Genomic DNA, 572,104 nt, shown 5'->3' with positions numbered 1-572,104 from the left:
CACTCCCCCGGGGTGGTGTCTCAAAAATCCTTGTAATTTACTGGGGGGCAGATTGTTGGACTGTTGTGAGAGTCTGCTTTGAGCACTGGTATCCGCAGCCAAGCTGGCAGCAGTCTGAGCCTGCATGGCAACAAGCTGGGCGTGCATGGTGGCAAACGTGGCTCTCATGACCTCAGACTGAACTTCCACTGCACCACTGAAACATTGGGTAGTTTCTGCCTGTGTTGCAATGGAAGTTGAGTCATTGTGGGCACACAAGAACTATCAGGGAGTTGGCCATCACTTCTATGTGGAAAGGACAGTCTCCAAACTCTGTTAACTCTTGCCAATTTAGTAAGCCTCTCAGTCTGCATAGCCATCAACTTTCTCCTTTTAAGCAGCACGAAGCTTGTGTGCTGCCTGCCTCCACAAGACCAGGTGTGAGGTAACCTCCAAGCCTGAAAGCGAATGCTGACAAATTTCTTCCCCCATTAGATTGACCACACTCTGATTGACCACTTGCCTATTTGAGGCCTGCCTCTATGTTTAATTGGACTTCTGTTTTTATTAATACTGGGCAACAGCCCAACAATATTGATAAACAGTGACTAGAAATTTTAAGATGTTGCACTTTGCATTTCTTGGAAAGTGAAGGCACTGTGTGTGTTTAGTGAGATGCACCACTGTGGTTTATACATGCAGGTGTCATGATATTTCTACTCCGACATTCCAATATGACATATCACTGGAAGGAATAGTTGTCAAAGCTTCCTGAGTGGTAGATCTGCTCATGATACAGCTGCCCCCTGACCTCAAAAGTATGAGGCACCCATGATACTGCCTGGCACAGTCTGTCCGATCACATGGCCAGAGCCTGTAACAGAAAAGCCTCTGATAGTAAACTGAGAACCAACCACCTGCTCCTTTCCTTCTCATCAAATTGTCCTGTTGGAGGCCAAACGCTTCTATTTGAGCACAGAGTATTGCACTGTCATGAAGTCTCTTATAACATCACTAGTTACTTTCTAAAATCTGTCTCAATGCTATAACATCAACAGTGGAAGCATTACTGGGAAACTTTTTAATATTTGTTCATGGGATGTGAGTGTCGCTGGCAAGGCCAGCATTTATTGCTCATCCCTAAATTCCTTAAGGAAGATGGTGGTGAGCTGCCTTCTTGAATTGCTACAGTCCAAGTGTAGGTACACCAACAATGCTGTTAGGGAAGGAGTTCCAGGATTTTGACCCAGCGACAGTGGAGGAACAGCTATATATTTCCAAGTCGGGGTGGTGTGTGGCTTGGAGGGAAACTGCACACGGTGGTCTTCCAATGCATCTGCTGCCCTTGTCCTTCTAGCTGGTAGAGGTCACGGGTTTTGAAGGTGCTATCGAAGGAGCGTTGGTGAGTTGTTGCAGTGAATCTTTAGATAATACACAGTACTGCAATGGTGCGCCAGTGGAGGGAGTGAATGTTTAACGTAGTGGTTGAAGTGCATGTTGTTTTATTCTGGATGGTGAGGAGCTTCTTGAGTGTTGTTGGAGCTGCACTTATCTGGGCAATTGGATTGTATTCCGTCACAGTCCTGACTTGTGACGTGTAGATGGTGGACAGGATTTGACAAGTCAGGAAGTGAGTTACTTGCTGCAAAAATTCCCAGCCTCTCACCTGCTCTTGTAGCCACAGTATTTATATGGCTGGTCCAGTTAGGTTTCTGATCAATGGTAACCCCTAGAAGGTTAATGGTGGGAGATTCAGCAATGGTAATGCCATTGAATGTCAAAGGGAAATAATTAGATTCTCCCTTGATGGCACTGGCACTTGCGTGGCACGAATGTTACTTGCCAATTATCAGCCCAAACCTGAACGTTGTCCAGGTCTTGCTGCACGGACTGCTTCAGTATCTGAGGAGTTGCAAATAGTGCTGAATATTGTGCAATCATCAGTGAAAATCCCCACTTCTGACTCTATGATGGAGGGAAGTTCATTGGTGAAGCAACTGGAGATTTTGGAGTTTAGGCCACTGCAGGAATGTCCTGGGGCTGAAATAATTAGCCTCCACAACAACAACCAAGCCAAAACACATTCACCTTTAATGTGTCACACACTGTTTACTGTGCGATTGTCCATTATGCACCTTTGTATGGTAACTTCTGAAGACGCTCTGCAATCATAGAACCATAGAACACTACAGCACAGAAAAACAGGCCATTCGGCCCTTCTAGTCTGTGCCGAAATATTATTCCACTAGTCCCATTGACCTGCACCCAGTCCATAACCCTCCAGACCTCTCCCATCCATGTATCTATCACACTAATCCCTGCACACTAAGGAATGAATTTGTGATCTCAAATTTTACAAAACTGGCAGAACTGACATGTCGACCGGAGGAGCATGACAGTACCCCTTAATCTCCCCAAATCCAATAAATAAGGCGGATACTTGTACATATTCAGTGTCATTGATCATGTTAATGTGTGCTCCAGTAGGGTCTTCAAGTTTGAAGCCAAGCTTATTGAGCAGGTTTACCTCCATATGGCTTCTGTCTTTGGATTGTCACAACTCCCTGGGGATAGTGCACTGTAATATCAAGCCCCACTGTTCCCCGAGCCAAGACAAGTGTGAAAAGTTTGACCAAACCACCAGATTGCCTCAATTCTACCTAACTGTTTAATATAGGTTAACACTAAGAGCACCAGGTTTGTAAACTTAACAAGTAAATAACTGTTTATTGAACAAACTGTCGTTAACCAGTGGCAAAAAAAAGAAATCTGAACTGTTAATTTCTAACTCTATAACCTAAACTCTACCCCTTCTTAAATCCCTATGTACACACACAAGACACATAAGATACATGAAAAAGATGGATTTTAAGGGTGGGATAAAACAGTTCAATAGCACCAATTCCGGAGTACAGGATTCGATTGGTTGATTTTAATTGATGTCTTCCAAATTATTTTCAGTTCTTGTTGATGACATGAGGTGATCTTCCAGCACTTTCAATATTTAGTTCACTGGTTAACCACTTGCCTTTCAATGTCTCTAACAGCGATTTTCCCCTTTGTCTCATGACAGGGGTTTCAGAGAGAGAGCAGGTTATAGCGATATGAGGAGAAAAAGCCAGCTAGCTATTATTGTGGAACTATTGGAATCTTCCACACACAGGAGAAAGAGGTTTTAGGTCTTGTTCCTTTCAGGCTAGGAGCTATTCTGCTGCACTGCACTCACACAAAACCTGGTCACCTTGTCAGGAGACAATTAAAACATTGTTGCCACACAGCTCCCTTGGCCCAGGACTCGTTTCCGGCACCATCCTGTCTTTCATGGCACACTCTGCACCATTGTATATATCTATTATCCTGTTCCAGTGGACATGTCCTTCAAACTGCAGTCATTGTAATTTTAATCCACAGTCCAATAGAAAATAAAAAGGTATGTTCTTTACAACAATCCAACAAAAATAAAAAGATATGTTCCTTACAGGATACATAGAACATGAACTTCTAGGCTGATGTTTTTTGTAGCATACTGGATCTGTGATTGTTCCAGAACCAGAATAATCAAGTCATCATAAGCTTGAACAATGTCTGTCACAGGAGTGAGAGACAGTTGCAAAAAATAACAATGGTAGAGTTTGTCGCTCAAAATAGATATTTTGATGCAGCAACATCGATGAGGAGTGACACTGAGATGCCTGTGATCTTAACTGAGCAACCCTTAAAGTGACCTGGTGCTTTACCACCCATGATGATATACACATGCCATATTTCACTCTCAAGAAGAGACTCCTCCATGTATTGAACTGAAGAAGGCTTCTTCAATGACCTACAACTTTTGTGAAATGATTCCACTTTAAGCAAGAGTTACACTTTTTCCCTTGAGCAGGACATGGTGTTGTGAATTGATGGGTGCCACCACAACTTGGCACATTTTTTAGGGTATCTGACCATGGTGAGGCAAGTGCTGATGAACCTGTTGAGGTCTCATTGTCTGTTACCCTTGCACCTGAGCTGACAGGGTCACAGACACTACTTGCCCAAAGTCTGAGGGTGCATTTCTGTGTAACCTCGTTGAATCAAACATGGCAGATTTGATTTGGACTGCCAAAATCATGGCTTTTTCAAGGATCATCATCCTGCAAAAGTAGGCTTTCCCTAATTTGCAAAATTGAAGGTTCTCAATCAGTTGTTCATGAATTAGTTCATTAGTTAGTGTGCCAAATATACATGTGGAAGCCAACTGCTGCAAGGCTGCCATGTATTATTTTATGGGCTCCCTATTTCCCTGAAATCCCTGGTGGAATGTATATCATTCAATCATCATACTTTTCTTTGGTCCAAATTATTTTTCAAGAGCATTTACTATCATATCAAACATAGACATGTCTTGTGCGAGCCACTCAAATACTTGCTGGCCGTTAGCACTGAGATAATGGAAGAGTATTGCCATTTTGTGGGTCACTGCCACCTGTGGAGCGTCCATACCCATTGAATCCAAGTAGGTCTTGAACCCTAAAATCTGTCGATCCCATGGCAGGGGTGGATCTCTTGGTGAAGAAAGGAAATGTGCTGGAGCCAGTAATGTTAAACTATTCCCCATCCTCTTCGCCAGTTATTATGTTTTGTACCTCAGAGATTTGCAGCGATGAAACACAACAGGTTCTATGTGTGAACAGGAGCTTTATTATAAACACTTTTAAATTGTCTGCCCCACAAGTTCCAGCTTGCTTTCAGTTTCTCTCCTGCTGTCACCAAAGCCAGTGGTAAAATCTCACCCATTAACTCTGTTTCTCTCTCCACAGGTGCTGCCTGACCTATTGAGTATTTCCAGCATTTTCTGTTACGTCATGTCAGATTTGTAACTTCTGCAATATTTTGCTTTTGTAACTGTTCCATTGTGTTTATGCAAGCTCTGTGCTGGAGGATCAGAAACTAATCTTGGTGCCTCGCTCTTTCCCCATAGCCCTGTTTCTTCCTTTGCTTCAAAGGTTTATCCACTTTTTCCTTAAAAGATGCAATGGTCTCTGCTTCAAGCATTACCTGTGACAATGGATTTAATGCATAAAAGAAAGAAAACCAAAAGAAAGAGAAATGAAAACCATTGAACTATAGACGTTTACAGGACAGGAGGCCAAGCAACCCATCGTATCTGTACTGTCTCTTTGTTAAAGCAATGCAAAGCTAACCCTATTGTGCTGCTCTCATATCTCCTGCATCTTCCTCTGATAATTATTAGATAATTATTTATCTAATTTTCCTGGTAAAACTGCAATGGTTTCCATCGCATCCATTTCCTGTGGCAAAACATTCCAAGCTCCAACAATCTTTGGTGTAATGACATTTCTCTTAACCAGGTTAGCATGTTTTTGGCGGGCCTATGATTGATCAGACAGCATTTTGGTTTTGAAACAGATGTAATGCTATTCCATATCCTACTCAATATACTTACCCAATGTTACTGCAATAAATTGCCTTGTCTGTCTGTAATGACGCGGCAGATGATACGTGCCAGGTGGATCAAATTCACAAGGGAAACTTGGATCATACTATCACAACGGCTTTGCAATTTGTATTTATTTCAAGATGTGTGCACTGAATTCAGGAGTAATAAGTCCATCAAGACTTTGAGATTTTTTAAAAACTAAATTAAAATATTTATTAACAAAAGTAAAGATTTCAGACACATACATAGGACTACAAATCACTACTGTAATAACTCCTAAAATTCCTAATTAACTTGACTCCCAGTTACACCCTCTTTAAGGCAATGGCCCAAAATTAGATTTTAGATCTTGAAACAGATCCAGCAAATTAACACAGTATCCTGGACAGTGGAATTCAAAATGGCTTTCTCCAACTTCGGTTCCTGTAGCTAGCAGGCTTAAGAACAAATGCTGGAGTCTTCATTAAGGCTATGTCACACACTTCTGTTAGATCTCACAATGCCTTCTCCTGACACATAGCCTCATTCTCCTTTATTTATGTTTCTCCCTATTTAATATGTAAATTCCACTGTTTCCGCATGGCTTTGGAACTTTACCCTTCTCACAATATAAATATTTTCATGTTGCCAATATTCTCGTTAAGCTCTTTGAAATTCAAAAACCACGCTTCACCTATCTAAAAATGCAAGTTCCTGTCACACCTTACATGCCAAGACCCCAACCATGTTTACCTACTTAGCATTTCAAAGACACTTCTACACCTTACTTCTTTTGATAACTTCAATTTGCAGTCTGCTTGGCTACAAAATGTAATTAAATCACACCCAGACAGAAAAACACAACCCCCCCATAAACCTACTTTACAATAAAGCAGAAAAATATTAAGAAAATTATTATGCTTTCATAACACTGTCTTTTAGAGCAACTCACATAGGAATGGACCCAGCAAGCCGTGAAAACGTTGGATAGTTTTTCTTTAAGGATTAGCCACTTGAGGTTCCCAGGAGTATTCCCAGCGCTGCACTCAATGACCGATCAGGGCTAAGTAATGGAACTGCTGCAATGTTAATTAGGTGCAAGTGAAACAAGATGAAGTGGCACCTGCTGTTAGGTTGTAAACTTGATTTATTTTAAAAACAAGCATTTCTGAAATTTAACCATGTTATCCTAATCCAGAGACTACATTGCCTCGCTGACATGTATTGAACAATATTTTTTGATTTTAGAGAAAATATCATAATTTGGGGGTCACATGGTCACTGAAATTATTTGCTTTGGAATAAACATATTTATATATATCATGCAACCATTTTGTAGCTGTTCTCTGTAAAACATGCTCATTGCTTGCAAACTATATAGATAGAAACAGAATGTGCTAATCCTCTATATTTAATGAAGTAAGATTCAACATTACTGTAATTGGCAGAATGTTGCTTCGATTTGGATCACATGATTCAGTCTAATCCATTGAAATAACCAATTAAGTTCTGTAATTTTAATCAATTAATTCACTGCTAAATTACTGAATATATTCCAGAACATGGAATATATTATAAAGATTTAAATCAAGAAAAATATATCAGGCAGATTTTAAATTGCTTAAGTTGTGCTGTGTGCAATTCAAAATGAATATTTCTATGTTGGGATTGTAGGATAATTCTAAATTGTATCTTATGAGGCATAATGCACAACGCTTAAGGCCTGAACAGGAACGATAATTCATATAATATACATGAGAAAAATTTCTGACTGAGTGAAAATTGATTGAATACTTTTGATAATATGAAAGTAGATAAAGAATATTGAATTGGTTATCAACTTCAAACTTTAAGATGGGGTTACTTCCTCTCAAGATTGATTCAAAAATATTTCAATCAATCTTAAGGAAAGTTAGACATTTCTGTAATTTTGCCACTGAGGTCTAGATTGAGACTGTCTACTTAACTTAACTGTAATTTTTAGCAGCTCCGGTGAAATCTGATACATTTTGCACACACAGATTTCCTGGATTTAAAAGAAGGAAGCTTTTCAGATGCAAGCGCACAGCCTTTTTTGGAGCTCATGCAAACCACATAGGAAATACTTGGGCGTTATCATTAAAGTATTTAAGCTGAAAAGGTAGGCAGTAAATGACCATACCAATCTGAGGAGCTCCAGACCAGGGATGAGGAGAGAGTGCATCAACCTGTCCCAAATCATAAAATCACCACGGACAAGAGAGTTTTGTGAAAATCTTAATACACAATATTTCAACTAACAGAATTTACAGTTTTTGCTCATTTCAGTCATGGTGCCAGTTCAACTTGATTGTTGGGAATAATTATACTAGATAGCTGCAAATTAATTTAAAAATACCACTCTTCATTCCTCATATCTGCTAGGAATCAGGTTTTCCAAGTGGCTCTTACATCCCCCACAATGATGAATTTACCTTTAGTGCCCAATATCTAGTGGTGAAATCTAATTAGACAGGGATCATAACAACTCTATGTACTTGATACCATAATCTCACACATGAGCTCACATGTATGTTTCTCCTGCCTCCAAGAAGGTGGAGTAATAAACTCAGGCCGAAGGAAGGGGTTGGAAGATTGGAACAAAGAAAGGGACTTGGGGAGAGGAGAGCTCAAGGAATTGGGGGAGACTAGGAAATGGGAGTTGGAAGATTGGGGCCTGGGAGGGGGGTGGATGCGAAAGAGTATTGGGGAATGTAGCGTGGTTGTGTGGACATGCTGTCCAGAATTTCTGCAGAACTACTAGCAACTGGACCAGTAACAGCAACATGGTGAGTGGGAACAGTGTCAAAAGAGGAGCAGCAAGTAATGGAGTGCATAAAATCTGAGGACTGTGATGTGGGTAAATTGTAAAAGAAAAGTTTCTGATAGTGTGTGAACGGGTAACAAGGAGACAGACACTGAGGGCCAGATCTTTCCCTTTGTGTTGGGAATCACAAGTTGAGCCATTTCCCAACCTCGTGTTCCCACCTCCTGTATAAGCCCACATGCTCACATTATTTCCCCCCCAAGAGAATTGGAGTTGGGCTGGAGTTGGGACCGCCAACTCTCGAAGCAAGCCGGAGGATATGGGCAGATGCCGAGGCCAGCAATTCAGAAGACCCGCCTCTGTTCACTGAGTCATCAGCCCAGTTCTATTCATGGCTGATAGGTCCCCTAGTCCTCATCCCTCTTCCCCCTCACCCTCCCACCTACCCCAAACTCCTCCAAGTCCCATGTCTCCTCCATGACCCCCATCTCTCCTATAACCCCCACGCATCCTCCATGCCCCCATGTTCCCTCCATGCCGCCATGTACCCTCCAGACCCTCATGTACCCTCGATGTCCCCCTGCAACCTTCATGCTCCCTTCATGCCCCCATGTGCGCCCCCCCCCCCACCCCCCATACCCCCATGCACCCTCCATATACACTCACCCAGAATGTACTATGGACAGAACTCATGATACTAGGAAGTCTTTGAAATGCTCATGAAACCTTCAAAATAAACAATCATCCATTCAAACTCCACTTGAAAAAATACCTCTGTAAATACAGGGAGTTCTCATAGTACCTGAGTCAATTTTCCTTCCTCAGCTTTCACCACCCAAAATAGATCTATTGTTGATTTGCTCTTTGTGGAACCTTGTGCTCAAATCTGCTGCTGTGTTTGCCTACATAACATAACAGCAGTGCAATAATAATTCATTGATGTAGAATGCTTTGGAATTGAGAGAGTGATCAGCTGCTATATAAATTCAAGTTACTTCTTCTTTTCATGCTTCATCCCATAAAGGCTGTGTACTTTTTACTGACTTCCCTCATGCTCCTGATTATGACCCTTATGATTTGGCTGTAATATAATGCCATTAGAGAATGTAATCAAATCTAAATAGGATACTTGAGATGTAAGGGTGGTAGAGAAATCAGCAGCAATCTCTGATGTCTGAGCATAAGGACAAGTACCTCGAAATATCTCAGTGTTTTCTAAGAGGCTGTGCAAGAATATTCTCTTGACTCTCCATCTTCATAATAAAATCACTGATCTGTCACTGAATTGCATTTTACCAAACTTTGTAAAGTAATATTTTTCAGTTACTTCAGATGGATCAGCTGTGACTCAGTTGGTAGCACTCTTGCCTGAGCCCTAAGGTTCTGGGTTCAAGTGCCACCAGGACTTGAACATAAAAATGAAGGCTGACACTCCAGTGGAGTACTGAGGGAATGCTGCACTGTTGGATGTGCTGTCTTTCAGATGAGAGATTAAACTGAGGCCTTGTCTGCCTAAAGAGCAACAGAGTTACCCCTGGTGTCCTAGCCAATATTTATCCCTCAATCAACATCACACACAAAAAAATTATCTGGTCATTTTCACATTGCTGTTTGCAGGAGCCTGATGCATGTAAATTAGCTGCTTCATTTCCTATATTATAACGGCAGCTGTACTTCATTGGCTGTAAACTGCTTTGAGACATTTGATGGTTGTGAAAAGTGCTATATAAATCGAAGTCTTTTTTTCTTTTTGTCTTCAATTAACTAAGAACCCTACAATTCTTCCCTTATTGAGGACTGTAATCTCTCTCTTTTACAACAGACAGCCTTACAAACACTTAGAAGTTGAGCCCATGAACAACTACAGTTCTAACACTTTACTAAACTGCCTCTAAGTTGTTAAAACTATATGTCACTGAGGAGTCTAAGGAACCATTGTGCCAGGTAGCATTTTCCCCATAATAAGCAGCAGTACAGCTGTTTTATTGATGGGCATGGCATGTTTCTCAGTACGATGAAACTACTGATCCACCAAATTATGAAACAGCCCAACAGTGTTGAATTGCTCCAAAAAATTTTACCTTCATGATCTGCCCACCAAAAATCTGCTCTCTTCCATTTACAGCCTTGTAAAAATCTTTGCTCTTGTAATGTTGGACCATGGAATGTTTTAACACTGGGGCACAACCTCTGTGTTTGTGCTCACAAAAGGAGTGTGTGCCACAGGGTGTTGTTTGTTTTGTTGCTCGTGCTCCAACTCCAGATGGTACATGCCCATCTGCAGAGAAATAAAGTATCAGATTAAAAATGTGTCACACCACTTTCATAACAACATCAGGAATAAAGAAAATGTCTGCATATTAACAGGGATGTGCTGTATCAAATCAGAAATTACATATATATATATGCATTTGCACATGCTTAGGTCTCTATTGAGAGGTCCTAACCGTGCGATTTTGCAATATGTTTTACCGTAATGTCATATATATTCTTATCAGAGGCTTTTGCCTGAGTAACTAGTAGGAGCTCTCCCTCAGCTTCTGCAACCCTCTCCAAACTGAAGAGCTGGACAGCCATTTGTTTATCTGCAACTAACCACACGTCTTAGAGTGCTCTTCGGGTTTTTCTTGCAGTTTATGAGTTAAATGCAAACATTTCCTCAGTGTTCTCGTGACACCATTGATACATTTTATGATCTTGTGCCAGGTTGTTTTATTGTTGGACACTGTATTCAACTGCCAAGCAATCTCCTCTCAGGCGTTGCATGAGTTTGGGGAAAATAATTCCTGGATAAAATCCAGCAGATCTCACGGCTATCACATTGGCTTACTTCTTTCACTATTTTCTCTGTCTTTTCTTCTGTCCCTTCTGAAAATGTTAATCCATGCTATGGTACAGTTCCATGGGTTCCCGAGACCCTCTAGAATTTTACGTCAGTAATTAATCTTCATGTACGAAACTACGTAATCTTGAGAGGTCATTTGACTGTGGGCACCATCAAGGCCATGATGGATTCTACCCTCACCCAACATCCACACAAACACACTTCCCAACAGCAGTCAACAAGAGGCATTGGCTGGTGTTTCACTCTCTTACCTTGTGGGCACTCAGGCCAATTGGAACAGCCCAGCAACCACCTTGGCTGAGGTCAGATAGTTCAGTATAGACCAGAGAATCAAATTTAGGGCCTTCTGGTCTGCAATACTTAGTGTTACACCGTGTGCTGCTTTTATCTATTGGACCATTTGAAGAGCTGGCTATTACCTTCTCTGCAGCCAGTTGCCATCCTTTGCTTCAAAAATTTGAGACCTTTTCTCGCCTCTGGATACCATTTTCTGCCTGGGTCCATTAGTAATATTATAATGCACCGATATAGCCTTCAAAGGTCTGATTTATGGCTTACTCAGGAATTGAAGTGTGATTATTGTTTTCCAATGATTACTACCATCAATGAGTTAAGATGTAATCAGTCAGAATGTTTAATTTCAACAGTTTATGGGGCGAAAGCAAATCTATCCAGTGAATAGCTGAGCCATAATCTTGGGTTCAATCTGCATATGAATTTTTTGTTATTATTTAGTTTTTGTGGGATGTGAGCATCACTGGCAAGGGCAGGATTTATTTACCATCCGTAATTGCCCTTGAGAAAGTGGTAGTGAGCCACCTTCTTAAATTGCTGCAGTCAATGTGGTGTGGGTACGTCCACAATGCTGTTAGGGAGGGAGTTCCAGGAATTTGACCATCTACAGTGAAGGAACGGTAATTTTGTTCCAAGTCAGAATGGTGTCTAACGTGGAAGTGAACTTGCAGGTGGTGGTAGTTCTATAGGAACATAGGACTTAGGAGCAGAAGTAGGTCATTCGGCCCTTCAAGCCTGGTCTGCCATTCAATAGGATCATGGCTGAACTAGTTTTGTGTCTGCCCCTATAAACCGTGATTCCTTTGTCCATCTAACTTGGTCTTGAAATATTCAAAGACCCAACCTCCGCTGCTTTCTGGGGAAGAGAATTCCACAGACTAATGACCCTAGGAGAGAAAAAAATTCTCATCTCTGCCTTAAAAAGTGACCTCTTATTCTTAACTTGTGTCCCCTACTTCTAGTCTTCCCCCATATTTCTAGTCTTCCATGGGCCTGCAGCCTTTGTCCTTTGGAAGATGTTGCACGTCTGGAAGCCGCTGATCTCAGTCAGGGGGCTGTTGACGTTACTCCACTTGGCCTTGTTCCGGAATGGGGGCGGGAATATGTGCAGGATTTCTGCTGCTGATCACTGTCTTAATGATTCCTGCTGGATGTGTGGATGTGGGGTGAGAACAGGAATATGATCATTTTCCACAGTCTGGTGGTAATCAGTGTTCTCCTGTGAATAATGATGCTTTGGGAAAGCTACTGGAGGAAAGCTAGCATCCTTGGTCATTTAAGGGGAGGAGAGTGGAATAGTGAAACATTGCTGCAAATGTGTTTCGAAGCATTTTCGTTACTGTTCTTGCATATGCATGCGCCAAACCTAAGATTTCAGTTCTTGTCTGGGATCACTAATATTGGTACAGGTGATGACATTTACGGAACTGATTCAATGGAGTGAGTCATGTACCTAACCTTTACATCCTCTTTACAATGAATATTGCGTAATGATCATCCAATGGGAGGCATTCATTTGGCTGTATTCTGGTTGAGACATTACTGGGGATAATTCGAAAGAACTGAAGCATGGTGTTAATCTCTCCTCAAACCTGGACAGATTGCATCTCCCTGAAACAATTAAATCGCCCACAGCACATTGACTTAACAAAGTCCAGCGCCTACACCATCTCTCGCAATCTCACATTCTTCTCACAACCGAAGGATTTTTTTTTCTTATTTTTTTTTTTCCCCCCTCCCTCCCCACCCTCCGCCCACCAAATGAATAGCGAACAGGATTGTCACGGCTTTATTGAAACACGGCATGGTTAGTCACACATGTGCTGAAAAGCAGCTTTTCTCTCTGCCAGACACACTGCCTCTCGACCTGAAAACTGCCTGCACCCCAGCAGCTTCAGACTTGATTGACTCAGGGGAGTGAGTGTGGCTGTGTGTCCTAGGGGCACCCTGAAGTGAGAAGACCAGTTTGGGCATGCCTGGATGAAATGAGCTCCCTGGGTATTCTGCTGCTCTGTTTATTTTTACCCGCCGAGTTGTGTCCAGGTAACGTAATTAATGGGACCAGATGGTACAAGTGCAAGGTAGAAGCTAGTGTATCTCTGTGAAATTGTAACCTGCATTGTGGTTTCCACCATCTCCTCCCAACGCCGCTCCCCGTGGATTTACATTGTCAATTGTATTTTTTTTTTAAATGCGTTTCTTTTGTCCCACTGGATTTGACATTGTCAGAACTCCGATGTAAATGAGGCTATCGATTGAGTGCATTATGCGATGTCACTCGTCTGCTCTTGTGCCTGTCGCAATGATTGAGGTTAACGCTGTAAAAGGTTTGTGCTGAGACCTTATGAGGGGAATCGTCGTCCTCTCCACAGATTCTCAGGGGTTTGCCAGCACCCTCTCCCTCCCCACACAAACACACACTGCAGGAGCTCCTAGGGCCAAACAGATTTTTGTTGCTTACAACCGATTTTCAGGCACAAACCCAATCGTGAAATTGGTCACGGGTCAGTAACACTGGATTCCTGCCCATTGTTCGCCTTGCTCGAATTTGCAACTGACGACTCGGTTGTAAGGTGGATTCATAAAAATGAATGGGTATTGACATCATGTTGTGTTCACACAATTGTACATTTCACACTTTTACTTTACCCATTCATAGAAGCAAAGTGACGGGGGTTGGATAGATGCCAGGCTTCGTATGAAAATGAAAAAGGCCAGTAGTGAGAGAATGGCATTAACCGCCAATCGCTGAAGCTTTAGTCCTATTTGCTTTTTATTTTTACCCTGTCAAAGGTGCTTGAAATGCTTTTGTGGCTATTCCTGTGGTGCTACCTTCCCACATGCCATTGTGGCCACTGAGAATTGGCTTATATTGCTGTTATTTTTTTTAAAAGGAAGATGAAAAAACACACAGGAACTCCACACTTCATCAGCAGTAACCCAACATCAGAATGGAAGGCCAGAAGCACACTCCTCTCCATTGATCCAAGAAGCTACGCCTGTAGGGGCTTCAATTTGGCAGGGGAGTCATGGTGGAGTTGTTATGTAACATGACATAAAACCAATTTGCAGAACAGGCATGACACTCCCAGTGTCTTTAAAAGTCACAATTGCACTCAATTTTTATGCACACCTGTCATTTCGAGCTGTCATACCACGAGTATCTGCCAATTTGCTGCGCATTGATGTACGAAGCAAGTCACAGACGCATGTTTATTTGAGCCACACATTTCATATTCTTCCCCATGGACAACGAGCAGCAGCATGAGAGACCTGAGCAGACTCTTCAAAGATATAGAGTTGTGAATTTTCTGTCGTGCTCCCTCAAAAATGTCAGTATTGATCAATAGGAAAGGATTTCAATCTCTGGATATTCATTCAGTCCATTTGCAGCCATGGTCCCTTTCAGGACAATTTTGACTGCCTTTATGGTAATGCAGTCTACTATATCATTGATATTTGACCCTGAAAGACAAGTCTAAAGGTTGCAACCAAGCAATGAAGGCAGCCATGGTTCATGAAATCTCTGCATCATTGTGAGACACCTTATAAATGTAGATGTAATGATGTGCAGCAAAATAATTGTCAAGCATCATTTCCATGTTGGAGCAGTGTTTCAGAGGAATGGATCAATCTGGAGACATTCTATAATCAAGCCAGACTACAGGGCTGAGATAGTGTTTTGCATGCTGCTTGCATGTGTTAGAATACTGTGGATGTGTATGAGGACACATTTGGACTGAATGCTTTTTGGGATGTGAGAGAAGGAACACTTCCAAGCAAAGGCTGAGGTTGTAAAAGGCATTCTTCTGCCTCATGGGCATTTATAGTAATTGCACAAGCTCATTTTGCTAGGATGGCTGCTGCCGACATACAGGGCAGGATTTTTACCTCGTCAGGCGGGCACTCGCCCGCTCAGCTAAAAATTCTGCCCACAGAAAAGACTTTCGTGCTTTCAATCTGGGCTCGGTTTGTAACCTTATCATGTGGAATAAAGATCGAGTCTTAACCCACTGTTTTGATCTAGTTTCCCCTCCCCTCAAGTGTTTCAATGGAGACAAATAGCTAGAAGCTGAAATAAATACAAATAATAATATTGCGATGCAACAACAGATTAGAAATAAATTAAAGTCTAGCCAGTTTCACATGGATGAAGATGAGCTCAAACAAAGTGAGATCATGACATCATGGAAGATAATAACTACACCACAAAATAGTGAAAGATAACCATTTGTAACCTGCGAAGTTTAAACATTAAATGTATTCTAACAATGCGTATCAAATAAAGTTTATGAAATATAATAATGCTGAATACAAAACTAATTCTTGAGCCTGATAATATTTCACTGGGGCCTGTCAAATCTACTAATTTTTCTGTTCTTCATTGATTGATTCTGTTGTTTTTCTTCGTAATTGGTTATTTTTGACTTTGATTAATCAATGATCATATTACACAGACTCTTTCTTCCCTATTTCAATTTCATATGAATGAGCAAATAATTTTTGATGAATGACTTATCATATCCCCCTTGGAATAAAATAGCAGAGATTAACTGTGCAAGCCTGCAACTCTGTTTTACCATATGCGGATGTGAAACATCTGGGCTTGCAGACGATTTAGGCCCCATTTGGGACTTTTTGAATACAAGAGTAAAGAAGTAATGGTAAGTTTATACAAAACATTATTTAGGCCATTGTTACTGTACATTGTGTCATGTTGGACATCGGGTATCGAAAGGACGATAAAGGCATAAGGAGCACGGGATCATTGTGTTGATGCTCAGAGATGGAAAACAATAGTTATGAGGAGAGATTTGAGATATTGGAACCATTCCCATTGTAGATAGAGAAATGTAAGTGGAGAATTAACAGAGCTTTTGAAAATTATGAAGGGTTTGATAGTACGAGTAGAGAAAGGCTATTCCCTCTGGCTGGAGAGTCATTGGTGAGGGGCTCATCAATTTAAGATCGGCGCTAATAGGCTGAGGAAGGAAGTTAGGAGAAACATATTTACCCAGACGGTTGATGTCACATGAAATGCTTTGCGGCAATGAGCAGCTGAGGCAGGAACCACTGTACTTTTTAAGGGAAAATTGAACAGCTATTTGAAGCAAAGGAAGAATCATGGCAATGGCAACAGATTTGCTTTGCATTGCACTCGAAAAGAACCAGCACAGATAACCTGGGCTAACTAGGCTTTTTTCTATGCTGCAATCTTCTAAAGTTCTAAGGTTCTAATACCCCTTTCTTTTCATAAGATCATAATATCATAAGAAATAGGATTCAGTCCATCGAGCCTGCTCTGCCTTTTGATAAGACTAAGGCTGATCTGACTGTGGCCTTAGCTGTACTTTCCTGCCTGTATCCCATAATGCTTAACTCCTTTGTCAGTCATAAATCTGTCTATGTCAGCCTTGAATATATTCAGTAACTCAGTCTCTACTGTTTTCTGTGGAGGAGGGTTCCAAAGACTAATGACCCACTAATAAAAGAAATTCCTCCTCGTCTCCATCTTAAATGAGAGGTCCCTTTAGTTTTAAATGTGTCCCCTACTTCCAGATTCCCCCATGAGAGGAAACATCCTCTCTGCATCCACCCTGTCAAGCCCCTTTAAAATTTTATACATTTCATGAAGATCACATCTTATTCTTCTAAACTCCAGTGAATATGGGCCCAATCTGCTCAACCTTTTCCCATAAGACAATTCCTTCATTCCAGGAATCAGCATAGTGAGCCTTCTCTGAACTGCTTTCAAAGCTAGTATATCCCTCTTCAAGTAAAGGGACCAAAACTGTACACAAAACTCCAGGTGTGCTCTCACCAATGCCCTGTACAGTTGTAGCAAGACTTCCCTACTTTTATACTTCATCTCCCTTGCAATAAAGGCCAACATTCCATTTGCCTTCCTAATGACGTGCTGTACTTGCATGCTAACCTCTTGTGATTCATGTACAAGGACACCAGGCCCCTCGGTACTGCAGCATTCTGCAGTCTCTCTCCATTAAATGATATTCCTCCTGCCAAAGTGGACAACCTCACATTTTCCCACATTATACTCCATCTACCAATTTTTTGCCCACTCACTTAACCTACCTATACCCCTTTGCTGACTCTTTGTATACTCCTCAGAACTTGCTTTCCTACCTATCTTTGTATCATCAGCAAATTTGGCTATAATCCAGTCTGCCCTTTCATCTAAGTCGTTAGTAAAGATCATAAATAGTTGAATCCCCAGCTCTGATCCCTGCAACGCACCACCAGTTACCGTTTGCCAACCTGAAAATAACTCATTAATCCCGACTCTTTGTTTCCTGTTAGTCAGCCAGTCCTCTATCTGTGATAATAGATCTCCAGCCCCAATCAACTCAGGGACAAGATTGCGTACAGGATTCTGCAGCTTCAGAAGTGCTAAAGATTCTGCCACAACTTCTGTGCTGACCTCCAGCTCCAAAGGGAAGAAGATTCAGCTGGCAATGAAGTATGGGTGCCAATTGCCTTTCACCCTGGGAAGGTACCAGCTCTTTAGCAGTGTGATCCTCCATGGACTCTGACCTGGACTCAGGCAAGGCATTCTCTGTGGAAGACTTTTTGTGGACAACAGGACATAAAGTAGGCAATACCTCAGTAGATTCAGTGGAACTAAGACCTGAATGTTGCTCAGCCCATAAAAGCACAGCTGATTCTTCTAAAGAGACAACAGAGACTTCATAAGATGCATCTAGACGCATGGCTCAAAGATTGTTGTGGATCGGAAGATGTAGAATCCATATGGGTGGAGGTAATAAATAAAAAGGGACAGAAGGCACTGGTGGGAGTAATTATAGAACCCCAAACGGTAGGACAGAGAATAAATCTGGAGATAATGAGGGCATGTAAAAAGGCAGTACATTAATCATGGGTGACTTTAATCTTCATGTAGGTTGGTAAAATCAAATTGGCAGAGGTAACCACAAGCAAGAACTCATAGGGGAGGAATTTCCCCTCGTCAGGCGGGGGCGGGTGTGAGCGGTCGGGAAGCCGACTGCCACCCGTGATCGTGGCTGGACTGTGATTTCACGCTGGTGGGCCAATTAAGGCCTACCCAGCATGAAACGCATGCTGCAGCGCTCAGCAGTGCCTGTGTGCAGGTGGGAGAAGGGCGAGCAGGGAACTTTGTGCATGCACACAAGTGCATGCAGGAAAAGCTCCCTGAGGCACAGAGCTGCTGCAGGGAGATGAAGATATTAAAAAAAAGGCATTTTAAAGTGTCATGTGAGTCTGTCACATGAGCAGGGACATGTTAGAAATTAGTATGAATTTTTTTTAATGACAGGTCAAAACCTCATCCCCCCCATGGACGGTGGACGAGGTTTCACAAAAAATGCAAAGGCCACTTGACCTTTTTGCCTGCCTGCCAACTGTAAGGTTGGACAGGCAGCGAAGAATTTAATTCAATTCGATTATTAATGGCCTTAATAGACCTTTTAATTGTCGGCGGGTGCACTGCTGACTCACGCGCGTGCCCACCGACTGAAATATCGCGCGAGTGCACGATGACATCAGGACACTTGCCCGATGTCATCGCGTGTCATTTTACATTCATTCGGTTGGGTGCACACCAGCCTGACAAGGTAAAAATTCTGCCCATAGAGTGTATTCGGAACAGTTTCCCAAAACAATATGTGGTGGATCAAACCAGGGATCAGGCTATTTTGGATCTGGTAATGTGTAATGAGGCAGGTTTAATAAATGATCTCAGAGTAAAAGATCCCCTAGGAAACAGTGACCATAGCATGGTAGAATTTAGCATTCAGTTTGAGAGTGAGAAACTTGAGTTGGAAACATCTGTGCTAAGCTTAAATAAGTAATTACAAAGGAATAAGAGCAGAGTTGGCTGGGGCGGACTGGGAGAGGAGTTTAGCAGAAAAGATGGTTAATGAACAATGGCAGACGTTTAAGAAAATAGTTCACGACTCACAACAAAGATGTATCCCAGTGAGGAAGAAGAGTCCCAGGAAAGGAATAAAACAACCATGGTTAACCAAGGAAGTTAAGGAGAGTATCAAATTGAAAGAAAAAGTATACAATGTGGCAAAGATAAGTGGTAAACCAGAGGATTGGGAAAGTTTTAAAAACCAACAAAAGATGACCAAAAAAATAATGAGGGAAAAAATAAACTTTGAGGGTGAACTAGCAAGTAAAATAAAATGGACAGTAAGGGTGTCTTTAAATATATAAAAAGGAAGAGAGAGGCCAAAGTGAACATAGGCCACTTAGAGAATGAGGCTGGGGAAATAATAATGGGGAACCAGAAAATGGCAGAGGACTTGAACAAATATTTTGCATCAGTCTTCACGGTAGAAGACACTAATAGCATTCCAAAAATATTAAATAATCAAGGGGCAAAAGATGAGGGAAGAAATAAATACAATAACTATCACTAGAGAAAAAGTATTAAGGAAGCTAATGGGGCTAAAGGCCGATAAGTCCCCTGGGTCTGATGGATTGCCAATGTAATACCCTTATTCAAAAGTGGAGGGAGACAAAAAACAGGTATCTATAGGCCAGTTAGCTTAACATCTGTCATTGGGAAAATGTTAGAGTCTATTATAAAGGATGTAAAAGCAGAGCATTTAGAAACGCATACTACAATCAAGCAGAGTCAGCATGACTTCATGAAAGGGAAATCATGCCTGACAAATTTATTAGAATTGTTTGAGGAGGTAACAAGCAGGATAAATAAAGGGGAACCAGTAGATGTAATATATTTGAATTTCCAAAAGGCGTTCGATAAGGTACCGCACATAAGGCTACTTAATAAGATAAGAGCCCATGGTGTTGGGGAGTAGTATCTTAGCATGGATAGAGCATTGGCTAATTAATAGAAGACAGACAGTTGGAATAGGGGGGAGTGTTTTCAGATGGCAACTTGTAACTAGTGGAGTGCCACATGGCTCAGTGCTGGGGCCACAATTATTTACAGTATATATTAATGACTTAGATGAGGTAAGTAAATGTACTATCGGCAAGTTTCCGGATGACACAAAAATAGGTGGGAAGGCAAGCGGTGAGAATGACACAAAGGGCGGAATTTTCCCAAATTTGCATTAAGTATGGTAGCGGGCAGGTAAAACGATGTTTTACACATGGGCCGCGACGTTGGGTTTTTATGCCATATTGTCCCGACCCTGCTTCATTATTTATGCACTCCCAGGAAACAAGCCATTTCCATGGCAGGCAGGCTCTCATTCGCCCAACCACCATCACCCGCCACTGCATCACGCCAGGTGCCATGTTTAATGTCCAGCCACAAGCACACATCTCAGTGCTTCCAGCTCACCACTGCTGCATGGAAGACCTGGCCCTGAAACTGAAGAAGACTGCAGGCCCCAGGTTTAGCGATGCGTCTCTTGAGCGACTTTTGGATGCTGTGGAGGCCTGCCAGGATGTCCTCTACCCCTGCTCTGGCCGCAGGATGGGCAGCAACAGCTCTAATCCAGCCTGGGAGGCAGTGCCAGTGGTGGTCAGTGCCAATGCCCTGCAAAAGAGGACAGCCACCCAGTGCCGCAAGAGGATGAATGATCTCCTCTTTTCCACCAGGGTAAGTCACTCACCTCATCACTCAACTCACACATTCACAAACCTACCACACATCCACGGGGCACACACTCACTGCCAGTTCAAGGGACATCACCATTTACTCTCTCACACTCACCGTCATTGTCCTCATCCCATCCATGGGACCACTCAACACCCACACAGGCCAGGCATACTTGTCATCTGGCCTGGCAGACGTCCTGCTTACACTTTCTCCATCTCTATCCATGCAGGACAAGCTGGCATACAAGAGAGAGTGGTCACAGACCAGTGGCAGAATGCCCAAAATCAAGGTCCTCATGGAATTTGAAAACAGCCATCCAGCTGGTCAGTGAGGATCCGGACTGTTCTTGTGCTGATGGTGAGGTCGGCGCTGCTCTACCAAGTGAGGGTCCAGCAGTGCAAACCCATCAGACAACCATACTGTGAGTGATGTGTCCTCTTTCACAGGCCACTGCCATGTACTAATTGTCTCCCCTTGCTTTCACAGGCACATCTGGGAAACAGCCAACAGAGTCCATGACCCAGGGCCTCCAATCAAGTGCCGAAGAAACCTCTGAAGAGGAATCTGGAGGCACCCTCCCTGAAGTCCCATCACAGCGCTCACCCACACCCTCCATCAGCGCAGAGATATGCACCTCGGTGAGACCTAGCTTCATAGTAGCGTCGGGATCACAATCTGGTGAGCACATCGTTGTGTCTGATCCACAGCAGGCGGCAGCAGGGACTTCCCAGGTCCCCGGCACTCGGAGGACTGCTGGAGGCCAGAACATTGCTGAGTCCGAGTCAGATGATGAGCCTCTGGACTCAGTCATGTCACAGTTGATGGAGCTACAAAGGCAAGCTCGGGAACATCAGGAAGGGATGTCCGCTGCACTCCTCAGATTGCAAGGCATGATGGAGGAGCCTGTCCACCTTCAATCTGGCATGCCAACACACCGAGTCCAACACTGGTAGGATGGCAGCCACCATGGTGACCTTGGTCCAGAGCTAAGTTCCTGCACTGTTGCGTGGGCTCAACTCCATCACTAATGCCATTGTTGGTCTCATACAGTGTGCTTGCGAGAGGAGTGCTGGGCAGCATGATTTCACTTCAGCTACCCCTGCTCCTCAAGGAGTCAGCCTGAGGCCCCCGGGCACCCATAGGGAGGAGGATCTACAGGTGCACACTTCGAGCCCATCCATCCAGGTGAGTCCGAGAGTGCCCGGCCCACCCGACTCCCCTTTTCCGGTGACCTCAGCAGCTCTAGCTTCACAGGCCGAGGAGGGTGCCACTGCCACACAGCAGGACCCTGAAAGTAGGCCAACAGTCCGGATCCTCACTGACCAGCTGGATGGCTGTTTTCAAATTCCATGAGGGTTTCAACCCTCCAGAGGACGCCCACCAAAGTTATCACAGACGGGACATCGCAGTCAGCAGGCTGCCTTCACTTTCTCTGTGAATGTCTGGGGAGCACCAAGACTTAGTGGCAGGGTTAGGACCGTTAAGGAGGATTAACTCTTTTGGAGTCAACCAAATAAACTAAATTAACAAAATGAGGGATAAAGTAAACACAGCCCCTAAGTTAAGGTCACTGCAAAACTAAAGGCAAAGTTTAAAGAAAACTTACAACATGAAACCAAAATGTGATTAAGGGGGTCAATATAGCACCCCAGTCCCCGTGGTGCCCACCGGGCATAGAAGGCCTCGACAGTGCCGGCAGGCGCTGCATACTCCCTCTCCAGGGACACCCGGCCGCGAACGTAGCCGCGGAAGAGGGGCAGACAGTCGGGTTGAACGACCCCCTCAATCACCCACTGCCTGGTCCTGTTTATGGCTAACTTGGCCTTAAGGAGAATTAGTTGCACAGCCTGGGCACAGGTCTTAATCACTTGTACATGCTGTTCACTATTGTCAATAAACTCCCAAGAATGTCTCCCTGCCTATGACTCCTTGTTCTTATGAGCAGCGTTCTTGTCACTCAGATGTGATACCTTTTTGCACAAGATAAAGGCAGTTGACTCAGTCCAGGGCCTCTTCTCTATGCTCTGTGCAGCCTTCAGACCAAAGTGATGGTTCAGCCTCACACTCAATAGAGACATTACCAATGCCTATACCTCGGCGGTGCTTGTCATTACTGTCAGAATGTAGTGGGCAGGCACCACAGAGTTCTCTCGTTCTCTCGGTGTGCCCTCAGCACCTTTATGGGGGGGCTGGCCCCCATCTCTTCAGCACTTGCGACCACTGATGCTGTGCTCCAGCTCCTGAAGGGCTCAGGTGCTGACGGTGGACAAAGCTTCTAAAGTTTCATGGCTGCATCTCTATCATATGATCCTGATCACAGAGCGCAAGTGAGCTGCCCTCGGACAGACAGGAGTCAGACATTCTTAGAGGCTGTGTGAAGATTTATGGAGTGTCCTCACTACATGTCGTCATCATCCTCTGCAACCAAGCGACTATTAGGGCCTACATCACGTCTCCATGACAGCAGCATTCTCACAGAGGGTATTCGCGCTGCCAAAAGCCAGACTGGAGTCAAACATTCACAAATGCGTTGTGAGGAGCTATGATGTCTCCTCACTCCACGTCGTCATCATCCTCCACAAATCTAGTAGCTATGAGGGCCTCACAAGCACGCCTGCCTTGTCTAGCCAGTGCGAGCGCCTCATCCCCATCATCATCACCTCCAAGGACCTCCTCAGCCTCATCCCCGTCAGCGTCCTCCTCATCAGAGGAGATGTGCAGCTCCTCCATCTCCTCCTCAGCCAGCTCCTCTCCCCATTGGAGCGCCAGGTGGTAAACAGCGCAGCAGATGACAACGACGCATGACACCCTCTGCGGACTGTATTGCAGGGCTCCACTAAACAGGTCCAGGCACTGGAATCTTCAGCTCTGCTCTGCCAAGTTGTGAATTGCGGCATGAGCCTCATTATAGCGTCACTCCGCTGCAACCTGAGGCCACCTCACGGGTGTCATTAGCCATGGCCTCTGCGGGTAGCCCTTGTCTCCGAGGAACCATCCCTGCAGCTTCTGTGGACCCTGGAAGACTCCAGGGATCTGTGACCAACTGAGAATGTAGGCATCATGCACACTTTCTGGAAACTATGCGTACACCTGCAGGATGCATTTCTGGTGGTCGAATACCAGCTGCACGTTCAGTGAAAGGAAGCCCTTGTGGTTGATGTAGTTCACCGTGTGTTACGAGGGAAATCTGAGCGCCACAGGAGTGCATCAAACACACCCTGCACCTGTGGGAAACCCGAGATCTGGGTGAATCCAATTGCACTTGCATCTTGGCTGTCCTGGCCCCAGGGAAAATGCACAAAGTTGTGTGCCCTTGTGAAGATGGTATCCGTGACCTCATGGATGCATTTGTGGGTGGAGGCTTGAGAGATCCCACAGAGGTCACCTGTGGAGCCCTGAAAGGAGCCACTGGCATAGAAATTGAGTGCCACGATCACTTTTACAGCCATTGCAGTGTATGCCCTCCATGTCCCCGTGGCGCCAAATCCTGCAGTAAATGGCAGATGTGAGCGACCAGTTCCCTAGACATATGCAGTCTTCGGCGACACTGGTTCTCAGTCATCTGCAGGAATGAAAGGTGGCGTCTATAGACCCTGGGTGTCACTAGGCGGCGGCCTGCAATAGTTCGCTGTGGCTCTTGGGCAGAGTGTGCAGGAGCCCCAGCCACCCCTTCTTCCTGAGATTGCTGCTCCTGCCTCTGCACAACCAGGCCACTCAGTTGCTCTCCCCTCCATCTTCTTCATGCTCTGTAGGCCATCAAGCGTACAGCTTGTTCATTAGGCTCCATGATCCTGATGTACTCTTCACCTGATCAGCATGGGTGAACTAAGAACCCGTCCTGATTAAGTGTGACGGCCTCTTAACACTTCCTGGAGATAGTCGGCTACCACTTGATGGCCAGAGATTAGTGCGCTACATGGCTGCCCTGTTAGCTTGAACCATGAGGGACACTGGTCCATACCAGAATGCTGAGATTGCAAGGGGCTGTGAGCATCTCCAGCAGTGACTGCTACATGGCCAGCTTTAACAAGGAGATTGTACAACGTGTGCAGTCCAACTGCTCTGCAGTCCACTAAAGTGCTCATGAATTTGCAGTCTGTGCTGGGGGGTGGGGTGGGAGGTGGAGTTCTGTAGAATTTGGTGGCACTTTGAGGACTCTGCGCTGCTTGAGTGGGCAGATAAGCTAGAAGCCCGACCCAATCATATCAATGCAGCTGTGCCTGAACTGTCTCAGTTACAGAGGAATGGTCACTTTATACAAGTTTCCCAAATGCGTGGCCCCTTCCCTCACCCACCACACCCCCACCCCGAATGCTTGTGCACCATATTCAACAGCAGGGCTGCCCTTGCCCACTCACCCCCACCACCAGTCACCTCAGAGGCAGGGCTGCCCGTAACCACCACACCCACACCCGCCCCGCCACCAGTCGCCTCAATGGCAAGGCTGCATTTGCCCCACCTCACAAGTCACCTCACGTGCGAGGCTGCATGCTCCCCCTCACCCTCAAATGTCACCTCAGAGACAGGGCAGCACTTGCCCCCTGATCCCCCCCCCCCCGCCACCAGTCGAGCAGGGCAACACTTAACCCCAAGCCCCCTCGGCATCCATGAAGCCTGCAGAGCTACAGGCGACCCTGGCGAGCTCTGCAGAACCTTGTTGAGCACTCACCTCCAGTTCACCCAGAGTGCAGGCCGCCAAGTGCACGTTGCCTCTGTGCTGTTGTGAAACATGTCGGCGTGCTTTCCTGCTGACGTGGATGGAAAATCCAGCGGGGGTGCAAGAGCCTGGCGGGATGGCCTGATAATGATATGCTGATGTATTACAATGAAGTTCCCGATGACCAATGGCGGGAAACGAGGCCCGCCATTGGCAGGCTGAGTGGACAATCGTGTCCTGCCTTCCCGCCATTGTGAAACCGATCGTACCATATTGTCCGCTCATGCCACCTATCACGCCCGCCACTAGCGGGCACAGAAAATTCTGCCCAAAGATTCTACAGAGGGATATCGACAGGTTAAGTGAGTGGGCAAAAACTTAGCAGATGGAATATAATGTGGGAAAATGTGAGGTTATGCACTCTGGCGGGAAGAATAGAGGAGCTGAATATTATTTAAATGGAGAAAGACTGCAGAAAGCTGCAGCACACAGGGATTTGGGGGTCTTTGTGCACGAATCCCAGAAAGCTAACATACAAGTTCAACAGGTAATAGGGAAGGCAAATGGAATGTTGGCCTTTATTTCAAAAGGAATGGAGCATAAAAATAGGGAAGTCTTGTTAAAACTATACAAGGCACAAGTTAGACCACACCTAGAATACTGTGAACAGTTTTGGTCCCCTTATCTAAAGAAAGGTATACTGGCATTGGAGGCTGTCCAGAGTAGGTTTATGAGGTTGATCCCGGGGATGGAGGGATTTTCTTATGAGAAGAGGTTGAGTAGGTTGGGCCTGTATTCATTGGCATTTAGAAGAATGAGAGGCGACCTTATTGAAACATATAAGATTCTTAGGGGGATTGATAGGTTGAGAGGTTGTTTCCCCTTGTGGGAGAGGCTAGGACCAGAGGGCATAATCTCAGAGTAAGGGGTCACCCATTTAAGACAGCGATGAGGAGGAATTTCTTCTCCCAGAAGGTAGTGAATCGATGGAATTCTTTAATGCAGAGGGCTGTAGAAGCTGGGTCCTTCAGTATATTCAAGGCTGAGGTAGACAGATTTTTAATCAGTAAAGGAATCAAGGGTAATGGGGAAAAGGCAAGACTTCCCTTTTTTTTATTTTTCTAAGACTGTGGCTTTAAAAACTACCACGACTGCAGTCGAAAGACATGTTCATTGGGATAGGATGAGGAATATCTATAATGTTGCTAAAAGAACAGGATAGTGCCGGAAAGGAGCCCTAAGCAAAGAGGAACTGCCTGACGATAGCATTTTAATTGGCTCCTGACTAGGTGACCAGGGTTTTGTGTGGCAACAGTGCAGGTAGTACAGCTCCTAGCCTGCAAAGAGGGAAGTCCTAAATCCCCTCTCTCCTGTGTTTCTAAGATTCCAGTAATTCTGCCATAGTAGTTAGCTGGCTATTCCTCACATCTCTGTATCCTGCTTTCTCTGAAAACCCCTGTCAAGAGGAAAAGGGGAAAAATCACCAGTAGAGACATTGAAAAGCAAGTTTTTCAACCCGTGAACCACAGGCTGAAAGTACAGGGAGACCATTTTGTGTCATCAACAACAAACTGCAAGGAATTTGGAAGGCATCAATAAAAATCAACCCATCTAATCCTGTACTCCAGGTTGGTGCTATTGAACTGTTTTATCTCACCTTTAAAATCCATGTTTTATGTGTCTTATGTGTGTGTGTGTATATGTATGTGTGTGTGTGTGTGTGTGTGTTTGTGTATAGGGGTTTAAAAAGGGGTAGAGTTAGAAGTTCGCAGTTCATATTTCATTCTTTTGCCACTAATTAAAGACAATTTGTTCAATAAACAGTTATTTACTCATTAAGTTCACAAACCTGGTGCTTGTATTCTGTTAACCTAAATTAAACAGTTAGGTAGAATTGGGGCAATCTGGTGGTTTGGTCAAACTTTTCACTTTTGTCATGGCTCGGGGAACAGTGGGGGTCGATATTACAGTGCACTATCCCCAGTAAGTCATGACACAGGAAAGTGGAGTTGAAGATTATCAGATCAGCCAAGATCTCATTGAATGGCGGAGCAGACTCTATGGGCCGAATGGCCTACTTCTGCTCCTATATCTTATGGTGGCCTTTTGAGGAAACAATAAGCAACGTGGATAAAATGGAACCTGTGGATCTGATGTACATAGATTTCCAGAAGGCATTGGAAAAGATGCCACATCTAAGGTGACCATACAAAGTAAGAGCTTATGGTGTAGAGGGTAACATATTAGCTTGGTTGGAGGATTGGTTACATAACAGGAAACAGAGTGTGCATAAATAGGTCATTTTTGAGTTGGCTAAATGTGACAAATGGAGTGCCACAGAGATCAGTGCCGGGGTCTCAAATATTTACAATCCATATCAAGGACTTAGATGAAGGAGCTGAATGTATGCTTGCTAAATTTGCTGATGACACCGAGATGGTTAGGAAAGGAAGTTGTCAAGAGGACATAAGGAGTCTGCAAAGGGACATTAATAGGTTAAGTGAGTGGGCAAAAAATTGGCAGTTGGAGCATAATGTGGGAAAATGTGAACTTGCCCACTTTGGCAGGAAGAATAGAAAAGCAGCAAATTATTTAAAAAGAGAGAGATTGCAGAATTTTGAGGTAGAGAGGGATCTGAGTTTCCTGGTTCATGAGTCACAAAAAATTGACGTGCAGGTACAGTAAATGATTAGGAAGGCAAATTAAATGTTGTTTATTGCAAAGGGAATGGAATATAAAAGTAGGGATGTTTTGCTACAGTTGTATAGGATATTGGTGAGTCTGCATCTAGAGTACTGTGTACAGTTTTGGTCACCTTATTTAAGAAAGGATATAATTGTACTAGAAGCAGTTCGGAGAAGGTTCACTCGACTGATTTCTGGGATGAGGGGCTATCCTATGAGGAAAGTTTGGACAGATTTGGCTTGTATCCATTGGAGTTTAGAAGAATAAGAGGTGATCTTATTGAAACATATAAGATCCAGAGGGAACTTGACAATATGGATGCTGAAGACATGTTTCCCCTTGTGGGAGAGACTAGAACTAGGGGACACAGGTTTAAAATAAGGAGGCTCCCATTTAAGACAGAGATAAGGAGAATTTTTTTCTCCAAGAGGGTCATGAGTCTGTGGAACTGTCTTCCTCAGAGAGCAGTGGAGACAGGGCCATTCAATATTTTTAAGGCCGAGTTAGATAGATTCTTGATTGACAAAAGAGTCAAAAGCATATGGGGGTATGAAGGAAAGTGGACTTGAGACCACAATCAGATCAGCCATGATCTTATTGAATGGTGGAGCAGACTCAAAGGGTTGCATGGCCTACTCCTGCTCCTAAGTTATATGTTCATGTGTTCTTTCTTTTTCAATGGAATATATATAGTCACTTGGTAGTACAGGATTCGAGTATTGCTGAAAAAAATTGAGCAACAGTCGAAGCTAACTGTTTCATGCTGCTACTGTACAATAGCAACATGAGTTGTATTCTCCACCAAAAGAATGTTGCCATCAAGCCAAAAAGACCTTCTGCCTATCACACAAATGAGTAATATGGGATAAGAATTTCAGTGCTGGTGTGCTGCCAGGTATGTAGGCCATATGCCCTAATGACTGGTGGATCGTATCACCAGCAATTCCCTTCAGCTGTTCACAGCAGGCAAAGTACTGACCGTACTCAACCAGCCTGTGCTTGCAAAACTTAGAACATAGTGTCAACATCTGATGTGATCTTGTGATTGGACAACACTTCCTAAACAATCCTGATTGTACTAAGAATCATACTAATACTCAAATTAAGATTATCAGTCAAGATTGCAGCATGGATCACTTATGCGTGCTAGAAGCTACATATATTCACACACTGGGCCCTGTACTTTACAAACAGACAGAAAATATCCATGCATTGCGCCCTTTTCAACTAAACAAAGCTTGGAGGACAGCCATTCCCTGCTTCATTTCCCATGACAATGCTTTGACCAATCAAAGTAGACCTTCCTGGTTTGAATTTAAACAAAAACTTGGCAGTTAACTTTTCATCAGTGCATTCTCCATGGCAACACCTCTACCAATCAAGAGTCCACTTACCAAGCAATTGGCATCCTCCTCTCATGCAGTATAAATTGTTGTTCCCTTTGAGATTTGGTATTCTTGTGACTCTTTCCTGATAAGTGCAAGACAAAAAACTTTGACAGCATGTCTCTTTTTTCAGCAATGGAATATATCTTTGTTGAGAATTTTGAAATATCTCCTTAAATGTCTGCCACTGCTTCTCCAACATCTGATCTTTTAACCTATTTTCCCATTCCACATTAGCAAACTCTGTCTTCATACCCTTGTAATTGTCTTTATTTAATTTTAAGACAGTGGTTTCAGACCCAGATTTCTCACTCTCAGACTGAATGTGAAATTTGATCATGTTATGATCACTCTTGCCAACAGGATCCTTTACTATGAGGTTATTAATTAATCCTGTCTCATTACACATTGTCGGTTCTAAAATAGCCTGTCCCTTGGTTGGTTCAGAATATATTGTTCTACAGACCTGTCACAAATATACTTTATGAGCTCATCCTCTAGGCTACCTTTGCCTATTTGATTCATCCAATCTATATGAAGGTTAAAATGTCCCAAGATTATTGCAGTATCTTTCTTAAAAGCCCCCATTATTCCTTGATTTATACTCTGTCCTATAGTCTAACTACTATCAGGGGCCTATGAACCACTCCACCAGTGACTGCTTTCCTTTGTTATTTCTTATCTCCAACCAAAGTGAATCGACATTTTGGTCCTCCAAGCCAAGACCATTTTTCACTGCTGTACTCATCTCATCCTTTATTAACAGATCTACCACACCTCCTTTTCCTTTCTTTTGTCCTTCTGAAATGTCAAATACCCTCAAAAATTCAGGTCACAGCCATGGTCACTTTGCAACTATGTCCCTGTTAATGGCTATCATATCACACTCATTTATTTCTATTTGTGCGATCAATTCATCCATCTTATTATGAATGATGTATGCATTCTGATCAGGAGCCTTTAATTTTGCCTTTTAACCATTTTAGCCCTTTCTACAGCCCTAGTTATACAATTCATCAGTATACTGGTCCCAGCATGGTTCAGGTGAAGGTCATCCCAATAGAACAGCTCCCTCTTTCACCTGTACTGGTGCCGGTGCACCATGAATCAAATTGGTTTTCTTTCTTTAGCAAATCAGCCATCTCCCCAATACTCAAACTTGTTACCCATACATACCAAAAATTGAACCCATAGCTCACCTTATGCTAAACCTCATCATGACCTCCTGCTCATATCATGAGCAATGCCATGGGAGATCCACTATTGTTTTAAAAATGGTGTCTGGAATATTATCTATTAAACTGCAATTGATGCATTTTGCATCAGATTCCTTTAGTAACATTCTCAGCTGATGTTCCGTCTAATAAATCCTTAAATTGGCTTCAGCTGCATCATGCATATTCCTGTTGTCATACCCATTATGACAGTATGTTTATCCATGTTTGACTTCCTGCCAATATAATACAGTGAATCCCTTCTACTGTTTTGCAGAAGAAGACTATGCAGAAGACGAGGGAGAAAGGTTAAAAAAAAGAAGAGGAATGTCTAACCTTCTGCTTTTATTCTCATTAAGGAAGCAACACAACAGATCCAGAGCAGAGTGAGAACTGAGGAGACAGGATGGGGAAGTTGGAAATCTGACTCCAGTTCAGGATTTGTTCCAAACCTATCCTTCTTTTCACCCGTTCAGGAATTCTGGAGCTGATATTAGACAAATGAATCCAATTGTGAGAACCCCTCAGTTATTAAAAATAAATGGAAGTTTCCAAGCTTGGAATTAAATTAATCAAATGTGTATGGAGACTTGTTCCAGTTTTTCCAAAGTGATTCTATCTGGCATATCTATATTTCATCTTCTCAAACTGCATGTTTAGTGTCATTATGCCCAACGTCCATTTAAGTGACAGTTATGTCTATGACTCATGCGACACTGTTTACAAATTCTGTAAAATTTCAGGAAGTTTTGTGGCAGCCTTTGTTGTGATCCATACTTTAGCGTTTTTAAAAAGCACCCTTTTCAAAAAGTATTTGGCTAGCCTTTTCATGTTTGTTTAAAAGCATCATGTTTTACTTGAAAATTGCAGCTTTGAAACTGTGCTCTTAAAAGAGTAACGTGCAAACACTTAGCAGACTAAGGGATCAAATGTGGATATGTTTTAATGGCGATGTTAACTAATAGTTTAACATCTCCAATTTAAAGTTGATGTCTCTTCATGAAATTGTAGAGCACAGCACAGACAGAGGCCACTCACGCAACCTGTCTGTGCCTCTTCCTTAAACACAAAAACAGAAATCTTTTGCCAACTCTTTCCTAGGTAATTCCATTTTAATCCCTGAAAGTCTAAGCAATTTAAGAGTAGACTGAGTCTCCCAACCTCTGTTTCTAACTGCTAAAGATAGAGTCATTTGTTGCAGGTCCTTATTTAATGACCACACTCCTCTTTCAACCAAGATCTGCATTCTGCTGTTGGAAAACTGAATGGACTGAAATTGCGCTTTGGTACCATTAAAACTGCACCTGACTTGGTCAAATTAATCAATGGATTCTGTGACAGTACGAGAAGACTTTACCAGAACATTAACCGTGCTAAACCCATTCTGTCCTAAAGTTATGCTTTACAATCTACGAGGGAACAGACATATCTGTTCAAAGGTATTGGGCGCTGACCATTTATCCAAGTGCATTTTAAGAAGTGGTGGATTGGCATTTTGCCTGCAAGTATGTCGCTTTCTGCTTTTTAAATTTTGGTTGGGCAATAGAGATACGGGGAGGTGGTGGGATGGAAACTTGCCAAATTCAATGGATAAGTACACTGCCTGGTGTGATACTGAGCCGCACACATCAGAAAGGCGCTATAGGCTAGAACCTTATTCTGGACTGAATTAGGTTATGTCAGCAGGATGGTGGTAGGGGAATTTCAACTTCAGTTCTGCTGTCCATATTCATATGTGAAAATTGACCATTGGAATAGGTAGCCATGGTTGACCAGAACTCTTAGGGTGGAATTTTACGGCCCCTCCCACTGGTGGGATTTTCCGGTTCCACCGAAATCAATGGACTTTTGAATGGCTTGTCACGTTTTCCAGCCCCACCCCGCCACAATGGGACTAAAATTCTGCCCTTAGAAACCATAACCAAACATCAGTCATTTCTTTCAGAACAGGAGAGAGAGAGAATGAGGGAGGAAAGGACTATATGTTTTATACTATTAAGATGGTAGGTTGGGACTTCTATCCAGCTCTTTGTATCTGCCCCAGCCCTGACCTATTTTCCTGGATTAGGTCTGATTAAGTATGCACAACAGGTTTCCAGCAGGATTCCAGCCATGAAGCAGGAGCCTGCCAGTGCAAATCTTTTCACGTTTGTCTGAAAGCATCATATTTTACTTGACAATTACAACCTTGAAATTATATTGTTTGAAGATTAATGTAGAAATGCTTAAAATATTCATATTTAATTCCTTTGTCTGTCCCTTCAATGTCAGCCTGTAACTAATAATTTAACACCTCCATTAAAATAGTATTTTAAAGAGTTTGATACCAAAATGTTGAGTTTTTGCACATTAATCTTCACGTGGTATAATTTTACAGCTAACATTTCCACATAGAATCTTACAGCACAGATGGAGGCCATTTGGCTCATCTCCCTTCAGCTAGAAAACAAAAGTCTTTCACGTGTTTTTTTTAAATGGATGGCGCCATTTTAACCCCGAAAGTCTAAACAATTCAAGAGTAGACCAAGTTGCTCTGCTTCCTAACTTCAGATTTTAACTGCTAGTGTTGGAGGTGTTGCAGCAGGTAGTTCCAGAAGATCAAATAAAGGACCTTAAAGACCAAGAAGCCCCCTGATGATCAGGAATGGAAACAACTGAAGGCCTTGGCAGAGACTGGTACCTTCAACGCATAAGTCACAGGAGACAGAATGGAAGGGGAGAAAGGCTGGTGCAAGGCCCTCTCCCTCCATGAGGACACTTTAGGGAAATTTCCGCAAAGTCCTGAGACCCCATTGCTACCATTGCCATGTGTCGGTAAGACAGTCAGATAAAGGAAAATCTTCCAGGATCCCAAGCCCTTGTGCCAAAATCTGCAAGCAGTGGACAGGCAAAGAGGGGGCAGTGGCAATCCCAGCAGGGACAGGGTTGGGAAATCATATCCAGGTAGTGAGGCGGCAGTCGGTTTCACCCTCTCATTTTGTGTGGCATGGCAGGGGAATGCTTTCCCTGATCATTCCAGACCACCATGAGATTTGATGAGACTAAGGAAGGAGAGTTCTGCGTGACAACATAAACAAGATTGCCGTCACTTTTTACCCTAATCTCAGCTCTATGTTTGTCATTGGTAATTTTCTGGGCCAGAATTTTATGTTTGTCATGCGGGCGCATAGCAGTCCTGATGCAGCGTACATTGGTGTGTGATGATGTCGAGGGGGGCTTCCTGACATCATCGGGCCACCTCGCGATATTTCGGTTGGCGGGCTCATGCAAACATTGGAAATACCCCGCCAGCAATGAAAGAGCCAATTAAGGCCATTAAAAGGGCAATCAGTCCTGATTTCGAGAGGCCTGCATGCTTTCACGCTTGGTGCATGGGCCAATTGGGCTGGCGGGCTCCACATTTTTACTTCATTCTCGATTCAGGGTGGGATATAGGGGCCAAAAAAAGGTGAGGAAGTAAGAGGGTCAAATTGAGTTGTGAGTGTGTGCATTGTAGTTCATTTTTTTGAATCATTTTGTTCATTTACATAACTTTAGGAGGTTTAAATCTTTGCAGAGGCTTTCTGCAGACAGGCCCCTTTATACTTTAGGTCAAACCTCTGCAAGCATAACGTTTGACATGGGTATTGTGTACTGTGCTGGAGGGACTTCCTCAGGTGAGGAGGAGGGGGCAAGAGGGGAGAGGAGGCCAGTTGTCCGCAAGCACTGTAACAGTGTCTGCTTTCAGGACTGAGAGACACTAGCAGAAGGGGTCGAAGGCCAGCAGGCATTGCAAGGGAGAAGGGGCAGGAGAAGGCACCAACACCCAGCTGGAAGGGTATACAGGCTGAGATCCAGCTATGTAGACATGGCAGAGGTACAATGCTGAAGAAGGTTCCGCCTCTCCAGAAAAACAGTCACGTCAATATGTGACATGATTGGACCTGAGATAGCCTCAAGTTGCACAGGTGGCTACCCAATGCCAGCGGCTCTGGAGGTCACAGTTGCCCTAAACTTTTATGCCTCCGGTTTGTACCAGGGGTCTGTGGGAGATCTTTGCAGAGTGTCATAATCCGCAGTGCACAGCTGCATCAAACTGGTGACAGATGTACTGTTCCGAAGGGTAAACATCTTCATTCAGTAAAAGACAGCCGAGGCCAGCCAGATGGAGCGAGCCAGAGGTTTCACAGCAATAGCAGGATTTCCAAGATTCAGGGAGCCATGGACTGCACCCATGCCCAACAAGACACCTGCAGGGGAGCCGGGTGCCTTTGTGAATAGAGAGGGGTTCAACTCTCTAAACGTTCAGGTAGTGTGTGATCGCCAGCACGAGATCCTGCAGGTTTGTGCCAGGTATCCCGGAAGCTGCCATGATGCGTACATCTTATGTCACTCCCAGGCACCAAGGCTGTTCATAAGCCCCAGCACAGTTGGATCGCTGGCTGCTGGGGGGCAAAGGATACCTGCTCGAAAGGTGGCTGGTGACATCGCTCAGACACCCAAGGATGCCTGCAGAGGAGAGCTACAACTGGAGTCATGCCTTCACAAGGGCCATCATTGAAAGGACAAGAGGCCTCTGCTCAAGAGGATCTCTGCAATATCCTCCGGAATGTGTTTGCCTTATAAGAGTCTGCTTTACCCTTCATAATCTGACTCTCTCAAGGGGGGAGCAGGTGGAGGGGGAAGACAGCGGCATTCTTCCAGAAGCCACCAAGGATGAATCCAGTACTGACTCTAAGGAACAGCTTGCTCAGCCCCAGGGTCATGAAGAAGATCCAGCAATGAGGATGCTTATGGGAGCCAGGGAGACCTGGAAGGGCCTATTTCAGAGGAGCTTCCAGTAGGGATCCAAAGTCAGGACTCCAAATGTTCGCAAATGAACCGTCACCTTACTGCTCGGGGCTTATGGGGCCCTCCTGGCACCAGCTTCTCCTGCCCCTCCCTTTGGAATACACTTTGCGGCTCAGTTGATGTCTTACACAGAGTTGCATGCCTCCTTCCTAACTAAGACATAAAGCACAATTTGACATGATGTCGCATTTTAATTATGATTTGTGACTGATACATACAACATTACACAAGTGACCATGACTGGGCACTCCTCAGTCATCGTAGTCTCCTCAGATGTGATGGTCACTGGCAAAGGGGCGGAGGAGCTGCTGTCATCATCAGAAACGCCCTGAAAGGAGCCCCCAGATGCATGGAGCTGCAAGTCATCTGTCAACATGGGGTTTGTTGAACCTCCCTGCTCACCAGAATTGGAGAGGATGCCAGCAGAGCCACTAGGTGCCTCATCCATCTTTCGCATTGGCAATGACTTGCTGAACGCAACCCCAGAAACCCCTGATTGAGTTTCTGGAGCTGCCTCTCCATGATAGTTGCCACTCTCTCTATGGAGGATGCTGTCCGTTCAGAGCAGTGGGTTAACATGGTACTCACGCTCCACATGGACTCCTCCTCTACAGAGACCATGGCACACAGACCCTCAGGAATCTCTGCCAGATGTTTATGTGCATCCTGCTGGACATGTGGCATTTGCCGCCGTACGGACAACTCCAGAGGCTCATCATCTGCCTCGGGCTCAGCATTGTCTTAGTCTCCAGCAATCCTCCGATTCCCCGTGCCCAAGGGAGCTTCTGCCTCCACCAGCTCCTTAAGCAAGTGTAGTGCACCTTCCCCAGTCTGCGCTGCCATCTACTCCGAAATGCATGTGCCCACCAACATGCCTGAACCTGCATTGGTGCATGGTCCAGAAAGTAGATGTGACCTGGGTGCATCTGGCTGTACATAATGCTCTGATGTCAAGGGAGGGTTTTCCAGGTCATTCTGCGATCTGGAGGATGTTCCATCTGAGGGAGGGAAAACAAAGTTTAAGTCTCCATCAGCATTTACGAATCAGAGTACATGGATTCTGGTAGTTTTTCAGATTGGAGATCTGGCTAAGGAATGACTTGTGAAAGGACAAGCATGAGGGTCAGTGGATTTCACCTGTGAGTCTTACAGCCGCTGCCCTACATCCCTCATACCCTCCCCCAATCTATTCCTTGTCCACTGGACTCTTACCCTCCTCTGAAACCCCTGCCTCTCCATGACCAGTGAACCTTACTCCACTCTCACATGCCACTTCCAGATCTGCTCCTCCGCCAGAATTAGCATCGCCTATTAGGGACACAGCGATGAGTTCGTCCTCGCTCCTGGGCATATGACTCCCTTTCTCCTGTAAGAACAATAGTGCTTTCATTCGTCCCCCCTCTACGTGCCAGAACATTCCATTCTCTTCCCCAAAGTCGCAGGCTTAGGTGCTCATCACATTGCAGGACTTCACCTTTCCACACATGCCAGCCACTCTGTCTACTCACATAAGATAAAAGCAAAATACTGCGGATGCTGGAAATTGGAAATAAAAACAGAAAATGCTGGAAAAACTCAGCAGGTCTAACAGCATCTGTGGAGAGAGAAACAAAGTTAACATTTTGAGTCTGTATGACCCTTCTTCAGAAGGTCTACTCACATGCAGTCTTTAAGGGCACAGGAAAATGTACCACATTAAGCTCAGGGCTTTACACCTGGGAGCTCCAACAAGTGCAGGCACATGTAAACACATCTCCACGGTTACATGGGAACTCAATACTCACCCTGGCAGAGCGCAGAAGGCCATTGACCCTCTTCCTACACATCATCCAGATCCTTCAGAGTACATCACGGCTGCTGACCAGAGATGCCTTCTTCACCAGGTGTGGAGGCCATAAGACCATAAGACATCAGAGCAGAAATTAGGCCATTCGGCCCATCGAGTCTGCTCCACCATTCAATCATGGCTGATAAGTTTTTCAACCCCATTCTCCCGCCTTTTCCCTGTAACCTTTGATCCCCTTACCAATCAAGAACCTATCTATCTCGGCCTTAAATACACTCAATGACCTGGCCACAACAGCCTTCTGTGGCAATGAATTCCATAGATTCACCACTCTCTGGCTAAAGAAGTTTCTCCTCATCTCTGTTCTAAAAGGTCTTCCCTTTACTCTGAGGCTGTGCCCTCGGGTCCTAGTCTCTCCTACTAATGGAAACATCTTCCCCACGTACACTCTATACAGGCCTTTCAGTATTCTGTAAGTTTCAATCAGATCACCCCTCATCCTTCTACACTCCATCGAGTATAGACTCAGAGTTCTCAAATGTTCCTCATTTGTTAAGCCTTTCATTCCTGGGATCGTTCTCGTGAACCTCCTCTGGACCCTTTCCAGGGCCAGCACATCCTTCCTGAGATACGGGGCCCAAAATTGCTCACAATATTCTAAATGTGGTCTGACCAGAGCCTTATAAAGCCTCAGCAGCACATCCCTGCTTTTATATTCTAGTCCTCTCGAAATAAATGCCAACATTGCATTTGCCTTCCTAACTACCGACTCAACTTGCAAGTTAACCTTAAGAGAATCCTGGACTAGGACTCCCAAGTCCCTTTGCACTCTAGATTTCTGAATTCTCTCTCCATTTAGAAAATAGTCTATGCCTCTATTCTTCCTACCAAAGTGCATGACCTCACACTTGCCCACGTTGTATTCCATCTGTCACTTCTTTGCCCATTCTCCTAACCTGTCCAAATCCTTCTGCAGCCTCCCCGCCTCCTCAATACTACCTGTCCTTCCACCTATCTTTGTATCATCTGTAAACTAAAAGAGGCCTCCTCTTTCTGTCTCACGGAATCAATATCTCCCTTCGATCACTCACCAATAGAACCCGCAGGCAGTCATCTGCAAGCAGGGGGCTGATTGGCTTCAACCACTTCCACCACATTTGGCATGGGTCCCAGGCCCTGAAGACTTTGCTGATGTCCTGGCCGCAGTTTCCTGCACAGATCTCACCACAGTTGTCTGCCCCTTTAAAGATGACAGCAGCTCTCTGCCACAATTCCTCCACACATGGTCGCCTTCTGGATGCTGCATTCATTCTGGCGCCCACCCTCGTCCTGCAACCACCCACCCCCCCATCCCTCCGGCAACGCTGAACCTCTCTCAGCATGACTTTCACGCTGGCCGGCAGTTAATTGGTCAGCCAGCACAAAATCACTCTTGGGAGCCGGGTGAGAGTGAGAGTGGATTTCACATCTGCTTCTGGTCCCACTGATACCGCTCGCCCGATAAACTGAAAATTCAGGCCCTGGTATTAGTCCATTTTGATTCTGATGCCAGATGAAAAATGACCTGGGGATACTGTTGTATGATGTTGTATAATGTGCCTGAATGCCCTTGTAATGTAGAGGTGCTCAGCAGAGCAAAGCTTAATGTGGGACTGGAGGATGGTACCACCCATGGTATGTTGTATAGAGTCACATGGTAATAGACTGAGAGAACAGTCTAGAGAGTCCACTCTGGAACCAGCCTACATGGAGGTAACAGCTCCATGCAAGCCAGTCACCTTGGATCTGTAAACAGTTAAAGATTAACAATAAACAGTTCATGTTTAAATACACAAATCTCAAGATCTCGTGTTGAGCCACCAAAATGCACCATATTACAACACGGTTGGCACCGATGGGATATCAGCGCTATAGGCATACTACAACGTGGTTGGCAGTGGTGGGAGCTCCTAAAAGATATTGCATCAGTATCACAATCCAACGTGGTGATCCACGGTGATATGCAAGGTATCAGCTAAATGCATGAACCTAGAACAGCATCCCAATGTATAAAAAACTCCAAGCAACTGAAGCCCAACTAGACAGATGTGCACTTAAGAAGAAAACTTGAAGAAAATGTTGAAGCTTCACTACAGACTTGGAAGTGAGGAATCCACCAGAATGAGTGGAAGTCCATTACAGAAAATTGCAAGAACCTGAGTGACACAGTTTATGAGACTGTGATCAAAAATACAAAAATTGCAAGATCCTAATTGATACAGAGTTAAGGAACCTGGTCAGATTTGGGTGAGCAAAGATTCAAAAATTATTTTAAAAATGAAGCTGTGCTTACATTTTAGAATAGCTGGTGGTCCTAAGGGCTCAGCATCCAAGGGGCAGCTGAAAGAGAGCTGCAAGTAAATAAACAAAGGTTAAAAAAAAAACAGCTGGCAGAGTCAAGAGAGAAACCTGCAGGCACAAAGGAAGAAATTGCTGCAGTTTTTAAGGTTTTAAAAAAGGAACCTCAAGGACCAGAGGATAACAAACAGCAGTACCAGTGAAATGCAACACAGGCTGAGTACAACCATTCCAAGCATTTTGAAAACACTGAAATCTTAGTTTTAAGAGCACTCAAAACTGAAAGGATAAAGTTCAAACACTCTCACTTCAAAATGAGGAGAGAAGGCTTTGTCCCGAACTAAAGCAAAGGGGTAGCCAAGCTTCAAGCCCAGTGCAGTGCAAAAGCTGAAACAGGTTATGCCTGGTTTGATACATCTGTTGCAAAAGACAACACCTGCAAAGCCTTCTTTTAAAAAATTGAGCCAAAAATCTCCCCAGCAAAAAGACTCAAAAGCAGAGGGAAGCCAACTGTATCCTAGCAACTACAGCCTGAGTAAAAAGATGGTTACTGCACAGATAGTCTTAAAGGGCTAGTGACATAGTAACTGCAAGCAAAAATAAAGTACATGGATAGAAAATTACAAGAGACCCCAGAGAGAGGGCAACACCTAATATAGCGTTGAGGACAACAAGAGACCCCAGAAAGAGGGCAACAAAAGACCCCAAAAAGAGGGTGATAGAAAACCCCAGAGAGAGGGAGCCAAAATACCCCAGAGCGAGGGAGACAGATAGCAATGTGGAGTGAACAGATGGCTATGAATGAAGGAAAGCTATCTGAGGTAACCGAAAAGAAACAAAACATGCAATAAGTAAGTGAAGCTGTTCTACAGGAAAATGTTCGCATCAGAGCTGAACTGGAAGACTTGAAGCACAAGATTCAAGCTGAGTATATACATCTGAAAACACACGATAAACTGAAGTCTTCAATGAACCAAGCGGTTTGAGATCTGAACAAACAAATTTCAGAAATGACACAAAGGTTTCAGGAGGAGATAATGACCCTCAATTCCTCAGTTGGTAAATCAAAGCAGGAGTTAGGAAAATTCAACCAGATGTGCAGCCAGGCAAAACAGCAGGCAGAAAAGGCACACAAAGAAGTTGTCACCCTGAAAGACTCCTTGAAGAATCAGTATGTAGCCATGGAAAAATATGAGGAGCTAAAAAGGATGTTGAATATTACTTCAGAAAAAGTTGCATTGGACTCATCAGTAACAATGAAACGATGCCCAGAAGCCCAGTGTGATTTGGCAAGAGGGCAATAAGAAAATGAACAGTTGAAAGAACAACTGATTGTCCTTCAAGATCAAATGCAAAAGGAATATGTAACCATTCAGCAACATGAAGAAATGAAGACTGTGTTAAACAGCAGAATGGAAGCACAGCAGAAGAAACTCGAGGAGCCTATACTGAATTAGGAAAGCTCAAGATGAAGTAAACGAGCTTCACAAAGAAAAGGAAAAACTGTTGAAAAACTTCCACACATTACAAGAATCCCTCAGGACAAAGTTTATTCGTCTGGAAAATTACGAAGAGAAGGAAAATGAATTTAATGTCACACTGAACAAACGGAACAACCAGTTGGCAGAGAATACTCAGCAATGTTCAATACTCCAGGAGGAGGCCGAAAGCTGGAAGGAACAGACTGAAGAGCTGAGGAAGCAGTTGAATGGAAAAGAGGAGGCATTGAAAGGAAAAACCAACAAACATTCCAACCTGCGAGCAGATAATGAAGCCAAGAATTGCACAAAAAGAGAACTGAAACAAGTTAAGACTTTGCTGGAGATAGACCTGGCCAACAGTACAACCAAAATGAAGGACAACAACAAAGTTCTGTTGCAGACAGAAAAAGAAAAGAGAGAAGTGAGATCAGAAAATGTAAATCTGACACTGAAATGTGAGGAACTAGAAGAAGACAGAGCACTGGATGTCTCAGATGTACTGAGAACCATTCAGCTGAATGAAAAGATTCATAAGCTTGCCAAATGGTTTGAAAATAAAACAGCAAGCAAATGTTTGGCTGAGGTTGCGAAACAAGTGGAAATTCGCGCTCACTCTAGGAATGAACAGAGTGCACATTCCCTGCAGAAGGAACAGGGACAAACCCACAGTGTCCGAAAAAAGCAGACAGGTTGTTAATAAAGAGAAACACAACTTGAAGGAGCACAAGAAGTGAAGCAAATAGACATAACCGAGTATAAGAACTACTACTGTTCCTCCAAATGTGACAGACTGAGATGTGTAAGAACTGTCAAGCCTCAAGGCCATCTGAATTTATAAAGTCAGAGACTTGAGATGGGGGAGAAGGGATAGCAAGTAAAGTTTGTGTTACAAATAGTTATGCTCCGTTGGAGGGAAAAATTTTCTCTGGCGAAGAAAGGGAGGTGTTTTATGATGAGCCAGCATGCCATTGTAATGTAAAGGTGCTCAGCAGAGCAAGGGTTAATGTGAGACTGGAGAATAGCACCGCCCACGATATGATGTAGAGTCACATGGTAATAAACTCAGAACAATCTACAGAGAACACTATAGTACCAGCCTGCATGGGAAAGTTACTCCCACAGTACAGTAATACACAGATTGAATTCATGCTTAAAATTAAATATAATCTAGAACTTCATTTTTAAACATATTGAGCCATCTCCATGTTGCTTTTATATTAACAACATTGTAAGAACAATCTTGTACAGTGAAAACGAAGCAGGATTACATTATTAGCGCAGGATTAAATTATACCATTCTTCTTTCTCTTCCCCCCACCCCCTGCCCCCACCTCCCGCCCCAACCGCCACTCCTCACTCCATCCCAGTATAGGCTTGAAGATACAGTTACATTTCAAAAGATTTAAAAGAACTTGTGACATTATGCAATGTGATAGTAATAAGACTTGTTTGTAGTATTACTCTAAAATTTTGATGATTTTTTTTTAAAGAGGGTATAAGGGAATCAATTTGAGCTTGCGGAAATCGCCAATAACGAGTTTGTAATGTCCTTAAAATGGGTCCGTAGACGTACTACCCTTTTAATATCATTCTGCCTGCTGCCAATTTTACAGGTGCTTACTGTTAGCTGAAGAGCTTGCCAGTTTCAGTCAATAGGCCCCCATGGGCTTCCCCATGGCACAGGGAGCCATGTGATTCTGCAGGTGTTGCATCTCAATGTACTACAAATGAAAAGGATTCCATTCCTCAAATGTAGAGTTGATATGCAAACATACCCAGCCCATTACATTGATGAATTCCTACTATCTTGATAGCAGCCACAATGGTTTCATCCTGCACCAGCCATCCATTTCAACCATCTTTGAGCTACTACATTGAACAATAGAGTGGCAACATGGCTAATGGGACCCTACACCATCTGACCACATGTGGGAAATGCTCCTATAAGGACAGCCATGCTGCAACCAGGAACATCATGAACCCAGACCATTGGTATCCTGGGGGACTCATCCGGTATTCGCTGGAGCATGTCTCCTAAGTCATGGAGGTATGGGGAGCAATTCATTGAAAAGCTGGTAAGAAAGCTTGGTTTCATGTTGCATATCTTCAGATTAGAAAGGGCCTGAAATGTTATTACAGCATTACTCAAGAAATAATTATTGTCACAGGTTGTTGATGTGTTGAGGTTGGTCACTTTAGCTAACGGTCTGACTGTTACTCTTGCAGATTGAAGTCATTTTTTATAAATGTTATCAGGTAAACTGATAAAGCTGTGGTGACAGGTATGTAGGCAGTATGCCCCAATGACTGGTGAATCGTATCAAACAGCACATCCCTCTGGCTGTTCGCAACTGGCAAAGTACTGACCATGCTCAACCAGCCCATGCTTGCAAAATGCATAACATAGTGTCCAACATTAGATATAATTCCACGATTGGACAGCAATTAGGGAGATGATGACATAGTCTAGGGAGGCGATGGAGTAGTGGTATTGTCACTAGACTAGTAATCCAGAGACCCAGAGTAATGCTTTGGGTACCTGGGTTTGAATCCTGCCATGGCAGATGATGGAATTAAAAGCCTAATGATGACCATGAAACCATTGCCTATTGTTGTAAAAACCCACCTGGTTCATTAATGCCCTTTAGGAAATCTGCTGTCCTTATCTCCATGTGACTCTTAAATGCCCTCTGAAATAGTCTAACAAACCACTACAAAGTCTCAAAAAAGTAATGAAACCAGATGGATGACCTAGGCAGTGGAATACTCCCCACTTACCTGGATGAGTGTAGCTCCCACAACACTCAAAACTCTTGACACTGTCCAGGACAAAGCAGCCCGCTTGATTGGCACCACATCCACAAACATTCACTCCCTCCACCACTGACGCACTGTAGCAGCAGAATGTGCCATCTACAAGATGCACTGCAGGAATTTACCAAGGCTCCTTCAACAGCACCTTCCAAACCCACGACGACTACCATCTAGAAGGACAAGGGCAGCAGATAAATGGGAACACCGCCACCTGGAAATTCCCCTCCAAGTCACTCACCATCTTGACTTGGCAATATATCGCCGTTCCTTCACTGTTGCTGGGTCAAAATCCTGGAACTCCCTTCCTAACAGCACTCTGGGTGTACCTACACCACATGGGCTGCAGTGGCTCAAGAAGGCAGCTCACCCCCAACTTCTCAAGGGCAGCTAGGGATGGGGGATGGGCTATAAATGCTGGCCCAGCCAGCGAAGCCCACATCCAGTGAATGAATTTTTTAAATTGCTAAATCACCCTGATTGTGCTAAGAATTACACTGAAAATCAATTTAAGACTAACAGTCTTGGGCTCGCAGTGTGGCTTGTTTACGCATGATAGAAGCTATGTATATTCACACACAGGGCACTGTCCTTTGTAGGTAGAAGGAGCATGTCCACAGATTATCCTGGCAAAGCCATATGCCTGCACCTCCTGCTTCTCTCTGCTTAGAGAAAGGATTGCGAAGATCCCTTTCCTGGCATACACTGTCTCAGTGACCTCCTGGATGCAGCGATGGATGATGAGCTGGGATATGTTGGCAATGTCATCAGCTCCAGCCTGGAAGAATCTGCTGGCATAGAAATTGAGAGCCATGGTGGCCTTGGTGGCCACTGGCAGTGCCATACTTGTCTCTGGTTCAAGGTGATGGCATAGTTCTGTGTACCTTGGTGAAGTGAAGTTGGCTCAGTCACTGCTCATGACTGAGGGGCAGGTAGGAGAAATGCTCTCTGAAGACTCTAGGAACATAAGGCCTCCTGGTGAGAGCCCTCCTCCTCCCTCTGCAAACAGCTTCTCTGCAGCCTCTGCTCCATCTTCCTGTGGTGTTGCAGCCCAAGAGGAACTGCAACCATAGCCCCCTTGAATAGGCAAAAGTCATATGCTCACAGGGCCTTCAATACCTACTCTTTCCAAAGGTCCAGCACCAGTCCATTCCCTTCTGACTGAAAGGATTTGTGTCGTTCCTCTCCTCGAACAATACAGTACTGCTACTAACTCTGCCACAGCAAGTAGATAGTCAAAAATACCTCATCTAAAAGTTGGATGGTGATGCCTTTATATAGTGCTGGTGGGGTACCCTCATGCATGTTCAGCTGTGCATGGTTAAGAGAGGGCATTAACAGGATTAGCAGTTCCTGTGTTGAATCAGTGCACAGTGCTGTTGCCCTTCACAATATGATGATCAGCTTGTGTTGAAAGTGGTCAGAAGTGAGTCCAAGTATGTTCCTGAATTGGCACTACGGGGCCCAACTTTGCAGCCATGGTCTCCACTTGCCATTGCCTTTTATCTTCTAGCATTCCAGATGACTTTAAGTAGCAAGTCTTTTTTCAAAGTCTGCTCCAATGATCCAGTGCTCGCCAGCTTGCTGCCTTTACTCTTGATATAATTTTACAGGCTAGTGCTGTGGAATACCAGGAATCTTGGATCCATTTTCTTTGCTGGTAGCAGTGAAAGAAAACCTCTTTCACCCACTGCTGATTTGATTTTAGAATGTTCACCAAATTTATTTTTAAAAAGTTAATTCAGCTTCAACTTTGTCTTTGAAACTAAAATATTGACAAGATATTGGCCTCTGTTTCAAAATTCTCTGGACTCTTTTCACATAGTCTAAGCCATCTGGCTAACATGTACTTGAGAAATGCTTCACACTCAGTGATTTCTTTACACTGCACATGTCAAAAGGAAATGAGCAACCAAAAGCTGCTCTGTGTCTCTATTAAGGTCCTTCTATGTCATATTGCGTATGTCATAACAAGATAATGGACAAGATGAGAGCTATTTTTTAAATCAATATCATCTTTTTTCCACTCTGATACAGCTCAATAGCATTTCTCCTTCCCGGCATTACATTTTTTTTGTAAAACAGCAGCATAGAGATATTGAGATGAAAAGGTTGACAACATCTGCAAAATTTCACACATTGCAGGTTAGTTTATCATGAAATATGGCAAAGACTCAATCCTTTGGATTACAAATTTTTTTTTACAGATGTATCAAATTTAATCCATATGTGAGAAATTGGGATTTATGATGGGGATTATTGTTTTCACACTCTCATGCCCAAAAAAAGAGCCTCAAACCCATTGTAGATAAATACACAGGAGACATTGCTAATGATTTTATATCTGGAGTTTTTTTAAAGAATATGGTTATGAATATTATTGTGGCTAAATTCACTAGCTGCATGCATGATTAATTAATCAAAAGTTCTAGAGGTTGTTCACTGCACTTTTTCAGGTTCCACATTTTCCTCACCTGCATGAGAGTCTTCACCCCAGGTGATATTTCCACCTCCTCCTCAAATATTACAACAACCTTTTCTGTTTGAGCACATCAATGTGGCTGAACTATCAGTGAATATATAGGACAATGCATATCCATATGATCTGCAGTTAGGAAGGAACAGCTAATTCAACCCCTCTTGGGCCTGTTTGGCTATTCAAAAGATCATGGCTGATCTGTGACCTAACTCCATATACCCACCTTTGCTTCATTTGCCTTCAATAGATTTGTATAATAAAACTCTATCAATCTTATTTGTAATTGACCTAGCACCAGTTGCTGTTTGCAGAAAAGAGTTCCAAACTTCTGCCATACTTTGTTTCTTCACTTCGCTCTTGAAAGGCCTTGGTCTAATTTTTAAACTATTATCTACTCCTAGATTCCCCAACCAGGGGATAATTTCTAATTTCTAATTTCTATCTATCCTATCAATTCCTTTTAATATCATGAAAACTTCAATCAGATCACCCTTAACCTTCTAAATTCCTAGGAATATGACTCTAATTTGTATAATCGTTCCTCATAAGTTAACCCTTGGAGCCCATGTATCATTCAGCTAAATCTATGCTGCACCCCTTCAAAGGCCATTATATCATTCCTAAGGTGTGGTGCCCAGAACTGCTCACAGTACTCCGGGCATGATGAACCAGGGGTTTTGTATAGCTGTAACATAACTTGTATCCTTTGTATTCTACTCCATTGGATAGAGAGGTGAGAATTTTAGTTCTCTAATTTAGTAGAAAATTAGTCTTTTTGATTATTTTTTGTACCTGTACATGACATTTTAATGATCCATATACATGGATTGCTAAGTTTCTTGGGACCTCCAACGTATCTAGCTATTCACCATTTAGAAAGTCCCCTATTTTATCATTTTTGGGTCAAACTGGATGATCTCACATTTGCCTGCATTGAACTCTAATTGCCACAGCTTTGCCCAATTGTTTAATCTATTACTAGCTCTTTGTAATTTTAGACTTCTGTCTACACTGCTTATCTACTGCCTATCTTTGTGTCATCAGCAAACTTGAATATGTGGCTTTCTACACCATCATCCAAGTCATTAATAAATACAATGAATATCTGAGGCCCCAACATATATCCTTGCGGAACACCACTAATAACATCCTACCAATTACAGTGCCTTCCCATTATCCCTATTCTCTGTCTCCTGCCACTCAGTCAATATCTTCACCAGATTAATAATTCAGTTCAATTTAATGAGCTTCAAATTCAGCTGACAATCTGTAATGAAAGACCTTATCACGTGAATTTTAAAAGTCTATATGAATAATATCAATAAACATCCCCCCGTCCACTACTTTAGTAACCTTATCAAAAAAAATCAATCACCTTCATCAGGCATAACCAGTCCTTCCCAAATCCATGCTGTCTCTCTGATCATCTGAAAAATTTCAAAATGATCAGTCAACTCTATCCTTAATTATAGACACCTTAATTTTCTGACAACAGATATTAGTCTAACTGGACCATAATTCTCTGGTTTCCCTGTCTCATTTTTCTATATAGCAAAGTGATATGCATAATTTCCCAATCTAAAGGAATGGTTTCCAAATTGTGATAACTTTGGAAGATTATATTTATGCAATGTTCTCATCTACTTTGATGGGATGGAAACCATTTGGGCCTGGAGATTTGCCACACTTTTTTAGTGCCATTATTTTCTTCAGTGCTGTTATTCTGCTCACTTTATTTATGGTGACTCCTCATCCATTAATCTTAGTCGCTAGCTCATGTTTCTCCCTTTCAAACATGTTGAACCCAATCATATTATGATCACTCTTAGGTAATTGGCCATGCACTGTTCAGCTGTTAACTAATTCTAGCTCACTAGCCATTGTTAATATGCCACATTCCCTTGTTGGATCCAAGACATATTGCCACAGAAAACAATCCTGAACACACTCAAGAAAATCACTAGAGAAAAAACAATTTGCATTTTAATATCTTTTATGGCCATTGGACATCACAAAATGCTTAACAGCCAATGAAGTACTTTTGAAATGTAGTGACTTTCATAATGTAGGAAATGTGGCAGCTAGTCCGCACACAGCAAGCTTCACAAGCAGCAATGTGATAATGACCAGATAATCTGTTTTTGTGATGTTGATTGAAGGACAAGTATTGGCAGGGACACCAGGGATAACTCCCCTGCACTTCTTTGAAATAGTACTGAGATCTTTTACATCCACTGGAGAGGGCAGACAGAGCCTCAGTTTAACATCTCATTGAAAGAACATCCTGACATGATTTAGTCTGTTTATGTCAATCTATTGAAAGCAAAATCCCTCTATCCAAACCATTCTGACTTTGCTACATGCTTGTTTAATCTCTGCATTTGTACAATCAACCACTTCACAGCTGCTACCAAGGGGCCATATACAACTTCTACTGCTGTCTTAAATCCATTTTTCACAATTTTACCCAGAAAGTTTCCATTACTTGCTTACCTCTCATTGTATCCACCCGTCATTGAAGTGACTTTTTCCTTAATCACAAAGCTGTTCTTCCCATCTAACATTTTTCCTAATGTTTCTGTAGATCTTATAATCTGTTATATTTGGTTCCCAATCATGACTGTCTTGCAGCCATGTCTCAATAATGACTACTACATCATAGCCTCCAAATTCAATTTGCATCTGCAATGCATTCAATTTGTTTCTTGTAATCTACAGGCCAGATTTCCATCATGGAGGTGGAAACTAGGAGTTGGGATTTTTTCTGACATCACACTCTGGCCTGCATCTTGGACGTGCCAGCCAGTGAGATTTTCATCCGGAAGACACGGGAAGTCTGAAGTCAGGCCTCCAACTGGAAGACCGAGACAGAGGCTGGCCAATGCCAAGGCAGCAAAATGAAAATGCCCACCTCCATTCACAGAGACATTGGCCCAGTTTTTCAGGTCAATGTAAAGCCCCCCCCAACCCTCAACCCCCTTATCAGCCACCCTCCTCAAATGCCCAAATTACTCTCCCAGTATCCACTATAATCAGAACTCACAAGACCCATCATCACATTTGGAAGTCTTTAGTGGCTTGGGAGATAGCCATGCCATCAAAGCAACATTACCCTGAACAACTGTTTAACAAACCCTGCAAAGCAGAATACATTAGAGCCTTTGAAGACAGCTAAAAGCTCAGACATCTGTCAAAGCATTGAAGCAGCCAAACAGAATACTGAGTTATTCTTAAGCATATTAGTGAAAGTTCAGATATCTGTCAAAGGATTGAAACAGCCAAAACAATGGCTAAGCTGCTCTTTAAATGTTTAGTGAAAGCCATGATTAGAGTTTGAACAATTAGTTCTGGATCTAACACTGGGTTACAGTTTTCATATTGTACAATGCAAAATAGCACTTTATCCTGTTGATTATCTGTTCTCATGCATCTGAAGACTTTTCCACTTTTACAATGCAGTTCTTTCACTTGACAGCTTGTAAGTTGTCAGAAGTAACAACCTGGAAACCACATTAATTTGTGGTCACTTAAGTTTTCCAATCACAACAATGTCACAACGCACTTTAGTAAACATAGATATAACTCAGGCTATGGCATTCCATGATGAGCTGTAAAAGGGGAAACACCATTTTTAACCACATTTTAGACTTTTCCTACCTCCAATCTATAGTTCATGTCTCCACATGTCTCCACTCACCTGGTGATTTAGAAAAGCTTCCAAAACGCAACCACCTTGCTAAAAATTGCAGAAGTTCCAAAATGTCAACTTCCACAATGGTGCTGGCAACTTCTAAACAGCAGTGTGTGGTATTTCTGACCATTCCCCTTTTCCACAATGCTGAAGATTGCTGGAGATGGAAATAAGTGCCGGATTTCCAGCTCCACACTCCGGTTGTCATTTTTTCTCCCACCTGAATCTGAATTTGTACATAGAATATTTATTTGGGCCACAATCCCTAAACTGTCTTTTGCTCTAATGTTTTACTCATACATTTCTTATTTCTCTCCCTTGGTTTAATCACTTTATATCTTTTAATTTTTCCTTTGCCTGTAGTGCCTAAAGAACAAATGATGTTATTCTCTTCCCTTTTGTTTGCTTTTGAACCATTATTTACGCCACCTTTTCCACCCAAATCCTCCCATTCCCTGCCCCCATTTACAAGTTTAATGATTGCGTGACCGGCTATTTATCCTTTATATTTGGTCCCAGTCTATTTCAAGTGGAGCCCCTCCCAACAATACAGTTCTTTCCTATTTCAGTGCTGATGCCAGTACCCCATAAAATGGAACCCCTCTTTCCCACACCACTCCATCAGCCACACTTTTGCCTCTCTAATCTCCTTATCCCCACGCCAATTGCATGTGGTTTGGGTAATAATCTAAGGATTATCATGCCGTTGTTTAATTTAGCTCCCAGCTCCTGGTACTCTCCAACTCTTTCCAACGACATTGGTCCTTGCAAGTTAAGAACATGGTTCATTAAATAATATAACATTAATTCAAAACACTTGAACCTAGATGGATTTGATTTACATCACATAAGGTGAAATATTTGATTCACCCTCGATTTTGTCCATACTATGATTTTTCTCCTTTGGCATATTGGTAAGTTGCATCGTAACAGTTTTTTTCATTAATTGTAATCTCTTGACAGGCTTTGTATTTTCACCATAAATAAGGGCACTTTTTTCAGTATTAACATCACACTTAAGTGGCAATCTCTTTGGCCCTTTTCCATATGTCTATTGTCTTCACATCAAGCTTTTATTGAAACTTACCAACTCACTGAAATCAAAAAGTTGGGTGTGTAAATGACAGCTAGTACCCTTAATGGAGGAATGAGCAATTTAGCCAAACCAGCACATCTGTCCTCAGTAAGACACAAATGAGGTAGTTCTTTCTAAAGCATCACAATCAGCTTCCAGACTTGGAAAAGAGTTCAAGTTCAAGAGTTCAAGGGGAGATGGCAGCATATTGGTAATGTCACTGGGTTAGTAATCTCGAGGCCCATGCTAATGCTTTGGGGACAAGGGTTCAATCCCACCATGGGAGCTGGTGGAATTTAAATGCAATTCAATTAATAAATCTGGAATATAAAGCTAGTTTCAGTACTGGTGACCATGACAACTATCATTGATTGTCATAAAAATCCATCTGGTTCACTGCTGCCCTTTAGGGAGGGAAATCTGCCATCCTTACCTGGTCTGGCCTACATGTAACTCCAGACCCACAGCAATTTGGTTAACTCTTTACTGCCCTCTGAAATGGACTAACAAGTCAGTCAGTTCAAGGGCAATTAGGGATTGGCCACAAATGCTGACCTTGTGCATATCCCATGAAAGAATAAAGAAAAATAAAAGCTCATGCAAGCTGACAAAAACTGCAAAAACCATGATCATTCATGTTCAGAAATGGAATGGAAAGCAAAATACATCATCAAGGAGATCAAGAATGGCAAGATGATCATGCCTCTCAACTTAGTTGATATTATTACTGGTTTTATCTATAAGAAGGCAGTCCATGTCTTATCAGATTTATCGGATATGTTTTTTGGTCTCAAATAGAGTATTTGACATCTGGAACAATCTTTTCTCTGCTACTGCTATTAATTCCTATATGATGGGGATAATATTATCAATAGAAGCTGTCTCTTTAGTCATAATAACAAATAGACATGGATAATTAAAGCATTTAAAATATTTTGGTGCATTTTTAAATGTCCATTTCATCCTTAACTCAACTTTTTCTCGTCTCCCCTCAAGCATATATAGCAATGATCCTGCGTGGCAGCTGCAGCTGCATCCAAATGGCTACAATATACTCGTCTTCAATATACTCTGGTGAGTAGCAGGTGTGACATACTTGCTTACAATTCCTTCTAAAGGTACACTGCAAGTTATTGATACCCTCTCAATAGTCTTCAGGCGCTTTCAATAATTTTGGGAACTACTGAAGCTTTTCCAATGATAACCAACCACATGGTTCCCCATACAAAGGCAGACATTTCACTGTTTTTGCCTACAAATATACTTTGTAATTTTGCCAATTATTTTACAAGCAGTTGCAAAGCCAATTTGGGGAATTGAGGTTTTCACCATGTGGGCTGGACACCATTGACCTCTGCTCATTTACTGCCTGGGTGCAATGGAGAATAAACTGGAATATGTCAAGTGCTTCCAAACTGTCAAACATTACAACTGGAAACTGGATGGCTTGATCTTTCTACCATGTTAGTGAGGTGGTGGATGAATTGCTAAAGAAAGCATCTTGATTGTTGAAAAACTCTGCCAAAGTGCTCCTCCACTGATAACGAGGAGCATCATTCCTTCTTATTTTCTCTGATCTATCCAGTGGAAACAAGAATGTCAGCATATGCTTAACTATGCTCTTTTAATCTGACATCAATTCTGCTTAATTTTTACAAACTCCTGATAATCTTAACCATAATCAGTTTATATTCTAAAAAAAATTGTACAGCATTAAGAAGTTTGTTATTCTGTCAATATTTGCATATTGCTTTACAATACCTGATAATATCCAATCCTAATTAAGTGGCTGTAATCTAGCTATTGTTTAGAACAAAAGTGCAACCTGGCCAATATGCTTGTGTCACAGTGTGTTATATCTTTTCTTCTCTCAGAACTAGATGCTATTAGATGTTGCCCAGCAATTTTATTTTCCTTCCACGTGAAATGGTTGTGCATTCATGCAGAACTGTAGCTAGCAAAATGTGAGCTCAGGTGCTACAGAAATGGCAGGTGGCTGGACTTGACTTGACAGCAATTAGATGTACAAATCTTTGATTAGGCTTCTGGGAATAGTGTCATTAGCAACACTGAATGGGCCTACAAGCTTACCACTGCCTCATTAACTACAGTGCTTATTTTACATTACATGGACGGAATGCATTGTACACAGGATTAAAATGGCCACATAAGGTAGGAAGAAGCTGGAGTAAGCATTTTCTGGATGGTTAGACATGTCCAGGTATGTTTTCCGCTGCTAGACCCCATGAAGGTTGCTAGGGCAGCAAATAAAAACAGCACTAGCAGTATTAACTGATAGCTTTAGCCTTGCCCTGTGAAAAAGAACTGTGATTATGTTAACACAAATTGATTAATAATATCAATTAAAGGATTATTAATTGTCTTTAAGCTGACTGATACTGGTATTCTGTTTGGCGCAATAAATCTTTCCTTGTACTATCACTGCTGCCCTGAGTTGGAATTACTGTATCTTCAGGACAGGCAAACGTGATGGAGAGCATTGCAGAAAAAGCAAATCCTCTGTTGATGTATTGCTTCACATTGCCTATCTCTGCAATCTTTTCCAGCCCTATAGCCCTCTGAGATCTTTGCACTCCTCCAATTCTGGCCTCTTGCACATCGCTGATTTTCATTGCTGCAGCATTGGCAGCTGTGCCTTCAGTTGCTAAGGCCCTAAGCTCTGGAATTCCCTCTCTGAACCTCTACACCTCTGTACCTCTCTCCACCCTCAGTCACTTCCCCCCACCTTTAAGATGTTCCTTAAAACATACCTCTTTGGTCAGGTTTTTGGCCACCTGTTTTAATATTTCCTTATGTGGCTCAGTGTCAAAAGGTCAATGACCTGAAACTTTAACTCAGTTTTTCTTTCCACAGATGCCTGGCCTGCTGAGTATTCCAGCATATTTTGGTTTTATTAAAGGACAGAACAGTCCATTACTTCATTTCAAGCACAGTATATGAATAACAATGATAGTGTGCATTTCTTCCTCATATAACACATCCCGCCCCACCTCCAGAGAATTACCTGCCTTTATTAAACAACCTATGCTTTCTTTAAATATAGAAATTTGTAATGAAGCTTCTTTCCCCATAGGTGTGAATGCACTACTTGTAGCTCATTTGCACACTAATTTCAATCACCACACTATATTAGCACCAGGTAATGATGGTGAAATTAAAAGTTACACCACAATAATTTTCTATAGTTGAGCATAACTAGAGCCGTCAATATAAGATAGTCACCAAGGAATCTATTAGAGCATTCAGAAGAAACCTCTTCACCCAAAGAATGGTAAGAATGTGGAACTCGCTGCCACGGGGAGTGGTTGAAGCAAATAGTTGAAATGCATTTAAGGAGAAACTAGACAAACATAAAATGGAGAAGGGAATAGATGATTATGATGGTAGATATAGATGGAAGGAGGCTCGAGTGGGGCATAAACACTGGCATGGACTGGTTGGGCCAAATGTCCTGTTTCTGTGCTGTATATCTTATATTATCCTATGTAGTCCTTATAATCCAGCTCCATCCTTTGATCTGCTGTTTATGTAGAAGCGTTAGCTCACCTTAACACTTTGGCTCATATTATTGATCCATCTCCTGACTTCATTCAGATTCTGGGGATCAGACACCCAGACTTTGCCCTCCCAGTGACACCCAGGGAGCCCAGGTTTTATCTCAAGAGGTATAGAATATAAAAACCAAGAATTATTGATAAGCCTATTTAAAACCTTATCAAGGCTGTATTTAGAGAATTGCATTCAGTTTTGCGCTCCACCATAGCAAGGGTATTGGGTGAAATTTTACAGCCTCATTGTGGCAGGGGCAGGGCCGTAACATGCAGCGAGACATTCAAAATTCCATTGACTTCAGTGGGACCGTAAAATCCCGCCGGCATAAAATTCCGCCTATTGAGACGTGAGAAAGGAGCCAAGGTGAACTAGCTGCCAGCTATGAGGAAATACAAATATAAAGAAAGACTTGGAAGATTGGGTCCTTTTCATTAGGATAATGCAGATTATGGGGCAATAATGACAGAAGTGTTGAAAGCCCTGAAAGATTGGAACAGGGTAAACAAAAGCAGACTTTCTTCAGTAGCTGAGGGGCAAAAACAAAGGACCGTAAATATATATGATTTCATGTACATGATTTAGAGTCGAGGGAAGGAGAAACCTCCTTATACATTGAATTATGAAGCTCTGGAATTCACTGGATGAGGCAGAATCTATGTCAACATTCCAGATTAGTAAAGGAAAAGGGGTTAAAGGGATATGATAACATGGTGGGTAAATGCAATTAACCTATTTGTTTGCATGGAGGATAAGTGGCAAGATGGACTGGTTGGGGAGAATGGTCTGTTTCTGGTTTGTTCTTTGTATCTTTGTGCATTTCTATGGAAAGAGCCTGTCTCCTCTTCAGAATGACGTCTCCACGTTCAGCCAAAGACATGCCTATGAATCATTTTTTTTCCTCCGCGTGGCTGAGGCACAGGGCTCAATCTTAAATCAATACAAGCGAATGGGGTTTGTGAGTTCAGATCTCACCTTGGAATTACAGCATCTTCAGATTTCTTAATATGGCTCAGTGTTACATCAGCTAGATTAACAGTAAGACTAAAAGTAGTATCTCTTTCTACGGATAGCATCCTTGATTATTTGAGGGTTCCCAAATCACAGCTTATGCTGTGATTTTACTACAGGGCAGGGTAAGGAGGCAGGTTGGCCCCAAGACTACCTGAGCTGGACTGGGGATTGAACCGTGTGCTGTTGGTATCATTCTGATCCACATGCTAGCCAGCTGAGCCAACTGGTCTCCCAAAAGATTGCAGAAAATGAGCAAATTCACACAGTAGGACCTTGGGTTAACAAAAGATAGGGACATTAACACTCCAAGAACCAAAACTGTAAAACATGTCCAGGCAAAGCTCTTAGCATGTTAGAAATTCCTGTTCTGAACTTGTGTAAGCTGCAATATTTTATGTAATTATTTCTCAGCATGTTCTTCTGCCAAGAAATTTTATATTTTGCATTTTTAAGGCTTTTCACCACTCCCATCATCTCACGTTATGTTGTAATGAACACTGAAAATGACTGCGCCCTCAATCCAATATTATCAAATGTTGTGCAAAAAGAAAATCAGCTTGGGAATTTAAAAGAGGGTGTTCCTTATTATCTCCGGGTTGGGACTGCTTTCTTGGGTGGTGTCCAATCCTTGGATAAAATCAACACAGTAAATTGCCTCAAGTGTAAGAGCAATAACTCAGCTCCCAAAAGAGCTGCCAAGTCTGCCTCTGATTGTACATTCTTTGTGCCTGTGAATTGTAACAAATGCTTCAATTTAGATGGATGGCCAGTGTTGGCTAATTCACTGCTTCCCTACAAATGCTAGCACTTGTTTCCAAAGGATCACATGCTGGAGTTTACCCTGACTTTGCTATCCATATATTACATGAAGGATTTGTAATAAAGCATAGACCCTCTCTGGGAAGCGATGTGATGCAGGAACATTATTATTCTTTTTTGATGTTATCTGACTTGATTTGCCCAGAGTACCGCTCATGAATTTAATGACTGCTGTCATACTTTTTCCTAGAGGGATTTTATGTCAACGATGTGGCAAGGGGATTGTGATGTCTGGATAAAGATGGATTTTCAGCTTCCACGTCACTGTGTCCTATGCAATAAATTTGTTTCCAAAGCCAGGATAAGGGAGCTTGCTCACTTTATTGGGATAAGTCACTCAGATAAGCTACTCTTTCAGCAATATCATAGTGGTGTGGCAGGAGCAGAGACCTGATTGAAGGGATTCAAACATAGGGCAGGATTTTTCGCTCAGCATGCGGGTGCACGCCCGACACGCCCGAGCACAAAATAGCATGCAATGATGTCGGGCGAGCATCCCGATGTCATGGCACACTCGTGTGATATTTCAGTTGTCAGACGCACTGCAGACTCTCGCGCATGCTCGCTGACAATTAAGAGGCCTATTAAGGCCAGCAATGTATTAATTAACCTGGACTTTTTGCTGCCCGTCTAATGTTACGGTTGGCGGGCAGGCAAATTGGCCAGGCAGCCTTTGGATTTTTGAGGAAACCTCATCCAAGGGCAGGAAGAGGTTTCCGACATTAATTTAAAAAACGTTTGGGCAGAATTTTTATAACGCATATGTTTAGGTGAGTGAGTCCAATGTGTGGACATTTTTCCTGCATTCTAAAATCTTTATTTGATGGCTTAAATTCTTCAGTTCCCTGAGGCAGCTCTCTGCCTTCAGGGAACTTTCAATGTGCACTCCCCAGCGCCCGCACTGGCTTCAGAGCACGCTCTCCTCCCACCCCCACCCCAGCAGCGCTGAGCCTTTCAGCGCGCCTTTCACGCTGGTTGGCCGTTAATTAGCCAGCCAGTATGAAATTGCGATCGGGGGCCGATCATGCGGGGCCAATTGTAAAGTTTTCTTTACCTTTTTTTTCTTCTGCACCATTTATGCAACTTCTCATTGTATCTGAGTCCAGATCATTTGACTTTTACATCTGATCCATGACTCTTGTCTGATTATTTTTGGCAGTGAGGCTATTCACCATTATGATTGATGCAGTAATAAACTTATTCCAAATGGAAGATTTGTCAAAACACTAAATGTCAAATAATTTTCCTTTTCTTTATAAGATAACAGGGCAAACTTTGCTTGCAAGAAGTCATTTGGTTAATATCTTTTCTATGTACATCAATCATTGGGAAAAGTTGCCATGTTAGCATTAACCAGCTTATTAGACAAGGTTTTCTTATACTCCCCAATGATAGTGGAATACATGTCTGCCAAATCCACTGGGTCTCTGGAAACCTTTCACACTATTGTGCACTTCTTGATGCACAGTGCATCTCATGTTTGGTCTCCGCATCTAATTTGATTCATTTTTGCACAACTGATTTTTATTTCACTTATGTCTGACCCATTTTGTCTCAGGGTTGTCTCCCCTTGGGGGAGAGGAAAACGCTTAATAGCAATCATTAGGATCTTGCTAATTAATATAAGGGGAATGTTCTAGAAATAGAAGCAATTTGTTCTCTAAAGGTTCGGTGAATCATCGGGTCAAATTACTTGCATGATAATGTGAATGTCATTCTGAGAGAACTCAGAATTACTGTTTGACAATAAAGAGGGCAAACAACTTGAAATATTGCTGTGTCTATACCTTATGGTCGCTGAAAATCTCTAAATGGAATCATCTCCAATTATTGCTGGGCTGGAGAATCAGCTTGGCTCTGTTGGTCACACTTTTGTCCCTGAATCAGAAGTTTGTAGGCTCAAGCTCCACTCTGTGACTTGAATATATAATTTAGTTGCACTCCAGTATAGTATGAGAGGTGCTATGTTATTAATGGAACTGTCATTTAAGTATGCCCCACTTAACAATAGTTCCCATATTTCAGGATAATTTGTTTTGTGAAATGCATATAATGGGAGTTGGCCAGAAAGTTCAATTACACTTTTTAAAAAATCAAGCAAAAGGATAGCAACCAGTGGAGGAGGAAGGAATGCAGGCCAGCAACCAACAGTGGTAATAATAAAATGCAGAAGGTAGCTGGCATATTTAATCTGGGAGCTTTGATGTGCGTACTTTGCACCACAGACTATAATTGCTAGTCTGCTAATTGTGTAGTTGTAATAATAGATGATAATGCTTAAGTAATAAATACTTTTATCTAGCGATTAAAAAGTTAAATTGTATGACCACTGTCTATATTTACTAAGACCTATAGTGCAATTTATTGCTAATGTGGTCATGGATGTAAAATGATGCACCATTAATATTGTATGTGCTGTTGTTCTCTCCACAGATGAACATGGACCATCTGGAGTTCACCACAGACAGCACATCACCTTACAGCAGCAGCCACACAAACCACGAAAACTATTGTAGGACATAGGCTGAGGCACCTGCACCTACACATGTTACTGGGTCACCACCAAGTGTATACTCATCTGGCATAGAGCACACAATGCTTCCACTCTGTTCAAAAGCAAGCCAGTTGCAGGTTGTAGGCACTGTAAAGGTGGCGAGCTGACGGGACCGCAGATGATTGCAGAGGTCAACTGGCCAGATGTTAACTGGTCCATCTGCACAGCAGTTAGTATACTCTGGAGCTCAGACTGATAAGTACTCACTGATTGATTCAGTCGTTAAAATGTTGTCTGAGCACACTTACCAGAGTCCATTGCATCACTGTATGCATCTGGTGTTACCTCTGTTCTGCTGGTCCACCCAATAATGTCTGGTTTCAAACTGTAGCTATCATTTTCCTCCGAACTTAACCTGTGTAATGCCTTCCCAACAGGACACAAGGGGGATAATTTTAGTTTTGAATGCTTACTGGGCATATGCTACACCCGCCCAAATAAATCTTTATGGAGTCTGTGCTATTTTAATGCCCAGCCTCACTCGCATTAATATGGCAAGCTGCCAGTGAAAAACACTGTCCCATAGGTAACTCATCAACCTGGGGCTAGGGAGTACAGTGAGCCAGCTGATTTCAAATTGCCTGCAGCAGTATCTCAAAAGGGTGGGATGGAAGCATCAGGGGCTGGATTTCATGTGCCCCCATCGAGTGTGTTTTGGAGAAGGGACACGTAAAATAAGCTGGCTGGCCAGCCCACCACCTTCCCACTCACCCCCGACCCAGTCTCCATAATACACTAGGTGGGCGGGGACTGAAATTGGCAACCCATCTACCATATTTAAACAAATAATTAAAGGTTAATTAGGTTTGTTAGCAAGCCTATTGAGCGGGATAATAAGCTGCCCATGCCAAAATAAGTCTGGCGTGGGCAGTCAGGCAGGAGTGGGCAGGCTGTTTTTAAGGCCTACATGAGAAAAGCGGGAAGGAAGGTGGGGGCATCTCATTCAGGATGCTCTGTGCAACCCGGGTCCCCGACCCCCCCAAGATGTTACATCCCTTACTTCCGCACTGCTTGCCCAGCAAATCTCACCTGCTAAGATTCCTCCTTCCTGAATTGCCCAGTACACTGAACATTAGCTTATGGATCTATGGATGTGCCAAGCAGAACACCACTGCTCCAAGGGGGTACTTTTACCCCAAGGGCCCTCTTTACTTAAAGTCCGCTCCCCACAGCTCTTTCTTTAATTTAACTTAACTGGGACATGTTTCCGTCCCTTTTTATCTTTGTGATACTTGTTGGCTGGCAGACTGCCTCAAGAAGAGCTGCTCACTGACCCTTGAACTGATCTGGGGACCTATCAAAGCACTCCCAGAGGGTCCTACCCTTGTCACTAGGAGGAACCAATGTAACAAGCATTTGAATATTCTGTACTTTAAATGTTACGATCTCCACCGACTACTAATTTAGTACACATGGACCCAAGATAAATGGATTTCATGACACCTTTAAGTATCAAAACTCAGAAGCAACCATTATAAAAAATGGTATGCCAAATCTGCAACAAGCTTTCCCTAACTTCAGATGAAAATCCTTTTAATGGATGCTGAACATTGCCACCTCCCAACATCTACTGTCCATGATTAGTGGGCAGGTGTAGGAATTGGCAGTAATCCAGCAAGCTGACATGAAAATGGCATAGGAGTCATAACTATGTCATCTGACTTCAATAATGGATGTTCAAAATGCTCCTGGTTATAAATGATGTTGAACAAGCACCACTCTTCCTTCAATAGTTTTGAAGAAAGAACAATATGACATATTTTCGATGAACTCCTATTTTCAATGGGTGAGTTGCAATATACACAGAAATTGATTGTCCTTACTTGTTCAATGATGCACATGCAGAGACCACAAAAGCAACATGGGTACATTTAGCCAAGACAAATAATTCCAGACCTGATGCACTTTGAATTTACTGCAAGTTAAGTTAGGCTAAGAATATGAACAGGAGTCAGTTCAGGGCAGTCAGCCAAGCACACCCTGAAATCTGCCACTCACTGCACCTGGCAGAGTCTGCTGAATCTTTGAAAACTTGCCCATTGTACAACCAATGCACATGGACTGATTATGGTTAAGAACATTTTAAAAATATTTCCTCCTCCCATTGTACTCTGAATTATGATTTTTCTCTTGTTTGTCCTTTCTTGTGAGCTAACTTTCATAAACAGGAATAAGAGTGAGTTGTAATGGAGATACCTTGTGTAATTTTGACTGTGCTCTAGTACAGTATTAGAGTGGGTTTGTCATTCTCATATTGACACCTATTTTGAATAATGATATGAACCATGAAAATGAAGATAAAGCACTAAAGTTTAAAATGTCCATGATTATAAAGGTCAAGTGATTCATCACATGGAAATGCTTAGTCATGGATTTTCTTGATGAATTAGAACACTTTTAGTCTACTTCTTATTGCCTGCAGCACTCAAAGGTTTAGAAGTAGCATTTACCAGCTTCATAGTGCACAATAGCATAATGTTTACTAAAGCCGTTTTTGACCTCAAGCGATTCCAGGAAGCTGAATATTAGTAGAAAACTCACGACAGCAATCTTCATGTAACTGCAGGTGGGGCCTGCTTCATCATACCTGAAGGTGAATATAAAAGATGACACACTGTACATTTTGACAGCAATGCAATTATAATTCTGCGTTGAAGGCATAGCCATACAAAGACTAGTGAGGAAATGATGGGGCCCAGACCAGCCGTCCCCAAAAATGGACTGTTTAAATTTAACAATCTTCGCACAGTACATGGATTCGGAAAGGGAAGGCATTGCAATTCCACATCAATGCAGAATTATTCTCATTGCAATTCCAAATGCCCTGCTACAATGTTAATGTTAGCCAACAACACAGCTGGATCATTTGTGACATTAAACATTTTAAAATAAAGAATTTATGAACTGTTGATAGAACAGACGGGGGAATCTGCCACTGGCAGGAGGGTCAATACACTGAGGAAACAATTTTAAAATGATTGGCAAAAAAACACCAAAGGGGAGATGAGAAGTTTTTTTCACACGTGTTGTTATGAAATCTAGAACGCACGAATTGAAAGGGCAGTGGAAATAAATTCAATAATAACTTTCAAAACAGAAATGGATATATACTTGTGACTAGCAGAGCTTTGGGGAAGGAATGGAAATATTTGACTAATTGGATAGCTCTTTCAAGATCCAGCAGAGGCACCCTGGGCCTGTAAAATTCTGTAAAATTCTGTAAAATTCTATGAATCTATGAATGTAAAGGATTATAATGGGTTAAAAGTTGGATATACTAATTTATGACATAGATGATGATGTACTACTGATATCAGTCAGTCACGTGTTAGACTCGGGAGAGAGAGGGAGAGAGGGTGGAATCATGCTTAGGAGCAACATAGCTACCCTGTATAAAAACAAAAAATCTGCGGATGCTGGAAATCCAAAACAAAAAATAAAAAATACCTGGAAAAACTCAGCAGGTCTGGCAGCATCGGCGGAGAAAAGTACAGTTGACGTTTCGAGTCCTCATGACCCTTCAACAGAACTAAGTAAAAATAGGAGAGAGGTGAAATATAAGCTGGTTTAAGGGGGGGTGGGGGGTGGGGGGGGGTGGTTAGGGTTATTTATCTATACCTTTTATGCCCTTTTAGTCTTATTTCACCCCACCCCCACTAGGGCTATCTGTACCTTGCTTGTCCTGCTATCTATTCTTAATTAGCACATTCTTTTAGATAATAGCACCACCTTCAACATCTCTTTGGTCTATTGTCTGTGACATCTTTTGGTTATCTCCTTCTATCACTGCTTGCTTGTCCCAACAACCACACCACCCCACCCCCACCTTCTCCCCCACCCCCCCCCACCCCCCACCCCCCCACACCTTAAACCAGCTTATATTTCACCCCTCTCCTATTTTTACTTAGTTCTGTTGAAGGGTCATGAGGACTCGAAACGTCAACTGTGCTCTTCTCTGCCGATTCTGCCAGACCTGCTGAGTTTTTCCAGGTAATTTTTTTTTTGTTATAGCTACTCTGTAATCTGGTTAGATGTAGTACTAATAAACATGTGTTAAGCAGATACAGAGTATGCCTACAGTCTGTCTAAGAACCAAGTCCCACACCTAGGGCAGGATTTGCCCTTCATTGGGCGGGCGTGGCAGGCGGGCCTGGGAGTGGCCACGAAACGGACCACTGCCCGCAATTGGGCCCCGACTGCGATTTCACGCTGGTGGGCCAATTAAGGCCTGTCCAGCAGAAACGCAGCTCTGCACTATCCGGGAAGGGCCGTGCGGGGGTGGGGGCCTGTCAGCTGCGAGGTCCAATGGCGACCCCACAGCCGGTTTAAAAGCAGACCAGGCAGCTCCAGGAAGGTTGCCATAGAAGACGTTCTCTGAGCTAGCATGATGGACCCAAGTGCAGCTGGACATGGCAGCCGGAAGGGCAGGTCAGGTGGGCACTCGGACCCCCGTTTCTCTGATGAGTACCTTGCCATCCTCCTGGAGGAGGTGGCTGCCAGGAGGGACACCCTTGTCCCCAGGGATGGGAGGAGGAGGCCACTGCACCTCACCAAGAGGGCATGGGAGGAGGTGGCAGCTCTGGTCAGCAGCCGTGAGGTAGTGTGGCGCTCCTGGGTGTAGTGCTAGAAGCGCTTCAATGACCTGCTGCGCTCAGGAAGGGTGAGTACCATGTTGGCATGGGTCAGCGTGCAGATGTGTTAAGGTCTGGCCAACCCCCCATGGACCTCAAAGGTGCCAACTGTCAATCAAGCAGGAGCTGGCCAAGGGGGTGAGCCCTGGCTGCTTGGACTGAATACCTTGCGGCTCGAGGGCCACAAGTCAGAAGTGCCCTGCCAGGTGCTTCTCAGCTGGGGTTGGCCAGGCTGCAATGGTGCTGCAGGTACAGAGTGGACTAATCAATGCTCCTCTGTTGTTTCAGAAAACTGCCCACAACAATATTGAAAGGTCGCGGTCTGGCGGATGCCCTACTAAACTCCTAGTCCTTTGGTGGTATGAGCAAGATGCCCTGGAGCTTGAGAGTCGGCACGCCCCATATGCAACCGGGTGTGGAGAGGCAGGGGTGCCAGACGAAGGTAAGAGTACAGTGCACAGAGGTGAGAGTTTCGGCTTGTGCAACCATTCTAGTGTAGTCTCTTCATTGATGTGAGCCTCGGCCCTGGAGTCCCCATTGATCATTGAAAGGCGATGGGCACCATGATGCCGATCTCTGTTGTCTCAACAGGGTGCCTGGCAAGCACAGTGACAGTGTGATGACTTTAACTAATGACGTGTCCTTCTCCCTTTTAGGTTCCCCAGCAGGCATTCGCTCTCCAGACCCCACAGGGCCACCCCTGACACCGGATGACCACCGAGCGTCATTTGCACCTCCATCACACCCGCTCTCTGAAGCAGGCACTAGCACAGATACCAGCACTCGGTGGGCATTAGAGCGGCAGCTAGTACATCAGTGCACATTGGTGAGGGCGCTCCGTAATCACTTGAGATGCAGGTGGAGGCAGAGAGTGCCCAGGGCGACGGCAGTCGGAGGACTGCTGGGGACCAGGATGATGCTCAGTTGAAGGCTGATGATGAGCCTCTGGAATCATCCATTAGGCAGCAGATGCTGGATGTCCAGCGAGATGTGCAGGAGGATCTGGTGGAGATCCATGAGAGTGTGCGTGCCATGGTCTCCGTGATGGAGGAGTCCATGTGGAGCATGAGCACTGTCTTGACTCCCATAGCTGAGCGTACTGCATCCTCCATTAAGAGAGTGGTGACTCTCATGGAGAGGCAGCTCCAGGGACAGAATGAGGGGTCCCCGGGGTTGCGCTCGAACCTGCACTGGCACTAACATAGGCAATGACCTCAGGTGGGAGATGGATGAGGCACCCAGTATCCCAGCTAGGTGCCCGTTCATCAGTGGTGTGCAGGGAGGTCCACAGCAACCTCACGTTGGTGCATGAGCTGCCTGTTGTCTCTGGGGGCTCCTCTCAGGGCACACTGGATGACGGCAGTAGCTCCTCTGCCCCTCTGCCAGTGACTGTGGCATCTGATGAGGCTGTGGCGACTAGGGAGATGCCAGCCATGGCACTGGCCGCTCCCTCCCAGGCGGGCCAGCACAGGCTCCACTGGCCAGAGGATGACCGCCAATGTCATAAAGCCAACAAAACAGCAGAGCCAGCAGGCTGTCTCCAATGTCGCTGCCAGTGATGGGGGAGAACCTAGACATAGCACTTGCAAATGTAAGTTAAAGGCACCATGAGCACAAGAGGGCTACGTCACGGGTGATTTTAAGTTCATTTTTGTTAACTTTATGTATACTGGTCTGATGTTGAATACCAGAAACATTTGTGTTAAGATTATTGAACTGTCAGAAGGACATAAATTGTGCTTTTGTCTTCATGGCCTGAGTATGCTTCACCTTTTTATTTCACTGGTGTGGGGAACACCAATATGTAATGCTGGACATGGGTGGCTCTGAACTTTATTGCACAGGCTCTGAGTGTTCTTTGTGTTCAAATGAAAGGGTCCTTTCAGACACCCGGGATGGAGGCGGCAGCCCTGGTGTGCACTTGAAGCTGATCTTTGGTAACCTAGCTGAAGGATCATTGGATCAAGGTGTTCCTGGTGTCCCTGCCTCCCTGCAGGTTACCGAGGTCTGCCTGCATGCCCTCAGCGTTCTCCTCATCGTGCTCATCTTCGGACTCACTACTGCACTCATCATCTGCAGCCTGTGCAGCTGCCTCAAGATCCTCTTCCCCCAGTGGGCCCCCCTTGTCAGTGTCAGATTGTGGAGAGTGCAGCATGCAACCACTATCAGTGACACCTATCCTGGGGAGTATTGTAATGCTCCCCCTGGACAGTCCAGGCATCGGAAGCGCATCTTGAGAAGACCTATGGTCCTCTATCACCGCCCTTGTGGAGGCGTGGCTCGTACTGTAATGCTTCTCTGCCTCTGTTGTTGGGTGGCGGAGAGGCATCATGAGCCACTTCTTCAGTGGATAGCCCTTGTCACCCAGCAGCCATCCAAGCAGTTGGGCTGGAGCACTGAAGAGCCTCGGCACTTGGAGTATCTGAGGATGTCAGCGTCATGGGAGCTCCCAGGGTACCTTGCACAGACTTGCAGAATCTGCATCCTGTGATCACACACTATCTGCACGTTCATGGAGTGGAAGCCCTTCCTGTTGACAAAGGCACCGGGCTCACCCGCTGGTGCCTTGATGGCCACATGTGTGCAGTCGATGGCACCCTGGATGCGGGGATCTCCCGCTGCAAAGCCTCTGGCTCGCTCAGCCAGGCTGGCCTCGTCCAATCGGAAAAGAATAAAGGTCAGTACCTGCCTGAACAGAGCTTCTGTCACCAGCTTGACACAACTGTGGACAGCTGATTGGGAGACTCCACACAGATCCCCCACTGAGCCCTTGAAAGAGCTGGAGGCATGGAAGTTGAGGACCACTGTGACCTTCAGAGCCATTGGCATGGGGTGTCCACCCGCACAGTCGGAGCTGATCTCAGGCCCAATCATCTGGCAAATGGAGGTGACGCTCTCCCTTGAGAGGTGGAGCCTCCTTCGCCATTGCACCTAGACATTTTGAGGTAGCTGCATCACCACCTGTAAACCCTGGCAGCAGGTTATTGGCGTCTTCTGCAGCCCCTTCTGCCTTGGATTACTTGCTGGCCCTGCGCCCCTTGTGCCTGCGCCTCTCCTCCCACAGGTCCCTCCCCTGGAAGCTGCATTGGGGCACCTGGCCTCCTCTCCCTTCTGCCCTTCTCTTCCTCCTCAGAGGAGGTGCCTGCAGCGGAGACCACAACCCCCATTACCAGGGTACAGGAAAGCTGTCTGATACCTGGTCCACGCGGTCTGAATCCTCCGGGGGCCCGGCAGACAGCAATGAGTCCTGAAATGAAGCCTGGAAATGCTAAAAATGGAGCCCCAAACAGAGATGAAGCTGCCAAGTGCCAATAAGCAACCAGCTGCAAACTATCTCCAAATCTCCTCACTACTCACACTGGCAAATGCTGCTGACCCTTTTTATCCCGCCCTTGGTTGAGGTTTGTGAAAATGTCGGCTGGCTGCCTGCCCGTTTTGCCTGTGGACGAGCAGAAAATTGCACGGGCAAGTTAAAGTCACAGTCAACTGGACTGCTAAGGGCTTTAAGTGGCCACTTAATTAATGGCGGGCGCCACTCCGGCACCCGCTCGCGTGAGTGTGCAATAACGTTGGGACGCTTAACCGACGTCATCGCACACTATTTTACTCCCATTCAGGTTGGGCGCGCGCCCGCCTGCCCGTGGAATGAAAAATTCTGCCCCTAGAGTCCAAGGTAGAGTTTGTTTTGCAACTGGGTGTGAAGGTTAATTGTTTGAAAGCCATCCCTCATGGTGCCACCTCAGCACCTGCCAGGTCTGCTGCATCGGAGGAGCGCTAGCTTCACTCCCTTATCATTCTGGAGCTTTTGCGTCAATACATGAAAATGCACTGCACTGACCGAAAAATAGGAGTTGACCAACAGAGGACAGTGGCAAAAATGAAAAACCCCACCATAAAAAAAATGATGAAAGTACATAGAAAAATCAAGGCAATGCAAAAACAAAATTGTGCTGCGCAGGAAGAGTCTAGTCATGAGATTACGGGATCATTTCAAAGAAGCATATCGCTGTCGCCTGGAGACATTAGAGCAGATTAAAGACTTCAAAGCACAAGTACAACATTCACAAACATCAAGAGAGACCAGGGAATGGATGGCATGGTCTTTCCTTACAACCACCAAAATGGAACAAATGGTATGCTGAATAATTCCTTTAAAAATAATCTGACAAATATCTGGTTAAAACAGAACTATACTGCTTCTCCTGATGCAAGCTGAAAAAAAACATCATTCTGTGAATGGCAACTAATCAGAACTGTGTAAGATAATCAACAGGACTAAACTGAGCTTCAGTGGTAGGAACATAGGCACAGGAGAAGGCCATTCATCCCCTTGAGCCTGCTCCACCATTCAATTAGATCCTGCCTAGGTTCCATATCCCAAGATGTTTCTGATTCTTCTATATCCTTTCCGCTAGCTGGTGGTCTCTATATTAAACCAAGCAATGTAATTTCACCCTTCTTATTCTTTAGCTCTAGCCAAATCAATTCTGTCCTTGAATCCTCAGACACATCCTCTTTCTCCAGTACTGCAATACTGTCTTTAACCAAAAACCCCTCCTCCTTTTTTCCCTTTCCTACCTTTTCTGAACACTTGGTAACCAGGAATATTTAACACCTAGATCTGCCCTTCCTTAAACCAGGTCTCTGTTATCGCCACAACATCATAATCCCACAAGGCAATCTGTGCCTGTAACACCCTAATTTTATTAACTATGCTCTGTGCATTCACATGCATGCAGTGTAACCCTAATTTATACTTCATTACTTGCTCCCTTACTCCACCTCCATCTATTAATTTACTATTCTCTATTTTAGTGCTATCTGCATCTCCCAACATTCTGTGCACCCCGGTATTTCTAATATTCTCTCCTGGTTCCCACACCCCCGCTGAGTTAGCTTAAACCCTCCCCAAAAGCACTAGCTAAATGACCCACAAGGAACTCAGTCCCGGCTCTGTTCAGATGCAACCTGTCCGACTTGTACAGGTGCTACCTCTGCCAGAGCCAGTCCCAGTGTCCCAGGAATCTAAAGCCCTTCCTTCTGCACCATCTTTCCAGCCACACATTCATCTGTCTTATCTTCCTATTTCTGTACTCACTTACACATGGCACTGGGAGTAATCCGGAAATTACTACTTTAGAGGTCATACTTGCTAATTCTCTACCTAGCTCCCTAAATTCTAATTGCAGGACCACATCTCCTTCCTGCCTATGTTATTAGTACCAATGTGGACCTCTGGCTGTTTGCCCTCCCCTACAAGAATGTCCTGCAGCCGTTCTATGACATCCTTGACCCTAGCACCAGGAGACAACGAACCATCCCTGAGTCACGTTGACAGCTGCAGAAAGGCCTGTCTGCTCCCCTAACTAAAGAATCCCCTATCAGTATTGCCCTTTCACTCTTCTTCCTCCCCTCCTGTGCAGCTAGGCCATCTGTGGTACCACGGGCTTGACCCTTGCTGCACTCCTCCAAGGATCCATCGACCTCACCAATATCCAGAATGGAAAACTGGTTAGTGAGCGGGATCTCTGGGGACTCCTGCACTAGCTGCCTGTTTCTCTTGGACTGCCTGGCGGTCACCCATTCCCTATCTGCCTGCTTGCCCCTAACTTGCGATGTGACCCCTTCCCTAAACGTGCTCTCCACGTAGTTCGCTGCCTCACGGATACACCTCAGTGACTCCAACTGTTGCTCAAACTCTGAAACACAGAGATCAAGCTTGTGCAGCTGATGACACTTCCTGCACATGGGCTCATCTGGGTCACGAGAAGGGTCCACGACTCACCACCTGCCACAAGACGGGCATTCCGCTTGGCTGAGCTGTCCTGCCATGCCTTAACCTTAAACTCTTAAATCACTCTTTTTCTTAAACTTTAGTCACTTTTACTTACTTTAACCCTACTCTTGTACTATTAACTATAAACTGGAGATTAGTAGAAAGTAGAAATTCTTCGCCTTACTCACAAATCAGCTCCCTCTCCTGTGCCTATAAACTTTTAATTTCCATGTGCTTGTTTTGAAATTTATATTTCTATGCTCAGGCTGTTATCAATTCCCAACTGTCTCTCCACTCGGCAGTTTCTCCCAAATTCCCACTGTTTTATCCCCTGAATTCTCTCTGTTTTATCTCCTGAACTCTCACTGTTTTATCTTCTGAACTCTCGCTGTTTTATCTCCTGAACTCTCGCTGTTTTGTCTCCTGAACTCTCCCTGTTTTATCTCCTGAACTCTTGATGTTTTATTTCCTGAACTCTCGCTGTTTTATCTCCTGAACTCTCACTGTTTTATCCCCTTAACTCTCACTGTTTTATCTCCTGAACTCTCACTGTTTTATCTCCTGAACTCTCGCTGTTTTATCGCCTGAACTCTCGCTGTTTTATCCAAGTAGAAAATTATTTTAGTTGGCCCTACTTAATAAACCTACCAAAAAGTACAGTTCCTACTTTATTCTAAACCTTATGAACAGAATAAACCTGAAACACTTGCTAGATACTCACCAAATACCCACCAAACAGCTACTTTCTTCTCCAACCAATCAAATTGCTTCTTTCCTGCGATGTCACAAAGTGTTGTTTTATCACTCTCCTTTCGAACTCAGCACGGGCCAATTCCGAGCAGCTGACCACTCACCAACTGTTCTTCCCCAATGTGACTGATGTAGGCCTCGCTCCCGGGGCTGTATTTATTCTCTCTCCGCTCCATGTATCTCCCGAAGGTCCGCCTCTCCAGCTGCACTTCCCGAAGGTGATTAAAAAAAACTTGAAACTAAGCTATGTGTTCTCCTTCTATTTCTGAGATATCTTATTCATTCAGAGACTCCTGTGTGCCAAAACCACAGGAATTTGTAGGAGTCACCCCCTCCCCTGCACAGATACATTACATGCAAAAGTGTTTTTCAAGTTCATCATTACTGGGTGACTGGCCAACACTACCCTTCAGCTCTGCTGCATTTTCTAGCAGCTCCACTTGAGTTGGAAAGGTTAATCAAACCGACTTTCAAAGACTGCAACTACAGGCGTATAATCACATGAGGGTTTGATGAATATTGCAAAAATACTTAAGTTTCTGCTGTGTAGAGCCTAAGTGAGGTCCTAAAAAATGATGCACAGAGCATTAGCTTGATCAAGAGAAAGTGAATATCTCTTCCAAAGAACCAGGGAGAAACCACATTGTGTAATTTCTCAGAATTGCCAAATTCCAGAGCTGCTTTTCAGTGGGATCGATGGGTACAGTAGCCTCAATCTCAGGGCAGAATCATCCCAGATTTGCACTAAGTGCGGTAGCGGGCAGGTAAAACCCACCGGCCACAATAGCGGCTTTTCAAGTCATATCATCCCAAACCCGCTGCATTACCCATGCATTCCCGGGAACCACGCCATTTCCATGGTGGGCGGGCTCTCATTCACCCACCACACTTCGCCTGGGTAATTAACTCATCTCATAACTCTCAACTCACACACTCACAAACCCACACATGTCCACAGCGATCTCTCACCTCAAGGAACAACACCACTAACTCTCACGCACACCTCGCATCCCCATCAGACTCATACCCTCTCAAGCTCCCATCCTCATTCTGTCCATGGCTCTGCTCACCACACAATCATTCTACTCAGTGCCATGCATCCTGCTTACACTCTCTCCATCTGTTTTCATGCAGGAGAAGTCTGCTCAGATCAGCAAAAAGAGGTCCCACACCAGGCCCGTCACTCACTTTGAGAAGTGTGCCATCGCACTGACTGCTGAGAACATGGACCGTGTCTGCGGTGACGGTAAGGACAGTGGCGAACGCCCATGTAAGGATCCTGCACCACATCATCCCTCTCTTTCTCATACTTTCGGCTCTGCTAACATGCACTACTTATATCTACTTTGGTTCAAAGGGAGCTCTGCCGAGCGACTGACACCCTCAGCCAGCCATTCACTCAGCCCCATCCATGTCCTCACCTCCAGCCAAGAGGACACCTCCTCCATTGAAGAGCTGGAAATAAGCAGCTTGGAAGACCCATCACAGCGCTTACCCAAACTCTCCACCAGCGTAGAGACACACACCTCTGTGGAACCTAGATCTAGAGCAGGCTCAGGTTCACAATCTGGTGGTCACTGCATGGACATGCATCCTCAGCAGCAGCAGCAGAAGCTACCCGGCACTCAGAGTATTGCCGAGTCGGATGACAAGCCTCTAGATTTGGCCTTCCAACTCATCCTGGAGAGTCAGGGGACCTCTGAAGGAGGCTGAGATGGATCATCCACTCGGCACTCCTGGCTGAAGATTGTAGCAAATGCTTCAACCTTATCTTTTGCACTTGACATGCTGAGCTCCCCCATCATTGAGGATGGGGATATTTGTGGAGCCTCCTCCTCCAGTGAGCCATTTAATTATCCACCACCATTCACAAATGGATGTGGCAGGACTGCAGAGCTTAAATCTGGTCCGTTGGTTGTAGGATCGCTTAGCCCTGTCTATCACTTGCTGCTTATGCTGTTGGCACGTGAGCAGTCCTGTGTTGAAGCTTCACCAGGTTGACACCTCATTTTTTGGTATGCCTGGTGCTGCTCCTGGCATGCTCTCCTGCATTCTTCATTGAACCAGGGTTGATCCCCTGGCTTGATGCTAATGGTAGAGTGGGGGATATGCCAGGCCATGAGGTTAAAGATTATGGTTGTATACAAACAACCAGGTTGTATTCAATTCTGCTGCTGCTGATAGCCCACAGCACCTCATGGAGGCCCAGTCTTGAGTTGCTAGATCTGTTTGAAATCTATCCCATTTAACACGGTGGTAGTACCACACAACACGATGGTGGGTATCCTCAATGTTAAGGCGGAACTTCATCTCCACTACGACTGTGCGGTGGTCACGACTACTGATACTGTCATGGACAGATGCAGCTGCGGCAGGCAGGTTGGTGAGGATGAGGTTAAGTATGCTTTTCCCTCTTGTTGGTTCCCTAACCACCTACCGCAGACCCAGTCTAGCAGCTATGCCCTTTAGGACTCGGCCAGCTCAGCCAATAGTTGTGCTACTGAGCCACTCTTGGTGATGGACAATGAAGTCCCTCACCCAGACCACATTCTGCACCCTTGCACCTTCAGTGTTTCCTCCAAGTGGTGTCCAACATGGAGGAGCACTTATTCATCAGCTGAGGGAGGGCAGTACGTGGTAATCAGCAGGAGGTTTCCTTGCCCATGTTTGACCTGATGCCATGAGACTTCATGGGGTCCAGAGCCGATGTTGAGGACTCCCAGGGCAACCCCCTCCCAACTCTATACCACCTCTGCTGGGTCTGTCCTGCCAGTGGGACAGGGCATACCCAGGGATGATGATGGTGGTGTCTCGGACATTATCTATAAGGTACTATTCAGTGAGGATGACTCTGTCAGGCTGTTGTTTGACTACTCTGTGACACAGCTTTCCCAGTTTTGGCACTAATCCCCAGATGTTAGAAAGGAGGACGTTGCAGGGTTGACAGGGCTAAGATTGCTGTTGTCATTTGATCGCCATTGTCTTTTTATCCAGCAACAGTGAAGGATGGCAATACGGTTTCAAGCCAGGGCACAGTGTAACTTGGAGGGGAACTTGCAGGTGGTGGTGCAACCAAGTGTCTGCTGCCCTTGTCCTTCTATGTGGCAGAGGCCGTGGGTTTGGAAGTTGCTGTCGAAGGAAGCTTGGCGAGTTGCTACAATGCATTTTGTAGATGGTACACATTGCTGCCACCATGGTGGTGGAGGGAACGAATGTTTAAAGTGGTGAATGTGGTGCCAATCAAGTGGGTTGCTGTGTCCTGAATAGTATCAAGCTTCAGTGGATAGGATTTTTGGAGTTAGGAGGTGCGTTGCTTGCCACAGAATTTCCAGCCTTAAAACAATCAACATCACCAGGGAAAAGGATTTTTTAAATTTATTCTTTCATGGGATGTGGGAGTCACTGGCAAGGCCAGCATTTGTTGCCCATCCCTAATTGCCCTTGATGGTTTGCTAGGCCATTTCAGAGGACAGTTAAGAGTCAACCACATGCAGATGCTGAGAAAACTATTGGAACTAAAGGCCGACAAATCACTGGGCCTGAAGACTTGCATCCTAGGATCCTAAAAGAAGTGGCTACAGAGATTGTAGATGCATTGATAGTGATCTTCCAAAATTCCCTAGATCCTGGAAAGGTCCCAGTGGATTGGAAAATTGCTAATGCAACACCTCTATTCAAAAAAGGAGGGAGACAGAAAGCAGGAATCTATAGACCAGATGGACTAACATCTGTCATAGGGAAAATGTTAGAATCCATTATTAAGGAGGTAATAGCAGGACATTTAGAAAATCATAACACAATCAGCAAAGTTAACATGGTTTTGTGAAAAGGGGATCATGCTTGACTAAGTGATTAGAGTTCTTTGAGGAAGTATCAAGCTCAGTGATTAAAGGGAAACCTGTAGGTGTGGTGTGTTTGGATTTCCAAAAGGCATCCAATAAGGTGCCACATCAAGTGTTACTACACAAAACTACCATGGTGTAGGTGCTAACATATTAGCATGATTAGAGGATTAGTTATCTTACAGGGAGCAGAGAGTAAGGATAAATGGGTCATTTTCAGGTTTGCTAGCTGTAACTAGGCGAGTGCCACAGGGGTCACTATGGGGCTTCAGCTATTTACAATCTATTTAAAATCTATACCAGGCTTGTCCAGCCTTTTTTGCGTGGTTGGGGGCCACATTTCAATTTTTCTCACACCCAGGGCCCAATGAGCAAATTTTGTAAAGTTAAGGTTTGACACAACATTAAGCGTAAATTTCAAAAAATAGAAGCTGACATGTGAAAAGGAACAACTTGCTGAGCAAAAAAAGTCACAATAACAAATTAATAATTTTAGAAATGAGTAATAAATATAGACGACCATTAGAGTGTGAAAGGGTGAGAGTGTGTTTGTCGACATTACTCCCAGTCTCGGGTGCTCACTCACTCACCCACCCTCAACCCCTGTGATGGCGGGTGAGAGTACCTGTTGGTGTGTGGGGTTGAGGGTGAATGAGAACCCGGAGACTCTCACCCCCACCCCCCAACCCGTCTCTCTCTCACACACACACCCCCCGCGCGCGCACACACACACACACACACTCACTGACACCCACCCTCCCCTTCCATCAGCCAGCCACCCTCACCTCCACCCCTCAGCCAGCCACCCTCACCTCCACTCCCTCAGCAAGCCATCCACTCAGCCACCCTCACCCCTACTCACTCAGCCATTCTCACTCCCACTCACTCAGTCAGCTGCCCTCACCTCCATTCCTTCAGCCAGCCACTCTCACACCCACTCACTCAGTCAGCCACCCTCACCCCCACTCACTCAGTCAGCCATCCTCACTCCCACTCACTCAGTCAGCCACCCTCACATTCACTCACTCACTCAGCCACCCTCACACTCACTCACTCAGCCACCCTCACACTCACTCACTCACTCAGCCACCCTCACACTCACTCACTCAGCCACCCTCACACTCACTCAGCCACCCTAACACTCGTTCACTCAGACATCCTCACATTCACTCACTCAGCCACCCTTACACTCACGCATTCACTCAACCACCCTCACACTCACTCACTTACCCTCTCTCACTAAATTGGCTGGGGGGCAAAGGGGTGGGGATAGCTGCGAGGAGAGTGGAAGGGACCTGGAGCAAGGCCTGAGGCCTAGCAGCTCTTGAACATGGGTGCCCGCCAAGGGGAGGACTGAGAACCAGGGCAACAGCCAGGCAAAACACAGGGAATGCAGGGAGAGCCGGGGGAATGCGGAGAATAGCCAGGTGAATGCAACCGCAACCAGGCTAGAGTTTCGGGAGCCTAGGGAAAAGCAGCTGGAGCCATGTGAAAATATGGTGAGCGGAGTCCCCGTGCGTTTCAGAACCTCTTGCTCTATCTTCACAAACTCTCAGTTGCTGGTGTTCACTGCACCTCCAATCACAGCCTGGTTCCCTCCCATGTTTGTTGCTGGTAGGCTCAATAGTGAGCCTATTAGCAGCAAATGCGGGAGAGAATCAGACTGTGATTGGTGGAGCAGCCTCCTGCAGAAATCTTCAAACTCCCTGACCCCTCTTATCAGAATTTTCAACTATTGTTTGGGGGCCACATAGAGGGGCTTTTGTGGTCCGCGGGCTGCAGGTTGAACACATCTGATCTATATGATGACATAGATGAAGGGACTGAATGTATGGTTGCTAAATTAGCTGATGACACAAAGATAGTAGGGAAGTATGTTGTCCGGAGCTTATAAAGAGTCTACAAAGGGATTTAGATAGGTTAAGTGAGTGGGCAAAAATTTGACAAATGGAATATAATGCAGGAAGAATAGCAAAGCAGCATACTATTTGAATGGAGAGAGACTGCATAACTCTTTGGTAAAGAGGGATCTGCGGATCCTGGTCCATGAATCACAAAAAGTTAGTATGCAGGTACAGCAAGTGATTAGGAATGCAAATGGAATGTTGGTATTGATTGCAATGGGGGAATGGAATATAAAATTAGGGAAGTGTTGCTACAACTGTACAGAGCCTTAGTTAGACCACATCTGGAGTACTCTATACAGTTTTGGTAAACTTACTTAAGAAAGAATATAAGCAGTTCAGGAAAGATTCATCCTACTGATCCCTGGGATGAAGGGGTTATCTTATGAGGAAACGTTGAACAGGTTGGGCCAATACCCATTGGAGTTCAGAAGAATGAGAGGTGATCTTACTAAAACATAGAAGATCCTGGGGAGATTTGACAGGTAGATGCTGAGACGATGTTTCCCTTTGTGGGAGAATCTAGAACAAGGGGACACAATTTAAAACTTAGGGGTCTCCCAATTTAAGACTGAGATGAGGAACATTTTTTTCTCTCGGAGGGTCGTTAGTCCGTGGAATTCTCTTCCCAGAGAGCAGTGGAGTCTGACTCATTGAATATATTCAAGGCTGAGTTAGATTTTTACTAGGGAAGAGAGTCAAGGGTTATGGGGGATAGACGGGAAAGTGGAGTTGAGACCACAATCAGATCAGCCATGATCTTATTGAATGGCGGAGCAGGCTTAAGGGCACATTGGTCTCTAGTCATGCTCCTAATTCTTGTGTTCTGGTGTTCTTAGAATAACTAACCCAGCACAAATCAAGACCTGGAACCAAGATCAAAACCACCCTGACCTGCATAGCTCAGCTACTCACTGGGTAAAGTCTCTGAGCCATCAGGAGAGCCTATTGATAAATTTGTGCAAAATCTTTTTAAAATTATGAGTTAAACCACAAGCATTAATTCCAAGCAGAGAACCAGTGAAAGTGCTCTGCGGAAAAGCATGAGTTAATGTCTTCAGGAAGTAAATTCCATAGCCTCAGAATTTTCTGTGTAAGGAGTTTCTCCTGCCCTCTGCACCAGATCTCTTAAATTCAATCTTGGATCTATGGCTTTTGACTCAACTACTGGAAATATTCTGCAGCTATCTACCCTGTCCTAATCTCCCATAATTTTAATGCTTTTATCGTATCACCCTGTAGTCTAGGTTGTTTTGAGAAAAAAGATCCAGGCCCAGAAATTCAATTACATTCAAAAACCCGTGGACAGGGAGGAGGTGTGCACATTGTATGTGCCTATTGTCCTAGATGGCACATCATATTCATGATCCTTGCTTATTATCATGATTCAGGTTTTTTTTGATTCTTTCAAGGGATGTGGGCATCACTGGCTGGGCCAGCATTTATAGCCCATCCTTAATTGCCCTTGAGAAGGTGGCGGTGAGCCGCCTTCTTGAACCACTGCAGTCCCTGTGGTATAGGTACACCCACAGTGCTGTTAGGGACAGAGTTCCAGGATTTTGACCCACCAACAGTGAAGGAACGGCGATATATTTCCAAGTCAAGATGGTGTGTGGCTTGGAGAGGAAATTGCAGGCGGTGGTGCTCCCATGTGTCTGCAGCCCCTATCCTTCTAAGTGGTAGAGGTCTCAGGCTTGGAAGGTATTGTTGAAGGAGCCTTGGTGAGTTGTTGCAGGGCTTCCTGTAGATGGCACACACTGCTGTCGCTGTGCGTCGGTGGGGGAGGGAGTGAATGTTGAAGGTGGTGGACGGGGTAGCAATTAAGTGGGCTGCTTTACCCTGGATGGTTCTGAGCTTCTTGAGTGTTGTAGGAGCTGCACTCATCCGGGCGAGTGGAGAGTATTCCATCATACTCCTGACTTGTGCCTTGTAGATGGTGGACAAGCTTGGGGGAGTCAGGAGGTGAGTTACTCCCCACAGAATTCCCAGTCTCTGACTTACTCTTGTAGCCACAGTACTTACATGGCTCATTCAGTTTAGCTTCTGGTCAATGGTAATCCCCAGGATGTTGATAGTGGGGGATTCAGCAATGGTAATGTTATTGAATGTCATGGGGAGTTGGTTGTTTCTCTCCTGTTGGAGATGGTCATTGCCTAGCACTTGTATGGCACTTGCCACTTATCAGCCCAAGCTGAAATATTGTCCAGGTCTTGCTGCATTTGGGCAGGGACTGCTTTAGTGTCTGAGGAGTCTCAAATGGTGCTGAACATTGTGCAATCATCTTCAAAGATCCCCACTTCTGACCTTATGATGGAGGAAAGGTCATTGATGAAATAGCTGAAGGTGGCTGGGCCGAGGACACTGCCCTGAGGAACTCAGGCAGTGATATGGGACTGAGATGATTGACCTCCAACAACCACAACCATCTTCTTTTGTGCTAGTTATGACAACTAATGGAGAACTTTCCCCCTGATTCCCATAGACTCCAATTTTGCTAGGGCTCCTTGATGCCACACTCAGTCAAATGCTGCCTAGGTTTCGACACCCAAGGCACCCACCATGAGTAGCCCAGCTCAACACCTGTAGCACCCATCATAAGCAGTCAGGCTGAACACTGCGGCATCCACTGTGAGCAGCCCAGACAAACACCCACGTCACCCACCGTGAGCAGCCCAAGTATAAACCTCCACCAACATGTGCTGAGGACCCAGAGCAGCGCTGTTGCAGGTATGCTCAGAATGTTGCATTCACCTCAAAGTCAGGGGCAAAGTGAGGGTGGACTGCTGCACACCACTTATATCCGGCCTTGAATGATACCGGTCTAATTTCCCGCTGGCGCGGCACGTAATAAGGAGGAGGAGCATGACTCCGGCAAACATGCTAATACATGCAGATGGGGTTCCCGTCATGGGGCAATGGGAAATCCAACCCGCATTCAACCGGCCATGAAAGTGGGGAGGGGAAAATTCTGACTTGTTTTCCCACCAGCGGGATTCCAACTTTTGGCCTCTCTCCGAATTTGCCGCTCCCACCTGCCACAAAACTTGCTCCTGGCGGGAACAGAAAATTCTGCCCAAAGAGTTATTTTTCACAATACACATTTCATAATGGTATCTAATTTCCTTTTTAATTTATTAGTTCACGGGATGTGGGCATCACTAGCTAGGCCAGCATTTATTGCCCAACCCTAATTGCCCTTGAGAAGGGCAGATGTGATTTTATTCCAGCTAAGAGATTCCTGTCAAAGCACAAGATAAATTTAAATTAATATTGGGATGTCTATTCTCACATTAATTCATGTAAATTTTCTTCAGAATATATTAAGTAAATTTTTGAAGTACGATGTGCACATTATAAAGACAGCTCTCTTCCATGGCAATCAAAAGACTATTAAAAAGATTATTGTTTTCAATGGATTTTGCATTGACAAATAATCCGAAATCTGATTACCGTTAATGTTTACAAAGATTACAATATTCTTGTTAAAGCATAAAATCTGTCCCAAGTATACTCAAATTGCTGTTGGCTATTATTTTCCTTAAAAAGAAGTCATGTTGTAAGTGAACTTATGGTTCAGAAATGCTGAGATGCATATTGACTATAGTTGCTGCTCATTGGTGGTTCTTTCTGTAAACTCTTTTACACATTGAGGGCTACATCTGCACGTGGAGGGTGAGTTATTACCTGCCTCCAATGCTGGCTAACATTGTAAATATTTTCTCTTCTCAAGTCCTGTCCCACTCCCTTTCAAACTGCCTTCATTGCCACCCTCCTTAAAAAAAAAATCCACCTTCCGGTAGGGAGGTTGAGTGGTCAGCAATTTACTAGGAATGTAGTCAAGGGAGCTGAAGGTGGATCCCATACATGGCATGAAGGGAGATGGAAGAGAAACTAGACATGGGGTTCAGAGCTGGTGCACAATAGATGTTCGGCTTATTAGTTAAGGGGAAGGGGGGGAAGCAGCAGTGGCAATTGAATGGATGGCCTTAATCGTAGTGACATAGAAAGTCCATGACCTTCTCACACTTGTTGACAGTAGGGTGAAAGGATTAGAGGCTAAGGAAATGGGTTGTTTTGCAGAAAAGAACTTGGGGGCTATGTTCGGTCTCCAGAATAAGGCTGGATTAAGGGACAGTTTTGGCAGAAGTGAGGTCCCTTAGTGCTTGACATGGTCCAGCCAAATCTGGTAATTAATGGCTAAACCAATTGTGTACCAGAAACGTTTAAATGTGCACCTTTCGGGACTAAGCAAGCAAAGATGGGGGGCAATATCAGTGTGAATGACCATGATGGGAATAAATAAAGTTTACCTTAAGTAAGGACCATTAAAGGTGGAGATGGTGTAATGCTTGGGCAAAACAATAGCTGCAGAAATATCATGGCAAATGGGGAGCTAATGGCTCAGTGGTGGGGAATGCTGAACCAAATATAGAGTATCTAGCATAAAACCCCAAAAAATGCACTGGCAGACAGTAGGCTCTTTCTGAATGCATGTGCTAAGATAAACTGAAAGGCCTACCATAATCTGTATCTATTATTTGATCATTTTGGTGAGGTAACATTATTTCTGTGTGTTAGAAATATTTTACCGGTGACCTTGCCTGATAGTTCTTGTGTGAATGCGCACAGCATATCTGAAAACTGAATAAATGATGGTAGGACATACTGACTTATAAATAATTTTTATTTCAAGGTGCAGAAGGGTGGAGAACACAGTGGGACAGAACAAAGGAAGTTTGTTGAAACACAGCAAACAGGTTTGCAACCACCACACCTGGCCATATGTCACAATTTTGAAAGAAAAGTCAAAGAAATCTTGACAATACACATGTTAGCTTATTCCAGTAGACTCCACCCTGCATACAACTGAACAAGACAATTCATATCAAATGAATACTTCACACACGACCATATTAGCTGTGGTTTAGCAACCATACAGAATCAGCATGTCATTATATTAAATATCTTCCAGGTTGTTGCTATGGCTTTGAAATGGTGCATGATTGTTAGCTCACATACAATTTAACATATTCGTATGCAATTTCTTGTCCAGTATTTTAATGGAGTTGTTAACCCAATTAAAGTAATTGATTATTATTTTATTATTGAAATCCAATTGGTTATTGCCACAATTAGAAGGTCCCTGAATGGAATTGCAAACAAATCTGCAGCCTGAAAACAGGGGCAGTCACACAATGGGATCTGAACATATCGCTAGCTGTCAGCACGTCTGAATCTCTGTATCCACTCAACCAATGGCAAAATCTACTGCAGACTGGCTGCAGGCTCAGCAGGATGCCCATACGAACCTACGAACAAGGAGGAGGAGTAAGCCGTCCAGTCCCTTGAGCCTGCTCCGCCATTTAATAAGAACACGGCTGATCTGATAGTAACCTGAAATCTGCATTCCACCTACCGCCGATAACCTATCACCCCCTTGCTTACCAAGAACCTATCCACTTCTGCCTTAAAAATAGCCAAAGACTCTGCTTCCACCACCTTTTCAGAATGAGAGTTCCAAAGACTCACAACCCTCTGAATGAAAAAAATTTCACCTCATCTCTGTTTTAAATGGGCGACCCCTTATTTTTAAACCGTGACCCCTAGTTCTAGATTCTCCCAGAAGAGGAAACATCCTCTCCACATCCACCCTGTCAAGACCCCTCAGGATCCTATATGTTTCAGTCAAGTCGCCTCTTACCTGGTCTGCCTAACCTTTCCCCATAAGACAACCCACCCATTCCAGGTATTAGTCTGGTAAACCTTCTCTGAACTGCTTCCAACACATTTACATCCTTCCTTAAATAAGTGACCAATACTGTACACAGTACTCCAAATGTGGTCTCACTAGTGCCCTGTACAACTGAAGCATAACCTCTCTACTTTTGTATTCAATTCCCTTCACAATAAATTATAACATTCTATTAGCTTTCCTAATGACTTGCTGTACTTGCATATTAGCCTTTTGTGATTCATGCACTAGGACACCCAGATCCCTCTGCACCTCAGAGCTCTGCAATCGCTCACCATTCAAATAATATTTTATTCTTCCTGCCAAAATTGACAATTTCACATTTTCCTACATAATACTCCATCTGCCAGATCTTTGCCCACTCACTTAACCTATCTATATCTGTTTGTAGCCTCCTTATGTACTCTTCACAACTTACTTTCCTGCCTACCTTTCTGTCATCAGCAAATTTGGCAACCATCCCTTCAATCCCTTCATCCAAGTCATTTATATAAATTGTAAACAGTTGAGGTCCCAGCATTGATCCCTGTGGCACACCACTCGTTACATCTTGATAATCTAAAAAAGACTCATTTATGCCTACTCTGCTCCCAGGTGTGCCTGAACTTTTTTTTTAATTCATTCATGGGATGTGGGCATTGCTGGCTAGGCCAGCATTTATTGCCCATCCCAAATTGCCCTTTTGTTCACAGGGTATTTAAGAGTCAACCACATTGCTGTGGGTCAGAGTCACATGTAAGCCAGGCCAGGTGTGTACAGCAGATTTCCTTTCCTAAAGGACATTAGTGACCCAAATGGATTTTTACAACAATGGTTTCATGGTCATCATTAGACTTTTACTTCCAGATCTTCATTGAATTCAAATTCCACCATCTGCCATGGCAGGATTCAAACCCAGATCCCCAGAGCATTACCCTGGGTCTTTGGATTACTAGTCAGTGACAATACCACTGTGCCACCGCCTCCTCAATAGGAGGAAGAAGACTGTAAGTGGAGCAGCAGCCACAGAGAGGGCTCCTAATAGTTCTCTGGTGTAGCCATGAAGCACGTGAGCAAGAACAGATGCCTGGTGAAGAAGCACAGTCACTTGATATGACATTGGCAGCCATCAGTTCAGACACTGGTGCTGCACATAACTTAGAGGGGTAATAGAGAGTCAGGATCTACATGTGGTGAGTCACTGGGCATTAGTGGGCTGCAACCAGAGGGAGAAGATCACATGAGCCAGCTCAACAGAGGACAAGGTTGCACATGAGTTCTAGTTGTAGAGGACTCAGATGAGGACTTTGATGGGGTGGTGTACAGGTAAATGCTGATGGGCATGCACAAAAAGATGCTTGGTGCACTTGCAGACATGACACACAGATTGTCATTATGGTCAAAGAGCATGGAGGAGGCAAGCTTCAATTTGGCACAAGGAATCACGCAAACCTGGAGCCCATCCTTTCCAGTTTGGAAGTAGTGGCCATCTCCATTACTGCACTCCTGGATCCAGCCATGATGCAGCAGCTGATGTCTCAGCTTCCAATGGAGCACAGGCAGAAACCACCCAATGTGGTCATGAGATCTGGTGTAGGTACACCCACAGTGCTGTTAGGGAAGGGAGTTCCAGGATTTTGATCCAGTGACAGTGAACGAACGGTGATATATTTGTTAGTGTACTACAAACCGACAATGGAATTGGTGCTAACCTGCGATGTGTTCTATGGAGTGGGAGCGGTACTAAATCACAAGATGGGCAATGGTACAGAGAAGCCAAGAGGCTATGTATCCAGGACACTTAACACAGCTGAAAAAGGATATTCTCAGATCAAAAATGAAGGTCTGTTGATTATTTTTGATGTAAAAAAATCCCACCAATGCTCGCATGGGTGACATTTCATGATAGTATCAGACCATAAACCACTTTCGGGTCCATTTAGTGAGGAAAAGGCTATCCTTCCCATTGCTTCTGCACGAATTCAAAGATGGGCCCTAATTTTGGCGGCATATGAATACACCTTTGTGCTTAGACCAGGGATTCATATAGCCAATGCCGATGCCCTAAGTCATCTTCTTTTGCAACAGAACAACGATGATTGGGAAATTTGCAGATGACACAAAGATTGGCCGAGTAGTGGATAGTGTAGAGGATAGCCATAATCTCCAAAACGATATAGATGGGTTGGTGGAGTGGGTGGTAGAGTGGCAGATGGATTTTAACATAGAGAAGTGTGAGGCCATACATTTAGGGAGGTCAAACTGTTACAGGGATTACACAATAAATGGGAATATACTAAGAGGGGTAGATGAAGTGAGAGATCTTGACATACAAGTACACAGGTCCCTGAAGGCAGCAGTTCAAGTAGACAAGGTTGTAAAGAAGGCATGTGGAATGCTCTCCTTCATTGGCAGAGGTATAGAATATAAAAGTAAGGATATAATGTTGGAATTGTATAAAACAGTGGTGAGGCCACAACTGGAGTATTGTGTGCAGTTCTGGTTACCACATTACAGGAAGGACGTAATAGCTCTGGAGAGAATGCAGAGGAGGTTTACAAGAATGTTGCCAGGGTTAGAAAAGTGTAGCTATGAGGAGAGATTGGATAGGTTGGGGTTATTTTCCTTAGAACAAAGAAGGCTGAGAGGTGACTTGATTGAGGTGTACAAAATTATGAAGGGAATAGCTAGAGTGGACAGGATAAAATTGTTTCCCTTCGTGGAGAATTCTAGAACCAGGGGACATAGATTCAAGATAAGTGGCAGAAGGTGTAGGGAGGACATGAGGAAGAACTTTTTTATGCAGAGGGTAGTGGGTGTCTGGAATTCGCTGCCCAAGTTGGTGGTAGAGGCAGAAACTCTAAACTCTTTTAAAAAGTACCTGGATCTGCACCTTAAGTGCTGTAAGCTGCAGGGCTATGGGCCGAGTGCAGGAAGGTGGGATTAGAAAGGGCACCTGAGTGTCCTCGGGCTGGCATGGACAAGATGGGCCGAATGGCCTCCTTCTGTGCTGTAACTTTTCTATGGTTCTATGTCCCAATTCCACAAGAGTTTGTATTAGTGATGAATTTCCTGGATTCCTCACCAATCTGTTTCAGGCAGATAAAAAACTGGACGAATTATTATCCAGTCCTGCCTTGAGTGAGAGACCAAGTGTTACATGGATGGTCTCATAAACCAGTCTCTGATGAATTGAAGCCCTTTTTCAACCAAAGACACAAAATGAGCAGTCAAGATGGTATTCTAATATTGGGTGCACGAGTAGTAGTTCCTTCACAAGTAAGGGAACCACTCTTAGTAGAGCTACACAGTGCCCATCCGGCAATCTCAAGATTGAAGACGATCACACAAAGTTACCTTTGGCAATTGGGAATGGATGGTGATATTGAGAAGGTGGTTGAACACTGTGTGCAATGCCAGCAGCTACAAAAGTTGCTGATGGCAGCCCCATTATACCCTTGGGAGTGGCCTGGTAGACTCTGGGTGAGTTTGCACATAGGTTACATTGGTTCTTTTCTTAGAACCATGTTTCTACTGATTATAGATGCTCATTCCAAGTGGTTAGATGTTTATGAGGTTAACTCAGGTGCTACTATAGAAAAACTACGCCAAAGCTTTTCTATCCATGGATTGCCAGAAGTAATCATCTCAGATAATGGTACTGTGTTTACTAGCGTTGAATTTCAAAGATTTGTCAGCCTAAATGGTATCAACCATGTGAAAACTGCACCATACCATCCGTCATCTAACTGGCTGGCGGAAAGAGCAGTACAAACTTTTAAGGCGGGAATGAATAAGGTAACAAGTGAATCCTTGGAAACTAAACTTGCTGGTTTCCTATTTCACTATGGAACAACTCCCACAATCTGACAGGTGCAACACCTGGAGAGTTATTGATGAGACACCATCTTCAAACAAGACTAAGCCTGATACATCCCAATTTAGAGGGGAAGGTGGAGAAAAGTCAAAGGAATCCAAAAGCGACTCATGATTTGCATAGTTGTGAACAACAATTTATTGTTGGAGAAGTAGTAAATGTAAGGAATTTCGGTGGAGGACCAAAGTGGTTACCTGGTAAAGTAAGCTCTGTGACCGGACCATTATCATACCATGTGGAAGTGGAGGGCTGGATCACCTATAAGCATGTGGATCATTTAAGAAGAAGGAGATACCCCAACAAAGTGATGTTCCACCTGTAACCATTGCTGAACCTGTGGTTCCTGTTGAAGTTGCTCAACCAAGGATAGATATGCCCGATGTCTCTGTCGGAGTGGAAGACACTGAACTGCCTGTGCCTAATGAGGTACCTGATGTTAATGCGGTTCCAGATAATGTGGTTCCTTCCAAAGAATTGTAAGTTGTGGAGTTACGATGTTCCATACGGATCAGGAAATCACCTGAAAGACTGAACTTGTAATTTCATGACCTGTGTAAATATTGTAATGTAATGAGATAAATATTCTTGTAAATACAAAATGTACAGAAAAGTTAAAGGGGGAGGAATGTAGTAATAATGGTTTTGATAAATGTAGGACTGTAGCCTTAAGAGTAATCCTATGTTGTAAGATCACATCTAAACCAGTCAGTTAGCAGCATGAGGAACCCTTAGGAGGGAGTTCTTCTTTAGTTATAGAGTTAGATGCACACATGTACCTCCTGCTGCTGTATTGTAAATAAAGTTCAATGTTTCCACCAAGAAAAGTTGCCTGGGAAATCAACTCTATAACATGCTCTTACCATCATGACAGGCTTCCGAGCCACATTGGAAATCTATAGAAACAGCCCAGGCAAGATCTTTGGAATTGCTGGCTTCAAGACTGAATTTTCTAGCCTAACTGTGGTATAAAACATAATAAGGGCAAAGTCGAAGTTGTTCATGTTCCACTTAGTTTTGAGGTTGGGTCGGTTTCTTTGAATTGCATTCATGACCCTGTTGTTGTCTCAAATATTGATACCTTTTCAGTTAATAAGTCATATTTCTGTGGTCCAATTTTTGATCTATCAGTTTTCTGATGTCATCTGAAGATGGTAACCCTATGGTGATGTGAAACAAAGGGTATTATCAGCTTAACAATGCTGATCTTGGACATAAAAGGATCACGTAACGAGGCCTGCATTATTGCTCATTTCCACCTGACCTTCACCCGCCATGTCACTTACAAGAATATTCACAGGCTGCTGCATTTTATAATCTTGCTGTAATCAGATTGCCCTGTTGATCTAGAAATAGTACATTTGTAATTTTAGCTTCTGTGCACTTTTCTATTTCTTCTTTCAAGTATCACTGTTAATTTGCATAGGCGAATTCCTGCAGATGTTCTAATTACAATAAAGCATATACATCCTGTAGAAGCTGCAAAAGCACTGAAAGGGTTAGCACATTTCCTGTGCGGTTGTGACAGCAGTTGTATCTGTATCTGTTCGAGTCACATCAAACTGCGTCCTACACAGAGCAATTTGGGGTCCAGAAAAAGTAGAAGGGTTGCTATAACCAATAAGCATAGTGTACACTAGCTGTTTGTGCAGTCAGGATGCACAAGAGAACATTTAAAAAGGTTTATTTTTAGCATTTCTTTCTGTGCTTATCTCCAGCAAAAAACAATCAGAGATATTTAAACCTTTGTATAGGTTTATAAGAAAAAGAATATAAGATCCTCTAAAAGGATCCAGTTGTGATTTTAACAAGCCAGCTTTCCTAAAATCAGCAGGAGACAATGAGACTGAAATTACGTTTACTCAGGTAGCCAGAGACTAGATTTAACAGCTAATTGTTCTGTTTACTAAGGCTTTATTGAGGTAAAAAAAAAATGCAGAAATTATTACTAAAAGCTTTGTACTTTTGTACATCTTTATGTTCATTTTATATTTTTGATTTGAGAGCTGCTTCAAGAGCTGCTTGATTTGAGAGCTGCTTCATATGTTCAAAAGATAAGTTTTCTGATATATGGGTAAATGTGAAGCAGATAAGTCTAGAGGAAATTACGTGATGTGTGGTCTACCACAGATAATGATGAGATAAATGTTTAAATTCTTGTGTACGCACATTCTATAAGGTTGCACACAGCCTTTATCCCTTCATTACTGGAACTGGTTACAAAATACAGGAAATCAGATTTCACCGAATTAAACCTTGCTTTCATGTCCACCCTGTATCCATTTGAATCGTAGTTATGGTAGAACAGAGAGAGTGAGTCCAAAATTAACAAGCCTCAAGCATTAAGATAAAAGCAAAATACTGCCGATGCTGGAAATAGGAAACAAAAACAGAAAATGTTGGAAAAACTCAACAGGCCTGACAGCATCTGAGAAGAGAGAAACAGAGTTAACGTCTCGAGTCCACATCACTCTTCTTCACAGCTCTGAAGAGGCGCAGGGTGCCATCAACTGCGCTCACATGGTGCTCAGACCTCCGTTGCAACAAGCGGTCAACTAGGTCAACCACAAGGGCTTCCATTCGTTGAATATGCAGCTGGTGTGCACCCACCACAAACGCATCCTGCAGGTCTGCGCAAAGTTTCCAGGAAGTGTCCATGACTCCTACATTTTCAATCCGTCACAGATCCCTGACGTCTTCCAGGGTCCACAGAGGCTGCAGGGATGGCTCCTCGGGGACAAAGGCTACCTACAGAGAATGTGGCTGATGACACCCATGCAGTGGCCTCAGACTGCAGCAGAGCAAGGGTATAATGAGGCTCAAGCTGCAACTCGCAACTTGGTGGAGCAAACCTTCGGGTGCTGAAAATGAGGTTCCGGTCCCTGGACCGGTCTGGTAGAGCCCTACAATACAGTCACAGAGGGAGTCACGCATTGTCATCACCTGCTGCTTCCTTTACAACCTGGCATTGCAATGAGGAGAGGAGCTGGCTGAGGACGAGATAGAGGAGCTGGAAGTCTCCTCCGATGAGGAAGACATTGACGGAGATGAGGGCGAGGAGGTCCTCAAAGGCAACAATGAGGCCTTCGCATGGGCCAAACAAGGCAGGCACACTAGGGAGGCCCTCATAGCTGTTGGATTTGTGGAGAATGATGACGACATGCAGTGAGGACACTCTAATAGATACTCACATTGCACCTATGAACGTTTGACTCCAGTCTGGCTTATGGCAGCGCACATATCATCTGTGATAAGGCTCCTGGAGATGCAGTTGAGGCCCTAATAGTTACGCGATTCCAGAAGATGATGATGAGTGAGGACACTCCATAGATCTTCACATAGTCTCTAAGAAGGTTTGACTCCTGTCTGGCTGAGGCAGATCACTTGTGCTCTGTGATCAGGGTCATATCATGGAGACACAGCCATGAAACTTTAAAAGCATCTGATGCTTTGTCTGGCTTCAGCATCTGGCCCCTTCAGGAGTACAGCGGCACTGGTCACAGATGCTGACAAGATGGAGCCCTACTTTAAAGGTGCTGAAAGCACGCGGAGAGAATGGCGGAACTCTGTGACGCCTGCCCACGACATTCTGGCAGCAATGACAAGCACCATCAAGGTGCAGGCATCAGTAATGTGTCCAGGGAGTGTGAGGCTGGACCATCACTTTGGTCTGAAGGCCACACAGGGCACAGGGAAGAGGCCCTGGACTTGAGACACCTGCCTTTATCTTGTGCAGAAAGATTTCACATCTGAGTGATACAAGCACTGCTCATCAGAACAAGGAGCCGTCAGCAGGGAGACATTGTTGAGAGTTTATTTACAATAGTGAACATTATGTACAAGTGTTAAACACCATGCCCAGGCTGTGCAACTACAGCTTCTTAAGGTTCCTAACCCTGCCGCTACGTCTTGGAGCTCCCCAGGTATCCACAGCGGAGGTGGAGGCAGCCTGCCAACTGTTAGGTCTTGTCTGTGATGACCTTGGCAGGTATTCTCTGGAGGGCCAAGACCTGGAGGGCCCCTGCCTGCTTTCGGGGTCCTGCTGTGTGGCAGTGGCACCCTCCTCGGCCTGTGGAGCTGGAGCTGCTGGGGTCACAGGAAGGGGAGATTCGGATGGGCCGGACATACCTGGAATCATCTGGGTGCATGGTCCCGGGGTATGCACCTGCTGATCCTCCTCCCCATGGATGCCCAAGGGCCCCTGGCTCACTTTTTGAGGAGAAGGGGAAGCTGGAGTGGGATCAAGCTGCCCTGCAGCCCTATCGCGTACACATTGTTGGAGACGATGGAGGCTCAGCCTGTGCAGCAGTGCAGGTGCGACATCCTGGACCAAGGTCTCCATGATGGCTGCCATCCTACCAGTGTTGACTTCCGTGCGTTGGCATGCCAATGTTATCATCTCAGCCTGAAGGTGGATGGACTCCTCCATCGAGCCTTGTAATCTGAGGAATACAATGGACATCCCTTCCTGATTTTCCTGAGCTTGCCTTTGCAGCTCCAGCAGCTAAAACATGGCCAAGTCCAGAGGCCCGTCATCTGCCTCGGACTCAGCAAACCTCTGGCCTCCAGCAGTTCTCCGAGTTCTGGACACCCGGAAAATCCCTGCTGCCGCCGCCTGCTGTGGATCAGAAAGTGCGATGTACTCACCACATTGTGATTCCGAGGCTACTGTAAAGCTAGGTCCCACCGAGGTGTGTGTCTCTGTGCTGATGGACGATGTGGATGAACGTTGTGATGGGTCTTCAATGAGGGTGCCTCAGATTCCTCTCCAGAGGTTTCTTCAGGGCTTGAATGGAGGCCCTGGGTCATGGACTCTGTCGGCTGTTTCCCAGATGTGCCTGCAAAAGCAAGGAGAGATAATTAGTGCACAGCAGTGACTCACAGCATGGTCGTCTGATGGATGTTGCACTGCTGGATCCTCACTTGGTAGAGCACCGCCAGCCTCACCCTCAGCACAGGAATGGTCCAGATCCTCACTGGCCAGCTGGATAGCTGCTTTCAAAGTCCATGAGGACCTTGATTTCAGGAATTCCTCCATCGGTCTGTGACTTCTCCCTCTTGTCGTGTGCCAGCTTTTCCTGCATGAATAGAGGTGGCGAGAGTCTAAGCAGGAAGCCTGCCAGGCCAGATGATAAGTATGCCTGGCATGTGTGGGTGATGAGTGGTCCCATGGATGTGCTGAGGACAATGAAGGTGTGTGAGAGAGCGTGAATGGGTGATGCCCTTTGTGCTGGCAGTGAGTGAGATCCCTGTGGATATGTGATGAGTTTGTGAGTGCATGAGTTGACAGTGATGAGATGAGTGATTTACCCTGGCGAAACGGAGGAGATCATTCATCCTCTTGCGGCAGTGGGTGACTGTCCACTTTTGCAGGGCATTGGCGTTGACCATCACTGCTACCACATCCCAAGAAAGATTGCTGATGTTGCTGCCCCTCCTGCGGACAGGATGAGGATAGAGGGTATCACGGTGAGCTTCTACTGCGTCCAAAAGGCACTTGAGGGACGTGTCATTAAACCTGGGGCCACATTCCTTTTGCCTTTCTGGGTCATGTCTTCCATGCAGCAGTACTGGGCTGGAAACAGTGAGGTGTGTGCACATGGCTGCACTTTAAATATGGCGCCCAGCGTGACGAAGCAGCAAGGTGATGGCATGGCAGACGAATAAGAACCCACCTACCATTGAAACGGCATGATCCTGGGAATGCATAATTAATGCGGCGGGATTGGGATGATACGGCGTGAGAAGCCGCTATTGCGGCCGGCGGGTAAAACGTCATTTTCTCCCACTACCGTACTTAGTGCAAACCTGGGATAATTCCACCCGTAGGCAATTTGGCCCAACCGGTCTATGTCAGTGTTTATAAGGCACACACATCTCCTCCCAACCAAATTAGTTCCTCTATCCTGCCCTGCCCCCATATCTCTCTTCCCTTCTCCCTCATGTATCTGAAATTCCTTAAATCTGTCAATATTATCTTCTTTAACCATGCAACGTTACAGCAAGTTTCACATTCTCGTCACTCTGCAAAGAATTTCCTCCCAAATTCTTTACTTGATCTATCTATCAGTAGCTATCTTATTTTTGTGCTACATTTTCCTGGTCTCATCCACAAGTGGAAATAGCTTTACTAAATCCATCCTGTCAAACCCCTTCATAATTTTAAAGACCTTTATCAGGACTCTTCTTGGTCTTTTGTTTTCCAGAAAAAGATGTCCCAGTTTGCTTAATCCTTCCTGTTGTTGCATCCTCTAAATTCCAGTGACATCTTTGTAAATCCTACATGCACTTTCTCCAGTTCAACAATATCCGTTTTGTAATATGGAAATCAGACTGTGCAAAGCACTCCAATAGTGTGATCAAACTAAGGACCTTTCTACATTTAACATTACCAGCCTCCTTTTGTCATCTTTTTCTTCAGTACTCTTCTTATTTTGTCTTGATCAGCTTGTGTTAAAACTATCAATGATTTAGTATTCCCAGACCGATTTACCCCTCTACCTCATTTAGTTTTTTACCTACCAAGGAAAAAGTGACCTTATTCTTCCAACCAAATAGAACCGCCTTATATTTGGAAATTTTGAATTTGATTTGCATTTATCTATCTACTCTGCAAGCCTGTTTATGTCATCCTATATTATTAGGCATACTTTTTAATTTGGTGTCATCTGCAAATTTCAAAACCACACATCTGAAGTCTGAGATTTTATGTATATGGTAAACAACAGTAGTCCCACACAGATTTCTGCATGTCACCACTTCCCACTTCTAACATCCTGTGGAACTTCCTTTAACTTCAACCCTGTTTTCTGATTTGTATACATCTCTCAATCCATTCTGTTACCTGACCCCTGACTCCACATGACCTGAACTTTGACACAAGCCCCTTACATGGCACTTAGTCAAGACCCTCTGATCATTCATATTCAACACATCTACTGTATTGCTCTTGTCTGCTCTTTCCATTACTTCTTCAAAAAATTCAATAAGGTTGGTTAAACATGACCTTCCATTTAGAAATCCATGCTGAGTATTTTTATTATATCTTTGTCTTTAGATGTATTGTTATCAAATCTTTTAACAGAGTTTCCAATACGTCTCCTACCACTGGCATACTGATTAGTCTAAAGTCGCTGAAATAGTTTTCATCTCCATTTTTTGATTATAGGAATTAAATTTGCTGCTCACCAGTCCTTTGGGACTAATATATATATACAAACACACATATACGCATAAATATGTATATTTATATTCTGATGGGGAGTTGTTCGGATTCGAGGCGTTAACTCGAATTAAATTTAAAAATTAAGAAATAATTGTAGGGGAAACATTTTATCAACATCTACTAACTGATATATTAAAAGCCTAAAAGTACCACCGCATCTGTCTAAGAACAGTAAAAGGGACTGCTGTCGGACATGCTGAGTTTTTCCAGGTATTTTTGTTTTTGTTCTGGGTTTCCAGCATCCGCAGTATTTTGCTTTTATACATCTAAATGGTTGTTTGCCATTGCCTTCCACTGTCAGGAACAGGGCGAGAAGGTAGGGCCCAAGTCTACCTCAGCTGGAATGAAAATCAACGCTTAAGTGTTGTAATACCTTTCTGACTTCCTCTGCTATTGTCATTTCCTCTTTGTTAGCCTCATCAGGGAAAACTGAGTCAAAGAATCTATTCAATATCCCTGCCATTTCAGTATCACCTCCTGTGAGTTTATTTTGCTCATCTCTGAATGGTCCTATCCCTATGTAAATTCTCCTCTCGTGCCTACAAAATATGTTACTATTTATTTTTCATATTTTCATTTCGTATTTTCTCCTTGCCTTACTAATTGCCTTTTTTTTTACCTTTTTCTTAAGCTCTTCATATTTCACTGTCATCCTTTTCCATATTGATTATTCAACTAACTTGTCCATTTTTATATTTTATTATTCCATAGGGGCAACTATTTAGACACTAAACTTGTGCTTGAGGTCTTGTCATTCAGTATATAACCAGAGGCAGTATTTTTCCCCCGTTGGGTGGGTTGTGCGGGTGCGGACGTGGGCGGGCAGATTTCCGATCGGCACCCCCAATTGGGGGCACACCACCATTTTAGGTGGGCGGGCAAATTAAGTCCCTGTGCAGGTTGGCAGGGGGGGGTGGTGGGATTCCCTGAGCCAGTGCATGAAAGAGCGCACAGATCTCCCTGAGGCAAAGTGCTGCCTCAGGTAGCTCAGCTCAAGTTTGAAAACTTTATTAAAGGGGGAAAAAAATATTCCTGACATGTCCCCTCATGTGACAGTGACGTATCAATTACTTTTGTTTAAAAATTCAATACACATTTTAAATCTCTCGTGAAATCTCATCCTGCCCGTGGATGAGGTTTCATGTTTTTTCTGAAGGCCGCCTGGGCTCTTCGCCTGCCCGCCGACCTTAAGGTTGGATGGGCAGGTCCAATAATTGGGTTAATTACTTTTTCAAAGGCCTTAAGTGGCCGCTGACAGTTCGGCGGGCGTGCAGCTGAGTCGGCTGCGTGCCCGCTGAACTGGAAATCTGAATGACACGCGGTGACGTCGGGACGCACACCCGACATCACCGCGTGTCATTTTACACATCGGCGAGTGGGCCACGCCCCCCGCTCGCCAACGGGAAAATGCTGCCCCAGGATAAAAACAGAGGCCCAGATCTTCACTCCCGGGTCAGGTGTGCAGAGACGGGAGAATTTCTGGCTCTGAAAATATGACCTTTAAAAATGGCTGCCCGCAGATCAGATTTTTGTTCTGGGGGTGGTGGGCTGGATTGGAAGTTGGGCCTGCCACCCCCGAAGTGAATGCGGAGGCTGCCGGGTGCAGAGGCAGGCTAGGTAGAAGGCCTGTCTCTGTGCTCCGCCACTTCATTTAAGTTATTTTTAAAAAGATGAAAACAAAAACAGCCCTCCAGCCCTCACTCCTCACCCCCTTAACCCCCCAAGCACACTCCATGACAACCTTTGCCACTTCATGTTCCCCACCCACCCCATGGGCCCTCATACCCCTATGCCAATTCATGACCTACTACCCATCCCTGTGTTCCCTCATGCCCCCTCTGCCAACCCATACCCCTCTACCCAGCCCCCATGGCCCCCCCATGTCCCATTGCATCCTTGACTACTAGTTCTGGTGGATGGATAGGTGCAGATGCACTTAAAAGGGCTCACCACTGTTGGGTGAATGTGGTATTGTACCAGTGCATTCTGTCGCTTGAGTTTCATCTTCCACCTTTGCAGCAGATGCACAATGGGATGAAGGATCATGGTCATACTGAAGTACTTGTTGGTCCAATTGGTTCATTACCTCTTTGGTGAGAATAAGTTTACTCTCTCCCTCCTGGACATCTTCCTCAGAGAGGGCTGGATTATCAGCCTCTGTGAAGAGTGTCAAAAAATTGGCACTGACGTCCCAATCCAGATCAACTGTCAGTTGTACAGTTTGAGGGGCTCAGATTTGGTATGGTTGTTGAATGTCTGTTGATTGACATCCTCCGCTGCCTTGATGAGTTTGAGGACTACACAGGCATTTCGGATCAGAAGAGGAATCCCTGATTGTTAAGGATATATAATGTTTCCTGTTTCTGTTTGTTCTTGTATTGGAATGTTGCTTGCAATGTACCTTTGACCTGAAGCTTGATCCCTCCTGGACCATATAACTGGATTGTAGCTGGCTTCAGCGGTTGTGTTACTAGCCATGGTTCTTTATTGGATAAGACTGTCACGCTTGCCCCTGTACCCAATTTGAAATTAGTGATATGTCCATTGACACAAATATCTGATTCCAGAATGTCTATCTTGGGTCTTTGATCTCACCCAGGAAAGATTTTTGTTCCTCTTCTTGTTGAGATTCTTCAATTTCATTGATTACGTTGTGTATGAAGATTCTCTCGCTAAACCCTGTATCTAGACATTTTAGTTCTGCACATTTTTCCAATGTGTCCAAACCGTTTACAATGAAAGCATTCTGCAGTGCTTACAGGACACTGTTCACGCCCGTGGGGCTTTTTGGCACCATGGCATTGGCATGGTTTAATGGCATCTTGAACTTTTGTTCCATGAGGTGTCTTCTTCCCTGGAGTGTATTTGACATTCTTTTGTTTAATGAGTTGTGCCATCATTGGGGTTTTCTGAACCACGGTTTCTCTTCTCCTCTGTGTATGGTTCTATTTCGGACCTCTGTTTGTCTTACCAACTCTATCACCTGCTTCAAAGTTAAGTCTTCTTTCGATTGCAATAGGACAGTTTTAAGATCACCATATTTGCAACCTTCAGCCAGTCGATACAGGTCATTGATAAAGGCATCTACTAGTTCACCTGGTTTCTGGACCCTTTTGTTGAAATTAACCCTTTCTAATATCTTGTTACTCCATAAATTAAAATAATTATTGAAGTCAAATTTGTCTGATGTTTCATTATTTCTTGCTATAACATCATCTGCATTTACTCCAATAGAATACAGTAATGTATTGACTTGTTCTGCCTCGGACATATTATCCAATCCAGAAACTATTCAGAATCTTAAAAATCCTTTCCTCCACAGTGCCCAATTCTGTGTTTGATTCGATCCTTCCATATGCCCAAATCATTCAGACAAGGTGAATTTGGAATCCATAGCTGCTTTAAGCTTCCAGGAGGTTTGCTTTGTTTTCTTTAAAACTTCTCTTGCATTAATCGAGTTTTCCCAGGCTGACCAGTCTTTCACAAATACTTGCTGCGGTCGTTGACCCTTTTTGGTAATCGTGCCTAAACTTTGCAGAGTTTTTTTTAACTAATCGCTGCAAGTTACTATTAAGCTCTGTTCACTGCTTTCCTTCTGCTGGAGAATCGTGTTTAAGCAGCTGATATTTTTTTTTTCGCTTGCTGCCTTGTGGTCGCCATGTGTAATGGTGCCGACCTCAGCCCCAGACAACAGGGTGTATGGAAACCCATGCCCACTAAGAATAGAATCTGCCCAGTGCTGCCTGCTTATTGTGCCATTAAATTGAAGATATTGACCCTTTTTCAAGGGTTGCTCACCCTTCTTCGATCGTCGCTAGGTTCTCTGACTCTGCTGCTGGATCTGGATCTTTCACGGACCACCATGTGCTGTGGTGCAGCCCTTACTAAGCTGGACAGTTGAGTTTTTCTCTGTCTATCTACCTCCACTTCATCTATGGAGCTCTTTTGGAGATTTTCAACTGCCATACAAAAGTATTCAGTTTTGGCACCTTTTTTCAGGTCAGACTTGCAAGCTTCTTCATAGTTGATTTTCAGACATTTTGAGGTCCTTCACAGCTGCCACCAACATAGCCACCATGTTATATGTTGGTTGTGACTAGCTAAGGAATGATTGCTGAGACCTAGGTATGTTTGAACAATAACTGGTTTATTGGATAAACACAACTATATACAGATATATATGACTAAGGGCTACTCAGTCTCAACCACGAGCATTCTCCCTTATGACTCTTGCATCATCATGTGGGCAATACTGTTTCTCCAGTCCCAACATTAACCCTTTCAACCCTGAACACCCTAATACTACATACTACTTCTCTTCCTAGGCCCATGCTATTGGCCTGGATTTTTGCTCCCGAGGCGAGGGTGCAGAGGTGGGAATTCTCCCAGCTTGCTGCACCCACCTTAGGAAAAAATGCCCCGGAGGGTAGGATCTTCATTTCCTGGGGTTGGGGGGGTGGTGGGGTGGTGGTGTGGTTAGCACGGTCTGGAGTTGGGCCTGCCACCCCCAGATGTAGACTGGAGGCGGCCATAGGTGCTGCCAAGTGCCAAGGTGGGCTGTTTAAAAAGCCTGCCTCAGTTTTCTGGGACATCATCCCAGTTATTTTGTTAAATATTAAACATTCTAAACCTCACCCTCAGCCCCCACCCACTGCCCATGCCCTGCCCACCCCCCCTCCACCCATCCCCAAGTCCCATGTAGCCCTTATGAAAACTTAGTGCCAAACCATACCCTACCCGCCCACAACATTTTGCCCTTACATCTCCATGCCAACTCGCAATCAGAATCCACCCAGACTTCAGGGGTCATGCTGAGAAGAAACAAAATACATTTTAAAATATCTATTACACCAAAAAAAGACTCTCATGCATGAAAACCCATTCAATACATTTAAATACCCTCAAGTACTTAATCCCTTATGAAAACAAACATTTGTACTCAACCCCACATCAAAGACAGCTAAACGTTTAATAACGTCTTGGAGCTGTCAACCATACTGGACTTACATCTGCCTCTTCCCAACCCCCCACCCCACTGTGATAATAATAGATTGTGGAAAGCAATCAAGTAGTAATAATGCTATAATCATAGCTCTTAGGATTACGTCAATAAGCATGTATGGAAACTGAAAGCAGAGATTTTTTTCAACTCATAAGCACAGACAGGCTGTTTTTTTTTTAATTTTATAAAGGGCTGGCCATTTAAATAACTTGGCAGTTTGACAGTTTCACAGACCTTATCCAGCCTATACAAGCATTAATATCTACTCTGAAAATTTGTAACTCTAACACTGTGGGATAATGCCCTTGCTCCAGTTAAAATGGGGTCTGTTTGAACTCAGCACTAAGCTTAAATGTCCCTGCTGAGTTCAGGTTTTCCTCATGTGTGAGTCATGTCCCGACCCCATTGCCCTACTGGCAAAAATGGGATTTGTTAGAAATGGGGCAGGACTTCTGGATCAGGGGTCCCAGCGCCATTTTGGATACATCGCAGAGTCTTCATGATTCAGTGAAAATCTAAGCCATTGTAAATGGTTCTCTTTCCTCAGACAGCGGCTGAATTTTACGGACATCAGAGGGGCTGCTTCCACGTAGGGAGGCTGCCAGGTAAACTCTGGCAGTCACCCAATTCCCCGGGAAGGGGGGAACCCTCCTTGATGGGTTCTTCATGGCCCACGGAGGGGCCTCCTGGCAGCCATGTCCCTGCCTGCCTGTCTGATGATGGGTCATCTTAGATCTGTTTCTTTTCAAAGATGCAGTCTGACCTGCTGAGTATTTACTGCATTTTTTGTTTTTATTTCAGATCTCCAGCATCTTCAGTATTTTGCTTATGTATTACAGAAAATAATGTGACCAATCACTGTGACCTAAATCATTATGCCCAATGATGATTAAGGGTGCTACCCAGATCACAAAAATCAGAAACCCTGCAAGTTTGATTTTAATTTAGTCTATAAGGACTTGGTTGTTATGATACACAGATAATCCACATTTTGATATGAATACCTTTAAGTTTAACATTCTCCTGAAAGCTTTCAACAAATTAAGTTACTTCAGAGAAATGGCTCTCCCCATAACTATTCAACTTTAGATAATTGAAAGATTTTCTTTCAAAAAAATCTACCTCCAATTTACTTGTGCAATGCAAGTTTCTCCTCTAATTCTAAAACAATTACATTTTGATTACATTAAATTTGTGCTCAGCAACAGAATTTGTTTTTACTTTGCTTTGAGGGAGATGCAACCAGAAATCACAAATCTTACAGGGCAACAAAGAAAGCTTAGGCCTTGTTGACATATTTTAGCCAAAAATTCACACCAGATATTAAAGAGGGAGATGAGGCAAATATTTGATTATGGCGTATTATATGCATGCTATAATAATCGTTTCCAAATAATTTCCAACAAAATGCTTCAAAAAGGACATGGGTTAACTGTCATTTGCTGAGAAGCTACTTACAAGTTTATAAGAAGTCATCAGAGGCTACTGGGGCATGGTGCATTGATGCATTGGAACCATCCAGTGGTTCAGTGCAAGGTCACATCTACATTTACCAAGAGCCACATTCCAGAGATTCCATTCAGCATCTCTTGTGGAACAGCTGACCAGCAGAATTCAACTCGATGGGAAAGCATGTCAGGAGGTTTCTTTAATGGGCGGCTGATCCACAACGGCAGTTTTACATTTGAGCTGGAAGTTGGAACTCTGCCTCCTATTGTGCCAGTAATTTCGCAAATACGAAAAAAAGCATAAACCATGGATATGAAATGCTTAATGTCCAGGGATCCCAATTTGAAAAGCTATGGATTAGAGAAAGCCTTACTCAGCTGAGTATTGCTGTGCTTGCAATTACTTGACCTTTGACTAGGTGCTTAAAGTGAGAAAGCTTTGCGGCTGAACACTGGTCAGCATAAAATCATCCCAGACTTTGTGGAAAGTAGCAATTTCTCGCATGTTGTGAATCGATAGAATGAAACCCACTCTAGACGGTGTACAGCAAGGAAATAATTCATTCCCAGAATCACATGCACTCACTGATAAGACAAACTGGAAGGTTAAATACCAGATGTATGGAATAAGTAAGGACAGAGTCATCCACGTGTAATTGCACTGACTCTGAGCCAGTTGTAACAAAGGACAATTCTTAAAAGAGTTACGTTCCCATCCAGATGTTTGGAAAAAAAGACATCTGACTGCAAGCAGGTTGATCAAAGTTCACATCTGCAATGGTAATACATTGTGAGTCTACTGCATCTTTTGAATAGTCAAAGATTTGAAGATAAGATTAAAGCTGAAATTATTTGAATACAGTATAACTAGGACCGTTGATTTCCATTTTTTATCACATAGGGAATACTGAATTCTTGACAATGTAATTGGGAACCATGGGCTTGATAGTATCTGCCCTTGCTTGACTGAAAGCAAGAAGGATTGTGCTGTTGGGAAAGGAGTTCTGAGATTTTGACCCAGCAGCAGTGAAGGAACAGAATCAATCTAGAATTTCACTGAGTGCAGTAGCGGGCATGAAAAATGACGTTTTACCCATTGGCCCCGATGACAGGCTTTTGCGCTGTATTGCCCACTTCCCGACTCATTAATTATGCAGCCACAGGAAACACGCCGTCTCACTGGGGGGCAGCATCTGAATCGCCCGCCATGCCATTACCTCACTGTTTCCTCACTCCGGGCACCATTTCTAAACTGCAGCCGCACACACAGCTCTCAATGCTTGCAGCCCAGCACTGCTGCACAGAAGAGATGGCCCTGAAAGCCAAGAAGAGTTCAATAACCTGTCAACTGGATTGGCTTTTGGAGACCCGCCCTGATATCCTCCACCCTCGCTCTGGCCACAGGAGGTCCAGCAGTCTCACCACTCTGGCTTGGGAGGCAGTGGCAGTGGTAGTCAGGGCCAACGCTGCACAGAAGAGGTTGGCCATCCAGTGCAGAAAGAGAATAAGTAATCTTGTTCGAGCTGCCAGGGTAAGGCAACCATCTCATCACTCTAGACTCACACACTCACAAGGCCATCACACATTCACTGGCATCTCACTCACTGCCAGCTCAAGGGACATCACCACTCACTCTCTCACATGCACTCTCACATCTCCATCAGGCCGCATCTCCTCTGGAGACTGCCTCCTCAGCCCTGACTATCTTGAGGCCATTTGCACAGATCTACATGTGTCCCAACACATCCTGGGATACTCCCCTTCCCCAGTACGGCCCTCGCCCTGCAGCCGCTTCCCTTGCCTGAGGCCACTTCTCCCCCTTCCCCAAGCAAACCCTAGCACTGCAGCCATTGACCTGCCTTATGGCTGGTCTGGTAGATAGAGACCTGCCTGTGAGCCCCCTTAAAAGTGATGTGGTGCTGCCTGAAAAGCCTGGCACTGATGACCATGAGTGCTGCCAGAAGCAAGGTAGGCAAACAAACCTCGAAGTCCTGAGGGAAGTGTAACTCGCCAGGTGCAATCACACTGACGTGCCCAAATGATCCAGCATGGGGAGATGATTCCAGTGAGCAGGGCTTGTAATGAGATGCTAAAGTATTGAAATTAGGGTCCCAACATGCGGCAGTAGGAAACGTGGCCCACCATTGACGGGAAGAGTGGGCAATCGCAATCTGGTTTCACGATCGTATGAAACCGATTTTTGGCCTTCTCGCCATATTGTACGCTCATGCCGCCAAACATGCCAACACTCGTGGAAAATTCCGGCCATAGTTCCAATTCTGCATGGTGTGTAGCCTGGAGGGGAACTGGAGGTGGTGGTGTTCCCATTTGTCAGCAGCCCTTGTCCTTGGTAGTAGTGGTTGTATCTTTGGAAGGTGCTGTCATAGAATCATAGAACATTTGTGGCACAGAAAGAGGCCACTTGGCCCATTGTGACTCGCCAAAAAGCGAGTCACCCAGCCTAAACCCACTTTCCAGCATTTGGTCTGTAGCCCTGCAAGTTACAGCACTTGAGATGCATATCCAAACACCTTTTAAATGAGCTGAGGGTTTCTGTCTCTACCCTTTCAGGCAGTAAATTCCAGACCCCCACCAACCTCTTGGTGAAAACATTTTTCCTCATCTCCCCTCCAATTCTTCTACAAATCACTTTAAATCTATGCCCCCCTTGTCACTGACTTCTCTGCTAAGGTAAATAGGCCCTTCCTACTCTATCCAGGCCCCTCACAATTTTGTACATCTCAATCAAATTCCCCCTCAGCTTCTTCCGTTCCAAGGAGAACAACCCCAGCCTGTCCAATCTTTCCTCATAGCTGCCATTTCCCAGTTCTGGCAAACTCTTCATAAATTTTCTCTGTACCTTCTCTCATACAACTACATTCTTTCTGTAATGAGGTGACCAGAACTGTGCACTGTACTCAAGTTGTGGCCTAACTAATGTTTTGTATAGTTCCAACGTTATATCCGTGCTCTTATATTCAATGCCTCAGCTAATAAAGGAAAGGATTCCATATGCCATGTTAACCACCTTACAGACCTGTCCTGCTAACTTCAGGGATCTGTGGACATTCACTCTAAGGGCCTTCACTTCCTCTACACCTCTCAGTATCCTCCTATTTATTGTATATTCCCTTGCTTTGTTTTAACTCCCCAAATAAATCAACTCACACTTCTCTGGGTTGAATTCCATTTGTCACTTTTCTGTCCACCTGACTAGTTCATTGATATCTTCCTGCAGTCTACAGCAATCCTCCTCGCTATCAACCATGCGGCCAATTTTTGCGTCGTCTGTAAACTTCTTGATCATTCCCCCTATATTTACACCTAAATCATTTAATATATACCACAAAAAGCAGGGAACCTAGCACTGAGCCCTGCAGAACCCCACTGGAAACAGCCTTCCAGTCGCAAAAATACCCATCAAGAATTACTCTTTGTTTCCTGCCACTGAGCCAATTTTGTTTCCAACTTGCTACATTCCCCTGGATCCCATGGGCTTTTATTTTTTTTAACCAGCCTGCCATGTGGGACGTTGTCAAAAGACTTGCTAAAGTCCATGTAGACCACATCAACTGCACTACCCTCTTCAATCCTCCTTGTTACTTCCTCAAAAAATTCAATCAAATTTGTCAGATATGACCTTCCCTTAACAAATCCATGCTGACTGTCCTTGATTAATTCATACCTTTCTAAGTGACGGTTTATCCTGACCCTCAGAACTGATCCCAATAATTTGCCCACCACCAAGGTCAGGCTGACTGACCTGTAATTATTCAGCCTACCCCTCGTTCCCTTTTTAAACAAAGGTTGAACACTACCAATCCTCCAGTCATCCAGCGCCACACTTGCACTGCAAAAATTCACCAAGGCTCCTTAGACAGCACCTTCCAAGCCTACAACCACTACCACCTAGAAGGACAAGGGCAGCAGATTGATGGGAACACCACCACCTGGAAATTCCCCTCCAAGTCACTCACCATCCTGACTTGAAAATATATTGCCGTTCCTTCACTGTCGCTGGGTCAAAATCCTGGAACTCCCTTCCTAACAGCACTGTGGGTGTACCTACACCACATGGACTGCAGTGGTTCAAGAAGGCAGCTCACCACCACCTTCTCAAGGGCAACTAGGGAAGGACAATAAATGCTGGCCCAGCCAGTGAAGCCCACATCCCGTGAATTAATTTTTTAAAAACCTGTATCCAGTGAGGATTGGAAAACGGTGGTCAGACCCTCCATTATTTCTTCCCTGACTTCTTTTAATAGCTTGGGGTACATTTCACCTGGTCCTGGTAATGCTAATCCCCTTAATATTTCCTCTCTCCCTAAGGAGGCTTGGCGAGTTGCTGCAGTGCATCTTCCATATGGTACATACTGCTGCCGCCATGCACTGATGGTGGAGGGAGTGAATATTTAAGGTGGTGGATGGGGTGCCAATCCAGCAGGCTGCTTTGTCCTGGATGGTGTTAAGCTTCTTGAGTGTTGTTGGAGCTGCACTCATCCAGGCAAGTGGAGAGTAATCCATCACACTTGTGCCTTGTAAATGATGGACAGGCTTTCACGGGTCAACAAGTGAGTTATTCATGGGTCCTCATGGGGGCCTAATCTATCATTTTAAACTGAGGCCTGATGTGGAAGCCATGTGACAATGTTAGAAATGCAGGTTGCTTTAAGAGTAAACCTGTACAAACTTCAGAGTGAATTGCGAGCAGGTAATGTTCATTGAAGCCTGTACTTAAGAGCTGGGTTTTTCCCCAGAAAGAGAGTTTTTGCTTCTGGACAGGGAAAAGATCTTGAAGGGAAGAGTGGAAACTGGTATTTGTACTGAACTATAGTTTAACAATAAAACAGTTGTGATTCACAGAATGTCTTCAGCTGTCTGATTCAGTAAATGGATATCCATCTATTAAACACAGTGATGGCTTCACTCCCAGACTAAACCTGCCAGGAGCAAGAGCCAGGGCTAGAAGAGTCTGAGTAAGAAAAGTTTTTTAAATATTTGTTTGGTTTCCTTGTGGGCCAAGAGAAGTAGGAGTCTCTTTTGGGCCCCAACAGGAAATTATGGGCCTTCCATGTGTACCAAGCTTCTATCCCTCTGCTGCCCAGGATTTTCCTCCCAGAACACTAACCGTTCCAGAGATGGTACCCCTGGGTCACAGGCAGTGTCTCCTGCCACCTGATGTTAATGGCTAGAAAGTCACTTTCCACCAATTTCCCAGCCAGCAAGTGACATACGAATGAAACCCAGTCTTTACAATCAGCTGGATCTGCCTGCTGCCACACTTTGCCAGGTTCCCACCTCAGAGTTCCACATTTCACCATTCCATGCATTTTTCTATGAAAACCCCAAATCGGTGGCTGTGATTCACTTATAGCTGTTCATAGTTAGCATTACTCGTTATTGGTGACTTTCAAAATATGGGATTTTCCAGTATTTTTTTTACTGCAAATTGCATTTGGTTATTGTATCCGATTTATCATAAAAATGGCAAACTAGCTCCCTTGTATAAGATTTAAACTCTTTAGTCCTTTTACGACCATTAAAAATTGGAATAAATCTGTTATGCAGGCGATTGTACCTAAATAGAAAAGCCATGTTTGTCGCTCTGTTAAATAATGCAGCCATAAGCTTAGTGTGAACAGACTGTATTAGATAACAGACTTGTCATTGCAGATTTTCTTTAACTTGATGCTAATATTGATGGCCCATTAATATGAGATCTTTCTCTAATAGATGGCTGTCTGCAATTAATAAGTATTAACTTTTAAACTTTCAGAACAAACTAAAACTCCAACTCCTAAAAAAAATACTGTGATTAGAAAATTAAAATTATTACAACTGGAAACTGACATACTTTATAACTAGCGTGCACAATATTTTTCAAATAGCTTTCAAGCTGAATAGCTGTTAGGAGACAGAGCTGTGTCTGGACTCGGCAATACCATACATAAATAATGGCCAGCTGGTCCCAATAGGAAAGCTATCAAGTTTAGTTTGAAGACACTACTATCAACATACTGCTGTTTGTGGCTTCAGTTCACATTGGTGTGAGGTGTACTGCACTCAGAATGGGTTCTTTTTGTCTGTTCATGCAAGTGGTACATTTCCATTCCCCAGCCTTGACTTATCCCCTTTAACTGCTGTTGTACACGTGACATTATCACACAATTTGTACTTGTTGACTTAAAAAGATAAGGGAGCTGGGTGGGTTAATAAACTAACAGTAGCAACTTGTAGAAGTGTGAAAGGTCAGACATTGTTAACCAAAGTAAATATCATTTAAGCAATGCCGTAGGAAAAAATCAAAAGGAACTGCAATTAACAGCTGGTTTCTTTTTCCCTGTTCATTCTCAATAAGATCTCTGTGAATTAAATTGGACTACTGCCATCGGATCAAACAAAACTGAAAATGCAACTTGCATTTTAGAGAGAGGTTAAAAGTCGTCGTCTGGGAGACTAATTCATCATTGTCACTTCACTTTTACATAGAGTACCTACAATCAGCTTCTGTCTAATATCTCTTCCTTGGCAGACAGCCTGACTCTCATAAATTCTACAGGAATCCCTTGGCTTGGGATACAGTTCTCCAGTGTCCAAGAAAAGCCCTTTAATCTCCTGAAACAAGCCTTTTGAAACATCGCTCTATCTCCCAAAATGCAGGTGAAGAATGCAACGCAAGCAAATGAAATGATACTTGTGCCAACCCAGCAGTAAAATAAAGTCATTCTACCAAAGCACCCCCTGTAGTTGGCTCCCACATTTTGAATCATTTGGCTGCCTGCTTTGGCTCCTGAAGATTGTGTTATGTGCCAGATTGAAAACTTTCATTTCTGTGGCAGCAAAACTTGAAAGAACTTTTTTCTTTAAAAACATTGCGGCATGAAGTGGGTAAGTCCTTGCCGAATTATTTTGTATTTTTTTCCACGGGATGTGTGCATTGCTGCCAAGGCCAGCATTTGTTACACATCCCTAATTGCCTTTGAGAAGGTGTTGTTAGGCCATCTATCTAACAAACACCTTGGAATGGATTAGGAAGAAGTGAAGGAATAGGCCAGGTTTCCCAGGGAACAAAAACAAGTATTTGTTGGCGATGTAGGCTAAGATTTCAGCTGCTATGCAAGAACATTGCTTCTTATTGAACGTCTCTATACCACAGGAATTCCTGTGTCCACAGTACAGGAAAAGCCCAGGGAGGGGAGGTGAGGAGGGAGGCAACTGTCCTCATGCAAACACCACCACCCCCCCTCCGCCCCCAAACAGCCCAGAGGAGTCTTGCTTCAGCAAGCAATGAAACTCAGGAGGAATTGAATGTGCATAGTAGTGTTTTATTTCCATTATAAGTAGTGTTTTCTTTCCATTATAAGTTAACTGTGAATAATGAATGGCTAGTTGTGAAACTGATAATGTTGATTATTTAGCAAAACAGCCCTACAATGAATATGTTTCCATACCTTTATCACGGTGTATTACATTTTGGACAGACAGTGTATGGAAAGAAACACAAAGGAAGATGTTTAAAGACACAAAAGAACAAGCTGGTTAAGGACAATTCAGAAACTTGAGTCAATGTTGTCTATAGCAAAGGTGTTTACAATCATCCGAGATCAAGGATATGAAGCCAGGAATAAATCCGCAAGCCTGTTACAAAAGCAAACATAAACTATTGTGAAAATGTGCTGTGGATCATTGAGTATCTGGAACTGATTATCTGAACATTTGCCTCATTGTTGTTTGTGAGACCTTGCTGTGCACAAATTGCATGCTGCATTTCCTCACGTCACAAGAGTGGCTACATTTCTAAAAATCTTCATTACTTTTTGGAACATTCTGAGGTAATGGCAGGCACTACATGAATTCAAGTTCTTTCTTTAATTTCTGCGGTGGGCCTGGTAGACTCTATAACAAAATGGGTGGCTTTCATCAATCACAACTTGTATTTATAAAACAGTTTTAGCATAATAAAATCTTCCAAGGTGCTTCACAAGTGCATTATAAAGTAAAATTTTACACCAAGCCACATAAGGAGATATTAGAACAGATGGTCAAAAGCTTCATCAAAAGGGTAGGACTTATGGTGTGTCTTAAAAGAGGAAAGAAACATAGACAGGCAGAGAGCTGTACGGAGGGTATTCCCGAGCTGAGTCTTGGCAGCTGAAGGCACAGACGCCAGTGGTGAAGTGATTAAAATTGAGGATGCTCAAGAGGAAAGGCTAGTGACTATCTTGGAGAATTGTGGGGCTGGAGGAAATTACAGAGACAGGGAGGTGCAAGATCATGGAGGAATTAGAAAACAAGGATGAGAACTCTATACCCTTTAGTGGCAGATCACACCATTGGGTAACTTGTAGAAAGTGTTCAACAGTACTCTACAACGAGGCAACATACGCATAATGGTATGGCTGAGACCAGGAATTTGTAACCCTGCTAAGAAATGATGAGTCCAAATTATGTTCAACTATTCAATGCTGCAGCATTGGGAAGCTTGTGTAATTAGTTCTAGGAGCAGCATTTAGATTCAGTATATTGCTCATACTAGAGTTAGAATATGCTAATTAGTATCACAGCAGTTTCATTGATTTGTTCCGTCACAATGATATGACATGTGCATGTGTGATATTAATCTTTAATTTCATTGGCTATATATATATATATAGAACTGCTTTAAAGGGACTTTTAAAAAGTGCGCAAAAACACTGACTTAAGATGGCTGCCACAGCTCACCCGATGTCTGGTATTACAAGTTGGTCAATTTCTGGAAGGTTCCAATATGGATTACAATGAAGACATTCCAAGGGCATCTCCTATGGAATTTCACGCCTGCTGATGTCAATAATTACTTCGAAGATTAACTGAAACTGTACTGTCCCTCACCATTTGCATTTCTATAAAGCTATCTTTAAGCGGAGACAGAAAGTCTACCAGGGTAATGGCTATATAGAAGGTATCATTCCTATCTCATCAAGATGAAAGATGAATCATTCAGGAGTTAATGCCTGGGATTTTAAAGAAACTAATCATCTAGGCCATAAGAATAAGCAAGGTCAGTCCAGACATGAGCTAATCAATTACCTTCTAAATTCACTATGCGAGAAATGTCATGTGACCATAATAACCATTTTGAAATGTCTTTCAGTACAACACCTAAGTTTCTAAAAAAAGAGTCTGGAAGAAATCTGCCAATGGAGCAGTAACACCATCTCTCTCCCATTCTCTCAAGTTCAAGACCCTATCTCTGATACATTTTGTCAGCTAACACAGAACTAGAGAAATTCCATTGAAAAGAAGTGCAGGTACAATTGCATTGACTTTTGGAAAATACGGATTATGACCTAAAAGAGCCTATCTCCAGAAATTTCAATTTACATAGCCTCAACTCCACTGGAATTTCAAGACCACCATGGAAAATTCTGCCTCAGCCGCAGATAGCAGTGAAGGACTCATAAACAGTGAACCCTCTATTTTTTGCCTTTTATCAGTGAAGTTTATTTTGGCCAAAGAGCAAAACCATACTGTAGAACGTGTGTGTGTGTGTGTGTGTGTGTGTGTGTGTGTGTGAAGGTTGGGACATGGGTTTACCTTCTTAAATATCTTTATACCTTTACATGGGTGGGCTTTTAGCTTAAACTAAGCCCTTTTGCTAAAACTCAAGAAAGCCTGTCAGGCTGAGCTCTTTGCATTCAGCACGTAAATGGCTAAGCACAGACATTGAAATAACACCTTCAATCTTATAAATTTCAAAAAACCCTGTTACAATCAAACAAATAGTGGGAAAGAAAGGGTAAGTCCTGAGACATGTCCTCCCCAGTCGTAACAGCACCAAGTCTTTCTTAAAGGTACCTTATGGCACAATTAGAGTACTTGTTTTTAGCATAATAATGATTACAGAGACCTTATCCTCAGTGCATCTGAATTCCTTTACTTTGAGGCCAGTAACTGAGAATGCATAATGGAGGTAAGTGACATGCAGTGAGGAAGCTCTTTTGGGGACATTTGAGTCAAGGCTGTAATGAAGTCAGGATGCTGAGTGGCCCTGATGAAACCCAAACTGAGCATTTGCCTAAAGATTCTTTTTTTCCCTGATAAAAAGAGGCATGTGGTCAAAGCTTTTCGTCTTGCGTTCATCAGGACAGATTCACAAGAATACCAAAACTCAAAGGGAACAACAGTTTAAACTGCAAGAGAAGAGGGTGCAGAATAAATTGCTATTCCCTTTGAGATATGGTATTCTTGTGAGTCTGTCCTGATGAGTGCAAGACAAAAAGCTTTGACAGTATGTCTCTTTACCCAAGTTCTACTCAAGTTCTGTACTACCAAGCAACTATTTTTTTATTCGTTCATGGGATTTGGTGTTACTGGCAAGGCAAGCATTTATTTCCCATCCTTAATTGCCCTTGAGAAGGTGCTGGGGAGCTGCTTTCTAGACCCACTACAGTCTAGGTGGTGTAGGTAGACACATGGTGCTGTTAGAGAGAGAGTTCCAGGATTTTGAACCAGTGACAGTGAAGGAATTTTGGAACAGTGTAAGGCAATATATTTCCAAGTTGGAATGGTGTGTGATTTGGAGGAGAACTTGCAGGTGGTGGTTGTGTTCCCAAACTTCTGCTGCCCTTGTCTTATAGGTGGTAGAGGTCATGGCCTTGGAACGTGCTGTCAAAAGAGTCTTGGTGAGTTGCTGCAGTGCATCGTTTAGATGGTACACATTGGTGCCACTGTGCTGGTGGTGGATGGAGTGCTGATCAAGTGGGCTGCTTTGTCCTAGATAGTGTTAAGCTTCATGAATGTTTTGGATCTGTTGTTTAGAATTGCTAGCGCAAATGTTTCTTGCCTCTTATAAGGCCAAGTCTGAATGTTACCCAGGTCTTTTTGCATTTGGACATTAGCTGCTTCAATATCTGAGGAGTTGTGAGTGGCACTGAACACTGAACATCCCCACTTTTGGCCTTATGATGGAGGAAAGATCATTGGTGAAGCAGTTGAAGATGGTTGGGCCTTGCACACCAACCTGTGGAACTCCAGCAGCCTTGTCCTGGGGATGAGATGATTGGCCTCCAATCACCACAACCAACTTTCTTTGTGTTAGGTATGACTCCAACCAGTGGAGAGTTTCCCCCCCTGATTATTATTGACTTCAATTTTGTTAGGGTTCCTTGATGCTATATTTAGTTAAACACTGCCTTGATGTCAAGGGCATCATCCTCACCTCACGTTTGGAATTCAGCTCTTTTGTTCATGTTTGAGCCAAAGCTGCAATGAGGTCAGGAGCTGAGTGACCCTGGCAGAACCCAAACTGAGCATCAGTGAGCAGGCTATTGCTGTGTACATGCTCCTTGATAGCACTGTAGGCAACAACTTCCATTACTTGACTGACAATCTAGAATAGATTGATGGAGAAGTAATTGGCCAGATTGGATTTATCCTGCTTTTTATGGACAGGCTGTACCTGGGAAATTTTCCATATTTTCAGGTAAATGCCTGTGTTGTAGCTGTAGTAGCACAGTTTGGTTAGGACTCTGGTTAGTTCTGGAGCACAAGTCTTCAGTGCGACAGGGATGTTGTCAGGGCCCGTATATTCTTTGCTGTCTCCATTGCTATAAGCAGTACTTTTTCTATTATAACTCGAGCACCTTAACCTATCAGGTAGCTGGATTGGTGGCTGTGATTGATTAGATATCTATTTAACTATCCAATGAGATGGTTGTATTTTTAAGATAAATTCTGCCAGATTTGGAAGAAAAGTAAGGTGTCTTTCAATATATACATTGCACTAAAAGTGGTAGAAATGCTTCTTGTTCTTCTTAGGCACTCCCTCGGGATAGAGGATGACTTGTTGCCACTCCAGATTGATGAGTTTTGATTTAGTTGATAAGTCCAATGTGTGATCTACAGACTTTGCCACATGCAGGGCAGGTGGTGCTTGAGGGATTGGATAGATGGGTTTTATGGAGGTTTGTGTGCTCCCTCCGATGCCTCATCTTTGCTTCTGTACGTTCCCGAAGTCTCTTGATATGTTCAGTGCTTTTCTAAAAGAGCCTTTTCCATTTTGATGGGTCACAAGGCCAAGTCTCCCATGAGTTGGCAGGGATGTTTAACCTCTTCAAGGGTGCTTTGAGCCACCCCTAAAGCGTCTCCACTGTCCTCCTGGAAATCTCCTGCCACGACTGAGTTCCAAGTAGAGTCTGGTGTCAGGCAAAGAAACAACATGTTCCACCCAGCTGAGCAGGTTTTGAGTGATTGGTGCCTTGACGCTGGACATGTTGGCTTGGGAGACTGTTGTTGGATCACCTTTCTTGCCACCGAATTTGGAGGATCTTGTGAAGGCTCCACTGATGGACTTCTCCGGTGCTTTGAGGTGCTTGCTAGGTCATCCAAGTCTTCAAAGCATAAAGGAGCGTGAGGGGCTTCATGATCAAAAATGAGCTTGTCAGTGACTCCCCTGTGGGATAAACGAGTGCCTCATGAATGCTCGGCTCACCCTAATAAGGAACCAGCATGACACTGTCCTCAGCGCATATGGTCCTACGCTGGAGGCGACAGGCAAGACCAAGGAGGGATTCTACACTGATCAGGAGCAAACCCTAGCCTAAGTCCCAGCAAACTGATCTTCCTTGGAGATTTCAACACCAGAGTCGGAAGGTCATAAATCTCTGGAATGGTATGATAGGCAAGGAAGGCACAGGGAAAGCAAACCCCAACTGAGTCCTCTTCCTGATGAAATGTCTAGAACATGACCTTATCATAATCAACACCCTGTTCCGCCAGCGAGATAAGTACATGACCTCATGGCAACATCCACAGTCCAAACACGGGAATCTGCTTGACTACATCCTTGTTCAAGCAAGGGACCACAGAAATGTCCACACCACCCACACCATGATAGCTACTGATGACTGCTGGACCAATCACCACCTTATCTGATCCTCTATCTCCATCAGCCTGGCCTCCAAACAACAGAGGCAACAGAAGCAATGCCGCAGGAAAATTAACATTGAAAGCCTCAAAGATCCAACAAGGTGACCCTTCTCAGTCAGCACCTCACTAGCAGCCTCTCTACCTCCAGCCATCAGGAGCTAGAGCATGCCCATTGTGCCTGATCAACCCTAAAGTCCACCATAACAAGCACTGGCAAAGAGGTGCTTTGCCTCCCTACCAGAAAGCATCATGAGTAGTTTGACGAATACGAAACCTAATCAGATGTAAGTGCAAAGTTTTATTTGACTGGAAACTTCACCACAGCTCAAGAGAAAAGCGGCAGTCCTAGTGATAGCCAAAGGCAATGGTACAGCACAAACTAACCCCCAGCCCCCATGACATAATGAACAATTGGTGGGTAGAAAGAGTGCGGGAGAGGCAACAACTCACAGATACCACTGACAAGCACGGTTTCTTAGGTGCTGTCAAGACGATCTATGGCCCAAACACTAAAGGGCCCGCCCTACTTAGAGCCAAGCATGGAGGGGAGCTCCTCAAGGACAGGGAGACAGTCACTGCTCGCTGGAGAGACCATCTTGTATAACTCCTTAATCAAGACCCTGTCTTCAACTCGAAAGTCTTCAACTCCATTCCTCAATATCCTATCCGGCTTGGTCTTGGCAATACTCTAATCCAGAGCAAAGTTGAAAAAGCCATTCAACAGCTGAAATCTACAAAGTTTCTGGTAGAAATACTAGCTGATCAATGTCTACCATTTTCACATTCACCCTATTTATATCACTTTTCCATACCTTTAGTTTGCAATATGAATATTTTTCTTTCCCTCCAATTTTCAAGTTACCAATTAATACTGACATGCCAGAAGCCCTCTTACCCAAGTGCTCATTTATTAGGTATAAACCGAGCAATAGAAAGTGGGAGTGTATGGGATCACAGGGACTAGTGTAGGCAAGTCTGAATCTGTCCACACCTGATATCCACACACACTCACCTTCCAGGTATGATGACTGGATATTGATCAGGAGCAGGAGCCCAATCTGATTTCCTCTCCACACCACCGTCCCTCTCACTGTCCCTGGAGCTGAGGGCAGTTGTAGCAGTGAAGCAGGTGAGACGAGTAATTCAGCAGAGGCCAGGGATCAAACCTGGAATCTTCCTGGTCTGCATAGCTCAGTACCACCATGGGGATTGGAGTTGCCAATTGAGCCACCAAGAGACACCTTCTATATAATTGTTACACAACACGGAAAGTGTAACTGTTGCCCAACCTAGTGTACGGCACCACTGGAAACAGTGAAAGTCATTGTATGCTGTCCATTAAGCATACTATTTATGCCCTAAATACCAATTTAAATCAACCCCAAATGAATCATTCAGCCTCAATAAAGACTTGAACACAGTTCCAAACTTTCGTAACCAGAAATAGCAGGGCTTTTACTGTAAAATTTCTCTCTGTCGACTAAACTGCCACCCTACAGTTGGGAGCTCAGTTTAACCAGAATGTAATTGTGCGTGAAGTCAGCAGCATCTGTGAAGCAGTTAATTAGGCACAGTGAGCCAGAATTTGCTGGAATGGACCAGCTGTCATCATCATTTTATTCTAAGGACTCTTGCACACCTGAGACTCACTGGGTTAGCATAAACTTATCTGAATAAATCAGTTTTGGAAAGTAAAAACAGAAAGTTGGGAGTGCACCATTCTCTACGTATATTCCCGTTTTGATTTTATCAGTTTCATCATAACTGTGCCATGCCGGAATCCATTCATAATTAACCCATCTCATCAAGGCCTTAGCAGAGCACAAAACGGATACAGTTATGAAACTACACAATGCAAATTGTTTTACCATAGCTACTACTGTTCTCTGATATCTGTTTTCCAAATCACCGTGTTATATAAAGGCACTTTATGTAATTCATAAATTAGATCTCAGAACTAAATAAATCAAGGTATTTTCAAGATGAATTCATCTCTGCAGATAGTACAATTTCATGAATTTAATCAAAAACAACTGGATGCCTTAACCATGTGCTCCTCTTCTGTGGAGAAATCTAGCTTGTACCTGAGGGATGCTATTATTTTCCTTTAATATTCTACTCTGAATAATGCCAGGATCAAATGATATCAGGTACAAACAAGAGAGTCATTTTGATATTTAATTTTCTGCAGAATTTTGGCTCAAAATCTGCATACCCTATCTTTAAATAAAGCCAATCATTAGATGCCAACTTCATGGAGACTTCATGAAGTATTCAATTATATTGAGTTATGTTTTTCTGTAAATTAAGTTCCTTCTGGGCATCTAATTAATCCATTAACTTCTCTTATTTTTATCTCATTCTGTTTGTGGAACCTTTCCGTGCACCAATTGGTTGACAAATTTGTCTATATAGCTGACAATGCTTCAAAAGTAATTCACTGGTTGTAGAGTACTCTATGGCATTAAAGGGGTGTTATAAGATGTTATGTAAATGCAAGTTATTTCATTAAATTTTAAAATTCATTATTTCTTTGCATTTTTAATGAAACTGCCTTTTTCCCTGTTGTTCTTGAATGTTTTGGGATTCCTTCCCCAGCCATCACTGCCACTCCACTTCCCTCTCCTCCTTTAAGACTCACTTTAAGTCCCAGCTGAGCTTTTGGTGTCCCTCTGAATATCTTCTTCTTAGCTCAGCAGCCATTTCTTTTATTACTCTTCCCTGAAGTACCTTGGAACATTAAAGGCACTACATAGAAGCAAGTCATTGTCATCGAAAACATTTTGTCCTGTGTAAATCCACAATTGGGGTAACTTAAATTGGCAAGGTACATTATCAGTAACTGTACAAGGAGTGGCTCCAAAATATTACAATAATACTTTTCATTTATATTAGTACAGAAGAACCAAGAACTGCATATCATTATCTCAAAATCAAGGAATAGAAAGCACTTGCATAGTTTATTTAAACAAAGTATTTTCTTAAACATCACCTCAATAGTATGTCTTACATATTCAGTAAATAGATTACAATATTTATCCTTCCCAAAATTAATACTTTAGTGAAATTATCTTTATATTTTGGAATTACCAAAACATATTTTGTAAAAAGCACATAATTCAATATAATGCCTGACTTTTCCAATGATCTTTTTACGTTATAATTCATGTAGCAATATATAAAGCATTCTTTAATTTGTTACCATGATCACATAATTATTATTTCAATAATAATTGAAATAAGATTCCTATCCCTGAAAGAAAAACACTGTGAATAGCCCTACTATTCACAAGAAAATAAAAAGACTCATACTTATATAGAACCTTATTACTTCTTTCAGAAACATCTCAAAGCACCCGACATTTAATAAACTACTTGGAAGAGCAGTTGCTATTCTTAAGTAAGCAACTGCAGCAAACATTTTGTGCATGTCAGATTCCCACCAAGGACAATAAGACCAAAGACAAGTTAATCTTGAGGCATAAGTTGAAGGAGGGACATTAGCCAGGACACAGCAGAAACTTCCTGTTTAACTTCAAATAGTGCTGTGAGATTGTTAATGTCCACATGAGTCACTAAAACAGGCATACAGAACTTCATTTCAGTGCCCCATCCAAAGTATAGTTTCTCTTGCATATAGTGCAAGGGATGAGGAAGCCCAAACTTCTCATTATATTCAGCTCCAGTCGGAATATAATATCCAGTCTGAAATAGAACTTAAAAGAATTTGGAATTTTGCCTTTACTAAAACAAATAACAACTTAATGTTTCCTTGCAAAGCTTACAGTTATTGGTTATTATTAATAATAATTGCAATGCACATATAAGGATATGGGGGACATTTTCAGGATGGCAACCTGTAACTAGTGGAGTGCCACAGGGATCAGTGCTGGTGTCTCAATTATTTACAATATATATTAATGACTTAGATGAGGGAAGTAAATGTACTATCGCCAAGTTTGCGGATGACACAAAAATAGGTGGGAAGGCAAGTGGTGAGGATGACACAACGAGTCTAGAGGGATATAGACAGGTTAAGTGAGTGGGCAAAAAAGTGGCAGATAGAATATAGAATCACAGAATCACAGAATCACAGTGCAGAACAGGCCCTTCAGCCCATCGAGTCTGCACTGACACGTGAGAAACACCTGACCTACCTACCTAATCCCATTTACTAGCACTTGGCCCATAGCCTTGAATGTTATGACGTGCCAAGTCCACATCCAGGTACTTTTTAAAGGATGTGAGGCAACCCGCCTCCACCACCCTCCCAGGCAGTGCATTCCAGACCGTCACCACCTTCTGGGTAAAAAAGTTTTTCCTCACATCTGCCCTAAACCTCCTGCCCCTCACCTTGAACTTATGCCCCCTTGTGACTGACCCTTCAACTAAGGGGGACAGCTGCTCCCTATCCACCCTGTCCATGCCCCTCATAATCTTGTACACCTCGATCAGGCGTCTTCTCTGCTCCAACTAAAACAACCCAAGTATATCCAACCTCTCTTCATAACTTAAATGTTTCATCCCAGGCGACATCCTGGTGAATCTCCTCTGCACCCCCTCCAGATCCTTCCTATAATGTGGCGACCAGAACTGCACACAGTGCTCCAGCTGTGACCTCACTAAAGTTCGATACAACTCCAACATGAAATTACTCAGTTCTGCTGAAGGGTCATGAGGACTCGAAACGTCAACTCTTTTCTTCTCCGCCGATGCTGCCAGACCTGCTGAGTTTTTCCAGGTAATTCTGTTTTTGTTTTGGATTTCCAGCATCCGCAGTAGTTTTTTGTTTTTATCCAACATGACCTCCCTACTTTTGTAATCAATGCCTCGATTGTGGGAAAATGTGAAGTTTGGCAGGAAGAAAAGAGGAACTGAATATTATTTAAATGGAGAAAGACTGCAGAAGGCTGCAACACAGAGGTATTTGGGAGTCCTTATGCATGAATCCCAAAAAGTTAACATGTAAGTTCAAAAGGTAATAGGGAAGGCAAATGGAATGTTGGCCTTTATTTCAAAGGATATAAAAATAGGGACATTTTGCCAGAACTATACAAGGTGCTAGTTAGACCACACCTAGAATACTGTGAACAGTTTGGTCCCCTTATCTAAGGAAAGATATACTGGCATTTGAGGCAGTCCAGAGAAGGTTCACTAGGTTGATTCTGGGTATGGAGGGGTTTTCTTATGAGGAGAGGCTGAGTAAGTTGGGCCTGTACTCATTGGAGTTTAGAAGAATGAGAGGCAACCTTATTAAGACATATAAGATTTTTAGAAGGCTTGACAGGGTAGATGCTAAGAGGTTGTTTCCCCTTTTGGGAGAGTCTAGGACCAGAGGGCATAATCTCAGAGTAAGAGGGTGCCCATCTATAGCAGAGATGAGGAGGAATTTTTTCTCTCAGAGGGTACTTAATTTGTGCAATTCTTTACTGCAGAAGGCTGTAGAGGCTGGGTCATTAAGTATACTCAAGGCTGAGATAGATAGATTTTTAATCAGTAAGGGAATCAAGGGTTATGGGGAAAAGGCAGGAAAGTGGAGTTGAGGATTATCAGATCAGCCATGATCTCATTGAATGGCAGAGCATTCTTGATGGGCCGAATGGCCTACTTCTGCTCCTACGTCTTCTCCTACGTCTTGTGGTCTTATAATGATACATCTTCTCCCTTTCCACCATTTTTTTAACGATTACATAGATGGGTCACAACTAAACTGCTGATGATGAGTAGAATAAAGAGGCAAACACATTTCGGCAGATCTAGAAGGCAAATCTGGGTTTTAAAAAAACACAGACACACCCAACAACGTAATCCACTTTAATAAATCAACATAGCAAGCAATTTTTCAGAAATGCTTCCAATTTTCCAGATGGCTGGTTAACTGTGCTTTATCATGGTTAAAGCAAGTGAGAGTTAAATGCAACTTCTAATAACCATTAGCTATAGTAAGGGGACTGCAGCTATCAGTACCATGAGCCAGATGGCCATATTTTAAGTCAATATATTTCGGTTGTGCAACAGCTTTGAGAGATTTACTGTTTTAGGAAATGAGGGCCTGGAGCCTAGAATATGAAAATGGTGTCAGTGATCTTGTTTAGCTGATGATAATGAGACCACAGACCCTTCTGTGAAGTCAAAAGATTCAGACTGTGAAAAATTCAATAGACAATTTGAATTACTTGCACCAAGCTCACTGATTATCATAACTCTGTTGCCCACACTACACTGCATGAAGCTGACACATGGCAATCAGTAAGATGCAGTTAGGAAGGTAATGAAGCCTTGTTACATCTTCATAGGGTTTTCAAGCTGAAAAAATCATTTCAAAAGCTTTATTTCTATTCAATGTAAACCAAGTCTAATATTTTTCAATGTTGAACCTGTTTATGTCTCTTCCTCTCCCCAATTCTCACCCCTTCCTCACATCACCCTGGGCCAATTTCGCTTCCTACAAATCCTTACTGAAAACAGTCCCAGACACAACTTAACTCCCTTTGCCTCCAGCAATTAGATCGATTGATGCTTTTCCGTCTGGTGCCAGGAGTAATGCCTTAAAGGTTTAAAGAAATTAAACCACCTCCCTGCCCCCACTCCAACACTTCATCCCAATGGTACATCCAGGCACGCCTTTAAACATTTAGATTTAATTAACCAGCTCATTCTATCCCCATACATCCTTTATCATCTGCTATTGATATTATTCAATGATTAAAGAGACAAAAGGGTGAATAAGATTAAGGATGCAGGCAACAAATTAGGATAGTTCCTGAAAACTCTTCCCGAACTTTATAATGCATAATCACCCTTTCCTTCTGATGCAGGCAGCATGCCAATGAACTTTATAATGCATAATCACCCTTTCCTTCTGATGCAGGCAGCATGCCAATGTGGTCACTCCTGCTCATTACCATGATTGTAGCTTGCAACCAGCACTAAATACACTGTTGAATGGTTGCATGCCCCAGTAGGGGGTCCAAGTTCATGCTAGGCTGGCACCACTAGCCTGCACTACTTAAATCCAGCTTGCGCCTCATAAAGGGAATGTGCATTCTGGCTGCAGTAGATTTTGAAAGTGGCTGGGGTAGAATCTCCGAGCAGGAAGAATACTGAATAGTGGCACAACAAGGCAGAGAGTAAGCTCTGAGCCAATGCAGCACTGGAGGCCTAGGTGTACAGGGAGGACAGAAACAGAGAAGTCTGCTATCCACAGAAGACCAGGAAATCTTCCAGGCTGTGGGAACAGATCACCATCACAGTCAATATCAGCAGTGTCCCAAGGATCGGGATGCTGTGCCGCAAGAATTTCAAAGACCTCACACAAGTACTCAAGGTCAATGTTGCCATGTCCTCACAAAGGACCCGCTAAGCCTCACACACTGCCCAATTCACCATTGTCCACCTGTCATACACCTCATAGCAATGTCCATCAACCACGATTCATTCCTTACCTTTATAGCTTCACCTTATCAGAACATTTTTAGGGCTCACGAAACCTCACACCCACATCTCACAGCTTGTACACACTTCTGGATGGTCATGACAGCCACATCACCAATACAGATTGCTCCACACTGACTTGCACATTCACTCTCTCTTGCAAGACAAAGTAGAGCACAGCCACAGCCAAAAGTACATAATCAGCGGGGCACAGGCATGACTTCTATGGAGGAGGCAGTGTTCGCCATAATTGGAGTAGCCATGACTGAGGACATTGTCAGCTGTGAGGCTGAAACAAACCTAATCCTTCTTCTCACATTCCACTTTCCCCTCAGCCCACAATCTTTACTGATTTACAAGCTGCAGCCAATCTTCTGTGGAAGCTCAGACTGAAATTAAGCAAGCTCAAATTCCTGCCAGGTAAGTTCAGCTTGCTGCCATTAAGCCAGTGTGCGAAAGGGCATGCAGTATCTCACAACAGTCCAGCAACCTGTCCTCCAACACATTACTAGCATTGCTGAAGCATTCCTCTGAGGGACTGTCAGTGACTGCGGAGAATAAACTAATGTCCTCTTTCAGATGACAACATTCATCCCCCCATAGAAGGAAAAAACTGTTCAAAATTGTCAAAAACCAGCAAAAACCAGCATTACTGGTACCAGTACTATTCAAGTTCCATTTTAAAGAATGCACAAGACCAGTTCAGACAAGTTTTACTGGTACCAGTCATTTCCAGGTTTTACTGGTTTTTCCCTCTGCCACTCCACCAGTGCCCTTGTTGTTGCCTGTCAGCCAGCCAGCGGTCACCTGTGCTGAGATAGTACAGTCCAAAGCTGGGCCTTCTAGGCCCAGAGCTGTCCAATGTCATCCTGCAAGGCCATCATGTCTCTCCCAATCAAAATCAGCTGCTTTCCAGCAGCCATGCTGCAACCACTGGGGTAGCACTGATTAGGAGTACTAGAACAGTCCCTAACACTAATACTAACACTACAACCACTGGGGTAGCACTGATTGGGAGTACTAGAACAGTCCCTAACACTAATACTAACACTGCAACCACTGGGGTAGCACTGATTGGGAGTACTAGAACAGTCCCTAACACTAATACTAACACTACAACCACTGGGGTAGCACTGATTGGGAGTACTAGAACAGTCCCTAACACTAATACTAACACTACAACCACCGGGGTAGCACTGATTGGGAGTACTAGAACAGTCCCTAACACTAATACTAACACTACAACCACTGGGGTAGCACTGATTGGGAGTACTAGAACAGTCCCTAACACTAATACTAACACTGCAACCACTGGGGTAGCACTGATTGGGAGTACTAGAACAGTCCCTAACACTAATACTAACACTACAACCACTGGGGTAGCACTGATTGGGAGTACTAAAACAGTCCCTAACACTAATACTAACACTACAACCACCGGGGTAGCACTGATTGGGAGTACCAGAATAGTCCCTAACACTAATACTAACACTACAACCACCGGGGTAGCACTGATTGGGAGTACTAGAACAGTCCCTAACACTAATACTAACACTGCAACCACCGGGGTAGCACTGATTGGGAGTACTAGAACAGTCCCTAACACTAATACTAACACTGCAACCACTGGGGTAGCACTGACTGGGAGTACTAGAACAGTCCCTAACACTAATACTAACACTACAACCACTGGGGTAGCACTGATTGGGAGTACTAGAACAGTCCCTAACACTAATACTAACACTACAACCACCGAGGTAGCACTGATTGGGAGTACTAGAATAGTCCCTAACACTAATACTAACACTACAACACTGGGGTAGCACTGATTAGGAGTACTAGAACTGTCCCTAACACTAACACTACAACCACTGGGGTAGCGCTCCATAGGAGTACTCGGACTGGTAAAGGCACATGAAAGACAGGCACCAAGGAAATGCACAAGGGTGATTAGATGGCTTCTATATGGAATATTGAATGGTACTATTTATAAAGTTGGTTCAGAATGTTTGTTTTGTGTTGGCTTCTATTTCAGTATTGTGGACAAGTAGACACTATGATGTCAGTAACAGAGGGAAAGTAAAGCATGGGACTTTTGGTGAATGGGGAATTAGAATGCTGTTCACTGGCACTCCAGTCAAATGAGCTGATAAAGGACAGACCAGTCAGAAAGGGGATGTGTTGGTTGCTGGTTGCCTCCTCCCTCCCTCCTCCTCCTCCACCTTTTCCTTCTCCTCATACTCAACTGTTCACTCTATACCTGATGGAAAGATCTGTCCCCTCATGATGACAAGGTTGTGCCAGGTGCAGCAGACCACAGAGAATTGTGATACACACTCTGGCAAGTCTTGCAGGGATTCTCCAGGGCAGTCCATGCAGCAGAGGTGTTGCTTAAGCACCCCAATGGTCCACTCTGTAGCATTTCATGAGGCAGTATGACTCTTATCATATGCACATATGCATGGGTTGTTCACTGAAATCATGAGCCAGGTGGTCAGATAGCCCTAACCGGTCTGTAGTCACCCTCTACAGGGTGGTTTGATGTAATGGCTCAATTGTTGATGGTGCAGCAGCCAGCCACAGAACAACATGCATCATGACTGCTGCCATGATGTGATGAATATGGTAGCACACCAGCTGGTTGCAGAGGGGGTAGAATTCCTTCCAGCTGCAGTACATTTCTATATTTACTTACAGTGCCTGCAGAGCACCCTCTGTGCAGTCAATGGCACAATGCACCAAAGGGAAATCTGCTATCCTGGCAAAGCTGCATGCTCACTCTGACTGCTTCTCTCTGGAAAGAGAGTGAAATGCATTCAGTTCTCTTGGAATACAAAGTCTCAGTGACCTCCCTCACACCACATTGGTCAGTGAACTGGGAGATGTTGCAAAAATTGCCTGCCCTTGCTCCTGTCATGGTCATGGTCACCTTCACAGCCATTGGCAATGCCATCCTTACCCTGCTATAAGGCTGCAGTTCTGACTGCAGGTGACAGATTTCAGCAAGTGCCTCTAGTGAAATGGAAATATCGCACACACTGTTCCTCACTGAGGTTAAGATAGGAGAATTGCTCCCCCAGGGCCCTGGTGGATATTGCCTTCTGCTAAGAATCCTTCTCCTCCATCCTCCTCCTCATCCCTCTTCCTGTAGCCTAGTCCTCTTCTGTTCATTCCCTCTGTCATGCTGAAAGCCTAGAGGGCACCCATAGCTGGGGGCAAGTGGTCTGAGCAGAAGCCTTGAAGTGAGAACCAAATCCTTCACCATGTGCCACACCACTCCAACTTAGTTACAATAAAAACTTTCAAGCACTTCTACTAACTCAGCAACTGCTAGTAGAAAACATTCAGCTACTAATCTGAAAGTAGTTGATGATCCCTTTTAACAGCACTGGTGGGGTTTGGTGTCCTTCATGTTGTTGAAGATGTGGTCAGCTGCATGAACTTAAGAGAGGATGTTAGGTTGAAAATGACACCACGGCGACTGTGCACTTGTGGCATGAACGCCATTTTGGTACCAAAGTGGGGCCTGTAGAGATGAACATATGGACACTGCAAAACGTTTTCACATGCTTGTAAGCAAATAAATCATAATAAATAACACACATGTAAAAGTATATAGCCTCAATTTATACCAACATTAAAACAAAGGCTAATCAGGTTTTAAATTGGTAATTCTTATTTTTTAAATGTTATCCCTTCATATTTATATGCAATATTATACCATCATGCCTAGCAACAGCAGTCATTTCATTTTTATTTAATCATGCCTGTCTTTTTTACAACTACACTGACATCTGGTTTCCTTAAAAAAAGTCTTGAAGTTTGGTACAAATTGCTGCTACATGCACTTTGAGAATGGGAGACCTAAGGGTACAATGTGTGGGAAGTTCAGGTGTAGTGCAAGAAGCTCTTTTGAGGTTAAGAATTTGAAGTACAGTCTTAAGCGCAATCAGAGTATGTATATAAGATAGAGAGCATTGTAATATTTTGCAGTGTTATATCTGTCCAAGTCTAATTCTATCAGATTGTAAGGTTGTGACATGTTTCACTCTCAAGCCTGCTCAAACCTCATTTTGATGTACAAAGAGTACATATAAATTGGGACATTCCTTGTAGCACAACCCATATCCTAGTAAGAAATCTAATACTAATAATCGCTTGGTAGTAGTACTGAACATGACTATTGCTTAAAAAAATGAGGGACAGCCATTCCCTGCTTCATTCCACATGTCAATGCCTTAACCAATCAGGGTCAACCTGCCTGGTTTGAATTTAAACAAAAGCTTGGCAGTTTACTGTTCCCTGTTGCATTCTCCATAGCAACGCCTCTAACAATCAGAGTCGACTGAAAAACTAATTAGTATCTTCTTCTCATGCAGCATGAATTGTTCCCTTTGGGATATGGTATTTTTGCCAATCGGTCCTGATGAGTACAAGATGAAAACCTTTGACAGCATGTCCCTTTTTTCAGCAAAATTCAAATTCCACACTGTACTTTGCCACTGGATTTTCCATATAATCTCTCAGCCAAGTTTTTTGTAAAAGAGTGTTATTTTTCCTCACATAATGGTGATGGTTTCTTCAGTAAGTCATGATCAGTGTATTGACAGACTTCAAATAAAGGCAGGAGCATCGGTAACCAGAAAGCACAGATTTAAGAGAATTGGCAAAAGAACCAGAGGGAAGATGAGATCTTTTTTGAAGCAGTGAGTTATTATGATCTGGAATTCATTGCCTGAAAGGATGGAGGAAGCAAATTCAATAATAACTTACAAAAGGGAATTGGATATATACTTAAAAAGGTAAAAATTGCAGAGCGGAGGGTAAAGAGCAAGGAAGTGGGAGTAATTAGATAGCTCATTCAGAGAGCTGGCACAGACACTACTGTGCTCCATGGATCTTTCTTTTTCTCTTTTTTCCTGCCATCACAAGGTATTGAGTTCCAGCAAAAGCATAAATTCTTCATTTCTTCACACATTTAAACACATTAACCTCACAGTGAATCTGCACATCAAACATTGTGAAAAATGTGTGCTACATTGAATTACACAATGCACCAACTGTAGTGTTTTAGTAAACAATAAGACTGCATGAACACTGTAAATGTAGTATTAGCATATTCATTCTTATTGTTACCTTTCATATTATAGGGACCCCGTTAGCATGCAATACGTAGAAATGTCTGCTGCTAAAACTCCCTTCCAAATACAACAAAGGTCTTGGCCACATGAAATTGAACTTCACTAAACCAGTCAAAAAAAACAGAAGACACTATGGGGGGGGATGTTCAATTGTGTCTTCACCAGATGCTGGGATCACAATGTGCAATTATCTCACACAGGGTCAAACTGGGGCAGGCAGTACACAACCTTCATGTTGCCTGTTAATCAACATGATTGTAGTCTGCAGTCTTACACATGCAGAGTGCTGACTGCCTGCATGCTCAGCAGAGGGCCCAGATGCATTCATGGCTAACAGATAATAGAGACAGCCTGCACTTTTTAAAGACAGTCTGTCCCTCTTAAAGGGGAGGTGCACTCAGGCTACAGCAGCTAGTGGGACAGTGTCAGAAAGTCTTTGATGGAAGGAAGAAGACTGCCAATGGAGCAGCAGGCCAGAGAGAGAGCTCCCAGTTTCTCTGATGGAATGCTGGAGGCCTTAGTCCAGGGGTTTGAGCGGAGGAGAACGGCCATAGTTCCAAACAGACCAGGAGTCCCTCAAAGTACACCTTAGAAAGGAAATGGGAGCAGGTGCCAGGGAGGCTAGTTCCTGAGTTTGGCCCCGAGGATCTGGCTGCAGTGCCAGAAAAAGTTTAATGACCTCACAAGGATGGTTGAGGTCAGTGAATTCATCTTTAAATCACATCTCCTCCCCACCAGACCACCAACCTCACACAATGCTCAATGCGCCACATTCTCATCACTCATCCATCAGTACAGGACTCGAGTAGCATTCAGATCACCCACACATGCTTAACAATGCTGCCAGCCTCACATTCACCTCTCACTGCTTCCACATGTTTCCAACTACCAAAGGCATATCAATACTACCTAAATGCTAATTTAGGTTGATTTTTCAATCTAATTCAGCATTAAATTGGTTTAAAATGTTTGGGTTTTTAACTCACAGACACCTGCTCCCACCTGTTATGTCTTCTGGTTCCCATAAGTTAGAAATAGTCACACTTCAGACTCAAAATGCTGGAGCTTGATCAAGTGTATTTTGCTGCTCCCAATATGGCTAGTGGACTGACAGACTGATACATTGGTACTCAGCACCTGACTGCAGTGCAGCAGTAAATATGGCACCTCGGGATGTATATTCATGTGAAAATTAACTCTTTAGTTCTTTATGAATAATGTAACAATATAACAGCCAACATTAGTGATTGCATGCTTTCGACTGACAGACCTTCAAACTCCTCTGACCTCCTTTTCAAAATCCAGCACCATTCCCTTCTGAATCTGAAACACTTTCCAAACTCATCCAGAAACTCTGAACATAGGGCTCACTCTGCAACAGTAAAACACCTCACCTGGAAGTCCCATGGTAGTCCAGGGAGATGATAGCATAGCCGTAATGTCACTGGGCTAGTAATCCAGGGGCCCAGGCTAATGCTTTGGGGCATGAGTTCAAACTCCAACATGGCAGCTGGTGGTATTTAAAGTCAATTAATAAATCTGGAATTGAAAGCCGGAGAGTAATCGTGTCATGAAATGGTTGTTGTAAAGACCCATCTGATTCACTAATGTCCGTTAGGGAAGGAAATCTGCCAACCTTACTTGGTCTGGCCTGCATGTGACTGGAGATCCACAGCAATGTGGTTGACTCTTAACTGCCCTCTGAAATGGCCTAGCAAGCCACTCAGTTGCAGTAATTAGGGATGAAACAAATGCTGGCATTGCCAGTGATACCTGCATCCTGCAAAAGAATGTAATTAAAAGAAATACTTTAAGTAGTGCGAGTGGAGAGGTCCCTCATGCTGATGAACGCTTATTCACTTAGGAGTGATTAAGATGGGGTAATAACAGGTCCTGTTAGTGCAAAATAGCAGGTCATGCTATATATCAACTATAGGGGCTATTGACATCACAAACTGCCCACTCTGCTTGCTCCCAATGCACGCAAAGCACGACCATGCTAACATGCTTAAAATCATAGCACGCTGGATGGGTCACGCCACAAGTGGCTGGCAGCACTCTATTTAGAGTTCTGGACTCCTGGGGCAAGCACCAATGTCACAACAGAGGTGAATTTTGTAAGCTATATACCTAGCAAACTAGCATCCAAGTGAGTGAACCCTGGTGTTTCCTTGCAGCAGTAATCAAAACCAGACTTTAACTTAGATCTGGAGACACACAAATCCACAGTGATTCAAGTTGGAAAAATCTAAGTATTTTAGAATGAATTTTGAATTCTTCAATTTGGGTTACTTCCAGTTTTGAGTTTAGTTTGGATGAAATCCCTATCTTACCGTAGATCTTCTTAGCAGGAATTGCAGCCTGTTTCCATTAACTTTTATCTCTCTATCTATGGCTCTGTCCCAGTATTCTCAGATACATTTGAGTTCACTGACATTTAATAAGTCAGATGAAAAGAATGATATTGTGTTTATCGACCATGGCTTATTATTGTACCAACTGTCAGCTCAGCCAACCCTGTAAAGGACATAATGGTTACTGCTGTGTGTTTGTATGCTTAATGTTTATTATTTCTCCATCTCCTTCAAGCAATTTGGGTCGGGGGCAAGAAGGAGGTTACTACTTTATTTTCATGCACAAATCACAACAATGTCAGAGTTAGCCAGTGTCGTAATAAAGCTATTATGGTAGAGTCACCTAAAATCTCTACAATTGTGTTCGTAGTGTGTTGTTTACAATTTTACTTTGGATAGAATTGGAAAAGGAATCAAGCATCCGTTGAACCATAGAAACATTTGGCCCATCGCATCTTGCTAGCTCTTTGCCAGAGCAAGTAACATTTGTCCCACAAATGTGCCAGGCAATGACCATCTCCAACAAGTGAGAATCTAACCATCTCCCATTGACATTCAAAGACATTATCATTACTGAGTCCCCACCAACAACATACTGGAGATCATTATTGACCAGAAACTTAACTGGACCAGCTATATAAATATTGTGACTACAAGGGCATATCAGAGGCTGGAAATTCTGTGGCAAGTAATTGGCCTCCTGGCTCCCCAAAACCTGTCCACCACCTAAAAGGCACAAGTCATGAGGGTGATAAAATGCACTCCACTTGCCTGGATGAGTGCAGCTGCAACACACAAGGTGCTTGACACAATCCCTTGATTGGCACCCCATCCACCATCTTAAATATTCACTCATTCCACCACTGATGCTCAGTGGCAGCAATGTGTACCACCTACAAGATGCACTGCAGCAACTCAACAAGGCTCCTTCATCAGCACCTCCCAAACGCACAACCTCTACCATCTAGGAGGACAAGGGCAGCAGACACATGGGAACACCACCACCTGCAAGTTCCCCTCCAAGCCACACGCCATCCTGACTTGGAAATATTTCACCATTCCTTCACTGTCGCTGGATCAACATCCTGGAACTCCCTCCCTTACAGCACTGTGGGTGTACCTACACCACATGGACTGCAGTGGTTCAAGAAGGCAGCTCACTTCCACCTTCTCAAGGGCAATTAGGGATGGACAATAGATGCTGACTTTGCCAGCAATACTCACCTCCCATTAAATAATGAAAAAAATCCAAAATGAATTTAACTGTTCTGTACTTTCCTCCACTTCACTTATCCAATTTCCTTTATACCATACAACAGTTTCTGCCGCAACCATCCACTATGGAAAGTGATCCATGCTTCAGAAATATTTGTAAAGATTTTTCCCTCACCTTCCTCCTCAGTCCCTTAGTTAACATTTTAAACTGATGAGCTCTCCTAACAAGAGGAAATAGTCTTTCCCAATTTACTCTCATCAAAAACCTTCAAAATTTTAAAAGCCACCATTAAATCTGCTTGGAGCCTTCTTTGCTCCAGAATCACATGTTTCACTATTGTTTTCTTTCCCTGGTACCATTCTATTGAACCTACGTTGCAGACTCCCTATCTCCCTATGGTTTTAATGCTCTTTCTACAATGGGGTGCCTGAAATTCCACATCCCGTACCAGCTGTTAACAAATTAATGTCTTGTGTAAGTTCACTAGTGCATCTTTACTCTTGTACTCTGTACCTTTATATAAAACAACCAAATTCTATTTTTTTATGATTTTATCTACCATCATCCGAATATCCAGGGAATGATGTAAGTGAACCACTTTGTCTGTTCATCCATGTTCTTCAGCGATTTTCAACAAAAGAGATGCTCCCAACATTAGCTCCAAAAATATGTCACCCTAAATTGCAACCACCACTTGTCTGCTGATTCTGCTAACCTGGCCACAAATTCCTGAAGTATTTTACAGTCTTCATCATTGCTTGCTAAGCATCCTACTTTTGTTCTTTCACTCAGTGTAGGGTAAATTCCTTCTATTTTCTTCATTATTACTTGGTATCCCTGAGCCATGCACCAAGGCAGCTGAGAGGCTGAACTGGCAACCTGCTCTCAAGCCTTTTGTCTGTGCCACCTGACACTGACTGTTAAGTAGTAAATGTGCTATGTCACACTGTACTATCACCTCATGGTTGTCTCAGTCTAGTTAGGATCAATGCAACCCACAGCTTGATAAAATAATTTGCTTTACAGGTATGTCACAAAATAAGACACATTTAGAACAGTAAATAAATAATTAACTATGTATTATATAAAACATAATCATAATTCTGTAATTTCGCTGAACATTTAACATTCCTTGGAACTTTCACAATCTTTTTACTAATGCTTTGTGTATTGCAGTTGTATTTCTGCAAAATGTGGTTTTTCATCACAAGACGGGATCTTTACTGGGAAGCAAGGGAGAGAGGATTTGTGAGTTCTGGGTGTATAGTTGGCGCAGAGCTAAGCAGAAAGCAAGAGCGGTAAGATTTTAGCTCACTCAAAACTCATTCACTTACACAGAGTTAAGTTCAAGCCTGTTAGCAGGAGTCTTACCTCAGCAGCTTTGGACATATCAATGAATTTATTTCCTACATTGCAGCCAGGATCTGGGCACAATGCTCCTGTCATTCACCTCCAAGCCACCTCTGCCCATTCTTGCCAGGTTCGTTGCCTTGACACCTGTCTCCCATCAGCCAGAAACAGAACTTCCGTTCTCCTGCTGACCGCCTGCACAAAAATCTTGAGGTCCTTATAATGCTCACTGTAACTGTATTCTCCACTTTCAAACACAAAAATGCTGCAGAGACAAATTGTACCTCCGTTTTAAAAGGTACAGACTGTCTTGGAATGACATTAGGGCCACCCAATTTTCCACCTCACTCCATTGTGGAGCAACCTAGAACCAGCAAGCATCACTGACAGCTCACCCAGCAAAGTTAAATAAGACATTGTAGTGGGGGTGTGGTTGGGGCTGTAAGTGAATGTCCTACACACTTCATGCATGTTATGGGTATGAGTTGGATTTGTTCAAAATGCGAAATGTGTGTTGTATTTCTGTGCACTGTCTGTTCTGTACTGCTCACAAGTGCAAATTGTGAATGACTATTGCTGCATACTGTACCCACTTTTCCCCTTATCCTATAGGGCAAATAAACACGTGTGGTAGTTGGAGATGTTCTTTCATTTCCCTGTAGATAATTCTCCCTTGCACGCTATGTGAATCTTTTTAAGCAAATAGGCCAAGAATAGCTGAGCAAATCACAGGAAATGCCAAATTATCCAGGAGAAGACTAGGAGTTAATGAAGCATTTAGAGACCTCAAAGAAAAAGAAAGGACGGAGTTTAATTTTTAACAAACATTTATTTTTAAAAATATCATTATGTATTTCTCTTATCTGTTTTATATGCAATTATGAAAACAGCGTCCCTGTTACTGTGAAACTTGACTGGCAAAGTTTTTTGGGTTAAAAGTTCCACGGATGGTTCTTGGAATCATCCCAGATTTGCACTAAGAGCAATAGTGGGTGGGAAAAATGATGTTTTACCTGCCAGCTGCAATGGTGCCTTTTCATGCCACATCATCCCAATCCCGCTTCATTAATCGTGCAGTCCCGGGAAACACGCTGGGTCACTGGAGGTGCAGCCTCTCATCTGCCCCCCACCACCGTCACATCAGGCCTCCAGTAAACCAGATGCCATATTTAAAGGCCGCCCCTGCAAAGAGCTAGCATTCTTCAGGGATAGGAAACTGCTGCAAACTGATGGCCTCTAAAGGGAGGAATCATGCTGCCCGCAGATTTAGCGACACCTCCCTTGAGCACCTACTAGACGCAGTGGAAGCCCGCTGCAATGTCCTCTATACCCGCTCTGGGTAAAGACCAGCAAGCAAGGTCACCAATCCAGCATGGGAGGTGGTGGCAGCTGTGGTCAGTACCAATGTCCTGCAAATGAGGACAGCCACCCAGTGCCGAAAGAGGACACTCTGTCGTGCCAGGGTAAGTCACTCTGCTCATCACTCTCAACTCACACACTCACAAACCCATCACACATCCACAGGGGTCTCACACCTCAAGGGACGACACCACTAACTCTCACACACACCCTCGCATCCCCATCAGCCTCATATACTCTCGAGCTCGCGACCTCATCCCATCCATGGCTCTGCTCACCACACAAACATTCCACGCAGTGCCATGTGTCCTGCTCACACTCTCTCACTCTGTTTTCATGCAGGAGTAGCTGGCTCACAACAGCAGGGAGAGGTCCCAGACCGAGGGTGGAGCGGCCCACATTAGGCCACTCACTCACTTTGAAAAGCGTACCATTGCGCTGGCTGGTGAGGACGTGGGCCACGTCTGCAGTGATGGTGAGGTTGTCGGTGAAGACCCACGTGAGGATCCCGCATCACATCATCCCTCTCTCAACGCAAATGTGATTCTGTTGACATGAACTAATTATCTCTACTTTGGTTCACAGGGAGCTCTGCCAAGTGACTGACACCCTCAGCCAGCCAGTCCCTCAGCTCCATCCACATCCTCACCCCCAGCCAACAGGACACCTTCTCCATTGAAGAGCTGAAAATAAGCAGCCTGGAAGACCCATCACAGCGCTTACCCACACTCTCCACCAGCGCAGAGACACACACCTCAGTAGGACCTAGATCTAGAGCAGGCTTGGGTTCACAATCTAGTGGTCACCGCACAGACACATGTCCTTAGCAGGAGGAGGCAGGTTCAGCTGAGCTCCCCGGCACCTGGAGGACTGCTGGGGAAGAGGCATCTGTGAGGTCCGAGTCAGATAATGAGCCTCTGGATTCAGCCTTCTAACTCATCCTGGAGAGTCAGCGGAAGGCGGGAGAACATCACACAGAGCTGTTGGAAGCCCTCAACAGAGTGGCACACGAATCGAAGGAGTGCGTTCACCTCCTCTCTGATAAAGTGATGCCTACATGTGCGCGTATGGAGGTCTGCATGAGAAGGATGGCAGACACCATGGAGGAGACCCTGGTCTAGCAGAATGCAGAGATGTGTGCAGACCTGCACTCCATCATGGTAGCCGTGGCTGTGTTCCTGCAGCGGCAATGCGACAGGGAAACGAGGCACCTCAAAGTCACTCCAGGCGCTCCTTCCCTCCAGGAGTGAGGCCGAGGCCCTTGGCAACCCAGAGGAAGGAGCAGCAGCAGCTGGACACCCCTAGGTCATCCACTCAGGAATCTCAGAAGCTGTCCACCCCCTTTGAGTCCCTTTTGCCTGTGACCCCCTCAACCTCGTCCACTGTCAGCACAGAGGGAGCAGCTGGCCCACAGGAAGACAACCAAAGCAAACCAGGGCCCTCAGGTCTCAACTTTCCAAAGGACGCTTTGCGAAGTCATCGGAGGCAACAGGGCCAACCATTGCACAGGCTGTCTCCACCCCTGTTGCAGATGTCAGGGCAACACTTAGAAGAAGTGGTAGGCCTAGAAAAGTTAAGAATTTGTGATCACAAATGGTTGCACAGGTGAACACATTTTGTCACTTTATAATCTGAAAATATCTTCACTTTCACTGAATAACATGTAATGTTGTCTCTCAGCTTCATTGACAGGCTTCACAAGTCCACCCCCTGCATTCCCCAACCCCCACTAGCAGTTCAGCTGCACACAGCTGGCCCATGAATGATTCTGGACAGAGTAGTGTGTGTGTGGCAGGGCCTTTCAGAGCCTCGTACAAGCACACTCCCATGCACATGGATCCTTCCTCCATCACACTCCCCTCAATGTCCTGAGCATTTTCAATGCTGCCAATTGACCCTCTGAGCTGACCTGCACCTCCGCTCACCCGCTGATCATAATCCCATGCAGCTCCTGTTCCTGCCCAACAAGGCTCCTTCCACTTTCGATTTTAGAAGCAGGGTACTGGCGTAGTTTGTCTTTAGCTCCCCGTCCATTCCCCTCCATAAGCCACCCCTGTCCTTTCCCTCATCACTGTCGACCGCCCCCCCCCACCAACCCATCGGCATCACCGTCCACCTCCCCCCCATTCACCTACCAGCCAGAGCCCTTTTTCTTCAGGGATGTCCAGGGGATGGATGTTCAGCTCAGTGTGCGGGCACGTGCCAGACATGCACGAGTGTGAAATAGCGTGCAATGGCGCCTGGCGAGCGTCCCGACATCATCGCGCACTCACACGATATTTCAGTCAGCAGGCGCACCCACCAAAAATTGAGAGGGCTGTGAAGCCCATTAATAAATTAATTAAAGTGAATTTTTCCCTTCCCGTCCAACCTTAGGGTTGCTGGGCGGGCGAGAAGGCCAAGCGGCCTATGGATTTTTGAGGAAACCTCATCCACGGGCGAGATGAGGTTTCCGATGTTAATTAAAAATGAAATAAAAATTTTTAAATCTCATTCTTGACATGTTCCTGTTCATGTGACATGAGGGGACTTGTTTACCTTAATTTTAAAATCTTTATTTTTATTGTTAGAAATCTTCAGCTTCCTGAGACAGTTTGTGCATTCAGGGAACTTTCACTGAGCCCATTCCCTGACTTCCACACTTGCCCTCCTGCCCGCCCACCCAGGCAATGCTGAGTGTTTCAACACACGATACACGCTGGCTGGCCGATAATTGGCCAGCCAGCGGGAAATGGCAGCCGGGGCCCAATCGCGGGCGGTGGTCAGTTTCGCGGCCGCTCCTGGGCCCGCCTGCTGCGCCCGCCCGACGAACTAAAAATCCTCCTGCAGGTGAACGTGCACATTCCCTACCTTCCCGAGAATATCACCCCCATCCACATTGACCTCTCCAACCTCCTCCTTCCCAGCCTCAGTGTCCATGTCTGCCTCTGAGTCCCCATCAATCACCCTCACCATCCCTTCTACCGTTACTGTCACACCCTCACCCTCCCACCCTACTGGCTCACTCTGCCCTCTCTCATTCTCACCATTCTCTCCTCCCACCCCCACCCTCATTTCACTCCCCAGGAGGCAGTCATCAACTCCACAGACCCCTCCCTTGCACGTTCACCTGGATATCACCCCCCCTTATTACTTTCTCCATCCTTACTCCTTCCTCCATCCACACTCTTTCCTCCGCCCTTACTCCTTCCCCCATGCGAACTCCTTCCTCCCCAGATTCCTTACCCCCTGCAAACTCCTTCCTCCCCACAAGACTCCTCCCCCCCTGCAATCTCCTATTTCCCCAGAAACCCCTTCCTCCCCCTGAACTCCTTCCTCCCCTCAGACTCCTTTCTCCCCCAGAAGTCCTGCCCCACTCCAAAATCCTACCTCCCCCAAAGTCCTGCCCCCCTTCTTCCTCCTTCCTCCTTCCTCCACCTGAACTCCTTCTCCCCTCCAAACTCCATCCCTTCCACCTTCTGCCCTCCTTATACCTACCTCCTCAGTTGCCGCATTCCTGCCTGTTACACCCACCATACTCCCTCCCCACTCTCCCAATCTCACCTTCCCCTGATCCTCCAACACCATCGATCACCCCTCCCAAACTCACCCCGCCCCCCCCCGACACCATCGTTCCCCCTACCTCCCAACCTCACCTCCCCCCCTCCTTCCCCAGTACACCTTCCTACCCCACTCGCAGCTGGACCTCCCTCTCCATCCCCTTGATGATCATCCATAGCAGACCATAGCCAAGACACTGGTGTCCTGAAGCAGATCCTCAACGGTGACCTTCCACCTTCCACATGCTGCTTTGTGGCAGAACCATGTCCATCAGAATCCACACAACATGCGAAGCACGTTCCTCCAGGGTCTGGTTGCTGTAGAGCTCCTGCATCTTCTGCTCTGCGGATGTCCGTGATGTGAGCAAGGCCCTGACAGTAAGTCCCGACTCCCACACGTCACAGTTGTCAAGACATGTTCTGCAGAACTGACGTGGGCAGTAAATTTAACATGGGGGGATGATTCCAGCGAGCAGGGCTTATGGTGATATGCAGGTGTATGAAAATGAAGTTCCTGATGTGTGGTGGCGGTAAACGCGGCCCACCGTTGGTGGGTGGAGCGGACGATTGCAAACTGGTTTCACGACGGTGTGAAATCGAATTTTGGCCTTCCCGACATATTGTCCGCTCACACCCACCATGACACCCAACGCCAGTGGGAACAGAAAAGTCGCCCTATGTGTGAATTACACTTGGAGCTGCTGACTGGGTGAAAGAGAAGCATTATCCAGGTGCAGTATTGCAAGGTAGATTGCACCACAGCACAGCAGCACATGGTTCAGAATCACGGCTGCCAACCCTCCAGGGTTGCCACGGAGTCTCCAGGGATTAAAGACTAATCTCCAGGACACTGCTGCGAGCAACCCTGGAGAAATATCATGGGATCATTTAAAAATAACTGTGTTTTTAAAAAAAATTTCCTTTGAACGCTTTGGTTATTAATAATAAGATTCCCTGAGATGGGAAAACAGGCTGTTTGACAGTCAAAAATCGCAAAGGGTCTGCCCACTTTTTCATTGACATGTAAAGGTCATTCACCACAATTATGGACATGTCAGGCAATCGCTGTCAGGAGTGTGGGCGACAGTGCGTTTGGAAGCAGGAGGTCATGTGATGGCACATGGGGAAGCGATGGCTTAGTGATATTGTTGCTGGACTAGTAATCCAAAGTAAAGCTCTGGGGACCTGGGTTTGAGTCCCACCACGGCAGGTGGTGGAATTTGAAGTCGATAAAAATCTGGAATTAGAAGTCTAATGGTGACCATGCAACCATTGTCGATTGTTGTAAAAACCCACCTGGTTCACCAATGCCCCTTTGGGAAGGAAATCTGCTTACATGTGACTTCGGACCCACAACAATGTGGTTGACTCTTAAATGCCCTCTGAAATGGCCTAGCAAGCCATTCAGTTGTATCAAACCGCTACAAAGTCACAAAAAAGGAATGAAACCGGACAGACCACCCGACATTGACTTTGGCACTGGAAACGACAACGGCAAACTCAGCCCTGTCAACCCTACAAAGTCCGCCTTACTAACATCTGGGGGCTAATGCCAAAACTGGGAGAGCTGTCTCACAGACTAGTCAAGCAACAGCCTGACATACTCATCCTCACTGAATCATACCTTACAGATAATGTCCCAGACTCCACCATCACTATCCCTGGGTATGTCCGGTCCCACCAGCAGGAAAGACCCAGCAGATGTGGTATACATTCGGGAGGGAGTTGCCCTGGGAGTCCTCAACATCGACTCCAGACCCCATGAAGTCTCATGGCATCAGGTCAAACATGGGCAAGGAAACCTCCTGCTGATTACCATGTACCGCCCCCCCCTCAGCTCATGAATCAGTGCTCCTCCATGTTGAACACCACTTGGAGGAAGCACTGAGGGTGGCAAGCACGCAGAATATACTCTAGGTGGGGTCTTCAATGTCCATCGCCAAGAGTGGCTCGGTAGCACCACTACTGACCGAGCTGGCCAAGTCCTAAAGGATATAACTGCTACACTGGGTCTGCAGCAGGTGATAAGGGAACCAACAAGAGGCAAAAAAATACTTGACCTCATCCTCACCAACCTACCTGCTGCAGATACATATGTCCATGGTAGTATCGGTAGGAGTGACCACCGCACAGTTGTTGTGGAGACGAAGTCCCACCCTCACATTGACCATACCCTCCATTGTGTTGTGCGGCACTACCGCCATGCTAAATGGGATAGATTTCAAACAGATCTAGCAACTCAAGACTGGGCATCCATGAGGCGCTGTGGGCCATTAGCAGCAGCAGCAGAATCGTACTCAAACACAACCTGTAAACTCATGGCCTGGCATAACCCCCACTCTACCATTACCATCAAGCCAGGGGATAAACCCTGGTTCAATGAAGAGTGCAGGAGTGCATGCCAGGAGCAGCACCAGGCATACCTAAAAATGAGGTGTCAACCTGGTGAAGCTAAAAAATAGGATTACTTGCATGCCAAACAGCATAAGCAGCAAGTGATAGACAGAGCTAAGCGATCCCACAACCAACAGATCTGATCTAAGCTCTGCAGTTCTGCCACATCCAGTCATGAATGGTGGTGGACAATTAAACAACTCACTGGAGGAGGTGGTTCCACAAATATCCCCATCTTCAATGATGGGGGAGCCCAGCACATCAGTGCTCCTCCGGAGGTCCCCAGCATCACAGATGCCAGTCTTCAGCCAATTCGATTTACTCCACGTGATATCCAAAAATGGCTGAAGGCACTGGATAGTGCAAAGGCTATGGGGCTTGACAATATTCCGGCAATAGTACTGAAGTCTGCTGCTCCAGAACTTGCCACGCCCCTAGCCAAACTATTCCAACGCAGCTACAACACTGGCATCTACCCAGCTATGTCGAAAATTGACCAGGTATGTCCTATACACAAAAAGCAGGACAAATCCAATGCAGCCAATTACTGACTCTACTCTCCACCAACAGTAAGGTAATGGAAGGGGTCATCAACAGTGCTATCAAGCGGCACTTGCTTAGCAATAATCTGCTCACTGACGCCCAGTTTGGTTTCCACCAGGGCCACTCAGCTCCTAACCTCATTACAGCCTTGGTTCAAACATGGACAAAAGAGCTGAACTCCCGAGGTGAGGTGAGAGTGACTGCCCTTTTCATCAAGGCTGCATTTGACCGAGTGTGGCATCAAAGAGCCCTAGCAAAACTGGGGTCAATGTGAATCGGGGGAAAACTCTGCACTGGTTGGAGTCATCTCTAGCACAAAGGAGGATGATTATGGTTGTTGGAGGTCAATCATCTCAGCTCGAGGACATTAATGCTGGAGTTCTCAGGGTAGTGTCTTCGGCCCAACCATCTTCGACTGCTTCAACAATGACCTTCCTTCCGTCATAAGGTTAGAAGTGGGGAAGTTCACTGATGATTGTACAATGTGCAGTACCATTCGCGACTCCTCAGATACTGAAGCAGTCCATGTCCAAATGCAGTAAGACCTTGACAATATCTGGGCTTGGGCTGACAAGTGGCACACAGGTGCCAGGCAATGACCATTTCCAACAAGAGAGAATTTAACCATTGCCCATTGATGTTCAATTACGATCACTGAATCCCGCACTATCAACAATCTGGGGGTTACCATTGACCAGAAACTGAACTGGACTAGCCATATAAATACTGTGGCTACAAAAGCAGGTCAGAGGCTAGGAATCCTGTGACGAGTAACTCACCTCCTGACTCCCCAAAGCCTGTCCACCATCTACAAGGCACAAGTCAGGAGTCTGATGGAATATTCCCCACTTGCCTGGGTGAGTGCAGCTCCCACAACACTCAAGAAACCTGACACTGTCCAAGACAAAGCAGCCTGCTTGATTGGCACCACATCCGCAAATATTCACACCCTCCACCACCGACGCACAGTAGCAGCAGTGCCTACCATCTACAAGATGCACTGCAGGAATTTACCAAGGCTCCTTAGACAGCACCTTCCAAACCCACAATCACTACCATCTAGAAGAACAAGGGCAGCAGATACAATGGAACACCACCACCTGGAAGTTCCCCTCCAAGTCACTCATCATCCTGATTTGGAAATATATCGCTGTTCCTTCATTATTGCTGAGTCAAAATCCTGGAACCCCCTTCCTAACAGCACTGTGAATGTACCTACACCACATGGACTGCAGCCGTTCAAGAAGGCAGCTCACCACCACCTTCTCAAGGGCAACTAGGAATGGGCAATAAATGCTGGACCAGCCAGCAAAGCGCATACCCATGAATTAATTAGAAACAACCTCCAGGACTATGCCCAAGCAGAATTGGCAACCCTATTCAGAATATTTGCCATGAGATTTTGTTCAGTTTTGCACTTCTGGCAGTTAAGAACAACAAAAAGTGCTGCCCTTTGAGGATTAAATCATCTCGGTGAAGGTGAGTTAGCAGCTTGACTGAAACACATTGAGGCGTAGCTTACTGCAGCAAACCATTGGTCAAATTCTCTCTTGACAGTCACTGGTTTTACAAAATCATGGCCAAGCATTTTATTCCTGAAGATCATAATGGCAGACTTGTACTGTTAATATTCATGAAAGTGTAGCTTCTGTCTTCCTGATAACATTTTAACTCTTCATTAAACATAAATATAAACACCAGCATGGACCAGTTGGACCAAATGACCTGTTCATTTGCTGCAAATTCTATGTATTGACAACAACAGTGTTCTGTACCAAAGTTGAAACATATTTTCAGTGAATTAGCAAATCACAATCCTTTTTTTGTGAAATTTACATGTAGGCAACATTAGGGCCCAGCCTGATCGTGTGTTTTTGCTATTTTAAGATTTGAACAGTGTTGTGAATGCTGTGCTGCTGTATTGTGGAGAAATTCAGTTTGGAGGATTGCGCCTAAGGGATGCTATTACCAAGGGATAGCGTGCCCCAGCTTCTCCAGAGAACGCGTTCCTCATTTCAAATGGGGATCTCAAGGTTTTGAAGTGCGCAGGTGAGGCAGTTCCCCAAAGGGAACCAGGGAATACTGCCAGCTGACTCAAGCTGAGCGTTTCTCACGTACCTCTAAGCACTTACTGAGCAGCACAACCAGAGGCCTGAGCACAGGCCGCATGCCTGTCTTCTCAGGGGAATGTGCCAGATTGTGGAGGAGGGTGGAAGAAAAAGAGGAAGAAGACAGAGAGGGTCAGGGAATATTGGCCCAAATCTTCTGATATGGGGAGAGGCCTCCCACTCATACGCCACTGATGCGCCTCAGGACCCCAAGGAAGTCTCTATGTATGCACATCTGCGTTACTTACTCAGGAAGTTTAAAGTTCCAATTGCTGGTTTTACCCTGCCTTGACTGCTTTGTGATTCCAACGACAATGGAATCAGATGGCCTGAACCAAGAACACTTAGGTTGCTTGCACGATACCTACCCTGATTTTTACAAGGATTTAATTAGAGTTTTTCATAGCAGGTATTGAACCAGCGAAGCTCTAAGTAAATCAGCTGTCAAAGTACTCCAGAGCCCACAGCAATGTTCAGCCCCCACCCTGGCAGTGCTTCACCTCCCACCAGCCCCTTCCTGGCAGTGTTCACCCCCACCCCTACACCAACAATGTTCCCACCCACACCCCGACCCTGTCACGGCAATGTTCATCTTCCTCCCCGGCAATGTTCACACATCCCCAACCTCTGATGACGTTCAGCCTCCGAGACCCCGGACAGTATTTACCCCCTCCTACCGTACCCGCACAGTGTTCATCCCCTCCCCCCACCCCGGATTGTGTTCACCCCCTCCTGCCAACCCCAGACAGTGTTCATCCCCTCCCCCCACCCCGGATTGTGTTCACCCACTCCTGCCAACCCCAGACAGTGTTCATCCCCTCTCCCCACCCCGGATTGTGTTCACCCCCTCCTGCCAACCCCAGACAGTGTTCATCCCCTCCCCCCACCCCGGATTGTGTTCACCCCCTCCTGCCAACCCCGGACAGTGTTCATCCCCTCCCCCCACCCCGGATTGTGTTCACCCCCCTCCTGCCAACCCCGGACAGTATTCACCTCCTCCTGCCTTCCCAGACAGTGCTCACCCCCTCCCACCACCCCCCTGCCAAACCCCCTCCTGCCATCCAGACAGTGCTTACCTCCTCCTTCCCTCTGAACAGTGCTCACCCTCTCCTGCCCCCTGAACAGTGCTCACCCTCTCCTGCCCCCTGAACAGTACTCACCCTCTCCTGCCCCCTGAACAGTGCACACACTCTTTTGCCCCCTGAACAGTGCTCACCCTCCCCTGCCCCCAGACAGTGCTCAGCGCCTCCCTCCCCCCAGACCCTCTCCCACAGTACTCACCCTCTTCTGCCCCCCCAGCTAGTGCTCACTCTCTCCTGCTCCCCCGACAGTGCTCATCCCGCCCCACCCCACCCACCAAGACATGCTGACCTCCCTCCTGCACTCCCTCTTCCCACTCACCTTCCAGAATCCCTAGCTCCTGTCTTGCCAATGGAGGAAGACGCTGCAAAGTTGTGGAGTTTAGGGGAGGGGGTTGGGGCGAAGGGTTGAGAATTTTTGTGTTTTCATGAGGTGAAGGGTAGTGAAGAGGTGAGGGAGAGTGAGGGGGGGTGGAAACTGTCGGGGGGGTGGTGAGCGAGGGGTTGAACACTGTCATGGGGTGAGGTAGGGTGGTGAACAATTTTGGCAATGAGAGAGGGGGATGAACATTAACGAGGTGAGGCGGTTGAACATTGTAGAGAGATGAGGGAGGGTGAGTATTGTCAGTGGGGTGAGGCTGTACAGTATCAGGGTTGACAGCTCCATTTCAAACAATGTGAGTCAATGAACTGAAGACAGACCTTAAGGGGCATGTCTCCTGTTCATGATGAGAAAATGGAGCAGACTGCACTGGAATTAGGTCAGACAATTTGCCTCCTGACTATATTCGCCCCTGCATCCCTGCTGGAGAAGGTATTGGAAGGTGCCAAGGCTCCAGCGTAAAATTGTATATGGGCAGATTAAATTGGAGGCAGCATCAGACTGACACTGACCAGAAGATCTGGGTCAATGTGACATGTTTTTACATGTTCTTTCCATTGAAAATGTACCCATCTCCTAATGTGTTCTAATGAATGGATCAGTGACCTATGTAAGTCACTATGGTGCAAATGAGACCGTCAGTACCATCAGAATATTTACCAGTAATTTCCCCTGCCCTTCTCCATGATTTCCCCCAATCAAAGTCATTTTTGGAAATATCACACAGGGAAAAGCACAGATATCATGAAAATTATATAATGGCATTGGGTATTCAAAGGACTAGGATGATTTAATTGGCACTGAGTTAATCCAGGGGCATTATACAATCACAAAACAGGTAGCTGTTTCTCACACGGAAGGAGAGCATTATATCTGTGCTGGATCTTTGCAAAACAAATTCCAATGTTCCACTCTCCCCCCCTTTCCAATATGTTCCTCTATTTCAAATACTTAACTATTTTTCCCTTCATAGATATAATAACATAAGACCATAAGAAATAGGAGCAGGAGTAGGCCATTCGATCCTCTGAGCCTGTTCCGCTTTTAGATAAGATGATGGCTGATCTGGTTGTGGCCTTAACTCCACTTTCCTGCATGCTCCCTCCCATAACCCTTGGCTCCCTTGTCAATCAAAAATCTCTCTAGCTCAGCTTTAAATATATTCAATGACCCAGCCTCCACTCCTCTCTGGGGAAGAGAATTCCAATACTAAAAACCCTCTGAAAGAAGAAATTCCTTCTCATCTCCATCTTAAATGGGAGACTCCTTCTTTTGAAACTGTGACCCTTAGTTTTAGATTCCCCTACAAGAGGAAACATCCTCTCAGCATCTACCCAGTCAAGACCCCTCAGAATCTTTTATGTTTCAATAAGTTCACCCCTCATTCTTCTAAACTCCAAGAAATATAGGCCTAACCTACTCAGCCTTTCCTCATATGACAAACCACTTATGCCAGGAATCAGCCTGGTGAATTTTCTCTGAACTGCTTCCAATGCAAGTATATCTCTCCTTAAGTAAGGTGACCAAAACTGTTCACCTTGGTGAGGTCTCGCTAATACCCTGTACAGTTGTAGTAAGACTTGCCTACTTGTATACTCCATTCCTCTTGCAATAAAAGCCAACTGTTTTGCCTTCCTAGCTACTAGTACCTGCATGCTGACTGTACTGTAATTCATGTACAAGGATCCTTTTGTACCATAGCATTCTGCAGTCTCTCCATTCCTATTCTTGGGAAGGGAGTGGGCAACCTCACATTTCCCATGTTATACGCCATCTGTCACATTTTAATTCACTCACTTAACCTATCTATACCCCTTTGCAGGCTCTTTGTATTCTCCTCACAACTTGCTTTCCTACCTATCTTTGTATCATCAGCAAACATGGCTGCAATATAATTGGTCCCTTCATCCAAGTCATTAATATAGATCATAAATAGTTGAGACCCCAGCACTGATCCCTATGGCACCCCACTAGCTACAGTTTGCCATTCTGAAAATGACCCAGTTATCTTGATTCTCTGTTTACTGTTAATTAGTCAGTCCTCTATCCATTTTAATTCAATACCCCCAACACCATAAGCTCTTATCTTGTGCAGTAACCTTTTATGCGGCATCTTATCGCATGGCTTTTGAAAATCGAAATACACTACGGCCAGAAATTTCCCCCCGTCGGGGTGGTTGTGTTGGGGTGGGCGGGGGCGGGCACGAAGCCAATCGGCGCCCCCGATCGGGTCCACACCACCATTTTAAGTGAACGGGCCAATTAAGGCCACCCCATCATGATGCGCGCCCGGAAGCGCTGAGCGCTCCCTGTGCAGGCGGTGGGGGGTGGATTCCCTGAGTGGTTCCCTGCCTCAGGGAGATTTGTTTCACTGTTAAACTTTTAAATAAAGGATTTTTAAACTTCTGAAACATGTCCCCTCATGTGACAGTGTCATATGAGCTGGAATATGAAAATGAAATTTTGGAAAAATTTTGCAGATTTTTTTAAACACTTCATGAAACCTCATCCTGCCCGTGGATGAAGTTCCATGAAATATGCAAAGGCTGCCTGGGCTCTTTGCCTGCCCACCAACTTTAAGGTTGGACAGGCAGCTCGTTTAATTGTTTTAATTAGTTTTTAACAGGCCTTAATAGGCCTTTGACAGTTCGGCGGGCACACAGTCGAGTTGGCTGCGTGCCTGATGCGCGGTGATGCCGGGATGCTCCCCCGACGTCACTGCGCGTCATTTTATGCATCGGCGAGCAGGCCCCACCCCCCCCCCCTTGCGGACGGGAAAATGCTGCCCTACATATACTGGTTCCCCTTTATCCACCCTGCTTGCTACATCCTCAAAGAACTCTAATAAATTTGTTAAACATGATTTCTCTTTCACAAAACCATGTTGACTCTGCCTGATTGTGTTACGATTTTCTAGGTGTCCCGCTACCATCTCTTTAATAATGAATTCCAGCATTTTCCCAACGGCAGATGTTAGACTAGCTGGCCTATAGATTCCTGCTTTCTGCCTCCTTCCTTTCTCGAACAGACGTGTCACATTTTGAGTTTTCCAATCCACTGGGACCTTTCCAGAATCTAGCGAATTTTGGAAGATTACGACAAATGCGTCCCCCATCTCTGCAGCCACTTCCTTTAAGACCTGAGGGTGCAGGCCATCAGGTGCAGAGGACTTGTCAGCCTTAAGTCCTGTTATTATTCCCATTACTTTTCCTCTAGTGATCATGGTTGTTTTATATTCCCCCCTCCCTTTTGCCTTTTGATTTTCTACTATCCTTAGGGTGCTTTTTGTGTCTTCTACTGTGAAGATGGATACAAAATACTTGTTCAAAGCCTCTACCATTTCCTCATTTCGCATTATTAATTCCCCAGTCTCATCCTGTAAGGAGCCAGTGCTTACTTGAGCTACTTCAAGAAGGCAGCTCACCATATGCTGCAGCCATCTACCCTGCCATTTTTACTGTGTTTTCTTTAACAAATTAGATTTAGAAATATCACTCAATGATTATCTGGAGTTATATCAAATGGTTTAACTGGTTAACCTATATATTTAATGCAATACATATATCTCCCCAGTAGCAGTTTAAAACATAGCCCCCATTTGTAGGGAGAAAAAAATCTGAAAATTCACCAATCACTTACCTATCTGTTCAGCTAATTAATGCTTCCAAGTTTCAGCTCTCACATCCCACTGCTGGTCTCTGGCTCCCTTTCCTGGGCCACTCCATTTTTGTAAAATGTCAGAACATCACCTTCCCTGTCACTGCACCAAACTCCCTCACTTACCAAATTCCCAACCTCATACTCTGTCTCGAGCTGCACTCAGTCCCAAGCTGCTACTTCATATTTGCTAACTTCATGTGCTTAGCAAAACCAACTGCATTTATACTAGTTGAAGTTCTACAGAGCCTGGGCAGGCACTGCTGGTTAGAGAAACCAAGTCTAATTAGCTACTTCATTAATTAACTATCACTGCATCTCCAGCAGGGACCTCGTTTATCCCTGACTAAGGCCTAGATTTTTGCAGAGTCATGGAGACTCCATGGCTTATCCAAAATGACACTGGGAACCCAGGTCCAGAAGTTCTGCTCCCATTTCTGACAGGTCACATTTTCACCTATATGGGAAAGGGAGCGGGACTATTGCTGAGTTCAAACAGATCCCATTTTCGCTGGAGCGAGGGCCTTATCCCTCAATGTGTGACTTAAGAATTTTTAGAGTCAGTGTAAATAATCTTAAAGGGCAGATAACGTCTGTAGAACTACTGAATTATTTAAATCCCCTATAAATTTTGATAAGAACAGCCTGCCTGTGTCTGCGAGTTGAAAAATTCTGTGCTTGCAGTTTCAATAGATGCGTGTAGGCATAACTGTCATCATTATAATATTATTAATGATTAACTGCTTCCACAGCCTGTCATCATCACAGTGGATGGCGGGAGGTGTGTAGGGGGTGTGCTGTAAGTCCACTGTTTGACTAACAGCTCCAAGGGGTTACTAAAGGATTGGCTGTCTTTGATGGGGGGTTGTGAATACAAATGTTTTTTAAAAAGGGGTTAAGTACTTGAGAGGGTTTAAATGTATTGAATGGGCTTTTCTGGATGGGGCTACAAGGGAACATGGGGATGAGTTCCATGGGGAGCCATAGGTTGGCATAGAGGGTCTGGGAGCCATTAGGGTCGGTGAATGCGTGGACTGGTGTGTGTTGGCATGAATGAGCATGAGGAGTAGGTGGGGCATGAGGGTTGTGGTGAGAGAAAGAGGGACTAATATTTAACATTAACAAAGTCCTAAAGAACAGAGTAGGGTTTTTAACCAGCCCACTTCAGCATGGCAACCCTTGTGGCTGCCTCCACTTTACATCTGGGATTGGCTGGGCCTGACTCAAGCACACATTACCTCCCCCAACCCCTACAAAGATTCTGCCATTCAGGTCACTCCTCTCCGAGGTGTATGTGGCAAGCCCAAAGATTTCTCTGAAGAAGGGTCATACAGACTCAAAACGTTAACGCTGTTCCTCTCTCCACGGATGCTGTCAGACCTGCTGAGCTTTTCCAGCATTTTCTGTTTTTATTTCAGATTTCCAGCATCTGCAGTATTTTGCTTTCAACCGAAAATTTCCCAACCCTGCGTACCTGCCTTGGGAGGGAAACCCCAGACCTAAGACTGAAAGAATCTCAACCTTGACAGTAAATAGCAGTTAAATGCTAAATGCAACCATGTCTAGGTTTTGAAAAGAGATTAACCCTTAAAATTAACCCTTAAAATTCCCTCACTTACCAAATTCCCAAGCTCACACTCGGTCTCAAGCTGCGCCTCAGTCACGAGCTGATACCTTTATGCTTGCTTACTTCACCCCAACCACACCTTGTGGCAAAAGATTCCAAGCTCCAACACTCCTCTGTTTAACAAAATTTCTCCTAAACACTCTCCTCCTTCTCTTTGTATCATTTTCAAAATGATTGCTTCTCATTACTGACTTCTCAAGCAGAGAAAATATCCTTTCCCTATCCACCATATCAACATGCTTTATAATTATAAAAATCTCTTTTAAATCTCCTCTTCTCTGTTCCTATAGAAAGGGTCCCAGCACCTAAAAGTTTTTCCTCGTGACTAGCTTCCTGTTCCTAGCATCATCCTGATGAGTATTCTCTGTATTCTTTACATGACTCCAGTGTTCTTTTTATAATGGAATGCCTACAATTGTACACAGTACTCTAGCTGTAGCCTGACCAGTGCTTTGTTCAATGTAACACCGAGGAGCATTTTAACCCCAAAAACAGTGGGTTTGGTTTGGGTGAAATGTAAACAAATATAAACAAAACCCAACCCACCTCAAACTCCACAGCTTCCAGTTTTAGAGAACTGTGGGCAGGCAGCCAACTCATTCTCAGGAGGCGGGTTGCTCATTTAAATATTTTACTGAGGCTGTGTGCCTCAGACTTTATCTTTCCTCCAGGGTTAGCACTGGTCCGCTGGGTTCCCAGGCCTTGGGAAAGTTGTCAACCAAAAGGAGGTAAGGAGTGCTGCATGGAAAGGTAAGTGCCTTTCTAGCACTGCTATGGGGCCAGGCAGAGCAGAAGTGGCTCCTGTTAGCCCCCCTCGTCACCCTCCGCCCATTAACCAGCTTTCTTTCCTGCGATCAGTCCAGTCCCCTCACAATCAGACTGCCCTTGCATGTGTTCGGACCTGCTCTCTGTGATCGTATTCACTAGATGATCCCCAATCATTCACCGCAATCTCTAAACCCCTCCCCATAATCACCAACCTCTCCCTATGATCACTGACCCCCTCCCCATGATCAGTGACTCCCCAATATTACTCAACAACCCCATGATCACCTACCACACCGTCACCCCTGCCCGCCTCTCACCCCTCATGATCACCGTGCTAGTCACAATGTACTCACCCACATCGCGGTCACTCCCCCAGAAGCAGTGCCACCTCAACGGCAAAAACCCTCACCCAACAGAGAGGTAAGCTCATCAATCAGGTTGACTTCCAGACAGGGATCTCGTTGAAAATAAACCATAAAGTCATCCCTCGTTGAAGCTATTATCTGCTAATGGCCACGTGCACCCTCCCTGCTCACAGCAAATGCTGCAGTTCAGGAAAATCCTAGGAAAACAGTGATACTGAAGACTAAGGCAGCAGCTATACTGTCACTTAGGTGAAAGGCAAGTAGACTCACCAGTTGTGCACAGTTGAAGTGTAGGATTTACATTTTGGGCTCCTGCTGTTATGTGCATGTAATCTGGGATAGCATGTTCTGGGCACAAACAATAAATTTCCACTGCATGCCCATGCCCATTTCAGGGGGCAATTAAAGTCAGTGACATCAGATACTTTGCTGACAGACAACACTATCAAAAAGAGAATTACCTGGAAAAACTCAGCAGGTCTGGCAGCATCGGTGGAGAAGAAAAGAGCTGACGTTTCGAGTATCAAAAAGGTTTATTCACAGATCACCACAGAAATAAACTGCAACAGTGTGTTGATGGAATCAGATCAAATAACACAGTGGCTTTGAATCAGTTTATGAAGGAATTTAACAGCCAAAGTACTAGACCAAGTTCCCTTGAATGGTTGAAAGAAAATCTTATGATGGAAGGAGGTATTGATGAAGCAACATCAGTTCTCATAAGGGCTACCTGATTCTTGCTGGTTACTACAGTGTGATACCTTAGATCAATATGTGCAGCTACTGATAAGTACAATCAAAACTACAATCAAAATTGTAAAAAACTGGTATGTCAAGAAGAGAGTCCAACCCTTATACCCTAAAGCCCTTTGAAATACTGTCTTGCATTTAAGATGTCAATCTGCACTTTATTTGAACAATGAGCAGCAGCTCTAACCGCAAAGGTAAGGGGATTCCTATGACAACCTTTGGAGGAAGACAAGTATTTCCTATTCTAAGAGCTATTCTAATTGTATACTGTAGACTATACTATATAGTCAAAAATATCAAATTTGGGACAGAACCTAGACCCTGTTTAAAATGTTGAATGGTAATACAGTTTTCAATCATTGGAGTTTTTAAATACTGCCAGGACTATACGGCTCCAGGCCTCATTACAGCCTCTGCCCAAACTTGAGCAGAAGAACTGAATTCCAGGGGAAGATACACTTGACATCAAAGCAGCATTTGACCAAGTGTGGCCTTAAGGAGCCCTAATAAAACTGAAGCCAATGGAAATCAGTGGGAAAACTCTCCATAGGCTGGAGTCATACCTAGCACAAAGGAGGATGGCGTGGTTGTTGGAGCCACTAAGCTCAGCCCCAATAAATCACTGCAGGAGATCTGCAGAGCAGTGTCCTATGTGCAACCATCTTCAGCTGCTTCAGCAATGACCTTCCCTTGGCATAATGTCAGATGATGTGATGATTGCACAATGTTAAGTTCTATTTGTAACTCCTCAGGTATTGAAGCAGTCTGTGCTGCATGCAGCATGACCTGGACAACATTCAGGCTTGGGCTGATCAGTGGCAAATCACATTTGTGCCAAGCATATGTGAAACAACGACCATCTTCAACAGGGTAGAAGCTAACAATCTACCCTTGACATTCAATTCATTACCATTGCTGAACCCCTCACCATCAACATCCTGAGGGTTACCATTGATCAGAAATTGAACTGGACCAGCATATCATTACTGTGGCTACAAGAGCAGATCAGAGGCTGAAAGTTCTATACTAGGTAAACTGCTTTTTAACTCTTCAAAGCCTTTCCACCATCGACAAGTGAGGAGTGTTATGGAATATTCTCCACTTGCCTGGATGAGCGCAGCTCCAGCAACACTCAAGAAGCTCAACACTATTCAGGACAAAGCAGCCCGCTTGATTGGCACCCCATCCACCACCTTACACAGTCACTCCCTCCACTATCAGCACACTGTAGCAACCCTGTGTACCATCTACCAAATGGACTGCAGCAACTCATCAAGGTTTCTTGGACAACAGCCTCCCACTGAAGGCACAAGAGAACACCACTACCTGAAAGTTTCCCTCCAAGTCACAAAACATCCTGACTTGGAAATATATCATCATTCTTTCATAATTGCTGAGTCAAAACCCTGGAACTCTATTGAATAGCACTGTTGGTATACCTAAACCCCACGAACTGCAAAAGTTCAAGAAGGTGGCTCACCACCACCTTGTCAAGGGCAATTAAGGATGGGCAATAAATACTAGCCTTGCCAGCAACACACATCCTATGAAAGAACATCTAAAAATACCATTGCAATATTAATTAACCTAAAATTTCTGAATATAACCAATGAAACCTTACAGTCATACCAGAAAGCAAAAGCAATTATTCTATATAAGTTGCTGTTTCCACCTAAGACAAGGTTTGATTAATTTTAATATACTTTCGGGAAGCTCCTTGTTAATTAACTAAATCTCATTGAACACCACAAATATTACATCAAAACACCATTGCAAATCCTGATGGTCTTGTGAGTGAAAAGCATGATATGGTATAATCCTGATCTATACAAACTAGTCTGTGCAGTGTTAACTGATCTGAGCCAAGGTGTGGAGTGCTTCTATTGACCAGAGTATCCTGCAATAGAGCAGGGGAAATAAATTACCCAGGAATGAGAATGGTTCCAGGGATGAGGAACTTTAGTTCTGGAGAAAGATTGGAGAAGTTGGGACTGTTCTCCTTGGAGGAGAGAAGGTTGAGAGGAGATTTAATAGAGGTATTCAAAATCATGAGGGGTCTGGACAGAGTAGGTAGGGAGAAACTGTTTACATTGGTAGAAGGATCGAGAGGCAGAGGGCACAGATTTTAAGGTAATTGGCAATAGAAGCAATGGCACCATGAGGAAAAGCTTTTTCGCGCAGCAAGTGGTTGGGATCCGGAATGCACTGCCTGAGAGTGTGGTGGAGACGACGTCAATTGAAGTTTTCAATAGGGAATAGAATCATTGTGTGAAATGGAAGAATGTGCAGGGCCTATGGGGAAAAGGCAGTGGAAAATCACTAGGTGAATTGCTCCTTCAGAGGGCCAGCACAGACATGATGGGCCAAATACCTTCTGTGCTGTAACCATTCTATAATTCATTGTTGCTAGCAGTGCTGGAAAATGTGTGCCTATGCACATGTGTGTGAACAGTGAGGGAGAACAGGGTCAAATTTCAGTTCTGAGAAGAGTCTTATTGGACTCAAAATGTTAACTCTGTTTCTCTCTCCAAAGATGCTGCCAGACCTGCTGAGTTTTTCAGAACTTTCTGTTTTTATTTAAAATTTCACATCACATGAGCAAGCTACCAGACAGTTGTCACTACCTATGAGTCATGACTTAGCAAAAGTTTGGAGAGAAAAGGGGAGAAAATGAAGGAAAAGGTACGATAAATCAGGCCTGTGCCCTGCACTACCGATGTTGCACTTTACTCTCTCTCTTGCTGAAATACGATGAGAGATTATCCTACCTGTTTGGACACTATTCAATCTTTCACAAGGTAAAAGGAACACTGTATCATACATTCTGCAACACATTTTAAAATCATTTCTTTATAACACAGCTTCCAGAAGAAATAGAAAATGATTCCCTTTAGTGATAGCTGCAAAGGGTTAACAGACACTAAACATATGGATCATTAGCGATTCCCAAATAGAATCAAATCTGTTGACCTTGCAAAAGATTCTCTTCACTCTGAGTGAAGTAAGTGCTGTCACAGCCATTAATAACCAGTCATTACAAGCTAATAACTCAGTCACACACACCAGGTGTGATTTTCACATGCTTTAAATGGACACAGCAGTGGGCTTTCTATGAGCTGTCAAGTTTCAGTTATAAATAGTTCTGGAAATCTCTAAATGCACCCAATTGCTAGATTAAGATAGATTATACAAATTGCACATCAGATGATTTCAGCTGACAATATGACCTCTTTTCTAATAGGTTAGAGTTGCCTCTTGTCTTTGTTGATGGGTTTTTAATTTTAATATGGCCAGCATGAAAACAAGAATTACAATTTAAAAGAAAGTATTTTTCGTATCTTTTGATCGATACATACTGGTAGAGGGTTGGTATGTAACAATGGACGTACATTGCAGTAACTTAAGTAAAACTGCTCACAAAACCACTTGGCCTCACTCTGGGCTTCTGCAGAATCTGCAGATTTACAACTGGTTATTGTGCAATAGAAGAACCTCATCAAAGAGGTAGGTAGACAGTGAAGTGAGATTTATCAACTGGTCAGACATTACAGGATTAATTGATTAGTTTGGTATCTTGTTGTCAATGGAAGAGCATGCTCTGGGCATGTTTTTAACAGCCGTTACACCATGCTTGTGAAAGGTTCTGGCAGTAATTAATGACAACAGATCCTGCTGGGACAATTTTATGTCAGATTATTGGTAAATAGGACATGGAATTTTGATTGAATTATAAGTAACATGTAAATTGCTCATTCCCCGGTAAATACAGTTTAAAGCAGATCTGAAATTGTGTTATTCTCCTGCTGCATCTGATAGAGTACATACAGAATAACTATTCCCTCTCATGGAGGAATCAAGAACAAGGGGAGATATTCTTAAAAGTACAGCTAAACTATTCAGGAGCAGAATCAGGAGCAAAACCTTTTCATACAAAGAGCCATAGAAATTCAGCACACTCTCTCCCAAATAGCTGTAAATGGTAGGATAATTGGAGCTTTCAAAACTGAAATAACTAGATTTTAGTTAAGTAAGTGTATCAGAGGACATGGAGCAAAGGCAGGAAAGTGGGGATGAGGTCCAGATCAGAAAAAAAAAATACTTGCATTTCTTAGGCAGCACCTTGGGATTGAGGATGATTTGCTTCCACTCTGCTTCGATGGGTTCTGACATGGCTGATAAGTCCAATGCACAATCGACAGGTTCTGTCACATGAGGGGCAGGTGGTGCTTGAAGAGTCAGCTAGATGAGTTGTTTGAAGTTTGTGCATTCTCTCCGATGCCTCAACATGTCCTCTCCGTGTTTCCAAAAAAGTCTCTCAATGTGGTCAGTGCCTTCCCAAATGAACCTCCTCCATTTTGGTCAGTCTCAAGCCAAGGGACTCCCATGAGTCAGTGAGGATGTTTGATCTCTTCGGAGATGATTTGAGGACATCCCTAAAACATTTTCGGTGTCCTCCTGGACATGCCTCAACCATAGGGCAGCCCATGCCCCCCGACAACATGCCTCAACTGCAGAGGAGCCTTTACCCCCGCCCCCCCACCCCCCAAACGCTCCTCAATCTTAAAGCCCAACAGGCGGACCCGGGCAAGCACTCCACAACGTTACTGTGCACTCACCTCTGAGTTCCCCTCAAAGTGCAGCCCACCAAGTGCACGCCTTATATATGCTGCTGTGAAACACGTTGGCGTGCAATCACACTGACGTAGGCGGATGATCCAGCTTGGGTTGTAGGGGGGGTGGGGGGGAGTGGATTTGCTGATGTATTACAATGAGGTTCCCGATATCCAATGGCTGGGAACGCGGCCTGCCATCGACGGGCTGAGTGGACGATCACAAACTGGTTTCACAAAGTCGCAGAACCCATTTTTGGCCCCCTCAGCATATTGTCCGCTCACACCACCAAACACGCCTGACACCAGCGGGCATGGAAAATCCCAGCCGGTACCTCTGACAGCACTGTACTCCCTCAGTACTGCACTGCAGTGTCAGCTTAAATTATTGTGCTCAAGTCCTTCTAACTTAAAGGAGAGAGTGCTACCAATTAATTCACAGCTTATACAATCAACCATGGTCCAGCTGAATGGCAGGGCTGCTTTGAGGAGCCAAATGGCCTACTCCAGTCCCTTATCTTCTTATGATCTATACTTACTACTATGTTCCTGCATATTAACCATTTTTTTCTGTTATAAACCCTTTGAACATCATGTTCTGAATACTTTGAAGAAGGCAGAATGAGGCAATCAAGGTTAAATAGTGATAAAAATGTTACTGCTTTATATCATATTTTTCACTCAGATTAACCAGAAAACCAAGAAATGTATGCAAACCGTATAGAGCTGGATATAGAATATAGGGAGAGGGAATAGCCAAGTAATCTCTATCAACCTGGCTGAGTTAGACAGGTAAGTCTTGACTTTTAGAAATTCAGCTCTCAGAATAACAGACAAAGGCACACAGATCTTAGTAGCTGAAAAGTTTTTTTTTTAAATGTCAGCAGCATCCACCATCACTGAAAGACCTGTGGGTTACTGAGAAAAACTTGCTCAAAGAACTAAAAACCAAAGTTAGTGAGACTGCCGAAACTGAAAAGGTCAGTGAAGGTACATGTGGCATTTCAAATGTGTCTGCATAAATCTGACATTTAAAGAATGAGCTGAGCTAGATGGATTCTGTAAATACAAGAAAGCTTTGCCAGACAAGACAATCTGTGTTATAAGTATTGCTTTTCAAGGATGTTTTAAGAGGTATTTGGAGAGAAAGCAAAATTAGCTTAAATCTTCATCAGTGTTCGCGTGTTCATTTTTAGAATTTTCCACTTTCAAGTTTAAAAGTCTGCACAGAAAATGCTGGAAATCTATTGCGGGCCGCTCAATATAGAGAAAAGACATATTAACATTATATTGAGACCATTCATTAAAATCCACCTTTCTAATGAAGTGTCTCACCTGAAAGATTCAGATCTGCTTTCTGTTTTCCTGCATGTGCTGTTCTTATTTCCAATTTCCGGCATTTGTTGCCTCTGTTTATAGTCTAGAAATTAATGCTGCCATGTTGGTGGGTGGATGTTTAACATGTTTGCATGACAGTCCTTTGTTCACTATTCCAACAGGAAAGTAAACTTGGTAAGCAGTCAGCTCAATAGATTTAAGGATTGCCTAAAAAACGATTTTTTAAAAAAGGCATCTTATTTACGATCATATAAGAACCCGCAACCAGTATTAATTGGAAAGGAATCATAAGCTGTCATCATCGACAGCAATGGACGAAAACATAAGCATCATCATTTCAACAAGGATATATAAGTTATCATCTCTGCTAAAATAGCAGATATGGAATGTCTTTAAGCAATTGTCTGCTAATATTGTTAGAGTAATTTTGATGTTGCATAAACCTGACTTGTATTCCCTTGAGTATAGAAGGATCTGCACCTGAAACATAAATTTGTCTACTCTTCCCACAGGTACAGTCAGACCTGTTACATGTGTCCCAGCATTATCTGTTTTTGCTGTAACCTATGGATACATTTTACTGAACCAAATACCAACAATTCACAAGTGGCCAGCAGACACATCTATCTCATAGTGAATTAGATAGTTTTGATTAATCAGAAGCTCATCAGATTTTGCAAAGAGTTGTAAAAATGTTAATGGGAAACACTCATCCATATTAAGAAACTTAAGTTCCCTCTGCTTTCTACATTCACAGCAGAAGCAGCTCCCTGTGGAGCTGAAGAATTTGGGAGGAGGAGAGGAGAGATATTTATGGCTCATTAATATAGTAAACAGTCTCTACTCATCCAATAGGATACTTATCCCTGAATCAGAGCCATATATCCTATTTGGCATTCCTAGTTGTTTAGCACACTCAGATTAATGAGCGAGATTCTTCTTTAAATTTTTTCATTTTAGCTGTTAGAAATTAAATAACCTGGTTCTAACAGTAACAAGAGCTTGAATTTATGTGCCACGTAAGTTTGGAAGGATTAGGGAAGTGACAATGATGCAGTTTACAAGGTATTTTTTGACAAAGGTTTTGAAAGTGAGGTGAGTTATGAAAAGCACGAGAATTCCAGACTCTTGACTGATACTGAAGATTCTACCCCAACTGTGGATTAGAGGAGCCGGAGGAGGGGAGGAGTGCGGAATGCTCAGGAGCCACAGGATACAGAGTATGAGAAGATTACGGGGGTAAAATGGAGTGACGATGTGGAGGAATTTATAAACAAGAAGAAGTTTGAAATAAATGCAGCAGTGGATGGGGAGCCATTTCAGGATATGAATGATAGTTGAATGGGGACACAGGATAGAGTTCAAGCAATGGAGTTCAGGATGAGCTGAAGCCTTTGTAGGATGAGGCTTGACAAGCTCGGAAGCAGAGCACTGGAGAAGCTAGGGCTAATCTTGCCTTTGTGCACTGTAACACTGGTGACTGCGAAGCAGCAACCCATTCCTCGTTTTTATTTCCGGTGAAGTCATGAATCAGGTGTGGATGAGGATTTAAGCAGGTAGGGAAAGATAGGAAAAGAAAAGTGGCGGAAATTAGTGGTCCTGTTGTTAGATCTCGATTTGAGATTTGAAGCTCAACTCATGGTCAAACAGAACACCTGGGCTACATGTTGTCAGGTTCTCTCTGAACAAGCAGTGATGGGCAAAACATTTCTAGCAACAACCAAAATTAATTGATGTGATTTGCCAATGTTGAATTGCAGAAAATTTGGGCTATTCTATAACTTAATGTTTGACAGACAGGACAGAAAAAGTTGAGTCACAATTGGTAGTGGAATGGTGATGCTTACAGGCAATGTTGCTCATAGATGTTGAACATGAGGGAATATACATTGAATAGGAGGGACTCAAGGATGGAACTTTCAGGCACGGGAAGAGACATTATTGCAGAAGATGTGTTAGCTTATTAAATGATAAAAGAGCAGTGCTGTTATGGGTATGAACAACAAAAGATGCAATGGAGAAGAGGGTAACTGTTTTGAGAATGATGAATAGCAATGAAGCACCATGGTCACAATCTCACACAATGACTTCCAAATTTGTTGCTACTGTGCCCATAATGCTACAGGCCTAAAAGGTATGCCAATTAAGCAACCGTGCCGAGTGTGCATCACCTTCCACAAATGTTCTAGGTACAAAGGTCCAGGACACACACCTGAAACCAGCAGGTGTCTCTTTGCATATGTAAATCGGAGACCTAAGGCCTATTCAGGATTTCTTCCTGAGATTCAGTAGCCCTGAACAATGCCGGTGCTGTGCCAGTTGTATTCAGGATAACCAGGTCTGCATGCAGCCTAACCAGCAGGCCTTAAAGGGACCGCTGGAAGCTGCCACCAAAAAAAGAAGTTTTGTAAAACATACTTACCTCCATTTGGAACCAGGAGGAACCCCCCCCACAACACCACCCCCCCCACCCCTCAACCCCCCCCAAATTTACAGCAATCTCAAAGGCCATTGTCAGCCCACGGAGCATTGATAACTCCTCCCTCCGTAGCTTTAGTAAATTTAACAAATGGGCAATTCAGAGCCAGACTGATAGGAGAGCTAAATGTGAAGCTGGGGGGCTATGGCATGTTCCGGAGCTAATAGAGGAAAGGGAAACTGGAGGTGGGAACTTTTCGAAGGTCCAGGGTACACTTTTTAAGGAGTATTTTTATGACAGAGAGAGGAATCCCAAGGGAGATGGGTAAGTTAATGATGAAGACAAGCACTGGGTCAATGATGAGTTGAATGAACAGGAGCTGAGTCAAATGGAGGTCAGTCAAGATTGATTTGGAAATGGAACATATCCATCAAAAATATTGGAACTGAGGCAAAATTGGGAGATGCACACCCCCAAGTAGGGAGGATGTTTTGCTGTTTCAGTGTCAGCTACTCAATCCCTTCCAAGTCACACACCATCCTGACTTGGAACTATATAATTGCTGTTCTTTCACTGTCGCTTGGTTAAAATCCTGGAGCTCCCTCCCTAACAGCACTGCGGGTGTACCTATGCCACAGGTGCTGTGGCGGCTCAAGAAGGCAGCTCACCACCACCTTCTCAAGGGCAATTAGGGATGGTCAATAAATGCTGGCCTAACCAACGATGCCCACATCCCATGAATGAATTTTAAAAAGACACTTTCCTGCTTTAAGACATTCCAAACCTACCTCTTTGACAAAACATCTCCCTATGTGGCTCACGTTTTGTTTTATGGTGCTTCTGTGAAGCATCTTGGGAAGTTTTATTATGTTAAAGGTGCTATGTGAATAGAAATTGTCGCTGTTGTTGCTTAGCCTTGTGTTTATATCCTAACCCCTGCTGCCTTTTTTCCAATCATTTCAGCCACTTGGGATTTCCAGCTGTGCAGTAGGAGAGGAGAACCATCCTTCCAAAGTTGTGCCCATCTTATAACTTCCCAAGTATCAGCAAAGAATTTTGCACCCCAGGTGATATAAATAGTGAATTAAAGGGACCTGCATAGGGTGACTCAGTCAGCACAACAGCAAATAGAAAGGACAGTCAAGAAAATGATTTACACCCTTGCACTGTTGAAGGGGACAGAAGTGCAGACACTTTCGGGACCCAGAGTTCTAAGGAAAAATGTTTTCTCTGCACCAGTCAGTGCTGAAGTCAGTATGGGACAGGCTGTCATAGAAATAGCAAAAAATACTGGAGATGGTGAAGGCAGCCTCTTCCATCTGGGTGCCTGGTGTTGACACTCTGTAGTCAACTATGGAGTGCGTGATAATCTCAATGGATGCACTAACCCCACCATACTTCTACTTTACAAGGTTGCAGTACTGCGCCCCTTGCCATTTTAGAGTCTGCAATCTAGGAAAAATGTTTTTGTACTTAAGTATAATTGAACTTCCTTTTTTTCTAAAAAGATTGCAAAATGTGAGCTTGCCATGGATTAAAGTCTAATTCTAATGGCGCAGTAATGAGCCACAATCAGACCATAAAGTCCCCAGGTACAATATTTGATTGGAGCAGAATTAACTACTCTCAGCCAGGTTGACAATGCTGTCATTGGGCAGGGTTCTCACTCATTATGTGATGAGCCTACTCGATATGCATGTATGTGAGGATATGATCACACTTGGTTGTAATTGTCCAATTTAGGTTAATACTCTTTATCCTATCTACATAATCAGAGAAGGCACCTGGTTGACATCCTCAGATTAAAACATATGTTAATTCTCAGACTCAAGAGGTGCGAGAAAGAAAAGCAACAGCAGTTCTTGAAGGTAAAATTCTGAGGCCAGTTTAACAAAGCTTTCAGCATGTGAGAATATGTCGACTTGGAACATGAGACATTAGGATTTCAAACCCCTTTCAGGACTAAGGAAAAATCATGGGATATAAATCCATGGCCGAAATCTTGCCCCCACAGGATGTGAGGAAGGAGGCAGGTAGCCTTGGGAATTTAGCAGGTTGGCGTTGGGACCAATACCCGATGCCTTCTCACCTTCACTGGAAGTAATTTCTGGGCCGGGAGGCCCATGGTCGACCTTCCCGCCCAGCCTCCACTTGAGTTCCTTCAGTGGTCAACTAACAACCACTTAAGGGCCTTTTCCCCCTCTCCACAGCAATCTTCCCAGCTCCAGGTGGGCCTGCCGACATGCAGCCTGCATAACTGGTAAAACTATGTGGACTGCATGTCAGCTGGAGGTGTTTGTGGGGGGAGTTGGGGGGGGGGTTCCTTCGATCTACACTTATTTGTGCATGATCGAGGGCATGGACATGGGTCAGGGGAGTGGCCATTGACAGCCATGCCCCTGCCCTTGCTGCTGATCTCCATGGCCCCCCTCTAACCTGTGACGCCCCCACATCAGGAGATCCCAACCCTCTCGACAGCACTTCCCTTTTTCCTTGGTCGGTCCACGATCCTGGGATGACAGGCACGTTGCTCCAGCAGCAGCCAAAGCCTCCTCCGTGCCGCTGCCGAGTGCAAGGACTGTCAGCCTCTAATCGGCCAGCAGCTCTTGGCGGGTGGAAAGTCGTCTTCCGGGGTCCTCAGTCTGAAGGAAGGCCCACCTCTGTCCACTTAACTGCCTGATGGGCAGAAGATACAGTGGATTTTCCTCCTTAGAGTCAGCACTGGTATCTTGCCACTTTTTCAGGCAGCGAGCGAGACATCTGCCAAGAACGGAAGATTCCGCCCTTATCTTTTCATATGTAACTAAAAACCAGGGTTTCAGTACAGTGAGTCCAGAGAGTATCTTCCTGGGTCAGGTCCATTACTGTAAATGCAGCACGTTTCCACTACTGAGTTCACCACTGAGGAGAAGGTAGGCAGGAAGTGGCTGCTGCTGCAGTTGACCATGTTCATCAGCTAAGATATCCCCGACATAGAGCGCATTCTTTCAGTTTAGAGCAGTTTTAAAAATAGGGAATATCCCTGAATGGCACTGCTGGCCAAGCCTCAATTTTTGATTTGAAGCAGTTGATAAGTTTTTACTGTGTATACATTAAGGAGCGTGCCAAAATTTAGTTTCCATTTCAATACTTTCAGTTTTCATAATTATCTGAATTTTTCTAAAATACTGTACAGTGCACAGTGAGCTGCTGGCTGATGATATTCCCGTCTTCCAGTAGCTAGCTGGGCTGCACGGCCTTCACCCTGTATCCACCGGCCCTCCAGCCAGGCTCCAGCCACCTGTTGAGCACCTGCTCACTCATCCAGATCACCGCCTCCAGATTACCAGCCCAGAACAGGGCCTTGGTCTCAGCCTGATACACAGCCACACCCTCGAAATGGTGCAGGCCGCCTGAGTGGTCGCATTGGATCTGGGTGACAGTGGTGTGGAGTGGCCGGAAGCTGGCCTGGCCAGCCTAGTGCAAGTACTCGGGCAGGCTGCTCAGGCCCAGGCCGATGTCCACAAGCAGGTCCTTGTGCGAGCCCTGCAGTGGCCAAATTGGCCTGGCACCCCAGCTCGAAGAAACGCTCCCGGGTCAGGGTACAGACCATCCAGCAGCCGCTGCCACCAGAACCACCCCAAGTCCTGTAAGAGTGTTCCTGCCCTTTTAAGGAGGATTTCTGGCAGCTTCCTTTGTGCTCTGTTGGGTCAGATGTTATTCAGTTTTTGCTCAGGTGGTACTTGCTAAGTCTGGTGCAGTTACAATGAGCAGGAAGGAAGGAAGGCAATGGGCAGCACTCTGTAGGACAAGAACGTAAACCAACGTTTTTACATGTTTTCTCGTGAAAAAATTATTTTTGTTTAGCACGCTCTTTTCAGGAACACATTCGACACGCTAAATGAGGGATAATGAAAATCTACCCCAGTGTGGAAACTGTGATTCTCCACCCTGTGTTGATTTTACTGGCTGCTAAGGCAATTTTGGTTTTTATCACATTGTATGTCGCCTAGCAACGCTGAACAATTGTTGCACATAGGGAGGAGTTACTGGGGCCTTATAAAGACATAGAGGGCAGAACTCCTGGAGGAGCCTGGGAACTGATATGGGAACAGGAAAAAGGATCGCTCCCTGCCCCACTCAGCAGAACTGTGTTCTGCTCAATTTTGCAACTCTCCAACCAGAGATCGGTCATACATCTGTGGCCCCAATTAGGTCTTTGGAACCGAAGCATTCTCTGTAGGTCTCATTTTCCAAGTAGATGTACCTGTTGTAGTGTGGCCTTGTCGCCCATTAGTTGATCTGCAAACAACTTTCTAAGTGGAAACATTAGGTTTATTCACAATATAGCCAGCAGCAACTACACGTATGCTTTCAACTCCATCTCTATCTCTACACCGACTGTGGAGGTAGCCCGTGCTGTTAACATATTGGTTTGCACAGATCATGTGATCTTACATCACAAGACTATTCTTAAAGGTACAGTCCAACATGTAACAAAACCATAATTACTACATTCATCCCCCTTTAACTTTGTTGTACATATTGTATTTACAAGTATATTTATCTCATGACTTTATATAATTTACACAGGTCATGAAATTTACAAGTTCAGTCTTTCAGGTGGTTTCCTGGTTCATGTGGAACCTTGCAACTCCACAACTTCAGATTCTTTTTCAGGAACCACATTCTCTGGAACTGCATGAACATCAGGTACCTCGGTGGGCACTTGCAGTTCAGTGTCTTCCACTCTGATAGGGACATCGGACATGCCAGTCCTTGGTTGAGCATCTCCAACAGGGAACACTGGTTCAGTAATGGTTACAGCTGGAACCATATCTTGTTGTGATATCTCTCTTTTTCTTAAATGGTCCACATGCTTATGATCTGGTCTTCCACTTCCAAGTGGTATGATAATGGTCTGGACACTGAACTTACTTTACCTGGCAACCACTTCAGTCCTGCACCCGAAATTCTTTACATATACTGCTTCTCCAACAGTAAATTGTCTCTCACGACTGTGCAAGTCATGCGGAGCTTTTTGGTTTCCTTGACTCTTCACCTTCCCCTCCAAATTTGGAAATATTAAGCTCAATCTAGTCCTAAGACAGCATCTCATCAACAATTCTGCAGGTGTTGCTCCTGTCGCCGTGTGTGAAGTTGTTCTGTAGAGAAAAGGAAAACGTGCAAGCTTGGTCTCCAACAAATCACTTTTTAACTTCTTCATGCCCGCCTTAAAAGTTTGAACTGCCCTTTCCACCAGTCCGTTTGATGATGGATGATGTGGTGCAGTCTTCACATGGATAATACTGATGAGGCTGGTAAATTGTTGGAACTCAGCACTCGTGAATGCAGTGCCGTTATCAGATACGACTACATCTGGTAGTCCGTGGATGGCGAAGCTCTGGTGTAGTTTCTTTATCGTAGCGGCCAATATTGGTGACTTCACCTCATAAACATCTAACCACTTGGAATGGGCATCTATAATCAGTAGAAACATGGTTCCAAGGAAAGGTCCGATGTAATCGATGTATAACGGCACCCAGGGTCTACCAGACAACTCCCACGTGTACAATGGAGTTGCCACCAGCAACTTTTGCAGCTGCTGACATTGCACTCAGTGCTTTAACACATTTTCAATATTGCCATCCATTCCTAGCCACCATAGGTAGCTGCGTGCTATGGTCTTCATTCAGAAGATCCCTGAATGGGCACTATGTAGTTCGACTAAAAGTAGCTCCCTTCCCTTTGGAGGAACTATTACCCATGCACCCGACTGAAGAATGGCTTTATTTCATTGGAGACTGGTTCCTGGGACCAACAATGTAACACTTAGTCTCGCACTTGAGATAGGACTGGATCCTGACTCATCCAGTCTCGGATCTGTCTGGCACATACTGGCGAGGAACCTAGAAAATTTAACAGTAAAATGAGATCCTGTGGAACTGGGATGTGTTTGTCATTCTTTTGTAAGGGCAGGTGACTCAGGGCATCAGCATTTGCGATGTGAATGCCAGGCCTATGTACAAAGGTGTATTCATAAGCCACCAAAATTAGAGCCCATCATTGTGTTCTTGCTGAGTCTATGGGTGGTATAACCTTTTCCTCGCTAAATAAACCCAATAGTGAATGCGTTCTGATATAACCATGAAATGCCGGCAGTGCACGTATTGGTGAAATTTTTTACACCAAAAATGGTCGACAGACCTTCCTTTTCAATCTGAGAATATCCTTTTTCAGCTGTGGTAAGAGTCCTGGATACATAGCCTATTGGCCGCTCTGTGCCGTCGTCCACTCTGTGAGATAGTACCACTCCCATTCCATAGGGAGGTGCATCACATGTTAGCACCAAGTCTTTCATCTAGTCATAATGCACTAACAGATTGGAAGAGTGTAACAGCTGTTTCACTTTCATGAAAGCTTCTTTTTGGGGTGCCTTCCAAGACCTACATTGGTTCTTTCTTAGAGGTGAACTGTAGATAAATTAGGTAAAATTTGCCCATAATAATTTGTCATTTCTAAAAATGATTTAGGTTCAGAGGCAATCTTGGGTGCAAGTGCCTCTCTTATTGCTTTAATCTTCTCTTCAACCAGGTGTAACCCTTGAGAATCCACCCAGTGGCCCAGCTATTTGATTACTTTCCTTGTTTGAAAAGTGTATTTTTCCTTATTCAGTCACACCCCTGCTTGTGAAAAGCGTTTTAGGATTTCCTCTAGGTTAGTCAAATGTTCCTTTTCAGTGAACCCGGTTATCTGCACATCGTCTAAGTAGATGACAACCTGTGGTAGTCCCTGCAGTAAGCTTTCCATTGTTCCCTGAAAGATGACACAGGCTGAGGAAACACCGAAAGGCAAGTGTGTATATTGGTACAACCCTTTGTGGGTATTAATTGTGATGATTTCCCAGGAGGCACCATCCAACTCTAATTGCTGATATGCATGACTCATGTCAAGCTTTGTATATATTGTCCCTCCTGCTAGCTTGGCATATAGGTCTTCAATTTTTGGAATGGGGTACCAGTCCAGTTTGGCTGCTCTGTTGACCGTTAGTTTATAGCCCCCACAAATTCGGATGCTTTGATCTGGTTTAAGGACAGGAACTATGGATGCTGCCCATTCTGAGAACTGAACCGCTTTTATGACACCCAACCTCTCTAGCTGGTTCAGCTCAGTGTCAACCTTCTCTCTCAGGGCGTATGGCACCGGTTTTGCTTTCATGAAGCGCAGGGTTGTTTCTGGATCCACATAAATCTTGGCCTGCAGGCCTTGGATTTTTCCCAGTTCGTCCTTGAAGACAGTGGCATAATTTTTAAGCAGCTCTGGTAGCCCACTTGCTCTCAACTGGAAGATTTTTGACCAAATTAATTTAATCTCCTTTAACCAATCTCACCCAAGAAGGCTTGGCCCTTCACCTACTACCACCATCACGGGTAGCTGAACTGACTGGTTTCTGTAATGGACAGTTACTCTGCTGAAACCTTTTACTTGGATTTCTTTGCCGATGTACATTTTCAACTTGGCAGATGTTTGTTCCAAATTTAATTGATGTTCACCATTATTTAAATATCTGAAAGTGTGTTCTCCAGTTACAGTAGTGGAAGCTCCTGTGTCTACTTCCATTTTTACTGGTTTACCATTCACTTGTACTATAACAAATATTGGCTCTGTCTTCCCAAATTTCAGGTTAAACAATGAATAGATGTCAGGATTTGTTGTTTCAGTCTCTTCTGCACTCTAGATTTCATTGGGCTTCTTCTGTTGTTTGCAAGCCTGTTTAAATCTCTCTTTGCACTGTCTCATTATATGTCCACTTCTGTGACAAAAGTAACATTCTGCTTTTTTAAAATCGCTAAAAGACCGATTGTTTCCACATAAATTAAAGTTGTTCTTCAATTTAGCTGCTAAATTATTTCTTCTTATTTTTCGGTTAGCGGGGGCTGCTTCCCACTTCGCAACAGGGTCTCGCTTCTTTGCGCCACTTTCAGCTGACTCTTCCTGCCTGATTTGGAGTAGGGCGCCATTTTGCGTCCCTTGTATTGCTTGCGAATCTCTTACAGCGCTTTCCATCACCAGCACATTTCCAACGCCTTCTCAAAATCCAGATTCACTTCAGCCAGCAATCTTCTCTGAATAGTGTCTTCTTTCACACCACACACTAAATGATCTCTGAGCATGTCGTTCAGAGTGTCAGCAAACTCGCAATGTTCTGTTAGGGGAGGATTTTTCCCTCATTGGGCAGGCTGGACCTGGGCGAGGACGGTCGGGAAGCTGACCACCATCGGGGCCGGACCGCAATTTGACACTGGTGAGCCAGTTAAGGCCCGCTCAGCGCTGCCTGTGCTGGGGCAGGGAGGAGGGCGAGCGCAGGTGCGGGCTTGAAAATCTCCCTGAGGCACAGAGCTGCCTCAGGGAGATGAACATTTTTCAAAATAAAAAATATAAAGATGTTAAAAATGTTATAAAACATGTCTCTTCATGTGACTCTGTCACATGAGCAGGGACGTGTTACTAATTAAATTTAAAAATTTTTATATTATTTTTACTTGCTGTTGGAAGCCTCATCCATGGATCAGGTTTCCTAAAAAATGCAAAGGCCGCTTGGCTTTTTCGCCTGCCCGCCAACCATAAGGTTGGACAGGCGGAGAAAATTTTCTCTCAATTAACTTTTTAATGGCCTTAATAGGCCTTTTAAATGTCGGCAGGCGTGCTGCTGACTCCGGTGCGTGCCCGCCGACCGAAATATCGCGTGAGTGCACGATGACATCAGGACGCTCGCCCATTGTCATCACGCTTCATTTTATGCTCGGTCGGATCCGGCGCACGTCCGCCCGCCAAGCTAAAAATTCTCCCTTAGCGGCTTCAAATTTGCCACATAGCTAGCAATTGCCTCACCCGGGGCTGTGTTTCGCGAATTGAACTGCAACCTCTGCATCGTAACTGAGGGCTTGGCTTGAAAATGTCCCTTCAAGAGGTCCACTAATTCTGCAAAATTCTTTGAATCTGGGTCACTGGATGCAGTCAAACTTTGAATCAAATTGTAGGTTTTGCTCCCACAAGTACTCAAGAGGATCCCTCGCCTCTTCTCTTACCCCATGATTTTGTTCGCTTGAAAGAAGAACAAAAGAAGAAAAGCGCGGGGTGTTCTATATACTGAGACCAATTGTCTGTGCTTGGCTCAAAGGGGTTGATACTGCCAAATTGTTGCATTTTGGGTGAGTACATCTTCTGTTATTTTAACGAACGTTAATAGTCACAATCGCTGGGTGAGGTACAGTACCGATTCCGTTTTATCTTAATTTATACTCGTTGCCATTTTGTTGTTGTATGGTCTTGTCACCAATTTGTAATAGACTTGCTCTGCAGACAACTTTCCAAGTGGAAACATTAGGTTTATTTGCACACAGCCAGCAACAACTACACGTGTACGTTCAACTCTATCTCTATCTCTACACTGACTGTGGAGGTAGCTCACACTGCTAATACATTGGTTTACACAGATTATGTGATCACAGGACTATTCTTAAAAGTACAATCCAACATTTAACTAAATCATAATCACTACAGTGCCTTATGACATTTCACTGGTCCAGTCCTTGCCTAGCTTCCAGTTTAGTGATTGCTTGGTCACCATTTCAGTTTGGATGGTGGAAGACAAATGGTGAAGCCTCAAAAGTTTAATTCTTTACTTAGCAAAAAGAGGAGCATTTGCACAGAGCAAGAACTTTGCAGAGCATGACAGAGAAATGCAGAAAGTGCACACAGTGGCCGAAAATGAAAGTTGCATCTTATGTGGGCAAAAGAAATGTGAAAAAGTCTTCAGAGTAAACGTGCTGATGATGGGAAAAGAGAACAACAGATGGTCTGGAGGGACAACATGGCACTCTCTTCCAAAGTTCCAATGTCATTGTAATTTTCCTGCTAGGGGTGACTAGAGACTCATAGTGTTTGGAGCAAATTCATGAAAGAAGTAATTTTTTTTTTACTACACAGGTTTTATATGAAGTACTTTGCAGAGCCAGTTCCCTGGTTCTGTGCACCAAGGAGAGCAAGCGCAATACGGTCACATAATTAGGGGGCAGGACAAGTGCCAACTTCTTCCTGGCCTGCAGTTGCCTGCCCTTCTATACTTAGTGAGCCGAAGTGCTTGTGTCGATTTCCTGAAATTAAGGACCTGGATTTAATGCAAATATATTCAAATGAACACATACATATTTTAATGGTATTTATGCCGTGTTTGCTCTTTTCCTTTGTGTGCTAATTTGGAACGGGAATATGTGATGTGGATACAGGAGGTCTTAAAGGGATATTTTATGACAACTGTCATACCATTTTAGTGCACAGACCATTTTCCAGATTTCTGAACTTTTCAACATAGATCTTTTTTTTTACAAATATGAGCAATTTTATTTCACTCTGAGGTCATGTCTGTTTTTTTTTTAAATATTTTAAGTACAATATTTAATGATTTGAGTTGGAGCAAGATGAAAGGAGACATATGCCAGGATGATCAGCAGGCCCCAAACCACTCTGACTAAGTAAACCAGGACAACTAACTCAGTTTTAGATAAGAAGAAAGAACCTAAATTTATGAAGCATCTTTTATGAGCTCAGGACATCCCAAAGTGCTTTGCGGCCAATGAAATACTTGTGACATGTGGTCACTGTTGTAATGCAGGAAACTCAGCATCCAATTTGTGCACAACGTGGTGCCACAAATAGCAAAATTACCTGACTCGATGATCTATTTTAATGACATTGGTTGTGGGATAAATGTAGGCATAACACGGGGAGAACTCGCCTACCCTTCATGAAATTGTGCCATGGGATCTTCCACATCCACCTGAGGTGGGGCCTCGGATAAATCTCTCAGAATGTGGCACCTCCAACACTCCATAGGGAGCAAAACAAAGTTTTATAATCTGCAGCCTGCAGGAAGCCTGCAACAATGGAACATCACTATAAGTGGTTGGCAAGATCACCATTTCCTTCAAGTACTGTGCTGTGAATCATTACTAAAACTTCAATATCATGAACTGTGTTGCCTGCACATAGGACCGATGCTGCCAGACCTGCTGAGTTTTTCCAGGTAATTCTGTTTTTGTTATAAAAAAAAATGGCTGTGTTTGTCCATATGGCCAACACTTTTATTTCCCTTTGCAATGAATACCATAGTTTACATGCCACATATCAACACTTTGATGCATTTCCCAAAGCAGAGATTATTACCAATTGCTCCTATGGATCCAACCTGAGTGCAACAAAGGTTTCAGTTGTACAGAATCATCTTGACCATGCCCTACTGAGTTATGGTTATGTATGAGAATGCAATGGAAGTACTGTCAGGTACTGGGTTGCTGGGTAAGGGTGAGCAATAAACTGGGAACAGGTTGATAGGCTACACTTCTGTTAGTTTATCTTTCCCAATTCATTCAAGTGGCCCATCTTCTCCTGTATTTTTTTCTGGATACCGCAGACATCATAGACAATGATTAGTTTGGCTGCCGATTCCTGCCACTCTATAGGTTTTGCTGTCCTGAAATGCCAAAAAAGGGAAAGCCTCCAACTCATGAAGAAGAATGGTCAATTTGTCATCCATCGTCAGAGTGTGGGGGCCTCTGCCACTTGCTCAGTTTCCACATTGTGCTGTCTGTCCTTTTCAATTTCACTTACCAACTCTCCCAACAGCCATTCTGCCTTTGCAAAACCTAAATTCCACTGTGTTCATTTTTGAACCTTCAGACAGCCTCTAACAAGCACTTCCCTCACCTTTATGTGAGCACATCTTTAATTTTGGGATGTAAGAGTTGCATGCTTCAAATTCCATCACAAACACTTTTGTGTCAGTCATGGCTTGGTTGGTAGCGCTCTTATCTTCAAATCACAAGGTTAGTTCACAAAGTTCAAGTCCCACTCCAGCGCTTGAGCATGAAAATCAAAGCTGATGCTCCAGTGCAGTACTGATGGAGGTGCTGACTTTTGGATAAGATGTTAAACTAATTGGGACCCATCTGCCTATGTAGGTGATGGTAAAAGATCCCATGGCATTCTTTTGAAGAAGGCCATGGGGACTACTCCGGGTGTCTTGGCAAATATTTGTCCCTCAATCAACATCACACAAAAAAACAGATTATCTGGTCATTTTCACGTTGCTGTTGGTGGGCGCAAATTGGCTGCCATGTTTTCTACATTACAACAGTGACTACACTTCAAAAGTACTTCATTGGCTTAAAGTACATTGAGATGTCCAGTATTTAGGAAAAGGGCTATATAAATGCAAATCTTTTTTGTTGTCCAAGAATCAAGATGAACAGGGAGCATATTTAAATAATTCAAATGACTTGACCGCTGAATCTACTGAGATTAGCTCTTTACTCCACCAGCAAGAATGTGTTCAATCAAGCAACAACACTGCAACCATTTTCTTTGGGATTGTGGAAACAGCCCTCAATCTACCGTTAAAATTACAGCAAGTAAAACTTGCATAAAATATGAAAACTATTTATGTGGATAAAAACTCCATTATAATCTTGTATTTTCTTATGTAAAAGTCAACCTTTTTGATAGGAACCTTGAACATTTTGGAATAGATAAGCTTTCCCTCACTGCTGAGCTCTGAAAGCAGCAATTTTTCTTTCAAAATGCAAATTAACTCTAATGCTCAACAAACAGTACTCATATTATAACGCGCAGGCAAATGGATGACATTTTGTGGTCTCCATAAATTTCCTACAATGTGCCTACTTGGACACACAAACACAAGTCAATATGTGGAGCGAGTCTCTTCTACTGGGAGCAGAACAGTTCAACTATTTTTGTGCAAGTTCACGGAGTAATAAGTTGACAGCAGTATTTTGTATGGTGTTTTAAACATCTGGGGCAGGATTTTTGAGGTTGGTGTGCGGGTGCAGTGGGCGGGCGGGAAACAGCGATTAACAGCAATTAACAACAAGCCAGCGTAAAACGCGCACTGAAAGGCTCAGTGCTGCCAAGATGGGGGCGGGATGAGGGCGAACGCTGAAGGCTGTGCGTGTGCGGGGGAGTGCGCATTTAAAGCTCCCTGAAGGGAGCTGAAGAATTTTAAACCATGAAATAAAGATATGGAAATGCAGGAAAAAATGTCCACACATCAGACTCCATCACATGAACATATAGATTATAAAAATTCTGTCAAAACATTTTAATTTTTAAAATTAGTATCGGAAACCTCATCCCGCCTGTGGATGAGGTTTCCTCAAAAATCCAAAGGCCGCCTGGCCGAATCGCCCACCTGCCAACTGTAATGTTGGACGGGCAGTGAAAAATCGCGCTTACTTAATACATTAATGGCCTTAATTGGCCTCTTAATTGTCGGCGGGCGCGCTGTTGACTCTCACGCGCGCCTGCTGATCGAAATATCGCACAGGTGCACAATGACATCAGGACACTTGCCTGACATCATCGTGCACTATTTTATGCCCAATCAAGTCAGGTGCACGCCTGCCCGCAGGACATAAAATTCTGCCTCTGGTCTCAGAGTGCAGATCTTGCATTCCAAGTCCATAGTCCAATTGCCCTTTGCACATTATCCAAACTCTATTCTCCATTTCTGGACCCTAGGTTAGAGTCGCAAAAATTAATTTAAACGATGCCTAAATGGGCCTCTGTGAAAATACCATAATATTCACAATTTGACAAAAGTTGTTGGACATGGTAGATAGGTAAATTAATTCATCATTCTGGGGAGACAGAGGAAGGTGGGCAGAGCTTCTTTGGAGTTGAAATGGCTCTAAGTTGACATGTCTGGCAACGGAAGTTCAGAACAAAGTCAAACCCCTTCGGCAGAATTAATATTGTAGTACCTGAGCCAGACAGGTCTGCATTGCCATGATAAAAGCAAAATACTGTGGATGCTGGAAATCAATGCTATCCTTGTTCTGCTATTGTCACATCCTGCTTTCTTACCTTTACGCCACTATCAGCACCTTTTTTAGCACTAAACACTACCAGTAACACTCCCTTTGTCCTTCAGTTTGTGACATCTTTGTCAATCCCTCCTTTGTCCCCACCTATCATTGGCCTTCTACCCAGCTCCACCTGCCCCGTCCCCCATTAAACAGTATAAATTTCATCACATTTCCACTTCTCTTCAGCTCTGAAGAAGGGTCATACGGACTTAAAACGTTAACTCTGCTTCTCTCTCCACAGATGCTGTTAGACCCGCTGAGTTTTTCCAGCATTTTCTGTTTTTGCTTCAGGTCTGCATTGCTGTAGTGCACAGTTGATGAATCACCAGTCACCCTGGCTCATAATGCAATCTGAAGTAGATCTATCACATTAATTAAAGCCATGAAACAAAGCAGCTTAATCAACAATATTTTAGCCCTGTCTTGTCATCTTCAAAACAGTTTGGAAAAGTGCATGTGGGAACATGTGAAAAAGAGCCCTGGGCTATGATAAGTATAGTTGGACATTGAATGTAGGAACATTGCCAAATGTTAGATGTTCAGGGGGCTTACAAAAGCAACTGCACAATTGTAGCAATAATAAGTAAAAATCAATCAGCAACTAGCTGAAAGTAGTTGATGATTCCTTTAAACAGTGCCAATTTTGGAGGGCAGGGGAGCCGCACTGGGCATTCCCACTGCCGAACGTGTGTTCAGCCATGTGTGATTAAGAAAGGACATTGGCTGGAGCATTGGGTGAGCATCAAATCAGCATTCTGCGCTGACTGGCATCATAGCTTGCCTATACATGCTTCCAGTGCACATTCACTGCATGCTTGCTAGTGCTCTCACCAAAATGGTATCCATTGCACCTTGCACTAGAAGTGTGCACACTCACCACGCCATTTGATTTTGGACCTCTAAGGCCAGCCATATTGCCTCAAAAGTGGGGGCTATGTATCCAAATTTTGTGGCTATCAGTGCTGTTTTGGGGCCTTGCTGTATGCAAATTGACTGCCATGTTTCCCTACATTACATCAGCTCCTACACTTCAATAAATAGTTAACTGGCCGTGAAGCACTCTGGGATGTCCTGAGGTCATGAAAGCACAACATAACTGCTCTTTTCTTTATGGTCACAGTCATGGTACAGGATTTATTTTTAAATTAGCCTAAATCATCTTTTTTGTGGAGTTTTAAATGGGGTCTTTTCACAACCTTGAAAGTAGCTATTCCTTATATAAAGAAAACCTTTTCCATCATTTCTGCCAATCCATAAAAATGCTTCATGCAGTACATGTGAGTTTTAAATGGCATCAGTGTACAGCATATCAAAAGTGCTTTGAAAAATAAAAATGTGCTCAACCAGCAGTTTGCCTTTTCGCAAGCCTGGTAAACATTGCTTTGGTACATTACAGAAACCCTCTCTAATGTTCCTAAGTACTTTAAAACACATTTGCAGAAATCACTAACACCGACCTTTCACCATCATCTTCATAGAAATGCCCTTGGATACTGGCAGTGTACTTTTGTTTCAGATTAATATGCGTGAAGCACTGCATTAGCTGATACAGCTCCACACTGCACGAATCCGTTCAGACCATAGTGATAAAGCAAACACAGTATTGCACAAGGGAGCCCTATAAATGGAACAGAACTAAACTGGACAAGTAAACTACCATTAGACCTGCAGTTGTTAATGATGACCTGCTAGCTTCTATTAATGTCAGCATCATTGCTGACACCTGAACCATATGGACTGCAGCCAGTTAAGTTGAACAATGTCTTACTGCAAGAAGCCAAAGCCAAGTTTGGAGGAAGTCCTTCAGGAGTCTTAATGAGAGAAATCTCTTCTCTCAGTAGCTTGTGCTGAGTTTACAGGTCAGAAATAGTTACTTGCTATTAACGAGAATCAGAACAAATGCAGACTCAACTACTTTGGGTTTTGCTTAAATCGCTACTTGAAAGAGTGGCAACCTCCTATCTGATTCTCCCTTAATGTTTTCCACACTACCTACCATCAATGCCTCTCTTGACAGTCTGTTGTACAACCTTTTGGGATCTCTGCCACTCTCCAATTCTGGCCTTTTGCGCAGCCCCGATTTACATTGTTCCACAATTGGCAGCCATGCCTTTAGTTGCCTAGGCCTGAAGCTTTGGAATTCCCTCCCGCGACCTCTCTGCCTCTCTCTCCTTTTTTAAGATGTTTCTAATATCTCCAAATGTCTACAAAAGGACTTGGAGAGAGGGCAACAAGAGAATTGATTAACTTGTGTAAGGAGCTGTACACTGAGGGAGAATGGCCAGAAGCCTTTTCGAGGAGCACAATGGTCTCACTGGAGAAGGCAAATACCAGGAACTGTGAAGAGCATCGCACCATAACCTTGATTACACTTTTTTTTTCATTCGTTCATGGGATGTGGGCATTACTAGCAAAGCCAGCATTTAAGTTGCCCATCCCTAATTGCCCTTGAACTGACTGACTTGCTAGGCAATCTGAGGGCACTTAAGGGCAGAATTTTTCCCTTGTCAGGCGGGCACACGCCCAACCTGAGCGGGGGAAAAATAGTGGGCGATGATGACGGGCAAGCATCCCGACGCCATCGCGCATTTGCACGATATCTCGGTCGATGGGCGTGCGCAAGAGTCGTCTGCGCCCCCGTTGACAACTAAGAGGCCTATTAAGGTTCTTAATCAATTAATTGAATTGAATTTCTCACTGCCAGTCCAACCTTACGATTGGCAGGCCGGCGAATAGGCCAAGCGGCCTTTGGATTTTTTGCGAAACCTCATCCACGGGCAGGATGAGGTTTTGAAAATTCATTAAAAAAAAAACTTTTAAAACTCATTTTTAACATGTCCCTGCTCATGTGACAGAGTCACACGAGGGGACATGTTTTCCTTATTTTTCCAGTCTTTATTTTTCATGTCAAAAATCTTCAGCTCCCTGAGGCAGCTCCGTGCCTTCAGGGAGCTTTCAGTGAGCGCACCCGCGCTCATGCGCTGACTTCTGCCCTTGCCGTCCTCCCCCCAGCACCCATCACAGTTGGTTCCGCTGCTGCTCCTGGGCCCGCCCGCCGCAGTAAAAATCCTGCCCTTAAGACTCAACCACATTGCTGTGGATCTGGAGTCACATGTAGGCCAGACCTCGTAAGGATGGCAGATTTCCTTTTCTAAATGTCATTACTGAACTAGTTTCTACAACAGTCAATGATAATTTTGTGGTCACCATTACTAAGGCTAATTTTCAATTCCAGATTTTATTAATTGAATTTTAATCCCACCACATCCCATGGTGAGATTTGGATCTATGTTCCCCAGAGCATTAGCCTGGGATTACTAGGCTAATGACATTGCCACTATACTACTGTTACCTCGATCCAAGGTAATGGTAAAGATCCTAGCAAATAGCTTGGAAGCTAAAGCAAGCCATTACATTAGATGAACATTAAATTCTGCTCTGAAGAAGAGTCATACGAACTCGAAACGTTAACTCTGTTTTTCTCTTCACAGATGCTGTTAGACCTGCTGAGTTTTTCCAATATTTTCTGTTTTTACCTCAGGCTTCCAGCATCTGCAGTATTTTGCTTTTACATTAGATGTGATCAATTTAGCTTTAGGAAGGAACTAGACAGATTATAGCAGTGATGAGAGTGTTAAATGAAAGTACCAGCAAGAAGTGTAGAACTGCCTTGTGGATTATGAAAAAGCTTTCAACTGGATGAACTGGCAAAAGCTGTTGAAAGTGTTGGAGGCAATCAGAGCTGATTGGAGTGATTATTGTAGCTCTATACATGAGACAGTCTATTGCCATCGGGACAGTATATTGTGAAACTGAAACTGGTGGAATCGGACACAGAGTGAGACAAATCTGTCTGCTGTCGCCGTTGCTCTGTAATATCTATGCAGAAGCTATGATAAAAGAAGCACTAGATGAAGTAGAGGTTAATTAATGAAGGTAGTGAGATTTGCAAACAACCAGGTTCTAGTGGCTAGCACAGCAGAAGATCTACAGATACTAATGGATAAAATGAATGAAGTGGTGAAAGCTAACAGGATGAAAATTAATATAAAAAAGATGAAAGTTATGAAGATTGGAAGAAATAATGGTGGGAGAGCAGAGGTCAGGCTAAATGGTCAACAGCTGGAACAGGCACTTAAGTCACCGAGAAGCATCTTGTCAGAAGATGGTTACTGCCATAAAGAAATCAGAGCTAGAACAGCAATGGCAAAGAAAGCTTTCTCCAAATTTGGAGTGGGTGAGTTGGAAAGGACACAAGACTAATGAAGAAATTCTCAGGATGGTGGAGGAGGAACGATCGTCTGTGAGTATCATCAAGAAAAGGCAACAAAGTTGGGTTGGTCATATTCTAAGGCATGAGAACTTACAGAAGGAGGTGATTGAAGGAAGATTAGTGGGATGTTGACCAAGAGGGAGAAAGGGAATGATGATGTTACGCCATGTGAAATTGAAAATGGGAGGCTCCTGTGAGCAACTAAAGAGGAAAGCCCAAACAGTGAGGGGTGGAGAAATGAACAGAGGACCTGACGTTAGGCAGGTCACTATTACACTTAAAATCTCCTTACATGGCTCAGTGTCAACTTTTGTTAAATATCACCCCTGTGAAGCACCTTGAGACATTTTTACTACGTTAAAGGCACTATAACGAGTTGTTGTTTACACCTTCTGTATAAGGCAGGACATTCCAAACCGTACACGTACCTTCTTACTTCTAAACTTGGGTCTGTGTCTTCACTACATGTGTTTGTAGCACTCAAACCTGTTAACAGAATTCAATTTATCCAATCTCTTATGAACCTTGAATATTTGACTAACATTTCCCCTGAGCCTATCCTTCTCCAAAATAACAATCCCATGCTCTTCAACTCTCCACATAACCCAAGTGCCTCATGCTCAGTTCTGAAAAAGAGTCACATTGGACTCGGAATATTAACTCTCCACAGATGCTACCAGACCTGCCGAGTTTTTACAGCAGTTTCTGTTTTTATTTCAGATTTCCAGCATCCACAGTATTTTGCTTTTATTGCCTTATTCTAGATTACCAGTGTGGTCACTTGTTTCTTTATTATTTCCAACTCCATGGATGTCCTTTAATACAACTGGAGATGTACGTAATACTCTAGGTGTGGTTTTGCCAGCGCCCAGTAAAGATTCATTATTATCTCCTAGGATTTGTGCTCTAACCCACTCACTATAAATCCCGAGATCTAGTTTGCTTTTCATATTACTGCTAACTGCTGCACATTGGTTTCAAGGAGCAGCTCTTTTTCCTGTGCTGTTACTCACTAACAATAAATGTTATATTCTCATGGGTTATTTTCTTTCACTGATCCATTGGGTAGAAATTTGGGTAAACCCATTTCTGAATACTTGGAGGAGTGCAGAATGACATCACTGTGCCTGAACAGTGAGGCCCGAGGAAGCCCAATATTGGGCCTTGGACCTTGTTTTTATCAAGCCAATGTGACCCGAATACACAGCTGGTGAAGGGTCAACAGGTAAGACAGGGCCAGGTTGGAGGAAAATAGAGGCCTGTAAGTTCAAGGTGGTAGGGAGGGACAGTGAAAGGCTGCCCACCTTTTTTTTCAAATGTGGGGCAGGAATAACACTCCTAGCCCTTTCAGCTTCACATTCAGTTAAGTATACTTTAAAAACTTACCAAAATCCCCTTTCCTATCATTCAATGGGATCCTCACAAACATTAGGTCTCTTATTTGCATTTCAAGTGTGAGCAACTACCCAATAATTTTTAGCCCTTTCCTGATATGTCAGGCAACATATTGGGGGTTTAGTAAGCCCTTTAACACCTGAAAAACTGGCACTGAGCAGCTGAATTTATAGGCCACTAACTCATATTTATCCACATTAAATATCATCTTTCACTCAACAGCTCGCTTTCCCAATCTACCCAGATCTATTTGACTTGTCTCTTTATTATATGAAATGAACTCCTGCATTAAGTGTTAACTGCAAAGTTATACAGATTTGTTATTGGCCCCAGCTCCAAATCAATTATATACATTGTAAATGACAACAGTTTCACCATTGATCCTTATAGCCATCCACTAGTAATCCTTTCCATGTCGACACAGCTCCAATCCTTTGCTTACTTTGATTTAGCCAATTTTCTATCCATCTGAGAAACCTGCCTCCTGTACTATGCATTCCTTACTTGTGCACCAATAATTGTGTTGCACAGTTTCAAAAACTTTGCCCAAATATAAATGTTTCCCATCAATAGAATTTCAGTCATCTACAGGTTCATCATTTCATCAAAGTAAATTTGTTAGGTAAGAACTTCCTCCCATTTTTCCACACAGGTATCCTCTTTTGGTCATTAGCCTATGTATTATCCTGTAGTGTCCCTAAGCCCCTTTTCAATGATTGACACATCTTCAACTATTCCATTTCTAATAATTCACTAAAAATAATGGCAAGCTCACTGCTCAAAATCTGCTTTTCTAAAGTTGAATGTTCCTATTGCATTTATCCTCTGTCCCATTATCTGACAACAAAATTCCTCTCCAATCCCTATACCTGGTCACCTATAGTAGACACCCACAGTTAATTTACATTTCCTCATGTCTGTCATGCCAATTCTTTCCACCTTAGCTACAGTTGGGCCAGATAGGTCTACCTCCATTGTAATCAAATTCTCTTTTATATAAAAGGCAGCAAAACCTTCCACCCTTAATTTGTCTTCTCTATCTTTATGAAGGACTGTAATCGATATTTTAGTGCCAGAGGTCTCGGTGCCGGTTACAATATAATATCCCACTCCCAGGTCTTTTACACTAATCGTAAAATCTCTAGCATACATAAAAAAAATTTTAAAGCATCAATTTTCCCCTACTTGAGGTACTGATATATAGATTTGTCAATGATCCAGACATCCCTCAAAATTGGTGCCATATACTGTAAATTTCATAGTTCAGGTTGCTGTTCCTAACTTATGCCAAATGTTCCTGGTTTCCTAACTGGGATATGCTGCTATGAGCAGAAACATGAATCAAGTACTAAGAGCTGATCCAAGACTTGAAGTGACAGCACCTTCACCATCAGCAGGGTTTCTTAAATTATCTTAAATTAGAGAATCCCTTTTTGACTGCGAAGATTATTGTCAGTTTCACTATTGTGTGTGATCTATGAATTCAGGCCACACCAAGTCACTGCAATATAAATTATTAATAATTCAGGATCAAAATAATTATTGGCTTTCATTTCTATGGATTACAGGGTCATAAAATGAGATAAGCAACCTAACTTTATATTTGTAACTCATTGAAAAGTCTTTGTGCACAATGCAAATCGATATTATGGGATGCTGATTTTCTCCTGAGTAGATGGGCTTGTAATGTTTGAGGTATATGTACATCAACTTACTCAGAACTGATTAGAATTTCAATAAGTAATAAGCAAATTAAAGCAAAATTTGAATCAAAGTGATAAGAAAAGAGTTTCAAAAGCAGGAGTTGATAATTGTCTTCCAACTGTTTTCAGTGAGGGTGAAAAAGGAGCTGCGCACAAGTCTCACATATGGGGTGGCTAGTCCAAATGATGCAAGTCACTTATTCCATAATTTAATCCTTATTTTACACCATTCAAAAGGTATCTATGACGTAGGTGCACCATCCGGGCTATTAGAACATTATTTGGAATAATTTTAGAGTAAAAGAAAGGAGGGGGAGGAATTTCTGAAAGGAAATCAGGGGCAAAATATTGTGCTCATTAGGCAATTGACCCAAACGAGCGTAAAATGATATGTGATGACATCACGCAATTGGGCGATATTTCGGTAGGCTGCGCGCCTACTAAAATGGGTTTTTACAACAATTGACAATAGTTTTCATGGTCACCATTAAACTTTTAATTCCAGATTTTAGTGAATTCAAATTCCACCATCTGACATGGTGGGATTCAAACCCTGGTCCCCAGAGTGTTACCGTGTGTCTCTGGATTGCTAGTCCAGCGACAATACCACTACGCCATCGCCTCCCCCCAAGAAAGGATTCCCTTTTTTGTTAACTGCCATTCTAATCTCATGTTCGCTCTTTGCCAATCTTGTTTTCTGTTCATTTCCTCTTTCAACATAACTTATTTAGCTTGGTTCTCGCATCATACACTTTTTGTTTTATTCTAGGGACAAAATGGGTGACATATGTTTAGCGATAGAGGGCAAGGCTAGAATACTTAATATGCGCTTTGTATCTGTGTTTACTAAGGAAGAGGATGCTGACAAAATTTTGATAGAAGCAGAGACGGTAGAGGTAATGGATGGGGCAAAAATTGATAGGCAGTGTGTACTGGAAAGTCTGGTTATGCTTAGAGTGGATAAGTTGCCTGGTCCGATGACTTGCATCCCAGATTGAAAAAGGAAGTGGAGGGTGTAGATAAGGGAAGGGCTTTCCATAATAGTTCAATCTTTATTAGATATAGGGAAGGCGCCAGAGGTTTGGAGAGTGGCAAATATGACACTCTTGTTTGAGAAAGGGTGTAAGGACATTCCTTGTGACTGCAGGCCAAAGATTTGAGTTAATCAAGGAGATCCAGCATAGATTTCTAACAGGCTGGTCATGCTTGACTAATCAAATTAAGTCTTTTGATGAAGTAGCAGAGAAGGTTGATGAAGGGAATGGAAGGAATGCTGACTATAGGGATTTTAAGAAAGTGTTTGCTGAAGTACCACATGAAAGGCTGGTTAACAAAATTGAGGCTTATGGATTAGGAGGATCAACGTCAGCTTGGATAAAAAAAATTGGCTTGAGGAGGAAAAACAGAAAATCATGATAATTTGTTTTTCAGACTGGAGGATGGCACAGAGTGGTGTTTTTATATTTATATATATATTGGCAAACGTTGAAGATGATATTGATCAACAGGAACAGGATATGGATGATGAACAGAATGGGCAGGCTAGCGGCAGACAGAATTTATATGTATGAGATGATGCATTTTGGCAGAATGGGTAGGGATAGGCAATTTAGACTTACTGACAGAATTCCAAAGATTGTACAGGAGCAAACTGACCTGGGGGTTCATGCACATAGGTCTTTGAAGGCAACAGGACATGCTGAGAGGCTAATTACCAAAGCATATGAGATCTTCGGCTTCATAAATAGAGACATATAAAAGCTGGGAAGTTATGCTGAACATTTATAATGCTCTGGTTAGGCCACCACTATAGCCCAGTTCCAGTCACCATACTTTAGGAAGTATGCAAGAGCCCTAGAGAGAATGCAGAGGATATTTACCAGAATGGTTCCGGAGATGAGGGATTTTAGTGACAAGGTTGGGTTGGAGAAGCTGGGTTTTTCTTGGAGCAGAGGAGATTGAGGGAGATGTAATAGAGGTGTACAAGATTGACAGGTTTAGATAAGGTAGATAAAAAAAAACACTTCCCATTAGTTGATGGTACAAGGACTAAAGGATACAGGTTTAAAGTTTTGGGCTAGACAGCAGGAGGGATATGAGGAAGAACTTTGCTTACACAGCGGATGGTAATGACCCGGAACTGGCTGTGACAGTGGTGGAGGCAGTGAAGATCGGTGATTTTGAAAGGAAATTGAATGGGTACTTGAGGGAAATAAACTTGCAGGGTTAAGGGGATAGAACAGGGAATGGGATTTACTAGATTGCTCTACAGAGAGGCACATGGACTTAATGGGCTGAATGACCTCCTCCTGTGCCATAATAACTCCATGACTTTAATTTTCAGTCAAAATAACAGTGAGGCTGATGGTACTCACCCTTATTTATGCACAAGTGCTACAGAAACTTCAGGTGAGGGGCAGATGTATGCTTAAATATCAGAATCCAAAGGTTAGTGTCAAATTTAGCTTTGTGAAAATGGCATCTTATTTTCCAGCTCATTATTGAATGACATTGAACAACATAAAGTTGCTGCACTTGCACAGTAGATACAAACTAAACTCCCCACAAGAAATCAAGTCTTGTCCCTTTCAGTCTAAGCAGCCCGGTGCTGTAATTATTAAAATGCTGCCAGTGAACTTCTCTGACAATGAAAATTATGTTGTAAAGTGTGATGTCCCATTCTTTTGGGTTTTAATTGGAGATTATTAACTTGTGCAATATATATTGAAAATAGTTTTACTTTTCATTTGTCTTTTTTCCTCTCTCTTAATCAAATCTTTCTTTCTCTGTACTTGATCTGACTTGAATTTACACATTCTAATTTACACTTCCTTTCTAGCCGTTCACTTCAAAGTCATTCAATCTGATTGGTTAGGCGGTACAGTTGCTTGACCTGTTCACACGGGTCCCAGGTGTCTGGTTTCCCTTGCTGTGACGTTATCAGTTCGCACCTTCACCCACTTGTCACGCAACACATTTACTAACCAAATTGTGTAAGAGCAAGTCTAACTAATGGCTGATACCATTAGATGCACAGCCACAGCAAATTATGGCTCATATTTCCAGTGTGGTCATAGCTTTAAGACTTCACAGACTTACTTAACTGGTGTATTAGTATCTGCACAAACTGTCATCCATCGTGTCCTGTTCTGTACAATGATACAGCTTTTATATCTTTTCTACCAGCATTAATCTATATTTTGTTTGGATCTGCCGAACTTAACCCTCCTCCCATTTTATTGATCTAGATCCTTCTCCAGTGTTTTACTGGTACTGCAGTAAACTTTGTGTTATTCAACAGTGTAGTAACCAGAGTCCTCCACTAACTGGAATTTCTGATATTCCCCAAATACGAAACGTCACTTTACCAACCAGAAGCAATTACAAAGTTATCCAGAACCCATACCTATATACGGTATTATTTCATACTTTAAGTTTTAATGTATAGTTGAAGATTAGAAGTAAGAAGAATACTGTTCTTTACTTCCTGAGTACTTATCTATTAGTTCATGTTGCAAGTACTGCATTGTATTCCATTGGTAAATGGAACACTCCATTAACCAGTATTTTTGAGTAACCAGCACCACCAATTCCCTGCGCAGGCTGGATCATGAAGACTTTCTTGCAGCCTGCTTCATTGAATGGAAAATAACTAGAACAGGTGCAAGAATTCAAGTATTTAGGAAGAATAAATATCTGCAGATGGAAGGTACAACAAAGAAATAAGAACAAGGATAGCAATGGGAAAGGCTGCATTTAGTAAGAAGAGACAGCTGAATAAATTCAAGAAGCAACTTGCAAAAAGCTTGATTTGGGGGGCGTTTTGTATGGAAGCAAGACTCGGACCTTATGGAATGAGGAGACCAACTTGCTAAATAGCTTTGAAATGTGGCTTTGAAGGGATAAAGGATTAGCTGGACAGAGAAAGTAACAAATCTCAAAGTACTGAGGAGAGTGAACAAAGAAAGAGATATGCTGAACGTAATTACAGCCTGAATTTTTCAGTTGGCAGGTGGGCTTGGCGGGAGCGGACGGGGGGGCAGTCACGGAGCCGACCACCGCCTGCGATCGGCTCCACGAGCCATTTTATGGGGCGGGCCAATTAAGGCCCACCCAGCGTAAGCCATGAGCCATAGCACTCAGCGGAGGAGGGAGAGTCGGGGCCAGCGCTCTTTCACACATACGCACGTAAGAGTGCTTCAATCTCCCTCAAGCACGGAGCTGCCTCAGGGAGATTGAAGCGCTTTCGAAATAAATGAATAAATGGTTTGTAAAATTAATTAAACACGTCCTCTCATGTGACTGTGCCACATGAGATGGGACATGTTTTTATATTTCGGAAAAAAATATTTAAGTGGTAGAAGCTTTAGGAAACCTCATCCTGCTCATGGATGAGGTTTCCTAAAAAATGTGAAGGCCGCTTAGCCTTTTTGCCTGCCCGCCAACCTCAAGGTTGGACGGGCAGTGCAAACAATTACATTAATTAATTCGTTAATGGCCTTAATAGGCCTATCAGTTACCGGTGGGCGCGCAGCCAACTCCGGCGCGCGCCCGCTGAATGAAACATTGCGAGACAGCGCGATGATGTCAGGATGCATGCCCAACGTCATCGCACGTCATTTTACGTGCCAGCGTGTCAGTCCCACCCCCCACATGCCAACTGAAAAATTCAGGCCACTTCTTCTTATCGTGTCCACGGACAGACTATACATGGCCCAGCCAGAACTGGACACATTTTTGTACCTTGTTGTTGAATTCGGCAAGATCTGCAACAATGCAGGGTTCCTCTAACGGTACACATTGCGGGAGATGTTGCATAGTCAGGCCACGAAAATGCAGAAAGACTGTGCAGGGCACATCTTAAGAGACATTATGGAGGGAGAATTTCAAGGAAGAAGAGGAAAAGAATATCACTGCTGGGTGGCTTAAAAAGTGAAGGAAGCTATTTGACAATGAAAAGACTGGCACAGAACAGAGAGTCATGGAGAAGACTATGGGTTAAATTATACAGTGTGCTGTGGTCCCCACTACACCACCGCCCCCTCACCCTGGCTAAAAAAGTTGGAGGGGAGCCAGGCCAGGGGAAGAACGACTGCCCCACAGTTACTTAATAAACAATTGACCATCAATAGGCTGGAGGTGGGATTTCTGCCCTTCATGGCCAGGAAGTTCTGCCTCATAGAGCTACCAGCCAATCAGAGGCCAGCAGCTCTCGATATACCCATAGCACCAATGGGAACGATGACCACTGTCACTATTGTATTCGACCGGCGAGGAGGTGAGCTGTGATGGATTGGAATTTTGTAAGTATCCAGGAGTCGGCAGGGAATTTGGGGGCCAGGGTTTGAGAGGTCAAAGGATGAGGGCAACCTGGGGGGAGGTTACACCTTGGGAGAGCCCTTCAATGTGCCCAGGGAGCCAGATAAGGAGGCCACCCCCCACCCCGGCCACCCGCCCTGCCACCCACCCTCCACCAACAGCTCATGCAGGGAAACCTACCAGGCTAGTTATGCCAGCAGCAGCAGCATGAAGCACTTAAGTGGGTTTTAATGACTCACTTAAGAGCTTCATTTGGCCAACTGAGTGGATTGCCTGACACCATTTCCGCTGCTGGATTTAAGGTGCCCCCTGCTATCACCCATTAGCAGGGATCATTAAATCCAACCCTATGAGCCAAGCAACTGCCTTTGGGCAGAACACATGAGTCTGATTCAGATGAAATCTGTTCTGTCTGTATAATTTCCTCCTGTCCCATAATTTATCCCAATGTCCTAGGAAATGAAACCCTTCTTTCTGCACTTTTTAAAGCATATCTTAACATGTCTTATTTGTCCCGCCCAAACAGCAAGTCACAGCAGAAATAATCCCCAGATTACCACCTTCATGCTTTCACACTTCAATCTGAAAGCTAACTCTTGAAACTTTCTCTGCAAGACCTCCTACTTTTTAGTACATGATTGAGTCATCGCTTGAAGACACAGTTTATTCAGTCACTTGCTTGACATAAATGTTTGCCTGTTAGATCATTGTTACTGCCACTCCAGTTAACATCGGCTGACAACATAAAGTGCGAATCATGACTTTCCTGCATGTGGCTGAAGGGCTCCAGGGCATAGGCCACTGAGCTATGTGGAAGTTAAATGTGCATGATATTCTGAAAGAAGCAGCATGTCCACTGTGGTCAGGAAAAAACAAATGGGGAAAAAAGGCAAAATAGGGCCCTTGTACACAAGTATATGTGCAAGGGTTAACTGGATGTAGATCATAACTATTTTCCTTAGCTACTTTTGTCCGACAGCATCGTCACCTCGCTGTTTTATTTTTCTGTGGCGCTGGTTTCCCTTTGGTCTTATGCCTGTTGCCACTATTGGTGTGAACTTTGACAATTCAGCTATTCAACTCCAGAGATGGTGGTCAGCATCAAGACAGACCATGAGTTCCTGACCTCACCCAAAAATTCAGGGAAATAGTTGTCACTTGATAGCAACCAAAAGCAAATCAAAAGCAAGGAAACCAGGAATCAATGTTCACCTCCCTAACTCCGCTATTATCCCCAGCTTTGGCCATTCACTTGAAATCTGCTAACACAAAACAGACCAAGATTGAACAGGAGTTATTCACGAGTGAAGCCAGTGGACTACTGTGGAGCTCACCATGCATGAAAATCTTAACGGGATATCCTCTTTTTGCACCCCCCCTCCCCCCACCTTGAAGACAGAATGTGAAGACCAGCAAATGAAGCTTTACAATTAGAAGCAGGTAATGTTCCTAATGCATTGAGTAGTACATTGACATGGATCAGTTTACATCTACTATTCCTTGGTCAGTTATGATTTATTGTGCATGTAAAGGTGAAAATTACAGGTTTAAGTTGAACAATGATGGAAACACACCACTTTAATTGTATTCAAGGAATAATCTGATTGCTGTTAGCGGTCACAGAAGAATTAACATTTCTAATTCTGCAATTACATCTATATTTAAGTTTTAAAAAGCCTCATCATACAACAGGTAATTTCACAATCAGGGTCACATCTTCCCTGAAACTTGGAAAACATAGCCTGAATTTTTACTCCAAGTCAGGACATTTCCTGGCTACACAAACCCAACCCGGGGAAAGTGACCCAGAAGATGGGAATTTTGTTCCAGGTTGGTGGGGCTCTCTGGGAGTCAGACCGTGAGATCCCATAACAAGTGCGGAAGCTGCCAGGTATGGAGGCGGGCTGGGCAGAAAGCCTGCCTTGGTGCACCATAACTTTGCAAAGATTTGTTAAAAAACATGAGCACAAAAAACAGTCCTCCAGCTACCACCCTTTACACCAGCCCCCCACATGCTCCATGCCCCATCCATGCCAACCCATACCACTCAATCACCTGCCAATGGCCCCTCAGACCCTCCATGTCAACCTATGCCCCTCCACCCACCCCATTGCTCCTCATACCTTCCAAGCCAACCCATACCACTCCACCCACCCCCATGGCCCCTCATATTCTCTATGAGAACCTATGCCACTCCACACCCACCTCCTATAGCTCCTCATATCTTCTATGCCAACCTATGCCCTATACCCACCCCCATAGCACCCCCTGTCCTCCATGCCAACCTATTCCCTTCCCCACTGTGCCAGTCATACTGCTATGCCAACCTATGCCCTCCACCCATTGGCCCTTTATGCTAACTTAGTTCCAAATCATCCCAACTCATGCCCCACCCACCCATCACTCTTTCCCCTTACACCTACCATGCCAAGCCACCCTGTATACACCACTGACAGACTTTAGAACATTATTCAATCTCAGCATGTCTCCTAAGTGTCTACTGCAGACCTTTTAAAAAAAATCTCTCATTCATGAAAAGCCCATTCACTACATTAAAATCCTTCAACTACATAATCCCTTATAAGAACAAACATTTCATTCAAATGTTGAATCCCTTATAACAACAAACATTGGAATTCATAATCCCACTTCAGAGAGTCTATAACCATTTGGACCTGCCAATCAAAGTGTGAAATGAAAGGCATCCCACTGTGATAATGGAAGGTTGTGAAATCAGTCTTGCAGCATTAATCCAGTAATTGTAGCTCTCAGTCTTAGGTCAACAGACAGAGTGAAATAGCAAGAAATGATTTAAAAAACACTCTACGCGGTTTGTTCGAAGATATAAAAGGCAGGAGTTTTACATGCCTCGACATCTTAGCCATTCCTCTTGAGAGTTACTTTTTGACAGTTTTTCTTAACAGCTCTCTTGACAGTTCCAATGAATTTATGCATTTTTATGCATAATCTTGTCTAATTTTAACAACCCAAAGGTATCCCGAAACCATATGCAGAGGGTACGCCACCTCTCCAAAGGACTCCATGAAGTTTAGACCTGCTCCTACCAGGTCTAATCTGCACATATCATGTTTCCCACTCCTGACTAATGAAAATCAGACATGACTGGAGACAGCTGCCTCCGCAAAACCTACATGTACAAATCCTAACCCAGCCCCTTTCCCACCCCCACAAAAATGTTAGGTGCCACATTCGGGGGCTCTCCATCATTGCAACAATCCAGGCCTATTTTGCCCTGATCAGGAGGCTGTGCACCGGAGGCTAATTTTAAAAATTCTTTCATGGGATGTGGGTGTCACAGGCAAGGCATTTGTTGCCCATCCCTAACTATCCTCGCAATGAGTGGCTTGCTAGGCAATTTCAGAGGTCAGTTAAGAGTTAACTGCATTGCTGTGTGTCTGGAGTAATATGTAGGCCAGACCAGGTAAGGACGTCAGATTTCCTTCCCTCAAGGTCATTGGTGAACCAGATGGGTTTTTAAAACAATTAATGATAACTGTCACAGTCACCATTACTGAGACTAGCTTTATATTCCAGGTTTATTAGCTGAATTCAAATTCCACCAGCTGCGGTGGGATTTGAACCCATATCCCAAGAGCACGAGCCTTGGTCTCTGGATTAGTAGCCCTGTGACATAACCACTATGCCACCATCTCCCTCTATATGTTAAAAATTATTTTCATTTAAAAAAAAATGCAGGTGGTATTTTTCATTTGATTTTGTGAGAATGAGTCTAATGTTTGGCTTAATCCTGCAGTGTTGTTTTAAAAAATTGCAGATCACATCCTTACTGATAACCTTTACTGGTCCAGTTTAGTATCTCAGGAAAGGGGCTTTGTAATGAAGTGTGCTTTTGTATGTGATATCTCAGTGGGACACAAAGCTGGAAGAGAAGTAGTAGCAGATGCAATGCACTTCACTGTCGCAGCTCCATAATTCTCTACAAAAACAGGCAACCTGTAAAGGCCTTTGGACCCAAAGGAAGCTAAGCAAAACTCCACAATATTTATTCACATAAGTCTTCACATTTCCGTGGCATGCAGCCCTTCCCCCAAAAGCTAGCAGCTTAGAAAGCATTGTGTCCCATGGATCCTTTCTATTATCCCTCACCAAACCCATTCTTTACCTTTTATTTATCCAGTTCCTTGTTGTATAGGCTTATTGCCACAGCATTAACAGCTTTGTTGGGAATCTGTTTGAGTATTTTAGGTGGGACAAGAAATGTTTCATCTTGTTTGAAGCTAGTCAAAGTTAAATCTGTATCCTCCAGCTGTATGGTCAGTCAAAGTCAAATAGCTTGCTTACATTTTCATCCCCTATCACTTTCAATTGGTTTGAAATCTAGATCATGCCTCCCCATCTTTTCCCCCAGCAAAGAGCAGCTTTGCTTTTGAGTTTTTTCTCATAACATGTCCAACAACTTATAGTTATCCTTGTTAGGGTCATAGAGTCGTTTATGGCACAGGAGGCGGCCATTCAGCCCATCGAGTCCAGCCAACTACCTGAGGAACAAAACAATGAGCCCCACTCCCTTGCTCGGTCCCCATAGCCCTGCACATTTATTTCCTTCAAAAGCCCATACATTTTCCTTTTGAAGTCATTGTTTCTGCTTCCACCACCTGTGTGGACAGCAGGTTCTGGGATAATACAACTCACTATGTAAAAAATTACTCCCTCACATTTCCCCTGCATCTCTTGCCCAAAACCCTAAATCGGACAGTGATTGCCATTCCCCGGCCCATTATCCCAATCAATATTTGGGTAATTAAAGTTCCCAAGTATCACCACTCTATAGTCCTTGCATATCTCTGACTTCCCAGCAGAATTGTTCTATCCTCTCACTATCTGCAGGCCTATAGAATACCCCAAGTAGTGAGATCTTATCTTTTTTGCTTCCCTTTTGCTCTTCTACAACTCCTCTCCAATTCATCAATGTCATTTGAAAGGTTGGGTGCCCAAAATGATATAGAATATCATAGATATGATCTCTTTATGGTGATAAATATTAAAAAAAGATATTTTGAAGTTTGGCTGCGTATTTGATCAGCTTTATACTGACTAAATTTTCTGTGAACGGTCAATAATAAACTTAAATCCAACGTGTGCACAATTGTTGTATCCTGTTCCAATATGCATAACTTAACATTTGTCAAAAATAAAAACACTTGTCATTCCTTAGCCCATCTACTTAATTGTTCTAGCACTCTTTGAATACTGTCCATCTCTCCTATCATTTGAGTACCGAATTTTATAGTTGTCAATTTTCAATGATGCAGGCAAGGAGTCAAACCCAAATTTATTCTTCAAATGACGTGGAATTAGAGGGTGATGGCTAATTGGACCAGGGGACCCAAGACATAATTCAGCCCAATTTTGAGTCATGCATTCTGCCCTTATTTTTAAGTATCCATTATAAATTCCTATCCCCATATTTATAAAGAAACTGCAGCCCCCATGCTGCTGAACTTCTCCATCTAACTTCCCAGACCACCCACCTCAACACCCCATAATAATCCCAATCTTAATGTTGATTCATTTAGGGGAAGTTAGATAAACACCTGCAAGAGAAATAAATAGGTCATGCTAATAGCATCAGGTGAGTGCTGGCCAGAGGATTGTGTGGAGCATAAATGTCAGCATGAAACTTTTCAGCCAAATGGCCTCTTTCTATACATAGAAAGCACATCACAGAAAGTTATCACATTACTTACATCCTCCACCTCTGAAATCACTAAATACAAAGGGCTGAGAACAAGATTCTATAGATCAATGCTCATCCTCATTCTCCAGTGGTACCTTTTCCATTTGACACCTTTTATTCACCATCGGCTAGGCAGTTTTCAGCATAATTATTTCCCATTAAGTTTCTGAGTTCTACTTTCCAAAAGTATCAAGTACCATTTAAAATCCAAAATAGCCTCTGGATAAGCCCTCATCCATTTACTTAATTTGAATTCTACTGCAGGTACTCCTTTATTACACTTCATAAGTACTTCATTAGCTGTACAGCACTTTGGGACATTTTTTGGTTGTGAAAAGTGCCATAAAAGTCTTTCTTTTAATGACAAGTTTCTATATCATCTCAAAACTGCCTCCACCACAGATATTAACCTAGATTGGTCCCTAACTTTTCAGTTCATATCTTGAACATCAGGATTTTGGTGATTTTCAGTCCCTGAGTGCATATTATACATTTATGCGGTTCTTAAATATATTATCCAACATTTCGTCCATTCCTTGGAGAATTTTAGAATGTAAGTATCTGGCCTGGGTGCCTTGTAGACATTTAACCGTTGTGTTGCATCAGCAGATTTCAACCAGGGTGGTAGCAAGGGCTCTTCAAATGGATTAAGCATCATGGCATAGCCAGCAATCGTTGCTGAAAATACATATTTAGACTTTAGGCAAAGATAGGGTCAGGCTCAGTTGTGATATGTGAACAGTTCAATCTTCTGTCGTGGCTCACACATGAATGAAGATCACTTCAGAATGGTAGACCACCATACAACTGTCAGTCAAACAGCCAGCAATAAGTTAAAGTCTTCATGAGAGGATGAGAAAGGATAATGAAAAAAAAATCCACTGTTAGGGAGGACCATGGACATCTGGTCAGATTTGTGGATGCATTTTATCTCACTACTGATCAGAAAACATCCTTTATATATGGAAAACCTCCAATGCTTCTAAAACTTAGCCAATAAATTCAAAAACAAAAGAATCTTTAGACAGACAAATGTAGTGCTTGGTTTCAAAAAATAAATAATGCTTGTGCCACAGTGTTATATTAATGCAGACAAAAATCTGGTTACTAACAGCCTGTACATGTCTACGTCCACTTTATGCACAATGCACCAAAGTCACATGTGGCAGAACAGATGCAGAATTAAATTTTCCTTTGTGGCGCAATGTGACAAAAATTTGTTATGGGCCCAATCCAGGAGGCTCGAGGCTTAGCAGAAATTGGGCCTCAGACCTTATTGTAATATTACTTGCATGCTGGCAACACCTATCAAACCTATAGACAGGCACCTGCTTTCCAAGATCGAATTTGGGCCTGCTGCCTCATCAGTGGCAACCCTCAGGTAAATCAAGGGGGCAGGGAGAAGATTGAGAGTGGGATGGGGCATGGGCAGCACCAGCCCACAGAAATCCACATCACATTAAGCATGGAAAATATACTTACATTTCTGATGCCAGCCCTTTAATGACCACTGGTTAGACCTTGCATAGATCAGTGTCATGGACACTTTAATCACAGAAAATGGTTCATCTCCAAATAAGAACCTTCTGGAAGAAATTGTGTTTTAAAAGACATTGTCCCTTAAAGATTAATGCAGGACTCTGATTGCTATTCCTGAGAAAAACATCCTTTTACAAGAAAAGGTAATTAAGCAATTTTAAAGAAGCTGGAAGTCTGGTGGACTGTGTACAAAAGGGGTCACATGGTAGGTTATGGCTCTGAAAATAAAAAGCTATGCCTGGAAAAACTGTGTTTAAAAGTTGGTTTTGCTTTGAGAAGAGTAAGGACCAACTGCTTGTACAAGGAAAACAACAGCCTCTTTGCAGTCCAGAGCCAGTTCCCAGCCGGAATTGAATATAAGCTGCTCCTAAGTTGCCTCGTGCTGGAATTGAATACCTGCAAGTGTTCCTCAAGTCTGCCTGAAAAGCAGTGCATGAGTCATCGACTGTTTTGCAGATCAGTGCTGAGATACCAAATGTATAACCCGGACGCCATTTCAAACACTCCACCATCTTTCCTTTTCCCTTGAACTATTGACTTTTAACCTTTGACAGTGTTCCTCTATTTTTATTATTTTTTTGTTTTGTGTGTGTATGTGCGTGTGTGAGTGCGAGAGAGAGACACACACAGTTTTAGGGTACCTCAAAAGAGTAATTAGTATACTTTCATATTCCATTTTGTATGTTAATAAGCTGTGCCTTTCTATGCGACAAAACTGGTTATATAGTAAACTAATAAGTTTGTTGTTTATTGAAAGAAGCCTGGTCTCTTTTATTCTGGGTAACAGTAGCAAAGGTAAATGATTGGCTATTTTGGTGAGTGAATCAAACTTTTAAACTAATGGTGCGACCTGTGGAATAGTGAAGCAAGGTCCACTAGTGCCTGCTTCGTTCTACACTGCCAAAATTCATGCAAGGATCCTGAAATAAACATTAGGCCCTTTATTTACAGATGTAAGAAGCCTAAAAACTGCTTCAAGTGGTGTCACGCACACCTGGGAGGCTGCCTTTGCCATTATGGTGCTGCCCGTACTGCAGATAAAGATAGGACACGGGATGTCACAGCTTGAAAGTTTCCTTATTATCCTATGGCTTGCCCTCAAAACAGGTGCAAAAAGAATGTGATTTCCCCTCATCCCCACTTCAAGAGGGGCGGTGGTGGGGGGGAATACAATTCAGATAATTCACCATAAGTCAGAAAAAGATGGCAGTAACACAACTTCAGATTCAGTAACAGAATTTATATACATTTATTATGGCTCCATACAATAACAGCAAAGATTGTTCTTGTGTCTTTTAATGTACACTATCAGGCACTTGTCTATGAAATAATATATTTAGTTACAGCCTACATTATTGAAAGGATATAAAGTGGTGAAACTTTCAAGTACTGCTACAGTCTTTACAGCATTATATACATGCCAGTTTCAGGTTTCTGTTGGTCTGCGGAACATCCATCAAAAGAAGGGTCAGCTTTGTGCAAATTGGTATTTTTCAATTTTTTTTTTTAAAAACCTATTCCTATTGCAACTTTTATTTATAAACTGGATGCAATAGTTAAGTCACATTTAACTTGATAAGTTAATAAATGTAAGTACTTAAATTTCATTAATGATTCATAAAAGTAATGTTTATTAAAACATTTTTTAAAAAAAGTTTAAGTGCAATTAATTTTCTATGTTGAAAAACAGTTGGTCCAATGATGCTTTCTTCCCTCTTCCTAGGGATGCTCTGCTGACTGATCAGTCATTTACATCAAGCAGTACATAACATCCATTAGTTGTACTGAAGAAAATAGTATTGGTTTATCAAAAGCAGTATGATCACTAACTTCTAAATAAACTTTATATCCAATGTATGGTTACATATAGCTATATCTGAAACAATACATCTTTCTGTTACATTTAAAATATCTGAATAACTCTATTTTATAATATACTTTTAACAGTACAAATCTGCAAAAAATTCAAAGTTAAGACTTTGTATGCATAGGTAAGATCTGCACATTTCACAGAGCAATCATTTACAATTAAGGTAGTTCTACTCAAAGCTTTCTGAGCTTCTATATTAAGATGACCAATGAAATACAGTTATGAAACTGTATGAGCATCTAGCGTAACACTTTGTGGTACTTTAAATTTAGTATAACATTAAGCAGAATGAAAACTTGTATAAGAAATCTGATTGTTAAATAATTGATCAAAAAAGGTAACAAAAAAAACTTACAACTTTACATTAGTCCCTGCGCAAAAATCCACATCAGGCAAAACTGATTAAATTTAGAAAACTCTTATACTTTTGAGTTTGTTGTATATTTACAAAAAAACAGCAAACAACATCACTTAATAGCACCCCCTAGGATGTAAAAATCTAACTGCGTACATACAAAAATCTTATTTTAATCCAGTTAATATATATAAAAAAATCTGAACGTGCACGATGCCCCTAATTTTTTTTCTGTGATTCTGTAAACTCATGATAGGAGGGGGAAAAAGACAATCTCATGTGACCTGAAGTACTTATTTCTTTAAACATAATTCAAAAAAAACCACATTAACAATGTAAATGCAGATCTTGTGATTTTTCATTCTTAAGCTATATACTCATTAAATATGTCAGTTTATGACCAAATAAAACCCTACCATAACACTGAATGTCATCTGATCTAGCTGTCAATTGTGCGCTGTAACAAATTTAATGAGTTGAACAAGTATTTGCACCTTTTGGTTGTTTGCATTGCCAAAGAATGTGTGACTGTCACATTTTAGATTTAAGATGAAAGTCATTCTATTGAAAATATTCAGTTTTTTCTGCCATCCCTAGTGATCTCGGGACCATGTGTCATCAGAGGTTCACCCATTAATGGGTCTCCACCACTATGAAAACCAACTGCCAGTAACTACAGCAATTCTCATCTCCCCATCAGTAAAGTGACTTGCCTTTGCTCGAGGTACCTCCATAGCAGCTCAGCTGAGATTGAAAACTCAACAATTTTTTTGGAGGGGAGAAGGGAATGGAATGTGTTCCAACATGATATGCATCGGCTTAAGTACTGCAGCAGTTACCACAGCTGTGAAAACAGAGAAGGGAGAGCGAAAAGGGAGGAGAGCGAGAAGGGAGAGCGAGAAGGGAGAGCGCAAGGAGCGCAAGAGAGAGCGCAAGGAGCGCAAGAAGAGAGCACGCACGAGAAGAGAGCATGAGAGAGAAAAGAGAGCGAGAGAAGAGAGCGAGAAGAGAGCAAGGGAGAAGAAAAGAGAGTGAGAGAAGAGCACGATAGAAGAGAGCGAGAGAAAAAAAAGAGAGAAAAGAGAGAGAGAGAGAGAGAAAATAAATAAATTGAGAGTGAAAGAAAACAAACAAATTTGGGTGCAACTTCAAACTTTACATCCAATGGATTACAGTTAGAATGCAACCACTGTTACTATGTAAATAACACAGCAGCTAATTTCTGCACAGCGAGGTCCCACGACCAGCAAATGAATGAACGACCAGGTAATCTTGTTTTGCTGGTTCTGGTTGAGGGAGAAATGTTGGCCAGGAGAACGTGCTGTTTTTCTTTGCATACTCCCTTGCGATCTGTGACAGCCACCTGAGCTTGCAGATGGGGCCTCAACACAACACACCTTTTAAAAGATAGCACCTTCAACAATGCAACATTCCCCACTGCTACACTGAAATGACAACCTAAAGTATCTATAGTGTGCGTTGAACCCACAGCCTTCTGACTTAGAGATGAGAGGGCTACCTGATTTAAGCTAATACCCTGGGTCCTAAGCAGCCACAATTTGGTGTTATGAGGGAAAACTAGATCTGTCCTAACAATTGAATGAATTTGTCAATAAACTAGGATTACAACTTGGGTACCATTCCTTGCGGACAGAACCTGACAAAATTCCATAAAAGTTCCATAAAAGCATGATCCTCTCACTCAATGCCATATTATAAAGGTGCTATTTCTTCCCTACCAACAGCAACAGAAATGTTACAGGCCTTACTTGTGCAGAATACTATACACAGTATGATATTGCCAGAGTGAAAGTAAATGGGTTAGGTTGACTTCTTCACACAAAAAAAGCTGCACCTTTGATATATTTGGGGAATATGCATACAAGGAGGACTAGATGTGGCTATCTTAGAGATGTCATGCAAGCATTTGGTGGCAAGTTGAGCATAAGATGACCTTCTACAGGGGAGCACAGAGTGCCTAAAATGCACTCCACTATCCGTTTGGAGAGCTGGAGTTTCAAACTATTTGTGGACAAACAGATTAGAACATTAAGATAAAAGCAAAAAACTGCGGGTGCTGGAAATCCGAAACAAAAACAAAAATACCTGGAAAAACTCAGCAGGTGTGACAGTATCTGCGGAGAGGAACACAGTTAACATTTCGAGTCCGTATGACTCTTCACCAGAACTAAGGAAAAATAGAAAAGAAATGAAATATAAGCTGGTTTAAGGGGGGGTGATGGGACAGGTAGAGCTGGATAGAGGGCCAGTGATAGGTAGAGATTGCCAAAAGATGTCATAGACAAAAGGACAAAGAGGTGTTGACAGTGGTGATATCAGCTAAGAAATGTGCTAATGGTGACATTAAGGATAGAAAGCAGGACGAGCAAAGGACAAATTAGAACATTGTTCATCCTGATGAAACATGGGACTAAGTACCCTAAAACAATACTATTAAGAAGCTGAAGTGTGTTACATGTTAAGAAAACATTCTACACCATAAACACACTGGTATTGAGCCATAAGAAGTGCATCTATTATACTTGCATATTTCAAAAATTTTGGGACTCAAAAGAAGGGTGCCAATCCAGTATAAAGCAATCTACCACCTAAAGAAGAGGCTCGAGCTTCTTCAGCTGACACTCAAATCCCTTGCATTGGGACAAGATCAGGCGTATGGAGATCCAAGTTTAAAACATACTACTTTGAAATTAATCTGTAGAGATCAAGTGCTGGTTGCATGTGCTGGAGCCATAGCCAGAAACATCTTAGCAGGATCTTCTCCTGTAGTCAGTCAAATAGTGCCAAGTAAAACATCTGCATTTGATTGAAAATATTGTTGCATAGGCCATCAAGGTTAACTTCCTCAAGGACAAGATGTTTCTCAACATCAAGGCAGATTGTGGTATTGCAACACTAATGTTTACATCTAAAACTGAAGAACTAGGTGGAAATCTAGTATGTCAGTGCCAAATAACTAGCTTTAATTTCAGGGCTCTTTGATTAGTTTTAACAGAGGGCACAAACAGAAGCTTATACTGAGATGGTCAAGTGGAATCTTCATGCTGCCTTGGCCTTATGTTTGAGAGAAAACACGTTAAAGAAATGGTACAGCCTCTTAAAGCTGCAGTCTTATAATGGCAACATTCCTCCATGTGGTTTTCCTCAGACTGCAGAGAAAGCAGGCGTGATAATCAATTTATGGAGATTTGAAACTACAATGAGTGCTACAAATAAAACGTTTGCCAGCTAAGATAACAAAATTAATTTAAATAAATTAAGAGTCAGTTTTAAGATACAAAAGTGTGTAACTTTTGTCTGTTTTTTTTAAAATAAACTAGGAACCTCAAATGTTAAAAACCAAATTGCAACTAGTTTTCAACCTTGCAAAGTCACAACCACTAAGGACAGTGGAAAAGGGAAGAACCTTAGACTACTCTGACATAGTCTTGAATTTTTATAGGATGGTAGTGACAGGTTGGCATATGTGGCATTCCCATGTTTTCAGAGCTGGTGTGAACATAGTGAAGGCCCAATCAAAAGGATGGCATAGCTATTTACTGTATGTACAATGTAGCAATGTATTGGAAATATAGAAAAAACACACTGCAAACACATTGCACTTCAAAAAGCAAAATTGTACATCAAAGCTTATGTATTTTAGAAGAGTCTGTTTACACTTAAACTATATGCCATAACATGTATTACAAATCTCTTGAAGCAAAAGTAATTATTTGAATATTAAACTCTTATGGTCATTTTAACCTAACCTACCCAAATGGAAACCTGTAGGATTTGGATCAGCCACCCATTTTACACCATGTCTGATATAACCTTCCACTGAATTCACCAGGCAGTGTAATATGGGCAGCCAATGTGATCCAGTTTCCTGCCAGGTGAGTTCAGTTAAAATCCACCCACACGCACCCCATCATTTGTTTCCAAAGGGCAGTCTTTAAGGTTGACAAAAATCGATGTATTCAGATCTTTTAAGAGTTGATTTGTTTTTAAATTCCTTGTGTATTGTGTATCTGGAAAAGGTCACGTGCGTATAACTTCTGCATGTTGGATCATGGCTTTATTGTTGGGAATATTTTGAAATGGGCCCATTATCTAAAGTCACTCACTAAAACCAGCATCCCATGTACAAGCTACTACCATTACAAGCCCAGTGGTATAAGAGAGAGTCAGCAGCAACAACATTAGATATGCAGGCAGCCTGTCCTAAGGCTTAAAGGCAGAATTATTAATACAATTATTTGCTACTACAAACTGGCAAGTTTTGAAATCCAAACTTAACAGCAGGTCAGTCCTACTTGTCAGAGATGAAGGACTTGCCACCATCATATAATGGTGGTGTTTTAAAATAAAATGGCAAGTGTGTTAATTGCACTGAAATTTTCACAACACAGTACTAGATTTGTGAGCAAAGTTTGTTACAGCCAGTCAACAACTAGATCAGGTCCATGTAATGCTCATAATTTAAAAGAAAATTGTTAATTAAGCACACAATGCACATATGTTTGAAATGACATTCTGTAGTGAGTTTGGCACTTTGTAACCAAACAGTTCCAAATTCCAGAGGCCTTATCTAGAGCAGCACATAACCTGCAAACATTGGGCAAACATCCTGTGCAGGAAAATGTTCCATGCTGCCAAGTATGATGAAAGGGAAAAGGGAGCATTTATCAAGAGAATTCAGTAAGGGTGAAGGACATCTTTGGACTGCTTTTCCCAATTCCTGATGTCAATCCAGTCTGGGTGCCTTCAGAGAAATCTAGTTTAACGAGAAATAGAAAAACAGTGTCAAACACAAATAGGCACAAACCTATTGAACTGTTGCAAATTAAGCCAAGTGAAACTAATAATTGTAATAATTCAAATAGGGCATTATCCTTACACTTGACTTAAATTTTTCAACCACAGTTCAGGGGCATTGTTTTTTTAAAAAAAAAATCAGAACTCCGATGAATTCAGATGCTGGGCAGAAGAAATCAAACTAAACCCCTTGCTAAAGAGAAATCCAGAGCTAGTGTCAACTAAAGCTGCGTTTTAATTGCCCGGTTTTAATCAACGCACCATTGGCAGCTGTGCCTTCAGTTACTAGAGCCCTGAACTCTGGAATTCCCTCCCTAAAACTCTCTGACATTCAACTCTTTTTTTCCCCTTTAAGACACTCCTTAAAACCTACCTCTTTGACAAAGCTTTTGGTCAATTGCCCTAATCTCTCTTTATGTGGCTCTGTGTCAAATTTTGTTCGATAACATAGTTGCTTCACAGGAGTGTTAAAGGCACTACATAAATGCAAATTATAGTTGTATTAAAAGTCAATTCAACATAAATAAGAGCTCTCATTTAAGATCATAATAACCCCATTACAGTTAATTCTACAAATCAAGGATTGAGCCCAAGACTAGTCTAATCCCAAGGATTTAATCAACTGTTATAAATGGCTTGAGCTTTGCCAAACACAATCCATTAATTACTCTGGCATTGTATATATTCTTCTATATACAATGTGCTCAAATATATATACATTCAGCAAAAATATTTGCTAAATCATATTTGATAGGAATTGTTTACCTGCAGTAAACTAAATATACACATTCTATAACTAATGTTTAATTTCTTAATATATAAATATGGGATTAATTAGAACATACAAATAATATTGCATATCATGCAACATGAAGTTGCATAACTTCAATACTCAAAATTTACCTACAAATATACCCACTGAACAAGTTTTTGATTTATATATGCAGGCATTGCATCTTAAATCAAGTAGAAAGGAGATACTACCATGTTCCATTGTTTTAAAAAAAAGTTGATGAACCGAGAATAAATTGAAGTCTTCTATGTACAAAAGTACCAAGCAGACTTCACAGGAGGGGTGTACAAACTCATGTCCCAATCCTCAGTGGTGGCACCATCCAAATAAATGTGGGCACACTGTCTGAAGGAGGAAATGAGCAAAAGCTTTCTTCCCTACGTGTGGCTGGGGGAAGAATGTTACATATAAGGAAAGAAAGAATAAAAGATCAAAATTGCATTTATATTGGTGCTTTTCATATCCTCAGCATGTCCCAAGACACTTCATAGCCAAGTGAATTACTTTTGAAGTGATTGTTTTGGTAGCTAATCATGGCAGCCAACTGCACACAGGAAGATCAAATATGAGATAAATTGCCAACTAAACCATTTTGGTGAGACAGAAATGACACCGTAAGAACTCTTTGCTCTTCTAATTGTGTCATGAGATTTTTCACATCCAGTTGAACAGGAGATCGAACCTTGATTCTAAATCTCACCTGAAAAACCGCATCTCTGACAACGCAGCCTTGGTGCTGGTCTCAAGTGTCAGATTAGTTGCTCAAGTGTGCAATGGGACTTAACTCACACCTTCTGAGACAAAGTGACACCAACATAGAACATGGGGGAGTTTGCCAGTCCATTAAAAACTATAGAATAATGCACTATGACCAAAACAAAGCAAGACACAAAAAGAAATGTTCTTTCAGTGTGTGGTGGGATAAAGTTATCTTAATTCTGATCTGGAAAATGGTAGCAATTATTTTACGTTCAGTGATTTTTCACAAGTTCAAAAGGGATGCCTTAATTTTGTAAGCATATATTTCTCTGTCAAAGCTCGGAAATTTTGTTGCTTTACCCCTACATAGAGCAAGGCACTAACTGATACTTTAAGGATGGAACAGCACCCACTCGAAAAAAAATTTCAGTTTGCACTACTGATATGAGATAACTTGCAGCATATGCATTACAAAGCTACCTTTAAAAAGGACAGAATTACAAATTCAGAAACTGCAGAAATCAGTTCTTTACAAAAAAATTTAACCAGGTGGTACGTAATTAAACTGTCCAGGTGACTTACCTACCAAATGCACCAGCCGGATTCCAGCTCTGATCTTAATCTGCTCCTCTGAGCCTACAGCAAACCACAGAGTTCTTCCTTAAAATATGCAGATTGGGGTCCGATGACATTATCAACTCCCAGCTGCAATTTTGTATGTGCGAGTGGGGAAGCCGTGGTGGCTTCCCATCAGGTGGACTCAGGTCAAGACAGGAGCGGAAACAGAAGAAGCTATTAAAGTTTTTTATTTTTCATTGTACGGCCAAGAGGGGCACTTCTGTTCCTCTGGGCTTCAAGCAAAGTTCAGGCTTCCTCCTGCCTCAGTCCTGGTGAGGCAGGGTTTCCAATTTCCACAGACCAACAGCTGCTTCCCTCAAACTGCCGCTGGGCAGTAGGTTCCTACCCGTTAAATTTCTCCTTCCATTCCGCTCCCACCCCCCCTCCCTTCCCAACGCCCACAATGGTATTTTTTCCCTAAATGCTGATTTTACACAAGGTTGTATTCATTATATAGTCCCATGATAGTGTATTAAAGGAATACTCTGCATACAGCATCCCACTACCAGTTCCATTTATTTTCACAGTCGTCCCTAAACTGACAGTGACATTTTAGAATCTTAATCTCATTAACATTAATAATCAAAGTGAAAGCATGCAGTTTTGGTTTGAGATCTAATACCCACCTCTCTGTAAAATTTAGCCAGATACCCAGCTGTGTGTGGATGCCTTTGCACTGTTTGAATAGCAGTCAAAGTTAAAATCTAGAGTATCGCCATCCATAAGATCATTACGAATAATGGATTCAACATCACAGTCCAGCCTTTCAATGAACATATCGTCCAAATCACTAGGCAGCCTCTCCTGACTCACAGTAGCAAGATTCATTCTTCCGTAACCACCATTACATGGATCCATTGCATTTACTTGCAAAGACATAGGCATTTGTAGCTGACTTTTTGGTGTGGACGGATGCCGGATATTTGAAGGATGAGCCATGATGCTCACTGTTTGAGGTAAGGCACGGCCATTTATTGTGAATGAATGCTGACTATGTACTGGATGTTGCTGGATGCTGGGGTTCATCATCTTGGTGTGAACTGCCTGATTGGTATATGTTGTGGGGATCATCATACTTTGACTGGCCATCCTACTATTAGCTTGTGATACCACGGTATCTACTTGTGGCAGCATATCACTATGAGGTGGGGAGTCAGAAGTTAGTAACTCTTTAAGGAGTCCTGTCGGACAGTTATATTGGGTGATCGGTCCAAAGCTCTGTTTCTTTTCTTGAAAAGTCTGCAAAGGAATTTGCTGTAGGGGATTCATACTGCTTTGAGCATACAGGCACTTTCTGTAATCTGGGGTCTGTGAACCAATGGCTGTGTTCTGAGGTGGAAAAGAATAGCCAGTACTTTGCTGCATTAGTGACACTGATGAAGGCTGGGTAGATGCTACCATTGATGAATTTGGGGACAAAAGATTTAAGTTATCCAAAAGATCCTCCATTACATTTTCAGTCATGGAATTGTTCATAGAACTAGTCATCTCACTTAGACTTGGTAGCGTTGATGCCATTTTACTTGAGGTACCAGGATAGACTAAGGGTGACATTTGATGAACCTCACCATCCCCAATATCTTCTTGTTCTGGCATAATAGGTGAAAGCCTTCCGCTTAATGTGCTAGCATTTGAGCCAGTTCTCGTTCTGAAAGTGGTCCAGGCATCAAAGTCATCATTACTGTGGGAATTGGGACTTCCAGGCCATTTTGAGAATTGTGTTCCTGGACTATCAGCACTGCCATCTTGGCCCGCCTGAAGTGCAGCCTTTTTTTTAGCTGCTCTCCCTCTGCTTTTAGCAAACTTGCTGTTGTTATCCATGGACGCTGCTCGTCTTCTTGGAGATTTTCCACTCTTTCCCCCTTCGGGATTCAGCATCCACCAAGAACTCTTGCCAGTTCCTTCATTCTGAACTCTTACAAACTTGCTGTGCAGTGACAGATTGTGACGGATTGAATTCTACAAAATGAAATACAAATCATGGAGTCAGAACCACTTCTTCTGTGCACAGCCATTAATAGTTTGCTACGTAACTACACAATTTCTTTTGAAGTTCCTTCCTAAACAGCCCCAAATTGGTGGTGGTGGTGGGGTGAGGAGGGGAATGGGGTAAGTAGGAGAATATTCCAAATTAGCCATCAAATCATTGGGGTACAATATAGTTTTGCATTTTTTACAGCTACTCAAGCAAACAGACATGACTAGAAGCAGACCCTCTAGTCTGCATGCCCAACTGCACTACATAGCTATAGACCAGTACAAAAAATTTTACATGAGTCATAATATGGTTCACTGATTAAAAGACTTATGAAGGCTTAGTTTTCCAAGCCAGTTATTTTGCAGGAGGTATTTTGGAACTAAAATTATGGGGTAATGCAGCATTAATATAAATACTGTACATATATACACGCAAACTCAATATACTTTCCTACAAATCAGTTCACTATGCATTTTGCTAATCGATGGAACAATTCAAAATCAACTTATTTTATACTAGTTAAACGTGCAGAATAATTTTCATTTTTTCTATGGTTTTAACAGTTTATAATAATGGGCTGCCATGAGGGTGGAACCCACATTCATTATGACAGAAACATCATAACCTAAAAAAGAAGTTTTTTACTTACCCCACCCACCATAAATATAGGTTTCTAGCAACATATTCCTAGTGGCTGGAATGCAGACCAAAGTGGGGATAGGGGGACGCGCAGAGAAAGAGATGGTAGTAAGTTTGCATTAGTTTTAATCCTTTGGTTAATTAAACTAAAATTGTTCATGATCATATGCCTATTTAGGTTTTTAAGTTTGTACATTAGTTCGGTGTACATGTGGAAACTGACAAAAAATGACACCAAGCTCTACCCCACCACTACCCTTCCCAACCCTTCAACTGTCTTGTCTGACATTTAGCACTAGATGAGCAGAAATATTGGGAAGACTGAAGCCATTGTCCTCAGTCCCCACTACAAATTCCATTTCCTAGCTGACTACTCCATCCCTCATTCCGACAGCCATCTGAGGCCGAGCCAGACCATTTACAAACTTGGTGACAACATTTGACCCTAATATGAGCTTCCTAACATGCATCCAAACCATCACTAAGACAGCCTATTCGGCCTCCATAACATTGCCCAAATCCAGCCCCGCCTCAGCTCATGTGCTGCTGAAACCCTCAGACTTGCTTTTGTTGCCTCTAGATTTGACTATTCCAATCCATTCCTGGCCAAACTCCCACTTCAAACCATCATGAATTTGAGGTTATCCAAAACTCAGTCTGTGCTTTTACTTGCACTAAGTCCCATTCATCCGTCGCTCCCTGCACTCACTGACCTACAGTGGTTTCCAGTAAAGCAACTCCTCGAGCTTAAAATGACCATCCTCATTCTCAAAGCCCTCCTTTGCATCATTGCTCTCTCTCCCTAATCTTTTCCAGCCCTACAGACCTCTGGCATGTCTGTTATTTCTCTAATTCTGGCTCCCAACCTCCCTCTATTTCCCGGGTAGAATTTTCTCTCCGTCGGGGGGATTGTGCGGGGTCGGGCGCACAGCCGATTGGCACCCCCGATCGGCTGGGTGCCGCCATTTCACGTGGGCGTTCCCTGTGCGGGTGGGTGGGTGGGTGGGGGGGAGGGTTGCCTGAGTTAGGTGTGCGTGAAAGAGTGCACAAATCTCCCTGAGATTGGTTTTAAGTTTCAACAGTTTAATAAAGTGTGTTGAAAGAATTTTTTGGACATGTCCCCTCATGTGAAACTGTCACATGGGGCAGAATTTTCTGCCCAACAGGCGGGTGGGGACCCGATCCCTGCCGGAGAAGCGGGCCCCGCCGCCATTTTAAGTGGGCAGGCCAATTAAGGCCCACCCAGCGTGACGCCCGGCGGGAAGCGCTATGCGCTCCCTGTGCGGGCGGGGGAGTATTCCCCAAATGCGAGAGTGCGCTCATTCGCGCATGAAAGAGCGCACATCTCCCTGAGGCAAAGTGCTGCCTCAGGGAGACCGCTTACACTTGTACAAACATTAAAAATAGAAAAATAAAAATATCCTTAACATGTCCCCCTCATGTGACAATGTCACACGAGATGGGACATGTTAATAAATTTCACTCAAACTTTATTAAAGTTTTTTAAACCCCACATGAAACCTCATCCTGCCGGTGGATGAGGTTTCATGTTTTTTCAGAAGCCCGCTGGGGTTCCTGGTCTGCCCACCAACCTTAAGGCTGGACGGGCAGGGCCTTTAATTGTTTTAATTATCCTGTCAATGGCCTCAATTGGCCATTGACTGGTCAGTGGGCGGACCGCTGATTTGGCTGTGCCCCCGCCTTCCTGAATATTTAAATGGGACGGGATGATTTTGGGGGTTCCCCCCGATGTCATCCCGCATCATTTTGCGCATTGGCAAGCGGGCCCCGACCCCTGATCACCAACGGCAAAATTAAGTCCATTAGCTGTTACATGTGCATTCATTTTAATAAAAACTTTTCTGAAAATTTTAAATCATTCATGAAACCTCATCCCGCCCGTGGATGAGGTTCTATGAAAAATGCGAAGGTCGCCTGGGCTCTTTGCCTCAGCTCAGCTGATTGCCTTAATTGCTTTTTAACAGGCCTTAATAGGCTTTTGACAGTTCAGCAAGCGCACAGCCGAGTCGGAAAAAAATCTAAGTGATGCACGGTGAAGTCGGGGCGCATGCCCGACGTCACCCTGTGTCATTTTACGTCTCAGCGAGCGGGCCCCACTTTCGCTTGCCCCCCCTTTCTAGATGCTTCTTAAAACTTCTCTACAACAAAGCTTCTGATTGTCTGCCCTAATATCTCCATGTGGGTCAGCATCAAATTTTGTTTAATAGCACCTCTGTGAAGTGCTTTAATGACATTGTACTATGTTAAAGGCGCTGTATAAATGCAAGTTTTTGTTATTGTAGTTTCAGATGTGCCAAAATTGTGTTAAGCAGACTTCAAGTGCAATGTATAGCAATTGTTAAAACCAGTATTATGCCATTACATCCCAACTGAAAAATAACAACTGATTTTCAGCGTACAGCAGAATAAAGGATTTCATGTCCTGCTATCTTCTATTACTCCTCCATAAAACAAGGGAAACAAACAACATGAATATCATAACCCATCTCCATGATCAATGAAAAACTTCCCTTTCGTGTTAAAAATCTGAATTCAAATCTGGTCAAATGCCCTATATCTAGTCACCAACAGGAGGTAAAAAAGTAGATTTTGTGAAGAATTATGCACACAATGAATCAACAGATGTCTTAACTGCTGGCCAATGCAGAAATTCATCAATCTACATTAAAAGAAAAGACTTGTATTTATATAGCAAAAAGCGCTTTATTGCCAACAAGTACTTTCAAACTGTAACCACTGTTATAATGTAGGATTCGCTCCAAAATATAATTGATCACCTATCCAGTAATTTATGGCTTGTCTATAACAATGTTCAAATCTTCAGGCAATATCTTATTTGGTTTGCTTAGTGTCATCAGGTCTAGTCTCTAATGTTTAACAAGAGGCCAAAAATTTAAGCGTCTGCTAAACATTCTTGATCACAACTAATGTATACCACCATTTTGTGGAACTTTTAATGCAACATTCACTCCTCCTCTCCTTATAGATAAGCATAGACTGTTGAAAATTGTCGTGTCAGTAATGTGGAAAACAAGATGCTGGTTCTCTATTTTTAAGAACATTTTACACAGCTCTTGAGCTCCAAGATTTCTCTTTGTTCTATGATATGCAAAAACATTAGCAGCAGGACCAAGGGCATTAAAGTAAAGTAATCACTTATGGAATGAGGTCCATTGAGGTCACAACAACATTGCCTTATCTACACATAGTTAGCTGTTGATGGTGTATGTGAGTCTCCCTTCGCTTTTTAGCAAAAACAATTACAGACACCTACAGAGGAGCCCTGGCTCAATCTGCAGTAGTTAGATCAATGGGCGAGTTACAGGTCATGCTTCCAGCTAACAGTGCTGTCTCCTGGTGCTGCCAAACAATAAAGTCTTTTTTTCCTAACAGGAAAAGGTCTGCAGGGTTGCTACATAAATTCCTGTTTTTCAAGCGCTGACCATAAATGAAGCTGTAATTTACCAACCTGGGGAAAAAAAATGATTAAGAGGTAATCTTATGAAAATATGTCCCGTTGTTAATGATGTTGTGTCTGCTGACAGCTCCAGACACAAATACGAACCCATAAATGTCTAGCTTCTCCAAAGGAACTTGGCAAGAGAGATAATCTGGCTGACAGGTTTTTGCATTTTTCTCACTTTCCCTGTTGCATTCCGCTTTAGATACATAGCCTGCCGTGAACTACCACATGGGACAGTTGGGACTTTAAAAAAAAAATCTAATTATAGATGTTTCCACTTGCCTAGTTCGTACACAACAACTATGGGATAATATATGTTGCTATTAGTGCTTTGACAATATAGAATCAATTAATTTAAATTGGGAATGCCAAAATTTCCTTGCTGGATGCCAAAATATGATTCAGAGCCCTACCTGAGCAAAAATAAAAACGTAAAGTGACTTTAAAACCATGTGTACAACTGGCAGCAAGGATAAACTAAATGTAAGCATCAGTTTCATACTGTACCACTGTATTTATACAAAAGCAGCATTGTTCTTGATCATGGTAGAGATAAAAAGGGGATGAAGAACAGCGAATAAAATACATTGATGCTGACTGCTAGCCTTGTTTCAGGGCCAAATTCTTTGTATATTTTCATTTGATTCTGTTATTGAGATAACGCACACTACCCACAGACAAAATTCAAGTCTGTACTGGATGTTTTCGAGAATGGCATGCAAAATTTGGGTTGCACAGTTAAAATCCTTCATGGATGAACTTCAATGACTCAAGGACTATTCAAAATAGCAAGGAAATTTTTGCTGCTGAATAGAATTATTATTGAATTCTTTATACTTGTTTTCAAGTAATCTCAACTCCCTTACATACATAATGTCAATTCCGTCTACCAATTTACACTCCACCAAGATGGACATAGGAACATAGGAGCAGGAGTAGGCCCATTCAGCCAGTCAAGCCTGCTCTGCCATTTAATTAGATCATAGCAGATCACTAACTCAGCAGGACTTTCCCCATATCCCTTGATGCCATTAGTATCCAGAAATCAATAGATTTCTGTCTTGAACATGCTCAATGATTGAGCTTCTACTTAAGCATGTACTAAAAAAGAAATCTTAACCCAGTAGTACATGGTCAATGCACTGTTACAGATAGTCTTTTAGCAGTGTTGTTAAAGGACCACACAAACCCCAACTATTCTGGTAGGTGATCAAGATTTCATGCTACTAATCACAAGAAGGGCAATTCTAGTGCCCTAGTCACCATAAAAAAAGCCTGAAGTCCCTAATGCACTCAGTTCTCACTACCTTAATAGATTAAAACAAATATACAGCAGTGAAAGTCACGAGTCGAAAACAGACACTATTATTACAAAGTCATGACAAGGTTATCAACCTTAAATGTTAACTCTGTTTCTGTCTCCACAGATACTGCCTGACCTGCTGAGTATTTCTGGCATGTTCTGTTTCTTTTCATAATTTTGTTGTGTTCCTTAAAAGTAAATATTCTTTTAAAAATCACCTTGGGATTGGGCCAATCAGCATTCCTAAAATTAACCCTGTCTCCCAACATCAAGGGGTAGAAAGTCATTTAAGACAGTGGTGCAAAACGGGTGATATTGGGTTGGCCACCCATTATATTCAGTATCTGATTTTCTGTCCATTGACTGCAATGAAGTTGAATAACAGGCGTGAAGTGTAATGGGCAACCAATCCAATGTCGTCCACTTTGCGCCACTAACCGAGACTAATTTTTAAAACCCATCTCTCTATTCTTCCACCGAAAGCAATGAGACAGAAAGAAAAGGCAACACTGTCACCCAAAGTTAAACTTGACACCCAGTTGAGGAGTCGAAAAAAATGACAACCCAATTAAAAGCCCACAAGACTTTTAAATAAATTCTCATTACAAAAATAGCTATTTTTCCTCAAGATCACTTCAGGATAAGATTATCGCAGTAGCTGAGTATTTTTAAAAGCACAGAATACATTTAATGCAACTAATCATACACTATTGCATAAAATAATCATCACCTAGCATTTAAGTGTTCATAGTCCAATCTGAAGACATAAGAATATCAAAAATAACTCTGAAGTCTGCTGTTAAGGCAACTTGAAAACGTTTTTTCTGTTGCCTACAGATTTACCTCAAGGTGTTAATTACCAAATAATTCTCATTGCTACTTATATCCAAGAGGTGTTTATATTGCCATTAGTGAAAGACAGGTGGAATCTCCAGTTTGTCATTTATTTTCTCATTATTTCTGCTGCAAAACCTTTCTACTTATGTAAGATTGGTAATACTTTGTTGGAACAACTTTATTCTAAAATTAGTTTATTAAAGTCCATCAGCAATAAGACTTATAACAACCACGCTGTTCTCAGCAAGTTACCTTGAAGAAAGACTTAAATAAATGTTAATCACAAAAATTATTTTAATTAGCAGTGTTTTCACACAAAGTACATTATTGCTAATTACATAAAATCATTTTAAAATCTAGTGCCAATAAAAATTGGAAAACAGAAACCTAGACAGCAACTACAGCAAGTTATCATCTAATTAATTGGAACTTAGTTACTGTTCATACACTTTGGTTGATGACTGATGTGGAAACAGTTTAGACAAAAAGTTTCAGTGTTTGCATTTTGCCAAGGAACTTTTTTTTAAAAAAGGTTCAAAACCACAAAACTAAATTAGAAGATTAAAAGCATACAAGTTACTTAATCTTACTCCAGAAGTCACTCCTGTAACTAGATAATCCTATCACTCAAATAAATGAGGACAATGCTGGAGGACACGACTCATTGATTAGGATTATGGAAATATTAATTCTCCACAGCCAATACATTAACTTGTTTAAAGATTGCATTAGGTAACTCACTACATTCTTTTGCAGGCCAATACGAAAGAATGCATTGCCAGTGTTACAAACTGTGCTGTTGGAACAAATTAAGCAGACAGCCCAAGGAGTGGTAGATTAGTTTAATGCTCGGATGAAAGGTCACAGCCTGAAATGTTAACTCTGTTTCTCTCTCATAGTTGCTGCCGGACCTGCTGAGTATTTCCGGCATTTTGTTTTTATTTCAAATTTCCAGCATCTGCAATATTTTAGTTTTGATTTAATGTGCAGTGATTTCTATATGATAACACAATAATGGCATACCATACGTGTGACCCACCCTAACACATTAGCCCAGAAATTGCTGGAAAGCTAATGGTGAACTCATAGCATTTGTCATTATAAGCATGTAAAAAAAAAAGGAATTTATGGTGAAGAAGAGCGTTCCAATTCACTAAAAACTGTTGGACAACATGCGTCACTCTGCCATTAGCCTCATCGAAACTAAGAAAATTACCATCTTGTCGTAAGCCTTTCCCAATGTGCATCATAAAAATGTTGCAATTGTGCTGTTAATATGAATTAATCTGAATGCAGCACTCGTAATTCATATTATAAGAACCCCATTAATTATGTAATTTGTGATCCTGGTGTGACATTCAACCTTGGAGGCCCAGAAAGGGCACAATGAAATTGTGCAGTATCACTCCCCCAGACAATAGTGTTTGGAAGGATTTTAAATTTTATGTTTTTTTCTTATCTTCCTCACTTTTCTTATCTTTCTATATCTAATTTGACTCTAATTCACCCCATTTTCTTCACTTATTTGCTCTGCTTTCCTTACGTTTCCTTGTTTAAGGAGATAGACCATTAAACCAGACATCCACAAGGTCCCAGGTGCCCCGCTGACCTGCATTTGCAGCAGTTTGCTACACAATAGTACAATCTGAAAGATCAATTTTAAAATAATCCACAGTGTTTCCCACAAGATCCGCCAGTCCCACAATTGCTAGGCCATCGTGTTAAAAAAAAATGTAGTGAATGATAACACAGAAGTGCTGCATGTAAACCTCCAGGGACATTTTCACCAAGTAAATTTTACGAAGAAAAAAATTAAAAGATTGGCATCTTTGGATTATAGAAACACTAATTTTTATAAAACTGCAGTCATTTAGCATTCTGCTCACATTCTGTGACAATTTCTATTCACAGAACATTATAACCAAGATACTGCCAAGATACAGAGCAAGATATTTGCAATATAGATTGGGGTAGTACCATCGCGATCACACAAAGTGCATGCAAATATGGGGTCTAGGCAACTAAAGCCAGAACCACCAAATGGGACAAAAAGAGGGGCCAATGCACAAGGTCCCAGAGTCAGAGGAATGGAGAGCTATTGGGGTGGGGAAGGTGCTGGTGGAGGTTTTAGGGCTAGAGGAGGTTAGAGATAGAGATACAGTGAGGCAAGGGCATGACAACTTTAAAGTGGAGTGGAAGCAGGAGTTGATGTGGGATAGAATTTGGGTACAAAGCTTTAGGTGAGCTAAAGTTTATGGACAGCAGAGTAGTCAGCCAGGAGAACACTGGAACAATCAAACAACAGAAAAAAAGCAGAATACGGCAAATGCTGGAAATTTGAAATGAAAACAGAAAGTGCTGGAACTACTCAGCAGGTCAAGCAGAATCTGTGGAGAGAAACACAGGAGTTAATATTTCAGGTCTATGAACAGTTAAGTCTGGTGGTGACACAAGCATGATTGAGGATTACAATAACATACAGATGGAGTTGGAGCCGGGTTAGGCCACATTAGAGGTTGAAGTAGATAGTATTTGTCATCTCCATATTTAACTGGAAGAAATTGCAGCCCATGACAGACTGGATGTCAGAAAAAGCATGGGATAGCACACAGGGATTGGGGAATTGAGAGATATAGAATGGGGCATCAACAGTGTACATCTGACAACTGACCTCATGTCTACAGGTAATGTCACCAAGAGGCAGGCCATAAATAAGGAAAAGGAGGAGTCAATGGCATGGAGGACGGAAGAGAAGCCACTGCAAGAGGCAGGGAAATAGGCTGAAGGAGACCCCCAAGTTGGACAATGAAGTCAAAGCACTGAAGGAATATTGGCATAAAACGACCAGGCTAAAGGGAGGTTGAAAACGACAAGAAGGAATATTGTCCCATGGTCACACACTCAGATAATGTCATTTTTGGGTCGAGTTTAGTAATGGTCCTTCCTGACGGACTCTCTCTCTGCTCATGGAAGAATAATTTTGTCTGTGCTTCTGTTTATATTGTGTTAAATATGGAAGGATTGATCAATTCTTCCTTTCCCCATTTCCTTGCGATTTGTATTGCTGTACAAGAATCGGAACATAATTCTTTCTGCTCCCAAGATTATGCCAAGATGCACCTATCATTAAAACATCACTGTCTGTGGAAGTATTTTAATAGGTGCGCCAAGTAAGAGTCATACAAGATTTTGTTTTAAAATAGAAACTGGAATTGCAATTTTTTCTAGCTTGAAAACTTTCCCATGCTAAAGACTGGCTCGCCTTGTAGTCCATATTTATTTCAATTGAAGATCTTCTAAAATTGATTTTTAATGAAATCTAAAGTCTTTGGGAGTTAGATATAAATGGTTGTTGTGAATAGCAAGCCTATTACATTAGAAAAGATCATGCATTGGCAAGGGAAGTGAACTACAAACTGTATTTGAAAAATTAATGACAAAATTACAGTTCCATTTAAACTACAGATAAGTACTTTTTCTGAATAGTACAATATAACAGTTCTTTCTGTAATGAGATTTTATGTCAAAGGCAGCACTTAGAAACAAGAACCTTCCATGGCACAGCTTAATTAAAGATCTGGAAAACTTCTGTATTTCAGTTAACATTATCAAGTTGAAGAACTGACAGTCATAAATGAATAAATTCTAAGTTTTCAGTCATTTACAAGCATTGCCAAGTAGTGCTTTGAGATTTAGTCTGCACAAATTAAAAGATACACAAGTAGAGTTGCCAACTCTAGCTGGGTGTATTCTTGGAGGATTCAACACTGGTTAGAGACTGGGAATTTCACCTGGGAGTAACACCTCTCGACTTCCAAAAGCCTGTCCACCATCTACAAAGCACAAAGTCAGGAGAGTGATGGATTAATTTCCACTTGCCTGGATGAATGAAGCTCCAACAACACTCAAAAAGCTCAACATCAGGCAAGGCAAGGCAGTGCACTTGATTGACAACCCATCCACCACCTTAAACATTCACTCCCACCACCATTGCCATACTATGGTTGTAGTTTGTACCATCTACAAAATGCACTGCAGCAACTCGACATGGCTCCTTCAACAGCACCTCCCAAATCTGCAAACCTCTACCACCTAGAAGGATAAGGGCAGCAGACGCATTGGGAACAGCACCAGCTGCAAGTCACACGCCAACCTGACACAGAACTATATTGCTGTTCCTTCACTGTTGTTGGATCAAAATCTTGGAAATCCCTAAGAGCACTGTGCGTAAGTGTGCCTACACCACAAGGACTGCTGTGAGACAAGGCGGCAGCTCACCAACACCTTCAAGCGCTATTAGGAATAAGAAATTCAAAAAATGCTGGCTTTGCTCACATCCGGTGTACGAATAATATAAAAACTTGACCTCCCACTTCGAACCGTCCAGTCCTCACTCTCCCAGGACTAGATTCATGGCCATTCCATGGTCAATTGGAAAAGTCATGACTGCTAGTGAAACAGCTTTTATCCCTATCCCCAATAATTTTTATAACTAATACATGAATGTGTTCAAAGAAAATGAAAAAAAAGTTTTGCTTATTATCCCTATGCTTTCTCTCCAGTGTTGCTTGTAGCAGTGCCCTGGAGACTTATCTTCAATTCCTGGAGACTCCAGGCTAATCCTAGAGGGTTGGCAAACCCGTATTCAATTAATCAGCATGGCTTTCCTTTCTGTTCTTCCAAACTCCCTCATTACTGAAAGGCCACACCCAACTTTTGAGTGTGGGTGGAGGAGGTGTGGTTGTTTTTCTCATACTTAGATCAGTAGTAATTGCACACTGTCATGACAAAATTTTTCCTTTTGTTAGCTTCTTGGCTGTGTTTTTAAACAATATGTGTGTTTGGACTAAATATATGACCCAACTGAATTAAAATGATATTTATTCCAGTGAGATATATAATCTGGTTCCAGGTCTCCAAAAGGTAGAAACTACATGAAATGCAAAGTGAGGCAATGATTATGAGTAACTCAAACTGCTTTGCTCCTTCTGAAGACAAAGATGTGCAGCATAATTTATACAACAAAACTCCTCATCCTAGTCATTGGGTTTCAGCATCACTTTGTCATAGAGCAGGGAATTATTCCAAACCATTTTCAGTTTAGGAGATTTCTGCAACTCTATTGCTCCACCATGACTATTTTCAAACTTGACTAGGTTTATTATAAGGTTTCCTAATTATTTGGTTTATCTCCAAAACAAATTACTCAAGATACCTGCAGTAATTACACCACAGTTAACCTTCTGCTGTGATCAAGCACTAAGGACAAGAGGTACAACCAGTTACCTCAGTATAAAAACTGGGATTAGCCTGCCTTCCTTTCTTCTTCCAATCATCTGCATCTCTTTGCAGACCTTGCCTTCCAAGGAACCATTCTGTTGGTGTGGGCCTCACCTAATTTCCCACTCTTGCCTCTGCATCATTGCTGCCAGCTCTGGGTGGGAATCAGTCAGTGCAGAGAAGTGCAAATGAGACCTGGGAGTTAAATGGGCTGTGCTTTATGCTGAGAAGTCTATGGGGTTGTAGGAGGGAGGCGGGGGTGTTCCCTCCTGCTGCTCTGTCCAAATGCAGCCAGAGTTAAAATAAGAGCTCTAGGTTCAACATTTCATAATAGAATTCTTGCAGGAAACTAGCAGATGTATCCCCTAGGACAATGATTGGCCAGGAAGATGACACCATCATTATGAATACTATACAATAACGTTGCCAAAATACTCACTGTTTCAAACTATTCTTTTATGCTTGTATTTGCATCTGCTAAATACATTGAAGGACATATCCTGGCATGGTTGAAGTTTTCTTGAACATGGCCACTATAAAGGAAGACAACAACTAGTAGACCAGGACTTTCCCACTAGCCTCAGGAGGCAAAAAAAAGACCACACAGGATGTGAAAGTCAGAACAAACTGATCAGGAAACAAATTGATCAGTACCTCTAGAGCTGTCTTAGATAATATAGAACATCCACTATTAGCATCCACCTTTGTAACCAGGTTTGTAGCTTTTGACTAAGATTTTTCTCCTTAAGTTAATAAAACTGAATTGTTTGTTGTGAAAGTTAGTCTCGAAAACAATCTGCATTAAAAAGTATTTTTCTAAATACTGCAAATATTGAAATTGACACCCACAAAGCCATCACCATCAGAATTTCTTTTATATACGTAAACCATTTCCAAACTGAGGTGGCTCACCACCCTCAAGGACATTTAGAGATGGCCAATAAATCCTGGCCTTGCCAACATTGCCCACAACCCATGAACGAATATAAAAATAAATGCCAAGATTCTGTCAATTCATACATTTGATCTGGCCACTTCGAATTGTGCAAAGATTACCTGCCTGATGTCTTTTCTCGACTTATGGTACTTGTGCAGTAATAAATGCAGTAATAATTGTGGGCAGGACTACACAATGGATCAATCAAAACCAATGATTACACTTCAGAGAGTAAATTATTGTCTGTGAAGCAGTTTGGGGAACCCAGCAGGTAAAAGGAGGCCAGAACGGTTGAACCAGGTTGAGTGTATTTATTGCACTGCTTCTGGACAAGGAGGCACAGGAGTGTTTCCTCCAGGCCCAGCATGCTTACCTCTGTACTCAGCCCCCACAATCTGTCTGCTCCTAACCATCATCGGATGCCCCCACAGTCAGAGCCCACCCTGATGACAACCCATCTCCTCCCACAATCCCTCTAATCCGCCCAGAAAACTTAACTGTTCTCAGCTCAGCTGAGGTTCTGTGCCTCAGGCTTTCCCACCAATCCCATCCTTTTCTAATCAGGCTCGCCATTGGGCAGGAAACCTACAGAAAAAAAATTAAAAGGTGTCCCGCAATTTTTGACTGCAGGACCTTTGGGAAATCTGGACTTCCGGGTTTCACATCCGTAAGTCCAGACCCCCTCCCTCACACCCCAAAGGTAAAATCAGGGCCTATGAGCTCCTGTTATTGAATTTCACGCATGGCAGAAAAATTTACCTGCATCTAAATTCTCCAAACCACTCACAATCCTATCTACTACCATCCTTCAAGTCAGTGATAAAAATCCTAAACAATAAGGGGCCAAAATGTGGTATGCCACTAACAACTGCTGCCACCCAGATAACTCACCGTGCATCAGCCAATAGCTAATTCAGTCTGATATACTGCTATATACTATGCAGTAGCTTTTTATGTCAGGCAGCATTGTTCAGCCTCCTGAAATTCGTTGTTTGGTCCCTATCTGCTAGGTCTTTGACCTCTTCAGAGAAATCTAACAAATTAATTAAGCACAATCTTCTGGTCCTGAAACCATGCTGATCATCTTTAACTAACCCCGGTCTCTTAAGCTAATCTCTTCAACGATTTATCTTCACAGTTTCAAAATATTTTGCTGAAAGCAAGTAAAAGCTTACAAGTCTGCGCACTGATGGTTCATCCTTATCTTCTTTTTAAAAATATGGGTCATATTTTCTCCTTTCCAAACCTATTTCAGATTGTGTAGCATCACTACACAACACTGTGCAATAGAAAGTTGCAGGAAACTGGCAGCAGAGCTAAATTTTGGACATAGGTAAAAGGACAATGGGGGTTAATTTCAGCAAGGGCTCCCTAATCATGTGCTGCAACTCTACTACAGGATCTGCACAAAGCTCAAGAAACAGTCTGAAAGCCCATTAAGCCTGTAGAACTGCAAAAAACAAAGTCCCCAACAGATGAGTTTGCTATGTCTATTTTGTCCTCAATTATTCAGCAGGGCCTACATTTTTAAAGCAGAGTCTGTACAGAATGTAACTTGCGATTTATTTGATATCAGAATACTATCTCATCAAAACAAAAGTGTAAATTCAGTGCTCCCATGGTGAAGTTAGAGCTAATTTGCTGATTTACCAACATACATTCCCATCAAGCACAGCTCCCTGTTGGGAGCACAGGAACACTAAATTTGCCTTACATGGCCTTTTTACATTACATGTCTCCGTAGAGTTTTGTAACTGGATGTCAGTGGAATACATCGCTGATATGCTGTGATTACAACTTAAACAGGCACACTCATCACTCGTTTGCGTCATTTCTCTGGGATTTCCTTGCATCGTGTGTCAAAGTTACAACAAATGATCAGGAGAACCCTGGCAGAAATTCTGCCTCAATCTGTTTATTAGCTGAAATATCACAGTAAATGGTTTAAGTGAGACTGTAGATTAAAGTACTGTATAGGACCTGTGCATATGTGTGATTTTATAGCAATATAGTTTACATTTAGTAACTTACATTGGGCAGTATTAGCTTCTATACAACAAGATATTGGCCAGAATTGGGGAGGGAGGGGTGCGGTCAGGAAGCCAGCCGCCGCCCACAATTTCATGCGGGCAGGCCAACTAAGCGAGTGGTGGCGCTCAACGCTACCTGAGTGGGCCAGGGTGGGGGTAGTGGGCCTGGCGCGCAGTTCACTCATGTGCGTGAAACGGTGCTTCAATCTCCCTGAGGCAGCTCCGTGCCTCAGGGAGATTGAGGCGCTTTTTAAAAAAATGAATAATGACAATTAAAATTTAATAAAACATGTCCCCTCATATGACTGTGTCACACAAGATGGGACATGTTTTTAATTTCAAAATAAAGTTTTGATTTAATGTGTATGAGCTTTAGGAAACCTCATCCCGCTGGCGGATGAGGCTTCCTAAAAAATGTAAAGGCCGCTTGGCCTTTTCGCCTGCCCGCCAACTGTTAGGTTGGACGGGCAGCGTAAATTTCATGTTAATTACCTTGTTAATGGCCTTAATAGGCCTTTCAATTATCAGCGGGTGCGCAGCCGACTCTGGCATGCCCCCGCCGAACAAAATATCGCGTGAGTGTGCGATGATGTCAGGACGCACACCCGACGTCATCGAGTGTCTCATTATGCTCGGGCGTGTCGGGCGCGTGCCCACATGCTGAACGTAAAATTCTGGCCATTATGTTCATTTATTCAAGATGGTCTGAACAACTTTAGACTGGATCAATTGGTTAGCCAGATGTCTGTGTTCATAAACAGTTCAATAGAAGGACAACCATACCTCAAGCTGAAAAAAGAAAACAAAACAAATCAGAACACAGGTTTTCATGCGATTGGAAATGCACTTGAAGAAACCTGTCCCAGAAAGACCTTTCTCTGAACAGTATGCAACTAAAAAGTCACACATTTCCTTTAGAGTAGGGCTTAACTACATCCCACAGGAAACCCCTACATAGGAGGAAGCTGTCCTCCTGTGAAAGGAAGGGCAAAGCCCACTATTCCTACAAAACTGTAAAAACAAAAGTCCCCAATGGAGGAGTCCGGTATGCCTGTTTTGTCCTAAATTATGGAGTTTCAAAATGGTTATATTGCTAAAAAAAAACTTTCCAAGTGTTTTTTCCCCCTCAGAGAGCCTATGTTATTCCCCTTTAATGCAAAGTCAGTAAAAAGAGTCCAACTTTGACTTCATTCAGAATGTTGTCACATACGACAGGGTAAATTTAGCACTGCCATGCTCACAGAAAGGGGTTTTGCATCCCACTGAATTTACCCTACACTACATGTGTGTGGCAGGTTTTGTAACTGAACATCAGTGGGATCCTTTACTTTATATGCTGTGATTATGCCTTAAACAGATAATGCACACCAGTCATGGTGAGTGCAAGGTCAATCCTTTCTACAACACTAATCATAAAACAGAAATTAAAACACAGATGGCAGTCCTTTGAATTATCATGTTTGTACTAGCTTCTCATCAGAATCATCCATACTAATCCCATCACTCTGGCCTCTCCCCATATCTGTCACAGATTTATTTTATATTTGGGTGAATTCTTGTCAATAGCATACAATTGTTTTTAGATATTTGTATGCCAGCTGTGCAATGTGCTTTCTCTGTATAAGCTTTGACATCAAATATATATACTTGAATTATTTTCTTTCAGTACAAATGTAGCTTTTTGAAATTTTAACATAGGTCAATCTTTCCATAGAGCTATACAGTATACTGTGGTTTTGACAGTAAAGTGTGTGACAGAGTGGTATTGTAGCATTGCAATTCTAATCAAAATGCTGCAACCTGCAACAATGGAAAGGATGAGTTTTTTTAAACTCAACTGTACTTAAATAAAATTATACTGAACGTCGCTTCATAAGAATATAATTTACATATTAGGACTTCTTTTACTGTAGTCACAGCCTGGTTATTTCTAGAAGATACAGTTGTTACCTCTAAAAGTTATGAATATAAAACAAAGTTGAATAATTAGTGAGGGGGCAGTGGTGGAGAAAGTGGGAGGGTGGATCCAATGTGGTACTTTTGTGCTCCATATGTCAACAGCAATAGTAGACCTGAAAGAGAAATTACCAAAGTGACCCACTGAATTTAACCCAAGTTAACCCAGTTAAACAAAGAGGGAACTTGCATTTATATAGCGCCTTTCAAGACCTCAGAACATTCAAAATCTTTTAAAAGCAAATGATCACTGATAAAAATCCAAGCTACTGTGCAAGCCAATTTGAACACAAGAAGGTCCCACAATAGCAATGGAACAAATGAAGAATACTGAACAGGACACCTGAAGAATCCCCTGCTCCCTTGCTTTTCTTTAAATTGTATCTCGAGATCCTTTACGTCCACCTGAGAGGGCAGATGGGACCATCTTCCAAAACTGTAGCATTCTATCTAGATTATGTGGTTAATTCTTTGGAGTGGGACTTGAACCTTTGAACTTCTGACTCAGAAGTGAGAGTGCTATAACTGAGCCAAGGTTTCCACCTAAGGAAGAGAAGCAGTGAGTTCAGATAACCACTGAGGTAGAGTGCACTAAGTCTATGGAGAGTTTCGATAGCAAGCAACTGAATTTGGCAAGATGAAATGACAGGAGTATGGGATGGGGGTGGTCTGGTCTGGGACCTGCAGAGTTCTCAACAAATATTGCTGTTTATGGAGGGTGTAGAGAGAGGCCAGCATGGAAGAAATGGGAAAGGGCAAGACTCATGGCAATGAAGGAAAAGATTAAATATTTCAGCAGTGGTTGAGGAACACACAAGGGTGTTGATAGGTAATGTTGAAGAGGTGAAAGAAAAAGCTCTTGGCAACTTATGGAAAGTTGGTCAGCAGTACAGATCAGGATCAAACAGGACGCCAAAATTCCACTCCTCTAGGGTTAGTTTGAGGTGCCAACCACTGAAGTTGATGGAATGAAGGCCAGAGATATGTAGTTGCTGGCAGGAGACCGCGAAGATGGTTTCAATTTTATTAACATGGAACTGAAATAAATTTCTAATCATCTAGGAGTTGATGGGCATCAGTTGGAGAGCACAAAAACAGCATCAAAGTTGATGGTGGAGACAGAGAGGTTTAGTTAGTGTCATCAGCATATATGAGGGTACTGGTTGCATGCTTCCAAATAATATACGAAGATGCTATATAAATTCCACATGCTACATTACTCTAAGCTCAATAACTCCATATTACATTATACTAAAAGATGTGGTCTCACAAAGATTGACAACTTCCTGAATCTCCAAACTTCTAAGCAAAAAGCTAACCACCAACGAAGTAATTCACTTGTATATTCTCCTGAACTGTGGCCGTTTCACAGCTAATTCTTATTCCTGTGGTCAGAATGATCCATGCTCACTTTTGCAAGTTCAGCTTCTATGCCAAGAACGACAGGCAGATGCTGTAATTAAGGACTCAGATCCAAGATGGAAATACTTAACCTTACTGAACTACAAGTAACGTTACACTGGAATAGTTAAATCATTTTTATTAACATGAAACTGTCAGAAGACAAAGATCACTAGTGTTGTGTTTCAAAGTCTGTTAAAATTAATATTCACCTGGCACAGTACAGTAACAAGTAGAATACATTCCTTTGCTTGAAACACAAAACTCAACTGAATGCAAGGAGTGAATATATTGTCCCTGATGCCCGTTTTTATAATCAGTAGTCTTAATCAATTCCCCCTATAAATGTATTATTATTTTCACATATAGAGACTGATGAGGATTTTCACTTCTCCCTTTGTAAAAGCAAGTTTCAAATGGACAATTTGACAATTGGAAGACAGAGGCATTTTCCAAATGAACATGGTTGGATAACAAAAGAGGTTGTGAACTCAGAGTAAAAACAGCAATGAGGTAATTGGAAACAAAAACAGAATTACCTGGAAAAACTCAGCAGGTCTGGCAGCATCGGTGGAGAAGAAATCAGTTAATGTTTCGAGTCTTCATGACCCTTCGGCAGAACTGAGTATAGTTAGGAGAAAAGTGAAATATAAGCTGGTCTAAGGTGGGGGGGTGGGGGGAGAGAGAAGTTGAGGGTGTGGTGATTGTGGAGAAAAGCAAGCAGTGATAGGAGCAGATAATCAAAAGATGTCACAGACAAAAGGATCAAAGAGGTGTTGAAGGTGGTGCTAATTAAGAATGGAAGACAGGATACTCAAGGTACAGCTCTAGTGGGGGTGGGGTGGAAAGGGGTGGGGTGGAAAGACTAACAAAGTTTTAGTTTTAGATTTAAAAATAATGGAAATAGGTGGGAAAAGAAGAATCTAAATAAATTATTGAAAAAAAAGGGAGGGGGGAGAAACGGGGTGGGGATGGGGGGAGGGGGAGTTTAAGATCTAAAGTTGTTGAATTCAATATTTAGCCCGGAAGGCTGTAAAGTGCCTAGTCGGAAGATGAGGTACTGTTCCTCCAGTTTGCGTTGGGCTTCACTGGAACAATGCAGCAAGCCAAGGACAGACATGTGGGCAAGAGAACAGGGTGGAGTGTTAAAATGGCAAGCGACAGGGAGGTTTGGGTCTTTCTTGCGGACAGACCGCAGGTGTTCTACAAAGCAGTTGCCCAGTTTGCGTTTGGTCTCTCCAATGTAGAGGAGACCGCATTGGGAGCAACGAATGCAGTAGACTAAGTTAGGGGAAATGCAAGTGAAATGCTGCTTCACTTGAAAGGAGTGTTTGGGCCCTTGGACGGTGAGGAGAGAGGAAGTGAAGGGGCAGGTGTTGCATCTTCTGCGTGGGCATGTAATTGGGGTAGGTAGGAATTACCTGTCATATCAAAGATTTTCCCTTGACTGGCTTCCAAGCTCTTTAAATAGTGTGAAACCAGATGCAAAGTACCACAGCCTCCTCACCTGATCTTGACAAGCACTTGGCAAGGTGTGAAAAGTCAAAGTAAATTCCTGTCCTTTGCATTTTAGTCACCATGTTTAACAACACCTATAGGTGACCTCTGCTACCAGACCAACAGCCACTCGAAGGTGCACAATCACAGGCTCAAAATAACTTTCCTTTTGTCTTTATAAGGAATGGGCCAGGCCTTCAATGGACACCCAGGGAAAAATATCCCAAGAACTGCAACTCGATGAACCGTAGGAAGGGGGGAAAAGAGCATGCATTCCTTTCCTACACGGACTGAATGTTGGCATTTAATCCACTGACCACAAATGCCTTTAAAAAGTTACTCCATCTGGAGCATACATGTCAGAAAAATAGAACAACTAAACAGACTTTGCCTATTCAAGCTTTACTGCTTGGAAAGTATTTTCCCACCAATGCATCAGCAGACACAACATTCAACCCCAACATGGGTTCGATGTGAACTCAACATCGTTAACACAGTCAATGCCGTGACTACTGGTGTAACCTTTCAGGATTCCTCTCCGTTAGCAAAAGCACTACCGACTCAAATAAGCACATTATTGCAAAAACTAGACCAAGAAAGTACAAGGGTGCATTGTTAATATTCTGCAGTTTATTTTAGTTGTATAATAATGCCTTCAGCTAAAGCTGTAATTTTTACATTCCTGTAAGCACCAGATAGGGCAGATTCAGATCTGACCCACCCAATAAGCACCATTCACATTTTTGTCCAGTAATAGCTTCAACAAACTGTACTCCCAAAATAGGTTTGTTTTACAATAAAGGTATGATAGAGCCATCTGTGCAATAAATCAGCCTAAAAACCAAAAAGATTGAGACATGCTCATGAGGGACATGACTATCGGTTACTGTGAAAGATCAGAGTGGTGGAGGATTTTTACAATCAGCTGCACTTAAGTGGGCCTCACTGTAAATAGAGATCGTGATCATCTTTGAAAAACAAAGGTTAAATTTATATGTCAAAATCCCAAAGAGAGTGAGAGTGTGTGTGAAGGAAATGCTAACACAAACCTGTTGGGCTTGTTTCCTTGTTATCAGTTATACCTAATTTTTATTAAAGCAACATCCAAAAAAGACTCAAAAAAATTATTTAGGGAAAAGCATTTCAAGTAAGAGGCATTTATGGTCATTGCGTCAGCCGTGGCTCAGTTGGTAGTACTCTCACCTCTGAATCATATGGTTCCAGGTTCAAGTACCACCCCGGGTTTGAACACAAAAATTGAAGCTGGCACTGCAGTGTAGTAATGAAGGAGCACTGCACTGTCGGAGATGGCGTCTTTTGGATGAAATGTTAAACCGAGGCCTCACCGCCTGTTTGGACAGATGTAACAAATCCCGTGGCACTCTATCGAAGAGCAGGGGAGATATCTCCAGTGTCCTTGCCAATATTTATCCCTCAAATCAACATTTCAAAAATAGATTATCTGGTCATTATCACACTGATGTTTATGGGAATTTGCTGTTTGCATATTTGGCTGCCAACATTAAAACAGTGACTGCATTAGTACTTCATTGGCTACACTTTGAAACATCCAGTGGTTGTGAGAAGTGCTATATAAATGCAAGTTTAGTGGATTACAAATGGAAACAAAATGGACCACTGATTTATAAATCAATAGTTTTAATATTATTTAGGTTGTAGTAGTGCGTAGGTCATAATGGAACTTAGCAATCTAAGAGCAGTCAGTAGACCCTGGTTAAACTGCAGATTGACAGCCATCACAGCACATTGACAACAGAGTTCTGAGCACATGTGCATCAATGCACACGCTAAGCTTTAGAGGGCAGGTGGAAGGGGGAACAACAGACTTTAAGTTAATGTCTAAAACATTTTTCAGTGTTGGCCATACACTCATCAAGATAGGCAAACGTGGCAGAAATAAAACTACCCCATTTCTACATATTGGTAGTGAAAAGCAGAAATAGCAAAACCATAAATATTTCCACCCTCGATAGATGTGTGTCGATCATTAACCTGAAGTCACATAGAAATAAGCTAACTGAATACACCAGTCATCCTGGTGCTGATTTTGATTACCTGTTGTAAGCTATTGGTTACATTAAAAGAGGAAACTTGAAATGCTAATAATGCAGACTTTCTGCATATCAACTTCTTGGACTGAGATTTCAACAAAACATCCTGTCCAGTAGAGCCCCTCCCTGATGGTTCATTCTGCACAATTAAAAATTTTGCCTAAAGCACATGTCACAATTTAGAAGTGTCTTTTTTTGGATTGGTTCAAATTTTCCAAGAACCAGTGAAAAAAAACTTAATATCCGCCTACTGCCCTTGTCTATCACCATATCTTTCACAAGCTGCTATTGTACCCCAGCTCAAGTGTGAACAATAACACGGCTTATTGCGAAACAGAAAATTTAAATTTGAAATATAACCCGATTATAATTAACATTATTATTAAAAAAAAGATGAATGAAATGGAAAAGTGAATTCCATCTACCTGCCTTTCTCATTTCATGACATGGAGATTTTTATTTTTTTAAATAAAAATTGTGAGCAGCTAAACCAGGCAGCTAACTGCAAGAGGGAGACAAAACCTTTCCAAGCAATATGGCACAGCATTCATTAAGGAACTGTAAAGGTACATTATTATGAAAAATGCAAACTAAAATGCAACCCAAAAGCATTGTTTTAAAAATAATGGATTCTTTTATATGAACAAAGACAGTTATTCATTTCTTCAAGTCATTATTTTTTCTAACTTGCATGCAATAGAATTCTCCTTATAATAGGCAACTCAATTTCCAGCCTCTACCAATGTAATTTGACAATTTTAAGTTAGAGCATACTGAATTAACAGCCAGAAGTACTTGCAAACCTGCAGGAAAACGTATAGATTTTGCTTGCTACCTCCTCCTCTTGATCAGGAAGCAAGGTCAGAAATCAATTATAAGCATGGACCTACTTTTCACTGGCCTTCAAAAAAGTGGATTATGAGTGCACAAAACAATGCAATGACACAAGACCACGCAGTCATCATTGGATTGATTGGCTACCCACAACAAACATGAAAATAATCAGCACTGAATATATAACAACTTTTACTGCTATGCTGTGCATGAGGTGTTTAGGTTTAATGGGCAATGTTTGTTTTAAATATAAAAATATGCAAAACAATCTACAACATAACAATACACAATAAAATGTTATAATTAGAAACTGGCCTAAAGGTAACTGAAAACTGCTTTAAGTAATTGGTAAGAAGAGATACTATAGGATTTAACAAGAGATGTGTTGCAACACACCTGAAAATATTTCCCATCTTGCCCCTAGTGATGGGTGCAACAAATCAACCTCATTGAAATACACTCAAATGAGTGATGCATAAACCTGCTGTTCTAGCCAATGCAGAATATTTCTTTAACACTTATGAACAAATATTTTCTGTTCAAGAACAAAAATTAGCAACCACAATATCTGGGAAATAAGTAATCTGGATTCAATAGTGTCATCCATTCCTTCAGAGCAAGAGACACACTTTAAATACACCAAGAGAAACAGCTAGTCGAAGACTAATGATACATTTTTTAAAAATCCCCATATGTTCATATAATAGCTTGACACATTTGATTAAGAAAAGCCTTGATTTTAAAATTCTCAACCTTATTTTGAAATCCCTCCATGGCCTCGCCCCTCCCTAACTTAGCAGTCTCCTCCAGCCCCACAGATACTGAAGCAGTCCATGTCCACATGCACAAGACCTGGACAACGTTCAGGTTTAGGCTGACAAGTGGCAATTAATATTTGCCTTTGTCACTGGATCAAAATCCAAAATTCATTCCTGACAGGGAGGTGGTGGCATAATGGTAATGTCACTGGACTAGCGATCCAGAGGCCAGGCTAATGTTCTAAGGACACTGGTTCAAATCCCACCACAGCAGCTGAATTTAAATTCAATTAATAAATCTGGAATTATAAAGCTAGTCTCAATAATAGTGACCATGAAACCATTATCAATTGTTGTAAAAATCCACCTGGTTAGGGCCCTTTAGGAAAGTGAATCTGCCGTCCTTACCTGGTCTGGCCTACATGTGTAGCAATGTGGTTGACTCTTAACTGCCCTCTGAAATGGCCCAACAAGCCATTCAGTTGTATCAGTTACACGGCCTAAAAGGAATGAAGTCGGACGGACCACCTGGCATTGACCTAGACACCAGAAAGAATGGCACATCCAGCCTTGTCAACCCTGCAAAGTCCTTCTTACTAACATCTGGGAGCTTATGCCAAAATTGGGAGAGCTGTCTCACAGACTAGTCAAGCAACAGCCTGACATAATCATAACCCATGGATTCAAAAAGTATAGTCAATGTCCCAGACGCCACCATCACCAGCCCTGGGTATGTCCTGTCCCACCTGCAGGACAAACCCACCAGAGGTGACAGCACAGTGTTATACAGTTGGGATGGAATTGCGTTGTGAGTTCGAAGCATCGATTCTGGACCTCATGAAGTCTCATGGTATCAGGTCGAATATGAGCAAGGAAACCTCCTGCTGGTTACCATCTACGGTCACCCCCATACTCTCAGCTATGAGTCAGTACTCCTGCATGCTGAACACCAATTTGAAGAAGCACTGAGGGTAGCAAGGGCACAGGATGTACTCTGGGCGAGGAACTTCAATGTCCATCGCCAAGAGCGGCTCGGTAGCATCACTACTGACCGAGCTGGCAGAGTCCTGAAGGATGCAGCTGCTAGACTGGGTCTGCAGCAAGTGGTGAGGGAACCAACAAGAGCGAAAACCTACTTTACCTCATTGTCATCAATCTACCAGTTGCAGATGCATCCGTCCATGACAATATTCATAGAAGTGACCTCTGCACAGTCCTTGTGGAGACGAAGTCCCATCTTCAAATTGCAGATCCCCACCATCGTGTTTTGTGGCACTACCACCATGCTAAATGGCAAACAGATCTAACAACTTAAAGCTGTTCATTCATGAGGCGCTGTGGGCCATCAGCAGCAGAATTATATAAACCACAACGTGCAACCTCATAGCCCTGCATATCCCTCAGTCTGCCATTATCATCAAACCAGCAAATCAACCCTGGTTCAATGAAGAGTGCAGGAGGGCATGACAGGAGCATACTTAAAAATGAGATGTCAACCTGGTGAAACTACAACACAGGACTACTTATGTGCTAAACAGCAGAAGCAGCAAGTGATAGGCAGAGCTCAGCAATCCCATAACCAACAGATCAGATCCAAACTTTGCAGTCTTGCCACATCCAGTCATGAATGGTGGTGGATAATTAAACAACTCACTGGAGGAGGCAGCTTCACAAATATCCCCACCCTCAATGATGGGGGAGCGCAGCACATCAGTGTAAATGACAAGGCTGAAGTATTTGGCACTACTGGCTGAAGATGGTTGCGAGTGGATGATCCATCACGGCCTCCTGTGGAGGTCCCCAGCATCACAGATGCCAGTCTTCAGCCAATTCGATTCACTCCATGTGATATCAAGAAATGGTTGAAGGCACTGGATAGTACAAAGGCATGGGGCCCTGACAATATTCAGGCAATAGTACTGAAGATTTGTGCTCCAGAACTAGCTGTGCCCTAGCCAAGCTGTTCCAGTACAGCTACAATACTGGCATCTACCTGGCAATGTACAAAATTGCCCAGGTACATCTTGTACACAAAAAGCAGGACAAATCCAACTCAGCCAACTACTATCCCATCAGTCTATTCTCGATCATCAGAAAAGTAATGGAAGGGGTCATCAACAGTGCTATCAAGCGGCACTTACACAGCAATAGCCTGCTCACTGTCACTCAGTTTGGGTTGCGCCAGGGTCACTCAGCTCTTGACCCCATTACAGCCTTGGTTCAAACATGGACAAAAGAGCTTAACTCCAGAGGTGAGGTGAGGCGGGGTGAAACTGTCCATGACATCAAGGCAGAGTGTGGTATCAAGGAGCCCTACCTGGAGTCAATGGGAATCAGGGGGAAGTGCTCCACTGGTTGAAGTCATACTTAGCACAAAGGGTGACAGTTGGGGATGTTGCAGGCCAATCAATCATCTCAGTCCCAGGGCATCATTGCAGGGGTTTCTCAGTGTACTGTCCTCAGCCCAACCAACAGCTGTTTCATCAATGACCTTCCCTCCATAATAAAGTCAGAAATGGGTATGTTTGCTGATGATTGCACAATGTTCAGCACCATTTACAACTCCTCAGATACTTAAGCAGTCCGTACCCATATGCAACATGGCCTGGACAATATTCAGGTTTGGATTATAAGTGGCAATTAACATTCGTGCCACTCAATTGCCAGGCAATGACCATCTCCAACAAGAGAGAATCCAACCATCTCCCCTTGCCATTCAATGTCATTGTCATCGTTGAATCCCCCCATCAACAGCCTGGGGATTATCATTTCTCCAGAAATTGAACTAGTATAGCCATAAATACTGTGGCTACGAGAGCAGGTCAGAGACTGGGAACTCTGTGGAGAGCAACTCACCTCCTGACTCCCCAGAGCTTGTCCACCATCTACAAGGCACAAGTCAGGAGTGTAATGGAATATTCTCCACGCCAGGATAAATGCAGCTCCAACAACACACAAGAAGCTTGACGCCATCCAGGACAAAGCAGCCTGCTTGATTAGCACCCCATCCACCACCTTAAAGATTCACTCCCTCCATCACCACCACACAGTGGCAGCAGTCTGTACCATCTACAAGATGCACTGCAGTAATTCACCAAGGCTCCTTCAACAGCACCTTAATCCCGTGACCTCTACCACCTAGAAGGACAAGGGCAGCCGATGCATGGGAGCATCACCACCTGCAAGTTCTTCTCCAAGCCACACAATATCCTGAGTTGGAACTATATTGCCGTTCCTTCACTGTCGCTGGATCAAAATCCTGGAACACTCTCCATAACAGCACTGTGGGTGGACCTACACCACACAGACTGCAGTGGTTCAAGAAGGCAGCTCATCACCACCTTCTCAAGGGTAATTTGGGATGAACAACAAATGCTGGCCTAGCCAGTGATGCCCACATCCTGTGAAAGAATGAAAAAAACCCTTCAGTATATATGTGCTCCTCTCTTTCTTACCTCTTCAGCATCCTAATTTTAATTCTTCCATTACTGTCAGCCATGCCTTCAGCATGATGGGCCAAAAGATCTATGTTGCATCATTCTAACTATGATTTTAAACTTAAGCAATAAGAGGTGGAGGCTATTTCCATTTCTTATATCTTACAGAATTTCTATACTTTATTTGAAGCATTTGGATTTCCATTGCTTAATCCCTTAATTCTTGGTACTTATTGGTTACAAAAATCAGGAAAAGGGGCACTTTTTTTATTCTTTCATGGGATGTGGGTATCGCTGGCAAGGTCAGCATTTGTTTCCCATCCCTAATTGCCCTTCGAAATGACCTAACAAGGTTAGTTTGAGAGCAGTTAAGAGGCAACCACATTGTTGTGGGTTGAGAGTTACATGTAGGCCAGACCAGGTAAGGATGGCAGATTTCCTTCCCTAAAGGACATTAGTGAACCAGATGGGTTTTTGCAACAATCGATAATGGTTTCATGGTCACTATCACTGAGGCTAGCTTTATATTCCAGATTTATTAACTGAATTCAATTTCCAACAGCTGTCATGTAGGATTTGAACCCATGCCCCCAGAACATTAGCCTGGGTCTCTGGATCACTAGTCCAGCAACAGCAACACTATGCCACCATCGCCCCTGTAACAGAAGGTTGGTTGATGGACATGATGGATTAGGGATGCTGGGCATTTTGAAAAGCATCTGAAATTCAGCAGTTATTGGAATTGACTCAGACCCTAGAAGAATAGGAGGCATAGGAAATATAATGTTATATTGGTGTTTTAGTGGGTGGTCTGAAGATATTCAGCTTGATATCTACTGTTAGTGTATCGGAAGAACATGGTTACACTACATTTAATTTGTGTTACTCATGCTTGGTGCCATTACTAGCTGCAAAGCAGAAAAAAAACAATGTTCAAACTTCCCCTAGTTCCAGCATTCCTCAACTCTGAACTGCACAAAATGATCAGATAAAGCATATAATGACCTATAGAGAACTTAGTCACTGCTCTAATGAATTGAGAGAACAACTAGGTTTGGAACGGCGTGAACTTACCCCAATTGTAAAAAGCGGCCAATATTCAAAATTATTTTTGTTTTAAAAGCACAGATTCCCAAATTTTATTGGTTTATAATTTGTTATTCTGCTAATAGTATCACCTGACTTTTTGACAGAAGACAAAAGGTAAAGTAAGCAGTGAACCCATGTGTGCAGCAGAAAAATAGTTCACAAAATCAGCATCCCTTCTACACAAATATAAAATTCATAACGTCTCAAGAACACAGTAACTTTTATTCTTGACTTTCAACCACATAGGTTTTGGCACGACAGATGGACCTAACATGTAAATATCATTAGTGAAAGGTAAGAGTGAAAGAACATAAATTGCATCAATGTCATGAAATGACATCCATTGGTTTAGGTAATGTCTATGCAGAAAGTAGATATTCCTGGAAAATATCAATGTCAGACCAGTATAAAGCTATAGCCACACAAAGAGAATAAAATCTGGAAGTAATTCCTCCCATAATTTTAGGATTATTTTTAGAACTTGAGCTAAACCAAATCCAGGAAAAGCAAATCCAGGAAAGACTTCATACAAAGAGTTGCGAGAATGTGAAACACATTGCCCCAGAGGGCCTTGGATGCAAATTCAGTTCGTGTTTAAAAAGGGTTACAGATAAGTAGGAAATAAAGGTATTAGGGATACAAGGAAAAGGCAGCGAATTGGGATTAAAAAGAAGGCTGCCATGGCTAATATTGAGCAACCTCAACAGATGTTCTACTTCTGCACATATGCCCCTAAAGGACATTAATAGAGTAAGATTTCCTTTTCATTTTTCTGCCTCTTTTATTTCTCCTCGAGCCATTGACAGATAGATGTGGCGAAGATTATCTATAAAAATTGGAACTGCTATCAAATGAATCTGTAGTTCAGCTAACACCACACAAAAAAGGGTTTTCTATTCATTATTTTGTCCAGCTTCCAACATGTGTGTTCAATACACAAACATTCAAATGCATTCTTTCCCAAAGCACCAATTCTTCATAATTCTATAGTGGGGGGTTCATATTAGTTATTCAGAGCAATGTGGCAGCCAGCACCTCGCTTCCTAACATTATGCATTGGCAAATATAAACACTCTCACCAAAAGTTGCTAATGGCTGCCATCTGAGGATGTAAAATATTCCTTTGAAACTTATGTCTTCCTTGGCCATAGAACTATAAAAGTAAAATATTAGGAGAAGTAAATATCTGAAGATTGCTCTGTGCCTTAAATACAAATTTCCCAAAGCCTGGAGTTAGTTGGTTAAGAGCAAATTTGCAAATGACAGGAAAATTCTTAGGATTAAAAAAAAGTATTTTTGTAACCTGTTTATCATGATGCACAGGATTTGCGCAAGGAAAGAACCTATGTTTTGAAAACAAACTAGGTTGACTTAATAAAACACACAACTAAAAAGGCAGGTTTTAAAGAGAAACTAATGTTAATAAGTCGTTAATCTTTTCCCAAGGAACCAGACCAAAAGGGAGCTAATTCCCAGAGATTTTATAGCTACAAAGCATGTAAAATACAGGCACATCTGCCTCCAAATATATTGAAAGCATTTCAAGATCTTTGTGTATCATTATTATACTACAGTGTATAAGACAAGAAGAATTCAGTCCAGTGCAAACTTTCATCTCGCGATGCTGTAAGGCAACAATAAGAAGAAAAGGAAGATTGGAGATGGGGCGGCAGTCTGTAAGACAAAGGGTCAATTTTTTTTTGATGAGGGGTTGAAGATGGCAGTTTTGAAAGAGGTGGGGTGGGGGGGGGGGGGTGGTGGTGGTGGTGGTGGTGGGGGGAGAGAGAAGCATTTGAGGAGGGAACCATTTAAAACATCAATTAGCATGGGGTCCAGAAAAGGAATTGAGAGATGGACAAGAATCTAAATGGAAATGCTATGGCACGGGAAGCCCAAACTTGGTGGGAAAGAGTCAGGGTGTGAGCAGGTGAGGACAAACAGATGGCGGTTCAACAGATAGTCTCAAGCTTAATGACACAGAACTCCATGAGTTTAGTGATCTTGTTACTGGAGGCTGGAAACAGCAAGGAAGAGTCTGTAAAGAGATAACTGGCAGCGGGAAAAAGAAAACTGGAGTTATATTTGCTCTCCAGAATGATTCTGAAATAGTGGGCCATTTTTTGTGGAGTGAGTTTCAACAGCTCTTGATGTGGTTAATCTAGCTAAAGCAGTTAACCACTAGATATGCTCATGTTTGTACTTCTTGGACTTAAGCAAGTAAAGATAAAAGTCATATCAGCGCAGTGACTGGGTTGACACACTGCAAAATACCATATATGTGGGAATGTTATTAATGAGGAGTAGAACAATGACTTAATTTTGAACACTATGTTAATGTTAAGTTTCCAAGGTTACATGTGACCAGGTTACCACTCTTCACCAATACAGATCTTTAGCTCTATGAACATCCGTAGAGTGAATATTTTCACTTGCTGCACTGACCATCCTTACTGGAGTGACTGACCATGTGGGTAAATTTCTGGGTCATTTTGTGTGTTATATACCTGCACCCAGCACGGATGGGCAAAAAATTCCAGCCTTACCACCAACGCCCCACTTCTGGGAGGAGGGGGATGGACTGAGGGGGGCGGTGGTGGAAGAACCAGTGGTGCCAATTTTGATACTACTGAATGACTTTCTAAGCCACTTCAGGCTGCAGCTAAGGGTCAACTGTGTTGGTGTGGGACAGGAGTCACAAATAAGCCCAGGTCTTATTCTGTAAAAGGGCATTAGAGAGAATCAGTTGGGTTTTTATAACAGTCCAGCAGCTTCATGGTCGCTTTTATAATGTCAGCTTTTTACTTACAGGTTTTTAAAACCGAATTAGGATTCTCACACTGGTTACTAGTGAAGATTTCTGGATTACTAAATCAGTAACCTAACCACTATGCTGCTGCACCTATAACTATGGCCCCAGGTCTTTATTTATAGTTTTCAATAATTAAAGGAAGCATTGGTGATTATTTACAGTGTTAAAGTATGGGTTTGTGCTATCAAAAATGGACAACTGCCAGTGACAATACAATGTGTTTGTGGCAGTTAGGCAGATTACAAATTTTGAATCTTTAAAACAAAACACAAACTGCAAGGCACTCAGGGGTACTGCCTGAAGCAGCTACGCAGCAATCATACCACATAGCCCAAACCATGGCCACAAATCTCTGATTACCAACACAATCTGGAGCGTGTTACTTCATAAATGGAGCATTACACTAGTTTCAGATCACATGGTCTCTAATATCTGGTGGGCTATGAAACCACAACCACTTATAGGCCTGAATTTTTCCCTCGTTGGACGCATGCGATCAGCGGGCCTGGGAGCGGTCAGGAAATGGGCTCCTGACCGATCGGCCCCTGGCCACATTAACTGGCCAACCAGAGTGAAAGACACGCCGAAAAGCTCAGTACTGTCGGTGGTGGGAGGGGGTGTGCAGAAAGAGGGCAGCGCACAATGTCACCGCGGGCGCGGGCAAGTGCTTCGAGAGAGCTCTCTGAAAGCCGACAGCTGCCTCAGGAAGCTACAGACCTGCAAATAATAAAATAAAACACATAAAAGCTGTAAAAAAAAAGTCTATGCAGCACAATCAAGCAACTGAAAGCATACCTCAAAAATACTGCCCCTAGATATCACTTTTTATTTTATCTCTTAACGGAGATTTCATCCCGCCCTTGGATGAGGTTTCGTCAAAAATGTAAAGGCCGATTCACCCATCCACCAACCGTAAGATTGGATGGGCTATGAAAACTCACTGACAATTGCGCCGCTGATGGGCTTAGTGGCCCGTGGGCTGGCTTCCGACTGCCACGCGCACCCGCCGAGCGAAACGTCCCGTGAGTGCACAATGATGTTGGGATGCTCACCCCATCATTATCTCACATGGGGCAGAATTTTCGGGTTGGTGAGCGGGGGGGGGAGGGTGGGGGTGGCCCGCTCACCGACACGTAAAATGACGCGCGGTGAAGTCAGGCGTGCGTCCTGACATCACCACGCGTCATTTAGGTTTCCAGTTCGGCAGGTGTGCAGCCAACTCGGCTGCGCACCCGCCAAACTGTCAAAGGCCTATCTTAATAGCCTGTTAAAAAATCTAATTGAAATAATTAAATGAGCTGCCTGTCCAACCTTAAGGTTGGCGGGCAGGCGAAGAGCCCAGGCGGCCTTCGCATTTTTCATGGAACCTCACTCACGGGCAGGATGAGGTGTCATGAAGTGTTTAAAAATTCAATAAAATTGTTTTTTTTAAAATTCATTGTCATGTCCCAGTTCTGGTGACACTGTCACATAGGGGGGCATGTTTTAAAAGTTTTTCATTTCTTTATTTAGATGTTTAAAACTTAAACAAATCTCCCTGAGGTACCTCTGAACCTCAGGGAGATTTCTGTGCTCTTTCGCGCGCAAGCGTGAAAGAGCGCAGGCCCCGACTCAGGGAATCCCCCCCCACCTCCCCACCTTCTGCACAGGGAGTGCTCAGCGCTTCCAGGTGCGTGTCACACTGGGCGGACCTTAATTGGCCCACCCACGTAAAATGGCGGTGTGGCTCCAATCGGGTTCGCGCCCACCCCCACACAAAGCCCCGACGGGGTGGAATTTTCTGCCCGTGGTTTTATGCCCATTCGGGTTGGGTGCGCGCCCACTCACGAAACGTAAAATTCTGCCCATAATTTAAGTTGCTTAACAACACAAACGAGGCTACATCTGGCAGATGACCACAGCCCTAAGTCAATGCTGCAGACGTTTTATTTTCTTCAGGATCACACTTCACACTGAGGTTGCAGGTATGGACTGATAAGTGGTTACAGTTTTAATAATAAAAACAAATTAAGTTTCTTCTTATTCATGAGTTGGAGCCACACCCTGTACTGAGGTTGGGATCTGTACATCCCAGCTACACACTAAATCACCACAACAGAACATTAAATGAATCAGGACCACACCCTAGGCTTTGTAAATTAATGGGTGGAGAATAACCCAGATTTGCAATCAGTAAAAGGTGTGCGCGCGTGGTTTTAGATGAAATGAATTAGGACAACGCCTCAAACAAAAGTTTATAACTGAGTCTTCCCTCAGCAACATATGCAGTGTGACACAAATGTCCTTTCAGAGCAGGATTTTTTCACTCCTATTCCTCTTGTTTGTATTCATTCATTGATTAATTTATTGCTTTCATTCTTCTCCACAAATCTAGCTCTAACAACAGCTCTATTTCCGCATTATTCTGACTGGTGTAAACCTGCTTCACTTTTGTTATCTGTCTTCCTGCACAGTCTTTTATCCATTGATCTCTGGCAATACAAGCATCGCCTCATACCAATTTCTGCTGGGCAACAGAATAGTTTAATTTCCTAGCACTCTATAAGCACCTCCCATGCACCACAATAGGAAGTGTTCAGATACTAAGTGGATCATTAATGTTAATTAATAGTTTAATAAATGGCTGGGCCAGTCCCCATTTTAAAAATTAATTTATTTTCTTGTGGCTCCCACAACTTGTGGCTTTCTGAATTATTCAAACCTCTGGTCTGTGGTGATTATTGGGGCAAGTGATTAAGTGTTAAGTAAACTATGTGCTCCTCTCTGCAGATGCTGCCAGACCTGCTGAATTTTTCCAGGTATTTTTGTTTTTGTATACTCACAGTGATATGGCTCCACATTTATTGCAATGTTGCTGCATCGCCTATTCCAATAATGCTCAAACCAACCCATTAATCCAAATTATGTGAGAAGGCACGGAATGGTAACTGGCTATGAGCATACTCTTCCACAATCTACCTTAAAATGGACTCTATTCTCTAGTCTTCAAAAGAGAATTTCGGAGAGCTCCTGTTCTTTCCCCAAATCAGAAATCGCAACCATCCTACCAGTGATTCCCATGAAGTAGCTATTGAAGGATTCACCTGCAAGGCTCAGAAGCATCTTTGTGTGAAAGCAACTGAAGACAATCACAGATCACACAATAATTACAAAGCGTCTTACTTAAAGCAGTTTCAGGAGAAAGAAAATACTTGCATTTCAATACAGGTTTAAACTCCATCACACAAGCTCCTTACAACAAAATGGACAATAACTACTATTCTGGAGTGGTTCTAATTCCTTCACAGACTGGAGAGCACATTTTACAGGAAACCTCAAGAGGTCAAAGAGTTAACAACATGATAGATCTAAGCTATGAGTAACAGGAGGTTTTGTGGTTTACAGTAGATAGCGAAACAAAGGATTATATTGAAGTAAAAGGGAAATGAGTTCCTCATGGAAATGTTTTCCCCTAGGAATTTACCAAACCCATCTGGACACGATGGGTGGAATCTTCTGCTCTCACTAGCGGCGAGCTTGAAGGTGGGAAAAGCATGTAATTAGGCAAGGCGGTGGCAAACCAGAACTCTGCCACCTTCCCAGCTTCGCCAGAATTAAGTTCTAGGAGGGAAGGTTCATGGGTGACCTTCCCCCACCTCTCCAACCCCACTGCCATCAATTGAGGCCCTCAAATGGCCAATTAATGACCACTTAAGGGCCTCAGCCCACCACCACTGGTATGAACCCAGTGATAGGCAGGCCTGTCGCCATATGGCATGCACAACAGCTAAAACCGTGCGGCCAGTTGGGGGTGGGGATGGAGTCAAAGACCTGATCAAGGGATTGGGCACTGGCCTACACCCCACTCGCCATGACCCTCGACCAACGAACCTGTGGCCTGGATTGTCCGCGATTCTGGGACTCCGGTGCCTGTCCTCTGATTGGCCGGTAGCTCTCAGTAGGTGAGACCTGGGATGGCCCACAGAACCACAAACCAAAAAAAAAAGAGGCAGCAGTGTGGATCTCTCACTGGCTCACCAGTCAACAGGCGAGAACCTTGACCCCTCAACAAGACTCCACTCAATGAGTGGACCAGGGTGCAGGCTAACCAATTCTATCCAAGGCCTAAATAATACAACACCTAACTACAGAAACATCTCTTTAACCATGGACTGCAGTGGTTCATGAAGGCAGCTCACCACCACCTTCTCAAGGGCAATTAGGGATGGGCAATAAATGCTGGCCTAGACAGCGATGCCCACATCCCATGAATGAATTAAAAAATAAAGGATACCATCTTACAGCCAAACTAACCATCAAAAATGTAGGGATTAATTTTCCTATCCATCAAGGCTGAGTGTTATGGAACAGAAAAAAATAGATATAGACCCTAAATACTAGGAAACCCCTTTTGAGTACATGGGCAGGAGTGTAGGCTGAGGAAGTTTGTAATGAGTGTTGTTACATTATGCATATTTTGTTAATATTTAAGATAGGCTCATGCTGCTTTGAATGGACATCCAAGCAAATCTAGAACAAGCGTTGCTAGGAACTGAGCAGTACACAAAAGGTAAATTTAAAGGACAAAAAGACGATTCATTCAGCAGTTTTTAGGCCATTTCCGCCCCAATTCTGGCTTCCTTTTCTGTGGGCACTTAAGTTCTTTGTTTTGAATTTTTTTCCTTGCCCCCAATGCTAATACTGTCATTAATGGGTTTCTTAATGAATGTCACTCATCAGTTGCTTGCAAGAAAAGCAGATTCATTGAAAGACAAGTCGGGGTGCCTAAGACATGCTCTGTGCGCACCCTCTGATACCTACAGTCAGAGGTAAGATATTTTGCTTTGATAGATGATTAATGCACGCAGAGGATCAAATTTTGTAGGCAGGCTGTGACTGTACATGGGATGGCACATATGCATGTGAAGGCCTGACTAATTGATCTGACAGATGGCACATGTGTTACTGGATGAAAGCAGGATGCCAGGGTGATCAGCAGCTTGCAAAGCCTGATTAACTGGACCCACACAGAGGCTATTGACCATATTCGCAGTCAGCACAACGTCTAACTGCAAGAAACTGATTACTGAATGTATCTGTTGTTGATGTGCACTACAGAGCTCACTGAGCCAATGACAGTATGCTACTCTAATATAGTCCCAAGACGGCCCTTCACCATCTTCCTGGCATGCTGTAACATGAACCTACGGGGAATGGTGCTTTGGAGTGGCACAGCAGGTTACACTATTTGCAAGCACCTCATGCAGCATCTCCTCAACTTAGCATCCATCAACCAGAGCTGGATTGCTCCATCATTCACGTGCAGCCACATGCCTGCACAGTGGGTTTTCTTTCTCTTGTATTTTACTGTGCAATTCTCAATCCCCTGTTTCTGCAGCCTGTCCATTTAACTTGTACTTACACACAAGTGTCCACTCCATCATATGTAGCCAAATCTGCACCAGGATTGGTGAATAATTATGCAACCCAGTAAATGAGTGCAGTGAGCACTTTACTATTCTGCTGAGATTAGTGCCATAGGAAGCGGAGTCGGCCATTTAGCCCCTTGAGCCTGTTCCACCATTAAATGGCTGGTCATTGGCCTAACTCCATATACCTGCCTTGCCCCATATTCTAATTCTTAACCATCCATTAATCAGCAGACAAAAATCAGGCCACAGCTGAGAAGGCATTCTAGAAGTATCTGCATTTTGGACTGACAGTGAATCAACCTTCATTCCACCTATGTGTGGTCACTGTGCCCCCACAGTGATAAAGTTATAAAACTGAAGTGTATATTTTCAGATTGAGATTCTGATCTTCAGCTCTGCTCAAGGCCTGTTGAACATTTCACCATGACTAGTCCTAACCTATTAGGATGAACAAGTTAGAACTCGGACTAAAACAGATAGTTGACAAGAGTGTGGGACTTTCCCTGAAAACCAGGAAGACCAAAAATTCACCTACCAACACACACCAAATGTATCAAGTCCAACACCTTCCATAGAGATTCATGAAGTGCTGGAAAATGTCTTTCACTCCCTATATCTTGGAGGCTTTTTATACCAAAAAGCTGAAATTGATGAAGAGATACAGCACTGAATCCAACATGCTAGTTCAGCCCATGGTAAACTGCATACTGGAGCCTGAGAATGGTGACATCAGATCTGACACTAAACTCAAAATCGGGCAGTGCTAAAGCTTAGAGGACTTATGGAAGCCGTATCATTTTTAAAAATTCATTCATGGGGTGTGGGCTTCTCTGGCTGGGCCAGCATTTTATTGCCAGTCCCTAATTGGGAAGGTGGTGGAGAGCTGCCTTCTTGAACCGCTACAGTCCAGGATTTTGACCCAGCGACAGTGAAGGAACAGCGATATATTTCCAAGTCAGGATGCTGAGTGACTTGGAGCGGATCTTCCAGGTGGTGGTGTTCCTATCTATCTGCTGCCCTTGTCCTTCTAGGTGGTAGTGGTCGTGGGTTTGGAAGATGCTGTTGAAGGAGCCTTGGTGAATCCTTGCAGTGCATCCTGTAGATGGTTTACACTGCTGCTACTGTGCGTCTGTGATGGAGTGAGTGAATGTTTGTGAATGTGGTGCCAATCAAGCGGGCTGCTTTGTCCTGGACAGTATCAAGCTTCTTGAGTGTTGTGGGAGCTGCACTCATCCAGGTAAGTGGGGAGTTGTCCATGACACTCCTGACTTGTGCCTTGTGGATGGTGGACAGGCTTTGGGGAGTCAGGAGGTGGGTTACTCGTCACACGATTCATAGCCTCTGACCCACTGTTGTAGCCACAGTATTTATATGGCTAGTCCAGTTCAGTTTCTGGTTAATGCTAATCCTCAGGGTGTTTATAGTGGGGGACTCAGTGATGGTAATGCCATTGAACATCAAGGGCCGATGGTTGGATTCTCCCTTGTTGGAGATGATCATTGTCTGGCACTTGCGTGGCGTGAATGTTGCTTGCCACTTGTCAGCCCAAGCCTGGGTATTGTCCAGGTCTTGCTGCATTTTGGACATTGACTGCTTCAGTATCTGAGGAGTCACGAATGTTGCTGAACATCGTGCAATCATCAGTGAATATCCCCACTTCTGACCTTATGATGGAAGGTCAAATACATGGTCCTAGAACAACAATATCAATGATGTCATAGAGGATCTTGCGAATCAAGTGGGAGAACTAAAGAACAAACATAAGCATCCTTCAGGACACAGATATGCCAAGTAGAGAAGCCATGATAATCTCACATCAACTGAAATGGATAGCATATCTCAAAACCTCAAAGAAGGCCTGCTCTATTAATATCAACACATGGGAAATGGATGCCCAATCGTGACCATGGTGTCAAGACCTACCAACCAATAAGGACAGTCACTGAAAGAGGACAACGAGACTGACAGAAAAAGGGGGCAGCTGCTCAAGCCAACATTTCACTACCACCTCTACCGGCCAACAACCAAAGTCCTCACTATGGGAGAGCCTGTAAGACTAAGATAGGGCTAATAAACTCACAGCCAACAATGACATCTCACATCCACCTGACCAACTTCAAGAAAGAATCATCCTTGACACAATGGATTGCCAAAAGAGAGAGATGACTGGCCCTACAAGATCTATTGTAGAGCATTATTAACACATCATTCTTTAAGATGGGTTTTGTTCCAGCGTACTTATTGTTCCAAATATTAATTAGTGAATTGCACTACATCTTAATCAGCATAAAACTCTTTCAATACAATGTTTGTACTACAACAATAATCCTTCTTTCACATTTGTTTTGCTCTTTTTCGCTCTCATGTGCAAACAATCAAACTTCACATGTGCGTGTCACTCTGAACAAACTATGAAGTAAGAAGCCCTAATACCTCAAAGAACTTTCTGCTTGACTCAACCCATGACTGACAATGCTTATGCACTGAGAAATACTTTCACCAAAGTCAGTGAAATCGGATTGGGTCTTCCATCATGCAGAGCAACAGTGAGTGCTAAATGGCACTCAGTACAGGTTAAAGGTAAATAGAGGTTACAGCAAGTTAGCTATTTCACTCCACAAAGGGTTTCTGATCACCTACCTGGTAATCAAAAGACACATCAATCCCTACTGCAGCTGTCAATGTCAGTATCACAACAGTAATACAACAGCCAAATGCTTAGTGAATGACAGCTAGAATACCAAAATGTGAGATTGAGGCAATGCTTGCAAGGCGGTGCAGGGGAGGAAGATTAAATTCTTCAAAATCGAAGCTAAAATAAATTTAAAATGTAAATCTTCAGTAACCAGCTTAGTATCACAGGTTAAACATTGTTCTACTATACTACTTGCCTTGCTGTTATGCACATAAAGTTAAAATGACAAGCTGTATAGGCCAACCACATCCCGCCACAGATTTCCTGTTCTGCTTTTTCCTCATTCATCACTCTATTTCTCAATAAAATGAACTTCTTGGCAGTGTTTGGGTCGTGATAACGCCACTGGAGCAAAAATAGAATTGAGATTTACTCTTTTAGCCTTGTAGAAGACACAGACAATGGCAGATTTTACAAACCACCATCACCTTCTCAAGGGCAATTAGGGATGAACAATAAATGCTGGCCTAGCCAGCGAAGCCCACATCCCAAAATGTTCTTTTTAAATCGCCAGATGAGTAAATCTTTTGCTTAAGTAACACAATTCTGAGCATTCGCAGAAAGTAAAAATGTCACCAAAGGGAGGGCAAAATTATTTTGGACATGGACGCTATGAATTACCCATGATCAATTCCGAACAGATAAAAAAAGGAAATATTCATTTTCATCTACTGAAATGATTACAAGATATATGGTTGAGAACAACAAAAATCCATTTTCTGAAGCATGCAGTGCCACCCAGTATCAAAACCTAAATAGCAACTTCACATTTTATAGTAATATTTTTAAATTGTAATATTTTAAAATTGTATCTACTCAATGAAAGTCAAGGGGTGAAATCTTGTGCCTTCCCATGTGGTGAGTTTGATGGTGGAGGAATTTGATCAGGCAGGAGGGTTGTGGGTGGGGACCCTGCCACCTTCCTGCCTCCACACCGATTAAGTCCAGAGCAAGGCGGCCCATGGACAGCCTTCCTGCCCTGCTGCCAATAGAGGCCCTTAAGTGGTTAATTAATGCCCACTTAACACTGGTATTAACCCAGCAATGGGTAGGGGAACTTGCCATGTGCAGAGCTGCTTGTGGGCTCCTGGGGTGAAATGGGGGGCATGGCATCCCTCGTTCAAAGGCACTCATGAGGTCAGGAAGGGGGCTCCCCTGCTGAGAACCATGCCCCCGCCCTTGCTGATAACCCCCTTCTCACAACCCCCCCTAATGTCATCACTCATCTTTCCCCTAGGATCCATAAGTGATCCTAGAGGGTCAGGCAGATGCCGTACTGACAGCAGTCGCTGTGTCCTTGGAGGTGCTGCCACTCAAGAGCTGCGGGACTAGATTGGCCGGCAGCTGTTGGCAGGTGGGACTTCCAACCCCTGGGATGACTAGCCACTAGCCTGTCAAGTACCAGAGCAGAACAAGGAATAAGATGTGGTGAACCTTCCCAAAGGAAAGATCCAACAGTGGGCTTCCACCACCTCTCCAGCCAGCGACTGAGAACCTCATTGCCTCCACAAGATTCCGGCCAATATCATAACAATATCTGTGCTAGTGACTGTTTAATGAGAATTTAATGGTTCCTTTATCACTTTATAAACTTATCATTATATCCAACTCACTTTTCTCTACATTCTGTGCATGCAAATTTATAATATCTTGAATTTGACTAGAAAATCCAAGAACAGAGAGTAATTTTTTTTTGGAACAACTCTGACCACAGGAAAAAATATCAAATTCTGTGCTTTGTGCTCATGTGTTGAAGTAAATAACTGACCATCCATTAAACTTGGATTTGGAAAGTTTCCAAAATGGACCAGTTATGCTAAGTCAACAATCCCAAATAGTAAGTAGTACCTTATCAATCTTATGCTGAGGGAAACGCAATGTAAAGATCTCACAATTTAGAAGTCCTACTGGCTGAAGTTATTTTCTCCAATTATTTCTTCCACCCAAAAAATGTAAGCAATCTGTAAGGTAGGCAAATACTCAGGAGAAAATTGATGCTTTTGTTAATATCACTAAAATTTCATTAAACCTTTTGGACCAAATTACTTCCCAATGTCCAACATATATTTTTTTTTAATGGTTCAATAAAACAGTTTTGGAAGAACCTGCTGCCTGTAATGGCTTCTGATCTGTTCACTGCGAGTCTTATTCACACATCAAGTCAGAAAGTTTTCACCATTTTTTAAGTTTTAAAATCTCCAAGTTTCAATGTTACAACGGGCCTAATCTTAATAGGACTCTGCACTTGGTGTGAGGTAAATAGTAGTATATAGCTGATATATGTACTGAATGTGGAAATCTTTTTAGTATTCATGAATCAAATACTATCTTGTGTTTATTCCTAACCATGTGGTAATGGAACACCCCATTTTGTAGGGTGGTCACTGCCAAATAGTACAGAATGTACTACTTTGCTAAGCCAATTCTGGCTTCTGTTCCAGTTTAAGATGTCCCTGGAGGGTTTCATACAATTCTGTCATTTTTGTAGCACCTGCCATTCGCACTGAAGCTCAGTCCATGAAACAAACTCAACACAATTGTACTCCTCTTTGGGAGGAGAACGAAACTTGCACCTCCTAGTACCACAATTTTCACAAGTTTATATATTTCAACAGTATGCCTATAACACAGGCATGAAGAACAGGCATGAAGAAAGCTAATGTGAAATATTATGCTAGTTGCAAAAAGCTACAGATACATCAGCTGGCATCGTATCTCCCACATTCATCCATTTACTTGCAGGAGTGCATCAGACTTGAAAGAGTAACAGTGATTGACAACAGCATAAAGTAGATGCAAAGGTAATATATGCTCTAATTCACTCGCTTTAGAAGTAAATATTTTTTCTAAAATTTTACTCTTGCATCAAAATCCACCTGTGGGTGATATGATAAGGAAGAGTTATCAATGCCATGTGCTGGACCGTAACTTCCTCAGAGTGGCAATCGGTGACGGATTGCCATTCCGTACCCACTTACCTACATCAAATTTCTTCCGTGCCTGTCTCACCTGACCTTCCAACTTAGGCCAAGCAAGAACCAGGCAGCACAACTGTCTCTGAAGTCCAGCACCATCAAATTGAAGGAGGACATGCCCCCTTTTTTATGGCACTAGCTGCCGTAAAGCAGGTAAGTTTAAGGATCCCATTGACAAGCCAGGGAGAAGGTAAGTGCCTAAGTTAAGTGAAAAGGATTTGGGGGTGTTCGGAGGTCGAGTTGGGATTGGGGGAGGGGGTCAGACATCAGGAGGGGGTTGGGGTGGGAGTCAGACATTCAGGCGTGTTGGGGAAGCTGGACATTGGGAGGGGGTGCAGCGGACCAGACATTGGAAGGGGGTGGAGCAGGCCAGACATTGGCAGGGGGAATTCCATGGAAGGTCGGCGAGTGGGGAATACCATCGTGGGGAGGTGGGGTGGTTAGTCAGTGGTGGGAGAGTCCCCTGGGGGGTCGGGGGAGGATCTGTCTGGGTCTTTATTATCATAGTTACCCAAAAGTTAAAAAAGTTTTAATTCTTCTAATCTTTTCTGGGTAACTATTGGTCTAACCCCGGCGGAACCATCTGAAGTTTGCAGTTTAAACCACATTTTCGGTTGCAGCAAGGCAATTGTCCAGAGGAAGTGTGCACTTCTGGGCAATTGCTGTGCAAATCCTTACCTGGGAACTTCCCAAAGGGATTCTGCAGCGCATCTTTGGGGCACCCCCCCCACCAAATCCGGAGCTGGGGAACTCGGAGGTTATGACCCGTTATCTCCAGGTATAATAACTGCAAACTAATGGCACCACTGAAGAACAGGTACTGCAAGTAACCTCCAACTAATGGACTTGAACTGAAAAAATGTACAAATCTTCCAATTTTCTTACAACATTAGACAACCAGGAAAGCCAGTAAGTTTAACAGTTGTGCCGGTGACCAGAATGCCATTATAATTTGACAGAAACCTGCAAAGGGTCATTAATAAGCTAGGTGAGTGGGCAAACTGGCAGAGAGAGTTCAATGTGGAAAGGTGTGAGGTCATCCTTTTTGGATCCAAGAGAAATGGAGTATTTTCTAAATGACAAGAGGTTAGAAACTGTGGAGGAGCAAAGAGATTTAGGCATGCACATATAGAAATCACTAAAATCTACTTGACAGGCACAAAAAAAAAACAGGTAATGGAATATTAGCCTTTATCTTAAGCTGACTGGAATGCAAAGCGATGGAAGTTTTTCTACAGTTGTATAAAGCTCTGATTAGACCATATCTGGAATGCTGCATTAAGTTCTAGACACCTCAGGAAGGATAAAATGGCCTTTGGAGGGAGTGTACTGCTGATTCACCAAATGATACCCGGGCTGAAAGGGGTAAATTAGGAAGGCAGTTTGCATAGATAAGGCTTCTATTCCCTTGAATATAGAAGGTTAAGAGGTTATCTAAATTAGACTTTGAAGATCATTAAAGAATTTGATAGCTTCTCACTAACTACCCCATTTCTTGTGGGGTGACCAGAACAAAAGGGCATAACATTAAAATTAGAGCGAGGCTGTTCCAGGGAGATGTCAGGAAGCAGTCCTTCAGACAGAGAGAGAGATTAGTAACTCTCTCCCTCAAAAAGCTGCAAAGGCTAGGATAATTGTAAAATTATAGATAGTTAGGTAAGGTATTAAGTAATATGGGAGAAAAGACAAGTGAATGAAGTTGAGATTTTTTTTATTCATTCATGGGATGTGGGTGTCACTGGCTGGGTCAGCATTTATTGCCCATCCCTAGTTGCCCTTGAGAGGGTGGTGGTGAGCTGCGTTCTTGAACTGCTGCAGTCCATGTGGTGTAGGTACACCCACAGTGCTGTTAGGAGGGGAGTTCCAGGATTTTCTCCCAGCAACAGATGCAGATCAGCCATGATCTAACTGAATGGCTGAAAATCCTACACCTATTCTTATGTTCTCCTCCAAACGTCATGGTGCTATCTTCACACAATAGGACAGGCATCTATCACCAGACTTCAGTCAATTCTAACCATCTCCAAACTGACCTCTGGGAAAAGCCAAGTATCTGCTTCTGAGATGGGAAAGTTAATGCAACATTCAAAGAGCTACATCTTACTAGCCCACTGTGAAAAATGTCGATCTCTGGATGACAACATCTTTCAAAAATTTGCAAGATGAACTTGAACATCATAAAGCTTTAAGTAATTATTAAACCCAATGTGGGTACAAGACTATGCAAGGCATTTTGTTTGTTACTACCGGCTCAAAAAATTACAGGTTTTATTACATTAAAACACTGTATAATTTGATTACTCAACAGAAAACCTTAAGAATGTGCAATTTTTTTCCCCACTGACAGCCAAGTGCTGAACACAAAACACAAGTTGCCTGAAAACCAGGCAAGGGAGTGTTTGTAAAGGATACGCAGTGCTTCTAAAAGATATACGTGGATATTAGTTAATCACAATTTCAAAGGGTCTAAGCTTCTTCAATGAATTACTGCTATGTAACAGTTATGTAGTTAAACTATTTTATTGCCACCAATTCTCTTCATGGTCCAGTCATAGGATAACTGGCATTGAAATAAGGCCTCACAGATTATAAAAAGTATTTTGTATCATGAGTTATGAAGGAATTCAACACCCTCCGTAAGACATAACATAGAAGGATGTTCAATGACGCATCATTGCGTACTGAATTTATACCTTTTTATTTCTTAAGTAAATTTTAATAAGTGTTTCAAGAACCTTAGGGCTGCTTGAATAGTTAATATTTGTGAGATTCCAATTATTAATTTTAAAGAGGGATTATTAGATTCAGCAATATCTTAATGTTGATTTTTTTGTTTGCAAATATGAAACTGCTTCTTTAAAATGCATTTTGCACCTTTTTGGTTCTCCCAGATCTACATCAATTCACGAGATTTATATTATAAAAATAAAATGAAGCCCCATCAATCCATTTTGCATTGAGTTTCTAAATTCAAATATAATTTAGAAATAGCGGTGTTCCCAGTACTGAGTCCTAAGGCACCCCACTCAGTACTTGCCCTCATCTTCAATATTACCCCTTTAACATGTATTCTTTGTTCAATTCCTTCTTTCACAAAACATGCTTTCAGAACTATGGTAATGCAATTCCAAACTTTTTCAACTGTTACCATTTCTTTGTATAGTCACAATCAAGGAAAATGGGGAATAAGACCTTGTAGAATTACAATTTATTTGCAGTGGTGAATTCAAGATATATGTAATGTGTTGGTATGGCTCAGCAAGTTCAACCACTGAACAGCAGCACCATACAGGTTAGCAATGTTGATACTGAATCAAAGTCTTTGCCAAGTTTTCCATTCTCAGTCACAACTGGAGTTCAGGTACTAAAGCTAGACTTGTCGATCCTAGGGTACAGAAAATAGGCCAGATTGCTGCTTCGGAGCCCTATCCAACAAATTCTGTTTCAAGTACATGTGAGAATGAAGGCGGTCACAAGACTGGGGCCAGTTGCAATTTTTCCACCTGCAGTTCCTCACTCCAACAGAACTCTAATGCTCACTGTAGTAATGGCACACATCATCTTTGGAGGTTGACTCTAGCGAGGAGGCAATATCTCAAATATGTGGTACAGCAGGAAAGGTGCGACTGAAATTTGGAGCCACAAAATTTGATAGAAATAAAATCATTACATGCTTGGGAGTGTAGAACAGCAGGACAGGGTAATGTGGCTGAAACAAATAAAAGTTCAGGAACAGACTGCTGACCTCCATACCCTGCAGAGAAATGCCCAATATCCAACTCTCCAGTTTTCCTATGTGGCCAGGTTCAACATGTGAAAGACTGTGAGCACAAGTGGATACGCTACCCCACCAATGACTCCAACACAAACTACTATTGCAGCGCTCCTTATGTATGCAAGATTATTTTCACTTCTCTCCAGAGACATTTCACCACCATATTGGAAATCCCCTAAATGAGGAACAAGCATGCACAACCTTAATAATCACTGGGCTTCTTTACACACTGCAATTTTAAAATTTTGCAAAGCAAATTGTATTTAACTCTTGAACTTGTATTTCACCATGACGGTAAAGATTTGTCACATGGCTAATTTAGTATCTACTTGCCAGGAACAAGGTAGAGATAGGGAAGGATTTGTACACTTCACAGATGAATAGGTTATGCAAATCAGAGACCGTTGAAATATATTCAACGGTCTTTCACCACAAGTGTGAGGGTACAAATAGGTTAAAACCGTAAAAACTAGAATGAGCAAATTGAACAAAAAATGCTCCCAACGTGCTACCTTACTCTGGTGAAAAATCACTATACGAGGACAAATAGTTTACAGAAACATGATCTAATGTAAAGAATCTCTGAGTGTAAAAGATAAAGAACAAAAAAGGATTAAGAAGCGTTTGACAGAATTTCTATTATCTTCCTCACCACCCAACTCCTTTACCAGTCAAATCATGTCCAGGGCTTTCTGGCTACACAGCTAGCCATTTACTCACTGAAGGTACAAATTAGTGTGAAAACTGGGAATGCGACAATATGGTAAATGAGTTTTGTATCATTGTCAACTGTAATGTTTTTAACACCGTGCAGCAGGAAGAATGGAGGCACTTTCAATCCCCAAAAATAAGTGGATTGGGTTGGAGTGGCCCCAAGATTTACTGGGGTGGGAATTCCAAGTAGTGGGCAGGAGCTCTGATCAGATGGTTAGGTGTTTTGAAGGATGGTGGGTGGGGAGGTTGGACAGAGAGGGTGATAAGAGAGAGAGAGAGAGAGAGAGAGAGAGAGAGAGACCAACCCAATGCACTCATTTTTGGGGATTAAAAGTGGCTCCATTCTTTCTGCTGCATGGTGGCAAAAACATTACAGCTGACAGCGATACAAAACTCATTTACCATATCGTCTCATTCCCACTTTTCACACCTTCAATACCTCTAGCCTCAATTACTCCATGGGAGGAATTTTATGGCCTCGTCATGCCGCTGGGAGGGGCCGTAAAATTCTGCCCCATGCTTTAATCATCAGCTTTCCACTCTTCAAAATGGCAACTCATGCACAACTCCACTGAACACATCCTATCCTGACTCAAGTTCCAATCCTCCAACGCCCCTGTTCTCATCGCCCACTGGCTCCCCAAACCCAAAAAACATTTAATTAGGTCCAGAATGGGCAGTGCCCATAGGGGTGCAGTCATTCTGTCTCTCTTTGGCAGTCTTATTCTTGCCTAAATGACCCTGGAAAGGGAGTATGCAGCATCCACTGGTATGCTTGATGTTTTCTGCAACCAGTGGCATTGCAAGGTATAAAAGCACCTTATACACATTGCATAATAAATCATTGTGCAATTATCAAAGTTCCTTTTGCTTTCATTGGTGCTTTGTTGCTTATTTTGGCTTATTTTAATTTGTTTTTGCCATGCACTTCTTTCCTGCATTAGTGGTGCCCTAAAAGGGGCACTTGTTGTGACAATTGGGTTTCTTTTTAATAATTCTTTCATGGGGTGTGGACATCTCTAGCAAGGCCAACATGTTACCCATCCCTAATTGCCCTTGAGAAGGTGAGCTGCTGCCTTGAACTGCTGCAGTCCATCTGGCACAGTTAAACCTGCAGTGCTGTAGAATCCAAGTCAAGTTAGTCTGTAGCTTGGAGGGAACCTGCAGATGGTGGTGTTCCAATGCATCTGCTGCCCTTGCCCTTCTAGGTGGTAGAGATCATGGGTTTAGAAGGTGCTGTGAAGAAGCATTGGTGAATTGCTGCAGTGCATCTTGTAGATGGTACACACTCTCCACCACTGATGCACAATGGCAGCAGAGTGAATGTTAAGGTAGTGGATGCCAATCAAGCAAGCTGTGTTCTCCTGCATAGTGTCGAGTTTCTTGAGTGTTGTTGGAGCCGCACACATCTAGACATCACACTCCTGAACACCGATTTGGAAAGTCAAGATGTGAATTATTCTATTTTTTTTCTTTATTCTTTCATGGGCTGTGGGCATCGCTGGCAAAATGCCCTAAATGCCCTTGAACTGAGTGGCTTACCACTGCAGCTGTTAAGAAGCAACCACCCAGCTGGGGGTCTGGAGTCATATGTAGGCCAGGCCAGATAAAGATGGCAGATTTTCAAATGAACCAGATGGGGTTTTACAACAATCAATGATAGTTTCATGGGTCACCATTACTAGTTTTATAATTCCAGATTTATTAATTGAATTTAAATTCTAGCAGCTGCTGTGGTGGGATTTGAACCTATGCCCTCAGAGCAAAGCCTGGGCCTCTGGATTATTAGTCCAGTGACATCATCTCCTCTCCTCACAATTCCCAGTCTTTCACCTACTCTTGTCACCACAGTATTTTATGGTTGGTACAGTTCAGTTTCTGGTCAATGGTAACCCCCTCAGGATGTTCAGATGGTTAGGTTCTCTCTCCAGAGATGGTCATTGCTCGGCACTTGTGTGGCATAACATGCCACTTATCAGCCCACCCCTGAATGTTGTCCAAGCCTGCTGAATACAGACAAAGACGGCTTCAGCATCTGAGCAGCTGCGAATGATATTGAACATTGTGCAGTTGTCAGTGAAAATCCTCACTTCTGACATTATGATAAAAGGAAGGTCATTGATAAAATTGGTGAAGATAGTTGGGCCTAGGGCACTATCCTGAGGAACTCCTGCAGTGATATTCTGGGAGAGAGATGATTGGCCTCCAACAACCATCTTCCTGTGTGCTAGGTATGACTCCAACCAGTGGAGAGCTTGCCCCCTAATTCCCATGGGCTTCAATTTTGCTAGGGTTCCTTGATGCCACACTCAGTCAAATGCGGCCTTGATGTCAAGAGCAGTCACTCTCACCAAGATAACTGTAGGTGTACATAAAGGATGGTCATTAGCAGATCAAATGAAGAATTTTGGAGCAATTTTGAGAAAAAATGTGCACCAGCTGTCATTTTGAAGAGGGTTGAAGCAAATATCACTGGCACACTCAAGGGGACACCTGATGTATAAAGGGAAGAGACATGAAGACACCATGGAAAGAGGCAATTACAATAAGAGAAGGCTCATGTGGATTATATACACTGACACATTGGAAAGAATGGCCTGTCTATGCTGTAGGTTCTATCTAGAGAATATCTCAATTTCAACAGCACAAACATGGTGCTTTTGTTTGGTTCCCAGGAAAAACACTTTCTCCCATTTTCTTTCATGCCATTCTTCATTTCTGGTCAGAACAAGCCAAGCAGAAGAATTTCCCTCATGCCTCTCTGGCACCCACCATGAGGAGGTGCTAACGAGCAGCCTGGGGAACACCCCATCCCATTATTTTTCACTCTGTTAGTGTTTCCCTACAGTAGCACAGATGAGATCAGCAACCCAGCAGGTGGATGACTGCAAGCAATCTCCTAAAAGACATGGATGCTGGAATTCTGTCTGGCTTAAAAATGTGACTTGAGAATGGAGTGCCTCTGATGAGTAAAAATCCAAAAGTTTTCTCCTTTAGAACAGTTAATACAATTGAATGGACAAACCTCAGTCTTAATGCATGCAACAAAATGCCAGTGTTTACAATATACAAAACATCAAAGTCAGTCTAAATTATAGTCAGCTCAACATAATTAAATGTTGAAGAAGAAATAAACAGCAAACTCCATTTGGATAAACCACAACTACCCTCCCATTTAACTACAAAAGCCACCAAAAACCCAAGCAAAATTTGAAGAATTTTTCCCATAAGACTGAAATGACAAGCACAAATAGGAGGTTACTTAAAGCCCAACAGCTCTGGGTTCAACTGGCTCAGAGAAGTTGCTCGACCGCAGCTAGAGTCATCAAATATTTGAATCAAGAATAGTCCCTGCTCTTTCCAGATGTGTGTATTGATGAACTCTACAACTAATTTCAGCATTGCTCATCCATGAAATGAATCCATGTAATCTCTGTCACCGTGTGGAAAACTAACGATCATGAAACCTAACACACTAAAAGGAGCAACAGACAAGTCCCTGTTACTGCACTTTACCCTCTGCCAGGCTCCTCCTGCAATTGGTATCTTTGTAATTCAAGATAGCTATGGATGTTCTTTGAACAATAACGAACAAGGTGCCAAGTTACAGAACATTACTCATCTGACTGGGAATTACCTGCTCCAGTATTTTCTGGCTTCATGCCTGTGACGTCATTGTCTGTCAGTCATTTACTGAGTCAGAAACTACCCACATTCTGAATAGACAGCATTATCCAGTGGTGCACATTCCTTATCTCTACATACATCCCAACAAGGTCACCTCCATCCCCAAGGTTACTGCTATTTAGTGTTAACCTCCTGTACATTTAAGAAAAACATTCTGTAAATTTACTTTTGAAGCAACTGCACGCCAAAGACATTTCTCTCATCAAACTTTCCCAACTTTTGCATACACCAGACTGCAGTGAGTCAAATAGAAATGAAATAATTCTGGTTCATGGGTCAACCTTTTGGAACTGTTAATGAAATGGAAATAATTAGTAACCTACAACGAGGTACAGTGTCAGCCATTACACAAAGCATACCGGAACGTCTGTTGGGAGACAGTAATGTGGATGAAGTTAACAAGGAACCTCAACTTCTTTTAGTATTATAATTTTGTGAGGACAATTTTAATCAATAATTCATTACTTACTTAAAGCATTTTATTTGTTCATTCCAAAGCTAGTTTAAACATGCCTGAAGGTTTGTGCAATACCAATGCCGTGGATCAAATGTCCATTGCAGAATCCAATGGAAATAGAAATGGGAAGGAAAATAAAAATTCTTCCCATGTGTGTGACTCTGAGCTTATTGCCATTTCAATTCTCTATCCCTCTTCCACTACCTCGCTGTCTTTGGTCTTCTACATTGTTCCACTGTAGCTGAAGGAACAACACTTCAGCTTTCCACTAAACATGACCTTGACAACAGATCCCACTTTCTCCCTAGTGGCAGTGGCTGTCAATGAGGGGTGTGGTGAGGGAACAGGTATAAATATTTAAAATGGAGAACACAGCCAAAGCACGACTGGCATAGTGATTGTCACTCTTGGGCCAGAATTGTTCCTGCGTCGGGCGGGCTTGGCGGGAGCGGTCGCGGAGCTGACCACTGCCCGCGATCGGCTCCGTGCTGCCATTTTACGCGGGCAGGCCAATTAAGGCCTGCCCAGAGTAAGAAAAGGGCAGTAGCACTCAGCGCTACCTGTGTGGGTGGGGCGAAGAGGGAGAGTCAGGGCCAGCGCTCTTTTGCGCATGACTGTGTAACATCAGATGGAACATGTTTTTATTTTTCTGAAAAACTTTTTATTTCATTCGTAAAAGCTTTAGGAAACCTCATCCCTCTCGTGGATGACGTTTCCTAAAAAACATAAAGGTCGCTTGGCCTTTTAGCCTGCCCACCAACAGTTGCAGCTCTAACTTGAAATTAATTACCTAGTTAATGGCCTTAATAGGCCTTTCAATTATCAACAGGCTCGCAGCCGATTCCGGCGTGCACCGGCCAAACGAAACATCGCAAGACAGCGCGATGATGTCGGGACGCACACCCGTCATCATTTTACGTGCCAGCCCCATACGCCAACTGAAAAATCCTGGCCTTGGGTATCAACCTGCTTTTTTCCCTCCACAACATTCCTAAGCCAGTGGAACCTGCACGGTCTTGCCAGTTTTTCCCTTTCTGCCCATCTTCACTTAACTTATCCACACACACAGTCCTATCTCCTGCCAATATACCATCTACCATTTAAAAGTTGCTTAAACTCCTGTACGCACATCCCCCCTCCTTTCCCTTGTTCGGTTACTTTTTAAATGCTGTTTATCTCTGATATCTCCCAGTTCTGAGGTAGGGTCTTAAGCTGTATCTGACTTTCCTTTCCCATTCTCGTGGAGCCGTGCCCCATTGAGTATTTCCAGCAGCCTTTTCCGTTCTCACATTTCCAGCATCTGCATTTCTATTGCTTTTGGTTTAGAAAACTTTTCCATTTTTATTTTCACTCCCATGTCAATATAATGAACAAAAACATTTGTGGCTAAAGTGCTTGTTTTAAGAAAAACTAATACATCTAAGGTTTGTTCTGGATGTTGTGTGTTGATGCTCATAGACCTATCTCAGGTCAAAGTCATAGGAAGGGACCAAAATGGCTCCAAACGTAATGCAAGACCTAATCTCCAGTTCAGAGTACAAGATTGTGTGTCATATCATATTAAAGTGCAAAGAACCATTAGCTAGAAACTAATGTTGAACATGCATTTTTGTTGGCCAAAAATAAGAATTTAATATCAATAAGTTCTGGTTGTTTATTTGATGCTGTTATACATCATTGATATCCTTCCATCTGCATGAGATGATGGGCATGCAGCAAAATCAATTCTTTTGGGGATGGGGTGGCTTCATGTGGTGTACTTTTGCTGATTGCTGAAGAGACCAGTGAGAAGAAAATTCTGCCACAAGTGCCGCATGTGAAGTGATTATCACATATCGTTGTGGGTCATTTGCAGTGTTAATGTCTGTTGCCAAGCTGCTGTAGCCACTCATTGTCATGGTGGCACATCCCAGGTCTCAGGTGACCTCACCATTTTCTTCTGTCATCAGCTAGTCTCGTCCAGGTGCAACAATCAATGTTTAGGACCATCACGTCACACTTGTAAGCATCCTTGAAGTGGAGTTAACTTTTCGAGTCTGTATGACTCTTCTTCAGAACTAAAGAGAAGTAAAAATGTGGTGAAATATATACTGTTTAAGGGGGGTGGGACAGGTGAAGCTGGATACAAGGCCAGCGATAGGTGAAGGCAAAGGAGATTGCGAATGATGTCATAAACAAAAGGTCAAAGGGTTGTTGATGCTGGTGATACTGGCTAAAGGTGCTAATGGTGACATTAAGAGTAGAATGCAGGACGAGCAAGAGACAGATAGCCTATTGGGGGTAGGGTGGGGGGAGGGGACGGTGTGGGAGAAAAGATCAAAATAGGCCAGAACTTGGAGATAAAAATAATGAATGGAAATAAATTTTTTAAATAATAATAATAGAAAAAGGCGGGGAAAAATATATATATTAAAATTAAACACATAAACATTTGGAAAAAGGGGATCAAAAAAAAGGGGTGAGGATGGAGGAGAGAGTTCATGATTTGAAGTTGTTGAACTCAACGTTAAGTCCGGAAAGCTGTAAAGTGCCTAGTCGGAAGATGAGGTGCTGTTCCTCCATTTTGCGTTGAGCTTCACTGGAACATTGCAGCAGGCCAAGGACGGACATGTGGGCATGAGAGCAGGGTAGTGTGTTGAAATGGCAAGCGACAGGGAGGTCTGGGTCATGCTTGCGGACAGACCGAAGGTGTGCCGCAAAGTGGTCACCCAGTCTGCATTTGGTCTCTCCAATGTAGAAGAGACTGCATTGGGGGCAGCAAATGCAATAGGCCAAATTGAGGGAAGTGCAAGTGAAGCGCTGCTCCACTTGAAATGAGTGTTTAGGCCCTTGGACGGTGAGGAGACGGGAAGTAAAAAGGACAGGTGTTGCACCTTCTGCTATTACATGGGAAGGTGCCGTGGGAGGGGTTTGAGGTTTTGGGGGTGATGGAGGAGTGGACCAGGGTGTCCCGGAGAGAACAGTCCCTACGGAATGCTGACAGTGGGGGGTAAAGGGAAGATGTGTTTGGTGGTGGCATCATGCTGGAGTTGGCGGAAATGGCGGAGGATAGTCCTTTGAATGCGGAGGCTGGAGAGGTGAAAAGTGAGGACAAGTCAGACCTATCAGACCTGCTGGGTTTTTCCAGCAATTTTTATTTTTGTTTTGGATTTCCAGCATCTGCAGTATTTTGCTTTTATCTAGAAGTGGAGGCTTGAGCATCCATCTGGCTCCAGCTACCTTGCCATACAAAAAAATCCTTAGGTATGCGATTGCCCTCCAATCTGCAAACTTGCCCAAGCCAGCAAAGTCACCTCTACTTGATGAGTGCCGACATACTTGGGAGCTTTGCCTCTGAGAGGACTGCCACATTTGTAATTTTGTCCTTCGATGAGAATGTGCCGCAAACAGCAAAAGTTGTTGAGCTTCCTTTCTTGATAGTTGTAAGTCGTCAATGTTTCACAGCCATGCAACAGGATACTGAGAACACAGGATCAAGATTCAGGTTGATGAGGCCCAAGAGTCAGCTTGATGTTATTCCATGCACGTTTCATGAGTCGACCAAAGGTGGTAGCTGCTTTCCCTGTATGTATATAGAGTTCTGCATCAAGAGCCAGACTGTATGTTACCATAGACCCAAGGTAGCAGAATTTTCCAACCACTTCCAGTGGGGTGTTACTTACTGTGATCAGTGGTGGAGAAGTCCCACGACCACATGTATAGTAAGAGAGAACAATTTACAGACATAGGGGGTGATTTTCCATGTGAGTGACCAATGCAGCACCATCAATGTAGGAGGAGTTCTGATCAAGACGTGCTGCGTTTTTGACTTGCAAGATGGTGCAGCAGGGAAGGTTAGAACGTGGGCTGGGCAGCAGCAAGGGTCAAGGAATTGTCCAGTAACCCAGGGCCACGGGAGAGATATGGGGTGCGTGCATGGGAAGCTGGGCTGTGGAGCCCTCTTAGTGCTGGGGAGGATTGGGCTCATTGGTTGGCTGGCGGTGAAGCCAGGCCTGGTTTTCAAGAGATAGGATCGGAGCGGGAGGCTGGTGGCCGAGTGCAGGATCGTGGCATGGATCAGCGACAAATTGCAGCGTGGGGAGTATGTGTGAGTACAGGTGGTTTGATTTGGTGGTGAAGTAGGGATTTTATCGAGGGGGTTTATTGCTGATGTGGGGGCTTTCTGAGGGTTAAATTGTTGTGGTGGAGGTTTAATTATATAATACACACAAGATATATATCAAGGAGAATTTTCTATAAATAGGCTGTTTTTACTTCTGCACTACATTTCATTACCATATGACCAACAATTTTTATGATCCACGGCTCTTCAGAACACAAGCAGTTAAGTGTTTCATAAAAGCTCAGCTTGTTTAAGCTCCACCTACTTTCTTGCATAAATTAGAACATATGAACAAATGCAGCCCAAACATAATTTTGTAAATGCTACTGCTGCAGCAGAACATCCTCAGGAAATAAGAACTTAATCTTCAAGAAATGTGTAAAAGTAATGATCCTACGATGGTCATTCATAGCTCAATGTTTTTACAATAGATACAGCACACACAGATAGTAACCAAAAATCAAAAACTTTAAAGTAAACTTTCACTTAAATTTAAAAATTTTAAAAACTACAGTATTGTACAATCCTAGTGGTGTTTTGCTATTTATCTTAAATTGTATTTATCTTAAGCCCTCCATTATTTTAAACAATTTTTGCCCTTAACCTGTTCCCACTTCAGCGCAGAGCGGACACTGATACCACTGATAACTTTCACAATCTGTATAGCTCCATTCTACAGCAGCCTGTGCATTTCAATTATGAACTTCTTTCTCATAGTTCTGTACCTATGAAACTAGCTGCAGAGCTTATTGGAATCAAACTGCCCATTTGGTCCATCAAGCCTGCACCAGTGCTTCCCTCCACCCCACCCGCTCAGGAGTTACCTGGTTTGATTTTTTTTCACTCATTCATGGGGTGTGGATGCCGCTGGCTAGGCCAGCATTTACTCCCCATCCCTAACTGCCCTTGAGAAGGTGGTGGTGAGCTGCCTCCTTGAACTGCTGCAGTCTGCATGGTGTAGGTACATCTACAGTGCTGTTAGGAATTCCAGCGTTTTGAACCAGCAACAATGAAGGAGCAGCAATATAGTTCCAAGTCAAGATAGTGAGTGGCTTGGAGGGAATTTGATGGCAGTGGTGTTCCCATGTATCTGCTGCCCTTGTCCTTCGAGATGGTAGTGGTTGTGGGTTTGGAAGGTGCTGCCTAAGGAGCCTTGGTGAATTCCTGCAGCAGGTCTTGTAGATGGTACACACTGCTGCCACTGTGTGTCAGTGGTGGAGGGAGTGAATGTTTGTGGATGCCAATCAAGCCAATACCAATAACCTTTTCACTCTCCATAGTGTTTCTTCAATATAATCCCTTTCAAAAGAACTTATAAATTCTGTTTTAACAACAGTTTATGGCAGAGAATTCCACACACTTATATTTAAAGAAAAATGTTTTCCCAATTCTCATCAAAATCTACAGCCAATCAAAACAAAGGAACCTTCAGATTACTGCAACCTACTAAGGAAAGTTCAACCTCTGCTGCATGAAGCCAGTCCCTATTTAAAGCTACTTACATCAATCACTTACAGATGGACATTCCAGTTTACATAATGAACAAAAAGCATTTCTTCACAATATAAAAATTTTCATTGGTGCGCATCAGGAAAGAAGTTAAGACTGCAGAAGAACGAATGAAAATGCTGACAATGCTCACTACTAAAACATTGACAACAGCTGCATTGATGACATGGATCGTTACTTCATGCATGGTCAAATTCACCTGAAATATTCCAATGCATACTTGTTTCCTGTTCACATTCAGAACTGAAAACATTGGGGCCTTCAATGCACAACTCCCAGTTGCAGGGACCATGCATGGGCATACTCAGACTGTCAATTTTATGCCAATATAACATGGTTTTGGATGCACGTCAATACAAAATTGGGAACATATCTCGGAAAACTATCAATTGCAACAGACTCAAAGATGCAAGACCCCTCGCGCCCTCTGCAAAAGCTAAGGCATGGGAATGTGCTTCAGAGTAGAATGATGCCAAATCAAGTTTTAAGGAGGTAAAGGAAAAAATTAAACTTACGCAACTCAAAACTTAAAGTCTAATCAGAAAGATAAAACCTTTATAGAAATCTACCCACAGCATGCAACTGACTCAAAATCTTTTGCGGTGGGTGTGCATATAAAAAACACTCCTACTTAGAACTCTTGTGCAATGAGCATCATGGCACAATTTTTTTTAAAAAGCATACAGCAACAAACTTTTGTCTCTCTACACTTTCAATGTAATTGTCCATAAATTAACCAAAACAGAAACAACACCACAACCCATAGTGATAGTTCACGCAAAAGCAACCTTTTTAGGGGTATATCTGGGAGATCTTTTTTGTGCGATTGAGAAGTATATTAAAAAGTAATTTAACAATTAAAGACAATGAAGCCCCTCCAAAATGTTATCTAAAATCATCTCGCAGAGCTTCTTCCCAGTAGCTGCCAATTCCTTAAGGAATGAAGGCCAATCAATATAGCTTTTTGGTTTTTCTTTATAATCTTCAAATACCAGTTTCAATCAGGGCCTGGAGTTAACACTGTCAAATTCAGTGCTGAGTAAGCTATTGTGAAATGAAATCAAAATTGTAACAGTATTTACTATGCAACCTTCTCTGTTAAAATTACATTCCACAAAAAACAAAATAATTGTTCTAGGAAAAAGTAACACACCAGTCGGAATCTTCTACCTCCATAGGAGACGAGCAAGGAGGCAGGCAGGCTTGAGAATTTGACGGGTTGGCATCAGGACCAATACCCAACGCCTTCCCATCTCCACTCCATTTGAATCCCTTAAGTGGCCAATTAACAACCGCTTAAGGGCCTCTTCCCTGCTCCGCTGCAATCTTCCCAGCTCCAGGTGGCCCTGCCAACATGTGGCCTGCATGATTGGTAAACTATGTGGGCTGCATGTCAGCTGGAGGGAGGGTGGTCCCTCAATCAACTAATTGGTGCACGATTGAAGACACGGACATGGTGCAGGGGGTGGCTGCGAAGAGTGGGGGTGTCCCTCCAGCAGCAGCTATGGCCTCCTCTGTGGCACTACCGAGTGCAAGAGCTGCCGGCCTCTGAGTCACCAGCAACTCTTGGCAGACGGAAAGTTGTCTTCCGGGGCCCTCAGTCTGGAGGAAAGCCCACCACTGTCCACTTAGCTGCCTTTTGGGCAGAAGATATGGCGGGCCTTCCTCCTCAGAGTCAGCGCGGGTGTCTTGCCATTTTTTTTCAGGCAGCGAGACACCTGCCAAGAACAGAAGATTTTGTCAACCATTAAAATTTGGCTTGAATTCAGCTAGCTCTATGGTCAAAGAAAGGGTGAAATATTGTTGTTCAACTGTCAGGCATCATCTTCCGCAATTGAACATAAACATTGGAACAGTCCAACGGCTACAAATTATCCCAATGCAAGGATAGCCATTTGTGGATCAGGAAGTAAAATACCATCTTCATTTAAGGTCTAACTTTAATTTTACCTGTAACACTAAGAATGTATAGAATCAGAGCTCGATACAATACAATTTTTGCAATATTTCATTACAATATGTACCAAGGCGCTCCAAACAATGATGCCAGCAGCGAATAAAGCCACGCACCAACAACTCTGACAAGATGAACCCAAGTGATAGTAACAAATGTGAATGCAACATCGTACAATACAATTTTAAAAAGTCACTTAACAGTATGAGCCAGTATTAGGGGGACAGAAGACATTAAGCAGTTAGGTTACAATATTACCTTCAGCACCACAGTCCTCGAAATTCAGAACTATGAAAATTCTGATTTAATTACTATTATCTTTTTCTAAATAGGATACAAAATCCCAGGACAGTGCTTTCATGCCATGTGCCCATACCAAAACTACCTAAACTAAAATAATCACTTTGGTCTCTTCTCATTGAATTGATAGCAGGTATACAGAGGAAGCTCAATGGGGCTCTGCTTAGTGGAAAAAAAACTAATGCTGCTGGTTAACTTCGGTTAAGTGCATTATACAGGATCAACTCACTGGTGGTTTATTTTTCCATATGCCATGAAATCCCATTGTGTATCTTGTAAAATTAGCCTGTGTATAGTATAAACAAGTTTAAGAGCTTTTCTTAAAAAAGGATCGACACAAGTCATTTTATTATATAGCATGGAAGACTAATGCACAAGCTAAGAAAAAGTTGTTACGCTTCTCCCCATCCACTCTTCCCCAGATTTTATGCCTCGCCTCTCTAGGGCCTCATCTGTGGGCCATGCCTCACAGGTAAGCACAGTGAATCGGAGTATGCGGCTTATTCAATAGAACAGGGTTCATGGGCCAAAATCAAATTTTTTCATTCTCCAACACCTATACATGGGAATTCTTGCAATGGCTGTCAGAGCGCAGTCAGTGACAGCAACTCTTTTTCCTCTCTTGTGGTAGTCTGAGAACATGGTGACCAATTTTGTCACCTCACCCCACCCCACACCACTCCCCCACTCACCTTACCACCCCAGCCAAGATCAACTAATTCAACATGAAGCAGGGATCAAAGATGGGGCTTTTGTTAATTTAGGGGTCAAAGCACTACATCAATCATTAAGTCCACAATAATCAATATAGCAACATTCCAACTGTCCAATATAACCAGCTGACACACTTCTACAGTTCAATTCCAATGATGAAGAATAACAAACTAATTTTCTTTGCCAATAAAATGACCAGATTTCAAAAGAGAAAAAAAAACCTAATTTTCTGCAAAATTAATTTGAACACAAACAAAGCAGGAACAATCAAAATTCACTTTTATATACTGAACCATTACAATGCATTGCTATTCATTTTCTGAGGTTTCTTAGAGTCAGTGAGATAACTACATCACACTGAATAGAAAATAAATATTCTCACAGTAAATAGAGAATTAAAAACTAAAACTGAGTGAAATTAAAAATAAAGTTGAAATTCACTGAATGAATCTACTAGGTTACATTTCAAGTAGTTTTTTTTTAATTCATGAGAGAAGCCTTTATTTTTCAAAAAAATAATCAATTAAAATATTCCACCCTGCCACAAGGACAGGCTACCAAAAGCAAAATAAAATTGCTGATTTCTTTCAGTGTCACTGTAATCACACACAAATAGTGCTTCCCAGTGAGAATCTGAAGACCTGCTTCAATCACATTATCTGCTTTTGTTAAGTGAGTTTGCTATACATATTACAATTTGCATATAAAATGATGGAGTTTAACACACACCACTGTCTTGGAGAAAAGCAGCAGATTTGCATAGAAACCTAGCTTTCAAATTTATAGGTTTGGAGGGAGATAACAAAAAGGGCAGAATAATAACGTCAGGCAAAAAAAAGTAGAGCAGGAGAGAGAAAGAGGGAGAGGAAGTGAAAAAAGAGAAAGAGCAAGAAAAAGAGAGTGCAAGAGAGAAAGCAGTGAAAGGTGAGGACAGAGGGAGGAGCCAGAGGGCAGAATTTCAAATATACAGGAGAGAGGAGAGGGTGTGTTCTCATGTGCTTGGTGGGGAGACAGGAAACTTTTGTGTGTAAGGGGACGGCCAGTGAGAACTCTTTCGTGTGGAGAGGGAAAAAGCTGAACAAGAAAAAAAACAAATAAAGAGCCACAACAATAAAGCCTTTTAAGCTGGTTCTTTTAATGACATTCATCAAAAGCAGCTTCGTAGAAGTCTCAATGATTGAATCATAGGACTATGTAGCTCAAAGCACAACTAGCTGAAAAACTCACTATCCAAGCCTAAAGTCTCTCTCACTGACTCAAGTTCAGCTAGCTCACATGAAAACTAAATAATAAACCCTTATTCAACTTCATGCCAGTGCATAGAGATTTCTTACACACAGGCCAGCAGACAATATTAAATGTGCACTAATACAGAAGTATGAAAAGCTTGCTCTCAAATATGAGATTTGGGACACCTGTCTCTTTGCAACTTGTGTTTTCAGTCAAATGACTTTTCATTATTTTTACATTTAAAACAAGTAACATAACTGCTACAGAATTCCCATAACCATTAAAAACACTAACATTTACTTCATTCTAAATAGTCACAGTCGTGTATGAAAGTATCAATGGATTCCATTATAAAACAAAAATGAAGATTACCATAAACATTTAGTGGAGTATAGGGTAAATGGGGAGTAAGTAGTTTGCCCTTCAAACTGCCATTCAGCAACTTCTGCTGAAAAATTATTATATGTAGACTTTGGGTGTGGACTAAATAGTACAATATTAAAGGGAATGCAGGAGCAAGGAAAACTGTGGCATTCACATACACAAATCTTTGAAAATGACAGGACAAGGCGATGAAGCCATTAGGAAAAAAAGCATTTCGGGTCCTTGCCTTTATTATTAGAGGAATGTGTACGAAAGTAAGGAAATTATGCCAAACCTTTATGGCTAAGGCCTAACCAGCGATTTAGAGTACTGCATCCAATTCTCGGCACCACACTTCAGGAAGGATGTCAAGAGCTTATTTACTAGAATGGTGCCAAGGATGAAGGAATTCAGTTAAACACTGAGACTAGAGAAGCTCCTTTGAGCAGAGGGATTTAAGGGGAAATTTAATGAAGGATTTTAATCAAAGCAGGAGAAACTGTTTCCACTGGCTGATATTACAGGCTGACAATGCATTCATTTTCGTGCTGGTTAATAGGTAACATTTGCTGACAGATTTACAAAGCTACAGTAATATTTTTCATTTTTATAAATAGACATTTTATTAAAATTGACTACTTATTATTAATTTTCAACTGGGGGGGGGGGGGGGGGGCAGGGTGAGAAGGAGTGATGAAAAAAAACATTCAGCAATTACAGAACATAGCTTCCAGTTTTCTAACTTACACAATGGGAACAATGTTACTGGTCCACATAACTAGTGGGCGAAACTCCTTCCTGGCAGCATAAAATTTTAAAATTAAATTATCCAAAATATTTACTGTGAAAAAGGTAGTGTTGTCATATTTCTCATGTGTACTCCCAAGGTCCAATTTAAAGGTTTTCTATCAAATGAACCTGTATTAGTCATCCTCCTTGTAAAATTTGTCAGCCATATAATTGTAAAGATTTTCCACTGTAAAAACAAAAGCTTGGTGAATCTTGTCGAAAAGTCAGGGATGGAGAATGAATGACTCACTGCAATGGTAATATTAGACTTCCACCATCAGCACATCTGAACAGGAAATTCTGTCTTACACTGATAGGGCACCAGCATTTCAAACAAGGCCTTCAACAGTAAGAGTATTAATATTCAGATTGCACCATTAGGGAGTAAAAACTTAAATGCGAAAATACATAGCTATCCCTAGTAAAACCACAGTGCACAACTTTTCCCCTGTAAATAAGAACAAATTTAATACCTTTTTCCAAAATCCTACAGCCTATTAAATCATCATTAAATGATATTTTGTTCAAAATCACTTTCATCGTTGTTACTAATCAAAATGAACTGCATTTAACCTACACCTAGCTACACAGAATACAAAGCAGATGGATAGTGGTCAACATAAAAGAGGGATTGCGGACTGCCCACACTTTACAGAAACCGCTCAATTTTCACTTGTATTGGCTTCAATCAGGTGTTTTCTATGATGGGCATCTGATCCGTAACACTGATTGTGCTAAAGCAGTAAGTTGAAAAATCTACCACACTGATTGATAGAAGGTCATATGTGTGCACTTCCCATCAGCCAGACTTCGGACACCACAAACTTATGCAAATTTTCAACTGCACTTTTTTAAAATGCATAATGAAACAAAAAAAGTTTTGAAACCTGCAGAGAAATTCTTGACTGCTGTCAGCGAGTCTTCACCTTTAACATCACTGTTGAGGCACTTATTCAGAACATATTTTGTAAGGTTGATAACACTTGTTGGAATCAACTAATGTTCCGAAAAGTTTTAAGGCGCACCTGCTGTTTATGAAACAGCACTGATCATCATATTTGGTTTCAATTAAATCATGCCCTCTGTGATCATGCTCTTACTAAAATTACATTGCATATCAACGTAGATGACTATATTATCAAATAAAGGGGATCAACTTCTAAAATTGATAATTTACTACACCGTCCTGAATAGGTGTGTTTATCACATAACTCCTGCACTGCCTTTTGGGAGAACGAAAAAGTTATTTTTTTAGCAGGGGGAAGGCGCAACTTGCATGTGAAAGTGACATCTGATTGGCAAAATTAAAAGGAGAACTGAAACAAAAACAGTGTAAAATAGTCCCAGAGGGTGAATTATCACAAATCACCAAACACTATCACTGTACTGCACTAACAGGTTATCTAATTCAGTTGAACATTAGGTAGGCGACACCCACATTCATCTCCTCAATCACATTGTAACTGTAAATGCCTTAATGAGTACCGACAAGCAGCATCGTCAAAAATGATAGGATCTAAATTCCAAAACCATGTGGTTGGGTAACCAATGCTGTGAGACATTAGTGTACCAGCCCGTTATTCTGAAATATTAAAAATGATAATTTTATACATTTTTATAGATTGAACAGGTATTTATAAAATACATAAGATTAACATGTTTTAGTACCCAATAACCTTATTTGGTTCACAACACACCTTCTTTGAAAATTTACAGTTTAACATACTTCTCTTCATCTTTAAACTCTACAGGGTTCCTATGATTTGTAATACATGCTTTTTTTAAATTTCAAAATGATCTTATTTCCCCTTTTCTTCCACTCTTAAAATGTTTCCAAAACGACCCTCCTCAGTGTATGAATGATAAAATATTGAATGGCATAGATCATGAAGACCAGAGGCTGAATTCAGCTAATTTTTCAAAGTTCTGACTGCATCCAGGTCAGCAGTGGAAACTCCACAATCAATCTTCCAAAGACATGGAAGAAAGAGATATACAGGTCCCTTTCCTTAAGATGTTAAATGGGAAAGGAACAAGATTGGCTGTGATTACAAGCAAACACCTACTCCAAAAAGTCAATCTTTATCATCCAGGCTCGCACAAGAAGAACAGACAATTGGTTAAGGTGCTGGAAGTCTGTCAATGCCCATGGAGACATTCCAACAGAAGTCACCACCTTCAGGAGAGTCGGGGTGGGGGGGGAGAACGTGGTGGAAGAAGTGAGGACAGGAATATGTCATTCCCTTTTGCAGTCTAATTTTTGAAAAGAAAAAGCACAGTCAAATGCACTGTTTTGTGCAGCAGAAAAAGGAGCAGGTTACACATCCAACCATGTGCCATGAAACTATTCCAAACTCCTCTGAGGCTTAACAGTAAAACTGATTAAGATGAAACAAACAAGATAGCCTGTGCACAGGGTACAGTAGCTTAAAAGTAGTGCAGAGCCCATTTTGGAATACATTTCTGTAACCATGTCCCTCCTTCACTGTTGGCAATGGATTTAAAGCCTTTTGAGGCTTTCCAAAGGCTGCAGGGATCTTGCCTTCCTTTGTGGTTTTCGAACCCTTACATTTTAGAAGTCCAAGATGCATTTGACTTTAAAAGATTAGCTTCTGTTGAAATTTCCTCTTCTGACAAAACTACAGATCTCCTATCTGCAACACAGATAGTACAGAGTATCAGAACCACAACAGGTTTTCACAGAATACAAAGATCAAAGCTGCCCTCTCCTAATGCCCACTCAAAAGCAGCATTACCACAGAACTAGCGGAACATTGGCTGCCTTCATCTTTGCAACGTTTCTCATGTCTCCTTTACCCAAGTACACCAGGCCTACCCCATAAACTACTAAATCATCCATGCCACAACTTATGTAATGTATGCTGCTAGTGACATCTTATCAAGTACCAGAACCATACAGAGAACATACTGTCTCCAAAAGATAGCTCCAGATTGCAAGTAATGTGATATTTCATTTATGTTACTAACTCTTTTTGAGGGGCGAAGCAAAAAATTGTTTCTAAAGAGAGCTCCAACATGAATCAGATAGGGAAATGTTCAGATATAGGGGCTCAGGAATTTAGCATGGGCTATATGCGATTAATGCAGCTATACCACTATGTTTATGCCAAACCCACAAGTCATCATAGCCACAGTAATCTCCACAAAATTCATAATGCATTAACATTTATATGAAAATGATATTAAGTAATTCATGTGGTGCACTAATGGTTGTAAGAGATCATTGTGTTGCTGTTCTAATCAAGTAATTAAAAAAATGCTCCATTTGTGGTCAGCTGTGGCTCAGTTAGTAGTACCAATTGCCTCTGAGTCAGAAGGTTGTGGAATCAAGTCCCATTCCAGGGCTTGAGCACAAAAATCCAGGCTGACACGCCATGCAGTACTGAGGAGTGCTGCATTGTCACATGCCTTTCAGATGAAACGTAAAGCCAATGCCCTCTCAGCTGTCCCAACTCTCAAGTGAATATAAAGGATCCCATGGCACTATTTTTAGAACAGGAGTAGTGGAGTTATCCCCAGTGTCCTGGCCAGGGCTGTCCCTAGGGGGGTGCAGGGCCTGGGATAAACAACCGCACCCCCCCCACCCCCGTAACATTTTTACACAAGTTTCCTCGGGCTGGGCCCGAGTGTGTGTGTGACAAGGAGCACTAGCAGCACCCCAGCTAATGAGCACTTGATTACAAGCAGGTACCGCACGACTGACTGTGGTGACTGTGTCGCACGTAAAACTACACTTTGCTTCCAAGGCTGAATATAACTGTTGGCTCTCCTTTTGTTAAGGAGAAATCCATGATCTCTATGGGATTCCATTAGAACATTTTCATTGACACACCCCAATGGGAAAAAAAGGGCAGAATTTTCCAGCCCCTCACGGCGGTGGAATCTTCCGGTCCTGCTGATATGAACGGAGATTTCCAGGGGTGGGGGGGTGGCTGCAAAATTCCAGCCTTCCAACTTTTTTTATAAATTGCAAACATGATGCAATAAATAATTCAACCTTTTTTTTAGAAAAAGAAAATGACTGCCCATCTTCCAATGTTAAGCAAATACTAGTTGCAAATGTGTACTGGAGGAAACATAAAATAATAAGTGGAGGGTTTAAATTGCCCGGGACCGAAAACATACACAGTGAGTGACTTACCCCACAGGTCAGACGCTGTGTACTGTACACCCACTTTTTAAAAAAACATTAACTAGTTCGGAATAGTTCATCTTGTCCCTTTACGGTGAATGAGAGTTGAATAAAATCCATTCGATGCTGCTGCCGAGGTCAGCACTGCTGTCACCGAGGGTGGTTTTGGAGAGGGGGTACCTGCTTCACTTATTTGCTTATATCAACCAGTAAACACTCATTTTGAGCTTACGAGTGCGAGAGACAGATCAGCTGGTATGTAACTGACACCGTGATGTCAAAGTGCAGGCCCCGCCCCCCACAAAGTTCGCGGCCAGGGGCAGCCACCCCGATTTGCAGTCCCTATAACATCATAGAAACAGACTATCTGACCATTACCACAATGCTGTCTGTCGGAGTTTGCTCACATGCAAACTGGATACAATATTTCCTACACTGCAACAGTCGTTACACTTCAGTAGTGTTGTAAAGCACTTTGAGATGTCCTGTGGACTTGAAAAGTGCTATATAAATTTCTTTCATTTAGTCAATTCAAATAGCTCCCATAGAGTAATAATTACAAATTTAATCATTCCCAAAATCCAGATTTTCTAAAATGCAGACTTGGATTAGTTTGATAAAGAAAATATGAAAGTTTTAGTTACTCAAGAAAAAAAAATACAATTAGTATATATAACAGTGAATCGGTCATTATGTTGCATACAGAAAGTCAGCTTGGAGCAAATCCCCCCTCCACTCCACTGGATTCTGTGGTACAAAGTTTTACGTGAACTTGTCTTTTCCTAGTTGCAATGATGCCTTATGTTAACTGTGTCCCTGTGCCTTATTCTAAGCCAAGTGCTCAAATTATGTTGGTGCATGGGGGAAAATAGTGCCTAGGTTTGCGCATCTCAGCATAATTCCATACTTTTTTGCCCCCATTTTTTGTGAATCTGCTCAAGTATGGGGGTAAATTTTCTCCACCGATGGCAAAGAGCTTTGCAGCTGATGTGTACAGTGCATAATTTCAAGCCCAGTTTGCTGCATGCCCTATTTTGCAAAGTCGCACCACATACAAGTATGGGCATCATTTAAGATGAATTTATTAGTGAAGCCCCATGCCAAAACTAGCAACTTCAGAACATTATCATCATGTGTAACCGGGGATCAAACCTTAAAAGGCAGATCACGGTTTTAGCAATTGCCCCCCTCCTTTTAAAAGACATTGTCATGACCCTCCTACTCATAGTCAGTGCAATGCCATGTGATCAAGATGAGAAAGGGGAGTTCATGAGTAGACAACACAAAGGAACGATACCCAAGGTGTTTGATCCACACTGGGAACCAATGTTTACAGACCCTTCCCCGCTTCATGTGTATCTGAATGTCTAAAGAACAGCTTTCACTGTCTCCACTTCAAAGCAAGGGTGGCACTTCCAGTAAAAGTCAAGGCAACCCTATCATGAAGCATCTTTTCAAGCTAGTGCAGGGAACAGCTGCCACATCTGGCAATCTACAGTGCACACGTTAACAAGTGAAAAAAAAAACACTATGTTTGCAACGTAAACATTGTCCCCCATGGCAAGATGGCATCAGCTGGGCAGGGTGCAAAGATTTCATCAGGTACTAGGATTCCCTCAACTGCAAGAAAATGAAAATGGCATCCAAATGAACAGAGCTCCTCCCATCAATCACATGGTCTACATGAACTAAAAGGGTGCAGTACATTCAATTAATATTCAGGAGGGGTCTGACCACAGAAACATTGTGCAAGTCAATGTTATTTTATCCACGGAACAGCCATAATGCCTTTATTATGTAGTAATTCACATTATTTGTGTTTTTTGAAGAGGAGAAAACACTCAGGAGATGGCTCTCAGGATAACAGGACTGATCGCTGCACCCATGTTTGCTCCACTGAGAAATTCCAAAAAGCAATGGAGCACCTCAGCCGAGAAGTCTTACATTTAGTTTCTCAGTTACCATCTCCAGCAGAAAATGAATAATTATTTAAAAATTGGTAATGGCTGTATAAATGGAGCCTTCCAGAATATGCAACAATGCATTGCTTATAGTCTGATGGGCCAAACAAAAAACGCAAAAGTGGCGCAAAAGTGAGGAGCAAACTCACCCTTGTCTACTCTTGCTAGCAAAAAACTTGCAGTCAGGTGTGACGGATCTAGACAACAGCATGGGGCTGGAATCAACTGCTTTACTGAGAGGTCACTTTCAGCCCCAAAAAGGTTTATGCTCCTTTTGCACGAGGCAAGCCTTCAACTTTTGACAGTTTTACTGCACTGGTCCACCTCTATCAGCACAAGTTTCCCTCCGTGACAAGCTTCAGCTTTTTAAGAGCTCTTGCCAGGATGGATTTCATGTTGCTAAGTCAATTGTGTTAGAGGCTAAACTCTCTAGGCAAGAGAGTTTCCAGTCAGAAAATATGGCATGGCAACCCATTAGATGCCAGTACCAGTGAGCCTACACCAGAAGCCAATTAACTCCATTGTTGCCAGTGCTGCAAAATCAGTGTTAGTAGTCAAGTACCATTTGTGTCAAGAACTGTAGTGTACAAACAGACGGTCTTCCCACCCTCAAACTGATATAAGACATGATGCAACCAGTAAATGTCCCCAGCCCTTATGACAAGAGTGTCATTTCATAGTGAAATCAGTTTCTAATGTCAAATTTAATGAGCTTACTCCGACAAAGAGAGATCAGGTTTAAGCAGGTATGGGTGATATTGCTGACTGACATCCAACTGCTAATGTATACAACTACAACATGTTCCTGTAGCCCAAAATGATCTGAAATAAAAAATACAGCAACCATGTTGGTGTGCCTGTCACTATCATCCGTGCCATTTTTAAAGATGGCAATTTTATGCCATAAAATTGAAAGATCTGCATGCAATATCAATCTTAGGCAATATTTACAAAATAAAACTTGCCCATTTCCAAAACTGGTAAAAGCAATATTTTGGCTACTTTGATAGATGAACATTTTTAATTATTATTGGTAATGTTTATACGATACAGACTTTCATATCATTAGTATTATCCATATGCTGTACAATTGTTAGAAATATTTGCACAGCACAGATACTGGCAATTATTGGTAACCATTGGAGAGTACGCATGAATGGTGGCACAGCTAAACCATTTGGACCGGATTCATAGGAATTTGGCAGGGTAAAGTCAGAAGGCAAGAAATTCTATTTTCCATAGTTGTTTCAAGTTGTAAAAGACTACAGGGAGTTGAATGGCAGATGCTAAGGGCTTGTTGCTGACACCATGGCTGCTGCTGCACAAACCAATTGCTCACAAACATGGGTGTACTAATAGGCATTCCCTTGGAATGCAGTATGACTCAAAAAAAAAGCAGCAGAAGCAACACAGAGCAAGGCAAGTTGGCAGAAGACAGGCTCTCAGCAAGCAGCCCTGTATGCCCAGGTTCTCAGGGAGCAATTGTCTACCTGAACCTCTGGAGGTACAATGGGCTGGATTTAAAGCTGCCCCAGTGGGGGAACATGGGGACTGGTCGGGATAGATGGGGGATTCTTTGCCCTAGCAAGGTCAATTTGGCTCATGAATAAGCCAAATGACATCCATTATCCCTGAGACAACTGCAATTTTATGCTGGCTCAGGGGTCAAAATGGGGGTGGGGTGGGATGTCACACACAACTTTCTACCTGCCGCCCATGGGTTTGCGAACATCCTCCCGGAGCAATCCCTTGTTTTTTTTTAATTCATTGATGGGATGTGCATGTCGCTGGCAATGCCATTTATTGCCCATCACTAATTGCCCTTGAGAAGGTGGTGGTGAGCTACCTTCTTGAACTGCTGCAGTCCATGTAGTGCAGGTACACCCACAGTGTTGTTAGCAGTTCCAGGATTTTGACCCAGTGACAGTGAAGGAATGGCGATATATTTCCAAGTCAGGATGGTGAGTGACTTGGGAGGGGAACTTCCAGGTGGTGGTGTTCCCATATGTCTGAAACCCTTGTCCTTCTAGGTGGTAGTGGTTGTGGATTTGAAAGGTGCTGTCTTAGGAGGCTTAGCGAGTTCTTGCAATGCATCTTGTAGATGGTACACACTGCTGGCACTGTGTATCGGTGATGGAGGGAGTAAATGTTTGAGGAAGGGGTGCCAATCAAGTGGGCTGCTTTGTCCTGGATGGTGTCATGCTTCTTGAGTGTTGTTAGAGCTGCACTCACCCAGGAAAGTGGGCAGTATTCCATCACACTCCTGACTTATGCCTTGTAGATGGTGGACAGGCTTTGGGGAGTCAAGAGGCGAGTTACTTGCCGCAGTATTCGCAGCCTTTAACCTCTTGTAGCCATAGTATTTATATGGCTAGTTCAGTTCAGTTTCTGGTCAATGGTAACCCCCTGGATATTGACAATGAGGGATTCAATTATGGTAACACCACTGAAAGTCAAGGGGTGATGCTTAGATTCTCTCTTGTTGGTCATTGTCTGGCACTTGTGGCATGAATGTTACTTGCCATTTGTCAGCCTAAGTCTGGATATTGTCCAGGTCTTGCTGCACTTGGACACGGACTGCTTCAGTATCTGAGCCATCATGAATGGTGAACATTGTGCAGTCATCAGCAAACATACCCACTTCTGACCTTATGATGGAAGGGAGGTCATTGATGAAGCAGCTGAAGATGGTTGGGCCGAGGACACTACCCTGACGAACTGAGATGATTGACCTCCAACAAACACAACCATCTTTCTTTGTGCTAGATATGACTGCAACCAGTGGAGAGTTTTCCCCTGATTCCCATTGACTCCAGTTTTGCGAAGCTTCTTTGATCAAATGCTGCCTTGATGTCAAGGGAATTCACTCTCACCTCACCTTGGGAGTTCAGCTCTTCTGTCCATGTTTGAACCAAGGCTGTAAGGAGGTCAGGAGCTGAGTGGCCCTGGCAGAAACCAAACTGAGCATCAGTGACCAGGTTATTATTTAGCAAGTGCCACTTGATAGCACTGTTGATGACCCCTTCCATTACTTTACCGATGATCAAAAGTAGGCTGATGGGGCAGTAATTGGCCGAGTTGGATTTGTCCTGCTTTTTGTGTACAAGACATATCTGGGCAATTTTCTACATTGCCAGGTAAATGCCAGTTGTAGCTGTACTGAACAACTTGGCTAGGGGCACAGCAAGTTCTGGAGCACAAGTCTTCAACACTATTGCTGGAATATTGTCAGGGCCCATAGCCTTTGCAGTATCCAGTGTCTTCAGCCATTTCTTGACGTCATGTGGACTGAATCGAATTGGCTGAAGATTGGCATCCGTGATGCTGGGGGACCTCGGGAGGACACAAAGATGGATCATCCACTCGGCACTTCTGGCTAAAGATGATTGCGCATGCTTCAGCCTTATCCTTTGCACTGATGTACAGGGCTCCCCCATCATTGAGGATGGGGATAATCCTGGAGCCTCCTCTACCAGTGAGCTGTTTAATTATCCACAACCATTCACGGCTGGATGTGGCAGAACTGCAGAGCTTAAATCTGATCCATTGGTTGTGGAATTGCTTAACTCTGTCTATCACTTGCTGCTTATGCTGTTTGGCACGTAAGTAGTCCTGAGTTGTAGCTTCACCAGGTTGACACCTCATTTTGAGGTATGCCTGGTGCTGCTCCTGGCATTCCCTCTCGCACTCTTCATTGAACTAGGGTTGATTCCCTGGCTTGGTGGTAATGGTAGAGTAGGGGCTACACCAGGCCATGAGGTTACAGATTGTGATTGAGTACAATTCTGCTGCTGCTAATGGTCCACAGTGCCTCATGGATGCCCAATCATGAGTTGCTAGATCTGTTCAAAATCTATCTCATTTGGCACAGTGATAGCAGCACACAACACGACTCATTGTGAAGATGCGACTTTGTTCCATAAGGTCTGTACAGTGGTCACTCCTGCCGACACGGTCATAGACAGATGCATCTGCGGCAGGCAGGTTGGTGAGGATGAGGTCAAGTATGTTTTTCCTTCTTGTTGGTTTCCTCACTACCTGCTGCAGACCCAGTCTGGCAGCTATGTCCTTTAGGACTCGTCCAGCTCAGTCAGTAGTGGTGCTACTGAGCCAATCTTGGTGATGGACATTGAAGTCCCGCACCGAGTACATTCTGCGCTCTTGCCATCCTCAGTGCTTTCTTTTTTTTAAAATTCATTCATGGGATGTGAGCTTCGCTGGCTGGGCCAGCATTTATTGACCATCCCTAGGCAACTCACCACCATATTCTCAAGGTTAATTAAGGATGGGCAATAAATGCTGGCTCAGCCAGCTAAGCCCACATCCCATGAATGAATTTTTAAAAAAGGAAGTACTGAGGGTGGCAAGGATGCACATGTATTCTGGGTGGGGGGTTTCAATGCCAATCACCAAAAGTGGCTCGGTAGCACCACTACTGACCGAGCTGGCTAAGTCCTAAAGGACATAGCCACTAGGCTGCGTCTGCTGCAGGTGGTGAGGAAACCAACAAGAGGGAAAAACATACTTTACCTCATCCTCACCAACCTCCTCAAAGTGGTGTTCAACGTGGAGGAGTACTGAGGGATGGGGGGTGGTTGTGCGGTGGCAGAGGGCAGTACAATGGTAACCAGCATGAGGTTCCTTGCCTATGTTTGACCTGATGCCATGAGACTTCATGGAGTCCGGAGTCGATGTTGAGGACTCCTAGGGCAACTCCCTCCTGACTGAATGCCACTGTGCCACCACCTCTGCTGGGTTTGCCCTGCCGGTGGGACAGGACATACCCAGGGATAGTGATGGTGGCATCTGTGACATTGTCTGTAAGGCAGCATTCCATGAATATGACTGTGTCAGGCTGTTGCTCGACTAGTCTTTGAGACAGCTTTCCCAATTTTGGCACTAGCCCCAGATGTTAGCAAGGGGAACTTTGCAGGGTCGACAGGGCTAAGTTTGCCGTTGTCATTTCCGGTGCCTAGTTCCGGTTCCCTTCCTTTTAGTTGTATCAATCCACTAAGAGTCTGAGTAATTTACTAGGCCAATCTGTAGGCCAGACCAGATAAGGACAGTAGATTTCCTTCCCTAAAGGATATTAGTGAACCAGGTGGATTTTTACAATTGACAATGGTTGCATGGTCATCATTAGGCTTTTAATTCCAGATTTTTAAAGAATTCAAATTCCCCACCGTCAGCCATGGTGGGATTTGCACCCAGCTCTCTGGAGCATTGCCCTGGGTCTCTGGATTACTCGTCCAGCAACAATAGCACTACACCACTGCTTCCACACTCTGACTGAGCACTTCCGGGAAGCCAGCAGCAGGCAAAAGAATGGCTGCTGAGGCTTAGCAGGAGAGGAAGCAAGGGAGCAGCCTAGCTGGGAGACTGCCTGAGCAGTCCATTGTTTGCTGTAGTCATCATCAATGGTTTCAGCCCCACTGCTGGTCACAGCCTCAGCAATGGGCATCCCAACAACAATTCCAGAGTTTCCTCAATGAGGTGAAGAACATGCAGTTAGCTTCTGCAGCCTTCAGTTGGGCATCAACCCAGAGGAGGAGGTGTTTCAGTTGAGTGTGGTAAAATCTGTTTGGATGATGTGTCTGTCGTGGTTGAATAGCTGGCAGTGTGAGCAAGGTGTGAGATGCAGTAGCATTAAGCAGGAGGGCAAAGTGAAACACATGTAGAGCTATGAGTCCTGGTTGATAGAGATTGTTAGTGAGTGCGTGATGACTTGAACAGTGTCTGTCTGAGGCTAGTGTTGCAGTTGGTAATTGATGATATTTGAAAATGCATTCACTGTCCTACGTGAGGTCATTGAACTTCTTGTCGTACTGCATCTGGGTACTTAGGGCTTGACTCCTAGCTTTGTAGGTCAATACCATCTGTTCCCACTGTAATTAGTTTGTAGCTGGAGAGCCTCCTTTACCCTGCAGATCCTGTTTTCCACCTTCTCCACCAAGGTCTCCAGTTCAGCGTCCAAAAGCACTGGAGCCTGCTCTCTCCCATGTTATGCCATTCTTCACTATTTTTTAGGTCAGATTCACTTCCTGTATGACTGCCAGCACCTGCTCCAGCCACAATTCGCCTCCCCTTTAAGAAGTCAAGATTAGCTTTAACTGGTGCTGGCAAGATAGGATTATGGGCCTCCTGATGAAGCATGCAGCCAATGAAGAGCATGGTTAGTGCTGGCTGAACAAAATAATCATTCACATGAGTTGATAGGCAAGCAGTTGGCATGCTAGCCGCATTACAGTGAACATGCGCAGGTTAATTACATATTGCGATCTTTGCTTCTGTTTTCAGGAGTTATCCTTACTGTCTGTTAACCAATCTTAAAAGAAAAATCTGTGTAAGTGCCCTGGACTGAACTGATCTTTGTTAACCATCGGCTTAAAGATTGTGTGTTCAGGCTTCCCTAGCTTCTCCCTCCTGTCCAACCTCAAGGCCTTTCTGGTCTTAGCTTCTTCATTTTATATATTCACAACTTCAGGACATCCCATTTCCATCCAATTAAATATTTTGAATTACAGTCACTTCAATGGTCAGAGGGAAGCCAGAAAGCCAATTACGCACAGAGTCCCACAAATAATAACGATATAAATAACCAGATAATTTGCTTTAGAGGATTGATTGAAGGATAATGCCAGCCAGAACACCAGGAGAACATGTCTGTTCCTCTTCAAATAATGCCATGGAATTTTTTACATCTACTTGTGAGGAGTAAGAAGGCCTCAATTTAGTGTCTCATCTGAAAGACAATGTCTCTGACAATGTAGAACTCCTTCAGTACTGCATTAAATGTCAATCTAGCTTTAGCTCAAGTCACTGTAGGTCTTGAACCATAACATTCTGAGCCAGTGGTAAGAGTGTGACCACTGGGTCAAGGTTGACACCATACACAACTTTCTTGATGTGGAGGGACTATAAATTGACTATGTACAGGAAATTAAGTGTCAATGTTCATTGGATCATTATTCTTTCCATAGCCATTTGAAAACAAAACATTTTCCTTTACAAAGATTATAAAGGTAGCTAGCTATCCCACACTAATTTAAAAGTTGATCACAATAACTTAAAAATTAAGACTAGTGGTGGGAAGACTGGAGGACTCTGCTTGCAGTTGAAACAGAGGCTCATAAAGACTACGGTTGGAACGTGGGAAGTACTCAGATCTTTATCATGCGAACACAAGAACTGAAAGTATGATTTGAATTAATTAACCTCCCATGCATGTGATGATTGCAAAAGATGAGTCAATTGTCGGTGAGTAAGTATGGTACTCCACTGAGTTTGTGTGGGTGGAACTGCCAAATGGATGAAACTGGCTCAAATCAGATAATCTCACCTGATTACAGACAAAAAGAAACAGGTTTGAGAAGAGTATCAAACCTAAAATTCCAATTCTGGGCAAGTCAAGCCAACTCAACTATTTTCAAATATTTTCTGGATAACTGACTAAGCCAAAGATTTTTGATTGAAAATAATGAGATAGTAACACATACTAAGTCACACAATGTTAAAAATGTGTACTTAAAATGTTCACAGAAAGTTAACTGTTCAACATGATTTTTGCAACCCAAATCTACAAACTGAATTAGCTGCGTGCACATCACCACTTAATTCCAATTATAGCTGTCAACTGTGTAGACATGGGTGCGTCCAGAACCACAGGGAGCTGTCAGACTGAAGCCTGATAGCTCCACATTTGTCAACCAATTTTGTGTTATATCTGTGCAATTAGAATGGCAAGTGATCACTTTCCACTTACACCGTAACCTGAAATAAACCTGACAGCTTCACTTTTATGTTGCAATTTTTAATTTGCTAGAAGGAAACTAGAACTAATTGGCATTAGTGCTTGAATTTCATCAGGAGAAGGAAAGAATTTGGCTGATCTATGCCGGGGTGGGTGGGGGGGGGGTGTGTGTGTGGGTGTGTGTGTGTGTGTGTGTGTGCGTGCGTGTGTGTGAAAAGAATGATGGCAAGATAATCTGCAGAAGAGAAAGTAGGTTTCTCCCTAAATGATTCAAGCCCACATGTTCACAGAGATGTAGCATTACTGTCTGGACAGGCCACCTAATCCTTCTGGCTGAAGGTAGTGTAAATGTAGGGGTGAGGGAAATTCACTGAAGACAGAGCTGAGAAGCAAAGCGCTCTATCATAATTGCAACTGTAAATGGTTAATCATGAGAATAGGACTAAAACCACAACTACCTGAGTAACTGAATCAGTTTGAGTGAGACAAGACACTTTCATGTTCATTTAAACCGCTGATAAACTGAAATATAGATACAATGACTCATTGCAGCTAACATTCTTCCTCCTGCCCTCACTTCTGCTGCTAACACATCTAGTCCTGCCATCATGATTGACACAATATAGCAAATTTGTTATCTATTACATTTTTTCTCCCCCTCTTCTAAGTGCCATACATTTGGCAAGGTTTACTAAAATTTGTAACAAAATCTAACAGTTTTGTGGGGGAGAAGACTGTTGGCTCACCTAGACCATTTTTCCACAGTATTCCCTTGGTACATTTCTAATAACCCCACATGCCACTGATGTAATTTTTAAAATCACAAAGCACATTTCTGCAGAACTAAAATACCCTCAATTTAAATATATTGCGATGCAATAGCAAATCTTTAATGACACTTCTGATCACTAACAGGTCCAACCTTGTTACCAGTGACACCATTCAGTCCTATGATCCTGTAGCCAGATACAAGACAAAAAAAGAGGTGTGCTCACTGGCCTTTCCTTACTAGTACACACTAATTCTTCAGATATTTAGTGGTTCTAAATGTATCAGTAAGCAACAATATTACTAGACTTGGGAAGAAGAAGGCACCACAACAAACCGTTCCAGACTGTAACTGTAATCATAGATAGTACTCATATGCATATCACCTTATTAGAAACAGCAATAAAATTGTCTGCAAGGGCTATATTTGAAAATGAAAACAGCATATTCCATCAATTAAAAAATATACACCTATACTCCAGACGAGGGTCAACTTTAATACTTAAACATTTAAACCTGTGTCAGCTCATACCTAGCACATTAGCCGATCAGTAACCCTATGAATGCTAATGCTTTGCTGATTGACACTGGGATCTACATTACTTCATGCAAAAACAATTACAGAAAATAACCTGAAAGTATACATCTATCTACAAATATAATATTTAAACAAAGGATATTTTAGTTAAACTTGGGTTGCAATTAATTAGGAATAGTTTTTAAGTTTTAATTTAGCTATTAGAAGGATTTGAATTTTAAAATCTAACAGTTGTTTTCTGTAGGAAATATAGAAGGGAAAAGAACCTATCAAAAAAGATTGCAATCATAAACTTTGCAAGCAATTAACCGTTAAAAATAAGCTGTAGTTTTCAGAACAGGTGTATTTTCAAATGTCTTTTATTAAAGCTTTGGATAAATTTCTAATTAGAAGAAAATCCAGGAAATTTTCTCAACTCACAATAGATTGGGGAAAGGAAGGGGGGCATATTCACACAGAAATACTTCTTCATAAGTGTCCAATGATTATACTTTTAGGAATATGTTTCTTCTTACACCCACTCCAATATGATAGAAGGGAACTTAAAACACCGAAAGACAAAAACAATTGTGCTGTAGTGGAGAGGCCATGGCTCTGAACTGCCACCTCAAATAATAAGCAGTTGATCAACACACTAACCCTTTTTCCAAGTTCAGTCAAGACTGGTAGAGGTCTATTTGGGGGATGGGCGAAACAAGCATGGGGTAAAGAAAGGTGAAAGATACGTATTTATTTAATTCTGCTAGCAGCTGTTCATTCAATGTCAGAAGTCGGACAGCTCTACTTTGCATAGTAGTGCTAGTATAATGCAAGTTATATTTGTAAATGTTTATTTAAACAAACTCTATTTATGCTTGAATAACGTGCTAGAATACAATTGCTTTAACAAATGTTGTCAGCTTCCAGTTGCTCTGATTTGCAGATACATCATTCTCTTGAATCAGATTTTAAAATATAACGTAATAGTGGAGAAAATAAAATACAAAATTATACAATACTTTACCAAATCATGTTGTATTGTACAGGTAAACTGACTTGTTTTGTATATTTTACACTTAATCACTATTGTAGTTTTATTCCTCTCCCTTAATGAGCATTCATAATAACCACTCAGATTTCAAGATTCTAGGGAACTTTTATAGAGAAGTTTTGTTTTGTCTTTTTCTGTGATATGCACTCTTTTCAAAGTAGAGTCAGAAAGAACAGATTGTGTTCTCCCATGTAACGTACAGAACTAAGGGTCAGTGCATAGGATGTAACACCAGTGCCAAAAGGAAAACAAAAATGAAAAAGCAGATTCAGATAATAGCACAGTAATCTGATCAGAGACCTCCAGCATCACAGTGTCATTGGCTAAAAATCAGTATTAATCCACCTAACATAATGTATAATAAATGGAAGTCATAAAAAGAAATACAACAACGTCACTGAATGTAATTAGCTGGTATTTAATATTCCGTCATATTTAAAATGTTAACACCTTTAGTGAAAACATTTCACAGGTGCGTTAAGTTCAGCTGGAGCCACCCAACATCTGCACCTGCCATGGCTCCAAAACAAGTGAGTAAGAAGGGGGATATTTTGAAAAAAGTCCCATGTATAAAAGGTCTGTCAGTGTTGTAATTTACCATACAGGTAATTCCCACCTATACAATATAATTAATATTCCAAGCTGCCAATAACGTAAACATTGAATAGTTCAAATGGGTTCAAATGAGTCAATTCTGAAAAATGTGTTATTTTCCAAACTATAAGGAAATGCATCACGGCTTATTGTGGCTGTTTTGCCGGAAGATGTAAAAATAACGAACCGTTCCGCTAGCTGCTGCTGTTTTTTTTTTGCTCTCAACAAAGGGTATAGCACAATTCATTTTACAGAAACGTCAAATTCATTTCCATTCTGATATCAAAAACAACACTGCGACACAAACATAGAAAATAAAACTGCGAAAACACATGAAACTGTTCCAAGTTGTTGCAAGTCACGAGAGAAAGCGGAAAGCTGACAAAGGAACAGGTCACAATCTGAGTCGGAGTGTTTCTTATTTATCTAAGCCTTTTCCTTCGCTGTGTTATTGTCCCCAAACAATGTTACCCCCCCTTCTCCGAAACATGTGTAAAAATGTATAACCAGCGTCAGATAGGTTTCCAGATGAAAGGTGATTTTAAAAAAATCGAGGTAACTTTCAACGATTCGAGATCTTTGCGTAACTTTGTTTCAATCAATGAGTCACCCTCTGCCTGTCACTGGATTCACCGCTCCCCAAAACATCAAGCTTGCCTTCCCGGAATGATCGACAGTGCGCTCCGTCCAATCGCTGGCGGGGTGACAGAGTCGAACCAATCAGGTCAGGCCAAGGGCGGGACAAAGCGATGGTAAGCAGGTTAGGGTGCAAGCATCAGCGACAGACGCGTGCGATCGTGATTGAAACAATAACATTCAGGGACAGACTTGCAGATGCGCCCGGCGGGACTGGGGCGTGATTCATCCGACAACTATGATTTCCATCATCGACATTACAAAATGACGAAAAGAAAAGCACACCCGCCCCCCCCCCCAAAAAAATCAGACCAGACAAAGCAGGGCTGCAAGACCGTTTCCGCTCAAAATTTAAAACAAGAAAATGTGCTGTTTGAATATTGCATTACCCTGCCCCAAGAGTCCATAGGCAGGCATTTGGCAGAATACAACTTCATTTAGCTCTGCACTCTGGAACGGTGCGAGGTGCAAACTTTGACTTGAACGCGGGGTGGTCATTTAAAAATCACACCAACCAACTGCACTTTTTGAACAGGACGTATACAGTTGGGTATTTCAGCAATTTTTGTTTCTGTAAATTGAGCGCATGTTTTAGTCAAGCTGAGCTTCCTCAGTTAGCCCACTGAAAAGAGGTCAGCTTACAGGCTACAGGTTCTCTCTCTCTTTGGAGATGCTGACCAATCTCTGTTTTTCCTGCAATTTCGAGATATATATATATAGATTTAAAATACGACAGACACTTGTTTCTAAAGGCTGTTAAGGAAGACTACCTGTTGCGCCGGGACCTAGCTACACCATATTGGCACGCTGATCTGGATTGAACTAAAACTTCATAGGAAAACCGATAGCCACTGAACAATTAACATTTACTCCAGAGATTCCCGATATTCTCTTGTTCACAAAAACCCGTGCTAAACTAAGGCTAGTCCAATCCCCAAGTATAGTTCACCCCCCCCCCCCCCCCCCCCCCCGCCCATACAAAAAAAAGCACTTTGCTAGCGATACAGAGTATCCCCCACTCACCCATCTCATGGCACCAAAACGCTCTATTTGGTTTAGGGAATTTGGGACATACGTCAGGCAATATCGATTTATTTACAAGTCACTTGTTTGCCAAGGCTATGCAAGTTTTGACAATAATGTGAAATAAAAAGGCAGCGCATGTTTAACAGGACAGTATTTCCTGTCTTTATTATAGTGCTTTCTAAGTTGTTATTTGGGGATATGGGAGATGATTTTTTTTTCAGCTTTCATTTAGAAATCCATCACGAAACTGTCAACGTCCCTGAGAGCAGCGCGGATCTCATCCGCTTGCGTAATGGACAATTCCTTGATTACTTCAGTAGCTCCACTAGAATTGTTTTGCTCACACGTGTGGTATTCCATTGAACACAGCGTTCTTCCACACTTTAAAACAGTTGGTAAAATATGATAAAATTGTAATGCCTTATCTCAGTGGGCTGTACAATCTATGATTAGTAGTAAATCATTAAAAGCTCAGGGTTTTATTTTACACGTATTTCACCGTCCTAAAAGCGGAATATTTAAGCACTCAGGTCATTCCTATCATCCCCATCAGACTTCCTTCCTCCTGGACAACAATTGGCGCTAAGTGGACTTGGAAAGTATATTAATCTTGCAATATTTGGGAACGTGGATTTTTCTTTTACAAAACATCGTTAACTCTGAATTGGCTGCATTTAATATTTCTGTACGTTTATATCTAAAAAGTTTAAAATACAAGTTTGTGACTTAAAAACTAAATATTATTTTGTTCCCACCTTCCATCCAGCAGAGCTGTTGCTGTCTCCTTTATCTTTGAAGTAAGGAACGCTTCTGACCATCCAGTCGTAAATCTGGGACAGGGTCAGCCTCTTCTCCGGGGAGCTCTCGATAGCTTTAGTGATGAGGTCGGCGTATGACAGGTTCCCCCAAGCGTTTCTCCGGGACGAGCTGCTCTTCCTCTGGGCTGCCGAAGCGGCTCCAGCCGAGGGGACTTGCTGCTGCTGCGGTTGCTGGTGTTGGTGCTGATGCTGCTGCTGACACGGGAAGTCACCGCAGCACTCGAGACCCAGAACAGCGGGTTTCTGCTCAAAGTCCTCGTCCTGCTCCTCCAGCACGAGAGCCGGCGACACCGAAGCACTCACCCGGCCGGCCCCTTCCGGGGTCAGGTTGAACTCACTCTGCCCTTCTTGTTTCACCGAAGCCGGCGACGAAGCGCAGCTGAAATCCGGCCGGGGTAAAGGCCAGGTGCACGAACGGGGCCGGGATTGCGGCTCGAAATCGGGGTCGATCTCGACGACCTGTTGCAGCGGCGGTGCCTCGGCCATGACTGGAGTTTTGAAGTTTGTTTTCTTCTCTCTCTCTCTCTCTCCCTCCCTCCCTCCTCCCCCCCTCCCCGCTTGACACAACACACGAGGAGTAAAAAGAGAGAAAAGTTACTTCGTCACTTCATAAATGGGCAGAAGAAAAATAAAGTCACTTCTGTCAAAAACAAGTCCCCCCCCAAAAAAAACCGATCTCCAACAAACACACACAAAGTAGGAAGCGAGCGATTTGGTGCCACACGTTGACAAAGCACTAATAATAATAATAATAATGCTCATAAACCTTCATGACCCTGCCGTACCATTTGTCCTACTTTCCTTCTCCCTGCACAGACAAGCGCTGTATTGTACTCCGGGCCGAGCCACCTAACCTGATGGTTTTGCGTTACAAAAGAAGGGAGGGGCGGAGACAGCTTGATGGGCAGCTGGATGCTCCAATCACAATCACCATTCGCCCAGCAGCCGGTGACTTGCGGCCAATAACGCGTCGGAAAAGGCAGGAACCTTCCAGCCCTCCCCACCCCGTTTCAAGTTAGGTTGGTGAGGAGGAGCTTGTTGCTCAGGAAAGTCCGCCCACCAACACGAGTAAACACATGGCGGGGAGCTTACTCACATAAAAACAAACACACACACACACACACAGCCATTTTGACAGCTAAACTGGACTTTATTCCAGAAAAATACAGCAATAGAGAGGGAGGGGGGAGATGTTTTAAATCCCCATTAACTAAAAGAAACGTGTTGAAAGCATAAAAAGCTGGCGTCACAAAATGCAATCGGGGGTGCTGTTTATTCAGTCGTGAAATTAAAGTTGAACTAATTCTAACTTTGCTAGAAGTTCTGCGACTTGAATCTAACAGATTTGGAAAGTGCGTGATAGTCCCCAAGACTGAACGCCCTGTTCTTTTGCAGACCTGTTGTATTTCTGGAACAGTGGTTAACCGACATCAAATATTGACAGATTTCTTCCCCCACCCCCCTCCCGACCTAAAAACTGAGTCACTTCCACACCAACAAACGGACCAGACACTCGGCTGCAGTTCTGAAATTAGTTCAATCTGGAGTTTGTTTACTTGGAGTATATTCTGCATTTTGTGGATTAGAACGGAATCCCTGAGTTCAACCTGAGTTCACTCTAATTTTGTCACCCATATCAATATGGTTTGCGCTCCGCCCCTCTCCCTTTGCACTAGACGCTATCTGTTGAAAGGATAGTTAACCTGTAAATTCGAGAGATTTGAACGCACTGAGTAAAATAGAGATGTGATTTTTTTTTAAATAATAGTCATTCACAGTGATTTTGGACTTCAAAGGAGGTTGGAAGAGCCACAATTGATGTAATCAGTTTGCATATTTTGGCTTCGTTTAGAAGTTTATTCTAAAGGAAAGCGCTGAAATTCGACACGATATTCCTTAAATGCTGAGATTTTTTTTTCCCGTTCTTCATAGGAACTACCATGTCAGGCTAATGCACATTTTCTTCCGTTAACAGCATGTCAATCAAACGATTCCATATTAGTAATCTACAGCAATCCTACAACAGTGTTTTTAATCTGTGCTGGGGACCTATGGCTCCACCTATTCGCAAGCCTTTACAGTGCCATTTCCCAGACTGCAAGCAGTGCGGTTGGTTACTTTTACATCTGCGCCTGTATTTGATTCTGGATCAGTACGGAGGTCAGGAGGACTAACTCAATTAAGATTACCCTGCCTTAAATAAGAACACATTGTTTTAAAGGATGTTCATCCTAGAAGATAAGATAAAGTGGCTAAAACATTATACAAAATCATCCCGCACATGGAACTAATTTGATATAACCCACATAATTGGTGCAAAAAATGATGCTAAGCATTTTCAAAAATATTTAAAATCGGGGGCAGAAACGTTGTGTGCCATCTGGGGCATGCGAGAAGTATGCCAAATGCCACAGAGAGAGAGAATTCATGGGAACATCTTTATCATTTTGAGTCATTTTTTTCCTATCAGCAGGTACTGGATTAATGTAGCTAATGTGTCTTCAATTATAGCTTAATAAGGTTAACAATATTAAAAGTTTATTATAAAATTTAATTTAACAATTAAATAACATTTAGTACACACGTGTTGCAATATGATTATTTAAAGCTGCAGGTCCCACAGCGTTATTCAAAAGGCCATCATGTTATTTATTGCTGCTAAATGAGAACCTCCCTATATTTTTACAATTAACCATTGGTTACCTTTGTTGGTGTCACCTCTATCTCCACAGTTTTTCTGTCTGTCTGCAGATTACATATAATGAAAAGTAATTTTGTCACTTGAATGATTGTTTTCTTCAAACTTCCCTTCTGCTGGGAGTGACTCTCCCACAGATGTTAGCAAAACTCTAATATCTTGACATTCTTCATATATATTCTAGATAGTGAATTTCCATAGACAGTTCCACCTTGAGGGCTTCACAGCCAGATTCAGTCCTGTGCTTGCTTGATGTCCACATACCCATGCTTACCTGGCATAGGTCAGTGAATAATTTGAACTTCAGCTTCCCAATTGTAGTGTGACACACACTACCTCCCAGCCTGCCGTAGCTGAGATCAACTAAATCAGCAAAGAACATGACAACGGTATTTACAAAATGGCGATAAAATTATGGATATCCATAAAATTATGGATATAATTTTAATCTTAGTGAACATAAACATTTGCATTATGAGCCTGTGCAACACTGTCCTTCTTAGTTCATATTTATAAACTGAAATGTCACCATTTACACAATGTGTCAATTCTCTTTAGCTGTTTACTCTCTTTCACTGGCAATGTGCACAGCTAGATTTGTTGAGATACGGTAAAAGGAGTGCAGTAACTCCTTTGTCCACAGTCAATTTAAAATCACAGATGTGGGAAAACTGTCTGTGCTGGTGTGTTTTCAGCTCACCCTGATTATACCTGTACAGCATTTCAGATTTTTCACTCATGTAAATGAATATTTGTGATGGACTGGGCTATAGTGGTCGAGACATTCATCTTTCCACCTTCAGGACTTGGATTCAAATTCAGCCCAGGCAATGGTCCTATGCTTGCCGGCTCATTTACAAGAAATGAGGTTACGCAGTTTCAAAACCAGGCTTTAGCTGGATGGGCCCCGAGCACAAAACTGTCCTTAATTTGTAATTTAATTTCAAAATGTCACAGAATGGCTGAAGTGGAAATGTACAAAACATTACCTTGATGCATTAAGGAATGCATTTTGAGGTTGGGGCTGAGCTAGGGAAGAATTGCAGTAAAGCTTTCCTCTGGTATATGGTATACCCAGCCTAAATTAGGAAATTGTTCCAACCCTTGGCACTAACTTCAATGATTTCTCTCACCTCTTCCCTTCTCCACAAAACAAGTGCAAAAAATAATATATTTCTAACCCTATTGCACTTGAATGTTTTTTTTAAATTATAAAATGGTCATTCACAAGAGTAATGCTGGCTTACTAGAGGAGCCCTTTTTATGTTCATTTCTTCTCCTTTCTTGGCTGTTGTAATGTTCATGTGCTCCAGGTGTGTAGCCAAGAATGTCTATTTGCTCAGAACTTTGTTTTCAGTTTGGTACGTGTTTCCAAGAAGAACATTGCCTCTTCTGTGTTTTTTCTAAATATAGTAATTTTGAATACAGTGGGCAAGAGTTCTAGATTTTATTGGTCCAAGAGTGCGTTGTCACTAATTAACTGTCAATTATTGACAGATTGTGCCCAGCAATCTGGATCAACACAATTACAAAAAAGTAGTTTTGTAACAAATGTTCTGATCTTGCTAACAAATAATAATTTGCATTTATATAGTCTTTAATGTAATAAAAATGTCCCCCAAAGCACTGAACATGTACTATCAGAGAAAATTTGAAACCTAGCCTCATAAGGAATTTTTAGGAGTGATTTAAAGGATTAGAGAGAGGATGGGAGCTGGAGAGGTTTAGCGCTTAGGCAGCTGAAGGCATGACCATCAATAGTGGTGAAATGAAAACAGGGAAGTTAGGGGGGCTGGTTTGGCCAAGAAAACTTTGGAAGAGTGCAAAGACCTGAGAGGGTTGGCAGGTTGGTGATAGAGAGGGGCAAGGACATAAAGGGACCTGAACACAAAGATGATAATTTTAAAATCAAGACATTGCCGATCAAGTGCCAATGTAATTTAGCTAGCACACAGATGTTGGGTGAACTGGGCTTATTGTGAGTTAGGATATGGGTAGCAGAGTTTTGGATAAGCTCTAGTTTACAGAGTGTGGAAGGTGGGAAGCTGGCGCAGAGAGCATTGGAATAGTCAAAACTGGAGGTAACAAAGGAATGAATGAGTTGAGCCAAGCAGATGAGTTGAGGCAGAGACTGAGGCAACTGCTATTACAGAACTGGAAGTAGATAATCTTGGTGTTGAAGAGGATATGGTGTTGATAGCTTTCCTCAGTGTCAAATAGGATGGTGAGTTTGCGAACAGTCTGGTTCAACCTTGGACAATGGTCAGTGAAGGGAATGGAATCGGTGGCTAAGAAATGGAATTTGTGGCAGGATTTCCATCTTCGCAATATTCAATTACCTCCTTGTTAACCAAGTTATGCTTTCTTGCCTGAGACAGCATTCAAACAATTCATTGGCTTTTGAATAAATACAATTGCCTTCGGATGTTTATATTTTCAACCATCATTCAATCCATTGCCTGATATCTTAATGTGCACTCAAGGTCTAAGTTCGATCCCTGCTTTTGGTTGCATTAGCTAATCTCAGCTGGGTCAGCAAAGGAGCATTATATTTTTCTCCTAGTACCCTAAACAAAGGGAGGCTATCAATTAGATGCCAAAATCCTGCTTGCTATCCAGCCTTCCTGCTCAAAACACCTGTGCATATTAGGTTTGGGCATGATGCACCCATGATAAAAATTTCTTGATGAGACTCATTCTCAAGGCATGAGCATGAATAATGATGTCTTGGGTGTGGCATTGATGAGCATTACTCCAGAAATGAGTCAATATCCTTCAGAGACAGAACATTAGAAAATGGCCAGGAATTCAATCGACTAACAAATAAATGAAACTAGTTTTGAAATGTTAAATGGGCCTCCTGGTTTCTTTTCCAACAGGAGTAAAAGATTTTTCACCTCTACTGAGGTGGTAGTGGGTCTGCTACAATTGGCCTCAATGTCCTGTGGCGAGGGATCTCACTCCTGTTCATTGTCTAGTGACCCCTCCTGGAAAGTGTCCATAAGTCAATGTTAGAGGCTGGCTTTAGCTGTGATGCTCATCACAACAAAGCAGCTTGTTGACATTCACCGTTTTGGTTTACATATAAATAATAGCCACTTGGATATGTTATTGGAAGACTGCCAACTCTGGAGCAACTGCATCCTCATTACACATCATCACCTTCAGGAGACAAAGCAAGAAAGTAGAAGAACATTAGAGAAAAAAGCAAAAATGAAAATATTATAGATGGGTGAAGTGAAAAGCAGCATCTACATTATCCAATGTTCATCAGGCATCTACCTTAGCAATGATATAAAATAAAAAATAAGAAAGACCATCACTACAAGGAAAAACACCAAAAGTAGAAGTGAAGTTAATGCAAAGCTTGACATGTTCATACAAGAAGCTCGAAATTACTAAAAGGAGCCAGTGAGGTTTAAGACTTGCCTTAGGGCTGCAGGAAGCTATTACCATTCCACCACACACCATTGTAGCACTAAGTGCACGGCATGAACATTCACGATGTGTCATCAGTCAGTCTGACTTAGTCATAAAACACATAAAAACTACAAGTCCTTGAAAGACTGGAGTTGTGGTATTTTGAAGGGACGAAAGGGAAGGGCCAGGCTTTGACTTGAAGTCTCTTAGTTGGATCTAAGCTTGATCTGTGGCAATGAGAGGGGTAGAGGTCAATGGGATATGTTTCATCTAAGCGATGTAATTAATCTTTATACTGCAGAGCATGGTTTAAACAGGGACCATTGCATATTTAAGAGAAAATTGGATAACTGCTTGAAACAGAAGAAAATATAGATCTATTGGTGGGGGGAGGGAATTCATTTTTGATCACTCTAGCAAAGCGCTGGCAAAAGAATGATGGACGAAATGGACTCATAGAATTGTTACAGCACAGAAGGAGGCAATTCAGCCCATTGTGCTCGTGCCAGCTCTCTGCAAGAGTAACTCAGCTACCATAGTCCCACCCTTTGCCCATGGTCCTGCAAATGTTGCTTTTCATGGGGCTTATCCAAATCCCTTTTGAAAGCCACATTTGAATATGCTTCCACCAGATTCTCAGACACTGCATTGCAGATCTTAACCACTTGTTGTCTAAAAATGTTTTTCCTCATGTCACCATTTGTTCTTTTGCCAATCACCTTAAGTTGGTGTCCTCTAGTTATCAGTCCTTCCGCAATCAGGAATAGTTTCTCTTTATCTACCCTGCCTAGACCCCACGTGATTTTGAACACTTCTATCAAATCTCCTCTCAATTTTCTCTACTCTAAGAAAAACAACTACAGCTTCTCCAATTTATCCACATAACTGAACTCCCTCATTCCAAGAACCATTCTGGTAAACTTTCTCTGCACCTCCTCTAAAGCCTTCACGTGCAGTGCCCAAAATGGGACACAATACTCGGGTGGGGGAGGCCAAACTAGAGTTTTATGAAGGTTCATCATAACTTGCTTTTGTGCCCTATGCCTATATTTATAAAGCTGAGGATACCATATGCCTTTTTAACCACTTTCTCAACCTGCTCTGTCACCTGGAACAATTTTTCCTCCTATGCTATGACAGTACTGTCCATTACAGTTCTTCATATTGCATTTTAATACCACTCCCCCGAGATCAGAGACGGAGGGGGGCCGGCTTCCTAACTCCCCTCAATCAAGCTCAGGGGGAAAAGGTGAAGGCCAATCGTGGCCCTTAAGGGGCCACTTACAAATTATTTAAGGGCCTCATCCCACCACCGCTGGTCTTCAGCCAGTGCTAGGTGGAGGACTCACCATCTGGGGAGGCCACTTAGCAAACCCTGTCAGGTTTACCATTGGCCTACAGGAGGGGGTCCCTTGTTGACAGGAACTCTGTGCCCAATTGAGGAACCTGGCATTGGGGGGGGGGGGGGGGGGGGTGGGGGGGGGCGCGCAGAGGGGTGGGGGAGGGATGGGAGGGGACCTCTGAAAGCCATCCACCTGTCCTTGCTTCCAACCCCCCTCCAATCTTTTGCCAGCAACTCACACCCTATTACACCCACCCCATCTATATTCACCTCTATCTGGGGATACATCACCAATCCCTCCTGCAGGCCCAGGTGTGGTACCGGCAGTGGTGGTGCTGGTGGCTGCCGGTACTGGAGAGCTGCCAGCCTCTGATTTGCAGGCAGCTCTTGGGGGCAGGATTTCAACCGTACTGGGGTCTTACTCCGACGGGAGACCCAACACTCTCTGGGCAAGTGCTTGATTGCTTCATAATTGCAACAGGCCTCCTGGAGAGAAGCAACACAAGGCTCCCACTGTTTGCCCAACTGGTGGGCAAGACCCCATTGCACTCGTTAAATTCCACCCATGGTCTGAGACAAACAAAGAAACAGTGCATCTTAATGCTATGTTAGCAATAAAAGCAAGACATGTATCCTTAAACCTTTGAACCTTTTCTAAAAATAAGTTTATTTTTTATTATACAAAACAACTATTTGGACCTTTGTTCCCCAGTGCTCTCCACCATTGGAGTTTTGGGTCCTGTGTAGACAAACGGTGGAGGTTGATTGCTATGATTAGTTAGCAACTCCATTATCATATCTTATGGCTACCAGGATGGTAGAAGTAGAACAAAATGGATCTTGGTCTTTCTTCGTTTAGCAATTCCTCCGTTCCTACGAGAGAATAACAATGACAGCATTGGGGATTTGGTGGGGAAATGACACTCCATTTCACAGTAGGAGGCAGGAGTTTGTAATTTAAAGCTCTCCTAGTGGTTCAGTTTGTAGATGCACTGAAACTAGCCATGTATGTTTGCTGTTCTCAGCCAAGGCAGGGGAGGATTGCTACAATTGCCTCACTGTGCCTCAGCAAATGAGCAAAAAAAAGAGGAAAGCTCCTGATCACCATCCAGTGGACTGGAGGAAAATAAACATTTTCTAAGTTCACACATGGAGAATGGCTAGAACCAGCTGTGTTGGTGTTGGTTGAACAATACCCAGGAAATTCAATACCTTCAGAAAGAATTGGGTAGAAGAAATTTATCAAGCTGAGTAACTGTAGGCATTTTATCTGAGGTGCTTCCCATTGATTTCTCTTTAAATCAAAAGAACAATACATATAAGCAGAAAAATAAAAACATTAAACCTAATCCAAATTCTTTTTGAATAACTTTTATTTTAAAAGGTTCCTCGAAGCTATAACGTGCTACAAAGATTAACAATAAAGAAATAATCCTTTTAAAAATATTCATTTTGGTAGGTTGTCCAGTGCCGTAGTAAACTGACGTATGAACATGTTGTGATAAAAGTGGGAGAATACTGTGTGGCCATGACTCCTTGTACAATGTGTTCCTGCCCTCAATTGCACCCAGTGAGACTCAGTTTGAGGCAAGCCACTTTGCACATGGAGTGAATAGCCCACGGTCCCTTTCATCTCTTGCTTTCCGGCCATTCATAAAGCAGTATTTACAGAGCAAATATCAACTTATCCTTGGCCATTGAGAGCACGTGGTGATCTAAAGGCCGTGATAGGTAATAACTTTTTTTTTACTTAATAGCTGGGAGGAAGGGATGCAAGCTCATTTTACCCGCCCCCATGCTGTTTGCAATGTTAGCCATTTTGGCTTAGAGGTAGGCTATTTGCCTGTCCTTTTGGCACCAGAAAGGGTTAGATACATTCAAAATGAAGACAAAAAATAAGATTTTTAAAATTCTAGTATAATTATTTTGAACTTATCTTTCATCACAATTTCTCCTTTTAATCAGTTAAGTGTTATAGATCAGGGTTTAAGCTGCTACTTAGCTCACAATTCTTTTGATGTTATGCAGCTGCAGAATCATGCTGAAATCATTCCATAAGAGAGCAACAGAATGCATCCAATTTAGTTTAAACTAAATAGTGAAGAGAACATTGAAGAATTAATGTAGAGAAAGAGAGGGCAATTTTCTCAAGATACTTTAGGTGCCAAGGTGGAGTCTGAAGCAGTGATAACAGTATAGGCCATGTTTAATGCAAGACGACATCTTGGTAAAGGAATTAAAGCTTGCACTAAAATAGCCGTCCAGAGGATCATTAAAAGCTGATTGATAATTAAATTGCCTACTAGCTGTCATTCTGCACAACATTTTAGTGACTAGCATTTGATCTAATGCCCTCTTCCAACAGCTACCAACTGATTGGAATTAAACTAGTAATTGCAGAGGATTTGAAGAACTACTTAAAGGTATTCACGTTTTGCTGTATATTTTTGTGTTGGTAGTTTGATGAGAACTTTTGAAACACATGGAGTGACTTTCTGGGACATTTCGTCAACACTTCACCAACATTTATTCTGGAAATTCTCTGGAGACGTCATTAAGTAGTGTGACTGCTGTGCTACTCCACCTTATTGGACAGCTTATAAAAGTAATCAGGAGAAAGGTTGTGAGTACCTTGCTAGTGGTCCCCCTTGGTCTGCAGGAGGAATGGGAGGAGGACATGAGGCCAGGCAGAGCACCACAGCTGGCACAGGAGGAAAGGGACAGGAAAGTTAGGTGGACTCCTTCCCCGCACAGGTACAAGACATTCCTTCTCCTCTGGACCTCCTCCACCAGGACCTCCAGTGCCATGTCTAAAAACCTGTATTGGTCCCTGAACAATCCAGAAACTTGCTGCTATGTGTCAGTCAGCCAAATCCACATATTCAGTGGAGGTCAGTTCATGAAACCAACATATATGGTATTGCTCCACAAAAATTGGGCCTAATGAGCTCTGGAGAATTAACTGTTTCTGCTTGTTTCTGGTTTATCACCTTTAGGGATAAGTGGGAAAATGTGAACTTGTTCAGTTTGGCAAGAAGAATAGAAGAGCAGCATATTATTTAAATGGGGAGAGAACTCTGAGGTACAGAGGGATCTGGGTGTCCTGGTACATGAATCACAAAAAGTTCGTATGCAGGTACAGCAAGTGATTAGGAAGGCAAATGGAATGTTGTCACTTAATGCAAGGGGAATGGAATATAAAAATAGGGATGTTTTGCTACAGTTGTATAGCGTTTTGGTGAGACCACATATTGAGTACCGTGTACAGTTTTGGTCTCCTTATTTAAGAAAGGACATAATTGCATTAGAAGTAGTTCAGAGATGGTTCATTCAACTGATTCCTGGAATGAGGGGGTTTTCCTATGAGGAAAGGTTGGATAGATTGGGCCTGTATCTATTGGAGTTTAGAAGAATGAGAGGCAATCTTATTGAAACATATAAGATCCTGAGCGGACTTGACAGGATGGATGCTGAAAGGATATTTCCCCTTGTGGGAGAGACTATAACTAGGGGACACAGTTTAAAAATAAGGGGTCTCCCATTTAAGACCGAGATGAAGAGAATTTTTTTCTCTCAAAGGATTGTGAGTCTGTGGAATTCTCCTCCCCAGACAGTGGTGGAGGCAGGATCATTGAATATTTTTAAGTCTGAGTTAGATTCTTGATTGGCAGGGGAGTTAAAGGGTATAGAGGATAGGAAGGAAAGTGGAGTTGAGGCCACAATCAGGTCAGCCATGATCTTATTGAATGGTGGAGTAAGCTTGAAGGGCCAAATGGCCTACTCCTGCTCCTAATTCATATGTTCGCATGTTTGTATGTAGCAAATTATGATAATCATCAATTAGGCCTAAAAGTGTGTGCTAAAACCAGGCTTTCAAACACTTTTGTCTTATAGCACAGGCCCCATGTAGCTCCTGTTTCTACCCTTTCATTAAAAAAGCCCCCAGAATGAAGGATATTTCAGTGTAAACACTGAGAACCGTAGATCTAAACAAAAGGATACAACTGGGAGAATCAGAAATCAAGAAACAACGAAGTACATTTTTTTGTAAAGCGGACCAAGAAAATAGTCATTAAATCCAAGTCAGGATTTAATGAGGAAAATGTAAACTATACAGATTGCAAACATGGTCAAAAACAAAGAGAATCATACTGCGGATAAAGCTGAAGGCCACCAAGGCTGTGGGAAATAGAAGGGAAAGCCATGATAAAGAGCGACTAAAAATAAGACACTGACAAATGGAATCAACACTATGATAAGAAAACCAGAAACTATAGGAATGAAAGGGAAATGTAAAAGAGAGAGTGGAAAATAGAGGACATGGTTTAGTTCCCACTGTGTTTAAAAATGAATACAGCAATAAATTTAATTTAAAACATTGTAAAGATATATCATATGTACCTGTCACATTTTTTATAACAATGACTCACTTGGCTAATGCAAGTCCAAATACAGTTTCAAAATTATTGCTTTTTTACAACTGTTATTTTTAGTGTATTTTATTCCCTCCTATTACTTTAAGGATGCTCCAAGTTGTGCACCATTCCATAACCAAGATAAAAGCAAAAAACTGCGGATGCTGGAAATCCAAAACAAAAACAAAAATACCTGGAAAAACTCAGCAAGTCTGGCAGCATCTGCGGAGACGAACACAGTTAACATTTCGAGTCTGAATGACCCTTCAACAGAACTAAGTAAAAATAGAAGACAGGTGAAATATAAGAAATATGGTTTAAGGGGGGTGGGACAAGTAGAGCCAGTGATAGATGGAGATAATAGACAAAAGGCCAAAGAGGTGTTGAAGGTGGTGATATTATCTAAGGAATGTGCTAATTAAAGGTAGAAAGCAGGACAAGCAAGGTACAGATAGCCCTAGTGGGGGTGGGGTGGGGTGAAGGAATCGAAAAAGGCTAAAAGGTAGAGATAAAACGATGGATGGAAATACATTTAAAAATAATGGAAGTAGGTGGGAAAAGAAAAATCTATATCAATTATTGGGAAAAAAAGGGGGGGGACCGGAAAGGGGGTGGGGATGGAGGAGAGAGTTCATGATCTAAAATTGTTGAACTCCATATTCAGTCCGGAAGGCTGTAAAGTGCCTAGTCGGAAGGTGAGGTGCTGTTCCTCCAGTTTGCGTTGAGCGTCATTGGAACAATGCAGCAAGCCAAGGACGGACATGTGGGCATGAGAGCAGGGTGGAGTGTTGAAATGGCAAGCGACAGGGAGGTCTGGCTAATGCTTGCGGACAGACCAAAGGTGTTCTGCAAAGCGGTCACCCAGTCTGCGTTTGGTCTCTCCAATGTAGAGGAAACCGCATTGGGAGCAACAAATGCAGTGGACTAAATTGAGGGAAGTGCAAGTGAAATGCTGCTTCACTTGAAAGGAGTGTTTGGGCCCTTGGATGGTAAGGAGAGGGGAAGTGAAGGGGCAGGTGTTGCACCTTCTGCGGTTGCATGGGAAGGTGCCGTGGGAGGGGGTTGAGGAGTAGGGGGTGATGGAGGAGTGGACCAGGGTGTCCCGGAGGGAACAATCCCTGCAGAATGCCGCCAGGGAGGGTGAAGGGAAGATGTGTTTGGTGGTGGCATCATGCTGGAGTTGGCGGAAATGGCGGAGGATGATCCTTTGAATGCGGAGGCTGGTGGGGTGATAAGTGAGGACAAGGGGGGCCCTATCATGTTTCTGGGAGGAAGAGGAAGGTGTGAGGGCAGATGCGCGGGAGATGGGCCGGACACGGTTGAGGGCTCTGTCAACCACCGTGGGTGAAAAACCTCGGTTAAGGAAGAAGGAAGACATGTCAGAGGAACTGTTTTTGAAAGTGGCATCATCAGAACAGATGCGATGGAGGCGAAGGAACAGAGAGAGTGAGATGGAGTCCTTACAGGAAGCAGGGTGTGAGGAGCTGTAGTCGAGGTAGCTGGGGGAGTCGGTAGGTTTGTAATGGATATTGGTGGACAGTCTATCACCAGAAATTGAGACAGAGAGGTCAAGGAAGGGAAGGGAAGTGTCAGAGATGGACCATGTGAAAATAATGGAGGTGGAAATTGGAAGCAAAATTAATAAATTTTTCCAGGTCCAGACAAGAGCATGAAGCAGCACTGAAGTAATCATCGATGTACCGGAGAAAGAGTTGTGGGAGGGGGCCGGAGTAGGACTGGAACAAGGAATGTTCCACATACCCCATAAAGAGACAGGCATAGCTGGGGCCCATGCGGGTACCCATAGCCACGCCTTTTATTTGGAGGAAGTGAGAGGAGTTTAAGGAGAAATTGTTCAGTGTGAGAACAAGTTCAGCCAGACGGAGGAGAGTAGTGGTGGATGGGGATTATTCAGGTCTCTGTTCGAGGAAGAAGCGGAGAGCCATCAGACCATCCCGGATGGAGGATGGAGGTGTAGAGGGATTGGATGTCCATGGTGAAGAGGAGGCGGTTGGGGCCAGGGAACTGGAAATTGTTGATATGATGTAGGGTGTCAGAGGAATCACAGATGTAGGTGGGAAGGGACTGGACAAGGGGAGAGAGAATGGAGTCAAGATAGCAAGAAATGAGTTCCGTGGGGCAGGAACAGGCTGACACGATCGGCCTGCCGGGACAGTCTTGTTTGTGGATTTTGGGTAGGAGGTAGAAGTTTGTAGTCTGAGGTTGGGAGACTATCAGGTTGGAAGCTGTGGAAGGAAGATCTCCAGAGGAGATGAGGTCAGTGACAGTCCTGGAAACAATGGCTTGATGTCCAGTGGTGGGGTCATGGTCCAGGGGGAGGTAGGAGGAAGTGTCTGCGAGTTGACGCTCAGCCTCTGCGAGGTAGAGGTCAGTGCGCCAGACAACAACAGCACCACCCTTGTCAGCGGGTTTGATGACAATGTCAGGGTTGGACCTGAGAGAACGGAGTGCAGCAAGTTCAGAGAGAGACAGGTTAGAGTGGGCGAGAGGAGCAGAGAAATTGAGACGACTAATGTCACGCCCACAGTTCTCAATTAAATGATCAAGAGAAGGTAAGAACCCAGAGGGAGGGATCCAGGTGGAGGGAGAATATTGGAGGCAGGTAAAAGGATCCGTTGAACGGGGAGAGGACTCCTGCCCAAAGAAGTGAGCACGGAGACGAAGGCGGCAGAAGAAGAGTTCAGCATCGTGCCGAGCCCAAAATTCATTGTGATGAGGGCGTAAGGGTATGAAACTAAGTCCTTTGCTGAGCACTGAACGTTCAGCGTCGGAGAGGGGAAGGTCAGGGGGTATGGTGAATACACGGCTGGGGCTGGGATTGGAAGACGGGATGGGGACAGAGGGACAGGCAGGGGTGGAGGGTCCTGGATGGGTGTTGGTGTCGATGATTTGTTGGTGCTTGCGTTCCTTTGCACCTGAAAGAAAGAGACAAAGTTTCTTGTTGATGCGTTGGATGAGACGAAGAATAAAATGAAACTGGGGGCACGGGCAGCTTCGAAAAAGGGTGCGGCGGTGCTGCTGGAGGGAGAGGTCGAGTGTGTTCATGTGGCGGCGCATGGCACTGAGTGTGGATCTCAGAATGCGATGAGAACAGCAGTCCGAGGAGCGTTGTATGTCCTGGAGATACCTGTAATCCTGGGTGGGTTCGAAACATGAGGGATGGAACTTCATCCACGTGGGGTAAGTCGGAGACGGAGGAAGGAAATATGGCTGTGAAAGCAGGTTTTAGTAAACACCTTGTCAAACACCCTGGTCCACTCCTCCATCACCCCCTTCACCTCAACCCCCTCCTACGGCACCTTCCCATGCAACCACAGGAGGTGCAACACCTGCCCCTTCACTTCCCCTCTCCTCACCATCCAAGGGCCCAAACACTCCTTTCAAGTGAAGCAGCATTTCACTTGCACTTCCCTCAATTTAGTCTACTGCATTTGTTGCTCCCAATGTGGTTTCCTCTACATTGGAGAGACCAAACGCAGACTGGGTGACCGCTTTGCAGAACACCTTTGGTCTGTCCGCAAGCATTACCCAGACCCCTCTGTCGCTTGCCATTTCAATACTCCACCCAGCTCTCATGCCCACATGTCCATCCTTGGCCTGCTGTATTGTTCCAATGAAGCTCAACGCAAACTGGAGGAACAGCACCTCACCTTCCAACTAGGCACTTTACAGCCTTCCGGACTGAATATGGAGTTCAACAATTTTAGATCATGAACTCTCTCCTCCATCCCCACCCCCTTTCTGATCCCCCCCTTTTTTCCCCAATAATTTATATAGATTTTTCTTTTCCCACCTATTTCCATTATTTTTAAATGTATTTCCATCCATTGTTTTACCTCTACCCTTTAGCCTTTTTCGATTCCTTCACCCCACCCCACCCCACCCCTACTAGGGCTATCTGTACCTTGCTTGTCCTGCTTTCTACCCTTAATTAGCACATTCCTTAGATAATATCACCACCTTCAACACCTCTTTGGCCTTTTGTCTGTGACATCTTTTGGTTATCTCCACCTATCACTGGCTCTACTTGTCCCACCCCCCCTTAAACCAGCTTATATTTCACCTCTCTTCTATTTTTACTTAGTTCTGTTGAAGGGTCATTCGGACTCGAAACATTAACTGTGTTCCTCTCCGCAGATGCTGCCAGTCTTGCTGAGTTATTCCGTAACCAAGACTTGCTTCCAGGTTTTTCTCAATACCACTTTTGATTCAGCATTTAAGGGGCATGAAGTGATTTACCCTCTAAATTTTCTCTCCTTCGAGGAAAGTGTCTATTTGCCAATTGATATTTACTGACAAACTTGAGATTGGGAATTTACCATGAAAATAACGACAAAGGCAAATCCACTCCGTGGCACATCAAATTGGGCTATTAATATACTGCACAGCTTCAGGGTACATTAAATGTTAGGCTTTGGAAATCATTCTTGATTAGAAACATAGGGCTGTATTTTCTGGTTTTCAGCAGGGTGAGGGAGGCGGAACAGAAAGCAAGTGGTCAGCCCGCGCCCACCGCCTCAGCACAGCAAGTAAAGCACTGGATGGCCAATTAGCGGAAACCTAGTGGGAAGGTGGCAAATTTGCAATGTGAAGGGGGGTCTCTGCACCCTATCAGGCATCAAAGCTGGGAGGGGAGTTATGCTGTGAACAGAAAGTTGGTAGCAGCCACCAATTTAAAGGCTCATGCCCTTTCAACCTCTATTTCTTATGGAAGGTTCAAAACAGTGAATAAATGTTGTCAAAAAACATATAAATGCTGCCATCTTCATCAGTAGACTCAGTTGCAACATGCAGCCATTGGCAGACCTTATCTTCCATCCTTGTGCCGACTCCGCCTACCTGGCACAAAGGACTTTCAAACTTATTCCTGTCGCATGCCCAAAAAATGGAGTGAGCAATGAAAAATTGCATACAACTGGGTCTTTAATAAGATCAATAGCTTGTTAATTGGTTAAAATGCTTCCCTCACCTTGTGTAATACTGGGGTCAGGCTTGACAACATTGGATTGCCAACCCGACATCATCACGCTGTATTCTACATGCATGCCGGGGGCGGGCGGGGGTGGGGTGGGGGTGGGGGGCCCACCCTATTTGAGATTGTAAAATCCAACCCATAGAAACTTATAGTTCAGAAGGAGGCCACTCAGCCTATTGTGCCCGTGCCGCCCCTTTGAAAGAGCAGTTGTGCTTAGTCCCACATTCCTTCTTTTTTGTCTGTAGCCCTGTAAGTTTCTCATCCTCAAGCGCCTGTCCAACTCCCTTTTAAAATTATGGAATCAGCTTCCACCACCTTTTCAGGCATAACATTCCATATCCTGACAACTCTCCAAGTGATTTTTTTTCCCCTCATCTGCCCTAAAGATCTTTTTGCAATGGTTTTGAATCCATGACCTCTAGTTATTGACCCACTCACCAGAGGAAATATATTTTCCCTATTTACACTATCAAAACCTCTCATCATCTTGAAATCCTTTGTCACATCACCTCTTAACTTTCTCTGTTCTAAGCAGAACCCTTAGTTTTCCTACCTTTCCTGACAACTGAAGTCCATCATCCCTGATGACATCCTGCTAAATATTCCCTGCACTCTTTTTATTGGGTTTAAATCTTTCCTGAAGTGTGATGCCCAGAATTGTCCACAATACTCCAGCTGGGGCCTAACTAGTGGTTTATAAAGTTCTAGTATTATATATTGTCTTTAATATTCTGTTCCTCTATTTATAAGTCCAAGTACCATATGCTTTTTAACTATTTTAACCCTCCCATCTTTAAGGATGTGCGTCTCTCTGCTCATCTATACTTTTCAAAATCGCACAACTTATAGTATCTGGTCTTCCCATATTAGTCGTCCCCAAGTTTAATATTTCACACTTCTCCACATTCTGTTCCATTGCCTTGTTTCTGCTCATTTCACTATCCTGTCTGTCATCCTGAGGCCTATAAAAATCTTTGTCACTATCCACTATTTTGCCAAGTTTCACAACATGTGTAAGCTCTATAATGCCTGCTCCTTACACAAATCAGATGTTTTAAATTGAAAAAAGAGCAATAGACCCAAACTGACCTTGGGGAACACCAGTACAAACTACTTCCCAGTCTGAAAAATATTCATCCACCATCACCTTTCTCTTCCTGTCACTGAGGCAATTTTGTATCATAACACCACTTTTCCTTTAATTCTACGGGCTTTCCTCTTCATAAGAATCCGTGTGGCACTATATCAAGTGCCTTTTGAAAGTTGATATGCACAATACTTACTGCATTACCTTGATCATACTTTTTGCTATCTTAGAAGAGTTATTATGGTTCACAGTTACTTAATAGACAAAATGCAGCATTGCCCTTGTGTAAGGCATTTTAAAATGTGATGATGTTTGTGTCATAAAGATTGGGATTATGATTAATTTTCCGAAATTGCTAATCTTTTGGCAGGTCTGGTAGTTTAGTAGATTTGTGAGGAAGAATCAGAGGCCAAGTCCAGCCACCCACATCCAAGAAATCAGTTTATAACAGCACTATTAAAGGCCTAAAAATAAGCCTATGCTTCAGTCAGGGAACTCTGCAGACCTTGGGGAAAAATAATTTCCAAAAAAACAAGGGAAATAACAAACGTAATCTTCTATTACTAAATGTTGTATGAATATGATGTTGAATATTGGGAATGCTTAGGTGTGGTATACTGAGATGAAATAATACTCCTTTTATTATCTGATCGCCTTGTCATATGCCAAATATGTATCTGTCATAAATGTTTACGCTTAGGTGCAGGTATTTGCAGAGAGACGAGAATGCTGCCATGGGTTTAGGCGTGTCACAATCTGAAGTAATTTGAACAGAATCGACGTAAAATTCTCTTGTTCATCACCACTGTTTAAAAAAGTCTGGGTTACATATATATTTCAATCAGACATTTGTAATGAGAGTGCAACACTACAAAATTGCACTTGATCATTTTAGTCGAGGGTGAGTCAATTAAAGTATAGTGAGGCTACTAGCAGCATAAAAATACATTTTTTTTCCATCATTGCTTTATTTTATGATGGTCAATTTCACTTTCTACTGGCCAAAAAACAACATTATGTCATTTCAGGTTTTTTTAACTTCAGAGATAGGCACTCCCATCCGTAGGGATAAAAATCCAACTTTACAACAAAAGCATACGAGGAAATGTACAAAGATTTAAAAATAAAACAAATGAATCTCTTACCTATAAACACATTCAAATGATTTCTTCTGCCTAGTGTTATGACGTGGCAGGTGATGAGTGACAGGCGGACCAAATCCACAAGGGAAACTTGGCCACGCTTTCACAACAGTTTTGCAATTTATATTTATTACGAGAAGATTTGTGCACTGAATTCAGAAGTAATGAGTCCAATGATGCCTTCGGAGATTTTATAAACTAAATTAAAACATTTATTAACAAAGGAAAAGATTTCAAGCACACACATAAGATTACAGTTACTCCACACTATAACAAATCCCAAAATTCTTAAATAACCTGACTCCCAGTTACACACCCTCTTTAAGGCAACAGCCCAAAATAGATTTTAAAATAAATAATCAAGCCAGCACCCACAGCACCTACTCGACAGTGGAGTTCCAAAGGCTTTCCTCCACCTTTGGTTACTGGACACAGCAGACTTCTGCAAAAGTGGCTGGAGGCTTCCCTAGGGTGGTTTTACACACTCCTTTTAGATCTTACATGCCCCCCCCCCCCACCAATATAGCCTACCATTCTTCTTTATATATGTTTCTCTCTCTTTAATCTGTAAATTCCATTGTTTTATATGTCTTTGGAAATTTGCTTTTCCCGTAATATAAAAATCTTTCATGTTGCCAATATGGTCAATACCTTTGAAAAAAATAAACATACTGCTTGGCCTTGCTTATCTTGCTAGTTGTAAACATCCTATCATTCCTTTAAAACCTAACAACCCCTTCACTTATCTAGGAGTGTAAATTTCCTTCACACCCTACATGCCAAGACCTCATCCATGTTTACTTATTAGCATTTCAAATGCCTTTCACCCCTAACTTCTTTGGATAATTTCAAGCTTGCAGTCTATCTGACTCTAATTCAATTAAAATCAGCTACATTGAAAACCATCCACACTCAGCCCCATAAACCTATTTTACAATAAACTATAATAATATAATGAAAAAATGTTAGTCTCATGGCACTGGGAAAGAGTGAAAATGGCAGCGTAGATACTTATATGCAATGAAAACAGCATCAAATATAATTTTATCATACCAATTTCAGTATTATGTAAAAATGAACTTTCACTTATATAGTGCCTTTCATGTCCTCAGTATGTTCTGAATGTTGCTGCATGTAACTGTTGTTTTGTAGGTAAATATGGTGGCCAATTTACACACAGCAAGATCCCACAATCCGCAATTGAGATAACCAGTTAGTCTGCCTGGATAAGGATAGATGTTGGCCAGGACATTAATAGATCTCCCATGTTTTTCTCTGAATAGCTAATAGGACTATTTACATCTGCCTAAACAGAGTTTAGCATCTTATCTGAAAGACAGCACTTCTGACAGTGTAGAACTCCTTTAGTACTGCACTGAAGTCTCAGCCTGGATTTAGGTTCTAAAATGGAGCTTGAACTGACAACCAAGTGTAACCACTGTGACATGCTGACGCATGTACTGTGGCATATAAGTAGGGCAAGTAGCCTGATGTAGTATTCCATAACTTTCCAGGCTTAACACACGTAGTACAATTTGCTACACAAGTACTACAATTTTGCACAAGCTCGGAGATGGTGAAAACAATTTACATTTATTTAGTTCCTTTAACACAGAAAAAAACATCTCAAGGTGCTTCACAGAGCAATTAGGAAAAACAAACAGGGAGATATTATGAGGGTGTCACCAAAAGCTTAAAGAGGTCAGTTTTAAAGCAATTAAGTCTTAAACTGGGAGAGGAAGGTGGAAAGGCAGAACAGTTAATGTTGGGAATTCCAAAGAGCAGATCCTAGGTGCTGGGGCAAAGGGAGGGGGAATTGAACAAGAGGCTGGAGTCAGAGATTGCGTGGGTTGAGAAGTTTGAGATTTAAAAAGATTTAAACACAAGGATAACAATTTTAAGTTGAAGCTTTGGAATCAGGGAGCCTGTGTGAGTCAGGGAGAATAACATTATGGGAAAGCAAGGCATGATGCAAGTGTTTTGGATGAGCTGGGGCTTATGCAAGGTGGAGAACGGTGGCAGGCCAGGATAGTATTAGAATAGTTGAGTTTTGAGGTAACAATGACATTTATGAGGAATTCAGCAGAAAATAGGTTGAGGCAGTGTTTGGGATAGGAAGGTTATGAGGTTGAATAAGACATTGAGGTTAATAGCCAGTTAGTTTTGTCTAAGATAGTGACCAGAAAGGGGAAAAATCAGTAGTGAGGGTACAGAGCGTACAATGAGGGTTAAAAACAACAGTTTTGGTCTTATGAATATTTAAAGGGAGTTTGAACCACGTCAGCTATCTTGATTTTTTACATTTTCATGTCCTATGCCAAGTATACAATTTACATGGCACGAACATCCTAATCCAGGACCACGTGAGGAGGTTTGGAAAAGATATTTGCCCACTGTGAGGCTGCCTCCTCTGCTAGTGTTTTCAGTGGCAGATCAATGTGGACTGAAGCCCTCCATCTCTACAGCCTTTTCCCCCTTTGCCACAAGTTCACCTCACAGCTAATATTGGTGGCTCTCAGGTTGTTTGGAAAGACAAGTCTTCATGAACTGACAAATGGTCATTGGCCTAAAACACTAACTCTGTTTCTCTCTCTCTCTCTCTCTCTAAACAGTTGCTGCCTGAGCCTGCTGAGCTTTTAAAACTTTAGCATTGAACTGATGAAAAATGTCTAGAGGACAGTACAGACAAAATTATATCAAAATAGTCTCAGAAAGAAACATTATTCCATACAAGTAGCTGATTAGTCATGATTCTTTATTTCATACAAAAAGACTTTTTAAGCAAGGATCTACACAACATAACTGTGACCTTATTGTCATGCCATGGGCAGAACTTCCCGTCTGTAACTTCCAGCCACAATACAGCAATCTTTAAAAGTCAAATTACTTCCCAGTAGAGAATGTCAACATTTTTTTAAAACTATCCAAACACGAGTTACCATTTTATAGTCAATTGTAATGGGTTACATTCATCTAGATGTGCCTGACATTTTACCAGGTGACTTTCAACCACAAGTATAAAGAACATCTTACTCACTGTGGAGAGTTTTAAGCACTCTTTTACTCATGTGAAAAACGTATCTTCCACTGAGGAAGAAAAAACACCTTAGTGTGATGCAGATCATGAAGGCTTACAAAGCTGAGGATAGGCCACTGAAGGCACTTGAGGTTTTTAATGGTCACCTTAGATTCATAAGATTGAGAACCATGCAGATCAACCTGACTTACTAGAACACTTTTAGTTGAGTTTGAAAAGGATGCATTATCCTGAAATATAATGCAATAAAAGTCAGCTTATTAGGTACACTGTGGCATTTAGAGTTTATATTGTACCACACAGTTTAGCAACAGTACTATGGTCTGTCATCTGAGGTTCAACTATAAACAGTTTTGGTAACTTATTATTTACCTGTTAAATATAACAAGTTGGAATGTAGTTACACTTGTAGGGAGACTTTTTTTTTTAAACAAAGGTAATCCTTGGACCATGCTTCTTATCTTTTCCACAAACTCCAAAAGCCAGTCTTTAGGTGGCATATGGAGATTCCATGTTGTGCTATGAACTGATAGAATTTAGGTTCTCATCTCCAGTTCCACACAAGGAAGAAAAAATATACAAGGAACGTTACCCAGGATGTTCTCTCAAACCTCGGTCAAGATGGAAACTTGGTCACACTGCAGTTTATACAGAGCTTACGCACAAGTTAATCTTTTAGCCAGAGTGATCATAGGAGTAACATTTTAAAGGGGAAGAAACCAACAAATAGAGTTGAACCAAACAAACATAGGCTTGATTCCTGATCTCAGCTGAGCAGCAGTGATGTACTTGGGTTGGCATGTGTTCCTTGGTTCTCCAGCTTCTGCTCATTATGTAATGGCATTGGTTGAAAATGTGGCTGTGCAGACATCTGACAAGCGCAGGCATGTACTTCTTTCAGCCTTGCACACAAAGGATGATAATTTGGGCATCAATGACAACGATGAAATGATATTCTGCCATGAACCACTGTTTTGAAGAGATGAGGAGTAAAAATGGAAGGAAAAAACATCAGCATAAAATAAAATGGAAAACATCTAAGTGCCTGTCATGAATAATGTTTAGAGGAACATTGGCATTAAGAGAAGGTCCTTATAATTATTAGATTGCCACCTGCCTCCTTGTTTTGGAGCGTGGCCAGGAGCAGTCCTTCTGAGATTTGAAATCAAGGCAAATCACAACCAATGCTGAAATAAGAAACAACTTGACTGATGCAAAGTATTTTCTGGCCTCATCACTTAGGTTTATGATCTCCCCTGTGCATTATTTCTTTCAGATCATCCCTGAACTGCTTCTGCTTTGTAAATATTAATTTGTATACATCCCTGCAGCACCTCCTAGTGAAACTATTCATCCCCAACACCTCAGAAACCAAGATGATAAAACTTGAATAGTCCATGAATGGTAGGAGCCTTTCATCATATAATCTAATTTTCAAACTGTTCAATTCCGTCCCCTTTCCCTGCTTATTGAAGCACTTGCTTCAAACTATTACATCTCTAAAATCTTCCAGTTCTGATGAAAGTTCACCAACCTGAAATGTTAACTCTATTTCTCTCTCCACAGATGCTGCCTGAATTGCTAAGTTTGTCCAGCATTTTATGTTTATATTTCAGATTTCCAGCATCCGCAATGTATTATATTTTTCCAATTCTACTCTTTTATTTCACTTTACTACAAGGCAAACAATAGTGTGGGGAAAGGTCTCCAGGAAATTAGTTTAACATCATTTGACATCTCATAGATATCCTTCATCATTGTTCACTTAGGTATGACTTAGCTACCACTAACAGCAGAGCCTTTGCGAAATGAAAAGAGCAAACAAATACATATTTTATTAACCCTTTAAAGTTCTCAGTATCATTTCTGCACCATTTTTAAAAGTACATAAAGTACTAGGTATTGCACATACCAAAGAACAGTGGTATACCAAGTGCCTTGAAGCTGGTTACAGATCAAGATTGATAGAAGGTTGGCATGACTCTGAAATTGGTGAAGGCAGCATATTAGAAGGAGATCTAAATAGAGGTGGTGGGTTCTTTTAAGAAAATAAAGTCTGTGAATGAAAACTGTCAGTGTCTCTACATTCAAAATGTCAATAAAGTTCTATCATTTTTTAATACAATCAGAAAATCATCTGATCAATTTTGTTCAATTTTATGTAGGAAGAATCTCCTCTTTAAGTTATTAAATAAAATCTACATTTACTGTGAGTTCAATTATATGTGCAAATACCAGCTGTGCTTGTTTGCAGCAAGTTATTGACCAATTTTCCTTATGTACCTGGTACGGATACAAGGGATCATTTTGTGCAGCCTACATATTCAGTTTAGATCATTTGTAGTGGAGACAAAGGGTCATAGGTTACTTATCCGAACAAGTAAATGTGTAAATGTTATCCATACCAAACAGTTGTTATTAACATGAATATAAAGCACACAATTAAACTTAGTTAAATATTCAAAAAGGCAAAATGTTTTCTTTATAATGGCAATCTTTAAACAGAAATGACTGCACAACTTGCTGAAGCAAAATGGAGAGCATTTATAGTTGCTTGGCAAGATCAGTGGACTCAATGAAGACCAGAGGTTTAACCTATGTTCTTCAGAAAATCATGATCGTTTTGGATGCAGGCAGGTCATCCCCTTTTGCTCAATTCTTCCAAGATTCCAATATTACTGTCTCCCCATTCTAGAGTTTCAGAAACAATTGTTGACTGTATTGACATACTCAGAGTTCTTTCCATTTGGGTATTTTCAATGTATGTTGGGATGTTCAGCACTATCTCCCTCTCCTCACTCCTCCCGCTAATGATCTAATCTTATCATGTATCATTCTCCAACATTTGGCCTAATGATCTGTGACAAACCCTAAATGTTGTCCTTGGCCTTTTCGCTTTACACATCTATGATCAGGGAATTTCATACTGTAGTTTACCCCATTAAATTATTTTGACATATAATCATTCAGCACAGGAGGTGGACATTTGGCCCTTAATCCCTGGACTGTTGCTAGGCAAGAGAACTATCTATTTTGACTTCCCTTTCACTCCATGTTTTAAAGCTTTTCCTCAAGCAGTCATCTAACTTCTTAATAAATATCACAATTGACTGCTTTAACTGCCCCTTGTAGCCATTTAAGTTTACCCTCGGTCTTTCTAGTTTTTCCAAGTTCCCTATACTCGTTTAAATTATATTTATTAGCTCAGTATAATGGAAATAATGCCTATCATTTCTTCATCATCATATTTACCAGTTACCACATGTGGCTCTAATGCCATCAATCACTTTATTTTGACATTCTTTATAAATGCATCTTGCTTTGGCATTTGCCTTGGTAATCTTGTAATTAGTGGTTTGGCTTAACAGTCCACATAGCACGTGATGCTATATCCTGGCACTGTCCCGAGATCAATTATCCTGCCTGCTTGCTCTCCTCCACCCTTTCATCCTGAACTACATGGGTTGCTTATTCAGCAACATAGACGTTTTTTTTCTCACAACTTTTATCACCTCCCCTCCTGAAAACATAAACTGTGCAGGGGTAGTTTCATGGGCACGGATTGCCCTGTACTACCCTGGCTAAGATCAGCTGATTCAGCATAGTTTAATTTTTGCCTAAATGGCTCATTCAGTCACGAGACGAACTTCTTGAGACAATGGGTGAGCCATCAGTATCCACTTGTTCAGGTTGTATTTGTAGAGTTCAATTTTCCAACATTAATAATTGCAGCAGTTCTCAGCAATGTCACATTCAGGGTAACTGGATATGTGGGGAATTTGAAGATTTCCTAAGTACTATCATGAAAAGTTGGATTGGACATTATTATTGGCACCACCGTTTTCAACACTTTTGGGACTGCCAGTCAGCCTCTCATCATTCAGGTTAGAATTTTTCAGCACATTAACTTATCAAACACCAATATCAAACGCTTGGGTAAGTGGTACAATGTATCACTTTTATTATATCTTAAGAAAATGTTCATAATTCAAGGCCCAAGGATTTATCTCCACCTGAATTAGGACAAGGTGCAAACATAGCCTAAATTATAAGGGCAATTTCTCTCTATTAGTTGGAGCCATTTTTCAAAATTATCAGTACAAATTGGGCATTTGGTGAAGCCTGCTTATCTTGCACCGAGTCCCATTCACCTATTACCCCGGTGCTGCTGACCTTACATTGGCTTCCGGTCAAGCAACAACTTAATTTCAAAATTCTGATCCTTATTTTCAAGTATCTGTATGCTTCTCCTCTCCCTATCTCTGTAATCTCTTCCAGCACAACGATCCACTAAGCTTCCTGTGCTCATCCAATTCTGGCCTCTTGAGAATTCCCAATTTTAAATTGCTCCAGGATTGGGGGCCATGCCTTCAGTTGCCCAGACCTTAAGCTCTGGAATTTCCTCCCTCAACCTCTCCACTTCTCTTTCTTCCTTTAAGATGCTCCTTAAAACCTAACTTCTTCGACAAAGCTTTGGCCATCTGCCTTAATATTGCCTTATGTAGCTCAGTATCAAATACTCCTGTGAAGTGCCTTGGGTCATTTTATTATGTTAAAAGGAGTTATATAAATACAAGTTGTTGCTATTGTTGAAGGCTAGCATAGACATCTATGTTAGTAAGTTTGAATCAGATTTTTAAAAATGAAAATAACAAACCCCCACTTGCAAAGAAAATGCATTGCTGCAGTCTTACCCCTGGCAGGTCATGACTGCAGCCATTTCTAGAGGGAGGATGTACTTTTGAAAAAAGAAAGCAAAAAATATGAGCAGCCTTATAAAAGCCTGCTCAAATTGGCATCAATACTGTTCCAAAACTATATGCGGAAAATCAGGAGCAGGTGCGATTATAGGCAACCTCCCTTATTTACATAAAATACCCACAGGAACAAAGAGCCCTATAGTGAGAAACTGCCATGTATTATTTTTCAGAAAAAGTGGGAAGCTCACTGCCACATTGAAGTGTTGTGATACAGAAACTGTCATGGCAGCAATTTTGTGCAGTCTTCTGTAGCATTAATGAATATACTAGAGGCAGTGGTTGAACTGTGATAGTTGAACATCAATTATAACAAACTGAATTTTATTAAACCCTTATCTTGGCTCGATCTGTGACAGAGTTAGTACAAAAAGCAAAATTTACATTTATATTAATACCTTATTACATCCACAGGGTCACCCCCAAGCTCTTTACAGTTAATGAAGCGCTTCTGAAGTGCAGCCACTGTTGTTTGGTAAGCAAATACAGCAGCCAATTTGTTCACAGAGAGGTATGACAAACAAATTAAATAAATGACCATATAAACTGCTTTTCTAGCGCTAGTTCAAGGAAGAACGTTGACCAGGGCACTGGGAAAATTCTTGCTGTTCTTCAAATAGGGTCACGGGATGCATGTAAGGCCTTAGTTTAATGTCTAATCTGAAAGATAGCACCTCCAACAATGCAGCCTAAACTTTGCACTCAAATCTATAATGAGGCTCAAATCCATAACATTCTGACTCAGAGGCAAGAATGCTACTAAGTGAGCTCAACTCATAGAAATCCTGATCACGAGAGCTGGTTGTGATCTGTCATCACACATTTCCAATAAAGGTTACAATGCCTAGTCCTCAAGAATATTTTCATTAAATTTATGTAGTCTTTTCATCTCAATTTATGATCAGCATTCTAACAGCAATGGCTGAGGTCACGAGATTCAGTAAATTCCTTTAACAAAAGCGTGTAGCATATCAAACCATGACGCTAAAGACTGCTCATAGGACAGATACAGTGTATTAGTGTTTACTTCGTTATCTCAGTACTATGGAGTTCTGTGAAAATACTAGTCAGAATTTTTCAATTATTATTGCTGTATCTGGAGTTTATAACATTCCAACTGCACAGCTGTGCATTAGTCTTGCTTTTCAGTTACAAAATGTTCTCAATGACATGCAAAATAACTGGAACAGCATACTTAAAAGTAAAACGATACCTAATAAGTGACTACAAGCATATATTGGTTGACAACCATGGTTGTGTTGGTGAAATCATGGTCACGCCTGCCAAATGTCCTATTAACATCCTATTACTTTTCTATTGGCATAGTTCCACTACATCTGAAGTACTGGTTTTGTTACGCTTAAAGAGGATAGAAAGTCTCCCAACTCAAGTATTCTCCCATTATATATTGAGAAAAATATTGCCACAGCAATTACACTTTTTGAAAGGACAAATTTTTACCTCATATTTAATTTCTAGGCGTTTTTTCCTCCTCACTGTTCAGCCACATGATGTAATCAGTTTGGGGTATATTTGGGCTGCTCTGTTGAAAGCAATGGTACTATGACTTTGGACTGGCCTGGAACTACCTAACTTTGGGAAAAACATTATAGGCTGGATGTAAATACAAAGGAAGTAACTTCAACAGAAAGAATTCCTCTTGGGCTTTTAGCAAAACTAAGTACATAAATTTGAAATTCATCTTACAATAAAGAGATCTACAGCATTTGACCAGCGTGGGTCAACACATTGACTGCTGGAACAAATTTGTCCATTTGATTTGATTGTGACAGACACAAATCTTGTTAGCACAATTCCATGGTAATCCCTCGTCTTGATTGGATTAGACAGAGACTGACAAGAAGTAGGCAGCAATTGACAAGCACAATGGAATGGTTACACATTATCAGAACAGGTCCATTGCAGAAATGGTAGTTGTTACTATTTTGGAAACAATGCACCTTTGATTCCTATTTCAAAATGGCCAGATAGCATACGGTGAACAAGAACCTGATGGAGAAAAAAATTAACGGCTCAGACATCGCAGTTGTAATGATGGTGAAGCTGTCAGCATTCACCGTCATTTCCTTGTGAAACTGACAGAATCTTTTGGCTTCTGCATATGCACAGTTAAATGTGGAAATGCAGAAGTTTCTGTCAATGATTCCCTGCTCCTCCACAGGGTGCACTGTTGAAGTCCCCACAGATGGAAATCTTTAGAAATCACCAAATGGACAAAAACTTCCTCTTTTACACTTTAATATCACTGTTAAAAGAAACTCTGAAAATAAGGTGTAACTGGGTTTTTACTGGCATGTTAAATCAGAACTACTGCTGAGCAACCTCTCTGACTCCGAAAACTAATTCCATATTTGCGTAATGCCAAATTTTTCCATTTATAATTAAAAAATCAGTTTTTAATATAATAAAAATGTTTGTCAACCTTTTTATATTTCAGCTTCTAATGTATATGGCCCAGTATTAATTTTTCTCCCCATAAAATTTAGAAAAAGTGAAGGATAATCAATGCATTTTACTTCCTGGGTGGCTATCTATGAGAATTCTTCAATATGATTGGCTGCTTACTGTGTTTGATGACAGAACTGTTGCTTGATGCCTGAAGATCCCCTAGACTTGGCACCACATTCAAATTAACACCAGGAAAATGAAATAAATGCCACAGATATTGTTGGAGATCTGTGTGCAGCTTTCTCTGACGTCAACAGCGAGTGCTGTCACTTTGCCACTAACCACGAAATGCCAGCCATTTAAATGGTAGTTTTTACAATTGTACCTAGATGCAGTAGCAACACAATATTCAACTGACACAAATGGTAGGAATTTTCTTTAAAACATAGATTCAAATCAGATAAATATCTACTATATGAAAGAGAAGCCCCCATTCCTATTTCCAGGCAGCAGAAGTGACAATGGGAAACATAAGCAATGCCAGCAAATTATATAACATTTCAGCAATCATATAAGTACAGCAATAATTTGTTCTTACTTATTCTTAAACATTCTTGTCACCAATTCTTCTTACACTTATTGGTAAAAACAATGGACCACAAATTGTTGTATAAGTGTATCTAACAGAGTCTGCCATTAGTTAGACTAAACATTCCTGTCACCAATTCTTCTTACACTTATTAGTAAAACAATGGGCCACAAATTGTTGTAGAAGTGTATCGAAGGGTCTGCCGTTAGACTCAGCCTTGCATGTTTCGGTTTTTATAATTGTGCGCTGCAAGTATGGGCTGATAAGATCAGAGTGAGAGAAACTGGGCACCTGGGACCTGAGTGAACAGGTCAACCCACAGGTTATCCCCTTAACCAATCAGATTGAAGGATTTTGAAATTAACAGTGCAAGGATTGAGAAGGAACTGTCAAATCAAGTACAGAAAGAAATAAAGACAAGTAAATAAGGAATAGATTGAGAAAAGAGAGACAGAAAAATAAAGGTAAGAAAAATTCCAAGTTTTACATTTTTTGAATAACTAATAAGATGAAGGAATGAAACTCCACATTTGGAATAGTTAATTTTCAGTGCCAAAGAGGTTCATTGACAGTAATTAACACTTAGCACATTGTTCAAAAGAATCCCTGACTACTAATCCAGGCCTAACTAAACATGCACAGACCTTAAGTGGCTCCAAAGCAGGCTCCCTGTATAATTTCAGACCAGCTGTAACTTTCCATGATGGGTTGAGTTGTATCTATTGTGCAAGTGCAGCAACTCCACACAGTTCAAAGGTGAAGCAGATAGCAAGATACCATTTTTGTGAAGCCATCAGCAGAGAACAATTTTTGGATTGCTGTGATTAAACCACACATTTATTTGCTTCATCATTACTCTGACAGCAAATTATTGGTTTGTCTAGGCTCAGTACATGTTAAAGAAGGCAAAGAAAATTCAGTCCTTGGTGGCTCAGTGTTTATCCAGTGAGCATAAATATCTGAACTATGCCAGATTCAATCCCTGATCTGTAACAAGATAGCTGGTCTCAGCTGGGGTGATGGTACAAGTACAAGAAACAACCTCAGCACCCCTAGGGAAGGGTCCCTAGTGGGAATATGCGTGCAAGGACATCAGGTGAGAACAGAACAAGCTTTGGCTGTGATCTAATCTGAGGCTGAATAGCTGATACTGATCAGCATTAATGCTCAACCATGAATAATAGTCAAATAGGCATAATATCGAAGAGCATCTGTGTAACCCTAGCAATGTAAGGAATTAATACCCTCATGGAGGGGAGAGAGAAAGTGGGAAAATAATGGATTTATTTTGGAAATAGAGTTGTATAAAGGATTTACATTAGTGATGGGGTGTGAGAGGTCTTTCGTGTTTAGTTTGACTTTTAAGGAAATGTCTTACCCTTTTGATACCCCTCCATCATTACTGAAATGCCCCCTAAAACCCATTGAACAGTAAAGCACCTATTTTGTCTTGATTACATCTCTATGAAGCACCTTGGGACATTTTCTATATTAAACACATATTGGCCTTGATTTTGTGGATTTTGCAATTAGTGCTCAATGTTATTAAGGAGTAAATTGGACACAACATCTGATGTCGCCATATACACAGTTACACATGGCAATCAGATAGTTGCCCTGCTACTCCACATGTTTCATTATGTTGGTATTTTGTTAAGCGATTCAGCATTCAAACATATGAAGGATGTCAAGTTGTGGTATTTACCTACTAGATACTCATTAAAAATGCCAGAAAAAGAAATTACCATTCAAGTGTGTAAAGTTTAACAGTGAAATAAGTCTTAATTATTCCCCAACAATCTCTCAAGCATTGAAAATTTACTTTTAAGTGTGGAATCTCATTCCTTCAGATTTTAATGATTGCTGGAGATTTAATAAAAATTAAAATCTTAAATTCTTTGTCTCCTTTATTTCTCACTTTTAATCCCAATTATCTTTTCCTCTTTATATCTCATTTTTTGTACATGAATTTACTTTGAAATAAATACTGATACTGCCCAGTTTAGAGTTGGTGTGCCTCTAAGGATTATTCACTCTGATTGGTTGAAGGAACATGCTGTTGCTTGCCCTGTTCATACAGCTCCCAGGTGCCCTGTCGGCAGAATTGTGCTGTACTGGACTCCCAATTATTGTAAATTGCCAAAAGCCCTGTAACCATAATGAATGTTGAGCACAACCCTTTCACCGCTGACTGCAAAATACCGGCCAATATAAATCTTAGTCGTTGTTGCCTATCTCCATCAGTTAGAACAATCTCTGAAATAAAACAGCTTCTTGAGTACTGACAATGAACTTACCAGTTTAATCTACTTATGCTCCTTGTTAAGTGTCATCAGGTAGCAAGCTTTCCACATTATATTCACAAAGGTCTTTTATCTGAAAAGTCGTTCAGAATACAGCAAAAACCAAAGAATTTGTAGGCAGACACTGCTTTTATCTTAATATGAAGAATAATATTTTGTAGCTTTATAACTGTTCAAGGCCACTTTCATGCATGCCAGTTACTAAGTTTCAACATACAACCACAACTAAACCACAGGAGTCTGAATGGCTGGGTCCAAAATAGAGGTATCTTCCTATTAACACATGTAAAACATTGGAACCAACATTTACACTTAGTGCGGTCTTCGAATTAACTAAGCTATTTTTCATGAACAAAGCTAAGAGAGGTTAAATTGGATAGCGTCCCATAAAAGACACAAGGATTGCGAAGCTCAATTAACCCATGCCTGTTGATTTCAATGCAGGCACCAAGCCAACTTTGTGCTGCCTGCTCATATGAATGATTGCAAGCAGCCAACGTTAACCACGCTATTCAGCAGGTGACCCAAAATCATAAACATGCTAGCAATAATTAAAAATCAGTCCACACTGTTAGCAGGCAGCTCCCTAAGGGTTAGAGCTGGGCTGACAGTTGGACTGGAAGTGAATCTGACCTGGGAAACAGTGAAGAATGACTTCAAGATTTTCAAATGCTGCATTGGAGACCTTGGTAGAGGAGGAAAGGAGAAATGTCCTGTATCCAGAGGGGGGCAGGAGCAAGTTGAAAAAGGAGTGGGTGCCGATAGTTCTGGTGGTGTCAAGCCCCGAAAACTTGGATGCAGTAATGGAAGTTCAATGGTCTCAGACGAAATGGTTTAGCTCAGTGAATGCATCTTCAAATGCCATATCCCACCAACTGCACCAATAGCCACTGGTCAAATCACCACACCCCCATCACTCACCAACATTCATACATTTCACCACACCTTCACATACTTAGCACTGCTGTACACTTCACACCTACATCTCAAAGATTGCCAGACTGCCAGATATTCCACTATGACAGCCTCATCAACCATCGATATTCTAAGACACTGACTCACTTCCCTCTTTCTTGCAGGTGAGGCGCAGAGGCAGCAGAGACTACCCGTAGGGGCACAGACATGCCACTATTGCGACACCCATTGATGAGGCCATGGGTGTCCTTACTGAAGCGCTGAAATCTCACACATTGTTCCTCACTGAGGTTCAGGTAAGAGAATTTCTCCTGAACACCCTGGGCAGATATAGCCTCCTGCTGAATGCCCTGCACCACCAACACCACCCCTCCATCCACACATCCACCCCTACTCCTCCTATTCAGTCATGCTGCATTCCAAGGGGAATAACTGGAAGCAGCCAGCTTGCGCAAAGCCTTGAAGTCAGAAACAAGTCCTTCAGCGCCTGCCATACCACTCCCTGTGCTCTTTTGCAACTTGAACTCTAGTACTTGCAGAATAGATGCAAAAGGCAGAAGAAATTAGGTAGTAGGCGATAAATCTCTTTAACTGTTACTGGGTGGGAGTTTTTTTCTTCCTTCTTTCTGCTAAACACTTGTTCAGCTGTGCAAGATTCAGAGAAGGCATCAGCTGGAGCATTGAGCTCCAACACAGCACTGCTGGCATCAAAAACAATTGTGATGCACACTGATTGGCATCACAATCCGCCCGCTCCACATTCTTGCATCAAACATTCATTGCATGCGTGTTAATGCCCGCAACAATATGGCATTGGGCAGGATTCACCTCTGTGTGCACACACAGCAGACACTATTTCGGAGATGTAAGAGCACGCATGGCATGGTAAATAAAAGGTGCCAACAAGTCCAATTTCTCACTCAAGGAACTTCCTTTGAAATTAAAAGATCACCTACCTTCAAACTTGATCAAGATATGGTAATGAAATGGCATAGTTCACCTTTTACGAGTCAAAACATATTCCCTTCCTTTTGTCTGCATCCAATTGTGTTGAGATTAAGATTCACTGCATACATTCCTACTCCAGTTCATCATTTTGCAGGTAATTGAAGCTGTGGAAACCCTTCCTTCTGAGTTTTTTCTCTCTCCTAGAGCCCTAAATGTGAAACGTCATTTGTTCTCGGGGAAATATGCATACCTCGCAAGATCGCATAGATTACCCTTCCTAGTTGCCCGGAGAAGGCGACTGGCCTTGAACAATTGATGGTGTTTCAAATATGATGTAAGAAATTCCAGGATATTACACAATGATGAAGGATTTTTTAAAAATTCATTCATGGGATTTGAGCTTCGTTGGCTGGGCCAGCATTTATTGCCCATCCCTAGTTGCCCTTGAGAAGATGGTGGTGAGGCAGGTACACCCACAGTGCTGTTAGGAAGGGAGTTCCAGGATTTTGACCCAGCGACAGTGAAGGAACGGCAATAAACTTCCAAGTCGGGATGGTGAGTGGCTTGGAGGGGAACTTCCAGGTGGTAGTGTTCCCATCTATCTGCTGCCCTTGTCTTTCTAGATGCTAGTGGTTGTGGGTTTGGAAGGTGCTGTTGAAGGAGCCTTGATGAATCTCTGCAGTGCATCTTGTAGATGGTACACACTGCTGCTTATGTGCATCGGTGGTGGAGAGAGTGAATGTTTGTGGATGTGCTGCCAATCAAGCGGGCTGCTTTGTCCTGGTCGGTGTCAAGCTTCTTGAGTGTTGTGGGAGCTGCACTCATCCAGGCAAGTGGGGAGTATTGCATCACACTACTCGCTTGTGCATTGTAGATGGTGGACAGGCTTTGGGGAGACAGGCGGCAAGTTACTCATCACACAATTCCTAGCCACAGTATTTATATGGCTAGTCCAGTTCAATCTGGTCAATGTTATCCCCCATTCTTCTTTTTCTTTCCATCTTTGATGATACCCTGGATTCTTAAACTCCTGTGGAATTTATTACTGAGAAATAGCTAAATGTTTATACTGATCGAGAAAAAAACTAGCTCAAACTAACGGGCTTGGTTTATTTTTGTCTTGGCCATGTCGTGTAAAGTGTCTTATGATGTCTTTCTGGCAAATTATATCATTGCAAGCTTACACATTATAGTCTTATTGTAAAATTAAACAGCATGAGTTAGAATTCCCTCCACTTAGTCTCTCAAGCTGCATCTTCATTAGTCTACAGTAACATTTAAAATACGAAAACTTATCTAAGTACATAGATGATCACTAAAAGTTTACTCTCCTAAAATATTTCTTCAGACTGTAGCACCACCATGTGGTGAGTACTACTATGGGGATCATTACATTGACTTGAAAGAAGGAAACATAATTTAGGCACCTAGGTGGCATACACGTTGCAACATCAATGCACAGACTCACAACGTCTTGAGACACTAGTGTCTGCTTGCAGCCCATCATATTGTTAAGCATCAGGCTATTCTTCAAGAAACAATTCACTATATGAAGGTAGAGAGGGAAGAATATCAGACAAGTCTTCCTCACGGGGGAGGCAGTGGCATAGTGGTATTGTCACTGGACTGATAATCCAGAGACCCAGGGTATTGCTCTGGGGATCCAGTTTCAAATCCCAGGGCAGATGGTGGAATTTGAATTCAATAAAAAAAAAATCTGGAATTAAAAGTCTAATGAAATCATTGTCATAAAAACCCATCTGGCTAATGCCCTTTAGGGAATGAAATCTGACGTCCTTACCTGGTCTGACTCCAGATCCACAGTAATGTGGTTGACTCTTAAGCAAGTCACTCAGTTAACTGCTAAAAAGTTAATAACCACCCAAAATCACTATAGATGTACCTACACCAGAGGGACTGCAGCGGTTCAAGAAGGCAGCTCACCACCACCTTCTCAAGGGCAACTAGGGATGGGCAGCAATGCCCACATCCTGTAAATGAATAAAACAAAATCCCATGGCTGATTCAGACCAAAAAAGATAAGTAGTTCATCTGCCAAACAATCAGTGCATAATCTCAGAGAAAAAAATTATATTAACTTGGCATTTTATTTATCCACATATTATAGTTTTTTTTTAAGGCCTGCTGAGCATTTTCCATTTTTATAAATGACAGATATAGAATCATTGAACCTTATAACATTTGGCCCATCATGCCTGTGCCAGCTCTTTGAAAGAGCTGTTCAATTTGTCCCACTCCCTAGGTTTTTCCCCATAACCCTGCAAATTGTCCTCTCCAAGTACATGTCCAATTACCCTTTGAAACTTTATATGGAATCTGATTCCACACATTCAGGTCATGCATTCCAGATTCCAACAACCTTCTGAGTGAAGAAAGTTTTCAATTTCCCTCTAGCTCTTTTGCCAATTATTTTAAATCTAAGACTTATGATTACAGTACAGACCTGCTTGCCAGAGGAGATAGCTTCTCCCTACTAACTCCATCAAAATCCTCATAATTTTGAATACCTCTTTTAAGTCTCTGGGACATTTATTTCTAAAATCTACTCACATGAAATTAAAAACAATAGTGTTCACTGTGATGATACAATGCTACATTTTGAATGGCAGCACAGGAAAGCACTGGTGCAAATGCTATGTGGTGAAATCCAATCACATTCCAGTGTCAGGACATTGTATCCTGATGAAAAATTGAGAGCTGAATGTCTTCACCACAAGGCAGTATAGTGCTCAAAACTTAGCAAAAGTCTGCTTGTGAGTAAGTGATCAAAAAGTGATTTTGGAAATCTGGTTGAATTCCTTTGAATTATAATTCCTCAATAGTATAGCGAACACCAGGCTAACATATTATTGTTGAAATGGCACATAAAATATTGTATTATGTGCTGGTTTTTCACAAGGCAAAGGATACAACAGTATTTACTTATTTTGGAACAATGTAATAGAGATAGTGAATAATTACCGTTAAGACAGTTGATCATTATAGCTTTATGCAATAGTTCATGATAGTGATCTCTATAATGCTTAATATGATGCCAGAGTCATTTCATATGAATCTAAAATTGATGGCTAAAGCTGTTACAGTCCTCCTGTATGACACGGTGTAAGTCCACATTCACTCACTGTATACCAGTTATTGCTACAGAACACAGTACTTCCTATTTGTTCTAAATAGCTCCCCCCAAGAAACTGAAATAAGTGGTCATCACGATGTTCTCAAAAGATAGCTTAAAATCATGTTTCCTGAATGTGATGGTTACACTCTGCTCCCCACCCAACATAAGGCTGGGAGGGGGAAGAAACAGATATGGTCAGATTACCCTATTTAAAATCAGATCTTTGGCTATCGGTCAAAGAGAAATCCATTACGCAGACTACTCTATCATCTCTAATGGAGGATTATGGTACAAAGTGCCGCAACTGTAAAAGACAAGATTACTTTTAAGTTTAGCATTCACAGTTAAGGGTTGCAAATAAAAGTAACCTTTCTTTCCCTGTTAACTATAGAATACACTTTGCTTCAAAGCTTTCAATTTTCAAAAGGGAAAGAAAACAGATCAAATTATGCTAAACTATTTAACAATTGGTTGTGGTTTTAAAAAAAGATTTTTTAAATAGATAAAGTTAGGCCCAAGTAAAAATGTGACTACAGATTTTGCAATAATACTTCACTGAAGCAATTCAGATAAGTAATACATACAAAGAAAATCTTATTGTTAATTTGTATTTATTTTTCAGCATAAAACAGTGTAAACCAGTCAAAAGTACTTCACTGGCTGTGTAACACTCTAGGATGTCTTAAGGTTGTGAAACATGCTATATAAATTCAAGTTCTTTCATTTATTTTCAACACCAGGGCTACAACGTGAACATTTTATGTCATTATTTTATATACATTTTTGGATGAAAATACTCAGCCGGAAGGAACAGAATTAAGGTAACCAGCTGACAGCACATTCAGAGTTATACAAAAGTTTATACCTATACAATGTCATAAAAAAGTAAAAGATTTCCTGCTGTGCAGATTTGTTTTACACAATACCAACCTTCAATCTAAAGAAATCATTTCAGTTGATGTACACTTCACTTTCTTTCAGAATGTCTTCTTTTTCATGGAAATACTGGCGAAACCAATCAACGTGTTCCATTTTCTGTTGTACCGTTAGGTATGGATTCTTAGATAACCCATTGACGACCAGCTCCATGAAATGGCGTATTGGTCCTTGCTCAGGGAATCCATTCAAATGCTTCTCCAGAAATATGTGTTCATGGAATTCCACACCCTTCTCTGCTTCTAGTCCTGAAATACCACCATAAATTTTAAAGATGGTTAGCTATTTGACACAAGCAAAAATTATTTACCAAATTAATTTCTAACACTGATGTGAGCACTTTGTTAACTTTGATAACTCTCACTGTAACCCTCTTAAAAAAATAAACTTTACCAGCCTCATTGTTAACAGGAAACAAAACTTACCAGCCTCATTGTCAACAGGAAACTGCCTGAGTTTTCCTTCCTTTGTCCAGCAGATCATCTCTTCAAATCCATTTCGAGGCAATTGTTCAGTAATAGCTGCTATTTGACTGGCCAGTTCGGTATCCCATAGTGACAGCAAAGGCACTGAAAAATGTAATTTCATCAAATTGTTATACAGGCGGAGGCACGACACTCAAACATGGAGACAATTAGTAATGAACATTTACCTTTATTTTTACATTTATCATGCAGCCATTTTAAAAGGTGCAATATTATTTTAACAAATAGCAAGTTATTGCATTTAACTTGTAGGGTAATCTAGGGATGGTAACTGGAGAAGAGACAAGCAGGAATTCTGTTCCTGTGCTACCAAAACAATAGCTTAACAGGCAAACTACAACATTCCTTCTGTTTGGTTTGGTTGTTTCTCCTGCTAAAATTGGTTTTATTGGCTGTTCAAAGATAAATTGGATTAACAATATTTTTCTATAACTTGGACAGCCAGAATTGCAATTAGTAAACATGGCAGCTTCAAAAAGAAATTTAAAAAGTTAAATAGTAAATATCCAGAGAGAGGAGCAAAGTCCTCTAATTACGAAACAATCCAAGAGTAGTTTGTTCCATAATATTGCCCGTCTTCAGTCCATATGCTGCTGAAACTATCATCCTTTCCTTTATTGTCTCTAGACTTGACTATTTCAATAAAAGCAAAATACTGCGAATGCTAGAAATCTGAAATAAAAACAAAAAAATGCTGGAAAAACTCAGCAGGTCAGGCAGCACCTGTGGAGAGAGAAACAGAGTTAAGGTTTCGAGTCTGTATAACTCTTCTTCAGAGCTGCTGCAATGCTTTCCTGGTCAGCCTCTCAACGCCTACCTTCCATAAACGTAACACACTTTATCCAACACTCTGCTGCCCATACCCTCACTCACACCAAGTTCCGTTCACCCAGCAACCCTAATCTCTTTGGAATACATTAGTTCCTGATCCAATAATGTCTTAATTTTAAAAATCTCATCCTTGTGTTCATATCCATTCATGATCTCACCCTTACCTATCTTAGTAACTCCCTCTTGCCCTACAACCCTCCAACTCTGGCTGCTTCTCCATAAGAATTTTATTTGGAGGTGTTGGAAACTCGAAACCCATGTTAGTCAGCAAAGGTAAAAGTGATGGGTCAGCAGGACTTGGTGTGGGATGGTAAACAGTCAGCAGAGTTTTGGATGAGCCAGATTACAAAGCAAGGAGGATGGATGGAATGCCGACCAGGAGGGCTTTGGAATAATCAAGTCTGGAGCTGACAAAAGTGCTGATAGTTTCAGCAGCAAACAAGTTGAGGCTATGGCAGAGACTGGCGGTAGACAATCTGTGATAGAGAAGATACGGAGTTAGAGGCACAGCCCACAGCTGAATCGGATACTAAGGCTGAAAACTGTTTGGTTCAATCTGAGACAGTGACAGGGAGGTTGGGGGGGTAAAATTGTTGTCAAGGGCACAATATTGCCTTGGGAAGGGAAAATTCCCCTATTTACATTTTCTCAATAGTCAGTAGGAATGCCAATCATTTTTACCCAGCAAATTTAAAAGTTGCCATATGCAGCTGGAAGAAATCGTCACTGTCTCAAATAAAGTGGCATTCAATTACCAGCAGAAACTAAAAAGAGCTTATCTACCATCTACCAGCTATCCTTTTATTCTGAGTAACCACATTATCTATGGCATGAGGAATTGAAACAGAGATTCATGCAAAAACTTCACTCATGCCCCATTTATTTTATAGACAGCATTACAGATGAAGAAGATGGAAGGCCATCTACTTTGGATGCCATGGTTGCAAATTTGGTCTAGCTACAGGTTAGCCAAGTTCTCCACTATTATACAATACAAATACAATATTCACAGTGCTACATATACAGAGCTTTCCTCCCTCCCCACACCACCACCAGAGATGCTCAGAACTTAGAAACAAAGTTCTGAGCAATGAAATCTTGAGCATACACTTCTGAGTTCTGTGCCTCACTGTAGGATGAATCTAGAACACAAGCACATTGAAGCACAACTTATAACTGGGATAAGGAAGGGCAATTGAGAGATATTTTTTTGCCGGTGCATAAATAATAGACAAGTTAAGCAGAAACATTTAGCTGCTATGGCAGAACTCGCAGACAAGAATACTTACATAGTAAAGTTTTTCTTTATTGATTCATGGGATGTGGGCATCACCGACTAGGCCAGCATTTATTACCCATCCCTAATTGCCCTGTTTAGGGGGCACTTTTATGAATCAACCACATTGCTGTGGGTCTGGAGTCACATGTAGGCCAGACCAGGTAAGGACGGCAGATTTCCTTCTCTAAAGGACATTAGTGAACCAGATGAGTTTTTACAACAATCGGCAATGGTTTCATGGTCATCAGACTTTTAATTCCAGATTTTTTTTATTGAATTCATCTGCCGTGGTGGGATTTGAACCCAGGTCCCCAGAGCACTACCCTGGGTCTCTGGATTACCAGTCCAATGACAATACCACTACACCAAACCTCCCCAGGGAGGAGTTGCAACAGACTCAATAGTGACAAAATAAATGGGGCATGAGTGAAGTTTTTGCATGAATCTCTGTTTCAATTCCTCATGCCATAGATAATGTGGCTACTCAGAATAAAAGGATAGCTGGTAGATGGTAGATAAGGCTCAAAGGAACGTGAACTGGATGGCATCTCATCAATTAAACTCAAATATTTCATTTTAAATAATAATTGAGTGTTGCTAAAATAAACACGAAAGGTAGTTCAAAAAAAAACTAACCGGTTTCTGGCACATCTTCTGATTCACTAGGGTGTACAGGAAAAATGTTTAACTTCTTCCCAGTATATAGTCCCTTCCTAAATAGAGAAAATAGGGAATGCTATGATGTTTATTCCTTGGTAGGCAAAAGGGATAATGTTGCTTCATGTATAACTCATTCAGTGATCCAGCAATGCTTCTATAAAAACGACTACAATATAGCATTTATATGGATTTTTAAGAAAAATGTAGGTAGAGTATTCGTCCAAAGTAGTTCCCAGCATATTGTCTTAAAAGCATATTACATGTTGCTTCCTAAATTTGCTACCTCTGAAAATTTGCCATTTTGGGTCTCCCGCTCCTTTCAGTTGCTCAAACGACAAAAATTACAGGGAGAAAGAACTTGCATTTAGCGCCTTTCGTATTCTCAACATATCCGAAAATTCTGATTCTCAGGATAGCTCAGTGTTCTTCACACCCAATCAGATAGTTTTAAAGTATAATTATGTCGCAGTGTAAGCAGATACAGCTGCTAATTTGTGGCCAGCAAAGCATGCTTTAATGGTTTTGGTTGAAGAATAAATGCTGGCCAAGGACCTGGAGAACACATCTGCTCTCCTTTGAACATTGTCATGAGGTTTTTTACATTCAACTGAGAAGGCAGGCAGGACTTTGGTTTAGCAGCTCATTTGAAATAATGCTTTCCTCTCAGTGCTGCACTCCTTCAGCACTGCAATGAAAAGCCACCTGAGATCATGTGCTCAAGTTTCTGAACTGGGACTCGAACCCCAGATTTTCTGACTCAAGAGGCAAGCTGCTACCACTCAGCCAAAGCTGCACACAGAATGACTTTGTTTGCGCCCCATCTGAAGTACTGCATTCAGTTTTGGCCACTATACTTCGGAAGTGATATATTGGGGGCAGATTCACTTTAATACCAGGGATTAATGAGTCAAATTATGAGGACAGGTTGTATAAATCTGGCTGGCATTTCCTGGAGTTTAAGGAGTGGTCTAATCAATATGTTTAAATAATAAAAGGATTCATTAGGGTACATAAAGAGAAACTAAGCCATCCAGGAGTGAAATCAGGAAGCATTGTTTCCACACTAAAGCAAGTGAAAGTATGGAGTTCTTTCCCCGAAAGGTGTTGCTGGGTCAATTAAAAATTTTCAAGACTGCGATCAACAGATTTTTATTTGGTAAGGATATCAAGGGATATGAAACAAGGGCAGGTAAATGGAGTCGAGATTACAGATTAGCCATAATTTAATTGAATGGCAGAACAGGCCTACTCCTGTTCCTATAGATTAACTTCAATACGGCAGCATTTCAAACTGATTTGGGGCACCAATCTGAAGTCACCCATCCCCAGCAGGCTTTCTCCCACTAAGTATGCAGCAGAGCTAAGTTGATGGTGTTTTTGCGTTCAGCTGTAAGAAGAACGTTACCACTATATGTTTGATAACTTAATCCAGAAATAGTATAGTACTTAATTTTCATCTCATCCCCCTCTGTGCACACCTCCCTCCACCCTCCCTACACTCTTTCCTGACCTGTTTTCTGGCGATTGGAGGGAAAAGTACGATCATCACCATGATAAATCTACCCAAAATAGATGTTTACAAGGTTTCTGGAAAAGCCCTATTTAGTGTTTTTTTTAAACATAAGTCTAAAAAACTAATTTAAATAATTACATGGGAATCTGAAGATAAGCTTGTAACTTACCATCATCTTTAAACAAAGATCTACTAGCAGCACAATACCCTTTTAAAATCAAAAACATTTTCCTCCACTATCTGCACCGCAATCAGTTATATGTCTTACAAAGCTCAAATCACATTACCTCTTCCTCACTGCATTAAATTCACTAGTGACACCTCGATCAGGAACATATCCTTGTCCATCTTCATCAAAGCGGATTTGATTGGCGGATCTCGACCCAGCCCGTGCACCAGGACGCTTCCCAATCTTCATCTCCGCAATAATATCACTGAAATCAACATAATTCAAATAATTTTTATGTAATGTTTCAATAAATTTATTTAAGCTAATACTCCATTTGCTTATTTCAGTCCTGCAACAGCCTGCAATTTAAGTATTTAGGTTTTAGAAATGTAAATTACACAATTCTTGCAAGTAATTAACAAATAGGGTCAACAGAGAGTTAAGCAGCTTTACTACTGATCCCAAGGAAATCAATTTACTATTTCCACAGAATTTACCTAATTCCAAGATTTGAACAAACAACAGAAAAACAAACAAATTGAACTGGTTGTCAGAATTCTGTGTCACTGCTAACAAAACATGCAATACCAAAGAAACCTCTGCTCTTTAGATTAGGGGAATAAACTCCCGCTTTTATATAACAGTTTAGGGGAAAATAAATATTAGGGAAAGAGACAAGTCAAAAGCGTATGGTGTCTTTTTTTAAAATGGTGATGATACATACAAGTGGCACAATGAAGTGTGCTGATATGCAACTATATTGTGCTTCTAAACAAATGAAAAATTCTGTCAAACATTTCTAGACAAATTGAACATTTCTTTAACAATTGAGCAATAAACTGTGAATGCAACCATTACAGTTCTGAGTTGTAGAAAACGTGCTCTGTGGCAGATTACTCCTGCAAAGTCTCTCAAACAGCTGTACTGGGTTTGCTTCACAGGAACGGATATTCAGAAGATACCAAGTATATCCTTTGTTTTGGTTTTGCAGCTCAGTCGACACTATGGTGCTTCTTATTTTTTTTTTAAAACAATCCTTCTTTCAGGTGAGATGTTAAACTAAGGCCCAGTCTACCCTCTCAGGTGGACGTATAACATCCCACGGCATTGTTTTGAAGAACAGCGGGGAGTTATCCACAGTGTCCTGACTAATATTTATCCCTCAATCAACATCACAAAAATAGATTATCTAGTCGTTGCCGCATTGCTGTGCGAAAACTGGCAGCCATGTTTCCTACATTTGCAACAATTGGGTTTATTAAGTTATATTTTGGGGCTGTAGCTTTAAATTTAGGGGGGGAAAAAATGAAGGGGGTCACGTGACCTATTCTGAAGTCTGCCTGACAGGAAGCTTGGGTGGTTCGATTGTTAGAGGTCAAAGGAGGGCTTAGATTGTTTTACAGGGAAGAAGGTGCAAAGTATTTACTCTTGGAGAAGTTGGCATCAGTGAACCGAGTCTCCCAAAGCCCCAGAAAGGTGTTAAAGGTATCGATTGTAAATAGTTGTACTGTAGACTATCCATTTACTTCTAACAAGAAAGAGAGTTGGGATCAAAAGTTGCTAATTAGTATTTCTAACTGGATGCAAGGTTAATGTGTTTCATGTTGCCATGGGGAAGAGGGTAAAGGAAGCCATTTTTTAGGTCAGGCTTCCCTACAAATCAATTAATATCACCGACGGACAGAAGAGATATGTGCGGTCAGCAGAGAGAAAAGGCTAATGCAAAAACAAAATAATGTAGATGCTGCAAATCTGAAATAAAATCAAAAAATGTTGGGGAAAAAAGCAGCAAGCCAGGCAGCAGGTGTGGAGAGAAACAGAGTTAATGTTTCAAGTCAATGATCTTTCATCAGAGAAAAGGCTGCTTGACTCTGCGAGGAGGGAGACGGTCACTAGTCGATGAGACACATCCTGCAGCGTTCTATGGATGCCTGGAGATTTGTTCTGGCATGACCGGGGGAAGAATAATCATTGGAACAGGCTTCACTGCTGCAGATAGATTGAAGAAACCCACTGAAAACTGAGGAAAACCTGGAGTCAGTCACACGAAGTTACTACTCGGTGAAACAGGGCTATGGAAACGTATTGGAAGCTAGGAGCAACTGTGGATTGTTTGCTAAAATGTCTTTAATTCCCTGGAGAGTGCAACGGGTGATAAGTATACAATGGGAATGTCACTTTCTGTAGTTAAAGTGTAAGATGCCTACAAAAAGAAAATAATGTTTTGTCAAGTTTTTTTTAGTCATTTGTTACAGGAAACATTTTAAAATGTGAAGTCTTGTTGGTCATTCTTTCAGCTATTAACTGGAAGTTCAAATCTCTTTTCAAAAGTTATTGGTCTCTACAGAGATCATAACAATTACAACAGTGACCACACTTCCAAACCAGTGATCCCTGCCACCTGGAAGGACAAGGGCAGCAGATTCATGGGAACACCACCACCTACAAGTTCCCCTCCAAGATACACATCATCCTGGTTTGGAACTACATCACCGTTCCTTCTCTGTCACTGTGTCAATGTCCTGGAACTCCCACCTAACAGCACTGTGTACCTACACAACATGCAATGCAGTGATTCAAGAACGTGGCTCACCACCACCTTCGCTAGGGCAATTAGGGATGGGCAATAAATGCTGATCTAGCCAGCGACATCCACACCCCATGAAAGAATTTTTTAAAAGTACTTAATTGGCTGTAAGGTGCTTTGGAACATTCTTTGGTCTTGAAAAATGCTAAGTAAATGCAAGTCTTTCTGTTTTCAATCAATAAAAGCAGAACATTGGTATTAATCTGAAACTGTAAAATAGCATAGTTGGCAAAAGGTTTCCCAGTACTTTATTCTGAATGGATATTCCTTCATTCAGCTGTTTCAATACTTAATGCTGCTGGATTATCATAGATTGTTAACCCAAAAGGGCGCTAATAATTCCGCCTGCGAATTAACCAGCCGGTCATAAAAATAATAATTTCCTGAAGATGTTGAAATATTTTGAACATTTGGATGTTTAACTAATCCACTAACTGCATCCTAATGGGAGCGTTTCTCCAATCACCTTCTAGAAATAAGATTTTGAAAGTTTATATTTATCAAAGCCAACCCCAAGGTCTATTCATTAGTAGCAGTGTTGGAATGTTTTTGTAGAGGAAGAGCAGTGGAAAATTTTGATTTGTCAGCCTTGGTTCAACTGGTTTAGACCCGACTCAGAAGGTTGGGGGTTCAAGCCCCAGACAAGGTCTTTATATTCTTTGTGGTTGGTACCACATTACAGGACTGGGGGAAGTATTGCACTCTCGGAGGTGCCATCCTTTGGAGGAGATGTTAAACCAACCTTCCATTTTCCTTTTCAGATGGGGGAAAATGATCCCATGGCACTAAACAAAGAAGGGAGGTCTCCCAGTGTCCTGGCCAACACTTAGTTCCTCCGCTGACATAATTAAGACAGTCTAATTGTTATTTATCACACCGTCCGTGGAGTCTAGCTGTGGGAAAACTGGCTACTGCATTCCCTACAATAGAACAGAGTATACTTTAAAAGTAACCTATTGGCTGGGAAGCACTTTGGAATATCCTGAGGTCTTAAAAGGTGCTATACAAATGCAGGTTCCTTTTTTTCATTTTTCTTTACGATCATATGAGATCAGAAATTCTGGAAGAGTACTATTTGTTCAAATACACCTGCATTTTATAGAAGAAAATATTGTCCTTCTTGGAATTTTAATTGGCTTTTTTTAAAAGCATGACATTTAATGAACAAGCAGCGGCCAAAGTGATTTGAGAGTTAACAGCAGGGTTGGAACTTTGAACCATCTCAAGAGCATCCAAACCCTGAGAACTATGTACATGCTGAGAAATCTGAAGCCCCAGCCACTAATGTTGCTTCCCAGGGTTCCATTGCTCACAGGCCCGACTGAAATCCCAGCCCATCGCTGTTGCTATTTATTATAGAACCGCTCTGCCTTGCGCCTCTTCACTGATTCATTGGAATGATCTAGCAAAAAAGAGACCCTTTTGAAAATGTTAAATTCAATTAAGGACAGATTTTCTTCAACAAAAGAGTATCCTGAACAAAAACACCCACTGAACATTTCTTCTCTTCTACATAGAAATATCCAGCAGTTACAACACAGAAATAGGTGATTCAGCCCAACCAGCATGTCAATAAACTGCATCACATCGAGGACCTCACGAGCACCCATAAAGGCCAGATCACTGCTGGAAATTGCTGCTATGTGCAAGTTTGATTTATAATTTTAGAAAGTGCATGAATGTCTTCTTAATTATTTTTCATCATAGTATAGAGTGCAAACTATTACGGCAATAAAGGAATAGCGCTCTGAACATAATTTTTTTTCAGGAAGCAGACAAGAACTAATACATCACCAGAGGCTGCTTTTGGATGCACTGACCTCCCGGGAAAGAAAACTGCTCTTTAGAGGTCTTTCAGGTCAGATGTACTAATTTACTCCGTCGCATCATTTTAAGACACTGCAATCTGGCTTGACTAGGATTAACAATCTCGTTGTTGTTTTTGAGTGTGCTATTGGTGACAGATGGTCAAATGAATCAGGTCATAGCATTACATAGTGAGGGACTCATAACTGATCTTCAACTAAACCATCAGTAACATTCTGGAGATTGAATTCAGGGTACGTCAAATTAGACTCTGCTTTAATAAGGTAACCTGAATCATTATAAATAAAGTTAAAAGCAGCTAGTTGTTTTTTGTAGATTTACGCTAGTTTTAACTTATCTTTAAATCATCACACCTTCTCTGGTCTTAGTGAAAATCAGCATTTGACACCCGTTTAAACAACATTTTGGAGTTTATCACAGATCTTGACTTTTGCTAAAAATTTTGAGTTACACAGTCACTACCTGCTTGCAATGTTAAAATAAAGCATATTTAGTATAATTTGGAGACAAGTAATAACTATCTAAAAATCCTGTATAAAAACATATTATAGTGCTGACGCCCACTTTCTCTGCAGAATACAGAATGTTTATACACAGAGTGCACCACCTTAGTTCCGTATCTTTTGTAGTTATGGCAACTAAAGGTTAAAAAAAAATTATAATTCAGCCTTTAGGGAAACAAACAACAAAAAATGTCAGAGTTGCTACAAGGTACAATTTATGCCAAGGGATATTGTTGCATTTTACTTTAGCTAAATACCTCTCATTCTCTGTAAACAGAGACATCTACTGGCAACAGATCAGCTTCACTCAAACTTTTAAAAAATCCTCTGGAGGTAATCACCATTCATGATGAAAAGTTGCTAAACTTCAGCAAGCCTAAATATTTTGTAAGTAGGAATAGTTTTCATTCTTTAAGAAATCATAATTTATCTCAAATTCTCAAGTCCATCTGGGAACACAGCCTGTACTATGGAGAGAAGAAGCAACTTGCTTATAGACATCAAAATGTCTCCTCTTGTCAATCAGAAAAACAAGTTGCCACACAGATAGCATGTGCCAATCTGATTTTCCATTGTATCTTCTGTTACTACCCTCTCCAACACAGCTCAGATTGGACAAAATGGAGGAATCAAACCTATGTTCTCCCAAATGATGACCATTAGTGTTCCAATGTTCAGTATCATGTTACATTGTCAGACTCAAGTACTCTGGGGGCTAAATTGGAAAGCCCCTGAAAACAGGCACAGGGAATACAAGGTGCAATTAACCCATGCCTGTTGATTGAGATGCAGACAGCACAGCATATTTGTGATGCCTGCCCATTATCATAATTTCTGCACGCAGCCTGCATTAACTGCACTGCTAATTGGCTTCAAGCAGAGGGCCAAAAATCCTAACTTACTTCGCACCGCTAAAACTTAGCCTGCGCCTCTTAAAGGGGAGGTACACTGTGGCTGGAGCAGGTGGTGGGAGCCAAGCAAGAAGCGAATCTGGCCTGGGAAATAATGAGGAATGCAGTACATGGGAGGGAGCGGACTCCAAAGTTTTCAGATGCTATACTGGAGGTCTTGGTGGAAGAGATGCGAAGGAAAAGAGAAATCCCGAATCTGCAGGTGAGGGGGGAAGGAGGCCCTCCAGACACACGGCCTAAAGGCAATTGTTAATTGCAATAATCGTATGTGGAGGGAAGAATGAGTCTAAAACCAGCCTGTAACTTAAGACAGATTTGTTGTCAAGCCTGCAGGGTAATAAACATATTTATCCAATTCCCACTCCCCACCCAACAGCCAGTGTGAACACCTTTTTACACTCTTGTAATGAAGCCCTAATACATCCCCAATTGGGAACAGCTGCTCTTGAATACAAACTTAAAGTACGTTAATCTATTGCAGCACAATTCCAACATTAACAGCAGTGAGCACATAGCTTTGGAGGTCAAAGCCAGAATCAAGCCCTGAGGACCTGGATGCAGTGCCTCAAGAAGTTCAATGACTCACACAAGTGCTCAAGGTCAGTGAATGTATTTTCAAATGCCATATTCACCAACTGTACCAGTAGCCTCAGGTACTGCTCAAATCCTCCCACCCTGCCTTGCAGTAGTCTGTCAGCCAGGCAGTCCAAAGTGCTGTTGCCCAAAGCGAGATGGTGCAATCCACAGCCTAGAGTTGCTGGAAGCCTTTCCCTAAGCTATCTGCAGCCTTTGCACTGAAATTCAGCTGCTTTCCACTGGCCATGTTGTAACCACTAGAGGAATGTTTCTCAGGAAGACAGGCACTAAAAGAATACACTAAGGTGAATAGTTTACATTTGTGTGCAGTGTTGTATGATTTGATCCATAAATTATAAATATATAAATTGGAATGTTTATGTTGTATGGCTTTTATTTTTATATTATGGACAAACCAATGCTGTGATATGTCACAGAGAAGGTTAACGTGTGGGACTGTTTTTAACTGGAGAATTAGGATTGGGGTTATTGGTATTACTCTTCTTCTTGCTTCTCCTCCTCATGCTCCTCACCATATAGCTGGCAGCAAAGTCTGCCCCTCATGACGGCAACACTCAGCAGATCACAACAAATCTGGCACCTATCTGGTGACTATTGCATGGCTTCACTGGAGTAGTCCAAGCAACAGAAACATAGTTTCAGCATTCCAATGGCCTACTTTATCGCATGGCTTTCATTGTATACATGTTACACGTATGCATGAGTTGTACACCAGAGTCATGAGCAGATAATGTTAGCACATAAGCAGTCACATTTTGCTTTGCCGTGGTATTTCAAATGTAGTTTTTAAAAATTTATTTTTTATTATTCATTGGATGTGGGCGTCGCTGGCTAGGCCCGCATTTATTGCCCAACCCTAACTGCCCTTGTTCAGAGGACATTTAAGAGTCAACCACATGTAGACAGCAGATTTCCTTCCTAAAGGACATTAGTGAACCAGATGGGTTTCTACAACAATCAACAATGGTCATCATTAGACTTTTAATTTCAGATTTTTATTGAATTCAAATTCCACCATCTGCCATGACAGGATTTGAACCCAGGTCCCTAGAGTATAACCCTGGATCTCTGGATTACTAGTCCAGCGACAATACCTCTATGCTATCGCCTCTCTTGGTGCAGCAGATTGCCACAGAATGGAGGTATCATGACTGCTTCCAGGATTAATCTGCACAATTCATTGCCTTAGGTCACAAAATCACTAGATGTTGAGAAAATGGAATCCCATTCATTTCTGGTTTACAGAAGAGTTTCCATGCAGTGCCCGCATAGCGATGTGCATGCAGTCAATGACACCCTGCACCATGGGGAACCCTACATCCTAGCAAAGCTACATGCTCACTCTGCCTGCTGGTTTGTGGCATGAGAGAATGAAATATGGGCTGCTTTCTTGGAATAGAGAGCTTCAGTGACCTTTTTTATTCAACAGTAGACAGCAAACTAGAAGATGTTGCAAGTATCTCAGCTCCAGCCTAGAAGGAGCCAGATGCATTAAAATTCATCACATTTGTCATCTTCACAACCACTATCAATGTGGTCCTTTACCCACTCTGAAGTTTCAGTTGTGACTGCAACTTCAATCAGGATGTTCTTACTTAAACACAGACATCTCACACATTGCTCCTCACTGAGATTTAGGTAGCAGAATTGCTGCCTACGGAAAGCACCAAATATTTGTAGAGTCATAGCAACAGCCAGAAGAATACAACCAGCAACAAACCTGTAATTGATTGATGATCCCTTCAAATAGTGTTGGTGAGGTGGTGGCTGGGGGGGGAGTTGTGGGGGTGTGTGGGGGTGGTCCTTCCAGCTGCTGAACATGCGTACAGCTGTGCAATCTTAAGACAGTGCTTTGGCTGGTGCTGTCTGCTAGTGTCAAATCACTTTTGCCCGCTGATTAACATGATCTGCCTTCTCCGCACACTTTTCGGCAGATGTTAGCTGTGCATGCACTAACGTCTCCATCAAGATAGGGGAGGCGGTGGCATAGTGCTATTGTCACTGGACTAGTAATGCAAGGACCCAGAGTAATGCACCAGGGATTAGGGTCAAAATCCCATCGTGGCAGATGGTGGAATTTGAATTCAATAAAAATCTGGAATTAAAAGTCTAATGATGACCATGAAACCATTGTCAATTGTCACTCACTAATGCTCTTTAGGGAACGAAATCCGCCATCCTTACCTGTCCTGCCGGCAGGACAGACCCTGAGATTCTTCAACATAAACTCCAGGCCACATGAAGTTGCATGGCATCAGATCAAACGTGGGCAAGGAAACCTCCAGTTGATTATCATGTATTGCTCCCCTCCTCCTCCCCTGCCTACTCAGTGAATCAGTGCTCCTCCATGTTGAACACCACTTGGAGGAAGCACTGAGGGTAGCAAGGGCTTCAATGTGGCACAGTACTGACATAGCTGGTGGATCCTAAAGGACATCACTGCTAGACTGGGACTGCAGCAGGTGGTGAGGGAACCAACAAGATGGAAAAACATACTTGATCTCATCCTCACTAACCTGCCTGCCACAGATACACATGTCCATGATAGTATCAGTAGGAGTGACCACCGCACAGTCCTTGTGGAGACAAAGTCCCATCTTCACATTGAGAATATCCTCAATCATGTTGTGTAGCACTATCACTGCATTAAATGGAATAGATTTCAGATAGATCTAACAACTCAAGACTGGGCAACCATGAGGCGCTGTGGGTCATCAGCAGCAGCAGAATTGTACTCAACCACAATCTGTAACCTCATGGCCCGGCATAACCCCCACTCTACCATTACCACCAAGCCAGGGGATCAACTCTGGTTCAATGAAGAGTGCAGGGGGGCATGCCAGAAGCAGCACCAGGCATATCTAAAAATGAGGTATCAATCTGGTGAAGCGACAACACAGATATCAAACAGCACAGCAACAAGCGAAAGACATAGCTAAGCAATTCCACAACCAATGGATGAGATCTAAGCTCTGCAATCCTGTCACATCCAGTTGTTAATGGTTTGGACAATTAAACAACTAGCTGGAGAAGGAGGCTCCACAAATATCCCCATCCTCAGTGATGGGGGAGCCCAGCCCATCAGTGCAAAAGATAAGGCTGAAGTATGTGTAACAATCTTCAGCCAGAAGTGCCGAGTGGATGATCCATCTCGGCCTTCTCTGTAGGTTCCCAGCATCACGATGCCAGTCTTCAGCCAATTTGATTCACTCCACATGATATCAAGAAACAGCTGAAGATACTTGATACTGCAAAGGCTATGGGCCCTAACAATATTCCGGCAACAGTACTAAAGACTTGTGCTCCAGAACTTGCGATGGCCCAAACCAAGCTGTTCCAGTACAGCTACAACACTGATATCTACCCGGCCATGTAGGAGATTCCCCAGGTATGTCTTGTACACAAAAAGCAGGACAAATCCAACCCAGCCAATTACCACCCCATCAGTCTACTCTCAATCATCAGTGAAGTGATGGAAGGGGTCATCAAGCAGCATTTTCTTAACAATAAACTGCTTACTGATGCTCAGTTTGGGTTCTGCCAGGGCTGCTCCTCTCCTGACCTCATTACAGCTTTGATTCAAACATGGACAGAAGAGCTGAACTCCAGAGGTGAGCTGAATGTGACATCAAGGCAGCATTTGACTGAATGTAGAATCAAGGAGCCCTCACAAAAAATGCAGTCACTGGGAATCAGGGGAAAAACTCTCCATTCCAGAACATCACTGCAGGAGTTCCTCAAGGTAGTGTCCTAGGCCCAAACATCTTCAGCCTCTTCATCAATACCTTCCTTCCATCATAAGGTCAGAAGTGGGGATGTTCGCTGATGATTGCACAATGTTCAGCACCATTCGCGACTCCTCAGATACTGAAGCAGTCCATGTCCAAACGCACAAGACCTGGACAATATCCAGTATTGGGGTGAAAAGTGGGAAGCGCAGTCGGCGGGGGGCAGGGTGAGAGTGGGCGTTAGCGCAGTTGGGGGAGCAGGTGGAGGGGAAAAGGAGCGCAGGTGGCGGCGGGGGGAGAGGAGCGCAGGTGGCGGGGGGGGAAGGAGCGCAGGTGGTGGGGTGGGGAAGGAGCGCAGGCGGCGGGGCGGAAGGAGCACAGGCGGCAGCGGGGGGGGGGTGGGTGTGGAAGGAGCACAGGTGGCGGGGGGAGGGGGTGTGGAAGGAGCACAGGCGGCGGCGGTGGGGGGGGGGGTGTGTGGAAGGAGCGCAGGTGGGGGGGGGGGGTGGAAGGAGCGCAGGCGGGGGAGGGGTGGAAGGAGCGCAGGCGGGGGGGGGGGGTGGAAGGAGCGCAGGCGGCGGGGGGGGGGTGTGTGGAAGGAGCACAGGCGGCGGGGGGTGTGTGTGTGGAAGGAGCGCAGGCGGCGGCGGGGGGGAGGGTGTGTGGAAGGAGCGCAGGCGGCGGGGGGGTGTGTGTGGAAGGAGCGCAGGCGGAGGGGGGGTGTGGAAGGAGCACAGGCGGCGGCGGTGGGGGGGGGTGGGGGTGGAAGGAGCACAGGCGGTGGGGGGGGTGGGGGTGGAAGGAGCACAGGCGGCGGGGGGGTGTGTGTGGAAGGAGCGCAGGCGGAGGGGGGGTGTGGAAGGAGCACAGGCGGCGGCGGTGGGGGGGGTGGGGGTGGAAGGAGCACAGGCGGCGGCGGTGGGGGGGTTGTGTGGAAGGAGCGCAGGCGGCGGGGGGGGGTGGAAGGAGCACAGGCGGCGGTGGGGGGGGGTGGAAGGAGCACAGGCGGCGGTGGGGGGGGGTGGAAGGAGCACAGGCGGCGGGGGGGGGGTGGAAGGAGCACAGGCGGCGGGGGGGGGGTGGAAGGAGCACAGGCGGCGGGGGGGAGGAATGCAGGCTACGGGGGCTGGGGGGCAAAGAGAGCAGGCAGTCGGTGGCTTAGGAAGAGGAAGCAGACGGTCAGTTGGTGGAGGGGGGTGCAAGGGTGTGGGAGGAGCCCAGTCAGGGGAGGGCGGAAGAGCACAGGTGGTGGGAAGTGGACGCAGTCCGTGGGTGGGGGTGGATCACAGGCCGTGTGGTTGGTGGGGGGGGTGTGGTAGTGCTGGCAAAAACGTCAAATTAAGTCAGAAAATAGGGCCGAGTTTGTTATTACTGTTGCTAAATGGATACTCTGGGTTTTGTTTGACAAGTTAATATGTTAATTCTTTTCAGACAGAACGGTACATTACAAGGAAGGGGATAAACACATTAAAATTCATCCATCATAAACTTGTGACCTGAACAAATGGCTGCAAATTAAACAAAAATGGATGGCTATTTCATGGTTATCACTTCATTTTTAAGCTATATTTACAAATTAAAATTGAAAAGCCAATTAGAACTTTCAACACTTGATCTTTAGAAATCCAGCTGTACTAATTAAACCTTTATACAAAGCAGCAAAATAAACTGCGGCTGTAACAACAGTCAATGCAATAGAAGGGTAGAAATCAAGCCTCCACCCACAATTTCCAAACAGTTAAAATTCTGGTCTTGGCTGTGATTGGATTTTATGTTTTTCTACACAGAAGGAAGAGTTTGTTTTCATATAAAGGGGAAGCCAGAGGCCTCGCTACCTTGCAGCTAATTTAGGATTGTATTCAGAGAAACCTGGAAGCAGGTCGTTTGTCCAACCTCTCTGCTGGGAATACCATGAGGGGATCTGAAGGGATGGGAGGCAAATTAATAAAACAAAGGTTTAGTTCAGCAAAAATTACACTGACCATTTTATATAGCTAGACACAACTGCCAAAAGCTATGCCACTGAACACCAACGTACCCAATGTTGGTGACATCTCCATTTTTCTGGGCTTCAGTTTCCGACTCATGCTTCCTGAGCTGTTTAAGCAGTTCTGACTCAATCTGCCTCTTATTGTAGGGCATGGAAGATGCAACAGCGGAAGCTGCTGCAACAAGGTCCGGATTTAATGTCTCCTTGCTAACAAAAATGAAAAAGAAACAGTCCAAAGAAAAGTTGATTAGTAATAATTAGGCTTTGGGAAAGGCAAGAAAAATACAACCTTACTCCTTTAGCACAAATCTCTTGCCTGCAAATATGCGATTCCTGATCTCATCTGGGACAGCAGCTGAAGTACTACGTTTGGCCTCAACATCCCAATATGGGCAATAAAGGAGGGGGCAACAGCCTTCTTACTGATCATTATCCAGTCACCTTCGTGGAAAAGGTGCATGCACATGTCAAGTGGATTAGGCTTGGCTGAGATATCCGGAATTGCTAGCCTGTCAACGTTTTGTCTAGGCTTACACTCAGGTAAAGTACCATAACAACGACTGCAACTTCTATTGCAATGCAACACCAGCATGGCACTTCTCCCAAAATATAAATCTGGGAGCTGCAGCAAGTGAACAGGTTTTACTTTGCTGCATCACTCTCCTCTCAATTTTGATCAATGAAACTGCAAATTATAATCATTCCAATTATAATATGTTATTCTATAGTTATTCTAATTATAGTTATACATATTGAAATGTTTAAGATAACATTATGGCTTCAGAAATCTCCATGCCTATTAGCACCCTATCCACCTCAATTACAATTCTCCTTCTCCAGGCAAACACAAATATATTCACTTTGAACAAGGTTTTTCAAGTTTCAGCTGTGAAAACATTTGTTAGTCATTGTGTCAGTAAGACACAGGCAGCATCTGTTATACAACACTAGTAAATTCATTGTCTTTTGAGAGTTTCTAACATCAATCATCCTTTACCATTGACTCTTGATGTCTTCAGTGGCTTTCTGAAACATGCTGGTTGCACTCGCTATGCTTTCTGGTTGAACCTTTGCTTGATCCCGGGTTCTCAAGGCCTGGAACTTTCTCTTTGTGCTGACTTCTACTTTCATACCACCAATTATGTTCAACAAGTCATTCTTCCCCGATGCAGCCGCCTTCTTTTCTTCTGAATCTTTCTGCTGTGCGGGGATGGAAAAATGCTTTGATTCATCATCTTTACTGAGCACAGCAGAACCAGCGAAGATATGCCTTTGGCCAGTTCCAGTCAGCCTGCAGAAATTAAAGGACACAGTATAATCGTAACCATTATTATTAATGCAGAGGAGATTCCTTTCCTTTTTTTATCCCAGCTTACAATTCTTCCTCCCTCCTGCCACTCCACCCCACCACAATTTTTATTTTAAATGTATTGTATTACTTTCAAAACAGAGTTCTATTAATTGAAAAAAAAATGAATGCTAAAAGAAATTAAGGAAGTGCAATAAATCTTCTGACTAGCCAAGTGCTAATTTTAAGGTTAATGTTAGATATGTTACATAACCATAGATACAGCGGAAGTGCCAGAGGATTGGAAAGTGGCAACGTGACAGCCTTATTCAAGAAAGGATGCAAAGGTAGTCTTAGCAATTACAGGCCGGTTAGTTTATCATCAGTGGTGGGTAACGCTTTGGAATCCATCAGGGAAAAAAGTCAACAGGCACTTGGAGAGATTTGAGTTCATTAATGAGAGCCAGCACAGATTTGCTTGACTAATCTAATTGACTTTTTGATGAAGTAAAAGAGAAGGTTAATGAAGGGAATGCGATAGATGTTGTCTATGTGGCTTTTAAGAACGCATTTGACAAAGTACCACATAAAGGGCTGGTTAACAAAATTAAGGCTAATGGAATACAAGACTCAGTATCCAATTGGTTGGAAATTTGTCTTAAGGACATAAAGAGGCAGCGAATCATGGTAGATGATTGTTTTTCGGACTGGAGGGCAGTAGACAATGTTGTTCCATGGGGCCAGTGCCAAGACCCCTGCTTTTTTTGATATATATAAATGACTTGGATCTTGGAATATGGAGCAAAATTTCAAAATTTGCCGATGATATCAACTTGGAGGAGTTGCAAACAATAAGGACAATATGAATCACCTGCAACAGGACAAAGACAGGCTAGCAGAATGGTCAGACAAGTGGTAGATGGAAGTGTGAGGTGATGCATTTTGGCAGAAGGGAAAGGGAGAGGCAAAATAGACTTCTGGACACATTTCTAGAGTGTGCAAGAACAGAGGGACCTGGGAATGCATGTGCATTGATATATGTTTATTCTGGCATGAATTCATCCCTCCCTCACATCCCTTCCCATAACCCCGCAAAAATAAAATCAGTGATGTTAATGTCTCAAACCCTTAATCTCACTTTTCAACAGATATTAATATTGCTCCCTTTTAAAGGTGTCAATTTATTTTGTTCTCGAGATGTGGATGATATTGGCAAGGTTATATTTATTACCCATCCTTAGTGAGAAGGCACTAGTGGGCCTTATTGGGCTGCTGCTGTCCTTGGAATGCTAGTACTCCCAAGAAGGTGTTAAAATTCCAGGATATTAACAATAACTTGCATTTACAGTGCTTTTAAGGTGGTAAAATATCCCACAGCATTTCACCACACTTGACCAAATCTGACACCGAGCCACAATGGGAGATATTAGGACACACAAGGTTGACTCTAAGCAGCCTTTAAAAAGAGAAAGTGAGAGGCAGAAATTAGAGAGGCAGAAACATTTAGGGAAAGAACTTCATAGCTTATGGCCAAGGCAGCTGTAGGCAGTCGCCAATGCCGGGCAAAGGAAACTAGAGATGCATAAGAGGTCAAAATTGGACAAATGTAGAGTTCTCAAAGGGTTGTAGGAGGTCACAGATAAGTACGGCAGAAACATGGGGCAGAATTTTGCCGTCAGCGAGCAGGGGGCGGAGCCTGCTCGCTGACACATAAAATGACACGGGATGATGTCAGGCGGAACCCCCGACATCATCCCACCCCACTTAAATTTTCAGGAAGGTGGGGGTGCAGCAAAACCAGCTATGGGCTCGCCGACCTGTCAATGGCCAATTGAGGCAATTGACAGGATCAATTAAACAATTAAAGGACCCGCCTGTCCAACCTTAAGGTTGGCGGGCAGGCCAGGAGCCCCAGCGGGCAATAGAAAAAACATGAAACCTCATCCACCAGCGGGATGAGGTTTCATGTAGGGTTTCAAAAATTTTAAGAAAGTTATGTAAATTATGAACATGTCCCATCTCATGTGACATTATCACATGAGGGGGACATGTTAGGGATTTTTTTTTCTATTTTTAATATTTTTCAACGGAAAAGTGATCTCCCTGAGGCAGCACTTAGCCTCAGGGAGATGTGCGGTCTTTCGTGTGCATGCGCAAAAGAGCGCACTCTCGCTTTTGGGGAATCCCCGCCACCCGCACAGGGAGCGCACCCACGTAAAATGGTGGCGCAGCCCACTTCTCCGGCGGGGATTGGCTCCCCGCCCACCAGAGATTGGGTCGGGCCCGCCTGCCCATGGAGTGATTTGAACATAAAAATGAGAATTTTAAATTTGAGGTGCTATTGGACCAAGAGCCAACGTAGGTCCGTGAGCACAGGGGCAATGGGTGAATGTGGTGTGAGTTAGGATAAGAACAGCAGAGTTTTGGAACAGCCTGAAGTTTTCAGAGTGGAAGAAGGGAGGCCCACCAGGAGACCATTACAATAGTTGAGTCTGGAGGTAGCAAAGCATGGATGAAGGTTTCAGCAGCAGATTTTTTTACTACACATTTGTTCATAGGATGTGAATGTCGCTGACAAGGCCAACATTTGTTACTCAGTCATAATTGCCCTTAAAAAGATGGTGGTGTCACCTTCTTGAACCGCTGCAGTCCATGTGGTGTTGGTACATCCAAGTGCTGTTAGTGTGTTCCAGGATTTTCACCTGTTGGGATGAGATGGGGCAGATGTGGGAGATATTACAGAAGAGAGGTAGGTGGTCTTGGTATTGGAGAGGATACAGGATAGAAAGCTTGGCTCAGGGTCAAACCGCACACTGAGGTTGTGGTTCAATCTCAGACAGTGGCCAGGGTGTAGGGTGGAATCGATGGCTAGGTGAGCAGTGACAATGAAGAAACGGCAATATATGCCCAATGGTGTGCAACTAGGAGGGAGCCTTGTAAGTAGTGTCCCTAACATTGCTGCTCTTATTCTTCGCCATGATAATGCTCAGATAAAGGAGCTGATTTTCTGCAGTATATCTTGTAGGTCATAAATAATACAGCCAGAGCAAAGGGTTCATGAAGGGGTGATGAGCTTCCAGCAGGAAACAAACTGCTCTGTTTAAGAGTTGTATTGCCAAGCAAGTTGCGCATCTTTGATCAGACTTTTGATTCTAGCTTTGTAGATGGTGGACAAACTTTGAAGAGTCAGAAGCTAAAATTCTTCTTTCAGAAATTTTTTTTATTATTCATCAAGGGATTTGGGCATCACTGGCTAGGCGAGCATTTATTGCCCATCCCTAATTGACCTTGAAAAGGTGGTGGTGAGTTGCCTTCTTGAACTGCTGCAGTCCATATGCTGTAGGTACACCCACAGTGCCGTTAGGGAGGGAGATCCAGGATTTTGACCCAGTGACAGTGCAGGAACAGCGATATATTTCCAAGTCAGTATGGTGAGTGACTTGGAGGGGAACTTCCAGGCAGTGTTGTTGCCATACATCTGCTGCCCTTGTCCTTTTAGGACGTAGTGGTCATGGGTTTGGAAGGTGCTGTCTAAGGAGCCTTGGTGAGTTCTTGCAGTGCATCTTGTAGATGGTACACACTGCTACCACCGTGGCGGGGGGAAGTGAATGTTTGTGGATGGGGTGCCAATCAAGCAGGCTGCTTTATCCTGGATGATGTCAAGCTTCTCGAGCATTGTTGGAGCTGCACTCATCCAGGCAACTGGACAGGATTCCATCACACTCCTGACTTGTGCCTTGTAGATGGTGGATTGGCTTTGGGGAGTCAGGTGGTGAGTTACTCGCTCCAGGATTCCTAGCTTCTGATCTGCTCTTGTAGCCACAGTATTTATATAGCTAGTCCAGATTAGTTTCTGGTCAATGGTAACCCCCATGATGTTGATAGTGGGAGAATCAGTGATGGTTAATGCCATTGACTGTCAAGGACCAATGGTTACATTCTCTCTTGTTGGATGTGGTCATTGCCTGGCACTTGTGTGACACGAATGTTACTTGCCACTTGTCAGCCCAAACCTGGGTATTGTCCAGGTCTTGCTGCATTTGGACATAGACTGCTTCAGTATCTGAGGAGTCACAAATGGTGCTGAACATTTTGCAATCATCAGCAAACATTCCCACTTCTGATTTGATGATGGAAGGAAGGTCATTGATGAAGCAGCTGAAGATGGTTGGACCTAGGACACTACCTGAGGAACTCCTGCAGTGATATCCTGGAACTGAGATGATTGACCTCCAACAATTACAACATCTTCCTTTGTGACTCCAACCAGCTAAGTTTTCCTCCTAATTCCCATTAACTCCAGTTTTGCTAGGGCTCCTTGACGCCATACTCTGTCAAATGCTGCCTTGATGTCAAGTGCAGTCACTGTCACCTCACCTCTGGAGTTCAGCTCTTTTGTCCATGTTTGAAGCAAGACTGTAATGAGGTCAGGACCCTGGCGGAACCCAAACTGGGCACCAGTGAGCAGGTTATTGATAAGCAAGTGCTGCTATCAAGCAGCACTTCTCATTCTCAGTCTCTATCTTGTTGTAGCCACAGCATTGATATGGCTGGTCCAATTCATTTTCTATTCAATAATGTTGATAATGAAGGGGCAATGGCTGAACTTTCTCTTGTTTGGACTGGTTATTATCTGGCTCTTGGATGTTAACCATGTCTTGCTGCAGGCTAGTATAAGCTGCTTCAGAGTTGAGTGGAGTTAAACACTGTGGAATTTTAAGAGAAGACCTCCAATCCTGACCTTATGATAAAGAAGGGTCACCCATGAAATAGCTGAAGGAGGTAGGCCCAAGGATATTTCTCTAAGGAACTCCAGCAGTGAAAGTTCCGGAACTATGATTCTTAGCTGGACATCAGAACCTTCTGTTGACTGCAGCCGCTGAAAGATTTTCCCTCATTGACCTCAGTTTTGCTGGAACTCCCAGCTGCTATACTTGGTCAAAGGGTATCCCAATGCTGATGGCATCTCCTCTCACCCAAATTAACTTAAGTTTCTCTTGGGGCTTTGTTCCACAAGAGCCTCAAAGTTCTTCTACTGTCTTGGCTAACAATTCTTCCTCAACCAGTACTACTGAAAAACACATTAACTGGTCTTTTATCTCACTGTTATTTATGGAATCCTGCATGTGGAAAATTATCACCATTTAACATAGCCCATTTTTAAAAATATATATGACTAGATATTTTCATGTGATATAGGACCAATCCATCAGAACAAGTCTCCTCTGAAATTCTCTCCATTGGTAATATTAAAAAAAATTTAAACTGATCATAATTAAGCATTTCATGAAGAAGCTCTGAAGCTTGAACAATGTTTATTCATTTGGAGCAAGTGAAATCAGGGTGTGGTGCTTTACTTTTTTTACCCTGCCCTTATTCTTTGATTAAACTGTAAAACATTTCTAAACCCATCACACCATTTTGTTACAATAAACCAACCTATACACCCTAGATTATATATTCCTACTATTTTAACAAGAGTTTGTAGCAATGCTCCAAAAACTATAATTTCATTCAGCACGCTCTACCTTAGCAGATAAATCGATGCGCTGTCAACACTACATTTTCCCAGAAGTTAAAAGAAAAAGACTTGGATTTATATAGCACCTTTCATGACCTCAGGGCATCCCAAAGTGCTTTACTGCCAATTAAGTACTTTTAAAGTGTAGTCACTATTTTAGGAAAAGCACGTAATTTTGTACAGATAATTTGCAGATGGCAGGCCCTCACAAACATCCATGCGATAATGATCAGATAACCTGTTTTAGTGACAGAGGATTAAAAGTTAAATATTGGCCAGCACACCAAGTTCACTGTTATGGGATCTTTATATCCATCTGTGAGAATAAACAGGGCCTCAGTTTAATGTCTCTTCAGGAAGACAGCACCACCGACAGTGCAGCACGCCCATTAGTACTGCAATGCCACGTCAGTCTAAATACGAACATATAAATTAGGAGCAGGAGCTGGCCACTCAGCCCCTCGGGCCTGTTCTGCCATTCAATAAGATCACGGCTGATCACAACTCCATTCCTACCTACCACCAATAACCTTTCACCTCTTTGTTTATCAAGAATCTATCTAACTCTGCCTTAAAAATATTCCACCTCCTTTTGAGGAACAGAATTTTAAAGACTCACGACCCTCAGAGAAAAAAAAATCTCCCCATCTCATCTTAAATGGACAACCCCTTATTTTGAAACAGTGACCCCTAGTTCAAGTTTCTCCAACATGCTTTCCACATCCAACCTGTCAAGGCCCCTCAGGATCTTACATGTTTCAATCAAGTCACCTCTTACTCTTCTAAACTCCAGTGGATACAAGCCTGGCCTGTCCAACCTTTCCTCATAGGACAACCGGCCCATTCCTGGTGTTCGTCTAGTAAAGCTTCTCTGAACTGTTTCCAACACATTTACATCCTTCCTTGTCCAGACCTTTGTGCACAAGTCCTGGGGTAGGACCTGTAACCCCCACATCCTTCTGGCTCAGGTGATAATGCCACTACTGAGCAATGGTTAACAATTAGGTTAGGAATTTCAAAATCCTCTCCATCCAATAGGTGATCCGTGTTACAAAGAGTGGAAAGGTGGATATTCAAATCCTTATTCCTGAAAGTCCTGGTCTGGTTGGTTGGTTGGTGGGGGCCATTCGCACATGAGTAAACGTTCAAGGTACAACAACAAACTTTCCAATATCAGATAACCGCTGAACAGGTATCATCCCCACCCACCCCCCGCGGCCTTCTCCTCACCCGCAGCCCGGTCGCCGCACAGCCGCCGCCACCGCCTTCCCGGGGCGGCCGAGCCCGGTTACCCCGCGTTTCAGCGCCGCCGCCGCCACCGCCCGCTGCATCCCGAAGCAAGGAGCTGGAAGCCCGGGGACACGCACCCGGACTGTAGCTGGTTGCACCGCCAACCCGCGGCCGCGCCGCACCGCAATCTCTTCCCTCCAGACAACAACTCCCCCTCCACCCGCAGTTCCGGCTCTGCATTGTCACGGTGCAGGTTCAGCTGGGTTTCAAGGCAACTAAATACAGCCCTCTAGACAATAAACGAGGACCCGCAATTAGTATTTCTCCTTGTTATGATATTTGGGAAACGTTTTCTATACTGAGGCCATATTTTTGAACTTTCCAACCAACTGTCATGAAGTAAAATTTGAATTAAAATGTAGATTAGCAAGGATGTGTTCAAATGTAAATGTTCTGGCTACAAGAGCAGGTCAGAGGCTGGGAATCCTGCAACCAGTAACTCACCTCCTGGCTCCCCAAAGCCTATCCACCATCTACAAGGCACAAGTCAGGAGTGTGATGGAATACTGTCCACTTGCCTGGATTAGTGCAGCTCCAACTACACTCAAGAAGCTTGACACCATCCAGAACAAAGCAGCCCTCTTAACTGGCACTCCCTCCAACACCAATGCACAGTAGCAGCAGTGTGCACTGCAGGAATTCACTAAGGCTCCTTAGACAGCACCTTCAAAACTCACAACCACTACCACCTAGAAGGACAAGGGCAGCAGGTATATGGGAACACCACCACCTGAAAGTTCCCCTCCAAGTCACTCACTATCCTGACTTGGAAATATATCACTGTTTCTTCACTGTCACTGGGTCAAAATCCTGGAACTCCCTAACAGCACTGTGGGTGTACCTACACCACATGGACTGCAGCGGTTCAAAAAGACAGCTCATCACTGTCGGGCAGATATAATAATTGTCATAATGTTATTGGAATTTATTGTTAAGTAGGGTAATAGTGGGGTCTGTGTCTATGTGTGTGTGATTAATTGGATTAAAGGCAGCTGGTCTGAAGGCTTTGATGTATTAGAAGATAAACTAAGTTTGAAATGTTATGTAGGTGGACATAGGTGTAAAAGCAACATTTTCATTTTTTAAAATAAACCAGACTAGATTGATTTTCAAAGGAGGGGTGAAATGTGTCACTTAGCCAGGTGAAGTTCAGAAACAGTGTGTTTATTTTTCCCAAAGGTAAAATTGGTACTATGAGAGATTTTTATTATCAGAGGTAAAGTCCAAATTGATACTGAGAGATTTTTTATTATCAGAAGTAAAGTTCAAAGAAATTAGTGTACAAAATTATGAGGGGAATAGATAGAGTGGACAGGATAAAATTGTTTCCCTTGGTGGAGAATTCTAGAACCAGGGGACTTAGATTCAAGATAAGTGGCAGAAGGTGTAGGAAGAACTTTTTTATGCAGAGGGTAGTGGGTGTCTGGAATTCGCTGCCCAAGTTGGTGGTAGAGGCAGAAGCTCTAAACTCTTTTTAAAAGTACCTGGATCTGCACCTTAAGTGCTGTAAGCTGCAGGGCTATGGGCCAGGTGCAGGAAGGTGGGATTAGAAAGGGCACCTGGGTGCTGTAACTTTTCTATGGTTCTAAATAGTGAAACAATGGGAATTTGCATTCAAAGGGGAAAATATGTATTATGGTTATGTATAAAGGCAGGCATTCTAACATCTAAACAAGTGTGAAAAGCCTTCAGCATCTAGGCCTCAAGCTGCTGTCTACAAAGAACTTAAACAAAAGAGGGTTGCTAACTCTGGTTTGCTGTATTGCTGGAGATTTGATTGTCACACTTGAACACAGGGCATTCAATCACATGGCACTGCTCAGGGTGGAGCTTAAGAAAGCAATTAGGAGAGCAAAGAGGGGATACAAGAAAGCTCGTATCGGTAAAAGTAGGGAAAATCCCAAGATATTCTATAAGTATATCAATGGGAAGAGGATAGCCAGGGAAAGAGTAGGGTCCATAAGGGACCAAGGGGACAATCTATGGGTGGAGCCAGATGACATTGCTAGAGTGTTGAATGAATACTTCACATCCACCTTCACCCAAGAGTATGAGGATGAAGGTATCGAAGAAGGGTTGTCGAGATAAGCCAGGGAACTAGAGGCCAGTGAGTCTCACGTCAGTGGTAGGGAAACTATTGGAGAAATTTCTGAAGGAGAGAATCTATCTCCACTTGGAGAGGCAAGGTTTGATCAGGGATAGTCAGCATGGCTTTGTCAGAGGTAGGTCATGCCTAACAAATTTGATTGAATTTTTTGAGGAGGTGACCAGGTGTGTAGATGAGGGTAGTGCAGTTGATGTAGTTTATATGGATTTCAGCAAAGCCTTTGACAAGGTCCCACATGGGAGACTTATAAAGAAGACAAATGCACATGGGATACAGGGTAATTTGATAAGGTGGATTCAAAATTGGCTTAGTTGTAGGAGACAGAGGGTGGTGACAGAAGGATGCTTTAGTGACTGGAAGCCAGTGTCCAGTGGCGTACCACAGGGATCTGTGCTGAGTCCCCTATTATTTGTCATTTATATAAACGACATAGATGACTATGCGGGGGGTAGGATTAGTAAGTTTGCGGATGACACAAAGATTGGCTGGGTGGTTAACCTTGAGGTTGAGTGTCTTGGGCTACAGGAAGATATAGACGGGATGGTCAAATGGGAAGGTAAGTGGCAGATGGAATTTAACCCTGAAAAATGTGAGGTGATACACTTTGGAAGGAATAATTTGACAAGGAAGTATTCAATGAACGACATGACACTAGGAAGTTCTGAGGAACAAAGGGACCTTGGCGTGTGTGTCTATAGATCTCTGAAGGCGGAGGGGCATGTTAGTGGGGTGGTGAAAAAGGCATATGGGACACTTGCCTTTATCAATCGAGGCATAGACTACAAAAGTAGGGAGGTCATTTTGGAGTTGTATAGAACCTTGCTGAGGCCACAGCTGGAGTACTGTGTGCAGTTCTGGTCGCCACATTTTAGGAAGGATGTGATTGCACTGGGGGGGTTGCAGAGGAGATTCACCAGGATGTTGCCTGGGATGAAACATTTAAGTTATGAAGAGAGGTTGGATAGACTTGGGTTGTTTTCATTGGAGCAGAGAAGACTGAGGGGCGACCTGATCGAGGTGTACAAGATTATGAGGGGCATGGACAGAGTGGATAGGGAGCAGCTGTTCCCCTTAGTTGAAGGGTCAGTCACAAGGGGACATAAGTTCAAGGTGAGGCGCAGGAGGTTTAGGGGGAATGTGAGGAAAAACCTTTTTTACCCAGAGGGTGGTGACAGCCTGGAAGTGTGGTGGAGGAGGATTGCCTCACATACTTTAAAAAGTACCTGGATGAGCACTTGGCATGACATAACATTAAAAGGTTATGGACCAAGTGCTGGTAAATGGGATTAGGTAGGTAGGTCAGGTGTTTCTCACGTGTCAGTGCAGACTCAATGGGCCGAAGGGCCTCTTCTGCACTGTTTGATTCTGTGATTGATTCTGTGATATTTAATCATTTGACCATATTGCATTTACCTCATTTAAGCATGGCCAAAGGCCAAATAAAATATTTGACATTTGTTTTATAGTAATATCAATAAGATAATTTATGAACAAAGGAAAAACATAAAAAATTAGGAAAATTTAAGGGCAAGTAATGTTCTATTCTGGTTGCTGCACAATGTGCAAACAAGGTAAATAGATATCTGAGAGTACTGGTCCAAACTGGTGTTCCATTTTAAGGTGTACAGGACCAGTTCGGACCAGTACCAGTAAATTCCCAAGTTTTACTGGTTTTTCTTTCTGGGTTTGGAGGAGTCTGTGCCATCCAACATGGACTCTCTGCTGCTGTCCCTGCTCTGCACTTGTGAAGTGTCAGATCCAACTGAAAAGCCAATTATCTTTCTTACTGGTCCCACATTTCTAAACCTCTGCTGGGTTCAGACAATAAAGGGAAGTTTTCATAGAATGCTAGAAACTACAGCAGAGGAGGAGGCCATTCGCATCCCCACCCTGATTCCACTGCCAGTGCTTGTTTTCTCTCTCTCTCTCTCCTATCACTCCATTGCCTCATATCCTTTTATATTCCCTCTTTTCAAATATTTATTCCATTCCCTTTTGAATGCTCTTCGAGTCTCTACCGCTATAGTCACTTGTGGTGAGGTGGCCCAGCAAAGTGAAGACGCAGCATCTGAGTGATCCATGCACCACCGTTCTGGGAGATTCCCTGGCAATCTGGGAGGATAACTGTACCCTCCCCACTTTCCATAATCCAGCTCCCTTTTCTTTCAATTGCCCCTCTCCCTGTGCCTTTCTTGTTCCCCATCCTTACCACCACGATCGCGCACTGCCCCCACCCAAGCCCATTGAAGACAGTGAAAAATAAAATGGGGTAATGTAAAACCAACTGCTTACGCCCTGTTTGCACTGCTGTCAGGATGAACTTAGCCCTCAATGTATGCAGTGACACGGGAAATTGACTTATCAGACTCATAAAAAGCATCATTGTGGAAAGGTGCAGCTTGATCATGTTTCAGTGATTTGAGAAGGGAGAGAACACTTGTAACAAAAGGGCTGAACTGCTAGTCACCCCCCATCCATCCAAATGATAGTGACAGACATGGAGCCAGGAGGACATGAAAATTCACATGGCGATTTGTGAATCACCAGCTCACTCCCAACCCTGGCCATTTTCCTGGAGGCAGGATAGGGGAGGTGGCAGGTATACATGCCTGTAGGTGCTGTGTAGGCAATTAAAAGTATTCAAAGGCTAGACGGAATTTTCCAGTCAGCCTCAGGGTTCCCCGAGTTGTCGGGAATATGCCAGCTACCTCGAGGAAGCTTTCCACCCGCATACCGGTGGGGATTGGGGCGATGGCAGCACTCCAGGCAGGCTTTGAGGTCCTCCCTGCCTGCCTGAGTGCTGAAGAGGCTTTTATTTAACATTTTAAAAAGTTCGAGAGAGGGTGCTTCCATCTTGAGGTGCCCTCTCTCTTTCCCCTACCTACGACGGCAGCCTACTGCTTCTTCCATGCTGGAGGGCTTCCTATTGGCTCTCCAGATTTGTAGGCCTGCCCACTGTCCTTAACTGGACAGTGAGCCCACCTGCAGGCCACTAAGAGACCAATTTGGGGAAAATCATTACCAGGTGACTGTTTTCTCCACAGTGCGAGCTTCTGAACCCCATTTGACCCTAATCTCAGGGTTCTGAAGCCCATGGGGAAAATCTTGCCCAAAAACTGGCCAAGAAAACAGGAAATGAGCAGTAAAACCTGCAAGGCCGAGGCTGGGTTGTACTCAAACTATCATGTTCCCATTCAGAAGAAAGATCGGACATCCAAAGCAAGAGCTCCATGGATAACAAAAGAAATAGAGATTAAAATTGAACAGATAAAGAGGTTTATGACATATCTCAGGTATCAAAATAAAGTAGAAAACCAGGCACAATGCAGAGAATGTGGGAGGAAATTGAAAAAAATATATAAGAAGGGCAAACAGAGACAATGTGAAAATATGAAAAGGAAATTAAAAATTTGGTATAAAAAGTAAAAAGAGAGTTATAGAAATGGTGGCCAGATTATGGACAGAGGGAACTTTTCTCCTGAAGGCAGAAGACATGATTGACATACTGAAGGAGTACTTTGCATCGGCAGTGAAGAGTATAAATTTAATCTCACAGTAGTAGGCACTTTACAGCCTTCCGGACTTGATATTGAGTTCAACAATTTCAGACCATGCACTATCTCCTCCATCCTCACCCCCTTTTTTATCCCCTTTTTTCAATATTCATTTTCATTTTTATTTTTTATCCACTTATTTTTATTTTTATTTATTTTCATTTTTATTCATTGTTTTATCCCCACCTTGTATCTTATTTTCAATCTTTTTTCCCACCACCGTCCCCTCCCCCCACCCGACCCCACAACGGCCATCTGTCACTTGTTCATGTTGTTCTTTCCAGAGTGCTTACCCTGGTCCTGCTATTATCACATTCTGCTTCCTGACCTTAATGCCACCATCAGCACCTCCTCTAGCTAGTACCACTATCATTAATACTCCTTTGTTCTTTTGTCCATGACATCTCTGGCAATCTCTCCTTTACCTCCACCTATACTGGCCTTCTATCCAGCTTCACCTGCTCCACCCCCCTTAAACAGTATAAATTTCATCACATCTTTACTTCTCTTTAGCTCTGAAGAAGAGTCATACGGACTCGAAATGTTAACTGTGTTTTTTCTCTCCAAGGTGCTGTTAGACCTGCTGAGTTTTTCCAGCATTTTCTGTTTTTGAAAAGTGAAATAAACTTGGTAACTACAGGTCAGACAGTCTAACATCAGTGTTGGGAAAACAACTGAAGACTATTGTCAAGGACAAATTTAATTCTCAGTTGGAGAAGCATGGACTAATAAGAGACATCCAGCTTGGATACCTTTCTTTCCTGTCAAGTCCCCTTAGGGTCTTATATGTTTCAACAAGATCATCTCTCATTTACCTAAACTCCAATTGCATATAGGCCCAACCTGTCCAAGCACTCCTCATAAGATAACACCCCTCATCCCAGTAATCAGTCGAGTAAACCTTCTCTGAACTGCTTCTCACATAATTATGTCCTTTCTTAAATAAGGATACCAAAACTGTACACAGTACTCTGGGTGTTTTCTCACCAATGCCCAGAATAACTGTAGCAAAACATCCCTACTTTTATATTCCATTCCCATTGCAATAAACAACATTCCATTTGCTTTCCTAATCACTTGCTGTACCTGCATAATAACTTTTTGTGATTCATGTATCAGGACACCCAGATCCCTCTGTACCTCAGATTTCTGCAATCTCTCCCCATTTAAATAGTATACTGCTTTTCTATTCTTCCTGCCAAAGTGGACAACCTCACACTTTCCCACATTATATGCCATCTGCCAAATTTTTGCTCACTCACTTAACCAATCCATTTCCCTTTGCTGCCCCTTATATCCTCTTTACAACTTACTTTCCTACCTATCTTTGCGTCAGCAGCAAATTTAGCAACTATACATTCAGTTCCTTCATCTAAATCATTGATATAGATTGTAAATAGTTGAGGCCAGCACTGATCCCCGTGCATCTTGCTAATACAGGGGTGAGGTCATGCAATGTTACGGAGGTGTAAATAGGGTCTCTTAGAGATGGCATAAATTAGATAAACACAATTTCCCTTTCACAAAGTCATGTTGACTCTGTCCAATTACATCGAAATTTTCTAAATGCCCAGCTATAACATTCTTAATAATAGATTCCAGCATTTTCCCTATGACAGATGTTAACCTAACTGGCTTTCTGTCTCCCTCCTTTCTTGAATGGAGGGGGTTATACTCAGAGGGCTGAAGTTAAAGGTAGTGCTGAGGTGGAAATAGGCTGTCTTAGAGATGGCATAAATACGAGGTCCAATGATCAACACAGGATCAAATGTGAAAGCAATGTTGTGAACACACTGGCTTAATCTCAGACTGGAGAGGGATGGAGTTGGTAGTTAGTGAACAGAATTTGGAGCAAGGACTAAAAACAATAGGCAGAATTTTCCATTTTTGAGACCCACTGCAGGAGTTCCTCAGATAGTGCCCTAGGACCAACCATCTTCAGCTACTTCACCAATGACCTTCCTTCCATCATAAGGTCAGAAGTGGGGATGTTCGCTGATGATTGCACAATGTTCAGCACCATTCACGACTCCTCAGATACTGAAGCAGTTCATGTCCAAATGCAGCAAGACCTGGACAATATCCAGGCATGAGCTGACAAGTGGCAAGTAATGTTTGCGCCACTCAAGTGCCAGGCAACGACCAGCTCCAACAAGAGAAAACATAATCATCACCCCTTGACATTAGATGGCATTACCATCACTGAATCCCCCACTATCAACATCCTGGGAGGCTACCATTGACCAGTAATTGAACCGGACTAGCCATATAAATACTGTAGCTACAAGAGCAGGTCAGAGGCTAGGAATCTTGTGGCGAGTAACTCACCTCCTCACTCCTCATAGCCTGTCCGCCATCTACAAGGCACAAGACAGGAGTGTGATGGAATACTGTCCACTTGCCTGGATGAGTGCAACTCCAACAACACTCAAGAAACTTAACACCATCCAGGACAAAGCAGGCCACTTGATTGGCACCATATCCACAAACATCCATTCCCTCCAACACCAAAACACAGTGGCAGCAATGTGAACCCTCTGCAAGATGTACTGCAGGAACTCACCAAGCCTCCTTAGACAGCACCTTCCAAACCCACGAACACTGTAATCTAGAAGGACAAGGGCAGCATACACATGGGGACACAACCACCTGGAAGCTCCCCTCCAAGTCGCTCACCATCCTGATTTGGAAATATATCACCATTCCTTCACTGTTGCTGGGTCAAAATCCTAGAACTCCCTTCCTAACAGCACTGTGGGTGTACCTACACCATATAGACTGCAGCAGTTCAAGAAGGCAGCTCACCAGCACCTTCTCAAGGGCAATTAGGGGTGGGCAATAGCTGCTGGCCTAGCCAGCAACACCCTCATTCCATGAATGAATAAAATAAAACTAAGTGCGGTGGCTGGTGGGTTTCGCAACGAGTTTCCCGCTGGGTAACATGGCAGGAATTCATGGCCAATTTCACACTCAGAAGCTCATTAATTGTGCTTCAGCAGGTAGCTCTCTGAATGACAGGGCAGGGCAGGCACTGATTCGTCCACCCCCCTATTACCTAATGGAGTTGAAGTTCCGGGCACCATATTTAAATGCCATCCGAACACACACATTCACTCTCTCCAGCCCAGCTGTGTGGAGGAGACACCTAGAAATGGCTGTGTCCAGGAAGAAAGCTGCATCAAGGTTCAGCAATGACTCCCTTGAGACCCTCATCCGTGCAGTCTGCCAGCACCGCGATGTCCTCTATCTGAGACATGTTTCCAGGAGGCCCATCAGCCTCACCTGGCCGGCCTGGGAGGTGGTCACAAGGGAGGTCAGCTCACTGGACACCTGCCCGAGAAACATAATCCAGTGCAGGAAGAGGATGAATGATCTCACCTGCTCCGCCAGGGTAAGTCTACCTTCAACTCACTCCAATCTCACACTCTCATATTGGCATCATGCACTGAAATGGTTATATTGCTTAGGGATCTCACACAATGAGCAGAATTTTCTTAGAATTGCACTAAGTGCAGTAGCAGGCTGGTAAAATGGAGTCCTTCCCGCTGACAAAAATGGCGGGTTTTCACGCCATATCTTCCCGAGCCCACCTCATTAATTATACATTCCTGGAAAACACGTCAATTCCATGGCGGGCAGGCTCTTATTCGCCCGCTCGCCATCACCCCGCAATTGCATCACTCCGGCTTCCATCACTAAAAAGCAACCGCCAGCAAAGCACTCACTGCCACCAGCTCACCACTGCTGTCCGAGCCAGCAAAGGCAAAAAGACTGCAGCCCCCCTGCTTCAACAACGGGTCCCTCGAGCGATTGTTGGATGCCGCGGAGGCCCGAAAGGATTTGCTCTACTAGGATGGGTAGCAATGTCACCAACCCGGCTTGGGAGACGTTGGCAGCGTTGGGCAGCACGAATGCCCTACAGGGGAAGACAGGCATCCAGTGCCGCAAGAGGATGAATGATCACCTCCATTCCGCCAGGGTAAGTCACTCTTTTCATCACTCACAAACCCATCACACGTCCACAGGGCCCTCACTCACTGCCAGTGCAAGGGACATCATCATTCACTCTTTCACACACACTGTCATTGTCCTCATCCCGTCCATGGAGCTACTCACCACCCACACAGGCCAGGCATACTTATCATCTGGCCCGGCAGGAGTCCTGCTACACTGTCCCCATCTCTATCCATGCAGGCCAAATTGGCTCACAACAGGAGGGAAAGGTCACAGACAGGTGGAGGGATGCTAAAAGTCAAAGTTCTGACAGAATTTGAAAACACAGCCATCCAGCTGGCCAGCGATGATCAGGACCAGTCCTGTGCTGACGGTGAGGTCGGCGCTGCTCTACCAAGTGAGGATCCAGCAGTGCAACATCCATCAGAAAACCATGCCATGAGTGATGTGTCCTCTTTCACAGGCCACTGCAATGCACTAATTATCTCCCCTTGCTTTCACAGGCACATCTGCCAAACAGCCGGCAGAGTCCATGACCCAGGGCCTCCAATCAAGCTCCGAAGAAACCTCTAAAGAGGAATCTGAAGGCACATTCCCTGAAGTCCTGTCACAGCGCTCACCCATACCCTCCACCAGTGCAGAGACACACACCTCGGTGGGACCTAGCTTTAGAGTAGCCTCTGAATCACAATCTGTTGAACACATTGGACTGTCTGATCCACAGCAGGCGGAAGCAGGGACCTCCCAGGTCCCCGGCACTCGGAGGATTGCTGGAGGCCAGAACATTGCTGAGTCCAAGTCAGATGATGAGCCTCTGGACTCGGTCATGTCACAGTTGCTGGAGCTGCAAAGGCAAGCTCGGGAACATCAGGAAGAGATGTTCGCTGCACTCCTCAGATTGCAAGGCACAATGGAGGAGTCCGTCTGTCTTCAGGCTGAGGTGATAGCGCCGGCATTGCAACACACCGAGGTCAACACTGGCAGGATGGCGGCCACCATGGAGACCTTGGTCCAGGACGTCACTCCTGCTCTGCTGCGCGGGCTTAACTCCATCGCTGATGCCATAGTTGGTCTCCAACAGTGTGTATGTGAGAGGGTGCTGGGCAGCTCAATCTCACGCCAGCTACCCTTTCCACTCATGGAGTTAGCCAGGGACCCTTGGGCACCCATAGGGAGGAGGATCAGCAGGTGCACGCTCCGGGGCCATCCACCCAGGTGACCCTAGGAGTGACCGGCCTATCTGAATCCTATCTTCCTGTGACCTCAGCAGATCCAGCATCACAGGCCAAGGAGGGTGCCACTGCCACACAACAGGACCCCAAAAGTAGGCCAGGGCACTCCAGAGGAAGCCCACCAAGGTCATCATAGACAGGGCGTCACAGTCAGCAGACTGACTCTACCTCCGCTGTGGATGTTTGGGAGCACCAAGATGTAGTGGCAGGGTTAGGAAAGTTAGGTAAAACTAGTTGCACGGCCTGACCACGGGTTTTGATCACTTGTACATACTGTTTACTATTGTCAATAAACTCCTAAGAATGTCTCCCTGCCTGTGGCTTCTTGTTCTGATGAGCAGTGTTCTTGTCACTCAGATGTGAAACCTTTCTGCACAAGACAAAAGGCAGGTGTCTCAGTCCAGGGCCTCTTCCCTGTGCTCTGTGCAGCCTTCAGGCCACAGTGATGGTCCAGCCTCACACTCCCTGGAAACACTACTGATGCCTGCACCTCATTGGTGCTGGTCATTGCTGCCAGAATGTAGTGGGCAGGCACCACAGAGTTCTCTCATACTCTCTGTGTGCTCTCAGCACCTTTAAGGTGGGGCTGGCCCCCATCACACCAGTATCTGCGACCAGTGATGCTGTGTACCAGCTTCTGAAGGGCTGAGGTGCTGAAGGTGGGCACAGCATCAGATGCGTCTAAAGTTTCATGGCTGTGTCTCTGAGATGGCCCTGATCATGGAACGTAAGCAAGCTGCCTCGGCCAGACAGGAGTCAGACATTCTCTACGTGAAGATCTATGGAGTGTCCTCCCTGCATGTCGTCATCATCCTTCACAAATCTGGCAGCTGTGAGGGCCTCCCGCATGCACCTGCCAGTGCGAGAGCCTCATCCCCGTCACCATCACCACTGAGGACCCCCTCACCCTCCTCCCCGTCACCGTTCTCCTCATTGGAGGAGACGTGCAGCTCCTCCATCTCCTTCTCAACCAGCTCCTCACTCCATTGCAGCACCAGGTTGTAAAGGGCGCAGCAGACAATGACAATGCATGACACTCTCTGCGGACTGTATTGCAGGGCTCCACCAGACCGGTCCATGCACTGGAACCTCATCTTCAGCATCCCGATGGTTTGCCCCACCAAGTTGCGAGCTGCTGCATGAGCCTCATTATAGTGTTGCTCTGCTGCAATCTGAGGCCGCCGCACGGGTGTCATCAGCCACGGCCTCTGCGGGTAGCCGTTGTCCCCAAGGAGCCAACCCTGCAGCCTCTGTGGACCCTGGAAGACTGCAGGGATCTGTGAGTGACTCAGGATGTAGGCGTTGTGCGCACTCCCTGGAAACTGTGTGCACACTTGCAGGATGCGTTTCTGGTGGTTGCATACCAGCTGCACGTTCAGTGAGTGGAAGCCCTTGCGGTTGATGAAGTCCACTGAGTGTAGCGATGGAGACCTGGGCGCCACATGAGTGCAGTCAATTGCACCCTGCACCTGTGGGAATCCCGAGATCAGGGTGCATCCAATGGCTCTGGCGGTCCCGGTCCTGGGCGAAATGCACAAAGTTGTGTGCCATGGAGAAGATGGCATCTGTGACCTCATGGATGCATTTGTGGGTGGCGGATTGTAATATCCCACAGAGGTCACCTGTGGAGCCCTGAAAGGAGCCACTGGCATAGAAATTGAGCGCCGCAGTCACTTTCACAACCACTGGCAGTCCCCTTGGCGCCAAATCCTGCAGTAAGTGGCAGATGTGAGCCACCAGGTCTCTAGACATGCACAGTCATTGGCAACACTGGTTCTCAGTCATCTGCAGGAATGGCAGGCGGTGTCTATAAACCCTGGGTGTCGGTCCTGGGAGCCCCTGCTGCCCCTTCTTCATGAGGTTGCTGCTCCTGTCTTTGAGCGGCAAGATGCCTCAGTCACTCTCTCCTCCGTCTTTTATGGTCTCTGTAGGCCATCAGCATACAACTAGGTCACCAGGATCCATGATCCTGATTTGGTCCTCCTGCAGCATGAGAGAGAGAGAGAGAGGTGTGGTTATCATGACTGTACTTAGCACCTTTCCTGTTCCTGGGTGACCGTCCCTTAATGCTTCCTGGAGGGTGCTGGTCACCCTTCGGATGGCCAGAGATGAGTGCGTTGCATGGCTGTCCTGTCAACCTGCGACTTGGGGGAAACTGGTCTGAAACAGGATGCTGAGATTGCAAGGGGCTGTAAGTGCCTCCAGCAGTGACTGCTACATGGCCAGCTTTGATGAGGAAATTGTACAACATTTGCAATCCAACTGCTCTGCGGTCCAATAAAGTTGTGGCGGACTCAAAGTCTGTGCCGGGGTGGGGGGTGGGGTAAGGTATGGAACGCTTGGTGGCCCATTGGTGCCTCCACAATGCTTGCATGGGAAGACAGGCTCAGAGCCTGACCCCAATCATAATGCTGTGGCTGCGCCTGATCTGTCTTAGTTACAGAGGCATAGTCAGTATATACAGCTGTCCCTAATGCGTGGTCACTCCCCTCGCTTACCCTGTCCCCCACCTCGATTACCTATGCACAGGATGCAGAACCAGGGCAGTACTTGACCCCACCTCCCTCTCAGCAGTCGCCTCTGAGGCTGGCCAGCACTTGCCCCCGGACACCATTCCCCCCCCCACCATCAGCAGTCGCCTCCGGGGCCAGGCATCAGTTTCCCCCGCCCCTGAGGCTTGTAAGCAACAGGCGAGCTCTGGAAAACGCTGCTGCTCACTCACCTCAGTTCCCCCAAAGTGAAGGCCGCCACGTGCAGGTTGCCTGCGTGCTGTTGTGAAACATGTCGGTGCGCTTTCCCGCCGACATGGATGGACGATACGGCGGGGTCCCAACAGCCTGGCGGGCTGGCCTTTTAATTATATTCTAATGCGTTACAATTAGCTCCCGTCAACTGATGGCGGGAAATGCGGCCCACCATCGGCGGGCTGAGAGGACGATTGTGACCTGTCTTCACGCCGTCGTGAAGCAGGTCACGCCATATTTTCCGCACACGCCACCTATCACGCCCGCCACCAGCGGGCTGGGAAAATTCCGCCCAATATTAGTAGGGGAGACACCAACACTGATTGTCTCACGGGCACTTTAACGTCACCAGCATCTCATCTATCATGCTGTATAAACTCCATCCTCAGCCCTTACTGGGGAGGGCTCAGCGCACACAGCAGGCATGCATGATCCCAACCTCTCCTCCATCTCTTCTCATCACGTTCCATCCATTTGATTCATGCAGGTCAAGCTTGCCCCCATCAAGGGAGAGAGACCCCAGGCTGCAGGATGGACGGCCGTCATGGAGGAGCTCTCCAAATTCGAGGACGATGCCACTAAGTTGGCAGGGGAGCACAGAGATCACTCTTGTGGGGAAGGCGAGATCAGCCTCTCCCAGCAAGCCAGTACGGATGAGCCCTACATGAGTTGATCACATCCTGACATTTCAGCGAGTGACATGCAATGTTGTATTCAGCCTGTTCATGAACTAAAACTATTTGCTCTCTCTTACAGGCACCAGCAGGTCCAGTCGGACCAGCAGAGCCAACATAAGCCCAACCCACCTCAGAGTAGGCTGATGAGGATCCGTTAGAAGGAGACTGCACCCTCCACCAGAACTGAGACACACACCCCGGTGGGTCAGGATCACCTTCTGGGAATAACTCACGGACACATCTCCACAGCAGTCGGAGGCGGTGACAGCCCAGGTCTCTGGCACTCAGAGGAATGCTGCGGGTCAGGCACCCCCTGAGTCCTAGTCTGATGATGAGCCTCTGGAAACAGCCATGTCACACATGCTGGAGAGACAGCGGAAAATCAGGTAGAGTGTGAGAGGCAGTCAATAGATTAGAGTGAAGGATGGAGGACGCCGTCTGCATTCTCTCTGATGTCATGGCTCTGACATGCAAGCACCTCGAGGTCTCGATGGGAAGCATAGTGAACTCCTTGGAGACCTTAGTCCAGCAGATCTGCTGGATTTGCACTCAGAACTGCACTCCATCACTATAGGCATTGGTGGGATCCATCAATGGCTAGGTGAGGGGGTTAGGGGACAGGCACCTGGACCTCCCTCCAAGAGCACTTTCTCCTCAGGGAGTGAGTCAGGGGCCCTTGGGCAACCACAGGGAGAAGGACCAGCAGCTGGAGAACCCGGGGCCATCCACCTAGGTGACTCTGTGAGTGTCCAGCCAATCCCAATCCCCTCTGCCTGTGACCCCATCACCTCCAGCTGTACAGGCTGAGGACGGTGCACCTGCTCCACAGCAGGACACCTAAAGCAGGCCAGGGCCCTCCAGGTCTCGGCCCTCTAGAGGACATCCACAAAAGTCATCAAAGACAACAGGGCAAAGCAGTCAGCAGGCTGCCTCGACCCCTGCTGTGGATATCGGGGATGCACCAAGACATCGTGGTATGGTTAGAAAAATTAAGAAACTTTGCTATCACTTCTGGGTCATGGGTGTTCAATCAGTGTTTATATCATGCACCTTTGTAAATACATTTGCTATTCATCAGAATGGTCTCATCATTTGAAAGCGTTGTGCATATGCATCTATCTCTTACTGCGAGGCTGAGCCATACTCCCACTCAGTGTTCTCCTCCCTTTGGGAGCCTCACATTCATGTGATGTGTAGCTGACTCATGATAGTTTACTGTTGTGTTATGTTAGGGAGATGTGTCAAAGTCTTTACTGAAAGTGTCTGCAAAATGCGCTAGTAACCTATACTGCTTACAAGACAGCATGGAGTGAGGATTTAACTGCTCACTAACCTCGGAGGGTTAGCTGCAATTTTCTCTCAAAATGAGAAGGCTGCCTTTATTGGTAGTGCCAAAGCACAAGACCTGCAGTCATGATGCTCTCTCCAACCATGCGCACATCTCAGTGTCTGCTAAAGGCATCTCATAAAGGTGGGAACTTTCATTTCCCAGAGCTCATGGATACAGGGTTCTCCTCTGACCTCTCCAAAGATTAGGGCTTAGTGAATCATGAAGATTGAAGGTGCAAGTCCGAATGCTGAACTTGCCCTCGATGTTAGTAGTTGTAAAGGACTTTCAGGCCTTGGCACTAAGGGACAGAAGGAATGAGGTTGTGTCCCGTTGCCTGTACCTTACTCCTCTTGGAATCTTGTGGTAACCCATCCCTCTTGTGCCACACTAACAAAACCACCTCTCGTATTCAGGAGGCTGCGTGCATCCTTTTCCATTCATACAGTTCGATACCCATTCACCAACTTCTGTGTCTGCGTTCTAGTCTTCCAGGTTGGGCTCCAGCTTCCCCAGCTTCGGGACTTTCCCACCTCTGCCTGCCATCATCCACCCCAGCCTCCAAACCCACCATAGCCCATTTTCCCCCATGTCTCCTTCCCTCCCCCCACCAACCCCACTGTAGCCCAATGTTTCCAGGTCTCCATCATCCTTCCACCCGCCCCATCCCGGTGGCAATGCTGGTCTCTGTCTCAGAGTGCAGCCCTGCCTGAGACCTGCAGAACACACCCTCCCAGAGCATGGAGGAAGCCAGTGAGCAGACCAACCCTACGCCCCCACCAGTATGGCGTCTCACTGGTATTGGTGGGAAGCTGGAGCAGCGCTGCTGCATGTAGGATTCGAATGTTGCACTCACCTTGAAGTCACGAGTGAAGTGAAGGTTGACAGCTGCATGCCACTTATTCCAAACGTGATTTAGAGCGGTCTAATTTCCCGTTGGGAATGTGATTCCAGCGAGTAGTGTTTTTAATGAGCATTCATGACATGGTAATGCATATGAACATACAAACATATGAATTAGGAGCAGGAGTAGGCCACTCGACCCCTTGAGCCTACTCCACCATTCAATAAGATCATGGCTGAAATGAATGTAACCTCAACCCCACATTCCTGCCTAGCCCCGATAACCTTTCACCCCCTTGTTAATCAAGAATCTATCTGGATCTGCCTTAAAAATATTCAAAGACTCTGCTTCCACCGCCTTTCGAGGAAGAGAGTTCCAAAGAATCACTACCGTCTGAGAGAAAAAAATTCTCCTCATCTCTGTCTTAAATGAACGACCCCTTATTTTTAAAGAGTGACCCCCTAGTTCTAGATTCTCCCACAAGAAGAAACATCCTCTCCACATCCACCCTTTCAAGACCCCTCGGGATCTTAAAGGTTTCAATTAAGTCGCCTCTTACTCTTCTAAATTCTAGTGGATACAAGCATAACCTGTCCAGCCTTTCCTCATAAGACAACCCACCTATTCCTGGTATTAGTATAGTAAACCTTCTCTGAACTGCTTCCAATGCATTTACATTTTTCTTTAAATAAGGAGATCAGTACTGTACACAATACTCCAGATACGGTTTCACCAATGCCCTGTGCAACTGAAGCATAACCTCCCTACTTTTGTAATCAATTCCCCTCACAATAAATGATAACATTCTATTAGTTTTCCTAAGTACCTGCTGTACCTGCATACTAACCTTTTGTGATTGATGCACCAGGACACCCATATCCCTCTGAATCTCAGAGCTCCTCGATCTCTCACCATTTAGACAATAAGCTTTTTATTCTTCCTGCCATAATGAATGATTTCACATTTGCCCATATTATACTCCATTTGCCCACTCATTTAACCTATCTATGTTACTTTGTAGCCTCCTTATGGCCTCTTCACAATTTACTTTCCTACTTATCTTTGTGTCGCCGGCAAATTTAGCAACCATTCCTTTGGTCCTTTCACCCAAGTCATTTATATAAATTGTAAATAAATTGGTTGGTTTTAGGCCCCACTGGAATTTACTTTCCATTGAAGTTGATAGAAAGCAATATTGGATCGTATGCCTGATATGGATAAAAGAGCGCGAGGAGAGCGGCGGAGACACAGGATAAAACTGAAAAAGTGACGTCACAGGAAAGCTGTGACCTGATTGGTTAGTAGGAAATCTGCACCAAATTTGGGAAAAAAACACTGCAAAGCATTAATTAACTAAGTAGAGATGGCTGGGCAGGTGATGTGCTGTAGCTGTACGATGTGGGAGCTGGCAGATCCCATTGCAAGCTGCAGTGACCATATCTGCAGCAAGTTTTGGTTGCTGGAGGAACTCCGGCTCAGAATTGATGAGCTGGAGTCTGAGCTCCGGATGCTGTGGCACATCCAGGAGGGGGAGAGTTACCTAGGCGCTTTGTTTCAGGAGGCGGTCACACCCAGGAGATTAAGTACCTCAAATTCGGTCTGCGGTCAGGGTCAGCAGGGTGTGACTGCAAGTGAGGCAGGTAGAGGGATCCTGTGTTCAGGAACAGAGGAGCCTCAGTTCTTGACCTTGTCCAACAGGTACGAGGTACTTGCTCCCTGTGTGGATGAGGAAGAGGGCTGTAGGGAGGATGAGCCAGCTGACCACGGCACCATGGCACAGAAGGCCATTCAAGAGGGGGGATCAAAAAGACAAGTGGTTGTTGTAGGGGATTCTATAATTAGGGGAATTGATAGCACCCTTTGTAAGCAGGATCGAGAGTCCCACATGGTATGTTGCCTGCCCGGTGCTAGGGTGAGGGACATCTTTGACCGGCTTGAAAGGATTTTGGAGAGGGAGGGGGAGGATCCAGTTGTTGGTGTCCATGTCGGGACAAATAACATAGGTAAGACTAGGAAAGAGGACCTGTTTGGGGATTATCAGGAACTAGGAACTAAATTAAAGAACAGGTCCTCAAGGGTTATAATCTCCGGATTATTACCTGAGCCATGTGCAAATTGGCATAGGAACGCGAGAATAAGGGAAGTAAACACGTGGCTAAAGGAGTGGTGCGGGAAAGAGGGGTTCCATTTCATGGGGCACTGGCATCAGTATTGGAGCAGGAGGGATCTGTACCATTGGGACGGTCTCCACCTGAACCGATCTGGGACCAATGTTCTAGCGAAAAGGGTAAATAGGGTGGTCAACAGGACTTTAAACTAGAAAGTGGGGGGAAGGGAAGGGTAAAACTCCAAGAAGTATGACTAATGGGAAACAAAGCAGCAGGTTAGAATGTGGGGGTGTGGATTCAACTTCATTGAAAATTATGAAAAAACTGAAAAGGAAGGAGAGCCCAGGATAGGCTATTAAAGTCTCCAGAACACAAAATAGGACAGAGTGTTTGGAAAGGGCTAGGAATCTAACTCCGAGCACATCAGATAAAGGGACGAAAATGAGAAGGGGGACGGGAAATACAGGACTGAAGGTGTTGTATCTGAATGCATGCAGTATATGAAATAAGGTAAATGAGCTTGTGGCGCAGATTGAAATTGGCAGGTATGATGTGGTGGGCATCGCGGAGACATGGCTGCAGGGGGATCAGGACCAGGAGCTAAATATCCAAGGATATACATCCTATCAAAAAGATAGGCAGGTTGGCAGAGGGGGTGGGGTTGCTTTGTTAGTAAGAAATGAAATTAAATCGATAGCAAGAAACAACTTAGAGTCAGATGATGTAGAATCTGTGTGGGTAGAGTTGAGGAACCGCAAAGGTAAAAAAACCATAATGGGAGTTATGTACAGGCCTCCGAACAGTAGTCAGGATGTGGGGCACAAGATACACCAGGAGATAGAAAAGGCGTGTAAGAAAGGCAAGGTTACAGTGATCACGGGGGATTTCAATATGCAGGGAGACTGGGAAAATCAGGTTGGTAGTGGATCCCAAGAAAAGGAATTTGTGGAATGTCTACGAGATGGCTTTTTGGAGCAGCTTGTGGTGGAGCCCACTAGGGAACAGGCAATTCTAGATTTAGTGATGTGTAATGAGGCAGATTTGATAAGGGAGCTTAAGGTGAAGGAACCCTTAGGAGGAAGTGACCATAATATGATAGAATTTACCCTGCAATTTGAGAGGAAAAAGCTGGAATCAGATGTAACGGTATTACAGTTGAATAAAGGTAACTACAGAGGCATGAGGGAGGAGCTGGCCAGAATTGACTGGGAGATGAGCCTAGCAGGAAAGACAGTGGAACAGCAATGGCGGGAGTTTCTGGGAGTAATTTGGGAGACACAGCAAAAATTCATCCCTAGTAAGAAAAAGTATACTAAAGGGGGGACGAGGCAACCATGGCTGACAAGGGAAGTCAGGGACAACATAAAAGCTAAAGAGAAAGCATACAATGCGGCGAAGAGCAGTGGGAAGCCAGGGGATTGGGAAGCCTTCAAAGACCTACAGAGGACAACTAAAAAAGAAATAAGGAGGGAGAAGATTAAATTTGAGGGTAAACTAGCCAGTAATATAAAAGAAGATTGCAAGAGTTTTTTTAGATATATAAAGGGTAAGAGAGAGGCAAAAGTGGACATTGGGCCGATGGAAAATGACGCTGGAGAAGTAATAATTGGGAACAAAAAAATGGCGGAAGAACTGAATAGATACTTTGCGTCAGTCTTCACGGAGGAAGACACGAGTAACATCCCCAAAATTCAAGAGAGTTGGGGGACAGAGGTGAGTATGGTGGCTATTACCAAGGAGAAGGCGCTAGGAAAACTGAAAGATCTGAAGGTGGATAAATCACCTGGACCAGATGGATTACACCCCAGAGTTCTGAAGGAGATAGCTGAAGAGATAGTGGAGGCGTTAGTGGTGATCTTTCAGGAATCACTGGAGTCAGGGAGGGTCCCAGAGGACTGGAAAATTGCTAATGTAACCCCCCTGTTAAAGAAGAGAGTGAGGCAAAAGACAAGAAATTACAGGCTGATTAGCCTGACCTCGGTCGTTGGTAAGATTTTAGAGTCCATTATTAAGGATGAGATTTCAGAATACTTGGAAGTGCATGGTAAAATAGGGCAAAGTCAGCATGGTTTCATCAAGGGGAGGTCATGCCTGACAAATCTGTTAGAATTCTTTGAGGAGGTAACGAGCAGGTTAGACAAAGGAGAGCCAATGGATGTTATCTACTTGGACTTCCAGAAGGCCTTTGACAAGGTGCCACACAGGAGGCTGCTCAGTAAGATAAGAGCCCATGGTGTTAGAGGCAAGGTGCTAGCATGGATAGAAGATTGGCTGTCTGGCAGGAGGCAGAGAGTGTGGATAAGGAGGTCCTTCTCAGGATGGCGGCCGGTGACTAGTGGAGTTCTGCAAGGGTCAGTGTTGGGACCACAACTTTTCACTTTATACATTAATGATCTAGATGAAGGAACTGAGAGCATTCTGGCTAAGTTTGCAGATGATACAAAGATAGGTGGAGGGACAGATAGTATTGAGGAGGCGGGGAGGCTGCAGAAGGATTTAAACAGGTTAGGAGAATGGGCAAAGAAGTGGCAGATGGAATACAACGTGGGGAACTGTGAGGTCATGCACTTTGGAAGGCAGAATAGAGGCATTGACTATTTTCTAAATGGGGAGAGAATTCAGAAATCTGGAGTGCAAAGGGATTTGGGAGTCCTATTCCAGGATTCTCTTAAGGTTAACTTGCAGGTTGAGTCGGTAGTTAGGAAGGCAAATGCAATGTTGGCATTTATTTCGAGAGGACTAGAATATAAAAGCAGGGATGTGCTGCTGAGGCTTTATAAGGCTCTGGTCAGACCACATTTAGAATATTGTGAGCAATTTTGGGCCCCATATCTCAGGAAGGATGTGCTGGCCCTGGAGAGGGTCCAGAGGAGGTTCATGAGAATGATCCCAGGAATGAAAGGCTTAACATATGAGGAACGTTTGAGGACTCTGGGTCTATACTCGATGGAGTTTAGAAGGATGAGGAGGGATCTGATTGAAACTTACAGAATACTGAAAGGCCTGGACAGAGTGGACATGGGGAAGATGTTTCCATTAGTAGGAGAGACTAGGACCCGAGGGCACAGCCTCAGAGTAAAGGGGAGACGTTTTAGAACAGAGATGAGGAGAAACTTCTTTAGCCAGAGAGTGGTGAATCTGTGGAATTCATTGCGACAGAAGGCTGTGGAGGCCAAGTCATTAAGTGTATTTAAGACCGAGATAGATAGGTTCTTGATTGGTAAAGGGATCAAAGGTTACAGGGAGAAGGCGGGAGAATGGGGTTGAGAAACTTATCAGCCATGATTGATTGACGGAGCAGACTCGATGGGCCGAATGGCCTAATTTCTGCTCCTATGTCTTATGGTCTTATGGTCTAATGGAAAACCCAACCCACCATCAAACCGCCACGAAAGTGGTGAAGGGAAAATTCCGAATTGATTTCCCACTAGTGGTAATCCGATTTTTAGTATCTCTCTAAATTTTCCGCTCCCGGCCACCACCAAACCCACTGCTGGCAGGACCGGAAAATTCCACCCAATGGCTCAAATTTTTAATTGGAGCAAATTTCTGCTCATCCAGTACTGGATGTCAGATAAGCGGTCTGATAACTTAGCAACAATAGAGGTGGTAAGGTAAGCTGGGTGCCTTCAGCATACATGTGAAAACTAATGCCGTGCCTTCAATGATGTCGTCAAGGGACAGCATGTTAATGAGAAATAGGATGGGGCCAAGGATTGATCTTTGGGGGACACCAGAGACAACAGAGAGGATTGATGATGGTACTGCAGTTGCTGTTCCTATGGCAACTGTTCTAATTGAACCCACCCATCGGGTACTCATGAGATGGTGCAAAGGTTGGTTTTAGACCCCGCTGGAATTTACTTTCCATTGAAGTCAATGGAAAGCAATTTTGTATGGGGCTTTGTTGTTCCACTCCCTGCTGGGGGCTTCCTGCCTCTCGAATTGGATTAAATCACTCATTATGGATCTACATGAAACAATAGTCATTGAGCTACATTGGAAGAAAAGAGCGGGATTAAATACAAACAGGAAAAAGTCCTAATTTGTTCCCCTCACCATTTCCACAGCACTTCCTCATAGTAAGTCACATTTTATGCTCCAGTGGCTCAACCTGCAAAACGTCTCTTAAAAAATAAACCTAAACAGGCAAAAGAAACATTCTAATTTATTCTGATTTACATAAATCACCCTAAGTGCCAAGGGTTATATTTTTTTTTTGAAAAAAGGATTACAAACTAAGACGTGGTCACAGCAACATAACACCAATTCCTAGGAGTTATTTTCTAAACTGTTTCTCAGCCAGAGAAGGACTTAATCATGCAGCAATCTGATTATAATTCGAGTTGTGTACTTCAGCTCAGCAGACTCCTTAATCAACCCATGCACAGAATCAGTAAACGAATGTTTAATGCTGTCAAGAGAGATTAGCAAAGAACTGCAGTCACAATCTCCAAAACAATGGGTTCCCCTCAATGAATACTCCTTTTGGACATCATATACCCATAAAGGATAAATAACAGGATAATCAAATATTAAGGGCCATGAGTAATTAATATGATAACAGAGAAATTGGAGGATTTAGAGGAGTTTTGATTCCTGGTATGAGCAACGTACATATCAGCACAATGTTGAAAAATGGCAGGGTTGGAATCTAGCCTATTAAAATGTCTCCAAATTGATCATGTGTTCTACAGGTCTAGAAGATAAACAACAAGATAAACTTTCAAAGTAGTGTCTTTTGTGTTTATTAATGCTGATTCTTATCTTCCAGCCAGTTACTATTCACAAACAGGTTTTATCTAGAATTTCTACTGGGTTGCAATCTTTTATTAAAGATTTCCTGAAAATCCATCATAGAATTTTCCACTGTCCACTTGAGATGTCAATTCCCCCAAAGGTCAAGGAGGCTGAGCAGGCAGGATCGCCTTGCCTTGTCCCCCTATAGGCTTTGTAGACTTTGTTTATCTCACTTACTTTTTGGGTTGTTTTTTAATCCATTCAGAAGCATGTTTGTCTAGTCTCTGTATAAATTTATCCCGAATGGTTAGGACTATGTCCTAAAGGTATCCATCCTCGATTGAAGTTTCATAAGCGCAACCCCCAATATAACTGAGTTTTTATTTCATTCCCTTTTAAAGTTATATTCCTCATTTGTGGTGCCAATTAAAATCCCCATTGGTATGATCTTTCTATTTGTTCCTTATTTCTTCATAGAGCAACCTGTTTTTTGTTGTTTTAATCCTAATCTATAACAACCTCCCTAGAATTAACTTCACATGCTTTTTATTACACATATGCAACTGGACTAACTCACTAGGAATGTTATCCTAGCCACTAGGACTACTTCCTTCGGCTCAATGGTTTTCTTGATAAGTAAGTGGTAATTTTGTGATGCTCTGCTCTTGGCATGGAGCCTCTCTAGAGGGAGACATAGATTAGGTCCTGTAGAGTTATCTCTAGCCTGCATTCATGTCTCGTGAGGCTTTGTGCTGGAAGAACTCATTCAGAAAATTGGCCCCAGTAAATAGGTCTGAAATTTCCTGTGGAAATGCAATCAACAGTTTATGCTGGATTCTTATGCAAAGAGTAATTCCCATTGTTGATAGCAATTTACGCCAAATTTTCTTGCCAATTTTCCGATCTAGTCTGCCTTTCTTGAAAACTCTAAACCTGTGTACATTGTACTCGTCTTCATCATTAGGGGCAATCTATGCTGCTAGGATAGTTATTTTATAATAGTTCCCAATTGTCACACTAAGCTTAAGTTCAGTCACCTTGTTATGCATTGGCATCAGACCTGGTTTGCAGAATGTTCAGGTAGTCTGTTACACATTTAATTTAAACTTAGAAGTAAGCTTCTGGCTCGCAGAATATTTCAATGTTTCATGTTTGGGGATACAGGTCTATGCAATTACATATCCAGAATCGTGCAGAGCCTAGATGCAGCACTTCCAGTCAGACTAGTTTTGTGTTAATGTGAACAAATTTTATTTTTAAGTCTGAACTGTAGAGCAAACGCAAAGACAGAGCCTGACTTCTCAGGAACAAATTAAGAATTTCTACCTGACTGGAATCAAACTGCCAACTGCAGTACAATGCATCTTTAATTGGTTAAGCTTATTCTTCAAAATATTCGTTTTTTTTTAATTTTTCTAATATTGATATAATTAATGTTATTTTATGGTCTGTTTTCTTTACCTATCTGCTTGCCTTAACTAATTTAAATCATCCCCTAATACTGTTCTTACCATTTCAGTGAGGACAATATGATTTGGATGAAAGTATCAATGTGCAAAACAGCACAGGCTGGTAGACCCTTCAACAATCTATCCCATTTCGTAATGGCCTGACTACCATGAACTTCGAAAAAACAGTATTTTAAGATAATTTGATAATAATGCACTCACTTCTCAGGCGTTTAGAACAAAGAACAAAGAACAAAGAAAAGTACAGCACAGGAACAGGCCCTTCGGCCCTCCAAGCCTACGCCGATCATATTGCCTGTCAAACTAAAACATTTTGCACTTCCGGGGTCTGTATCCCTCTATTCCCATCCTATTCATGTATTTGTCAAGCTGCCTCTTAAACACCACTATCGTACCTGCTTCCACCACCTCCTCTGGCAGCGAATTCCAGACACTCACTACCCTCTGCGTAAAAAACTTCCCCTGCACATCTCCTCTATAGTTTTCTCCTCTCACCTTAAATCTATGTCCCCTAGTAATTGACTCTTCCACCCTGGGAGAAAGCTTCTGACTATCTACTCTATCCATGCCACTCATAATTTTGTAAACTTCTATCAAGTCGCCCCTCAATCTCCGTCGCTGTAGTGAGAATAATCGGGTTTCTCCAACCTCTCCTCATAGCTAATAACCTCCAGACCAGGCAGCATCCTGGTAAACCTCCTCTGCACCCTCTCCAACGCCTCCATATCCTTCTGGTAATGTGGCGACCAGAATTGTATGCAATATTCCAAGTGTGGCCTAACCAAGGTTCTATACAGCTGCAGCATGACTTCCCAGCTTTTATACTCAATACCCCTGCCAATGAAGGCAAGCATGCCATATGCCTTCCTGACTACCTTATCCACCTGCGTTGCCACTTTCAGTGACCTGTGGACCTGTACACCCAGATCCCTCTGCCCGTTGATGCATTTAAGGGTTCTGCCATTTACTGTATAATTCTTACCTGTATTAGACCTTCCAAAATGCATTACCTCACATTTGTCCGGATTAAAGTCCATCTGCCATTTCTCCACCCAAGTCTCCAACCAATCTATATCCCACTGTATCCTTTGACAATCCTCTTCACTATCTGCAACTCCTCCAACCTTAGTGTTGTCTGCAAACTTATTAATTAGCCCAGTTACATTTTCCTCCAAATTATTTACGCATACTACAAACAGCAAAGGTCCCAGCACTGATCCCTGTGGAACACCACTAGTCACAGCTCTCCATTCAGAAAAGCACCCTTCCACTGCTACCCTCTGTCTTCTATGACCAAGCCAATTCTGTATCCATCTTGCTAGCTTACCTCTGATCCCGTGCGACTTTACCTTCTGTACCAGTCTGCCATGAGGGACCTTGTCAATGGCCTTACTGAAATCCATGTAGATAACATCCACTGCCCTTCCATCATCGATTGTCTTTGTCACTTCCTCGAAAAACTCGGTCATGTTAGTGAGACACGACCTCCCCTTCACAAAGCCATGCTGCCTCTCACTAATACGCCCATTTTCTTCCAAATGGTAGTAAATCCTGTCACGAAGAATCTTCTCCAATAATTTCCCTACCACTGACGTAAGGCTCACCGCCCTGTAATTTCCTGGATTATCCCTGCTACCCTTCTTAAACAATGGAACAACATTGGCCATTCTCCAGTCCTCTGGGGCCTCACCCGTAGCCAGTGAGGATACAAAGATTTCTGTCAAGGCCCCAACAATCTCTTCCCTTGCTTCCCTCAGTACTCTGGGGTAGATCCCATCTGGCCCTGGGGACTTATCCACCTTAATATTCTTCAAGATGCCTAACACCTCCTCTTTTTTGATCTCAACATGATCCAGGCTATCTACACACTCTTCCCTGGACAAATCGACCACTAAGTCCTTCTCTTTGGTGAATACTGATGAGAAGTACTCATTTAGTATCTCTCCCATTTCTTCTGGCTCCACATACAGATTCCCACCTCTGTCCCTGAGTGGGCCTACCCTTTCCCTGGCTACCTTCTTCCTTTTTACATATGTATAAAAGGCCTTGGGATTTTCCTTAATCCTGGTTGCCAATGACTTTTCATGATCCCTTTTAGCCCTCCTGACTCCTTGCTTAAGTTTCTTCCTACTTTCTTTATATTCTCCATATTTCTTTAGTGTTATTGCAAAGTTAAAACACAATGTGCCACCTCTAAATTTGGCATATAAATTGAATGTGAAAATCCAAGCTGATTTCAAAGGAAATTGGAATGAGGCTGCCTCTTCCATGCACTCCTGACGCTATTTTGGTCCAGGTTGAGCCCTGGCGCTGGATTCAGGCTATAGTTACGTCATAATTGCAACATCAGTACAAACCAAACTTGCTTCCCTCCTAAATGCAACAGTTAGGCTCCAGCTGTAGTTCAAATGCACCCTAATACATTTAGACTTTTATAAATGCCAACACTTAAATGCTTCATTGGAAAATAAGACGAATAGAACAGTAATGTTTCACTGCTCTCTGATAATCACTTTGCAATTGATACACTACCTCAGAATAACCCCTTCTCTTAGATTTGATTATCAGTTTGTTTGCATGTCTTTCAATTTTAAACTGATGTTAACATGTTTTTCTCTAAGGGTTATCAAAGTAATTGCCTGACCTATTCAGTAACTCAAAGTACATAGTTGTTTGTAAATGTTTCATTTGGCTTAAAATAACAAAGACAATGAATACCTTAGATTCATAAAAAGTATGTAATGTTAACTGAACAAATACATTTAGAATATATTATTTTACTATTTATAATTTAAATCTGCTCCAATAGTTAATGGCCAATTTGTCCTTTCATGCAATCATCTGAGTGAGAAAAGCAACAACAAATAACACTTCCAAGAAGTTAAAACTCTAGACATCCTCATAGACCTGACACAATCAAGCAAAAATATTCCAAGATACCAATGCATAATTCAGCCCAATGTGTTGCATTCTCATTGTCTTAATACAACTGGAATCTTCACACTCCATAGAGAATTTGGCAATTTATGCTCCAAGCTGACTCTGTCCTGCCCACACCAAATGCATCCCACCATGGGATCTCTGACTTTCACATTGGGCTCCTTTCTTTTGTCTTTTCTCTATTCCCCGTTTAAAACCAAGACATGTTGTAGTAATCTGATGTGTAATATACCTTTAAGACACGTGTTGTAACATAAGATCACATGATCTTAATACCCAATAGCAGAGTAGCGCAGGCTACCACTGTGAGACAGTCTTGAGTTAGACATTGAAGAGTGAAGACAGAGTTTTGAGTTGTGAGCACACAAATGTAGCTGCTGAGTTTCGTTTGTAAATAAACAGCATGTGTTTAACCTAACAACGATCTACTGGTATTCTCTGTCTCTGTATCAACTCGGTCACCCAAGACAAGCATGCAACCCAGATCCTTTAGCCCCAGCAAACCAAGGGCACTGGATCTGTTATGTTTTACTATGAGATCGCTTTGCTTGAGAAACCAGTTGCACGCTTATCTGTCGACAGGTTAATCGATTACAATATACTGCAGATACAGAGACCAATATGAAATGAAACACATGCTATTTATTCACATAGACAACAGAGCGCTAACATGATGCGTGCATCTCCAACCAGACCCTACTCCAGACTAACTTAACATGGTAGCCCGCGCTACACAGCTATTGGGTCTTACGTGGTCAATCTTTTCACACTCTCTTAAAGGTTTATTACACCTCAAATTACCACAGGATCTAACAAACTGGCTACGAGAGTGAAAGCACGATAAACCCCGGAAAAAACGAGGTAAAAAGCAAGGAAGGATGAAAGAAATCAGAAGAACCGAATGGTAGTTGTAAGTTTAAAAAAAAAAATTTCCTCCTTGATCATCAAAGTAATCCCCTCAGAGCATGCCACAATTTGGAAGAGTGGAGCCTTTCAATCCAACCTCAGACAACCAGTCTCACTATGTTGAACATTCTTCTCCCAGGCGAGCGACATTGTGGGGGGAGGAGAAGAGGTGCGCAATCCTTCTGTCCACATGTGGGAGTAAGACATAAGGACTAATTCGAAATCTGTTGGCGCCGAGTGCCCCAGACTTGAAAAGTTTTGATGACTTAGTGAACCTCATAAAGAATCATTACCAGCCCAAGCCGTCAGTGGCGATGCAACGGTTTAAATTTAACTCAAGAAATAGAGCTGCAGGGGAGGCAGTTGCTTGTTATGTGGCAAGTCTGAAGCAATTAACTGAATATTATGAGTTTGGTAAATCTACCAATGATATGTTTAGAGATTGTTTGGTATAAACGAAAATGCGATTCAGAAGAGATTACTGGCTGAGACTAATTTAGATTTTCAGAAGGCATTGGAAATCGCTTTGACAATGGAAGGTGCAGTGCGAGACTCAGAAGCCAAACGTTGGGTGGGGAGCCTCAACCAAAATGAGCGCAAAAGCGCAGAGCTTTACTCAGAAGCAGGAAGCAGCCATCACTAGCAGACAAATGAAAAGGGAGCAAAAACATGGCATTATAGTGACAGAGATAGAAGTAGACAACCTTGTAATGAACCACAGTTTAAAAAGATTGAATGTTTCTTCTGCCATCGAAATGGACACCTCATGAGACATTGTAAAGGTAGATTCAGGCAGACTTTCAGACAAAGCAAAAATGCAATGCGATAAATAACATTGAAAAGCCTGAAGTAATAGATTCTTATATCAATTCATTATATAATTTAAAGGTAGGAAGAACAGAGCCTATCTATGTAACCATGAGAGTGAATGAGTAGCCTATCAGAATGGAGGTGGATATTGGTGCAGCCACTACGGTGATTGGTGAGCAGTTTTAAATACCTGAAAAAAAGGAGAACATAAACTGAATTTAGAAGAAACTGATGACAGATTAAAAACTCTCACAGGAGAAGACATACAAGTCAAGGGTATATGTAAAGTCACAGTATATTGTGGAGCTCAAACAATGAGATTACCCTTGAATGGTACTAGCAGGCGAGGGACCTAGTTTCCTTGGATGAATATGGCTGAAAGAAATTAAATTAGAATGGACAGAAATCTTCCAACTGAGAACTAATGGGCTTTCAGAGCTACTACAAAAATATGCCTCAGTTTTCACGAAAATTGAAGGGTTACAAGCAAAAATTTATGTAGATCCAGAGGCAACACCAAGATTCATGAAGGCAAGACCTTATGCAATGTGAGATAACGTAGACGCTGTACTAGACAGATTAGAAAAACTGGGAGTGATACAACCAGTACAATTTTCAGTGGGCAGCTCCAATTGTACCTATTCTCAAACCTGACTGAAGCATTCAAATATGTGGGGACTATAAATTAACAGTCAATAAAGTGGCAAAATTGGACAGACACCCCATACCAAAAATTGAAGATTTATTCTCTAAATTGGCAGTTGGAATGGCTTACACAAAGTTAGATTTGAGTCATGCCTACCAACAATTGGAATTAGAGAAGGCATCCTGGAAGTTTGTCACCATAAATACACATAAAGGATTGTACCCGTTTACCTTTTGGCATATCTTCTGCTTATGCCATATTCCAAAGAACCATGGAAAGTTTACTACAGGGATTGCCCCACATTGTATTTTATTTGGATGATGTTCTCATGACTGGACTCACTGAAAAGAACCTTTGATCAACTTGGAAGAAGTTCTGAAACGTTTTTCGCAGATTGGAGTGAGATCGAAAAAGGAAAAGTGCATATTGCAGGCGAAAGAGGCAACTTACCTAGGTCACAAGGTAGATTCACAAGGCCTACATCCAGTTGAAGAAAAAGTGAAAGCCATTAGAGAAGCCCCAGTGCCAAGGAACACATCCAAACTGAAATCATTCTTGGGGATGATCAATTACTATGGATGCTTCTTGCCTAATTTGTCAACAGAACTGACACCACTGCATTACTTGCTCAAAAAAAAACCAGAGATGGGCATGGCAAACACCACAAGAAGAAGCTTTCACAAAAGTGAAACAGTTGTTACAATCATCTACACTTGTAGTACATTTTGACCCAAAAAAACAGAATTGAAATTAACGTGTGACCCATCACCCTATGGAGTGGGAGCAGTGCTTTCCCATCGAATGGATGATGGATCAGAACGACCTATAGGATGTGTGTCGAGAACACTCAGTACTGCAGAAAAAAAGTACTCTCAAACTGAAAAAATAGGTCTGGCAATCATTTTCGGTGTTAAGAAGTTTCATCAATATGTACACGGTCATTATTTTACTGTCATATCGGACCACAAGCCATTATTAGGACTATTCGGGGAAGACAAGGCTATACCCCCTATTACCTAAGTAAGTGTACAAAGATGGGCGCTGATCTTGGCAGCGTATGAATATACTTTTATTCATAGACCCGGAAGTCAAATTACAAATGCAGATGCACTCAGTCGTTTACCCTTGTAAGTAAAAGATGAGGATGTTCCAATTCCTCAGGAGTTCATTTTGTTATTGAGCTTCCTGGACTCATCACCGATAATGTGCAAGACAAATTAAAGATTAGACAAATCACGGCCTAAAGTAAGAAATCAAGTTCTTCATGGTTGGTCACAAAAACAAGAATCTGAGGAAATGAAACCGTATTTCCAGAGAAGATACGAGATAACCAGCTAAGAAGGTATTTTATTGTAGGGAGCTCAAGTGATTGTTCCTCTAAAAGGACGAAAGCCATTGTTATTTGAACTTCACAGTGCACATCCCGGAATTTCCAAAATGAAGGCAATAGCATGTAGCCAAATGTGGTGGCTGGGAATGGATGAAGAAATAGAAAACTTAGTGAGATGTTGTATGCAGTGTCAAAAAGTACAAAAATTACCTGCAACGGCCCCATTACACCCATAGGAGTGGCCAGAAAGACCATGGGTATGAGTACACATTGACTATGTGGGACCTTTTATGGGAACAATGTTTCTACTTATCATAGACGCCCATTCAAAATGGATGGATATATACAAAGTGAGGTCACCCACATCTTCCGCTACAATAGACAAGTTACGACAAAGTTTCACAATTAATGGACTACCTGAAGTGCTCGTATCAGACAGTGGAACAGTATTCACGAGTGCAGAATTTAACCATTTTACAAGCCTCAACGGCATTGTTCATGTGAAAACATCTCCATATCACCCTTCTTCAAAAAGGCTCGCTGAGAGAGCAGTTCAGGTGTTCTAATCTGGTATGAAGAAATTGTTTGGAGATTCATTAGTGACTAAATTAGCATGATTTCTTTTCTATTATAGAACGACCCCTCATATGACAACAGGTGTCACAACTGCAGAATCGCTGATGAAGCGTCGTTTCCGATCGAAACTGCGCCTAATCATGTCAAACTTGAGGGGGAAGGTAGAAAGAAGGCAGGAAAGTCAGAAAATTGGACATGATTGTCACAGTCAGGACAGAACATTTAATGTAGGAGAGAAGGTATTTGTGAAAAATTTTAGACGAGGGCCAGCATGGTTGTTCTGTGAAATAAGTGGCATAACCAGACCTCTTTCCTACCATGTGAAAGTCAAAGATCGAGTAGTTAGGAGACATGTGGATCACATAAGAAGAGGAGAAACCAAATACTCAGAAATGATTCCACCAGTGTTGGAACTGAATCAACATCTCCTGTTGAAAGAACTCAACTGAGCACAAAGGTGTTTGAAGGGCAGACTGTACCTGAAAGAGTCAAAGAAACAGAGTTACATGTACCTACAGAAGGACTAGATGTTCATACAACTCCAGTAAAGAAGGTTCCAATTCAAACTTCAGAAGCTGTAGAGCTGAGACATTCTACATGCATAGGGAAACCCCCAGACTGACTTTGTAAATAATTGGCGTGTGTAAATAACTTGACATATTGAAAAATTACAAAATGTATTTTTCAGTAAAGGGGAGGGATGTAGTATCTTGATGTGTAGTAAACTTTTAAGACAAGTGTTGTAATGTAGGATCACATGATCTTAATACCCAATAGCAGAATAGCATAGGCTACTACTGTGAGAGAGTCTTGAGTTAAACACTGAACAGTGAAGACAGAGTTTTGAATTGTGAGCACACAAGTGTAGCTGCTGCGTTTCATTTGTAAATAAACAGCATGCGTTTATTCTAACAATGATCTACTAGTGTTCTCTGTCTCTGTACCCACTCGGTCACCCTGAAACAAATGTGCAACCAGATCCTTTAGCCTAATATTAGCAAGTAACCACGCCTGAGTAACTTGAGATTCCATGTCTATTCATGTGCTTGTCTTGTCAACTGCTCCGGACCTGGTCCCATCACTTCTTTTCCCCCTCCTTTTCTCTATTATTTTACTTCTTTTCTCTTTAACCCTCCTAGGCCCTTCTCTCCTGTCATCATGCTTCCTTTTATTTATCCCTCTCCAGTACTCTGCCCTCACCGCCATTTGACCTTCTTATTCACCTGCTGCTTTCCCAGACTCTTAGATAAGTCTACAGCTTCTCCCTGTGTCTCTCTTGGCAGCCTCTGAAGGGCCAACTGAAGCAGTTGTTTCTGCCTCCTTTGAAGCAGCAACATGATATCAGTATAGAAGCAGCGACTAATGCTATTCTTTCCCCGACCTTCCCACCCAGCATGCTTGCTGAGGGTTAATCTTGCCAGTCAACTTCCTGTCATATTCTGACCCTTTGGACTCTACCAGAGAATCAGCTATCAACTCCACTCTCCACATCTCCATCCAGAATGCCCACTCACTTGTGATGGATTTTCATTCCTGAGCTTATTGTGGATGATTGCATCGACATCATGGTCTTGACAGTAACTTGGCTAACAGGTGATGACACCTCCCGATTTATTGAAGCTTCCCTCCCTGGCTCTACCTGTCATCACTTGCCCCATCTAGACAATCGCAGTAGCAACGTGACTCTTAGCACCAAGTCACTCGTTTACCTGTCCTTCTACTCCTCTGTCACCTTTTCCTCCTTTGAACATCTCACCTTGTTCCACCGCGTTTGCCTCTCATTTAAATTCCACATTATCTACCATCCACCAAAGCGTCAAGGCAAGCTTTTCACCAAGATGTCACTGCTGCCCTCCCTGAACTAAACAACTTCCCAGCTCAGTGATTCCATCTTCTATCTTAATTCATCACATGTTTTCTCTCCTCTGAGTTCCCTGCCCTCATATCCTCCCTTAATCAATCCTTCCTGAATCTGCTCTCCTATTCTCCCTTAATCTCCCTGAATTTACAGCCATCTCCTCAACCTTGTCACTTCGCATGGCCTTTCTACTCCTATCGGGTTAATCACAAATAAGGCCATCTGTCATCACTTCTTTGTCTCACTTTCCACTCACATCCCCAAACCTCCTCCTAACCTCACCCCTTTCTGTACCTGCCCTGGAAAACAACTACCCCAGTTCAGTTATAATTGCTCCTTCAAGTTTGCCGCGGAACTCTCCAAGTAATTGGACCGTGCCGTACCACCTGTCCCTCGTGGAAAAATTTATGCAGAGAAACACCTTTGATCACAAGTCCATCAGGGAGTGGTTGGCATGTAACGTCCTAGAGGCCCTGAGGGAAAAGGAGAGGGGGATGGTTCCCCGAGCAGACTGTCAAAGTCATTTGGCAGAATGCCTCAGCGTCAGAACTTTCCAAAAAGCACCAAAATGTAGCTTGGCTGGTGGTGAGAAAGGCCCTCCCCATCAGATCCTTCCTACACGCCAGGAGTCTCACTCCCTCTGCACGTTGCCCTCGAGGTGGCTGTGGTGGAGAAGAGACCATTGTCCACCTCCTTGTGGAATGTGCCTTTGCAAAGAAGGTCTGGAGAAAGATGCAGTGGTTTTTGTCGAGGTTCATCCCGAGCAGTGCGGTGACACAGAACTGTGTGCTCTACGGGCTGTTCCCAGGGACACACACCGAGACAAACATCAACTGCAGCTGGAGGATCATCAACTCGGTGAAAGGCGCTCTTTGGTCTACCTGAAAGTTGTTGGTCTTCCAGTGCAAAGAGTTGTCCCCGACCGAGTGTTGCAGACTGGCACATTCCAAGGTCCAGGACTAGGTGCTGAGGGACGCACTAAAGCTTGGGGCAGCCGCTGCAAAGGGAATACATGATGAATGATAGGATCCTGGGAAGTACCAAGAATCAGAGAGACCTTGGTGTGCATGTCCACCAGTCCTTTAAGGTAGCGGGACAGGTAGATAAGGTGGTTAAGAAGGCATATGGGATACTTGCCTTTATTAGCCGAGGCATAGAATATAAGAGCAGGGAGGTTATGCTGGAACTGTATAAAAACGCAGGTTAGGCCACAGCTAGAGCATTGCGTGCAGTTCTGGAATCCACATTATAGGAAGGATGTGATTGCACTCGATAAAGTGCAGAGGAGATTTACCAGGATGTTGCCTGGGCTGGAGAGTTTTAGTTTTGAGGAGAGATTGGATAGACTGGGGTTATGTTCCCTGGAGCAGAGGAGATTGAGGTGTATAAAATTATGAGGGGCATAGATGGGGTAGACAGGAAGGAACTGTTCCCCTTGGTGGAGGGATCAATAACCAGGGGACATAGATTTAAGGTAAGGGGCAGGAGGTTTAGAGGGGATGTGAGGAAGAATTTTTTCACCCAGAGGGTGGTGGGAATCTGGAACTCACTGCCTGAAAGGGTGGTAGAGATAGAAGCCCTCATAACATTTAAGGAGTATTTGGATGTGCACTTGAGATGCCATGGCATACAAGGCTATGGGCCTAGTACTGGAAATGGGATTAGAATAGTTAGGTACTTGTTTGACCGGCACAGACTCGATGGGCCGAAGAGCCTTTTTCTGTGCTGTAGACTTCTATGACTCTCTGACTGTATGACTATGACAACTGTATAGTCTTTGACCTTCCACTCACCACAACATTTCTGCAGCTATCAAATCTGTTCAATCACCTCCCCTTTTGATGCCCTTCTTCTCATTAAAACCATTACTCTCTCTCATCCTGGATGTTCCCCTGGGTACAGCCCTCATTTTTTTTATTCTTTCATGGATGTGGGTATTGCTGGCTAGGCCAGAATTTATTACCCAGCCCTAATGGCCTTTAAGAAGGTAGAGGCGAGCTGCCTTCTTGAACTACTGCAGTCCATGTGGTGTAGGTACACCCACTGTCCTTAGAAAAGGAGTTCCAGGATTTTGATTCAGCAACAGTCAAGGAACGGCGATCTAGTTCCAAGTCAAGATGATGTGCAGCTTCGAGGGGAATTGGATGTTATGGTGTTCCCATGCATCTGCTGCCCTTGTCCTTCTAGGTGGTAGAGGTCATGGGTTTGGAAGGTGCTGTCTAAGGAGCCTTGGTGAGTTGCTGCAGTGCAACCTGTATATGGTACACACTGCTGCCACTGTGCATTGGTGGTGAAGAGAGTGAATGCTTGTGGAAGGGGTGCCAATCAAGCGAGCTGCTTTGTCCTGGATGTTGTCAAGCTTTTTGAGTGTGTTTGCAGCTGCCCTCAGCCAGACAAATAGAGAGTATTCCATTACACTCCTGACTTTGTGCCTTGTAGATGATAGACAGGCTTTGGGGAGCAGCTTCTGACCTGCACTTGGAGCCACTGTATTTATGTGGCTTCAGTTTCTGGTCAATGGTAACCTCCTGAATGTTGGTAGTAAGGGATTCAGTGAAGATAATGTCATTGAATGTCAAAGGCAGATGGCCATTGCCTGGTGCCTGTATGGCACGAATGTTACTTGCCACTTATCAAGCCTGAATATTGTCCAGGTGTTCCTGCATTTAGACATGGACTGCTTCAGTATCTGAGGTGTCACGAATGGTATTTAACAGTGTGCAATCGTCAACGAACATCCCCACTTCTGACCTTATGATGGAGAGAAGGTCATTGATGAAGCAGCTGATGATGGTTGGGCCTAGGACCCTACCCCGAGGAACTCCTGCAGTGATGTCCTGGGATTGAGATGATTGACCTCCAACCACCACAACCATCTTCTTTTGTGCTAGGTATGACTCCAACCAATGCAGAGATTTCCCCCTGATTCCCATTGTCTTCAGTTTTGCTGGAGCTCCTTGACGCCACAAGTGGTTAAATGTTGCCTTGATGTCAAGGGAATGCACAAGAGGTCAAAATTAGAAGAATGCAGAGATCTTGGAAGGTTGTGGGACTAGAAGAGATTACATAGATATGGAGAGATGAGCCTATGGAGGAATTTGGTCTTGTATATAGCACCTATAATGCAATAAAACATTCCAAGGCACTTTACAGGAGAGTTATCAAACTGTCACAACTCACTGGGGATAATGTACTGCAATATCAAGCCCCACTGTTCCCTGAGCTGCGACAAATGTGAAAAAAATTTGATCAAAGCACCAGATTGCCCCAATTCTACCTAACTGTTTAATTTAGGTTAACAGAATACGAGCACCAGGTTTGTAAACTTAATAAGTAAATAAATGTTTATCGAACAAACTGTCATTAACCAGTGGCAAAAGAAAGAAAAATGAACTGCTAATTTCTAACTCTATAACCTAAACTCTGCCCCTTCTTAATCCCTATACACACAAATACAAGACACATAAGACACACAAAAAACATGGATTTTAAGGGTGGAATAAAACAGTTCAATAGCACCAATTCCGGAGTACAGGATTCAATGGGTTGATTTTGATTGATGTCTTCCAAATTCCTTTCAGTTCTTGTTGATGACACGAGGTGGTCTTCCAGCACTTTCGGTATTTAGTTCACTGGTTGAGCACTTGCCTTTCAATGTCTCTAACAGTGATTTTCCACTTTGCCTCTTGACAAGAGTTTTCAGAGAGAGAGCAGGTTATAGAGATATGAGAAGAAAAAGCCAGCTAGCTATTATTGTGGAATTACTGGAATCTTCCACACACAGGAGAAAGGTTTTAGGTCTTGTTCCTTTCAGGTTAGGAGCTATTCTGCTGCACTGCTTCTCACACAAAACCTGGTCACCTGATCAGGAGCCAATTAAAATGTTGTTGCCAGACAGCTCCATTGGTCCAGGACTCCTTTGTGGCACCATCCTGTATTTCATGGCACAGTCTGTTCCAGGACTGCAACATTGTATATATTTCTCATCCCGTTCCAGTAGACATGTCTCTCAAACTGCAGCCATTGTAATTTTAATCCCCAGTCCAACAGAAAATAAGAAGATATGTTTACAACAGTCCAACAGAAATAAAAAGATATGTTCCTTACAAAACAAACTTTGGCACTGAGTCACATAAGAAGATATTAGGACAGATGACCAAAGTCTTAGCCAAAGAGATAGGTGTTAAAGAGCATCTCAAAGGAGGAGAGAGAGGTAGAGAGGTTGAGGGAGAGAATTCCATAGCACAGAGCCTAGATCAGTACTGGCATATACCCGGCTATGAGGAAAATTGCCCAGGTATGTCCTGTACACAAAAAGGACAAATCCAACCCAGCCAATTATCACCCCATCAGTCTACTCTCCATCATCAGTAAAGTAATGGAAGGGGTCATCAATGGTGCTATCAAGCAGCACTTGCTTAGCAATAACCTGCTCACTGACGCTCAGTTTGAGTTCTGCCAGGACCACTCAGCTCCAGAATTCATTTCAGCCTCGGTTCAAACATGGACAAAATAGCTGAACTCCCGAGGTGAGGTGAGAGTGACTGCACTTGACATTAAAGCAGCATTTGACAGAGTGTGGCATCAAGGAGCCCTAGCAAAATTGGAGTCAATGTGAATCAGGGGGAAAACTCTCCACTGGTTGGAGTCATACCTAGCACAAAGGAAGATGGTTGTGGTTGTTGGAGGTCAGTTATCTGAGCTCCAGGACATCACTGCAGGAGTTCCTCAGGGTAGTGTCCTCAGTCCAACCATCTTCAGCTGCTTCATCAATAATCTTCCTTCCATCATAAGGTCAGAAGTGGAGATGTTTGCTGATGATTGCACAATGTTCAGTACTATTTGTGACTCCTCAGGTACTGAAGCAGCCTATGTCCAAATGCAGCAAGACCTGGACAATATCCAGGCTTGGACTGACAAGTGGCAAATAACATTCGCACCACACAAGTGTTAGGCAATGACTATCTCCAACAAGACAGAATCCAACCATCGCCCCTTGATGTTCAATGGCATTACCATCACCGAATCCCACACTATCCACATCCTGGGGGTTACCATTGACCAGAAACCGAACTCGACTAGCCATATAAACACTGTGGCTACAAGAGCAGGTCAGCGGCTAGGAATAGTGCAATGAGTAACCCACCTCCTGACTCCCCAAAGCCTGTCCACCATCTACAAGGCACAAGTCAAGAGTGTGATGGAATACTCCCCACTTGTCTGGACGAGTGCAGCTCTCACAACACTCAAGAAGGTTGACACCATCCAGGACGCTTAATTGGCACCACATCCACAAACATTCACTCCCTCCACCACCGAGCGCAGTAGCAGCAGTGTGTACCGTCTACAAGATGCACTGCAGGAATTCACCAAGCCTTCTTCAACAGCACCTTCCAAACCCATGACCACTACCAATGTTTATGCTGTCAGGCAGGTAATTTACAATGAAACTTGCTCTGGGCTAGGGAGGGAAAAATAGTGAGGCTGAATTCACATTCCTTGCTGAAAACTGCAGGTATGTAAATTACAGGTCGGCACATGGTGAAATTCTGCTGCATTATTTTCTTACAATCAAGTAGTCTTCAGGCACTGATGCCAATTTTAACTCACTCTGACTTGCATAAACCAGGCAATAGTGGACTCAAATTGGCAGCAGTGTTGCTTCCATTCTTGGACTGCCTGCTAAAGAGTGAATGAAGATTGTGCTGCTACTGGCATTGGGGGATTGATGAGTGTGGGGAGATTGGATGTGGAGGCTGGGGAAACCATCAGATCTCCCAAAGTGCTTTGCAGCTAGTGAGGTACTTTTTTGAAGTGTAGTCACTGTTGTAATCTCAGAAAATTGATTTGATTGGCATGAGCCAGTGCTTTCAGAAGTGGATAAAAGCAAAATACTACAGATGCTGGAAATCTGAAATAAAAACAGAAAACTCTGTAAAAACTCAGCAGGCCTGGCAGCATCTGTGGAGAGAGAAACAGTGTTAACGTTTCGAGTCCGTGTGGACTTCTTTCAGAAGTCGAGTTGAGACCGGGGCTCACTTTAGATCCGCACGTTAATTTCCTTAATTGAAAGTTTCCAATTTTAGGAAGGACATGAAATTGAACAGATTTTTCAGACCATTTGCAGTCACCAAGCCAAACAGGTGCCTTCTCTGTACTCCTTGTAAATAAAAAGATGCCAAATAAATGTCGGTTTCCATATTAATTTTAAACATGCAGATGTTTCACAATCCCCCCCTTTTTTTTTGCAAATTGAAGGCTCCATGGTGATAGGCTGGTAATCGAGGAACCAACTCTTCCCATCAGCGAGGTGGCAGTGACTAGCAGCAGCATGTTGTGGGTACACATTCTTTTCACCTCAATTCTGAATTTAAAGTCAGGCAAAATAAATAGATAAGCAGGAGCAAAGACCTCTGCAGCAGCTGCAAGGAGACAGAACTGTAAGTGGAGACCCCTGTCATCTTTCACCATTTATTTGAATGACCGTGGAAATGAGAGATGTTAGGAGGAGGAGGGGTGGGGTGGGGTTGGAGGCTGTGATTCATTTTTTGAATGATTTAATGCTCACCCCCAACACAGCGAACTGACAGTATTTGCAACAAGCCATATAAGACAGAGGGTGACGTTGATAGCCTATAAATAACTCGCTTTCCTTGAGGTTTGCACAGCCGCTGCTTCTGAGAACCAGCTCTGCCTAGCTCAGCTCACTGTCCCTAGGCCATTTTCCATTGAAACCCCCACAAAGCTTCTCAACTTGTGCAGCCAGAACAATATACTCCTGTGTTCGAAAGTACCGATTGCACCACGTTGCTCCTCCCGAAATCTGCAAAAGTGGTCGAATTTGAGATTAACGCAAGACAGTTTGTTCCACCCCCAAAAAATATAATTCACTGATTATTTTTAAAAGGGCAATTTTATTCCATTTCAACCCATATACTTCGAAAGTATTTTCATTCGTGTGCAATTGATGATGATGATGATGGGGTGGAGATGGTGGTGGAAGAAGAATCAGCCTCACTTATTGGTGTCTTGAAGGCAAGAGAGAGAGCTCTCTCCCAATTGCCTGTCAAACGTTTTTGGGAAATGTATTTGACAGTGCATAATGCAAACGCGGAAGAGGTGGGGAGGAGGCGGAAGTTTGCATAGCGACAGTGCATTGCTACGGTGCAGCATTTGGGATTTCATGCAGCTAGGTAGGTGATCGCTCCGGCGAAATAAGAAAAGGAGGCTGCTCCCAGCTCCAGTTACTGGGAGCACAGGACATTCTGTACATGTGTGGCGGACACGTGTGGCTCAGTCCCTTACCATCATTGCTTGCCTGGCTGCAGAAACTATATTCCAACTGCTGTGCTTGAGCTTCCCTGAAGGACCGGGTGGTAAGGATTTTGCATTGCACATTCTTCTGTCTTTAATTTTTTTTAAAAAATTCGTTGCCCTTTTTTTTTATAATGAATGCGAACTTTCACGCTGGTTGCGCAAGCCCAGCTGTAGCGTTGTAAACTGTGTGATCTGTTGCTAAACTTTAGGGAATACGTTCAATATAAAAAAATATTTAAAGGAGTGATGGTGTCACTTCGGTGGATGGAGTAAGCGCCACGATGTTTCTGAAGTTTAATTTTAGTTTTCAAACGCAGCTTTCTTCTCTCTTAAATTGACCACGAGGCTATCGTGTGTTGTAGTGTAAATTTGTCATGCACTTTTTTTTGGAGGGGGGGGTGGTGGGGTGCGTGGACAGTTTTACTTTGCTAAGCTAAGAAGCTATCTGAAATATTTAATAGTTTACTCCCCTCCCACACTAGCACAGCACAGGTAGCCTAGTTATTTAAAAATATCCAGTCGAAGATGCACAGAAGCCACCCAGGGTGACATAATTACATTTGATTTTAATTCTGGAGTAATTCTCACACTCATTGCCTTGTTAAAAACAAAAAGCTAAAAGCTACTGCGGATGCTGGAAATCCAAAACAAAAACAGAATTACCTGGAAAAACTCAGCAGGTCTGGCAGCATCAGTGGAGAAGAAAACAGTTGACGTTTCGAGTCCTCATGACCCTTCGGCAGAACTGAAGTATAGTTAGGAGATTTCACCTCTCTCCTAACTATACTTCAGTTCTGCCGAAGGGTCATGAGGACTCGAAACGTCAACTGTTTTCTTCTCCACCGATGCTGCCAGACCTGCTGAGTTTTTCCAGGTAATTCTCATTGCCTTGTGCTTGCAGCTTTATTCTCCTTGCCTTTGTGTTGCTATTCCTCCTCCCCTTTCTCCATTCTGAGATGGGATGGTGTAAAATTGTGGAGGTGGAGTGAGAGGAGCACCTCAGTGGAGTGGGGGAAGGGGTTGTTGTCCAACTGCAAGTTTCAATGTGCAAAACGTTGGGGAGGAGGGTTGTGAAATGGGTTGGGGGGAAAAAAACATATGTGAAGTTTGGGGACTTTTCAAACTCTCAAACACCTCATTTTTGCCCAGATCAATTGTTTGGGGAGAGAAGTTGGGTCTGACTTGCGCAGAATGCAGCAGTGGTGTAAAAGCAGTTCTTTACAGATAGGCAGACTGTCATAAAGGTAAACAGGAAAATATTGGCTAGTGCATTATAGGCATTTAAGCTGTGCTGGCATTAAAATGAGTTTCCTTTGTATTTTTAGTGAGGAACTTCAAGTCTTTATCTTATCTCACATCATACTTCAATGCAAAAGAGAGCAGGCTGCATTGTAGGTGGTGTTCAACACACCTCTATCAACCAGTACTAGCAAAACCAGTAATCAGGTAATTTTAAAAACAAAAAACTACTGCGGATGCTGGAAATCCAAAACAAAAACAGAATTACCTGGAAAAACTCAGCAGGTCTGGCAGCATCGGTGGAGAAGAAAAGAGTTGACGTTTCGAGTCTTAAGTTTATAAGTTTTCTTATTTAGTGTTTGTGGGACCTTGCTGTATGCCAATGACTGTGGTACTTCCCTACAGTGCAAGACAGTGCAAGAGTCACTATTCTTCAAAAATTACTATTTGGCTGTACAATGCTGTAGGATATCCCAAAAATATATTGATATTTCATAAATGTAAATCTATCTTTCCTTATGTTTGCCTGAAACAGGGAACCCATTCCCCCACCTCCTTTCCACGTGTGGTCATTCTTTCATGTACTTCCTCCCCGGCCTGTCATATCCTACTTTAAAGGACACTGAATTTTTTTCCGATATTTCCGGGGAAAGAAATCAAGCAGTACCATTAATACCTTTATTACCCTTGTTCTCTTTCATTTGAGGTGTTAAGGTGCACTAGGAAGAAGCTTCAGCGTGTTTGGAATTTCTTTCACCAATTCAATGCTATTATAGATTGACATTGTTAATTTTGGCACATAGGGATTCTTCTGAACACTACGAAGTGGTGAAGCAGCCCATAATGTTTTTAATTGAATTGTGATGTTTGAGTTAATCTTAAGAATATAGTTTGTGGGCCTTTTTGATTTTGTAGGTATTGCCTCATGGTTGGAATCTATTTATCATAGCTGCATCTTTCAACTGCAAACGAACCACTTTTACAAGGCCTGATAATGGGTAAACAGAGCATTTTTGCGGATTAACCATTAAGAGTTTAAACAAATTAGGGATTCTTGTGCTAAGCAACAAAAGTTACCTAGCAACCACCCTGCTTTGAAAGGAGGAGGGTTCAGTAACTGATTAGGATGGCCCCAGAATTTGGAGTCAATACAGCAAACACATGTCCTTTTGCTGCTTGGAAAGGATATTGTATCTCCCATCACATTACTACAATTGCACCACCGTAATCTGCAGCAAGAATATCTAACAAATAACTTCTTCCTTAAAGGCATTTTTCCTATTTATATTGTAGTAAGCAGGACCACCAGCACCTAATAGCCCATATGATGAACAAGGATGCCAGAGACTCCTTGAAAAAAATAAATGGGCTAAAAGAGCAAAGCGACATAGGGGTAGAAGTTCACAAATCATTAAAGGTCGCAACACAAATTAACAAGACTGTTAAATGCAACTGAGGAGGTGTTGTGGTGTAGTGGATAGCCGCCCTGCCTTTGAGCCAGAAGCTCTGAGTTCGAGACCCACCCTGGGATGTGATGACTAAGAAGACGTAGTGGTATTGTTGCTGGACTAGTAATCCAGAGACCCAGGGTAATGCTCTGGGCACCCAGGTTCAAATTTGAATTCAATAAAAAAAAAAATCTGGAATTAAAAGTCTAATGATGACCATGAAACCATTGTCGATTGTTGTAAAAACCCACCTGGTTCACTAATGTCCTTTAGGGAAGGAAATCTGCCGTCTGGTGACTCCAGACCCACGGCAATGTGGTTGACTCTTAAATGCAGCCACTCAGTTGTAACAAACCGCTACAAAGAGACAAAAAAGGAATGAAACTGGACGGACCAACCGGCATCGACCTAGGCACTGTAAACAACAATGGCAGTCGCAGCCCTGTCGACCCTGCAAAGTCCTCCTTACTAACACCTAGGGGCTAGTGCCAAAATTGGGAGAGCTGTCTCACAGACTAGTCAAGCAACAGCCTGACATAGTCATCCTCATGGAATCATACCCTACAGGTAAGGTCCCAGACTCCACCATCACCATCCCTGGGTATGTCCTGTCCCATCGGGCGGCAGAGGTGGTGGCACAGTGGCATACTGTCGGAAGGGAGCTGCCCTGGGAGTCCTCAACATCGACTCCAGACCTTGTGAAGTCTCATGGCATCAGGTCAAACATGGGCAAGGAAACCTCCTGCTGATTACCACGTACCGCCCTCCCTCAGCTGATGAATCAGTGCTCCTCCATAATGAATATCACTTGGAGGAAACACTGAGGGTGGCAAGGGCCCAGAATGTTCTCTAGGTAGGGGACTTCAATGTCCATCACCAAGAGTGGCTCGGTAGCACCATTACAGACCAAGCTGGCCGAGTCCTAAATGACATAGCTGCTAGACTGGGTCTGCGGCAGGTGGTGAGGGAACCAACAAGAGGGAAAAACACACTTGATCTCATCCTCACCAACCTGCCTGCCGCAGATGCATCTGTCCATGACAGTATCGGTAGGAGTGGCCACCGCACAGTCATTGTGGAAATGAAGTCCCACCTTCACACTGAGGATATCCTCCATCGTGTTGTGTGGCACTACCACCGTGCTAAATGGGATAGATTTCAAAGAGATCTCGCAACTCAAGACTGGGCGTCACGAGGCACTCTGGGGCAGAAGCAGAATTGTACTCGAACACAATCTGTAACCTCATGGCCCAGCAAATCCCCCACTCTACCATTACCATCAAGTCAGGGGATCAACCTTGGTTCAATGAAGAGTGCAGGAGTGCATGCCAGGAGCAGCACCAGGCATACCTTAAAATGAGGTATCAACCTGGTGAAGCTATAAAACAGGACTACTTGCATGCCAAACAGCATAAGCCGCAAGTGATAGACAGAACTAAGCAATCCCACAACCAATGGATCAGATCTAATCTCTGCAGTCCTGCCACATCCAGTCGTGAATGGCGGTGGATAATTAAACAACTCACCGGAGGAGGTGGCTCCACAAATATCCCCATCCTCAAAGATGGGGGAGCCCAGCTCAGCAGTGCAAAAGAGAAGGCTGAAGCATCTGTAACAATATTCAATCAGAAGTGCCAAGTGGATGATCCATCTCAGCCTCCTCCAGAGGTCCCCAGCATCACAAATGCCAGTCTTTAGCCAATTCGATTCACTCCACATGATATCAAGAAACGGCTGAAGGCATTTGATACTGCAAAGGCTATGGGCTCTGACAACATTCCGGCAATAGTACTGAAGACTTGTGCTGCAGAACTTGCCACGCCGCTAGCCAAGCTGTTCCAGTACAGCTACAACACTGGCATCTACCCAGCTATGTGGAAAATTGTCCAGGTATGTCCTGTGCGTAAAAAGGACAAACCCAACCCAGCCAATTACCGCCCCATCAGTCTACTCTCCATCATCAGTAAAGTAATGGAAGAGGTCATCAACAGTGCTATCAAGCGTCACTTGCTTAGCAATAACCTGCTCACTGGTGCCCAGTTTGGGTTCCGCCAGGGCCACTCAGCTCCTGATCTCGTTACAGCCTTGGTTCAAACATGGACAAAAGAGCTGAACTCCTGAGGTGAGGTGAGAGTGACTGCCCTTGACATCAAGGCAGCATTTGACAGAGTGTGGCATCAAGAAGCCCTAGCAAAACTGGAGTCAATGGGAATCAGGGGGAAAACTCTCTGCTGGTTGGAGTCATACCTAGCACAAAGGAAGTTGGTTGTTGTTTTTGGAGGTCAGTCATCTCAGCTCCAGGACATCACTGCAGGAGTTCCTCAGGGTAGTGTCCTAGGCCCAACCATCTTCAGCCACTTCATCAATGACCTTCCTTCCATCATAAGGTCAGAGGTGGGGATGTTTGCTGATGATTGCACAATGCTCAGCACCATTCACGAATCCTCAGATACTGAAGCAGTCCACGTTGAAATGCAGTAAGACCTGGACAATATCCAGGCTTGGGCTGACAAGTGGCAAGTAATATTCACGCCACACAAGTATCAGGCAATGATCATCTCCAACAAGAGAGAATACAACCATCGCCCGTTAATTAAAGTTAAGAATGCTGCCCGTCCAGCCCAGGCAGCCTTCACATTTTTCATGAAACCCCATCCACGGGCAGGATGAGGTTTCATGAAAGGTTTATTAATTAAATAAGTTTTGAAAAAATTAATGGACCCATGTCCCAGCTCATGTCACAGTTTCACATGAGGGGACATGTCCTTAAATTCTTTTTTTTAACCTTGCTTCAATGTTTCATAAGTGGAAGTAATCTCCCTGAGGCAGCTCTGTGCCTCAGGGAGATTTCTGCGCTCTTTCACGCACACCCCGACTCGGAATCCACCCCCTGGCCTTCACAGGGGGTGTACAGCGCTTCCGGGTGTGTGTCATGCTGGGCGGGCCTTAATTGGCCCGCCCACGTAAAATGGCAGCACGGCCCTGATTGGCGGCATCGATCAGGTTCGTGTCCCCCCCACCGATGGGGGGAAATTTCTGCCCCAGGTTTCCGCCAATATAATTTTGATGCCAATTTCCACAATAAGCTCATGACTGCTGCAGGCATGGTTCAGAAACGAACAGACATTCTGGCGGGAGATGTGGAGAAGGTTGGTGATAGCAGATCTGCTGGAATAGTCCCCAGGATCAGCATTGAGAGGGGTGAGTGGGATGAGAAGGAAAGTTGTAAAGATTAGCCTCCTATGTGCATGTGGTGTGAGAAGGTAAGCGAGAGAGTACTATAGAGCAGGTGGAGTTGCTCCTTCTAAAGTTTGAAGCAACAAGTGCCTCCATGGGCCGTTCGGAGGTTGTCAGGAGAGGCCTAGTGGAAGTTGAGCCCAATATGGCGACAGCTAAGCAAGTCGGTTGAAGAGTACTGAAGGGTGGGTTAAGGATTTGGGAGGGCAGAGTACCTGAGAAGGGTGAAATGAAAGGAGGCATTATGACAGGAGAGAAGGGTATAGGAGGGTTAAAGAGAAGAGAGGGTAAAAAAGGAAATAGAAATGATGGGTTTGGATTGGCACCCAAATTGTGCATGAATGAACACAAAATTGCATTTTAAAATCACCTTTTTAAGAGGATAAAAGTAACGATCGTAGCCAAGCAATACACTTAAGCATTACAGTAGTGTAAGGACACAAGTAGATGATTATTGTTGCATGGGCTCAAACCACTTCCTCTCATTATTGTTGGGCAGAGATGTGCTAAACGCCATCACAACAACTGCGTCATCTAATCATGCGAAGTAGGAAGAATTAAATAATTCCAAATGCTGTGTGATGTTCTGAAGGTTTTCCAAGGAATGTAATTTAGGACAGAAAGCTCAGGATTAATGCGCAAATGCTTAACTTGAGTTAGCTGGTAACAATAAGCGTATTTCTGTAAATGTAGAATAAAGCAAGTATGCTAGAAAGAGCAAACTTGCATCCACATAGTCTTCCATAACCACAAGAAATCCCAAAGCCAACCAGTGAAGTGCTTTTAAAGTGTAGTCACTGTTGTAATCTAATGTCAGTAAACACAGCAGTCAATTTGTTAACAGCATTGAGATAATCACCAGATGATCTGTTTTTTGGTGATGTTGGTTGAGTGATAGAAATATTGGCCAGGGCACTGGAAAAATTCCCCTGTGCATCTTTTATGTCCACTTTAGAAAGCAGTTGAAACCTCTGTTTAACATCTTATCCAAAAGATGGCACTTCTGACATTGCAGCACTTCCTCAGTAGGACACGGTTGGCATGGATTATGTTCTTAAGTCTCTTCTGCAGTACTTGAACCCACAACCTTCAGGTTCATAGACAAGAATACTACCACTGAGCCAAGGCCTTATCAACATGGAGACTCCAAGCAATCACCAGTGTAACCCCATCATGTACCCAAAGGAAAGATATTCAATTTTTAAAATATATTTGCGTCGTTGCCCACTACACTGATATTACAGTGGACATTGGATTGATCAGAATTAGATTAAATTCAAAAGAAAGAAATCAAAATTCACAGCAAATTAAATCTAGATAAATTCCACTAGAAATAATTATACTAAATTATTGTGTATTATTCTAGATCCTCTTGTTAGCAGCATAGTTAATGTAATAAGGGCATTTTCAATGTTTGCTTTACAAGCAATTTTGCAAAGGTTTCTTCATTTTCACTCAGCAGGTGAGCTGTGCCTAGATTTTTGAGCATATATTTATAGCTTTCAAAACGGGTATAAATAAAAGAAATTCTTATTCCCATATCTTCAGACTGGTCCTGTTAATGAGAAGAGGTAGGTTTTGGTGGAGATTCACTGAATTGGTGAAAAGGACTAAGGAAATTTGGGTGCATTGTTAAAAAAGAATTTCCTCCACCGTTTACTTAACTTGTGCTGATTTTCAGGTCTAGTGATGGCTTGGCTATTGAAGGGACTGCAGGGGCAAGCTAAATCACATGGTCTGAATATTCAGGTCAGCCAGGTTAATGTTTCTTCTAATAATGCTTTGAATCAGAGGCTATAGAAACAGATTAACTATACATGTTGATATGTAGAACCTTGGAAATTTGGCCTGTGGGGAGAAATGCTTGTCCAAAGCTACTGTTGGACGATATGCAAACTATCTTTGCTTTTCACATGTAAGTGTGAGAGTATTAAAAGGTGAAATTATGGGTTTTCATTTTAAGAAAAGTGTGAGCACACTAACCTCCACGTGCCTCTTGAGAAAACTCTTGCTCTTGTACGACATAAATCCATGCACCCTCCTGAGCCTATGGCTACGCTGGAATTAAACCTTTTGCAGAAAATTAGATTACTGTTCGGTTTGATTTTGGCCAGAAGAGTCAGTGAATCGGATACATGGGAAAAGGCTAGAATCATAGTCCCTTGCTATGCTGCAATTTCTGTTTGGCCCATTATGCAAATGCTGCAATTTCTGTTTGGCCCATTATGCAAATGCTATCCTTCCTTCTACTTTTCAGATTTTTGGCCATAGTGATCTCAGAAATAATGTGACTTGTAAGCTCATGGTTCCCTCTTTCTGTTGAACATATGACAAGTCAGCTGCGGAGAATTCCACAATGTAGCTGTCTATATTTAGATCCAAAGGTTTGGGAAGGTTTTTGGTTCTAATGTACTTACCCTGGTCATATAGGCTTACAGCAACTACTCACATTCAGCTACAAAAGCTATCCATTATCTTCCTGTGGAATCTGGCATGCCATTTGCTAGTACTGACCTGAATTATTCCTAGTGCATCTCGTGTATATTCACAACCTTGTTGAAATGTTACTTGGCTGGAGTTTACTACCAACACTTCTTTATGGGCCTTATTAAAATTGATAAAAGTTGACTATGTTCCTTTAATGCAAGTAAACTCCACCTCCTTTCTGAAGTGGTGAATGCTAACTTCCACCCATATATCTGGACTGCTAATGTAACATTTGTTCCTGGTACTTTATCTGCTTTTGTAAATATCTGTGAGCGTAATTCCATAGAAAAACAGATCAAAGTCCCTTTGTTCAATCATAAATGTCATTTTTTTTAAAGAATGCACATTGCCATCAATATCCAAATATTGAAAAATCAAACGTTTAGAAAAGATGATCAATTTAAAGTAAAACTTAATATAAGTAAACAAGTATGAAGAATAGGACTACATCCCTAGATAAATCCCGGATAACTTGTTTAAATATTACCTTTTCCAGGCTCTGTCATGGTGCCTGCAGTCATGTATTCAGTACAATGGACACAAGGTGACATAGGCCAAGGGCATTGCGTCTGTTTCTTAACATTTGTCATCAACAGAATTGATATGGTTCCATAACAGACGTAGGTTGCCACTGGGTGTATTTGTTGCAGAAAATACATGAAAGAAACTGAGAAAACAGCACGTGATAATGTATTTGCAATAAGCCTGAATTGATGGTGGAAACTGTTTTAAAATTATCCTGCCAGCAAAACAAATTTTAACATGCTGATTCATTTGCCCTCCTTGATACATTAATGAAACATGAACTTCAGTTAGGTTAACTTTAGATGTATCTTCCACCTATTCGCTGCCGCCTTTTAGCTTCTCCCTTTTTTTTCTTGTGATCACCACAATGCTGGTTGATCGCCCATCTCCATCTACTCCTGTTAATCACCCATTCTGCTCACAGTCCTGCTGTGTTTAAGTCTCTTGCCACCACATCCTTCCATCAGGTCTTAGGCCTTCCACTTCTCCTCCTTCCTGGCAGTCCCATTTTCATCTTTGGCCTCACCACATTTCCTCCTCTCTCTCTGCAACAGATAACCATACCGTTTCAGTCTCTTCTTGGCTACTTTCTTCAATGCTTCTGCAATCTTCACTGATCCCCTGATGTACTGGTTACCAATCTTGTCCTTTCTCGTTACTCCACACATCCATCTCAACATCCACATATCATTAATATCCAGTCATTCTTTCTCTCTTCTCGATGTTGCCCACGTTTCTGCACTATATAACAAAGCTGGTCTCACAACTCTCTTGCAGATTCTTCCTTTCTGTTTCAGTGGTACTTTTCAAACAGACAACACTCCACTGCACTTCTTCCAATTACTCCAACCAGAGCTAATCCGTTGCTCAATTTCCATTCCTTTACTTACATCTTCTGCCACCACTGACCCCAGGTACTTGAAACTACTCACTTTCTCCAAGTATTCACCCATAATCTTTAAATCTTCACTCTGATCCTCTTCCCTAAGCTCCAAACTGACAGTCCATATACTGGGACTCTGGTCTACTGATCTTCATACCACTGTCTTCCAGTGCTTTTCCCCAGATACTCAGCATGTTCTAGTCATCCCCATCACATAGCTTAATGTCATCTGCAAACATTATTGACCATGGCACTTCCTGTCTCTCTTGTTCAGTTGGAACACCCATGACAATCAGGAAAAGGAAGGGGCTCCATGTTGATCTTGGTGCAATCCTACTTTGGCTTTGAAACTCTCACCCCCTCCCCCCGCCCCCAACCCCCAAACTGCTTCTTAGTGATGTCTAACACTCCTTGTACGTGTTCTGTAAAAGTCACACATACTTCTCCAAATTCTAGCACATCTCCAGACTTCTTCCTAGGCACCTGGTCATAAGCCTTCTCCAGATTGATGAATATGGTCTTTATGTTACTTTGACCTCCCCATTATTTCTCCATCACTTGTCTCAAAGCAAAAATGGCACCAATGATGCTTCTGGGCATGAATCTGAACTGACCTTCATAGGTTTCCACCATTTTTCTCAGTCTCTAGCCCATGACTTTCTCCATATTTTGAATGTATGTGGTAGGAATTTAATTTCTCAGTAATTTTGCAGTCTTGAATATCCCCCTTTTCCTTTGAATATTGCTATCAGAATGCATTGCCTCCCTGCCCTGGGATTTTCCATCTTATTGTAATGTTGTCTTGTATGTAAATTATTAGCCTAAATGCCTCCAATACTTTCAGGAATCTGGCCTTTGTTGTTCCATAGCACGTGAGCCTCTAAGGACTCTGTATATGTTGGGAAATTACCTGCAATTAATAAGATGAGGAGCAAATTATCACTTGCATTTTGTTCAGAAAGTGGAAATAACCGCTAACTACCTTTTGGCAAATTAGGCTCAAATCCTATAAATTGACCAAGAAATTTTTGGCTTACCCTAAACTTGTGTGCAAAGCTAGCTGACAGAACTATACCCTATTTCCCATTTAATAGGCTTATTTTGTTCAATAAATATTTTTAGGAATGCATGTTTTTGTTCCTATGGTTGGTGTCTGAAGATGTTCTTGCAGTTGAAGGTTGGGCTACACCATGCCAGTGTCAATGAGACACCTGAGCAGGAAAACAAACAAGCTATTATTTTATTGTACTGTTACCTAAACAGAAGTCCATGACTAACTGAATGAACATTTCCACTTTAGATTATCACCTTTTGGATTTATTGAGTAAGTGAGCCTTTACTGGATAAAAAACCAACATGCCACAGGAAAAGAAAGGACTGCAGCCTCATGTGCAAGGTGCTATCGATCTCATTGCAGGAGCTACAGGTAATGGAAATTTGTCACTTTTTAAAGAAAGAAAATACACGTGCAGGTATGTTTGTTACAACAGTAACTATACTTCAAAAGTACTTCATTGACTGGGACATCCTCTGCTCTCGAAAGGTGCTATAGAAATGTAAGCCGTTCTTTCTCCTGGTCGGGAAATTGCCCATTCAATCTTCTGCTGGATTTTGTCTCTGAAGTGCAACATTGGTACATTTTCAGCCTCCCTTCTACTTTTCCTCCACACCTCAGAGAATGGGGAAATGGTTTGGCCTCTGTGCAACAGCTATCCACAGGAACAAAGCGTGTGGAGTAGCACGGCGATGAGCCCATGTCCTCCCACTCCTTGGCTCCTGCATTTTGTGCTGCACATAATTATGCAATATGTTTACTGTTTTTGTGGTGCTAATAGGAACAATTATAAATGTTTTCATTTTCTTTTTTTTTCTGGGCTAGCAGTGCGAAACATAGAGGTTGGATGAGAACAGTCCATGCAATTACTTCTGATCTAAAATGTATTCCCTCCTGTTTCCTTACTCCAACATGGTTCAAACAACAACAACGTGGTGTGGGGGGGTAATCAACCAGTTGCAGATTGTCTACAACGATATCTACTGAAGCACAACCAGTGGGTTGTGGGAAGGTGAATGGTAGAAATGTTGTGTCTGTTTTGCCCGACAGTTCCTTAATAGACCAATAGGTGCTACTGTTTACAAGCTAGGAAGTGTACTTTTGAACACTTCCACAATTGTAGAATTTATTTCCTGCCACAGCTTTCCTAACTCTTGGCAACCTTCTGGTTTTAAAACCCAAATGTGGGGTCACAAGATCATTAATCCTGGTTTACATAATTTTTATCAGCCCCTTCAGCCTTTTCTGCCATTCAATTAGATCATATCTGATCTGCACTTCATTTACTGATCTTTGATCCACATCCTTCAATACCCTACACACAAACTACAGCTGATGCGTAACTTTCTCGCTTTCGTATTTTTTTTTGTATTACTTTTTCTATCTGTGCATTTCTTTTCTTTTCTGATATTATGCATTGCCGCTGACCGGGAGATCTAGGCCCATTATGCATAATTCCAGAAAAGAAATGGACAGGTGCAAAAAGCAATCAAAGAGGCTACTGAACCATGGGCCTTTATCTCAAGCCAGTTGAAATTCAACAGTGAGGAGGTTATGCACCAGCTGCCACTGCCTGCGAAGCTCTTACCCACCCGACAATACTGCCCATTTCTTCCGTGATCTTCTGATCCTGGCTGACTGAGAAATGTGCAGCACAGTGCTTCCCATCGAAGTCCAGCGGACCGTAGTAGAGTTGGGGGAAGAAGATGACATGCCCTCTTTTTATGGCACTAACTGCCATATTCAGGTAAGTTTTTAAAAGCCCAGTCTTTTAATGAATGCGTGTTGGTGGGTGAGTGGTCAGGTGGGTGAATATGTAACAAAAAATGCTGGAAAAACGTAGCCGTCTGACAGCATCAGTGGAGAGAAAGACAGTTAACGTTTTGAGTCCGTATGACTCTTCTTCAGAGACTCTTCTTCTGGGTGAATGTGTAGTCTGGTTGGGGTGGGGGATGGGAGTCGGGTGGTCGAGAGAGTAGAGTAGTCTGGGTCTGTCAGGGGGGGGCGGGGGGATGGTGGTTGGGTGGACGTCACGTTGGGGAGATGTTTGGGGTTGTCAGGTGAGGGGTGTAGTTAGATGATTGGTGGTGGTAGCGGATATCAAGGGTTTTGATGCTCAGTTGAATTACGGAGCTATTAGACCAGGTTTTAAACTGGCTAACATTTCCTGGGTAAGTGTGCAGGTGAGACGCGTGTATCTAGCCCAAGTACTCCGCCCTAAGCTCAGGGTCTGAGACATCCACGGAGTGTCCCGGGCAGCAGGAAATCAGCTCATCTGAAGTTTAAATTTCCTGGGCAATTCCCACGTAGGTTTGCACGTTACGATTTCCGCTGGGTTCCTGAGTGTTTCCTCACGTACATTCCATCTCCAACGATCTGTAGACTGGGAGATTTGGGCCAATATTTTGAAAAAGAAATGCATTAGCTGAAAACTGAAGCTGTTCTTGTACTGGCATTGCCACAGCCATGAATAAGAGGCATAGCTAGCACTATTTGATTTGCATTTGGAAAATTCGGCACTCCCGTGTCCTTTCAAATGGAGATCGTCTTTGTGCCAGCACAGGTGTAGATATGCAACAATGATATTGGAGGGAGGCATGTGGTTTGTGTAATGTCTTAACTATGCATTTGCACTGCTCTGTGGGATTTGGACTCATGCTAATAAGTGGACTGATTTCTCTGCACTGCAATACCACAACAATATGCATTAGTTCAGGGACATGCGATCATTCCAATTATACTGCAGCTGGCAAAGTGTTGCTCTAACACCAGATTACCTGGAGATAGTGGGGGAACACTGATAGTGTATTTGGCAATGTTGTATAATCCTTTTGGAATAACTTCAGTGCAAATCATGAAATTCCATAAAATGCACATACAAGCTGTAAACCTAAGATGACCTAAACTGGACATTTTAGCTTTTAGCAGTTAACTACCTGGATTTGGGCCAATTGCTTTTTAATCATATGCTCTTTTTTCTTTTCTGCAATTAGGACCCAGGTTTGTGATCCCATATTAATTAAGCTCCCTGCTAAATGCTTTCCAACTATTATATTGGTGGGCTGGTGTCTGTAACTGAAGTCGCAGCAATGAAAGATTGGTCTGTTTGCCAAGCAAAATGAATGAATGGAACAGTGTAGCAATAGATTCCAAATTATTGAGGCAAAGTAAAATATAGAAGCTGCTGGAAATCTGAAATAAAAACAGAAAATGCTGGAAATACTCAGCAGGTCAGGCAGTGGAGAGAGAAACAGTTAATGTTTCAGATGGATAATCTTTCATCCAAAATATTGAGGTCGTTTATTAAATTTACGCATATTGTGATTTGCAGGTGGAGTTGCTTGTGTTTATTCGGGGCAACCCTTTGATACTATAAAAGTGAAGATGCAGACCTTCTCTTACATGTACAAAAATGTGTTGGACTGTGTTGTAAAGACATATAAGGAACGTGGCATTCGGGGATACTACCAAGGCACTACTCCTGCCCTAATGGCTCATATATCAGAGAATGCTGTGTTATTCTTGTCGTATGGGCTTTGCCAAAGAATAGTGAGGAATCTGTCTGGAATGGACAGCAAAGCTGAGCTCAGGTAAACAGTCACTTAATTCATATTTGAATCCAGTTGCTTGATGAATAGCTCTCAGTCTTGTGTTAAATGAATTTTTGGTTTGGATTGACTTAAACCCAAAACAGACTCTAGCAAATCAGATGAGAAGACTGATGCCTGAGAATGTTTAAATAATGAATATGTGGGAGTGATAAGATGAGGTGATGTGGTCTACCGCGCTGCATAATCGTGCAGCTAGATATGGGTTTGATTCTGCTGTTCAACTGAGTTTCCAGTCTCACCTTTCTCATTGTGAAGATCCACGAAGCAGAGCTAGGTTCCTTCACATGACGAAATGCAAAACGGGAAGGGAAGTAGTTAGTTATCGGAGTTCGCTCACCTGAAGGTACTGAAGATAGTCAAAGCAGTAAGCTGAAGGGCAATTTTCCCACTGGCCCTCTTCACTGAAAGAGCTGTACAGCCCTAGCAGACCAGAAGAAAGATGTTAGAGGGTCTCCTGCCCTCAAATAAAATTGAAGTAAACCAATCAAAGGTCCAGTTGAGGGCTTCAAATATTAATATAAGCAAAACTACAGTAATTTGTTATCTGTACCCCAAGATTTTAGTTTTGGAAATAACTGTGGGGAGGGATTTCCTTAGTCATACGTACTGTGAATTTTGAACTTTTCTGGTGTTGGTGCGTATTATTATGCCCGCAACATCAGTTAGCAAGTGTCAACTGCTAAAGTGCCCCTTTCTGGTGCAGGAAGACATCCACACTCAAAGGCTGACGATTCTTGTGGCCTGATCACGTCAAACTTTAGCACATGAAAATCGTATAAATGAATAATGCTACTGTGCAAATCGGTGTATGCTAGCTTCAGAACTTGCTGCTAATGAACTACAATTTGTCTGTTGATGAATGTGCCGGTTGTGGTTGGGTTTTTTTTTTCATCCATTCACCAAGAAGTCGCGTCTCCGAATTCTGCCACACATTGCCAGCATGGGAATTATAATTAACAACTACTGTATAAAATGGAGTGGTCACACTAGAGAGGGTTCAGAGAAGATTTACAGGGATGTTGTCAGGACCGGGAGGTGTAGCTAGGAGGAAGGATTGGGTTGGGCTGGGGTTGTTTTCTTTGAAACAGAGGAGACTGAGAGGAGGTTTAACTGAGGTGGATAAAATTGAGGGTCCTAGACAGAGAGGTCAGTAACCATGGAACTTAGATTTAATGTAATTGGTGGAAGGATTAGCGAGGCATTGAAAAATTGTTTCACCCAGGGATGGTGGGAAACTGGAACTTGCTGCCTTTTTCAAGGAGCACAGATGGACCAACTAGCTTTAAATCTCTATGATAAAGATCTCAATTACTCCCAGGTATCCATTATTCAATATCATAATTTGTTGATTTAATATGTGAACAAAGACATTCTTGTTATTGATATTTAAGTTCATGTACATTTTGACATGACATGTTATCCTGGTGCATATCTTTGCAAACTCCCAAAATCATTTATAAGGGAATTTGTGTAAAGCGCATTATTGTATAGTTCAGTCTCAATCAAGTAATAACGGCTATTGGTTTAAAATAATTCAAAGAAAATATATTTTCTTTTAAGTAGAAAAATGTAAAATGTCAGCAGCGCCCTCATGTTGAGATTATTCATTAGTAAAGGTTTTCTGAAATCGAGTGATGGTCTTTAATGCTGATGATGAATCGTCATCATTTGTTAAAAGCCTTTCATTTGGACAGACTTAAATGGAGAATACTGACCCATCTATGAAATAACAGTTACAAATGAAGGGAGAAGGTTTCAGATCAAAGAATTTTGTGAAAAATAGGTAAGCCTTACATATGATTGGAAAAGTTTGCATTCCAAATGTTTTGGAGGGTGGGGGGGGTGGGGAGACACATTGTTTTCCAAGGATGGGGGGATGGGGTACAGTGAAAACACTCCAGCCTTGAACTTGTCCAACTGTTGAAGAATTTTCTGATCATTTGCCATTTCAGTGATATACAAAAAGCAGCTTCTGGCTCATTTGCATCAGTATTTGCCTCATTGGCCATTTGCCCAACAGAGCTGGTCAAATGTCGCCTCCAAGCAATGCATGAAATGAAATCCTCAGGAAAGCTAGATAAAGGACATCCCAGGTACGTCCACATTTTTAAAAAAAAGTTTATCTTATTTTTAAAAAGCGTAATTCACTCTTTAAAAAGTACAGTCACATGTCGGAGTCCTGCCTTTAATATCTAGGTTCAAGTTGAACTAGGTTGTATAAAAGTATGTTGCACATTTTAAAAATCAGTTATCAGAGCAAGTGTTCCCACTTCCTGCCACCTCAAAGTGAGGACTGGGCAAACGTTTCCCAGTTTGCTTGTTTGTGCCACTATTTAGTAACTTTGTAGTTCCATGGTGTACATATAAAACCCAACTTAGATATAAATTTATGCCTGAATGTGATTCCTACTGAGATGGAGTTCCTGTCACTAATTATATCTAAAATTTGGGCTGTTTGTGGTGTGTTGAGGTTGCAATGTGCTGTACCTCGGAATGAGAGGTTAGGGGTGTGTGTCCATTATTCACCCAAAGGTAAGCAGATGATTTCAGTGTCACTATCGTATGAGCTGTGGTGTGTAGTTGGCACTTCTTAAAAGCACCAGAAAGATGGGGAAAATTAGTAAGCTTTAGCCCCTGCTCCATTTCTATTGAGGGACAGAAGATTAGCACCAGCAGAAGCCCGAGAGCAAGTATGGAGGTGGTGTGTGTGATATGTAACAAGTTGAAAGAATGGAGAGGGAGGGGGAAAACAAACTTAACAGGAATCATATAAATGAGGAAGAATAATCTCCTTTCTGGCAAGCGAATGGATTAATTTTTCCTTGCAGGCTGGGGGAAAGACACCCAAGTGGAAACCTGACCCTTTTCCCACAGTGAGAAGGCCCTTTGAGTCTTCTTCCTGTTGAGTTTTTCTAGCGTTTTCTGTTTTTATTGAGTCCTCTCGTTCTGTTTAGTTAACAAATCAGTGTTTGCAGACGATAACTTGCATAATGTCTTAGCTGTGGAATGGTTTGTGACACAAGGAAACCTAAAAGGGGGTAAGGAGAGAGAGAGAGAGAGAAAAATGCTTCTCTTTGTGCAGTCTCCTGTTGGGGTTTTTGGCATGTCTTGTCATTTCATTGGGTTTTCCCTTCTGTATAGTATTTTACTATTCAGTAACATGAACCCTGAATTGTGTGCAAACCGTACAGGGAAGATTTTACAAAATCGCATTTGGCGGGCAGGGCACCGTACCCGCTGAAGGTATATATCAGGGAATCGTAGGACGCTTGCTCACAGATTTCCATCCATTAACTTCAATGGAATATAATTGGCCCTTGCATGCCGACAGCACACATTACTGCAAGTTGGTTGCAAGGCAAAATGAAAAGGTTTCAGAATGGACTGTCCTGACTGCTGCCATTAGTAAAACAATTCCACAAAGCTGGATTGTGGGTTTACGTTCCTCCATGAACTTCTCTGCACGTATACTTGTCCATACCCTTATAGCACGCCTACGCTGGGGTAAAACACTAACATCTTGCATTGCTGTCTGCTTGCAGTGGAACTAATGACTCCAGATCATAGATTGAGAAGATTGCGTTTCCTTCAAAAAATTAACAAATTTAGTGAGGACTGTACCTTTTTTCTGGATTGTAACTAATTGTGTACATTCCTGCTCTTTCTCCACAAGGGATACTAATGGTTTAAAAACATATTTTTATGTGAAATACCCAAAAGAAATGTATGACATATGAATTATGTTCAATTTAGACACCGAAGAAGTAAGAATTCCTGTGCTTACAATACTTAGTGGCACATTTTAAGGCTTCGTTAGAAGCTGCAAATTGAGGAAATGATGATCTTGCTACAATCACTAGAGAAATTTTCACCCCTAGATCCTGTATATAAGTCTGTTCAACATGGCTTTCTTTTTTAAGTCATTGACTTATCAAAATCTGCAATTTCATAAAATACTGACAGGCGCTGTAAGCCAACTTATTTAAAAATGCTTGTTAATGCTTGTTAACGTGATAGTGATCTTAAAAGTTGGCATCTTTTGAAATGTGCATCAAAGCTGTGATGTATTCATAAGGTTGCTATTAGCAAGCACTAATTTCATTAGATAAAAGAGAGTTAGCTTTATATGATGCAGTGAATTTTGTCAGTGCTATTGATTTCCATCATGCTGTACCACAGATTGAAGAGATTGAGTTCTGATCCTCTTAACCATCAAAGAAAGATAGCAAATAAAATGCTACAAGAGGAGAGGGTAGCTTTGGGGATACATTGATCTTCCTTAAACCTGCTTTAAGAAGAGTTATTGGCAAGAGGTTTGGGAGTAGGTTGTGGTGCAGGATGGGAGTAAATCTTTTTCATTATGTATACGTTTTGCTGTGTGACATTCTTTAATAAAACTGCATGTGAATTCTGCTGTAGATTATGGTAACGGCAAACTATCAACCGTATTCTGGATAGTAATTTCAATTTATACACATTTTTCTCCCTTTAGCACAGTTTGGGCAGTGATCAAAAATGTTTTGAAAACTGATGGTCCTCTTGGCATGTACCAAGGTCTATCGAGCACTTTGATGAGGGAAATGCCAGGCTACTTTTTTTTCTTTGGTGGCTATGAACTCAGTCGCACCCTTTTTACTACTGAAGGCCAGTCCAAAGATGATCTAGGTAAGTACCTGAAGCGAGGTAAGGGCGGGCAGTGTTTATTATAAGAATAGAATTGCAAGCTAGAAGCGGATTGAAACCAAATGATTACTGTTCTTAACTGTTTGTTGTAACAGGAATTTCAAAGTGACCGATTCACAAAATTAGTAGTCATTATTCGGAAACCAAAAGGCTGAAATCAGAAGTTTAACGTAACACCTATTGGAGTGTGATAGTTCATAAAATTGGGAGGAGCAACATTCTTCACTTGCATTCGTTATTATAAGGTGGACTTATCCTACAATGAAAATGTCAAGGGGTATATCCTTTTGGGGTGTCTTGTAATGGGTGTCTTGAGGAGGTCACAGATGTTACTAGGCTGGTGCATCTATTGGATTTGACAGTTTGTCACATTAACCCAGAAATTGGCTAGTTCTAAAGATTGCTTTACTCGTTGGGCAAACAAGTGCAGCTGAAGAAACTGAGGGCAGACTTGGAGTTTGGTGAGAGGGGGAGTTTAAAGTTTTAATTTTGTTTTTAAATCTAGTCTGTAATTTACAGTAACTGGAAAGTACTGTGTAAGCAGTCTAAGGTTTTTTTTCTTAGCTTAGGCAGGGTAAACTCACTCTCTGCTGTGAGAGCTGAAGAGTTAATTACCTAACTGGTTGAATCTGGTTACTCTAGTCCCAGTTCAGTTGGCTATAAATACAGGCCTCTTTCATGCAACCTTGGCAAATGGAGTGCAGACTTGGAGTTTGGTGAGAGGCAGAGGTGGTGTTTGTTTCCTTTTTCTGTCTTTCTCACCCTTTATGAATTGGTTCTTGCTCTACTACAGGGGAAAGGAGTTAACTGTTTGGTGAGTGGCTAAGGTCTATTCTATTCCTAAGGTTTAATAATTGGTGGTAAAGTTAATAAAATATATAAAAAAGCAACATAAATAATTACTTAATTATATTATTCACCTATTTAAGACACATTAAGGATGGCAGAATAGGTGATGTGTCAAGGCTGCAGCATGTGGGAGCTCCTGGGTAACATTATGATCCAGGGCAAACACATCTGCAGTTAAGTGTTTGCAGCTCGAGGAACTTCATTGAGCTGCAGACTCTGTGACACATCAGGGAGGGGGAAAGTTACCTGGATGCTTTTTACCAGGAGGCAGTCACACCACTTATGATAGGGTCTTCTGATTTGGTCAGTGGTCAGGGACAGGAGGGTGTGACTGTGAGTGAGGCAGGTAAGGGGATCCAGATGGCAGGAGTGTGAGCCTCTGCAATTGTCTAATAGGTTCTCTCCACTGGTTTGGATGAGAGCAGAGGCTGCAGGGTGGATGAGCAAACTGACCATGGCACCGTGGTACAGGAAACTAATCATGTCTGGGGATCAAAAAGGAATGTAGTGGTAGTAGGGGACAGTATAGTTAGGGCGATTGACACTTCTCTGCAGCAAAGAACGAGAGTCCAGACAGCTTTGTTGCCTGGCCAGTGCCAGGGTTCGGGACATCTGCTCGGGTCTGGAGAGGAACTTGCAGTGTGAGGGGGGGAGGATCCTGTTGTCGTGGTCCATGTAGGTACCAACGACATAGGTAGAACTAGGAAGGAGGTTCTGCATAAAGAGTGAGGAGCTAGGTACTAAATTGAAAAACAGAATCTCAAAAGGTTATAATCTCTGGATTATTACCGGAGCCATATGCAAATTGGCAAAGGGTACATAAAATTAGAGAGATGGCTGAAAGACTGGTGTGGGAGAAGTGGGTTTCAGTTTGTGGGGCACTGGCACCAGTACTGGGGAAATTGGGGACTGTACTGCAGGACGGTCTACACCTGAACTGTGCTAGAACCAGTGTTCTTGCAAATTGCATAACTAGGGAAGGAGAGTTTTAAACTAAATAGTGAAGGCAAGAGATCAAATGTGGAAAGATGTGGTATATAAAATCGTAGAGACAAGGTAAGAGGAGAATAGTAATATGGGAAATGAGGATCAGAGAATGGCAGGAAGGGATAGAGCGAAGAAAAAATGTACGAGTGCACCAAGAATCAAGACTAGAAGTCCCAAAGATAACAAAAAGACAAAACTAAAGGCTCTGTGTTGAATGCTAAGTGCACTCAGATAAAGTAAACAAATTGATAGCGCACATTGAATAAATATGATCTGATAGCCATTACGGAGACATGGCTGCAGGATGACAAGGATTAGGTCCTGAATATTGAGGGGTATATGACTTTCAAGAAGAATAGGAAGCTAGGTAAAGGTGGAGGGGTAGCAGTGTTAATCAAGGATGGAATTTGTGAAATAATTAGAGATGACCTTGGTTCAAGAGGTCAGGATGTAGAATCTGTTTAGGTGGAGATGACGAATAGTAGGGGAAAGAAGTCACTACTGGGAGTGGTCTACAGGCCCTGTAACAGTAACCACAATGTAGGACAAAATATACAAGAAGAAATATTGGGGCTTGAGATAAAGGGATGGCAATAATTATGAGTGACTTTAATCTACATATAAACTGGAAAAATCAGATTGGCAGTAGTAGCCTGGATGAGGAGTTCATTGAATGCTTTTGGGATAGTTGCTTAGAGCAGCACGTACCAGAACTAACCAGAGAGCAGGTTATATTAGACTTGGTATTGTGTAATGTGACAGGATTAATTAATGACCTCCGGATGGAGGCACTCCTAGGTAGCAGCGACCACAATATGATTGAATTTTACATCCAGTATGAAAAGGAGAAGAGTGGGTCTAAGACTAGTATTTTAAACTTATATAAGGCCAACTATGAGGACATGAATTCTGAGCTAGCTGAAGTTAACTGGGATACTAGGCTAGGGGATAGATCAACAGAGAAGCAGTGTCAGACATTTAAGGGGATTTTCCAGTATACTCAGAATAAGTATATTCCTGTTATAAAGGAAAATTCTAAATGGGAGGACCCACCATCCATGGTTAACTAAAGAAGTTAGGGAAAGCATCAAACTTAAGGAAATATAACTGCGCAAAGATGAGTGGCAGATCAGAACATAAAGAATGGCAGAGAATGATTAAAAGGTTAACCAGGAGAAAGAAATTAGACTGAGAGGAAGCAAGCTGGAAATGTAAAACGGATAGCAAGAGTTTCTATGGGTATTTAAACAGCAAAAGAGTAGGTAATTTGAGTGTTGGTCCTCTAGACAGTGAAAATGGGGACTTAATAGTAGATAATAAGGAAATGTTGGATGAAATTAATAATATTTTGCTGTCTTCACAATAGAGGACATTCCAGTAATAGCTATAAATCAGGAGATGGAAGGGAGAGGGGAACTTAAGTGAAATTACAATCACTAAAGAAGCTGTACTGAGCAAACTGATGGAGCTGCAGGCTGATAAGTCTCTGGGTCCAGATGGACTTCATCCTAGGGTCTTAAAAGAGGTGGCTAATGAGGTAGTAGATGTGTTGGTAATTTTCCAAAATTCCCTAGGTTTTGGAAAGGTTACATCAAACTGGCAAGTAGCAAATATTCAAGAAGGGAGGGATGCAGAAAACAAGAAACTATAGGCCAGTTAGCTTGACCTCTGTATGGGGAAGGTGTTAGTCAATCATTTAAGGAGGTTATAAATGGGCCCTTAAAGAGGTAATTGGGAAGAGTCCCTTGTGAAAGGGAAATCATGTTTAACCAGTTTATTAGAGTTCTTTGAAGGAGTAACGTGTGCTGTGGATAAAGAGGAACCTGTAGACGTGCTGTACTTGGTTTGCCAGAAGGCATTTGATCAGTTGCCATTTCAAAGGTTATTGCAGAAAATAAAAGCTCATGGTGTAGGGGGTAACATATTGGCCTGGATAGAGGATTGGCTGGCTGGCAGAAAACAGTATGCATTAATGTGTCTTTGTCTGATTGGCAGGATGTGACTAGTGAGGTCCAGCAGGGGTCCATGCTGGGGCCTCAACATTTTACAATTTATATCAATGACTTAGATAAGGGAAGCAAAGTCATGGTAGCTAAGTTTGTAGATGACACAAAGATAGGTAGGAATGTATGTTGTGAAGAGGACATGAGGTTGCAGACAGGTATAGATAGATTGAGTGGGCAAAAATGTGGCAGATGGAGTATAATGTGGGAAAATGTGAAGTTGCTCAATTTTGTAGTAAGAGTATTACTTAAACGGAGAAACTACTACAGTATTCAGAAAGGGATCAAGGTTTTCTTGTGCACGAGTCACAAAGTTAATACGCAGGTACAGCATGTAATCAAGGTGGCTAATGGGATGCTATCCTTTATAACAAAAGGAATTGAACTTAAAAGTAAGGATGTTATGCTTCAGTTATAAAGTGCAATGGTGAGATCACATCTCGAATATTGTGTGCAGTTTTGGTCTCCTTATTTAAGGAAGGATGTAAATGCATTGGAGGCGGTTCAGAGGAGGTTTACTGGATTGATGCCTGGAATGAGCAGGCTGTATTATGACGAAAGATTAGACAGACTGGGCTTGACTCCACTGGAGTTTAGAAAAGTGAGGGGTGACTTGATTGAAGTATATAAGACGCTGAATGGTCTTGACAAAGTGGACGTGGAAAGGATGTTCTTCTTGTGGGTGAGGCCAGAACTAGGGGGCCTCAGGAGGCAGTGGAAGCAGGGTCACTGAATATTTTTAAGGCAGAGGTAGATAGACTCTTGTTAGGCAATGGAATCAAAGGTCATCAGGAGTAGATGGGAATGTGGAATTCAAAACACGAACAGATCAGTCGTCATCTTATTGAATGGCACAGCAGTCTCGAGGGGCCGAATGGCCTACTTCTCCTATTTCATATGTTTGTAACTCTTTAAAAATCCTTTTTTTGTGGGACCAATTTAGATTATCATCAATTCAGGGCAACATTTTCTTTGTCTACAATAAACACTTTTGGATCAGGTACTGGTTTCAGAAGTGATGACCTTGCCTCAGCATTTGGTGAAGTCACACACTAATGGCCACCTCCCTGATGTATCCTCACAGTACAAAGATTTCCTTTTTCAGTTGAGGAGTGTTCCAAAGTTAGACCTGTTGGTGGAATATTCCAACAGGAAGCTCCCATGTTTTTGCTCCAGGACTGTAGAGTCCAATATCCTTGGCAAGTGCTTCGTCTCAGAGAATTACCAGTTCCTGTATGTATTCCCTCCATTTCCACTCCTTTCCAGAATCCTGCGGAAAGTACAGGCAGATAAATCTCAAACATTCAAACAACAGATTTAAGAGTCTAGAAAACCAAGCTGTTGGATATTATAAAAATGAGTGTGGTCGGACCTCCCCACCACCCCTCACCTTAGAGACAAATCTCAAATTAGCAGGAGTTGATTCTGGTTGCAAAAAAAAAAAACTGACCATTTAAAGCTGGTCCTAATTATAAGCCTATGACACATGAAAAAGAAGTTCCAAAGATGCTCTAAACCCTTGAGCTGCAGGCAAACCCAACTTTCCTTCACTGGAATTAAAAGCTTTGGGGTGGGGGCGGAATTGAAATGTTTACAGCATAAAATTGGTGCCCCCTCAAATTGTATTTTCCATTTTTAAAAAAATGCACTTTTATACTTCATGATAATTTAATTATTTGGATTTTCAGCCATTATTTTCCAAATGCTACCTACAGTCACTCTATCCAACCTCTTTTCTTCCCTTCCCTGAGTTCAGCAAAAAATGTATCTCACCTAATTTTCTTTACTCTGTCAGAGATTCTCTTCCTCCACATTTCCCAGTTTATACTGATTATCACCCTCTTCCTCCCTCAATTCAACCCTGTATTCTTGCACTTCCCAACGCCCTGCTCAATCTGATGCTATTTTCCCTCTCGCCCTCCCCTATCTCCATCTGCCCCGATTTGTGCTAGTACTCCTCCCCCACTTCCTCGGTTAATGCTGGTACTTCTCGCCACTCCCCTTCCTTTCCCCATCCCCTAAAGCACTGCCCAAAGTTTCTGCCCTAATCATTGATAGAAGTGGCAAGTGGATGACAGTACTGTAGCTAATAAAATTATTCTGGCTGCTGTGGACTGCGGGTGGAAACCATTTTTTTTTGCACACAATTCCTGTCTATAATCTGCAGCTGTTAGCTGATTGTCATAACCAACAGGACTCCTGAAGCTCTACTGAGGGGAAAGAAGTTGCTTTGTGCTGAGTTTTTAATCAGCAAATACTGATGCGGACCGAAGCCCCAAAATGGTGACTGTTGACTTGCATACTGTGGTACGCTTATAGTTAGACTGGAAAGATGAATCTCAGCTGTGTAGATTCCAATCGAGCCAAGCTGTTTAAGGCTTTCTACTCAAGTAATGGAAATCTAATGACAAAGTATTCACATAGCTCAAAACTGAAGATATTTGTTCTTTAATATGGGGATTAAAAAAACAATGGGGTACAATTTGTGCAATTTGAAGCCAATGGCAATAAGTCAAGATCTGCTCACTGATCCTCCCAATACCCTGCTGTCAAGTACGAATTGAGAAAAAAGATCAATTTGGCCCAATATTTCTAGATTTCTTTTTGGGCACGGGATGCTGGCAAGGTCAGCATTTGTTGCCCATCCCCAACTGCCCTTGAGGAGGTGATAGTGAGCCATCTCCTTGAACTACTGCAGTCCATTTGGCATAGGTGCACCCACAGTGCTGGTAAGAAGAAAAATTCAGTTTTCTGAAGGAGAAGGGCAGCCAACCTAAAGTATTCTTTTTTAAAGGTAGAAAAACCAAAATCAAAGACATTTGGAAGGTTAGATTAGCAACTGTTTTAATCCAACTTGGTGATGGCCCCCACAGCAACATTGTGGAGAGCTCTTAATGATCTTTGTTTTTATTATTTCTATAACCTTATCCTTAAAAAAAAATACTTAATTGATATAACATTAACTTTGTGAAAGGATGATTGGCAAATTTTCTCTAGTCTTGCTCAAGGCATTTTTATTAATAAACATGCCCTCTAGTAATCTTGTTTGAACAAGTATGATCTAAATCTACAAAATGATGCATGTAAAACGTAGATTCAGATGAGCTGTGTCTCTGCTAGGAACCTTCACTGCTGGCCACAGTGGACTTTACTGTTTTGTATAGTGTTGGCAGGCATCTGCTTGTCCCAAGACACAAGGTGCTTAGAGTCAGATGGTGGTAGGGCAAGGGCCTGCAATTGGCTCACTTTGTATTTACATTTTCTAAATGCCTAGCCTTTCAAGATGGGATCTAGGCTATAATCCTAGTCTGGACCCTAAAGTGGGACCCACTTATTGCAATTGAGGCATGGGGACCCCGGAACACTGGCAGTTGGGAGTCTTACCAATGCATTTGCCCCCTTCTCTGCTGGCAGCTGGAGCCCCTATGCCCTACCCAACCTCATGGAATCCCTGACATGAAGCTTGCTCCATGTAGTCAAGGATTTTGGGCTCCAGAATCTTTTCTCCAATTAATACAAAGTTCAGTTTTTCTGTATCCTTAGATGACCAGGTTCAACCTGGAATTGTCCTTAAAAAAAACCAAGATGGACAGAGTTGAAGATAGGCAATTCTGGGCAGCCTAATTCTGAATATAAACCAAATCAAAGTTTTATACAAAAGGCCAATCAATAGTCTTCCACTTTCCCCTTCTGGAAGGCATCACGACAATAACTCCTAATGTAAGTATACTTGTAGTGGGGAGGGGGCTGAAAAATAATCACGTAGCAACTTTTGACATATTACATCAACTAATGTACCCTCCTTTTTACGCAATTAAATGGGGTTGGGGGAGTTGATGGATATAGAATAGTGCTTTGTGAAATAAAAATGCAGATTACCTCCTTTTGTAGGTTTGTCTTCAGTCTTCAAATGAAAAGCACCATGTCAATCTTAACCAATTCAGAACAAAATACTAATATAAATGCTAGCATTTCCAAATGTACATTTTATGCCTTCAACTGGGAAAATATCCTAATTACAGGAGATGTACCCTTCACACAAATATTAGATAGGTGATTGTTCCTTGAAATTGTTAGGCAATCTGTTTAGGATGGTGTTCGTGGGTGATGGTTTGGCTTACATAAACTGCATATATAAAGTGCTCTCTGCATTGACTAACTCTGGTTCTTGCTTCAGAAATAAAAATAGTAAAAAAAAAGTAAGATTTCATTTCTCCCATTGAATTTCCCTCAACACCCCGCCCCACTAAATCCTTCGTTGTGTATTTTCATTGTTACACATCAAGGCAGCAAGTGAGCAAAACAGTGGATTCTAGCACTGAGCAGGCATTAAACGCTATTGCCTAAAGTATATTACCTGAAGTATATAAGGCATATCTTTTTCCAAGGGCAGACTGTATTAAGCTTAGACTGCACATGACTGTGGCCAGCTGCAAACTGCTGTAATCCACCAGCGGTATGGCAGACGAGTTGAAGGATTAACGGCTGGTGGGATTAAAATGCTGTAGTAACCCAAACAAAATAGAGTGAGTAAAATCACACATCAATAACTTAAAATTATTGAAGGGAATGAACAGCATGAAAATGTGGAAGGAGTTTGAGGGACCTGTATTGTGATTTCAATTTTGAATGTTGCCATGGTTATAAAATAATGAATCACTTGTACAATAAAATCAAATAGCCTCGATATGTGCTTTTTAAATTAAAAAATATTGTGAAGCCTCTTCAGGATAGTGATTGGAGAGAAAAATCTACTTCTCTATCATTTACTCACTAATGAAATTAAATGCAGAGAAGAGTAAAGTGATATACTTTGGTAGAAAGAACAAGGATAGACAATTGAAAATAAAGGATACAACCAAAAAGGGGGTGCAGAGGGATCTGGGAATATATGTGCACAGATTGTTGAAGCTGGCAAGACAGTCTACACCTGAACCGTGCTGGGGCTAGTGTTCCAGTGAGCTGCCTAACTAGGAAAGTAGAGGGGGCTTTAAACTAAATAGTGGAGGCAAAGGATCAAATTTGAGAAGATGTGGTAAATCAAAGTGTAGAGGAAAGGCAAGAGAAAAAGGTATTAATGTGGGAAATGATAGACAGTGACAGGAAGGGTCAAAGTACAGGGAGTACAAATCTAAGTAAATCAGCAGATAAGGCTAGAGGTTACAAAAATAAAAATGACAAAACTAAAGGCTCTGTACCGGAATGCATGTAGCATTTGAAACAAAACAGTTGAACTGATAGCGCAAATAGAAATAAGTACGACCTGCTAGCCATTACACAGCCACGGCTGCAGGATGACAGATTGGGACCTGAATATTGAAGGATGTGACATTTAGGAAAGACAGGAAGCTAGGAAAAGGTGGATGGGTGGCTCTGTTAATAGTATTAGCACATTAGAGAGGGATGGCCTAAGTTTAGGAAACCAGGATGTAGAAACAGTTTGAGTAGCGATGAGAAATGATAAAGGCAAGATATTGCTTGTGGGAGTGATGTACAGACCCCCTAATAGTGACCATACAGGTTACTAAAGGAAGAAATAATGGGAGCTTGTCAGAAAAGTATGGCAATAATAATCAGGGATATTAATCTGCATAAAGACTGGGAAAACCAGATGGGCAAAGGTAACCTAGATGAGGAATCCATAGATTGTTTTTGGGGTAGTTTCTTAGAACAGCACATTCTGGCACCAACCAGTGAGTAGGCTATACTGGACCTGGTATTGAGCAATGAGGTAGGATTAATTAATGACCTCTGTGAAGGTGGCCCGGGTAGCAGTGATCATATGATTGAATTTCAAATCAGTTTGAGGGAGAGAAGAGTGGGTCCAACACTAGTATTTTAAACTTAAATAAGGGCACATGTGGGCATGAAAGCACAACTCACTAAAGTGAACTGACAAATTTGGAATAATCAAGGGATAGGTCAATAGAGATGCAGTGGCGACATTTAAGGGAATATTTCAGAATACACAATAGGCACAATCCAACGAGAAAGAAAAATTCCAAGGGCAGGACCCACCATCTGTGGTTAACAAAAAAAAATAGTATCAAATTTAAAGAAATAACATACAATTGCACAAAGATCAGTGGCAGGTGAAAAGATTGGACAGAATATAAAGAACAGCAAAGAATGACCAAAAGATTGATGAAGAGGGAAAAATTAGAGTAAGAGAAAAAGCTAGCTAGAAATATAAAGACAGTTAAATAAGTTTCTATAGATATTTAAAGAGTTAACAAAGTGAGCGTTGGTCCTATAGAAAAAGTGAGTCTGGGGAATTTATAATGGAAAATGAGGATGTGGCAGATGAATTTAACTCGTACTTTGCATCGGTCTTCACTAGAGAGGACATACGAGAAAGGAGCAGGAGTGGGCCATTCAGCTCCTTGAGCCTGCTCTGCCAATTACTAAGATCATGGTTGATCTGATAGTAACCTCAAATCTGCATCCCACCTACCCCCAATAACCTATCAACCCCTTGCTTACCAAGAACCTATCCACAGACTCTGCTTCCACCACCTCTTCAGGTGGAGAGTTCCAAAGACACTTGATCCTCCGAGTGAAAAAATTTTTTAATTGGGCGGCTCCTTATTTCTAAACAGTGACCCCTAGTTCTAGACTTTCCTCAATAGGAAACATACCACCCTGTCAAGACCCCTCAGGATCTTATGTTTCAATCAAGTCACCTCTTACTCTTCTAAACTCCAGCAGATACAAGCTTAGCCTGTCCGACCTTTCCTCATAAGACAACCCACCCATTCTAGGTATTAGTCTGGTAAACCTTATCTGAACTGCTTCCAACACATTTACATCCTTCCTTAAATAAGGTGACCAATACTGTACACAGCACTCCAAATGTGGTCTCACTAGTGCCCTGTACAACTGAAGCATAACCTCCCTACTTCTGTACTCAATTGCCCTCGCAATATATGATAACATTCTATTAGCTTTCCTAATTACTTGCTGATACAAGTAACATCCCAGAAGTAGCTGTAAATCCAGGAAATGGAAGGGAGGGAGAAACTCAAGAAAATTAGTCAGCAGGGAATTGGTACTGAGCAAATTGTTGGAACTTCAGGCGGTCAGGTTCTTGGGTCCTGATTGACTTCATCCTAGGGTCTTAAAAAAAAAGTGGCTAGGGAGATAGTTGATGGATTGGTTTTAATTTTCCAAAATTCCCTAGATTTGGGGAAGATTCCATTAGATTGGAAAATAGCAAATGCAACTCATTTATTCAAAAAAGGAGGGAGACAAAGCAGGAAACTACAGGCCAGTTAGCTTAACATCTGTCATAGGGAAATGTTAGAAGCTATTTTAAATGTTATAGCAGGGCACTTGGAAAAATTCAGAGTAATCAAGCAGAGTCAACGTGGTTTTGCCAAAGGGAAATCATGTTTAACCAATTTATTGGAGTTCTTTGAAGAAGTAACATATGCTGTGGATAAAGGGGAACCAATGGATGTACTGTATTTAGATTTCCAGAAGACATTTGATAAGGTGCCACATCAAAGGTTATTACAAAAAATAAAAGCTCAAGGTGTAGTGGGTATTATATTAACATGGATAGAAGATTAGCTAGCTAACAGCAAACATAGGGTAGGCATAAATGGGCCATTTTCTGGTTGGCAAGATGTAACGAGTGGTGTGCCACAGGGATCTGTGCAGGGGCCTCAACTTTTTACAATTTATATAAATGACTTGGATGAAGGGACCAAAGGTATTGTTCCTGTTTGCCGATGACAAAGATAGGTAGGACAGTAGATGTGAAGAGGACATAAGGAGGCTACAAAGGGATATAGATAGGTTAATCGAGTGGGCAGAGTGAGCAAATGTGAAATTGTCCATTTTGGCAGGAATTTTTTTTTAAAAACGATCTAAATAGGGAGCTCTTGAGATAGAGGTATCTAGGTGTCCTAGTGCACAAATCGCAAAAGGCTAGTATGCAAGTACAGCACGTAATTAGGAAAGCTAATAGGATACTATCGTTTGAGGGGAATTGAATACAAAAGTAGGGAGGTTATGTTTGTTATACAGGGCATTGATGAGACCACATCTGGAATACTGTGTGCAGTACTGGTCTCCTTATTTAAGGAAGGATATAAAAATGCATTGGAAGCAGTTCGGAGAAGGTTTACTAAACTAATACCTGGATTGGGCGGGTTATCTTATGAAGAAAGGTTGGACAGGCTAGGCTTGTATCCACTGGATAACAGTAAGAGGCAACTTAATCGAAACAAAGATCCTGAAGGGTCTTGAGGGTGCATGGAGAGGGGATGTTTCCACTTGTGGGAGAATCTAGTATTAGGGGTCACCCATTTAGGACAGAGATGAGGAGAAATTTTTTCTGAGGGTAGTGAGTCTTTGGCACACTCTTCCTCAAAAGGTGGTGGAAGCAGAGTCTTTTGAATACTTTTACGGCAGAGGTAAATAGATTCTGGGTAGGCAGGAATGTGGAATTGAGGTTACAATCAGATCGGCCATGATAATATTGAATGATGGAGCAGGCTCGAAGGCCAAGTGGTCTATTCCTACTCCTAATTTGTATGTTAGTTTAGAAAGTGGTTAATAAAGCATATGGGATCCTGGGGTTTCTAAATAGAGACACAGTACAAAGGCAAGGAAGTTATCTTTAGCCTGAATTGGAGTAGTGTGTCCAATTCTGGGTACTACACTTTAGGATGTGAAGCCTTGAGAGGGTACAGAAAGATCTTCAAGAATGAGGAACTTCAATCAAGCAGAGATTGGAGAAACTGGGACTGTTCTCCTTGGAGATCATTGAGAGGAGATATGAACACAGGGGTGTTCAAAATCATGAAATCTGAGAGTAGAGCCTGGCAAACCCTCACTGTCCTCTCGTTGTTGGCCCTTCTATCAGTGACTTCAGGTGATTTGGAAAAGCAACAACTTGAGGAAAAGCTTTTATGTAGCAGATGGTTAGAATCTGGAATGCACTGCCTGTGTGTGGTAGAAGGAGATTCAATCAAGACTGTCAGAAGAGAAATGGATAATTATCTGAAGTTAAATTTGCAGGGCTAAAAGGTGAGTGAGTGGGACTAAGTGAGTTGCTATTGCAGACAACCAGGGCAGATAAAATGGGCTAAATGGCCTCCTGTGCTGTACTGTAATCCTTCTATAATTCAGGTGTTTGAACTTGAATGTAGGTACCAATGGCAAGGCCAACATTTCCTCCCCATTTCTAGATGCACTGAGAAAATGGAGGGGGAGGGGGCCATCTTCCATAGAATAATTTACCAGTTTATCCTGACCTTATAGGGAAGTACCTTGCCACTGAGCAGTTCTCCGCTGACCAGGTCCTAGATTGGTGTACAAAGACGTTTATGCAGTTTTGAAAAAATGCATTGCTGGATTGGCTCAATGTATATACTAAAAAATTCTAAATGCACCTTTCCACTTTGAAATGTCTCATGCTCAGGTGTAGCTGAATACATGAAGTGGAAGATGACTTGATCTGATGCTGCTGTACCAGTTAACCAACTAATTGTGTTTCAAAAAGGTGTTATCCCCTTGATGGTGAGTGGCGGTTTTGGAGGTGCCTGCTTGTGGATTGCTGTTTATCCAATCGACTGTGTAAAATCACGTATACAGGTCCTCTCAATGGCAGGCCAGCAGACCGGCTTCTTTACAACTTTCCGAAAAATTCTTATAAAAGAAGGTAAGATGGGTCATGTTAACCACATATGCTTTGTACTTGCATTTTCCCTCCTACCACCCACTTTTGGCTTACAATTGTTATTCCATAAAGACAGGTAGGCGTAGCTGGAAGCTTCTAGCTTCTTATGCAAAACAGGCGAACTACTAAACATTGTCTAGAATTGGGATTCTGTTTAGAATGGTCAAAATTTTCTGCCCTTTGTTTTGATTTGGTACTTTTCCCCCCAATTCAATTTCACATGGTCAGTCATTCCACAGTATTTGAAGCTCTAGTGATAGTAATGTTGGGAAGGATTAAAAGAGGGGAAGACAACTGTGGAAGTGCCCCATGCAGGAGACCCAGTCTAGGCAACAGCTTTAGCTGATACTAACCCAACAGGGTCAATTGATCTAGCCAAATCCTGTTTTCTATTTTGTACAAAATTTCTCTTACAGCCTCACTTTTATACCTTTTTCCCCCTCGGTTAGTTCACTGTGGCTAATGTAACTTGAACTTCTCCTTTTAGTTGTCTAAGATTGTAATGGGTATTACTATGCAGCAGCCTTTGTGCATTTGAACAGCTCTAGTCATTCAAGCTTTCCACCCATCCAGGTTACATTATATAGACTTGAGTGGATGCATTGTTAAATTCCCCTCTCCTTTCTGGCCTTTTTTAAAAGTCAGGTTATTGAAGGCTTGAAAAAGTGTATACCATGGTCAGATGAGTAAAGTGCAATATATCTGCATACTAGAGTTTGCAGAGGATCAGTATCCAGAGTTAATGGTGGGGGGTATGGAATCTAGTGGGGTAAATATTGTGACCTACTGTACTATAGGCAAGGAGGAGAGGGGCGGTGGGAGGAATCCAGTGTTCAGAGTAATCCATATATTTGGTATGTTTGTAGTAGGAAAACCAATTGTGGACAAACTTACGGATTTAAGAAAGCCAAACTATTTGTTCACAGGAGTGCTACCATGTACTAGAACATGAATGGACTCAGCCCCAACCTAAAAGACCATGAACCTGGAATTAATAGAAAGATGAGAGTGGTTAAAATAGTTTGTCCTGTTTTGTTTTTATTGGGGTGGGGAGAGCGAATAGAGAAACTTATCTTGAAGCAGGTGGAGGTAGTGAAGTAAGGGCACCAAGGAGCAAAAAAAAAGTCAACATAATGTATGAATATCCATTTAGACCTCAAGAATAAATATAAGGGAAGGTGGTGGGTGGCGACTTGAATTCTCCCCATCCCCACAACTTAAGAGCATTGGAATCTCCATAGCAATCCATGCCCAGAAAACAAGCATACATTACTTTGGAACATATGATCTTGCAGCTTAGTCAGAAATTTGGTTTCAGTTAGGACAGGATTGGGGAACTATATATTCTAGGCTTTAAGTTTTCAGAAGTAATAATGTTACATTGCTCCCTTGGATTTCTAACAAAGGACACACATTGTTTTTGAAATATAAGATTTGATGCCTGCATTTAGATTAAATTGTTACAAGTTTTGTGACAATATTGGGTGTCCAATCAATTACCAAATAGTGAGGGGGAAAGAAAACAAATTTCTAATTATTTGTTATTCGTTATTATGACCAAGTTTAATTGGAATTACCTGTGTAGTCAAAATGGGAAAAGTGCACAGAGTGTCTTTCAGAAATGTAAAAATGTTACAGGTCCGAAGTTCTAGATGCGATTCTGAAGAATTGAACCATGGTGATTTAAGTTAGAGGATAAACGAGTATTAGGCTGCAAACAAGAATATTTTAAAAAATTGAAAGATTGATCAAAGAAGAAAGTTGACAAATGGAAGCTACATGGGGTGCAGACTAATCCAACTTGGATTAAATTGTTCAAAGTCTAGAGACTGACAATAAGCAAAAGCAATAAGCTTTTATAAGCACATCAAAATCAAGGATTGGTTAGCGGTATGCTAACAGACTATTCCAGCTATTCATAAAATGAGTGAAGGAAAAGCTGCAATGGTACTAGCACAATGCAATACTGGAAGGAGTATTGAAAGAGATTAGTGCACTTTGATTACAAAAAGGTGCAAGTGCAAATTTCGCAAACTTAAGGGTATGCATGCTGAAATCCTCATTGTCCAAAATATGTATACATATAAGCAAAGATTATCAATTTGCTGAAATCAAACAAGGTATAGCATAGCAAATTTTTAGAGAAAACAAGATTCCCCAAAAAAAAGACAGGTTAGTGGATTCGGATATGCAGGATAGGGAGTACACAACGTAATAAATGATTCATTTGTACAAGACAGATTAGACCATTGTTGGAATGCATAATTTTGGGCACTATCATTTCATGGAGAAGGTATAAAAAAAACCCATTCACTAGATAAAAACTTAAGGCTATGCAGCCGAGAAGGTTGGCGAGGCATGAAAGAAGGTAACAATCTAGAAATGTTAAAAATTCAGTGCAAATAAGCTTATTATTTGTAGGGCTAGAAACAAATGGGAAGGTTGAGAATTTTCACAGTACACAAGAGGCTGCTGAAGCAAACCATTGAAGGTCAACCTTGAAAAGCAAGGGGGGCGAAATTAGGCAAGCAGATAATTTTGTGGGAATCAGCATTTGCATAGCCAAGAGAAGGACCTCATTCTACTGCCTTGCCAAGCAAGCTCCTAGATTAGAATTGTATATATTATGCTAATGTAGTAAATTGCCATTGTTACAGCCTTAAGTCAAGAACATTGAGTGGCAGTATCATCCGTTAAATGGAGCTGAATTAGTAGAGAAAGTAAAACAGCCATCCATAAGGGTTGATGTACATCTGCATCAATTAGATGCTAAAAATGTTAATTAGGACCACTACTATAAACATTTCCAGAGCCTAGTTAGTGACTTCAATGGGCTATATAGTGCAGATCAGGATTATGCTCCAGACTGCATTTATTAAATCTGCATGTGCCTACCCTATTCAAAGCAAAGCAATTCTTGTGAGTACGGTATAATAATTCAGGTGCTGAGCTAGTTTAATGTTGGAATAGATCAGTCAAGAGCAAATGTTGAATCTAAAAACTAATTCCTGAAATATGCATCCTCAGGACAAAGTAGCATTTGCTGGAACAACACCCGAAACAGATGATTTGGTCATTTATTTCATTGCAGTTTGTGGGATCTTGCTGTGTACTCTATGTTACAAAGCAGTGACTACACTTTAGTAAGTTAACTGGCCTCCCCAAAACACTTCGGAATAAATCTTAAAACAGTCTGGCATTTAACTCGTGCCTCAGTTATCCTAACATATGCATTGAACAATTTTTGCCCTGGGTTTTGGTAGGTGCTTATCTAGCATAACCCATAAGCAGCTTCCATGCTCAGTTTAATGATTCAATTTGTGACTTTACAAAAGTGAGAAGAATTTGGGAAAAAAAGAATTTCTGTTCCAAAAGTTAAATACTGTATAGGGCAACAACTTGTTGCACTGTCAACAAGGTATCTCTCCACCTAATTATATGCTTCAGCATTAAAATGGCCCTAAAGTTTCATTTTTCTTTACCCACAGGTTTTAAAGCCATATATTCTGGATTAACACCAACAATGATACGTGCGTTTCCTGCCAATGGTGCATTATTTTTGGCCTATGAACTGAGTAGAAAAGCTATGATGGATTACATGAGTGATTGATGGAGATTCTGAGAAAGATTCTGAGAAGCCTTAATCCCAAGAGTTTGAGCTGCAAGAAGGAAAAGTGTCAAATTTTAAGAGCTAGCTGGAATACTTGGTACTGTACATGGAGAAGTGCATAAAGTAGGTGCAAAGGAATTCTTTGCAGTGGGTGGGTCTTTCAAAAGCAGCTGAACTTAATTTAACTGTTAAGCAATATTAACTTAATTGTTGCCAAATTGAAATGTTTTGTAAAAATTAAAATTGTGTTCCGTTTCCAAGAGAAAGTAAATCTTATGTTGTGAACTCAAACTTAAAAGGGCACAGGAAAGAGGATGGCAGCTTAAAAATAATTCAGCCACAGGCATTTCTGACATTCCACTATCACAAATCTCAAGCTGGAAGGGAAAAGTGTGCTAATTTTCTTTTTATTAAAAGAACATGGAGAAGAGTGGGTGGAGTGTGTGACGTAATAGGCAAAGCAATACCACTCCTATTTCAGTACACTTGGCTGGTTGTTAGAAGCTGCCTTTCCTCACTGCCCCCATTTTCAAAATGGATGCCTTTAAATCAGAAAGATATACATCTTTCTAGGGCCATGTTTATTTTATACTATTTAGAACACTGCATACCTGAAACTTGATGCAGATAGTAAAAGGTATCACAGAGTGGGGCTCTAGTGACACTAGTATATTTGGCAACATTAGAGAAGATATCAGGTGCAAATTGGTGTTTCCACTGCAAAGCTCTTTTGTGCAGTCATGGCAAGCAGGATGCCCAATACAGTTTGGTATTGAAAAGCACAACTACGTCACTTCATTTCAAAAAAAGTGCACATACCTATTGTACTTGTCCTACTTCCCAAATGTTGCATCTACTTATATGTAGGAAAAGAGCAGGAACTGGATCCTTTTAACCTTCTGTAAACATTACCAAGTTACAGTATCACAAGTCAATTCTATTAACAGGAAAACATGTCAAACATTATTTGCTACTGGTAACAATGGCTAGGAGGAATCCCAAAATAGGAAATCAGTATTTTACTATTTATTGAAGAAAATTTCAAGAACTCTACATATAAATGGATTCAGTGATAGATGCATTTGATAACTACTGACATTTAATAGTTGAACAAACATTACTAAACATGTAGTTCAAGTATGGGTGGTAGTATTTAAATTTCATATCAAAACATGAAGTGTGCACAAATTCCATTGGAAGTAATCAAGGCTTAAAGTTTTGTAACATACAGAAAAGCCACTTCATTTTAAACAGATATGAACAGGTGGATCACTTAAGTATTAATAGGATAATTACATTAATGTCTGTGCTGTACAAGTCTCTTTTGCTCCCTTCCCTCCCGCAAGTGCAGTGCTATTTGTGGTTGGAGTCTTTCACCTGAAGAACACAGTATCTAGGTGTTTCAGTGGTACAATTCAATACTGCACAACTATGGTTAAATACATTATCCGGCTACTGAAATATCACTGAAAGGACAAATCATAGATTTTCAAAGATCAGGGGGTGCAGGCTTTTATTAACCCTGTCGTAACATTGCTGATAGCTCATGTTCCTTCTGGAAGAAAAAAAAATGCTACCGGACAGGTAAAAATCAGTTGTCTTTTTTTTTATAAGTAAAAAATATCCAAGGCTAATTCAGTCCTGGGATAACTGATAATCACACCCTCTTTCTGATGAGGTAAATACAACACTGGCAACTCGAAAGGAAAGATGGGCTGGAAAGGGGTGGAGGTGAAGAGTAGGGTGGCCTGCAGCACCAGAACGATGACGATTTGACCATTTTCCAACAGTTTTTCCTTTAGTTACAAAAGTCTGAAGTTTTTGAACATGAATATTTGCAGCAAGTAGAAGTTCCCATAATATTTCCTCCCCCCTCCCCAAATGAAGACAGTACCAGACTCCCATTACAGTATTTACATTACAAACTGCCTGGAATCATTCGAAACCCATTCTGTTCCTGAGGTGGTACTAGCTTAACTGGAATCAGGATCATCAAAATTCACCTCCACTGCAAATTTTTCACTGTAGATCTTCCAGGTTTTTGGCTTGTGTGGGTTGTCAAGTTCATCTCTAGACAAGTAGAGCCTGGACAAAGTTTTTAAAAGAAACAAAAATATTTTTAAAAAACATGAGCAGAAATACCTGTCAGATACTACAGAATTGACTGCCAAGTAAATCCAATACACATCAACTCAAAAACGCTATTTCACTTGATCTTGTGCTTCCCCCCCCCCCCTCCCCCAATAGGGGTTCAAACCATTTGACAATATATCTATACATCTGTAAAAATGTGATTTAGTAGTCAATTCCAAGTGAAAGGTGAATTGCTAATCATTCCCATAGCATTGAACAAATATTAGCAACAAAGATGTTTGAAGTTGCAAAAAGGGACCTTATAAGTTCCTCACTTGATACCTGTCTGAAGAAAACGGTCAAGAAAACCAGCTAGTGTACTTGAATGAGTATACAGCAATCAAAATTATTCAAACCAATAGCATTTATTTATCAAAATCAAAACCACAGAACACTGAACACCTCTATGATCATAATTTTACCTTTGTGTCCGATATTGTAGCTAAAGTCCCCCGACACATGAAATTTGGGTTGGAATATTGTGGAAGTGGCCTGAAGCTTGATTTCAGATATCTCTGGTGCGAGATAGGGTAGATTATAAAGACACAGTCATATGGCAATAGAGTGGAGTATTTGCAACTTTCCCTCCTTCAAAAATGTACCAAGATACCAACATAATTCAATTTCTTCATTCCTCCTTGCCACCCCTCACCATCCTCCCTATCATCCACACCCCACCTGAAGTTGGAAGATGCTGGACACTATTGGCCAGTAAATTTATAAAAAGTTGTTCATTTAAATTATGCTAGATTTCCAGTAGACTATACAAGTCTTCCTGAAGAAGAATGAGAAAACACTTCTGCTATCTTTTAATTGGATGAGAGCTGTTGAGTGCAAATGCCTCTCTCCCCAGCAAAATCACAGGTAAGAATTTTAAAACATCAAGCCCAAAACCTGGCGAAGAAGTTTCAGAAATGATTTACATAGCCTGATTAACCACAAGTCATGAGAGTTAGTAGTCAGCTTGCTTGTCACCTACCCCCTTCAATACATGCTTAAAACTATTCTTAATTCGATAACTATAATTTGAATTTACCTATTATTTACAATGAAAGATGTGTTGAACCAGAAGTAGAATGGGCAGTCATCATAACCTTTAGGAAGGCCCTGGATAGTAGAAAAGAAAAAGGAGTTTTGTAAGTCTTTTTCAAGTGTTTAATTTTAAAAATTGTAGAAAAAAAAAGAGTAAACAAACTTACCCCACTAGACTCAAATCTGACTTTAACATCACCGCTCACTTCAGGACCATTCTCCAAGCTAATTATAGCAGAGTTACTCCCAGCATCAAAGAACAGCTGTACAAAAAAGAAGTTTAATGTATCTGGAAAAAGTAGGTACTGAAATGTGTTCATAACTTTAAAAACAGATATACAAATGGTGCTAAACATTTGAAGACTTAAATTACAATTTAGGAAAGTTGGCTTTCCTCAATTAAAACCTGCAGTAGAAGTAGTTTAATAAAGCTTCAATATATGATGTGGACCAGCATTAATGGGCAACCAGGGAGGCATAGAAATAATATCAAAGAAGGGTTCGTGCCTGTACACATACATTAAGTAGACAGGAATAAGTGATGGCATACAGCAGATGATAATGAACGAGAAACAATTTTGTTGCAATAAAGAAAAGCAACTGGTGGAGAAGCACATAATTAAATGAGGAACTGAACACCTCTCTTTCTTTCCTCAAGTGAAAGGCATTATTAAAAAAATGCTTTTAGGAATCAAATTTCTAGATCCTATACACCTCTGAATTTGTAAAGCAGCCAAGGCACTGGAATGTCCAAGTTGGAAGTCATGTCCGCCATGATTTTTTACTGGTCCCTTTGTCTTAGCTGAAGCAGGCAAAAGCACGTGGCATACCTGCCACACCTTAAATGCCAAATTTAAGTTGGTCCTATTAAATACAATGTTTAAAAAGGGATTGCTTAGGGTAATGAGGCAGATGCCTACACATAACTGCCTCGGATTGCAATCTAAATCAAGTCATCTTTGGTCAGGTTCATTGTTGGCTAAATTAGTTCTTTTTTGCCACTGCAGGAAGTAATTCAAACTGATTAGTATTAAAAGGATATTTTATTTTCCCTTATGGTAGCTTATAGAGACAAAAGCAGGCTGACTGTCCTTGTTCTTCAGCATCTTATTCTGCTGTGACACCCCTTGTGGCAATGTCCTATCCTCAAACCGGGGACACCTTCCATCCTATGTGGTATTACCACCATGCTAAATGGGTTAGATTTAGAATGTATCTTGCAGCTGTAAACTGGCATCCATGAAGAACTGTGGGCCATCATCAGCAGCAAATTTGTATTCCACACCATGACTTGTAACCTCGTGGCTTGGCATATCCCTCACTCTTCCATTACCAAGCCACCAAGGGTTCAACACTGGTTTAATGTGTAGGAGAACATGTCAGGAGCAGCATCAGACCTACTTTAAAAAGAAAACAAATGAGGTGCTACAACACAAGAATACATGCATGCTGTAAACAGAACTAAGTGTTCCAACAACAGATCAAATCAAAACTCTGCAGTCCTGTCACACCCAGTCATGAATGTTGGTGAACAATTAATCAACTAATGGGAGGAGACGGCTCCACAAACATTCCCATCCTCAATGATGGGGGAGCCCAGAACAGTGCAAAAGGAAAAGGCTGAAGCATATCCAATCATCTTCAACCAGAAGTGCCCAATGAATCTCTGCCTCCTCCCAAGATCCCCAGTTCAATTCTCCTCATGATATCAAGAAATGACACTAGACAGAGCAAAAGGCTGTGGGCCCCAACAACAACACTGCTCCAGAACCAGCCATCCCTCTATCCAAGTTGTTCCAGTACAGCTACAACACTGGCACCTGCCCAACAATGTGCGAAGTTGCCCAGTTATGTCTTGTCCACAAAAAGCAGGCCGAATACAATCCAACCATTTACCTCCCCTTTTGCCTAATCTTGATCATCGGCAAAGTGACAGGAAGATCTCATTGACAGTGCTATCAAGTGGCACTTGTTCAGATGGGTTCTGCCAGGACCACAGTTCCAGGCTGCGTTACAGTCTTGGTCCAAAGACTCAAGAGTTGAATTCCACAGGCGATAGGGGAATGGCTGGCCTTGACATCAAGGCAGCAATTGACCGAGTGTGGCATAAGGAGCCCTAGTAAAATTGAAGTCAATAGGAATCTGGAAAAATTATCCACTGGTCGGAGTCACACCTAGCACCAAAGTATGTTGTGGATGTTGGAGACCAACCATCTTAACCCAAAGATATCGTTGTAGGAGTTCCTCAGGGTAGTGTCCTAGGCTCAACTTCAGCTGCTTCAATGATTTTCCTTCCATAAAGGTCAGAAGTAAGGATGTTCCCGGTGTTCAGTTCCATTCGCAACTCCTCAGATACTGAAGCAGTCTGTGTCTGAATGCAGCAAAACCCTAACACCATTCAGGAATACTTTGCACTTGCCTAAATGAATGCAGCTCCAACACCCGAGAAGCTGGACACCATCCAGGACAAAGCAGTCCGTCTGATTATTTAAAGGTGGTGGAGTGGGTGCCATTCACTCCCTCCCCCATATACACACCATCACTGCCATGTGTATTATCTACAAGACGCACTGCAGCAACTCAAATTGCTTTGACAGCACCTTCCAAACCATGACCTCTACCACCCAAAAGAACAAGGGCAGCAGGTACATGGGAACACCACCACTTGCAAGTTTCCCTCCAAGCCAAACATCATCCTATTGGAACTAGATCATCGTTCCTTTACTGTCATTGGGTCAAAATCCTGAAACTCTCACTAATCACACTGAGCATGTAGCTACTGCAGATGGACTGCAGCAGATCAAGGTGTCACCACAATAGGACAGATCAATGCTATGGTAGTAATTGAACAGTTGTCTCCTTCCAATCATAAAATTAATTGGAGTTGTCATCAACAGTGCCATCAAGTGACACCTATTCACCTATAACTTATTTGAACAGTTTCCTCAGAACCACTTAGCTCCACACTTTGTCACAGCCTTGAGCCATCCTTGAACACGAGTTGAAATGCCAGAGCAGAAGCAAGAGTAGCTACCCTGAATATCTAGAGCCCTACCTAATAAAGCTTGGATAATGGGGGTCCAAGCAAAAAAACCTTCAGTGCTTGGAGTCATGTCTGAAACGTAGGAAGATTGTGGTGATCCGAGACCAAAGTTATCACTGCCACAAGACAGCACTGCAGGAGTTCCTCAGGGGAGTGTTCTCAGCCCAAACATAATCAAGTTTCAAAGACTATCCATCCACCTTTAGGCTGGAAGTACAGGATTTTCACTAAATATTGTACAATTTGCAACTCCATTAATGCCTTATCAGTAGCTTAACTGGATCAGCAACATCAATACCAAATGGCCACAACAGTAGGGCAGAGCCTGCATAGTGAGAGATATGAGCAGTTCACCATTTGATTACAAAGCATCTCCGGCATCAACAAGGCTCAAGTCAGGAGCATGATGCAATAGAGACTAATAACCTCAATTGGTGCAGCTGTAGCAATGTTCATAGCACAATCTGGAACAGAGAAGTTTGCTTGATCAGAACTTGTGTCACTGGGGTCAATACCATGGCTTAAGTAGATTTTGCTTCACACTTATATTCTATAGTACTGTGCCCAGTTTTGGCCCCCATATTCAGTGTGATAGTGGTTTTGGAAAAGGTCCACAGGAGAGCTACATGACTAAAGAATCTCGGCTATACAGATCAGCACAAGGACCTTGGTCTATTCAAAAATTATTTTAAGTCTACACTGCCTTAAAAGGGCTGGATAGCATCCCTATTGATCGCCAGTTTATCCGATCAAGGATGACGATAAGGCATTTAAAATTTCCCTCAGACTCTGGTTTAAAGTCTTTTTTTAAAAACTTTATTTGCCCCAATTTTATTTTTTGCCTCTGCAAGAGATTGAGAGTCTACAGGGCTAAGGGGGAAGAGAAAGTGTTTAATCATGATGATCAGGCCACCATGGTGTGGGAGAGGCTTGATAGCCCAACTGGCCTCTTCCTGCCTTCAATGATACCAGTTCCATGACATTTAATAAGGTGCCATGAAGGTTACTAGCAAAATAAGAGCTCATGGTGTAGGGGTTAACATATGATCCTGGAAAAAAAGCATTGATTGGCTAACAGGAAGCAGAGGGTACAGATAAATGGGTTTTTCAGGTTGATGAGCTGTAAGTAGGAGTGCCACAGGGATCAGCGCTGGGGCCTCAACTATTTACAACTTATATCAATGACTTGGATGAAGGGACCGAACGTATGGTTGCTAAATTTGCTGGTGACACAAAGATAGGCAGGTAAGTAAGTTGTGAAGAGGACAGAAGGAGTCTGCAAAGGGACAAAGGTTAAGCGAGTGGGCAAAACTTTGGCAGGAAGAATAGAAAAGCATATTATTCAAGTGGAAAGAGATTGCAGAACTCTGGTACAGAGAGATCAGGGTATCCTAGCACATGAATCACAAAAGGTTAGTATACAGGTACAGCAAGTGATTAGAAGGCAAGTAGGATCTTGGCATTTACAGGAGAATGAAATATACAAAATATAGAAGTTTTACTGCAGCTCTAAAGGGCCTTGGTGAGACCACATCTGGAGTACTGTGTACAGTTTTGGTCACATCATTTGAAAAAGGATAAAACTGCATTAGAAGCAGTTCAGAGAAGGTTCGTTTGACTGATTTCTGGAATGAAGGGATTATCTTATGATGGAAGGATGGACAGGTCAAGCCTGTATCCATTGGGGTTTAGAAGAATGAGAGGTGATCTTATTGAAACAAGATGCTGAGGGGACTTGACAGGGCAAATGCTGAGAGGATGTTTCCTCTTGTGGGAGAGGCTAGAACTAGGGGACACAGTTTAAAAATAAAAGGTCTCCAATTTAAGAGAGATGAGAAGAATTTTTTTCTCAAGATGGTCATTCGTCTGTAGAATTCTCTTCCCTAAAGACTAGTGGGAGGCTGGATCATTGAATATTTTTAAGACCACCATGCAGCATCTTCAAAGAAAGGACAGGACTGAAGAAATTCAAAAAGACAGCCAAATCCCAATTTCTGAGGATCTGGGTGAAGCTTGCAAAGTCACAGTTTTGCCTATCCCTAGTTGTCCTGGCCAAATGCAAGCTTACCAATGTAGGCTAACACCATGTCAAACACAAAATTTGTGGGAAGACATTCAAATTGTAACACTAAAAAATCCTGGAACTCGCTCCCTACACTACATGGACTACTGCAGCAGCTCATGAAGGTGGCTCATCACCATCTTCAAGGGCAATTAGAATGGGCAATAAATGCTGACCTAGTCAGCAATGCCCACATCCTGTGGGGAAAAACATTCCTAATTGATACTGGTTGGTTCATGAGATTGGATCACATTTATGAGTGAAAATGCAAGACAAACATTTATGAATAGATGCTTCAATTCAACTTGAACTCCTTCTCTGGAAAGAAACAAACATTTTAATGTAATAAATTTGAATAGAAACCAATACCATTAACCAGCTTTCCTGACCTTTTGTTAGTTGTTATAGGTTTTACCTTACAGTTTTCTTGTGTTGCACAAACACACTGAAATACGAGCACCTTCTTGACAATGATTTCAACTTTCAGGTCACTGCCATTGTTTCTACCAATGCCTGTATGAAACAAAATGAGCTGGTATTTATACAAATGTCATTTTTGTGTCAAATTTGACAATTCCTATGATGAAAGGAGTCATGTATATATAATTACATATTACATTTGAGATTATTTGTGCTAATTTACAAAAGCAAGCGCTATTTGCTAGGGGGAATAAAACCTGAAGCATTAAAGCCAGGGGGCTAAGCTAACCCCAAGAATGGAGGGTATTCAGCATTTCGACTATTATTTCAGCATCCGGATATAACAAAATTTAAACTTGCTCAATCTGAGCACATTTAATAATTATGAAAATTTGAAATTATGGTAACAGTCATGCCATTTTGTGGCTCCAAAGACCTCAACTACCTAAAAATTAGCCAACCATGTAATTTTGTAGATCAGAAAAAGAATGAATATTAAACATCCATTTGGCCACCCAGCACAAGCTGTAGAATACACCTGGGAGGGAAATGGGCTTTCTGTTCCTATTCTACCCAAGTCTTGTGTGACTACTGAATGCATAACCCTTCCATTCAAAATAGGTTTCTGGCTTCTGATATATTATATTGGGCAGAATCTTCCATTCTGGAGACTAAGTCTGGTGGCAGGCGGTAAAGTCAGAGCGATTCCCACTGGGTGACGGGATGGCTGAACACGTGCGATCTTCTGCTGCTCAGCTCATTTATGGTGCATCCATGAGGAGCTCAGCGAATCTCATAGGTGGACGGTCAGGAAGCCTCCTGACCCGCCATTACCTCATGGGGCAGAAGGTCCTGCCGCCATATTTAAATGACACCCACTCACTCACTCACTGCAGGCCAGGAACTCCAGATTCTGTATCAGTCATGATAGTAAAAAAAGACAGAGCAACCATTGGCCCCACGGCTCAGGAAAGCCTCCCTGGAGACTCCCCTCCAGGCCATTAAGGAAAGGCGGCAGGTCACTTTTCAAGGGACGGGGGCAGCAGGCCCTCCCCACCTGACCGCTCTGGCCTGGGAGGAGGTCACTGGGGTGGTTAGCACCAGTGTGGCCTAAAAAAGGACTGCCCTGCTGTGCAAAAAGAGAATGAATGATCTACTGTGCTCCTCTAGGGTAAGCCACAGACTACTCACAGCAAACTCTCACTCCCATAAGAGCATCAGGCAGTCTAAGGGCTACTGTTCACAGCGACCTCACACACAACCAGCAGATGGGAGATCAGTACTGAATGCGTATCAGCCACTTTTAGCTCTCCACCTATTAGTTCCCGGACTAACTGATTCCCTCCAGGTGCCCCTTCTCCTCAATGCAGGAGACAGGGAGGGGCAATCGGGCACACAAAGGCAGGTGGAGTACCAGCCATGCACCTTGGGTGCTTCCACCCGGGACACTTCAAGGTTGACCTGCTACTCCAGCTCCCCTCTGCCAGTGGCTCCATCAAGTCCAGCAGATCAGGCCAAGGAGGCTGCACCCACACCTGAGCAGGAGACCTTTAGCAGGCTGGAGCCCTTAAGGCCTCAGACCACCAGAGGACACCCACTAAAGTAATCTGAGACGACAGGGCATAGTCGTCAGCAGGATACCTACACCTCAGCTGTGGATGGCAGGGCTGCACCTACACAGTGGTTCGGTTAGAGAAATTCAGCACTGAAAGCACACAGGTGGCACAGATGTACACTGTTTATAGTTGTCACTTTTGTAAATTTGTATGTTAAATCTACCCATGCCCAAGTCTCATGGATTCCATTTTAACTCAACTTGCTTCAACATTTCACATTTATTTAAGGGTCCAGAATATTGCCCCCCAATTTAGTCCCATCAGGATCTTCAATGGCTCAACTTCTCACATTTTCACCACAGCAAGTCGTCTATAATTTCACATCAGTAACATCAGCAATGCAGATCATTTGTGATGGTGCTGCCTGGCCAATAAACCTGTCAGCCAATTATCACAGATAACCATGGTTTGGCCTTGAGAGAAGTGCTCATTGAGAATAGTGATTTTACTGCTGCTCTTGCACCGATATCTGTTGTTTGTGGATGGCGCGAGTAGTCATCGCGACTTAGGTTAGTCTGTCCAGTGTGGCATTTAGAATGACTTATAGCATGTGAGAAACTGTTTTGAACACTAATGCAAGCCTTTGAAGCCCATAGGCTTCCATGCCTCTCTGCAGGAAGATGTAATGTCCACACTTAGAGCCTCATGTCCTTCCTCGGTGATTTGTCATTCTCTGCACGCATGACGCTGAACTAACCAAGTCAGGATACAATGGGCACCTTACTAATCCCACTTTCAGTCAAGTGTTTGTTCGATTCAAGAGGTGTGTTCTCATCTTGATGAAGCCATTTCCTGAACTTCCACAATCTTTATTTGGACCCACGTAGCTCCTTAGGAAGGCTTCAAGTGGTCCTTAGGCAAAGGCACGGCACTCAACTCAATGAGGAATTCATTGAATGACAGGACTTTCATTGACTTAGGATAAAAAGACAGTAATGGCCTTTGTGAGCTGTACCGTCTTGAGGACTGTGATGCTCTCAATGCTATGCAAATCCAACTCTAAGGCTGCTGCAAGGTTCATGCAGGAATGAACTCATTGGCTATTGTGTCAATAGTGACTGCTCAAGGTATTGCCCTAATGCAGAGGTCATCTAGGACAAACTGGTCAGGCTTCATGGTGGGGTTCCAAGTGGTTGCACCTCAAACAATCATCCTGGTGAGGCAGCGAGGACAAAGCAAACAAATCAAAACTTTACTGCATGATCTAGATGTTAATGGTTACTGCTTCTTGACGTGCAAATGGTGATGGGTTGGGGGGGTGTGGGGTGGTGGTGCAGATGCACAGTAGCAAACCCCAACATTCTGCATTGAGGAGAACTGGAGAGGAGACATGGTGCTCGCTTAATGCTGCTCCCTATCGAGCCGCCCATCTGGTAATGCCTGAGAAGAAATGGTACATGTGGCCGGGCCATCTTATTCAGGTGTCGGACTGACATGAGTGATTTGGATTTCTAGCTGCTTAGAAGTTGCCATGCATGCTGACTTAGTGAGGGCATGGGTGAAAGGGCATAGAGTTGCCCAAGGATGTGTGTGAAGGGAGTTCAGTTTTCACAGTGGCCGTACGTTGCCAAGGCTACTCAGTTAAGCGTGGTTTAAGCCGTTCCAAGGATGATCCCATCATGAGGGCAGATAGTATTTTCATAATTGTTATGAGAACAATGAACTTTGGAGAGAATTTCTTGCTAAGATAAAGGATGATGAGGCCTTCAAAGCAGCAAAGGTGAAAGAAACTAACTATTTCGAGAATTTAGCTGCATTTACTCCCGGAATCTTATAGCCATCAGGTTGTCATAGGCACATCTACCAGTGCAATGGCCTCTTCATGCGGCTCGCCTACATCCTGGCCCTCAAATGCATCCCCTTCAACATCCTCCTCTGAGGCTACATCTCACTCCTCTATTTCTCCCTCAGGCAACACATCACCACCACCACTTCCCCACCTCCCCTCTTTGCAGCACAGGATGCAGCAGACAATGATGATCTGGGACATTATCTGGGGTGAGTACTGGAGAGCCCTACCTGACCAGTCCAAACATCAGAAACACATCTTCAAGAGGCCTATCGCCTGCTGTATCAAGGACCTGTTGGCAAATAGAGTGCAGCTCTCTCTCTCCCTCTTCAGCAGCACTATATGGATGACGAATGGGGATCAGCAGCCAGGTCTTCTGGGGGTATCCCTTGTTCCCAAGGAGCCAGCCCTGTAAGCACCTCAAAGATCTCTGGCACCTGCAAGTGTGTCAAGATGCTAAGAGTTGAGAGCGCTCCCTGGATACCTACAGCACAAACATGCAGGTTCTGCTTTCTGTGATCACAAATTAGCTGAACATTCAGAGTGTGTAAAAAGCCTTTTCGATTGATGAATCTCACTGGTTGCTGCCAGGGAACTCTCAAGGCCACCTGTGCAGCCGATTGCACCCTGCACTTGCAGGAAACCAGAGATCAGTGAATCCCACAGCTCTGGCAACCTGGCTTGCTTTATCCATGAGGAACTGGGCACACAGGTGAGTTTTTTTGAAAAGGGCATCTGTCACCTCACTTATGCATTTGTGTGTTGCTAAGTGGGAGATACCTCCAAGATTCCCAGTGGAGCCCAGTGAGCCCATTGGCACAAAAGTTCAGTGTGAAGGTTACCTTCAAAGCCACCAGCATGGGATGCCCTCCAAGTCCTTCGCAGCATCAGTTTTTCATGAAGGTGGGGGAAAATATGAGATACCACATCCCTGGACAATGAAGGCACCTGCGGCATTGTCTTTCACTCATCTCCAAATAAGAGCAGCATCTCGTATAAACCCGCAGTCAGGTCACTGGTCTTTAGTTGAATTTTCCCCTTCTTCGGGAGCATCTTTGACTTCTTGAGGCCCTGATCTGTCTTGCTGCACAAATCAATGTTCCTCCTGATTCCTCATTCAAATTAGAGCTATAAATAGGCAGGGTTGCCTGCAGCCTGCATTTTCCCCTCCTTTGCAACTGTCAACTGAAACATGAGAGAATTCATTGCAACTTTCCCTTGATTGGTTTCCCTACATTTCCAAGGTAGGATGCCAGTGCAAAACTTTTGGCCTGGCCTCTGTCTAGACATGGCATCCCAGGCTACCCCCTGCAGGCGAGGCACATCCTGCAGGTGCACCGGTGGCTGAGTATCCCCCTCAGACATGACTGTACATTCACAAAGAGGGTCTTGATCAGGGTGAATACAGCCGTGTGTCAGAACCCTCCATCAGGCAATTGTCAGCTTGCCTCCATGCGCCTAGACCCACTATATAGAAAACATGGCCTAAAGTCATGACATTATTACAAGGCTTTGTGCCTTGTAAGCAACGACCATTAAACTGGGAATATTGAGGCTTGCAGTATGCATGTAGCTTTTGTCTAGTAGCCGCAGACCTTGAACAATTTAACCTCTATCCCTTTTTACATGCCTCTGTCAGGAACAGGTGGCCAATCACACTATCCCAAATATAGCCCCAAAACTTAAAGCATTCTCGCATGAATGTGCACCATTAGTCAAGGAGCAATGCTCCTTCAAAGGGCATTTGACCCGTGAAACCAGTACTCAGCTGAGCCTTGTTCTCCATGGCTTGAGCAACTAATTAATAGGGTATCCCTTCGCTCGGCCCAAAAGAATAATCCTGAACTCCTCCCACACACTTTGAGACCCCTCCCATATTGTGTTTTTCAATGCTCATTTTTCCAACTGCATCATTACTCAGTAAAGGCAAAGATGGTGCTGCTAACGTTTGAGTGTGAACAATACCTTCCAACCTCCCTGTCACCCACCAAGTTCCTGCCATCCTCCACCACTGTCACTGCCTCCTAATTCCATTCTTTCCTTCTTGTAACCATCCAGCCTTCCCATTATCCTTGACCCAATTGTTGTTCATGCATACATTCCTGTTCCCTTCAATGTTGACGTCCCCATGCCCTTTGTTAATATGACCCCTCCCCTTAGAGGCCACCTTCACACTCACTTTGAGACACCCCCCACCCCAACCCCAGTCCATGAGATCATCCAATGCCTACCCGTAACTTTAGAATTCCCAACTTACCAGATCCAAATGCTTCCCCTGAATGTGACTGTGCCTCTGCGTCCCAGTACCATGCCTCAAACCCCCAGGACCAAATGCCTTAGTTGACTGGCCACACCCTACACACAATTCTAAGTACGACTGTCACTGCCAAGAGAGGCCTTCCCCCACCCAAGACCAGGACATGCGTGCTATACACAGCCCTCCAACAGGCACCCCCCAGGAAGGTGCAGCTTCATTCCCCATGGACAGTATGGCCTCATTCCCCACACAGTCTTAAACATGCCCCAGGTACAGTCTTTCACCCTTCCCCCCTGGTCCTTCAACCTCCGCGCACCCCACCTCAAGTCCTGCCTCTGCCTCGCCCCTCCCTGTTGGTCATGCCTCCTGTGCCCAGCCTTGACGCAGCTTGTACGATAGGTACCCAATATATTTCAATAATGGTGTAAAAGATGAAAGCAGCATCTACTGACCTCCAAGCTATGGATGAAGTGAAGCTTGCCAGGTGCATACCACTTATATACAGTCCTGAAACAGGGTGTTCTAATTAGCCACTGGCAGGGAACTTTTATGGAGGGTGAACGTGATTCCAGCTTTGTAATAAGCATTCACGACACCCTAATGGATGCAAATGGGGTTCCCGACAACACACAGCAGGAAGCTCGATGCACCTTGAAAGTGGGGGAGAACAAAATTCCAAACTAATTTCCCACCGTCAGGAAACTGATTTTTCCATTCACGCGAAATTAAGCGCCCCCACCCGCCACAACTCCCACTGTGGGCTGCAGCAGAAGATTCCAACCATTTACTACACTTCTACCGCTGACTAATATTTCTGAGGGAATGCTAGGCTACACTACCAGACATGCTGTCTTTCAGATGAGCTATGTTAAACTGACACTGAGGCCCAACAGATGTAAAGGATCTTGTGACACTATTCCGAAGAACAGCAGGGGAGATCACTCTGTTATCCCTTAGCCATCATTTGAAAAACCTCTGGTCATTACCACAATGCTGTTTAGGAAAGCTTACTCTGTGCACATCAGCTTCTGTGTTTCTTACATTAAACTAGTGATCACACTTCAAAAATATATTCAATTGACTGTAAAGCATTTTGGGGAAAGTCCAGAGGTAGTAAACAGCACTATATAAATGCAAGTCTTTTATTAAAATCTTTTGAATTTCAAGCACTTAGAAATTAAATGCTTCAAAAGATGCCTGCAAATCAGGAAAATAATCTACAGCATCCTGTAGATTACCCAATTCTGCAGTGCTAAACCAGTCAGATAAAGGATACAGCAAATAAAAACAACATTTAGATAATACAAGTCACACTGTCTGACTGTTTCAAAGCACTTTGTAACCAATGGATTATTCTTTGAAGTTTAGTCATTGTTACATAGGCAACCACTGCAGCCAACTACAGGCCAGTCCGTTTAACCTCAGCGGTGGCGAAAGTTTTAGAAACAATATTTCGGGGCAAAATTAATAGTCACTTCAGCGAATGGGAGTTAATTAAGGAAAGCCAGCAATGGATTTGTTAAGGGCAAATCATGTTCCACTAACTTGCTTGAATTTTTTGGTGAGTTAACAGTGTGTTGAGGAGGATAATACTGTTGATGATACGTACATGGATTTCCAAAAGGCATCTGAGATAGTGCCACACTACAGACACGTAAGCAAAGTTATAGCTCATGGAATCGAAAGGACAGCAGCCACATGACAATTCATTTTGGTAGGAAGAATGTGGAGAGACGATATCAAATAAATCAACAGTGACTGCACTTCAGAAGTACTTCATTGTATACAAAGTATTGTGGGGTGGCCTGTGTTCATAAAAAGGCATTAAATAAACTCTGGAGAACTGACATGTGCAAACTCAAGTGGCAACCTTTGAGGGAAGTTCACTTTTGAATTCTCAAATCGATCACCATACACAAGGAACAGGTAATCATTTCAGTTCTGCCTAAAAAAAGTGCTTAGATAAAGCATTAGTTTCATAAGCTTATACACAATAGCATTTAGATGTATGGAACAATAGATATGGAATACCTGATATGGTGCCTTATCTCTAACCATAGGTAAATGTTTAAATAGCAAAGTGCCTAGAGTATATACTCAAGTCCTGAATCATTATCTTCTGTTTGAGGCAAGGATGCTGTTAACCAAGCCAAGCAGATGATGTTCATTAAATAAAAGTAGCTCACCGTGAATTGAATAGATTCTAATGCTCTTCATTTTTAGCTTCTTCTGCGGTGGGGTTTGCCGTTTGTACTCATTTTTCATTACTTCATAATAGCCAACATATCTACTCTGTAAGGCAAGAAAAGTTTCAAATGCTACGCTTCAAGACACACCCTTTAGCAACTTGATTTTCTATCCGTTAACTGTGTTCCTCTCCGCAGATGCTGTCAGACCTGCTGAGTTTTTCCAGGTATTTTTGTTTTTGTTTTGGATTTCCAGCATCCACAGTTTTTTGCTTTTATCTTGATTTTCTATCCACTTGCTCCTCAATTTGTAAAAGAAACATTCAGAGCACAGTTACACTACTTGTGTAACAAGATTTAAGAGGCCAAATTATGTTTGGACAATACAATAATAAATCGTTCCCTCCAGCCATAGCTTCATGAATTGCGGTAACTTAGGCCAGGATTTTCCAGTAGCAAAAGGTCCATTGATGTTCAGCAAGAATGGGCAGGACCAGAAAATCCTGGCCTTAATGTAGGTGGGTCTAAATTTTGTTATATTACCCTCAACATTTTTCAATATTTTTAATACTTGGGAAGGTAGAGTTAAATAAAACTCTGGTATGCAAGTTAACAATTTAAATTATCAGGAGAAAGGAATTTTGTGGTAGTTAATATGTAAAATGTTGAGCCAAATGTAAAATTCCAGACATTCTAATACATTAGGCATGGAGTAACATGCACTCCCTCCAAAACAAAAAAAGGTGGCATGATAAACATAATCTAGTTATTTTACATTACCTGGGAGGGAGTTTCCACCCCTTGAAATTTTGAACTGACACTCGTATCAGTTCTTCTTTCTCCAAAGTAGTCTAAACTTTCCTATTAGAAAGGGGGCAAAATGATTACAAGGTTGCAGTTCTTTAATACAATTAGAGATCAGACACTATCCTCAAAATTTTAAATAGATTAGTTAAGATTTTTTTTTTTTACACACTAATATTTAAAGTTCATAGAACTCTGCAAAAAAAGATAAGTTTACCTTTGCATTCTCAAATTGATCACTGTCAATCAGCCAGGTACAGACCATTGTTCCAGTCCTGCCTAAATAAAAAATCAGATAAATTCATAGTTTAAGGCCAACCTGACAGTAGAACTTGAGAGCTAAGGTTATGGGATACCCTAAAACTGTACCTTAACCCCAACTAGATAAAATGGTAGTTTCACGCACCAGGTCATTCTTATAATTGTGATCAAGAATGCCAGTTAGCACCACCAGAAAATTGTGATAGACCAGCACGTAAGGCCTAGTGTGTGCAATTGATTATCTTGACTTAGAATCCAAGTTTATACTTATGATCATGCATTAATTACCTGCCCTTTCCTCCCCCATCAGTTACTACAAGTTATAGTCCTATAACCAAAAAGCCATACAAGCATTTTTAATTGTGATTTTTGCTAAAACCATCACAATGGTCAAAGCATTAATGTTCTAGATAAATGTTTTGTAATCATTGCAAGATTATGGTCCAATGTTAAATTATCTCAAAGCTAGATTTAAAAATTCCAATAATCATTTACACAGCAACATGAGGGTGCTGTTTTACATTTGAAATTTCCAGTGGCCACTGATGAACAATGGAGCAATTTTACATCCTAGAGCTCTGTAATCACAAGGAGCTCAGACTGCACACAGAATGATGAGTATAATTCCAGTTCTCTGACGCACATTCGCTGCAAGCATGATTCCTTCTTAGAATTGCTGGATTACTCCTATTAATCTTTTCCCCCACAATGAGCAGTTACCATATTCAGACCCCTTACCTGGGAATGCATTTTCAGCAGACAACACTAGATGAATAGCATTTTTTTTTCCTTAGCCAGGGGTGGGTGGGGGGCAGCAGAGCAGTGTGTTCACAAGTCACATCTTAAGAATACATAATTTCATAGGAGTATAAAGTTACAGAAAGGGTACTCAAGAGTTATTCTTAACATAGTCCTTTTTCTAGCCGTAATTACACAAAGCCCTCCATACTAACCTTCGTTCCAAAACCTTTCCCAACTTTTCCCATCTTTGTCACAGGAATTTTTTTTTTTTAAATTATGCCATTTCAGGTTTTTCCCATGTTCTATTTTCCTAAAGTTTAATTCTTAGCAAATGCAGTATTAGTAAACCTTCTCAATTTAGATGGAGAATGTAGATTTTTTTTTTTAAATCTTCCCATACAAGATGTGACCATTTTATGGCAAGATTCTTTGAGGTCTCAAAACAGCCAAACTCTCAAAATGTTGTTTTTGCTGACTGCATAACATCAGAAAACACTGTGCGAGTGTCAATCCAACAAGAACATCATCGTTACTTCTACATTGGAGGTGGAGGGCTAAAATTGATGCCAAAACATCAAAATAGGAATACAAATAGTAATTTAGTAGTACAGAACTTGAGTATTGCTGAAAGAAAAAGACATTTTGTCAAAGTTTTTCATCTTGTACTCATTAGGACAATTTGCAAGAATACAAATGTAAGGGAAAACAACAAATTTATACTGTACAAGAGAGTGCTGATTGGTTGGCAAGTGAGCTCTGACTGGTAGAGGCATTGCCATGGAGAATGCACCAGTTGATGGTGACTGACAGTTAACTGCCAAGCATTGTTTGAAATTTCAACCAGGCAGCATGACCGATTCCTCAGAGCAATGCCTTGACCAATGAACCAGCAAATGGCCGTCACTTATTTTGTTTAGCTGAAACAGGTGCAATGCGTGTACATGTTCTGTCTGCAAAGAACAGGGTCCTGTATACATGTAGCTTCCAGTACACACAAATGCACCGCACTGCAAGCCCGACTGAATCTTAAATTCATTGTCAACATAATTCTTAGCACGGAGGATAATTTAACAATTATTGTGCAATTATGGAACCACAACTAAATGTTGGACAGTGCTTTGAGTTTTACAAGTCGTCTGTACCTTGCCCATTGCAAACAGCGGAAGGGACATGCTTCTTGATAGGATCTGCTAGTCTTTGGGGTGTACAGCCTGTATACCTAGCACCCCACTGGCACAAAATTCACATACCGCATTACTCATCTGAGATAGGCAGGATGTCTTTTGGCTTGATGGCAGCATTCTGTTAGTGGCAAACACCACTTGTGTTGCTACTGCATAGTAGCAGTGTGAAACAGCTAGCTTCATCTTTTGTTCAAATGTGGTATGTGAATTTCAGTGCCAATGTGATGCTGGGTATGTGGTGTAATGGCCAGTCCCTGGGCAAGGTCCCCCAATTTATTAACTTCTCAAATGGGACCCCAACTTTGTTATGCTCCCAGGTAAGGCAGAATGAGCTGGCTCCCCTTTATTCAACCACCTGCTCCCCCCACCCCCGTCCCCTCAGTTGGCGGCAACAAGGTTGATTTAAAAGGGATCCCTTCCCCCTGTCCAAATGTATGTGTTTTTTAGAAGGAGCTAATTTAAGCAGCCTTGAGTCAAAGAAAGAGTAAGTTTATTAGTTACTAAAAAAGAGGAAAAAAATGCAACACACATACACACAGATCAGAAATTAGAAGTTAAGATATACAAATCAGTCTTTGGCTTGTCCATGAGAAGTGGATGGCGAAATATGTTGGCCATTATTTGGGCTATTCTGGTAGAGCTGACTTTGGCAGTTGGTTTGGAGACACTTGGGTCTGCAGGTTGGCTGAAGAAGCTGTCCCATTTCCTTTTTGATTGCGGCTTAGCCGCTTTAAGTGCCCACACGAGCAAGAGCGTCTTTGTCTGCAACTGCAGGGGTGACTGGTTGGCTGTCTTGTTGCTGTCTCCCACAGAGCATGCCAGCAAATGAATACCCTAACACTGCCCTGCAGCTAGCTTTTTAACCCATTTTTCCCTGCAAGGGAAAAAAAAAACATGTCTTGCACCCAGAGAGCCTGCTTTCTTTGATCTCCGGCCATGTTACACATTGAGATATGAATCAACAGGAGATGGATTTTCGGTGCCCACTGAGATATGGTTCAGTCTTTTGTCTCTGTAACCACAGGAGATTAAAGTTCAGTCTTTTGCATCTTTCCTTTCTCCCTTTTAAGTGTCTCTGCTTGAAGTAGGCCATGACACCTTTTCAGGTGTGACATTCCATGTTCTCTCAGGACAGGTCTGTCAGTTTAATCCACATAGGAATTTTCCAGAAAGTGGTCACTTGGTATTTTCAGCCATCTTTTGCTCAGTGTCTTTGCTTGTCTTTCTTTAAAAAACACACGTCTTCCTTACAAAGTTTTATATGCTCGTAAGCAATTCATGGCTGTAATCAGCTTTTCATGACAGTAGGCCATATGTCCCAAAACTGGTGGATCGTATCAAACAGCCTGTCCCTTCCACTGTTCGCAACGGGCAAGGTACAGACTGTACCTAACCATCCTGTGCTTGCAAAACTCAAAACAGTGTCCAACGTTAGATGTGATTCTGCAATAAGACAACATTTACTAAATAATCCTCAGTGTGCTAAGAATTACACTGACAACCAATTTAAGATCATCAGTCAGTCTTGCAGCGTGGCACATTTGCAGGTACTGGAAACTACATATTAATACACATGGCTCTGTCCTTTGCAGACAGAAAGACCATGTACACACATTGTGCCCATTTCAGCTACACAAAATAAGTGACAGCCATTTTTCGGTTCATTCCTGAGTGCAATGCCTTGACCAGAGTCAAGCTGCCTGGTTTAAATTTCAAACAGTGCTTGGCAGTTAATTGGCAGTCACCATCAACTGGTGCATTCTCCATGGCAATGCCTCTACGAGTCCACTTGCCAACCTATCAGCACTCTCTTCTCATACGGTATAAATTTGTTTTCCCTTACATTGGTATTCTTGCGAATTGTCATGATGAGTGCAAGGTTCAACAATCTTTTTTTCTAAGCAATACTCAAAATAGGAATAGGAAACTTTCTAGGTAAATAATCCATTATCCGAAGTTGGCATTCGTTGATGATTGTATAATAGTGTGCAATTAGCAACATTTTTCTCCAAATTCTGATGTCTAATTTCTGACCCTCTTGTATGGTTAACAAAAAAAAACCCTCTAAAAAGGGGAGTTGGATGTTGTAGTGCTAATATGGACTTTTCCCTTCAGTGCTTCACAAATCAAAAAAAAAACGCCAAAAGCATCAATAAAAGACAAGTTTTATTAAAACACCTAATATTTGGTGAAACAATAATTCTCCACCCAAATATTCTAATGATTTCTATGCATCTATCTAGCCGTTATTTGCTTTCTCGTACCTAGTCTCTGCATGAATTCTCCTGCTGCAAGCTTATTTTAAGCTTTGATCCTCCAATATTTAAAATCAGTTTAAGAATCCAATATTCATCAAAAAGTCACTGAACTCCTGTGAACCAGAACTTCAGTAACACAGCATTTAACTCTGAGGCCACCGATAAATCATTAATGTATGGTAAACAAATATTTTACTTCATTACACACTGTTTAACCATGTGTTAACACTACTTAGTGGCATTAGGTGCTCCTTTTTGGAAATTTACCTCAATCCATGAGCAATTGGGTGGAAGTCATCAAGTTAAAGTTGTGATTATCGTTATTTATTGAAACAACAAGAGTTTCAAATGCTCAAAATTATTTAAATTCACGTGTTGAAAGAAGATGTTACTTTTGTCTTTTCAAATTTAGAAACCACTGCACCAAACACACGTGTCACGTTTGAGTTATGCCCAGTTTAAAACTCAAATTATTTTTAACCTGCAAGATTCTTTTTTTTTTAAGCCTTGCCAAAATTGCCTCCCAGCTCAGTTTCATCAAGTGACACTGCAGGCAAGTTTTTTGTTCCCCTCTAGTTTCTAACTAACCTATTTAGCTGCTTTAATTTTCCTTTGTCGGCTATTTTCACAGGCCTTGCTCGTTTTCCTCTTAAAAGAATCTCTGCTTACGTCACCAAATCACCCTTCTGTCCTTGCTATTTTATTTGGTCCCAGTTGGATGATTACCCACCTTGCTCCCACCTCAAGCCAATGCAACTGCTGACCCACACATCAGTTAGGCCAAAGGCCTTCCCTAATTTCAAGGCTACCCAACATCCTTTCTTCCCTCTACCCATTAAGCTTCTCAGTACAGCACTGCACTGAACAGTTTAGATTACGTACTCAATTCCTAGAGTGCAAGGGTTCCGGGTTACCAAGTTCCTATGATCTAGCATGCACCTACATTGGCCAAGGTCTTTAGTTAAACAATAGCATGACCCCAGCACCCTTTCTGCAGGTTATTAACAGAAGGTTCAAACCCAATTTTTTTGTGCACAATCTAGATTGACACTGCAGTGCAATATGGAAGGAGTGCTGCAGTATCAGGAAAATCATCTTCTAGACGAGGTGTTAAACTGAGGGCCTACCTGCTCTCAGGTGAGTGTAAAACTTTCCAATTAAACATTTGAAAAGGAACTCTGCTATTCATGAAAGCTTTGTGCATAAATTGGCTGCTGTCTGTCTACACTACAACAAGGCAGCACTTTGAAAAGTACTTAATATTGTTGTGAAGCACTTTGGATATCCAGAAGACATTAAACTTTATAAATTCAAACACTCTACTTTCCCACTATGGCAATCGCAAGTCTGTTCTTCATTATAGGCAAATGGACAGGCACTTCAGTGCAATAAGGCACAATTATAAACCACATAAATCCATCAATTCTCCACCATTCCTTAACCCTTTTAAAATAAAATTGTAACTGTGCAGATACATTTGGGCAAGAAAAAAGCCCACCGTCAGTTATGCTAAATGATCCCATCTATTCTGCTGCAGGCTGCCCAGGTTTTGTGGGGCAGAATTGTCTAAGACATACTCCCCTAGAAAATTGTGAAAAAGTGATTCATTCTCATTGTGCACCTTGGCATTTTATAAAAGAGATAGAATTTTAAAAACACATTTGCATTTTCAACTGACCAAACCAGTCTATTTCTCCCAAAGTTATCTGCTACATTTAACTTCCACAAGCCCAATAACGGCTAAAATCCCCACTGAGTTTAGTTCGCAGAGCAATTTCATCTTTCAGGGATTCTTATCTACAATCCTCACATTTCATACCAACACTTACCCATCTCTCTCCTCTCTACCACCCATCAATTCAATCTGGCATTCCTCTTCCCCCAATCAAAAGCAAGTAATCTACTTCCTGCACAGGTCATTCAAACTGACTTTCCTTTCTCCCACATCGCAAAACAGTGCTCCCAGTTTGTCACCATTAACAATTCTCCTACCATTTCTTTCCTCCAGTCTTAAGGGTATCATTGCAAATGAAAACGACTCACATTTATATATCGCATTTCACAGCCTCAGGGCATTGCACTTTACACTTAATGAAATACTTCAAGGGTGGTCAAATAGAAGTCACTCTGCAGTAGACTGCAAATAAACTGCTATTTCACCTCAATTTGCAGCATCATTTAAGGAGTAATGCACAGGATACAGAGTCTCAATCCACACTTTATTTATTAGCACTGTTTGACAGGTGAACCAGACTCTCAAAACTGCCCGTTTGCTGAACAGTGTCACAAACGCAACAATAAAAAAAATCTAAGCACTTCTCAAAGAAAGATACAGATGAGTAAATATTAAGAGAACCTCCGCAGAAAAGCATCCTAAGGACACAAGAAATAGGAGGAGCAGACCATCAAGCCTGCTCCAGCATTCAAATCGATCATGGCTGATCTTAGGCTTCAACTCCATTTTTCCACCCACTCCTCATATCCTTTAATTCTCTGAGACACCAAAGATCTGCCTATTCCAACCTTAAATGTATTCAACGATGGAGCATCCACAACCCTCTGGGGTAGAGAATTCCAAAGATTCATAACCCTTTGAGTGAAGTAATTTCTCCTCATCTCAGTCCTAAATGATTGGTCCCTTATCCTGAGACTGTGCCCCCGTGTTTTAGATTCTCTGGCCAATGGAAACAATCTCTCAGCGTTCACCCTATCAAGCCCCTTCAGAATTTTGTAGGTTTCAATGAGATCACTTCACATTCCTCTCAACACCAGAGAACATAAGCCCAGTTTACTCAGCCTCTCATCATAGGACAGCCCCCTCATCCCAGGGACCAATTTAGTGAGCCTTCACTTTACCACCTCCAATGCAAGTATGTCCTTTCTTAAATGTGGAGACCAAAACTGGACACAGTACTCTAGATGCGGTCTCACAAAAACCATGTACAACTGTAGCAAGACTTCGTTATTCTTGTACTCTAATCCTCTTGCAATAAAGGCCAACATGCCATTTGCCTTCCTAATTGCTTGCTGCACCTGCATTCCTTGTACAAGGACACCCAAGTCTCTTTGAACATCAACATTTACCAGTTTCACACCATTTAAAAATCATCCTGCTTTTTTATTCTTACAAAGTGAATAACTTCACGCATCCACCACATTATACTCCATCTGCCATTTTGTTGCCCACTCACTTTGCAATCTCTGTGTCCTCCCCACAGCTTACCTTTCTATCTAGCTTGTTATCATGAGCAAACTTGGATACATTACTTTGTCTCTTCATCCAAGTCCTTAATATAGATTGTAAATAGTGGAGGCCCCAGCACTGATCCTTTCAGCACTCCACTATTCACTGCCTGCCAATTTGAAAAAGCCTCGTTTGTGCCCATTCTGGTTAACAGATAGAAAAATCATCTATCCATGCTAACATACTACCTCCGGCTCCATGAGCCCTCATCTTGCCTATTAACTTTGTGCTGTGCCTCATCAAATGCCATTTGGGAAAACCAGGTATACTACATCTACTGGTTCCCCTTTATCTACTCTACTAGTTACATCCTCAAAAAACTCCAATAAATGTCGAATAGGATTTCCCTTTAGTAAAATCATGTTCTAATCATACTAGGCTTTAAGTGCGTTAAGGTTTCCTTAATCTTCAGTCTCTTCAGGCTGCTGAGAGATGAACATTATTCATGTTAATTAGATATTTAGGGGCAAGAGCAGGAACCACTTTTTCCACACACTGTGGTGGCAATTTAGAACTTTCTCATCCAAAAACACTGGAGGCTGGATCAATTGAAATTTTTAAAACAGAGATCAATGGATTCATATTGGGTAACAAGTAAACAGATCAAGTGTGGGTAAATTAAGTTGAGGTGCAGATCAACCATGATTTAACTGAATGGCAGGACAGACTCAAGGGACTGAATGGGTTGTTATCTTCCTAGGTCAGGAGCAGGTCTGAAAATAGCAATTGGAGACAAAAATTTAGACCTTCATTGAGGCCGTGAAAACAGTAATTATTGGATTCCCTTCCCCATCCAGGTATAAAAAAAAAGGACATTGTGTAGAACCTGTAATTTAAAAAATCTGAATTAAATGTAAAAACGTCAACTGTTAAACCAAAAAGTCTCCTACCTTTACCACCTTTGCAATGAATCGCTATAACATTCTTCTCATCAGCTGCCATCCAATCCCGAACATTAGCTGTAAATTTCAGCATGTCCCTGATGTATAAAGCATTACAACTCTTGAAAGTTCATACCAGAAGGCAATGCAAGGTAGTTAAAAGCGTTTTTGTTTTTAAAACAAGAATACTTTCACCTCAATTAGGCAAAATAACTTACTCCAAAGCAGGCACGTTGTGGTCATCAATGAAAACTCTTTCCACTCTGTAATGAAAGAATCTGGGATTGTAGCCTTTTTCACCTACCACAGAAACATCCGTGTTAGAATCAGATATTGAAAATCATTAAATAAACAAATGGTGTTAACCTACTGCTACAGGTGGCCAACTGAACTTTTAGAAATCATTTGCCATGTTTCATTCTCCTTAAGTTCTTGCTGCCACCTTATGGTGCAACAGATCATATTATTTGGAAAATAGTTTCTTCTTTTTGTCCCCTCCCAACATCTCTTGAATACAACTTTTTCTAGACTTTCAGAGAAAGAAACAAATGAAAGAGTTATACAAGATGACCTCCAATTTTAATGTTGATTTAAGATGCATTTTTATTCCCCAGTCGGGTCAGTTTCAGCTTAGGAAAAAATTCACTTAAAAAGTGAGTTTGATGGCTATTTTTCAGACTAGAAGATGATAGACAGTGGTGTGCCCCAAGTGTCAGTGCTAGGATCGCTGCTTTTTTTATTATGTATATTACACATATAAATGACTTGCATAAAACAGTAAAATTTCAAAATTTGCTGATGTTACCAAACTCAAAGGATTAGCAAGCTAAGGATGATATAAATCGCCTGCAACAGGACAGATAGGCTAGCAGAATGGGCAGACAGGGAGCAGGTGGAATTTAATAGGGAAGTGTGAAGTGATGCATTTTTGGCAGGAAGGATAGAAAGGCACAATATAGACTCAATTCTAGACTGTTCTAGAGAGTGTGCAGGAACAGTGTCAGGGTTCATATGCATAGATGATTGAAGGTGGAAGGACATATTGAGGGAGTAGTTAGCAAAGTATATGGGATCTTGGACTTCATAAAGAAAAGTACTGAGTACAAAAGCAGGGAAGCTGTGGAGAGTATTGTGTTTGTTCTGTCACCACATTTGAGGAAAGATGCAAGGGCCCTTGAGGGGGTGCAGAGGAGATTTACCAGAATGGTTTCAGGGATGGAGGATTTTAGTTAGGTTAGATTGCAGAAGCTGGAGTTTTCCTTGGAGCAAAGGAGATCGCCAAGAGATTTGATAGAGGTGTACAAGACTATGACAGATTTGATAAAGTAGACAATGAAAAGCTGTTCCCATCAGCTGATGGTACAAGGACCAAGGGACACAGATAATAAGGTTTTGGGCAAGAGATGCAGGGGGAGCATCTTCTCAATGGCTCCTGAACATGAAGAGGAACTTCTTTTACATAGCAAATGGTGATGACCTTGAAATCACTGTCTATGAGGGTGGTGGAAGTTGAGACAATGATTTCAAAAGGATACTGAATGGGCACTTGAAGGAAATAAGCTTGCTGTGCTAAGGGGATCAAGCAGGCAAATAGGACTGACTGGTTTGCTCTGCAGAGAGCGAGCATGGACCCCTTCTGTGAGATAAAATGACTATGAATCACTTTGCTCAAGTGTTTCCCAGAACTACAGCAAAAAAACAAACTGGGACTACAGGAGGAGAAATATTTACTGTCAGTAAGCAATAGTGTTAAGAGAACACTGCAAATCACAAATTATCTGCAGCATGTAATGACAAAAAAACATTCAAAATACTTGGAATTATAAGATTGGATTATCTATTCCTTTATAAATGGCAACTGTGTGGACACAAACACAAGGTTGCACTACTAATCACATCATGAACCAAGGGTTAGTGAACTAGAATTCACAGATCACACCATGAAAGGTTAGTGAACTGAATTCAATGAATTGTCCAGCTTTTCTCCCTGCCTCCCCACCCCCTTCCATAATAAATGTACTCTGCCAACTTTAATGTTAGCAATGCAATTTTCATTTTATTCACATCAGCTACAGTGGTTTATTAGAAGGTCTTGCAGGGTTGTGACAGCAGAGAAATTCTACTGCAAGCTATCATAAAGATTACTTGCATCTCCTCATTAAATTTTGCATAGCCCAATATATTGGAGTTTAAAAATGGACTTTGGTCAGCACCCTCTTTAGTAGAAAGGTTTGCAGTTGCTTTGTATTAGCCCCCATAGTGTTTGGCTGATCAAATTAGCAGCTTCTTGCAAGAGGGCGGGTACATGAACTACAAACTCCAGAAACATCCCAAGTAGTATTGACAACAGTTTCATTTCCAACAAACGTAACTGCAAGTTTTTAGACTGGAAAAGTAGACATAAGTTACGATCTATAATGGTAGACCCATCAGGAGCCATTGAAAAGATATTATCTAAACATTAAGACATGTGATGTGAAAATCTTCCTTTGATTTAAAGGATGCTGCTGAAATGATTCACCTTCAGCTCAGTCTAGTTTCAAACTTCAAGCTGCTATAAATTGACATGTGCCTCCTACAGAACCTGCATCGTCATACATCACATCAGGACCCTTGTGGATGGATTCACTGCAGTGTCATGCTGCAATCCTAGGTCAGGATTTAGAAGTATGGTTATTAGTATTCAGAATGAACTGTAAGCTTTGTCAGCATGGTATATTTCGCTTTTCACAGGGGGCAGGGATACATGGTTGGAAGCACCTGCAATTACCAGACCGAAGTATAAAAAATAATTTTTAATCCTCTGGCACACTATTCCAATTCACAGAATCCATTACCCCACATACTCTTGAGGGGTAGGACGTATCTGCATTTTACTTCAGATGGAACAACTCAATATAGACAAGAACACAAGGCAGGTGTAGAAAAAAGGGGGGGCAGGAAAATGCTGGAAAAGGATAAGAAAATGCAGTGACAAAGATTACTTAAATGTCCCACCATAGTATGGCACCCAGAAGTTTTAGTGTAATTTTGTTTACTATATTTTCTTATTTGTGATCAAACCAAGAGACTGATTACACTTAAACATTTCATTTTGACAACACTAAGGAGTTCCAAATTAACCCTTCATTTGCCACAGATCTCAGCAGCATCAAATCACCTCACTATTCCACTTATTTTGTTTAGAAATATTGATCTAAGGATGTGGTCAAGGCTACATTTGTGGTCCAATTCTAATTGGACCAAGATTTTTGTCAGCTTTCTCCCTCTTAACCACTCCCGTCCTTCTGCTGATGGTGCTCCCATAAGTAGTAATAGGAGAGGCCTTCCAGGATATTAACTTAGTGACAATGAAGGTACGCTGATACCTCTAAATCAGGGTGATGTGCGACTGGAGGGAAACTTGCAGCCGATGTTGACACAACATTGTTGCTTGTCCTCCTTAGTGATAGAGGTCGCAAGGGAGGTGGATGCTATCAAAGTAAACCTGGTGAATTGTTGTGGTGTATCCTATAAATTGTACATACAAAGGCCGCAGTGTGCCAGTGGTGGTTGGTTGCATTATTAACCCAATGGCAATAGGTGAACTATTTTGCCCTGGGATGGTGTCAAGCTTCAAGTGTTGTCGCAGCTGTGAATGAGGAACATTCTGTCACACTCCTGAATTGAGCTTTCTGGTGGTTGATATGTTTTGAGTAGTCAACAGATGACCCACTCATTGTACAATATGCACTCTTCACTCTGCTCTTTTAGCCAGTGGCAATATGGTTGATCCAGTTGCACCCAATCAGGGGGTGACCTTGCCAAAATGCTGATGGTGCTTTTGAGAGTCAAGGGGAGATGGTGGTTTTTTTTCTTGTTCAGGATGTTTGTCACTTCTATGGAATGAATGTTACCTGCCACTTCCAGGTTCTGCTGTAGGCCAACCATAACTGCTCATCAGTTATGAATAGAACGGAGCACTGTGGAATTGTCAACCAGTTCCATTTCTGACCTTATGAGGGATAAAGCAGCAGACAATGGATGGATTAATGAATTCCTGCAGGGATAACTCAGGTTTGTGATGACATACTTCCGACAATCACAAGCAACTTTTGAGTCAGCTATGACTTCAGTCACTGGAGGCTTTTTTCATTACTGATCTTAATTATGCTAGGGCTACGTAGTGCCATACTTGGACAAGTGCTATATCGGTGGGGAGGCAGCTAGTTGTTTCACTTTCCTGCTGGCATGCAGCTCTCCTGTCCATATCTGGATCAAGCCTGTGATGAAGTAGTCTGAATGACAATGCTTCTGGTGAAGCTGTGGTGAGCATCACAAGCAGGTTACTGTGAATAGGTAAATGACACTGACACTTAAGGAGATCAATAGAGTGGTTAATGACCATGAGATTTACACTTCGCTTTTTGGGTAAGACGTGCTGGGCAAACACCACTTCATCCTTTATATTCTCAGGTGGTCATGCTAACTTGGCCTTCCAAAATTGAACTTAACCAAATTCTAAGAGTAAGTTTTAAAGGATTCCAATGGTTATGACCTGGTTCTTTCCTCCCCCTGCCCATGGAAAAAAAAAATCAGTTCTGTAAAGAACACTTAAGCAGGGTCTACCCAGAACAACCTTTATACCAGGGATTCGAGCAAATGATGGACTCAAGCAGAGGTTGATTGAAATGATAACTTGTGAGTGTGAATCCCGTATGATTTATGCATTTGTAGCCAGGTGTAACAGGTGGAAAGACACAACATGCCTGAAAATGGTAAGCAAGATATCAAGCAATCTATGCTGCATAGATTTTGTTTTAACAGAATACAATGGTGTTTAAATAAAATTGATCACTTAATTTTTCTGATGCAAATTTCCAAACGCTACAAGTGAACACCCTGATAGAATGATCTTTCCTGCCACTCCTGAAGCCTTTTGTTATAGTTAAGTTTGAATGTACATTGTTTGGAGCGGTTTTAAGTTCCAGAGCTAGGTGAGTTTTTCCTCCAGAGATAGCCAAACTAAAAACTATTGCTGGGGGAATTTTAGGCTTTTCTGCCCAGTGTTTCTTTTCTGCAAAAATAGCCAAATTCTTTCCCAAATTATTTTTGTTGCATAACTTTCCAAGAGATTTTAGAAGCAATTCGTAAGTTAATATTTGACGAAAAGCATAAAAACCTTTATAAATCTGCCTGATAGAAAAAGCCATATACCTTGTGCCATGTGTAAAGATAAATGTGACTTAACTGATGTGTGACTTAATTAATGCACCTTATGAGTAAAAGATTTGTTGTGCCCCATTAAATTACCTTCTCCAAATATTACACTGCATTACATCAGCAGATTATCGATCTTCATCTAGTTTGCTGACATTGTGCTGTGGAAACATGCTTACTAAAGAACGAACTATGTTTAGATCAGTTTTTTTCACTTCATATATGGAGTTTGAAAGACCTCGATTCAAAGTGTTCCTACATGATTTAACATTTTCCACAAGCATATTCACTCTATTTTTTTTTAAACCTTCTAAAAGACATACTTACTGCAAAGATTATAGACTTTATAGTGATCTTTATGCTTGGTGTCAAAAAATCTTGCAACTTCCTGTGAAAACATTCTATATTAGTGACTTCTTAAAGCAAAATATCTACAATGCTTTAGAATCTGCTCTGAAAGTAACATTATGCTAAGAATCAGATCATCATGTCACAGTATATACAGAGAATAAGTTTCAATGTACAAAATTGACTCAAGATACAATAAGTTGAATCCTAAATGAAATGTCACTATACCTGGTTTTGTTGCCACACATTCATTCAAGGTATTTTATTTAATGTCTACAACTTTAATAGCAAATTATACAAGTGGAGAATCGCAATTCTATTTGTGGACACAATTACCCCCTGCCTGTGCTACATATTAGGTACTGAATTCACATTCTAGTTCTATACAGAAGGCAAAATAGCAGACAGTAGACAGACAGAATTCTCTCACTATAAGGAAGTGCCTTACGTTCGTCACTTCTTACAATAGAAGAATTGAAACAAGGAAATCACTGAGCACTACTACAGGTATAGGTTTGCCTTGCATGTTGTAGCACACTTTAGGAAAGTGAACAAGCAGAGAAAGAGAGACATATGTCCAAAAGTGCCCAATAAAGTTATTACTCCAATTGTAATCATTATTTTCTTTCCCAAACCACAGCAGCCATCTTGCACATAAATTTCCCAAAAATGAGAGATAAATGATCAAATAGTTTGTGGTAGTTTTGGTCAATGGATGAACATTTTCCAATTCTGACCAAAGGTCAAAGGTCAGAGACCTGAAACTTGAACTCTCTTTTCCCCCCACAGATGCTCCTAAACCAATTATTTCCAGCATTTTCAGTATATATTCCAAATTTCTGGCATTCACATATTTGGCTTTAACATTAAATTGGGCATAGAAAGAACTCTCCACTCTTCAAAAGATGCAAATAGGATACTTTTCACCCACCTGAACAGGCAGGTGAGGCTTCAGTTTAACATCTCACCTCTAGCAACACAGCACTGATTTTATAGTAGCCCAGATTTTGTCATGACGTGGATAGAAAAACTGTCAGCATTTGCAATCCTTATCCACTGAAGCTGACAGCAACTCCTGGGATCCATCACATACGGAATAGTGTGGAAATCCAAACATTGCAATCAATGATTCTATGCTGCAGAGGGTACACTGTTTAGGCACCCAGATGGCAATCAATGGGAAAATCAACTGAATTAATAAGATCTCATATATAATAGTCTTGCCGCAAAACTCCTGGAAAAAAATGCTTTCCCTTGTCGGATGAGGTGTGGCTGGGTTTTTAAACAGCATAACAAGGTCATAATTATTGCCAAACACCCTCACTAGCCCGTTGAAGCTAATTTTATATTTGTGGACTGTCAAATTTCTCCATGATAAAAAAAGTTCAGCATTTCAAAAATGTGAACTTGATGTTTCTTTATTTTATTTTCCATCTTAATCCAATAATTTATTTTGCTATCTGTAAATTTAATATCCTATTAAGTGCTGTTAACTTGGCTTGCTGTGTGTGTGTAGACATTTCCATGTAATTGACTATGCACCAACTAGCTAACATTACTGTTGCTGAATGCCAAGGGATCCCCTTGACTTGACACCAGGTTTAAACTGTCAGGAAAGGGGAAGACCACACAGAACACTAGATCTGTGGGCAGCCTTCGGAGGTCAGCAGCAAGCAATGTTGATTGACCACCAACTAAAATCAACCAAATTTATTTTATAAATAAGGAATTTTAGGATTAAAGTCAGTACCTGCTGATCCCCTTTCTTCAAAAATAGCACTGTGCTGCTCAGACATCAATCCAGTTCTCTCAAAAAGATTCAAATGGCCCTAAATTGCACTGGAGGGGATGCAGAGGAGATTCACCAGGATGTTGCCTGGGATGAAACATTTAAGTTATGAAGAGAGGTTGGATAGACTTGGGTTGTTTTCATTGGAGCAGAGAAGACCGAGGGGCGACCTGATCAAGGTGTACAAGATTATGAGGGGCATGGATAGGATGGATAGGGAGTAGCTGTTCCCCTTAGTTGAAGGGTCAGTCACGAGGGGACATAAGTTCAAGGTGAGGGGCAGGAAGTTTGGGGTGGGGAGGTGGGGGGATGTGAGGAAAAGCTTTTTTACCCAGAGGGTGGTGATGGTCTGGAATGCGCTGCCTGGGAGGGTGGTGGAGGCGGGTTGCCTCACATCCTTTAAAAAGTACCTGGATGAGCACTTGGCACGTCATAACATTCAAGGCTATGGGCCAAGTGCTGGTAAATGGGATTAGGTAGGTAGGTCAGGTGTTTCTCACGTGTCGGTGCAGACTCGATGGGCCGAAGGGCCTCTTCTGCACTGTGATTCTGTAAATCACTTGCTTCTCATATGTCCAACATGTGCCCCAATGCTCCCAGTCTCTCTATTTTTTTTGAATTTCATCTTCAATTCCCTCAATCATTTCTCCAGGAAAAAAATGTTTATGGTTACCAGATTCTTTCATACGAGGAAGGCCATGTTGAACTTTTCATTGGCCAGTATATTCTCCGTTCAACCTCCATACAACATAATGGCAAACACGTCCAAAAAAAATTAAAGTGAGCATTAAAAATACTTGGGAGCTCGGAACAGTGATCCTTATCTTTTGAAAGCACTCAGGCTTTCATCAAGATAGAGAGAGAAACTCGAAGCATACATTCCCTTGAGGCACACTTCGCAGGTGTAGAAGTGAAACTCTACTCTGTTGAACATTTAGTCAGGCAAAAATCAGCAACCCAAGAAAAACAAATTATTTATTTTCATGTACAGTAACGCAATTACCTCAAGTTCTTTTGATTTAACAGTATCTAGATTAGTGCCCAACTTTGGCTTAAGCCAAGGCTCTACAAAATTCTCTTCGGAGGGACCACTAGGGAAAACAATAAAGTTAACATTGTAATCTTTTAATCAAAAATTAAGAACAGGGCCATTCCTCCACCCCACCCCAGCTCCAAGTACACACATGACGACATCAGGGAACAATTGTCATTGCACATGCTTACATAAAAAAACCACCAACCCCCATCAGTTCTGCCTTATCCAAATATAAGGTTGCTCGATATCAAAAACTTCATTTGGTGTCGAGACAAGTTGTCACTTAAAAAGTCTGATCACACAAAAAGCACAAACTCAAGTAAGTCAGAGATAAAGAATGTTCTGTCTGAGACAAAACTAGGTACAAGTGAAAAGTGTGTGATGTGTGGAAAATGAAATTCAGAAGTCACCAAAATTCATTCACTGAGCTACTGGGAAGGGATTGCAGCAAGTAACACAATCAATCGCTGACGTGTCCAACAATGGAGCATGTAGAGTTTAAATGTTTGAGCAATACATGAACAATGTTATGAGGATTAATAAAAATGCTCCTCTAACACGTGAATAGCTTTAATTCACTTGTTGTTGAAATGATGTAAGTGCTGAAACACAAACAACTGGCGAGAGCCCAGGAAGCCATCATTTCTCTGCACCTAGTAGCAGTATGGAGATCAAAGAGAAACCTACAGAAGACTTCGAATGCTATTTATTACTTTGAAGGCAAGCATAAAAAGCACAAAAGTTCAAACATATTCCCGTGCCAAGGAAGCTTTAAAATACTGAAATCAACAATGAGAGAAGGGGAAAAGAAATCCTACACATGAAAATCCAGAATAAATAGCTTATATATTCATGAGCTGGATATATAACTTTGTTCTTGCAGCTGGTAAGGTTGTGCCAGCCTTGTCTCCCCAGGCACACTCTTCATTTAAACTATGAAGTACTCATTTATGTACGAGGCTGAACAAAGTGTTTAAAAGTGTGTTTCAGGAAGGGGGACTGGATATTTTGTGCAGTCAGACAAGATTCTATTCAACAGATTAACCATACCTTTAAGCCATTGGTTTCTTCATGTACTGTACATATGCACATTCGGGATTACGTGAATGCTAGATATTACAGCTAACAGTAGTTGTCCCTATCCATTCCCTTCATAATGGAGGAAAACATTTACATGCACTAGTTACAAAATTATAGTTACCCAACTAATCAATAAAATATAAAAACAGAAAATGCTGGAAATACTCAGCAGGTCAAGCAGTATCTGTGGAGAGAAAAAGCGTTAATATTTCAGGTCCATGGCCTTTAAGTGTTCTGATCTCTGTTTCTATGACTGACCTGCTGAGTATTTCCAACATAGTTCTGTTTTTATTGCAAACTCCCAGTATCCAAAGTATTTTGCTCATGTATTAGCAGATAACCATCAAAACTGCTCAGGAGTTCCTCAGGATAGTGTCCTAGGCCCAACCATCTTCAGCTGCTTCATCAATGACCTTCCTTCCATCATAAGGTGGGGATGTTCGCTGATGATTGCGCAACATTCAGCACTATTTGCAACTCCTCAGATATTGAGGCAGTCCATGTCCAAATGCATCCAGGCTTGGGCTGACAAGTGGCAAGTAACATTCGCGTCACACAAGTGTCAGGCAATGACCATCTCCAGCAAGAGGGAATCTAACCATTGCCCCTTGACATTCAATGATATTACCATCGCTGAATCCCCCACTATCAACATCCTGGGGGTTACCATTGAACAGAAACTGAACTGGACTAGCCACATAGATAAAAACAGAAAATTCAGAGCTCTGAAGAGTCATACAGACTTGAAATGTTAACTCTGTTTCTCTCTCCACAGATGCTGTCAGACCTACTGAGTTTTTGCAGCATTTTCTGTTTTTATTTCAGATTTTCAGCATCCACAGTACTTTGCTTTTAGTCATATAAATACTGTGGCCGCAAGACCAGGTCAGAGCTAGGAATCCTGCAGCGAGTAACTCACTTCCTGACTTCCCAAAGCCTGACCACCATCTACAAGGCGCAAGTCAAGAGTATGATGGAATACTCTCCCCTTGCATGGATGAGTGCAGCTCCAATAACACTCAAAGAAGCTTGACACTATTCAGGACAAAGCAACCCACTTGATTGGCAGCCCATCCACAAACATTTGCTCCCTCCACTGACAAACAGTGGCAGTATATGCCATCTACAAGATGCACTGCAGAAACTCACCAAGGCTCCCTTAGGCAGCACCTTCCAAACCCATGACCACTGCTATCTAGAAGGACTAGGGCAATAGATACATGGGACCGCCACAACCACCTGGCAGTTCCCCTCCAAGCCACTCACCATCCTGACTTAGAAATATATCACCGTTCCTTCACTGTCACTGGGTCAAAACCCTGGAACTCCCTCCCCAACAGCATTGTGGGTGTACCTGCACCATGTGGATTGCAGTGATTCAAGAAGGCAGCTCACCACCACCTTCTCAAGGGCAATTAGGGATGGGCAATAAACACTGGCCTAGCCAGAGACACCCACACCTCGTAAATGAATAAAGTAATAAAGACATTACATGGAGGCTCGAGTGCCCTTGGTAATTTCAGGACCATTTCAGTAAGTCTTCCAGTTTGGAGGATCTGTAAAACCAAGTTTCTTCAACAGTCCAAATTGTATCGAGATGCACATGCATTAATGACGGCAGCATTCCATCTTTTACATAATGAATGCAACACACATTGCGGCATCACCACAGTTGCAAACTTGGTCATGATTTATAACAAAAACACCCAAAGAATTGAGATTTATTTATTTAATTTCAAAATGTTCTTGCGATGTGACTATGCTATCAGGGCCCTGAGGAGGTGGCGTTGGGCGTTCTTCATGAACGTCTGCTATCCTTGCGATGGTAGTAGGTAGATAATTCCAGGAATTGGAGTAGCAATGATGAAGGAAGCAATAGGTGTACAAATCAGAATGTTGTAAGACTTGGAAGGGGGCTTGCAGGTGGCTGTGCTTATTCTTGGTGCCAAAGGACACAGGGCTGGTGCTGGCTGTTGAAGTAAACTTGGCAACTTGTTGCAGTGCATCCTATAGATGGTATGTATTGGTGCCAAAATGAAGAATAGAGTTTAATGGCAGAGTACCAAAAGGACTTTTTCATCCTGAATAATGTTGAGCTTTCACAAAAGGATAACAGAAAGGGATGAATTGGGGGTGAGGGGGAGGGTGGAGAGGAGAGTCAGGAAAATAGCAAGTTGTCAGAGTATCCAGCCGCTACCCAGTTCTTGTAGCCAGTAATGATGTAGCTGAACCAATTAAGCTTCTTGTCACTGTTGGTGGTCAGTGGAAGTTTTCATTTGGATAGTTTCATTTTGGAGTGGTCATTCTCTGGCTCATCCCCCAAGCCCAGATTTGTTCATACTCTGGTGGGGCTGCTTTTCTTTTTAAAAAAATGGAGTTGCAAAATTGAGCTGAACATGAAAATGGAGATAAATCGACCCATTATTGGTTTATTGTGAGGAAGAAAAATCATTGATGAAACAGTTGGATCAAGAATGCTGCATTGAGGCACTCCAGCAGTAATGTACTGAAGCCACAAATGACTGGGTTACAATAACTACAAACATTTTCCTGTGATTAGATAGGACTTCAGGTAACAAAAGGCTTGACCTCATAATATCATCGGTTTTGCTGGGCTATCTTGGTACCATACGCAGTCAAATGTTGCCTTAATGCAGAGGGCAGCTATTCTTACTTCTCTGGCATTCAGCTGGTGTCTAGATGCAAATGGATCTGGTGAACCCTGAACTGAGTGTTGATAAGCAGGTTGGCACCATGTATTACTTATTCCATCTATTTGCTTATAATTGGGAAGAGGCTGATGTGAGCATAATTAGCTGGGTTAGGATTTGTTCAGCTTCGAGTAGGAAATACTTGGGCAATGCATTATATTGGAAGGTATATCTTGGTTGTAGAATAACAGATTCTCCTCCCTAAGCCATCAAACTTTTGTGCTGTGGTAGTGGATGCTCATGCAAACAGGATAAAATGGAGCAGCCAATATCATACAAAGTTCTGGATACAGCATTCACAAAAACTACTCCCAAAAAAAAAAAAAATTGGAATGAGCACAGTCGTGAATGAATGTGCCCTCGCCCCATGCCCCAAGTCAGCTCAGCCAATTTGCCTCAATAATTTTGAAAGTATTTTTCAGTAGTAAAAACCAAGCCATTCACCCAACAAGAAAATACTGAAGAAAATTTAATAAGCTTGATGGATCATCTGCTCTTAGGCAACCAGAAGTGGTCATCTCATTGGTGTTTTACAGTTGGGTTGTATAGAAACTTTCCCTTGTGTTGGCAGACCTGAATTTCATCACCTCTGCAAATCATGACACAGCTAGTACACAAGAAATAGTTATGTCTTGCATGGCAAGACCTTTTGTGGTTAGAAGTGTGCAATGCTAAAAACGGCAACCTACATTTGCTCTGCATTTCACATGCAGATCAACATTTCCAAAAAGCGGTGGAATAAGATCCTAAGAGGACTACCAATTAGCAAAACCCTCAAATGCCTTATACAGCTGGTAGAGTCTCAATGATGGTCTTAAAAATAAGGCAAATCCATCACATTTGTTGAGTAGGTATCAACACATTTTTTAAAACACCTAATTTTCTGAACACTCTTCAGCATAATATTTTTAAAAACATTGAGAATCAAAATCAAGAAACCCTATTTGGACTAGATTAAATTAAACACTCAATTGTACAAATTTCACAACCTTGGGCTGGCGATCCAAAACACAATGAGGGGAGCAGAGCCAATGGGATTAAAGTTTGACCCGGATCAATTCTTCAACTATACAATTCCTTAAAATTTGCACATTCTAGACGAAAACAAAAATTTGAAAGCGCAGGCAAAACAATGGGTGCAGCAAAGGACAAAAATTGCACATGTCTCAGAACCAAAATGTACAGTGCCAAGTAGTGGACAAAATGACTTGTAACATGCTAATTTCCGATCCCTGATAGAGGTCGGACAACCAAAAGGGTGAGGGGATGGAACAGGTATTGGGGCAGAAGAGGATGATCACCATTCTACCTGCATATTTCTTGTTCTTGCTTATTCAAAGCATAGCAGTTGTCAATCTCTTTATCCAATGATAGGAAAGGAAACAAGCTGAAAAAGAACTCCCTTCAAAAGGAGATTTTATACAAAAGAGCAAGTCCTTTTAGACACAAGGTAAAACAATATTATGAATTATCCTAACTTTTCTCCATCATGGTTCCATAATTGGCTAGCTAAAAAAAAAAAGCACCGTTTAGTTTTCATTCTGATATTTATGGGGAACCTTCAAGGACTTGGGAATTTGAATGTTAATGTACGAGATCATAAGCACAACCCATTGTTGGGCATCAAACACCAATAAATCTTAAGCATTGAATTGAAGTGCAAAGTAGATGAGCAGCAATATCTACACTGTAGAAACCAATTTCCCAGCTAACTTTGAAAAGATTTCTCTATAAAAAGGCAAAATATTTGACAGATTAAATCAAGAACTTTGAAGCAATTATAACAGATTTCATAATCACTCCAGTTCAGTATTTTTCCCAGCAAACTTGTTTATAAATCCAAATGCCATTTTTCTACTAGCGTTTGACCAAGATGATGATCTGCCTCAAAAGATTATGGGGCTTAACACGAGTTCCCATAAAAGAAAGAAGAAATTTTTGTTTGTTCCTTTATTTTTCAAATTGCCCCAACTTTTGGAGTGCCGTCTGATACAACCAGCATAAGTTTTGTTTAGACAGCAATCTCACTCCCTGCCAGTCGTGTTTCAAAATACAAAATTGCTTTGTGTACATTTCTTCACAAAATTTTTTCATAAACATGGACTGTACCAGCTTGTGCTCAACGAATGGTGCAGCTTGGAAAAAAGGCTTGGGGGTTGTGGGGTGGGAAGATAAAGACAAAGAAGAAATAAAAGTCAGTTTCAGGGAAAGCGGGATGTTTAACAGCACTGAAAATTAGACCACGCCTCTTCCTAGGGTAGGGAATTTTTTTGCTTCCACATACCCCCGCGCCCCCCCAAGTCTTCAGTGTTTCCTATCCCATTCAAAATTGGACAAGCCAATTTAAAATGCCCATTGTCAGAGTTTTCCCCCAATCAGTTCTGTGCTTGCCACTGCAAAACAGAGTTAAAGCACCACAACCAGGTCTGACTCCACATCCACATCCCTAGTCTGGATAAGACCTTGAGCAGAAGCAATTTTTAGATTGCTGGTAATTTGCAAAGTTCATTCTACAATACAGGAAACCATATCGCATTGGAATAGTTTGACCTTTAGCAAAATATATACACACTCCATATAACTAGGCAGTGGGACCTGGAGAGATGGTGGAGTTCCCATCAGAAGAAAACAAATGTAGGAGAAGAAAGTGAATGCAGGGCAAGTGGATTTGTTCAATTTTAAAATGAATATTGCCATTATTCAAATAGTTATAGTGCTACAATGTTGAAATGTTTCAAAAACATATGGAAGCTGAAAACAGAGGTGAGCAGAGGACAATTTTCCCCAGAGATCCTGACTTTCACAGGAATTGCTAGTTTAAAGGCTGCTATTTGGCTCTCCCTTGTGCCAAAGTCAACCCAGACAGATTCCAAATTGTGTTTTAGCTAGCTTTTAAGTCAATGAACAAGCTTTTGGTTCCAATGAGATTGATTGATTCAACATGTTTTGAGTTGTGGGAACACCTACTCAAAAGGTTTAAAAAAAAAAAATCAATATTTGGCACCAAACCCACAACCAATAAGATAGCCCGTTGGTGTAGGGAGAGAATTTGAGTTGGTGTCAGCCATCAACATGTTCCGTTCAATTCCATTGCATTCATATTCTATTGCATGACTGAAAAAAAAAATCAACAAAAATCTTGTAAATTTTAATTTCTGTAGATTGTGAATCACCATTGAGCAATGAGTACAAGGGACTCAAAATTCAGGGTTAAAATAAACCAAAGCCGATTTGTGCTAAGGTAAATTCGCCATTTATTGCACTTAAATCATAGGAAGATTACGGCACAGAAAGAGGCCACTTGGCCCATTTTGTCTGTGCCAACCAAAAAAAAAGCCACCCAGCTAATCCCACTTTCCAGCATTTGATCCATAGACCTGCACTTGCATCTGGAAAATGCATATAGTGCAATTAAAACATTAGTTTCCACCAAAACAGATCAGCATCTGCTCAGGTTTCTATAGTTGATCAGCCAGTTACAGGTCTTTTGTGGATCAATTATAATTTTGAGAACAGCATATTTGCTTCACTGCTGTTAGGGCAAGTAGCAATTTAGACCAAGCTACTAAGTAGAATTCACTTTATTCCAGTACCAACTAATAGAATATACAAAGTACCCCAGTCAGCTAACTTTCTGAATCACATAGGCTCTTTCTTTCTCTTAGATCTTTTCATTTTAATCCAGTCACAAATCAAACACTTAATCTTGCCATCACAAGAGCTCTAACTGCCAGACACAACCTACATACAAGTAAATGAATATGGAAGTACACGTGTGCTCATACGAGCAGGCAAAAGATATTTTTTGGTCAAATATCCATCAATATGGAAAAATTACTAAAAAAATGCAATAGTTGGACATAGAATTGATTTGATCCCAAACTACAATAAATTTGATCATCCAGGACAGGCAAAATACCAAATTTGTTTTGAAACCAAACAGGTCAGCAAGTAACGCACATACCATATTTCACTTTCACCACTAAAGACAACAAATTCTTCAGAGCCTTTTAACTTAGTTGCCCATAATCTAGGCAACCATCTCCACGGAATCCCATCAAAGCATCGGGGTGATGTAGAAAAAAAACTAATTATCTAGAAAATAGATTCCATCTAGTCCACCCCACCTTTCATAATATTACACATCAGCAAGATATGGCATCAAAATGTCATAAAGCAGAAAGTTTGCATCATTATATAATGTTAAGACAGTATTGCATATTTGCTCTACCTACAGGTTCTCAAGACGAAAGGGAACCGGATCACAAAAAGCCAGGACTTTGATTGAAAAATTCCAATGTCCAGACCAAATGAAAATATTTATTCCATTCTAAGTTAGTAATTTTTCAACTCACTGATCAGGACCTTTGAGATGCATTTCAGTTTTTGGGATAAATTTTGCACTAGAAGCATCAGCATTGGTGAATGGAAAACGTGTTAGTCGCCCCAAGTACACCTAATTCGGGTATCGCTCACTAGATGCAGAGTAAAAGCTCCCTCTACCTGGCTCAAGCTAAGAACAGATCTATCCATAGATGGAAAATCTTTCCACCTCACCCAAGTTATATTGGCAATATTGTGCCAAACTGGAAAGGTTTTGTAGTGGTCAACTGGGCTCAAAAATGACCCAAACTAGTTTTATATGGGTACTGGATAATTAATCAAATGCAGGCACCTTTGCTAAAGGGAATCCTTTTATTGTGTACACATCTGGCACATGTATTGCTGTGCATTCCAGCTACATTAAAATCCAGTTACTGTTCCTAATCCAATTGAAAAGGGGGTTAAATCTCATTTTGGTTTTTTTCCCCTTCTATTTCCTGCAGCCACTTTGTTGATCAGCAAATTGTATACATGAAAATATCAGCTTCACCCAAAGTTCACAAATAGCATGCACAATAAGTTACCCAGAAAATACATTTAAATTTTTATTTGAACCATAGAAAAAACTTAATCCAGGCACTAAAGCATTCTCTCTCAGGTAACTGGTGTATTTCACTATAATCAGGTCCAGAAACAAAGTCTAAAAAAGACCCACAACTTTCATACCCCCAAAACAAATAGAACATCTAATACACAAAACACGAGAATGACTAGGAGAAGGAAATAAAATATCTGAGCCAGACAAGCAAAACTAGATGGTTAGATATCTCAATTTAGAAAATCATATGTTTCTGGCTGCTTTAAATGTATCACATTTTGATTACGAGTTATATTATACCTCAATTGGATTTCTGTAGAGCGACTGCTTCCCGGAGGACGGGAATGACATGGCAATGACCCGATCTGTAAACAGCACACAAGAGAAATAATAGACTCTAACAATCTCAGATAAATGTTCCTCATATATCCATCACCATTGTATGGCACACTGGATCAACTAACATTGTTCCAGAGATATTGACATGGGAGGAGTTAGCACAAGTTCCATATTATAACTAACTTCAACTGTGTTACTGTGGGAATACTAGGCCTTCCCAATCAGAGAGGAGCAATTCATTCAAGGCTGCTCTTACACATGACGGTTGGTTTCAAACTAACAAAAGATTGGAGAAAAGTTGACTACTCCTTTAACTACAAGTGCAGGGTGGGAGCTAAAATGTTCTTTTAAAAAGCAAATGCTTACTAGCAGGATATCTACAAACCAGTAATGTAAGTAAGATCCAAGTCAAATCCATCCTTTTGATAGCGCCTTTTATTTTCAGATACCTGTATATTAAAAGGAAAGTTTATCAATTCTCTTTCAGTACAATATTATAATAAATACCATTTATAGGTCCAGTGTCTCAATTCCAGCTGTCCAAAACCTGGGGTTGTTCAAAAACCAGACATTTTTAGAACATGCCATGCAATCTTAATAGAATAAAATAAGAAAAAAAAAAAAACTTACCTGGACAATTTGGCTAGGCGCTGCATAGGCATGGTGTGGCACCCGATTGGCTTTGCTGCTTGCGCTGGTTTATTCCCATGCTCAAAGTGACCCTTGACCCCACCCGACCCAATTGGCCCAACCGCCCAATCAGAAATCTGGTAAGATCAGAAATCTGGCACGACCTCAGTCCTGAGGTTGCTGGTTTTGAGACACTGTACCTGAACTATATAGCTTTATAAAACAAAAAAAAAAGTGTAAATAAAATACAAATGTTCTGATGAAGGGTCTACACTGGACACGTTTACTTGTCTATTCACTCCGCAGGTTCCAACCTACTCGCTGAATATTTCCAGCGACATTTTTTTGCCTTGTTATATAGAAATATAATTTAGTTAATTTAATCTTGTTCTAGGGTTCCTGGGAACTAAACAAGTGAGGGCACATGGATGTGCAAAACAAAAACGTGCATGGCCTTCCAAATTTCTGTAAACAGGAAAAATCAGCCCCAAGTTGATTACAGGGAGGAGCACGAATGCAATTGAAAAAATAGGGGAAGTGCAGGAAATAGGTGGAGAGTAGGTAGCTTAGTCGAGGAGTGAACATCAACGCAGATTTAACAAGCCAAATAATTTCCTTCTGTGCAGTGACTTCAATGATTTCATTCAATCACAATCTGTCACTTAATGAAATTCCAGGCAACAACTCATTTAACACCTCTTTCCACAAAACCACATTCTATGGATCTACTTTACTATTAGGGATTATCCCCAACAATAAAAAAACTACCTAGAAAGCTTTGCTCAATCCATAAAACAACGATTACCTTCACAATACAAATATTATCTTCGTTCAGTCTTTCCTCCAAGGTTAAAATCACCAAGACCAGTCTGTACCATGCTAAGGCTCAACATACACTGCTTGTGAAAAATCTAATGAGGTGCATCTTGTTATTCCCTCTTGGCTTCCCACACCCATGCACCAGACATCCTAAAGACACCAGTTTCCTTAAATTGCCAACACATAAATGACTACAGCAATAGCAATTCCCTCCATACAATTCCTTGCCGGTCTGTTCTTACAACTACATAAGTTTCCGCAGAGAATTTAAGTGATCCACGGGAGGAATGTTTTCATTCAGTATGCAGAATCAGGGAAGTACTGCAGAATTACATAATCTGGGTATAACAAATGAACCTTTACATTGATGTTTATTTTGTAATGTATTCTGGGCAGCTGAATTAGAGAATGAGTTAATTTAAAATAAAGAAAATTGTGGAAGTATTATATGGTCAGTTGATTAAACAGTGGGTTTCTGATTTTTGACAGAAGAAGGAGATCTTTAGTATAAAGAAATGCTGTGGCAGAGAGAAAAGGTGCAATACTTTAAGTTTAACGTTTTTACCTTTAACAAAAACAACTCTCTAGCCAGATGGAACATTGCTAATTTCAATAATTGTTGTGTAGTAGTCGCTTTAGTAAATAAAGGATTGCAATTGCAATTTTAAAAAATCAACCCGCTTCTCTCGAAGGGAAAAAACACAGCAACATAGAACCAGCTAAATCCACACGCACTTTATTGTGACCAGCCAGAACTATAGTGGAAAGTTAAAGTAACAAGCACAATTACTCAAACACTCCAAAATCTAAAACAGTAAAATTAAATACTACAATAGGCAGCTTGTCGTATGAACAGTAGGTGGAAGGACACAATTTATCTTCCAGGGTTTCTACTCTGCAGCACTGAGAACTTATTTTATTAGTTGTCTAGGGCAATTGAAGGACTATCTTCCCATCAAAGTAGTCCAGGGAGGAAATTAAACACTACTTTCAAATACTGTGGAAAGGACAGATTTGGGAAGTTACAAAATGAAATGCAACAAAAACTATAGTACTTCACCTCTATAACATTGTCTGTTGCCACCCATTCGCTGCAGAACCCTCTTCATACTTAAATCACCTGTAGTTGATTGCTCCCATGTTCTCCTGTTCAACCCCCATCCTCCACAGTCCATGACCTCATTCAGTCCTACACCAAATGCCACTTTTCAAAATTCCTGCAAACCTACAGCAGGCCTTGCCTTGCCCTGTAACCTTCACATTCATTCAAGAATTTATCCTTCAGTTTTAATCTAATTTTAAAACTATGAAATCTTTAGTTTTCAAGACTTTGTTTCGTCGAGATGAGTCTCTGCCCAAAACCTTAATTGGCTCATAGCACAACTCGCGGATCATCATGTGCATAATTCCAGATCCATTAACCTCCTTTTGTACTGTAACTGTTCTATAATTTACCAAGAAATGCTTTTGCGAATTTAATATTGTAATGACATTCCCACACCATTCACAGCCCAGTTAGGGAGCTTAGCATATTGGCAGAGGTTTGGGGACACTAGTTTTAAACTGACTTTTAGAAAACTGCACCAGTGTGACTCTCCTGCTATTTTAGAGGCGCTTCTAATACAAACTCACCATTCTTCTGGTGGCCTTTTCAAGATGTTTTTTCTGTGAGGCAAGCCTGAAAATTCTAACCAAGATGACAACTCGAAGCACTCGAAAGACAGTCACCACCCTAAGGAACAAAGTTTATTAGTGGAATTATCTATCCTTTAAAAATCTAAACTTCCCTTCTGCAATAAAGAGTATCTGAATCATCAGCAGAAAAAAATATATTTCTGGTGACCTTTGCTACAAAACACAAGTTTAAAGCAAGATTGTCAAAACATCATCCAAATTTATATACTGTACAATTTAAGGATTTCAAATACCTTGCATAGATACATTTTAAGTGACTAAGTTCCTTGCAATTGGTCAAATCATCAAATACCATGTTCTCAGCTGGGATCGCCGAATTACATAGCAATATCAATACTCCTTGGAAAATAAGTGTCTGAATGGGATAGAGGAGCAGAGGAATCTGGGAGAAAGATACATAAATCACTAAAAATAGCGATGTTGGTTAATAAGGCCATCAAAGAAGGCAAACAAAGCACTGGGGTTCACTTCTAGAAAGACAGAATTGAAAAGCAGAAGTCATGCTAAACTTGTATAGAACCTTGTTGGGACCACACTTTAAATACTGAGGGGAGGCAGTGGCATAGTGGTATTGTCACTGGTAATCCAGAGACCCAGGGTAATGCTCTGGGGATGCTTCCGGGTTTGAACCCCACCACGGCAGATGGTGGAATTTTAATTCCAGATATTTATTGAATTCAAAGTCTAATGATGACCATGAAATCATTGTCAATTGTCGTAAAAGCCCATCCAGGAAATCTGTTGTCCTCACCTGGTCTGGCCTACATGTGACTCCAGACCCACAGCAATGTGGTTGACTCTTAAAAATGCCCTCTGAACAAGGGCAATAAATGCTGGCCTAGCCAGCATCACCCACATCCCATGAACGAATAAAAAAAAAAACACAATTCTGGTCTGCAGATTACAAAAACGATATAGAGAACTGGAGAAGTTGCAAAAAAGATTTTACTAGAATAATTTTAAGATTAAGATGTTATAAGACGTTATACCTAATCAGCAAATATTCAAGAGGGGTAACCTAAATAAGATTATGAAAAGGCTTTGATAAGGTAGCATAAAGGTGATGTTTCATTTGGCAATAAGGAATTCAGGAGGAGCTTCTACCAAGGGAATGTTTCTAATTGGAACCTAGCATCATGAGGAGTAGTTGGGGCAAATAGCACAGATGTATTTAAATGGTAATAGATAAACATGGAGAAAGAAACATAAAAGAATATGGGGCTAGAAGGCAGTTAGTGAGGAACATAAACACCAGTATAGACCTGTTGGGCCAAACGGTTCACTCCCACCCTGTAAAGACTACACGCACTGAAATTATGGTGTCTCCACTAAGGATATCAGTAGGCAGCTAATATTTAAGTGATTAAAAAAAAGAGGGACTTTAGGTACCATGAAATGGGATATAGCCCAATTTATGATAACTGAGAAGATTAGCAAAAACTCGCTGTAATATTTGCTCCAGTTTTCCCTGTTGGCTGACCGACATTATTCCTTCTTAATTATATAAAGGAGATCAGAAACTCAAGGTCAGCGAAAGTTCCAAGACATGTTCTACCAGTCCACATAGCAGCCAGTTGATTCAGCACCAGTAAACTATTAGGAATGTGTTTCAGGAACAATTCCTTTGCTATTAAACTGCTTCACAAACATTTTCTCATTCTGCACAACCTTCCACTCCCTAGTTCAGGATGTCAATATCTATGTAGTCAGCTTGTTATTAGTAGATTTCCCTTGCTTTTAAAAAAAAACAGTTCATGGCACTCCCCTCAGAATGCCAGAAGTTCAAAATGCACTCTAGACTTTACCCCTAATCTAGCCTGGCACTCCAGAATGAAGTGTTGAAGGAACGTGCCTTTGTCAGAAGTGTTGCTTTACAAAGGATACATTAAACCAAGGCCTCACATCTTGTTTGCTTTTATGTTTAGGGAGGTTTTTCAATAGATTTCAGACGCCATTATTCTAAATCCTCCCAAAGAGTACAAAATAGTTTAACTGGTTATTCATCTCACTATTTTTGTTGGGTCTCACTGTAAACAAAATTGGCTGCCACGTTTGCCTACATAATAGCTCCTCCACTGTTAGCACCTTTCAGATTCCCTATGTAAATACAAAGGCCAAGCATCAAAGTCTATCTTATTCCTACCAGTTATAGTTTTATCAAAATTCACTGGAAACACTAGAGATACATACAAACATCTTCAAAGTGTGATATCAATGAAGCTTGGGACTCTAACTTGTGAGCCCTTCTAAACTTCCTTCAAAACACCATTGGCCTCCAATTTCTGTTTCATCAAAAAGCTGATGAACCCTGAACAGATTAAATACACTAGCATAGTCGTTCCACGCTTGGCAAACCAATTTTTTTCTTTAAATTCAAAATGCTTTTGCTCTCCTTCCTTGCCCCTCAAACATCCATTTGTGCATTTTTAAGTTTTCCTCATTTGTAAGAGTTAAGTACTGATATCATTGGGGTGTGGCATCAGTCTACAGCTCAAAAGAGCAGAATTAACAGGTATCGAAAAATCTATAGGTAAATCAGCTGCTTTAACCAGCTCCCATTTGGATCAATGGTCTCTATTTAAAGCTGTGAGATTTAAAGAAACGCCCCATAAAAATAATGCTACTGATCAAAATGTAAAAATAGTCTTGAAAATTCTGCTACATTTTAAATCAGTTGTGCCTATGTTAAATTGTGTGGCTTAAATGTATATCACTATACCTGGGAATGAGAGTTGCTCCACTCAAATCAGAAAAGGCATATACCATTGTAATAACCTGGGTAACAACCACAATAACTGCATCCAAAATGTTTAGCTTGGAACGAAAATATACACGGAACCTGCAACAGACAGATTGAATATGCAAATCACATTATTGTAGGTTTGTAAATTTTAATTTAATGGACGAGTAGTTTTCATTGCAGTGTACAAAATGGTGATTCCTGTCTCCATTTGCTATGTGCTTTCAAAGCTGGCACAGTTTGGATCTGTGTGTTATTTTACAATATACAAGATGTATATTCTGGGACAATTATTTTTTTTAAAAACTTGTTTATTGTCCGTGATGAGGAAAATGGTTCACCACCATAAAAACAGTCAGGTAAAAATCAAAGAATGAAGAATATACCATGTGCAGATAAAGTATGCTTAAATCATCCCACCCAACATAGAATAGGCCTTTACTCACTATAACTGCACAAGAACATTGCTATTTTCCTCCCATACAAAGAATTGCCACTTCAGTCAGCCTTCAGTTCATCAATAAAGAACACTGCAGCTGCCATCTCCACTACACCGGGGAGACCAAATGCAGAGCGCGATTGCTTTGTTGAATACCTCTGTTCAGTCCACAATATGACTTGCAAGCTTCTGGTCACTTGTCAGTAGTTCTCCACCCCACTCCCAGTCTAACTATTCAGTCCTCTACTTCCTGCACTGCTCCAATGAAGCTCAACACAAGCAAGGAACATCCTCATCTTTCAATGAAGCACTCTACAGCCCTCCAGTCTAAAACACTGAATTGAACCCCCACTCCCATTTTTCTCAGACAGTAAACACTAGTAATGGTCCTGCTGTAACCATCTGCAGTTCCTCAGGGCCATCTTTTGTTTTTTTTAAAAAGTTGTCCTATCACCATCCCATTCCACATTGCATCATCATCCCTTCTGTCATCTAATCTTTCCTGACAGTTAAATCTTTAAATCTCAAAACTTCAATTCTGGTGAAAAGTTATTGACCAGAAATGTTAACTCTTTCTCTCTTCACAGATGCTGCCAGACGAGCGTATTTCCCGTCTTTATTTAAGAATGTTGCAGACTTCAAACCGACAATGAAAATATAGTCTGTACTCCAAATCACTTCAAACAAAACAGGGAGTGAATGAACAATAAACTATAATGAATGAACATCCTGCCAAATGTGCACCTGAAAATTCTTGGAAGATGAGCAACAAATGATTTAGGACACACCATTTACTGAAAGTCAATGGTTAAATTGCCGTAAAATATAGATTCCATGGGACTTAGTGGGCTACAATTTAAAAGGGAATTGACTTTCACCTTACCCAATAGCCACTGAAAAAAATTTACAATGAATCACACACCAACTTCGTCTAGCATTACATTCCTTTGGCAAGAAATCATCAATAATTGTATATAATTATGCAGGTCCTTCATGCCATCTGCATCAATATGGAAATGCTGTGAAATCTAGGTTTGATTGAGGATGCAGCAGCTATATATAAAAAAATAGTTAGGCATGTAATCCTTTTAGAAATGGATTTTGTCCAACAGCATCGGGGAACTGAGATTTATTTCCAATAGTTACAAGTTTTCCACCTCCTCCCCACCCCCCCAACCTTTCCCAACATTTGGACACAAAGTGGATTACTCTCCATGTAAATTTAGCAAATCATCTAACAGCAAGACTAAATGTTAAAATATTAATCTTATCTTAAAAAGAAAAGGTGCTTACCCTTCAACAAAGATTCGAAGAAGAACATCAATAGCAAAGAAGAAGGATATAGCCAATGATACTCCTACAATTCCATGCCTAAAAGGCTTACTTTTATTTGCTGTTGATAAGTCCACAATTACAAGAACAACATCAACAATTATAAGAACGATACCAAAAATCCTGCGAACAGAAGGAAAAATAGGAATTGGTCAAGTTCCAAATTTTCTTAAATACTTGCAGATTCCATTGAGCTGAGCACAGGAATCGTGGATTCTGTAGGGAAGTGGGAGTAAAGCAGTTAGCTCCAGTTGGAGCGCCAGCAACATCTGAAGGCACACTGGATGAAAGGCCTCCTGTGTCTCAATTCCTAAAGTTCATAAACTAAATAACATAAGTGATAAAGATTGGCCCATGTTCCAATTACATTTTCTGCAACTTGTTCATTCAAAACTTCATACAAGCTGCAGTATAGAACAGAGTAAGAAGATACTGAAACTAACATTTTCATTTTAATGAATGGAGTCTATGCCCTATCCTGAGAGGCAGGGGAACTACTATCTTTGTTCCCAGCCCTGCTTTAAAAAGCTAGGATAACATTGCAAGAGATAAAATGGACTCTTCATAATAGCTTGCTGTACTATTTTGGCCTCATTTCAATGATAAAAGTAACTGCAAGTTGATGCAAATAAAAGGACAAGTTTCTTGTAACATTTTATTCCATTGGAAGGCAGTCCACATAATTCTTTGAAGTTCACAACAAGAATGTATTGCACACCAAATGAAATATAGTTAAAGTGCCACATGAAGTTTTGGGGGGGAGAAAAGAGAGATTCGTTTAGTATGCAATCACAGTTGTGGTGGTTTTATAATGCATACACTTTGATAGTAGTCAGGTAATACAATGCCACACCAAACCATTTCTAATGCTTTAGGATTAGCTACACAACAGTGAAACTTCAGGCTTCTTTGACCAAGTTTAGAATGAACATAGAACCATAGAAAAGTTACAGCACAGAAGGAGGTCATTCGGCCCATCCTGTCCATGCCAGCCCGAGGACACCCAGGTGCCCTTTCTAATCCCACCTTCCTGCACCTGGCCCATAGCCCTGCATCTTACAGCACTTAAGATGCAGATCCAGGTACTTTTTAAAAGAGTTTAGAGTTTCTGCCTCTACCACCAACTTGGACAGCAAATTCCAGACACCCACTACCCTCTGCATAAAAAAGTTCTTCCTCATGTCCCCCCTACACCTTCTGCCACTTATCTTGAATCTATGTCCCCTGGTTCTAGAATTCTCCACCAAGGGAAACAATTTTATCCTGTCCACTCTATCTATTCCCCTCATAATTTTGTACACCTCAATCAAGTCACCTCTCAGCCTTCTTTGTTCTAAGGAAAATAATCCCAACCTATCCAATCTCTCCTCATAGCTACACTTTTGTAACCCTGGCAACATTCTTGTAAACCTCCTCTGCACTCTCTCCAGAGCTATTACGTCCTTCCTGTAATGTGGTGCCCAGAACTGCACACAATAATCCAGTTGTGGCCTCACCACTGTATTATACAATTCCAACATTATATCCTTACTTTTATATTCTATACCTCAGCCAATGAAGGAGAGCATTCCATATGCCTTCTTGTCTACTTGAACTGCTGCCTTCAGGGACCTGTGTACTTGTACGCCAAGATCTCTCACTTCATCTACCCCTCTCAGTATATTCCCATTTATTGTGTAATCCCTGTAACTGCTTGACCTCCCTAAATGTATGACCTCACACTTCTCTATTAAAATCCTTCTGCCACTTTACCGCCCACTCCACCAACCCATCTACATCTATACCCATAGTGTTTCTATGATTTGGCTGCTGAACTACTTAACTGATGTGGTTTGCACAAATGAAAATATTTGTATTAACTGTACATTCTACATAAAACACTTCACTACCACTGCCATACCCCACACTCGAAACCCTAAATTCAAGCAAATATTCAGCAATATCGAATACAAGTTAATACCAAGCCCATCCCAAAAACAGTTTTCTGCCCTCATTCAAATGGGGAGATGGTGGTACAGTCACTGGACTAGTAATCCAGTGGCCCTGGGTAATGCTCTGGGGGACACTGGTTCCAATCTCGCCACAGCAGCTGGTGGAATTTAAATTCAATTAATAAATCTGGAATAGAAAACTAGCCTCAATAGTGGCACCCATGACAACTCAATTGTTGTATCACCAACATCCTATAGGGAAGGGAATCAGTTTTCCTTACCTAGTCTGGCCTGGATTCCAGACCCACAGCAATGTGGTTGACTTAACGGCCCTCTGAAATGGCCTAGCAAGCCACTCAGTTCAAGGCCAATTATGGATGGGCAACAAATGCTGACCTTGCCAGCAACACTAACATCCCATGAAAGAATAAAGGATTCAAATTCAGTAATTGCTCAATTAGCATTTTGATACTTTGGAAAGTAAGCCTTAGAGGATTGAATAAAACAAAAAAAAACGAACATTTACCCCCTCCCCAACTTCAGTTAGAGCATTTTGGTAAAGACACACCTTCATCCATCTCCATGCTGCTGAAACAGTCATTCATGCCCTGGTTACCTGCAGACTCAGCTATTGCAATGCTATTCTGGTCAACCTCCCACCTAAGTCCGAACTAAACTAATCAAAATTCCACTGCTTGTATCCTAACTTGCACCAAGTCCAATTCACCCATCAACCCAGCCAGTGCTCTTGGTTCTATATTATCCCCAGGTGCAGCCACTTTAAAATGCATACCCTGTTATTCAAATCCCTCTATGACCTTGCCCCTCCCTATTTCTGTAATCTATATCAGCCCTACAGCTCCATATCCCTACCCCACCTCAGACATCCCCACACTTCTCCTATTCTGGCCTCTTGCTCAGCCTTGGTTTAATATCGCTCCTGCAGGTGCCTTTGGCTGCATAGGCTTAAAGGACTGCAATCCCGTGCCTAAAACTCTACCTCTCTCTCCACAAGTCATTTCTTAAAACCTACCTCTTTGATCAAGCTTTTGGTCACCTGCCTTAATAACTGAGGTCTTGTGGCACAGTGGGTAGCATGCCTACCTCTGAGCCAGTAACTCCAGGTTTGAGTCCCACCCCGGATTCGAGTCCTACCCCAGGGCTTAATGGTCAAGGAGTGCACATTGTGCACCCAGGCAGATTGAACATTAACCTGCAAATTCTTCCAGCACATGCCAATGGCAGGCAGTGAGGAGAGATTTCTGGTCAGCCACATGATGGAAAGAACTTTGAAGCCTCTACCATCAATATCCATAGCTCCAGACGATAATGCATTTTTAAAAAGTGCACATCGCCACAGCAACTCAAACTTGAGTGAGCTGTAACAAACGACCACCAACTGTGGCTCGGTGTCATTTTTTTTCCTCCTGAAAATGCTTCAAATCATTTCTTTCAAGTACCCTGGCATGTAACTACATTAAAGGTGCTATATAAATGCAAGTTGTTGAAGCGCCACAAAAATACGAGATAAAACTATCCCATCTGGCAGCCAGACTTGATAATCAATTTTGACTGTTTTGAAGGTCTAGTCCACAACAACATGATGTCACTGTTTCAAATATTAGCATAATTGTCACAATGGTGGTGATGTGCCACAGCATCATTTACCATCTTAATGGGAAGCAACTAGCTCAAGTGACAAATCAAACTTCTATAGTTTCATTTAAATCAAGTACACAGGTACTCTTGGCTTCAAAATACATTACAAAATGAGAGGTAGTGGCCTACTTACCGAAACCAGAAGGACATTACATAAGGTGCAATTGTTTTCTTGATCTGACTGCAACAGAAAGTATACAAATAATGCATCAAATACTTTTAAGTTCCATTTTCTATTGTATTACAGTCATTGCAAAATAGTAATTTTCAGGTAGTCAACTGCACTATACACACTAAAAAGGACATGAACATTCTTACAGCATTGCACTGGTGAACATATTTCTGCTATTCCAGTAGAAAATGTACAAGATATTCTGGTCCTAACTAATGCATGTGCATTCCAAGTGTATTATAAAAGGTCCTTTTTTTTAAAAAAAAACTGTACTCACAATCACTCTTTCCTTACGCTTAACAACGTTATCCATACTGCATTAAATAAACAATATAGTCCAAATCAAAAAATTGACACCACAATATACTTATGTTTTCAGACCTCAAGTGCCACTATTTGCCACCTGATCAATAAAGTTATATTATATTGTGCCAGCCATCAGCTTTTAAAGCATTTTACAAGGGGAAAAATGCATTTCACCCCTGTCCACTGGGTGACATGGACCAAAATCAAATCCCAATCACTTTTGACTGGATGGTGGAACTGAAGCCCCACTGTCAATTGCAACAGCTTGAAAGCAGAATGTTTTCAGACAAGCTGATTTCTGATACATTTGTACTCATTTGGTAATGTGCCCACACATTTATAGTTGTACGCCTTATGTCAAATTGTAGCTTTTAACTATAAATTCTGTGGCAATAAGAGTCAAATTTTACTAATAACCTGACTAACTACCAGGGAACCAGGATTTAAACGTTTGTGCAAAGAAACTTGTTAAAATGCAGTTTAAAAAAAATACTCAAAGAACATGCCCAACAGTTGTGTCACATGCAGACATATATTCAACAGTTGTAAGAAGGTCGGGTGTTGTGGTGTGAGGGTGGCGGGGGTGGTGAATGTGGTGATGAATACAACTTTGAACTTCATGGCCAAGAGCCCATTGCCTTTACGGCTATTGGTGATACTAACCACATACTAGAATACATAAAATATTGTATGACTTCCACGTGCAGTTATTTTTTGAAAACTGAAATGGGTCAGCATTTCTGAATGTTTGAACACTGAAGGTGGTTTGTGGGTTGGACAGTAAATATGTTGATATTACAAACTTTCATTATGCTCTTGGAAAAGTCAAGTGGATGGAAAATTGCCGAATGGCAAAAGTCAATAACTCCTAAACCACCATTACAAAGATTTTAAGATCATGGAAAACCAATATTTCCCTTCCTAAGTACTTGTATAGAGCAAATGGCCTGCCTCTAGTCTAATAAAGATAGAGAAGGGCCAAAATATAAAACCTGCACTAGATAGAGACTGCTACATGACAGCAAGTTGTGACTGGGTAATATTTTGTTTGGGGAAATTATAGGTTTAGAGATTGAGGTAGCTCAGTACTTTGTTTAAAAATACAAATTCTGTTTACATAATAGAGACAAACTTCAAACATTGTCTATTGAGAAAGACTGTACTCAACTTTATACTATGCATGTCGTGTTAAGAAATGAAAATACATTCCAAGTATTTTTGCCACCAATCTCAAAAGTAGATTTGAAAATATTTGCTAAACGGGAAAAAAAAATCTGTTAGATACCTGGATATCTCGATTAGTTTATCAAATTTAATTGCACAAGCAGAATCATATTGTATTTTATAAAATAGGACACACCATATTGGCTGCTAAAGTATTTGAGAAACGAAGCTTTTGCATAAAACCCTGTAAGATTTTCAACTTTAAAAACATGAATTCAAGCCTTTAATCCAGAAGTAATATGAAGTTTTTCATTCTAGTCTTAAGCTTAAAAAAAAAGTTAGTCCAATCTGGGCCCACTGCTTTTCAGGATAATGGTGTTTTACATGGAAAATGGAAGAATATTTACAAGACACTTCCAAAATTATCACATTGAAAAAAAAATCTGTATTGCATGTACTCATCACAGTAAGAAATATTGGTCTCAAAAATAGAAGTGAGTTAAGGCAGTAAAATGGTTGGAACAAACCACTGAAAAAAAAAACACAGAAGAAAAATGTGTTATCCATTACAGATTTCAAATAATTGATTTATTGCCTAGTTTGATAGAACTGTATGTCTTGTTCAGCCACTTCTGAGGGCATTGGCGTGGAACTGGAGCCACATTTAGGCCAGACTAGGCAAGTACAGGTGTATTCCTTCTGTAAAAGGATATTTGTGACTCAGTTGTGTTTTGAGAATTAGACAGCTTCATGGTCCACTTTTGCTTTTAAAATTTCAAAAATCAGAATTGAGATTTTCAAATTGCCATGATGGAATTTAATTTCATGTTCCCTGGATTATTAATTCAAATTTCTGGATTATTTGTCCAGCAACATAACCACTATGTTACTGCACTCTGATATGAGGGAGGAAGGAGAAATCTTTGCTATCTTATCTTCATATTACACATGATTCCCAGAGGACAAGTTACTATTGTAACAAATTTAGCCTAAGAACATAATGTACAGGACTTGAAGAGATCACAGTTCATTTCACCAATCCTCAGGCTTGCAGAATCAAATACACTGAATTTTTGCTTAAGGCCTTCAAAAAAAGATCAAATCAAGACTTATAGGCCCAGGATAGCATGTTGGAGGCAGTTGGATTCTTTTCTCTCCTTCCCTTTTAAAAGTTATTACTATTAACCAATGTTCCATGTTATTGTTCACTGGGAGTCTGGATGAAGTGCACCATCAGGCTAATGGATAATTGGACTAGAGCTAATTTGCTCTTAAAAGAAAATCGAAAGCGAGACTAAATTTCCATTATAAATTCCCATGTCCAGATTTATAATGGAAAATGCCTGCAGTAGTCACATCAACCTATCAGCGCTAGCACTATAGTTTTAATATCAGAGAGAGAGAGAGAGAGAGAGAATGCATCGCCACAGAATGACAAGTGGAAACTGCCCTACAGTTGCATTTTTAATATAAAAATGTTCCTTCCATAGGCAGAATTGAAGTCAAATTCCAAACCACAATGGCTGGCAGTAGCCACTGATCTGGGCCAGACATACGATCGGGTAGCTGGATTAATGCAAGGTATCCAGTTAAAGGCTAAAATATTGGAGTTGCACTGCTCAGCACATTTCAGCAACCTTTTAAGTAACTACAAAACAGCACTTGTCATTGCAATAGCAATTCCTTGGATAAACAGAATTGCAAGTTCTAATTACATATCAACAAAAAAACACAAAATGCTAGAAACGTTCAGCAGGTCAGACAGCATCGGTGGAGAGAAATAGAAACCTCCTGTTGGTCAGACTGAATTATCAGCTAGTTTGCCCAACTCTTTATAACTTTGGTAGTGTCTTGCACAAGGCAATGGCAAACCACTACAATACTTTGCCAAGCATAGGCATAATTTATGGACCAACACATAGAAGTCCATGGTTGCCAATGCCCTCTTACTGCATTGAAGAGCAAGAGGCACAATGGGGCTGGACATTTGACCTTGAACGTGAAAAGGTATAGCCCCCACGGATTTGGTGGTTTAGCAAGTCTTAAAAAAAAAATAGAAAAAAGCAGCATAGTTCACAATACAAGGCCATGACATTTGCTTTCTAGTGGTCAAGTTTTTACACTCATTCAAATCACAGCTTCAAACAAGTGTAGGCAGATGGGGGCTTTGGGATCAAGAACATCACAATGCTCAACAAAAACCCAGTACGTTGCCCTCACTGATTTTCAGAATCCATTTTGCAGAGGTGAATAGCTCTGGTTCAAAATGAATTCAAGGACTTCAGCATATAATCTTGGCAGACACACTAGTGAGGCATTGAAAAGACTGTTGCACGGTCAGAGGTATCACATTCAAAAAAGATAGTGCCCTGATTCTAGTGGTTTAGTTCAATAGTAAGCATCCTACTGTACTGTTGAGAGAGCAGAAAGTCTGCCTGCTGTCTTGGCCAATAATTGTCCTGCTATTAGAAATAATTTAACCTCACATGCTGCTCGTAGGACCTTGCTGTGCACAGGTCTAATTGCACACCAAAGTGGTTCATTCAAAGTTCACTTGAAAAGGACACAATATGGCATTATGGAGGTGGGGGTGGTGGAGGTGTTTGGGGGGGGGGGGGAGGGAGGAGGGGTGGGGGAGAGAGCAAGAATGCTCTCCAGTTGCAAGATGCAAGGTCCATGTAGGGATAAATGGAGACTTGCACAAGGACATCCCTTTTTGTTTAAAAGGAAATAAGGCAAGTTTAACCACCGCCACCCTTCCAACTTAATGTCCTCAGTCAGGTGTTGGATGACACTTCGAGTGTCAGAACTTTTTTTTTTAAATATAAAAGAGCGGAGGTTTTTCCTAAAGGTATTGCAGAATTGTGTTTGGCAAATATGTTGTTGTTGGCATTACCTGGTGATCTACTCACCATCTTAACAACAGGCTGTCTAGTGGGATATGGTGATGGGCAACACCAAGCAAGGATTTGGATTTTACACAGCTCGAGATACTGAATATATGTGTTTTATACAAAGATACAAAGTAGTGTCTGATCTAGGACAGTTATACGATGGTTAGGTGCAGGAACAAAGTCATATATTCAGGGGTTGGCACTCTGCACAAAAGGAGATGTTCCACACTACACCTGACAGAATGACTTAGTATGCATCCGTCCATGCTATAGGGAGGGCTGCTGCATTGTACTCACATTTTATGGCTAGCAGCACCCCTCCCCTACCCCCACCCCACCAAGACCACGAGGAGTTTTTGGTATGTGCAATCCATCCTGAGGGCTCAAACACATGTGCTCTGTATACCAGCTGAAGCTCATAGGTAGCATTCCACCTGAATCATAAGGTTGTAAGTTCAAGTCCCATTCAGGAGACTCAAGCACGACATTTGGAAGGACACGCCAATGCAGTATTGTGGGAGGACTGACTTTCAGATAAGTTGTTCCACCAAGGTCCCATCTGTCCTCTCAGGAGGACAAAGTTTCCATGATACTATTTTGAATAGTCGAGCTTCATCCTGTGATCCAGCCTAGCCAATGTATATCCTTCAACCAACATCACTAAAACAATTATTGCAATAATGACTACACTTAACTGGCTGCAAAATACTTGGCATGCACCAAAGTTGTGAAAGGATTTATAATATAAAACACAAGATTTTCTTTTTCATGAATTTTAATTGTCCAATGGTCAATTAGTGACTGCATTTTATAGTGGGGAGTAAGACTTTAACCTAGCATTAATTTTACCTAATATGTCTGGTGATGATAGATTGGGTCCAACAACAATCTGTTACCAACGTCAATACCTAAACCAGACAGTTTGATTTACCCAGAATCATCTTGGCTGGACAATTCAAGACGTTGATTAGCTACATGGTTTTCACTGTCTGAATCCAGTAATACTCTCACGCAGGACAGGAACAGAATGGTTCCAGAATTGATTTTTACCCTCTAGGCTTGACAAAGACACACAAAAATCAATATTGGGCAAGCAAACTACCTCTGCATAACTCAGCAACTTGGTTTGGAGACTCAAACTTACAAGTTTCTACACATCATAGCTGACCAAGACAGTATTAAAATATATACTTGTAAATTTTTTTTATTTAATTCATTCTCAGGATGTGGGCTTTGCTGGCTGGGCCAGCAATTATTGCCCACCCTAGTTGCCCTTGAGAAGGTGCTGGTGAGGTACCTTCTTGAACAGTTGCAGTCCATGTGGTGTAGGTACACCTACAGTGCTGTTAGGGAGGGAGTTCCAGGACTTTGACCCAGCGACAATGAAGGAACAGTGATATTTTTCCAAGTCAGGATGGTGAATGGCTCGGAGGGGAACTTTTGGATGATGGCGTTCCCATCTATCTGCTGCCCTTTGCATACCCAGGTGCAATACAGAACTTGTATTCAGTCCACAAAAAGAAACAGACCCCAAGTGCAAAAGCACGTAATCAGTCAAATTAGAAAGAGAAACAGACAGCCAGATCATATCCATCGTAATCCCTCTTCATGCACCCATCAGCCATGGCTCAGTTGGTAACATTCTTGCTTCCGGATTACAAGGTTCTGGGTTCAAGTCCCACTGTAGGGCCTTCAGCACAAAAATCAAGGCTGACACTCCAGTGCAGAACTGAGAAAGCACTGCAGTGTCACAGGTGCCATTGTTTGCATGAGATGTTCAACTGAGGCACCATCTCCCTGCCTGAGTGGATGTAAAGAATCCCATGGCAATATTTCAAAGAGTAGTGGGGTTTATCTCCAGAGTCCTAGCCAATATTTATCCTTCAAATCAATATCAAAAACAGATTCTGATCATTATCACATAGCTGTTTGTGGGAGTTTACTGCCCTCATTCCCTACATTACAACAGTGACAACACTTCAAAAAGTACTTCATTGGTTTTAAAGCGCTTCAAGATGGATGTGAAAAGCACTATCTAAATGCAAGTCCTAGAAACATTACTTTATCAGTAATGTTTATAAATGTTAAATGTGTATTCACTGCCTATGGCTTTGTTGATTCTCTGCCCACCAAAATTCTTAGTAATCCACTTTTCCCTCCCTCAGTTTCTTCCTACTACATACATTGGAAAACACGTGTTGTGCTTTAAATACAAGAAATTCTGTTTTTGTGTTAATTATGCTGCTTTTTTCAGCCTCCTTCATTGCACAAAAAGTTAACTGAAAGTATGATATTAAAAATTGTGTACCAAAGTATTAAAGAACTTACAATTAACAAACATTTAAAAAAGGTATTGTTTCCTGTTGACACATTTTGAAGAATTTAAAAATCACACTTACTTATACCAGGTGTCTGGTCCAATACATTCCATTTTCCCATCATCTATTTGCACTTTGGCTTCCATGTCATCACTGAAACTGCAGAAGAATAAAATCGATGTTCCAAGTGTTGGTACAGCCACTGTATACACAGTCTCCAGTGTAATAAATACTTCTAAGATTAATGTCAACGCCAATCTCAAAAGTATGTGGCCTGGACAAAATGTGTCTTCGGGATACTGTACGCTTAAGCCATAAATTGCAATTGCCTTTCAACACAAGTTTACAAATACAAAGGCTTTACATTGCAAACGTTGTATACAAAACAGCCAGAGCTTTTTTTAAAAAGCACGTGGTAGTTGGATTTTACTGGCAATTAGTTCCACAAAATGAAAAGGGAAGCAGAGTGCAAAAAGCACACATACATCAGTTGTAAATACATTTAATAGATTAACCAAATAAAAGGCCAGAAGCAATACAAGTACTTAGGGACTTAAAAACACGATTATGGATTTTCTTTACCATGCTAATTAGACCTTGTTCAATACTAAAGTCTGGAGCTAGAGCCAACTGGAATGAGGTATGCTTGCAAAATTAACAGCACACAGACAATACACTAAAACCAATTCATTTTAAATTGGGGAGGTAAAAAAAGCAAACAAGACCTCAAATCCTTATTCACAATACAAAAACTAATCTCAAAAGGATCTAAATTACCATCTCACCTTTTTAAGTTTCTTGGTCACAATAGATTGTTGTATCGCTCAAGTCATCAAATCTAAGCAAGACTAGGTGTACAATAAACAAAGAGGGGTTGGACTTAGTTTGGGGAACAACAATAAATCAGGTGTCTTTTGTTGTTCATAAAAACTGGGCAACACATCCAGTTTTTATAGAACGAGCTCGTATCACTTGATAGAGAACGATGGAGGATAAAATTTTCTCTTCTTGACATTCAGTCACTGAGTGTGTGCAAGTGACCATCTGAAAAAAAAAATTGCTTGCTAAAGTCACTTCACCAACCACGAGGAGGTGAGCAAGTACAACTTAGGGCAACTTACACTTTTGCATAGCAAATCCCATAACTACTTTCCAGCCTGAACTGGGCTGTCACTTTATTAGTAGAAACATGGGATTGTTTTTAAGGTGGGAGGGTGGGGTGCGGTCAAAAGTGTCAGGTTTCATTCTGTACAATAAAAAGGATCCAGGAACACCAGGAGCAAAATAACGTTAGCAACATTTCCAAGGTAAGCAGTTGCTGTGACCAGTCAACTCTAATTTTATATATTCACTAAATTAAGTTTAACTACACGCCACTTCTAGCCCTTCTACGTCAGGCATGAGGAGAGGAATTGGATCAATGGTTTTGTTTGGCAAAAAAAGCAGAGGGATAAATTTCAGATTAGGAAGATGTGAAAAGCACTGAATACCAAACTGGATAATTTTGCAAGCTAAATGGTGTTATCCTGGATGCTTCTCCCTGCACCTACTATCACTTTAGCTTTACAGTCAAATCCAGTAATCTATTCAAGCAATTTATCAGTCACCTATCTTCTTTCCTATTCCTATGCTTTTGCTAACCCACTTCATTCCTGCCAAGCCTAACAATGATAAAATAACATACACGAAAGCTGTTGGACACAGATTTATGTCATGTTCTTTGGAGCTGCAGTCTGATCCATGGGAGGCAGAGAAGAGGCTAGGGAGGGGCAGGGGAAAGAGCATAAAGTAGAAGTGTGCTAGTAAAAAAATTGGTTGCCAGCAAACACCATGTTTCATCACTGCTAATAACATAAGGAAGCTAGTTTCAGGAACTACTCAAGATATCTGGAGATGGAGAGTGTAAAAGCTATGCTAATGTTTAGCACAATACATCCTGTAAACACCATCACTCTGATGATCTCAGATTCTATTTGGGTTTCAAAAGTCACTATCCCATCTTCAAGTGGCTTTTGTGAAAAACACATTTATTAAGCATTCACTCACCCATCAACATCAAATCCATGGTTGTATCTGACAGCTGACATGTTGTAGTCACTGATCCCCATTTTGTTGTTTCCACAGTCAACACCCTGAGCATAAAAATGATAGAGAGAGTTAAGTAAAACACGTTACAGAAATAAATTTAAAAATCAGCAAATGATGGAAATACTAACATCTGATCTCATTGCCCATTCTTCCCTCTGCCCCAACTCTTTATATTTCCAGCACTTCTATGTCAAAAAATAGTTCATTTTTGAAACACAGCACAGTTTAAATTAATACAGATGCACTGTATTCAAATCCATAAAAAATCTAAACCTTGGGTAATATTCAATGTTATGTCATCAAGTCTAGGGTATGTAGACAAAAAAAAAGGCAGTTTCAAGTGCAATACAGAAAGTAATGCTGTGGTGTGTTACAGATCACCCAGAGAGTCAGAGTTGCTGTAGCAATATGCACTTTACATGAATGTTGTAACCTGGAGCTATGGATAGTGATGATAGAAACTCCAACTTTCTTTCCATCACATGGCTCGCCAGGAATCTCTCCCTCTCTAACTGCCTACCATTGGTATGCATTGAAAGGATCTGCAGGTTGATCAACCTGTTGGGCCATGTTAGGAATTCACCTTCCTCGGCCATCAGGTTCTGGGGTGGACACCAATCCAAAGCTCCGAGGAAGGGATACTACCCACTGCACCACAAGACCTCCACAGAAAGTAATATATAGGCTTTTTAGTTAAGGGCATGTATACATTGTTTTTATTTGAGAAGAAAAGCTAGGTGAAAAATTAAAGCATCAAAGCTGTCTAACGAGTCAGCTTTCTGCAAACCACATGCCTGCCGAATAGACAAGCCATATAAGCTACAAGCCATAAATCAAGTCTTAATGATAAAATCAAAACAGATTTCATTTAGATTATAGAACGTTGCTCATGGAAACATGGAAATTCTGTTCATTCTGTGTAATATTACACTTTATCTGGTGGACCAACATTCATGCAGCGGGGAGGTTTAAATTAAGTTATGCATTCATGGAATAGGTTTGTACATTTGCAGCATGGAAGAGCGTCTATGTTCATGACAACTTAAAACTGTACAGTACTATGTGCAAGCCTGAAGCACACACCATATAACAGACTCTGGGTGGAATTTTTTTAAATAACTGGCGTTCACCATTTTTCAAGCAATGACTCCACCTATCTAATTCCTACCTAACCCTGATAACGTTTCACCCCCTTGCTTATCAAGAATCTAACCACCTCTACCTTAAAGATATTCAAAGACTCTGCATCAACCACCTTTTGTAGAAGGGATTCCAAAGTCCTACAAACCAAAAAAAAACTTATCTTCGTCTGCCTTAAATGGGCAACTCCTCATTTTTGAACAGTGACCCCAGCTCTAGATTCGCCCACAAGAGAAACATCCTTTCCACATCCACTCTGTCAAGACCCCTCAGGATCTTAAAAGGTTTCAATCAAGTCACCGCTTACTCTTCTAAACTCCAACAGATACAGCCTAGCCTGACCAGCCTTTCCTCATAAGACAACCCACCCAGTCCTGGTATTAATCTAGTAAACCTTCTCGGAACTGCTTCCAACGTATTTACATCTTTCCTTAAATGACACCACCAAAACTGTTCACAGTACTCTTAGGTGTGGCCTCACCAATGCCCTGTATAATTGAAGCATAACCTCCCTACTCTTGTATTCAATTCCCCTTGTAATAAACAATAACATTCTATTAGCTTTGCTAATTACTTGCTGCCAAGGCACTACTTGAGCCTTTTTTGGCACAACGGCAATATTAGTAAATTAAAGTTATCTAAGAACCTGACTACTATACTGCAATTTAACTAGTAAATGGTCCTGTATAGTTTTTCCAAATTTTAAATAAGTGAAAATGAATTTGATTTACAAGTGGTGGACCAGACACTGATTAAAAACACTTATTTTTTGTAATAATCCCATTTTAGCAGTGTTAATAAAGCTGCACAAGAAGCATCTTCACCACATGGACTACAGCGGTTCAAGGAGGCAGCTCATCACCACCTTCTCAAGAGCAACTAGGGATAGTCAATACATGCTGGCCTAGCCAGCGAAGCCCACATCCCGTGAATGAATAGGAAAGAAAAAAACCATCTCCAAGCAGAGATGGGGGAGCTATTAAGCAAATAACAACAGCATATAGGATATGGAGGAGCGGAGCTTAACGTGAAAGAGAAAATAGGAAAGGCTGCAGCGTTTGTAGTAAGGGAGGTGCAAGTCATTTCAGGTAACTCAGGTTGGAGAGAGAGACACCTTGGAGCTGGAGAAGTAGAGAACATGGGTGGTAGAAATTGGAGAAGGATTTTGAGTGATGACAGAGAAGCCTTGAAAATATGACAAGGGTTTTGAGCAAGTAGTTGTAGGAGGGCGGGAAGCCGTACAAGGTACTTGAAGATAGCATCAGGAGTTGGGGGCAAAGGAGAAGCAGAAAGATGCAAGTGATCACAGCTACACTACCAGAAGTTTGGACAGGGCACGTGATGGAAGGAATAACTCATTAGAGTTGCTATCCATGGTTCAATCTGTCCAAGAGATTCAAGAAGACTGCACTAATACTGGCACTCATGATGATTTTTTTCAAAGGTTAACTAGTTTAGTGCAATATAGAGGGAGAAGGGACAAGAAAACAAATTTAAAATGCACCCAGCTTGCGTGCACAGCCTTAATACACTCAAGGTCACATGGCGCTGCCACTAAGGAGAGGGGGATGGGCAAGCAATTTTCAGCATGCGTTTGAGTAAAGATCCTGAGGTGAGCAAGATATCATTTTAGTAAAAGGAGTTGAACCCTGCATGAGGAACAGCCACCTGGAGGATCAGTAAGGGGTCGATTCCCACTTAAGATACCTGTTAACAGTAAATCACACTAAAACTACACCTTACACTACACACTAACGCAAAACAACTTTCCTCACAGTAAATTATCAAAGTAACCTACACAGGATGATGCCAACAGCCAGTAACTTCCTCACAACAGAATCATAGAATGGTTAAATGACAAAAGGTGGCCATTCAGCCCGTCATGTCAGTGCTGGTGCTAAATGAACAATAGGTCCACTCCCCCACAACCCTGCACATTCTTCTTTTTCAGATAATAACCCAATTCCTGCTTGAATGCCTCAATTAAATCTGCCTCTACCACACTCTTTGGCAGTGCACTCCAGATCGTAACCACTCGCTGCATGAAAAATTCCTCCTCAGTTTCTTTTGCCATTTACCTTAGATCTGTGTCGCCTGGTTCTCAATCCTTCCACCAATGAGTACAGCTTCTCCTCATCTACCCTGTCCAGACTACTCATGCTTCAGGATAACACTATCAAATCGCCTCTCAGCCAAGGGAAACAATCCCAACTTCATTAATCTATTTATCTGAATTTCCTTATCCCTGGAATTATTCTTGTGAATTTTGTGAATGAATCTTGTGTAATGTCTTCACTCTAATGTCTTCACATACTTCCTAAAGCTGCCCAGAGCTGGACACAATGCTCCAGTTGAGATCAAATACAGGTTTTATGAAGGATTATCATTTCCTTGCATCTGTACTTTATGCCCCTACTGATATAGCCCAGGATGCCATACGCTTTATTAACCACTTTCTCAATCTGTCCTACCACCTTCAGTGACTAATGTACATTTACAACCAGGTCCCTCTGCTCCATGCACTCACTTCAGAATTGTACCCTTTAAGTTATCTCTCTGCATTCTTTCTACCAAAATAAATCACTTCACACTTCTCTGCATTAAATTTCATCTGCCACTTGCCCACCCATTTCGACATTCTGCAACATCTTCCTCACAGTTCACAATGCCGCATATCATTTGCAAATTTTGAAATTGTGACCTGTAAGCCAAGATCTAGGTCATTACTAAAAATCAGGAAGAACAAGGGTCCCAACACCGACACCCGAGCTCCACCATAAACTTTCATCCGGTCTGAAAAACAACCATTCCCCACTACTCTTTCCTGTCCCTCAGCCAATTTTCTATCCATGTTGCTTCTGCTCCTTTTATTTGCCCTTAACAAATCTGTGCTGGCTTTCCTTAATTAACCCTCATTTGCCCAAGTGACTACAATTTTGTACTAAATTGTTGTTTCTAAAAGCTTCCCCACCAGATATTAAACCGACTGGCCTGTGGTTGCTAGGCTGATCTGTTTACCCTTTTTTGAACAATAACATCTGCAATTCTCCAGTCCTTTGACACCACCCCAGAATATAAGATGGATTGTAAAATTATGGCCAGTGCCTTCACAATTTCCACTCTAACTTTCCTTAGTATCCTTGGATGTGTCTCATCTAGTCCTGGTGCCTTTTTAACTTTTAAGTACAGGCAGCCTATTCAATACCTCATCAGTTTTAAACTCTTCCAAGTGTCTGAATTACCTTCTCTTTCATCAAGACCCAGGCAGCATCTTCTTCCTTTGTAAAGACAGATGCAAAGTATTCATTTAATACCTCAGCAATGTCCTGTCTCCATGTGGAAATCCCCTTCTTGGCACCTAATCGGCCCCAGTCCTTTTACTATTTGAGTATAGAAGACTTTTAGGTTCACTTTTATGTTGGCTGCCAATCTCTTCTCACACTCTCTTTCCTGCTCCCTCTGAAACTTAATATTCAGCCTGGTTGTCAGTTGTATGATCCACCTGACGTCTGTCACAAGCACATGTTTTCTTCTTCGTAAATTTCTCTCTCCTGTTATCCAGTGAGCTCTGGAATGGTTTTCCCTACCTTTTCCCTTTGTGGGAATATACCTTGCCTGTGCCCTTGCTCCTCCTCTTTAAAGATAGCCCATTGTTCAGTTACAATCCTGTCTGCCAACCTTTGATTCCAGCAACAGCAAGGAAGCAAGCAACCCACATTAAGCTCTATTCCAACAGCAGGCAGACTGGGACACAGGGAGAATATATACCCTTTTAAACAGGGTATTGTTAAACAAATGGATCTTTTGCTTCATTTGAAAGGAAAAGTTCAATTATATAATGTGCTGATCTCTATAGTACATTTAACAGAGATGAAATTTCCTGGATGTTGGTTTAAAGCAATTGGGGTAACATTTTCCTCAACTTTACACTGGAATGTTAGAACAAGGAAAAGGGCAGCAGACACATGGGAGCACCAACACCTGGAAGTTCCCCTCCAAGTCGTTCACCACCCTGACTTGGAAATATATCACCATTCCTTCACTGTCGCTGAGTCATAATACTGGAACTCCCTCCCCAACAGCACTGTGGGTGTACCCTACACCACATGGACTGCAGTGGCTCAAGACAGCTCACCACTGCCTTCTCAAGGGCAATTAGGGATGGGCAATAAATGCTGGCCTAGCCAGCAACACCCACATCCCATGAATGAATTTTTAAACTTTTTTTTTAAAATGCTCAGCATTAAACATCACTTGTTTAAAAAAGAAACAAAATCATTCCTTAGCCAAAGGCACTGTTCATTAGTAACAACATAAAACAACATCTTTCCATGGCCCAAGGGTACAACTATTGGTGTCGCATTAGTACATTAGTGTGGAAGGTCAAGTTAGCATCCACAACATCATGTGCAGTTTTTTTTTTTTAAAACCATCACCTAGCCAGAAGGAAGATTTTTAAAAAAAAAAAGTAAAATGTTAAGAGCTACTGTCGTGCAACTTAAGAGCGGCAAAGAAGAACTGTGCTGGGGTGAGGGCAGGATTTTTTAAAAAAAGTTAGCCCCTTTCATTTCCATTATTTTCCCAGAAGTTAATACTTCTGTCTACAAACTATTCCTTCAGCAAATATTCACATGCATGCTATCCACACTTGACTCACAATATTGCTAAAATTCATGTAAAAAAAAATGGACTCATTCCCTTGGGAAAAAAAAGCAAAGCAGATCAGAAAAATCAGCAGCTGTAAAACATCAGCTACGGTAGCCAAAGATGCAAAGGATTTTCATTAACTTACCCAGTTTTAAGTGTTTTCAGCAATCGTGAGTTTCTGCCAATATTCAAATCACAGCCAAAGCCACAAATTTCCTAATCTTAAAAACTTGCATTAAATGCATAGACTCCATATAGAACTAGTCACTGTTAGGCCAGTGGGAAAGTCTGTATCTGAAGTATTAAGTTGGCTTTGTAACTGCATCAGCATTTTAATAGGACAAAGGTTGGGAATGAAAAACACTTCATAGCACACATTTATAAACTAGCCCTGTTTTTCCAAAAGATTGCAGACATAGCAGTTTCCAAAGCTTCCTCTAACATCTGCCGAGTCATGATTTCAGCTGACTGCCTCCTTGGACAGCAAACATTTCCTTTGCTTGTAAAAAAAAATCCAACGCACTAAAAAAAAAATCCACAATGCACCATTATCTAACCAATTGGAACCCTAGTTTTCAGCCTAACAAAAGTGCATTATCCTTTGCTCAATTAGTGGGTTACTTGTATGAAATGGTTCCGAATTCATCTGGTTTCCCATGGCAACGCTTAACATCTGTCAATATTTGCTGAGCAGCATTTCCTCATCAGAAGCAGTAGCATAAGCTTCTATCAACAACCCTGAATGGACTGAGACAGGAGTAAAGGCAAGCAAACATACAGGAGACGCAAGTAGGCAGAGGATATGGGTCAGAAGCCGTGCTCAGGATCAGGTAGGATGTTGAAATTCAATAGTCTGCTGCAATTTTATACCCTCTCCCCAATTTCACTCTCTATCTTCCCCAGTAATGTCCTTGTGCTACCTTGCAAAAAAACAGTATGAATCCCCTTCATCCCAGGCACACACTTGCTGCAATGTGTACTATTACAGGATACACTACAACAACTGGTCAAGCTTCAACTCAACAAACTACTGAAACGGCCCCTACCAATGCTGTGACATCTAATAGATTAGCAATACTATGGGAATACCATCAGCTCAAAGCACAGATCATCCAAATATGTGTACACCAGAAAATGTCTACATAGGACAAGGACTGCAGCAATTCAAGAAGGTAGCCAGACCACCACCATCGCAGATCGACAATAAGAGCATCCTTACCAGCATCAGCCATACACATATCAAGAACAATTTTTAAAACTCCCCCCCCTTGAATCTGATTACTGACGAAGATATGAATTGTGAGGAGTAGGCCATTCGGCCCCTCCAGCCTGCTCACTTAGTAAGATCATGGCTGTTATGATTTCAACTCCACATTCCTGCCTACCCCAGATAACCTTTAACCCCCATGCTTACCAAGAATCTACCTACCTCTGCCTTACAAGATATTCAAAGATTCTGCTTTCACTGCCTTTTGAGGAAGGGAGCTCCAAAGACTCTCGACCCTCAAAATATTTTCAGACGCGTAGATAGATAATGGGACAAAGATGACAGGTGATGGATCAGATGTGGGGGATTGTGCATATAGCGGACGTAGTTAGATGGAAAATTTCCGAGATAATATTAACAAGTTTTTTTTATCTTCGGTTATATTTTCAATAAGTTATGCACAAGTTTGGAATAAATCGAGAAGCTAGCGGAAAATGCAATTTAGGTATCTTAGTGCTTGTGGAGGGATAGTTCAGACTGGAAAGGAAGAAAAAGAGGAGAATTGGAGCCATAAAAAAGAAAGGAAGTGGCTGGGTGGCAATGGGGGAGGGGGATGAAAACAGGGAGATCAGCTGGGTTTTACAAAAGTCCAACAGCTTCATGGTCACTTTTGTTATACTAAAGGGGCTCATCAGGGTAGATGCTGAGATAGATGATGTTTCCTCTCATGAGGGAGTCTAGAACTAGAGGAGATGGTTTAAAGATAAGAGGTCTCCCATGTAAGACAGATAGGAGGAACGTCCCGCTTATATCCCAGATGAGCCCCCAAACTTTGTCACGACTCACTGGGGATAGTGCGCTGCAATATAAGCCCCACTGTTCCCCGAGCCGCGACAAACGTGAAAGTGTTTGACCAAACCACCAGATTGCCCCCATTCTACCTAACTGTTTAATTTAGGTTAACAGAATACCAGCACCAGGTTTGTAAACTTAATAAGTAAATAACTGTTTATCGAACAAACTGTCATTAACCAGCGGCAAAAGAAAGAAATATGAACTGCTAACTTCTAACACTATAACCTAAACTCTACCCCTTCTTAAATCCCTATATACACACATGCAAGACACACAAAAATATGGACTTGAAAGGTGGGATAAGACAGTGTAATAGCACCAATTCCGGAGTACAGGATTCTTTGGGTTGATTTTGATCGATGTCTTCCAAATTCCTTTCAGTTCTTAGTGATGACACGAGGTGGTCTGCCAGTATGTTCAGTATTTAGTTCACTGGTTGAGCACTTACCTTTCGATGTCTAAAAGTGATTTTCCCCTTTTGCCTCTTGACAGGGGTTTTCAGAGAAAGCAGGTTAGAGATACAAGAAAAAAAAGCCAGCTAGCTATTATTGTGGAATTACTGGAATCTTCCACACACAGGAGAAAGGTTTGAGGTCTTGTTCCTTTCAGGCTAGGAGCTATTCTGCTACACTGCTCTCACACAAACCCTGGCCACCTGGTCAGGGGCCAATTAAAGTGTTGTTGCCAGGCAGCTCCCTTGGTCCAGAACTCCTTTCCGGCACCATCCTGTCTTTCATGGCACCCTCTGTTCCAGGACTGCAACATTGTATATATATCTCTCATTCTGTTCCAGTGGACATGTCTTTCAAACTGCAGCCATTGTAATTTTAAACCACAGTCCAACAGAAAATAAAAGGATATGTTCTTCACAACAGTCTAACAGAAATAAAAAGATATGTTCCTTACAGCTGGGTTAGACAGATTTTTGATTGACAAGGCAGGCAAGGGTTAAGGGGGATAGGCAAGAATTGGGAGTTAAGGCCACAATCAGATTCATGATCATGTTGAATGGCAGATCAGGATCAATGGGCTGAATGGCCTGATCTTACTCCTATCCCTTATGAAATTATGAAATATGAAAATAATGGTCAGGAAAAGGCACTTATGATGGCTGGAACATCATTGCCAGACACTTCCTGCTTAACAATCCCCTGGCAGAGGCAATAATACAATGGTGAGGGGAGAAACAGGGTCAATAAAGGAGACCAAAATTTCAGAAAATTCCTCTCTAACCCACTCACCCCCCTTAGCAGATCAGAACCTGTCCAGGAGAACATGTGCACATTAATCCATTTACTTTATGACTCAATCTCTGCTCTAGTGAAGAACCAACCCAGTTGCTTCTTGAAGAAATGCAGAATTGGCATGCATGGTACCAGTCAGCAACACATTTTAGAGGCTCAATGCTCTCTGGGCAAAGGTCAACTGTCTAAATGTAGCCCATTCCTTCCCCTGTGCAGTCTCATTGTTATATTTTTTTAAAAACCTGGAAATACAAAACAATCACTTCCTTGGTTTGATTTGGATTCACATGGATTACTAGTCCAGTAACAATCATGACACTTGTTTGTCTGTTTTAAGACATGAGTTCACAGTAGAACATAGAGTACTAATGGGTCCTAAACAAAGGAAAAATTTGTCACACAGAGCAAGTTGGAAATTGCTTAACGCCTTGTGACTCCTTGCAGCTCTCTCAGGCCTGATAGATAATGGTCTCTTGAAAATAAAGAACTAAGAACTTGTCAAAAGCTGTAATCTACTTTCAATGTTCATATAAATTAGCTACTGCAGGTGGACTAGTGTCATTGGAGATCTTTACAACCCATTAAAAACTAACTGGAATGGATTAGAATGTAAACTCAATAATCTAGAGAAGATCAAGGCTGCACATGTAGGTAGACTACACAAAGTAGATATACTACAAAATGGTATCCAGAAAATAAGCATGTTCTACTTAATGCAACTATAAGTAACAAAAGTAATTTGTGCTACTTCAGTGAGCCACTAGTCCTCATCGTACCAAAGGATTAAACACTTTTCTTTTGTACTTGTAAATGAGACGGTGTTGGGTCATAAGGTCTGTTTAGATTTAAAATGCAGTTTGCAGCTGAAATTGGTTGGAGGAGATTCTTATTTCCAGAGATTTTATGATTTGCGTAAGTAACTGCATTCATTAATTGGAACCTTACTTGTTGAAAAGAATTAACTAATTAGTAATGGTAGTTATTTCTCCTGTCCCTCCCGTTCGTGTTACACCGCACCAAATTCGTGTCATGGTCACATTTAGTAGCCCATAACACGATGTTGAGGAAAGAAAAATAAAGGGGAAAGTGTTTTTGCAGCCATTATACTCCCTCGTAGGCAGTCCACCATTCTTAAAGATAGTTCCCAAATAGTTCTTTGATTTAGACAACATTGTTAGCACTTGTTGGGACTTTACAATTAGTGAAGTGATGTGAGTATAGGTGTAAAAAAATGATCTCCCCATCAAAATAAATAGGTGACATTGTGTTTCCTTCCCTCAATTCATTTGAGGGAGAGAGAGAGGTTCTTACCTTCCAGCTAGCCCACAACATTTTCAGCCGTGCAACGTTGCCTTTTAGTTTGTAATCTTCCATTTTAGTGTATTTGGCACTACTACCGAATCCTTCCATAGTCAGCCTGGCTTCCTTGTACTCCATAGGACAGTTCCTTTCAAAAGACCGTTGTACATAAGGGGTGAGGCAGAGAAGAGACTAGTTAATTCATAATAGAAACCCAAACTGAAGAAAAAACAACCGCAGTGAGAACGGATACACTGTAGTGTTGTATAAATAAATACTCTAATTCCGATAAGAGTCCTTATTACGTTCATATCCATCATAAACATTAAAATAGCAAGAAACACTTAACAATGGTCTTACCTCCACAGAACCTTTTGACAGAAACAGTTTGAATAATACAGAAAAAAAGGCTGCGTTAGAAACAAATTTTAGCCTTATAATCTTGTGTGGGAAAATGTTGAAACGGTATGTAATAGACTTCTAGAAAGGAGCCATCAAATTCAAACTATTAAGCCAAACCTGGTCGAACGAAGAGAGCAGCAGTGTCAGGACACGTCTCACGAAGTAGGGAGAGGGGAGCAAATGAATTATGAAGACCCCATATAATTGGTTTATTTTTCAACAATTCAAACCTTATTCATTACTTGTTTACAAGGCTTCTTGTAAAGTTATACTGACTTTTCTTTAAAATCAATGTAATCTATGGCACATTTCACTTAAAGTGAATTTGATAACAAAAATCCAGCAATTTCATAAATTGAACGAAAAGTTTCCAGTAATTGCAATAAACTTATCAAAGAATAAGAATTTATACTACAGAAAACATAGGTGCTGATTGGTTGGCAAGTTGACTCTGATTGGCTGGGGCATTGCCATGGAGAAAGCAATGAGGAACAAAAGGCTCTCCAAACTCCTGGGTGATTCAGAAAAGGTGCAAGGGTTGAGTATATTCCTTTAGTTTGCAGATAATGGTCCCAGTGTATGAATGTATGTCACTTCTAACAAGTGTAAATGAGCCACATTACAAGCTCAACTGATCATCTTAAATTGGTTATTGGTGTAGCTATTAGCACACTTGGGGTTGTTTAGTAAGTGCTGTTCAATTGCAGAATTACATTTAACAATAGACATTTTGTTTTGGGTTTTAAAAATGTGGGCTGGTAGAGACTAGTCTGTTCTCTGCCTGTTACATACAACAGGAGGAAAACGCCATTTGATTCGATCTGTCAATTGTTGGGATGAACAGCTGATGCACCTGACAACTCACCAGCTGTGAAATTCATACATGACATTTTTCAATTGTGTGGTAGACAGGATGTCTTTTTGGACTGATGGCAGCATCCCATTAGTTGAAAATACCACTTACGTAGCCACTGCAAGGTAACAATGTGAAATGGATTGCTTAACCTGTTGTTCAAATTGTTGAGATGTTTTGCCTTCCCAGGGTAATTTGAGATAGTCCAGGCACTTTTCAAGTCCAAAAGTGGAACCCTTTGGCCCATTTGCAAATTTGCGTGATACACAGCAAGCAATTGTCTGATCAGGATAGCCATTGTCCCTATTTCAGCATCAACCTTGCCAGGTGAGAAAATGGCTTGGGCCCTGTTTACAAGATTGCTGATAAGGCCACAAGAACATCAGGAAAAGGAGCAGGAGTAGAGCACATGGCCCATCGAGCCTGCTCCACCATTCAAAAGGATCGTGGCTGATCTTCAGCTTCAACTCCATTTTCTCACCCACTCCCCATCTTCCTTAATGCCCTGAGATACCAAAAATCTGTCTATCCCATTCTTAAATGTATTCAAAAATGGAACACCCACAATCCTCTGGGGTAGAGAATTCTAAAGATTCACAACCCTTTGAGTGAAGTAATTTCTCTGCATCTTAGTCCTAAATGATCAGTCCCTTATCCTGAGACTGTGACCCCATGATTTAGATTCTCTTACCAGCAGAAACAATCTCCCAGCATCCACCCTGTCGAATTTTGTAGGTTTCAATGAGATCATCTCTCATTCCTCTAAACTCCAGGGAATATAAACCCAATTAACTCAGCCTCTCATCATAGGACAGCCACCTCATCCCAGGGACCAATTTAGTGAACCTTTGCTGTATCGCCTCCAATGCAAGTATATCCTTTATTAAATGTGGAGACCAAAACTGCACACAGTACTCCAGATGTGGTCTGACCAAAACCCTGTACAACTGTAGCAAGACTTTGTTATTCTTGTACTCCAATCCCTTTGCAATAAAGGCCAACATCCCATTTGCCTTCCTAATTACTTGCTGCACCTGCATACCCACATTTTGTGTTCCTTGTACAAGCACACCAAACTTACGAATTTCACAGCTTTTAAAAATGATTCTGCCTTTCTATTCTTACAGCCAAAGTGAATAACTTCACGCTTCCTACATTATACTCCATCTGCCATTTTGTTGCCCATTGACTTAAACTATCTACATCTCTGTGTCCTCCCCACACCTTATCTTTCCACCTAGCTTGCCATCATCAGCAAACTTAGATACATTACTCTGTCTCTTCATCCTAGTCATTAATACAGATTCTAAATAGCTGAGGCCTCAGCACTGATCCTTGCAACACTGCACTATTCACTGCCTGCCAACTTGAAAATGCCCCATTTATGCCCATTTTCTGGTTTCTATCCATTAGCCAATCCTTCATCCATGCTAACATATTACCCCCAACACCATGAGCCCTTAACTTGCCTTTTGATTTTTTTGTGGCACCTTATCGAATGCCTTTGGAAATCCAGGTATACCACATCTACTGGTTCCCCTTTATCTAGCCTGCTAGTTATATCCTCAAAAAACTAATTCATTTGTCAAATGGAATTTCCCTCTTATAAAAACTACGTTCTTAACATGCTATGCTCTTCTAAGTGCATTGTTAAGACTTCCTTAATAATAGATTCCAGCATTTTCCTAACAACTGATGTTAGGCTAACTGGCTTCAGTTCACTGTTTTCTCTCTCCCTCCTTTCTTAAAAAACGGTGTAACATTTGTTAACTTCCAATCTAATGGACTGTTCCCAAATCAACGTAACTTTGGAAAAATCATAGCTAGCGCATCCACTATCTTTGCAGCTGTCTCTTTTAGAACCCTAGGGTGTAGGCCATCAGATCCCAGTGATTTGTCAGATTTTTGTCCCTTAAGTTTCTCCAATACCGCTTCTCTGCTGATATTAATTTCCTTAATTTCCTCATTCGTTTTAGCCGCTAGGTTACTGTCTATTCCTGGTATGAAACTTGTGTCTTGTAGTGTGAAGACAGACCACTCTTATAGTGGCCATTCTTATAGTGCGTGGAGCTATACAGATCCCAACATGTATATTGATCAGTGAAGTTAGGCTTGCAGTAGGCAGTAATGGAGAACCCATTAACAGATTTTTCAACGAGCACATAGAGGAAAGGGAGTGCATTAGACTATTCCATCTCAAAAGTGAATTTTAGCGTGGGTTAGAGTATATTAAGGTGTGTAAGGAAATCCTTACACGCGGCTCAAATTCAAAAATTGCAAACATCATCTACGTTTCGGAAATATGCACAGGGTAGGATGTTAGGGCTCATTCCATCAAAAATGTGTTCCTTGTGAAAACTGACAAAAATGTTAACAAGCAATGGATCTAGAGGGGATCCCATGGCTACTTCACCTATTTGGGCATAATTTTTCCAGTTGTACAACATTCTTGCTAAAAAGGACAAATTCAGAAACCCACTCCTGTCATTTCAGGGTATCCTTTGCCCTATGTCTCCATAACTATTTTCAGAAGAAAAAAGACATTTTTTTGAAGCTATTTGTCCTGCACTTATCAGGACAATCATAAGAATACCAATGCCAGGGGAAGTAACAACCTTATATGTATGAAAAGAGAGTACTGATAGTTGGCAGGTGGACTCTAATTGGTAAAGGTGTTGCCAGTCAGTGTATTGATTTCAAAATAGATCTTAATATTTAAAACAATATTCATGACATGCTTCAAAGTCAAGTGCTTTGACATTAGCTTTTAAATTTACTCTTGGAATGGCGTCACTAGCAAGGCAGGCACTTATTGACCATCACTAGTTGCCCTAGTAATGGTAGGTCTTCTTCTTGAACCACTGCAGACTGTATGGTGAAAGTGATCCTATAATGCTATAGGGTGGATAGGTGTATGATTTTGCCCTAGCAACAATGGAGGAATTGTGCTTTATGTCCAAGTCAAAGTGGTGCGGGATTTGGAAGGACACTTGGAGATGATGGTGTTCCCATACGCCTGTTCACTTGTCTTTTTAAATGTGGTGATTCTGAGTTTGAAAGGTACTGCCAAAGGAGCATTAGGGAGTTGCTCTAGTGTATTCTGTAGATAATACACACTTCAGCTATGGTATACACCAGTGGTGGATGTTTAGGCTAGTGGATGAGGTGCTAATCAAGTAGATTTATTTTTCCTGGATGGTGTCAAGCTTCTTGCAAGTGTTGGAACTGCATTCATCCAGGCAAGTGGAGAATATTCCATTCAACTCTTGGCTTGTACGTTGTGGTGGTGGGCAGGCTTTGGGAAGTCAGGAAATGACCCATGTGCCAGATGGGTACCCAGCCTCTGACCTGCTGCAGGAGTCACTGCATTTACCTGGCTAGTGCAGTTTTGGTCAATGGTGCCCCACCCCCCCGACCCCCAGGATGTTGATAGTAGTGGATCTCGTGACAGTAATGGAGTAGAATGTCAAAAGGTTCAGTCCAGTTAGAGATGGTCATTGTCTGGCTTGAATGTTACTCGGCACTTATTAACTCAAGCCTGGACGTTGTCTAGATCTTTCTGCATACAGGTATAGACTGCTTCACAATCAGAGGAATATGAATGGAACGGAACACTGGACAATCATCAGCAGACAGCCCCATGTTAGATTTTATGATGGAGGGTATCACAGAATTGTTACAGTGTAGAAGGAGGCCATTCAGCCCATCGTGTCTGCACCAGCTCTCTGAACATTTTAACTTCTCCTGCCTTTTGCTTGTAACCCTGCACATTGTTTCTATTGTTAGATAAGTTTACATTCGAACTTTACTGCTGGATGCATAAGACACACACGTCAGGAGCAGTGGCAGCAGCTTCATACACTATGAGGACAGCTGAGTGTAAAAAGTCTGCATTAATATACTGCCTTTCAAGATCTTAAGCCATCCCAAAGCACTTTACAACCAATTAAGTACTTTTGAAGTTTAGTCAGTTGTAATGTAAACACAGCAGCCAATTTGTTCAAAGCAAGCTCCCATAGCCAGCAATGTAAAAATGACCAGATAAATATTGGACTGGACACCAAGGAGAATTCTCCAGTTCTTCTCTGAAGTGGTATCATGGGGTCTGTTGTGCTCAGCTGAGAAGGCTGACATGTGATCTCATTCAAAGTACGATACTTCTGACAGTGCTGCACTCCTTCAGAACTGCACTAGAGTGTCAGCTAGACTTTGTGCTCAAGTCTCCGGAGTGGGACTTGAGCCTTCAAATTTCTGACTCTGAGGCCAGAGTGCTACCACTGCGCCTTGGCTGGGTTAACGTTCAGGGTGTAAATCCTTCCCAGAGCTACAGCAGTCAGGGAAGCACTGGCCAATACTAGGGAGCAAGAGGGAGAAACAAGCAAGCTCAACATTAAATACATCGACAGCTTTCTGAAGCAAGTAGATAATTGGTTGATTGAGCTGTAAATAAATTGTGATTTGCAGGAAGCAGAAGGAATGGGCTATATAAACAACAAAAGATGCCTCTATTTAAATAGAAGCTGGCTGCAATTTTACTGCAATAAAAACCACAAGTACTGGAATCCAAAATAAAAACAGAAAATGCTGGGAATACACAATAGCCTTGAAATGCTGGTAAGTCTGTCACAGTATAACACTGTCAAAAAATGTTTTTCCCCCAAACACTTATTTTATTTTGAGGTCGCTGACAGTAGCACTGTTTCTTGACCAACCTGAATCCTATTTAAATAACATTACTTTAAATAACGTGAGATGACCTTGGATGCTAGATTAATAGATTGTTCAGCTGTAAGTGTTGCAGGAAAACACTGGCATCTACCTGACAATGTCCTGTCCACAAAAAGCAGCACAAATCCAGTCCAGCCAATTACCGCCCCATCAGTCTACTCTCGATCATCAAAGTGATGGAAACTCTTTCGAGTTACCAACAGTCACAGATTGCAACTCTTTCGAGTACAATCACAGTTCTTGGTTTCCGGGAGTGGGACATGAACCCACAACCCTCTGATTCAAAGGCGAGGGTGCTATGAACTGAGCCACAGCTGACACCTCCTCAAAGTGATGGAAGGTGTAGGTCGTTGAGGAAGCAGCTGAAGATGGCAGGTTTTGTAGAGTGGCCAATTTTGCACTCCGTTGATTTCAATGGAGAGAGAAATGAGTTTGGGTGTCAAAACAGAGCTTAACCTGATCCCGTCTGTTTCCTACCAGGTACTTTATGTCAAAATTACCCCTAAAATCCTTGAAAAGTGAATATTGAGTTTTCCAGAAATATTGATTTTTGTCACCTGTAGAGATAAAAGTGGATTTTATGAAAGAACTGAAAAATTATTTTGAAAACCATTGGAAAAATGGTTATGAATTTCTCATACTTGGAAGATTTTATTGGAGGTTGCATTTGTAAGTGTAGTTACCCCAATATGGTCATTCTGTGTTTAAAATTTTAACTTAGACATTCATCCCAAGATAGTCAACAGTAAAGTCCTGTCTGTGTAGCAATATCCACCCTTTTGTCCTTTTTGTTACAGGATGTGGGCTTCGCTGGCTAGGCCAACATTTATTGTCCAACCCTAATTGTCCTTGAGGAGGTGTTAGTGAGCTGCCTTCTTGAACCACTGCAATCCCTGTGGTGTAGCTGCACCTACAGTGCTGTTAGGGAGGGAATTCCAGGATTTTGACCCAGCGACATTGAAGGAATGGCAATATATTTCCAAGTTAGAATGGTGAGTGGGTTGGAGGGGAACTTCGAGGTGGTGGTGCTCCCGTGTGTCTGCTGCCTGTGTCCTTGATGGCAGCGGTCATGGATTTGGAGGGTGCTGCCGAAGGAGCCTTGGTGAGTTGCTACAGTAAATCTTGTAGATGGTACACACTGCTGCTACTGTGCATCGGTGGTGGAGGGAGTGAGTATTTGTGGATGTGGTGCCAATCAAGCGGGCTGCTTTGTCCTGGTCGGTGTCAAGCTTCATGAGTGTTGTTGGAACTGCAACCATCCAGGCAGTTGGAGAGTATTCCATCACTCCTGCTTGTGCCTTGTAGATGGTGGACAGGGTTTGTGGAGTCAGGAGGTGAGTTACTTGCTGCAGGATTCCCAGCCTCTGACCTGCTCTTGTAGCCACAGTATATATATGGCTAGTCCAGTTCATTTTCTTGTCAATGGTAACCCCCCAGGATGTTGGTGAGGGATTCAGCGATGGTGGTGCCATTGAATGTCAAGGGGTGATGATTAGATTCTCTCTTGGTGGAGATGGTCATTGCCTGGCACTTGTGCGGCATGAAAGTTACTTGCCACTTGTTAGCCCAAGCCTAGATATTGTCCAGGTCTTGCTGCATTTGGGCATGGACTGCTTCAGAATCTGAGGAGTTACGAATGGTGCTGAACATTGTGCAATCATCAGCGAACATCCCCACTTCTTACTTTATGCTGGAAGGAAGGTCATTGATGAATAAAGGTTGAAGATGGTTGGACCTAGGACACTACCTTGAGGAATTCCTGCAGTGATGTCCTGGAGCTGAGATGATTGACCTCCAACAACACAACCATTTTCTTTTGTGCTAGGTATGACTCCAAACAGCAGGGAGTTTTCCCAGCGATTCCAATTGTCTCCAGTGTTGCTGGGACTCCTTCATGCTACACTCAAGTGGTGGATGTTTAGGCTAGTGGATGAGGTGCTAATCCAGTAGATTTATTTTTCCTGGATGGTGTCAAGCTTCTTGCATGTTGTTGGAACTGCATTCATCCAGGCAAGTGGAGAATATTCCATTCAACTCTTGGCTTGTACGTTGTAGGTGGTGGGCAGGCTTTGGGAAGTCAGGAAATGACCCATGTGCCAGATGGGTACCCAGCCTCTGACCTGCTGCAGGAGTCACTGCATTTACCTGGCTGGTGCAGTTTTTGGTCAATGGTGGCACCCCCCAAGATATTGATAGTAGTGGATCTTGTGACAGTAATGGAGTAGAATGTCAAAAGGCTCAGTCCAGTTGGAGATGGTCATTGTCTGGCACCTGTGTGGCTTGAATGTTACTCGGCACTTATTAACCCAAGCCTGTACGTTGTCTAGATCTTTCTGCATACAGGTATAGACTGCTTCACAATCAGAGGAATGTGAATGGAACGGAACACTGGACAATCATCAGCAGACAGCCCCATGTTAGATTTTATGATGGAGGGTATCACAGAATTGTTACGGTGTAGAGGGAGGCCATTCAGCCCATCGTGTCTGCACCAGCTCTCTGAACATTTTAACTTCTCCTGCCTTTTGCTTGTAACCCTGCACATTGTTTCTATTATTAGATAAGTTTACATTCGAACTTTACTGCTGGATGCATAAGACACACACGTCAGGAGCAGTGGCAGCAGCTTCATACACTATGAGGACAGCTGAGTGTAAAAAGTCTGCATTAATATACTGCCTTTCAAGATCTTAAGCCATCCCAAAGCACTTTACAACCAATTAAGTACTTTTGAAGTGTAGTCACTTGTAATGGAGGAAACACAGCAGCCAATTTGTTCAAAGCAAGCTCCCATAGCCAGCAATGTAAAAATGACCAGATAAATATTGGACTGGACACCAAGGAGAATTCTCCAGTTCTTCTCTGAAGTGGTATCATGGGGTCTGTTGTGCTCAACTGAGAAGACTGACATGTGATCTCGTTCAAAGTACAATACTTCTGACAGTGCTGCACTCCTTCAGAACTGCACTGAAGTGTCAACTAGACTTTGTGTTCGAGTCTCCAGAGTGGGACTTGAGCCCTCAAATTTCTGGCTCCGAGGCCAGAGTGCTACCACTGAGCATTGGCTGGGTTAACGTTCAGGGTGTAAATCTTTCCCAGAGCTACCGCAGTCAGGGAAGCACTGGCCAATACTAGGGAGCAAGAGGGAGAAACAAGCAAGCTCAACATTAAATACATTGACAGCTTTCTGAAGCAAGCAGATAATTGGTTGATTGAGCTGTAAATAAATTGTGATTTGCAGGAAGCAGAAGGAATGCTCTATATAAGCAACAAAAGATGCCTCTATTTAAATAGAAGCTGGCTGCAATTTTACTGCAATAAAAACCACAAGTACTGGAATCCAAAATAAAAACAGAAAATGCTGGGAATACACAATAGCTTTGAAATGCTGGTTAGTCTGTCACAGTATAACACTGTCAAAAAATGTTTTTCCCCCAAACACTTATTTTATTTTGAGGTCGCTGACAGTAGTACTGTTTCTTGACCAACCTGAATCCTATTTAAATAACATCACTTTAAATAACGTGAGATGACCTTGGATGCTAGGTTAATAGATTGTTCAGCTGTAAGTGTTGCAGGAAAACACTGGCATTTACCTGACAATGTCCTGTCCACAAAAAGCAGCACAAATCCAGTCAATTACCGTCCCATCAGTCTACTCTCGATCATCAAAGTGATGGAAACTCTTTCGAGTTATCAACAGTCACAGATTGCAACTCTTTCGAGTACAATCACAGTTCTTGGTTTCCGGGAGTGGGACATGAACCCACAACCCTCTGATTCAAAGGCGAGGGTGCTATGAACTGAGCCACAGCTGACACCTCATCAAAGTGATGGAAACTCTTTTGAGTTATCAACAGTCACAGATTGCAACTCTTTCGAGTACAATCACAGTTCTTGGTTTCCGGGAGTGGGACATGAACCCACAACCCTCTGATTCAAAGGCGAGGGTGCTATGAACTGAGCCACAGCTGACACCTCATCAAAGTGATGGAAACTCTTTTGAGTTATCAACAGTCACAGATTGCAACTCTTTCGAGTACAATCACAGTTCTTGGTTTCCGGGAGTGGGACATGAAACCACAACCCTCTGATTCAAAGGCGAGGGTGCTATGAACTGAGCCACAGCTGACATCTCATCAAAGTGATGGAAGGTGTAGGTCATTGAGGAAGCAACTGAAGACAGCAGGTTTCATAGAGTGGCCAATTTTGCACTCCATTGATTTCAATGGAGAGAGAACTGGTTTGGGGTGTCAAAACAGAGCTTAACCTGATCCCGTCTGTTTCCTGCCAGGTAAGTTAGGTCAAAATTACCCCTAAAATCCTTGAAAAGTGAATATTGAGATTTCCAGAAATGTTGAGTTTTGTCACCTGTAGAGATAAAAGTGGATTTTATGGAAGAACTGAAAAGTTATTTTGAAAACCATTGGAAAAATGGTTATGAATTTCTCATACTTGGAAGATTTTAATGGAGGTTGCACTTGTAAGTGTAGTTACCCCAATATGGTCATTCTGTGTTTAAAATTTTAACTTAGACATTCATCCCAAGATAGTCAACAGTAAATTCCTGTCTGTGTAGCAATATCCACCCTTTTGTACATTTTTTTTACAGGATGTGGGCTTCGCTGGTTCGGCCAACATTTATTGTCCATCCACAATTGTCCTTGAGGAGGTGTTAGTGAGCTGCCTTCTTGAACCACTGCAGTCCCTGTGGTGTAGCTAGACCCACAGTGCCGTTCGGGAGGGAATTCCAGGATTTTGACCCAGTGACATTGAAGGAATGGCAATATATTTCCAAGTTAGGATGGTGAGTGGGTTGGAGGGGAACTTCGAGGTGGTGGTGTTCCCGTGTGTCTGCTGCCCTTGTCCTAGATGGCAGCGGTCGTAGGTTTGGAAGGTGCTGCCGAAGGAGCCTTGGTGAGTTGCTGCAGTAAATCTTGTAGATGGTACACACTGCTGCTAATGTGCATCGGTGGTGGAGGGAGTGAATGTTTGTGCATGTGGTGCCAATCAAGCGGGCTGCTTTGTCCTGGTCGGTGTCAAGCTTCTTGAGTGTTGTTGGAACTGCAACCATCCAGGCAGTTGGAGAGTATTCCATCACTCTCCTGACTTGTGCCTTGTAGATGGTGGACAGGCTTTGTGGAGTCAGGAGGTGAGTTACTTGCTGCAGGATTCCCAGCCTCTGACCTGCTCTTGTAGCCACAGTATATATATGACTGGTCCAGTTCAGTTTCTTGTCAATGGTAACCCCCAGGATGTTGGTGAGGGATTCAGAGATGGTGGTGCCATTGAATGTCAAGGGGTGATGATTAGATTCTCTCTTGGTGGAGATGGTCATTGCCTGGCACTTGTGTGGCATGAAAGTTACTTGCCACTTGTTAGCCCAAGCCTGGATATTGTCCAGGTCTTGCTGCATTTGGGCATGGACTGCTTCAGAATCTGAGGAGTTATGAATGGTGCTGAACATTGTGCAATCATCAGCGAACATCCCCATTTCTGACCTTATGCTGGAAGGAAGGTCATTGATGAATAAAGGTTGAAGATGGTTGGACCTAGGACACTACCTTGAGGAATTCCTGCAGTGATGTCCTGGAGCTGAGATGATTGACCTCCAACAACACAACCATTTGCCTTTGTGCTAGGTATGACTCCAAACAGCAGAGAGTTTTCCCAGCGTTTCCAATTGTCTCCAGTGTTGCTGGGGCTCCTTCATGCTACACTCAAGTGGTGGATGTTTAGGCTAGTGGATGAGGTGCTAATCAAGTAGATTTATTTTTCCTGGATGGTGTCAAGCTTCTTGCATGTTGTTGGAACTGCATTCATCCAGGGAAGTGGAGTATATTCCATTCAACTCTTGGCTTGTACGTTGTGGTGGTGGGCAGGCTTTGGGAAGTCAGGAAATGACCCATGTGCCAGATGGGTACCCAGCCTCTGACCTGCTGCAGGAGTCACTGCATTTACCTGGCTGGTGCAGTTTTTGGTTAATGGTGCCCCCCACTCCCCCCCCCACCCCCCCGCCCCACCCCAACCCCCAGGATATTGATAGTAGTGGATCTTGTGACAGTAATGGAGTAGAATGTCAAAAGGCTCAGTCCAGTTGGAGATGGTCATTGTCTGGCACCTGTGTGGCTTGAATGTTACTCGGCACTTATTAACCCAAGCCTGTACGCTGTCTAGATCTTTCTGCATACAAGTATAGACTGCTTCACAATCAGAGGAATGTGAATGGAACGGAACACTGGACAATCATCAGCAGACAGCCCCATGTTAGATTTTATGATGGAGGGTATCACAGAATTGTTACGGTGTAGAGGGAGGCCATTCAGCCCATCGTGTCTGCACCAGCTCTCTGAACATTTTAACTTCTCCTGCCTTTTGCTTGTAACCCTGCACATTGTTTCTATTATTAGATAAGTTTACATTCGAACTTTACTGCTGGATGCATAAGACACACACGTCAGGAGCAGTGGCAGCAGCTTCATACACTATGAGGACAGCTGAGTGTAAAAAGTCTGCATTAATATACTGCCTTTCAAGATCTTAGGCCATCCCAAAGCACTTTACAACCAATTAAGTACTTTTGAAGTTTAGTCACTTGTAATGTAAACACAGCAGCCAATATGTTCAAAGCAAGCTCCCATTGCCAGCAATGTAAAAATGACCAGATAAATATTGGACTGGACACCAAGGAGAATTCTCCAGTTCTTCTCTGAAGTGGTATCATGGGGTCTGTTGTGCTCAACTGAGAAGGCTGACATGTGATCTCATTCAAAGTACGATACTTCTGACAGTGCTGCACTCCTTCAGAACTGCACTAGAGTGTCAGCTAGACTTTGTGCTCAAGTCTCCGGAGTGGGACTTGAGCCTTCAAATTTCTGACTCTGAGGCCAGAGTGCTACCACTGCGCCTTGGCTGGGTTAACGTTCAGGGTGTAAATCCTTCCCAGAGCTACAGCAGTCAGGGAAGCACTGGCCAATACTAGGGAGCAAGAGGGAGAAACAAGCAATCTCAACATCAAATACATTGACAGCTTTCTGAAGCAAGCAGATAATTGGTTGATTGAGCTGTAAATAAATTGTGATTTGCAGGAAGCAGAAGGAATGGGCTATATAAACAACAAAAGCTGTCTCTATTTAAATAGAAGTTGGCTGCAAATTTACTGCAATAATAACCACAAGTACTGGAATCCAAAATAAAAACAGAAAATGCTGGGAATACACAATAGCCTTGAAATGCTGGTAAGTCTGTCACAGTATAACACTGTCAAAAAATGTTTTTCCCCCAAACACTTATTGTATTTTGAAGTCGCTGACAGTAGTACTGTTTCTTGACCAACTTGAATTCTATTTAAATAACATTACTTTAAATAACGTGAGATGACCTTGGATGCTAGATTAATAGATTGTTCAGCTGTAAGTGTTGCAGGAAAACACTGGCATCTACCTGACAATGTCCTGTCCACAAAAAGCAGCACAAATCCAATCCAGCCATTTACCGCCCCATCAATCTACTCTCGATCGTCAAAGTGATGGAAACTCTTTCGAGTTATCAACAGTCACAGATTGCAACTCTTTCGAGTACAATCACAGTTCTTGGTTTCCGGGAGTGGGACATGAACCCACAACCCTCTGATTCAAAGGCGAGGGTGCTATGAACTGAGCCAAAACTGACACCTCAAAACTCTTTCGAGTTATCAACAGTCACAGATTGCAACTCTTTCGAGTACAATCACAGTTCTTGGTTTCCGGGAGTGGGACATGAACCCACAACTCTCTGATTCAAAGGCGAGGGTGCTATGAACTGAGCCACAGCTGACACCTCTCAAAGTGATGGAAGGTGTAGGTCGTTGAGGAAGCAGTTGAAGACGGCAGGTTTCATAGAGTGGCCAATTTTGCACTCCATTGATTTCAATGGAGAGAGAAATGGGTTGGGGTGTCAAAACAGAGCTTAACCTGATCCCGTCTGTTTCCTGCCAGGTAAGTTAGGTCAAAATTACCCCTAAAATCCTTGAAAAGTGAATATTGAGTTTTCCAGAAATGTTGAGTTTTGTCACCTGTAGAGATAAAAGTGGATTTTATGGAAGAACTGAAAAGTTATTTTGAAAACCATTGGAAAAATGGTTATGAATTTCTCATACTTGGAAGATTTTATTGGAGGTTGCACTTGTAAGTGTAGTTACCCCAATATGTCATTCTGTGTTTAAAATTTTATCACAAGATAGTCAACAGTAAATTCCTGTCTGTGTAGCAATATCCATCCTTTTGTACATTTTTTTTTACAGGATGTGGGCTTCGCTGGCTAGGCCAACACTTATTGTCCATCCCTAATTGTCCTTGAGGAGGTATTAGTGAGCTGCCTTCTTGAACCACTGCAGTCCCTGTGGTGTAGCTAGACCCACAGTGCCGTTCGGGAGGGAATTCCAGGATTTTGACCCAGCGACATTGAAGGAATGGCAATATATTTCCAAGTTAGAATGGTGAGTGGGTTGGAGGGGAACTTCGATGTGGTGGTGTTCCGTGTGTCTGCTGTCCGTGTCCTAGATGGCAGCGGTCGTAGGTTTGGAAGGTGCTGCCGAAGGAGCCATGGTGAGTTGCTGCAGTAAATCTTGTAGATGGTACACACTGCTGCTAATGTGCATCGGTGGTGGAGGGAGTGAATGTTTGTGCATGTGGTGCCAATCAAGCGGGCTGCTTTGTCCTGGTCGGTGTCAAGCTTCTTGAGTGTTGTTGGAACTGCAACCATCCAGGCAGTTGGAGAGTATTCCATCACTCTCCTGACTTGTGCCTTGTAGATGGTGGACAGGCTTTGTGGAGTCAGGAGGTGAGTTACTTGCTGCAGGATTCCCAGCCTCTGACCTACTCTTGTAGCCACAGTATATATATGACTAGTCCAGTTCAGTTTCTTGTAAATGGTAACCCCCAGGATGTTGGTGAGGGATTCAGAGATGGTGGTGCCATTGAATGTCAAGGGGTGATGATTAGATTCTCTCTTGGTGGAGATGGTCATTGCCTGGCACTTGTGTGGCATGAAAGTTACTTGCCACTTGTTTGCCCTAGATATTGTCCAGGTCTTGCTGCATTTGGGCATGGACTGCTTCAGAATCTGAGGAGTTACGAATGGTGCTGAACATTGTGCAATCATCAGCAAACATCCCCATTTCTGACCTTATGCTGGAAGGAAGGTCATTGATGAATAAAGGTTGAAGATGGTTGGACCTAGAACACTACCTTGAGGAATTCCTGCAGTGATGTCCTGGAGCTGAGATGATTGACCTCCAACAATACAACCATTTCCCTTTGTGCTAGGTATGACTCCAAACAGCAGGGAGTTTTTCCAGCGATTCCCATTGTCTCCAGTGTTGCTGGGGCTCCTTGATGCTACGCTCGGTCAAATGCGGCCTTGATGTCAAGGGCAGTGACTCTCACCTCACCTCCGAAGTTCAGTTCTTTTGTCCTTGTTTGAAACAAGGCTGTAATGAGGTCAGAAGCTGAGTGACCCTGGCAGAACCCAACTGAATGTCATTGAGCAGGTTATTGCTAAGCAAGTGACGCTTGATAGCACTGTTGATGACACCTTCTATCACTTTACTGATGATCGTGAGTAGACTGATGGGATGGTAATTGGCCTTATTGGATTTGTCCTGCTTTTGTTGTACAGGACATACCTGGGCAATTTTCCACATAGCTGGATAGAGGCCCATGTTGTAGCTGCAGTGGAACAGCTTGGCTAGGGGAACGGCAAGTTCTGGAGCACAATACTTCAGTACTATTGTTGGAATATTGCCAGGGCCCCTAGCCTTTGCAGTATATAGTGTCTTCAGCCATTGCTTGATATTACGTGGAGTGAATCGAATTGGCTGAAGACTGGCATCTGTGATGCTGGGGACCTCCGGAGGAGGCCGAGATGGATCATCCACTTGGCATTTCTGGCTAAAGATTATTGTGAATGCTTCAGCCTTGTCTTTTGCACTGATGTGCTGGGCTTCTCCACCATTGAGGATGGGGATATTTGTGGATCCTCCAACAGTGAGCTGTGAATGGTGATGCACAATTAAACGACTGGATGGGGCAGGACTGCAGAGCTTAGATCTGATCAGTTGGTTGTGAAATCACTTAGCTCCGTCTATCACTTGCTGCTTATGCTGTTTGGCCCACAAGTAGTCCTGTGTTGTAGCTTCACCAGGTTGACACCTCATTTTTAGGTGTGCCTGGTGCTGCTCCTGGCATGCCCTTCTGCACTCTTCATTGAACCAAGGTTGATCCCCTGACTTGATGGTAATGGTAGAGTGGGGGATATGCCGGGCGATGAGGTTACAGATTGTGTTCGAGTACAATTCTGCTGCTGCTGATGGCCCACAGCGCCTCATGACGCCCAGTCTTGAGTTGCTAGATCTGTTTGAAATCTATCCCATTTAGCACAGTGGTAGTGCCACACAACACGTTGGAGAGTATCCTCAATGTGAGGATGGAACTTTGTCTCCACAACGACTGTGCGGTGGTCACCCCTACCTGTCATGAACAGATGCATCTGTGGCAGACAGGTTGGTGAGGATGAGGCCAAGTATGTTTTTCCCTCTTGTTGGTTCCGCAACCACCTGGCGCAGACCCAGTCTAGCAGCTATGTCCTTTAGAACTCAGCCAGCTCAGTCAGTAGTGGTGCTACCAAGCCACCCTTGGTGATGGACATTGAAGCCCCCCACCCATTCTGCACCCTTGCCACCCTCAGTGCTTCCTCCAAGTGGTTTTCAACATGGAGGAGCACTGATTCGTCAGCTGAGTTGGGGTGGGGGGAGGGCGGTACATGGTAATTAGCAGGAGCTTTTCTTGCCCATGTTTGACCTGATGCCATGAAACTTCATGGGGTCCGGAGTCGATGTTGAGGACTCCCAGGGCAACTCTTTCTTGACTGTATGCCAATGTGTTGGTGGGACAGGACATACCCAGGGATAGTGATGGTGGTATCTGGGACATTATCTGTAAGATATGATTCCGTGAGGATGACTATTTCAGGCTGTTGCTTGACTAGTTTGTGAGACAGCTCTCCTAATTTTGGCACAAGCCCCCAGATGTTAGTAAGGAGGACTTTGCAGGGTCTACAGGGCTGGGTTTGCCATTGTCATTTCCGGTGCCTAGGTCGGCCCTGGGTGGTCTGTCCGGTTTCATTCGTTTTTCTTGACTTTTTAGCCGTTTGATACAACTGAGTGGCTTGCTAGGCCAGTTCAGAGCTCATTTAAAAGTCAACCATGTTACTGCAGATCTGGAGTTACATGTAGGCCAGGCCCTAAAGGATATTAGTGAACCAGGTGGGTTTTTAACAACAATCAACAATGGTTTCACGGTCATCATTAGACTTTTAGTTCCAGATTTTTTTTTAAAAATTGAAATTCCGCCATCTGACGTGGTCAGATTCAAACCCATCCCCAGAGCATTACCCTGGGTCGCTGGATTACCAGTCCAGTGACAATGCCACTCCCCAGAGCATTACCCTGGGTCACTGGATTACCAGTCCAGTGACAATGCCATTCCCCAGAGCATTACCCTGGGTCGCTGGATTACCAGTCCAGTGACAATGCCACTCCCCAGAGCATTACCCTGGGTCGCTGGATCACCAGTCCAGTGACAATGCCACTACACCACCGTGTAAGCAAGTTATTGTGATTGTTAGCTTTTTGAGAAAAGAATACAATAATAAAAATTTTAAGACTGGAGCAACCAATTTACTTTAGGGGAGATGGTGGCGTAGTGGTAATATCAATGGACTAGTAATCTAGAGGCCCAGGCTATGCTCTGGGTACACAGGTCCAAATCTCACTATGGCAGTGGTTGGAATTTGAATTCAATTCATAAATTTGGAATATAAAGCTAGTCTTGGTAAGGGTGACCATGACAACTATCATCGATTGTCGTAAAAACCAATCTGGTTCACTAATGGTCTTTAGGGAAGGAAATCTGCCGTCCTTACCTGGTCTGGCCTACATGTGAATCCAGACCCGCAGCAATGTGGTTGACTCTTAACTGCCCTCTGAAATGGCCTAGCAAGTCATTCAGTTCAAGGGCAATTAGAGATGGGCATCAAATCCTGGCCTTGCCAGTGACACCCACATCCCAAAAATGAATAACAAAAAAATAAGAAACATGGGTTGCTATTCTTTTTGCTAGTGGAATAGGCCAAGGAGCATATTACTCTCTGCACTCTCCATTGGGAAAGTAATTGGATGGGTTAATCCCTCATTAGGACCTCAGCTGGCTCAGAGCCCTGGGGATGGTTTGCATTACATTACCTGTAGGTTCTGATGGAGAAAGCAAACTGGCAGAAACAACATTGTTGATGTATTTATGACCTAGCTTCAGATTAAAATAATGTTGTCACCAGCTTTATACCTACACAATTGTTAACAGATAATTGTGATTGTGTTTATATATATATTGTATTTGCATTTTATGAATTTCCAACCTAATTTTGTTGTGGCCCTAGGCATTGGCATTGTATAGGGGGTATTTAAATAAATACATAAGAGACCATAAATACGTAACAGTTGTTCTCACTTCAGTCAAGAAATGTGCTGTTTCAATTGACTCTAAACTGACCATTAGGGACTGAAGTAGAATCATTTATCCCAGCTGTTGTGGCCATTTAGTGCTGCTTTGAAATGTAATCATATGGAAAAAAGTACAAATTTTCCAATAATATGAATTGTTTTGGCCATTCCTTTCAATGACTAAATGGCTACTGAGCCAAATTTGATATGCACCTTTCTCAGTTTAAAATATATGGGTATGAGCTTGATGAAGTTGTACATCTGTGAACATGGATTTTTGCACAAGAGATGAAAATGTGCTCTCACTTGTCAAAATATTGCAAATGTTTTGTCACTTTAACATAATGAGCGGAAGATCTCTATTACTGGAATGTGATGAAATAATTTACTCCAGGGACTTTAATTTAAACCATCTGGTTTCTTAAGCACAATAAAATCAACAACTTTAGTGCCATTCTTATTCATTTAAGTCTTCAAGTACAGACAGCGCTTCGAGAATACTGCAACTAGCTGAGCTATTGCCGCAGTTCGGGTGAGTTTTGTATCATTCTTTGATCACTGCACAAATTGTTTTGAATCAAGCTAAGCTTTAAATCATGCCATTCATGAAAATGCACAGTTTTTCTAATTTACTGAAAGCGTTTCAATTATTTGTCTGCATTTTGGTGCCATAGCTATTGCGAAACATTATGATCTAGCTTTTAAGGTATCAAGAATCAACGTCAGCAAGTTAGCAAATCTGATAAGTAGTAATGTTACAGTCAAAGAAAACAATAGCTACAAGTTGTTTATATTGGCATAACGTTACTAAATTCAATACAGCTTAGGAGTTAAAGGTACCACAGAAGTTCCTGTTCAACGAATGAATGGCAACATATCTTGTATCTCCATGTGTTGAAATAGATCAGCTATAAAATGGTTGTGAAAACTGCTGTCAACATAGGTTGAGAATGAAAAGACTCACTGTTAGTTTTACTTAATTGTGTGTTTTTTATACGAAACTATGTTTTACAGCCAAATCATGCTGCCTTCTGTAATGCCAGCTCAGACATTCTACGTAATTTATTAATATCAGAAGCATTTGATCTTGTCTTCGCTAAATCCCTGGTAAGGTAGTATTTATTGCCCAGTCTAGTTGCCTGATAATCTAGAGAAATCATATGTAGAACAGGCCAGATGATGATGATAGGTTCCTATTCCTGAAGGATATTACTAAATAAGTTGGGTCGTTACAACAATCTGACAGCTTTGCTGACACTCCAGTGCAGTTCTGAGCGAGTGCTGCACTACCGGAGGTGCCGTCTTTCAGATGAGGCATTAAACCGGTGCCCCTTCTACCTACTTAGGTGGGTGTAAAAGATCCCATGGCACTATTCCAAAGAAGCGCAGGGGAGTTAGCCCCATTGTCCTGACCAATATTTACCCCTCAATCAACATCACAAAACACATTCATTGGGCATTACCACATTGTTATTTGTGGGAGTTTGCTGTGCATACATTAGCTGCTGCATTCCAGTATTACAACAGTGACCACACTTCAAAAATTCATTCATGGGATGTGGGCGTCACTGGCCAGGCCAGCTTTTTTTGCCCATCCCTAATTGCCCTTATTCAGGGGGCATTTAGTTCTGATGAAGAGTCATATGGACTCGAAACGTTAACTGTGTTCCTCTCCACAGATGCTGTCAGACCTGCTGAGTTTTTCCAGCTATTTTTGTTTTTGTTTCAAAAAGTACTTCCTTGGCTGTTAAGCACATTGATATGTCCAGTGGTCTTTTTTTTCCTTTCATGATTATTTATACTGCTAGTTCATAAATCACCATGATTATTGAATTAAATGTAAAGGATTCTCCCTCACAAATACTCCTGGATAATAGGATAACTGTCATAATTGCAGATCTAAGGATATTTTCCAATACTTCCAGAATACCCCATAGCCAAGCTTCAGGACTCCATTCAGAATGTTGCTAAACATCGAGACCACATCCCAGCCTGTCAGATCCTGGGGCAATCTCCAATGCTGATAAATCTATCCTTAATAAAACTATTTGCCTATCATAAAACTTTGATGCCCATTAGTTCAATTAGTGAACCTATAATGGCCCGGATTTCAGCGGTGAAGCAATGGCACTTGCCACTGACCTCGAAGAAAGTTGCCCACAAAGATCTGGTGATCTTTTTTCCCTTTCCCGATGGCAGCTTAAATTTGGTGCCAAGTGAAGGAGATCTCCAAGCAACAAGCAGCAGTGACATCTTCAAACACAGCAAGCAGGCAATCACATTGAAGTTTTTTTTTATTATTCATTCATGGGATGTGGGCATCACTGGCCAGGCCAGCATTTATTGCCCAACCCTAATTGCCCTTATTCAGGGGGTATATAAGAGTCAATCACATTCCTGTGGGTCTGGAGTCACATGCAGGCCAGACCAGGTAAGGCCACCAGATTCCCTTCCCTAAAGGGCATTAGTGAACCATTTCTTTTTACAACAATCAACAATGGTTTCATGATCATCAGACTTTTAATTCCAGATTTTTATTGGATTCAAATTCCACCATCTACTGTAGGAGGATTCAAATCCAGGTCCCCAGAGCATTACGGGTCCCTGGATTACTAGTCCAGCGACAATACCACTATGCCATCATCTCCCCAGGTATTCTCATAGACAACAAACCAGGAAGTTAAAGCATTGATTCCCCTTCAGCTATTAAAGAAAGATTGTATTTACATTTCATGACCACTGGACAACTCAAAGCAGTTTACAGCCAACAAAGTATTTTTAAAATGTAGTCACTGGTGTAATGTAGGAAACCCGGAATCTAATTTACGCACAGCAAGCTCCCACAAACAGCAATATGATAATAACCAATTAATCTGTATTTGTGATGTTGGTCAAGGGTTAGATATTGACCAGGGTACCAGGAATAACTCCCCTGCTCTTTCTTAAAAATAGTGCCATGGGATCTTTTAAAAGCACTCAGAATCACGGAAGTTTAATGGCACAGGAGGAGGCCATTCAGCCCATCGTGGCTGCACCAGCTCTCCAAATGAGCATTATGACCTAGTGCCATTACCCTGTCTTTTCCCTGTACCCTTGCACATTGTTTCTATTCAAATAATCATCTAATGCCCTCTTGAATGCCTCAGTTGAACCTGCCTCCACCACATTTTCAGGCAAACAGGCACTCAAGCAGACAGACGGGAGTAGTACTGAAAACATGTGCCCCAGAACTAGCTGTGCCCCTTGCAAAGCTGTTCCAGTACAGCTACAACACCTCATCCATCTGGCAATGTGAAAAACTGCCCAGGTATGCACTGTCTACAAAATGCAAGAGAAATCCAACCTGGCCAATTACCACCCCATCAGTTTACTCTCGATCATCAGCAAAGTGTTGGAAGATGTTGTCGACAGTGCTATGAAGCAGCTCTTACACAGCAATAAACTGCTCAGTGATGCTCAGTTTAGGTTTTGTTAGGGCCACTCAGCTCCTGACCTCATTACAGCCTTGGTCCAAACATGTACAAAAGAGCTGAACTCCAGAGGTGAGGTGAGAGAGACTGCTTTGACATCAAGGCAGCATTTGACCAACTGTGGCATTAAGGAGCCCTAGCAAAACCGGAATCAGAGGGAAAACTCTCTGTTGGAGTCATAAAAGAAGATGGTTGTGGTTGTTGTAGATCAATCATCTCAGTTCCAGGACATCACTGCAGGAGTTCCTCAGGGTAGTGTCCTAAGTCCAACCACCTTCAGCTGCTATATCAATGATCTTCCCTCCATCAGAACTGGGGATGTCTGCTGATGATTGCACAATGTTCAATTCCATTCAGGACTCCTCACATGCAGAAGCAGTCTATGTCCCTATGCAGCAAGATCTGGACAACATTCAGGCTTGGGCTGTTAGTGGCAAGTTACAACTGCGCCACACAAATGCCAGGCAATGACAATCTCCAACAAGAGAGCAGCTAACCATCTCCTCCCCTTGACATTCAATGGCATTACCATCACTGAATCCTCCACTATCAATGGGGGTTAACAATGACCAGAAACTGAACTGAGCCAGCCATTTAAATACTGTGGTGACAAGAGCAGGTCAGAGACTGGGGATCCTGCAGTGAGTAACTCACCTCCTGACTCCCTAAAGCCTGTCCACCATCTACAAGGCACAAGTCAGGAGTGTGAGTGCCCTCAGCCATTTCTTGATAACACGTGGTGTGAATCACATTGGTTCCAGACTGGCACCTGTGAGGCTGGGGACCTCTGGAGGTGGCTGAGATGGATCATCCACTTGGCACTTCTGGCTGAAGCTTTTTTTAAATTCTGTTATGGCATAGCCAATGGTAAACGCTGAGTTGTTCAAATCCCAGAAGGAAATTTGAGCCAACTGCCACAACTATTTTTGCAATTTGTATGTTTTAGGTTGTGGGATTTGAATTCAGTAGTAATAAGACCACCGAGCCTTATTGGTTTTTTAGAAAACTAGATTAAGCATTTATTAATAAGAGAAATGATTTTAAGCACATACATATGTCTACAAATTACTACTGTAATAACTTTTAAATCCCCTAATTAACCTGACTCCCAGTTGCACCTCTGTTAAGACAACAGTAAGACATATAAATTTTAAAAGATCCAGGCAAAGGAACATGATACCCTGAATAATCCAATTCAAAGTGAGTTTTCTTAACTTCAGTTCGTTGTAGGCAGCAGCTTGAGGCATAGATGCTGAGGGCTTTTCACACTTGTTAGATCTTAAAATGCCTGCCTTTACATCCAGCCTTCTCTCCTTTATACATATTTTCCCCTTTGAATGCAAATTCCCATTGTTTCACTATGTCTTTGGACTTTACCTCCCTGATCAAAAAAAATTTATCATAGTACCAATTTTACCAGTAATCTCTGGGAAAAATAAACATACTGTTTCTGAACTTCACCTTGCTAGGTGAAATAGTTCACCCCTCCTTTGAAAACAATCTAGTCTACTTTATTTAAAAAGGCAAATGTCCTTTTATACCTTACATTCTAAACTTCTCCCATGTTTACCTACTTAACATTTCAAACCTAGCTCATCTTCTAATACATCAGAGTTCAGACCAGCTGCCTTTAATCCAACTAAGTCTCACACACACACACACATATCACTATTTTGCAATAAATTCCAGTAACATTTATTATATCTTCCTGACAATTATTTCATCGGATGTGGGCATTGTTGGCTAGGCCAGCATTTATTCCCCATTGCTAATTACCCTTGAGAAGGTGGTGGTGAGCAGCCTTCTTGATCCGCTGCAGTCCATGTGGTGTGGGCACACCTTTAGTGCTGTTAGGGAGAGAGTTCCAGGGTTTTGACCCAGCGACACTGAAGGAACGGCATTATATTTCCAAGTCAGGATGGTGAGTGGCTTGAAGGGGAACTTCCAGGTGGTGGTGTTCCCATCCGTCTGCTGCCTTTGTCCTTCTAGATGGTAGCGGTTGTGGGTTTGGAAGATGCTGATTAAGAGCCATGGTGAGTTGCTGCAGTGCATCTTGTAGATGGTACACACTGCTGCCACTGTGCGTTGGTGGTGGAGGGAGTGAATGTTTGTGGAAGGGGTGCCAATCGAGCAGGCTGCTTTTTCCTGGATGATGTCAAGCTTGTTCAGTGCTGTTGGAACTGCATTCATCCAGGCGAGTGGAGAGTATTCCATCACACTCCTGACTTGTGCCTTGTAGATGGTGGACAGGCTTTGGAGAGTCAGGAGGTGAGTTACCCACCACAGGATTCCTAGCTTCTAACCTGTTCTTGTTGCCAGTGTTTATATGGCTAGTCCAGTTCAGTTTCTGGTCAATGATAGGATCCTCCAGGATGTTGATGGTGGGGGATTCAGCGATGTCAAGGGGTGATGGTTAGATTATCTCTTGTTGGAGATGGTCATTGCCTGGCACTTATGAGGCACAAATGTTACTTGCCACTTGTCAGCCCAAGCCAGGATATTGTCCAGATCTTTCTGCATTTGGACATGGACTGCTTCAGTGTCTGAAGAATTTCAGGTAGTGCTGAACATTGTGCAATCATCAGCAAACATTCCCACTTCTGAACTTATGATGGAAGGAGGTCATTGATGAAGCAGCTGAAGATGGTTGGGCCTAGGACACTACCCTGAGGAAATCCTGCGCAGATGTCCTGGAACTGAGATAATTGATCTTCAATAACCACAACCATCTTTCTTTGTGCTAGGTATGACTCCAACCATTGGAGAGTTTTCCCCCTAATTCCCATTGATTCCAGTTTTGCTAGGGCTCCTTGATGCCACACTCAGTCAAATGTTTCCTTGATGTCAAGGGCAGTCCTATTACCTCACCTGAGATAGTTGCAAATGCTTCAGCCTTACCTTTTTCACTGATGTGCTGGCCTCCCCATCATTGAGGATAGGGATATTTGTGTAGCCTCTTCCTCCCTATGAGTTGTTTAATTGTCCACCAACATTCACGACTGGATGCAGCAGGACTGTAGAGCTTAGATCTGATCTATTGGCTGTGGAATCACTTAGCTCTGTCTATTGCTTGCTGCTTATGCTGTTTGGCATGCACCTCATTTTTAGGAATGCCTAGTGCTGCTCCTGGCATGCCCTCCTGCACTCTTCATTAAACTAGCATGCAATGCAAATGTTTGGAAAGAGGTTCTGCCACTGGAGGCCATGAGTAGGCCCAACCTACTGCTGAAAGGCTGCTGACTTAACCCCCTTAAACTCAACCCACTGTTGGGAAGCCAAGAGTTCAGCTCCCGACCAATTAAGTCACCCAGCCTGCCGCATTTTCCACTCCCGATGATCCCATGAAATTATGCCCATTGAGCAGAGTTTATTTGGTCCCTCTACAGAGGCACTTAAACTTCATTCAATAAGGTAGATTTATAACTTGCCTCCCCGGCTCTAAAGCTGATATTGCAGGTTAGTCACCTATTGTAGAAACTGCCCAATTTTCATTTGATTCAAAGAAATATAATGGACCCTCAATTCTCAACACCAGTTTTACGTTTGGGTAGCAAGTTGATAATCTACTCCAATGTGTCTCATCAGAGGTTGAAAGATGTGGAAAATCAGAGGTCAAATCACTCCATGATACTTTTGTTACTGATGTTTTTTAAGATTAAAATATACTGTTTGTAGGTAGCCAACATTGGATGCCATGATGCTACTGGCCTTTCTACTTTTCTTGGATCAAAGTTTAGCAGCTCACAGAGGTTCGGTATGTGTGTCCAACTACAATCTATTACCTTTTCTGAATTAATTTTTCTAAAACGGGTTTGCTAAATAATTAAATCATTCTCAGGGTATGGTATCACTAGATAGGACAGTATTTATCGACCATCCCTAATTGCCCATGGTGAGCCTTCTTCTTGAACCATTGCAATGCACCTGGCAAACGTTTTCCTGTGATGCTGTTACATAGGGAGTTTCAGGTGGTGACGATGAAGAAACAATGATTTATTTCCAAGTCAGGATATTGTGTGGCTTGGGGGGGAACTTGAAGTTGGTGCTGTTTCCATGGACCTGCTTCCCTAGCCCTTCTAGGCAGTGGGGATCATGGATTTGGGAGGTTCTGTCAAAGAATATACGAACATGTGAAATAGGAGCAGAAGTAGGCAGTTTGGCCCCCTTGAGCCTGCTCTGCCATTCAATAAGATCATGGCTGATTGGTTTGTGTTTTGAATTCCACATTCCCATCTACCCTGGTAACCTTTGATTCCCTTGCATGACAAGAATCTATCTACCTCTGCCTTTAAAATATTAAATGACCCTGCCTCCATTGCCTTCAGAGGCAGTAAGTTCCAAAGTCGCACAACCCTCTGAAAAAATTAAGAAATAATTGTAGGGGAAACATTTTATCAACATCTACTAACAGATAAATTAAAAGCCTAAAAGTACCACCGCACCTGTCTAAGAACAGAAAAAGGGACTGCTTAGTCCATGGACATTCTAAAAGATTTTGTAGCACCATTAAGCTATTGTGCCAACCACTAAACTTAACAGTTGACAGGACTGTAAAGCTCTAGGGGTAGGAATTCAATTCAGTGCAATACTTTATATTCCACTCGGAGAGAAAAAAATTCTCCTCATCTCTGTCCTAAAAGGGCAACTCCTAATTTTAAAACAGTGCCCCCTAGTTCTGGACTCACCCAGCAGAGGAAACATCCTTTCCACGTCCACCTTGTCAATACCGCTCAGGATCTATATACTTCAACCTCACACTTCTAAACTCCAGTGGAAGAGGTCTTGATAAGTTGCTGCAGTGCATTTTGCAGTTGTTATAAACTGCAGCTTTGACATGTCAATGGTAGATAGAGTGGGTCTTGAGATGGTGAGTGGGCTGCCTATCAAATGGACTGCTTTATCCTGCTTGGAGTTGAGTTTCTTGAGCCTTGTTGGAGCTGCACTCATACAGGGAATTGGAGAGCATTCCATCACACTCCTGACCTGTGTCTTTTAGAAAGGCTTGAAAGTCTTAAATGGGACCTTGCTAGATCTTGTGGAATGTTAACAAGATGGACATTAGATGACAGTGGATTTGGGTAGTTTAAGCAGGAAGTAATGTAGCAATTGCATTAGCATTTTCATGTAATCCTACCTTTATGCATTTGGCTTGTGCTCTGTCCCCATTGGAACTTGGAAGTCCTGTATTGTATGTGCTTCCCCTTTATGGTAAAGATCTTGAGAAGGGAGGGTAAAACATTTAATGGTTGCTGCAATCAGGAGATGATGAGAACAGCCTGCAGCACTCTCAGTTAGCTGCTGTTTGGATCCTTCTGACCACCACAAGGGGAGAGAGAAAGAGAGGGAGGAGGACTCTTCATCTCCTGTTTCTCCAGAGGTAGATAGAGGGCTTGGACATGTAGAGCAGCATGTAGGTGGCTGCAACATTTGATTCCCAGGATGATTGCTGTGGGTGCATTTGGAATGATTCCCACTGCAAAAAGGGGCCCAACTGCCAGCAGATCATCTGGGACATTGAGGGTTGATGCTGAGGCCTCATTTTTAACATTAAATTGTTTTCCCTTCTTGAGGATACCAACCAGAGGCCCATGGTCGTGTTTTGTTGGGGCACAGACCTGGACCAGGTTTCTATCCTGCATATGAGCATGGGAGGAAAGAGGAAACTAGCTTCTGTGTCTCAATCTTTCTGTTGGACCTGGAACTCCTATTTTCTTTGGGGTGGTGGGTTTCTGCCTTTGTTTTATTGGTTTGCAGTTTAATTTTCTTGGTGCCGGAGAATATTTTGTCAGTATCTGGAAAGAGTTACATAGACTGTTTCTGTGCTGTAACATTCTCTTTGGCCTGGCTGGTCTAAGCCAGTGTTTGTGCTCCCTATGAGCCTTCAACCACCTTACTTAATCTAATCCTATCAACAAACTCTATCCTTCTATCCCTTCTTTCCTCATGTATTTAGTTACTTCCCACTCAACTTCTCCTCTCAAACTACAGCAAGCCTCAGTGGAAATCTCGCAATTTACTTTTTAACCTACATTGAGTACTCATTATAATGTAAGAGCTGCAGCAATGACTCCCCAGACACAAGACAAGGGTTGATAGTACATTAGTGAAGTTTGCTCCAGGTTTATGTTTTTCATTGCAACAGGATGATGAAAGATGCCCAATTGAAGTCTCCAAACTTCGACATCAGCTACAAAGTTTGCAGAATCAATTCCTGCTGGGCGCTTGGCGTCTGAAGAATGTAAAAGAATATAATCTCTACTGGATAATGGAAAACACTAAAACAGAAAAGAATGAACAAGACACTGAATTACAACCCAATGCTTCACATCCGTTTGCTCATCGCCATGGTAAATACACAAATATAAGTAAATATGTTCTATATAAGAAATGGGAGGTCCAATTTTCAAAATGTCAGCCATGAGGGCTTTTAACAGAGTAACTGTACATTTAAGGTGAACAAACTTTGAATATTAAATAAAATGTAGTTTCCTCGGAATACCATTGTGATACCTGCTGCTAGTGAGGTTTCATAAACCAATCAGTCCAGATCCATGTTTGTTACATCTTGACAACTTAACAACAAGAATTGAACACCTTGTAGGGAACAAAGTAGTCTCAAGTGAAGATACCCTGTCAGACGCTTCATAGCTCAGGGTCAGGAGTCACCTGCTTTACCAGCACTTACCTCATTGACCTGTGGCCTGGGACCCTCAACAATCCTAGGCCTCTTCCAGGATGCTTTACTGGCAGCAGCCACCACCTCCCCAGTGGTGTTGCCGGCAGTAGACAGCTGCTGCTTCTGATTGGCTGACAGCTCTTGGCTTGCACGATTTCCTCCCACGGGGTCCTGAATCCCGGAGAAGGCCTGACACTGGCCAGTTAAGTGCCTGACAGGCAGTTCCCTAACTGGTGGACAAGACCCCCATATCCACTATCAAATTCTGCCCCTTGGTACTGGAGATTGCCCAAATTGAAGTAGATGGGAACAACATTTGGCTCAAAGACATATCTTCCCCAATACACATGTTAGAAAACAAATCTTGTTGGGCACCACCAATAGGCTCAATGTTCCATCCAAGTCTGGCAGGAGCTCTGAAAATGTTGTGATGAGAACAAAGGAAAGCAGAAACCAACCTATAACAGGGTTACAGGTGAGGTCTACAGAGTACTGCACATGTGTCACGCAATTGAGTACATCGTAAATTACTTTAAGTCATCATCTTTGAATTTTTGTGACATAGAGCAACAATGAACTCAGATAATAACAGCTGTAGCTGCTGTAACCAGAGACAAAAGATAAGCAATCAGTACTATACAAGTCTATGCAATGGCTCCTGTAGGTGAAAGGTTGTTTTGGGGTTTATGTGTAACCTGGGCCCAGAGATTCATGTTTCCAACCATGTCGGAGTGGAAACAGGGTAATTAAAATGGTGGATGGGACCCAATTCCAGGATTCCACCAGACCTCCACCGCCACTCCAATCCCGACGCCCTCAATTTTTGGTGACCTTTAAAGTATCAATAACAGAAGATATAAGTACTTAACACCTTTTTCTTTTGTGCAAATAAACATTGAGCCATTGACAAAACAGGTCACAGAAAAAATAGCTTACTATACTATCATAAAGCTGTCAATCAGGCAAAGGTTTCCCCTTTCCCCAGCTGTCAACAAAGTAAAACCCTTTTTAGGATCCTGGGCTCTCAGCCAAGCATGCATAACAAGGCCTCGTTCTGTCACTGTTAGTATTCAGCCAGCGACAGGTGGGAAACCGGCAAGCAAACCTGTTTTTGCTTGTTGCCTCCTGAGATGGGGGAGAGGGGGTGGTGGTGGTGTCCCTCGTTCAAATGCCCTTGGTGCCTGATTGAGCGACTTGGCATGAAGAAGTGGAGGCCCACTGAGAGCCAGTCCCCTGCCCTTTCTTGCGACCCTAATCCCATCCTCATTGACCTGTGACCTGGGTCCCTCAGCAATTCTTGGCCTCTTCCTGGGTGCTTTGCTGGCAGCAGCCATCACCTTCCCGGTGGTGCTGCCGGCAATGGCAAGTTGCCGCTTCTGATTGGCCAACAGCTCTCAGTTTACAGGAGTTCCTCCTACGGGGTCCTGAATCCCGGAGAAGGCCTGACACTGGCCAGCTAAGTACCTGACAGGCAGTTCTACAAGATCCCATAGCCACAATTAAATTCTGCCCCTTGGTAATTGATGTAGATTACAATCAGATTATCCTAACCTCTTGTGCAATCTCTCTGCTGGTTCAAGCATTGAGAATTTTTCAACCTCCTTTACACAGGAGTGATGTTATTTTCATTCAGTTTAAAATAACGCCTCATCTCAATGGCCATGATAATGCTTGTTGACAATGTTTCTGTGCACACTGGTTGGATTCGGTTGTAAAGTGATGCTCCACCTTCTCGATCTATCCAAACACTGGAATCACTGCAAGGCAACATCAGTGAATTGCTCAATGACTTCTCAGGTCTTACTTTGTTCCTGGTTACATCAATGTACTTTGTTTATCAATGATTGGGTAATGAAGTCATGAGCCAAATCTCCCAACAACCAGCGTTTAATCAGTCCCATTATATTGAAATGCCACAGCCAGCAGGAATTGTGTCCCCAGGCACTGTGCAAGATTCCTCATTGTGTATCACAAAATTACAAAAGAATACCAAACAGAAACACGTTGTGAAACCAACTAGATGTTTTTCTACCCCATAAGTAGTGATTTCAATGTGCCTATTCCATTTCCATATGTCAATGGGCGGAATTTTACAGCCCCATTGTGGTGAGGGTTGGGGCGTAAAACGTGCGAGCCATTCAAAAGTCCATTGACTTCAGCCGGACTGTAAAATCCACCAGCGTAAAATTCCGCCCATTGTCTCCTTTTCCCTCAACTACTGAACCAACTTTTTCTTAAAATGTTGACATTTGTCTCTGCTTCAATGACTAACTCTGGTTATGCATTCCATAGCCCCTGTATAAAAGAGTTTATCCTGCTTCTTGTCCTGAATCTCTAACATTTACATTTATATCTAAATCCTTCTGTTATAGATCCCTCAATCATTGGCAATATAGGCAAAGGGGTAGTGGGTGGGAGTGTGGATGTTCAAGCAACTCTCATTGTCTCATTTGTATTTTTAATCGGACCACCCTGTCTTTGAAAAGAACACGCCTTATATCACTTGATAGGGCACAGAAACAATGAGCTGAATTATCCCAGAGCTGCAGGGGTGGTTTTGGTGGCAGGGCACCGAAAATTCTGGCAGGCTCCGCAACATACTCCCACATCTGAGCGCTTTTCCAGGAGGCGGCATCCCCTGGTGACATCTACCCACCTGGCAGTAGTTAATAGGACATTAGGACAATTCTGGCAATGGGTTATGGTTTTCCCAACGGCACACAGCCCCAACCCACTGCAGCAAGAGGCCGGCAATGCAGTGGAGGTGGCTTCGAAGCAGGAGGCCTGGGGTTTGAACCTTTTGAGGTCTTTTATAAATTTGCGGGCAGGAAATAGCAATGCTCCGGTTCCCCCAAGCAGAAGGCATGTCACTGCAGCCACTTCATACAGACTGATGTCTCTGATAATGTAGCTCCTGCTCCAATGGCAGCCACTCCGCTCCATGGCGTAGCTGCCTCTCTTGCTACTGGACCCTCAGCAATGCCCACACTGTGAAGGCAGCTAGGAGCCCTACCGACGAGCAGCGCTGAATGGACTTCACAACGCTGGAACCCAGCCACCGTCCCAAATTGGAGCTGGTTCTTACTTTGCCGTCTTCGTGAAGATCGCGCCTGATGTCTCACCATGGCCACTTTTGGGTTTGTGACACAAAATTGGCACTTGCACCAGGATCAAAACCACCAATTAAGGAAAGCTCAGCCCAATTAGTCAGTTCTTCAATTCCACCAATGAAAACTGATTAGTTGGGTTTGCGCTTTTAAAAGTTACCTGGGATATTGCAATGAATGGCAGCAAAGTTATTGATAGACTAATGATATAAAACTTTTGGAATGCCCTGCCCTAACATAAGAACATAAGAAATAGGAGCAGGAGTAGGACATTCGGCCCCTCAAGCTTGCCCTGCCATTCAATAAGATCATGGCTGATCTGCCCCAGGCCTCAACTGCTCTTTCGTGCCAGCTCCTCATAGCCCTCAACTCCACGAAATTTCAAAAATCTATCTATCTCCTCTTTAAATACTTCCAGTGACCTAGCCTCCACAACTCTCTAGAGTAGAGAATTCCAGACATTCACTACCCCCTGAGAGAAGAAATTCATTCACATCTCAGTTTTAAATGAGTCTCCCATTATTCTGTAACTATGTCTCCTAGTTCAAGATTCCCCCACTAATGGAAACATCTTCTCAACATCTTCCCTGTCAAGCCCCCTCAGAATCTTGTATCTTTCAATAAGATCACCCCTTATTCTTCTAAACTCTAATGAATAAAGGCCTAACCTGTTTAGCTGTTCTTGATAAGCCAACCCCTTCATCTCAGGAATCAGCTGAGTGAATCTCTTTTGAACAGCCTCCAGGTGCCAGTATATCCTTTCTTAAATATGGGTACCAAAAATGTACACAGTACTCCAGGTGTGGCCTCACCAAAGTACAGTTGTAACAAGACTTCCCTAGTTTTAAACTCCAACCCCCTACCATTACAGGCCAAAATTCCATTTGCCTTCATAATTACTTGCTGCACCTGCAGGCTAACCTTTTGTGTTTCGTGCACAAAAACACCCAGATCCCTCTGTGCTGCACTTTTTTGGAATCTGCCTTTTGACTTTTCCTACCGTAAGACCGAAAGACGTAGGAGCAGAAGTAGGCCATTCGGCCCATCAAGTCTGCTCTGCCATTCAATTAAATCATAGCTGATCTGATAATCCTCAACTCCACTTTCTTGACTTTCCCCCATAACCCTTGATTCCCTTACTAATTAAAAACCTGTCTATCTCAGCCTTAAATATACTTAATGACCCAGCCTCTACAGCCCTCTCTGGTAAAGAATTCCACAGATTGACTTCCCTCTGTGGGAACAAATTCCTCCTCATCGCTCTTTTAAATGGGTGCCCCCTTACTCTGAGATTATGCCCTCTGGTCCTAGACTCTCCCACAAGGGGGAACAACCTCTCAGCATCTACCCTGTCAAGCCCCCTAAGAATCTTATATGTTTCAATAAGGTCGCCTCTCATTCTTCTAAATTCCAATGAGTACAGGCCCAACCTACTCAACCTCTCCTCATAAGAAAATCCCTCCATACCTGGGATCAACCAAGTGAACCTTCTCTGGACTGCCTCCAATGCCAGTATATCTTTCCTTAGATAAGGGAACCACAATTGTTCACAGAATTCTAGGTGTGGTCTAACTAGTGCCTTGTATAGTTTTAGCAAGGCTTCCCTATTTTTATACTCTGTTCCCTTTGAAATAAAGGCCATCATTCCATTTGTCTTCCTTATTACCTGTTGAACTTGTATGTTAGCTTTTTGGGATTCATGCACAAGGACTCCCAAATCCCTCTGTGCTGCAGCCTTCTGCAGTCTTTCTCCATTTAAATTATATTCAGCTCCTCTATTCTTCCTGCCAAAGTGCATAACCTCACATTTTCCCACATTATATTCCATCTGCCAAGTTTTTGCCCACTTACTTATCCTGTCTATATCCCTCTGTAGATTCCTTGTGTCATCCTCACCACTTTCCTTCACACCTATTTTTGTGTCATCCGCAAACTTGGTGATAGTACATTCACTTCCCTCATCCAAGTCATTAATATATATTGTAAATAACTGTGGCCCCAGCACTATTCCTGTGGCACTCCACTAGTTACAGGTTGCCATCCCAAAAATGCCCCCCTTATCCCAACTCCCTGTCTTCTATTAGTTAGCCAATCCTCTATCCATGCTAATATACTACCCCCAACACCATGGGCTTTTATCTTATTAAGTAGCCTTATGTGTGGTACCTTATCAAACGCCTTTTGGAAATCCAAATATATTGCATCTGCTGGTTCCCCTTTATCTATCCTGCTCGTTACCTCCTCAAAGATTTCTTATAAGTTTGTTAGGCATGTTTTCCCCTTCATGAAGCCATGCTGACTCTGCTTGATTAGATTATGTATTTCTAAGTGCTCTGCTGTTACATTCATCATAATAGACTCCAACATTTTCCCAATGATAGATGCTAAGTCAACTGGCCTATAGTTACCTGTTTTTTGTCTCTCTTTTTGAATAAGGGTGTTATATTAGCCATTCTCCAATTCTCTGGGTCTTTTCCAGAATCGAAGGATTCTTGGAAGATTACTACCAGTGCATCCACTATCTCTGTTTCCTTTAATATCCTAGGATGGAACCCATCAGGTCCAGGGGATTTATCGGCCTTTAGCCCTATTAGTTTCCCCAGTACTTTTTCTCTAGTGATAAGTCATTGTATTTATTACCCCCCATCAACTTTTGCCCCTTGATTATTTAGTATTTTTGGAATGCTATTAGTATCTTCTACTGTGACGACTGAGACAAAGTATTTATTCAACTCCTTTGCCATCTCCTGCTTCCCCATTATTATTTCCACAGCTTCATTTGCTAAGGGGCCTATGTTCACTTTGGCCTTTCTCTTCCTTTTTATATATTTAAAGAAGCTCTTATTGTCTGTTTTTATATTACTTGCTATCTTACCCTCAAAGTTTATTTTCTCCCTCTTTTTTTTGGTCATCTTTTGTTGGTTTTTAAAACTTTCCCAGTCCTCTGGCTTACCATTAACCTTTGCCACATTGTACTGTCCTTAACTTCCTTGGTTAACCATGGTTGGTTTATCCCCTTCTTTGAATCTTCCTTCCTCTCTGGGATATATCTTTGTTGAGAGTCGTGAACTATTTTCTTAAACATCTGCCATTGTTCATCAACCATCTTTTCTGCTAAACTGTTTTCCCAGCCGACTCCAGCCAACTCTGCCCTCATTCCATTGTAATTATCCTTATTTAAGTTTAGCACAATTGTTTCCAATCCAAGTTTCTCACTCTCAAACTGAATGCTAAATTCTACCATTTTATGGTCACTGTTTCCTAGGGAGTCCTTTACTCTGAGGTCATTTATTAAGCCTGCCTCATTACACATTACCAGATCCGAAATAGCCTGACCCCTGATTGGATTCACAACATATTGTTCTAAGACACTGTCCCGAATACATTCTATGAATTCTTTCTCTTGTCTACCTCTGCCAATTTGATTTTCCCAATCTACATGAAGATTAAAGTTACCCATGATTAATGTACTGCCTTCTTTACAAGCCCTCTTTATCTACTGATTTATTCTCTTAATCCTACAATATAGCTACTGTTAGGGGGCCTATAGACTACTCCCACCAGTTTCTTCTTCCCCTTGTTATTTCTTACCTCCACCCACACGGATTCTACATCTTCCGATTTAAGGTCCTTTCTTGCCATTGTACTTATTCCATCTCGTACTAACAAAGTTACCCAAACCACCCTTTCCTTCTTGCCTATCCTTTCAAAAAGTCACATACTCCTGAATATTTAGTTCCCAGTTTTGATCTCCTTGTAACCACATCTCCGTAATAGCTATAAGATCATACCCGTTAACCTCTATTTGTGACGTTAATTAATTTATTTAGTCCCGATTACAACTTGCATTTAAGTAAAGAACCATAAATTTTGCCTTTTTACCAGTTTTTCCCCTTTTGACCCTATATGCTGCTGTTTTTTTATGTTTGTACAGTCTGTCCCTTCCTGTCTCACTCTGGGTATCATTTCCTAAATAGCTGCCCTGCAAGGCTGCCATGTCCTTTTGCTTTGTAAACCTACACATCACCATTCCAGAACCCTCACACTTTCCTACATTAAACTCCATCTGCCAAGTTTTTGCCCACTCATTCAACCTGTCTATATCCCCTTGCAGATTCCTTATGTCCTCATCACAATATGCCCTCCCACCTATTTTTGTATCATCAACAAATTTGGATACACTACACTCCGCACCCTCTTCAAAGTCATTAATATAGATAGTAAATAACTGAGGCCCTAGGACTGATCCTTGTGGCACTCCACTAGTTACGTCTTTCCAACCTGAAAAGGACCCATTAATCCCTACTCTCTGTCTTCTGTGTGTTAACCAATCCTCAATCCATGCTAATACATTACCCCCAATAACATGAGCTCTTATCTTGTACAATAACTTTTCTTGTGGCACCTTATCGAATGCCTTCTGGAAATCCAAATACACTACATCTACAGGTTCCCCTTTATCAACTCTGCTTGTTATATCCTCAAAGAACTCTAGCAAATTTATCAAACATGATTTCCCTTTCACAAAATCATGTTGACTCTGTTTGATTGCGTTAAGCTTTTCTAAATGTCCTGCTATTTCTTCCTTAATAATGGACTCTAGCATTTTCCCAATGGCAGATGTTAGGCTGACTGGCCTATAGTTTCCTGCTTTTTGTCTCCCTCCCTTCTTGAACAGGGGTGTCACATTAGTGGTTTTCCAATCTGCTGGGACCCTCCTGAAATCCAGTGAGTCCTGGAATATTTCGATCAATGCCTCCACTATCTCTGCAGCCACTTCCTTTAAAACCCTTGGATGCAGGCCATCAGGTCCTGGCGACTTGTCTGCCCTTAGTCCCATTATTTTGTTAAATACTTTGTCCCTCATGATAGAGACTGTTACAAGATCTTTCCTCCCATTAGCTTCTTGCTTATCTGATATCTTTGGAAGGTTTATAGTGTCCTCCATCGTGAAGACCAGTGGAAAATATTGATTTAAATTATCTGCCATTTCCCTGTTCCCCATTATCAATTCTCCAGTTGCATCCTCCAAGGGTCCCACGCTCACTTTAGCTACTCTCTTTTTATATACCCGTAGAAGCTCTTGCTGTTTGTTTTTATATTTCTTTTATATTTCCCTCTTTATCAGCTTTTCAGTCATCCGCTGCTGGTTCCTAAAAAAATTCCCTATCCTCTGGCCTACCACTAGTTTTCGCTGCTTTGTGTGCCTTAGTTTTTGATTGGATACTGTCCTTGACCACCCTTGTTAACCACAGGTGGTTCATCCTTCTCATCGAGTCCTTCTTTTTGACTGGGATAAATTTTTGCTGAGCGTTATGAAATATCTGCTTAAATGTCTGCCACTGCTCATCCACTGACCTTCCCCTTAGTCTATTTTCCCAGCCCGCTTTCGAGAACTCTTTCTTCATACCTCTGTAATTGCCCTTATTTAAGTTGAGGACACTGGTTTGAGACCCGAGTTGCTCGCCCTCAAACTGAATTTGAAATTTTACCATGTTGTGATCGCTACCTCCTAGAGGATCCTCAACTACAATATCTCTTATTAATCCTACCTCATTACAAATCACTATATCTAAAATAATCTGTTCCTGGACAGGTTCTGAAACGTATTGCTCTAAGAAACAATCCCTGATGCACTCTACAAATTTGTCTTCCATGTTACCCCTGCCAATCTGATTTTGTCCAGTCAATATGCAGATTAAAATCACCCATGACAATTGTAACACCCTTCTTACACGCCTCTATTATTTCCCGATTTATATTTTGTCCTTCAATGTGGCAACTCTTCGGGGGCCTATAGACTACTCTCACCCATGAATTCTTCCCCTTGCTATTCCTTATTTCCACCCAAACTGATTCCACATCACGATCTATTGCATCTATATCACTACTCACCACTGCACTGATACCTTCCTTTATTAACAAAGCTACCCCACCTCCTTTTCCTTTTTGTCTATTTTCCCTGAACGTCGAATACCCGTGAATATTGAGTTCCCAGTCTTGGTCACCCTACAACCACTTCTCTGTAATAGCTATCAAGTCATGTTCATTTATTTCTATTCGTGCTGTCAACTCATCTATTTTGTTACAAATTCTGCGTGTATTCAAATAAAGAGCCTTAAGCTTTGACTTTTTACCATTGTTACTCATCCTGGTTCTAATTTCTGCTGCACTCTTCTGCTAATATTTTCTCCCCTTCCTGTCACACTTTGATTATCATTCGCCTCTTCACCTCTGCTCTCTTATTTATTTTTGATTTTCTAAACTTCCCTTCACTTGAATCCTGCCCCCCTGCCACTAATTAGTTTAAAGTCCTATCTACAACCCTAGTTATATGATTCACCAGGGCACTGGTCCCAACGTGGTTCAAATGAAGCCTGTCCCAACAGGTCTGTCCTTCCCCAGTACTGGAGCCAGTGCCCCTTGAATCAAAACCCATTTTTCCCACACCAATCTTTGAGCCACACATTCACCTCTCTAATCTTATTTACCCTTTGCCAATTTACACATGGCTCAGGTAGTAATCCAGAGATTATTTTCTTTGTGGTTCTGCTTTTTAATTTAGCCCCAAGCTGCTCATAGCCCCTCAACAGAACCGCTTTCCTAGTCCTACCTATGTCTTTGGTACCTACGTGGACCATGACAACTGGATCCTTCCCCTCCCACTTCAAGTTCCTCTCCAGCCAGAAGAGATGTCCTTAACCTTGGCACCAGGTAGGCAATACAGCCTTCGGAATTCTCTGTCTTTGCTTCAGAGAACAATATTTATTCCCCTAACTATGCTATGCCCTATTAGAACTACAGTTATCTTTTCTACCCCCACATGAATCGCGCTCTGTACCATGGTGCTGTGCTCAGTTCATTCATCCTTCCTGCAGTTTGTGCCCTCGTCCACACCAGGAGCAAGAACCTCGTACCTATTGGACAATGGCACTGGCTGAGGCTCCTCCAAAGCTAAATTCTGGATCCCCATACCTGCCTCACTCGCAGTCACACCCGCCTGTCCCTGACCACGGACCAATTTGATATAATTAATCTAAGGGGCATGACTGCCTCCTGAAACAGCGTCCAGTTAACTCTCCCCCTCGCTGATGTGTCGCAGTGTCCACAGCTCAGACTCCAGCTCATCCACTCTGAGCCAAAGTTTCTCGAGCAGCCAGCACTTGCTGCAGATGTGGTCACTGCGGATCGCACCGGTGCCCACCAGGTCCCACATGCTACAGCTGCAACGCATCACCTGTCCAGCCATCTCTATTCTATTTAGTTAATTAATATGGATGTTAAATATTTTACAAGTGAATTTCTTAACTGTGCTCTTCAGCTGTAATAACGTCTCCTGAGTTAAACCACTTGGCCAATCAAAAGAGACAGGAAAGAGATACCCACCAATCACCTACCTGTTTTCCTGTGACAACACACTTCAGGTCTGATAGTTTGAAACAGGTTGAAGGGACTGTCTGCCACCGGTTCTTATCTCCCGCTGCCGCTGACCTTCTCACGCAGATCCGCTCTCTGTGTGCTGGGGTGTTGGAAGCAGATTCAATACTGTAGTAACTTTAAAAGGGCAATGGCTATGTTTTGTTGTGTGGTTGTGGTTTAGGCGGGTGTTTTGGGGATTATCTATGCTCCCAAAGTATGCTGCTCGAGTCTGTAGTTTCTCAAAACTATTACTTTTTATTTACAGCAACTATTTACACATTTGGATCTCTGCATGAGGTCGGAGCCTCTCTTCCTTCCAGATGTCTCTTGCTCTCAGTCCTGTGATTTGACATCATTATTATATAGCATCATGTATGCTTCTGATGTTAATCCTTTATCCTACAGGTGATATACCTGAAAAAGAAAGTAATTGCATGGCTATCGGAAAAAAAATAATTGGAAACCTCTTTCAAACAGCTGGCACAGGCAACATGTGCTGAATGGTCCCCTTCTGCACTCTATGAATTCATACACTCAACGACTGGGCTTCCGGCTTTTTTGTCCAACAAGACTGTTTCTCTCTTTACGCTTGCTTCATTTGGATATTTGGATCAATAGAGTAATAATGGGCTCCATATCCGATAGCAGCCAATAATGGACATTCATTAACTGGCACATGATCTCGTGACCCAAACAGAGAGGCCCTTGGACCTTTATAAATTCACCTTTGGCTTGTGGAATGAATCCAGTAAGCTGCAGGCACAAAGCAGGCACCATGATGCAGCTGGCATTGGGCTTTCAAATTTCAGCCAATTTGGATGCTGAGCCAGTCTGTGGGTAAGCACAGGTAATGGAGTGGGCGGGGGGGTGAGTGGGGGGAGGCAAAGAGGAGGTGGGTGAGCATATACTGACAGCGACTGCAATGTTAATATGGAGGCAGGAAGAGGACCTAGCTTGACATTAAGATAAGCTTAAGAAAAATTGGTTCCACTTGATTAGCCTGACGTAGAGTCTAACAGAACTAGCTGGAGCTTTTGCTGTCTAAACCTGGGCCCCCCAGCGAATTTAGCGACAGTCTGAATGCAGAACAAATTGGATATTGTTGCACCTGCTCTACACCTGTAAAACAGAAGCAACAATGTTGAATTTAAGCCCCCTTTATCTCCAATTGAGTGCAGCCAATAATACCCAAGACTTTAGAGAAGGCACTTCTGTTGCAGCTATGCAATCTCTCCCCTGTTTCATCTCCCTGTGGTAATGCATGTGATTCCAGCAGACCAGTAACATCTTCATTCCATGTGAGTATGTACTTTGCCTAATGGTCATTAAATTGCGCATGAATGGAATCAGTCTGTGGTGAAAATACTTCAGGTCAACTATGGCCATCACAGGTATAGGTGGTGCAGTTCCAGACATAGACACATTTCTGTCATCTGAAACTCTTTGGAAAATTTCAGTGGTTGTCTATCTGGGGAACTTCCTTTAGCAAAGCTTCTCCATTAGTTTCAGACCTGACATTCTAGCCATGTAGACCCTTTTCTTCATATGCGGCATACAAGAGTATATCACTTGTGGCTCCAATTGCCCTGCTCAACACTGCCTTCATCAAATAGTTTGTTGGGAGACAATGGAACAAATGATGGCTTATTAACTTCTGTTCTTACATGCATTGATTATAATACAAAGTTCCACTTTGTGCAGATTGTTCTGATATTTACAACAGTGGCGAAACCACAAGTGGATATTACAGAATTAAGCCAAAATCTATTGCTGAACCATTTCTTGCATACTGTGATATGTCAGATGGTGGTGGATGGACAGTTATTCAACGACGCAGTAATGGCAAGGTGAATTTTAACAGGTAAATGAAGTAGGTTAATGTCAAAATAAACCATAGGGAGACCTTCCTAGTGATTCTTAAGTCATTCTACTTGTTCTCTTTCAGAGGCCAGGCTTTTGCATGTTGGTGGTTATCCCACCCACTGGCTGGAAAGTCAGGGACAATGTTACCTCCACTGGCCCTGGAAGCCACGACTCAATTTTATGTTATTCAGGCAATTAATTGCCTGCAGTCGTGACTTCCAAACCTCTGAGGCAGGATGTCCCGCCTCCAAAGCTGCCAGCCAAACAAAAGGGTTGAAGCTCCTCAAGCCCAGCAGCGCCACTGGGAGCAGTGGCCACTGCTGGGACCGCAGCAGGCACCGGACCAGCAACGATTGAGGAGGCCCAGAGAGCACATAATTGGATTTGGGACACACTGGGATCAATCAGGCAGACTCTGGCAAATGGAGAGAGGGTCGATCATAAAGACAGGGGCGATCTTCCAGCAGGGGCACCCCTTGCTACTTGGGTGGGGGGGGGTTGGGGGAGCGGGGTATGGAATATGCCAGCAGGCCACAGGTACCCAATCAGGAGGGACCCTGTTTCTACTCTCCCCTCCCACTCCCCACTTCCTAGCCTGCTCTGGCCAGAGCTTCTAGTATTCCCAGTTTTCCTTTTAACCTGCTATCTTCTTTCTCTTATTACCAGGTCTTTTCTTTTCAAATGAGAACTGCGCATTTATTATAAATTTCTAACCAGTGGGCATTTTATAAATGACCCCCATTTATGCATGTCCATAGTTTTAAAGTGTTTCTAACTGTACATTGAATGGTAAATAAAACAGAATATAATTATGAAATATAATTATAATATACAGAAACCCTTTGGCTTATATTGCATATTTCTTCCAACCATTAATATATGGTACAATAAAACAGTGTCTTCATTGGACCCCATTTAGAATTTCCTCACCATACAAATGTCCAAGACATTAGTGCTTTACTGATGAATATTAATTTATCAGTGATACAGCCAATCTGCACTGCTGAATGCCATTTTATTTTCACAAGACAATGCACTTGTGCACTTAATACTTCTATTAGTCTCAGTACATGTTAGTTGCAAATAACGTCTTGTTTTGTTGCTGCATCCTTAGTGATACACTGAGTGTAAAATGTCTCCACTTAACCATAAACATTGACTCTCAACTAACCTTATCTTTTACTAAGTACTGCTGCCGAAATTAAAATATTTTTTAACATCCCCTCTTTTATGCCGAATTGTTGGTCAGGATTTTGAATGACTCACATGATTCATCAAAGTAACTTTGAACACTCACTTTGAGTGAGGGTGCTATAATTCACTTCCCATTAACTTTAATTGTACAATTGAGGTAGGATTCTATTTACATAAAAGCATCCAAATATTATTAATGTTATGATTATCAGGCAAATCTTCATCAGGGAATTATTAGTTTATTAGTAAACTAATAATTGTTCTCTCAGATCATAGAAGTCATAGAACGTAGCAAAATTGTGAGTGTAACAAATATCTGACAGTCATTACTTCTAGACTCGACTAGACCATTGTACTCCTGGTTGGCCTCCCTCATTCTACCTTCAGGAAACTTGAGGTCTTCCAAAGCTTTTGCTGCCCATGTGTTAACTCACAACAAGTCCCGTCCCGCTATCACCCTTGTGCTCGTTGACCTACATTGACTCCCTGACAAGCAACATTTTAATTTTAAAATTCTCATCCTTGTTTTCAAATCCCTCCTTGGTCTAGCCCCTCCCTATCTCCTGTAATCTCCTCCAACCCCACAACCCTCTGAGATATCTGTGCTCCTCCAATTCTGGCCTCTTGTGCATTTCCCAGTATAATTACTCTACCATTGGTAGAGATGCCTTCAGTTGCCTGGGCCCCAAGCTCAGGAATTCCCTCCCTACACCCCTCTGCCTCTCTACCTCACTTTCTTCCTTTAAGACGCTTCTTAAAAGCTACCTCTTTGTCAAGCTTTTGGTTATCTGATCTAATATCTCCTTCTGTGGCTCAGTGTCTTACTTTACAATGCTCCTATGAAAAGCCTTGGGATGTTTCATTACATTAAAGGTGCTATAATAATGTAAGTTAGGTGTTGTTGAAAATGATTCACCGTAAACTGCACTTAACTGAAACAAAGACATAATTATTGGAAGTGTCAACAGATTTTGCTCTTCAACAAGATTTATGTTATCTGTGCTAGTCTTGCAATTCATACTTTCTTCAGAGGCTGGGATGATTATAAATCAGGCTTTGGATCATTTCAAGGTGGGAAAGATGAATATTGGCTCGGAAATGAAAAGATACACCAAATTCTGGCTGCAGGTAAGAATATATTCAACTTTGAAATGTTGAATCAGCCCTAACGAATGTAAAGGATATAATACAGCTTGAAAACATTTTTAGAAACATTAATAATCACAAATAGACATTTTGACCAGTGATAATTTCCTTGCAGGAAAGTATTTAATAAAGATTGACCTCGTTGATTGGAATGGAGAAAAGAGGTATGCTACCTATGAAAAATTTAGCATCTCAGATGAACAGGTAAGAGAATTTGAAACTTGTCATGGATAATGATTTTATTTTCAATTGCCAATGAAGTTATCACGCCATGAATGTAGCGTTTTAGTTAAATATGTACGTTGTTTTGTTATTTAAACCAGGATAAATACAGGCTAACATTTGGAACCTATGGTGGAAATGCAGGGGATGCATTGTCTGGTGGTTTGATCCCACAGGTAGAGTGGTCAGTTTCTCACAATGGGATGCAATTCAGCACTTCAGACCAGGACAACGACAGATACCTACAGGGGAGTTGCTCTAAAGAAACTAAATCTGGCTGGTGGTTTAACAGGTATAGAGTTACACTTATTTATGCAATACTGTATATGATGGTATATATACAGACTCTTTGCTAGAAAGAATAATTGTGGTTGGAAAATATAACAGGCCATAATTTTCTGTCCAAATAATGGTGAGGCTAATGTCAGTCACCACAGCAAATTATGGCACATCATTTTTTTTTGTCTTTGTACCTAGTGACCATTTCAAACAGAATTAAGTTTGATATAACAGATCATGCGTAATAGCTGTCCACATTATGCTGCCCATTATTTCAGACTCAAACCCCCAGTTTCCTTTACAGCATTAATGTAACCTTCCTATTTTTGCACCCCCTGTACTGTTAAAAGGGTCATCCAGGGACATCCGCTGGAAGTGCACAGGCGTGGACATTAGGTGAAGACAGGACTCCATTTGGTTTTAATGTCCCATAAAATCATAGTCATTATACCACAGATACAGATCATTCAGCCCATCACACCAGCAGCAGCTCTCTGCAAGGGAGTTCCCATCCCCATCCCCTGTCCCATCCTCACACTTATTTTTAAAATTTTTGAAATGGCGATCCATTTCCCTTTTTAAAAGTGGTTACAAAATCCTACTTCTCTATGGTTTTAGGTAGGGCATTCTATGTCCTAACCACTTACTGTATAAGTAAAAAAAATGCCCAGACAAAGCAAATTTCCCTCCGAGTATATTAGTGATTTGCAGGCATGTGTTGGGATCTGGAGCATATTAAGCTCCACCTAGTGGTAAGAGTATACAGCTGCAGGCATGACTGTGTGACAGAATGCTGATGCCCATATAAAACATTCACAACAAATTTAATGTAAACAGCTATTTAACTTAGGCAGCCTTTTCTTTGCTTTTAAGTCAACAAAACCTCAAGTCAATTGTTCTTTGTTGGTAGAACCAGTAATAATGAAACAATTTCATCATAACTTCAGGATTGTTGAGGACAAAAAGGATTAAAACTGTTTTGTCCTTTTATCACTGAAAGGCAATAAAACCTGTTTAATAACTTTATGGAAAAGCCACTGAACTAACTTGAATGATAAATTAATGATTGAGACATAAACTTTTCTTTAAAAAAAATCTATCTGCCTTCTGTTTCAGTGCATTCATTAGTGACCAATTCCAAAGTTCCAGATTTCTTGCAACTTATTTTATTTTATTTAACCTGGAAACTGTGGGACACTATCTGTTGCATTTTGTGAAAGAGGTTTAAGTTCATCCCAAACAGAAGTGATGAATGTTTTCTTTCTTATGGGTTGCAAGAGCCTCAAGCAAAGTATGTTTGGTTAGCCTCAGTCTCATGTGCACAGCTCAAGGAATGTGCTGTTGCATCATTTGACTCCAAATTACCTCACTCAAAGTTAACACTGACATATCGAACGGTAATGTGACACACATGCAGAAGAGGCTGTGGCTGTAAAGTTGACCGGAAAGTGTACTGTAGTGGCAGCACAGAGGGAGCTGTATCAAGTATTGAATTTACACTCTAACAGAGCAGAAGTGTTTGATTCCAAACCTGGGTGAACAAAGTAGATATAGTTACTCATCGCAGACATCTCTTTTTCTCTCACTGTTTCTCCCACACAAATTGTGTTCAAGAATTAAACAAAAATTGTTTCCATATTAATACATATGAACTCTCAATGCTTGAACTTTTGAGAAGGGGAGGGGAAATAGGTCAAATTCTAGATCCTAAAAGAGCAGGATTCTTAAATAAATAGCTTTAAAGGCAGAAGGACAAGGGCAGCAAATGCATGGGAACACAACCACCTTCGAGTTCTTCTCCAAGCTACACACCATCCTGATTTGGAACTATGTCACTGTTCCCTCACTGTCGCTGGGTCAAAATCCTGGAACTCCCTTCCTTAACAGCACGGTGGGCGTACAACACATGGACTACAGCATTTCAAGAAGGCAGCTCACCACCACCTTCTCCAGGGCAACTAGGAATGGGCAACAAATGCTAGTCTAGCCAGCGACACCCACATCCCGTGAATGAATAAAAATAGTGAAAAATTCAGTTTATTTCACTCTGAGAACTGAAGGGGCTAGAAATTCATCTGAGGTGGGGAGGCAAAATAGGAGATATCAGATTGGCTGCCCGCACTGGTATTAAATATCAGGCACTGCGTACAATGGGCAGTCAAGCCAACATCACCCGTTATGCATCATCGCTCAAGAGGAATTTCTAGCCCAGCTTGTTTGTTTGAAATAAATCTGATAAATTTCTGCCTCTATGCTGATCTTCTTTAAAATCAATCTCTTTAATTGTTGTACAAAATCAAAGGTGCCATATGGCCAACCTTAATGGAAAATACTATCGACGTGGCAACTACACTGCAAAACATGATAATGGAATTCTCTGGTACACCTGGACAGGATGGTGGTACTCCCTGAAATTCACAGCCATGAAAGTCCGACCACTCTACTTCTTTTCAAGTGCTGGAAGCGGAGATTATGACAACAAAATTGGGTAGTATTCACTTGACAAGGAACTGGATCCTTAATATCACATGCCAGGTCACTTAATCCAAATAAGAGAGAAATATTATGGAGTTAAACGTTTGTATTTTGTAAACTGTGTCAACGTTAAATAGGCTATAGCTAACTTTTTGTATTGTGACAATAAATTACTTTATAATTTTGATGACAAAATGGCAACCTGTGTCAGTCCATTTTAATTAGCGGAATCAACATTCTGCAAAAAAAAAAGGATAAAAAGGGGGCGGGGGTAGTTTAATTTAACAGATACCCATTTTATGACAATGTCTAAGGCTCACTTGATAGTCGGGTGGGCCTGTAAATGGGCGACTAGCCTGGTCTCCTGAACCGAGCGTAAAGCTGCTTAAGGGTGGAAATCGAAATCCCATAGGAACTAATGCAGGCCGCCAGCAAAAACGGCCACAGAAATACACAACCTTTTATTTTTATGGACCGAGGAGAAGCATCAGACCCCGACCCCATAAAACTCCGGCCCATTCCCAATGCCCTTTTGATGCTCCACTCCCAACATCAGTTTATAATCTACTAGACCTGTCCTAATATCCAGCTCCGCATGAGAGGCAGGCGATTTCCAGCCAGCGACCTGTTTTTGTAGCCACAGATCACTGCCGATATTTGCCAAGTTTGTGACTGTCCTGGACAGAAATCAAATTGACTGGTCAAGGGTCTTGAATATCCTGAAACTAATATCTGAAAGATATTCAGGTATATATTTTCATACTGTATTAAATGTGACATTTAAATCAATATTGAGCACTTGCATATTTGAGGAAACGTTCAAGTAAATCTTTAGGGTTTAAATCATGTTGATACTGTGCTCAACTGAGCTTTTTAACTGAAAATAACATTTACTTCCAACTGCCATATAAAGAATGCCTTAAAGCATTGGAATTCATGAAGTATTTTTGAAATTAATGTGAATGCACTCGATCTGAGAAAGAAGAATTGACTGATCGTTTGCAAATACTTGTCCTCTTGTGATTGACTGACTGAAAATGCTTTGTATAATAAGTATAACAATAAAATGCTCATTTGAAATAATCAAAAGACTCACGATATATAACATTGATAAACATTTCTTCTCTCTCAAAAAACTGGGAATTTCAAATTCTGTTCATCCCATGTGCAATGCCGAACAATGTTAACTCTTAGACTGTCATAAGATCGCAGTTACTTCCAGTCCCTTCGGGTTGTCCATATTTCAGCTTGCATATGCTGAATTGCTGAAATTAATGCTAATATTAACTTATTAAAGCTATACACAAGTTAGAACATTTTACTGTACTATTAACCCTTTACAATTAAAATAAAACAGTGTAAATAAGTAAACTCATATGGACATGTAATTCAGCTCATTCTATATTTTTCCCATTCTCTCCCCACAACCTCCCCCCCACCACCCCATTCTTTCTTTCAATGTCACCTAATGTTAGACCCACTCACCCCCTTCAGGTACCATGCCCTAAGAGGGCATTGGCAACCATGGACTTCCATGTGTTGGTCCATGTTATGCTTGGCAAGGTACTGCAGTAGTTTGCTGTTGCCTTCTGCAGGTTCTGGTTTATTCTCCCATTCTGACTGCCTGCCATAGGTTTTACAAATTGATACTCAAATTGGCCACATTATGAACACACCTTCCTTGGCCATCGAGTACCAGAGTGGGACTTGAGCTCAAAGCTTCTGGTTGAGAGGCAGGGTGCCGCAAGAGCTCCACATTAGATCTACAACATATAACAAATACTTATTTTCCAAAAAGCTAAAACCCAAAAAGGCCATTATTTTAACAGAGTAACCATGTGAGCCATTTTACAAATATTACAATTTATATATTTAAAAAGTAATCAATACGTTACTAAAAATCTGTGGTGAATCACCTATATTTATTTTAAAAAGGTGTGCAGTTGTAAGAACACACCTTACAAAAAATGTTCAATTCTTTGGCTTCAATGATTTGTTGGCCAGGGGCTGCAGCCAAACTGCTGACACATAGGGAAAAGCAACTTTTGACCTGAACTAACCTGAGTTCAGTCATTGGCCTGAGCTGACTGGAACCGGTTTGAAGTAGCTGAGTTTTGTGAAGAACAAAGGGAATGTGATAAGACACAATTCCTTATTTAGAAAAGGAGTAATGAGGTAATGCTACCTAAGTCCTTGGGACAGAGCCAATGAGAAGATGCCACAGACTAGGCAAGCAAGCCTAAACCAATGGGAGAGAGACAGCACAGCTTGAAGAGATAAGATTCAGAATAAGAGTGGAGAATCTCGGGCGTGGAGCCAGCGAAGACTCCGGAGAACAACCATTGTGGAAGTGGAAGAACCTACGTCAGCAACGTTGAGACGATGTCGAAAGAGAGAGAGATGCCTGACCAGCATCAGCTCTCCTTTTCGGGTATTAGCTTTTATATTCTGTGACCACTCAGGGAGTGTCAGAGAAACCTGGTGGGTGTGTGTTTAGATTCTAGGTTGGGTATAAAACTGTATAACCTGCTGTAAACTGCATATCTATATCTAACCAGACGTATAAGCTAAATGTATATGATCTAAGGACGTGAATAAAGCGAATTGAGAGTAAAGAGAGAATTGACTCTTCTCCTCTTTGTATTAAGCCAATAACCGTTACCGGTGACCTCCAGTCAACAGATTGTTTTCCTTCCTATGTATCTTGTATGTTTGCAATTAGTTGCAGTACAGAACATGCACAGGAAGATGCAATTTTGATCAATGAAAATACAATTTATGTAAGATATACAAAGAGTCTTCTTTCCAGTGTTCTTTTCCCCTCTGATTTCACCTGTACACCTCCACTTCTGAGGATCATAGTTCATGCAGGGGACTGGCTAGTCCAAGAAGATGATCAAACTTGGACCTTTCTGGTCTGTGTGACTCGATGTGCATCCTAGGCCATTGGGAAGCTCATAATTATCACCAAATCTTTTATTTCTCTGTTCTTCTAAGCCCTTCTCTGCCATACACCATTCTAGGTCCAATGCGGTGGACAGGTGACCTTTCATCAATCGCCTGCTAATATTGGTCAGTAGCTGCCCTCTGAAAGATATGCAAGAATAGTCTATAGTGACTTGCCTTTTCACTTTTCCCTTGCATTTTGCAAAGTACCATACGTGCATTTGGCATCACTGCCCATCCCCACATGCCCACCCCCCCCCACCCCACTCCACCACCAACCTGACAGTTTGAAAACTCTTTATGCAGAATCTCATTCCTGGTCCATGCTCCAATGGGTTAGTGAACCATCATGATATCTGACACAACAAAAGCTGTATCACCCACATTAAATAACATTCACTAAAAATTTGATTTGGCAATTATTTGTTTTCAAAGATGTCTTTATGTTTTCCCCAAAACTAAAATTGGAAGAGCCACAGACTCACTTCCTGTCCCACCTGCTTCGGAAAGATGGGAAATACCAAGGTAGATTTGAGGCCAGTACTAGACATAAACAATATTTGCTTTAAGAAAAGTGGAGGGGAAATCTTCAAAGGAATTGCTTTAGAAATGATCAGATAGCATTTCAATATAAATGCTACAGGATTCCATACTCCATATTTTTAATACTTGCAGAAAACTTCTTAAATTATAAACTCAAGTTGATTTTCAGGATGTGCAATTTTAAAATGGCATAAATTGATTGACCTACACCTGTGCAAGTACACATTCTACTAACTTCACATTGGAATTCACAAACTGGGAGTTAATTGCAAAGAGAAACGTGTTTATAATTCAGTTAAGTATCAGTTTATTAAAAAAACATGGTCTTAGCTATCACTTTGGTGTAGAGATATTTTTTGTCCATTTGATGTTCAAGTAAAATATTTTATAATTTTAAAATGTATGTCTTCAAAGTTGAACTGTATTTATATTTATTTTTCAGGATTCATTATTTCAAAAAGTAATCATGGCTTTTTTTTTTAACAAGGTGATATCCAAATTGTGGGATTTTGCAGCTTTAAATTTTTTTGGGTTTTCAACCAATTTATTTTAATTTTTTCATAAGAGTAACAGAAAGCATTATAATGTATGATACAACAGAGCTGAGCAACATACTGCACATATTCTTCATAATACACCAAGGTCAAATAAAGGATAGCTAATTTAACCAGGATAAATAGTGTCTGTCCATTTTGTTGTCGTACTAAACACACAAGCAGAAGGTCTGTTAGTTCCATAACAAAGTCGGTGTATTAAACACTACTGTCTGATCCTTTTTGGGAAAGGAGAGAGATTAATTGGCGTGTAAAGGGAGAACAAAGGGGAAGAAAGTTGAGTGCAGGATTTAAAAAGTCTCCACCATAAATTCAAGCTAAGGGACAAATAAACTGATGGCACACCTATGATGACCCTCAACGCTTGTTAATTCCCCTGTCTCCCATCCAACAACAACTTGTACACACACAGTGTGCCTCTGTTCTGAGAAGCATCCCAAGATGCTGCAATAAAGACAGAGAAACAGACACTGAGCCTTGGATGGAAATATCAGGAAGTGTGACGAAGCTTGGTTAAAAAGAAGGGTTTTGAGAAGACTTTTAAAAGAGAAGAGAGAAGTTGGGAAGAAAAAAGCTTTGGATTAACGTCCCTGTAACCAGGCCCAAGGCAATTAAGCATCTACAGCCAATGGTAGGGTAAAGGAGGGAGAAGTGTACAAAAACCTAAAATCAGATCACCAAAAGGCATAACAATGTTGAGTTATACTTAGAGTTCACGTATTAAAATGTATCTTATAAAATAGGTATATTATAGAATATTTGACTATTTCTCACAGAGTATATTGAAGATGTGGACCCAGGTGTGCCCCCCGTAAAGATGTCCTCCAACTCCTTATCCAGATTGTGACCAGTATTCCTACTGTACACCAGGTGGACTGAGGTTATTAGTTTGTAGATGTGTTGTTTCTACGATATGATTTAAGATTCAAAGAACAGAATCCTAACAAAACATGTCTTTCATGTAAAATGTCACTAGAAATCACAGCTTTAAAAGTATCATATTTATTTGAGAGCTTTGCAGCTTGGAATTTATTTCTTTAAATGAAAGTCACCATGTAGAAACTCAACTGCATTGTTAAAACCTTTGCACATTGACCTCTGATGTGCAAATATGCACAGAAATTCAGCTAACACAATGCGCATTAATAAAGTTATTTGAATATGTAAAGTACCACTGTGTCTAGATGGATCATCAATATCAGTGTGCATATGGTTGCGTACAGGTTAACAGTCCATCCTCCAACTCTTTTCAGCAAAGTTTCTTTTGAAATCCTGGGACAAATTTTCACGGGCCCACATAGATTGGCTCCGAAGTCGATGTAGCAGTGAAATTATTGTCCACACAATTTTCCCTGAAATTTTGTCCTTTCCATTGCGATGGTGTGTTAAAAAACGGAGATTGGATTGTACCCCTATAGAATTCAAAGTTGGGGAATCTAAGATCAACATAAGGGGCGAACAGAAAAGAAATGCTCTTTGCCTCTGGATCCATTCTCATTCTCAAGAGAAAACATGATTCATTCAGTGAAAACTACCTCTTCACTGTTCGCAGAATAAATTTACTTTTACCAGCAGTTGTAATAGACGCTCTTGGATTGAGACATGATGAACAATTACGTTGCACAGACATAGGATGTTTCATTTTTCAAGCTCCTCAGATCACCAGCTTTTCATTACTTAAAGTACTAGTGTCCTCTTCATCCTCGTTCACATGTGAACTAATGTGTGCTGGCAAATCAATTATCCACTGCTCTGATGCAGTTAACTCAAAACCAGAATTGTCATAGAGGAGAAAGTTAGGATCAGAAGGAAAACTTTGACAACGATCTGGTCTGTACTGATGACGAGGTAATGGATTGCTCTGTGGATACCTGCAATTAGAATAGTTCTCAGAGTTGGGATCACTGACCTTAGTAGTCAACTTATATCGGTTAGCTGATGTGCTTGACCTTCTCTTGCCTGTACAGGTTTCTAAGTCATTAAGAATACCATTTGTTGTTTGCTGATCACTTGCCTGCTCAGCTTTACAAGTTCGAGCTCCAGTTTGACTACCTTTCATATGATATTTTGAGGTCTCCGGTGTGAATGCACTGCTATTGCGGGCATGAAGTTTCGCTGGGCTAGCATTATTAAATCTGGACTGAGCTGCAGTCTTATCACCAGTGAATCTGTCAGTCACAGTTGCTGTCCTACAAATAGCTCTGGAGTGTGAGAGGGATGGAAGCTTCTGTGTGCAAGTGGACATGCTTCGTTCCCTGTAGAACTTAGCAGTTTTGCATTCATTGAAGCTAGATGTTCTCCTAAAGTTCGGGTTTCTGCCATACCCTCTGTCATGCATTTCTACCTCAGTTAACTTTTCGCAATGCCTGAACTTTCCTGGCCTATTTGGAAGTGTTTTGTTGCTTCCGTCACAAAAAGGTATTGTGCTGCTTATTTGTGGTGTCTGGTATGGTAGGAAATAGTCACCAGATGGTTCTGGAAATGGCGCAATCATATAGCCCAGCCCGTGGTTCATTTTTTCTGCTTGTTGTTTGTAGTAAATTGATTTTTGATCCAAAAACGGAGATTTAATACGAAACCTGTTCATGTTACTTTCTGCATCGTTTTCCTTGTCCAAACAGGGTGCAATAACAGTGCTGGAATTAACGCGCTCTACTTCTGTAGCCGGAATTCCTGCTTCATTAATGACTGTATCATCTTGTGGATGCTGTGTTACATGATACACTTGAGTTGCTTCCGTTATCCCTTTCTTTTTCATTTCTTTCAACTGTTGATGTGCCAAACGGTACCCAAATATTGGAGGGATCATTTTCTGGGCGCTTTGTTGCCCTAGGTTTTCCTCAGCTAACGTGTCCTGATTTGAAATGAAATTCTGGCTCCTCCTGTAACTTAAAGGGATATTCATACCATCCTCGATGTGAAGCGGGGGATCATTGTCAGGCAAAAAGTCACATTGATAGCTGGGGTCACAGAAGTTCCTTTCACCTTCAAGGTTTTTCCTGAAATTGTGTTGAGACACTGAACCTTGTCTCACTGCAGTATTGAAGTTCTGTGTCTTACGTGATAGTTTTGTCCGTATAGTGATAGCAATGGTGGCAATGATTATCACCAAACAGAGGGAAATGCCTGTGATCGTCACTATATTGCCCGTGTTATATGCTTCCTTCTGAACTGTTCCAGGAAGTCCAAGTTTCTGCTCTGTAACATGAAAGAAATTGAACGCTTAAGTAAACAAACGCACTTTAGGAACATAGGAACAGGAGTCGGCCATTCAGCCCCTCAAGCCCACTCTGCTATTCAGTTAGACCATGGCTGACCTGACCTCTATCTACTCACCTTGATTCCGTAACCCTTACTGAACAAAGAACTCTTCAATCTGTTTTGAAATTTTCGAGTGGCCTAACCACAAAAGCTTGTCAGGGGAGAAAGGTTCAGGTTTCCTCTATCCTTTTTGTGGAGAATTACATCACAGCATCACCCGTGTACAGCCTAGTTATAATTTTAAGGTTACGCCCCTCCCTTGTTCTGCACTGACCCACCAAAGGAAAGAGTTTCTCTCTATTAATCCTATCAGCTCCTTTAAGCATCTGAACCGACTCAATTAATTTTTTTTTAATATTCTTTCGCGGGATGTGGGCATCACTGGCAAGGCCAACATTTGTTGCCCACCACTAATTGCGCTTGAACTGTGTGGCTTGCTGGGCCATTTCAGAGGGCAGTTAAGAGTTATCCACATTGCTGTGGGTCTGGAGTCATGTGTAGGCCAGACCAGGCAAGGACAGCAGATTTCCCTTCCTAAAGGACATTAGTGAACGAGATGAGTTTTTAACGGCAATCGATGTTAGCTTCATGGTCACTATTACTGAGACTAGCTTTCCATTCCTGCTTTTATTAATTGAATTTAAACTCCACCAGCTGCCATTTGAACCCATGTACCCCAGAGGATGAGGCTGGGCCTCTGGATTGCCAGTCCAGTTCTAGTCCAATACATTACCACTATGCCACCATCTCCCCCTTAATCTTCAATATTCGGGGGGAGTACAAGCCTATTTAATGAGTCTCTGGCAGGATTTGGTGTGATTATTTCTATTTTAGTGAAGATAGGCAATTAAAATCAAAAAAAATTGAGGCAGTGCGGCTAATTGTGCTACCAAACACGCTGAGCACGTGAAATTAAATATATCAAAACCAATTCTTTAATCAGATTAATTTTTTTCCCTATCCTACACCTTTAGCCTCCCCTCAGCCTCCCCCCCCATTTTTTGTTTGGTATTTTCGCACACTTTTTTCCCCACCTCTTTGAGGAATGGCGGGGAAATGTTGGAAGGATTATTGGACTGTTCACCAACCTGTTAAACTGCCTCATGAACACTCCTTCCATGGTTAACAAGTCTGGAATGGGATCTAAACTTGGAGCTTCTGGCTTGAGGGCAGGAGTGCTACCGACTCCCCCGCCACCCCATTCAAAATAGAGAAAGATATTAAAGGGAATGTAGAATGTGCAGGGAATTACATTACAATAGGTAGATTCAAGTTGGATTGGCCACCAGTGGACACTCCCTGCAGTGAAATTTCTTCGGTTTCCTACTTCTTAATTTTGCATACCTTCCCAATAATTTAAATTCTCCACCTAATGTAAAATATTTAACTTAGCAAAACTGTCCCTGCCTCTTGTTTCGCTTATCGCAAGTTTCTGTGATGCAAGTGGTGTCAGAAACTGCATATTTCCACACTTACTGGGATCGTTCTTAGAGTGGTGAAGGTTAGCGGGAGATTTAACAGAGGTGTTCAAAATTATGAGGGGTCTGATAAGGTAGATAGGGAGAAACTATTTCCCCTGGCAGGCAGGTCAGTATCCAGAGATACAGAAATAATTTGACGAAGAACCAGGGGGAGATGAGGGTAATTTTTGTTTTAATGCAGTGAGTTGTTACAATTTGGAGTGCGCTGCCCGAAAGGTTGGTGGAAGCAGATTCAATAGTAACTTTCAAAAGTGAATTATATAAATAATTTTTAAAATTGCAGGGTTATGGAGAAAAAGCAGAGGAGTGGGATTAATTGGATATCTCTTTCAAAGAGCAGGCACAGCCGCAATGGCCCAAAGGGCCTCCTCCTGTGATTCTATATTTCTACTTGTGTCCATGTAGTCTGTTCCTTTTTATTGTTCTCAGCATTTTTTTGCTTTGAATTTTCTCCCTAACCTCTCCTGACTTAATGCAGGCACACAATGAATTTAGTGCCACTTTCAGTACCTTACCCAGTAGGGGTCATTTGCCTACACATTACAGCCACTGCATTTAAAAGTAATTCATTCAATGTGAATTACAGTACGTTGAGGTTTTTGAGTGATGTAATAAAGAACTACATAAGCAGGAATATTACTTTCTACTCGAGAAAACTCTTTATTTTATCTTCAACATCAGTTTCAAAACCACTCATTAAAATCAATTACAATTCTCATTCTATCCATGGCCAAATAGCTCTGGAAGCAAACTAGAGCAACTTCTGCAATTGTCATTTTAAAACATAACCTGTCTACTTTTACATTCCATTATTCGATCCACAAACTTCTGTCCCCAATACCATTTGTTTCCACGAGGAGTCCCATATTTCTCTTTCATTAGTTCAATTTCTGTTTGTTCGGTAGCTCTTACCTCAGCCTCTTAAAAAACAACAAATTGCAACTCTAACATTATCATCCCACGTAGCTCTTTATCCAGGTTTATCACTGTTAAGTCCCTTATCACGATAATTCATTGAGCACCATCCTACTCTTCTGTCGGCTTTACCATCATATACGTAAAAAGCACGCAAGTGAACAAGAAATATAACAAGGCAAATGTTTGACAGCTTTGAATGTTTTCTGAGGTGGAACATTTACATTTGATGCTTTTACTCACCTGTGCAATCCACAAGTGAACAATGGGAGACTTCTTTCTCTTGGCCACTACAAGCAACTGACCCTGAGAAGGATACAATGCATTGTCGGTACCTTTCACGCAGTCCGTCACCGCAAGTGACACTACACGGACTCCATGACAGCCAAACACTCCCTCTTTCTACAAACATGAGAAAATGATTATTTTACTTTTCTCTGTGTATATATTAAAATGAACGTGCTTTGTCTATTGACACGGAATGTTTCCTTTGTTTCCTTGCCTAATATTTCTTGAAAATATTTATGTTTACTTGAATAGTTATGCTTTGGGGTTGCTTCATGTTTTATTCTGTTCCACAGGATTTACAAAAACCTTTTAAGCAACCACCAACCCCCTCCCACCCCCACAACTTCCCCAAAAGACTCAATGGGTAAATTCGCCATTTTCTGAGGGTAATAGATTTAATCCCTGATCACTGGATCATGTTGAGTTAATTGATATGAAGCGGAGTAACAATGGGAGCATGCTTTGGACTTAGGTTAAGTCTGTTAGGAAAATAAGTTAGGGTGCTCATGCCTAGTGTAGTGACCCTTGTTCAAAGTACATATGCAAGGATAGTGAGTGGCAATAGGTCTGGACTCAGGTGTGATATTGCTGTGATCAAATCACACTCACAGTTCACACTCACATGTGAAAAATGGTGATTTGAAGGAAGGATTCAAACTGTGTTCAAATACAAATGATTGTTTTCAGAATTGAGGGAATAAAGAGATAAAATCAGAGAGAGAAATGGAAGAAGAAAAAAAACAATCACAGTTTGTTTTCAAATTTTCTCACTGACTACATGTGTTTATCCCATGAGTAGATAGACCAGGGAAAAATTGGCTACATGACCTATGTGTGAAACCTGTAGTGTTCCACATGTATATTTGGGTTAGACTACACTTTGGAGACTGGTCTGCATCAGTGTCTGCCACAATTGAGTATATAAAGTGTAAATACTGTGGACAGCATTGATACAAACTAAAGCGACACCACGTAAAGGTCTTTTGTAAGTACTATGTGAAGGCAATTTCAGTATATTCATAATGCATTGTGTAATAACAAGTTCAGTGCTAAAAACTTGTGTGATGTAATAGGGATGCCCTGCATGTGCATATATCCATTCTCCTGTCACGCGTTCAGAGGGGCAAAAGAGCAGCCAGGGTGACCTCTGGTAACCTTATTTCCTAATTCTCAGAAAGTGCCACATCTCTGCTTATTGCTTTAACATGACATCCCGGCTGTGATCCAGATCTCACCATATGGCGAATCATCTGTGGTTGGCACAGCATGTCGGTGACCTAATAAACAGCGCCAATGGGTTGGTAGGAAATGAATTTTTCAACTCACTCTTTCATTCATTGATTGATTGACAGCAACTGTTCTTTAAACTAGTAGATTATTATTGATAACCATGGTAAAAAGCCCAGTAGTCAGTGATAAGTTTACTATTACTACAACTCCAATAACTTATATTTATATGGTGCCTTCAATGTAATGAAATGTCCCAAGACATTTTGCAGAGGTATTATAAAGCAAATATGACACTGAGCCACATGAGGAGATATTAGGTCAGATCACCAAAAGCTTAATCAAAGAGGTAGATTTTAAGAAGTGTCTTAAAGGAGGAAAGCGAGGTAAAGAGTGGAGAGGTGTAGGGAGGCTAATACAATGCCAATACATTTTCCACAACTTCTAAATGAATTATGCTAAGAGAAAAATATTACATAATTGCAATATAATAATTTGTTAATACTAGATAACTGCAACATGATAAAAATCAATAATAATCATGTTGAACTTGACAACACAACAGCACTTATAAAGGGTTGGAGCAAGGCAGCTACAGCACAGCCTAGAAATATTAACAGAGGAATGTGTTTGCATAACAGTTTTATTACCTGCTATTTTATTGCATACCTCTGCTAAAATAGCACACAAAGATAGATCATACCAGTGCATTAAGTATCCATCCACTAATATCCCCAACAGTAAAATCCAGGTTTATATTGCAACAGCATTAGATAAGTGTAGTTAGTGTCGGTGCTACACTTGTCTCAGCAGCTGTCAGTTAAGAAGTGGAAAAATTGTCAGGACCCCACTTCTGCCATTATCCAGAGTTTAAATGGTCTTTGGAAGGAATGAGACTCCAAATTTGTAAAGTTGCTCCTCCAGGGCCAGAGAGGTTGTTCAATAATAATTATGACTTAGTACAACATTCCAAATTCAGTTATTCTGATTCAACAAGGCTTAACCTTTTCATTTTTCCATCCCATTCTCTCAGTTCCTTCGCCTCCGTCGCATCTGTTCTGATGACGCTACCTTCAAAAACAGTTCCTCTGACATGTCCTCCTTCTTCCTTTTCCACCCACGGTCGTTGACAGGGCCCTCAACCGTGTCCGGCCCATCTCGTGCGCATCCGCTCTCACGCCTTCTCCTCCCTCCCAAAAACGTGATAGGGTCCCCCTTGTCCTCACTTATCACCCCACCAGCCTCCGCATTCAAAGGATCATCCTCCGCCATTTCCGCCAACTCCAGCATGATGCCACCACCAAACACATCTTCCCTTCACCCCCACTGACGGCATTCCATAGGGATCATTCCCTCCGGGACACCCTGGTCCACTCCTCCATCACCCCCTACTCCTCAACCCCCACCTACGGCACCTCCCCATGCATACGCAAAAGATGCAACACCTGCCCCTTCACTTCCTCTCTCCTCACCGTCCAAGGGCCCAAACACTCCTTTCAAGTGAAGCAGCATTTCACTTGCATTTCCCCCAACTTAGTCTACTGCATTCGTTGCTCCCAATGCGGTCTCCTCTACATTGGAGAGACCAAACGCAAACTGGGCGACCGCTTTGCAGAACACCTGCGGTCTTTCTGCAAGAATGACCCAAACCTCCCTGTCGCTTACCATTTTAACACTTCACCCTGCTCTCTTGCCCTCATGTCTGTCCTTGGCTTGCTGCATTGTTCCAGTGAAGCTCAACGCAAACTGGAGGAACAGTACCTCATCTTCCAACTAGGCACTTTACAGCCTTCCGGGCTGAATATTGAATTCAACAACTTTAGATCTTCAACTTCCTCCTCCATCCCCATCCCCTTTCCGTTTCTTCCCCCTCCCTTTTGTTTTTTTCCAATAATTTATATAGATTTTTCTTTTCCCACCTATTTCCATTATTTTTAAATTTATACCTTTTATGCCCTGTTAGTCTTATTTCACCCCACCCCCACTAGAGCTGTACCTTGAGTATCCTGCCATCCATTCTTAATTAGCACATTCTCTTAGATAATATCACCACCTTCAACACCTCTTTGTTCCTTTGTCTGTGACATCTTTTGATTATCTGCTCCTATCACTGCTTGCTTGTCCCTACAACCACCCCCCACCCCCCCAACTTCTCTCCCCCCACCTTAAACCAGCTTATATTTCACCCGTCTCCTAATATTACTCAGTTCTGTTGAAGGGTCATGAGGACTCGAAACGACAACTTTATTCTTCTCCGCCGATGCTGCCAGACCTGCTGAGCTTTTCCAGGTAATTCTGTTTCTGTTTTTAACTTTTTCATTGTTTTTTTTTACAGTGCAAGTAGTGAGTGAGTAGCTTAAGTTCACAACAAATCAATGGTTTCTAAATTATTTGTAAGCCCCTGCTGAGAGGTTGTGCTTTTGGGATCTTTGGTGATTTCATGCTCCTGCTTTCTCATAATGTTAACTAACCTTCAGACACTCACTGTGTCACCTTACACAGCTTGGCATTTGGGCAAAGCGGTGGATGGAACTGCAGTAAGAATCAAAGCCATTTGAAGAAAAAGAAAATCAACAAAAGGAAATGTAGCCACATATTTCTTTCAAATCTGATCAATGCTTCCCCCTGTCCCTTTAAAATTCACTGGTGACAAATAACATTGCTGCAACTTCAATTCATGAGTTACAAAGAGAAAGCAGATCATTATTGCATGCTTCAACAGGTGCACTGCCCATTACTACAGCTTATATATACGTTCACTGATGGAATAATTTAGAAACCATTGATTTGTTATGAACTTAAACTACTCATTCACTACTTTTTTTTTGTAAAAAAAAATGAAAAAGTTAAGCCTTGTTGAATCAGAATAACTGAGTTTGTAATGTTGTACTAAGTCAATTATTATTGAACAACCTCTCTGGTCCTGGAGGAGCAATTTTACAAATTTGGAGTCTCATTCCTTCCAAAGACAATTTAAATCCTGCTGATTTTAAGTGTTAAAGTTTTGTATTCTGATATTTGAGTTTCTACCTTAATCTCATGTGCATGCCCCAATCTTTATTTTGCGTTCTGTGCAATTACTTAAATGTGACTTATATTCCCTACTGTTTAACTTGGGCTTCGATGTCTGTGAGACTTCTGCTAGCTGATTGGCTGATCAGCCTGCCAACTACCTACGCTATAGCTGGATGATACGGGTCCCTTGTAGTAGGAGCCAAATTCAAACTGATGTGGGCTAAGGTGAGTCTACACTTAACAGCCTGCTAAATCTTTGTGGGCAGTTTTTCTCCAAGACTAATGGTGACTACTGTCCCTTCACCACTGACCACAAAACCCAGGCCAACCTAACAAACTTCCCAATTCTTGGGAGAACAAACAATTTCAAACATAAACTTTGAGTAAAGTACATCAATGTAGTAGTTTTTATTTGAGATGCCGTACGCATTTCAACATCAATACTCTACAAACACCTCTTTTGGCTATTCAAGGTGTCAAATCAATGCAGGACTGCGTTATAGTTATATGGTGGTTCAATGGAATTTATTAATATAATATTATTAATTGTATGCATAATTCAGCAAGTTTAAACAAATTATTTAATATCTATCACTGCGCAGTATGTCCCCCTATCTTGGCAACAGGGGTAAGTGGTTGAAAAAAATTAACAGAAAGGGAAAAGCGGAAGCATTCGGAATTATACGAACCTGCGTGTCTCTGAAGATCAACACAACTCACAGCCTTGGTGAAAGAGTGGCTGTGATTCACAACGCTCACATATTCGAAGCAGTAGTTATTTTTCCCAGTGTCAAAGACGGAGCAGTTGAATTCGGTTTTATTATCCCTGGGGCGCAGCCACTTTTCAGCTACAAAACTATCTCTTGCAAACGAAGCCCCTTTCCGGACTTTATACACAGAAATCTTGCCTGGTGCACGGGCGCAAGGTGGTGTCACGATACCAACCTCTGCAGACGATTCACATGTGGCCGTTTTCAAATGATCGACAAGCAGCTTATACCCCACAATTTGGGTAAATACTACTGGGCCTTTTGATGAGATCACTGAGTCGGTATTCGGAGATCTCAGTGAGATCGTTATGAAGTCATCTTGGCTGAAATCAGTGCAGTCAAATACCACCCACTGAGAATTAGACAGCTCAATTTCTTTATTTATCGTTTTCTTTAAAACTTTTTCCACGTTATAAGCTCCAGGTTCATTAGGATAAATCCTTGTAACGTCTAGAAATAACGTCAACGTATTTACTTTCCAAGGGCACAAATACTCCTCAGTAAGTACTTGGATCTGGAAGTTGCTCTGTGAGTCAGTTTTCCCGGCCACTTCAGTCTGAAAGGCTGGCCATTTGACTTGCAATAAGTCGGTTGTCCACTGGGCGGTGCCGTTGCTTGTAAAATCTGTGACTCGAAACTCAAAGTTGCCAGCGTAATTGAAATGAAAGCACTCAAACTCCACAGAGCTCTGGGATCGGTTTCCAGTGATCACTTTTGTGGCGATAGTTCGGTTTGTGTTAACGTCGACGAGCGATACGGTTAAATTTTGTAGGCTTGCGTTGCCCAGCCCTTTATAGTCAACATGAACAGTCTGGTTGCTCAGAGCCACATGCCAAGGTTGTCTTGAAAGTCGATATTTGACTTCGGCATAAACAGCTGCAATAAAAGAGATGATTTAGATTTATTCCACAAAATGTTTGCATTTAAGGGCCAATTATACAGCCAGCTTGCAAGGGAAGCGGGTTTGGACGTACAGTCAGATAGGTACCTGCTTCCACCTAAGGGATGGCACATCATGGTGGAATATTTTTAAGGCCGAGCTAGATGGATTCTTGATTAACAAGGGGGTGAAAGGTTAACGGGGGTAGCAGGAATGTAGGATTGAGGTTACATTCAGATCAGCCATGATCTTATTGAATAGCGGAGCAGGCTGGAGGGGCTGTGTGGCCTACTCCTGATCCTAATTCGTATGTTTTATCACTGATAGAGACCCTCAGGTCAAAAGGATGTATGAGATTGCCGGTGCAGGAATTTACATGCAAGGTAAAGTTAAGTGAGGACAAAGGGCAGGCAAGTCAAATGAGGGGGCAAGGGGTAACTGAACTGAGTTAAAAGTTGAGGTCATCAAGGACATTCAGTTTTATGAGCAGATTTATGAATGGATATTCAGTTCCAGGGAGAAGGCAAAACATGGCCACTTGAACTCTAGCCCATAACGAAAATGAAAAGTTATATTGAGCTTATTGTACAGTCTCTTAACTGGATTTCAACAGCCAAGGTTGCTTTTAAATACTTGTCCATATTATGTCCCACTGTATCAATGGTAAGATCTTTGCACAGTCTACAGTACGTAAAAATCAACAAACTAATAAAATGAAGTAAATGACAGATTAACACTTGATCTGATTTTATACATTACTAAATAATGTCTAATTATGGACTGTGAAACTGGTTCAATGAAAACCAGTTCCATCGCTGAGTACAAAAACAAAATACTGAGGATGCTGGAAAGCCGAAATAAAACTGAAAATGCTGGAAATACCCAGCAGGTCTGGCAGCATCTGTGGAGAGAGAAGCAGAGTTAACATTTCAGGTCGATGACCTTTCATCAGAACTGTTCTGATGATTGACCTGAAACCTTAACTCTGCTTTTCTCCACAGCTCCTGCCATTATTTCTGCTGGTTATTTCCAGCACTTGTAAAAAAAAATTATTCCATCATTGAGTAATTCATTACACACAGTTTTGTATACACGTTTAATTGAAATTTAGTAATTGAGCGCCAGATTTCAGAAACTGTAACAACATATAAGACATCCGGCGTTACTGTAGAAAGGAATATTAAGGGAAATAAACTCTGGGCCAAGGGAGGGAGGCCAGGAGAGGTGACTGAAGGCTAGGTTGGAAAGGTAGGCTTTGAGGAGGTACTAAAGTAGGATAGGGAGGAGGAGGGAATTAGGGAAAAAGTTCCAGATAAGAAGACTGAAGTGACAGACAGCACCTCCTCTAATGATAGGGCAAAGGAAAAGGATCATGAGTGAGCCAGTGCAGATACGATGGGCCGAACGGCCTCCTTCTGTACCATAACAATTCTGTGATTCTGTGGGAGGTACACAAGAGACTGGAGTTGGGGAAACAACAGGTGCAGGAAGAGAATTATGGTTGGGGAAGGTAAAGAAGCACAAAGTCATGGAGAGATTTGAAGATGAAAGGAACTTAAATTTAATGTACTAGTGATTGATAAGGCAGTGAAGGTCATTGAGGATGAGAACTCAGTGCAGGACAAGGAGAAATATCATTGCATTTTGGACTTGCTGGAGTTGTGTCAACAGGCTCGATAATAGAGATAGAAAATACAATTTAATTGAGCTGAGCTTTCAACTGGTGTGAAATGAATATATTGCTATAGGAAAAATTTGGCATTTTTCAGGTAGTTGTTTAATAAAAATATTTCACACACTTTAAAATGATTCTAAGGTTGCTTTGAATCATAATTTTAATGTGTGTTAAATATTCATTAATAATCATGTGTGTATTCAGTTGCCAGTGTGTCTAATTCAATAATTCATTACACTAAACAACATAAAATAATGTATTACTGTCACAAGTGATAAGGAGGGTGTAGAATGATGCATGACTAATTCTGCATTACATATTTTCCTGAAACCCTTCAAATTCCTCAAATTTATGTCCCTAAAGTATCAGTTAAAATAATTGGATTAAGGTTGTGCTTTCCAAAGGAGATAAGCATAATGTTATATAAAGTAGCTTAACATAATAAAATATCATTGTCAATTCACTTTGCAATTGGATTTTATCATAATTTCCAACACTAAAAAAGGATTTAATTGTTTAACATTAATACTCATTTGTAAGCAGGAAAGCTGCTGTAGGGTGTAGCAGAGAGTTACAAAGATGCTATAGTGGTCACATCTGAAGCACTGAGTACCCGATTTCTCTAAAATGCATCTTTTTTAAAAAATAGAAATTTCAAACTCCAAAACCTTACCCTGAATTTGACTTTATTATCAACTGTGTAATCTTTAGAATGTCATAGTGATGTATTTCAAACAGAAGATCATTGCTCCATTGTGAAAACTCATGTGCTCATTCTTCTGTTTCATGAGATATTTTTAGATTATTCTCACCTAATGACCAAGAATTCTGAAAAAAATGTCTATTTCCTATTAAAAGCTCTTAAAAGTTTTCTGTTCAGCCACCTGGGAACAATTTGTTTTATTACTTATTGAAATACTTAAAAAACTGATTTTTAAATTCCTAACTCTTAATTCTTTTAATTTTTAAATTGACCAGAGCTTTAATCAATGTGTGGTATCCATACAGCATTTAAGAATTATGTTTCTGTTGATCTTAAATTGGGGGTGTTGTATGACTGCAATTACTTTGTGTTCATATGATCTTAACTTGATGACAATGTCTGTGAGATTCGTTTATAGTGTAACACCTTTAGCTGCAGTGAAATTAGCACTGTTGAGGAGCAAGAGATGATGAGAATTTATGAGATTTTCTTCATTTGTGCTGTATTTTGTACTTTGCATAGGTTGTCCATAATAAAACATAAGCATTACCAATGTTCCCAAGTTGTTATTCACACAACAGATACAATATAAAAGAAAACATTTAATTAGTGACTTTCATGACCTCAGCATGTTCCAAAGTGCTCTACCACTAAAGAAGTACTATGAAGTGTTGCCACTGTTAAACACAGAAGCCAATGTGTGATAACAATCAGATTGTCTTTTTTTTTGTGATGTTGATTGAGTAACAATTATTGGCTAGAACGTCCCTGCTCTCCTTGGAAAGAGAGTCATGGGATCTTTCACAACACCCTGAGAGGGCAAATGGGGCCACAGCCTCCTCTCAGCCCCATCACTCTCTTCAGGTACCAAGGTACTGCCAATGCATTCTGCAGACAACTGACCAGGGAACTCTCCCACTCTTACTGCCTGCTCTAGACAAATGTGGCCTGTCTGCCTCATCAATGCACCTTCCATGACCAACAAGCTCAGCCAGGGATTTGAACCCAGAGCTTCTGGCCCTAAGGTAGGGACGCTACCCACTGCGCTACAACAATCGGCCTACAATTTATTGTGGCACTTCAACTCACAACCTTCTCACTCAAGAGGCAGAGAGTGCTACTGACTGAGCCACGGCTGACACCGAATAACGTGGCTGCCTGTTTACAATGCAGTACAATGGGAATTAAAAATCCCCCTTTTCACTAGGTAACATTCTAGCCTTGCTCGAATATGCCGCTTTGCTTCAACCTCTTTAGATATTGTTGAACATGCTCGGCCCGAATGGCGCGTTTTCATGTGTCCCTTGCGGGATTCTTAGAGCACTCACCGTATCCAGAGAGAGCCAGTAGCAGCACCTGTGTAAAACCTGAGAGACTTGGAGCCAGAGGATGTTTCATTCCGAACACTGGTGTAAACTCGTCATGTCCCTCTCTCACATTCAGAGCCTCATGATCATTGGAATGGGATCATCCCGCACAAACAAACCCTAAAGAAATGACAACCGGGCAAAACGCCTAACTTAGAACAAACACGTTAAACATACCATAGTTACTCTTATAATATAAATCAGAAAAACTAATAAAATCAGGAAGATGGTGTCTATCATTCAGTCTATCAAATAAATTCACGAAGATGTCAGGCGCTATTTGTAATTCGATATATTCTTCAAAATTCAAAATTCACTTTGTCACTTGGACCGTACTCTTCCGACAGCCCAGGTCTCTCTCTCTGGAGCTCTCTGTACCTGACAGCCCGAGTCTCTCTCCCAGTCTCTATTTGGATCTCTCTGACTGAGTCTGTCAGCCCGGATCTCTCTCTCTGTCTCTCTCTGTCCGGGCCTCTCTCTACCTCTGTATATGATAGGCCGGGTCTCTCTCTCTCAGACAGATCGTCTCTCTCTCTCTCTATCTCTGTATGACAGGCCGGGTCTCTCTCTCTTACTCTGTATCTGACAGTATCTCTCTCTCTCTCTTACTCTGTATCTGACAGTCTCTCTCTCTCTCTTTCTCTGTATCTGACAGTCCAGGTCTCTCTCTCTCACTCTGTATCTGACAGTCTCTCTCTCTCTCTTTCTCTGTATCTGACAGTCCAGGTCTCTCTCTCTCACTCTGTATCTGACAGTCTCTCTCTCTCTCTTTCTCTGTATCTGACAGTCTCTCTCTCTCTCTCGCTCTGTATCTGACAGTCTCTCTCTCTCTCTATCTCTGTATATGACAGGCCGGGTCTCTCTCTCTCTCTCTCTTTCTCTGTATCTGACAGTCCGGGTCTCTCTCTCTCACTCTGTATCTGACAGTCTCTCTCTCTCTCTCTCTGTATCTGATAGTCTGGGTCTCTCTCTCTTTCTCTGTATCTGACAGTCCGGGTCTCTCTCTCTCACTCTGTATCTGACAGTCTCTCTCTCACTCTGTATCTGACAGTCTCTCTCTTTCTCTGTATCTGACAGTCCGGGTCTCTCTCTCTCACTCTGTATCTGACAGTCTCTCTCTCACTCTGTATCTGACAGTCTCTCTCTTTCTCTGTATCTGACAGTCCGGGTCTCTCTCTCTCAGTGTCTGACAGGCTGGTTCTCCCCTCCCTCTCTCTCTGTATCTGACAGTTCGGGTCTCTCTCCCTCTCCCTCACTCTGCATCTGGCAGTCTGTCTCTCTCTCTGTATTCGACAGTCCGGTTCTCTCTCTCTGTATCTGATAGTCCAGGTCTCTCTCTCTCTGTATCTGACAGTCTGGGTCTCTCTCTCTCTCTGTATCTGATAGGCCGGGTCTCTCCCGCTGTCTCTGTATCCGACAGTCCAGTTCTCTCTCTCTGTATCTGACAGTCTGGGTCTCTCTCTCTCTCTCTCTCTCTCCCTGTATCTGACAGTCTGGGTCTCTCTCTCTCTCTCTCTCTGTATCTGACAGTCCGGGTCTCTCTCTCTCTCTGTCTGACAGTCCGGGTCTCTCTCTCTCTCTGTATCTGACAGTCCGGGTCTCTCTCTCTCTGTATCTGACAGTCCGGGTCTCTCTCTCTCTGTATCTGACAGTCCGGGTCTCTCTCTCTCTGTATCTGACAGTCCGGGTCTCTCTCTCTCTGTATCTGACAGTCCGGGTCTCTCTCTCTCTCTGTATCTGACAGTCCGGGTCTCTCTCTCTCTCTCTCTTTGTATCTGACAGTCCGGGTCTCTCTCTCTGTATCTGACAGTCCGGGTCTCTCTCTCTGTATCTGACAGTCCGGGTCTCTCTCTCTCTCTCTGTATTTGACAGTCCGGGTCTCTCTCTCTCTCTCTGTATTTGACAGTCCGGGTCTCTCTCTCTCTCTGTGTCTGACACTCCGGGTCACTCTCTCTCTCTGTATCTGACAGTCCGGGTCTCTCTCTCTCTCTCTCTCTGTATCTGACAGTCCGGGTCTCTCTTTCTCTCTCTGTATCTGACAGTCCGGGTCTCTCTCTGTATTTGACAGTCCGGGTCTCTCTCTCTCTCTCTGTATCTGACAGTCTGGGTCTCTCTCTCTCTCTCTCTCTCTGTATCTGACAGTCCGGGTCTCTCTCTCTCTCTCTCTGTATCTGACAGTCCGGGTCTCTCTCTCTCTCTCTCTGTATCTGACAGTCCGGGTCTCTCTCTGTATCTGACAGTCCGGGTCTCTCTCTCTCTCTCTCTCTGTATCTGACAGTCCGGGTCTCTCTCTCTCTCTCTGTGTCTGACAGTTCGGGTCTCTCTCTGTGTATCTGACAGTCCGGGTCTCTCTCTCTCTGTATCGGACAGTCCGTGTCTCTCTCTCTGTATCTGACAGTCCGGGTCTCTCTCTCTCTCTGTATCTGACAGTCCGGGTCTCTCTCTCTGTATCTGACAGTCCGGGTCTCTCTCTCTGTATCTGACAGTCCGGGTCTCTCTCTCTGTATCTGACAGTCCGGGTCTCTCTCTCTGTATCTGACAGTCCGGGTCTCTCTCTCTGTATCTGACAGTCCGGGTCTCTCCCACAGCCTCTATCTGAGTCTCTCTCTCCCTATCCCAGTCCGGCTCTGTTCTGATCTCCCAGTCCCTCTTACCCCTGTGTAGTTGGACCTGTACAGCTTGCTAGTTTTTCAGTTCTTCAGCATGGGGAAAGTTTTTTTTGGTTAAAGCGGGACTATAATGGTGGGCGGTGACCTGCGAGCTCTTCCGGTCCCAAGTGAATGACATGAGGGAGTGGATTGGCGATGCTGCAATGTCCACACTGGAGAGAAGAAAAGCCAAACTCCAGGTTTTAAACTGTTTTTAAACTCACTTAGATAAAAAATAACAAGAGGACAAAAGTGGAGGAGAAAGGAAAACAAAAGATAGATGCAGATAATGGTTGGAACTGAGTTACGAGCACATTCTGGCTTAGACGAGGAATTCCAGAATACTGGGCGCTGAAAGCACAGCCAATGGCGGGGCGAAGGAAGAGGGGATAGAGAAGAGGTCAAAATTGGAGTTCTCATAAGGTTGTAGGGCTGGACGCGGTTACAGAGATGGAGGAGAGTGAGAACATGAAGGGAGACCTAAGACACGAGGATAAGGATGAGGATGAAGATGTTATTTGAGGAATTGGGAGACAGGGAGCCAGTGTGGTTCAGTGAGCATTGAGGCCAAGGGCGAAAGAAAGAACTTGCTTTTCTACAGCATCTTCCACAAGCTCAGGACGCCCCGAAGCGTTTTTACAGCCAGTGAAGCGTTGCTCTCTGGCTCTACTATTGAAAATATAGCTGCCAGTTTTCACTCAAAGTTCCCACAAACAGCACGAGGTAGTGACCCGTCTTCCACCTTCCCCCTGAGGGACAACTGTTTGGCCATAATACCAGGAGTGCCACCTTACACCCAGCTGAGGGTTTAATGTCACACCCCCAAAGGGCAGCACCTCTTTGAATGGGACTTGCTATGAGAAAGGGCAGCAGGGAGGTTTGGATGAGCTGAAGTGTCTGGAGGGGACGTGATGGGAGGGTCATTGGAAAAGCTGGTGCTGGAGGTTACAGGTGTTTTTTTGGCAGCAGGTGGGCTGAGGTGGAGCAGAGACAGGCACCATTATGAAGCCCGGGAGTAGGCAGACTTTGTGATGGATGGAATATGGATTTGGACGCTCAGCCTCAGGGTCAGATAGGAGCCTGAGGTCACAAACAATCAACTTGAACCAGAGACAGTGACCAGGAGCGGGAAGGAATTGGAAGCAAGGTTCAGACATAGATTTGGAAGGAGACAACACACATTCAAGGAGTTTGAAGAAGAAATGGAGGTTGGAAATTATGTTGACATTTGCAAGGACAAAGAAGTGGAGGGTGAGTTTCTCGATGCGGGTGATTCTGAAAGGGAGGGAGTCAGTGTCCAAGGAAAGGGAATCATTTACAATGTCAGCTAGCTAAGGGATTAGGATGGTAAACAGCTTAGTGGGAAAGGGGTTAAGAGAGCAGGAGGTGGGTCTCATGAATCAGATGAGCTCCAAAAGGGCATGAGGGGAGATAGGACAGAAGCTCATGTGTTCATGACTGAGACAGGTGGGAATGTTGGTCACCAAACCAAATTTCCTTCAAAGGGTTAACAGAGAGAAAGGAGAAGCAGAGACAAGTCTCAATGTTAGTAGCAAGGAAGTGTATGTGCTCTTGTTGTTGGAAGGAAGGGTGGAGAGGCAGGGAAAGTGGCTCATGGAGACAGTTGGTAACAAAAAAATAAAGCCAGAGTTTATCTCTGCATTCCCAGATGATCCTGGAATAGTGAGTCACAATTGTAGAACTTCTGAGTTGTGGACTGGCCACCTTTTCTCCTCCCAGTCAGGATACTAAGCAGTGAATTATTTTCACTGAAACATTGTTAACTGGTTTATTTTAATTCAGAGGAAGTTATTTTTAATTATTCCTCAACCAGAGTTTTGTCTATTAAAATAGACTATATTTTCAACAACAGTTTCAGATTGCTGGCAAGAAATGCAGATGTTTTAATCACAGTCTCCATTCCCCTGTGAATTATGCAATCCTTGGCACACAGCAAGAACAACAGTTTGACATAATAACAAGGACTTAAACTCCAAGTTAGAAAATGTACATAGCTTCCCCAACGGTTCAGTGAGTATTTGTACCATATGTAGTACCAACCTACGCAAACAGAAATGTTCAATATGCAGTCCTCCATCAATGTGGTGGTCGAGGTACAATCTGCTTGTGTCTTCACGATAGGATTATTGCTCTTCCTCCTACATGTTATCAGTAACTTCTGCTTGAAAAGTCCATGGCTGGACTTAGAGTGAGGACAGGATCTGACTATGTTGCAGTCAAATAGTATAGCAACATTGAGTGTCTGGACTTGCTTATCGAAAAAAAAAGTTGACAAAATACAGGTGCCCATGAATCATACTTCAACATAAATCACTACTTTCAGAAGGAGAATAAGAAGTGGAGAGACTGAAAGGGAGGAATAAATAATCACAGGGCGTTGAAATTAAAATGTCTTGCTGCCATTGTTAAATCATTTGGTATATGTAAAATCTAATGCCTTGTTATTAGACAAAACAGCGGGTGAGGAATAATTATTTACTCAAACTCAAAAAGAAGCAATTAACAATGTTAAATAAAAATAGTACACTAACTGTTTAATGCAATGACACAAGAAGAAAAGCCAGCCAAGCCAGGCTAGAATTATCTCAAAAACTTGCCCACATAATCCCTGCTTGTCTATTTCACTGGTCCTTGTCAACTGGTACTGTCCTACCCCAGTAAGAGGAATAAACATGGTCTATACCTGACAAGGATAAAGTCAGGATGAAATACTGTGGATGCTGGAAATCTGAATTAAAACGGAAAACTGCCGGAAATACTCAGCAGCTGTGGCAACATTTGTGGACAGAGGAACAGAGTTAGCATTTCAGGTTGATGACTCGTTGTCAGAACTGTTAGTATTTAGAGATGTAACAGGTTTCAAGCAAGGCAAAAAAAATGGGTGGTGGGTTGGGGCGGGGAGAGAAGTGGATGTTGAAGGAAAGAAAGAACAAAGGGAAGGTCTATGATAGGATGGAAAGCATGAGAGAACTAAATGACAGAAGGGATGACAGTGCATGGGAAAAAGGATATAGTCACAGTTTAATAATTAGCCCAATATCCTTACTGCTAATGAGAATAAATAGTTGCTACAATATCTCAAATTTAACTACCTTATGATTGTCAATTCGGTTTAGGCCTTTGATTTGTTAATTCTCTCACTCAGACTTGAAATTGAGTGATTTTTTAATGTAAAGCAGTCAGCCATGTGCTCTGGGACCTTAGAAATTGTATTGTATTCTAGCATCAGTAAAACTGGTCTTTTGAGGGATAGCTGATGAAATGTTGGAAAATGGCTTCCTCAGAGAATGCAAATATCAGCAAATGCTAAATTAGCTATGCAGGAGTCTATCACAAAGGCATGTTTACCCTTACTGCCTTTTTAAAATTATTTTCATAAGTTGCTTGTGGATGCTTCCAAAGGTGAAGATACACCCTTTGTTCTTGTCTCATGGTTGCTCAGAGGTGTTTGGATTCTATTCTATGCTTAAAGCTGAGACTTGTCTCAGAAATGATATCAGCAGTGCAATCATCGTGATGGACACCATCAAAGAGGTAAACATCTGTTGAATCTCGAGGAAGCTGTACTGCTGGAAAGTGTTTTATTCATGCAAGTACATTTTACTTATTTCTAGAGTGATAGCTGTCATTTTATTTATTACCGTTATTTGTTCAATAATACTAATTCATGGACAGAAACAGGGCTGGGGGAGAACAAGGAACAAAATTTCTGTCATCAATAATTCAGCAAAAATGTATACCTACCCGGGTTAAAAGTGATACATCATCACTTCATACACAGCCAGTATTCTGCTATAATTAGCAAAGACAGGAATTTCATCCTTCACAGGTGTTACCTGTGTAAGAATGTAATTTATAAAAATCTAATCCCAGTGGCCACTTGCTGAAAACGTTCAAGAGTTTCAAGATTTTCCCTACTCCTACCAATTGTCAACTATGGTTGAGAATCTGATTCCAATTTTAGCAACCAATTAGAATTCTTGAGATAAGTTATACTTTGTGCTTTCAGGCATTTGATTCTGATAAATTGTTGGTTTGCTGAAAAAGTATTCCTTCTTATTTCTGTCTTCACCACAGAAAAGTAACAAAATGATTAACATGCTTCCTTGTGCTTCAGATCTGTCCAAACACAACACATTTCAGGGCTTGTTGTGAATATCATTTGCAAAACAAAATTGTACATTTGACTTTTTAAAATACAGAACCATAAAAACTTAAATATCACAGAATCATAAAAACTTAACTATCACAAAGATGGGTATTGTATTAAAATAAAAATTTTCTATGCTTTCCAGATTTCAAATTATACCTAAATATGGAAACTATATGGGAACTTTTACTTGTTATAAAAGGATCAAAAACCTTCCTTTATTGAATTAATCTTCCTCAGAACCTCAGTCTCTTCAGTCCTTACAAGCAGCTCAGTAATGACTGCCTCGATTCCCCACAAGGCAGAATGCAAACCTCCTCCCGGCATATTCAACATAAACATGGTTGTGATTAGGGACTTGGTTGTATAGGAATCACAGGAAGAATACCACATTCCATCATTCTACATGATTGAGAGTCCAAGTGCCATTGCAACATGCTGTGAAATGGAAGTAACTCAAATAAAGTTTCCAATATCTTTTTTTAAAATCACCTTTACAAAATTCAATTTTCAGTGTTAACGACCAAAAGACACTCACTTATATAGTGGCCTTCCACAGGCTCAGGTAATCCCAAATTGCCTTGTCAATTGAGTACTTTTTGATCTGTAGTCACTGATGTAGGAAACACAGCAGCCAATTTGCACCCAGCAAGACTCCACAAAAAACAAGGTGCTAATGACCAGATAATCTATTATTGTGATGTTGGTTGAGAAATAAATGTTTGTCATAAAACTGGTGGGAGATCCCATGCTCTTCGTCAGAATAACACCATGTGATCTTTAATGTCCAAATGTGAGAGAAGACAGGATGATAGTTTAACGTCTCATCCAAAACATGGCATCTCTGATAGTGCAGGCACTTCCTCTGGACTGCACCGGAGTGTCAGCCTAGATTTTGTGCTCAAGTCTCTGAAATGGAGCTTGAACCCACAATCTTCCAACCAGAGGCACGAGAGCAAGAACAGTGAGCCATGGCAGATATGAAAAAATCCTCATCTACTTATAAATATTTTTTTAAAATCAAATTCATCTGTTGTAACATGACACCATAAAAAAAATGCAGTTTTAGTGGACTGATCATCCTTCAATCCTGACATTAAGCACAATACTTTGATGATTTTGAGGAAACCAATTACACACTATTTCCATGCCTCGAGAAGCATTTTGTTACTTTTTTTATGTGGTTGTGCAAAAACTTGACTGTATTGCAGTAACCACAGGGAGTGAGGTAGCACGAGACCATCTGATAAATGGAGAAGGATGAAGGGAGAAGAATTTATATTTCACAAAGAGTGTCTAACTAGTACAGTTAAATACATAACTAGAAGAATACAATTCTTACTGTGAGAAGGCTCAGATCTAGAATATAGTGCTCTGTTTTAGTTCCCCTACATGGTGGGGAATATTGAGAATGTAGAAAACGTCTAGATGATAGCAACCAGAAAGATGCTTCATCTGAGGACTCTTAGCTATCAGAATAAGTTCAGGGTACAGTGGGGCTTTTCCCCCCACTGAAGATGCAGAGACTTTGAGGAGATATGATTAGTCTTCAAATGGTGGGCAGAATCAATTTTGTTAAGTGAGCACAGACAGAGAGTAGACAGGCTTCATTACAAAATACAAAAAATAGAATTGGGTTAAATGACTGGATGTACTACTTATCACAGGGAGTGAAAGACATCTCAAACAGATTGTGGAATGTAGAGCGAGTGTGAGTTTGCTACATGTCTTGAAAAGGAAGCTGGATGAGTTCATTCAAGTCATAGGAAGTTGACAGAATAGCTGCGGAAAGCAATATCAGAAGCTACAGTCTCCTGAATCTTGTTCAGTTGTCTTTGCGGAATGGAATTTTCCACATACTTTCATAATATTGGTTGGAGAATTTTTCCACTAGCTTTCTGCCTCTCTCATGGCATGAGTTGGGTTGATGATGGATGAAGGTTGCACAATGGAGAAGGCTTGATGAATCAGGTCTATTCCTCCCCTTTTCATATGTTCTCAGTTTATACTTATCACTAAAATTTTTAACCTCCGCTCCCAGCCACATATTTAACCGGCATTTTCAAAACATTTACTTAGACATCACTAACTGGTTTTACTGGGTATCTGTGTATCCATGACTTTGCGTGTGGAAGGGGTCTAATACGGTCTCACTTGAGGCTTGTTCATTTTTAATCAGTTCTCACCACTTTCTCACTCATCATCTGGTCAAACAAATTACATCTTCATCATCGATACCTCTCAGCATGTAAGTTCGAAGTGCTTCAAAATTCAAAAGACACAAATAGACTCGACAAGATGTCCACGGATGGGCAATGCCTTCATCATCACAGAACATAAACGCTTAACCACCTACACATTCTGGTCACAGAACTCGGAATTCTTTTTTGTTGACACTTTGAAAATGATGATTTTGTTTTGCTGTGCAGACAACTTTTTGCTTCTCTTTTTTCCTTAATACCCCTTATAAAAGTACCAATGCAAGTAGATTTAGC

General features: G+C 42.4%; 6 protein-coding genes across 12 annotated transcripts; 2 read left to right on the top strand and 4 right to left on the bottom strand.

The window, feature by feature from the left end:
• Positions 1 to 117,102: 117,102 nt before the first annotated feature.
• LOC144682684 (mitochondrial ornithine transporter 1-like) lies at positions 117,103 to 423,021 on the top strand. Of its 5 annotated transcripts, XM_078545263.1 has the most exons (8): positions 385,546 to 385,699; positions 387,902 to 388,022; positions 397,696 to 397,821; positions 400,781 to 401,039; positions 403,013 to 403,153; positions 405,553 to 405,725; positions 419,094 to 419,252; positions 422,759 to 423,021. In XM_078545263.1, the coding sequence occupies exons 3-8, from the start codon at positions 397,752 to 397,754 to the stop codon at positions 422,878 to 422,880; spliced, it is 924 nt and encodes a 307-aa protein (XP_078401389.1). In that variant the 5' UTR covers positions 385,546 to 385,699; positions 387,902 to 388,022; positions 397,696 to 397,751; the 3' UTR covers positions 422,881 to 423,021. The 5 variants fall into 5 exon arrangements, with proteins under 5 accessions (XP_078401393.1, XP_078401389.1, XP_078401390.1 ...); XM_078545267.1 differs by lacking the exons at positions 385,546 to 385,699; positions 387,902 to 388,022 and adding an exon at positions 117,103 to 117,123; XM_078545264.1 differs by lacking the exon at positions 387,902 to 388,022 and having other exon boundaries at positions 385,559 to 385,699.
• Positions 193,984 to 287,681, bottom strand: LOC144682679 (forkhead box protein O1-like). The gene is made up of 3 exons (XM_078545255.1): positions 282,066 to 287,681; positions 200,465 to 201,797; positions 193,984 to 197,687 (listed from the first exon to the last, which is right to left on the bottom strand). Exons 1-2 carry the CDS (start codon positions 282,612 to 282,614, stop codon positions 200,478 to 200,480), a joined length of 1,869 nt encoding a protein of 622 aa, XP_078401381.1. The 5' UTR covers positions 282,615 to 287,681; the 3' UTR covers positions 193,984 to 197,687; positions 200,465 to 200,477.
• On the bottom strand, positions 319,917 to 345,578 carry mrps31 (mitochondrial ribosomal protein S31). The gene is made up of 7 exons (XM_078545260.1): positions 345,378 to 345,578; positions 338,336 to 338,629; positions 337,387 to 337,545; positions 325,314 to 325,460; positions 323,490 to 323,566; positions 320,684 to 320,827; positions 319,917 to 320,506 (listed from the first exon to the last, which is right to left on the bottom strand). Exons 1-7 carry the CDS (start codon positions 345,476 to 345,478, stop codon positions 320,274 to 320,276), a joined length of 1,155 nt encoding a protein of 384 aa, XP_078401386.1. The 5' UTR covers positions 345,479 to 345,578; the 3' UTR covers positions 319,917 to 320,273.
• An 863-nt stretch (positions 423,022 to 423,884) lies between the features above and the next one.
• tpte (transmembrane phosphatase with tensin homology) lies at positions 423,885 to 492,512 on the bottom strand. Its single transcript, XM_078545259.1, has 19 exons — positions 492,334 to 492,512; positions 486,360 to 486,445; positions 484,395 to 484,472; positions 477,593 to 477,640; positions 473,831 to 473,992; positions 472,078 to 472,197; positions 469,296 to 469,395; positions 466,600 to 466,663; positions 466,176 to 466,240; positions 454,318 to 454,378; positions 449,010 to 449,091; positions 448,801 to 448,889; positions 440,440 to 440,501; positions 440,199 to 440,279; positions 439,419 to 439,524; positions 431,566 to 431,663; positions 426,213 to 426,308; positions 426,050 to 426,120; positions 423,885 to 424,965 (listed from the first exon to the last, which is right to left on the bottom strand). Exons 2-19 carry the CDS (start codon positions 486,419 to 486,421, stop codon positions 424,854 to 424,856), a joined length of 1,557 nt encoding a protein of 518 aa, XP_078401385.1. The 5' UTR covers positions 486,422 to 486,445; positions 492,334 to 492,512; the 3' UTR covers positions 423,885 to 424,853.
• Positions 492,513 to 515,673: 23,161 nt separating this feature from the next.
• On the top strand, positions 515,674 to 544,254 carry fgl1b (fibrinogen like 1B). 2 transcript variants are annotated; one of them, XM_078545262.1, is made up of 9 exons: positions 515,797 to 515,846; positions 516,329 to 516,421; positions 522,460 to 522,538; positions 524,927 to 525,131; positions 537,688 to 537,847; positions 540,074 to 540,171; positions 540,305 to 540,393; positions 540,513 to 540,703; positions 542,993 to 544,254. In XM_078545262.1, exons 3-9 carry the CDS (start codon positions 522,479 to 522,481, stop codon positions 543,180 to 543,182), a joined length of 993 nt encoding a protein of 330 aa, XP_078401388.1. In that variant the 5' UTR covers positions 515,797 to 515,846; positions 516,329 to 516,421; positions 522,460 to 522,478; the 3' UTR covers positions 543,183 to 544,254. The 2 variants fall into 2 exon arrangements, with proteins under 2 accessions (XP_078401387.1, XP_078401388.1); XM_078545261.1 differs by lacking the exon at positions 516,329 to 516,421 and having other exon boundaries at positions 515,674 to 515,846.
• Positions 544,255 to 548,209: 3,955 nt separating this feature from the next.
• On the bottom strand, positions 548,210 to 567,585 carry thsd1 (thrombospondin, type I, domain containing 1). Of its 2 annotated transcripts, none has more exons than XM_078545253.1 (5): positions 567,500 to 567,585; positions 562,752 to 562,910; positions 558,085 to 559,041; positions 553,109 to 553,267; positions 548,210 to 550,406 (listed from the first exon to the last, which is right to left on the bottom strand). In XM_078545253.1, the coding sequence occupies exons 2-5, from the start codon at positions 562,819 to 562,821 to the stop codon at positions 548,863 to 548,865; spliced, it is 2,730 nt and encodes a 909-aa protein (XP_078401379.1). In that variant the 5' UTR covers positions 562,822 to 562,910; positions 567,500 to 567,585; the 3' UTR covers positions 548,210 to 548,862. The 2 variants fall into 2 exon arrangements, with proteins under 2 accessions (XP_078401379.1, XP_078401378.1); XM_078545252.1 differs by lacking the exon at positions 567,500 to 567,585 and adding an exon at positions 565,445 to 565,523.
• Positions 567,586 to 572,104: the final 4,519 nt, after the last annotated feature.

This window comes from Cetorhinus maximus, chromosome 7, assembly GCF_964194155.1.
Source record: "Cetorhinus maximus chromosome 7, sCetMax3.hap1.1, whole genome shotgun sequence".
In the NCBI taxonomy this organism is placed as follows: domain Eukaryota; kingdom Metazoa; phylum Chordata; class Chondrichthyes; order Lamniformes; family Cetorhinidae; genus Cetorhinus; species Cetorhinus maximus.
The sequence above is the reverse complement of the archived record's forward strand: the minus strand, read 5'-3'. Positions and strand labels throughout refer to the sequence as shown.

Excerpts from the sequence above, each read along its gene's own strand:
- LOC144682679 (XM_078545255.1), bottom strand. The coding sequence starts at position 282,614 with ATGGCCGAGGCACCGCCGCTGCAACAGGTCGTCGAGATCGACCCCGAT. Across the intron at positions 201,798-282,065 it reads ACAGCTCTGCTGGATGGAAG|AATTCAATCCGTCACAATCT; the intron begins GTGGGAACAAAA and ends TTCATTTTGTAG.
- mrps31 (XM_078545260.1), bottom strand. The coding sequence starts at position 345,478 with ATGCAGCGGGCGGTGGCGGCGGCGGCGCTGAAACGCGGGGTAACCGGG. Across the intron at positions 337,546-338,335 it reads GAAGACATCAAGAGTCAATG|CAAGGAGACATTAAATCCGG; the intron begins GTAAAGGATGAT and ends CATTTTTGTTAG. Across the intron at positions 320,507-320,683 it reads TCCTGTTGACAATGAGGCTG|GACTAGAAGCAGAGAAGGGT; the intron begins GTAAGTTTTGTT and ends GTGGTATTTCAG.
- LOC144682684 (XM_078545267.1), top strand. The coding sequence starts at position 397,752 with ATGCCACAGGAAAAGAAAGGACTGCAGCCTCATGTGCAAGGTGCTATC. Across the intron at positions 397,822-400,780 it reads TCTCATTGCAGGAGCTACAG|GTGGAGTTGCTTGTGTTTAT; the intron begins GTAATGGAAATT and ends TGTGATTTGCAG. Across the intron at positions 405,726-419,093 it reads CCAGTCCAAAGATGATCTAG|GTGTTATCCCCTTGATGGTG; the intron begins GTAAGTACCTGA and ends TGTTTCAAAAAG.
- tpte (XM_078545259.1), bottom strand. The coding sequence starts at position 486,421 with ATGGGGATCAGTGACTACAACATGTCAGCTGTCAGATACAACCATGGA. Across the intron at positions 466,241-466,599 it reads GGATCTTACTTACATTACTG|ATCGGGTCATTGCCATGTCA; the intron begins GTTTGTAGATAT and ends TGCTGTTTACAG. Across the intron at positions 440,502-448,800 it reads TCATTGCAAAGGTGGTAAAG|GCAGGACTGGAACAATGGTC; the intron begins GTAGGAGACTTT and ends TTTTTTATTTAG.
- fgl1b (XM_078545261.1), top strand. The coding sequence starts at position 522,479 with ATGATGCTACTGGCCTTTCTACTTTTCTTGGATCAAAGTTTAGCAGCT. Across the intron at positions 540,394-540,512 it reads TTAGCATCTCAGATGAACAG|GATAAATACAGGCTAACATT; the intron begins GTAAGAGAATTT and ends TATTTAAACCAG. Across the intron at positions 540,704-542,992 it reads TCTGGCTGGTGGTTTAACAG|GTGCCATATGGCCAACCTTA; the intron begins GTATAGAGTTAC and ends ACAAAATCAAAG.
- thsd1 (XM_078545253.1), bottom strand. The coding sequence starts at position 562,821 with ATGAAACATCCTCTGGCTCCAAGTCTCTCAGGTTTTACACAGGTGCTG. Across the intron at positions 553,268-558,084 it reads TGATCTTCAGAGACACGCAG|AAAGAGGGAGTGTTTGGCTG; the intron begins GTTCGTATAATT and ends TCATGTTTGTAG. Across the intron at positions 550,407-553,108 it reads TTCACTTGTGGATTGCACAG|AGCAGAAACTTGGACTTCCT; the intron begins GTGAGTAAAAGC and ends TTCATGTTACAG.